The sequence below is a fragment of the Eptesicus fuscus genome, chromosome 9 (assembly GCF_027574615.1).
Source record: "Eptesicus fuscus isolate TK198812 chromosome 9, DD_ASM_mEF_20220401, whole genome shotgun sequence".
In the NCBI taxonomy this organism is placed as follows: domain Eukaryota; kingdom Metazoa; phylum Chordata; class Mammalia; order Chiroptera; family Vespertilionidae; genus Eptesicus; species Eptesicus fuscus.
Window position 1 is genome coordinate 54,107,525 of NC_072481.1, and position 576,716 is coordinate 54,684,240.

Consider the following 576,716-nt stretch of genomic DNA (forward strand, 5'->3'; position numbering starts at 1 on the left):
CATCACAGGAGAGGGACTGGACTGGGTTAACATCTCTTCTTTCTTTGACTTATATTTTCTTTTTTGATTGCAACATTTTTGGTGTTTTTTACATTTTTCCTTTGAATATCTTTGTTGCTGAGGATATCTATGTGCAGGAGGATGTTGCTTGTGATCTGACGCGCTTCTCCAGTGCCTCCTGGGCATCTATGCCTGGGCACTCCCTGCGGGCCCCTCCACCTCTACAGGAGAAAGCGGATGTTCATCTTTCCTGTCACCCACGCACCTCACACCCTTTCCCCCTGAGATGCCTGAGAAGGACCCCACCCTTCTCCTGGTCCCCAGCGCAAAGCTTCAGATGCCCCTCACCTTCATTGCATCTCCACATCCCTCTCCCCGCTCTCCTCCCTCTCCTCCTTGGCCCTGAGCTCAGGCTGTGGTAGGTTCTCCTTGGACTAGTGCTCCTTACATGTTGATGTGTGCGTGGGTCACCTGGGGATCCTGTTCAACTGCGGATCCTGATACTGTGGGTCTGCGACAGCCAGAGGCTCCACGTCTCTAACAAGGAACCAAGGCGGTGACAAAACTGCAGGTCCCCCACCACACTCTCGGGAGCAAGGCACGTCGTGGGCCAGGGAGAGCCCCAGATCCAGATGTTTTTTGTTCTAATCCAATTTTCAGGTTAGTGTTGCTAAGCTTTGATCTTGTTCTTCCCTGCTAAAATATTATGGCTTACATAATTCAATAGTAAATAAAATCTCTTCACAATGAAACCTCAGCCCGTGTTTCTGCCTCCACTCTGACAATCCCTAGCCTACATTTAATCTAATTTATCTAACTAGCCTACATGTAAACTAACTAGTTGCTTCGGGGATGCGTTTTTCACTTTCTGCCTCCATGCCTTGCTGGGCCTGAGATGCCATATCTTCCTCTTGTTATTTCTGCTATTCAAAATCTTGCAACTCCTTAAAGACCTGAAACAAGCACCGCTCAGTCCACACAACATTTTTGTTTCCCTGAAATGCATCATCTCCTTTAAATGTCCATGGTGCTTTGTTTACTTTCTTCATGATGATTAACATTCCGCTTTGTAATTTTATATATTCATGCATCTGCCACCTTTCCCACCGGACACAGGGCCCCTTGAGGGGATGCTTCAGAGCAGGAAAAAACTGATTAGAGCAAATGAACAGACGCACTCCATCGCTTATTACCCACAGCCATACAGGCTGAAAATATGAAGCAAATTCACAAAAGGTTTAGATAGCTTCATGCAGCCACTATGGAGGGTGATTAGGATTTAGGGACCATGTCTCCCACTTTTCATTCATTTACCCTGTATTTCTGAGTACTGCCCCAGTGTAAAACCCTGTGCTGAGGGCTGTGTCAGGACCCAAAGAATAAGGCCAGTTTCTTCACAAATATATTTTATTGATTTCAGAGAGGGAGAGGGAGAGATAAACATTAATGATGTGAGAGAATCACCGATAGACTGCCTCCTGCTTGCCCACCCCTGGGGATCGAACCTGCAACCTGGGCATGTGCCCTGACTGGGAATCAAACCCTGATCTCCTGGTTCATAGGTTGATGCCCAACCACTGAGCAACACTGGCCAGGCCAGGCCAATATCTTAAATGTCCTCACCATCTGGTGGGAGGGACAGTGAGGACTACCATTGGGGGCTTCCACCATGAGGCCCTGGGACCCTGCCTGAGGATTCTGGGCAGGAGGAGCAGTGAGTCTGGTCCGTGACATAATTATTATTTTCAGAAAGCCTATGGCTCTGGAGATAGCATATTATTAAGAAAACACCATGAGGACTTGTCTAGAAATATGCTTTCAACATAATTCCGCCTCTGCATTTGATAGCCTCCCTTTTCAGCATTTACGGCCACCACCTGTTCTTTCATCACTCACTCCAGTGTCTCCGTCTGAGACTGACTCACACACTTTGCAGTAACTCAAAGGAAAACAGGGAGTTTCTCTCATGAACCTAATCCCCTTTATTCATCCCTGAGTGATTCTCCTGAGAGTGAAGTCTCATGGACAGAGCAGTTGCCTGTGAGGAGGAAGATTAGTGGTCCTCAAGCGTCTTAATGACGCCAAGAGAAGACTAGTTCGTTCATGACTTCTGCCTCTCCTGAGGAATTACGTTGGCCTAAATGCGTGATTCCCAAACATTCCTCCTTACAATCTGACAACTGAGAGGATTTTAGAGCTTGAAGGTAGTTTAGAGATAGACAAGTTCATCCCCTCATGTTTTCCTCAGTGAGGGAATTGAGGCCCATGATCACACATTAGCTTCCTGACAGAGTGAGGCCTTAAACGTAAGTCTTCTGAGACTAGGGTTATGTGCCTAAGTAGGAGGAAAAAATGATATAGATAGATACATAGGTAGATAGATGATAGAGACAGAGTGGCTAAGTGGGGAGAAGAAAACGATATAACTCGATAAACTTTATCTACTAAGTATCTATCTATCTAATTCATCTATCTCTCTCTATGTGTGGATCTTCTCCTTGTCAGGTGCCGTGTGTTTAGATGCTTTATCACATTAAGTCTTGACAACATTATCCCAATTCGAAGAGACTGAGAAGTCTGAGTTGCAGAGAGGTGAAGTGACTGGTCAAGAGCAAGTGTGTGGATGATGCACCACATCCCCAAGCCCTTGCTCAAGGGAAGACTTGACCTGGTGGCCAATAGCAGAGGGCCTTGCCAGCTGGTGGTAAGAGAGGAGCAAAAGGAAACAGTCTTTATCCTTAGATGAAAAGGACATCCCTATTCCACCCTCTGGGTGACTGACTCTTCTTCCCTCTGAATCTTAGTGCTCAGTCCTTGTGGCCTCCACACCAAGAGGCTTCCCCAGCCTTCAAGCTTCCTGGGTCACTGCCTCGGAGATGTATCCACTCGGGGGCTCCCAGTGTCTTCCTGCCTCAAATGCTTGTTATGCTACATAGCAGGTCCTTGAAAAATGCCATGTCCTTCAACACAGTTTCATTATAACACTGACGAGCTGCTGTAGGACCTTAACTCTTGTTTACATCAACTAACCTATGGTGAAATTGGTTTTGTTATATGGCACTTAAACTTGCAGAACCTATTGAAGACTGTGAGGACTTACTGTTTTCAAGCTGCAACTCGTCTCCTCAGCTATAGTCACTCCTTGCCTGCTAGCACAAACCAATGTTTAAAATATGGGACTCACTTTTCTCCCACTCCCCCTCCCTTTTAGAATTTCCAATTCTTTATATCGTTCTTTCTTCCGTATCTTACGTTTACCTTCACTATCCTTCCAAAGATGCCCTAACCGGTTTGGCTCAGTGGATAGAGCGTCAGCCTGCAGACTCAAGGGTCCCAGGTTCGATTCCGGTCAAGGCCATGTACATTGGTTGCGGGCACATCCCCAGTAGGGGGTGTGCAGGAGGCAGCTGATCGATGTTTCTCTCTCATTGATGTTTCTAACTCTCTCTCCCTCTCTGTAAAAAAATCAATAAAATATATTTTTTAAAAATATCCTTCCAAAGAAAATGTAAACCCTACCTTCCCCCATCTTATTCACTGGTCAAAGAAGCATTTAATGAGCACCTCCTATCTGACAGGCCCAGATAGAGTAGAGAATAAGACAGACAGAGTCTGTGCCCTCATGGGGCTCACACTTAGCGGGAGCTATAAATAAGTAACCGAACACTTATAATGACTGCTCTGAAAGGAAAGCATAGGCCAGGGGCAATTTAATACACTTTCAAATCTCCCACGTTGCCTCCCATTAAGAAAGACTTTAGTAACTATCAGGTTGAATTTTTTTCAAATCTGAGAGGTCTGACGGCAGGCTCTCTTCACATGCATTTTCTTCTGGGCCCTGTATCATTGCCAGCACTCTGGGGTTTTGTGGACTAAGACATCTCTTAGGCAGCTGATCATCAAGTGGTCAGTCCCCGGTGGGAAAAATTCTTGGAGCAGTTCTGCAGGGATATAAGCACAGCTTGGGTCAAGCAGCTGCCTCTTTGGGGGCTGACTGGGTGGTACTGGCAGGAACTGCAGTTCTCTGGAGCTCGAATGGAACACACATGGCACACTTCAGTGTGAATTCAGCTAAAAACTGGCTGGGGAACAAGTGACAGCCGAATCGCTTGCACGGCCTTAGCTGTGAGTCTTCCTTTGAAGATCGCCTTCGCACAGCTCGTCCCTCTAGTCACCACGCTATAGACCTAGTGAGGGTGCCCAGTGGTTTGGGAATATACAGCCGGACATTTGAGATCAGCTCTAATTTCTGTTTTTAATATCAAGGGACTTCTGGTATCTGGCTAAGCTTCTTATAGAGAGATAAAGGACTGTATTTAGTGTTTCTGGGGTAGTAGCAATAGATGGGAGGGTACTCATGTACCCTCCTGTGTGCTGGACATACAGCACCCACCATCCTCACACACGTGCATTTGCACATCTGCACCCAGGCACCCCACACACTGCAGGAGCAGGACTCTGAGGCGATGGAGGCCCATCCGGGGTGCTCCCTGCTTGTGGTTTACTTTCTGCTTTCAAGTCCCATGAAGTCCCATTTGAGAATGACTATTGTATAATGGCCCACACTTGGGAAAACCAGTTCCAGAGCAATTAACACGCCCAAAATTGACGTATGCAAAACAACAAGGACAAATGGTGCAAGGAGCATATAAAAAAACCTTTTTTTTTTAAGTTCACCTGTAAGGAGGGGGTTAGTTTCCATTTTCAGCTAAGAGAGCCTCTGAGCAATTAAACACCTTCCCCAGGTCTCACAGTAACAGGGTGATTTGGAATCGAAGCTGATTGTTTTGCTTCTAAAGCCCATCTCAGTAGCAACTAGTCTTTACTGCTGGGCTCTGTCATTTGCCTTTTCTGATGACCTAGTGTTGCTCAGAACTCATACCCACAGCTGCCACTTGATAGCACAAGGCAGGCTGCTAGTTGAAGTCATTTTCATTCTTCCTTTTTCTTTACCATTTCCATTTCCTTCCAAAGACCTCCACAGAACAGATGAGATTAATACTGTATATAGAGATCCCTAAAGATTCCACCAAAACAAGTACTAGAATTAATAAATGAATTTAGTAAAGTAGCAGGATACAAAATAAATATTCAGAAATCAGAACCCTTACGTTCATTGCAGCGTTATTTAGAGTTGGAGGCAGCCCAAGTGCCCATTAGTAGATGAGTGTATAAAACGCAGTGGTATGTTTACACAATGGACTACTACTCGGTCGTAAAAATAGAAGGAAATCTTACCTTTTGGGACAGCATGGATGGACCTGGAGAATATTATGCTAAGTGAAGAAAGACCACTGCCATATGATTTCACTTATATGTGAAATTTAATGAATAAAATAAACTAACAAACAAAATAAAGGCAGACTCATAGATACAGAGAACAAACTGACAGCTGTCAGAGGGGAAGAGAACTGGGGAGCTGGGTGAAAAAGGTGAAGGGATTAAGCAAAAAATCCCAAAACTCATAGCTAAAGACAACAGTATGGTGATTACCAGAGGGAAAAGGGGAATAGGAGGAGGTAGAAGAGTGTAAAGGGGGAATAAATGTTGATGGAAGGGGACTTGATTTGGGGTGGTGAACACGCAATACAATATACAGATGATATATTACAGAACTGTACACCTGAAATTTATAATATAATTTGATTAACCAATGTCACCCCAATAAATTCAATAAAAATAAAATAAAAACAAAGATCTTATTAGAGCATCAGTTTCTTATAGGCAAGGTAAAATGAGACAAAGGAAGAGACTGAATTGGAGTAGAGGATGTGAGAGAATTCGAAAGGGAGTCCAATCTGTCTTAGAGTTGAGAGGAAAAAGAGAGAAATACACCAGCTCATCATGACAGCAAAGTTTTGGCTTTCATGCAAAAGGAATGAGAAAAAAAGGCAGATGTTTTTAAATTCCTTAATCATAAATCATGTTGGGGCACCATTCTTTTTCCTTTGTTTGGGCTAAATACATCTATGTGATTAATTTTATTGTAACGTAGTCTGCTTCAATGCTGTTTACCAAAAAAATGAAAAATATTTTTGTTTAATTACTGGCTTCTCATCTGCTCTTGAGTTTCTTTTTCTATAGATTAATGAAGTGCTTTCAGAAGGCACCCTAATTTCTGTAATGTTGACCTCTTGGATCCCGCTAAAGACTTTAAAAAATAGACTCTTAGCTTTTTTTCTGTTCTTGGACTCCACTGCTTTCCCAATATCTTCCCTTCGTTTTCTCCTTTCTGTGCCCTGCAGACACACAGGTAGCAACATACATCCATCCGGCTGGAAGAACGGGGAGATTTCAAGGTTAATCTCCCAATGAATCAAGTCCAGACTCACTTTAATTGATATGCAAATTGGAACCATCTTTTTGTTTGATAAATTTCTCCCACCCTTGTTAACACACTGCTTTTTAACAGCAAAAGCCCAGAATAAGAAGATGCCCATGTTTGGGGACCAGCAGTAGAAGGGCAGAAGATAGTTTTCTCCATTTACTTAAGCTATTCTCAATCGTACAGTATCTATAAAGAACTGGAACAAAGACCCACGGCTTTAAAAAAAAAAAAAAAAAGCTAGTGACTTCAAATAGTAAACTTGAATTGATTGCTTTGACATGTCACATTGCCCCCATGCTTAGCAGCACAGAAACCATTAGAGAAAATACAGCCAGAGTCCATATTATTTCATTCCAAGCAATTGGAAAGTCATAAATGGAGGAGAGGAAGGTTCAATATGTCCTGATAAATTTTAAGAAGGTCCATGACTATGACATCATCCTTATGTCCAAGCCTTGCATAAGGTGGTACTGAGTTTTCATAAATGAACTAGAGACCTGGTGCATGAATTCATCATGCACTGGTGGGGTCCCTCCGCCTGGCCAGTAATCTGGGCCGATTTGGGCCATCTCACCCAGTCCTGATCGGGGCCAATGGGGGCCAGCCAGCCGGGGAGGGAATATGGGAGGTTGGCTGGCCCTGACTGGGGCCCATCGGGCCAGCTGGCCAGGGAGGGGCCATGGGAAGTTGGTCTGCCAGCCCCGATTGGGGCCCATTGGGGCTGGCTGGCCAGGGAGGGACTGCGGGAGGGCTCCAGGGCATGCCTGGCCCTCTCGCCCAGTCCCGATTGGCTGGACCCCAATAGCAAGCTAACCTACTGGTGGGAGCGTCTGCCCCCTGGTGGTCAGTGCGCATTGTAGTGACTGGTCGAGCAATGGACCGAACAGTTGACCGATTGGTCGGACACTTATCATATTACGCTTTTATTATATAGGGCTAGAAACCTGGTGCACGAAATTCATGCACAGGGGGTGTCCCTCAACTTGGTCTGCACCCTCTCAAATCTGGGACCCCTCGGCGGATGTCCGACTGCCAGTTTAGGCCCTATGGGATCGAGCCTAAAACAGCAGTCAGACATCCCTTTCACAATCCAGGACTGCTGGCTCCTAACCATCACCTGCCTGCCTGCCTGATTGCCCCTAACCACCTCTGCCTGCCAGCCTGATCACCCACAACTGCCCTCCCCTGCCACGACCCGCCTCCTCCGCCGGGACCCGCCTCCTCCATGTGAGGCGGCAGAGACACCGGGACCCACAGGCCTCACTTCATGGAGTGGCGGCCAAGCCCCGCCTCCACTGTGTGCGTGGCCATCTTGTGGCAGCCAACTTGTGATGACGTCAAGTGCAAGGGCGTGACACCAGCTAGGTGTTTATTAGTATAGATGGTTTCACATTGTTTTTCCATGGGTGTTGGCATTGTTTTCTGGGTGATGACAGATTCACTGAGGACCATAAGGAACTCAGCTAGGTCCTGAGAGAGATCTTCAATACCCACTTAAGCCCCAAGACTAAAAACATGGTATATGGAAAGTATCTTTGGAAAAGTAATTTATTCCTGCTATATTGGTCAGATAGTTCTTTTTATTGAATTTTATTCTTATAATCATAGAGTTGTATTTTTAAAAAACTTTGCAAATATCGCAGGATAACTTGCAAGAAACTGGAAAAAAAAATGTCAGGATACCATTCCATATACCATGGTCTGCAATAATGATTTTAGTTCAGTTTTGTCCCATATCTTATGCCAACAAAGACTGATTCATAAAGCATGTTCCCCAGTCCAGAACCAGATAATACTGGAGATAATTACTATGCCTGGTTAGAGTCCAAGAGCAATTTCCTGAGGCACCACTTGTAAAAGTGAAAGAACATACACTGGAATGAGTGCTGGTCAGCTTTGTAGGAAAAGGAAAATAAGGAATTGTTGCACAGAGCCTGTTTTCCAATATGAGTTTAAACAGATTATGCCTGATGGTCCCACAGAACCTTTCATAGTGTGATTCCACTGTGTGGATTCACAAACTCTTTTTAAGCTTTCTGGAAACACCAAATCAAATCAGAGTCCAATTTCAAACAAGTATAGTCAGTGGCTTTATGATCTAAAACTAAGAGTTATTAAGATCTAAAGCAGAACTTGAATTTCTTATGAATACCAAACTATATTTTTATTTTAAGTGGAAAGGAATCATTAGCTATATTAGCTAGCATCTTATTAAAGTTAGGACATTCTAAAAGAACACTGGAAATAGCATGAACATTTTTTAATGTTTTTATTTAAAAATACCTATTAAATTTTAAAGAAAATTTACTTGGAATATTTAATATATAATTCAATTTAAAAATAGACTCATACATTTATTAAGGTATGTCTGGACCTAAGAAAATTTTTAGCTTAAGATTAACCAATGATTGGGACATTTAATCTTACCTTGGAAAACTATCATTAATTAGTGTTCACGTTTTTTAGGTTCTTGAAATCGATCCCTGTCTTTAAAATAATGAGATTTACTTCTTATGAATGTTGAAAAAACCAAATGAGGGCCTGAGTAAACCTGTGGCAAATTAAAACAAAGACCAACTAATTTCGGCCATTGGATTAAAAAAAATCCATCACTTATCCATTTAGCTTTGATTTATTTATTTTGTATAAATTATCATTTTTCAGTTATTTGATGTGGCAATCAATGCACAGCTAGAGAAAAATGGAGTTTTTAAAAACAATAAATCTAGATATTAAAAAAAACTATATATTTCCTGTCATGGTATAGTGGGTTTTGAAAACTAAAGCTTTTTTCTTTTCTAGCTTAAAGAAATAAGGCAGGCAGTTTTTTCTTATCTAAATCTTTATTAGAAGAAAAAAACAAATAGATTTCAAACAATGAGTAACAACAAATTTCATTAAATATTAAATATTTTCATTATCAAAGATATTTAGACAACATGGTCCTAATATTTCTGCATAGCAGAAACCCATTGATTACAGAGCTCAGACTATCATGCGCTCATGTGAGTTTGTTTTTGGCATAAAAGATTATCTAAAGTCACATTTAAACACCTGTGATCATAGATAAACTGATAGTAACTTACTGTTGATTCTCAAAACTTTCACAAATTATCATGTGAGACTGACATCCCTTTACGGTGAATGCTTTATGGATTCTTCCTGTAACAAACAGCATTCATTTTCATTCAAGTTAAGAGTACTAGGAAAGTCATTTAAAATTGAATTAGAAATTATGCTCCTATTTACATTAGCACAATAAAAATGAATATATTATAAGCAAACTGATTATTTCATATCAAAAGTTCAAAAATAAAATTACATACATATAACACTCCTTGACAAATAAACAATCATTTAAAAAGGAGCTATTCAATACATGACATCTGTGAGCACCCTTTCTTGGGGTAAAGTTTTTCTTTATAATTTCTCAAAGTTTCCCTTTTTAGTTTGTGTAAAACATTGTCATACCTACTGTATTTTCAAAGATCTACTATAAAAAAGGTTACATTTTTAAACTTCTCACTTTTAGTAAAAAAAGAAACACAGCAAGTGTCCTTTCAGATTTTTTTCTTGCGTGTAGTACACATTCATGAGTGTCCACTAGGCGCAAAGGGCTTTGTTTATGCTGCAATGCACTCTGTAGAGTGAGGATATTAAACACACTGAAATGACAAATGGTTTCCAACCAGTGAGCTAAGAGGAAAACAAATGCAAGAAGACTTGTTTTAATCACTAAACATTGCAGGTGTTTTGTTTTGTCTTTAAACAATGTTTGTAAACTTGCCCACAAAAGCTGGGTAATATTAAACAGCCAGTAAGGCACTTTGTCAGAGAGGACGAAGTAGTAAAGGCTGGATGGTTGGCAATTTGTTTAATAGGAAACATTCTACACTTTGAGCAAAATCTGGAGCCGGGCAGTCTTTTACCCATTTACTGCCAAGCAGGAGTGGGGAAAACTTTAAAATTTTCTATTTTGCTTTGTTTACCAATTTCCCCTGCAGAAGTCTTTTAGCTGTGATTTTAAAAATATACATTAGGAGCTCTCAATTTAAACCATGTATCATTTTTCAATCTAATATTTAAAAGAATATTAACACAGTCACTAGTATTTTCAAAAACATCCAAGCCACTCTACTTAAAAATGAATTACAAAACAAAAGGTCTCAGTATAAAAATGTTCCATGTTGTTAACAATTCCCTTGCGACTTCTGATGGCTTCACATATTACAGTATAAGCTTTGGTATAAAACATGCATATAAGAGCCAACAAGGTCGTGAATACAGTCTTCCAAACACAGAGCGCTTGTGAGTCAGACACAGCAGATGAGGAAAAGGGTACACACCGCTGCAGATGATCAGTCTGCACCTCTACTGCGTCGAAGTTTGTGTACTTTTCACCTTCATAATCTTCATCAGAGAGCGATTCATGTAATAGGGTTTTTCAGTAGAACCATCGTTTCTTTCTACATCTTCCACTAGGAGGAAGAATGGCACAGAGTAAATATCAAAGCAAAACTGTAAGAGAAGTCACAGCGCCATCTGCTGCATTCTTGCTTAACCACAGTTCAAAAATGTATTGGTGGTGGTGGTGTGTGTGTGTTTAAACAGCATAGTTTGGCATCAACATTATTGTAAACATAACTATGAGGAAACAATCAGCCCTTGTTATTATGTCGGTAAGATATTATCTCGTTCTGTGTGCCAGGTGAGGTTCTGCCAATAGTCTATGTCTCTCAGCTGCATGACTGAGGAAATCATGTTTACCTTCTTCTGGACAGCAAACTTAATGGCAAAAAACCTAAACGATTCACCAGGAATTTCTAAATTCACCTTCAAATTCCTAAAAAGTACTATTTCTCAATGTGATTTCTAAGTGACCACACTTTTTCAAAATTTATTTTGTTTGGCCAGAAACAATTCAGATAGTATAGTTTTAAGAAATAAGATTGATACATTTTAGAATAGTTCCAATCCTTAAATTGCAAATTTTGAGAAATATTGCTGTTTTTCAATTAGTTTTATTTGTAAAAAAGTGACTTCTAAATTTTTTCCTCAAAAATAATGCTCATTTTTACCCTAATATATTTAAATTACACAAAGAAGTTATTAATGGAGAATATTTTTCTGACTAGTATTAAGCCTATAATATAGCTAAAACTTAAGTTTTAAATAAATTATTTAGAAATATTGAATCAAATGGCATTCTTTTTTTATGATTTTGTGCCCAAGGGTTATAGCCTTAGAAAATAGCCAAGTTTAGAATGTACCTTCATATAGTTCAGTAAAAACTTTTACTCTAGACAATTTTCTACCTTAATATAATGTTAAACATATAATACAAAGGGCCCATCTAGCACCGTGAATCTAAACTATAGGAAAATCTACCATTTTTTAGATGTCTCCAAATTAATCCCCTTTGCCTCTCAATATTCTAACTCTTAGAACAACCATGAATATAAGGAGAAAATAGGCAACTAGCTTCTCACACGTTGACTTATATTTTATTCAAGTGATTTTCAAACTTTTACGTGCATCAGAATCAACTAGAAAACTTCATAATAATCACAAGATGCCCCACACCCAAGCACAATATATCAGAATCTCTTAGGGTGAGGCACAAGCATCTATATTTATAACAAGTTGTCAGTGATTCTGATACATACAAAAATTAAAAATTGTCTTGTTTCATCATTATGAACTTTTTTACTACTCCTGAAGTGGACTTAATCCTTATAATTTTCAACATTTAAGACAGAGGTAACTACGTTACTAGATGTTGTAACCCCTATATTTTTGAATAATAAAATAATAATAACCATCGAGGAAGACAGCTTGTCACTCTTCTCTGAATTATACTTCAAGAAGAATGAGTGTGAAGAAAGCCCCTTACTGAGCTGTGAAGCCAAGTGACACTTTTGACTACAATCATCTCAAACTAAGCCATTGCAAAGGCCAATATTTTGAATATCTTCCCTACTCATTGGCTTCTTGCTGTTACTGCCATGAAGTCAGTCTAAGTGTAGGTTTCCACATTTTAGGATCATTTCATAAATTAGTATTTATATTAGTCTGTAACACAACGATACAATTCTGGCTCTCTGGGATACATGGATCGTAATCAGATAAAAATGTTAGATCAACGTGTTCTTTTCTGTCAATGCATAAACAATCCTTCTATTCAAGCTTAGTGTAAAAGCCAAAAGGATACAACTTGATTCAGTGCTCCTTTGGGGGTCCTTTTGTACACTGTTAGTTGTATCATATGCACTTGCACGCAGGATGGGCAAGCAAAGTGAATGAATGTCTGGTTCATGCTTTGCTCTGCCATGCAAAAGGCTCAGGCACAGGCTGCCAGAAACTGGCCTGCCAGCAGGGGTGGGATATGGCAGTAACTTTCCTCCTCAGGCCTCAAGGGACAGCTTTTCTAACCCACAGTATGTCCTCTTATAAAGGTGCCCGATGAGGGAGCTCTAGAGGACTAATAGCATATTTCCTTAGTGGAAAATCCGAAATGACTTTTCTCTTTCCTCACTGGAAGTTGGGCTAAAATCAAACCTTTTGTAGAACAAAGCCAATCTCTTTAATCTAGAAAAACAGGTATACTCACGAAAAGATATAATCACTTCTTCTGAAACGAATCCACACCAATTTTTTAGATGGTTGGAATAGGAAAATAGGAATTTGTCTCTCTTTAGGTTGAAACAAATGACAATAAGTTATGTGGCCATTTCAGTTTTGTTTAGAATACTTTTATGGTGGCCAGAGGTCCATTAAAAATGAACATTCCAGAACCCAGATTCAACTTCACTATAAATGCAGTATCACTAAAACAAAGCCGGCTGTGCAGGTTCCACAGTAAATTTTACCTAGTAACGCTCTCTATGGAACCTGTGTAACATTAACATCTACATGTTTATTATGAACTTGAATCACCCACTGAAATATACTTCCTAGGGAACCATTAATACAAGTTTAATCACAGCTTAGAGAGTTGTCCACTAGCTTGAACAGTACAAACATGACCATAGCACCGTATTTACAAATTCAGTACCATATGCTGGTTAACTATAAGTCAATCTTTTTATGGCTAATCCATTATACATTTATAGCACTTTCAAGAATTGCCTGAATATCCTTTACAAATATACATGTATCACAAGAAAGGCTATTAAAGTGCTGCAATGAGAAACAGCACGCCGAGTTATAAAAGCTTTTAAAACACATTCGGCAATAGACTTAAAAAGAACCAAGTATGCCATTTACTGCCCTTCAGCAGGGACCACAGTCAGTCCACACGTGTCCTGGTTCACAGAGGCTACTGTGATCGAAGGCCCGGCACCTCGGGTGGTACCAGGTTCTGGCTTTCTAGAAACCAGCACAGAAATTCTACGTGACTCAAAAGCATCATTTTCCAATTACAAATGACCGGATTTACAAAACTGCTTAAAAGGGAGCGGCACTGTTTGGAGCTTTTCTACTCTTTCTGCTTCTGGGGGACGAGGTGCCTCTTGTTCAGAATGCCGTGCAGGGTAGGGGCTATGAAGTAGGGTTTTTCTGTAGATCCATCATTTCTTTCCAGATCTTCACCTGGATATGCAGCGGCCAACGCAGGCACAAGCAGCAAGCAGCGGCGGAACAATTATACGCATTTTTATAAATTGGAGAGTCGAACAGGGAAAAATCAGAGAAATCAGCGTTAGAAAGTCAAATACAAGACAAAGGAGGGCAGTTCAGTGACGGTGCTGGACAAAGTACGGTAAGAAGCGCTGAGACTTCCTAAGCCCCGCCCACTCCCACGAGGTATGCTGACTGTTTCAAAGTAAAATCTTTCATGCCCTTTCAAAAGCATTATCTTTAAATTCTGTGGCTGCTTCTTTCAGAAAGCTTAACCGCCACATCCTCTGAGATGAAGCTGAATAAAAAGTGTATTATTCCTGTGATAAATGTAGAACAATAATTGAATTTCAAAGTTCCAAGCCACTTTTGATGGTAGTCCAGACCCTAATGTTATACATGAAGAAATTGAGACCCAGAGATATAAAATGATCCTCCTAAAGTTGAAAGCTCTCAGGCGCCCAGTCACAGTGGCTCAGTGGTTGAGCGTGGTCCTATGAACCAGGAGGTCACGGTTCCATTCCAGGTAAGGGCACATGCCTAGGTTGCGGGCTTGATCCCCAGTAGGGGGCCTGCAGGAGGCAGCCAATCAATGATTCTCTCTCATTGATGTTTCTATCTCTCTCCCTCTCCCTTCCTCTCTGAAATCAATAAAAATATATTTTTAAAAACAAAAAAGCTCTCGGGCAATCAGGATTAGGTGAGGACCCAACCTTCTGACACTTACTTCTATAAGGCATCCTGTCCTAAATCCTTGCAGCCTGTCTCAGGTTACATTTAAAAGTGAATACTAGTGTTTTCTAACTTCTGTAATACATACATTGCCTTGCTGCTTTGCCTAGGCTTATAATAAAGAGATGGAGTGTTCACTGTTGGGTGGTTGGGGGGAAGTACCAGAATGATGCTGAGAATTAGGTTTCCTGAAGGTACATACAATTCACAGCAGATAATATCCTATCTAATAAAAGAGTAATATGCAAATTGACCGTCACACCAACACACAAGATGGCCGCCCCCATGTGGTCAAAGATGGCTGCCCCCATGTGGACACAAAATGGCCACCACAAGATAGCCGGCAATGGAGGGCAGTAGGGAGGGACCAGGCCTGCGGAGGAGGGCAGTTGGGGGGGACCCAGGCCTGCAGGGGAGGGCAGTTGGAGGGGACCAGGCCTGCAGGGGAGGGCAATTGGGGGGACCAGGCTGGCAAGGGAGGGCAGTTAGGGGTGACTGGGCCAGCAGGGGAAGGCAGTTGGGGGTGACCAAGCCTGCAGGGAGGACAGTTAGGGGCAATCAGGCTGGCAGGGGAGCAGTTAGGCGTCGATCAGGCTGGCAGGGAGTGGTTAGGGGGTAATCAGGCAGGCAGGCAGGCAAGCGGTTGGGAAACAGCAGTCTTGGATTGTGAGAGGGATCCCAGATTGGAGAGGGTGCAGGCTGGGCTGAGGGACACACTCCCTCCCGCCTACCCGCTGTGCACGAATTTCATGCACTAGGCCTCTAGTCTATCAATAAATATATAAATGCAATTTGATTCTAGGTTTTGACTAATACATTGTAAAAGATTTGTTATTTATAGCCTTTATTTATTATAACATAAAGGATAAGTAATAGTATATAAAACCATATGATCATAGTTTGTGGAATAAATCTAACTTATTTCCATCAGAGTCTTTTAGGAATGGTGGATTGCTTGTTTAGTATATTTCTGCATTAAACCTCACAGTAATTTTCCTCACACACAACATGAAAATCTAAGGAGGAAACATGAGAGACACTAAACATTTTTGTTCTTTCTTCCTTAATCATATTTCTGTACCATATATCACATATCATATGTTGCTGTCATCACCCTTAAGGTATTGGTAGGAAGCCTGGTATGGATCATTTTAATAATCATCTACAACTATTCTTTTTTTCCACCATGGGATCAAAATTCTCAGTGCCCTGTAATGTTAAAAAAGATGTCATGTTTCTGTAAATGAAGTGTTTGCAAATGATTCACATTTTTTATAACACCAGTTTTACCCGCAGTCAAGATATTAGGTACAAAAATATACATAAAAAATAAAAGGTACAGCTCTATACAGTCATAATTTGGCTTAGAGTATCATGTAAGAAGAATGTTTGCCAAAGTAAGATGTTGCCCATGGTAACAGCTGGGAAGGGAAGGGAAACACAACTTGCTTCCCTTGTTCTTTATTATCAAATGTGAGAGTCCCTGAAAGGAAACAATTCATGTTCAACACACAACATATTGAATAAAGCTAAAAGTACACCCGGTTTTCAAGAAGCTAGTAATTATCAATATAAAAGGGTAGAAAACATTTCTCACTGCTTAAATTTAAAATCCACTGTAAAAATTAAAATGCATATGATTTGCCAAAGCTTCCAAAGACTGGAAAGGAGTAGGTTCTAGACATTTCCTGAGATATATTTTGAGAAACATTTTTAGTTACAAGAACGGGAACTATCCCAGTGAGAGCCCCCAGAATTGTCCTCATGTTTAGTGTCTGAGATGAAAGAAGAGATCTTGGAACATTTGAGAGTTCTCTGCTCTGTCTTAGGCACTACCTTACCCCATGCTTCTCATTCCAGCTCAGGTATGAGATTTGTTCAGGTGGTTCTTCCTAACAAACCACTGGGGTACTAGGAAAATATTAAACATTCCAGTTCTATTTACAGCCAGAGGAAGAGCTAATAGTACACAAAGTCCCCCTGACTTCTTTGTTTGGTTACTGAAAATTGATTTTTAAATATTCAGAAAGAAAACAAAAACAAAAACAAGGTCAAACCATTTTATAGGAGATTTGCCTTGACTACTTCTCCCTGAGGTTATTATCTTCTCTCCTGACCCCAGCGTGAAGTTGATACTTATGGTTTATATTAAAAACAAATTTAATTTTACAGAGGGGAGTGGATCACTCAGTAATGCCCTGTTATAGAATGTTTTCTCTACTTTTCTTAAGTCAATGTGCCAGAGAAATAATCTCTCAGAGGGTCTAGCTGTAGGACTAACAAGTTCTGCTCTCACCTGCTGACCCTCCTTGCTCTAGGTTGAAGGTGAGAGCCAGATCAAGCTCCTGATGGGCTCTAGGTTCTCCAGGACTTTTAAGATGAAATACTAATAGAAGACATATCCATTTCGTGTATGCATCTTACACATGTCACACAGAGGCACAGTCAGTAAGTCAGTGATGAAAGCTCTAAAGAAGCACGTATTTTAACTCTAAGCATCAGAATTTGTCTAGCCATTTCCTGGACATGCTCCTCTATGAATCCTCCCCATTTGTCACTGTGTTACCTAATGTGAACTGGTCCCCATGTGTCTTTGAAACCATTGCCAGCTTGGCTTTATCAGAATCTATAAAGGCTCTCCTCAAAGAGTTTCCAGAGCCCAGTCATGTCTTCAGTTCTGTTAATAAAGCACCACAGAAGCCAATCATTATTATAAATTTTAAAACATTAGGAAATAAAACAACCATTTCATGCTAACACCATGCCATGAAGCCCGTGGTTCATTTCAGTAGCGGACTCTTCTGTGCTTTGCAAACTCCATTCTCTCAGCCATTAAGGTTTCAAGAGCATCCGCTCAACAATGTCTCTTTCCAAATAAACAGATTTGCGATTACAGCCAGGTGATAGCAAACCTACAAGCCAGCTATGGGCATGGATCTTAACCTCATCTCTTGGTTATCCACTGAAGGGGGGAAACACATATTCTGAAAACTTACAGAAGCAGATGAAAATTGTATCAATACACATTGCATAGACGCTGAAGAACCCGTGTGCAACTAGGTAAGATCCAGCAATGATTGTCTGTAAATGAGTAAAGGAGAGAATGATGATGTCATTAACTCGTCTAGAAGAACAATAATGCAGCTTTAATGAAAGTCACCATGAGAGAGCTTGGAAGTGCTCTGTGTTGAGGAAGATTTCAATATAGAGACCAGAAAATATTCAATGATAATGTTTTTGAGTGCTATGTACTGGGATTTAAACAAAATGTACTAGATCACCTGCCAATTTCTTACCACTATCCCCAATGCCTACCAAATAGATCCCATATTTAGGATTCTGTGCACGGAGGCAGTAAAGCATAGGAAGTAAGAGCACACACTGCTCAGGCTTGAATCATAGCTCAGGTGTTTCTTCAACATGTTACTTATCCTGTCTGTGCCTCCTCTATGAAAGTGTTGGTGGGAGAGGGGAGAATGTGAATAATAATAGTATTTATGACACATGAATTGAGTGAGTTAATACATTGTAATAGATGCCAGAGGACTCCACCCAGGTCCCCTCCAGCTGCACATCTGCCCCCCAGTTTTGGGTAATGTAGGCTGCTTCCTTCAGTACAAATTGCCCTCCTTGCAGAGAACTGCCTCAGCCAAGGCTACAGCCCCACCCAGGGGCAACCCTTGGGCAGCGGCTGCCTCAGGCAGCATATAAAAGCTCAGTCCCTTTGTCAGAATTTCCCGTAATTATGCCTAAGGCCTCAGCTATAACTGCAACTTGGGTCAGCTCCTTCCTTTGCCGGGACTGCCCTCCTCACTTCCTTAAAAGTGTATCTCAGGAGAACACTTCCTAATAGACCTCTCACATGCAATCCTCTGTCTCAGGGTTTGTTTCCAAGGAACCCAACCTTTGAAGCAGGCTTAGCACAAAGTAAGTCTGATAATGTTAGTTATCATTACCTCTCATATTCCTTTTTGTACTTTTTTTTTCTATCTCTGATAAACCAGAGTCAATATTACTTAGTTACTATGGAATAAATTGTGTTTCCTCAAAATTCATATGTTGAAACCTAATCTCCAATGTGATGATATTTGGAGGTGGAGCATTTGAGAGGTAATTCGGTTGTAAGGGTAGAGCCCTCTTGAATAAGATTAGCGCCCTTATAAGAGGAGGCAGGAGAGATACTGTCTCTCTCCACCATGTTAGGATGGAGCAAGGAGGTGTCCCTTTGCAAACCAGGAGGAGAGCCATATCAGGAACCTAGCCTGTGGGCACCTTGACTTTGGACTTCTCTGCCTTCAGTATGTGAAAAATAAGTTCCTGTTGTTTAAGCCACCCAGTCTATGGTATTTTGTTACAGCATCTGGACTAAGACACCAGCTCTTACCAGCAAAGGTACCCAGTAGTAATTTAAAGATGTTGGACCTTCTATAATGATTGAGACTCTCTGTGTGAAGAGTAAAAAGGCCAGGACACCTACAATGAAAAGGCAGAACATGTATATTATGCATTTGCAAAGGAATATAGCTTTTTGTAGTAGTTTCTCTAAGCACCTTATAAACTTTTTATTATTATTACTTACCTATACTCCCAGAAACTAGTATTTTCCCCAGGACGAGTACAAAGTCTGTAACTTTATCCATAACTGCAACTCTAAGAATCAGAAAAAAAACCAAGTGTTCTTTTGTGTTTACATGCATTACTTGAAATTTATGAGAATAAATAATTCATTAGTTCATTTTGATGCGTATTTGCTGTAACTTTGGCATTTGTTAAATGCAAGAATTGAAGTTCTGGGATGAATTCCCGACTCATTCTTAATGAAGTAAACAGAAGATGACATGGTAGAGCTGTTGGGTGCTATTGGTTGGTGTCAGCCTCCCTACCTAACTCATGGCCTAGACATCCTGAATCCAAAGGATGCTGCTTTGATTCTCTGACTTTGTTCACTCAGACTATCAATTTTGGGAGAGAGAAATGGTCAGAGACATGACGATAATGTCCATGTGAGGGATTTCTTAAAAATAGGGAATAAAACTAAATAAATGCCAGTGGGTGTAAGGACTTCGGTGAGTGATGGCAGAAATAATTCTAAGATATAAAAATAAATGATTGATGTGACAGATAAAATTTAAATCTATCAAATTAAAAGACAATATTCATGTTTAAGATGGCTGCCGACACTTTAATAACAACATGTGAAGTATGTGATGCTCAAGGTTCAGCAAATCGATTGCAATGTTGAACCTGATTACTTACTTTAAAATATTTCTTATCAGCAGCTCGAAAGCATCTCTTGCAGACCTGCAGAAGTTCTTGCCATATATTGCAATCTGAGGAAGACAGTTATTATTCTGGAGTCAGTAATCCTGACAAGACCAAGAGACAATCCAATAACAGGAAAAGAAATCAATTCTCTGTCACCCATACAGCCATGTACTCTCATTTCTCTTTCCAACATTTGGATTTGTGGGAGGCATGGGAACTATGTGTCCTCAGCTCTGCACAACTCTCAGTGTTGTTGACAATAAGGTCTGCTTCAGATGCTATATATCCCATTAAACCCTATGGAGATTAGACAACTTCAAACAGTTTCTCAAATCTTTTCTCAAATCTCAGGAAATGGTTTCTGTCTTTGAAGCGTTTGGCTGGGGTTTATTGCTGAATGGGTTAAATGTTGTAGAGATCATATTAAAAATTACTCTCAGAGCCCTCACTGGCTTGGTTCAGTGGATAGAACATTGGCCCCTGGACTGAAGGGTCCCAGGTTCAATTCTGGTCAAGGGCACGTACTTTGGTTGCAGGCTTGATCCTCGGCCCTGGTTGTGGTGTGCAGGAGGCAAACAATCAATGTGTCTTTCTCACATTGATGTTTCTTCCTCTGTGTCTCTCCCCCTCCCTTCCACTCTCTCTAAAAATCAATGGAAAAATATCCTTGGATAAGGATTAACAACAACAAAAATTACTCTCAGAAGCCCAGTGACTTCCAATACACTTGATTTACTGATGAGAAGCCTCAATACAACATTCCCACTGGAAGTATATTAATGACTACTTGAATCTCCATGACAATTTGAGACATTGTTTGCTGCAGATCCTATGTCACTGTGATAATAAGCAAGTGTCATTAGACTGTAGCTACTAAATTTTAAAAGAATTTTATTTTTGGATTCCCTATATTTAAAAATTTCTTTAGAAGCCTCCATATTCCCCAGGAAATAAGAAACAAATTTAGTTAGGCATTGCCACATATCTCAACATAAGATTCACACAAAAAAGGAACAGACCCTTCCTTTAAAATATATAAATCACAAATTAGAAAGATCTTTTCTTCTCAGAGTAAAACATAGACTAAGCTTTCTTCTCAATAAACTATATCAAAGACACACAAAATCATTTTCATTCTAGCACATTTTAAAATTTCCAAGATAAATATTTTCCCTCTTCAAAGAGATTTTGAAAGCGATAATGAAGTGCAGCTAATTTCTATCTCAACTAGAAAAACATAGCCTTGAATCACTTAGGCAGCTGATTCACAAATTCTTATATCCACAATAGAGGCCCAGTGCATGAATTTGTGCATGGCTGGGATTCCTCAGCCTGGCCGGTGATCAGGGCTAATCGGGGCTGTCTCACCCAGTCCTGATTGGGGCTGATCAGGGCCGGACAGGGGGAGGGACCACGGGAGGTTGGCCAGAACAGGAGATTGGTTGTGGGAGCACACTTACCACCAGGGGACAGCTCCTGCATTGAGTGTCTGCCCCCTGTGGTCAATGCACATCTTTTGGTCTTTCGGTCACTTAGGCTTTTATATATATAGATATAGACTAGAGACCCGGTACACAAAATTCATACATGGGGGAAGGGGGTGTACCTCCCTAACTGCCCTAACTGCCCTCACCTGCTGGCCTGGTCCCCCAATCTGCCCTCCCCTGCACGCTTAGTCCCCCCCCAACTGCCCTCCCCTTCAGGCCTGGTCGCCCCCAACTGCCCTCCTCTGCCGGCCTGGTCACTTCTAACTGCCCTCCTCTGCAGGCCTGATTGCCCCCAACTGCCCTCCCTTGCCAGCCTGGTCACTCCTAACTGCCCTCCCCTGCTGGCCTGATCACCCACAACTGCCCTCCCCTGCCAGCCATCTTGTGGTGACCATCTTGTGTCCACATGAGGGCAGCCATCTTTGACCACATGGGGGTGGCCATCTTGTGTGTTGGAGTGACAATCAATTTTCATATTACTCTTTTATTAGATAGGATGTGATAAATTCAACTGCATGATCTAAAAGAGCTTTAGAGATGGAAATGTAGACATGGGGTTTGGGTTTGCAAAGAAGTTCAGTAAATAAAAAATAATCTACTTACCATAACATAGGCATTTCTGTTCAAAAACTTTACCAATTTTTCCAAGCACCAGAAACAGCATTTCAGGCAGTGTTGTAGAAATTTGGCAATGTTGTTCTGGTTATCTATGAGGAGATATTTACATCTATTAATGGTTTGCAACTAAACTCTCTGAGTCAAAAAATAAATTAAAAAATTTTCAATGGCTTTACATTTTTTAAGTTGCAATAAAATATATACAAAATTTACCATTTTAGCTGTTTTTAAATGTACAATCCAATAGCATTAAGTATATGCACAATATTGTGCAACCATCATTATCCATTTCCAGAACTTGTCATCATATCAAATAGAAACTCTGTATCCACTAAAAATAACTCCTCGCTCTCCCCTTCTCCCAGTCTTGGTTACCACTATTGTACTTTGTATCTGTATGAATTTGCTTCTTCTATACCTCATATCACTTGACATAAAGTTTCTAAGGTTCATCATTTCACTCTTTTTTTGAGCTGGGTAACATTCCATTGTATGTGTACATTACATTTTCTTTATCCTTTGTTGATGAAATTGGGTTGTTTCTACCTATTGGCTATTGTGGATAATGATGCTATGAGTATTGCTGTTCAAGTATCTGTTTGAGCCACTGCTTTCAATTCTTTTGAGTATATATATCTAGAAGTGGAATTGCTGATCAGCTGGGAATCCTATTCTTAATTTTCGAGGAATTGCCACACAGTTTTCTGTGGTGGTTACACCATTTTATATTTCCACCAGCAATCTACATTTCCAATTTATCCTCATCCTACAAACACTTGTTATATTCCATTTTTTAAACAGTAGCCATTCTAATGGATGTGAAGTGGTACCTCATTATGGTTTTGACTTGCATTTTCAAAATGATTAATATTGAGCCTCTTTTTATGTGCTTATTAACCACTTGCGTAATCTTGTTTGGAGCAATGTATGTGCCAATTCTTTGTGTGAGACCAAGAGGATGATACAGGAGGCCCCTGAACTTCCCTCCTTCCACGGATGCACTGAGTGTACAGCTATACATGGAGTAATCTCCTCTGAGAGAAATCCAAAGACTAGCTCAGTGACACAGACATCAGATAACCAAGAAAACCCCCACACTAAAATGGATAGGAAAGGCTGAGGCCCACCACCCTATAGACTCCACTCTCTGCACAATACCATACAATTGGGATGATATATCCAATTCTCAGCTTCTCCTGAGGAGTGAAGGGTTTGCACAAAAGATGTGCATTGACCACCAGGGGGCAGACACGTCTAGGATTCCAACTTTTGAGGCTCCCACCCAAGGGACAGGTCCTGAAAACACTTAGCTCTGAAAGCCACCAGGCTTGTGTGGACAAGTCCCATAGGAACCAAGAGGCGGTTTTTAACAGGCACATGTGCTAGTACTCACTGTAGCTATCCGCTCAGGGCATAGCACACAGAGTTCAGGCAAAGACACCTGTACTTCTCTCTTTCTAAGGAAGGGGTCTGACTGCATACTTTATAACCTGTGACCCAAGGTTCTGACTTGCTAATTTGCATGCATCTAGGAGCTAACTACGATCCTCCATGGAGCCTGAGGGAAGCTGGTAGGCACTCCCACCACCTTCTGTCGCTATCTCACTGCATTTATTACACTCGGTCACCAACATCTCTTTGGAAGTTGCTTGTACACATGCCTGGTGCCATAGCATTTGAGTCTGCTGCCCGAGGGATGGTTCCCAGTTCTTCTGGCCCTTTTAGCCAACAGGTCTTGCATTCATGACTCCTTAGGACTATAGCAAACAAAGAAGCAGTTTTTAAATGGTGCAAGAGCACCCTCCCCACACCCACCACCATGGCTATACACCCTGTCTCTGTGCAGAGGGAGCAGGCAAAAACACCCACCTCCCAGTTTCTCCTTGAAAGGTGCTAAACTGCATACTTTCCCAGCTGCTGTCTGAGCATCTGGCTTTTAATCAGCCTGCATTTGGTTTTGCCTATGATCCTCCCCTTTGAGACACCTACAGGTCTTGGGAGCCACCAAGAATAACTATGGTGGCTAGGCCAATTACAGTTTTAAGAGAACCAGAAGCTTGAGCTAGGCTAATTGATAGCATTCATCTCCTATATGAGACCAATCTGACATAAGGGGAGAGGTGGCTTTTTCATCCAATGCACATTAACCAAAACAGAGTCAAGAAAAAATAAAGAAACAAGGAAATACATTTCAAACAAACAGTAACAAGATAAATCTCCAGAAACTGACTATATATATATATATTTCAGAGAGGAAGGGAGAGATAGAAACATCAATAATGAGAGGGAATAATTGATTGGCTGCCTCCTGCACACCCCCCTACTGGAGATCAAGCCTGCAACCTAAATACATAAAGCAAACATGAACTGTTATGAAGGGAGAAATAAACAGCAATATAATGATAGTACGGGATTTCAATACTCCACTTTCAATAATGGATAGAGCAATCCAGACAGAAAATCAAAAATAAAACATTAGACTTAAATTACATGTTACACCAGAAGAATTTAATAGACATTTACATTACATTCGATCCTACCACAGCTGAATATATATTCTCCTCAAGCACACATGAAATATCCTCCAGAATAGATAATGTTAGGCCACAAAACAGGTCTTAATAAATATAAAAAGACTAAAATCGTATAACCTATCTTTTCTGACCACCGTGGTATGAAACAAGAAAAAAAAAAGGAATATTCACCAATGTGTGGAGATTACACAACATGCTACTGAACAATCAATAGATTAAAAAAAATCAGAGTATCTTGAGACAAATGAAGATGGAAATACAACACACCAAAGTAGTTTTAGAGGGAAGTTCATAGCAATAAATACCTGTGTTAAGGAAAAGTCTGATCTCAAACAATCTAACTTTACACTTCTAGAAACCAGAAAAAGAAGAACAAATTAAGCACAAAGTTAGTAGAAGAAAGGAAGTAGTAAAGACCAAAGTGTAAATAAATGAAATAGAAAATAAAAAGACAATAGGAAAGATCAGTGAAGGGAACAGCTGGTTTTTTTTAAAAGATAAACAAAATTGACAAACCTTTAGCTAGACTAATTAAGAAAAGAAAAGACAAATACAGAAATGAAAGTGGAGACATTACAACTAATACCACAGAAATATAAAAAATTATGAGACTACTATGAATAATTATACGTCAACAAATTAGATAACCTAGAAGACACAACATTCTAGAAACATGCAACCTACCAAGACTGAATCATAATGCAATAGAAAATTTAATTTGAATCAGAAATCAAAAACCTCCCAACAAAGAAAAGAATTAGATGGCTTCACTCATGAATCTTACCAAACTTTTAAAGAAGAATTAACAGCAACCCTTCTCAAACTCTTCCAAAAAATAGAAGTACAGGGAACATTTCCAAACTCATTTTGTGAGGCCAGCGTTGTACAGATACCAAAGCCAGACAAGGACACAAGAAAAGAAAATTGCAGGCCAATACCCCTGACAAATATAAATGCACAATTCCTTGACAAAATATTAACAAACTAACTGGTTATAGTAAATCTCAACATAATCAAGGCCATATATGACAAGCTCACATCTAACATCACACTCAAAGGTGAAAAGCTGAAAGCTTTTCCTCTAAGATTAGGAATAAGACAGAAATACCTACTCTCTCCCCTTATATTCAACAGAGTACTGGAAGACCTAGCCAGAACAATTAGGCAAGTAAAACAAACAAACAAACAAACAGCATGGAAATCAGAAAGAAAGAAGTAAACTTGCCTTTATTTGCAGGTCACATGACATTATATATTTTTAAAAAAACCTACTGTCTCCACCAAAAAGCTATTAGAACATAAACAAATTCAGTAAAGTTTCAGAAAACAAAATCAATATACAAAGATCAGCTGCATTTCCATACATTAACAACTATGAGAAATTAAAAAAACAATTTCCTTGACAATTTCATCAAAAACAATAAATATATAGAAGAAATTAAAACAAGGAGGCAAAAGACCTGTGCATCAAAAACTGTAAACTATTAATGAAAGAAATTGAAGAAGGCACAAATAAATAACAAATATTCCATGTTCATGAATTAGAAGAATTAGCATTGTTAAAATGTTAAAATGTTTATAGTGCTCAAAGCAATCCACAAGTTCAATGCAATCCCTATCAAAATTCCAATAGTATTTTTCACAGAAATAGAAAAAAAATTCTAAAATTTGTATGAAACTACAGAAGAGTTCGAATAGTCAAAGCAATTGAGAAAGAAGAACAAAGCTGAAAGCATTATACTTATTGATTTCAAACAATAGTAATCAAAACAGCATGGTAGTGATACAAAAATTAACCCATAGATGAATGGAACAGAGAGAGCAGAAATAAATTCATGAATATATGGTCAATTAATTTTTGACAAAGGAGCGAAGAACCTACAATGCAGAAATGATGGCATCTTCAATAAATGGTGTTAGGAAAAGTAGATATCCACACACAAAAGAATAAAATTGGACCGTTATCTTACACCATACATAATAATCAACTCAAAATGGATTAAAAACTTGAAAGGAATTCTGAAACCATAAACTCTTAGAAAACATAGGACTAAGTTCTTTGACATTGGTATTGGCAATGATGTTTTGAATGTGACACCAAAAGCAAAGTCAACAAAAGCAAAAATAAACAAATGGGACTACATCCAATTAAAAAATTATGCACAGCAAAGAAAACCATCAATAAAATGAAAAGGCAACCTATTGAATGGGGGGGAAATTGGAAACTACATATATGATAAGGGGTTAATGTCCAAAATATATAAAGAACTCAATAGCAAAAAACCTCCAAATAACCCAATTTAAGAAAATGGGCAAAAGACCTGAATAGACATTTTCCAAAGAAGATATACAAAAGGCCAATAGGTAAATGGAAAGGTAGTCAACATTACTAATCATGTGAGAAATGAAAATCAAAACCACACTGAGATATCCACCACACAGCTGTTAGGATGTCTACTGTCAAAAAGACAAAAATTAAGTGTTGGTAAGGACTTGGAGGAAAGGGTACCCTGTACATTGTTGGTGGAATGTAAATTGGTGTATCCACTATGGAAAACAGTATGGAGTTCCTCTAGAAGTTAAAAATAGAATGACCACGTGACCTAGCAATTCCACTTCTGTGTATATATCTGAAGGAAATGAAGTCACTATCTCAAAAAGGTATCTGTACTCCCATGTTCTCTGTAGCATTATTACAATATCTAATATATGGAAATATATCATTTGATGCATCAGTGGATAAAGGAAATATGGTACACAGTGGAATATTATTCAGCCTTAAAAAAGAACGAAATCCTGCTTTTGCAACAACAGACATGGACATGGAGGGCATTATGCTAAGTATAATAAACCAGAGAGAAAAAGACAAATATGCATAGTATCACTTACATGTGGAATAAAACATAAAGTTGAGCTCATACAAACAGAAAAGAATGGTGGTTCTGCAGGCTGAGTGGTAGAGGAAATAGGGAGAGTGTGGTAAAAGGGTGCAAACTCTCAGAAATCCTATCTAATAAAAGAGTAATATGCAAATTGACCATACCTCTGCTATACCCACAAGCCACGCCCACAAGCCAATCAGGAGCAAAATATGCAAATAAGCCCAACCAAGATGGCTGTGGACACAGAGAGCAGGAGGGAGGCTTGGGTTTCCCCGGCAATGGAGGAAGCCAAGCTTTCCGCCTGCCCTTGCTGGCCTAGACCTCCACTCAATGCTATAAAATTTCAATTATAGAAGGTAAATAAATTCCAACAGAAATGGCAGCAGCCATGGAGCTGGAAGAGCAGGAGGCCAGGGTTGCCCCCGGCGATGGAGGAAGCCAAGCTTCTGCAGCCCTGGCTGGCCTAGGCCTCCACTCCAGGCTACAAAGTTTCAATTCTAGAAGATACATAAATCCCAACAGAAATGGCTGCCGCCACGGAGCAAGCAGGAGGCTTGGCTCCACTCCAGGCTACAAAGTTTCAATTGTAGAAGATACATAAATCCCACATACCAGAGCCTCCTCTTGGATCACTGGGGGGCGTGGCTAACCTGCAAACCACCACAGGCCCTTCGCCCAAGCCGCCCCACGCCCCAAGGGAACCCCCACTCTGACCCAGGACACCCTTCAGGGCAAACCAGCTGGCCCCCACCCATGCACCAGGCCTCTATCCTATCTAATAAAAGAGTAATATGCAGATTGACCATCACTCCAACACACAAGATGGCTTCCCCTATGTGGTCAAAGATCCTGCCCCCATGTGGACACAAGATGGCCACCACAAGATGGCCAGCAGGGGAGGGCAGTTGGGAGGGACCAGGCCTGCAAGGGAGGGCAATTATGGGCAATCAGGCCAGCAGGGGAGGGCAGTTGGGAGGGACCAGGCCTGCAAGGGGAGGCAGTTGGGGGCAATCAAGCCTGCAGGGGAGGGCAGTTAGGGGTGACCAGGCTGGCAGAGGAGGGAAGTTGGGGGTGACTGGGCCTGTAGGGGAGGGAAGTTAGGGGTGACCAGGCCTGAAGGGGAGGGAAGTTAGGGGCAAACAGGCTGGCAGGGGAGCAGTTAGGCATCAATCAGGCTGGCAGGGGAGTGGTTAGGGGGTGATCAGGCTGGCAGGCAGAAGCGGTTAGGGGCAATCAGGAAGGCAGGCAGGTGAGCAGTTGGGATCCAGCAGTCCTGGATTGTGAGAGGGATGTCCGACTGCCCGTTTAAGCCCTATCCCACTGGATTGGGCCTAAACGGGCAGTCGGACATCCCTCGAGGGGTCCCAGATTGGAGAGGGTGCAGGCTGGGCTGAGGGACACCCCCCTCCTCCCACCCCCGTGCACAAATTTCATGCACCGGGCCTCTAGTAAGATGAATAAAGGTCATAGGGTCTAATGTATAACATGGTAAACAATTAAAATTTGCTAATAAAATAGAACTTAAATGTTTTTATCAAAAAAAAAAAAGAAGGTAAATATGTGAGGTGAGGTGATGGATGTGTTTATTACCTTGAATGTGGGATTTTTTTTTACAATGGATATGTATACCAAATCATCATGTTGTACACTTTAAACATATTCCAATTTTATCAGTCAATTATATCTCAGTAAAGCTCAGAAAGTTTTATATAATTAAAAAATCCTTTGCCCATGTTGAATTGGGTGTATTGTTGAGTTGTAGAAGTTCTTTGGATATTGTAAATATTGTAAATAATCTAAGTATATGATTTGCAAATATTTTCTCCCATTCTGAGGATTGTCCACTCTCTTGAAAGTGCCCTCGATGCTTTCTTTATTATTTTGATGAAGTCTAATTTGTTTTTTCTTTTATTGTCCTATAGAAGAAAATCACCAAATCCAATGTCATGAAGATTTCTTCTTTTGCTCTTATCTAAGAGTTTTTAATCACTTTTTAATCATTGACTCTATTATAGATGTCCCCCTTATACTGCCTCCACCTTATACTTTTATGATCAATTTTGAAAAATATTTTTAAAAATATGTTTTTATTGATTTTAGAGAGAGAAGAAGGGAGAGGTAGAGAGATAGGAACATCGACGAGACAGAAACATCAATCAGCCTCCTGCATGCTCCCACTGGGGATTGAGCCCACAACCTGGGCATGTGCCCCAACCAGGAATCCAGTGGTGACCTCTGGTTCATGGGTTGATGCTCAACTCCTGAGCCATAATGACCAGGATTGAAATATTTTTTATATGATGTAAGGTAAAGGTCCAAATTAATTCTTTTGCATATAGATACCTAGTTTTACTAGTAATAGTAGTTGAGAAAAACTGTCCTTTCCCCATTGAATCGGTTTATATGTGAGGATTTATTTTGGGGCTCTCTATTCTAGTCCACATCCATATGTCTGTCCTTATGCCAGTGCCACACTGTTTTGATGACTGTAGCTTTGTATTAAGTTTTAAAATCAGGAAATGTAAATGTTCCAAATTTGTTGTTCTGTTTCAAGATTGTTTGGGCAGTTCATAATTTTTCAAAGTGCATTCTAAACAGAGTTTGTATGTTTATAAGTTATATGTGTCATGTATGAAGATTTATGCCAATGACTCCCATATTTATATTTTAAGCCCAACCTGTCCTGAGCTCTAGACTTGAAACTGCCTGACAATTCCAGCATGCTTCTCAATATTAGCATGTCACAAACACAATTTTTAATCTCTTTGAAATTTGCTTTTCCTGGTTTTGACATCTTAGTAAATAGCATCACATGCTTTTTCTCCCTTTCCTTCACTACTGCTCCGATCCCCCATCCCCTCCCATATCCAACCCTTCAGCAAGTCCTGTTGGCTTTTCCTTCCAAATATATCCCCAATCTGACCACCTCCATCCTTACTACCCTAGTGACAGTCATCATGTTTCCTGAAACCACCTGCCCAATCTATCCTCTTCATAGAAGTCAGAAAGTCTGAGAAAAGATGAATTCTGGTATCTTACCTCTAATACGTTTGTCCAAGTATTCTAGGGCTATCCTAAAGATCTGAATTAATGCAAGAAGTAAGGAACCAAATGCTAGAGATCCTGTGTGATATCTGGGCAAAGATAAAATGAGGGTAAAAGTTAGGATATCTTTACTATTAACTAAAGGATGTTAGTTAAACAATTTTTACAGAAAAAAGGGATGTGCAGGGGAACTGATAGGAAAGAGCTTCTTATACTCCCCTATTCAGCTTGGTAAAGGTTTATTAGAGTTTTAAAACATACATATATATTTTGCCCTTTATCTACAAAAATGATACCAATAGCCCGTCAGCATAATATAGGATGCTTGATCTGAGCAATGGAGAGACAGAGCCAAGTTAATCCTTAACCTTTAATATGGTTTCCTCCCCTACCTCTAATCTCTAGTAACCTATTGTTTTTAGAAGAATGGGAATAGTGGCCTGGGCAGTGAGTATAAAGTTGTGGCTATAAAACCAGACAGAGCCAATGAACATCCATCAATCTTGAATCATACTTTTGAGCTCACTTGTACCTTAACACTTGAATGATAAGCACAAGATTGAATTATAAGTGCATTAAACATGGAAAATAGACGTGGAGCTCACCGTATGGCTCGTCCAAACGCAGTAAAAAGTGGATATGGTGGGATGTCATCAGGTTTTCTCAAGGCCCAGTAATAAGAAGCAAAGGCACCAGCAAGGGCACACTGACCCAATGCAATGACAAAGTTTATCAGCCAGAGAAAGACAAATAGATTGAATATCTGGAAGGTAGAGATGTATCGATAGTACAGGCCGTTTCCACCATAGAAAGCAAAGTTACACTGAGCACGAGGGCAAGCTCTGGACATTTCTGTTGTGTTAAAAATCTGCACTCAGAAAACAACAACATGGATAATAGAACATTAAATACCATTGTAAGATAACACCCGCCCTGCCTTTTGTTTTGTGTACCCCCCACCCCTACCCCCAGCTGTTCTTTTTCCATGAGCTTCTGCTGTTATTCCTATTTTCAATCACATCACTTTATAGAATCCTTTAATGAGCTCTGAAAAGCATCTCTCGTTTTCCATCCTATGTTCATCCCTCTTCACCCCCTTTAGTTTCACATTTATCAGCGAGGTTGTTGACAATACCTGCTTCTTGGGTATATGATAAGACAAATGAGATCATGAGATCAGGAAATAATAGAGCGTTCCTTCTATTCTCTCTCTCCCCGCCCCCCCATTTTCAGTGTTCTCCTGCTAACTCCTGACCCATTCTCCCCTTCTCCACAGTGATCCCTCTCACTATACAGGGTCTCTATTTCAGGATGACTCCTTACAACTGCTAGGTGAAATGTAGTAGTGTTCTGTATGGAAGTTAAAGAAGAGAGAGTTTCTTTTACTTACCTCTGGGTCACAGGTTCTATTTTCATATTTACATTGCCCATCTGGGGTTATGACTTTGTATATGGGTGTCCCTGATGTAGCCAAGTAACTGAATAAACTCTATTAAGGATAAATTATTTGCTGGTAAATTGAAAATAAATAGACATGAAAATAATGCAAGTAACTTAAAAATCTTTTGAGAGATTAACTTCAAATAACTTCTAACATTTTAATAATTAAGACCTAGAGTAATATAACATGGATCAGCTGCATTGAGAAGCCTTTTAAAAACATTAAAATATGTAGAAGCTTTTAAAGGTTATCACCAAGGAGAAGTACCATATGTGAAGACAGAATCAAACAAAATCAACCGTCTGACCTATAATAGGGGAAATGCAATCAGGAGACTGACACCTTTTTTAGAGGTTGGCAGAAAAAAAATAATCAGTTATTTCTTTAGGATGTTCCTAATCTTCGCAGGATGAAAACCACTGAACTCCTGGGTCCTGAATAGTGGGTGACCTGAGGTTCAATTTGATAAACTACCAAAGGATACACTGCTATCACCGCCCAGTAGCAAATACAGATTGAGAGCAAAAAGAAAGTTAAAACTGGATAAATTAATGTAGTAGGGACATATCCAATGGCTCTGCAATAAAACAAATAGTTGAAATTCAAAATGATCCAGTGTTATAATTTCTCTAATAAATTTTTATTTGTTAGAACTAGAAATAAAACTTAGACTGGATTAATTCTAAGAACAGTGGTCATAACCAGTAACTCTCATTGGCTGATCATGCTGGCATATTCTTAGCTGGTTTTAAAATTTTATTGATTGATAGACTGATTGATTGTAACTTAGAGACATTATTTCAATGCTCATGTTTGAATCCTGATAAAATTTCCCCAAACTTTCTCTTCTTTGTTTATTTATCATAAAGATTTGATACATTATAATCATAACATTTCTTCCTTTTGATTAGATTCTTAGACTTTTAAAATTAAAGAGGACTTTGACAGTCATCTCATCAAATGTATGAATCACTCCTTATTTCAGGAATCTTTTTTTGTACTATCTCAAATTATGGTTATAAGCCTCTGGTGACCACACTTATATCAAATTACTTGTATATGACACAGCTTATTCTATTTCTTACCAACATATTAGAAAATTCTTCCTTATCTGCCTTTTACATCTACTGCCTTCTGGAGAAGAAATGGCTACCTTTTAACACAGTACTCCTTCAAAGTAACTCATTCTTTTATTCTGCAGGATAATCATACTTTTGACATTTCCTCATAAGACATAGTTTCTGAAATGGTCACTCACTAGTTGCCCTGTCCCTAACTACTTTCGAGCAATCTTTGTAGCATATGACATTGGATTAAGTCCAACAGTGTTTGATACAGCCACTGAGAACTCTGGTGTAACTATTTCCATGCCTAATGAATTGAAACATCTTAGATTCCTTTTGAATTTATTACCTTCTCCACATCACTGGTTGAGCTATACTGTAGTTTCCTTTCTCCAGATACTACTATTAAGTGAATTATTGAGCATACCTCTGTTTACTGTATACTCACACACATTTATTCCAACTCTTTTTTTTCCTTGAACAAATTATCAACCTGTCACAGTTGTATTGGCCCCTTAACACACACACACACACACACACACACACACACACACACACACACACATTAAGAGGCATAACAGTGGGGCAAGTAATAGTGAATTGCACAATATCATATTATCTTAAAAATCCAGAAAATCAGTAGTTTTCAGTGACTAATGATTGAGCTTCAGTTATTGTGGGAAGGAGAGAGGGTTTAATTTATCAAACTGCAAGTTTGATCATTTGATCCTGGGTCATTAACAACATAGTTTCCATCCTCCTAAATAGAGAGTACAGTCTGTGGGCTTTCTTTGTTTCTTCCGTGCATCATTCAAAAGTTTAAAGTACTATTCTCAAGCCACCTTTTGGAATAGTTTGGAAACTGTAGGTGTTATTATCTCCCAGCATGAATTTATGAAAAAATTTAGTGTTTATTTTATAGCATTTTAAAAATAAAAATGGCTCTGAGTATAAAGTATTTCTAAATTAAGAGCTGTAGATACAAAATGTATAGTCTAGTACGGCTAGGATCAATTATTCTTTCTATTGGCAAATTTTGTCATTCATATGGCAATAGTAATAGATGTAATTGACTTTCTAGAATTATGGTGGTTTAAAGTTCTGCAAATGATTTCAGCCCTTAATATTAACATATGACTCAGCATGGGAATAATACAACATGCAATATAGCTAACTGTTATATAGCACTTTATTACCTAGTTTCACATATGTTATTCTCCTACCACATATTTGGTGTTTTGAAAAAAAGTGCTAGTATATAGACTAGACAGGTTTTAACCTTACTTTACCCCATGATAATTGAGGTTTTAGGGATACTGAAGGACATGTTAGCATGACCTTTCTAATAACTGGCTGTCTGAACTCAAACAAGTCATCTTAAAGGGAAAGCAGATTTCTTTAACAAGTCTTCTTAAAGGGAAATTAGTCTGGGGTAGCTACACAACAGGCAGTGTCTGGCTGGGCTGACAGATACATTCTGGGCGCGTTTTCCCATTGGGGTCTTACTTGCTCCCTTCCTTCAGGAGGGCGATGGAGATGCGGATCCTGTCCCTAAGGAAGATCAGCAGGAGGATGACAAGCACTTCAAGGACGCTGAGGATTACCACTTTAAACAGAAAAAGAAATCAGTGTGGTGCAGCACACACCAATCCCCAAAACAAACTTCCTCTGCAGAAGTTAGGACTGGGTTTCAGGGTTATTTCAGCCAATTCAGACATTCATAGTTTCAGCCAATCTTAGAAATTCACTTGCAAAACCCACAAGAAATGCTAAGAAATCTAGATGAAAACCTTTAGCTGAAGTTTGAACAACTCAACCGGACAGGCTTTATGTATGGAAACATTTCATGCCATTTGTAGAAATGGGAAAACAGGCATGGAAGGAAGGAAGGGCTGCCTTAGGCAACTCTAAATGTTTCACTTTTAGCTTCACTAAGTAAGAGATCATTACAGAAGAAACTTTTTGTCTGCCCTGCTCACAATGCCTCTTTTTCTTGTTGTTGCTAATCCTCACCTGAGGATATTTTTCCCCCCATTGAGAGTGGAAGGAAGGGGGAGAGACAGTGAGAGAGAAACATCAATGTGAGAGAGACACACCAATTGGTTGCCTCCTGCATGTGCCCCCACTGTGCCCAGGATTAAGCCTGCAACCAAAGTACAGTACATGCCCTTGCCCAGAATCGAACCTGAGACCTTTCAGTCCTCTGGCCAAGGCTCTATCCACTGAGCCAAACCGGCTGGGGCACAATGCCTCTTAATTAGTTGACCTTTCGGATTTACATAGCAGGCTTGTGGCTGCCCACATTTTTATTCTGATGGTATCAAGTTTTAAACACAGCCCATCTAATAAAAGTCTCAAAATTAGAACTAAGGTATTCTAGGTCAGTTTTGAGTTAAAGTTTATAAACTTCTTGAACTTAAGGGTTATGCTGACTTAATGAACTATGTCAAAACTATCTTCATGTGAAGTAAATAAATGTGCAAAGAAAGAATAAAGTGTATGAGTAGAGAGGGGGGAGGGGGGGGAAGAAATCTTGGGTTCTTTTTGCCTTTTGTTTCCTGGATCTAGGTACACTTGAAATCATATTTCTGTTTTATTTTTTAGTTTTGCAAGATACTTGTACATTCTTATAAAAATACCTCTGCCTTGGCCCTTGCTTGCTCCAATTTTCTTCTCTTTTCAGCTATCTTGAATTACTTCCTTTTTACTTGAAGCCAAATAGTCCTAATTACTCTACTTCCTCAATTCTAAAACATACCTATAATTTAGTAATATCTTTTTAGGAAAAGTAAATAAATCCATCATTAAATATCTATTTATTAATTATAAGATGCATCCTGACTTCAGAGATGTTAAAAAGTGAAAAGGTATGATCTTAAAATTAAGAAAATATATCACTGCTAATAGAAATCTGAAATTACAAAAGAAACTTAATGAGAAGTTAATTAAAATTTCCACCTGTGAAAGAATCTATTCCATAACACACTTCCTAGACAGTTATTCTGCTGATACATGAACACCTCTCCACTGACAGGGCACTCATTATTTTATCCTACTCTTATACCACTAACATTTTGATGTTACATCACATATCATTTAGTATTTCCAAGTAAGTGGGAATATCTCAATAATGTATCATTTTTCTATTATAGCTTTTTTTAGTTAAATTGTATTGATGTTTTCATGCACATTTGATTCTCTTAAAACAGAAAAATGAGCCCAGGATTGTGGAATATAGCCATAATAAGCTAAAATCATTATCTTCTTTGGACAAACTTAAGAATATGAGATATACCAGAATTACTTTATATTCTAAATTGCATTAATAAGAACATTGCATATTAAACTCTGCCTTTATAAAATTACTTGTTCAAAATGGTTATATTAGAGAAAATTAACTGTCTTTTGAATTTATATAATACATTCCTTCCTTGTGTTTGAATGAGAAAAAACAATATAAACACAATTTTTTGAGACCCTATAGAGCAGCTGGTATAATTATAACTTCACAGAGGAGGACACTAGGATAATTGATAGTAGAAATGAAAATACAACTGTCTCCTAACACAATCCAAGACTCATAAAAATTATATTATTATTTGTATAACAGTGTTTCTGTCAATTCATGTAATCAAATGTATGCACTTGTCGCTGGCACCTAGAATTTTGTCCAAACACAGGTCATCAATTAATGTCTGAGAATTGGATTGTGAAAGCTGAGGCTCATTTGAGGAAAACTTAGCATTTCTAGACTTGAAAATAAAAGCAAGCTCTGTATTTTCCTCAAAGTACATCTCTTAATTTTCCAATAGCAGATTCTGATAAAGTCAATTATGTTTGTGTTGAAGGTCCTTAAGGGACAGCAGTGGGAGGACCACAGAACATGTAACTAAGATTCATGTGAGGGTAAGACTAGAAGTTTCAATACATAATAGATGAGATTTGTCATCTTTAGAAATGATAGCTAACAGTAAGTAGATTGCTGAGGAGATATATAATCACTTCAAATTCAGGGAAAGTGATTTGATGGGGATATAAGTTCCAAGATGTCTGATTTTTATAGTTAAAAATGACTATAAATGAAACAATTCTTCTACAACATAGTTAAAAAATGGGTTTGTTATGTGAAGAGAACTAGTCTGATAAAAGCCAGCAATGGGAAGCCAAAGAGCAAGGGTTTGGTGTTCTGATCCAGAACTGTCCAAGGAAAAAAAAAAAACAGCCCAGCTGGTGTGGCTCAGTGATTGAGCATCAACTTATAAACCAGGAGGTCATGGTTTGATTCCTGGTCAGGGTACATGCCTGGGTTTCAGGCTCAATCCCCAATGTGGGGTGTGCAGCAGGCAGCCAATCACTGATTCTCTCTCATCACTGATGTTTCTATCTCTCCCTTTCTTTCTGAAACCAATAAAAATAAATAAATAAATAAATAAATAAATAAATAAATAAGACCAAGACCAAGGAAAAGAGAACAACTCCATTGGGACAAAGGAATCTGGTGGGGGCTTCTGTGCAGCAGGGCTAGGTCATGAAGCTTGGCATGGGCCTGAAGGAAACAGCTCTCAAAGCTACTTGAGGCCCTCTGATTAAAAAGCTCCTCATTAGCAATCTTGGTCCCCCTAAGCTTGGATCCCAGGAAAGAAGTGTCCAAGGCAGTCAGAGAGAGTGTAAAAAAATAGTGTATCAAATAGTGTAAACCTAAAAGTATAAAACAAAATGGCACTCTGGCAACTATGTGAGCCTATACTAAAGCCTAATGGCTTTTAGGTGACATGGCAAAACCAAGTTTTCAAATTTATGGGATGGGACCCAGACCTGGAGTCAGGATGCCCCACCAAGATACTGACCCCTCTGAGTCTCTGGGCTCCTTTACCAGGCCTCCTTGGCCATTTCGTGCCTGGCTCTCAAACTTCAACAAAATAAAGATGACTTTTCTTTTAAAGCAACATGTAATTAGAGAATTTTAAAATTTTTTGATGAAAGCACATGAATCTCTGAAGTGCAAGGAATATTACAATAAAACCATTCTAGGAATATAGGTTTAAAGCCATCTCTGAAATAATCTTGCTTTAAAATTTTGTTAATATGACTTTAATAAACTTGATAATCTGAATAACTAGTTCAAAATATAAATTTATTTTAGTTACTTATTACTCCAATTCCTATAATAAATAGTTTAAAGTTTCTGTTATAAACATTTTCTCTTTTATCCCCTTTTTCTTTTTTTTAAACAAGTTTGAAAAATCAAGCATTTGTTTCCTTTTAAAATACCTTTCTGGATATCAGGTTAATGGCTATAAACATCCACATCCAAAGCATTTTAAGTTAAAGGCAAAAACTTGAAATCATTGTCAAATAATATTTTCTTAGACTATATGATAAATTCCACTCAATTACTTTTCCATTTACTGTAGCTAGTAGAATTATAAACACATTTACTTTAATGATATTAATAAGTGTATTCAATAGGTTACACCAACCCAAGTTTTCCTTTAGACAAAAAGATGCTTTCTCGTTATTACAATTTTAACAAACACTGTTTAAAATCCACTCACTAAATGCGAACCATGTTTGTTTCAGTTGTAAGTACATGCTTATATCAGTCTGAATCCCGAGGTCATATATAGTTATGTGAGAATTTGGGCGTTCCTGGAGATTCCTGTACTGCTGGTAACAGTGCCATATTCCTTGAAAAAGAAAGAAAAACAGACTAATATAAAATGTTATTTTCTGAAGTATAAGTTATACACGTACAACACATCTACATGTATTTGATCAGCATGCTTATTTCTACAAAGGCAAGATTCATATTTACATAGTAAATATTTCAGTTGGTCTAATAGTCTAAATATGCTACTTTATTCAATTTCAGAGTTTTCAGTGTTTGTTTGGATGACTGTGGCAACATTTGGATTTAAATGTCCTTTTGACTAGAAACAACCTTAATGTCCATCAGTAGGGACTGGTTAAATAAATTATGGTATACTTGTACAGTGGAGTGCTATATTCCCTTATAAAGAGGAGAAAGTCTAGTGATATTAAATAATTTTTATGATCTTTTGTTAGGTGAAAAGAGCAAGGTACAAAATGACAAAATGTATGCTGTAATTCGTATAATAAGAACAATTTTTATATATATTTTCTTGTACACACAAAGTCTCTCTGGAAGGATACATAGAAATATAATATTTTTTGCTCACAGGAAGAGAAATTTAGTGACCACAGAATAGAATGAGAAGGAAAATTTTCACTGTATAAACTTCATACTTTTTGAACTTTGAAGCATGTGAATATATAATCAACTTAAAAAGCAAATTTAAAAGGTCATTCAAATTGCTAAAAAAAAAAAAAAAAGCCCTTTTCAATTTTTTTTGATTGTGTAGTCATGTCTTAGTGGAACTTCTAAAGCATATTCTTATCAAAGTTTGTGTCTAGGCAAGGCAAACAGGGACTAACTATATTTTCTTCCAAACTCTATATTTTAAACTCTATAATGACTTCTTAAATGATCTAGATAAAGTGGTAGTAAAAAGAAAATAGAGTTAAGAGGTCCACTAATTTTAATGACCAGTAGGTCTGGATTAGGTCCATTGGAAATGTCCCAGCAATAATGAAAAAAACAAAACCACAGTTTTTTAAACCCCCTAACTATAAACAAACAGGTTTTTTTGTTTTGTTTTGTTTTGTTTTGTAGATATAAAGTGAAGGAGAGAGAGAGAGACAAGACTAGACTAGAAGAGACATTTGTTTTTCAAAGAGATATGACAAATCTGTTTCAAGCCCTGTTTTTTAAGTATATTTTTAAATTTCCCTTTAAAAAAAACTTTATAGAATATTTGACACATACAACATTACATGTAATACAAAAGTAGTTTTCAAAGCATAAAGTAAAATGAACACATATGAATCTATCACCTAGCTTATGATTTTATAATCTCAATTTTGCTCTAATTATGCAAATTAAAAATTTTTATTCTACCCAATGTCTTCATCCTATCATCTTCTTGCCTCTTCCTGACAAAGAGCAATTATTCTAAATTTTGTGCTTATGATTCTCCTATTTTAACAGGAAGATGTGTTGAAATGTCCCCCCAAAGGGAGATTTATATCTCATACAAATTTATTATTTACTAGAGGCCCGGTGCATGAAATTCATGCATGAGGGGATGTGTACCTCAGTCCAGCCTGCACCCTCTTTAATCTGGGACCACTTGAGGGATGTCCGACTGACTGCTTAGGCCCAATCCGGCAGTCGGACATCCCTCTCACAACCCAGGACTGCTGGCTCCCAAACACTCACCTGCCTGATTGGCCCTAACCACTTCTGCCTGCCAGCCTGATCACCCCCTAACCACTCCCCTGCCAGCCTGATTGATGCTTAACTGCTCCCCTGTAGGCCCAATTGCCCCTAATTGTCCTCCCCTGCCAGCCTGGTCACCCTTAACTGCCCTCCCCTGCAGGCCTGGTCCCCCCCAACTGCCCTCCCCTGCAGGCCTGGTCACCCCTAACTGCCCTCCCCTGCCAGCTCAATTGCCCCTAACTGCCCTACCAGCTTGGTCACCCCTATGGTTACTGCCCTCCCTTGTTGGCCTGGTCACCCCTAACTGTCTTCCCTTGCCAGCCTGGTTGCCCCTAACTGCCCTCCCCTGCAGGCCTGATTGCTCCCAACTGCTCTTCCCTGCTGGCCTGATCGCCCACAACTGCCCTCCTCTGCCAGCCATCTTGTGGTGGCCATCTTGTGTCCATATGGGGTGGCCATTTTTTACAACATGGGGGCAGCCAACTTGTGTGTTGGAGTGATGGTTAATTTGCATATTACCCATTTATTATATAGGATTGGTTTATTTATTTATTTTTGTAGTTCTGTGAATTTTGAAGCTACTTTATTAGATGTATACATGTTTAGAATTGGTATATTTTTTTAGTGAATTAAATCCTTTTTAATTTAATTCTTGACTCCCTGCTCTCTCTCATGAGCTGCATTAAATCCACCAGGAAATTCAGTTGGTTCTACATTGAAAATGTGGCCTGAGTTTCCCTAATCTGACACATGGATTACTGCAATAGCTCCTCACTGGTCTTGTTACTTCTTCTCTTGCCTCACTCCTGTCTCTTCTCAACTTAGGGACTAGAGTGATCATCACTACACATCACTCCTCTGCTCAAAATCCTACAATGCCTCCCTATACTTCACTCAAAGTAAAAGGCAAAATCTCACAAGAATCTATAAATCTCTGGCCATCCAAAAAGTCTCTGACTTCATCTTCTACTTTTCTCCCTTTTACTCAGAACACCCATCCGCACCAGCCTTCTAGCCATTTCTTTAACACCCTCCTACCTTAGGGCCTTGCTCTAGCTATACTCACTATCTGGAACTTGTCCCTTATCTCCAATAGCTAATTCCATTGCCTCCTCCAAGTGTTTTTTTCAGATCTCTTTTCAAAAAGTCTACCCTACTAATATTACAAATTGTACTCCTTGTCCTATCAGGATACTCTCAATCCCCCTTTACCTGTTTTTCTTTTTCTTTTCCCATAGCAAATATCACTTTCTAGTAGATAATTCACTTAAGCTGTAAGCATCAGGCTAGCAAGAACCTTTGTCTGTTTACTGTTCTATCTCCAAAGCTTAGAATAGTGCCAGTGCACTGTAGCTGCTCAATTGATATTTGTTGAATGAACAAATAAAACAATGTAAACCCAGCCTAGTTGGTGTGGTTCAGCACTTGAGTGTCAGTCCAGGAACCAAGAGGTCACTGGTTCGATTCCTGGTCAGGGCAAGTGCACAGGTTGTGGGTCGATCACAGTAGGGGGGTGCAGGAGGCAGCCGATCAACGATATTCCTTTCTCACCAATGATTCTATCTCTTTATCCCTCTCCCTTCCTCTCTCTCTAAAAATGACCCCTGGGTTTTAATCCTCCTTCCTCAATAATATTCATGCATAGTAACAACAACTAATATTATTTATCAAATAGTTGCTATGTGCTAGGCAGTTTTCTAAGTACGTTATATACACTATTTTATTTAATACAGATTCCTGTTATGTAGATGCAAAAACTAAAAATTAGAGAGACTATGTACTTGCAGAGGATCACATAGTTACCATGTAATGAATCTGAATTGTGCCTTTTTCAATCTCCAAATCAATACTTGTAATTATGTTGTTATATGGCCTCTCCTGTGTAACTCTTAATTTGTTCTGGCCAATGAGAATTGTTCATCTGCTATTCATGGGCACTTGCCCACAAATAGCCTGGTTTTTTTCTCTGGTCAGTATGACACATCCACATTGTTCTCCGCCCTAGTAAATAGCCTGCTGTCAGTAGGAAATGGTTGGTTTCCCATGATATATTGACAGTTGATTTTCCAAGAGAGTAACAGATGTCAGTTACATACTGTCTTACTTACACTTCCAAATCTAGTTGGACATTTCTCCACTCAATGAATAGCTTCAAGCTTACTTGCCACACCATTAATTGCTGGGTTAGCACTACCTAGGGAGTCAATAGAGAGCTAAAATTGGTTGTTTTACCTGCACTTTTTATATATCAACCATCTTTCTCCCTTTTGTCAAACTTTTCTCCTTTTGCCAAACTTGGACTCTAGCCAATTTCAGATTTTTCTTGCTTGTTAAGGCAAGTCAGTGAAATCAATAGCAAACTTTACTGGCCTTCACTTCCTGATGATATTAAAAGGGTGATTGAATCACATGCTCAGACTCTAAGTTGGCAAAGAGCAGAGGTTACTTTGAGCTCCAAGCAGAAACACAAAAAAAGGGCTCTTAAACAAAAGGCTTTCTGGGGAGTTTCTGATGAAGGGACAGCAGGTCTTCCATCAGACTGACCCGCTTGTTCATGGGCAGCTGCACAGCAGGAGCAGATAGGGAACACCTAAAGAGACTCAAATGATTAGAAACTCACTGAGAATAAAGAGGAGGATAGTAACAGTAACTCAATCCGTAAAGTGCTTACTGTGTTCCAGGCACTGTTCTGAGAGCTTTGTACTCATTGTCTCATTTAATCCTCACAATCTTGTGAAATGGAGATATCATTGCAACGATGTTATGGATAAAGAAACTGGGTCTTATAATCATTAAGAAACTTTTCCAGAGTTCCCCAGTTATACATTATGGATCTGGGATTAGAACTCAGGCTACCTACTGAACCTGGGGATTCTACAGCATTATTCTTTTTCAATTACAGTTAACATTCAATATTATTTTATACTAGAGGCCTGGTGCATGAAATTCATACACTCGGTGTGTGTGGGGGGGGTCCTTCAGCCTGGCCTGTGCCCTCTCGCAGTCAGGAAGCCCCGCGATTGATTGCCCCACAGAGGAAGGCCCTGCCCACCACTGCCGGCTGGGTAGCCTGGGCTTCCCTCTATGGGGTGATTATGGGGCGATGGCAGGGGCCCCCCGACCAATTGCATTGCACCCGCCTTGGCAATGACAGTCAGTGCTGGGTCGCCACGGTGCCTGCAACCCAGGAGGGACTGAGAGGTCAGCAGTTCAGCCCGCTCACCAGTCCCCGCCCACACGAGCCTGCTGTGCATGCAGCCTGGTGTTAGGTTGTCCGTTTGATCGTTTTGGACATTATGGATCCTGGCTCTTTATATATTAGGATTAGTTTCCAGTGTACAGCATAGTGGTTAGACAATTTATAAAATTTACAAAGTGATCCCCCTGGTAAGTCTAGTACCCACTTGCTACCATACATAGTTATTATAATACTAGAGGCCTGGTGCATGAAAATTCATGCACTGGAGGGAGGGTCCCTCAGCCTGGCCTGCCCCCTCTCACCGTCTGGGAGCTCTCAGGGGTGGGAGGTGACTTGGCGATCAGGGGAAGGCGATGTCCCATCACACCTCTGCTGCTGTCACTGCCAGCAGCGCAAGTCTCGGCCAGCCCTGGTTACCTGAGCCTTAAGCAGCCGTGGGCGGCTGGGCAGCTGCCATCCGAGGCTTGCCTGTGCCTCAGGCCTGCCCTGGGTGGCTGGGGGGGCTAAGGGGACTGGGGGACTCTGAAGGCAGGTGCGGGAGTCCTTGCTGCATGCCTGCTGCCCTGGCGGGGCTGAGGGGACTGGGCGCTGACATCTTGTGGCAATGGGCACCGCCATCTTTGAGGGAAAGGCAGTCAATTAGCATATTCCCTCCTTATTGGATGTGGGCGATGGCATGAGGGTCAATTAGCATATTCCCTCTTTATTACATAGGATTATTTACTATATTCCCTGTGTTGTACTTTATATCCCCATGACTATTCTGTAACTACCAATTTGTACATCTTAACTCTTCACCTTTTCACAAAGTTCCCCAACCTCCTACCTCTGGAAAACATTGGTTTTCCATAACTATGAGTCTGTTTCTGTTTTGTTTGTTTGCTTATTTTGTTCTTTAGATTCCACATATAAGTGAAATTATATGGCATTTGTCTTTTTCTGTCTGATTTATTTCACCTAGTATAATACCCTCTAGATCCATCCATGTTGTCAAAATAGTAAAATTTCATTCTTTTTTATGGCCAAGTAATATCCCATTATATACATGTATCACATCTTATTTATCCAATCATCTATTAATAGGCATTTAGTTTGCTTCAATATCATTGTAAATAATGCTTTAATGAACATAGGGATGTATATATCTTTTCAAATTAGTGTTTTGGATTTCTTCAGGTAAATATCCAGAAGTGGAATTGCAGGGTCCTAAGGTTCAACTCCTTCCTTATACTGGTATGTGTAAAACTCTTCTTCTTTGAGTGACAGAAATAAGAAATTGTTATTTTGGTGTCTGCTACCATAAACTGCTTTTCAATCCAAATGGTGTTGTAGGAGAAATCATTTTTTTTTAATAGAAACCTCCCAAGCATTCATATATTGGCCCATGCATTTATTAGAGGACCGAAAGGAAGCTGTCATACTATTCCTTGGGAGAGACTTTGATTTATTTTTTAGTGTCACATTGTACAGCTTTTGAAGGGATTGAGTCAGTGGTTAGATTTCAACCTTGACATAAAGTTAACTCTCCATCTAATAAGTGTAATTCAGAATACCTGCCTCTAGAGAGTGATGCCTCATGATGGCATGCTGGCCAATTATTAAAGTGTGTGACAGTGCCTGGATTAAAGGTACTAAATTGAAAGGGAAAAATAGATCACACTTATATAACTATGCAGATGTGGCCTTTGATCAAATAGAAAAATTAAAGGAATAAAATAAGTTGTCTGAAATGTTTTTCATTAACTTAAGAGGGATATTTTTATTTCCTTCTTAATACCCATGAGACATGACACCAAAGGCTGCTAGTGATTAAGAGTAGAACATGTTAAAAATACTTTTTTTCAAGATAAAGAAGAATGCTGGTAAGGATGTGGAGAAAAGGAACCCTTTGTGCACTGCTGGTGGGAATGTAGACTGGTACAGCCACTGTGGAAAACAGTATGGAGTTTCCTAAAAAAATTTAAAATGGAACTCCCATTTGACCCAGTAATCCCACTTCTAGGAATATATTCCAAGAAATCAGAAAGGACATATGCACCCCTATGTTCATATCAGCACAATTCACCATAGCTAAGATTTGGAAACAGCCTAAGTGCCCATCAGCAGATGAGTGGATTAGAAAACTGTGGTACATCTACACAATGGAATACTATGCTGCTGTAAAAAAGAAGGAACACTTACCATTCGCAACATAATGGATGGACATGGAAAGCATTTTGCTAAGCAAAATAAGGCAGTTGGAGAAAGAAAATATCACATAATCTCACTCATTTGTGGAATATAATGAACAATATAAACCGATGAACAAAAATAGATCTAGAGACAGAGAAGCATCAAACAGACCATCAAACTTCAGAGGGAAGGTGGGGGGCGGGGTAAGAGATCAACCAAAGGACTTATATGCATGCATATGAGCATAACCAATGGACACAGACACTAGGAGGGTGAGGGCATGTGCTGAGGGGTGGGGGTGGCCAGGGAGAGGTCAATGGGGGGAAAAAGGAGACATGTGTAATACTATATGTAATACTTTAAACAATAAAGAATTAAAAAAATAAAGAAGAAAAAAGTTATAGAGAAAATATATGCAAACAAGTAATATTTCTCAATTTAACACTTTTTGGGGAAGCAAATGATAATAAAATTCACTGCAAGAAAATGCTTTTTGGCAATTGATAATGGCAACTGAAAAGAAAAAGGTAATTTTGATATTTGGTGACCTTAAAAGGGGTGATACCTACCATAACCTATAATTCCAAGCACACCCAATACGAAGACCCAGAAGAGGAATCCAGCTATGAACCTCAGTAGTAGTAGAAACAGCCAACTGAGGAGCATGGCGATTGTCAGGCCACTAATGGAAGAAACACAACACAAACACAGGGTCAAGTGTGCTAAACATGGCATAATGAATATAGCAAGAAAATGCTTTTTTTCTATTCAAAATAATTCTCAGATCATTTTATTTTACCTGGCTATAGAAACATTTGTAATGTTTAAAAGCACAAACAATGGTTTCTGTTAAGACTTTGTATGAAAGAGTGGGACCATCAGGAATTTATACATGACTCATCTTCCTGTGCCTAGGTAAACTGAAGCTTGGTATCAATCATTGTTCATGGAAAAACACAATTCCTCCAACCTACAATTGGGATGATCTGCCACAGTTGCCATGTTCTATTCTTTTTTTCTTCACGCCTATCCACTGTGCTGTCCTATCTACCTAGAAACCTTATGGAAACCTTATGCAATATAACTGTCTAGTAGTCAGGAAAGAGTCTTAGGACAGAAAGACAGTAAAACTAACTGCCCTGCACAGATCCTGAACTCATGATTTTGTAGTCATTTTCACTATGGTCTAAATTTCCTTTTAAAAATCACAGATACTTTAATGCTTCTATTCAATTGAGAGATTATTCTATGGCATAGTCCAAGGGGAATATTCAAAAAGGTCGGGGGGAGAGGGGAAGAAATACAGATGTTTATTCTGTGTATTTTAAATTCCTGTATAAAAATTCTAAGTGAATAAACTAAGTCACAGCATATCACTCTTTGGCTTGATAGTCATTACACAGATGAAAGCAGAAGAGCTGAAACTAAGGGGAGGTGTTTATGCTCTAATGGTATGAGTGGGGCCAGGGTAGCAAAGAGGTTTCCAGTGTATGTGCTGGGAGTGAGGTGGGCAAGAGAGCCTATCAGAATGTATACCTTTCAGACAAGAGTGAAAGAAGAAATATGGACATCACCTAGTGATATTTGGGCCTGACGACAGGTGAAGCAGTTTAACTACTATGAAGTATAGACTATAATTTCTGCTATAGAGATATATCCTGAAATTGTAATACGCTCTGACAATAATTACTGCAATTGTTTAACACAAGCATTGAAATGAGTAAAATCTCAGAAAATTAGTTTTACAGATCTAAAATTACTAACTAGTATGTTATACACAATACAATTTGACTTTAGTAAGCACCTTATAGTTAAATATATCTATGTTGTTCCCTTAGTATTTTTATAAATGTTGCTTGAACTGACATTTTCAATGCACCTTCTATGTTCCAAGAACTATAATAGGAGTTAGGAAAACAAAGATGAGTTAGACATAATTATCACAGTAAACAGTTCATGGTTTATCAGAGGGAAAGAGCCAAGTAAACACAAAATGGTAGGTAGGTACTATATATAAGATAGGTATGCATGTGTATGTGTATTTAGGTATGTAAACACACACACACACACACACACACACACACACACACACACAATGGGTATAAAGAACACAGAGAAGGCAGTAACTAATTATATCTGCAGGAGTCAAGTAAGACTTCGTAAATGACATAAAAGCTGATTTAAAGTAATGAGATAAAGTTGCCTAGGGCATAAAGAAAGATAATGCTAGGAAAGAGAACAGAATGTGAAAAAACATGGGAGTTTGGCAGTCTAGGAATGCTATTTAATGTGTTTAGAATATAAGGTTAATCAAAAAGCCTGGGTGGAGATGAACCTGGGAAACTAAGTTGGACTAGGTTGCAAATGGCCTTGTCAGTATCTAAAGAAGTTTTCGCTTTATTCTTTGATCAGTAGGCAACCATAGATGCTTTTAAGACACAAGAAGGTGACAAAACAGCCAGAAAGTGACACAACGTCCTTAGCTATATCAAACACATGTACCCTCCAACAGTGGGACTGCATTTTCAGGACTGCAAATCTTACGTCTGAAAATTTTGAATTTCCTCATCTCTTCATATTTTTTTTTCAGCTCCTCATAAGTACAGTGACCTTTGTGGATGATGGTAACAAACATTATGTAGAAGGGATGTGTTAAAGAATAAGAATGATCCCTTGGAAGTCAAGGAAGGACAAGTGACAAAATAGGCCAGAGAAATAACACTGCATCCACCATAACAGGTGATGAGAAGCTAATGTATCAGATGCTGCCCCCATGTAACTTAAAGTATATGTACCTTAATGAATATAATTAAAATTTATACCCTTATAATTTCCTCTCAATACTGGGCATATTTCCAAATATCTTTGTCCCAGTTTTATTCTATAGGAAAAAACAAAATGGCAGGAACTGAGGTCTGAGTCAACCTTGAATTCACGAATATATTGGGAATTTGAAAAAAGAGTTTTACCAAGATAAAATCAGAATCAGGCTGGGGAAAAAAACATCTATGCTTTTACTTACATGAGAATCCAATACCAACTCATTGCATAGTCTTCAAACACTTTCATTCCAATTGCCTTTGCATCGAGGACTTTATTGATATTTCTGAATTCAAAGAAGGGGAAAAATCAATGTTCTTGTTATGATAAAAGGAATTTTGCAAGCTGCTGTTCAGAGCATATTTTTAGAAACCATTTATCAGTAGTGACTCCTAGACACAACAGTTCATGAGATGTCTCTTTGGTAAACCTACAAAGGCGGCTGTATCTATACACAGAGAGTCATTAAGGCTTTCAAATATGGTGAACAGATCCTTTTCCAACATATGTGACATGCCCTAAATATTGCAGAAGCCTAACTATGTGAAATAAATTTAAATGTAAAGATCAGCTTTTAACTTACAAGATCCATAGAGTCAAGAATAATCATCATCTTTAACTCACCTTCTTAAAACTCTGAGAGCTCTGTAACAATGGGCACATACAGAAAAGTGCACAAATCATTAGTGTCCAGTTTGATGAATGATCAAAGTGAACACATGTAAGTAACTACAATGATGTCATCCCTTTTCCATTGTACCCCAATTACAATACCTTTCCCCTTTCCCTAAAGCAAGGGTGGGGAACGTCAGGCCCATGGGCCATGTAAGTCCCGCAAATCATTTGGTCTGGCCCTGCCAAGGCACTGGGGGTGAGTTAATTAAATGTTTGACCAAATACAGCAGGCTAAGTTTTAAGTTGATAATTTTGTATGGCCTGCAAATGGTGTTATAAATATCCAAATGGCCTTTGGCAGAAAAAAGGTTCCCCACCCTGCCTAAAATTACCACAATCCTGATTTTTGTGATAATAATTTCCTAGTTTTTAGTTTTACCACTTATACATGCATCACAGGGTAATTTAATTTACTGGTACTTGTTTTTGAATTTTCTTTTATTAATGGAATCGTACTTGTATTATTCCACATTGCTTTCTATTTGCAAAATTTGTCCATGTTGCTATTATATTCTCAACATGCAGATACTGTACTATTCTATTAGAAATGCTAAAAGTCTTTTAAGAAAGAAATTAAATTTTAGAATACCTTTATTTTTCATTCAACAACTAAGCAATGCAATGGCACTCTGTGTTTGTATGTTTGTGAACACATGTGTGTGTGCTCCCTGGGAATTATGTTTTCCAATGTGGAAAACCAATGGAAACAGGAAATTCAGTCCATTGTAGTTAGTACGTAGACATACTAACATTGTAGTTAGTACTGAAATAGCATTGGCAGGCTGTCTCACCTTTCCCATAGCTTTATTATTTCAGCCATATTTCTTTAAATGGTGCTTTAAAAAGCATAGGTTTTCTAAAATTATGTTCATTCAAAAAGCAAGTTATATGATGATCTTTCAGTACATTTTCTGATGTCTCATTTCTATACCTGTTGATAATGAAAGATTCACCCATTTTGAAAATCATGATTGTTCTTTCTAATTCTTCTGGTTTCTCCTTTAGATGCTTTTCTTAATGAGCACAGACCAAGCTCTCCAATCCACAGTGACATGTCTATTTCATAATACATAATTCTTCCTGTGTTAAACTAATGGAAGCTTTAGTTTTGGGTACAAAAATGGGAAGCATCAAAACTGAAAATGGGAATTGAAACAAGCATACTTTGCAGCTGCCCTGAGTTCTACAGCATTTCTTGTATGCCCTTTTCCATCTTCGAATGTGGTCTTATTTCCTACTGTTAAAGTGCCATTTTTAGTAGAGAAGTCAGGGAAACACCTCCGAAGAACTGTAAAAATAAATGAAAATTATGGTAATCACTTTTCTACCTCCTCCCTTTGTTAAGCTTTCTGTTATTTATAACCAAGTTCTTGCTAGACAATGTATAATTGCTACTGAGCAATTATAGTTGCTCATTATTTTATGGTCAGAAAATTGCCTGATTGTTATAAGACACATGGAAAGCAAATATAATGACAATCTGAAGCTACATTCTAAACTTAATTATTTTATACATGATACATTCATTAAGTAAGATATAAAGCACAGGTTTTAAAAGAGGAACTCTGATACTGTAGCTCTCATGTAGTTTTTAAAAGGCTACATTTACTTCTAATACTGGATGAGTTTAGGTTTGTTATTAAAAAAATCAAACACACACTCACAGACACCAACTTAGACACTCCTTGTGTAAGTATAAAAGTTCCTTGTTTTATCTCTTCTCATCCCCTCAGATCCTTTGCTTATGAAACCTGACTTTTCTTCAGTCTCTCTCTACCATCTGTGCATGGGAGCTGGTTTCAGATTTCACCTGGGAAGCTCCCCAACAAAGCATCACAGGTTTGCATGAGTTCTTATAAAGTTTAGACTTAAACATATCAAAGCAGTTGATACAGAAAAGGAAGAAATATGTCCTTATAAAGCCTCTCCTGACTTTCCTGGCTGAAGTGATCTCTTGTCTACCTTCCTTCGCCTTCTGAAGCACTTAGAATATTATATGGCTGATTCCTTCCTTAGCCTCCCTGTCTTTCCCCTTCCCACTCCCTGGCACAACTGACATAATTTACTGTTAAATGAGTTAGCTTTCGGAGACTTTGACACGGTAGGCCACCCCGGCATCTCCAAAGTCACTTCTTTGCCTTACCTGTCCAGATTCCCTCCTGCACTCCTTCTGTGCACTCTTCCCTTTCCACTCCTTAAATACAGCTGTGTCTACCCACAGAGTCCCCCAGGTTTGTTCTAAATATTATTTCAATCTGTTAGTTTCAATTACTAAATATGCTCAGTGCATATTTGGAAAATAGAGAAAATATGAAGGAAGATACCAAACTATACATAGTTTATTAATTCACCCACAGTGAATTATATCTTTTGGTAACTTTCCTTTCAGTCTTTCTCCTACAAGACTGTGGTTTTTTTTTTCCATTATAATTATACATTACTTGTGTTTTTTCTTTTCATGTTATTCATTTCCTTTTATAAACTCTTTAATGAGTGAATTTTATTAGCTGTATACTATTCTATTAAGTAACTATGCTTAATCCCATACTAGGGGGAACACACATTGATTGCAATGTTTACCTTAATGTCCCCTTCACTAGACAGGCAGGGACTGTGTCTTACTCATTTATATATTACCATTGTACATTTTATATTGTGAGATTTAACCAAACTGTACCTGTAAGAGCAGGGACTATGTCTTATACTTTTATACCTATTATATCTTCAGTGACTAATGACTCATTTTTACCTTTTTGCATAAAAATTTGTACTATTCTTTGCACAGACACTTGCTGCCTAGGTAAAATGCAATTTCTTGGTAAAATGTGCACTTGCTTCCTGGTAAATGCAATTGCTTGGAAAATTTGTATCTTTGCTCGCATCTTTAATGACCAAGCGAAGCGTGATGGGAGCCTACAAGACATTGTGTTTGGTGGTAGCTACTTCAATTTTTACCTGACTTTCTACTCAACCCTGATGAATTCACTTTCTTTCATATTAAAAGAAACATATACACATTGTAAAAAAATGGAGAAAAAGAAAAGAGAAAATGCCCAGTGTTTTGCCACCTCCAAAACAACCACTTAATATATTGGCATATTCCTTTCCAATCTTTTTTTAATTTTTTCTTTATTTTAATTTATACATGTTTTTCATTCTAATGTATATAGAATCTTATATTTCATTTAACATTATAATTTTACATAATACTTATAATACTAAAATATTCCATTTAGTAAACATTTCATCAATTATTTGAGCATTCTCTTGCTCTTAGGCATTAGAGTATTTCCTTTTTTTTTTCTTTTTGAGGGGGTCCTTTTGGATAACATTGTGATGAACGTCTTTATGTAAAGATTTTTCTCTATAATTAGAATTATATCTGTAAGAAAGGAAAATGAGTGATTATTTCATTTTCTTCTAAACAGAGTTAAGTTTATAAATTTTAAAGATATGAAATGTTGATTTATTCAGGATACATATAAATATTTCAAATTTCAAATTAGAAAGAAAAGTGTATGTCCGTCCATCACTCCCCAAGCAATTTCTGAACAAACATTTTGGCTGAATTCAGGGGTCAGTATTCAGTAAGTGTCTGTTTCTGTATGTGCTTATGTGTGTTCACAGAGTACCAAATAATCAATCTGCTTGGGCTTTCAAAAATCAATTTTCAATCTTTTTTATATGTGGATGTTTATGCAGCAAAACGCCCAAACTCACACAACTCCAGTGGAAATAGCCCTGGCTAGTGTCAGGAGAATGAGCATTAGCTTTGGCTTCCTTCCTATTTAACTCTGGGGTCTTGGGCCAGTCTTGGTAATATTATTGACCTCAGTTTCTTCCATTGTGAAATGAGGGAATTGAATTAAGTAACTTCTTCATAGATTCTGTATTTCTAAGGTAAAATAATAACCACTTACAAGGTTTGCTTGGAAAAATCGCTGCTGGACAATCATCATCCATTACTATTTGTGAGAGAGACTAAAATGGAAGGAAGAGTATGTTAACATTTCAAAGGCTATGTGATGACAACTTCTATTCTCAGTATAGAGCTCTTGTCCATTAAAAGTTCAGTTGCATAAAAATCTCATTATTCCAAATTACTCCCCTAATAAAAGTAATAGTGAGATTATCACACCCACATACTTAGTTGACAAATGCTCTTAAATGCCCTAAATGAAATTCAATTGAATCAACAAAAATAAAACCAGACCCTCTGAAATCAAGGCACACCTTTGAAAGTATGTATCTCTTAAAAAAAAAAAATAAAAAAGAGCCCAGCCAGTGTTGCTCAGTGGTTGAGCGTTGACCTACAAACCAGAAAGTCAAGGTGCGATTCCCGGTCAGGACACATGCCTGGGTTGTGGGCTTGATTCTCAGTAGGGGATGTGCAGGAGGCAGGCAGGTGATCAATGATTATCTTTCTCATTATTAATGTTTCCATATCTCTCTCCCTCTCTCTTCCTCTCTGAAGTCAATAAAAATATTTTTTTAAAAAAGAAAGTATGTATGAGTCACTTACTGAGTCTCTAATCCTTAAATTTTCTTCTGGAAAAAACAACATCTTCTCTAATTTGGAAGCCCTTAATACTAATTAAGCTTTCAAATTCCCTTATAAATCATAAACTTAAGTAGGGTTTGGGGATTTTTAAAAAATTAATAATTATGAAATGGGGATTGGAAGTAAAATTCTACATGTTATTAATTAACCAGGGAGCTTCAACAACGCATTAATAAAATAGTAACTGCCAATGACATTAACTCTTAGCTCTTGTCAGCAAAACTTCCATCCAAGTAGAGAATTTATTGGTGTCAGGGAAAAGTTGAAGCTAACTTTCCAGACTTAACGTCTTGCATAACCCCCCAAGCCTACAAAATATGCTATAAATGATATGTGTGTTTTTCTATGTATACCTGCATGTGAGCACATGTTTTAACGGAATGGTACCTTTAGTAATCATTTCCTATATTTGGGAGCTCATTCAGTTACAAATGCTCATGCTACACTTGATATTGAAATAAAAGTTAAATTATTTTCTAAATTTATAGACTTGAACATACATACCTTTGCAGGGTGAAAAATAGGGGACTTGCAGAACTGGCTATAATATTCCCAAGAGTGTTTGTCTCTTTTGTATGGAAATTGCATTTCCAAATAGGTTAAAAATTTTTCTGGGCACTTGGAGACACAGATCTATGCAGAAAAGGAACACAATGGTGGGAACTGAATTAAACAGAACAAACCAAGGACGTATCTATAAGGTTAGACTTCTAAAGTACCCACCATGATTAAGAGCAAGCACCATTTTCCATATAAGAAACTAAATCAACTTTCTAATCATATTGTAAAAAATGAAATATCATATACTGATTGTTAATCTCTACTCCTTGCCCTTCGATGTTGTGTTCTGTTAAAACGATAAGATGCTGTCAATGATGGACTTATCTTTAACTTCTGACTTTCAGATAATTGTAAATCTACATGCAACCCTGAGAAACAATAGAGTCCACATACTTTTCACCCAGTTTTGCCCAATGGCAATAATTTGCATAACTATAGTAGAATATCACCACCAGGAAATTGATTATGTTACAACCCATTAACCTTACTCAGATTTTGTCAATTTTTCCTGTGTAGTGTATACATTTTCAGGGTTAGAAACTTGCTTCTTTTCTTATATTTGAATAAAATGATGATTAAAAATGCTCCAAAAATTGATAACTTATGCTACTAATAACTATCAGTGCCATTGAATTCTCAAAAATTCTCAAAACATAATTGGGGTTTTGTTACCATTAGAAACTAACAAAATGAGGGCTATTTGTGGCAATCAATTGTTATTATAGTCTTTTAGCAACACCAGTCACATGTAGGCAGAGAGGTCACCGATGCAATTATTTCATGTTAATAAACTTTGGGGACCTATTAATGCCAAACCAGATCCCTCTGCTAGTCTGCAGAGCCGCTGTGGAGTGACTGAAATCCAATTAGTAACTCCACAGAGAGAAACTAGAATTACAAAAAAATGCACTCTAATGGTTTTGTTTTTCTTTGTAAAAAAAAAAAAAAGAAGGAAATCATATTAAGTCATGAGAGGTGAAGTCAATTCTTGCACATTCTCTCCTTCACCTTCAGTTGCTCCTTTGTGACTTGCTCCATCTCCCGACTGTACACTTTGCTAACTATTCTTGATGGCCAGATGCTAGCTAGTTCACCCTCCATTGGCAGTTAGGTAGAAACACTGCTGCTGAGCTCACATCTTCTCAGCTTTGGGCCATGTTTCTGCACACAAGGACAGGTGTTGACCCCAAAGATAAGGTAGTAGGTGGATAACTAAATGAACACCTAAAATCTCAAAGAGTTGATATTGTTTTGTAGTAGCAGCAGTCTAATTCCTTCTAGAAGTTTTGACAACCCATCTCCATATGTATTTTCTCTTTCTCAGTGTTTCATACACACATGAGCACACACACACAATCACATACACACACTCATACACCTCTAGAGGGATTATCAGAAGTTTCACCAGTATCTCTACAAAAGTTGAAGAACCATTTAGGGACATTCACAACATCTAATATGCTCACTTTTTTTTCTTAGAAGAAAGCAAGATTTGTATGCTCACTCTGATTACGGCTAAACTGAGTAAATCATTAACATATTAGGAGCCACCTAACAGAAATTTTTACTTTGATAATTTACTAAATGACTTTGAAAGAGAACTAAACTAGTTCCCTAGTGGATACATTTAAATGGATTTATAAGGTGAATACTGAAAGTACTAATGCTTTCTCAGCCTTTAAATGATGGTAAGAATTACTGATTTGGGACCATGATGATTTGTATATTTATAAATAGATACACATACAATGTATACTTTTACATAGATAAAAGTCCTGTGTATGCAACCCATAAAGGGAGTAATTAAATGGTATAAAAGTGGTTTGTTAAAGAGAAGCACATCAAATTTCATCCCAGACACAAAATGAGCTGTTAAAAAACAATATAGCAACTGCTCTTTACTCTCTCTTTCTATCAGACCAATTTGTTCTGATTAGTAGCAATCAACATGTAATTAGCCAAAAATGAAGGTCACATTGAGGCTGAGCATCGTAATTGATCACACTCTGTCCTTCAAATGCTTTTGAAACATATCTGGACCATGCTGACAGTTAACAAACAACAAAATACATAAAAGTATGGCCTGGATCAATAGATAAACTACTGCCTGGCAGACTAAAAGTAAGTCTGAATTATTGGCAGCTAAATTATATTCTGATTCAGTTCTGATTCTTTGAGTAACCACAAAGGGGCACTATGACTGTAGTAGTTCTTCATCCGTAACTTAGTACAACTTCAATTCATTTAGGTTTTAACATTCTAATACAAATTACAATTTGGTGAGTGAAAGAGAGAGTTACATTGAAGGTTAAACCACTACATTAGCTATGAAGAAATAATAATATAGTTAATAATTTACAAAACTACAAGCAAGCATAATGTACAAGGATTTATTTTTTTTTCATTGTGGGAATGATAAATTTGTACATTATAACAGAAAAATGCCTAGACTGGGAGTAGGAAGATATTAATTCCCTCATTCATTCATTCATTCATTCATTTAACAAAGATTTACTGATCACCTACTCTGAGCCTATTCTAGGCACTGGGGATATAATAATGAACAAAACAGATAAAAATTATTGGCCCCAAGAAGTTTACCTTCTAGTAGGGGGAGACAGATAACAATAAATAAGTAAAATTGTTTGTTAAGAGACAGTAATAAATGTTATGAAAAAATAAATAAAGGAGACTGGAGGATGAAAGTTAGCTGGGTGGGATTCCCATTTTAAGTAGGTAGTCAAGGAAGGTCTCACTAAAAAGGTAACATTTGAAGAAAGATTTGAAGAAGACCAGTGGTCAAGCTGCAGTCACCTGAAAACAGAGTACTGTGGGCAGGGAGAGCAGCAAAATCTAAGGCTCTGAGGCAGGAGCTTTCCTGGATCCTTTGCAGATGGCCTGTATGATTCAAGAGCAGGGATCAGAGGGAGAGTAAGTACAGCCTGTGCGGTCGGAGAGCCAGGCAGCCAGTAAAGGGTCTTGTAGGCCATTGTTAGAATTTTGGCTTTTAATCTGAGTAACTTGGGAAGTTGTGGGGCTGGGGGTGAGCAAAGGAGAGACATAATGTGACATATTTAAAAGGATCACACTGGCTGCTGGGTAGGAAAAAACACTGTAAGGGGTTGGGGTTTGGGGGGCAAGGATAGAGGTAGAGAGACTAGTCAGGAGGTCACTGAACTTATCTAGAACCATAAAAAATTATGAAACCCTTGAGAAAAAGAAGAGGCGGTGAAAAGTAGTTTGGTCCAGGGTATATTTTCAATGGAGACCAGAGGAATTAGCTGGCAGCTCAAACATGAGTGTGAGAGAAAAAGAAATAAAAAAGTATTCCATTTTATGGTATTCAGAGATGTCCTTACTTGAAATAGGAAAGATTATTGGTATTGAGAAACAATTGTAGGGATGAAAAAAAATTAGGAATTGAGTTTTGCACATGTTAATTTGACATGCCAACTAAATATCCATGTAGAGACATTGCTTAGGTGGCTGGATATAAAGATCTGGAGTTAAGGAAGCACACTTATGTGGAGATATAAATTAGGGAAGGCAGCATATAGAGGGTGTGAAAAAACAAGACTAGGTGAGACCACCAAATGAGTAAATGTAGATTTCACAGAGGATGAGTTTGGTGGAGGAGGGAACTCCAAAGCTTAGAAGATGTTGGAAAGATGAACAGAAATCAGCAAAGGAGACTGATAGGGAGTAACCAGAGAGTTGGGAGGAAATATTAGAAAATGCACACTAGAAGCCAAATGAACTAAGTAAGCATTTTAAGGAAGAGGGATTGATTAAACAATGTTGTTAGATCAGGTAAATGTGGATTGAGAATTGACCACTGGTTTAATAATATGAAGGTAAATGGTATCATTTGGAGGAGACTGGAGTAGCAGTAAAAGCCTGAATAAGAATGAGGAGGATTTAAGCATATTCTTTTGATGAGTTTAAAAAAAAAAAAAGGCACAAAGATATAGAGAAGTTGCTGGAGAAGGATGTGGTATCAAAGAGATAATTTTTTAAGATAGAAGAAATAACATCATGTTTGCATACTGATTTAGTAGAGAAGGAAAATGGTAATAAAAAGAAAAAGGAAATTTCTAAAGTGGTGTGTTTGAGTATGTGAGACAAGATTAAAGACACAAGTGGATGTCAGTGTGGGAGCTTTTAAAATTTGTCTTATGAATGTTTATACTTTCTCAGTGAAATAGGAGGCCAAGTCAGAGGCTGACATGGATATTGGGAAGGAGATCTTGGAGGTTTGAGGTGAGAGGAGAAGGTATGAAAGTGTTTCTACCACCAGAGGCTAGTACATGAACAGGGGTCTATAGTGCGGTGTGGCACAGCGATGAGGGCCCACTTGAGGTTAGTCATCCTGAATTTAAAGGACTGTTGTTTGTGAGCTGCATTTAGCCTGAAATGAGGTTTTGTCAGGGAAGTACAATGAGGTGAGGGGGACAAAGAAATTGAGGGTTTCCATAAGGGAGTGATTTTAAAGAGGGACCATGGAGTATAAGTCAAGTAAAGAGGGAGATGAAAGCATGAGGGAACTGAAGGATACTTTGAAGGGGTTAGGATCAGTGGTTAGTAGGTCTTGGTGAGGTAGAAGAATCATTAAAATGTGAGAGAGAGACTGACATGGTCAGACTGTGGGATATTTGAAGTAGTTATGACAAAGGGTGGTAATTATCGATACTGACAAGATCAAGGATTTGACCTTGGTAGTGGGCTCTAATGCAAAATAAGGTCTGTGGTAGAGATGGTCACAGAACTAAGATGTCAATATACCAAGTTGGTTTTAGTTTCAGGAGGAAATAAGATATCAAAAGTCTTTGACAGAGATGAGGAAGAAAGAAAGCAAATCAACAAACAAATTCTAGGAAAGATCTCTCTCGGGGTGTGGTTTACTGGCACATGGAGCCAAAAAGACGGAAATCTCTCTTGAGGTAGTTGTACTGCCAAAGAATTCAGAAGCCAACCTAAAAAGGCCTTTGACTGTTAAAATAATGTTTGAGGTACTAAAACTTGCACAATAGGAAGAGCGCTTCAAAGCTATATGGTCCTCAAGAGAGCATATTTCCAGTGCTGGGCAATGGTGTGGCCTGGAGGCTAATGAACAGGAAATAACCTTCCAGGTGGTCCAGCAAGGGATAATTGGATGCAGTGGATTAGGAAGCTCCTCTCAAAGAACACAATTCAGGTCAAATAAAGGACTCTTCCCTACTGCCATGCACCAGTGTATTTATCATTCCTTCCTTTCTGATGAGAGTTTGTACTCTAATTTTCTTAGTCCCAACCTCATTGTGCATTAAGTGTTGAGACCTGCATCACCCATAGATCCTGGACTTTGGGTTAAAGACAGTGCTATATGGGACTCTTGATGGTCTCCTTTGGGAAGATGGATGCTCTGGAGGACAGAGGACTGGACTATGAAGACACAACTAACTGCTCATTGAAATTTGTGCCTCTTGTTCCATGGCACAGAGAAGGCTGTTCGGCACACAACTACCTTGCTTGAATCCTTTCTTCTTGAATCTAGATGTGAAGATATAAAACTAATGAGTCAATGGCAAGTGAGTAGAAATGCGTTGTGTGACACTTCTGGTCCAGGGCATTTAAGAGCAGGGGTGCTTTATTCACCCTCTCTGTTTCCTTCTGGCAGCTGGATGCAGATGCTGAGGACTTACAGAATGGTAGAGCCATCAGATGAAAGAAGCCTAGAGAAGAATCCCCATTGGCCACTAAGCCTTATTCTGTTCCATGGCAAAAAAGAAACTTGACTTGGTTAAGTCAATGAAAAACTGAGGTTTATTACTTACAATACCTAGCTTTACTCTTTGTAATACTAATCTGGGGAAAAATACCTCCACTTCTCTGGGCTGTAGTTTGTTCATTTGTAAAAATAGGTGGCCTGACTGGTGTGGCTCAGTGGTTGAGCATCAACCTATGAAACAGGAGGTAATGGTTCAATTCCCAGTCAGGGCACATGCCTGGGTTGCAGGGCTCCATCCCCAGTGTGGGGTGTGCAGGAGGCAGCCGATCAATGCTTCAATGATTCTCACCATGTATGATTCTCTCTCTCTCTCTCTCTCTCTCTCTCTCTCTCTCCCCCCCTTCATCTTTGAAATAAGTAAAAATATATTTTTAAAAAATAGGTGGTTGGACAAGAGAATCACCAAGGTTCTTTGGAAATACTAAAATGATTAATCATTGCTTCATTTTAATTGCATATGAACAAACATAAGGTCATATTCATGTCTTCCCACTTTCCATACATTCATCATGACACACACAGAAAACTCAAATGGAATTTCTGAATTCTTTCATTCAAGAATAGTCAAAATTGCTTACAATACCAACTAGACTTTTCTTTTTTTCCCTTACCTGTGTAGTAGGGCACTGTAGGTTTATCATCACGGAGGGACTGGTGCAGCTTAACAGGTTAAAATAAAACAAAATGCTCTTGTTCCTGTTAAAAAAACAACATCATCTGTATTACTTTCAACAATAATGATAAATTAAAAAAACAACATAAAATAATCTTTCTAGTGACTATGGAAATGTTCCATATTACTTCAGACTCTGTACACTTTTAATTTAATATGACCTTTAAAAATTGACTTAATTTTCTCTAGATAGCTGCAATACAATCCTCAATGTCCTTTTAAACTGCCTAACATTTAAAGCAACATTTGGTAATAGTAAAAAGTTGAAATAATCAAATCACCTATCAATAGGGGATTAGTTAAATAAAAAATTCTACATCCATAAAATGGAAGACTACATTGTCACTATAAATAATGTTGAAGAAAATATTCCATGGATGGAGAAATTCACAATATATTAATTTTATAAATCATGTTACTAAAGAGTATTATGATATGACTTTATTTTAATTTTGAAAAAATAGGTATAACATGATATGCAGAAACAAATTCTATCTAAATTGTGAAATTATATTTGTTTTGTTAATTTTTATACTTTTATGGATCTCCTAAAATAAACATGTATTACTTTGGTAATCTGAAAAAAAAGGATATATAAATAGAGTAACATTTCCTTTGTCTTAAAAATTATGGTCAGTGGCAGAGTGATAGGACAGGTTGATAGTCATTATCACTACCACCGAGTGAAGCGTTATTCTGCCGTTTGGCAAGCCATGGTTCTCTCTCTCTCTCTCTCTCTCTCTCTCTCTCTCTCTCTCTCTCTCTCTCCCTGTTTTATTATTTGATTTTAGAGAGAGGGGAAAGGAGAGGGAGAGAGAGAGAGAAACATCAATTCACTGCCTCCTGCAAGCAAGCCCCCTACTGGGGATTGAGCCTACAACACGGGTATGGGCCCTGACCAGGAACAGAACCAGCGACCCTCTCGGACCATGAGACCATGCTCAACCAACTGAGCCACATTGGCCAGGGCACCATGGTTCTCTTTTGAGTCCCAATTTCCTCAGCAGTATAGTGGAATAACACCAGCCTTATCTAATTCACAGTGGTGTTGGCAGGACACAAATTAATGTGTAGTGAACTCAGGACAAGAGCTTGTCCAACTTGACTATGGGTCAGTAAAACTTGGGGTGTTTGTTGAAAATCATGATTCCTGATTCCTTCTCAAACCTTGAGAACCCAAATCTCTGGGTATGCATCCCAGGAATTCAGATCTGTTTCCCCTGTGCTCCCCAGTAGATTCAGATTGAGGTGGTATATAAACCACACCTTGAGAGAAGCCCTAAACATTTGAGAATGTTCCCAGCACCTTGTCGAGTCCCAGTTAATTAATGTGACTACATACATAACATAAAATATATAACAGGTTGTTGAATAATACTTTTACTACTTACTCAGAATTACCAACTAGGATCCAAATCTCAGGACAAAGAAAGCTCTCCACAAAAAAATGTGGGCCAGACCCTTGTATTTCTTCTAACCGCTTCCTGCTCCTATCTACATAAGCAAAACATGGGGGGAGGAGGTGGATTGCAGAGAGTGGAGTTGGCAGGATACAATGATCACATTTAAGAGGATTTTCCATCCTCTCCCCATTGAAAGGGCAATTGTTTCTTCCCAGTGCCAAATTACAGAGGGCTCTGAGAGACTCTCTCATAGAGACCGAGGTACCTGCAGGAAGGACAGATGAGCATCTCATTTTCCAATTGAACACCACTTATGTTGCAGACGTATAAGGCAGCCCTCAGTGCCCATTTTAGCAGTGAGAAATGAGACCCAAAGAGACCATAGAGAGCTGAAAAAAGTCACTGGGGCAGGAAAAGCGGAGTGTGGAAGTAGCCTGTTATGGGAGGACGCCCAGTCAAGTATATGGGCTTGCATTACCCTGGTAGAGACTGGAGGTGAATCACGAGAGATAAAATTAAAGGGGTTGGGAGGAGGGCAAGCTACACTGATCTCTTAAATCAAAGAACCATTCAGTGAGGACTTCCCCAGAGAATATCCATTTGGACACCATGAGAGAGCCAGGCATTGGGCGCTTACCTCAAAGAGAATGTGTGATGGCTAGTTAGTTGTATCTTAGTAGCAGTAGCAACACTATATGGGAGTAGGACAGTGACCAAAAAAGTGACAGACACTCATTCTCCTTCCATCCCTCATAACACAAAGAAAGAGCTAGAACCAGAAGAGAGGGAAGAGAAGGGAAATAGTAGACCAGGCCCTCTCTTCCACTTTAAGTTCCCTTGCAGAGTTAAAACCTGAGCTGGAGGAGTGGAAGGTCTGAGATTCATATTTTACATTAGACCACATTGAACATTTTAATAACAGAGAGTGTCTGGAAAGCAACAGAATCCACCTGAGATACCAGAGTGAGAAGTGAGATGTGAAAGGACATTGTTAAATGCAATGATGGGGAAAAATAAACACATTTCTTATTCGTAATCCCATCGAGTTCAGATGGCTCAAGACCTGGTCATAAATTCATGCACAACACACACAAGGCTGCTTCAGGACTCCACAGAGTCAGCTTGGCTCTTTCACCACCGAGCAGCTATATCATCCACACAGCCTCATGGCGCATGTGTCTCCAATTTGTACCTAAGCAAATGAATAAATTAATGCATGTCATGGATCACTGGAGTCTCTCAGGAGTAGTTAAAACTGTGAATGGTAAATCAGTAAGTGTTGAGAGCCCCCATAGGTAAAATTGATTTATAACCTACAAAATGCTACATAAACTCAAGCTATTCACTGGATTGTGCTATCCTCCAGGGAAAGGTTTATACCTTATTCATCTTTATTCTTCTACCTTGCAAACACTTAGCCTAGCACTCAGCCCACTCTATGTAATTATCAAATGTAATAGAATGCAAGAGACAAATTCCACAATAAGTTTTTTTCAAAATCTTAAAATCCTTACTTTTTCAGTACAAATTTGCACTGGTTCTCTTATAGCCTGACTGGTAGCCCTAAATGTCAGTGGACCTCTGATTCCTTAGGTACAAAGTAGATGGTGATGGTTGCAGCTGAGCAATTCTGCGGAAGTGACTGAGGAAGCCACTCAGTATTTAACTCAAATTATATTTCCACCAAGAAACAGCAAAAATTCCTGACTGTGGCTCAGTGGTTGAGCATCGACCTATGAACCTAGAGGACAAGCTACACTGATCTCTTAAATCAAAGAACCTGGCGGTCATGATTCAATTCCCTGTCGGACACATGCCCAAGTTGCGGGCTCTGTACCCAGTGTGGGGTGTGTAGGAGGCAACCAATTGATGATTCTCTTTTATCGTTAAGCTTTCTCTCTCTCTCTCTCCCCCTCTCCCTTTCTCTCTGAAATCAATAAAAAATATATTTTAGAAAAAGAAGAAACAGCAAAATAGAAGCAACTGCAAACTACTCATTTACTAAAATGATCCTCCATGCACTTAAGCCCATCTTTCTTCTTTCCCAAAACTCATGAAAATAAAAGTAAAAACATGAAAAAAAAACTTCACCATTCCAGCTAAGGATGTGGAGGATGGGCTCTGTTCACAATTATACAGGAGAGTTCAACAATTTGGGGAAGATGAAAAGCATATGAGAGTGTGTTGAGTGATGGATGCACCAGAGAGGTTACAAAAAGGGTGGGACATTATTTTGCCCGTTAGAAATCATGAGATATGTTGGACTCAGAGTTAAGAGAAATGTGGCCAAAAACGAGAAGATTAACTGAAAGTTTATATACAAATCTATAGTGCAAATCAGCACCTCTATGCTTCTCCCATACACATGCGATTAGAATTCTAGCATCCAGACCAAAAAATAAAAAAGTAAATAAACAGGCCAAAATAAAGGCCTCTTTTGTTGAATTAACCTTCTGGGAATAACAAGGGCTTCTGTGGGATTTGGCACCCCAGCCTACAACCTGTCATACTGTGGCATTTTGAGAGCCGACATCTGACAGGCAGCATCCCTCTAGTTCCTGAAATCTGGCAGCCAGCACAGCTGTCACTCCTCTCCCCTCCCCCGCACCCCCCCAACCCTGGCCCTATAGGACAGAGGCCTCTCTGGAAAACTGACACAGCAGTAGAGCAAATTTACATGAGAGAACTGGTTCTTCTTTCTTTAGTAAGCATGGAAATGTTGCTTCACTTAGATGCTAAAATGCTACAAAACTTATATGGAAGACCTTTGCCCTCTTCATCTTTCCTGTTTCCCTACCTGAAGACCTCAAATTGGGTAATTGGACTGCTTCAGAATATGTTCAAAGTTGTTTTAACACGACCTTTTTCTTAAATTATTATTTCAGGGAGGAAGGGAGAAAGAGAGATAGAAACATTAACCTCTCTCAATGAGAACCATTGATCCGCTGCCTCCTGCATGCCCCCTACTGGGGATCGAGCCTGCAACTTGGGCATGTGCCCTTGACCAGAATCAAACCCAGGACCCTTCAGTTTGCAGGCCTAAGCTCTATCCACTGAGCCAAACCAGTGAGGGCTCTTCTTAAGCTGAAGTTTTTGTAGTGGCCAGAAGGTGGCATCAAAATCACTCGAGTTCTCACTTTTTAGTGGAAATTCGAAGAAAAAGAACATACCCAAGTATCATGAATAACTTCTCTGAAATCCAAAAGGCAGAAAAAGTTACACATCAACAAAGCTCTCCATTTTCTCTCGAGGGTTCTCTTTTATCTGTTTTGACATTTTAGAAAACACCCAGTGTTTCTCCTTTTGGTTAGGCATGGATAAACAAAACAAAAAATGGCCAAACTCCACATCCCAAATACTATCACACTATCTCTAAACATGGAATTTAAGCTCAGTTACAAGGAATGTCTTTGAGAGTTGAGAATTAAGGGGCTGCCTTAAGTACATCATGACACTAACAAGTACAAACACTCTAATTGTTATAGTCTAATAAGTTTTTTCTGTACTAAACTGTTGGGGGTACCTAAATCGCTTACACGTCATGACAAATGCATTTCATTTTGAAATGGAAACACTCTCTCATTTATTTGTGTTTTTTTTTTTTTTAAATTTAATGACATTTTTTTGCCAGTTTATGTTCAAGATCTTTAGGACTAGATTAAACATGTAACATGGGAAACCAATGTCACTGCAACTCTATCAATGTGCAGCCTAAAGAGCACAGATTTGGGGTTAGAATGTGCTATTTTTTGCCATTTAGTAGTCAGTTGAACCTGAATAAGTACTTTAACCTTTCTGAATTTCAGTTTCCTAATTTTCTAAATGAGAAAAATAATGATGATGTCCACTTAGCAGTGTTGTTATGAGAATTTGGTAAGATTTTGACACTGACCTTGGGAACAAATTACTCTCTTATCTGTGCTACCCCTTTATTCTCATTCATTTAATATTGAATTTAATGAGCACCTATTACAATGCCAATGTTGCAGAGGCTGAGGATACAAACAGTAAAAAAGACAGAGGCCAAAACCGGTTTGGCTCAGTGGATGGAGCGTCAGCCTACGGACTGAAAGGTCCCAGGTTCGATTCCGGTCAAGGGCATGTACCTTGGTTGCGGGCACATCCCCAGTAGGGGGTGTGCAGGAGGTAGCTGATCGATGATTCTCTCTCATTGATGTTTCTAACTCTCTATCCCTCTCTCTTCCTCTCTGTAAAAATCAATAAAATATATTAAAAAAAAAAAAAAAAGACAGAGGAAGTCCCTGACCTAAAAAAATGTTGGTTCTAGTAGGGGAAGATAAAGAAGTCAACAAATTTATAATCAGGATAATTCAGGTAGTGATTAAGTACTCAAGACAATACATCAAGGTTTTGTGCCAGAACCTAACTAGAGAAAAGATAGTGGGGGTGAGTGTAATGGTTCAGGTGGGTTTGCCAGCATTAGACATTATTCTTAAAGTAGCACACTGCTCCAAACATGCTAGATTGAAATCTATGATTTCTTTTATTGTCCAGTTCCTAATTTAATTTTTCCAGTTTTATTGAGATGCAATTGACACATAACATTGTATTAGTTTAAGATGTATAACATAATGATTATTTATGTATAAATAATTACTATAAGTTTAGTTAACATTTATCACTTCACATAGTTAGAATTTTTCATTGTGATGAGAACTTTTTTATATAGGGTGTCCCCAAAAATGTAGATACATTTTGAATAATTATAAAGGCAGTGTATATTAAAATACATTTCATTTTTAAAATTGAGCTATCAGCTGTTAAAGTGTGTATACATTTTTGGGGACACCCTGTATATTTTTTTATTGTTAACAGTATTACAGATGGCCCCCATTTCCCCCTCCCCTTACCCCCTCCATCCAGCCCCCACTCCACCCCAGGCCTTAACCAATGTCATTTTTTAAAGAAATAGAACAAAAAAATCACCAGATTTGTACGGAACTACAAAAGACCCTGAATGGCGAAAGAAATCCTGAGAAAAACTGGAGGTATCACATCACCTGACTTCAAATTATACTAGAGCTACAATAATCAAAACAGTATTGGTAGACAAAGAGACACACAGACCAATAGAAGAGAATTGAGATCCCAGAAATAAAATCACATGTATATGGGCAAATAATTTTATTGTTACAGGGGACCTTTAAATATTGCCCATTTTATAGAACTAGAGACTTAGAGATTTTTATTATTTTTACCATCTGGTGCTCTATTTGTCCTTCATAGAGTGAAGCATTTGTTGTCATTGCCTCGGATGTTTTTAGCTGCTAAGGTTAAAATAAGAATTACCACCCTAGATCAGAGTTCAGTCTAGTTGTCTCTAATAGGCAACAAAGACCTTTTATTGGAGTCAATTTGTCCTCTATAAACTCAACCTGACATGATTGTGGGTTTCCTGCCCACCCAAATTTTGGTTTCTCTTGATTGTCTATAAAAATTCTACTCTATGAATTTTGTTAACACCTTCCTGAATCTATTTTGAAATCTGTGTATCTCAAATAATAAGCTCCACAGTTATGGGTAGGCAACACACCAAAGCGTTCTGAGCCTTATTTGCTCTTGGTGGTAGCAGGGGGAGAGGGGACTGTTGTTGCTTTGGCTTTTACCCATTCAGTACCAGCTTTTATAGAAACTGAATTGGTTATAAAAAACCAGATCTAGTAACAACTCCAATTACTAGTGGGAAAGAAGGCAACATTTTCTTAAAGTGTGAGATTTATGTTTTTGTTTTGCTTTCTTAAAATAAAAAAAATAAACCGTTTTCTGTTTCAAATCAACACTGGAAAGGAATTTGATGGAACCTTGGTTCTTGTCTGTTTCAGCTACTTAAGGTCATTGTCTGCAGCCATGTTGCCTTGAAAAGTCTACCACACATGGAGGACTTTCGGGGGGGGGGGGGGCTCCTCACTTTGAAAGGGGGAGTGATTTACTTACAGCAAACACAAATCTAACAACAGCTTTATAATGTCTAGCTTTTTAACAGCTACTCAGAACTCAGCCTTCCAAAAGCCATTTCATAAGGCACTTTAAAATATGGCTTCTGATGAAATCACTGGTCCAATTCATCCATTACCATTATATTTTCATTAAGCAACATCTTCATACAATCTAACAAAATGCTGTATAACAGTGACATCTTGTCTTACGTCATATAGTATGAAACTCTCCAACTGCTTATAAACTGTTTCAGGAAAATGGGGAGGGAAGGCCTTCCTTTTGAATTTCAATCTTGTTAAGAAGTCCAGTAAGGTGAATGCAAACGTGGTTTCCAGGTTCTAGCTTAGACAGTCAAATCAGACAAAGCAACGGTGGCCATACTCACTCATTGGGGGTGCCCTTCTGGCCACAAAAGTGGCCCTTGCTGTCTGTAGGGTAAGCCACTCTTCTGGGGTCGCCATGTACCCAGGCTGCAGGAACGAGAAAGGACAAGCACTCTATCAGCAACAGCTGGCTGAAAGCAGTGTATGTGAGAAATTAGAATGCACCACTGCAACACTCTAACCTCTGCCCTCAGTCAGAGAAGATTATTGATTTCCTTCAAAGAGTAATTTCTTAATGAAAAGTAAAATAAAATATGGATGAATCAGTCAGAAAGCACATTTCTCTTATTCTCTCGGTATTCCTCTGGGTTGAAGCCAAAACATGAGGTAATGCACTTAGAAAATGACATTTATTAAAATGTGAATTAGAGGCACACTACAAAAGCTTGAAGTCATTTTTTTTTCTAGGGCTCAAAACTAAATGACTTCATAGCAGAGCTAATAAATTTACAGTAAATAATGTGATGTCATTCTTTTGGGTTGTGCATAAGTGAAAACACTTAAAAATTTAAAGGAAGGAAACTATAATGCCCAATTCAAATTGATTCGTTTTTTTATGATTTCATGTGACATTAACAAAGGCAAACAGTAGCAACTATAGGCAATCTATAAAAATAAAAGCATAATATGCTAATTAGACCGGACAGCCGAACGACCCTCCGGACATCATTCCGAACATCCTTCTGGACGAAGCTGCGGTGGCGGGGGCCAAGGCAGAAGTGGTTAGGGGCGATCAGGCAGGCAAGCAAGCAGTTAGGGGCAATCAGGCAGGCAGGCAGAGGGATTAGGGGCAATCAGGCAGGCAGGCAGAGGCAGTTAGGGGTGATCAGGCAGGCAGGCGAGTGGTTAGGGGTGATCAGGCAGGCAGGCAAGCAGTTAGGGGTGATCAGGCAGGCAGGTAGAGCCAGTTAGGCGTGATCAGGCAGGCAGGTGAGCAGTTAGGGGCATCAGGCAGGCAGGCAGAGTGGTTAGGGATGATCAGGCAGGCAGGCAGAGTGGTTAGGGGCGATCAGGCAGGCAGGTGAGCAGTTAAGAGCCAGCGGTCCTGAATTGTGAGAGGGTGCAGGCCAGGCTGAGGGACCCCCCCCCCCACCATGCACAAATTCGTGCACTGGGCCTCTAGTACATAATAAAGATTTACTGTACATTTTGTCTGATAATCTCAAGGCTTACTATAAATATCAAGTGTTCTCAAACTTCATGAAAACTGAAGACTCAGTTCTATTTTCTCTGAAGACCCTGGCTGGCTCTACCTCATACAAACTCATCACTCTGATTTTCCAAAAACTACAAACTTGACTTGGCAGCTAGACTACAGAACCACAGAAAATAACACACATTAACTAAACTGGGTAGTACTCCCTAATTCTAACTGATTGTTTCTAACTTCTCTAATTTGACTAATATAGATTCTAAAACTCTAGGAAATGCATTGGTCAGCTAATACTTGTCTCTATATGGAAACATATCTCTTTGTCCTTTGCTTCCCTTAACATTCGCCCAGCTATCTCCTTACCCACATTCATTGGGTTTGACAGTTCATGTTATAATTCAATAAGCCTGATATACATGGACAATGTGACTTAGAAAGATTAAAGAAATCAATTCTGAATGAGAATTTTAATATGGTAGAGAAATGTTTCTCAATTTTTCTCATCTATCTAAGCCTTTCCTTTCAGTCTCTAAATACCCAGGCAAGTCCCCTTTGTCTAATTCTTTCTCAAATGTTCTAGAGGTCAAATCGGTTTCATCTTTTAATAGCTTCTTATAAAACCTGACTCATTTGGGCATCACTCCACTGCCATATCTTCCCACTTTTATTTCCCAGAATAAAGAAAGTGGACTATAAATAAGGCATTTAAATGACATCTAAGCATTCAACATCTATGTCTCCAGACATGACTTCATTAAATTTAGCTTTAAATCTTAGTTTATCACACTTTGTCTAAACCAAAGAAAGAGATGTAATTTTTACCTGACTTTATTTTCTATAATATGTTTAACTTTATCCTGAAATGTTTTATTCCTTTTCCATACAATTATTAATTTGGAGACGGGCACCTAAAGAAGCATTTGGATTGCTAGGTATGCTATATAATATATTTATGACCCTGAACAAGTCACTTAACTGTTTTGAGTCTTGGTTTTCTAATTTGTAACTATAAAATAGGTATAAGAAGACCCAGCTTCATAAGAATGTGGAGAATATGAAAGATGGTGAAAGCAGAATGCCTGACACAGAGTGTGAAGTCAGTCATGTTAGTTCCTGTCTTGTCTGGGTTCCACCAAAAGCAAACATTGAGACGAGGACTTTGATGCAAATAGTTAATTGGAGAAGTGATTCCAGGAAGCTTAGTGGCAGTGAGGAAAGTGATCCAGGGAAGGAGGCAAAGCAGTAAAGGGCACCCTAACGAGTGGGATACTGTTGTGGGCAGCACTGACTCCAGCCTGCTGGGGACCTTCCGAGGAACCAGTGGGCGTGCTAAAACTGTCTGCCAGAGCTGCAAGCCAACTCAGAAGGGCCAAGGGGAGGAGGAATGGGGCATTGGCAGCATCTACTACATATATTTTTTTTTTCCTTCTTTTCGTCGTCAATCAAAGAATTTGACATGACAGGTATGTATCCTGTACTAGAGGTTAATCCCGGCATTGTTTATGTCAAAGTTCTCAAGAAACACATTAAAAGGAAAGAATCAAGTTTGTAGAAGGCTTAGAGAAGAAGTGGAACCTGAGAAATACTGAAAATGACTAGGATTTAGACAGGTGCCAGAAGTAGGGAAGAATGTTAGATTGAGGAAATTGTCTAAAAATACGAGTTTCCAATTAATTAATTGCTCACCATGTGCCAGATAGAGGCTAAATGCATTGCACCCATTGTCTCAGTTGAGTCTCACAGTCACTCTATAACAGTCTCACAATAATCCTGTGAAGTAGATAACTAACTTTATAGGCAACTGTAGTTCAGAGTTTTATTTACTTCTCAAGATCACACAGCTTTCAAGAGGCATAAACAGGGCTTGAAGTTAGGTGTGTTGCTCTCCCAGGCCCATGCTTTAACCACAATTCTAGAAGTTCCATGAATAGAGAAATTCCAAGAAAAGGAGTAAAATGTGAGAGGTCTCTTAGTTTAATGTAAAAAGCCCCTTAGTTTACGAATGGACACAATAACTGTTGCTGCACACCTCCAGACTCTGGTAGCTGTAATGCTGCTGCTAAAGGATGGACTAGGAAAAAGCTTGTTCACAGCGGGACAACAAGGAGATCCGCTCTGAGAGGGTCAGCAGTATGCTGGGCACAGATGGTAGGAAAGGAGATGACACAGGTACTTTTGGAGCCTCTGTCATTTGAAAAGAGCTTTGTACTTGGCTGGGGAGGGAGAGTGGTGGGGAAGGATATGATGCCTCGGGCAAAGGTAGACGTGTCAAGGGAGGAATGCTCTTTGTTGATTTTGTGGTTTGGAAGTGTGGCAGGTGGCTGTGTGTAATACTGCTGCTACACCTCTCCATGCAGCCTCTGGCACAGAAGTCGTGCTGCAGATGGTCTGCTTTTGAGCTGCAAGGGCCAGTACAACCAAGTCACCTCAGTCAAGGGTATTTTGTTTCCTTTATCTGCTCTGCCAAGCGTATATCTCACCCACCTCTACTGGAAGAATATGACAGAAAAAAAAAAAAAAAGGAAAAAAGAGATGTGCAGCAACAGTTATTGTGTCCATTAATAAACTAAGGGCTTTTTACATTAAACTAAGAGACCTCTCACATTTTACTCCTTTTCTTGGAATTTCTCTATTCATGGAACTTCTAGAATTTTGCTGTCCAATAAGGTAGCTACTAGCCACCTGTGTCTACAGAGCACTGATGTGTGGCTCATCTGAACTGAGACCTGCTATAACTGCAAAGTGCACATCAGATTTTAAAGTGTGTGAACAAAAAAAATAAATGTAAATATCAATAATTTGTACTGATTACATTTAAAATAATAATATTTAGTTGTAGTTAATAAAATATATTATTAAAATCAATTTTATATTTAAAGCATTTCCTTACATAGAGCTACTAGAAAATTCAACTTACACGTGATGCACATTATGTTTCTCCTGGACAGATCTGCTCTAGAATATTTCTCCACAAATAAGGTGATTAACAGTATCATAACATTTAAACTATTCCTTAGGGCCCAACCAGTTATACAGTATCTGATATCTATTTACTTTAATTCTTAAAAGAAAGTTAACATGAGAGTGTTATCTTAAAGTGCCAGTCTAGAATATGGTCACGCTCCTCATCACTCATACTGAATTATCATCATCTTCCTATTCATTGAGTCATTCATTCATTAGGCCTTACCTATGATAGACACATAAAGACTCTGATGATTTAGAGAAAAACATTCATATTTAGTATAATACTTGTTTCATAATTAACACATTCTCCCTAAGGGAACTATTATCATGCTGATTGGTCAGCACAGAGGGAAGATAGTTTCTGAAGAATGACATCGCATTCTCTTAAACTCAACCAAGCCATGACCTTAATTTTAGATGCTTTTTAAGTTATAGTCTCTCTACTAAAGCAAATACTATAAAAGCAGCCTCTGCCACCTTGGATGCAGCAGTTTATCTAACAAAAGCTTTGCCATTCCCAATAAACAGAAAATACCAGGGGCACTTGCTTTCCCCTGGCAGGGAAAGTACTGCATCCTCACTATCTTCCCTCAACATTATATGACTTCTAGCTCGTCACCACAATTTAGTCTATAAAGTTTGATAATATACCAGTACTTACTCCACAGGATACCACAGAGATTCTTCACATTGATGCAGATAAGATCTGGAGGGTATTTAATAGCATGTAATCTTGATACCTTAGACAGTGGTTCTCAACTGTATTCTAATGCCGCGACCCTTTAATACAGTCCCTCATGTTGTAGTCTCCCCAAACCATAAAATTATTTTTGTTGCTACTTCATAACTGTAATTTTGCTACTGTTAATGAATCGTAATGTAAATATCTGTGTTTTCTGATGGTCTTAGGTTCTACAGCAGCGGTTCGCCTAAGACCATCAGAAAACACAGATATTTACATTATGATTCATTAACAGTAGCAAAATTACAGTTATGAAGAAGCAACGAAAATAATTTTGTGGTTTGGGGAGACTACAACATGAGGGACTGTATTAAAGGGTCATGGCATTAGAAAGGTTGAGAACCACTGCCTTAGAAAAACATGTATGCCATGGATGAAAAATATATCTCATGAAAATACAGTGGTCTTCCAATGAAGACCTGAGGAGCCCAGTCGTGATATCTCCTCCAAAATAAATGGTACTTTGTGCACCTTGCATCTGCTGCTATTAAGAGAGAAGCACAACACTTATTGCCTCCCAGATTTGAGTATGACCCAGAGAAATACAATGCTTTTCAGATAAAACTGTACAAGCAGTTCTGCCACTAGCTCTATATGGCAGAATGGACTCAATGGTGCTTAAAATCTCTATCAGAGAACAGAATGCTGTATGGGGCCTGTGGTAAATGCCTAGGAGGTCCCTAGGGTTTTGGAGAAAATTCATGTTCTTTCATCAAATAAATTATTTTGCGAAGTAGCTCCTGGACCCTGAATGATCACTCAATGACATAAGAAGCCCAGGATGAACCAGATGTTATCTGATCCATCAATCCTAAAGTTGGCCCTGCCCAGCGGCACGACAGTATTGGAGAGTTGAAGTGGTATATTCATTCAATGCTTGTGAAGGTCATAAAGGCACAAGAAAATTTCATTGGAAGATCGCTCACAATAATAGTGTATTAACTCCTGAGGCACTGCTTTAGCACATACCTATGGTGCATGGAAAGGTCACTATGATCAGTTGACTGGGAAGGAATAAAATTAAACCAGATTTATAGGTGTTTAGGGAAGATCTGTTGGCACAGCTCTGGGGACATTTTTCTAGTTACCTAATTTTACTGGGAGAAGAAATGACCTGAATCACTTATCTATTCATAGACAGAGGCCAATTGTTTGGCCAAAATATCATAGACTGGAAAATAAAAATATTAGACAATGAATGGCAAGGGAGTTTGATAAATAACTAGAAGGACCAACCTCAAAATGAACACAGAATATGAAAATATTCATGTCTATGTGGCTGCTTAGTAAAGATCCTTCTGTAGAGGTATCCTTTACTAATCAGATGGAAAAGTACTTGTTCAATGATTTTGTGAAAAAGTAATCATGACAACAGGAATGAAGGTTATGTTGAGTTTTGTTAACATGGACCTTTACTCACAAAAGCTGACCTGGCCCCTATCATTGCTTATGTGACACATTGTCAGCAGTAGAGGGTCACACTGAACCCAATCACCCCGAAGCAGCCAACCTATGGAAGAGTAAGATCCCATATGAAGATCTGATGAATGCACTCCTTAGGAAGCAATGCCTTTCAAGGTGGGGTTACTATTTTCCAGAATACAACAGGGTCATAGCAGGACACACATGTTGTACTCACACAGAATAATTAAAGAGAGTTTCACAAAGAAATATTTACAGCAAGATGGGTAGAACTTTGAGAAACAAAGAAGAGTTGGTGCAGAGGCTGGCAACAGTAGGGTGCCGTTTTCAGGCCCAGGGAGGAAGGAGTTATCTGTACCCAGAGAGGAGTCAAATAGAAAGAGCCGACTGACAGAGGGGTTGGAGCCTTAGGTAGAAAGACATCCCAGCAAGAGAGCCAGAGGAATAAATTCCACAAACTCACTCTCCTACCCGCCAATCCATTGTTGGTACCTCTCACCGACCAAACCAAACTAGAAGCCACAGGACAGGAGGACCTGTTGGTGTGATCCTCATAAAGTCTGTGCCAGTTTGTCAGGCGACAGAGCAGGGTAAAGAGGGGTAGAGTGAGATGGGGGGAAGGTAATGAAAAATACCAGCCTATATTCTGAACAAGTGACCAGCCTTTTCAAGGGTAGCATGTTAGATATATTCTGCAAGACATACAGGACTTTATTAAAAGCACACAAACAAAAAATAACAAGAGATAATAAGGTTTTCAGATTCTCTTTTGTCAGAATTTACTACCACAGGGGACAGCAAAAAAAAAAAAAGACCAGAAAGATGCACATTCTAAATTTTGGAGTCTGTGAAATAGGAGGGGTCAGAGTAGGAGGCAAAAGATGGGACAAAGCATTTTTTAAACAAATTTGTAAATAATACATATAGAATTAAAAAGAAATGGACAATCAGATAAACAAAGAAACTAAATTAGGCTTTTTACATTTTTGTTGTTTTATTAGTAAGACTGACTTTATGCTGATTACTTTGATATACTAGGTGTACCAGTTAATAATGCGGATTTTTTTCAATAGAGTTACACATATGTTGATATATATGCGATTTGATATGTATGCTATTTTGTTGTGTTGACAGCAAGCTTCAAAATTTCATATGTCAAATTTGCTGAAGATGTTAACATCATAAATATTTTTACACTTAAATATGTCGAATTTCATGTCAAAAAAAGAGCATTAGCGGGAAGTTTTAATTCATTTTGAAGAAAAGTGCTGCTGAAAGTTGTCGTATACTTAGGGAAGCTTATGGTGAACATGCTCCATCTCAAGATACTTGTGAACACTGGTTTAAACGCTTTAAAAGTGATGATTTTTATATGAAAGACAAAGAACGTCTAGGTCAACCGAAAAAGTTTGAAGACCAACAATTATAAGCATTATTGGATGAAGATGCATGTCAAACTAAAAACCAACTTGCAGAAAGATTAAACGTTGCTCAGCAAACAATTTCCGATTATTTACAAGCAATGGGAAAGATTTTAAAGGAAGGAAAATGGGTGCCACATCAACTGAACTAAAGACAAATGGAAAACCGAAAAGTCATCAGTAAAATGTTGTTTTCAACGGCAAGAAATAAAAGTCTTTTTTGCTTTGAATTGTGACTGGAGATGAAAAGTGGATTTATTTTGAGAATCCCAAATGCACAGAATCATGGCTTGATCCAGGTCAACCATCAACATCGACTGCAAGAACAAATCGCTTTGGAAAGAAGACAATGCTCTGTGTTTGATGGGATCAGGAAGGTGTGGTGTATTATGAGCTTCTAAAACCAGGTGAAACTGTTAATACTGATCGCTACCGACAACAAATAATCAATTTGAACCATATTTTGATCATAAAATGACCAGAATGTGCCAGAAGACATGGCAAAGTAATTTTGCTTCATGATAACACACTATCACACACTTCAAAACCAGTTAAAAACAAGTTAACAGATCTTGCCTGGGAAGTATTAACCCACCCACTGTATTCACCAGGCCTTGCTCCTTCAGATTACCACTTGTTCTGATCGATGGCACATGCACTTTCTGAGCAGCACTTCAAAAAGTACAAAGAAGTGGAAAATTGGGTCTCTGAATGGTTTGCCTCAAAACAAGAAAAATTCTATTGGGACGGTACCCACAAATTACCTGAAAGATGGGGGAAATGTGTAGCTAGCGATGGACATTACTTTGAATAAAGAACTTTTGATGTTTCTCTTGAAATTATTGTGTTTTCTTTTATTACAAATCCACATTATTAACCGGTACATCTGGTACTTCTTTTTCCAGCTATTCTAGTTAGATATTAGTCTACTACTATTAACAACCTGTTCAAAGTTTTTATTCTCATTACAAGATAGGGTGTTGTTGTTTTTTTTTTAGAAGTTAAGAAGTAGTTGGAAATAAAAGAACAGAAATGTATTCATTCTTTTCTTCATTCATTCAACAAATACTAGTATTGCTTGAGTGCCTACTATATGTCAGGATCATGCTAGATGCTGGGTATATAAAGGTCTTTGCTCTCCCAGAGCCTACAGTCTTTTAGGGGAAATTAATCTTAATGAATTAATTGCACAAACAAATGTGAAATTACAATTCTGACAAGCACTATAAGGTGCAACACATGGTACAAAAAGAGGGATTCTTAGAGGCAAATGACCAAGTGAAGGAGGTCAGGGTTGATGTCCCTGAAGAAGTAATTCAGGAAAATGAATGGAGGCACAAAGAAGCTTCCGTGAGAAGGACACATGGAAGGGGTGGGGGATGATGGGCGCTGGGGACAGATAGGAAACCAGTATGGTGCACACACAGGCTGGTGCACAGAGAGGCAGTACCTTAGGTTATTTCTATAAGGAACTACAGGAAGATTGTTTCAGCATAATGTTGTTGTCAGTGCCAGCCCTGCAATCCACAAAAAAGGTTTTGTTCAGGTGGGTCCTTCTCCTGTTCAAATTATCCTTGAAAAACTCAAGGTCATCTCAGTGTCACTCATCTCAGTGTTTATTTGCTTAATTGTACAGTAGCTCCAGAAGTGGCAACACTCCCTTGCTTGAAGGAAGAGCTCTCATCATTCCAAAAAAAACACAAATGGATGTAATTTCTTACATCTGAAAATGTTACATGTAATATTCATTAGTAATATCTACTATAGTAAACACACCCTTTTCAAAAGATACATGAAATCCTTTGAGACCTTCCTGGCCAGAAAAAGCCCAGAGGAGATACTATCTGACATAATTTTATTTCATCTATAACATAAGCACTAACTGAGGAAAAACCAAACCTGTATTAGTAGTTGTGGATTATCATAAAGAATGTGTTTCTCTTTAGTGGGTACATAATAGAAGCTAATCTTGCAAGCAATCATTGAATGTAAACAATGACATACAAACTGCAGGTATCAGATGATTTGTGATTTTTGCTTGCAAAAGAACACCTGCTTTTGCCCTGGCTGGTGTGGCTCAGTTGTTGGGCATCCTCCCGTGCACCAAAAGGTTGGCAGTTCAATTCCCAGTCAGGGCACATACCGGGGTTACGGGGATACGGGCTCAATCCCAGTAGGGGGCATGCGGGAGGCAGCTGATTCATGTTATGCTCTCACTTGGATGTTTCTCTTTCTCTCCCTTTCTCTTAAAAACAAACAAACAAACAAAAAAAAAAAGAAGAAGAGAGAAAACCTGCTTTTCACTTATTTCACTAGTGCTGTTTTCTGATACTTGCTGTTTTAAGCCAACTCTGTGTGAAATTGGGATGGAAGGAAGAAAAAAGCATTAGCACATGATATGCTGTGGCTGACCAGAACCACAGCATATCATGGGTTTCTGGTCAGCCCCCTCCCTCTCAGTGACCTTCATCATTTAAAGAATCCCCATTTATCTTCTTTAGTAAATGCAAGGCAGGATTGCATGGTGGTATGAGCACAGCCTCTAGAATGAAACTGCCTGGTTATTGGAGAATAAACCAAGTGACAAAGTTACACAGCAGTCAGTACCAATCAGGACTGATCATCTTATCCCCTTAACTTTCTAAATTTTAAGAATAACTTTAAAAGACCACTTTAAGTGAAGAGGATACATGTGTGGGGGAGAGAGGGGGGGGCGGGAGAAGAGAGAAGAGAGGAGAAGAGAGAAGAGAGAAGATAAATTATTTGTAAAACACTCCTATTTGGGTAATTCATCGCAGATAAGAAAAGATTGGTGAGAGATGGGTCAAAACTTCATTCAGGCAAATTGTCCTTTCACTCATACTGAGGAAATGTATGTTACTTAAGTACCAGGGGCAAGTATAATTATCCGGAATCATCTCTCATTTTCAAACCTTTGCAAAGCATGTTCCTGTTGTGCTCTGGGGTTGAGTCAGAAGTGGCAGCAGTTAAAGAGCCCTCTGTTGAGGAGAAAATGGGAGTAGGCCAACTGCTTGCACTGACACTTAAAAATTAACTGCAAATCTGTTTGGGGCAGCTAAGGCATTCCCAAACCACTTGTTCGTCGGGAATGTTGGCTTTCAAATCATTATTTTGTATCCCTTAAAGGTACATTTTAACTGTTTTAATATGTGAGGAACAGGCCGGCCAAATTGTGCTTATGGCTTTTTAACACAAGCAATTTACAAATGCAATGAAGCAGATAATAGGACACATGATACCGAATTTGGAAATCTGTGCTGATGACACTGCTGCTGTGGGAGCATTTTTGGAAGCAGCCCTGTATCCGGTTGCCTGGATAAGAAAAATGTTGTTTATCATTTCACAGGTGGCCTCTTCCACCCAATGGTGAGTTTGGGGTCGTGTCCTTGAGCACAAATCAATCATTCTCATGCTAACAATATTCCACTTGAAATCATCTGGAATTCATGTATTCAGCAAAATACAACAGTAAAAATCTCACTCAACACAAAGAAATATGTAAAAAAAAAACAGTCAAAACGAACTGCTTGCTTTTTAAAATGAAGACTTCTAAACCAAAAAGAAGTGTAAATGTGTATTTTAATTTTAAAACAACTATATACTTGTAAAGAAAGCAAAAGGACATTTAACACTAGTTCTCATTACCTATAAATATAATATTTTTTTCATGAATTTGATTGGAACAATTTAAAAATTGTTCCAATAAAAGTAATTATGCCTGGGAGCTCAGAGGAGCCAGCCAGGCTCAAGGTCTGGATCTCATCACCTCACCTAAGTCAGGTCTAGGTGTAGATGAGGCTCCTAAGGGTTGGTTCCTCTCCTAAGGATGATCTATTTAGATAGATCACTGAATCCATTGGGCACATTTCCTATTTCCCATATTGCCATTGGCAACAGTGTGCCAAATATTTCACCAGTATATAATAAGGTTCCCTGCCCTTCTGTTCCCAGTCGTGTTTTCCTCACTTTCCTTTAAACTCTCATGACAGTCTCCTCACAATCCATTTGGCTTCTGAACCTGGTTTCAAAACCATACCCATGTTTTAGGTCTTATTAAGCAGGTACTAAATGTTGTTCTGTTTATCTATTGTTGCTGCACCCATCACACCCAATCTACGGGCTTAATACAACAATTTTCTTTTGCTCATGATTTGGGGAGTCGTACATTTGGGGAAGCCTCAGCTGGGCCCCTGGGGTCCCTCATACAGTCAGAGGTTGACTGAGGCTTCAATCATCCACAAGCCCTACGGGGCTGATGGTAATTATCCCTTGGAGCTCAGTGAGCCTGCTGACCAAGACCCCTACAGGTGGCTTGGGCTGCTCATAGCATGATGACAGAGTTCTAATCTAGTTTGCATTAATTTACTTTTTTTGTTAACTTTCTATTGTCTCAACTAATAGCAATAATAATTCCTAGGAAAAATTAAAAACAAAACAAACTTTAGACCCTAACTCCAAGTGCTTCCTAATTAAATGCAACAAGGAAATAATTCATTCAATTGGAAATCCATTTGAAAAGAAAAAAAAAAATATTGACTGTTAAAATTGTGCTACTATTGCATAGGAACAATTTGCTTAAGAAATATTGCTATTCTTTTTTTCTAGTTAGCAAATAATTGAATAGCCACCATCAGTGAAGTAGGACAAAAGAGGGCTATTACCATAAATGTTAGTTTGATCTTTCAAGGAGATTTGATTACCTTCTACTCACACTCCACTTCCCCACTTGAATAGAAGTTCTGCTTTTCATCAGTCAAATGTCAAGTGCCTTTGTTGCATGCTAGCTGGCCATATTCCACGTAAGGGCAAAAATCAGTTTTTCTGCAGCAGAATTTGTGAGAAACACAGCTCTCTAATTGCAAAACATGGATGAAAGACAGGCCTAAAAAAAGGTCCTGATCTAACAAAATGGCTAAAGATGCCTATCAGTGACACTGCCTTAGCATCATCTTTCCTCAGGAAAAGGTACATGTTCCTTGATGTGAAAAAATTCTTCATACTCCTGGTAACTCTACCAATTGTTTTCCTTCATTCTTCTTTCAGCCCAACATTAAATATAACCAAAGAGTTAAATTTATCTTAGAAACAAACTAGTAAAGCTATTATAGTTCAGGTAAAGATAGCATATATATTTAGTAACTTTGGTGAGCCATTCACTTTGATCAGTGGCCTCAGAATTAATTTGGGAGAATCACTAAATGAATCCAGTTTTGCACGAGGAACATTTATCCTCTAATTTCATGTGGATTAAGGCATTTACAAACTGATAAGGAGTTCTTAAAGGAAAAGGCGAATTTCTTATCTCACTCCCGGGGGAATAATGGTAGCACTCCCAGTGCTTCCCTCTCCTGACTCCACAGGACAGAGAGTGGCAGTGGCTTTCCCAGCTCCAGGTAAGGATGAAAGGAATTTCTCTGTGGATTAAAACAGAGTGTCTCTGAGATATGGAGGAGAGCCATAAGACTTCCTAATAAAAAGATTCTGGGCATAGTATAAGACCCTTATGAAGTTCCCATATGCATTCAAACTATAATAACCAAAAGTATGGGTTGCTATCCTATATAATAAAAGAGAAACATGTAAATTGACCGTACTCTGCTAGCTCACCAGCCAATGAGTGAGTATGCAAATTAACCCGACAAAGATGGTGGGTTAATTTACATACATAGGCACCTGGTGAAGAGCAGAGTGGGAGAGCCATTGGAGAGTGGAGCTGCTTGGGGAACTTGGATCCCCAAGCCGCCAGACGGAGAGCAGAGAGGGAGAGCTGGAGGCTTGGAGGACTTGGCAGAGCAAGAGGCCATGGGATGGAGACAGAGCAGGAAGGGAAAACCAAGAGCACGGAAGCACCAGGAATTCTGGGAATAGTAGTTCTGGTGGCAGCTCCAGGACTGGAAGCGGAAGCCCAGAGTGCAGGGAGCACCAGGAATGCTGAGAATCATAGTTCTGATGGCAGACTGATCTCCTAGACACTAGAGCAAAGTGAGCTTGGAGCAAGTTACTGTTGTGGTGGGAGATGGAGGGAAAGCAAAGGTGAGAGACATAGTAAAATCAGAGTGTCTAGGAAAAATTAAAGGGAAGATATCCTAAAACTTCCAGGAAATCTCCACCAATGAAGCAAAGCAAAAAAAAAGCCTCTATTATTCTGTGAGCAACAAACCAAACTGGGTTGGGGTCTCAGACAATTTGCTCATATGATTGCAAAGACAGACAGAAACTCCCGGATTGGAAAGGGCTCCCCTGAGGGCTCCCAGATTGGACAGGGTGCAGGTCGGGCTGAGGGACCCACCCCCTCGTGCATGAATCTTTATGCACTGGGCCCCTAGTATAGAAATAATAGAGTAAATTACATTTTAAAGCAATTTATTAACATTCAAAACCACAAACGAACTACTGTCTAGTACTATTATGTAGCATTATTGGTGTAGCTGAATATTATTTCATTTACTTCTCACAATAGCGCTGCAAAGTAGATAGTGTTTCTATATTTTGCAGATAAGAAAACTGAGGTTAAGATACTAGCCCAATTCTACCAAACAAATGGAGGAAACCCTACATCTGCTTGACTTCAAATCTTCTCTTATGCAATGAATTTCAATTCTATGACAAAAAGTAAAAACAAAATAATTACACAAACAAGATGTGTCCCAAAGTTAGAGAAGCTAACATCCTTTAGTTGTATAATAAAAAAATTAATTTTATTATAACATTTAGTTTATGGATGGTGTATTGTGCTATGACTACATTGATGTTTAGACTTTAAAATAGTTAAAGAAATATCAAAGAAATCTTCTAAAGGCTTAGAATATATTAGTTTTGTGATTTATGATCCTTTAGTCTTCTTTCTCTCCTTATCTTCCTGCCTTACTTTTGAATTCTCCAAATCTACTAAGTAGTTTTTGCATGGTATTACTGAGATGATCTTCTGGAAATTATTTTAAATTGCTTTTCTCAAAAATGTCTCTTATTGGAAGATAAAACTGAAAAGCAGGAAAGAGTATTTTCCATTGTTCCCTAGGCAGTTCCAGCCTTCTTTCTGCTAATACATCCCACATTAAGTCCAGGCACTAGTTATTGATACTAGAAGCTGTTATCTGACTTTTATAGCTCCCATCTGATTAATAATACGTTAAAGTTTCCTAGGTCAACATATAAAGGACAGGACTTAGAGTCTCTGGGGGGAAATGTGATAAATTCACAAGCAATTGCAAAACCTTTTTATAGAAAATATTCATACCAGTCCCTTTGGTAGTGTTTTAAAAATCCAAATAAAGAATCTCTGTATTTTTCCTCTTTATTTTCACTTTCATAGAAAAAATTTTAACCTAACAATGAACAACAGGATATCTATTTCTGGTAGGCAAAAATAATAAGACTTCTTACATGTTATTCATTATCAGATAAAATTGGTTTTTTTTTCTTTTTTTCGTTTTGCCTACATGAACTTAAGATTTATTTCATCATATCACAAAATAATTCTCTTTGAAAGAAGACTGAAATTACATTAAATATCTTTATCAATTTCTTTTTACATTTCAAACTCCCCTTTTTATTACTATTATCATAATACACAGTCTTCTCTCCATATCCACGGGGGATTGCTTGCAGGACCCCTATGCTTACCAAAATTCATTGATGCTCAAGTTCCATGTGTAAAATGTGGTAGTATTAGCATATAACTTATGCATATTCCCTTATATTTTGGAAATCCTTAAAAATTACCCCTTCTTTTTAATTTTCTTATAAAAACGTTTATATATTACCTAAAGTATCTAGGCTCTAGTTCTTATTAGTAAATAGCAACATGAACATAATTAACTGCTTAATAGAATTTCAAAAGTAAAAATGATTAAAAAGAAACCATAAGCTTTTCCTTCCTTCTTTATAATTGTACTAGAGGCTCAGTGTACAAATTTCGTGCACTGGTAGGGCCCCTAGTGGCTGCCGCCACTGGCCGGGGCCTCCCTCCCTTCCACTCACCAGCCCCACCCCCTGGTCGAACTCCCAGACAACTCCTGGTTGAGGGGACAATTTGCATACTACACTTTTATTATATAAGATTTACTTAACTAATTTGGGTTTTCCTTGTAATAAACTACTTTATGTTTAGTTTTCATTGCATCTGCTACCCAGTGAGTCCTGGTGAAAAGACAACAATCAATAATAAGATGCTTCTGGAAAAAATTGATTAATGTTAAAAGTGTGACACTGACTTAGTTATTCCATTAACAAATGTTTAATATCTTCTATACCTGTGTTTACTCACCTATAAGTCCTAAAAAAATGTAGCCAGTAATGAACAGTATGAAGACCATGCAGCACAGAACATCTGTACAACCCCTAAAGACAAAAAAGAAGTTAGAATTAAAAGGGGTCCAAGATGACTTCTTATTTACTGTACAAAATATAATGATATGCCATTTGACATCCAATAATTCTGAAAGGTGGATCACACGTGTTTCTGCAATTAAAGAAAGAAAGGGTTCATAATTCTGTGATGAAAGAAACTCCCCCAGAATTCTTAGTATTTATTCTCTCTTGGTTTTTATTTGTAAAATGTTTTTAGGGATGAGAGTATGCCAACATTGAGTAATAATTTTTTATTTGAAATTGTAATTTACACTATTTAATTTTATGATTTTCATCTCCTTGCATCCCCAACACATGGTATGTGTGTGTGTGTGTGTGTGTGTGTGTGTGTATATATATATATATATATATATATATATATATTCAACTATTTCCATTCCTCCCTTTCTTTATTTTCTTTCTACATACACATTTTAAGGGTACTATTAATTAAATAAAGGACTAACTACATAAACTTTCTAAGAAAAGTAGAGTTGTAACTTTCTAATGATCAAAACCAGCTATCATATAGACTAGATATCATCAAATTAGGTTTAGAGAAAATTTGGCTCATAGATGCAGTGATTTGCTAGGGATCACAAGTCAAGCCAACTTCCAGCAGGGATAGTCAAGGTTTTCCTATTCCTAATATTATAGCTTGTTCAGCTTCTGAGTGGTCTGGAAGGTAAAATATCTTGAAAGTGAGAAATAATACAACCATTCTCTATTTGAAACTTAATGAAAAATCTATTAGCAAAGAAAAAAAAATCAACCTATTTGACAGGATTAAAAGTTGCCCATGAGAATTTTTCCTAAGGAAAAGTTAATCTTCAGGGCAAATGGAATGCTCTAATCATTTAGCACAGGCAGGTGGAAGTTACACACTGTTTGTAGAGGTGGTATCAGTAATAATAATTAATAATAATTGTGCGGTAACATATACAGTAATACCTTACATTGATAAATTCCTGTATACATTTACTGCTTTCATTGTAAATTTTCTAAGAATACCATCAGGTTGTTTGTGGTAGTAATGTGAGTTGACTTACCTAAGGTCCAAGAGAGAGAGGTAGCTACAGAGGCAGGCAAATATCTGGGTCTCTAATGCCAAACCTTTTTCATTTAGCCTTTATGTTAATAGGATTACAGTTTTCTTTAAAGATTCAAATTAGATATATCTAACTCCACACACATCCCTCCTACCTTGCAATAGAAAAAGTTACCCATGACACAAACTATCATTTGTTTGAATCCAACCCAAGGATTTTAAAATTATAAGACTAATAATAAAAAGAGAAGAAAACAGAGTTCTGGTTTTCTTTAGTTAACAACTGGTGAAAGTAAAAATCTGTTATTTTCATAAGCCAAGATTTGGAAGCAGTCCAAGTAGAGGAGTGAATAAAAAAGCTGTGGATTACTACTACACAATAGAATACACTATTACACAATAGAATACTACTCTGCCATTAAAAAAAAAGAAATATTACCCTTTGGGGCAGCATGGATGGATCTGGAGAGCATTAGGCTAAGTGGAATATGCCAATCAGAGAAAGACAACTACCATATGATTTCACTCATATGTGGAATCTAATGAACAAAATGAACTAACAAGCAAAATAGAGACAGACCCATAGATATACAGCAGGCTGACAGCTGTTGGGTGGGTCTAGAAAGAGGGGTTGGTGGAGGGATGAAGCAAAAGAGAAAAAAATCATGGACACAGACAACACTGGTGATAGGGGAAGGGAGGTGGTGGGAGGTAGAAGAGGATATGGGGGGATAAATGGTGATGGACAGAGACTTGACTTGGGGTGGTGAACACACAATACAGTGTACCAATGATGTGTTGTAGACTTGTGCACCTGAAACTTGTATAATTTTGTTAAGTATTGTCACCCCAATAAATTCAATAAAAAGGAAAAGGAAGCAAACATCTGCATGGGGATGAGAAGAGTATCTCTCATTGTTCAAATGCATTCTGACACATCCTACTCAAGATCAGGTTCTCATTCTGTCAGAGTAGTTGTTAAATAGCACAGACACTTAATAAGAAATGCCTGCAGGTGAGGGACTAAAGGAGAGAAAACTGGAACACTGCAGTGCTTTAATTAGAAGTCTTCAAGTTGTCAAAGCCTTTGTGTGTAATCATAACTACCAGGAAGAGGGAGAAAGGGGGGAGATCAGAAGCACCAGCCAGGATATATAGCTATATGTTGATATCTGTATATTTACATTATATGTAATGCTAGAGGCCCAGTGCACGAAATTTGTGCATGGTGGAGGGGGCAGCCCTCAGCCGGGCCTGTACCCTCTCCAATCCGGGACCCCTCAGGGGATGTCCGACTGCTGGTTTAGGCCTGATCCTGCAGTCAGACATCCCTCTCTCAATCCTGGACCCCTGGCTCCTAACCGCTCACCTGTCTGCCTGCCAGATCATCCCTAACCACTCTGCATGCCAGCCTGATTGCCCCTAACCACCTCTGCCTGCCAGCCAGATCACCCCTAACTGCTCCCCTGCCTGCCTGATCACGCCCCTAACTGCTTGCTCCCCTCCTGGCCTGATCACCCCTAACTGCTTTCTCCCCCACTGGCCTGATCACTGCTAACTGCTTGCTCCCCTGCCAGCCTGATTGCCCCTAACCACCACTATCTTGGCCCCCACCACTGTGGCTTTGTCCCAAAGGAAGTCAGATGTCTGGAAGACATCCAGTCAATCTGGTCTAATTAGCAGATTACACTTTTATTAGTATAGATATACTGTAATGCATACTTCTAATGACCTAGTGTTACATAGTAGTATAATGTTATATATGTGTAATGTTATGAATTAAGCACGTGGAGAAATAAACATATACTAGTATACTAGGGAGGTAAATAAAAGAAACTGCCAACTTCAAAAGATAGAACACAAGGAAAGCAGCAGAGCTCTGAAGGAAATTTGTGAAAAGTAAAACCCATACTCCCCAGCTACTGGCACTAAGGAATGGGCATCAGTTGAAGTAATGGCTCCATATGGGGTTTTACACTACATTTCTATTTCTTTTTGGTGCCCAGGATGCACTACAGCACCAGGGACTGGGTGCCCATACAATCGTTCCTCGCAGTAGTCTCTCACAATGGTGGAATAGCATCTCTCAATAATTCACACCTTCAGGTGTTTGAGATTCTATTCTGGGACCAGGGAGGATAATATATTCAAGTCTGCTTTTCTTTTCTGGTACAATGCTTTAGAAAAATAGCAGACCATACCCCAAGGCCAGACTGGTTTACTTATTTTATTTAAGCAAAGAAAAAATGTTGAACAGAGTGAAATTATAAATTAAAAAATTCAAGAGTCTCAAAAAGCAGGCAAGTTTTTCTATATAGACATTTGTATTTTTTAATTTGTTCCTCTTATGATTTGATTCCCTTTGTTATTTTTAAAATTTCCTTTTAAAAATAGGTGTGTGTGTGTGTGTGTGTGTGTGTGTGTGTGTGTGTGTATTTTCAGATAATGACAATTACCTGCCATTTTCTCTATTAATTCATCTGTTTCCAGAAAAGAAATACTACTTAGAAAATTGAATTTGAACAAAATATAAAATATAGCTTAGGCACATTTGTGAGTCAGGAACATAGCAGAAGCTTAATTCAAGTTTTTACAATTTGTAGCATCTTATCATTGTTCCTTTCTTTTGATTTCAGGGCATCTGTAACAACCCTATATGTTCTGCAAGAAATGAATTATTTTTAAAAACCAAGGATTTAATTTGGTTAAGTTTTTAAGTCTCTCAAGACAGGTATTGAGGCAACTTGAGTGATACCAGCACCTGGTTGAAAATCTTTCTGAATCATATTCTGGCTAGAGGCTTGTCATTGCTGTGCCATTTGCTCAGGTTGATTCATTTTTACTTTAATAGCAAGCACTAAGAACCATTGTTCCAAGCTAAAAATGGGTTGCGTCCCATTGGGTCCCAGAAAGGATAAGTTGTAGAGAAATATGCCCCCAACCCTCTTCCTCTCCTTCCCTCTGAATCAAAGTCCAATTAAAAAAAAAAAAAAACTGCTCACACTCAAATCTATCAGGAAATTATTAAAACGTTATTCAGATTGAGCTACCCTGACATCAAAGTATTTTCAAAGTTAAACCACAGAAGTATCATTACTATTTTATATTTACTTTTCCAAACTACAATAAGAATAGGACCCCAATTATATATGCACTAGAGCCCCAGGGCACGAATTCGTGCATGGATGGGGTCCAGCCGGCCTGCCCCCAATTGGGAGGAGGGGGTAATTGGGGGTGGGGCCGGCCACGGGGAGTTATTAGTGTCAAAGATCTTTGCAGGGTGTATACACGTTTGCTGTTGGCTTTCAGATGAGTTGAAGCTTCAAAGGTGCTTTAGTGTCAGGGACACTTACAGCTTCTGTTTCTAAACCTCTCCCTAGACAGGTAATGTGGTTTAGTTCCCTGCTGACAAACCCTCTAAAGAGAGGCCATGGTGTGATATGGCTGCCCTCTTTAATAGTAAGCAGTGGAGAGAGAACACAGGAAGATGGTGGTTATGCTAGGCCCCTCTCCTGGACACCTGACTGATGGTTCAGACTGTGAGCAGTTTTCCTCCTGATCACTCGTCATTCAGGTTCCTGGTCTATGAAGGCTGGAGAGCGTTTACTTACTTAGAATCACTGAAGGTCACACTTCAGTGATTGGGGTTGGGGGGAGGGGGGCGATCAGGGGAGGGGCTTTCAAGGGGTAGGGGCCATGGGTGGTTGGCTGGCTGGCCCTGCCCCGGATCGGACTGGTTGGCTGCCGCAGTGCGCGTTATAGCCACGAGTCGTTCTGGTCGTTCAGCTTTTCGGTCGCTTGGCTTTTATATATATAGATTTGCACACCTCCCTTCCTCACCTCACTCTAACCCAAAATATAGAATGCCAATAGTCACCTCAACATAAAATCTTGGGAGCTTCCTTTGACTTTTCCTTTTTATTAGGTTCTCTTTCATATTCAATTGACAAGTACTCTTGGCTCCTTCTCTCTGATGTGTCTTCCTTTCTATTCTTACTGCGTGGGCTCAGTCCAGATCCTCTTATCTTATCTTCAAACTATTGCCATGGTCTCTTAATTGGGCTCCAGCATGGAGTCTCTGCCTAAAACATAGCATTCTGCACATCATGGATAACACTGATTTATGATGACATCACTTCATTGTTTAAAAACTATAGTGCCTCTCTACCACCTATTGAAAAATTTCCAAATGTCTTAGCTTTATGTTTAAGAACCTACAAATTAAATCCTACCACAAGTCCCAGACTATCTTCCTAGTTTCATCTCCCTCTATTCTTCTCAATGTACTTCAACCTACTTGGACTTTTTATTCATTGAGTACACCATGAACTCTCCCCTGACCACACTCAGGGTTCTCTACTCATGGCCCCTTTAGACTCTTCCTCTGGAATAACCATATGTCTCAGTTTCCATGGAACAGCCAGGGTTTACAGCTATTGTCCTGATGTAACCATTAACAAAGAGCCCTTTGACTCTCAAAAGTGCCCCAGTGTGGGTCTTCACCCTATCTACTAAAATCCCATTCTCCATATGGTAGATTCCCTAAATTTTTAGGGTTGATTGATGTTCCATGGTATGTATATGCCACATTTTTTAACACATTCATTTGTCAATGGACATTTAGACTGTTTCTACATTTTAGCTACTACGAATAATGCTTCAAGGAAGGTGGGAGTGTGGACATCTGTTTGAGATCTTGATTTCAATTATTTTGCATGTGACCACAAGGTTAAACCCGGAGGACACTGTGCTAAGGGAAATAAGCCAATCACAGCAGGACAAATACTGCATGATTCCACTTCAATGAGATATCTAAAATAGTCAAGCTCATAGAAATAGAAAGTGGAATGGGAGAGGAGCAAATGGGAGCTACTATTCAATGTGTATAAGTTTCAATTATACAAGCCAGACCAGTATGTTCTAGATATCTGCAATACAACATTGTGTCTATATTTAACAATACTGTATTGAGTGCTTAATATTTTTGTTAAGAGGGTAGGTCTCATGTTAAGTATTTCTTACCACAATAAAAAAAAATACACACAGCAGGCAAAATATAATAATCTGTTCAATGTTATATGTCACAAGAATTTAAAATTTTGCTATGAATAAGCATAATGTGGATATCAAATAAGTGAATGTAAATGTAAGACAAATTTTAAAATAAAAAGTTTATGATTCCATCCTTCAAACTAATTGCAATGACAACTCCCTCATGAAGTTTCCAACTAGAAGAGATCTCTCTCATCTACGCAAACTTACAGAAATTGTATTTGTACATATTGAAGGCAATTATCTTCAATCTATTATAACCTGGACCAGTGGGTGGCACACTCCAGCCCATCTGGCCTGTTGGCTGCTTTTGTACAGTTTAAGAGCTAAAAATAAATTTTACATTCTAAGAAAACAAAAGAAGAATATTTTTTGAATTATACAAAATTCAAATTTCAGTGTACATAAATAAGAATTTTTGGAAAATAGCCACACTCATTCATGTATATATTGTGTGTGGCTACTTTTGTGTTACAACAGCTGTTTTGAGAAGTTGCAATACAAACCATATGGCCACAAAGCCTAAAATGTTTACTACCTGGGCCTTTATAGAAAGAGTTTGCTGACCTCTAACCTAGACCACATAGTCCTCTAGGGCAGCATTCAGCACAGATCCTTACATGCTTCATACATAAGCAATCTATGCCCCATGAATGATTAGGAAGACACACCTCCAACTGATAGGCTAATGCATCATAAACAGACTCTGCTAAAATTCAGTGCTGTGTTTCAAATTTCAGATTTTGGGGGGAGAGGGGCCCTATATGATGAAAGTTTTGTCTAGGATTTCAATTTTTTGGTGAAGCTTAAGCATGCCATCTGGACATTACTGTCTCAAGTAAAATCACAGAAAGAAAGAAAGAAAGAAAGAAAGAAAGAAAGAAAGAAAGAAAGAAAGAAAGAAAGAAAGAAAGAAAGAAAGAAAGAAAGAAAGGAAGGAAGGAAGGAAGGAAGGAAGGAAGGAAGGAAGGAAGGAAGGAAGGAAGGAAGGAAGGAAGGAAGGAAGGAAGAAGGGAGGGAGGGAGGGAGGGAGGGAGGGAGGGAGGGAAGGAAGGAAGGAAGGAAGGAAGGAAGGAAGGAAGGAAGGAAGAGAGAGAGAAGGAAGGAAGAGAGAGAGAAGGAAGAAAGAAGGAAAGAAGGAAGGAAGGAAGGAAGGAAGGAAGGAAGGAAGGAAGGAAGGAAGGAAGGAAGGAAGGAAGGAAAGGAAAAAGGAAGGAAGGAAGAAAGGAAGAGAGAGAGAGAGAGACAGAGAGAGAGAGAGAGAGAAAGAGAGAGAGCATTAGACCATTCAGAGATAATGAAAGAGTTTTATCTGTGAAGTGTATGTTTCAGTTCCACATTAGTTCTTATTCTCCAATAACTGTACTTCTGTGTCCTTTTCAGGGACACCTTTTTGCCTTCATTCAGAAACTGATCCATTTACTACCAGCTTTCTTTCTTTTTGGCAGATAAAATTCCAACGATATCAACCACCCTGAAAGGTCATTAATATCGAGCATTAGAGCGAGAATGGAAGTCATTATTCTCTGACAGATCATCTATTCTTGCCTAATAGTCCGATTAGATACTGTCCACTGCTAGTGATTCCAGTCAAATGAGGCCCTTTCATTCGAAGGTTCTTGGTGTCACCTGTGTCCACAATACAGCTGCATGTATAATCCACAGTCTAGAAACTTGGCTCCTCTGTGGTTCTGCTGGCACCTGCACAATGCCATTTATTCACCTATTACCTCTCAGATTCTTATGGCAAAAGTCTGTTCCAGCACCCAGGCCGGCATGGCTCAGTGCTTGAGCATCGACCTATGAACCAGGATGTCACAGTTCGATTCCTGGTCAGGGCCCATGCCCAGGTTTTGGGCTCAATCCCCAGTGTGGGGTGTGCAGGAGGCAGCCAATCAACGATTCTCTATCATCATTGATATTTCTATCTCTCTCTCCCTCACTCTTCCTCTCCAAAATCAATTAAAAAATCTTTTTTAAAATCTTTGTTCCAGCGAATAGAATGAGTGTTTCACTTCCCAGAGGCTTTCTTAGAGGACAATGCACTATGGGGCCATCTTCCAATCTTCACCAAAACACGCTTGGCAAACTACAGAGTGTGCCTTGAGTTGGATAAGTCATCTGAGTTGATGCTAATTAGTCAGCAGACTCCAAACATTTTGGGCTATTTAAGGGTAAATTTCTATATAAGTTAAAAATGCTATAGAACTATTCCTCCACTCTTCACTGTGAGTGGAGAATCTGGCGATTTTGTGAGAGGAGCATTCTCTAAGAGCTTGCATTAGAAGGGTTAACTGTTTCCTTTGCTGTTGATTCCAGCTTCTCTTCCTCAGACATATTGTCTAAAAGTTCTCTATTGTTCTGTTCCCACAGGTTTACATTATGCCATGTACCACTTTTGTGTCTGTGAGAGCTGAGGTTTTAGAAGTAAGCAAGTTGCACTGGCCATTTCTACAAGTTTAATAAGAGGCTAAAGATTATCTTGAAGAATTTCATTGTAACCAGAATCAGAAATTTAATAGGAAAGAACAAATGAGGGTTTTATTACAGGACCTTGTATTTCCCAGTGTTCAATCTTAATCCAAGTTTTTCAAGTCTCTTAAAAAATTTTTAAGGATGACTTCAAGGTTATATCTACCTTAGAAGATAATTCTGGTATCCAATCACTGAGAAAGAAGTTTAGTTTTGTTCAATTATTAATTTGTAGTATATTTTAAACTGTTGCTGAAAAATAAAATATACCAAATAACTCCATACCCTAAAAAATTATGGTATATTGATAATGTTATTCAAATTGATTAGATCATGTGTAATGATATTTGAATATTGCATCTGTTTTATTAAGTGTTTCTAAATAATGGGATTTTAAAAGCTTCTCTATCCTCTATGGCTTATCCTTTCTTCTATCCTGTTTTCATTTGGGTTTCCATTGCTGTGAGAATGTAGTGGTTGTGATTTATATTTTGTATTTGTAAAGGGGAAACAAAGCCTTTTTTTTTAAGACAGAGAAGTTTATGTGATGCCCATATAAATGTCTCTTTTGTTTAATATGGGAACAGGTCAAACAAAACTGGTCTTACTATGTTATTCATCATCTTTGTAAAACTTGCATAATATTCAAGAATCTCTCAGTGGGTGGAAACTACTCTGCATATTGCCAGTGAAGTGAGAGCTGAATCATAGTTATTATCCAAATTACATCTGGCATCATGGACCACAGGAGAGGTTCTAGGACAGCCAGCTCAGAATAGCATTGGGACATCAGTCCAAAGTTATTAACTATATAAACTTAGAATGCTCTATGACCTTCTTAGAATAAATTAGAATTTCTTCTAAATAAAAACACAGAGTAGAGCCCAATGGGTGAGGCTCAACAGTTGAGCATACCAGGAGGTCATGGTTCCATTCCTGGTCAGGGTACATGCCTGGATTGTGGGCTCGATCCCTGGTGGAGTGTGCCAGAGGCAGCCAATCAATGATTCTCTCTCATCATTGATCTTTCTCTCTCTCTCTCCATTTCCTTTCCTCTCTGAAATCAATTTAAAAAATATATTTTAAAAAAACAGAGTAGGCAACAGTGTGGTGATTGTGGTCGGTGGAGAGGGGTGGGTGGAGGTGGAAAAGAATACAGGGAGGATAAATGGTGATGGAAAAAATAAAATTCATTCATTCATTAAAAAGGAAAAAAAATATTTGTTGAAATAATGAAATTCTAAAAAAACTAGAGGCCTGGGTGCATGAAAACTCATGCACTGGAGGGGGGGTCCATCAGCCCAGCCTGCCCCCTCTCACAGTCTGGGATCCCTCAGGGGTGGGAGGTGACCTGGTGATCAGGGGAAGGTGATACCCCATCACACCTCTGCTGCTGTCACTGCCAGCAGCGCAAGCCTTGGTCAGCCCTGGTTACCTGAGCCTCAGGCAGCCCTGGGCAGCTAGGCAGCCGCCATCCAAGGCTTGCCTGTGCCTCTGGCTGGCCCTGGGCGGCTGGGGGGCTGAGAGGACTGGCGGACTCTGAAGGCAGGTGTGTGCCTGCTGCCCCAGTGGGGCTTGAGAAGACTGGGCACCGCCATCTTGTGGCTGTGAGTGCCACCATCTTTGAGGGCATGGCAGTCAATTAGAATATTCCCTCCTTATTGGCTGTGGGTGCTGCCATCTTTGCGATGGCATGAGGGTCAATTAGCATATTCCCTCTTTATTAGATAGGATGTTATGCCTGGGATGGCTATTGAGTTTTAGTTATTAAAAATACTCATGTCTCCTAATAATCATATAATAAAGAGTTAATGTCTTTAGTAATCAAAGGCATGCATAATAAAATGATAAAATTACAATTTGTCATCCAAAGTTTTAATAATACAAAACATTGCCTACTTATGATAGGAGACTTAGAAAGCCACATGTCCTGTGATGTAGTCATTTCTTTTCTACTAATTAATACCATGGAAATATATATAGATGTAGCAAGAATTTATTTATAAGAATTTAAAACATTGTACTATTTATAATAACAAGAGTTGTAAACAACTTTTATGATAATTATATAAAAACATGTTCATGACATAGTAAGTAAAAATAAGTTATTGAACATATTGAATATGATCATGTGTTCATATATGTATGTAAATGGTTAACAAGAAAAAAATATATACAAAAATATTACTGGTCATTATTTCTGGGTGGTATGATTTTATATGATTGTTTTCCTTCTTTTGCTTTTTCTGTTTTTTCCAAACTTCCACAATGGTCACAGATTGCATTTATAATAAGAACAAAAATCTAAGACAGACTGCATTTGACAATTACAAATAGATTGCTGTGTTATCTCATTATATTAATTTCTTTCTGATACCCTAAAATTACATTAAAAAGAATTTATATTCAATAAATACTTACATGAGGCAAGACATACTTTAAAACAAAGGCAATAATAAGAAACAAAGAAATACCCAACATTCACTTCTGGTATTTATCCTAAAAAACCCAAAACACTAATTTGAAAAAAGACATATACATCCCTATGTTCATTGTAGCATTATTTACAGCAGCCAAGATACAGAAGCAACCTAAGTGTCCATCATAGATGAATAGATAAAGATGTGACATATGATGTGGATATGGATATGGATATGGATATGGATATGGATATGGATATGGATATGGATATGGATATGGGTATGAATATGGATATGGGTATGGCTAGAGATAGAGATATTATTCACCCATAAAAATAATGAAATCTTGCCATCTGCAACAACATGAATGGACCTAGAGAGTATTGTACTAAGTGAAATAACTCAAACAGAGAAAGACAAATACCATATGATTTCACTTATATGTGGAATCTAAAATACAAAATAAATGAACAAACAAAACAGAAACAAATACATAGATGCAGAGTACCTTTTGGTAGTTGCCAGATGGGAAGTGGTTGAGGAGATTGATGAAAAAGTGAAAGGGATTAAGATGTGCAAATTACCAGTTATAAAAACAGTCATGGGGATGTAAAGTAAAGCAGAGGGAATATAGTCAATGGTCTATATATATAAAAGGCTAATATGCAAAGTGTTCCCTCAAGAGTTCAACCGGGAGACTGGGAGTTCGATCGCTTGCTATGACATGCGCTGACCACCAAGAGGTGGCATGGAATGAAGGAAGGCCCAAGCTGGCAACTGGAAGGCCCCAATTGGCCCTGATGGTCGGCCAGGCCTAGGGACCCTACCCATGCACGAATTTCGTGCACTGGGCCTCTAGTATTGTAATAAGTATGTATGGTGTCAGATGAGTACTAGACTTATTAAGATGATCACTTTATGAACAACAAATACATACCTATCAACAAATGAATATAAAAGTCAAGTGAATTAAATATCTGAAGGACAGAATAGACTGATGAACATAATAGAATCAGGGGCATAGAATGGGAGTGGATTGATAATTCTCAGGGGAAGGGGGTGTCTGTGTGGGGGGTATGGGAAGAGACTGGACAATATCATACACCTATGAATAAGGATAGCGAGGTGGGGAGGTAAGGGCAGAGGGAAAGGTAGGAACTGGGAGGAGGGGAGATATGGGGGGGGGGGAAGGAGAAACAATTGTAATAATCTGAACAATAAAGATTTATTAAAAAAAAAAGATGATCACTTTGTAACCTATGTAAATGCCTAATCACTATGTTGTACAGCTGAAACCAATATAATATTGTATGTCAACTGTCATTTAAAAAGAAAAGATATTTTAAAAGAGTTTATGTTCTGCTTTTTGATTTTTTAAAAATCATTATTGACTAAAATTATAAACATATTTTTTTGTAATCTTTAAACAAAAAGTTACTAAAAGCATGTAAGGGGGTAAGAGATTGTTTTCTGATTACTCTTTCTTATTGCTCAAACATTCTTTAGTGGAAGTGGGATCAAAAACATGTATTAATAAATGCCATATTAAAACATCTTACAAAGCACATCTTCATCTACCAATAATAAATATAATCTCACCAACTTTGTAAGACAAAGATCCTTAGTTCTTGTTTGAGCATTGCATAAAATGAAAACAGAGATGGCCTTTAAACTTTATTAATCTAGTCTCTATGATTTGATGTTAGGTCTCTCTCTTTTATTTCCTGTGTGTATATTTATCAAATTTGAATAGTAAGAACACCTGTTATTTTCCTTAAAATAATATTTATTGTTTTGATCTTAGAACTTAGTTTTTGCTTAGAATGTGCATTGTCTTCATACTAATATTTAACAGGATGTCCAATAATCATCCTCATGCTTTCAGAACATGAGAGAAAAATTTAGTTTTGGAAGTTAGTTTAGCACCCCAGTTGTAAAATATGTTTATACTTATAATTATTTAAATGTCCAATAGATGAAACAGTACATTTAAAATAATTTGGGGTAAGAACTGGGAATAGTAGGAACTGGATATAGTAGTTCCCTCAAGAAGGGGAACTGTGTGTTTGGAGAAGAGATGAGAGAGACCTACTTTTCACTCTATATCCTTTTGTAACTTTTCAATTGTATACCAAACACATGTATTACCTAGACAACAATAATTAATTTATAGAAAGTCATTTGAGTATTGATTTAGCATTTCTTTGAAATAACTTGAGAAATAATGTCAACTATTAACCATTAAAATATATGCAGTAGGGAAAGAAATAAACTTAATTTAATAGAAATTAAACTACAGACTACATGGATATAAAGTCATTAAGGATATATCCCAAGCAAAATCCCTTATTGAGATTATAGATCCATGTCTAGATTAAAAGATTGAATGCTGTCCGTTAAAGATTAAAATCACATGTGTAGAAATAAGGTTTTGCCATCACAAACATTTTTCACTTATTTGTTTTGGCAATTATTTCAGTTTTCAGAGGAAAAATAAATGCAACATGATATATTTGGCTTATGCAGTATCAAATCTATTGGTATGCTATTGGTAAATCTTTACTATGAAGTGAAAGGTGTTTGTCAACTTTAGAAAGAAAATTAATAAGAATGGTATAGTAAGATGCTGAGTTTTCATGACTTGCCCATAGCAAAGAAGCATAAACATTCAACACATCTATTGAATGAATGAGTAAAAGTGTTACCTGAACATTAGACAATAATAAATTGTAGACATTTTCAAAAATGTATGAAAATGCTGTCCCACTGTTCTTAAATTGTTCACTGAAATGGGAAATTACAACCGTTTGTCTAGAGCCTGATGTATTATATAAATTGCTCATTATTTTCTCTATTTGCCAATACACTTATTCTACAAGCTCTTTACACTATAAGAAAGCATTACTCGTGAGAAGAGGGTCATTGTTATTAATTTTAAAAAGGAATTAATCTTTTTGGGTTTAGTGTTTTCAATATGTTTATTGACTAGAACTTATTAAATACAGTCTCTGTATAATCCAGTTTAAATTTGAACTTAATTGTATCAGTAAAGAATGTGTTGAGCTGCAAATACCATAAAATTTATACCAGATACAGTGGCGGTCCTGAGCTGGTGTGGTGTGTCAGTCAGTGGTGCCTTTAGAGATCCGATTCATTTCATCTTTCTGCCCCTCTCTCTCATCCTTAGCTTGTAAATATTCATCTTCATGCTTGTACCTCATGTCACCAGTTGACTGCTATAGTCAAGGCCTAAATCTCTCTCTCTTTTTTTTTTTTTTAATATATATTTTATTGATTTTTTACAGAGAGGAAGAGAGAGGGATAGAGAGTTAGAAACATTGATGAGAGAGAAACATCGATCAGCTGCCTCCTGTACACCCCCTAATGGGGATGTGCCGAAACCAAGGTACATGCCCTTGACCGGAATCGAACCTGGGACCCTTGAGTCCGAAGGCCGATGCTCTATCCACTGAGCCAAACCGGTTTCGGCAAGGCCTAAATCTCTTAATAAAGCTTTGCTTTTTATTTAGAAAAGTACTAGGTCCTTCTATCTCATGGCCACCCTGCCTGGAGGGGATTAGGAAAATTGGGGGTGTGGCTTTTGAGCTTGTACAATAGAGCAGACAAGAGAGAAGATGGCTTGCAATGGATGTTCAGGGAGACAAATTATGGAATACACTGCAACTATTAGTAAGATTTATTTAAACAATCATGAGAAATAATAAGATTTTCCTATTCTAATAATTTCTAGTCAACCCAAATGGATTATGGCAAAGAATAAGTATTTTTTCTACAACTATTATTATTAAATATTAAACATTTTATAAAATTGAAATAGGAAAACAGAATATTGTATCTTCTCAGAGAATTCAAAGCGAACTGAGATTAATTTCCCAGAAAAACATATCCCAGAGCTAATATCAACAACAGTAAAGAAGCAAGTTGTTAGACCTTATACCTGAATAATTTTATATTTCATAGTCAATCAACTAAATAATGCTTGACATTCTTGTTCAGTAAAATGGAGTTTGAAATTTAAATCTAGTCTTTGTAAATATATACAATTGCAGTTGTCCTAAGCTGAATATTGCAATACAAATCTTTCTTAAGTTAATATAAATTTTTTAAAAATCGTTAGACATAAACAGTATCACAAACTGTGCCAGTAAGTCTCTTTCATTTCAACATAAGATACTCAAAATAGCATCTTAATAGTAAGTCTGGGAGTCATTAGGCAATCTTATACTTAATTTCATCCAAGAATGGCCTCAGTTTTTTATTTTTATAACCAAGCACTACAATGCAATATACATAATGAGTCTCAGTTCCCACCACTATGCCCTTTGCTGCCATTCTGAGATGTTAGTTCATGAAGAACCCATATTTTCCAAGGCTTATCCAGATATAAGTTTCTCCTCCTAATGATTTCACAAAACCTCTTTAGCAATTTCTGTTGGGGGAAGGAGACATAAAGCAGAAAAAGAATATAATCCTAACCCTCAAATACTCTAATTTTATAATTAAAAAAAGAAAAATGCACCTAAAAGGTTAACATTGAAATAATAACAATTTAAAATGTAGAGGTAAAAATAGGTGTTTAGATAGAGTGGAAAAAGCTCAGTGTGAGTTAGAGTAGTGAGACTTTAATTATAAGAGATGGTTAAAGTTTTGAATTATGAGGAAGATTGGCAGAGAAGAGAGTTCCATTCTAAGCAAAAGGAAGTACAAAAGCAAAGGTCAAAAATTAAATATAGTTAATCGGGAAGAGAATGAGAAAGTTGGCTAAAATTCTTTACTGGGTAAAAATTATAAAGCAGTCAAATTAGCATTGTGGAACCAAAAGAAAACCCAACTAATTCTTTTTTTTTTTTTTTTTTAACAGTGTGGTGATTTCCGGGCATGGGGGGCAGACTGGGAGAAGGTAGAGAAGGGTGTGGGGCGGGGGGAGGGATAAATAGTGATGGAAGGAGACTTGACTTGGGGTGGTGAACACACACTACAGTATATAGATGATGTGTTGTAGAATTGTGCACCTGAAACCTATATAATTTTGTTAAGCAGTGTCACCCCAATAAATTTAACAAAAGAGAAAAAATTATTATTTTATTTACATAACGAGAGGCCCAGCACATGAAATTCGTGCACGGGTATGGTCCCTAGGCCTGGCCTGTGATCAGGGCCATCTTCCCCAGCTGCCGGCAGCCAGCCCTGCCCCCTTCCACCACTCACCCCAGTTCCCTGTTCACCATCAGGGGATCAGAGCCTGCCAGCCAGGGGGAGGGACCAGGAGGTGGTCAGTGTGCCTCATAGCAACTGGTCGAGCGGTCGTTCTGGTCATTCCGCCATTTGGTCAATTTGCATATTACTCTTTTATAGATATAGATAATTATTTGTACCCATTTTCTGCCTGTAATACATTCTATAAATACAATGGTGAACCACACAGATAATATGCCTACTCTCGTGGAGCTTACAATTTAGTGTGGCAAACAGAAAATAAATAAGTAATGATCAACAAATGCAACAATGACAGATTGTGTGATAAGTTCTAGGAAGGAAACAGATAGAATACTATGAAAGAGAATCATAAGGATAGGGTACATAGAGAAGGGCTCTCTAAAGAGGTAGAGAATACCCTACTGTTTTGATTCAAATTCATAATATTAAAAATAGAGCTACCATATGACTCAGCAATCCTACTTTTGGGTATATATAGCCAAAGAAAATGAAACAGGATCTGGAAAAGATATCTGCATCCTATGTTCTTTGCAGCATTATTCACAATAGCCAAGATATGAAAACAACTTAAGGATCTGTCAATGAATAAATGGAAAAAGATGGAATATATATGTATATATGTGTGTATGTATATATGTGTATATGTATATATGTGTATATGTATGTATATATATGTATATATGTGTATGAATATAATTCAGTCATCAGAAAGAAGGAAATCCTGCCATTTGCAATAACATGATTAGACCTTGAGGACATTATGCTAAGAGAAATAAGTCAGATAGAGAAAGACAAATACTATATGATATCATTTACATATGGAATCTAAAAAGCCAAATTTGTGGAAATGTAATAGAATGATGGTTTCCCAAGGGCTGGGTGGTGGGGGTAATGGAGAGATATTGGCCAAATAGTACAAATTTTCAGTTAGAACGTGAATAGGTGCTAGAGATCTAATACACAGCATAGTGATTATCGTCAATAATACTGTACTATATACTTCAAAGTTGCTAAGAGACTAGATCTTAAATGTTCCCACCACCAATAAGAAATGGCAGCTATGTGATTAACTAATACTACAGTGGAAATCATTTCGCAATATATGTGTATGTATCGAATTAACATGTTCACCTTAAACATCTATAATGTTATATGTCAATTTATGTCTTGATAAAGCAGGAGAAAGAAAAAAATAGAGAGGTGGAGAAAGTTCAGTTGCAGGCAAAACAACAACACAAAACCCAACAAATGCAAAGGTTCAGAAGCAGAGACCAGGATTGACCTGGGAACTAACAGATAGTCAGTGTGATCAAAAGATAGAGGTGAAAGGGAGACAGCATTACAAGCGGAGCTGGTACAATGGAATGACTGAGCAATCCTCGGTTTGGACCTGCCTATCAGGGGATCCCCAGTTACAGGATTTTATACTTTAAGGGATGGATAGCTTATGACTCATGTTAACATATATTATCATCTTATTTGGATCATTACAACAACTCTGTAAAGTTGATACAAAAGCTATTACCAACACATCATTTTACAAATTAAGTAACTCCTGACTATGATGTCAGCTCATTTTCTACGGAAAAGTTCTTGAATAGAGGAGTCATATATCAAAAGCAGCATTTTAGCTAGGTTTATTTGGCACAAGGGTGGAGAACAAATTGGAATAAAGTGTGTGGTGAGTGCAGAGGGATGAGAATGAGGGAAATGAGGGCTGAACCAGGATGGTGGCAAAACAGAAGAGAATGAAACCAGGGCCAGTTCTGCTCCAGCAGCGTCACCAGCATTTCCCTGGATGGCCAGGATACTGAGAAGACAAATGTCACAGCACGGAGAGTGTACAACCTACTAAGATACCTCGTGGGCTGGGATGGATGTGAATGAATTTCTCTTTAATGGTTTTAAAGAAACGGGAAAGGGGACACTCATATCATCTGAGCACCAAATCTTAGATTTCTCTCTCTTAACAGTCTTCAAAGCACTCAGTTCCACTTTCTTTTTATTACATCAACTTGATAAAAAAATATATTTTCTGGGAGCTTTTGGAGATCAAAGATCTTATTTTCCAGTTTTCAGCTATGCGTGTGGTTAGCTGACATCTGTCTTTTCTGTAATAGACGTGAAGGGTTGCTCCACTGTTGTTATTAATCCTCAAGAGGCATATCAAAAGAGAGCTTGCCTTGAATCTTCCCAGATGCAGACTGTCCGTTATTAACCATATGTGTGACAAGTTACTGAATTGTGTTGTTTCTAGCTCTTGTCAGCTGCATAAAAGTGGACAAAGACAGGGTAAAGGACACAGAGGGGAAGAGAAAAGTGACAAAGGAAGGCAGGCCAAAACTGAGAGAAAAATAAGCTGAGAAGAGATTTAAAGGAGGAAAACCTGAGAGGGAGAAATAGGGCTCCTGATGAAGATCAGAAGTATTATGGTGAGATTGATAAGGAAAACAGCAAAAGAGAAGAAATCGGAGAAACAAGATTGAGAAAAATCCAGAGAAAGCAACTATTTGTGGTTATAAGGAAAGGAAAATAAATAGAGGCCATGTATAAGAATGCTTACTGAAATCAATTGGGGTTCGAAGAAAATCTAAAAGCAAATACACACACTCAATGATGAAAGTAGTATTTCATAAGTTTGTGAAAGGAGATAATAAGGTGGATAATGGTTATTAAATTAACTTAATTTCTCTACTTCTAGTTTATAGTTTAAGTGATTCTAACAGTCAAATAATAAAGGCTGTACACTAGAGCAAAGTCCAAGGACATCCTATCTTTGTCTTTACTGTTTCCTTCCTTAAAACATTTAATTTCTTTTTAATACAACTATTATTTGTCAGCTACCAAAAAGCCACTCAACAGACCCATGTGTCTCTTTCTCTCTGTCTCTCCCATTAATAATATACTTGAAGAATCTACTTAAACTTCATGTCCATTAGTCTGTTGCCAAAGGGTCACAATTAGGACTACCTTCAGTCTTATGCTAACTAATGCTGGGTAAGAGGAAGCATGCCAGTATCATCTTTCATACTCTGATGCAAAAACTGTGTGAGTTCAGTAGCAGTTTATTACTTAAAAGCTGGAAGGTTTGCATATTTTGACCTTTACTTCATCTTTAGTTATTGGGTAAATGTGCCAAAATGTGGGGAGGGGCAGCCTGTCTTTAGATTTACTTGACTCTGGGGTTGCAACAGCAGCAATAACGATAGCTGAGATACTGCCTAAGACTTAAGAAGGGTCAAAGTGAAATGTGCTGGGCCCCACAGGACTTGAGTTTACTTTAATTTAATTAATGCAAGTATTTGGAAAGGCAACTGGGACTTCTAGGACTCTCTTCCCAACCTTCAAATAACTAAGAAGCATCCTTGACTCTTGATTATCATTTCTGTTGTAGCTTTTCAGAATTTTGATCCATTAAATTTGATCTTAACTTTAGATAGAAAATGAATATGATTGTTTCATCTCAGTTTGTGTTCACTAAGAGTTTTCTCAGAAGAATAGTTTTCATTTTAAGTAGTTAAATTTCAGCTTTTACTCATTCTTCTCTGCCTCATCACGCTGCAAACAGAGGTGAAGATACTCAAAATATAGTCTCTTCTCAATCTGAGATTTCTCCTTGAGATTAAAGATTGCCTTGAGAATCACAGTCTGGGAATTTAGGTTCTACCCACAGTTAATACCTGATAAATTTCTTAACACCTCTTCACCTTTAGTTTATAACACGAAGTTATTGTTTCTATCCCAAACTCAGAGTTGTGGGATGAAAGATGAATTAGGCAACATCTATGAAGCACAGGCAACTCCCCACCATAAAGGGTGAGTTAGAAGTATGTGTCTCTAAATGTGTGTTTAGAAAAGCACAAGGAGAAGCAGAAAACTTGAATTTTGGTATAGCCTGAATTATATATTTTGACCACTATTAAATATACTTCCACATACAAGAGCTCAACTAAGAAAGCATTAGGGCTGGAAAGAGTTTGTAGTTTAAAAAATCGTATTTCTAACATCTGAAGTCTGAAACCTCACAGTGATAAATTTAATGTCGGTTTTCATTTTACTAGGCAGAATATTTAAAAAGAATGGTACTTTCAATACACCCCCAAACATGAATTTCCCAGGAAACCATAATTACTGACCACTCCATCCTTGAAATTTTTATTTAGTCTTCCAGAAAAATTCAGTCATATGCCCACTCCTTTCATTTCTTCTGCTCCTTCTAAGTCTTCTTTATGGACTGTTATCTGTCTGCATCTTAATGTTGGCATAATCTCAGGGTTCTCTCTGGACTCACCTTATTTCCAACTCTACCTGCTACTCTAAGGTAATCACGTCTCTATCATGGTTTTCACAACTGCAGCCATGAACAGCCCTAACATTTCTCCTGAATGCCAGCCCCTTATTTTTATTTATTTTTTAAAAAAATATTTTTATTGATTTTAGAGAGGAAGGGAAAGGGACAGAGAGATAGAAACATCAATGATAAGAGAGAATCATTGATCGGCTGCCTCCTGCACACCCGCCACTGGGGATCGAGCCCGAAACCCAGGCATGTGCCCTTGACCGGAATAAAACCTGGGACCCTTCAGTCCGCACGCCGATGCTCTATCCACTGAGCAAAACTGGCTAGGGAGCCCCTTATTTTTAAATTCAAATGTCCAAAATTGAACTCACTCTTTATTGCTCCCAGAAGTCCAAAAATTCACCCTCTTTTCCTTCTCTCTCTCTCTCTCTCTCTCACCCACTCTCTCACCCAACCTAAAAATGCTGTCATTCCTGACTCCTCACTCATCCTTGTGTCCAGTTGATTGACACTCTTACTAATTCTTCATCCTACAATGTTCTCTTCCTTTCTCACCAACCTCACTGCCATTGTCTAGCTTGAAGCCTCATCAATCTCTTATCTGGACTGATACCACAGCCTCCAAGCAGCCTCTTGCTCTCTCTGACACATTGTCCACACTTTATGAAATACGTAATTTGACATATAAATCTATTGGTTAAAACTCTTACGATTCTCAATTACTTACAAAATAAAACCCAAGCCTCTTAGTCTGGCCCTTACTAAGCTGTTCGAAATTACTTTCTATCTTCTATCCACTCTTACAAATAACCTATGCTCTCTCAAATCTTGATGGCTTTGCATTCGGTCGAACCATAAGAAATTGCTCATATTTAACCTTTTCTGACATTAAAAATGGCAATATCATATGGCTCAACTAATAATGCTTTTCTGTCCACCTTGAATGCCTTTTCACCCTTGCTATCAGTCAAAATATAAATACCCAGCTGAAAGGTGAACTCCTCCATGAGGCAGACATTGGCCACACAAGACTGAAAAACAGGTCCCCCCTCTGTACCCCTTACCGTTTTGTCATACCCCTGCCACAGCACTGTGTTTTCATCATTTGTACCTACTTGTCTCTGCCACAGAATATGAGAAACTTGAAGGAAGGACCTGGGACTTAATTATCTTTAAATCTTTACTTCTAGTATAATGTCTACTTAAGAATTAATAAATATTTGTTGAATGAATGAATGAATGAATGAATGGAGGACCTCCTTCTGAACTTTAAAAACAAAGGAGCTGGTCATTTTTTATTTTTTATTTTTTTGGTTAAAAATGGGAGGAGAAATATTCTGATTTAATATATTATAGAATGCCTCTTTCCTCTTTTTATATCAGCTTCCTGTTTCTGCTTCTTACTGGATGATGTATTTGTTCTTACCAGATAGCTTTAATGTGGCTATGAAATAAATGATTATACACTACCAGAGTACATCATCACAATGAGCCCTGTTATGTGTCTATAACCCTGTTAGGTGTATATAACATTTATCAAAGTAGTTGTATAAGGTTCAACCAGAAAAACTCCAGGAGGCGACAAGCAGACATAGGCAACAGCCATAAAGTAAATCTTCAGATTGTTTCTGCTAACACTAAAACCAAAATTGTTTTCTACCCACCAATAAAACCCCTCCCTAAAAATGCATGGAGGACATTCACAGGCATTGCAGAATGTACAGGAGACAATTTATAGCAGACGTTTTTTGCAGAGCTTACTTATGTTGAAAGAAGTGGCACCTCCAGCATTTTACAAAGTTGTAGAATTAGTGATTCAGCAAAGAAAATTGCAAGAGCAATAGGAATAGAAGAGATTAAATCTGGACTTTACATATGTCTAGAATATTAGATCTTCTCAGAACTTAGAATGTCACATTTCAAAATATGATTTTAGACTGAGAGACTGTGAATGCTCCAATTTTTTCAATTATCTCTGATAAGAAGGAGGCTACTCAGCTTGAACCGATGCCGGTGCAGACAGGATGCACAGGACAAAAGCAGATCCATGGCCCACCCAGGAAAGACCAGGACCACAGCAAGATTTAGGCTTAGAAAGGACTTAATCCAGAAGGAGAACTGAGACCCTTCCCAGCCAGCTTTCCCACATATTAGTGAAAAACAATTGGGAATTAATACCAGTACCTTAGTGCTCTGGTGCCTACATATAATTGGTTGCTAAAATTGATCAGATTAGATGAAAATTTGTACATAGCAAATTCATAGTTGGGTTTAGTTGCTTATTCCCAATTAATGTTTCTCTGGTTGTCATAAAAATCCCTTTCACACACAATTCAAAATAGGTTCTTAAACAAGGGGGATGTACACATCATTGAAAAACACTGTTCTGGTGGGTAGAGTGAGCTCTCAGGTGTCTTAATCAACTCGGCTGCTACAACAAAATGCCACAGATGGGGTGGCTGACACAATCAATCTTTATTTCTCACAGTTCTGGGGTTGGGAAGTCTGAGATCCTGGTGCCAGCACTGTCTGGTTCTGGGGAAAGCTCTCTTCTGACAAGCAGATAGCTGCCTTCTTGCTGTATCCAAAATGACAGAGAGAGGAGAGAGAGCCAGCTCACTGGTCTCTTTTTATAAGGGCACTCATCCCATCATGAGGACCTTGCCCTCATGACCTCCTCAAAACCTAATTACCTGCAAAGGGCCCACCTCCAAATACCACTGCAGGGGCAGGGAGGGCTTAAACATACTCATTTTGAGGGACACAAACATTCAGTTCACATCAGGTAAATAGCATTTCTCATAATGTGGTACCAGAATAGAGCCTATTCCAGTTTGGATGTGCTATCTCTTCTTCATATATTAAAACCTCTTTCTAAAAATTCAATTGAATGCGACTACTATATGTAATACTTTAAACAATTAAAAAAAAATAAATAAAATAAAATCTCAAAAAATAAAAAATACGATTGAAAGAGGCCATTTAGATCTGCCATATAGATTACAGGTAAAATACATGTTTAAGCTTTTAATTTTGTGAGTATACATTTCATTGTAAGCAAGACAATCTGGCTGATTTTATCTAAAAGCATAAATAAATATGTCATATTAAAATGGAGTTCTATGACATGCATATATGGGTTTTATATAGTGATATGAGGCTTCATGTCCTTGAATATCAGGATTAATGAAACCCTGGAAGAGACAAAACAATGCCAGGTTAACTCACACTGTCCTCTGGCTTTCCCTTGGCTAGGTCTTGAATATTCTGCTCTAAGCTTCATTTTTGGTCCAAAGCCTTTGGACAGCATCAGTTTGTGGCTCCCCTGTTGCCTGGTCTCCTTGGTATTCTTGGCAGCTGTCTTATATGGAGAGGCGAGCACTACAATAAAGTGAAGGGCAAAAACCTGCTTTCTATCTTCAGCGCCAGTATTCAAACTTAATCTAGCATTCTTCATTCCAAATATCCAGTCCAAATCTCACTCCCCGACTCACATCTTCCCATATCATATTTTTAAGGCCTTTCTGGATATGCAAATCTGCAAATCTTTAGAGAATGTGTGCTTAGTTGACAAAAGCAACACTAAGGCTATCGAATAAGAAGGCTGCCACAAAAATCTAGCCAAGCTGACATTTAGGTGCTAGGCTGGTAAACAGTACATTATGTTGATTTTTATTTAGCCCCATTATGATTCTGTAGAGACTTCTGTCTGCCTTGGGATACGTTAATATTTGTACAAAAGAGAAATGTAATCTTTCCTTTCCCTTCCTACCCCCAACCCCTGGGCAAATAGATGCTCTCAGAATATGAATTACAGACAGGAAATAGCATTTTTCCTATATAATGCCATATCAACTCAGAGGATAGAAAAATGTATATACATAATCTCAGACTGATAGATTTTGGGAAACTGTTATGAAGCTTTCTCAGTTTGATTTTATTTGTAGTGTGGGTCTCAATAATACCTCTCAATCGGCTCCTTCTCAGAGGTAATACGATAATGTGAAGAAAATTCTCAGCTTTATTAAAATATTTTTATTAGAAATGTATTTAAATCATACCAATTCTTCTAAAACAGTTAAGAAAAGGATCTTAGGTCCAAGACCCAGGATCTACACTTCCTTCCCTGCATTTTATTCTGTAGATAAACCTACAACTGCATTCCTGCCTCCCTGCTCTCCTCCTCTGGCAAGGAGAGACAAAGGAAGGTGTGTGTGTTTAACTCCAACAATGGGTTCAGTTCAGCCTGCCTTGGATTATGCAAGTCCTAGCTTTTTCACATTAGCAAGGATTACAGGGAATAGAAGGTAAAATGATTATATATAATAGAAGGCTTCTAAAATATAACAGGTAAAATAACGTATCCTAGAAGAAGAAAAAATGACTTTTAAAAAGAGACAAATGATAAAATTAATTACTCAAATGCAGAAAACACTTTAAACTTTCTTATGGCATCTTCCTAGTAAGTTTGTTAAAGGTGTGGCTTTTGCATCTGAGTTGGAAAACCTATTATCCTCTGCTTCCCCAAGTCCCTCCTCTGCACCATTTTTTCTCTGATCCTTTTCAAAGGTTTTAGACTCTTCTAGCCTAATGAAGAGATATTACTTATAAACAGAAAAAGGAAGTTAATTATTTGTCATTCAAATAAGCTGGAAACTAAAAAATGTACAGCATCTAAGTCTCAAGCAGAATAGAGTGTACATAAAAGTTTATACTTACATTCAGTAAAACCTACCTATCACCACCAGCAAAGAGAAATAGATCTTTAAAAAAATAATAGAGAATGCTACCAAGCTATATGTGACTAGGAAAAAAATCCATAAGAGCAATCAAAGGAATTCATAGAAAGAAAAATAACAAGAAGAGACAAGGGAATTCTCCATGCAAAACCTAGAAATTATATTTTAACAGCATGATTTTATAATTCATTTGCCTGTAGCAAATATCAATATTATGTGATAAGTCTTTAGAGTCAGAATACAACATAACATTAATTTGTATGGAAAGAAATACCTACATTTTGTGCTCCAGAAGACTAAATGGAAGAAAAAAAAAACAAATATATATATACACTTGTTTTTTTCTTCCTGGTAAATTGAGGGAGGTCAAATCCATTCTATATGCCTGCGGATTTAAGTTTACCTTTAAGCTGTAGCCCAAAGGGCTGAATATTAATAGTTGCCACCATTCCCTAATGGGTGCAGTATTTGAATGAGGCATTGATACTCATCAAATACTATGGATAATTATTTGTGTATCTTCCTCACTGCTTTAATATTAGAGAAGTATATGACCTAATAATGGTTTTGGTTAGGTGACCTTGTGCTTAAGGGTCTCTTTCTGTCCAATTACTAGGCAAGCTTTTCAAAGGCACTCAAAGATTCAATTCCCAAATCCCTTAAGAGCCTGCTGGTATAAGGTTGGGGCAGCACAAATAAGCCAGTGATGAATGAACTCGTTTCAGAAAATCAGGCCGGGATTTGAAGAAGGTATGCTTTTTTATCTTTATTCAATTGCTATAGTAAGGCAACATATATGTATATTTATCATAAATATGTAGGATAAAATGCAAATTAGAATTTAGTATTACATTATAATAATAAGATGCTTATTTTTACCTTTATGACATCAGAGAAGGCATTATTTCTCAGAACTCTTTATAAAATTACAGGTATCTCAATTTTAATGGAGAAAGATCATTTGCTTTTATTTATTGGCATTTTGTCTCTAGTCAATACATGCTCTATTCTTAACAAGCTTACCTTTTCCATTTCATCATTTTGAGAACTAACAAATCTTATCTTCCTACAGATACTAATTTGATAATTGGATTATCTAAAGTGGAAAACACTATAAACAATACTCTATGCCTAATAGCTCCAAATGTAAAACAATTTTATATCTTCCCAATAAGAAGATTAAAAAAGGGAGGTGGGGGTCAATCAAAATATAATAAAGTGGATAAAATAATCAAAGATCCACTTTTACTATTTGACTTACAGGTTTATTTACACATACATTTGTAAAACCATACATTATATACATATAAATTATATATTAACTTGGTATTAATGACATTTTCCTTTTAAATGTTGCCAGAAAAGTTTCATCTTTGAACATCCGTGTCTTTGTTATCACTGTGTTTCTTAGTTACTTGGTCTGGTTGTCTAGACATCACTTTTACTTCTAAGTTGTCTGAGATTCACTTTTTGAGTCCATTGGTGGTGCTTCCACAGGAAACTTATTCCAGGTTTCCCATTTGTTATCTCCACAGAATAACTACTTGCTGTAATACTTTAAAAAATGAACTTAAAAGTTGTTTATAAAAATATCCAATATCTCATACAGCCAAGAGTAACAAATCTGTATTACTTGACCCTTCTCTTGTTTAATCACATTTTATCTAGTCTCTAGAACAATCCCAATTAGCACTGTGATTGATACTTGCTGGTGAATCTTCCCCAAATAGTATTTAATTTTTCTAAGTAAAGTACTAGTAATTGAGACAGCGCTCAGTAACTAGGAGAAATTCATGGTCCTCCAGAAGTATTCAGCACCAGGAATAAATAGAAATTTGGGGTATTTTGAGGTAAATATGGTTTTAGAGTAAGATGACCAGATTTTAACATTGGTAAAGCGGGATATCATTGACCGGGGTGTGTGTGTGTGTGTGGGGGGGGTTCTTTTTTTTTATTTTTAATATATTTTATTGATTTTTTTACAGAGAAGAAGAGAGAGGGATAGAGAATTAGAAACATCGATGAGAAGAAACATCGATCAGCTGCCTCTTGCACACCCCCGGTTTTGGCCGGGGGGAGGGCGTTCTTGATTAAAAATTTGGTCTATATTGTAATCGCTTTTGGTTTTTTTAATAAAAGGAAATTCACTTCTTAGATCATCGTTGAATTTGCATCCTCTTTTCTTACTCATTATGTTAAAAATCTAAAAAAAATAATTTAAAATTATATTATAAATTATTATATACATATTGCTTAAAAACACAGTAAGTAGGTACATAATTACATGAACATATTTTATTGTTAGTTTATAAATTAAATTAATTTGATTATTATAAAGTAACTATATTTAAAAATTATTTTAATCCTGTATTTCTTTCTAAATAATAACAATACTAACTTGTATTATTTTTCCTCTGAATTTGCCGTAACGTAAGTCGTAAGTGTCACTTTCAAGGCCGGCGCTAGACTTTTTGCCGCCACTATAAAATATAAATAATACGAGTACTGTCTGCTAAATTCAAGAAAATTTATGTACTTATGAAATAAATAAATTACTTACCTAAATTATCTGAATAGCTGATTTGCAATGACATCACTTGTTTAACTAGCTTACTAGCACGCAGTACGGTATCGTCTGAGAGAGTTACAAAATGTTTTCGTCGTTGCCAATCCCCAAAAATGCCATTGTTCATTAAGTCCAAACAATGGTGGTCGAATTCTAACAACTGATCAACAATGCGAACTTTGATAAGCAGTTCTTGATAATCAGTTCTCAACAATTATTTGTTATTATTAAAGTTTAACATTATAAAATTAACAAAAATAATAAAAAACTCATATCCTGGCTAAATAGCCACATGGCCGCCAAAAACCGTATATTCCCTTCCCGTTCTCCCGCTGTTCCCTAGCTTGTCGTGCATTCTTTCAAAAAATCGGGACTTTTTTAAAACGCCGCGGGACACGGGACAAATTGTTAAAAATCGGGACTGTCCCGCCAAAAGTGGGACGTCTGGTCACCTTATTTTAGAGCCATCTTCTTAGTCTGATTAATTGCTTTAACGAACATAATATGCTGAGGCCATGAGAGTCCCTCTAAAGTGAATTGTAGCTGTGGCTGAGGAAAGATTCCTCCAACTGGATAACGTAGAAACTCTGTTAGATTGAGTTTCATTTTTCTTCAGTCTCTTGGAAGACCAACAGTAATTTTTAACTCCTAATGAAGTCTTGATCTGCATATCCTGTTTTAATCAGGGCCCTATCTATGAGATTTTGAAGACCAAGGATATTCAGAGGGGCTGTGATTTTGAATCAGAGCCCTGCCACCCTTTCATAATACCAGCTTTGCCATTAATGAGTGGTGTGACCTTCGATAGTGACTTTCTGTCACCAAGTCTAAGCTCCAAATCTGTAAATGGTAGTTAGAAATAAACACTTCATAGAGTTGTTCTGATATTAAACTGTCCTAAGGATCAAGTGTCTGTATATACCTTTTGCAAAGACATAGTCACCTTATATTTGAATCCTAACAGATTTCAACAAACTTAATGTGCCAGACAATGTACTTGGCATTAAAGATACAGTGGTGAACAAAACGGACCCATGGCTCACTCTGGTAAAGCTCATAGTATAGAGAGAAGACTTTAGTCAAATCATTACTAATAAAAGGGTAATAGGCAAATTGGTCAGGATGCCCTCACAATAACTACCGAACAGCAGGTTGCGGGGGTGACAAGGCCGGCAGGGGGTTTAGTGAGGGATGACCAAACAACTGAACAGCAGGCTGCATGGGGCGACCAGTACAGCAGGGGGGTTAGTGAGGGACAACCAAATGACTGAACAGCAGGCCGTGTGAGGCGACCAGGCCAGCAGGGGGGGACAGTGAGGGGCGACCAGGCAGGCAGGGGGGCAGTTGGGGACAACAAGGCCGGCGGCGGGGGGACAGTTGGGGGTGACCAGGCGGGCAGGGGGGGCAGCGAGGGGCGACCAGGCCAGCAAGGGGGGCAGTTGGGAGCAACCAGGCTGGCGGGGGGGACAGTTGGGGTCGACCAGGACAGCAGGGGTAGTAGTAAGGGCAACCAGGCTGGCAGGGGGACAGTTAGGGGTGACCAGGCTGGTGGGGGGGAAATTGGGGGTGACCAGGCCGGCAGGGGGGGAAGTTAGGGGCGATCAGGCCAGCAGGCAGAGGCAGTTAGGGGTGATCAGGCTGTCAGTGGGGGGCAGTTAGGGGCGATCAGGCAGGCAGGCAGGTGAACAGGTAGGAGCCAGCGGTTCCAGATTGTGAGAGAGATGTCCGACTGCCGGAATTTCGTGCGCCAGGCCTCTAGTAATATTATAAATAAATTAGTGGCCTGTTGCACGAAATTCATGCACGGGGGGTGGGGGCAGTGTCCCTCAGCCCGGTCTGCACCCTTTCCAATCTGGGACCTCTCAGAGGATGTCCGACTGCCGGTAAAATGAAAGTGGTAAAATGAAAAACACTATTTTTATTCTCCCCCTTCCTTCCTTTACAGCCTTTATTTAAACTGAAATTTATAAAAATTTCACTCCTATTTTCATTTCTTTACATTCAATATTGTTTTGTATTAGTTTCAGGTTTTATATTAGTTACAGAATAGTGGTTAGACAATCATATACTTTACAAAGTGTTCCTCGATATTTCCAGTACCCACCTGGCATCATACCGTCATTACAACACTATTGACTACATTCCCTATTTAAGTGACAATAGGTTTACAGGTTCCTTCCGATCTTTCTTTTGTGTTGCTCACCCTTGCTTTTCTTTCTCACTTCTTCCCTCATTTTCCTTATATAGTATCTCAATTGGCCCTCAAAGCTCAGCAAAGGCACTGGGACACGCTTAATCCATTTTACAGACCAGGAAACTGAGGCCAATTCCACTTGGCTGTGGAACTTGACTCAGCGTGCAGGGAGCCCTCACAGCCGCGCTCTCCGCCCTTCCTAAGGGGCAGCCACGGGGCAAACAGAACAAACCTCCCCATCAGGCTTCTGAGCCTCATTCTCAAGCACCTCTTCATCATGGACGCTCCACATTCTTTCCTCTCCCCCACCCCCACCCCCATTCTTTACTGCCCCCCATTTTCAGGAGCAGGTGGTAGGCTTCGCAAGCACCGTGGGGTGGGGCGGGGCAGGAACTGGAGGCAGGGCAGGCGCGGGCTTGCTTTTGGGCCTAGGTGGGAGCAGGAGTCACTGCCTCTCAAGTGCGCAGGTGCCTGGCGGTTACTGGTCTCACCGTGGAGCAGAAAGTGGCCTTCGCCACGAGGGGCAATGGCTGCCCAGGTGAGGCCTGGTTAGCACTGGGAGCTTCGCCAAACCACCGCAGTCGGGCACCCAGCAGCGCGGTGCCCCTCCACTAAGGTGGCGCCGCCCTTCAACCCCTGCCTCAGGGCTGCGGGTCCACACCCCTCCCCCCAGGTGTCCTTTCACACTGGCAGTCATCACCCCTTGTTCCCTGCCAGGCCAACCCGCATCTTGGGGCCACTACAGAACCTCACTCTCTGTGGGCGAGGCAGATCCCCCCCTACTCGCCCCCTGTCCCAGCCCGAGCCCCCTCCAGTGCACCCCGCCTTGGTGCCGCTCTGCGCCCCTTGGGCCACCCACCTCCTGACCAGCCACTTCGCCAAAGCTGTGGCACTCGCCCAGGAGCCACCCCTCAGGCAGAGGCTTCTCCATGCACCTGCAGACCCCCAGCCAGGGCGGCAATGGAGAGAGCTCTCCATGCGCCTGTGTGAAGAGGCCTCTCTGCTGCGGCCCCGACCCTGTCCCTGACACTGCAAGTCCCCACCCACCTGCGCCTGCTGCACACGCAGCCTGCTGATCGGTCATTACTGTGATGGCATCCTGACCAATTTGCATATTACCCTATTATAAGTATAGATATGTGTGACAGTCCTTCAAGTGACAGTCTGAGCTCTTGACCCCATCTACCCAGAGATTATCCTAGCATTTTAGTCACATCCATCAAAATGGATCTGAATCAACAATAGTGTTGATGAATAGATGTTTGCAAGGAGGCAGAGAAGTGGACACACACTATACAAGTTATGCAAGAAACACAAGAAGATTTTCCCCAATGAACATTTTGGTTCTTCTCCAAAAGTTCCTCCACATTGCCAGCCAGCCTCAACTCCTTTTCCTCTTCCTCCATCCATTGCTTAGACATGGCTTTCCTCTCACCCTCGGCTTGCTTCCCCACTCACCAAAAAGAAAAACAATCAAAATGCTGCTATGAAATTAAAAGTGACAGATTTACTGAAAAACGGTTTCAGAGGAATACAGAAGAAAGAACTCTAAACTCATAACTAGAGACCTGGATTCAAACCCCATCTTTGTCACAAAATCATCAGGCAATCTTGCTGAAGCCATTCCACCTCTCCAGGCCTCTGTTTCCTGCCCCAAAAGAGAATGCTGAACCAAATAAACTCTAATGTTCTTTTCAAAGCAAATGGATAATTATTATGATTCTGTTTCAATAAAAGCTCTACATGATACTAGATATTTTCAATTCTATGGTTAAATTCAAGGGATAATTAGATATATTTATATAATTCTTCCTACTCCTATTCCTGCTCCCTAAGATTTGGCTCACAGTTTGGCTGCCTTATTTATTTATTTATTTATTTATTTATTTATTTATTTATTTATTTATGTAGGTTAATCCTCACCTGAGGATACTTTTTCCATTGCTTTTTTTTAGAGAAAATGGAAAGGAGGGAGAGAGAGAGAGAGATAAAGAGAGAGAGAGAGAGAGACATATGAGAGAGACACATTGATTGGTTGCCTCCTGCATGCGCCCTGACCTGGGGTCGGGGAATAAACCTGCAACCCATGTATGTGCCCTTGACTGGAAATCAAACCCATGGCCCTTCAGTGCACAGGCTTACACTCTAACCACTGAGCCATGCCAGTCATTTGCTTAATATCTTAAAAAGGTTTAGTCTTTCTACAAAATATGCTAAGCTTACTTTGGGTTAATAAAAAAGGCTATTGAATTCATTCAGCATGCTAATATTTCAAAAGAAATAACAGCTGAAAACTGCTATTTCCATTGTCTATTTTTCACGTGAGGCTAAGAAGAGTGAAATTTACTGATGTTTTCCTAAGCCAAGCTTTCCTACTGTGCAAAATAAATAGTGAAGTAGAACATTAGCAGAACAGTTTCATTCTAACTGAAGCAGTGAAGACTTCCCACTACTGTGACACAGAAGGACGCACACTTAAAGACAATACGTTTATTCAGTGGGTACGTACATCTTGTGACTAGAAAAAGAAATAACAATCTGCAGTACTTTAAATAGCAAACATCTGTTTTCCCTAACATACTTCAAATACTTTGAATTTCCTGATTAGTTGTTATATGAGAACTGTATTTCTGAAAGACATAATGAGGCAGTTTAAAGATGAGTCTTAAATGATCTTCAAAGCAAAGTGAAGAAAAATGCTCATGCTCTGGAAAAGAATGGTTAAAGCATACATGCAAGCTCCATAATATGAACAAATAAAAATAATTCTTTCAACTATTTGCATTTACACTAAAAGTTCTATTAAATATTGCATGCGAAGGAGGATGATATAAAGGAGCAGAACACAGATAAATGAAAATATAGCATTGTAGTTTTATAGCATGGCAACAAAATCCATGATGCTATTAAAGCAGGCTTTGCTTGACTAAGACAAACATGAAGATTTTCTAAGTAATGAGATGAAGAGTCTTTGTGAGCATTGCACAAATGCACACATACATCATGGAGTAGATTCAAGAAGTGTACATGCAAATGCATCTCAGGCAATTGTTCCAAGCTGGAGGTGCGGATTTATCTCACCATACCAGCCTTTCCTCAGCAATTTGTAACAGAATGGAAAGGATCATTTCTTTTTATCATAAAAGTTTATAAAAATTGCACTGTATAAATATTTCCAGGTGGCTTATTTGTTTTATTTTTCATCCATAATTATTTTCTTCCTGCATGGTTAAAAAAAAAGTTATCTTTGGAGAGATAAGTATTTCAAGTCAAATACCAAATAGTAACAACAACAAGGAAAAATATGGATTCCATAAACAGTGAAGGTTAAAGAACTCACACTTTTTTTTTAAGCAGGCAAATGTGTAATGAGCACCTATTATATACCAAATTCTTTTTTAGGGAATAAGAATCCAGAGAAAGAAAGTTTTAAGGAGCTCACAATCTATTCATGGATGAAAAGAAATAAACAAGAAACAAAAAGATCCTCAATATGATAAGGATCATAAATGGGGTATGTATAAGGTAGAAAACACAGACGAGAGAGAGCAATTGATTCTGCCAAAGGGTAGCTAGGGCTAAGAGAAAATGGACATGTTGACTTGACCTTTATATGTGAGTAGAAGACAGAGAAGCGTTCTGAGGACATGATTCTTCCAAATTTTATAAATAATAATAAAATTTTACCAGTCTAATATAATTTCTTCAAGGCCACTCTTCAAACTCTTATGATTGCTCTCTATAAAATGATGAATTGATTTTCTAGGTATATTATTAGATTTTTTAAAGTGTAGAATATTATGATTGCATGGTTTTATTTATATAAAGAAATGGTATACAGATATCAAAAAAGTCCTGGTACCAGAAAGGTGGAACGACCAGAATGACTGGAATGACTGGTGGCTATGACATGCACTGTAGTAGCCAACAAGCGTGATCTGGGCCCTGATTGGCCCCTCCTTCTGGCCAGCCCCGCCCCCAATTGGCCTCCAACACCCTGATCAAGGGTGGGGCCAGCTGGCCAACCACCCACGGCCTCTCACCCCTGCCAGCCTGGCCCAATGGACCCCCATCAGGGCAGGCCAGCTGGACCCCACCCATGCACAAATTCGTGTACCAGGCCTCTAGTATAAATATATGAATATATATACAGAAGTATATATACTTTTTTACCTACATAGGTCTCAAGTTTAAAATTCCATAATATAAATATATACTTTTAAGTGCATATATTTACTTAAAAAGATACATAAGGCATTGATAATACATGCTGTCTCAGAGGCAGGATTCTGTAGTATTAGGGACTCTATGCCTTTTCCATACTGTTTGTACCATTTACCTAATGTATTATTGAATCAAATAAATGAATAGATTCCTTCAAACAAAACCCTTACTATATATGTTCCAACTAGGAAATAACATAATTTTATTTCTCTCTGAACATTGCCAGGGGTGCAAAAATCATTCAGCATGTGTCATACTGGCTTCTGATTTTCAGGAAAATTAAAATTTAAGTCTCACACCATCAGACTGTGGCCAAAGGACTTCTCACAGTTTGACACATCAGGCAACAAAAGTTAATTAGAGATATTGAGAGTAAACACCAGGTTCCTCATTAAGGATGCCAAAACTATTTCTACTCAATAGCAAGGCAGTTATTCAATACTAGAGGCCTAGCACGTGAAATCGCATGAGACCCAGACCCAGCATGCCGCGGGACCCAGTGTCAAATCCCACTGGTGCCACAGGACCCATCAATGCACCTCCTGGTGACCGGTCTTTGGTCATTAGAGCGTTACAACCACTGGGTTTTTATTATATAGACTAGAGGCCTGGTGCACAAAATTCATGCACAGGTGGGGTCCCTAGGCCTGGCAGGTGATCAGGACCAATCAGGGCCAGGCTGATCAGAGTCCAAAGGCCCCCGGCGGGGTCTGGAGCGGAGATGATGGTGACCAGGCCGGGTGCAGAAGAAACAGATGCCAGAGGCCGATGCTGCCCTCAGTGCCCCACCACCCCATGGTTCCCTGCCCCCCCCGCTCCTTCCCTCAGTGCTGCACTGCCACTGGGGGTCTGCTGGCCAGGAAAGGGATGGGGGGAGGGGCCAGGGAAGGTTTTGATCCCCAGTTTGGAATGTGCAGGAGGCAGCCAAACAATGATTCTCTATCATCATTGATGTTTCTATCTCTATTTCCTTCTCCAAAATCAATCAAATATATATTTTTAAAATGCAAAGTTTTCAGAGGAAGAAAGGTAGGGCAAGGGAGCTATTGACAAGGGGGCATTTGAGATCTCACATTTCAGATAGGATAACATAAGGTGGTCCTCAGGGGTGACAGGTGAGGAGTAGCAGTGGGTGGAGCATGGCACTGTGGGCTGAGGAATGGGCTGTAATGACTGGGAATATCTGTGACAGTGATACTGAGCGTGTGTTGGAGCCATTGCTGGAATCATTCATCCCCAAGAGATTTTGATTCCGAACGGGAGGAGGTATATGGAGATCAGCAGGCCTTTCTTAGCCTAGAAGGTAAAGCAGGAGGCAGGAGCAGGCTGCCCTGCTTCCCTACATATGTAAACATGCAGTGTAACTGCACATGGATGTCAGTCACACGGCCAAATCAATGCCCAGCCAGCACTGGTGGCTGTGTCCTGCCACTCTCTGGCTGTGCTGTGGCACTATTGGCTGGGGTGGGGGTGGGGTGGCGGGGGCGAAGCCACATGTAGTATGCAAAGGGGTGGGCAGGAAGCCAGAAGCTGGAAGCCAGAGCTGACGTGGTGCTATTGGCCAAGGAGGCTGAAGCCACATCCCTAAGCACAGGTAGTCTGGGAAGGGGTAGGCAGGAAGCCAGTAGTTGGAAGTAACTGCACTTCATTGGTTTCCCTGATCTTTAGCACTTAATTCAGCTCCCTCTTCTGTCAATGGAAATACCATTGCTCTTACAGTCCCCAACATAATTTAGCACATAAGTTTCTAAAATTGATGTAGATGTTAGTTTAACTCCCCAATTGAATTGTAAATGATACAGATGGCCTATCTATAAGTTTAGGGAAGTAGACATGGTCTACTAATCCAAAATAGATCACAGAGTCAAATAAATAGCACACCAACACGATCATAAGCTAGTTTACGGAAACCAAGCACATTGAATAAATTCATAAACCCAACATGAATATTATGCACAAACACCAAAGCCAGGATTTTAGGGAGGAAGGTAATGATAGTGTGATAGGAAGGAAGAGATAAAGTGTCAGTCCTTCTTTTATTGAACAGGAGAAAGTTAAATTATGGATAATGCATAGTATAGAGAAGATGGATTATGTGGTTGTAATTTTGGTTTCCAAAATCTGAAGAAACATATCATACTATCAAATGCACAACTGTAAAATAACAGAACTTTCTCCACTTATTGCAGGGGACAGACTTTCCCTTCTATGCAAGGGGGACCTATGAAATATTAACATACATTACAAAGAAGTGTTTTAAGGAAGGAAATATTAAAAAATAAAGCATATGGAGACTATCAATTTTGGTGCGAAATTTTTTTACTTTAAATTTTGAGCAAATATTACTAATTTTCTTTTAATATTCAGTAAGGACTTTAAGCTTTATCTTTTATTTTCATTATGACAGAAAATATCTTGTGAAGAGTAGACAACAAATTACCAAAACATAAGATAAGTAATCATTCACAGGGCCCCAACTTTGCCAGCATGAAGGAACTGTTCTTGGAGGCTTTCTCCAAATAAATAGAAGACTTCCAGTCTGAAATAACTTCATAATAATCTGAATCCACAATTTCAGAGCATGCAAAGTGATGTCCATGCTTATAAATCATGAAACCCAATGGCCTCTCAGATAAATTTTCAACAAGTAACTGAAATCAAAATGACAGTATACATGTTGGAGAGCTTTAGTATAATTTTATCATGTCCAGACTTTTAAAAGTACAGCTGTAAAGCTTTCTGTCACTTTATCCAATTGGGTTCCTTTTCTCGGAGACACTATGGAATCTGGGCAAGCTCATACCCAGTATGGGGGCCTGAGTGACAGCTTCCCCTCAGAATAGAAAGGCACCTCAAGTCATGCTTAAGTAACTGTCGCACACACTATTTACATAACAATCCCTTATTGAACTAACCAAGCACTTAAAAAACTAATACACAATGTGGAAGATTTAAATTAAATACCAACACTCAGATAAAATATATTTCTTCACTAAGTTTTTCTCACAGGTCTAGCTGGAGAATAACCTTGGCATCGAAACCCTGCACAATCATTACATTACATTAGGGGCAGCAATTAAAGTGGCATGCTGGCGAGTGAAGCCAACAGTTCCAGGCCTTGCCCTCTGCTTCCTGTCATACCCTCTGTATTCTCGAGTCCTCTGCGGTTCTAGCTAGACTTGGTAACCTGGCTCCGCATTGCTGGTTTCTGAATGACTTGGAAATCCAAGAACGGGCTGCTGCTGCTAGCATGGCTCGCAGAGTCCTCGTCTCACATTCTACAGCCCAGTCACAACGTGAGCACCGCACCCCAGGGCCCAGGCCTTTGGGAGCTGCCTGCGGCTCCCACCCCTGCTGGCCTCCCAGCTGTGCCCGCTCACTGGTCTTCTATTCCATCTGGACACAAACTACTTCTGGGGGAATGGGAAGAGGGGGAAAAAAATGTCTCTCTTCCCATTCCCCCACCGAAAAAATTCACATTTAAACTATATCTAAGTATTGACTGAGAACAATTAAAAAACAAATCCTTTAAGTAGCAAAACTGCCAGAGCACAACAGTATTTGAAGAACATATGGTAATATGTATATTCCTCTGACACAGCTGTCTTTCTGATACAGGCATATGATAATGAAGATAAGGATTAGCTTCTCCAAAAAGAGAAGATATGGGTCCCTTAGAAACATTGTAGTTGGAATCACTGTAAAGGTGAAGGGTCAGATATCTATGCTGCATGAACTGTCAAGGACACTTTTAGCAAGAATTAGAGATCCAAACAAAATAGGACACAATGTAATGTATAGTCCAGCTTCTCCTCTCCCCCCACCCCACCATTAGGCAACTAGTACTGCTAAGAGGCTCTGTGCCCCAGGTTAACCGCCTGGAGTTCTCTCCTGAAGGCAGAGCAGCAAATGATCATTAGCCTCGCTTAATTCCCTTAACAAATCACCACAGGGAAAAAAGAAGTCCCACATACTTATCATGCCTGTCAAACCAGAATCTCAAATGATCTGTTCAGCTTCACTCCCAAAGGTCTCTGCTCCAGCCCCTCCGAGGCATGAGGACACGCCATGCACTCACATGCTGTGATTCACACAGAGATGCACAGTCAGGTTCCCCTCTGAGGAAGGACTTCTGTCCACTGGGGAGTGTGGTCACAGACAGCCTCCAGCCACGTGCATCTTCAGGACCCACCGCAGGCTCTTCACCCCAGGTCATGCCCTCCAGGACCCAGGGACGGATGGAGCTGGGGTTCCTAAAGGTGTGGCCACTGCAGTTACACCAGACCCCTTGGTGGGGCAGTATGCACCCCAGGGCTCCCTGCAGCATGGGCTGAGGCTTTGTGGGGTCTGGTGGCAGACTGACATCTCCCTCTGTGGAATCCCACTTCCTTGCCCTTCTTCTCACAGATGTTGATCCCTCATAAAGAGCTTGCACCCCAAACTCCATCTCAGCCTCTGGAGCACCTGATCTGGAACACACGCCTCAGAGAGTGTGATTCCCTTTCTCATTCTCTACCAAAATCACGCTCCTCCTCCAAGGTCCAGCTCAAATAACACCTTCAAGAAGTATTTCTTGATCCTTCCAATGAGGAATAACGATTCATTTTACTGTCCTAAATTATGGTTGCAGCTCTATTTAGAAAGTCACTCTTTTTTTTTTTTTTTTAGTCAAGTCTGTGGTTTAAATTTTAAGTTTATTGAGAGCACAGTCTGTGTCTTACTTTTTTCTGTATGTCCAAGTCCCTAACAGATAAGAGTTATGAGTGAAATGAATAAATTAATACATGATATGGAATCTGCTTACTCCTCTACTTTTTTCCTTCTCTATTATAACTGAAACAAAATTCTACCAATATCTCATCTCCAATATTTCATACACATGCCCAGACCCCTCTACTTTCAGATAGATATTATATCTAACCTCTGCTTTCAAATCTAGTTAAGCAAATTTGCTTTGCTTGGTATACGCTTGGCCTGTCTTTAAGCCATCACATAAAAAATGCCTCCTTTGACAATATGATCCTACTTCTAAAAATTGTTCAAGACCCTCCTATTATGTGAAATACCTGGGGTTTTGCCACCCAACTCCAGCTACCTCAAAATACTCTGGTTCCATTATTTTAGGTATCTAACAGGTGTCTAAAAATCATTATGCTCCATCAGAACAGTGGTCAATTTTTAGGTTCCCTTAAGTCTCTCTAAGACTAGAATAATGTTCTGTATAGGGGAAATGCAAAATGTATATATTCTGGATTAATAGTGTATGTATGTTCACAGAGTGATAGAAATTGAATGCATCTCCTCTACAACATCCCTAATGAATGCCTCTTCACTCTCTCCTTAAACCTCTTCATTGTAGTGCACTTACCACCTCCCCCAAAGCTCCAGGTAAAAATGAATGCATCTTATTACATTTTAGACAGATTTCCCACCTTCTATAATAATAGATATTTTCAGCCTTATGAAACTTACCAATTTGATTAGTATGATCATATGACCTCAATCTATGTTGTATAGAAGGAAAGGGGGGGAAAGGCAATTATGGAACATGAAAGGCTTTCAATTCTCTTTACCTGTCTACCCACATGCTGCCTCTTTCCAGGAAGGATCTTAAATGAAATGACTTGAAACACCTGGATACAATAGAGTTATTAAAAAAGAAATAGAAATCTAAAATCCTGAGAAGAAATTCTTGATTCAAAGGCAAATGCAGTTGCTGGCATTGAAATTAAATGTATCCATGGGTGTTCTACAAGTCTATATAAATGCAGAAATAAAGGGGATTACATAGTTCTTCTTATCTGACAGAAGAAGGGATACTAATTCTCCATTAAATGGAATTTTTCTGAGTTTCAAGTAACAACAGGAACTTCTCATGTAGAATCTTATAAAAGCGATTTACTTCTTACTTTCCAGGTGCATTCATTTTGCCCTCTAATGTACTGCTAAGAATACTGGTCGTACTGCTGAATACTCCCTTAAACAATCACAAACCTCACTACCTCAATCCAACATCAACAAACCTGTTGAGAATAGGAGACAAAGCATGGGCTCTGGATAACGGCTTTCCAAAAAGGACAGGGAAAACATGGTAAACTATCAAAATCACTTTTTTGGGGTCAACATTATGGGGCAATAGCTTCCATATTCCCACTTTTTAGTATGTGAGGGAAAATGAGAAACTGAGTTCATCTCTCCAGTGGCACAACCATCATTCCTTCACCTCTTTGGAAACAACTGCAGATGGGTGATCACAATGCACAAAACAATGTCCTTGTGAACTGAGAGAGGCGTACAGAACATGGTGGATGGCAGGCAGGGAGTGCTGTCAGGGTCTGCCAGGATATCTGATAAGACTTAGGCTCTCTTGGAAGGAAAGTGACATTATGTAAGCAGAAGGTGTTATTAAAGCTGGCCTTGCTGCTATGAAGAAACTGGAGTTTCTCATTTGCTTCTTAAACACTCCCAATTATTTTCCCAGAAAGGGCACTATAGAACCCTGCAGCCTCAAAGGTCACTGTGACTTCCTGTAGTTAATACTTTCCTGTTTGTGGATTGAAGAGTAGGGGAGGTATAGCCACATGCTGACCATTTCACCTAGCAGCACTAAAAGCCATAGGTAAAAATAAATTACTTTCCTCACAGTGATTATCACAGTTGCTTTGACTTTGCCTGGACTACCTGGTTCCCTCATTAAATTCTAAATAATGAAATACAGAGAGCTCTCACCTCCTTGCCCACACATGAAGCCAGCCAGGCCTAGCTCTGCTTCCTTCTCTACAGCTCGAAAAGGCACCTGTAATCTGTATGCCATCTGCCCAAATGCGGCAGCTCATTTCTTCTCCTTCCCTCTCCTCATCCTCCTATTATTATTATTGCTGTCATTATTACTGTTGAAGAATCTGGATTATCCCTGAAAGCCCCTTGAGACCAATACACTAGATACAATTCTCACTAGTTAGTTATTGTAAAATGAATGCAAGTACCGTAAGAGTAACTTCCTTATTGAATGAGACTATTTGTACACCAGACAACAAAATATACTCATGGTGTTACCATGATGAGAATGTGAGGGGCAATGTGAACATACTTATTCTAAAGAATGCAGAGGAGCACCTTTGAATGAATGACCCAAAACAAATGAGCTGGGTTTTTAGAGCATTAGAATACATTGAGTAACCATTTGTTTAAAGCTGGGATAGTACAGTGACATAACAGTAAATGCTATGTACATGGTGATGGTTGGCAAGCACAAATAAGCAGCTGATCATTATTCCTCATCACGGTTTATTATGGCATACAACTGCCAGAAATCAATGTCAAAGCCAAGCTCAAACCAGCTACCAACAGCATAATTTTCTCTTCATTTTTAGCTATTCTACCCTGCAACCCCCCTATTTGATTAGCAAGAAGCCTGGGAATAGAGGATAACAAATAAAAATAAGAGGCCTATGAGTTATTAGTTAATTTTTAAATGCCACGCAACCTTGGTGGAGAATCACCAGTTGAGACAAGTATATATTTCTCCAGAGGATTTTAAAATATCCTAAAGCGTGCATGCTGCATTGGTGAATGGCTGTCTCTAAGAAAGCTCTCTGCTTTTGGAATCTGAGAAGCACACATACCTGGCGTGCAAGAAGTTGGCATAGCAACTCTGCACTGCAGTTGTGAATCGCAGAGTAAACAGGTACATAAAACAACTACCCGAGTGTGTTTGCTTCTCCACAAAGTGGTTAAATCTTGTAAAGCATTTTTTTACTTCTCTTTTTGAGAATTACAAACTCTTCACTCTAATAACTTAAAGTGGCTCATCTGCCAAACAGGAGAGGATATTCATGACTCATGGAAAGATTTATCCTAGATAAATAAGATGACCTGTAGCCTAAAATTTTCCCCTTACAGTAGACATAATTCTCCACTGACTGAAAAACAGCACTAAAAACAAGCTTTTCTGTGTTTAAAAAAAAGAAAAAAGTACTTCTAGGAAAAGAATTTCTTACCTCTTGGCAATAGGTCCCTTGAAATCTGGATCAAATTCTCTTGAATCACCTGCATTTAAAACAAATACCTTTTTAAGCATATAAGCCAATGAAATGGGAAATAAATGCATATAAAATATGATTTAAAAATCTATATCTTGGCTAGTCTACTGCTCAGTGCAGTATTGAATTCATTCTTCTGTCCAATGAGACTTGAGTTATGCCTTGGTTACAACTGTCAATCTTTCTCCTTCTTCCCAGCTAGGAGCAAGACTAAAAAAGAGTTGCTAAGGACTATATTCTGTACACACAACCTTCTCACTTTTCTGAGTAGCAACATTATAGAGTGCATTCCAAGTAGTTCTGAAGCCCTTCCGGCCTGCAGAATTGTCTTACCACCTGCCATGGCCAAGTATTGGTGAGTACTTGTGAGGTGCACAGTAAAATAGAGATGTCTGCCTATGCCAGTCCTTTTGGTAGATTAGGCTTTGCTTCAAGAAACTGGAATATTAGTCACTGTTGTCCCTACCATGTTGGCTGTATGGCAAATACAAATCATTATTATAATACATAAATAGCCATTTTTATTGATTTTTTTATATCTGCTACTAGATTTCATGCCATCTGGGACTATGCTCTAGTCATTCATTGTTGCATCATGATTTAACCATCCTTAAACACTACAAGGAACACAGGGAACAGCTTTTTTCCCCCCTCCACACGGACTGTATGGGCAGACCCAGTAATAACTTCTATAATTTTTGGCCAAAGGTGCACATTTTGCAACCCATAACCCAACCTAAGCACTACCACCCCCTCCTCTAGAACTTTGTCCCTTTATCCTTAATCCTGGTACTGAATTAAGGATAGAATTTCAAAATTGGACTGAAGAAAGACCTCCTTAACCCCCCACCCTAACTTTGCCTATACTCTATGGGGAAATTAGGCCGAGGACTAAGAGGCCTCTTCAATGTAATCACAGGCTGATGGCTAAACAATAGGAGGGAAAGGACAGGCTTGCAAGAGAAATCCAATCCAATTGCAGTCAGCAAATATTCATAAAGCACCTAGTGTACTCTGAGAGCTCTGAGGGCACACAGAGGTCTAGGCATGGCACCCATCTTGGAGACCTCACAACTGGTGGGGCAAGATCCACATATTGATTCAGTCAACAGATATTTTTTGAGAACCTTTATATACCAGGCCCTATGTTATATAATACATGAACATGACTATACCATTTAAAATAATTAATAAAGTACTAAATTATGTGGTATTGGCCTTAAGTGTTACAAGAATTCTAAGAAAGTAAGTTTCAGCAAGGATTTGAGGAGTCAAGAGGGTTTCATTTCGGAAATGAGTGTGTGTGTGATTGTGTGTGTGTGTGTGTGTGTGTGTGTGTGACTGGAATGAAACTAAAGGGAAAGGAGAAACATTCTGGGAGGGTGAAACCAGACCTCTGTTAAATTCAGTAACTATTTATTGATCACCTGTTATGTGCTCTGCAATAAAGGAGGCACTGCAGGAGATACAAGGTTTAGTGAAACATAGTTTCTGCAAGCTAACACACTGGTGAGCAAAGATAGAAGTAAGAAAAGTCCACAAATCACTATAATACAAGGAAGATATGATAAGAGGGGTACATAAAATGTGTTAAGAGAGTTCTATGGAAGGAAGGTCACATTCAGTTGAGATTAGGCAGGAAGGGCTGCTAGAGCCACAATATTTTGATACAGGTAAAGTTTAGCCCTGGAGAGATGAAGTCACAGAGTTAGGAATGAATATCATGTTCGTGGGGATGGTGAAATGATCAGCCTGAATGAAGCACCGAATAATGGAATTGGGCAGAGGTGGGAGGGTATTGCTGAATAGATAGTGTGGGATCAGACTACAGAAAGCCTAAAACCAGGGATGGAAATTGCTTTATACATCTTAGGCCAGAGGGAGCCATAGGAGGATTTGAACAGAGGGATGACATGGTAGAAGCAGTGCTTAAGGAAGATCAATCAAGCAGCAGTGTGCAAGTTGTATTACAAAGTGCAAAGTCAAGGAGACCAACAAGGAGTCTACTGCAATAACAGAGGTCAAGTAAGGTGAGCCATTGCCCAGTGGTGGTGGAAGTAATAGAATGCGAGATTCAAGGTTCATCACAGAGTGGTCAGGTGGCTTAGGGATCAGGAATAGTGGCGCAGGAGTCAGTCTGTTCTGTGTCACTTACTATCAGAGTGACCCCAGGCAGGTCATTACACTTCTGAGTTTAAGTTTCCATTAAAACAGTGACTGGTACTTAAAGCCCCCAATGTTCATTATTAGTCATACTAGAGGCCCGGTGCATGAAATTCGTGCACGGGGGTGTGTGTCTCTCAGCCCAAGCTGCACCCTCTCCAATCTGGGACCCCTCAGGGGATGTCCGACTGCTGGGCCTAAACAAGCAGTCGGACATCCCTCTCACAATCCTGGACTGCTGGCTTCCAACTGCTCACCTGTCTGCCTGATTGCCCCTAACCACTTCTGCCTGCCAGCATGATCACCCCCTAACAACTCCCCTGCCAGCCTGATAGATGCCTAACTGCTCTCCTGCTGGCCTGATCGTCCCCAACTGTCCTCCCCTGACAGCCCGGTCACCCCCAAATGCCCTCCCCTGCATATTCTCTCTTTATTAGATAGGGTTTTTTCTTTAACATATTGGACAGCCCTAACTGGTCTGGCTCAGTGGATGGAGCAATGGCCTGAAGACTCAAGGGTCCCAGGTTCGATTCCAGTCAAGGCCATGTACCTTGCTTGGGGGCACATACCCAGTGGGGACTGTGCAGAAGGCAGCTGATCGATATTCCTCTCTCATAGATGTTTCTAGCTCTCTATCCCTTTCCCTTCCTCTCTGTAAAACATCAATAAAATATATATAAAAAAAGAAACATTTAAGATTCCTCCATATCTGCCTGGCTGGTGTGACTCAGTGGCTGAGACCATAGGCTGCAGTGGGGGCCCGATTGCCACGTGGGTCCGCGTGCCACTGCCAGCCTGAGACCCCAGCTGCTTGGCGACTGCACTCATAGGCTCGGAGTGGCCAGGGGGTGTTCTGGGACCCCTGCCGCTCAGGGCCTAAGTGCAGGCCTACAGGCTAGGAGCAGCCTGGGTCCGGAGGATGTTCCTTGGACCCAGGCCGTTCAGTGCCAGTGTATGCAAATTAACTGCCATCTTTGTTGGGTTAATTTGCATACTTGCTCTGATTGGCTGTGGATGTAGTGAAGGTACGGTCAATTAGCATTTTCCCTTTTATTAGTATAGATAATTACATGAAAAGATAAACAAAACATGATGAATGTTAAGATGTGAGATTTAAACTACACCTGAAACCTATATGACCATCTTAATCAGTGTCACCCCAATTTAACTTAATAAAATAAAAGACAGAGTCAAAGATGGCTCCAAATGAAGGGACTAAAGACCTAGAAATTGTGATTCTCAACCACTTCTGGTCCATTTCCTTGGTTTAAGGAAAGGTTGATGCTATTAAAACAATTGGGAACAATAATAGATGGAAGAAATTATAAGGTTGTTATAAGAAAAAAAGAGCATACCTTGATTTTTTTATTTAAATTTTAAATTTTTAATTTATCTTTCTCATTGAAAGTATTATAGATGTTCTCCCTTTTTTCCCCATTAACCCCTCCACCCCCGCCACGCCTGCCTCCCCCCAACCCCAGGCCTCCACCATTCTAGTGTCTATGTCCATGGGTTATGCATATATGCATATAAGTTCTTCAGTTAATATCTTCCCATCCCCTACCCACACCTCACCCACCGCCTTCCCTCTGAGATTTGTCAATCTGTTTCATGCTTCTATATCTCTGGATCTGTTTTGTTCATCAGTGTTTTTTTTATTCCACCATGGAGTGCAATCATGTGATGCTTCTCTTTCTCTGACTGACTTATTTCACTCAGTATGATACTCTCCAGGTCCCTGCATGCTGTCTCAAAGGGTAAGAGATTCTTCTTTTTTTACAGCTGCATAGTATTCCATAGTATAAATGTACCACAGGTTTTTTTTATCCACTCATCTACTGGTGTGTACTTGAGCTATTTCCAGATCTTAGCTATTGTAAATAGCGCTGCTATGAACATATGGGTAGATATATTCTTTCTGATTGTTGTTTCCAGATTCTTAGAAGTAGGAACAAGATTTTTCTCTTTTTAAGTTTGAAGTGACATCCAATTGAAAAGTCCAGCATTCAACTGCAGTTAAGAAACTGAACTCTTAGGTCAAGTCTTGAGATAAATATTTGAAAGTCAGTGAGTTTATATCATGAAAAAGTGATGAACTCCGTAAAGATCAGGTATGTAATGTTATAATAACAATAATGTTTAACATGTTTTTAGCATTAACTGCTAAACATTGTACTAAATGCTTTTATGCATTATTTTGTTCACTTGACACAATAATCTTATTAGATAGGTAGATTGGAAACTGAAACTATTAGCCTCATGTTGCATATGTAAAAACAAGGCATGGAGAGGCTAAGGAACATGCCCACATAGTTGATAAATGATCCACCTGGGACCCACACCAGCCAGTCTCACTGCAACACAACAGGTCCTGTTGTCAAACCCTATGAAGCCAACATTGGTTCTTACTCCAGGGGGAAGTGTATCAAATGTTTCCTGTTTGAGACAGTCCGTGTATACTTCAGTGTCAAGTACTCTGACACATTATCAGCTTCTCTTTTTTCTGACTGCTTGCCGGACTCCGCCTCCAAGCAACAAATACATTTCAGGGTGTCTAATCCCCCTTTCTCTGGGAACTGACCTCCTCTCTAAACACAAGAGTGAATCACCAGCAGCCACGTTTCTCCCAAGTGCCTGTGCCCTGGCAATCTGTGACTGGGTCTGGTTTGGACAGGAGACTCAAGCTGGGCCACGCATTCCTGTCCACTCTATCCCTTTATCCCAGGAATTTAGAATTGGGATGGGCAGTGAGTTAGTCAGTGGGAGATTGGAACTGCAAAATATAAAGCTTGAAGGTCAGAAAAGCAGAGAAAGCTGGCTTTCAGAAATCACTGAAGCAAACATGCAGAGATGGAAGTCCTGGTGGACCTTAGCTTCCTATTGCAGTGCCTACCTGAGGCCCAGGCTTCAGTTTCATGAGACACCTATATCCTTTCACTGAAGTCCTATTTATTTATTTGTTTGTTTGTTTGTTTACTTATTTTGTTAGTTCACATTGGTTACGGGCAGCTGAAGAGTCCTACAAATATACTCACCCTATATAGCTCAACTTAGGTTTCAGCAATTCATTTTAACAACATTTATTATATTCTTGCAATAAACAGGTGGTGGGGATTCAAGGAGAATTCTTGACCCTAAGTCTGCTTTCACAAAGCTTGTAATTGAATAACAAATATATACACAAGACTATACTTTCAGCGCTATATGGCTGCCATGATAGAGACAGGCAGAGGGTGCCATGGGGCACAGAGGGGCTCATAAATGGATAGGCTCATAAATGTCAGCTCCTGGCTGACACTGAGCTTGGGCTTCACTTTCTACCAACCTTCTGGCCGGGTGCTCTTCACTCTGATGTGGAACATAGTGCGGGTATTCTTACTGGTCCAGGTTTCAGTTCCCCAAACTAGCTGAACACTAAAATATCTCAGAACTTTGTTGAGGGAGTGGGGAATGCAAGTTTCCACCACCTCCACACAAAATACTACATTTCTGGAGGTCTGAGGTGCATCTGGAAATGTGTGTTTTTTAAAAGTCCCATCAGATAATTCTGATGTACATCAGACTTAGAGAGCACTAGGCTACTTGATTTATTCTGAATTTCATTTTTAACCTCTATCTTAGTTCATACATCGTCCTTAATTCTAGCTGTACATAACAGAGCAAACCTGATGGAATGAGAGGAAAGCAGGTTTTCATGATGTGTATGAGCTTTGAGAAACACCACAATTAAGGTCAAGAGGTAAAATGAAACAGTTATAGAAAGAGAAAGAGAAAAGTGACATTCAAAAAAGCCAAAAAATTTCAAGAAACAAGGAAGATTAAACTTCCCCCCTCCCACCCCCACCAAATGAATATTAAGTGAATGCGTTCTTGTAGCAGGGACTGCAGTAAGTGCTTTCTACACAGATATACCCTTTTGCACAATTCCACATGGAAAAAGGTGAATTTCACCCCCCTTGGACTATGCAAACAATAGCAGTGATATATACTTGTATATTATGGCATGTAATGCTCCCAATAATTCTGTGATGTGTATCATTATTATCATTCCAGTTTACAGATGAGGAAGTTGAGGCACAGAAGCGTCAGCAAATTTGTCCTAGCCCACTCAGTTAATGAGAGGTAGACATGGAATTGGAAGGCAGGCGATCTGACCCCAAAGCCTTTGTTGAGCCACTGGGCAGTAAATTCCTCTTTACTAGTAGTGATCTTAGAGAAATTCCACAGATGAGTGGGGAGAGGAGGTAGGTTGAAAGGGATCAGAAACTTTTACTGGTCCTGTAATTATTCACTTTTCACATTAAAGATAGACTAAACTGGTTTAAAAGTATCTGGGGTGGCTTCCAATTTTGGTGTGATTTGCAGCTCACCAAGTGAAAAAGCAGATTGCATTGTAAGTGAAGCGCTATTGTCAAATCTGTCTGAAAGCTGACAACTTCTGACTGTAAATCCCGGCTGCTTTATAGTTCAGTTGAAAATACACTAAAACCACAGTGCAGTGGTAAGATCCAGCTGACTCCATATAGTAATGACAGCTGGGAAGTGATGACTTCAGCCTGCCCCATGTGCTAGCAGAATTTGTATTGTTATGCAAATTTTTATTTCCTGAAATCAATACAGGGCATCGCTGTTTCAGAGGCCCTCACGCGCTCTAATAGCTTCTCTGGAATAAATAGACTGAGGGGCCAGCTAAATGAAAAAGCCACAATGCTTCACTGTGATATAGCACAGCTAGCTGAATATAATTCATATTTCTTATTTAAAGAAAAAGAAAGATAATTAAAATTAGGTGATCATAGTAAAAGCTTCTTAAGTTCACGTGACTGTTGTTTTTTCTCTTCTTAGCTCCATTTTTTTCTTTTACTTTAAAAAAAATCTTTATTGTTGAAAGTATTACATATGTCCCCTTCCCCCCCACCCCCATTGACCACTTCAAACCCTTGTCCCCCACCCCAGGCCTTCACCAACTTCTTGTCTGTGTCCATGGATTATGCATAAATGCATACAAGTTCTTTGGTTGATCTCTTCCCACCCACCCCACCACCTATCCCCCCTTCCCTCTTAGATCACATGACTCTTGATCACCAAAATTATGACAATAGAATCACTAAAATCATTCATGATAGACAGTTACACATTTGTTATTGTAAGTGACATTTTGTATTGAACTCATACAATGTAATTATTCTTACTAGAAATAATTTATAAAGGCTAAGGAAAATAGTCCAGGTAATTAATTCAACTCATGGGTACAGATTTCACATGACTGCTGAATGCAAATGTCAGGATAAAGCAGACAGTCGAGCCTGAAAGACTCTTTTCTTTGAAAGCAATCTGTTTCTCAAAGAAAATGACAATATAACTACCACTGATTTTTTATCATAAAAAGCAGAAATCTGAAACATTTCATTTTATTCTTTTAATATATTCTCCTTCAGAGAATCTAATGTGACTTGGAGAGCAAACGGAGAATTAAGGTGGGGCAGACAAGTATTTTAGGACTTAGAGCTGGCAAGACAGATAACTTTCCAACAAGCATGGAAATTTGGTGAGACATAAAATTAAGCCTTGCTTTAATGTTCAACAGCAGCCAGTGGAGAATGGTGAATAATTAAATATGTGTTTTACTTTATTTTTCAAATGTGTTTATGATTTTATGTCTAGAAATGAGGACCTGCCACTTCATCCAAGGAAAGAGTTTAAGTGACTGCTTACTTGCAGCAGGGACTGTGGCCTCGACAAAGGATAAGAAGCCATGCTCTCTGCCATTTCTTACAGGGTAATGTTTCTTCTTCTCAACCCAGCACCCATGGCCTTTCATGCTATGTCACCAGCCTCATCTCCTGCCATCCATCACTTCAAACCTGATTTTCTAACAGTTCTGTACTGCGATGTTTTCCCTCAAAAATCAGGTGTTTTTCATAGTGTCCTTTGAATAATATGATTTTCCCATCCTTTGGCAATGGCTAAAGGAAGCCTACAGTTCTTACAAATTCCTCACCCATCCTTGAGGAAGGAATAAGGACCAGGACATTCTACTGGCCACTGTGCCAGCAGATGGAGCCCACTTGACTCGAGACCAATGTTGAGAACTTTCACGTAATTCATCCCAAAGTAGCTAATTCCATTGATCTCAGAGACATGCATACTTCTATTATTGCCCTGTTGCACTTAGAACACTGCACTACATGCTGTGGTAGGAAGATATCCACATGCTAATTCCCCAAACTTGTGAATAGTTTTCTTTACATTGCAAAAGAGATTTTGCAGATGTAATTAAATTGAGAGCCATGAGATGGGGAGATTACCCTGGATTATCTGGGTGAGCCCAAATGTAATCACAAGAGTCCTTAAATGGAGACAAGGGAGACAGAATAGTCAAAGAAGAAGCTGTGACCATGGAAACAAGGTTAGAATAACACAATGTGAGAAAAACACTACTGGCCAATTCTGGCTTTGAAGATGGAAGGGGGTCATGAACCAAGAAGTGTGGCTCCCCCTAAAGGCTGGAAAAGTAAGAAAATGAATTCTCCTCCCCTAGAGCTTCATTCAACAAAGGAATGCAGCATCACCGATTCTGGATTTTAGCCCATTGAGACATATTTTGAACTTCTGACCTCCAGAATCATAAGATAATAAATGTGTGATTTTCAGTCACTGTATTTGTGGTAATTCATTATAGCAGTAAGAGGAAGCTAATACACATGACTATTTCTTCTACGGAATTAATAGCTCCTTTAGGGCAGAAACTAGATCTTGGTTATTCTATTGTCATTACCTACTTTGGTGCCTGGTATATACATAACAGGTACTCAATAAATGTTTATAGAATAAATTTAAAAAGAATGTCAATATAATTTTGAACTCCTGTTTCTTTAATTTAGGCTATAAAAATACAAATAGAAGATCTATTTGACAATTAACAGCTAATAATTTTAGATAAATTTCAACTTGGATTCAAGGCAAATTACTAGACTACTAGAATTGCAATGACATTAAAAATTACTCTTCCTACCACCAACATTCAGCATCTATTTGTAGTGTCCAGATCAGTAAGAGTGAACAAAGAAAGTAAGGGAGACAGAAACCCATACTGGTAAATTAAAATTGGGTATTAAATTGCCCTGTATCAAATGTCATCCCTGCCACCTATAAGCTCTATGACCTAGGGGAAATTACTTTTTATCTCTCTGAAATTCCATTTTATCACCTACAAAATGATAGATACTAGTGTAGGGATTCAGGATAAGTCACCCCAAAATATGTGTGGATTATTTTGAGCTCAAGCCAACATAGACCCTTTGGGCTCAAGAGAAACATCTGCCCAGCCCTCCCCAAATACCTAGAAGAATCTAAATCAGAGGCCTTGCCCATAATAATCAGAGATAACCTTTTTGAGCTATCTATGTGGCAGGGAAAACTACTAATTACTGAAAATCTGCTCTTCTTATTGTTCTCTAAAGATTTTCCTCCCCTCTGAAGCCCCAAGGCGCCTTACCTCCTCCTTAGCTCAGAATGCCATATATACCTAATTTTAACTTTCTGCCCCTAAACTTCTCATGTATGTGAGGTCTTGGTCACTCTCCTACATGCATATGCAAATATGTAATTAAATTTGTTTTTTTTTCCCTGTTAATCTGTCTCATGTAGATTTACTTATTGGACCAGCTAAAATAACTTGAAGGGTAGAGGAATATTTCTTCTTCCCCCACAGTAGCAAAAAATAAAAATTAAAAAAAGGAAGAACTTAATTTCTGCCTTCAGAATGACCATGGGAAATAACAAAATAAATGTAAATTATGCTCATAAATAAAGTAGATCAGTGTAGAATCATTGCAACCCAACTTTAGTTGAAATACCACATAGGTTATAAGTGACAGCAATAATTCTAGAAGGTTTCAATTACTAAGCTGGGTGTGACATTTATGGAATAACTTTTGAAGGAGAGGAATTTTGAAGATGCTTAAAGGAAAGAATGTGTCACAAAGGAAAGCTGGACACAAGCACATGCTCAACCACAGCAAAGACTAAGCTGGGGGAAGACACACGAGAACAGTTAGGGGAATGAAGAACATCACTGGGAGGGAGAAGAGGATTCACAAAGCCCCTCAAGTCTTCCTGTTACTGGAAAGGGGACCCTGACCCTGAGCGGGTCTGCCTAGGGCCGGCTGGCAGCGTGTAGGTTCTTGACTTTGTGCAGGAAAGGTTTCACAACACAAGTCCAGATGATTTTGAGAGGATGTTTATTAAAGCTGGGGACAATGAAACAAGGAAGAGCCTAGGATAGAAGAAGAAACAGGAGAGGCACCAGGTGGGGAAATGAGCAGAGGCTGGGCTGCTTTGGCTCACTAAAAAGTAAGAGAAAAGGGGGCTTTTACAGGTCTAGGGGGTTAGCCCAGGACAAGCAGCCGCTGCCTATTTCTGCCTGGTTGCAAGTCTCATGGGGTCCCTCAGAGTTTAGGAGATGCCTGTGGGGAAAGCAGGGGGAAGGGAAAGGTGCAGGTGCGCTCCCTGGGGGGAGAGCTGGCCCTGAGAACTTCCTTAAGAGGGGTTTTAAAGGCTGGGCGTTTAGGGGAGGTCTTAGGGGAGAATCTCAATAAAATATTCATCAGCTTTATGCTGATGTGCCAAAATAAGATTTATTCCCTTAACTTCATCTGTCGTTGGGTGTAGTTGGCAAATGGCATTAATTGGATTTCTGCTATCTGTCTCTGAGTAAGGTGATTTAAGCTATTCACCCTCTGGTTGAGAAGTGTAAACCATTTACTCTTAAATCTCCCAGGTTACAGATGATAGGATTTTGTGGTTTACTAGATGGCTGTAAACTGCTTGGCTATTTAACTGTCTCAGTTTCCCTATTCTACTCGTCCTGGCTTAGTAGCTTCTCACTGTGAGGAATTGCCACAATTGCCATGAGTCTGTTTCTGCTTGATGCAGAGGAAATAGAAGAGTTAAAGTCAAGGAACCAACAAGAAGATTGCTGTCTTATTTCAGACATAGATGGTAGGAGCCTGGCTGAGGCTGTAGAGAGGATGAGGCAATTCCAGAAGCATTGCAGAGGAATCCATTCCGTGGGGGTGAAGGAAAGGGCATGGACCCAGCTTCATCACTAATGACAGCAATCCCTCATGCAGAAAATGATGTGCGTTCCAGAAAGTCGTCTTCGGCAGAAACATGACCCCACATTGGACATGACAAGATTAATGAAAATGCAAATGAGACTCCTTCAGCACTGATTCAACCAAACAATACAGGCGCATCACGACCTTAGGATGGTTGTTTTTCTCCCAGTTTCAGCAACTTCTTAATCGTATGGAACGATAAATCACTCTGTGCTACATCAAGAATGTCAAATCTCCTGCTTTAAGAATGATTTTTCTAATCACAGGGTTGGTTTCTAAATAGTTTACATCATTATTTGAAACGATTCACCCTTTATGAACACAAATCATTAACATTTAGTTAGAATGTCAACCTTAGAAGTAATAACCCAGAAAAAGCAACCTTCACTTCCACTGAGCAGGCAAAAAAAAAGAAAACATACATAAAGCACTCAGGGTGCTTCTTAATAGACTGATTTTATAGGCAGTGATGAAAGATGCACGTTTAGGGGGCATTGGAAATGCACTTCTTAAAAAATGATTTTTCTTGACGACTGCGACAAAGCAGTGAATTTGTGCTATAGAACAGCCATGAATTATTAGATAATCACACATCTACTCAGAATAAATAAAATTCTGAATCAATATTGGTTTAAAAAGCGAGTCTGGAAGCAAACAAGAACACGAATTGCGTTTGAAGGTTATCAGTGTGGGTTTTCTAATACTTCTTTCTAAAGACCCATGACATATTCTAATTACATTGAAGAGACTCCTTATTTTCTTCCAGTCTCATAGGTTGTGCATTTCATTATCATGCCAGCCCCTATTCCCTCACCTCCTAAAAAATGTAAGTACAATTTCACAGCCAGAGATAGGAAATGAAGAGCATTTCACTCCCCCTAGATATAAAAATAAGTGACTTCATCTTGCTTTTCCATCTGCAAATTTCAGGCAATAGTACAATAAATGAATAAAAGTTGGGGGGATAGATTAGAAAGTTATCATTATATAAATACAAAAATTAACTTTTGTAAATAAGGAGCAAATTATCTTTAAAGTTATAGATGAATAAAAGGCTTTCCATTGAACTTAAGAAAAATACCAAGAATTTGTCAATTTATCACAAGTCTATAAAGCAGTTTGGTAGCTAGTGGTAATATCTCTTCTAACTTCCCAGTATTGTCCTCAGGTTATTGATGAGAAAAAATTAAACTGCTTATCAACTCTGACTTTTGCCACAACACAAGAAGATGAACGATAATAATCACAGCAATAAAACCCCTATCCCTGGGTCTGAAGGATAGGAAAGAAAACATATTCTAGTGCATAATTTCTATCAAGGCATCATGATCCAACAAATAAAAACTACAAGAGGAGTACATTATTAGAATCTGTATTACATGTAGTGCCTTTCACCAACGGTTCAGACTCGCCGCTTAAAATGAGAAACGGGAATAACAGACAGCAGTGATGCACACAACCTACACCACCTGTGATCTCAATTCACAGAGAGAGAAAACAAGAGAGAAATTGAGTCTTTCTTCTTTCTTAGGGCCAGGGGTGGGAGGTGGGGAATGAGTGGGCTCTTGTTATAGAACAAGACAATCACTTGGAAAGGATGCCTGGAGTCTTATCTCAGTCCCTCGGGGAGTCCTGTCTCCTTGAATCAAGGACAAAATAGCTTGTAAATTTTATGAAGCTAGCATATGTGAGAGAGAAATGCTCATAAAATTTTTCTTCTCTCAAAATGGATCTTTCACAAAGAGACTGAACATATTGTAAGTTCATTGTCAAAAGGAAACTTTGGACTTATTTCTTATACATTCTGCATAGGTATAAAGGAGTGAATGAAAGACTAGGGAAGGGAAATCTAGCACTCAAGTAAAGGATTTGACTCATAATCTCCCATAATGGTAATAATATAAAACTGTGAAGATAAATCTGTAAGTAAAAGTCTACTGGTTGGCTCCAATTCTAAAAGTATGAGAAATTCAACTCTCTCTCTCTCTCTCTCTCTCTCCCTCTCTCTCCAAAAAACAACTAAAAATTCTGAATACAAAGCTTAAAGAACATCTTCTTAAAAGCACTGAAAATCTTACAAACTGGTGAAGAAATATCAGATCAAAATCTAAGTGGAAGTAAGAACCCAGAGAGGAGGATACTATTAAAATCACTATAGACTGAAATTTACCAACTTAGCATATTTATATATACTTAAGACTCTTTAAATAATATATGAAAAGCCAAGTTTTGCCATTGCATTTCTACATCATGTTTCCTATGTTTAAGGAATACATTGGTTTGTATTTTTGCAAGAGAGCATTTAGCTAGGTTTATAAAAGTTTAACAAATAACTAACAGTTTTGGGGGTCAATATTTACTGAGGCTGGTATCACATCTCTAAGGCAGGCATTGAAGTAAAATGTCAATATTATAAAGAAATTTTGCTTTGACCAGAATTATTTGACAGAGTAATCAATCAAGAAACAAATAACCCCTGCTAAGTATCACAGTTAATAAGACTACCTGACCAATTAAGGACAAGGTCCTTTCATAATCGATGACTTGGGTAATTATTTGTTCTATAGATCCTAATGGGTTCTGACTTAGGTGGGCATCAACTCAGGTTTTCTGGAAGATGTGTTTGTAAAGACTACTTTAAGTGGGTACCTTGATATCATAACAATAAAATTGATTTTGGCTCTCCCTCTGCACATGTACATGCGTACACACACACCACAACCACAAATTCAGAACAAATTGGTATTTTGAATGCTTAAAATCAAACACTGGTCTCCTGAAAATGTATTCAACGAGTGTCTCTTATTGTCAAAGGAAATTCTGCTTCCTGAGACATATGCAACTATGAGAATATTCTGCATGTTTGCACACTCTGCCACAACCTCTTCTAAAACAAAGGAAACATAAACACACTAACCAGTTAAATACACATTAAAATTTGTCAATAATATTAAACTACAGTCCAATAAAATTTTCCTTGCAGGCATATATCTCTCTTATTCTTATGTTTTTATGGAAGATACCCAAAGAAAGCAAAAATGATTCATTCTTTCCTTCTGATTACTTTGATATAAAACAAATAATCTACTAAGTATTATATAAGAAATATTTTAAAAGAATATTTGTATTTTTGGTTTTAAGGACAATTACAACTTTTAGGAGTTCCTGAGATAGAAGAAAAAAACAAATGTGGAATATTTCTTTTGAATGCAGTGGTTAAAACTGTGATGACTGGGGCGGCCAGGGAGAAGTCAATGGGGTGAAAAGGATACTTATGTAATACTTTAAACAATAAAGAATTTAAATTAAAAAACAAAACTGTGATGATCACAGTGATTCATAGAGAGAATCTTCCATTACAGAACTTTCCATTCTGAAGGTATATTATCTCATTTTTGAAAACAATTTAAATCAGTCTCAAAGTAGAATTTTATTTTTAATTTCATAATAATAATTTTAGCACATAATTAAATTATTATTTAAAATAAAAATCAGAATTTATTCATTATTTTTTCACATTTGCAATTAAATGTAGTTCTGTTGTTTCATCAATATAAAAAAACAAATAGGTTTCCTTTTTAATAACTGAAGAACTTAGCTCGGTTTGTTAAAAAAAGTAAAGTAAAACTTGACCAGGAGGATAAATAATAAAGGTGAACCAGGTTAACTAATTACCAGGTTTTTGTTGTTGAAGTTTTCCTATTGCTTGGCTATGTTACTGCTTCCAGCTCATATTCTCAAGCTCCAATCACTATCCCATGTAAACAGTCCACTATCCTCAGTGGGCTCTGAGCTTTTAAGATACTATTTATCTATGTTTAGAAATAAAATTGAATAGTTTAGCTTTTTTTTCTACTAAGGGTGGTTCTGACTACATGAAGCGTTTTCTTCAAAGAATAGAAAAATTATATCTCTCAATGATCCACACTCTGGCTTAAAGCCAAGCCTGGTAACCTAGCAAAGAATTCAAACTCCAAAAATTAACATTATAGGCTTTTCTTTAGTTCTAGGAGGAAAGAAAGAATTTCTGGACTCTGTATTCATAGGCCAAAACATAACATATCCACATCTGAAATAACTATTTTAGAAAAAAAGAATATCACTTTAAAGATTTGTTTATTGGAATTTAGTTTATTTAAAACAATTTCACTCATTTCTAACTCATTTTATCTCTTCCTGCTACTGGAACTGACTCAGGCCCAGGTAGCATATTGATCAAAATATTCCTAAGCATGGTTTCCTAATGTGAAGATAGCCAAGTATGTGTGTGAATATATGCCTACAGATGACCTCTTTCATGCAATTTATATAGACTAAGTGTTCCTGCTCCCACTTACCCTATCAGGCAAACCAAACTGAGATAAAATGCAAATATGTAGCCACAGAAGTAGAAAGAAACAAGTGAATGGGGACTGGTTAATATGCAAACATGTACCATGTAAGGTAGGGAACTGGGTTCATTTTGCACAAGGCATCCTTATTCTCTGGTTACAAAAGCTAGGGGTTAACATTTGAAAGCTCTTAAGGGAAATTTAAGAATATTATGAATGTCTAGGTACAACCAAAAGCCTCATATTAAAAGTGCAAAAAAGCATGATGTCAGTGGAACACAGATTCTAAGATCTAGGTCTAATCCTGGCCTAGCACTAACAGAGTAATGCGGGAAAATCCTTTAACCCTTTGGAGCTTAAAGTATAAAATGAAGTGATTGAAAACAACTCCCATGGTTCCTTCAGGCTCTAAACAGCTAGCATATGATAGGTCCTGCACAAACGCTTGTTGAATAAAAATACCTATAACTGCCAAAGATTGAGGGACAGAGACTACAGGATGCAGCCTACCCACACGGCTCTGATCCAAAGTGAAGAGAGTGGAGAACCACCAGGGAAGTTCAGAGTAGGTCTCATATAGACATGGGACGGAAGTAACAGAATATCTGAAGCAGAAACCAGAGCAACCCTAGCAGGATTATTATAAACAGGTTGTACTCAGAACATTCAACCAAAATTCAAAGGTGTCTCTGGGTTTCCTGCAGTGATTAAACAGGAAGCTGAGTACCACCCAAGAGAGAAGCTTGGATGTGGAATCAGAGTGGGAATGAAGGAGGCCCACAGTGAGAGGAACCAGTGCGTCAGAGACAGAGAAAAGTGAGAATGGGAGAGAAAATTTAATTTCTCTGTTTAAGTAATAGAAAACCTAGCATTTAATAACTCTCAACGGAATGCAAGTTGTCCCAACAAACAAAAATATGACCAGTTTTGTTGGTTATATGAAGAGCTTGCATGTGGCAAAGGGAAGACCGAAACTAAGAAGCCTATTAGGAAAGAGAAGTGAGCAGGACTGGGGGTGTGGTCTCACTCTGATATGGAGAAATCACTTCAGTTTTCTTGTTGGATTTGGTAGCCACCAAGCAAGTGGAGGGGCTGAACCCAGTTTTATCAAATACTTCAAACTTAATTCTCTATCGATGGGCAGCAAAGCTATGTAATGAGAAATTATAGGTTCACCCCATTTCCTAAGGCGGGGAATCAAACGTTTGCTTTCAATTAAAAACAAAATATGAAGTCTTTTTTAAAATAGAAAACATGCCCTAGTCAGTGTGGCTCAGTAGATAAGAGCGTTGGCCTGCAGACTGAAGGGTCCCAGGTTCGATTCCAGTCAAGGGCGCATGCCTGGGTTGCGGGCTTGATCACCAGTAAGGGGCATGCAGGAGGCAGCCAATCAATGATTCTCTTTCCTCATTGATGTTTCTCTCTCTCTCTCTTTCTATATCTCTCTCTCTCTTCCTCTCTGAAATCAATAAAAATATATGTAAAAAAAGGAAACATTATGCAATTTGTGTCAGATCTTTACTATACCTGTACAAATTAGTTAACTATTTTATGCCTCCGTTTTCTCATTTATAACATGGGAAAACAGAACAGACCTCAAAGAGTTGTTGGGTAGATTAAGGGAATTAGCATATATAAAGCAATTAGCAACACATAGTAAGTGTTATATAAATAACTATTTTGTTATTGTTGTTGTAGTTGTCACAGCAACACATCCAAAGACCTAGGTAGCTTTTTATAGTACATAACATTTAGCCTTATTGTTTCTCAAAAATAAAAATAATAAATAAAATTAAATGGGAAATAAAATGAACTCCATTTCAGAAAAGCCAACTTTACTTGTTTTTGAATAATTTTAAAGAGTAGGCAGACAAAGTCCAAACCACTTCAAGAATCAATACTGAAAGATATACTCATTTTGGTCACTTAAACCAAGCTATTAAAAACCAAAATGAAGGGTGTCCTAGTTAACACTGTGGAATAGTTGATTGTAGTCAATGCTTGAAAGAGAGAGGAAGCCAACTTGGATTGCCAGGGAAGTAAAAGCTCCAAGATACAGGAAGAGGTCTTTCCCAGGGAATTAGAACTCAACTTTATATAACACTAGAGGCCCGGTGCACAAAATTCATGCACTCGGGGTGTGTCCCTCAGCCCGGCCGGTGCCCTCTTGCAGTCCAGGAGCCCTCGGGGGATGTCCGATTGACAGCTTGGGCCTACTCCCAGCAGCTGGACAACCTTAGCGCTGCCACAGAGGTGGGAGAGGCTGCTGCCACTGCCGCTGCATTCACCAGCTGAGAGTCCAGCTCAGGGCTTCTGGCTGAGTGGCGCTCCCCCTGTGGGAGAGCACTGACCACCAGGGGGTGGCTCCTGCGTTGAGTGTATGCCCCCTGGTGGTCAGTGTGCATCACAGCGGTGGTTGTTCTGCTGTTTGGTGGATTTGCATATTAGCCTTTTATTATATAGGATGTTTTGTCTGAAGAAGAAAAAATTGCTTTTTCCTCTTTAAATTAAAATTTTCTGCCTAAAGATGTTTCTAGAGTTTCAGGAATTTCTGTTTGGAGTCAAACTTGTTTTAGCAATAATTTTCCACTGTTACAGCTCTAGCTAACAATGACATCATGGCAAAGAAAAAATAAAAGGAGCAATTAAAATTAGAGCAGAATATTTTAACTCTGACAGTTTGACAATGAGGACATTTCTAATTTTATTTTGGGACAAAATACAATTTGATCCAAAGCAAAATTAGATTGGATAGAAATTATTATGACAAAATAAAACTAACAATGATAAAGATATATATGAAGTGTTTTGCTTTGTTTTTCAATAAAAAAAAAAAGCAGGCTGAAGAATCACATATTGTTAGTAACCCCGAAAACTGCAAAAATTAACCTTGGGAGAAATTAAGCTTTTAGAGAAATCATTAACAGAAACCAGAATCGACACTAGCTAAAAATTCTCATGGTAAAAATTTATTGACCAAAACTTGGTAAAAGAATTATATTGTCTAGCAAAAATTGATATGGAAACACTGAGTTGGATAGAAATAATGACCACAAAAATATTCAATGAAGTTGATGACCCTTGTTGTAGACAAAACATAATCAATGAATCAAATCTTTCTTTTAAAATTGACACAGAAAATGTTATAGTCCGAGTAAAATAAGTTTAGTAGAATAAAAAAGATAAAACTATAAATAGTTTAACACTTTAATTTTTGCTATACAAAAATTAAAGAATTAAGTTAATAGAATTTACTATCCCCTCCTCCAAAAGAACACTATACTGACTCAAATATATTGATATTGATATAAATCCGATTTAAATATTGGTATTTAGAAACTGTCATAATAGCCTCAGGCTTAAACTGGGTCAAAATGAAAGAATCAAAGTGTGTGGGGGGGGGGGAAGAGTAAGGTCAACATAGTCAATATCCAAAAATAACACTCTGACCATTAGGCTAATATAATATTTGCTTTTGTGATGGGTCATACATTTATGTACTAAATTAACTAAACCTGATTAAATTAGTACATTAAATAAAGTGTGATTATAGAAAAAACATACTATTAAATTGTCAGTATTTGTGCTTTGAACATTTAAATAGCGGTTTGTTTTTTGCTCACTTCACTACTTGATTTTGGGAATAGAAATTGTTATAAACAGACTCTTCTGTAGAGAATGGACTTACATTAAAGAAAGCTTATAGTGTTTAGGGCAATAGCTAAGCATAAAAGCCAATGAGGTGGCTACTGTAGGTTATCTAAATGAGAAAGAACAGTGGCTTGAATAGTGATGAACTAGAGATGGTGAGACTAGAGCCTTTTTTTAAATTTATTTTTTTTATTTTAATAAATCTTTATTGTTCAGATTATTACAATTGTTCCTCTTTTTCCCCCCCATAGCTCCCCTCCACCAGGTTCCTACCCCACCCTCTGCCCTTACCCATCCCCCCCCCGCAGTGTCCTCCTCCATAGGTATATACTTTTTGTTCAGTCTCTTCCCGCACCCCCCCACTCCCCTTTTCCCCCGAGAATTGTCAGTCCACTCCCTTTCTATGCCCCTGATTCTATTATATTCACCAGTTAATACTGTTCATCAGATTTTTTATTCCCTTGGTTTTTAGATTCACTTGTTGATAGTTACCTATTTGTTGTTCATAATTTTTATCTTTATCTTCTTCTTCCTCTTCTTAAAGAATACCTTTCAGCATTTCATATAATTCTGGTTTGGCGGTGATGAATTCCTTCAGCTTTTTCTTATTTATGAAGCTCTTTATCTGGCCTTCAATTCTGAATGATAGCTTTGCTAGGTAGAGTAATCTTGGTTGTAGGTTCTTGCAATTCATCACTTTGAATATTTCTTGCCATTCTTGTCTGGCCTACATAGTTTCTGTTGAGAAATCAGCTGACAATCATATGGGTGCTCCCTTATAGGTAACTAACTGTTTTTCTTTTGCTGCTTTTAATATTCTTTCTTTGTCTTTTGCTCTTGGAATTTTAATTATGATGTGTCTTGGTGTGGTCCTCTTTGGATTCCTTTTGTCTGGGGTTCTGTGTGCTTCCTGGACTTGTAAGTCTATTTCTTTCATCAGGTGGGGGAAGTTTTCTGTCACTATTTCTTCAAATAAGTTTTCAGTATCTTGCTCTCTCTCTTATTCTGGGACCCCCATAATTCTTATGTTGGTACACTTGAAGTTGTCCCAGAGGCTTCTTACACTACATTCAACTTTCTGTATTCTTTTTGCTTTTTCAGAGGAGTGTTTTTTGCTTATTGGTATTCCAAATCTTTGACTTGATTCTTGCGATCCTCTAGTCTGCTTTTAAGTCTTATTATATAAGTCTAAACTTATCCTCTAGACTTATTATATAAGTCTCTGTATAATATTTTTTTATTTCAGTCAGTGTATGCTTTATTTCTAGTTGATCCCTTTTCATGTCCTCGAGGTTCTCATTTAATTTATCAGCCTTTTCTAGGAAATTCTTGAAAAACCTTATAACCGTGGTTTTGAACTCTATATCCAGTCTTTTGCTTTCCTCCATTTCCTTTAATTGTGGCCTGCCTCTTTGTCTCCGCATTTTAGCTGCTTCTCTGAGTTGATGGAGTTGCTTTGTGTGTTAGGTGTCTTAGCAGAGCCCAGTGGCTCAGCCTTCCCAATTACCTGAGGTGGACCCTCTTGGTGCACCCCTTTGTGGGCTATATGTGCAGTCTTCGAGACTAGAGCCTTTATTAGAGATGAGAAGGACGATAGGGAGACAAGAGCAGATTTGGTGTGAAGTGAATTAAATAAAGAAGTCTCAAGTAAGATAGAGCAATCAGGGCTAGAGATATAAACTTAGTAGTTAACAGCATGTTTATGGTGTTTAAAACTATGGAACCAGATGAAATTACCTAGAAGAGTACAGAAAGAGAAAATACATCCTGAGGGCAATCCAACTTTCAGACTTTAACTGTTGAAGATGGTGCAGAAGAGGAGGAGACATGTGTCAAGGTCACAAGCTGAGAGGGAAGGATGGGATGAAAACAAGATGTTTGGGGTGAACTGGAGTAATAAGGCATCAGTAGCTATGTGGTATTTCTCCTAGAGGACTCTTAAGAGAGGAAAAATTAAGCCACTTGAAAGAAGGTGGAAAATTTCAGACACTTAAAAAAAGGACCCTAAAAGTCTTCAACAGCAATTAGTCTTTACTAACCAAATATTGAGGTGTTCCTAGACATTTTAAATTGAATTTATTGGAGTGACATTGGTTAATAAAATTATATAGGTTTCAGGGGTGCAATTCTATAATATATCATCTGTATATTGTGTTATCATGTAATTTTAATAGACTGTCATGAAGTTTCTTAGACTAGGTTATAGCACTTAACACTCAGACTATGACTTACCAATTTTCTTGTTCGTTAAGTAAGAGTCTGATGTTTCTTCTAGGAAAAAGCACAAAGCAAATATCTTTATTTGCAGGAGTTGGTGACACTCCCCATCCTAGAAATCCTAGTCCTTAGACTTTACCACAGAACAACATAAGGTCGGTTGGACTGGCTGAACTGATTCTTAACACCCAAAGTCACTGATACTGAGCATTTACTTTAATGAAATTAAAAGAACTGCATGAAGGTGCTGGAATAAGAGGTTTGGGTATGGGGGAATAAAGCTGTAACTGTTCCATTTTTACCCATGTCCTGTACAACACAGACAATATGCAAAGTCATGAGATGTTCAGCAACAAGAAATGAAGCACTTTGCTTACTTTCAGTTTATGTTACTTTACAAACTTCATAAGGCACATTAGTCATCAAAAACTTTATATGCATTAAATACCTTTTATTACATGTAGATTAGAGAAAAGAGATGTAATTCTAATTCAGCAGCCACACTTTAATCACATTACATATGGCCTTCTGCTTGAACAGAAGCCCCCCCAAGATAGTTACCAAAATAGCCTATTAAGTTTGTAAGATATTATTTTTATGGTTATTTTTTTGGGGGGGGAAGGGCAGCAAGATCCATAATGCTAGCACCCTAAAAATTTAAGGTTCAAATAACCCCATACATATGTGAAACAAAGATATTAATACTTTCTATGAGCATGCTTTCTCAGACTTGTCCACCTGTTAATAAAAGCTGTTGAAAATAAAAAATCCAACTATCAACCTGATGGGCAGAAATTAAAACACTGGTATCAGCATCAATGCTTCTCATCCATCCAACAATAGATCATTGAGTCAGAGTTAGGATAGAGATTCTAGGGAAAGTGAACATTCGTAAACTGTTCACTTGGGGAAAATAATCATCATCATTAAAATAGCAAATAATTTTTCAATACTTATTATGTACTAAATGCCATGCTATATTACCTCATTTAATATGCACAACAGCCTTTGCCATAGTCACAATAATCAATTCTCTTCTTTTAAAAAAAATTATTGATTGCAGAGAGGAAGGGAGAAGGAGAGATAGAAACATCAATGATGAGAGAGAATCATCAATTATCCATCAGCTGCCTCTTGCAAACCCCTAATGAGGATCGAGCCCGCAACCCCCGGGCATTTGCACCAACCAGGAATTGAACCATGACCTCCTGGCTCATGGGTCGATGCTCAACCACTGAACCACACTGGCCAGGCTCAGCTCTCTTCTAAAAAATGAAAAGCTGAGGTTTCCAGAGGCAATGTGAACCTTAGGATCTAATTTCTGCTTATAGCCATCTTGTTAGGAAGTGGGGGATCTGGATTCAAACTGAGGTCTGTGTGGCTTCAGAGTCCAACTGAACCAGTAACTAGCCTCTAGTACTATCAAATTTATGATAAAAATAAAGATTATGCATAACATTTTCAGGACATCCCCTGAAAATGCTGGATCCCATTCATTAGGAGGCTAAGCACCATCTGACTTCCCGGGTTTTTATTAGGGACATACAGGTTTCAGACTTACCATTTGGTAAGCCCACTTCAGCCCTCAAAATGTCATAAGATTGACGATCTCTCACTAATTTTTATTACACTACTGGCATGCATGTGCAAGGCTTAGTGTCTGAAAGATAGAATAAAATGTCAAGATCCAATGCTAACTGCTTCATTCCTGTTCCTGGGCCTAAGTGACCGGCCTTGCCGTTAGTATCCCAAATACACTAAAAAACAACAAAATTTGGGCTTTGTGGTCATATGAAAAAATCACATGTCATAGTGGTTTTTATAAAAGGCTCATCAGTGCGCCACTCTAATCAAATGCTAGCTCATACAATAAGAGTGGGTCAGTCCATCTAGAGTCTCCTAGTCTGACCTTCCCCAGTCCCCGCTCCCCCAGTTATATATAGTAATAAACTCCACCTATAAGCCCAAGCCCCTCAGACACAATAGGATGCAGATCAGTACTCCTAGTCCTAGTAAATGAGGGAGAAGAGAATTGGGTACTCATTGTAATACAGTTGCTTTACAGACATAGTTCAATCCTCACAACCGCTACACACCGAAAGTGTCATTATCCCCATTTTACAGATGGGAATATGGAAACCCAGTGTGGTGAAAGTATTTAACCAAGATTGCATATTTTTATTGTTTAACAAAACAAAGCAAAGAAATAAAGGGGGCCCTAGCCAGTTTGACTAAGTGGATAGAGTGTCAGCCTGTAGACTGGAGGGTCCCAGGTTTGATTCTGGTCAAGGGCATGTACCTTGGTTGTGGCACATACCCAGTGGGGGGTGTGCAAGAGGCAGCTGATCAATGTTTCTCTCTCATTGATGTTTCTAACTCTCTATCCCTCTCCTTCCTCTCTGTAAAATATCAATAAAATATATGTAAAAAAAAAGAAATAAAGCAGGATCTAGGTACTAGTCTTCTATTTTCCAGACTAAATATTATCTATATTAATAATAGAGGAATATGTAAATTGGCCAGGTCACCATCATGTAACGACCAATCAAGATGGGGAACAGGGCCAGCTCTCAGCATGCCTGTGCTGGGGTCTGAAGGACATGGAGAAGAAGGGAGAGCAGATAGGCAGTTAGGGGAATCAGGCCAGGAGGGGAGAGCAAATAGGCAGGGTGATCAGGCAAGGAGGGGAGGGCAATTAGGGGGATCAGGCCAGCAGGGGGGAGCAGTTAGGCAGTTAGGGTGATCAGGCCAGGAGGGGAGAGCAGTTAGGGGGATCAGGTTGGCAGGGGAGATCAGTTAGGGCCATCAAGCTGGCAGGGGAGCAGTTAGGGGCATCAGGCAGGCAGGCAGGTGAGCGGTTAGGAGCCAGTGGTTCTGGATTGTGAGAGGGATCCTGGATTAGAGAGGGTGCAGGCTGGGCTGAGGGACTCCCACCCCCCCCCCCCCGACCCTGTGCATGACTTTCATGCACCGGGCATCTAATCTATATATATAAAAGCCCAGTGACCAGAACAACTAGTGGCTATGACACACACTGTGGCAGCCAACCAGCTTGATCTGGGCCCCAGTCAGCACCCCAAGGCTGGTGCAGCCCCTGTACAGCCCCCAACACCCAATTGGGGGTAGGGCTGGCTGGCCAACTGCCCATAGCCCCTCCTCCTCAGCTGGCCATGCCCCTGCCCCTGATTGGCCCCCAACACCCCAATCAGGGGCAGAGCTGGCCAGCTGGCCAACCACCCACAGCTCTCCCCCCCCCACCCGCTGGCCCTGGCCCGATGGGTCCCCATTGGGGCCGGCTGGACAGACCCCACCTGTGAACGAATTTTTGTACTGGGCCTCTAGTACAATATAATTCTGACTCTGTTGTCCTAGATTTTGCACAGTGAATGAAAAAAAAAAATCCAGGTTCTTTTATTGATGTGATCAATTTACAAAATGGTTAAGCCAGCTTTCTGTGTAAGCTTCTGTCTTTTTTGAAAGCTGCTGTGAGAATATTCACATCTTATGCAGACTGCCTTGTGGTGTGTATAGACATCAAAGCCAAGTTATTCTGACCCTGGCAACACCTGGGAAGACTAGAATCTAAAGTGAGATAAGCTTATCGATATGCATCCCGCTTACTTATATCTAGTTAGTAGAAACAGTGTGTAGTTAATGGTGGGAGCAATGGGCTCCCCTTCTGAGTTTGAATGCTGTGCCTTTTCACTACCTTTATTTACTTTTTCTTTCGTACTTAAAAGGTGCTTAAGGGGATGAGGATTGGTTGAAGATGGGGTGGAGGTGGTAGTGGGGGCAGCAGCAAATGCATGCACTTGGCTGCCATATAAAATGCTCCAATTGTTCCCCACCTAGATGCCCTTGTAGCTATACATTCTCAAGCACCTGAGGTCTGAGATGGACCATAAACTTTTATGATGTCCAAAAAAAATATTGCTGCTGAGTCTAAAAATGTAACAGTATCCTAGGCATCATCGTCAGGTACTGGGAACAAAACGAAAATCATTATCCCATGCATCAGTAATCTCTCTCTCTCTCTCTCTCTCTCTCTCTCTCTCTCTCAGCAGTTCTAGAAGACACAATTTTAAGAAAAAACATATAGCAGAATTAGAGAAGGCCCAGAGAAAGTCAAGAGAGAAAGGGCCAGAAAATGTGGTCCACACCTAAAGTGCTTCACTCAGAGAAAAAAGATGATGGTAAAGATGACCCAAGTCTATGAAATCAAAAGCTACAAAATAGATACAAGAAAGAAAAAGTTGAACACTATATTTTAATAATTAGAAATGGTGTCTATTTTTAGTAAATAGAGGTTTAAATACTCATAGCCTGAAAAAAAATACATTTCAGACAGATTAAATAAAATTCTGCTTCCTATACAGCCATGATGGAGTCAGAGAGACATGGCCAGGCACTGCCCCTCATCCCCCTGTGACCTGGGCAAGTACACGGTGTCTGTTTCATCATCTGTAAAGTGGGAGGGAGCTCTGCCACAGGCTGCTGTACAGAGTAAATCAAAGATACTGGAATGCTCACCACAGTGTCTGTCATTTGACAGATACTCAGTGAATGCTAATGCCCTTCCTTAGAGAACACAGGAGCTCCAAAAGATACTGCCACATGAAAGAAAATAAAATATGTGGATGAAAATAAGAAGTGATTGATAAAGAAGAGATTGTTTTTTAAATCATTGATACTGAAATTTCTTGAAATAGCCTTAATTATAAAGAAATGTGTACACCTCAAAATATACTCAGTGGTATCCTTCCAAAACCACAATAGATGATCATTGATATTTATGTACAGCAGTAGTCTCCCAACACTCCTTTAAGCAGATTTGGCTCAAGGATGATTCAATGTTTACCCAGTTGATTGTCTAAATGCTTTTGCCACTATGATGAACATCCTCCTCCACATAAATATATGCATACATATATGTTATATACTTTTTCCATAATTCTTTTTTAAAATTAATAATGTATTTATTTTATTACATTTATTGGGGTGACATTGGCTAATAATATTATATAGCTTTCAGGTGTACAAGTCTATAATACATCATCTGTATATTGTATTGTGTGTTCACCAACCCCAGTCAAGTCTTCTTCTATCACCATTTATACCCCCTGTATCCTCTTCTAACCCAGAATTCTTGAACTCCCTGTTTTTTACCTGTTTTCCCCTTTCTATGCTTTCCTCAATCATCTCATCCTTGTTCCACATATTCAGACAGATACAATGTGTCCCACTTTAAATCCTCTCTTAACAGATGTCTTTAATGCTGTAGTGTGAATTACTGTAATATGCTATACATTTTAGAATGAAATTGGATAATTTATCCATATTTGTATTAACTACATTTTAAAAGATGTCTCAAAGGAGAGAAATATAAAGCACAAATTCTTTGCATAAATTGTGGCATCCAGGTGATGGATGGTAGACAAGAGGAGATAAAGCAAAGGATAGGTTGGGCAGTAAAATTGTGCCATTTCTGAATTCTTCATGGAATTAATTACCTGCTACACTTATTCATGAGTCAATTCCATTTCCCAACATATAATATTGTCTCTTTCTATTTGTGGTTTAAAAAAAAAAAAGCCAATCTCTCTGTGCCCCTCCCAAAAGATCAAGTGTTCATTGAATGAAGCAGATCTATGTGATATTATCTCAAGCAATGTCATCCTACATAAGTCCAATGCCCCTAGGATTCATCTCCTTTGTCCAGATCAGCATAATCCTTTGAATGAGGGAAGGTGCAGCTCTTTCCATATTAGCCTCTATAATACGTCATAATGATGAGTGGCGGGGCAGGTGAGAGAAGAAAATGTGAAAATCAAGTAGAAGACAGAATCTAACAGCTGCCTATAGAATCACAGACTTGAAAAGTATCCTCAACAGTTTGTGCAAAACTGACACCATTGATTTTGCAAATTCCTGCATGTTGTTCCAGAGAAGAGAGATGGCAGAAATGGTGCCTGTTACATTTATGTACTATTTAAAGTTAAAAATTTATTTGTATTGTTTTTATTTATTAAACAAAAATTTCTTGGGCACTTGCTCTTACTAATAGTGTTGCACTAGTGCCACAGTGAAATAGCAAGACCCTGTTCTGTCCTTGAATAGTTTGTAGTCCAGTAAGAATAAGAATTTTACCTTATCTTTTCAGGCAATAGCAGTATATAGGGTTATCATTATAAGACATCAGTAAGTGAGATGTTTGAAATACAGAGTATGGAAGTTAGCAACTCGGGGGATTCAAATTGATTCAAATTGAAGCATTGGCATAATGATGTAGCCCATTTTTTAATGTCAGAAACATAGTCAATGCCAGAATTTTACCCAAGTCCATGAGACTAGAGAATTGGTTCATTAAAGAAATGGTACTCAACATTCCAAGCTCATTCCATTTCATTACCTTAAGCATCTTTAGAGAATTGAACAGGAAGAAGGTCCCAAGTGCAATGAACCAAATAGGGGCCATGAAGTAGTTTAGGCAAAATTTGTCTGTGTTTAGATACTAGTCAATTTCCTAACCTTCAAGATACATAGATTCATCTGCCTTTGTAGAATGTCCAATGATGTTTGTCAGAAGCAACACATTAGCCATATTTTAGTCCAGATAGTGGATAAAGAGAAGAAAAAGAGTGCAAAGCTAAATGAGCATGTGCTACCAAGTATGTGATATCCTGAAAATAAGAAAAGGGTTAAACGGTCACAAAAGGGGAGAGTGAGGGCTTCTCACTTTCACAGTCATTGACATAACAGAATTGTCACCACATACAAACAGAACAGAGTGATGAACCTCAATAAAAAATAAGAAAACTGTTGTCTGACGGTGGGGAGCGGGGGGGGGGGGGGCGCAGCAGCAATGAGGGGAGGAGAGGAAAGAGGAAAATAAAGACAAAGCAGTAGAGAGGGATCATTATATATAATGCACAGATACACTCTAAATAGAACATTTTTTCTGGAATGTTTTCTACTTTATTCTGAGCAGCTGCCACACCACAATGACATATTTTATAGTTGCTGTTGCTGCTATGGGTGTTTAGAATATATGCCAAGATATAATTGTTAGTTCAGTGTAGCCTATATGCTTAAATGAATATAATCTCTATTGGATGACAGTTCACTATAATATGTGAATTTTGCAAGATTTTTCATCTTGGAATCCAAATGAGTGAAGGATAACAGTTTTCAGTCAATTCTCAATATTAATTAAGTTGAGCATACTTTATTCACTAAAATTGTATGAAGAAAAAATAAAAATAAAAGGTAACATTTCAAAATACTGTTGAAACATGCAGACATGGCATTTTTTAAATGCAATTACATTGTAATTTTGTTTTACTTGACTGTAAGTTCTTTAAGTACAAGGTTTATAGCCTTTTATCTTCGTATCTCTGCTACATAGCACAGTGCCAGGCACATCTAAGCAGTCAATAATTGTTTGTTGAATAATAAAATAAAATAATCAATTTCAATTAGTTGGGAGCAGGGAGGTAAGTTCTGTTAGCAATCTACAACATGAGAGCTTGCACAACTAACTACATCCTGGGCCCACATCAAATATTTCTATCACAATGCTCTACACCTTAAGCCTAGACACAGCCCCAGAATGCTTTTCACACACAACTCCAAGCAGCTACACTCTTATTAAATCAAAGTTAGCAATTAAAGTGAAATCTATTCCTATCGCTGCAATAGAGGTCTCCATCAGGCAAGCCATATGTGGGAAAGGTCATTCCAAAATGTCTCCTCTAGTGCCAACATACATATGAACAAGGCCAATAATCATTATATCCATGAGCATATGTATTTTAGGGTCTGTTATTCTCTCTTCTTTCTCTCTTACAAGTTATTATGTGTATCCATAAATCTTGAGCAGACCACAGACCCTGCACAAGACAGCCTTTGTTTATATCCTTTTTATAAGTAAAATAAATTTGTGCATTTAGATTATTATTGATATTTATAAAATTTGACATCATTTTTTGTTATCTGAGATTTTATATATATTTATTTAGTGTCTGTCTTGATCATTATGGAATCACAAGTGAGGTGCTCAATAAGTATTTATTTATCAACTGGATCATAAAAGTTTCAGATCCTACAACTTTCTTTATCTCTACTATAGACCCTTACCCTACTAAGCCTGAGTATTTGGGACAGTTTCTGCCTGTACTGACCACTGCAGAATAGCCCACAATAATATCTGCTACTTGCAAAGTACAAATTTCACTCTAGGCAGGTCTCTGGGTTAAGGTGACCTACGTCCAGTGGTACATTTTTTTAGAAATCCCATTTCTACTAGCAAGGAAGCATGTTGATTTTGAGAATACTCTGTTGCCCCATGCCAAAAAGCCATATATCTAGGGAAAAAACAGAGTCCCAGGTACCCTACATGAACTGAAAACTATATTTCCTATAGCTTTCTACCATGTGTGGCCAGTCTTACTTTTCTTCCCCTGTCTATTATCTTAGCATCTCTTTTGTGTCAAGGTCGAGCTACCCATTTTGAGTATGGATAGTGGAGCCCAGCAATCAGAAGGAAACCCTGATTTTATCAGCTTCTTTTCTTACATGGCTACATCTTGACTCATTACTCCCTCAACCTCCTGGCTTTTAACCAAAACATAGAGTTGTCAAAAACATCCTGTGCTCAAAATGTCAAACTTCACCTAACTGTCCTTGATCCCCACTATTCTCATTTCTAAACCAGACTCTCAATTACCCCTGCCTTGGTCAAGATCCGGTTTGAATTTAGTTATACCAACTTCCATGTTTTGTTTTGTATTGCCTATTCCTCTCTGTGAAAGCAAGACTACACCAGTAATCCTTTCAAAAATGTTTCATTCCAAAAACATTTACTAAGTACCCACTTTATTCAGAATACTGTGCTAGCACCAGCGCTAACAAGGAATAAGATAGGCACAGCCTTGCTCTCACAGAACCTACATTCTAGTAAGAGAACGAGATGACCAACTAATTTACAATTAATTATTGAGTTACAATTGTGTTGAGGTGCCATAAAGAAGAGGTATAAGGTGCTATCAAAGCATAAAACAAGGAAACCTGACTCTCTTCAAGAGTCAAGGAAGGCGTGTGTTAAGTGTTGAAAGACAGGAAGGAATTAAATAGGTTAAAGCTGAGGAGGATGAGTATTCAAATCAGAGGGAACACTCATATGAAGCCTACCAGGAAGAAGAGAGAATGTACATTTTAAGACCTGGAAAAAGTCTAGCATAATTGGAAAGAAGAAAAGGAGCAAAAGAAAAAGTGGTAAGAGAGAAGGCAGGAATAATAGGTAGAAGGCTTTTGTGGGGCCTTGTAAGTTAGGACTTTATCTACTGTAACATCAGTGGGGTGCCACTGACAAATCCCAGGCAGGAGAAAAATGTGTGTTCTTCAAAGAGGAGTCTGGTTGCAGTGTGGAGAATAGGGGGAGGACCTCTGAGCCAGGGAGAGGATTCAGGATTTCATCCTAAATGCAAAAATTTGTTGATGAGATTCATATATTCTAATTTATATTTCATAAAGATCAGTTATTTAAAAGAATTTTATGAATTAAAACTAGAGGCCCAGTGCACGAAATTCATGCATGGGGGCGGGGAGGGTGTCCCTCAGCCCAGCTTGCACCCTCTCCAATCTGGGACCCCTCGAGGGATGTCCGACTGCCCATTTAGGCCCGATCCCACTGGACATCCCTCTGACAATCCAGGACTGCTGGCGCCCAACTGCTCGCCTGCCTGCCTTCCTGATTTCCCCTAACCACTTCTGCCTGCCACCCTGATCACCCCCTAACCACTCCCATGCCAGCCTGATTGATGTCTAACTGCTCCCCTGCCAGCCTGTTTGCCCCCAACTTCCCTCCTCTGCTGGCCTGGTCACCCCTAACTGCACTCCTCTGCAGGGTTGATCGCCTCCAACTGCCCTCCCTTGCAGGCCTGGTCCCTCTTAACTGCCTTCCCCTGCAGGCCTGGTCCCTCCCAACTGCCCTCCCCTGCTGGCCATCTTGTGGTGGCCATCTTGTGTCCACATGGGGGCAGGATCTTTGACCACATAGGGGCAGCTATCTTGATCTTGTGTGTTGGAGTGATGGTCAATCTGCATATTACTTTTTATTAGATAGGATAGAGGCCTGGTGCATGGGTGGGGGCCAGCTGGTTTGCCCTGAAGGGTGTCCTGGATCAGGGTGGGGGTTCCCTTGGGGCGTGGGGCGGCCTGAGCGAGGGGCCTGTGGTGGTCTGCAGGTCAGCCACGCCCCCTCGTGACCCAAGCAGAGGCCCTGGTATCTGGAATTTATTTACCTTCTACAATTGAAACTTTGTAGCCTGGAGCGGAGCCAAGCCTCCTGCTCGCTTCGTGGCTGCTGTCATTTCTGTTGGATTTGTTTACCTTCTATAATTGAAACTTTGTATCCTTGAGTGGAGGCCTGGGCCTGCCAGAGTGTGTGGAAAGCTTGGCTTCCTCTGTTGCCGGGGAAACCCAAGCTTCCCTTCTGGTAGCCATCTTGGTTGGGGTTAGTTTGCATACTGGCCCTGATTGGCTGGTGGGCGTGGCTTGGCTGGTGGGCATGGCTTATGTAGCGGAGTAATGGTTAATTTGAATATTTATCTTTTATTAAAGAGGATTCTGGATATAGAATTTATTTTAATAGTACTTTTAAAATTAAAAAAAAAAAGCGGGGGGAGGGGAGACTTCTGCTTCTGCCCATGAAGGATTAACTGCTATGGAAATTTATTTCCTATCATAGCTAACAAATATATAACAGTTTCAGAGCATAAGACTGTGATCTTCGTAGGAAAAAAGACAAACCAGGTGAGCCCTCCAATTGCCCCCAATGACCATATGAAAGTACTGCTCAGGCCACAGCTCAGAGAAGGAAACCTAAACAGAGTCCACTGGGTATCAGAAATAAGAGATCAGAGTTTGAAAGAGCAGAGATACCTAAGTTTTATGGACAGACTAGCAAAGGATATCAACATCAAGTGGTCTGATACATATGTAGAGTTCCAGAAAGGGGAGAAGGATTTGAAAAACACTTGAAATAATGGGTGAAATTTCCCCATATTTAATGAAAACTATAAACCCACAGAGCCAAGATTATCAACAAACCATGAGTGAAATAAACATTTTTTAAAAATCACACCAGAGATCATTATAATGAAATACGTGAAAAATAGCAAAATAGAAAATAATACCTTAAAAGCAGCCAGAGAAAGACAATATATGTACAAAGGAAGAAAGATAAGAATGAATGACAGTAGACTTTTTATCAGAGATCTGACAATGAATGACAGCTTTAAAGTGCTGAAGTAAAGAGAAAGTACTGTTAGAATAAATTCTAAATCCAGAAAAAAAATCTTTCAAAAGTAAAAATACTTTTTTTTTTCAGATCAGCAAAAGGTAAGATAATTCATTACAAAAGATTTATACGTTATGTTAAAGGAAGGTCTTTAGACACAAGGAAAATAATACCAGATAAAATGTTGAATATGCACAAAGGAATGAAGACCAATAGAATTGTCCAAGTACAGGTCTTTTACATCCTTGGTTAAATTTATTACTAGGTATTTTATTTTTTGATGCAATTGTAAACAAAATCATTTTTCTTAGTTTCCCTTTGGGATTGTTCATTATTGGTGTAAAAACTGCAACTGATTTCTGGATATTTACTTTGTATCTTAATACTTCACTGAATTCATTTATCAATTCTAGTATTTTTAGTGGAATCTTTAGGGTGCTCTATTTACAGTATCATGTCCTCTGCAAATAATGACAGTGTTACTTCTTCCTTTCCAATTTCGATGTATTTTATTTCTTTTTGTTGTCTGATTGCTATGGCTAGGTCTTCCAGAATTATCTATAATAACAAAAGCATAATGTGCTAATTAGATCGGACATCCTTCCAGACATCCATCCAGACAACCTTCTGGACAAAGCCAGGGCTGTGAGAGAAGCCCAGGTCCCGGTGCCTGCCAGTGGCCGGAGGGAAGCCCAGGTTCTGGGTGCCAGAGGGAAGCCGGTGCTGGCAGCTGGGGGAAGAAAGGCCTACTCTTGCATGAATTTCATGCCTCGGGCCTCTAGTGTTGAATAAGATTGGTGAATGTGGCATCTCTGTTTCATCCCAATCTTAAGGAAAATGTTTTTGTCCATTATGATATTGACTGTGGGTTTGTTATATATGGCCTTTATTATGTTGAGGTATAATCCCTCTATTCCCACTTTGCTGAGAGTTTTTATTTTATCAAATGCTTTTCTGCCTCTATTTTTATGAGTTATAGACAAAATTTACATAACAAAAGCTTTTTTTCCACCTACATTTCCCTTTCTCTAATTATGTTTTGATCCCCCTTAGCAATGCAATAATGAGCTGATGACATATACAAAATGAATAACCATTAATTGGCCCTTCAAGAGCTATGTGCAAACTAGTGATCTTAATAAAAGAAGAAGAAAGCCTTAGTAAATATCTCAGACCACGAGGGCACCATTGAGTACAGTTCTGAAACCCTGTCTTCATGCAGTCAGCAAAATGAACCACAGCACACTACAGTGCGGTGCGCCCTTGGCAATCCCTTCCTGATGAAAGAAAAATTAAAATAAGAAGACCAACTAGTCTGTCATCCATTCCTTGTTTGCACCTATAGCTAATGGCCTACATTGACATCTCTGACCAGTCTGTATCCTTCTCTATATAGAAAGAGACAGCCCCTTTACTTCCTCCTCAAGTTTGTAGTCCTTTGGCCAAGCAGGGTGTCTTAAAGATGACAGTGGCTGCTTTAAGTACCGGAAGGGTCACTGTTCTTATCACATTCTGGCTATGCTAATTTAAATGACAGAAAATGATTTTATAATATATAGGTATATTTTTATACTAACAGCATATGGTTCCCATTTTTTATGTGATTTCATGGTAAATAATTGTTGTGTTTTGAAAGAGCAAAATTTGAAGTGAAACCTACTATATTTGAATATAGTCCTGTGAGTAAAATAATAACAATTCTCCCTCTGAAACAGAAAAACTACATTAAATTCTAACAAGAACATATCTTGGATGATAAAATGTTTGCTATTTTCACTTTTGTGAAATGCATTAAATTTATTCTATAGTGCTTATCAACTATGGTTCATTACAGGCAAGAGTCAAATTCTAAGGCCTTGGTATTTTGGGAGTAATTCACCCATTGGCTACAAAATCTTCCACTTGATAGAGAGTGATAGATGAAAGCAAAGCATGAGAATAGAAAGTTAGCCTTGGGTATGCTTATATTTTGTAAATTCCTTCATAAACTAGTCTAACTGTTTTTCTCAACAGGGTATAACTGTTGAGAAAAAATATGTTTGCTGTATAAACAAAGAAGTATTTCCTTTGATTAAGTAAGGAGAATTGTATTCACCACAATAATCTGAAAACCTACTGACTCCACTCAAAGCCTAAGTAATTCAGGAACCTATATTGAAAAATTAGTCAAACCCAGGATTTGTGTATCTATGAGTAGCAGAAAAAGCTCTTCCGTGAGCCACCGGCAGTATGGAGGATATATCAAACACTGTCATAAAACTGCTACCCATGTGATAAGGAGAGGGATTTGAAGAGAAAACTGTGATTGTACAATGTGGTCATACTCTGTGACCCCCTTAAGCATTCAACAAAATTACTAAACTCAAGAAATATTTGTTGAAAGAGAATTTGGGGTGTGTGTGTGTGTGTGTGTGTGTGTGTGTGTGTGTGTGTGTGTGTGTTTTAAAAAGGAGCCAGGGCCTGGTTGATGTGGCTCAGGGGTTGAGCAACAACCTATGAACCAGGAGGTTGAGGTTCCATTTTGGTCAGGGCACATGCCCAGGTTACCGGCTCCATCCCTGGTGGGGTGCGTGAGGCACCTGATCAATGATTCTCTCTTATCATTGATGGTTCTACCTCTCTCTCCCTCTCCCTTCCTCCCTGAAATTATGTGTGTGTGTGTGTGTGTGTGTGTGTGTGTGTGTGTGTGTGTGTATTTTTTGTTTTGTTTTGTGTTTTTTTTTAAATAAAAAAGGGGCCAGGGTTTTTCCCCAAAGTGATCTGATGTGAAACTTGGATAGCATGTGTGGAAAGGTGAATGCCCTTTCTGGAGAGAAACTGCTCTGAGTTGATGCTTCCAAGTTTGGGTGTTCCTCTGAGAACTATTTTGCATATCAGCGTTAGTTTTGGTGCATCTGAACCCTTCGCTGGGCTCAGCTCCCTGAGGGCCGGAGAGTCCCCTCCATGTGCTCCACCAGCAGTGCACAGCGCAGAGTAGGCCTTTAGGAAATAGCTGTGCAACAAACAAAACGAGGCCACTTTGTTTCACCTCAAAAAAATTTGTGCAGATAAAAACTTAGAAATTAAATTCTAATTTATTTAGTTTAGGCAAACCATGAACATACCAAAGCAATGGATACCACACACAACAGAAATGTGGATGTCACAGAAATAGGAAAGTTGAAAATAGAGCTATCAAGTGTGGAACAAGTTTTATATGCTAAGAAGCTATTAGAATACTTGGCAGTTGTATAACATCTTGCACGGATAAGGGAAGACTTACTTGATCCATTTGCTGGCAAATGTTATTTGAATCTCTTCACAAAGCTCAATGATTAATGGACAAACTCGATCTTGGTCCTACATTTTGACTCTGGGTCTAGTGCTCTTACCATTACCCTCAGCTGCTTTCTGCTATAAACTGGAACTTAACAGAAACTGGCCCTCTTACATTTCTGCTGCATTATGGGCTAATTTTTTTTTCTAAGTAAAACTTCCATTCCATTTTCTCTATTCCGAAAATTCTCAAGGTTCCAGCTACTTGTTTCATTGACATTAAAACCTGATTATTTCCCCAAATGCATCTTTTGGAAAGGGTTGGAAAAAAGCATTCTCTGGGGTGGGCTATATTATTCTAGCAGCCTAAAAGAAAGCAGAAAGCTACAGTACTCTCTGTGGAATGAATATACCTACAGCAATTTCTCTTGCCCACAGCAATTTCATGTTAACAATTTCATATATACAACGCTTATGTGCTTAGTCAGGTCACACTCTTTCAGCAAGCAATGAAATGCAAGCATCTCCTACTGCAGTTTCCTATGGCTTGTAGAATTAACTTAGGTGGTTGTCTGTGTGTTATATGAATCTTCTACCAACTCAACTGTTGCCAACAGAAATACTGATATAACACAGACCAAGGAAGTTAATTTTTTTTTTTATTTTTGTTAATCTTCACCCAAGGACATTTTTTTCCCATTGATTTTTTTTTTTTTTTTTTTTGAGAGAGAGAGTGTGGAAGGTAGGGGGAGAGACAGAGAGAGAGAAACATCGATATGAGAGAGACACATCATCTGGTTGCCTCCCACACACACCCAAACCGGGGCCAGGAATCTAGTCTGCAACGAAGGTACATGCCCTTGACTTAGAATCCAACCCGGGACTCTTCAATCCATGGGCTGACTCTCTATCCACTGAGCCAAACAGACTAGGGCACGAAGCTAATATCTTTAAACTTTTGCTTAGCCCTTGGTCATTTCCCTTAAAATGTGTATTTTTAATAACTTCTTTCTAATCCTAAATCCTAACTAGAGTCTATGAGTTAAGAATTTAAGAAATGACACATTTGCATCATGTTTTGCTATGTTGCTAACATTCCCTTAAAGAATGGAGAAGCAGGCAAGTTCAATGTTTGCTGTGTTGCTATGTGCCTGGCTCTATTTGCCCTGCCAATTTTGGAGACTGCTACTGGCTTGGCTCCCCACTCCCTGCTCCCAGGACACACTTATCTGTTTACAAGCTGTCAAAGTAAATTTATAGTACTGAGTGACACCATTAGAAAGCTGGGGAGAGGGCTTGCTGAGCACACGCAGATACACTTGCATGCATGTTAAGTTGAACTTTTGCCAAGATCCCATTAACCAATCCTAATGAACTTCTGTTTTCCATTTAAAACACCATTAGTTTCCTAGGGTTTGTTTCTCAGGGTATAAGCAGCAAATACACAATCAAATGGTGAGAAAAGGTGTTGCTTTGTAGGACGCCCTTATGTCCTTAGAGAATTTGGAACTTGCCTTTGGTATGAGCCACTTTCTCCCTATTTCTGGAAGTAATTAGGCATTCCGAATATCTAGGACCACCTCTCAGAACACAGATGGATTTTTTAACACATCTCATTGCTTAAAGTTCTGGGTAATTTAGTTTGCTGCCTATTTTGCTGTGCAGAGGCTTGTTTTGCTTCTAACCATTATTATATAACACTGACTGTATAGCACTGACAACTCTATCTACAGCTCTACATGAATAGATTAACAGAGTCCCTCCCTCTGTGTTTTTGAAGTTTTCCACTAACGTGGTTTTAAATATTTGATGCATTATCATACTCTTTAATAGCAAAGTCCTTTGCAATAATAAGAATTGGAGTTCTATTGATAGTGAAAATGGCAAGTCAGTAGAAAAAAGGTTTCTGGTTTTGTGGAGTTTGCTTTGGGTTTGTACACCTAAGATGAAGGAAGAAATATTAAGAAGCCAAGAAAATTGATTTTTGTTTCATTTCATTCTCTGTATCAAATTGTAGGGAATGTGATTTTCAAGTTATAGTATCTCAATATAGTTTCTTTCTTGGAAAAGAGATGCAAAGTGAAGAATTTAGGAAGCCAACTGTATCCCTCAACTAAGCAGACAACAAAAACACACAATGAAACAAAAATGATTCATTTTATAATATAAGTAACCCCAAAATACTAAGTACAATTCTCAACGATAGGAAATGTTGGGCGGTAGAAAGCATTACAAATACTAACGCTGATCATTAAGTGTTGTTGTTTTCAGCTTCCTTCCCAGGTTAAAACTTTTGTCTTTATTACATTGTAGCTCTTTAAGCACAACTTGTCCAAAAGGTCAGACAAGAATAGTAAACCTAAATGTACTAACCAGATAGGAGGTAAGAGGAAAGCCACCACACACACACACAAAAAAAAAAAAAAAGAAATACAAAATAGTCCTGGAGATATAGAGTAGAGCATAGGAAATCTAGTCAGTAATCTATATATATAAAAGGCTAAGCAACCAGCTAACTGGCTGACAGGCCAGTAGCTATGATGTACACTGACCACCAGGGGGCAGATGTTCAATGCAGGAGCTGCTGAGCGACAGCAACTTTGCAGAGTGCCCTCTCACACTCCAGGACCGCTTGGGGGATGTCAAACTGCCAGTTTTGGCCCGATCCCTGCAGGCCAGGCCAAGGGACCCCACCGGTGCATGAATCTGTGCACCAGGCCTCTAGTATTGTAATACCTACATATGAGGCCAGGTGGGTACTGGAAATATAGGAGGGATCACTTTGTAAATTATATAAATGCCTAACCTCAATGCTATACACCTGAAATGATACAAAGTAATACTGGATGTAAGCTGTAATTGAAAAACAGAATTTAAAGTTTGGTGGAGGGGAAGGAGCTGCTGTGCTCTGTGCAGTTTCCCTGCAGGTGCCCAGCACTGTGCTAGGCACGCTGTGAGGAGCATTGTTAAGCATTTGGTGGTTGGTTGATTGAGTAAATAAAAGACATACATAGTCAAGACCTTGGTAAACTGGAACAATTACAACCAGAAAGAAAGGGCACAACTAATTGTGTGAAAGTGGCAGATGGCATAAAGCGGTGGAGACCTGAAGTCTGTGAGCTTGCAGAAGCATCACATTTTCAAGGAACACCGTCAGCAATCAAGGGGCTGAGGCCTAGGGGAGAGACAGGCTGCACAGATGATTACCTTCTAGGGAACCCAAAGGCTGTCCACCAGACAGGCCAACTTAATGAAAAATCTCAGAGGGAAGGCAGGGGTGGGTGGGTGGGTGGGAAGAGATCAACCGAAGAACTTGTATACATATATGTTCTTTGGGCACAGACAACGGGGTGGAGAAGACCTGGAGTGGGAGGGGGGCAGGCTAGAAGGGGTTAATGGGGGAGGAAAGAGGACATATGTAATACTTTCAACAATAAAGATTTAATTTAAAAAAAAGAAACTTGTTTTATTTATTTTTATTGTTTTTTTTTTCCTCTCTTTATTGATTAAGGTGTTACATAAGTGTGTCCTAACCATTCTCCTGGAGAGGAAAGACCATGGATTCCACCAGCAATAACAGCGCTGTATTCTGAATGATCTGAACAGTCCCGGCTACTGGCCCTTCTCAGTCTCAGACCTCAATTCTTTATTGTTCTACAACATGGAGGAACATCAGCAGCTGCTTGGATAAAACTAGCAGAGCAAGGCACTCTGGACAGGGCTCAGGGCCAGGACTCTCAGACCAGCAAGCCTTCCCTCACAGTGTTTTTCTGTTTCCCTGAGGTGCGTTTTATTAGTCTCTGAGAAATGGCCTGTGACCATTAGCAGGCAGGGAAGGTGTCTGAGAGGTTTTATTGGTTTTATTGGCCAGGGATACATTTAACTTCCTACTGACACATCTCAGCAGAAAGGAGAAATGCTCAGGGATAGAACAATAAAGAATTGAGAGATTCAAGTGGCGTAGACACACTTACATTGAGGAGTTGAGGAACAAGGTGGGTTCTTTCTGATAAGCTTTAGGATGAAAGCTAAACTATAGCAGGATTTAGTTAATTTAGGTGACTATGAAAGTCGCCCATGTGCGGATTAACTTTGCTTTCATTTCTCTTATATTTTTACCTTATGATTTTCTCATAAATTTACTTAATTTTTTATTTTACTTATTTTTTGTTGATCTTGTTGAAGTTCATTGTAAAGCAGCTTAAAGAACAGGGGAAATATCATTGGCTACTGGTGAAAAGATGAGTTTGAATGTTAGTTCTGCCTACTATTTCTCTAATCCCCAGGTTCTTCATACTTAAAGTAATATCAATCCTTGCCTGTCAAGTTTGTGGTGAAAATTGGAAATAGACAAAAAATGTTTGGTACGTGATAGGCATTCAAATACGGTAGCATTTGTTACTATCTGTTTTGAAGGGGGGAAAAAACCCAATCTTACTTCAGAAGAACTAATGAAAAAGGTCATTGCAAGGTCATCTGAACCAGGATAGCAAGGTCCAGAAAGGTGGTAAGAATGTCCTAAAGTGGTGTTCAGAAAAGGGCTGGTCCAGCTTGCTAGGCTCTCTCAAGACCTAGCTATATTTGGCTCTTATTAGGAAACTCTCTCATTTTGGTGATCACACACACAAAAATCACTTCCTTAAATACAATAGATGTAATATTTCTCATACCCATTGTTTTTTCTATTCTCAATGTTACTAATTTCTTTTAGGGCCTTACTATCTTTGTCCTGTGCCGGAAGCCAATTCCAGCATGTCTGCAGGGCTGAATCATCTGGAGATGGCTGAGGGCATTTCCCCAAACCTGAAAAGGATGCATTAAATGACTGCTTGCTGCCAGACAGCTAAGGGCATCTTAATCTACATGTTATTGCCTCTTACTGGCCAAACACCTGAACAGCCGAAGGCAATTCTTCCAATCTGACAAGGGATTATGTATACAAACCCTACCCTTTGATGTGTATATCTCCACCTTGCCTTAGGACAAATTGTGTTAATAAAAAGCAAGGGGTCCTGAGATAAGGAGAACTTAGTTCCTTTAGCTAAGTTTTCTCTGACTCCCCATAATGCCTTTCAAAATTATGTTTTATCTCTGGACTCTTATTTAATTTATGCACAGCACCTTCTCCAGATTTCTGAACCCTTCTAGATGCTGGATCAAGAGCACCGGCAGTCCTGGATTATATGATTTCTCAAATACTTTATCTGATTCTGGTTTCCTTTTGTATCTATCCATTTTATGTATTACTAGAGGCCCGGTGCATGAAAATTCATGCACTGGATGGGGGGGTCCCTCAGCCCAGGCTGCCCCCTTTCATAGTCCAGGAGCCCTCAGGGGTGGGAGGTGACCCAGTGATCAGGGGAAGGCGATGCCCCCATCACACCTCTGCTGCTGCCACTGCCGGCAGCACAAGCCTCGGGCTGGCCCTGGTTACCTGAACCTCGGGTGGCCCTGGGTGGCTGGGCAGTCACCATCTAAGGCTTGCCTGCACCTCGGGCCAGCCCTTGGTGGCTAGGCAGCTGATATACAAGGCTTGCCTGTGCCTCGGGCTGGCCCTGGGCAGCTGGGCAGCCAACACCCGAGGCTTGCCTGCGCCTTGAGCTGGCCCTGGGTGGCTGGGCAGCCGCCATCTGAAGCTTGCCTGCGCCTCGGGCCGGCCCCGGGCGGCTAGGGGGCTGAGGGGACTGGGGGACTCTGGAGGCAGGCGCGTGGAGTGGCTGGACCCGCTTGGGGGCGGGCCCAGCCGGGCCATGTGCCTGTTGTCCCAGCGGGGCTGAGGGGACTGGGCACCGCCATTTATGGCTGTCGGCGCCGCCATCTTTGTGAGGGCATGGTGGTCGATTTGCATATTCCCTCTTTATTAGATAGGATTACTAAATTGACTTTTCTAAGTTGCAGTTGAATTTTTGTCACTCGCTCTGCTCAAAAACCCTCTATAGCTCCCTAGTACCTATAAACTAAAACTCAAACTTCAGTCAATAATTTAAAGGCATCCATGATCTAGGCCTGATTTATCATTCTTGTATTATCTCTACGGCCATCAATCAAACAATTTGTTCCCTATATACAATCTCACTCTCTCTTTTCTTGTCTTCCCCCTCCCCATATGAAATTGCTGTCCACCTCTGCAGGTCTAATTTTCAGCTCACATGCCCTTTTCTTTTGCAGCTTTTCTTCCTCAGCCAAGAACTCTCTCTCCATCCTTACTTGGCATACCACTTCCTTTCCCCTCCCCAATCCAGCCTGAGCAATGGTGAGGCAAGGTCTCGGTCTGTGTTTGCATAACTCAGTGCCTAGAAAAGGCTTCACATGTTACATTAAATCAGTAATTATTTTTTAACTAAATGAATAAATGAACAACTTAAAAGTCTTTTAGATGCAAATCTCTATGAGAGAAAACAAAATGGACGAGGGAACAAAGATAAATTTTCCTGATTAATCATATAAAAGGTTACTGCAAAAAGTCAAACCCATTGGATAATATATTTTCAAGGCCTTTTTCCTTAATTTTTGTTAACAATTTAAAAATATGTATGGCATGGCAACTACTTAAAGGGAAGATTGGGTTCCTTTCCCCCTCTACATGTATGAGACTGTGATACTTCAGGCACTAAAACCAGGCTCCTTTTTCTTTCCTCGTTCCATGTTGGCCTGTTTTAACAGAATGGGGTTATCTTTGTTGTAAGATACGTGTAGCCTAATGTTTGTTAGCTTTGTGGTCTGAAGTCTTTATCTCTCAAGCAGATTCCTAAATAAACCAAATCTTTGTTGCTAAAGTGTTCTGAGATGCGTGGTTAAAACAACCTTCATCCCCTAAGATCTACTTTTTAAGCCTAACAACCCCTGTAGTTATCAAATGCATGTATGGCCTCTAGAAGTTAGTATGCTAAGCTGACCAACACGATGGTAGTAACTGTCCATAGGGTTTGTCTCCAAAAAAAAAAAAGATTGTGTAGCATTGCAGAAATATAAGCTACCTAGGCATGTTGTAAAGCCGTTTGAAAGTAACTCAGAGCAAGTTTTGTGAATAGAAGTGCATTGCTCTCACCACATTTTGCTTTAAAAGGTTATGGCAAATACAAATTAAAAAGAAAAAAAAGTCAAACCCAACCGGTTATAGTGGACATTTGTTTTGATTTTTTCCTTCTTTTTTTCCTACTGGCTGCCCAGCATCTGAGCTCCCTGTCTATGTTTGGAGAATGCCCCACATTTGAAGAAGGAAGAGGACCACCCACTACACAACTTCAAAGCAAACTCTGGCAACTAGAGCAAAGCACCTGGCCTAGGCCTGGCCAAACAGCTGACACCACTTGGGACTTTGAATGTGGAGCTGTTGGCACAACGCAGCGGGGATGGAGGAGAACCCGTTACGGTGGCTCTGATGAGAGTGGCGATGCAGTTTCCAGGTAGAGCAGGGGCACTTATCCAGCAGGACAAGATGCAGCCCTCAGCACTCGGCACTGTGGCAGCACTGCCCTCACAGGACTGGGCTGTCATACTGGCTGTGTTTCCAGGAGCCCAGCTCCACTTCATTCTGCCTCTTTCCCGAGGCTGTTTCTCCAGCATCCCTAGCTGCTCTGCCAGCTACGCCGATTCCATTTAATAAATCCATTTCCTGCTTAAGGCAACCAGGGCCAGGTCCTGAGGCTTGTCACCCCTCAGGCTTGATAAGACGCACCAGGCTTGTGAGGTTGTTGGTGGGCCCTTCTGCACCACAGCACGATTCTCTCAGCTATGTTTGCATCCTCATTATTCTCGTCATTAAAAGTTAATGGCCCTACATGTTACCTTCATTAATTTTTAGGCAAATGTGTTTTCAAGTCAGATTGCATGTTGATCTCTATAAATAAGCTATCATTTACTTCTCCTAAACAAATCTGTCTAAACGAGAGCTTGCCGTCAGGATACCAGTCACACATTGAAATTCTAAAGCATACCAAATATGTCTCCTATAATAAATGTTCTCAGGACTGAAATGTAGACTTAACAAAATACCAGCAAGTTAGATTTTACACCTCCAATATGCCTTTAAGCTCAGAATTTCCCTAGTAAGTGTGTCATTAATTAGCCATGTCTCAAGGAAACCACATTATTTATAAATAATCCAGATATAGGACATGGTTTTATGGTCAGGAGCATGAACTCTGCTGCCGGAGGTCAAATCCTATGCTGCAGTGGGATCTTGGACACATTACGCTCAAGTTCCTTATGCCTCAGTTTTCTCATCCTCCAAATGGGAATAACAAAAGGCTTGTGAAGATTCACTGAAATGCACATAAAATGATTAAAATGGTACATGACTCTTAGTAAATATCATTGAAATGTCTGCTTTTTATTTTATTCTGGAATTCTGCCTATACAGGAAAGCTGTTAGAATGCAGAATAGTCATTTGTACTATTAATTAAACAAAATTCTTACCCTGCCCATGTGGTTCAGTTAGTTGAACATCATCCCTTGCACCAAAAGGTCACCGGTTTGATTCCTGGTCAGGGCACATGCTCAGGGTGCAGGTTGGGTCCCCAGTTGGGATGTATATGGGAGGCAACCTATCTCTCTCTCTCTCTCTCTCTCTCTCTCTCTCTCTCTCTCTCTTTCTCCCTCCCCCTCTTCCTCTCTCTAAAAAAAAAAAAAAAAAATCAATAAAAACACATTTTTAAAGTATTTTTTTTTTTTAAATCCTCATTCCTTCTAGCTTATGGCATTTATTCCCTCCATCCTGTGTGGTCGGATGGGACCATGTTTCTATCTCTGACCACTGATCGAGTTGAATGAATTAGAGACGGTGAATGGCAGTATGAGATTCTCCAGAGGATGGCAACTAGGAATGCTGGGTGTGGTGGAGCCTGGAGGACTAGAGTAATTAGAGTGAGCAGAGCCTCTCTGCTGCCAAGATGAATATGTTTAATGGGCAAAAGATAAGCCTTTGTTGTTTCAAGCCACTCACATTTTGGGGTGTGATTGTTATACAGCATAACCTTGACTATCCTGAGTAATGCAGGAAGCCAGGCAATTATCTGGATATTTCAAATAAATACAGTCTTCTCTATTCAAGTGAAAGACATCCTCAGGATGACCTAGAGTGGGATAATTCCAGTAAAGAATACTTTGAAGAATGCTGCCTAGGTCAATAATGTCCTCAAATATCTGCCTTGTCTCAGTCTTTCCTTCGGGGTCTGAAATTTCATCCTGAAGATATTTGGGGAATAACTCTCAATTTGTCTCTTTAGATAAGGCAAAAAAAAAAAAAAAAACCTGAGATAAGCAATGCATAAATCATCAAATCTTTACACATTCAGGTGAATGTATTTATTCAATCCATTTCCAGGAAGAATCAGGGCAGCATAGATTGGCTGGAAGATAAACTTGGAAGGTCGTCCTGACATGTAATTTAGAAAATAACTGTATGTGTGGGAGGAAATAATGAATGCTGTTTAATTATGGAAGCAATTATCTGAGATTCATGCTTGCTTTACATTAAGACAGACACAGTCAACTACAGGAACTACTTACTGTGAAGCACAGACTCAGTGACCTGTTCAAGGCCATTTGCTAAGTTATTGCAAAGGTCATGTCTGAATCCCATTCAGGAGTTTAACCACTACCCTGCTGTTATGCTGTTGGTTCCAAGGCAAGGGCCCAAGAATAGTTGAAGAACAGAAGTGAACAAAGCAGACACACAGAAAGAAGAAATAAGGACCAGAGAGGGGGACAGTGAATCCCTTCCAGAAGTTTAATCTCATTCTTCTCAATGGATTACATCAGAGAGCCCTGTATCCTTTCTTTTGTTTAAGCAAGCTTAGGTTTATAAGAGGGTCCTATCTTATATGCTTGATTCCTAGACTCACCACTTACTAGCTATTTGAAATTGGGCAATTTACTTAACATCTTTGCGCCTTGGGTTTCTTCTCTGTCAAATTATAATAGGGATTGCTGTCACAATTAAATAAGACGATGAAAGCCAAGTGCTTAGCTCAGTGTCTCGCATACAGCATGCACACGACAAATGTTAGCTGCTATTATTACTTGTGTCATCTCATTTGCATCTCAAATTCGGTCTTTTTGCCACGGCACCCACCCCAAAAGCACTGGTTGCATTGTGTCTGAAAGTGTGTAAAAATTAGCCATGAAAGATTTTCCAAGTTAAGGAGAGCAAGTCTCCATGCTTCCTATAATTCTGTTAGAATGCCAAGGTGTTCAGATCAGTGTCTCACCTAAGCAGTGGCTAGATTTTTAAATCTTCCAACTAGTTAAGCTCATACTCTTCTCTGAAATTTGAAGATTGGACTTGAGCTGGACCCAGTGCAGAGGAGTATCTTCGCATGTTTTCAGTGAGTCTAGAAAACCCGGATTATTTTCCTTCCTGCATAAACCATGTCAATGCATAATTAGAAAGCTATTACTTCCAATCTTGCATCCTGCACACTGACGCAGATGTCCTACATCCCTGTGACTTCCAACTGCAGGATGCAATGAAATAAATGTTTTACCAAACCTTTCTTTTCTTTTCTTTTTTATTCTAAAATTCACTTTCAGTCACAGCCATTTTCTCAATGTCTAATCTTCGTTGAAAAACGAACTGACCTGTGTAGTCTCTATCCTTCAGATTCTTAGGCCTGAATTACGATAAGATCTGGCTAAAGCTGGAGGAAAAACCTGGAAATGTAGTGACCTCCAGTAAAAATAAGAAAATTAAAGTTATCAGTTTCCCATTATGGGCAATCACCCTGTTTATATCCTCCCTATTTCTGCATTATCTTTGTTAGCAACTCAAGGACAGGAACTATATCGCATTAATCTCTATATCTCAGACTTTAGCAAAATGCATGATATACCAGCTGGAACTCAGGAAATGTTTGCTAACCCAAATTAAGCTTTAGAGTGTAAAATGTGCCCTGGTCAGATGTTCTCTTTGTGGAAGTTGCTAATCCATGTGACTTTGGAAGCTAAATTAGCTTATCCAAGAAGGTACTATTTAGCATAATAAACTAAACCTGACAGGCGTTCCCAGTGCAAGCACCAATTTAGAATGATTTATTTAGGAAAAAATAAATGACAGCTGCCACGAGATCCATAGGCAACTCTGCCATTCCAGCGTCTAATTTCACTTTGGCTTACAATAATAAGAGTATGCAAGTTGTCAGGAATCTGAGAGGTTATCTATCCGACACCTCAACTTTAAAGATAACAAAATTAAGGTCCAGGAGTAATAAATAATTGGCCTCAGGCACAAATTTTGTTAGTACCAGAGGTAAGACTTAGTTTTCCTGGTCTCCCCACAATACCAAATAGTTTACAGAACACATACTTAATAGATGGTCACTAAAAACATTATTCTACATGCAGAATAAGTAGTAGTCCAACCCTGGTTACAGAATCGTCTCCATCGCTTTGGAAGAAGATGCTATCTGGGCCCCATCCTTAGAGATTCTGATAGTAAACCTGGGGCTTGATGACTTATATTCACTGCAGATTTCAGCAATAACCATTTCTTTTTGACATATATATATATATATATATATATATATATATATATATATATATATATACACATGTATATATATACATATATATATATATGTATATATGTATATATATATACATATATATATATATGTATATATATATACGTATATATATATACATATATATATATATATATATATATATATATATATATATATATATATTCGTGCACAGGGGGAGGAGTCACCTCAGCCCAGCCTGCACCCTCTCCAATCTGGGACCCCTTGGGGATCGGGCCTAAACCAGCAGTCGGACATCCCTCTCACAATCCGGGACCACTGGCTCCTAACTGCTCACCTGCCTGCCTGCCTGATCACCCCTAACAGCCTCTGCCTGCCTGCCTGATCACCCCTAACTGCCCCCCCTGCCAGCCTAATTACCCCTAACTGCCTCTGCCTCCAGCCTGATCACTCATAACTGCCCTCCCCTGCCAGCCTGGTTGCCCCTAACTAACCCCCCTGCCAGCCTGATCACCCCTAACCTCCTCTGTCTGCTGGCCTGGTCGCCCCCGACTGCCCCCCGCTGCTGGCCTGGTCATCCCTCATTGCCCCACCCGCTGGCCTAGTCACCCCCAACTTCCCTCCTGCCTGCCTGGTCACCCTCAACTGCCCCCCTGCCAGCCTGGTCGCCCCATGCAGCCTGCTGTTCAGTCATTTGGCTGCCCCTCACTGCCCCCCTTGCCGGCCTGGTTGCCCCACGCAGCCTGCTGTTTGGTTGTTGTGTGAGGGCATCCTGACCAATTTGCATATTCCTCTATTATTAGTATACTAGAGGCCCGGTGCACAAAACGTGCACAGGGGTGTGTGTCCCTCAGCCCAGCCTGCACCCTCTCCAATCTGGGACCCCTCGAGGGATGTCCGACTGTCCATTTAGGCCTGGTAGGATTGGGCCTAAACGGGCAGTCGGACATCCCTCTCACAATCCTGGACTGCTGGCTCCCAACTGCTTGCCTTCCTGCCTTCCTGATTGCCCCTAACCGCTTCTGCCTGCCAGCCTGATCACCCCCTAACCAATCCCCTGCCAGCCTGATTGATGCCTCCCTGCCAGCTTGTTTGCCCCTAACTGCCCTCCCCTGCAGGCCTAGTCACCCCTAACTGCCCTCCCCTGCAAGCCTGGTCACCCCTAACTGCCCTCCCCTGCAGGCCTGGTCCCACCCAACTGCTCTCCCCTGCAGGCCTGGGTCTCCCCCATGTGCCCTTCCCTGCAGGCCCAGTCGCCCCCAACTTTCCTCCTCTGCCGGCCTGGTCCCCCCTAACTGCCCTCCCCTGCAGGCTTGATTGCCCCCAACTGCCCTCCCTTGCAGGCCTGATCCCTCCCAAATGCCCTCCCCTGCTGGCCATCTTGTGGTGGCCATCTTGTGTCCACATGGGGGCAGCCATCTTTGACCACATGGGGGCAGCCATCTTGTGTGTTGGAGTGATGGTCAATTTGCATGTTACTCTTTTATTAGATAGGATATATATATATATATATATATATATATATATATATATTGATCTCAGAGAAGAATGGTGAGGGAGAGAGAAACAGAAACATCAATGATGAGAGAGAATCATCAATTTGCCATCTCCCACATGCCCTCCACTGGGGTCGAGCCTGGAACCCGTGCATATCCCCACACCGGGAATTGAATTGCAACCTTCTGGTTCATAGATCAACGCTCAACCACTGAGACACACTGGCCAGGCAATAACCATTTCTAATATTTCAAAAATAATCACTTCTAAAAAAATATCGAGAATTTTTTGTTTTATTTTAGGACATGGTTCTCATTAGAGGATGCTGACTGTCATGAGCTAACTTCACGTTAAAACCATGTCCAGCCGAAACCGGTTTGGCTCAGTGGATAGAGCGTCGGCCTGCGGACTCAAGGGTCCCAGGTTCGATTCCGGTCAAGGGCATGAACCTTGGTTGCGGGCACATCCCCAGTAGGGGGTGTGCAGGAGGCAGCTGATCGGTGTTTCTCTCTCATCGATGTTTCTAACTCTCTATCCCTCTCTCTTCCCCTCTGTAAAAAATCAATAAAATATATATTAAAAAATAAAAATAAAAAAATAAAACCATGTCCAAAAGAAACAGCAGAAGATGATTACATCTTTCTTAGGCTAAGGAGGATTATGATGTCTAAGCATTCTAAGTATTTACTGGGCACCTCCTGTGTGTTTGCACTGTGCCAATCACTAAGGATACAAGTGTAAAAATATACAACGTTACAGCTTTCATGGAGCTTGCTGTTTTTACAGAACTCCCTAATATAAGGAATCTATAAAAACTTTCAGGTGAGCAATTCTGGGCAAAGTCATATACAAAGATAGAGGATCCTGAAATAGCATGATTTGGAGAGAAACACATGCATTTCCCTAATGATAACTTCAGGGAAGGTTATCTTTGCTGTGTGTGCCAAGAAACTTAAACTTCATCTCATAGGTCAGGTTCCCAAATTTTTAAGTATCAAGTCCTAATCTTGTTAAAAATACAAATTTGCAGACACCATCCCTAGAGAATTTGATTCAGTAGGTTGGAATGGAGCCCTTGGATCTGCTTTTTTAACATGCACATTAGGAAATCTCAAACAGGTGGTGATGAAGCAAGATGGTCTCAAGGGCAGCTACACATTTTAGGAAGTTCCCTGGAAGTTCAGGCCTCCAGGCTCCAGCCAGATTCAGCTCCCTCTCTACTATTCCCCACCACTTCTCTTGTAACTCTTATTCAAGCACAGAACTCCATTCAAACACCTAGAACTTATGCCAACAGCATCAGCCACAACATAGAAATTAAAAGAATCCTTACCCATAATTAAGAAGTGGTTTGGTCTACACTATACAGTCAAGTCAGGGGAGGATTGGGGCATAATTGAAGAATTCCATGGGGAAAATTCAAACCTATTTTATTGAATTGGAAAATCTCTCCAGTGAAAAGAGTCAATCCAACAACCTTAGGTAAACATTGACTTAAATAATATTGCAATTGAATACATAGATTTCTGTGCCTTAACATACTATCAAGGAAGAAACAAAGCAAACACTTGGAGAGTCAATAAAGCTATTAAAAATTCTGATCACTTCCATAAAACCTCAATGGTTTGTTTTTTTTCTTTTTTTGCCCCCAAGCTATGGTGATTACTATCCAGATCAATGAACTGTGTTTCTAACCATCAGAAAAGCAGACAGCCTACTGTGGCATACTGTGTTGTGGGATTGATTGGGTTACAATATTTTAAAAGAATGTGAGGTACCAAGTCATTATTTCAATAGTGTTTAAAAATTAATTAGAACTTTTCAGAATTGCTTTAGAATGTCAAGGTTTAATTAACTTATTTAATAGATCCTCTTTGCAGAAAGGGTGTGGATTTTTCAGCATTTAATAGTCTAGTGGGGAGGTGTAAGAGTGGATTTTTGTTTTTATTGGAGAATTGAAATACACTCATTGTCTTTTTATCACTGTAATAGCTTTTTGTGTTGCAGGTAAAGCATTATTAATTCATATCCAATGAGAAGTACATAAAATTTTTGATGATGTAGCAAAAACTAAACAATAAAAATGGCCATAAGAAGGGCAGGAGATGAATGGGTCAGCACTTTAGATGAAAACCTATATTTCAAATAAATGCTCAAAAGCCTAGCTTGTTTATTTCTTAATAGTAAAAAATGAATGGCCCTTTCAAATTCCATTCCTTTTTTGGGGAAATTATTTTACAATGTAGAATTTCTAGAGCATGTCTGCCTTTATCTGATCCTTGCCTATGTATAGAGAGTTGTCATTTAGGATATGTGAATGTTAATCCCTTCTTGTCAATAATGAAAGCAGAATTCCTTGACCATTCATTTTAGTGAGCAATTTTTGTAATACATTAAATCAAGGTAAAGTTTTCTTGTCAATTCTGCTCTCTCTTCAATTGCTCTAAACTCGCTCAGGAGCTCATTTCTCATGCTGCTTGGCGACACTCCCTAAAATGATTATTTATTAAACAACACCTTAGCAGCAAAAGCAGTTTCAAGGCAAACTGAATCAAATATACTTCACAATAAACCCGGCTTCTTTTATCCCGCTCTCAGAGAATTCCCTGCAAACTTGTCTACAGCCACACAGGGAGAAATAGTCTCCCTTGCCTTCATGTGTGAGCAAAGGAAAGCTCCTCCTCTGCAAGACCATTTTATGCTCCAAACATCTCACTTGTTTATGAATAAAAACAGAGATCATTCCTTAAGCTCTCAAAGTTGTTGACATGTTATTTATATCATTACAGGTTCAGAAGCTCACACTGCTGTTATTTCACCTGATCACCAATGGGCTCCAACGTTCTGTTGATACTTCTCTGAAATGTCTCTTGATTCTGCCCCATATTTTTCATTTCCAGAGAACTGCCATTATGACCTACACAGCCAGTAAATGATTGCTTGGGAGACACAGTTGCTGTGTGACTGAGCAGCTGGAAATTATACCCAGCTCCAGTTTGTGAGACAGTTAAATGACGAGGTGGAGTCCTAACAACGCTGCACCCCCAGTAATATTTCAACTTGTGTCTGGAAAGCTCTATTCACCTGGAAAACGTGCCGATCCACCCCAAAGAATAACACTATTATTATGCCACTTCACAAACATTATTGCAAACAATAACAAGCCACAAAGAAAGCAATTGTTACTGTGGATTGAAGTTGAGAGCTCTGAGCTTGGAGCTTCTGGTCAACCTCATCCTTTTCCCCACCCACCTGAACACCCCAATCTAGGCCAAAATAAATCTCTCCACCTGTGCTTATGAGCTCATCTCATCTCCACCTACCTGTTGGTATCTTGGCTTTATTATTTCTTCCTCATCCGTTAGCCTGGGTTTCTCCCTCTGCACTGCCTCTTTTCCCTTAGCTAGAGGCCTTCCCATTAAAAACCTGATTTCCCTTTAAATAACTATCCCATCTCTCCTCTTGCCCTCACTTCACAAATGAGAGGCAAATGCTCAATAAATATTTATAGATTAAATGGGTGAAAAGAAATCTATTTCCCTGTTGCTTCATCTCACAGTTAACTCCTCATTCCACTTCAATCTAATGAAACTACTGAGCCCACTCCTCTACTAAAACTGGTCTCCAGAGGTGGCTGATAACTTTCTAATTTAAAAAATCTATGAGTTTTCCTTAACTTTCATTCTACCTGACCTCTACAAGAACATGCGACATTGGTAACCAACCCTCATTATTAACACTCTCTTTCTCAAGTTTTCTTTCAATATCCTAAGACTCCTCTTACTTATATTACCATCCTCCCAAAAACTCATTGATGACACATGTTTCTCTAACTCTCTTTTCTTTTAACTCTATACTCTTCTGCAGTTTTCCAACAAGAGATCTCAACCACTGACAATTTCAGCTACCTTCCCTGTCAACATCTTTCAAACTATAATTCTAGTTCTAATTTTTTCTACCTCTCAGACTTGCCTTTCTAAATTCCTTTTGTATCTCTCTTCATCGATATCACACTGGTGCTTCAAACTGAGTAGATCCAAACAAGAACTGTCTGCCCTCCCTCCCATCCCTAAGCCTGCCTTTCTTCCTGGTAACAAAGAAACTTTAGAGTGTTTTTTGAGACATCTCCCTTACCTGCAACTTCCACTCAACTTCACGTTCTGTTGATACTTCTCTGAAATGTCTCTTTTTTGTTTTGTTTTTTAAAAAATATATTTTATTGATTTTTTATAGAGAGGAAGAGAGAGGGATAGAAAGTTAGAAACATCGATGAGAGAGAAACATCGACCAGCTGCCTCTTGCACACCCCCTACTGGGGATGTGCCCGCAACCAAGGTACATGCCCTTGACCGGAATCGAACCTGGGACCCTTGAGTCCGCAGGCCGACGCTCTATCCACTGAGCCAAACCGGCTTCGGCTGAAATGTCTCTTGATTCTGCCCCATATTTTCCATTTCCCTTGCTACTGCCCTATTGTAAATTTTTATAATCTCTCAATGAGACCATTACAGAATCCTATTAATTGGTCTCTCTGCAGCCAATCCCATCCTTCTGCAATCCATTTTTTCATTACACTTGATCAAGCTCTCTAAGAGTAAGATGTCTTTGTCATCTTAATATCCCCCTGCCCAAGCACTCCATACATATTTGTGGAACTGAGCTCTTACTGCCAACAGTTATCTTCCTGAAACACAAATCGGATCCTATAAATTCACTGCCTCAAAATCTTCAATGACCGTCCCTACAAATAGAAGGAAAAACTCCTTAACATGACATTCAGAGACCTCTGTGGCCTGCTCTGAACCTACTACTTTTCTGATATTCCACCATATGGCTCCCATATACTTGCCACTCTAGCCACACATACTATTTATTATTTCTATTTCTTTCTAGAATCCATTCTTTATTACCTGCATCTATGGTTTGGGATATCTGTTTTCTATGTCTGCCTATTGAAATCCTACTTAACTTTTAAGGTCAAACTAAAATTCTACCTCTTCAATAAAGTTTTCTCCAATTCTTCCCAGAAGGAATAATCGCTTCCCCCTCTTTGTACCCTAGCACATTGCACTTCCTTATGGCACACAGTGCACTGTTCCCTGCATTGTAGATATGGACACAGAGTTTCCTCAACTAGAGTGAAGCAAGCCCCTCAAGGAGATCATGAATCCCCCGCAATAGAAAGCATTCAACTTAAGAATTACTGAAATGAACTCAGTAACTCTTCTTTCTGTCACTTCATTTTATGGGAGCCCAGTTGAATAATTTTAGTCCTATCCTCTCTGTTACCGGTACATTTGATCCAAAATATTTAAATGTATTCTGTCCACGCATGCTGCCTCCATCCCCAAAGAGCACTGCTAATACAAGGTACTAGAATTTTTAATTAACTGAAATACATATGTCAATTTACTGAAATAGTTTAATATATTAAAACTAAAATATCTATGTAAAACAAATATATGTGGTTCTAACATGGAAATTAAGAATCGTGTCAAGAATCTGTTTTTGAAGCATTAGTCTTTTAGAGCATGTGGCCCGTGGACTAAAGGGTCTTGGGTTCGATTCCAGTCAAGGGCACATTAGTATCACTCTTGGCGCTGGAAGGAAAAGATGCCTCCTTTTCTAAGGTCTCCATTCCAAGTCACCTACCATGATCCTTAATTCCAGTGTCAAATACATCAAAGGCTATCACAATGGTGCTGTTCACACTTCATGCAATGATCTTCTTTCTACACAACAAAGAGTGTTTACTAACCAAGAAAACTAGAAAATAAATAAGTTCTCAAAATTCTTCTTAATCTCTGCATATCTTTATATTGACATCTCACTACAACACCTATATTCTCACCTCAAAGGGGCCTGTGGGTAAGTGAGATAGGCAACAGCTAGTGGTGACTCATCTGCACTTTATCTATCATCTATCTATCTATCTATCTATCTATCTATCTATCTATCTATTTTTAATCCTCATCAGAGGATATTTTTTTCATTGATTTTTAGAAAGAGTGGAAGAAAGAAAGGGAGGGGGAGAAAGAGAAACATCGATGTGAGAGAGACACATTGATTGCCTCCGCACAGCGCCTGGACCAGGGCTGGGGATCAAGCCTGCAACAGTGGAAAGTGCCCTTGACTGGAATCGAACCCAGGACCCTTTAGTCCATGGGCCACATGCTCTATTCACTGAGCCACACCAGCTAGGGTACTCATCTGCATTTTAGACATGGCCTACAAACCAGCCACGGTGGCCTTCACACTCCCCATATGTAACAATAGAAAAAGAGACCTACTTCATTCCTCTGCAAGTTTCTTTCTTTCAAGAACCTAATTCTCAAACCCAACATTAGAATAACTGGATTCTTTACGTAATAAAATATAATAAAAATAACTCGCAATATTACTCAGCATTCTTTCAAAATACATGTCTTTGTATTTTCTCTTCCCTTCCATCCAACTCACCACCACCACCACCATTACCACCACCAATACACACACACACACGTGAGCGTGCATGCACACATGCACACATGTTCACAAAAATACCGCAATCTGATTTGGCCTTAACCTCAAAGATTTACACCCTTTAAAGGCAATAAGATAAAATGCTAAAATTATAACAACAGATAAGAGTTGCCTTCTAAAATTAAATGTATTATAACATGTTTTAGGTTACCTATTGTTTGTTTTCTACAAAAAGGTAAAAGTAGATTTCCTAGATTGGTTTTCATTCTGTCTCACAATCTTAAAGAAATTCAAAAACATAAATGGAGATATACTATAATTTGCAAAATTATATTTGAACATGACACTGATTTTTATTTATTTTTATTTTTTTAATTGATTTTTTACAAAGAGGAAGGGAGAGGGATAGAGAGCTAGAAACATCAATGAGAGAGAAACATTGACCAGCTGCCTCCTGCACACCCCCTACCGGGGATGTGCCCGCAACCAACATACATGCCCCTGACCGGAATCGAACCCGGGATCCTTGAGTCCGCAGACCGACGCTCTATCCACTGAGCCAAACCGGTTTTGGCATGACACTGATTTTTAATAAATTTATTTTTTTCTGGCTATGAAATATCTATCATGATAAAAATAGTAAATTGTTTTTTTTTTAATGTAAACTTATCCATCTCTGCCATAAAAAAATCAACTAATTATCTATGCAAAAGCCTCTCAGTTTGGTTAATTCAAAGGCAGTGACAGCTAATATTAAAAATTAGCATAATGACTGTAAGTGACAGAGCAAATGTGGCTGTCTTCTCTATATTACACATAGGTTATTTTAGGCTTCACAAATTCTATACATACCAAATTACACTATTCTTTTTCTATCACTGATTACTTAAAGTTGTATTCTTCCCTAAAGAACCTTAATTATCTCTGCTACCGATTTTTACTCAACTGTTAAAAAAAGAAACAGCAGGCCTGAGGGGGAGTCACTTGTCTTCAATACAGCAAACCAAGACTTACCAGCAATTCCAGTCCCTCCTAGAAATGTGATCTTAAACCAACCAGTCTGGACTTTTCTGATCCATACTAGTGATGCTGTCTGCCTGATAAGACCCCTGCCACCCTTCCCCCAAAGACAGGTGCCAAAGCCTGAAACAATCCTTTCCTTCCTTTTACTAACTTTCTTGTCCAATCCATTATTGTGTATAAAAATCTTGCATTTTGTAAAACTTGTTGGAGTTCACTTCTATTTACTAGATGTGATGCTGCCAGATTCATGAATCATTTAATAAAGCCAGTTAGATCTCCAAATTTACTTAGTTGAATTTTGTTTTTCAACACAATCCAAATCAAATAATTCACAGAGATACATGCAAGCTCCAAGAGCTTATTTATTTTAGTGGATATATGAATTTAACATTGGTTCATAAAAAATTGAATATTTGTTTCTTTTCCATTTGCATTAAGAAATAAAGTAGAAAACAAGAGAGACTGAGTTATCTAGATACTTCTACTCACATTTGTATCTTCTGACCCTAGCAAGTTCCAAACATATAGTAGGTACACGATCATATATATAAATCAATTAGATTTGGGGTTTGATATTACCTCAAATTTAATTTATGAGTTTAAAAGCAATATGGATACTTTAAACAAAGTTAATAGTACCAGAAATTAATAGATAAAAACAGATGCAATCCCCCACCTTTCATATAAACCATAAGCCAAGGACATAATCGAATCTCAAAATTTGCCTCTATCCTGACTTAGAGGATTTACAGGACAAACAAAATGTTACCCTGAATCCTGATATCTGCATCAGTCTTGGATAATATTTATTGAAAGAGCTTGTCTTGGCTGGTAATTGTAAAATTCCATCAAGGGTGGCTTTAGTCATTATCAATGACCTAATAAAGTACAGAGGGCCCCTGGGGAATCATGGCAATGACAAAGTAGGATGAGGGTGGCACAAAATCACCAGAAGGATTAGTATTATCTCTGACATCAGCTGGTATTGATAAGTGTGCAATACTTTTGTAAGTTTCTGACATTTTACCAGAACCATTAAAAAGAAATTGTAATTTTTATTTTTCTCTGACTTCTCTACTTCTGAGAGAAGATTGTCAAAGGAGTTGAATCTTCCTTGTTACAAAATGTGTTAGCTAAGGGGAAAGATAAATTCTACACTGAGTGGCCAGATTATTATGATCTCTGAACACATAATAATCTGGCCACTCTGGAATGGCTTTTTTTTTTTTAGAGGCCCAGTGCATGAATTTGTGCATGGGTGGGGTCCGGCCAGCCTGGCCAGGGGGAGGGGACATGGGCGGTTGGCCAGCCTGCCTGCTGGTTGAATTCCTGGTTGAGGGGACAATTTGAATATTAGCCTTTTATTATATAGGATATACACTGAGTGGCCAGATTATTATGCATTCAGAGATCATAATAATCTGGCCACTCAGTGTATATGAGTGTTGTGGCTTTTTAATGTACATTTCTTTTTACTCTTTGTTAGTAGTATATTTGTTCTTTTGAATTCCTGATCCCTGTGCTACAGTGATCCTGAGTAGGATTAGCCCCCAGGATGGGCCACTGTTAAAGATCTACTTAGCCACATTCTTACAAAAGATGCATCTCAGAAAATCAAGCAATTTAACAGGTTACGTTAAGGGATGTTAAAGTTGTCACTCAAGTGCTGCAAAGAGATGGAGAGAAATGAGGACTACTTGTTGGATTCAGCAATCCAGAAGTCACTGATGAACTTGACAAGTACAGTTTTACTAAAATGGTGAAGGAAGCCTGGTTGGAATGGCTTTAAGTACAGTTTTACAGAATGATGGCTTCCACAGAATGGAAAACCAGATTTCCTAAAAAGCTGTTTTGCTACAAAACAAGTAGATCATGAATAATACATAATATTTAAAGAACTGATGGGTTTGCAGGAACTAAAAAAACACCCAAGCATCTGTACCACCACCACCAAAACACAAAACAAAACAAAACAAAAAAACCTAAGAGCTAAATCTAAGTAGGTAGCACTGTGAATATACCAAATTAAAAAAGGAAATGGGGTACACTGAAGGCAAACAAATGCTGAAATCATCACTACTATCCAAGACTAAGCTTTGGGCTGGCTTTAATCATATCTTGAGACCTAACCTCAGCCCCTTATATCAATCAAAATGCCTCAAAGGGATTTAAGTGGTCCCAGGTTGAAAGTGCCCTAGGCTCTGAGCAGAAACAAATGCCAATCCTTACTGAAGGAAAGCATCTCCAATTTAGACCCACAGTATGCCCACAAATTAAGATCAAACAAATATGAGCTTACATTAAATTAAATTAAACTGAAAATCACCAAACACCATGAGAAAGAAACAACCAAAACAATAAACAATAGTTTTAGACTCTTTAACGTATTGAAATTAACAATTAAAAGCGTAGTGGGGGAACAATATATATATATATATAAAGAAATAGGTGGAAGCATAAAATACACAGGTGGTAATAGGACATAAAAATGACCAAACAGTTGGAAAAATAACTAATAAAACTTTTAGAAATTAAAAACATAATTGTTGATATTGAAAACTCAATGACTAAGATAACATCTTAGCAAAGCTGAAAAGAGAATCAGTTACTAAAAGAGAGATATTAATAGATTATTCAGAATGTACATGAAAAGATTGTGGACAAAAAAAGAAGTTCTATGGAAAGTAAGTAACCTCACAGAGTGATCTGATCATAAATTCCTAACTGGGCAGGTCATAGTGGGAAGTCAGGCCCCAGGTCTATAATTTCTTTTTTTTTTTTTTTTTTTAATTTGAAGGTCTAATTGGCTTTCTTTTCTTTTTTTTTTTTAATTTCTTTATTGATTAAGGTGTCACATATTTGTCCTCATCCCCCCATTCCCATCCCACACTCCTCCCCACGGATGCCCCAACCCACTGTTGAACTTAACCATTGTTAGGCTCATATGCATGCACACAAGTCCTTTGGTTGATCTCTCCCCCCTCCCCCCCACCCTCCCCTATCCTCCCTCTGAGGCCCGATAGTCCGATCGATGCCTCCTTGTTTCTTGTTCTGTTCTTGTTCATCAGTCTATGTTGTTCACATAATTTCTTTAGTGAAAGATTTTTAAGAGCCTTGTCCATTGTTCTCTCATGCATCTAGGTCAGTGATGGGCAACCTTTTGAGCTTGGTGTGTCAAACTTCGCCAAAAAACTGAGCATAACTCGGGTAGTGTGTCACTTTGAGGGAAAAACATTATTTCGCAAATGTTTCATCCTCAGGAGCAGCAAATGTTTCATCCTTGGCATGCGGCCACCTCAGCGTCCACGTGTCATCAGAAATGGCTACGTGTGTCATAGGTTTGCCATCACTGATCTAGGTTAACACATCTTTGAAATGCCAGAAGTAAAACCCTTAAGGCATAAACACCCTTAAAGCACATAATCTAGTAAACTACCGTGTAATCCAATTCCAGTCTTGCTCTCTCCCACCTTCATGTAAACTTCCTTAAAATTCCTTCCTTGATTCCAAATGCACAAAAGAAACTGCAAATTGTCACTCTAGAATGTCTTTTTTATCTTATTTTATTTTATTTTTATTGATTTAGAGAGAGAGAGGAAGGGAGAGAAAGAGAACTATCAATTTGTTGTTCCACGTATTTAAGCATTCATTGGTTGATTCTTGTATGTGCCTTGACCTGGCATCCACCCCACAACCTGTCACTCTAAAGCATTTTAGATCTTGCTTCCTGGCAGTTGTCATCAGTGTTGGCTCAAATAAACTGTTATAAAAATTCTTTACAGGTTTGGATGTTCTGACATCAACAAGACGTGTAATAACTAAAGAGACATATGAGAAAAATAAAAGATAGAATGAAAAGATCTAACAATCCTCTTTTCAATATCCAGAGGAATGAGAGAATGGGGGAGAGTCAACAGAATGAGAGAATGGGAAATCCTCCTTCTTGATTGATGAACATACTCTTTATTTCCCCCTACCTCACTGACCAATCCTTATTTTCCTCTTTGGCTAGATTTTTCTCCTCTTCCTGACCTCTGAATAGTGGAATGCCTGAGCTGAGTCCTCATATATATTCTGGTCATTATGTTTCTATGTGAGCTCATCTACTGATTCACAAGCTGAAATCTGAAGCTCCTACCTCTGCCAGGAGCTCCAGACTTGTATATCCAATTGCCCATGTGATGTCTACACTTGGATGTCTAAAAGGCATCTCAAGTTTAACATGTCCAAAACAAATTTATTTTTCTGCTCATTCCTCTTTCCACCAGTCTTCTACAGCTCAGTGGATGGCATCACCATTCATCCAGTTGCCCAGAGCAGAAACTTAGTTTTTCCCCTGATTTATTTTGTTCTTACACCTCGCTTCCAATTCATGAGCAACTTATATGGCTCTACCTTTAAAATAAACCCCAACTCAAATCCTTCTCACAATTCCCACCACTACTACTCTGCTCTAAGTTACCATCATCTCTTTTCTACATCATGGCAAAAGCTTTCTTGCCTCCATACAACTTCACTCCCACCCCTAGTCCATTCTCCACATGTGCCGGAATGATCTTTCAAACCAAGTCACAATACTTTCATGCTCAAATCTTTCCATTGCATTTAGTGCAAAATCCAGGGTGCCCACTCAGGTCTACCTGGTCCTACATGATCTGGCCTTGATTAGTTCTTTTAATATCATCTACCCCTCACTCCCTACCCACTCACTGCTTTAGCCACATCAGCTTTCTTACTGTTTTTAGCAAATGTCAAACTCATCTCTACCTTTGCATCAGCTTTCTGTGATGGCCCAGAAATTTTTAGGTTATTAACTTCTTTCATTAACATCTCAGTTAAATATTACCTCTCAAAGTTGATATTTTTATCCAAAGAGCCCTGCCTTCTTCATCTCTTTATTTGATTTGATTTTTTTCTTGTTTGCATGATGGCATTCTGTTTTGTATACTTTTTGTGTATCTCTCCCTATAAATATGTCTCTTTTCCACAACCAGCACGGCTAGCGAGCGGACAGGAGTCCTGAGTAGAGGTGATGGGGGATTGAGAAAATGAAAAAGACAGACACAAAGACAGTAGGGAAAGCTGGCACCAGGTAGGACAACTGTCCTCTGATGGAGAGACAGGGACCCAGAGCCCATACAGCACGTTTATTTTATACAGTAAGATACCAGGAAGTTTTACTAAAGTTTAAGATAAAGAAAATATGTGCATTCTTGTGGCTTCTTTGTAATCATCACTTCTGGGTGGGCCCGGATAATTGTGTTTGTTCCTGGTGCATGGCTTGATTTAGATAATGAAATCCACCCCCTGGCACCTGAGCTAAAGGTCAGACTGACAACACACCTGCCTCTGGCAAGGTATGTTTCCAGGGCATGGCTCTGCCAGGCGCCACTGGATTCAGACAACAATCAGCTCAGGGGCCTTTCCCAGGTGCTCTCTACATCTTCCACTAGAAGGAGAGTTGTACAAAGGCAGAGACTTGGTCTTATTCACTGTTGTGAATTGTGAATAGTGGCTGGCAAAATAATTTGTTGGTTGAATGAGTCCAAGCCCATTTTAAATAGCTTTGGAAATAACAACTAAATTCTCTCTTTCTAATTGCCAAATCTATCTTCTAAGTAATTTTGTTTTCATCAAGTTTATAGATTTATGGATCACTGTACACTCTAAAGCCAGCCTGCTTTCTAGTAGAAAAATAACCATTTCTTAAATTGATTTTCCAATGTTTAAAATAACACTGAAAGATTTTAAAGTGCCTACAAGAAACCACTATTTAGATGTAATTAGCTCATTCACTAGCATCATTTCAAATAGATGATAGTATCACCTAATTGATATTGAACTTCCAGAATTTATCATAAGAAAGCATAATCCTGTGGAAGGTATCCTTGACTGAACATTACAACATTTAGAGTAAATTCTTTATTTAATGTCTTACTAATATATAAACCTAGAAAAGCTTTGGTACTTAATAATTCCACCATGTTATCTGTTAAATAGAAATAGCTGCTCTAATATAGTATTTTCAATGAATTCTCTATGGATAAAAATAAAGGACTAGAATTGTTGAAATAGGAGCTATAAAAATTCTATTAAGTTAAGATTACTGCAAGAATTATTGAGATCATTCATTGATTACTGTTTGAACTTATATGAAAAGTTAACAAAATTCCAAGTGAGATTAATGTAATTTTGTAAGGTTGTGATAATTCTCATAGTAACATACCACTTATTTTACCTAGTTCTAGCTTCTAATAATTATGCCTCTGGATTAATAATATAGGGAGTGGTTTTTTGTTTGTTTTTTAAATTAATTTATTTATTTTTAAAATATTTTTATTGATTTCAGAGAGGAAGGGAAAGGGAGAGAGAGAGAGAGAGAGAGAGAGAGAGAGAGAGAGAGAGAGAGAGAGAGAAACACCAATGATGAGAGAGATTCATTGATTGGCTGCCTCCTGCATGCCCCCTACTGGGGATCGAGACTGCCCTGATGGGGAATCAAAGGTGACCTCTTGGTTCAGAGGTTCAACCACTGAGCCACAACAACTGGGCTAATTTATTTTTTATTGTTGACATTATTACAGATGTCCCCTATTTTCCTCTCAGTTGGCCCCTCCACCCAGCCCCCACTCCACCCCAGGCCTTCACCACACTTTTGTCTGTGTCCAGGGGCTCTGCATATATGCAGATAAATTCTTTGGTTAATCTCTTCCCTAGGGAAGTGTTTTGATACAATGTGTTTTAGTCATCTTTGAGACACCACAGAAAACAAGAGATGTTAAAAATATGTATGTGGATGTTTTGATTTTCAAGAGGAAAAACAATGGATTATAAATATTGAGTGTGGCTTATATTCCATATAAAATTATTAAATAGATTATTAAGTATAAAGCATATAAACCTTTCTTTAAAATACAAGTGATATCAAAAGACCCTCATAGGTGAACTAGAAAATAAACTCAAGCTAAATTAACCTCATTTTTCTCTTCACCTTTTTTACTGAGATTTTCTTGTCTTGTTTGTTTTTTGTTGCTTGTTTATCTACATTGATGAGTCAGCTCAAGGATATGGAAATAAATATACCTAGGTTCAGCTAGTTAGATTTGCTATTCATCATGTCTTAATAGTTTGAGAAATATGAGCTGAGTGGTAGCACAATAAGATAAAATTATAATTGGCAAAGCTTAATCATATAAAAATAATGAATCTGTGATAACACAGGGAGCAGTATCTAGTTTTGCAACATTTTTATCAATTACTCAAATTAACATATAAAAATAATATTTAACCCAATATGTAAATGACTCAAAGCTGAAGATATAATAAATGTTTCTCATCTCGGTCAATGACATCACCATTCATCCAGTTCAGACCCCTCTCACCACCTAGAATAATTAGGCTAAGTTGCTGAAACAAAGAAATCCAAAAATTCAATGGCTCAACCAAAATAGAAAATAATCTCTACCATGCATACAAATACAAAAGTGAGTAGAATCGAGCCAGTAGGGAGGCTATGCCCCAGAAGATCATTCAAGAACCTAGGTTTCTTCTATTTTCTTATTTTGCCAGCCCTTAAAATGATATTCAAGTCTGCATGGATGGAACTGCATCATAAGTACCTTGTACATGTTCCAGCCCATGGAAGGGTCTTAGAGTCCAGGGCAAGCAGACTTGTCTTTTAGGAGAGAACTGAATATTGGCCCAAGTTGAGTTTATGGTCACATCTAATGAAAGAGAGCCTGACAAATGTAGACCTTGTACATGTTCCAGCCCATGGAAGGGTCTTAGAGTCCAGGGCAAGCAGACTTGTCTTTTAGGAGAGAACTGTATGTAGACTCTAGCTAGGTGGTTGTGTGTATGTCTCAAACCCATGTGCGATAGGTGGTATTATCCTTAGAAGGAAGAAAGAAGAAATGGATCCTAGGAACAATTACGGGTTTCTGCCATACACATCCCAAAACTCAATCCATCACCAAGTTAGATCTATATGTCTCCTACATATTTCACAAAACTTTCCATATGTCCTTTAACCTCCATCTTCACCATCACAACCCTTGTCTGAGGTATCATCATCTCTCACCTGTTTCACTACAATAGTTTCCTGCATTCACACTATCCTTTGCTTCCAAATCAATTGTCTTCATTATAGCCAAAGGGACCATTTTAAAATGTAAATCTAAACATGTCACAACTCTGATTAAATTTTTCAATTGCTTCCCATTCCTCCTAGGAATGATTAATAAGAATGCTGTATTTGAACCTCCTTTCCTCTAGTTTTACCTCTCATTATTCTCTTCTCTCCATCCCACTCCCATTCTCTGTACTCCAGTAACATTCACCTTCTCTGTTTCTCAACAACAGAATGCTCTCACCTACCACAAAGATTTTGAACTTGCTGTCCCTCTGACAAGAATGTCTCCTTCATTTGCCTCACTGACTCATATGTCAGTTCTCTACTCAAACTGCTTTCTCAGGAAAAGTTTCCCAGAGCCACATACAATGTCGTGTCCTTTATTGTACACTGTGATAGCACCCTGTAATTATGTCACCATTTGTAATTATGCATTTACTTTTGTGATTATCTGAGCTGGGAAAGTCTGCAGCTTCTGTGGATTATTGCTTCCACTGGTGTCTTCCCATACTTGTTGTGTCTCTTCGCTGGGTGCATAGCATCTCCTCTCTGCTTTAGACATTGACAAGGCTGGTCTGGCTTACTGTGAGGGACCTTAAATTACAGACTCTGATAATATTAGCTTCCCTTTTTTTTCATTCCTTTACCCAAGCTCACATCTAGCTATCTTTCTCAGCTAAGATTCTATGTCAGAGCTAACCAGGAGAGCTAGCTTATATGGCTCTCCTTTTGAACCACTCCCTTGGGGTCCTGAATGTGAAACTAGAACTAGAACTGAGCTTGGGTATGGAACTTGGACTCTACAGAAATATAACCTCTTCTATAGCCCTCCCATGCTTATATGTATATTCACTTTAATTGAAAGATCACCAAATGGGCCTTTCTTGTCTGTGACATTTATGTTTATAGGAATCTATTTCACCCATGGTCTGAGAAAGTTTATTTTAGCTCTCAGTGGTCTCAAGTATTTGATTCAAATTTTACTATAGTTGGCTGATATTCTTCATAATTGTTTGTCCAACTATTCATTATTCCTTGTTATTCTTAAATATAGAGTTTTATTCCATGATTTTTATTCTTTGGGGGACTTTGAAGAGGCTAAGTTTGCGGGGGGGTGGGGGAAGTTTGTTTTTATTCATTTCACGGAGGAAAGTAGCATTAAAATGGCTGTCCTCTACCATCTTTAATTAGAATTACCTATAGCTATGGGTAAATGTTAACATGCCAGGAAGATGTGTCTGTTTATTCTGTGGCTTCACATTCCCAAGAGAATGCTTGCCCTAGTTTAAGAAGCACCTTGTGGTCTTTTTAATAGAATTTCTCCCCAAATAAAGCAGAGAACATTACAAAATAAGCTAATTATCTGTGGACTTCCCCCATAGGTCCACACATTTCCTAACGAGAGTAACTGCCTTTTATAACACACATGGGGAATACAATGTAAATCCCCAAGCCTATGAGTAAGCATGGTTCTCACACTATGGAACTGCAAATGCTTTCTGTTTGCTAGGCTCCTTGCCTTCAATTGCTATTTTTCAAATACTATATAAACACCTGGCATAGGGACAGGTACCTATTAGGTTCTAAAATGTTAATTCTCTCTTCCTCCTCTTAATGCAAGAAGGAAAAATACTCTTATTTTTTAAAGAATGCTTTATTAAGTGCCTACTATATGCTGGGCACAGTGAAAGACACCAGAGTTCCCAATCTAGTAGGGAAGAAAGACAAGTAAACAGTACAAACAGTGCTGTGGTAGCAGATGATGCTTTAAGAAAACAAAGTCATCTTATAAAATGGAATGCTGGGGAAGAGGAATGGGAGTTTCCTAGAGAAGGAGATGTTTGACTTAAAAGCAAATAGTAACAACAAAGAGAAGCAAGAGGAAGAGCATTCCAGGCTATGGAAGGGCACCATCCTATAAACAGCCTAGAACATAGAAAAGAACTATACTTCCAGAGAGGTGGAACAACAGAGTGGAAAGCGAATGGCAGGAAATAAAGTTGGGGAAGAGTCAGGGGCCACATTTTTTAGTCAATTCACACACACCTATCATGAGCACTACTATGTATCAGACACTGAGAATACAAGGACTAAGATACAATCCCCACTCTCAGTAAGTAAAGGGAATAAATGGTGATAAAAAAAATGAAATAAATGTTTAAAATAACTGTAATCTGATGAGTGAACCTACCACATAAATGGAGAATTTCAACATCATGCAATAAGTGAAATAATAGAGAAAGGCACTTAACTTACCCTGGCAGAGATCAGGGAAGATTCATATTATCTGGGTCTTCCAAAATGAGAAGAGATAACCAAAGGTTGGTGCCAGAGGAATTAGAAAAGGTATTTATGGCAGAAGAAGAAGAAAAAAAAATAAGTGCAACTTGGTTGTGACAAATGGCACATTGTACAGAATATTAACTAAACATAAGAAGTCCTTAGTCTCTGGGGTACAAAGCATGAAACAAATATTTGGCCATAAGAAGAAAAATTAATGTCCTGCTAAGAAATTTAAGCTGAACTTATAGCTGATGCAGAACTACTGAAGAGTTTTGATCTGGGAGAAGCATACAATATAGGCTGATCACTCTGATAATAGTATTGATAATGGACCTGAGGGAGTCAGAACGGGAGGTTTGGAGGACAATTAGAAGACTATTGCGATAGTCCAATAAAGAGATTCTGAGGGTTTGAACCTAGGTATTTACGTATATTAAATATGGAGATAAGCTTGAGAGATGGTTAGGAAGGCAAAATAAGAAGAGGTTATTGACTGGGAAGGTGCAAAAATGAGAGAAGAAGAATCAAGGAGGATAGCTAATTTTTCAAAAATTAAGAAAGAAAATACCCATTACATGTTGTTGAGCTTATTTGTTTAAATTATATTCACTTCTATTATTCTGTGATCTTAGTGAAGGAAGAGACTATGTTATTTACTTTGCATTTCCAGGGGCTAGTCCAATGCCTTCATAAAGTGTGCACTCAATAGCTCTATGAGGAATTAATAAGAAAAAGCAAGGGACTGGTGGAAATTATGAGTTTGGTATTGAACTGAATGAGTCTAAGGATGCCTGAGGAATTTCCAAACAGAAATTTCCAGTTGAAAATAATATAGGTTTAGAGCTCAGGAAAGAGGTCCAAGTGAAAGAGAATTAGACACCATCAGAATAGTTGAAGTTATGAGAATGGATAAGCTCAGACAGTGAAATATTTTAACTAAGGAGAGTATCTTGGGGATGTCACTCAAAAGTTTCACTTCATTTGACCCAAGGATTAGGAAAGACATCCATTCTTGCACACACTTTCTTAAAGAAGAAACTTAGTAGTTTTCAGAAGTTATGTGACTTAACAGAGTAACATAGCCAGCACCCAAGCCCAGGTGTTTGATTTTAAATATATTTTTATTGATTTCAGAGAGGAAGGGAGAGGGAGAGAGAGAGATAGAAATATCAATAATGAAAGAGAATCATTGATTGGTTGCCTCCTGCACACCCCACATTGAGTGAGGATCAAGCCCGCAACCTGGACATGTGCCCTGACCAGGAATCGAACTGTGACCTCCTGGCTCCTAGGTCAATGCTCAACCACTGAGCCATGCCGGCTGGGCTAGGTTTTTTATTCTAAATGTGCTTCTACGCCTGCATGTCACATTATCACACACTATCATTAGAACATACAATGCATGTTGCAGGGGCAACAGTCATGGTCTGTGAGGTGCCTAGGACATTTTCAATGTTCAACCAATGTCACAGTAATTGTAACTTAAAAGCATTCTTATATACAATCAGAGCCCAAGAATTGTGCTTAAAATAAAAAAGTATAAATAGAAAATAATTCTTGGGAGAGTTGATTTTATAACTGGATTGTTCAGGTAGCAGGTGTTCTTGAGAAGAAGAGCAACTACATTAAAATTAACAACTCCATATGCATAGAACAAACTACACCGATGGGTCTCACTGACTATACATTCACTGTGCTGTTCTCTCCATATGAATGAGCCCTGCGGCAGCAGCTCTGAGCGCTTGCTCTTGAACTCTGGCACTATGGTCACAAATGGAGTCTGTAACGTTATGATAATGAGAAGCCATATTTTAAAAGAGATCATTATTAAGTTGCTCTGCCTTAATTTGGGATTGCCTTCCTATTTCCGCCCAACTTTATTTGGAATGAGCTGCAGTTTCTAACCTATTACCAGGAACAGAAGCTCTGGGTGATTAAGACAATAAATATATTCACAAAACATAAATGCAGCTTTTGGGAATTTAAACATCTGCTCTGAAAATAAAACTTTTACAAACACAGAGTCATGGGCAAAATAAAACCTTTCTTCCAAGACTTTTTTTTTTTTTATGGAACTGAAAGATCTGAAACACAAATAATGGTCTTTTTCCAAATCCAGTGTGCAGATTGAAGCTAATTCACGTGTGATGTTGGTCAACTATATGAACCTTTATACAGCTGCAGGGCGCTTGCATGATCCTTTGCACTGCTTTAGATAAAATTGCTAAATGGGGCTAAATCCCAGATTACAGTTATAATAAGATCTAGAAATTAAATATCCAAATTTTCTATCGGTTTTATTATTTTTATTGCCAACATTCTTACAATAGGAATAACCTCATGTCAATATTTAGTAAATCTTTGCCTAATTTATCTTTTCTACCCTAGAAATGCAAGACAGAAGAGAAAACCACTTATATTCAACTGCCTCCTATTTCAGTAATTCTTCAGTTTCAGCCAAGAATTTGCATGGTGTTTTCATTCCTAGAGAAATTCACTATCTCCTTTTTATATATATAAATGCTTTTATTTTTTATTGAATTTATTGCAGTGACATTGGTCTAACAAAATTATATACGTTTCAGGTGTACAATTCTATGATACATCATCTGTATATTGTATTATGCGTTTACCATCCAAAGTCCAGTCTTCTTCCATCACCATTTCTCACCCCTTTACCCTCTTCTATCTCCTTCCCACTATCCTTTAAAATCAGTCTGACATCCTTGGAAATTACCTGAAATATGGGAAGAATTTTGCAGATATTTATCACCACAACATTTTAAAAAGCAAACTAATGTCCAAGAATAAAAGAATGATTACATAAAGGCTGATAAATCAATTAAATAAAATATCATGCACCCTTTAGTAGGATGGTTACATAGATTATAGAGCTGAGTGAAAAATGTTGCTAGCATTAACAAGTCTTCACATAAATCAAAAGAAATCCATTCTGTGTTTTAATTGAATCCACAGATAATAGAGCTGCATACTATTATAAATCATGTTTGAAAATAGATTCAGCCGAAACCGGTTTGGCTCAGTGGATAGAGCGTCAGCCTGCGGACTGAAAGGTCCCAGGTTCGATTCCGGTCAAGGGCATGTACATTGGTTGCGGGCACATCCCCAGTAGGGGGTGTGCAGGAGGCAGCTGGTCGATGTTTCTCTCTCATCGATGTTTCTAGCTCTCTATCCCTCTCCCTTCCTCTCTGTAAAAAATCAATAAAATATATTTAAAAAAGAAAATAGATTCAAAATTGTTCCCTGAGAGTTTTCATTTCTGACAGTTTTTACCTGCATTATTCTCTCCAAAAGACAATATTATTGAAGTTACCTCCTTCATGCATATTATTTTATTTTGAATCCTCATAAAATCCAAAGAGGTAAATCATATTATTAGTTCACTAGTGGCCCAGTGCACAAAATTCATGCATGGAGGGGGGGTTCCCTCAGCCCAGCTTGCACCCTCTCCAATTGGGGACCCCTTGGGGGATGTCCGACTGCTGGTTTAGGCCCCATCCCTGTGGCTGATCAGCTGCCACGGAGGCTGTGGATCAGACCCTGCTTCTCTCTCTGGGCCTCACCAGCAGCCTGGGGTGGCTGCTGATCAGCCCTGCCTCTCTCTCTCTCTCCAAGAGGTCAGCAGTTCAGCCTGCTCACCAGTCCCCACCCAACCAAACCTGCTGCATGCGCAGCCTGGCATTCAGTTGTCTCTTTGGTCATTTTGGATGTTACGGACCCTGGCTCTTTATATATATAGATTAGAGTACTTATTCATATGAGTCAGTTAACCCCAAGACATTAGGTGTATTTAATTGCCTTTGGGGATCCCATCCCTACAAGTCAGCCAGTGATCAAGTTTTACTTGCTACAGTGACTAAATGCCTCCTTTGCTAGCAAGAGAAAATGAAAGTCTTCAATACTTAGACCAGTCCAGACCAGTATTGTCCAAAAGAAATATAATGTAAGCCATCTGTGATTTTAAGATTTCTAGTAACTGCACTAAAAATGTTAAAGATAAAATTACAAAAACAATTTTTCTAAGTCTTTGAAGTGTAGCCTGTGTTTTATATTTACAGTTCATTTGATTCAGATTAACTACATTTTAGGTGCTTAACACCCACATGAGGCCAGGGGCTACTGTCTTGGACAGCGCATTGGAAGACAGTGATTGTGAGACAATGTTGAAAATACTATGTAAGATAAGTTATGACATAATAAGCATTGTTCTGTAACACAAGTGCCACTTAAAACTATAATACCATCTATATAATTCAGAATATATTTTATTCTGGAAAGATAAGAGCCTTTGATAACAACCAAGCTTTCAAATCAATCCTCAGAATAGACTTTTTAAAAAATTGAATGAGGTTCACAAGTGAAACTAAAAGTTTCATTTAAAAAACAAAAACCTAGGGTTGTACTTTATAACATTTTGTTAAAAAAAAAAACCCAAAGATGGAAAAGAATGGGCAAAACAAGTGAATGTACAGTTGTGCCCCTATGCATGTTCCTCACCTGCTGCCACAGCTAAAATTAGACATCCAGGTTTAAAATAATCTTCCCGTAAAAGGTAGTTTATGTTATAAGAACTCTTCTGGAACATAACAAGAGAATTTATAGTCTAATGAGGGCAACTACAGCAAAGTAAACAGGCATCAAAATTATCATATAGTGTGATGACTGCCAAAGTATAGATGGTGTGGTGGAAGTACAGAGAAGGGGCTGAAAGCCTGATAGGAGGGTTGTGTGGTGGGGTCAGCTCCCTAGAGAAAGAGAAACCTAAACTAAACCAATACCTGGGACAGTATTAGCCTGGTGAAAGGAGTTTGAAGCAGAGGAAACAGGATATTGCAATGCCAGTGGTGAGAGAAGCATGGCAAGTCAAAGAACTGGGAGAATTAAGAGTGGGGGTGGAGGTGGTGGCAGGTGGAGAAATGAGGGTGGAGAGTAAAGGGCAGGTTCCTGAGGCTTCTTATAAACTAAGGACTTAATCTTGAGAGCAATGGAGACCTAGTAAAGGCTTTGAGTGACTGCTCCTGCCTCTTACCGTTTTTGGAGTTTCTGGTTCCCTAATTCCTTGAAAACTTTAGGACTAAAGCATTTTAGAAGGGCTTCAGGGGAAAAGACAAAAACACAACCAAGAGGGGGTGCGGGGAAGGCTCAGTCAAATTCATTCACTGAACTTAGAAAGTGTTCTCTTGGTGATTCCTAGAAGATCCCCTTTCCCCCTTTGTATGGCCTGGCTGTGGTTTCTTTAGAGTTTCATAAAATTAATGGTTTGTGACATCTCATTACAGGGCAAGTCTAAGGGCACCTTTCTCATCATTGCCTGAATGTCTGCTTTCAAGGGGATCCCCAGGATGAAAATGTTTCTGAGAGATGGATTGTTGTTCTATTTGAGGACTTCCTTTCAACAAGGGAAAATTATTTCAAATCCCTCCCTCTAACACGCGCGCGCGCGCGCGCACACACACACACACACACACACACACACACACACACACCAAGAACTAAAGCAGAACAAGGGCAAAAGGAAGGGAGGGAGGAATGGCATCAGCAGCTTTCAGAATCACTGCCTGTGCAAGACCATATGCTTTGTCTCCCAGTGATGGACAGGAGAACAGAATCCCCAGTCCAGCCATCCTCCTCTTGAGAATGTGCAAACATAGCTAATGCCTCTCTTTCGGAGATTTTTGGTTTTCCTTTTCTAATTTGTTCAAGGTATTTCTCCAACCTGTCATTCCACTACCCTCTATTATTAATTTTCTTCTTTTGACAGTCTTAGCAGATTTTTCTGAGTTCAGTTTCTAAACCCTTCAAGCCATTGCTTAAGGCCATTTACTCTTATTCTATCCTCAGGGAAGATCAAACCAAAGCTAGTTAGCAGCCGCTGTCTAAAAATTCTGCACATTCTGTTTTTTAAAATGTTTTATTTATTGATTTTTAGACAGAGAGAAGAAAGGAGAAAGAGAGAGAAAAACATCTATTTGTGTTCCACTTATTTATGCATTCATTGGTTGATTCTTGTATGTACCCTGACCAGAAATCGAACCCACAACCTTGATGTTGTTGGGACGATCTGATCCTCTAACCAACTGAGCTCTACCTGGCCAGGGTCAAAAATTCTGCACATTCTTAAGAACCATAACCATAAGCCACTGAGCTCTCTCTCTCTCTCTCTCTCTCTCTCTCTCTCTCTCTCTCTCTCTCTCTCTCTCTCTCTCTCTCATCTATTTGTAATACCACTTCCTAAACATTTTTATTTTCCAGCTCTCAATCTTTTTTGTGGCATGCCCTGGAAAGTCCTCTCAGGTTCTTTATACCACTCCCACTGAGTGGGGTTTTTAAAGATGAAACACCACATTCTAGTAGGGCTCTGGCTATTTAGGACGATAGGCAGAACACATATCCCTGTGTTTAAAAAAATAGTGAAACCCAACATGATGCCAAAGAGCTGAATAATGAGCCTTACTGGGCGTTTATTCTTCCTACACCCATGCCACTCAAACAAGAACAAGGAACAAACCTAGAATAAAAGGGCTTCGTAGCAAAATTAAGGTACCTCCGGGGTGAGCCATGCAGGAGGAAGTTTGCCAACACCTGTCTGTAGTTCATTTCTGACTCAGTCATGAGTACCAACTTAATTCATTCTTCTGAGAAGAAAGCCAAGGTATTTTAAATGCAGAGCTGTTTATACTTGCTACTCATTCTGCAAAGTTAATAACATTTTTGAGGGTTCATTAATCTTAACAAGCCTAGAAAAAAACACACATTTTCATGTTCTTGCTCTCCAACTATCATCTTTACAGTATATTTTTACATAAATAATTGGTTATGGCTCAAAATAAAAAAGCTTTGACAATTATCAAGCAGGCTAAGGATTTTTTAGCTTGTTCTGGAATGTGAGATATCAGCACCCTGGATGCCTGGAGACCATGTGTTATCTTATGATAACATTCAACTCACTTCTTTCTAGGCTCATAAAATACAAGTTTTTCATCTAACAGCTGAAATGACTGTGTTCTGTTTAGATAATATTCCCTTGCTGAAAGGTTAGTCTCAATGGAATTTTTCTGATTCAAGTATAAATGCAGACTAGGATTAGTGTCTCTAGCAACCTGGGTGTCCTCAAAAGCATTGCATCCCTGTCCTCTTATGACAAGTCCTGTAATGCTTCGCAGATCATTGTGTCCTCTATATTAAAACCTTTCCCTTCACAGGCTAACAAGCGGCAAGCCTTCATTCCTACACACATTATAATTTTTTTGTGTGTGGCATGCACTCTGACTGGCTATAAAATTATTTTATGTTCCTAGTATTCCTAGTCCTCAAGTAAAAATACTAGCTGTAATTCAGTGATGACAATGTGGTATTATTTATAAAGCATTCCAACTGTACTTTCCAGTTTTAGAATGCCATCAGAACTTCCTGATTGAATTATAGTCAGCCACTCAGCTGGTATCCTTTTCTCTGCATGAAAATTACTCAACTCACCCTAGGCAGTGTGGCTCAGTTGGTTGAGTGTCATCCCATGCATTGCAAGGTTACCAATTCAATTTCTGGTTAGGGCACATGCCCAGGTTGCGGGTTCAGTCCCTAGTTGGGGTGCATATGGAAGGCAACAGATCAATGTTTCTCTCTCCTCCCTCTCCCTTCCTCTCTCTAAAATCAATAACATATTTTTCTAAAAATTACTCACAAGCATTTTTCCCAACATCTCCAGGAGCTACATGGAAGTTCCAAAGGGAGTGACATTTTGCATAATCTTTCAAAAACTTCTTCAGGGACATTCAAGAGCCAAGAATTAGATAAAACTATTAAAATAAATGCTGGTTAAAAATTTAAAAACAAACAGCAAATGTGATGAAAATGTATTGGTAGTTTTCCAAAGAGAAAAGGTGATGTCTGAAAATATAATTCACTTTCACTATCTGGTTTCCAAACCAAATTCCTAAATTGATGACATGTATTTCGATTAATAGTGTCAAACATTTGTTGGTGAGGCAGAAGGGGGAATGGGATTTTTGCTTATTTCTTTATTGGGGAGGGTGTCTGGTTTTTTGCTGTTGCTTAAAACATTTATCTATATGCCCCAAGAAAAATCTATTTATTCATAGATGTTTTATTATCCTCATTTATGGCTTGAAAACATCTCAGTGTTTACATTCAAGAGACAATAATTTTACAGATGACTTTCTTCACTGTATTCAGCATCTCTGATTCTAGCACATAATCAAACATCTTACTTTACAAGTTTTTTCCTTGGTTCTTGCCTTATTTATTTCACATGCATTTCCCATAATTTTATAAATTACCTTTTTTAAAATAACAAGTTAATATTTTCCTGTGCAGTAGCTTTTTCAGACTGTGTCCAGTGGCAATATGTCCAGCCCCACTGGCAGTGAAATATTTAATAATAAATAATGTAACCAGTCTTCTAAGCACAAGCCCTCTGGCTCTGCACTGTAACTGTGTCGTACGGAGAGTCCAGATATTTTAATCCTGATTCAGTATGTACACGACATGTAGACGTGAACTTGTTTTATGCCTGTAACTCGGACTCTGTCTTTCTGTAGACTTGTTTTGTTTCTTCAAAACTATGCTAATAAAATGTGAGCAGAGTTGCTGCTTTGTTGAATAGTTAACATTCCTTCATTAAATCAGTTTACTGTCAATAGATTTTATTCTAGGATCTGAGGAGAGGAAGATGGCAAAAATTTGCTAGCTAGAAAAGGCAACTTCTAACAATATATATTTTTATTAAATTATCATACATTCTGCACCTTCTACCATTTCCTAGGCACTTATTGTTGATAGTAAATTTGTGCAATCTAGACCTACTAGATGCATTTTGCATTTTATTATTAAAGAAACTCATTTAACAGTGAGTGTATAATAAAGCTAAATTAACATGCCCCAGGATAATTATCTTAGTACATACATCCATCTATTAGAACACATTATTTCTAATCTTATAATGCTAATCCTTTCAAATAGACAGCGAAATGCTAATATTCTCCTCTGACTTTAACATTTCCTAGATTGTTAATCAGCAAACTGGGGTTATTGTCATTCATAAAATTAGGTCATATAGGTCAGTGGCTAATCTTTATGGTAAGACACTTATGTGTAACTTCTGACTAGAATGATTTGTTTTGTTATTGCCAATTAGTAGGCCAACTCAGTCATAAATTTGTTTTCTGGGCCGAGGATTATGTGGCTCAAGCAGATTTTCAAAATGGCAATACAAGAGAGAAGCATTATCAATATAATTTTATATCTTTATTTCTCTTATTTAAATACACATTTAATCCATGATTTTAGTGAGTTGCCTTAAAAAAAAAATCCAGAAACTTGGCTTTACATTAACCTTGTGGCAAACAATTTAACTCTTTCTTTCATATAATTTGGTTTATAAGGCATCCCTTAGTAAGTGTAGTTTTCAAATAATTCTGAATTCTTCAAAAGTGCCACTTTACTAAGACAGTTCTACTAAGACCTCTCCTAAGAGATTTCCAGCAATTCAACTGCCTGCATAAAATACTCAATGGCATAAAATAAAGATGTAGTGCATCACCCTGAATTATGCAGAAAGCTACATAAAGAGACTGAATTGTGTGTCCTTTCCTACTTGCCCTCCATGTCATCTATGAAAGAACCCCTCATAAGGCAAAACAACACTAAGAGTGATTATTTTATGCCTCATCTCTTAAATATTCACAGCTCAGCAAGAAGGCAAATGAAGAGTGGCTTTTATGTCCTCTGTCTAGGTGTCCTTCCAGTATCACTTGAGAGGACCTTTCAAAAGACAAATAACATCCACAATAGCAGATTTATTTCAGAAGAGGGGAAGGCACCCGATGAGGAAGGTATCAAATAGAGATTTCCACGGATGAGATTTGAAATGATCTAGTGCTTTGCCACTCGTCTTGCGAAGGACCACCTCTCCAACACCAAGGACATTAGCTTAAAGTCTTCTGAAAAAATATCATCTCATCGACTACTCAGAAAGATCTCTTTTCTTTCAATAATTTCAATTTTATGTTTGCTTATTCTTCTAGAATTCCATTCTACCAATCCTTCTCCTAAAATGTCACTTATATCCTATTCTCCTTTCAGCAGCTTTGCCAGCTCCCTTTCATTACTGTCCCCCACTATTTTCACTGCCATTCTATTATCTAGTTCTCACTTGGAACACTCAGCCAGCCATCCCCAAACTTTTCAGAGACTATGAAGATGGAAACAGAGTATTAGAAATTAGGGCTCAAAAGCTCTGGGCTCTGGGCTCTAATCAGAGAGTCAATATCACATATGAATGAAGAGAGCTGAGAGAGGTTAAATATCTTGAGCCAAATTCCAACCTTACCACTTACTAGCTGTGTGGATAAGGAGCTTATTTAACCCCTTTGGGCTTTAACCAATAAAATGGGGATAAAAACTATACATACCTCAATGGGTAGCTATCGGGATTACTGAGGTAATACATGGAAAGCATTTAGACTCCAGGCAGCAGCAGCTTTCTACCAGAAAGAGTTTCGCTGAAGTAGGGGAGGAGCCTAAAGGGGACTGTGGGAGAAAGGCTCTTTCTTTCCATCTGGCCGCAGCCATCAGTAAACCAAGAAGGGCACATCCAGGAGCTATGGAGGAAGAAGCAGTCAGATGTAATGTGCTTCCTTCGCAGGGTGCGCTGCTGACAGTACCATCAGCTCTCTGCGCTCCACAGGGCCCACCCCCAGCCCCACCCGCAAACCAAGTGCACAGGCTGGGATACAAGGTTATGTCATACTAGAGGCCCGGTGCATGAATTTGTGCATGAGTGGGGTCCAGCCAACCAGGGGGAGGGCCCACAGGTGGTTGTCAGGCTGGCCCTGGCCCCAATCGGGGATGGACTAGTGGGGGGGATGGCCCCACACCCTGGTCAAACTCCCGGTCGAAATCCTGGTGGAGGGGACAATTTGCAAATTAGCCTTTTATTATACAGGATATCGGATTCGTGTGAGCCTGGGTGGCTGCAAATGCCCTGTTCCTAAAGGTGCGATGGCAAGCCTGTCCATCACGGTATTAACCACTAGAGTTTGGAGCTAGCAGGATGCCACTGTAGGGCTCTGAGAGTCCCGAATTCTTATTGAGTTGAAGATCCTACGTAAAAATTCTTCAAGGTTATCCACATTGATCTATTCCATAAGGCTATCAGAAGAAATCCTGACACCCAGTGGATCACCAAACCAGTCCAAAAGCACAGGGAGATGGAGGGCTGACATCTGTGGCCGCAAGAGCTGTGGCCTTGGGAAGGGCCACAAGTTCCACCACACTGTTGATGGGTCTCACCTTGCACCTTGGAGAAGGCGCAATACTCTCCAGCTCCACCATTACCACTAATATAAGTAATTTTTGTAAAATTCTTTTCTAAGAGACAATTTAGGACAGTCACAAAAGAAAGCATTTAGATGCATATTCAATATCCAATGCATTGAATACACGCTGGATTGTGAGTATGAAAAGCATAGAGTTAATTTTGTATTATTATTTATTTATTTATTTATTTTTTTCAATTTTTTTTTTATTAAGGTATTATATGTGTACATATCTTACCATTGCCACCCCCTGTATTATTACTTATTAACTAGAGGCCCGGTGCATGAAAATTCAGCAGTCCCTCAGCCTGGCCTGCCCCCTCTCACAGTCCAGGAGCCCGCAGGGGCAAGAGGCGACCCAGCGATCAGGGGAAAGTGATGCCCCATCACACCTCTGCTGCTGCTGCCACTGCTGGCAGTGCAAGCCTCGGCCGGCCCTGGTTACTTGTGCCTTGGGCCAGCCCTGGGAAGCTGGGGGACTGAGGGGACTGCCATCTTTGAGGGCATGGCAGTCAATTAGCATATTCCCTCCTTATTGGCTGTGGGCACCGCCATCTTTGAAAGTGGGCAGTCAATTAGCATATTCCCTCCATATTGGTTGTGGGCACCACCACCATCTTTGTGACAGTGTGAGGGTCCATTAGCATATTCCCTCTTTATTAGATAGGATTATTGTATTATTTTCCACATGAACAACTGTAAACCTACTTTTGCCCCACCCTGTACACACACACACACACACACACACACACACACACACACACATAATGCTAATGGCAACAATGTCTCATGTTTCCCTCTACTAGTCTGAAAATGAAAATATTAAATTGTATCTCTCTAAAATTTCTTCTGGTCCAAAAATATCAAGAGTTTGAGTGTAATACAAATCCTTTTTCTTTAACTCTAAGACTTTCATAACAATCTACTCTTCAATTTGCATTGAGGATGAAAATGTAAGATCATAAGAGAAACATATGGCCTTAAGAATCTTAAAACTATTTTTTTAAAGAGTAAAAATAAAAGTTTCATTTCCCTCTCCTCAGATATATATTCTTTTCCTCTAATTACTTGATTTGATTTCAGGAAAATCTGAAACAATCAAAAAATTCATTTATGGAACAAATGATATAATATACTAAGAAATAGTATAGAGTCATGTGAATGTAAGTTTACTAGCTAGATAATTTGACAATTAAAAAATAACATTTATGGTGAAAATATAATAAATTATTTTTATTCACATTCAATTAATATTTACTGAGCATTTTCTCTTTGCTGGGCATAAAAATAAATTAGAGAGCCCTGGCTGGTGTGGCTCAGTTGGTTGGAGCTTCATCCCAAACACGGAAAGGTAGTGGGTTTGATTTCCAGTCAGGCAGCCAATCCATGTTTCTCTCTCACATCAATGTTTCTCTCACTCTTATGCTCTCTCTTTCTGTTCCCCTCTCTAAAATGAATAAAAAGCATATCCTCGGGTGAGGATAAATAAATAAATAAGAGAAACCTTTAATATAAACATTTAGAAGAGGGGAAAGGAGAGATGAAATAAATGGCTTCTACCTCAGGAGAGAGGGAAAGCTGCGCTGGCCAGCCAGCCTGCAGGAATAGTGGTGCTACCTCAGAGGGAGGTTAATCAGCCTGAATGTATGAGATAAAGAGGCTCCCTAGGTGTGATTTAAAAAGGGTCAAGATTTGGTCCTAAAATTAGTACATAATTTCAAATTAAAACGATTGTTGTTATTATCAACATCCTAAACTTCAAAAAAAGCTTAAAGACATCTTGTTCCTTTAACTCACAAATTATCTAATAGCACTTAGGATAACTTAGTAAAAATCTTCATAAAGTAAAACAAGATGAAGCAAATATACTCCAACCAAGATTCAGAAACTATGATAAGAAAGACCTGAATGGGGACATATATAAGTGCTGGAATCAAAAGTTGCTAAATGTTGAGGATTAAACTCTTGTCTTTTCTAAGAGAAAAAAAAAATTTAATATTTTATTTAAATAGTCTTATTTATATTTTTTCTTTCAAAAAAGGATATGTAAATACAAGTTAATTTTGTTATTATAAATATAAGAAATAAGGATATTGAGCTAGATTGCCTCTAAGGAATCTTCTAAGTCTAAAATTATATAAATTGCTTTGTCTAATAATAAAATAGTAATATGAAAATGCTGAAACATTTTCAAATATGGTATTACCTCCACAAAAGAAACCTTAAAAGGTTCTACTCAAGACAGCAAAATACCTGCTGCTAAGAGAATAAAAAAATTTGACATATATCTCTGATAGACAAGAAAATGATTTCACATTTAAGTTTAAATAAGTCTTCAAGATAATTTGTGCTTGAAAAAAATGCAGGATGGGTGTGTGTGTGTGTGTGTAAAGTATGATGCTAGATAACCAATTTTTATTTTTATTTTTTAATAAAAATAAGCAAAGCTAAATAAGGCTGAATTCAATAGAAATAAAGCCTATTTTTACACCTTTCCTATTAATTTGCCAAAACATGGAGGGGGGAGTAAAAAAAATAAATGAGTTATCTTGGGAAAAGGTAGCTTTTGACTTTAGAGTCAATTAGTCTTTTTGAACAGCAGAAGCTCTTTAACTGTCAAATGAAACTGTCACTTTCTTTTCAGAATCCTACTGCTCTTGAGGTTTCATTGCATATTAACAATATACCCAGGGAGGCCTTAATTACTTGATTCTTTTTTTTTAAATATATTTTATTGATTTTTTACAGAGAGGAAAGGAGAGGAAGAGGGATAGTTAGAAACATTGATGAGAGAGAAACACTGATTCAGCTGCCTCTTGCACAACTCCCCACTGGGGATGTGCCCGCAACCAAGGTACATGCCCTTGACCGGAATCGAACCTGGGACCCCTCAGTCCGCAGGCCGACGCTCTATCCACTGAGCCAAACCGGTTTCGGCAATTACTTGATTCTTTATGCTTCCTAAATATAACATAGAAATGAGACATTGGTGGAGTTAGGCTATGTGGAGGCTTATTTTCTATATGGAGAGAGTCAGTATATTATGTGGGGAAAGTGTGCAGTGTCTGAAGTACTACAACAGTAGGATTCTGGAGATCTAGCCCTGATACCAGGATCATTCATTCTGTCATCAAATATTTATTAAACACCTAATATGTGCCCCAGTTCCTATGGAGTCTTCAATCCCCAAGAGGTGGGGATAGGGAAAAGATAGAGACTAAATAAATCCACAATTATAAATTGTGACACTAAAGGAAGAGACAATGTATAACGAGAAGGAATAACCGGAAGAAGGACTTTGATGGAGTAGTCAGATGATGGCCTTTCAGAAGTGATGATACATGGCTAAAACTTGAAGTATGAGGAAGAAACCAGCTATACAAATAGGGCAAGAAAAATAATTCTAGGCAGAAGACACCACATGTGCATTTGCCCTGAAGCAAGATGGAGTTTGGCACTTTCAAAGAATTTGAAAAAGAAAAGTGGGACTCACACATACTGCATTGAAAAGGATGTCTAAGACTAATTAATTACCTAGGGCCTCAAGATACAATCCACATGAGCTATCTACAGAATTGATTCTGATATCAATGGATTATAAACACTTCTGTGAGGTTTTGGGGGACAAGATACTCTATTGATTTTTGGCTAAGTCTAAATAAAATGAACAAAGTACTGAGCAATTACTCTATGAATTTAGAAAGGACTATTCAAATTATCTGGATTTTTTAAAAGTCACTCTCATCTCTCATATTTAATCCTCAAAAGATTCATACTTATTCAATTATGCACTGAGATGCTGGCAGTACCCAGAAATACATGAACTTTTACCCTTTTCTTTGGAATGAAATTATTTATTTCTCTAAGACAATTTCTTCCATGTGATAATGAGATGCATTTGACACTTCCTTGTAATTATAGCACTAATTTATATGTTCTGTGGTGAAATGATCTGATGACATACATACAACTTGCTAGAAAATGTATATAATTAAATCTGCTATCTAGGATAGCTGACTGAGACCAATTCTAAAGCTATGAGAGCTGTTCTCCAGTCCAAAATTAAAATAGCCTTCATTAGAGAAAATAAACCCAGGATTTATTCTATGAAATTCGAGAATAGAATAACAATCAATAAGAATTCATGTGTGTGAGGAAGAGATGGGTCAGGGAGATTTAGTGGCCTGAAAATAAAGATTCTCAAAATTCCTGTTCCATAATTCTTGCCTTACTGACTAAAGTGTGTTTACATCAGAACAGTTGGATGAAAAAGAGAAACATCCAGCTCCCAGATGCTCTATCATTATTTGTGCTCACACTGTGACTATGGGCTATAGAATGCTAGGGCTACAGCTAGGTTGTTCGTTTGTCTGTTTTTAAGACAGGGGTTTTTGTTGTTGTTTTTGGTGTGTGTGTGTGTGTGTGTGTGTGTGTGTGTGTGTGTGTGTTTTAAGGCTTAAGCCCTTGAAAAAACAGAAGCAGCATTAAAAAGGGTAATCTTTGTTTTGGCAGGTAGAAACTTCAAACAGAATGGCCTGTGTCAACAGTCTTGATCACATCTCCTTTGTGAAGGAGCCAATGAATGATGGACGAATGGTGTACAGTGGCAAGTCAAGAAAACAAAAGATAATGGAAACAAATTGTCAAAGAAGCTGACATAAAATAAGTGGATTTTTATATTCAAGGAAGAATGTTTAAGAACCAATAACTTAAGTCCCCAATTTTTAAAACAGTAGATTTACTCATTCTTAATAAGCAAGACAAATCCTCTGTAACTAGTAAAGAAGGAATATGAATTATTTACTTGGCTCCTTGTGCACTAATACAGATGAAAAATTAAGGAAAGAATAAGAGGCCACACATGTTAGAACAAACCTTCCTCCCTCTCAGTTTCCATTTTTTTCTCTCTGCCCTTCAACACTCCTGACCTGTCCACTCCATCATTCCAGTATATGTTCCCAATAGGCCGAAGGCAGAGTACAGAAAGACAGGATGAAACAGTGACAGATACTGAGATCTGACATGTATATTTTCAAAAACATTTGAGAAAGTATTGTTATTGACACAGGAGTGTATTTATAAGGACTAACTAATGTGATAGTTTTAAACACAGCAGCCTATTTTGGTGAGACTGTACATGCAATTTGATCAACAATAATTGCCCTTCACAATTACTTGAACTAATAAAGTCCTTTTTTGTTTGTTTGTTTAAGCTGCATTGCATTAAATTTCTGATTTTTGAAATGAAAATAATCTATAATAATAAAAGCGTAATATGCAAATCAACCAAATGGCCAAACAGCAGAATGACCGTCTGGACGACCACACTATGACACGCATTGATGCCAGGCCAGCCAGGGCAGGTGCGATGCGATTGGCCTGGGGTGGGGGTGGGCACCATCACCCCACGATCAGCCCTGCAGAGGGAAGCCCAGGCCACTGGCCAGCAGGGCGATCAATCAAGGGGGAAGGAAGGGAGGTGGCAGATGCAGGCAGTGCCAGGCCTCAAGGTGCCTGCAGCGGGAGAAAAGCCAGTGCCAGCAGTTGGGGGAAGAAAGGCCTACCCTTGCATGCATTTCATGCATCAGGCCTCTAGTAATACATAGAATACCAGAGGATCTTAAGCCTTTGTCTGTGTCTGGACAAATTTCCTCCCATAATTAACCCTGAATGGCATTTATTTTATTTTATTTTAATTTTTATTGATTTTTTTTTTTTTTTTTTTTTACAGAGAGGAAGGGAGAGAGATAGTTAGAAACATTGATGAGAGAGAAACATCGATCAGCTGCCTCCTGCACACCCCCTACTGGGGATGTGTCCGCAACCAAGGTACATGCCCTTGACCGGAATCAAACCTGGGACCCTTCAGTCTGCAGGCGGACTCTCTATCCACTGAGCAAAACCGGCTAGGGCCTGAATGGCATTTAAACTTTACTTGTCCAATCCAACTGTCAAAAAGGACAAAGGTATAATGATATACCAGTTAGTATATAGGCACTATCAACATATATGTACCTAGCAATAGGTAGAATGGGGTGTGTAAAAACATTATGCATGAACTGCAAATAAAACATTAATAGTAATTTATTTTAGTTCAAGTAACATAAACAAAATGCTCATTCAAATTTGTGCTGGGAACTTAGAAAAGAAAATCAATTCTACGTGGGGTGGTCAGGGAGAAACATATTCTTTTTTATAAAAAAAATATGTTTTTATTGATTTCAGAGAAGAAAGGAGTGGGAGAGATAGAAACATCACAGATGAAAGAATCATTAATCTTAATGGCTGCCTTCTGCACGCCCCCATTGGGGATCGAGCCCACAACCCGGGAATGTGCCCTGACCGGGAATCGAACTGTGACCTCCTGGTCAACGCTCAATCACTGAGCCACACTAGCTGGGCAGGATGAGCCCTACCCTTTCCTCTTATTCTTTAAAAGTAAATCCTTTTATTTGAAGCAATCATAGTAATCCCATTCCCCTTTCCAGGGGGTGGCTTAATTAGGGAACCAGAGCCTAATCCTGGTAAATGAGCTGTGAGAGGAAGTCTGCTAGGGCCTATGGGGAAGATTCCCCCACTGTGAAACACAGACACATGGGAAAAGACGTATCTTTTTCAGCAGGACATTGTTATAACTGGTTGTGATGCTATTTTGCAACCACAAAATAAATTAGGTTGAGGTCAAAACTGATAAACCGAGGATCAGAGTTTTCAAATGGCAAGAACCTGGGTTCTCAATGGTGTCAATGATGTCAACAACCAACCCTGGAAACTCTAGGTTCCATAGTACATCTCCTTATTAAGTCATGTGAGTTGGGGATTTCCTGTTACTTGAAGATAAAAATGAGTATGAATTTGATATGCAGAAGCGGAGGAGCAAAACAGGTATAAGAAAGAAGATGTATAAAGTAAAAAAAAGTGAAAAAGAACAACTCAATTGGATAAAAGTGAATAAGTACATTATTTTTTTGTATATTTGTTATTGTCAGTAGTATTACAGATGTCTCCCATTAACCACTCCCCCTTTACTCCCTCAACCCAACCCTTTGATGCTAAGTTTTCCTCAAAAGCATACACAGCTCTCCTTAGAAAATGTGTAGTTTAGGGTGTTACAGAATTTAACAAACTTATGCACATGTGCACATGCACACAAACACAGTGTTAGTTAGATTTTCAGTAATACCACAGGGTCTGAAGGAAAATATCAGGTTGTATGGGAATAAATGTTGCTTATTTCTAAAGACAAGTGATTTTGTCTTAAAAAGATAAATAGTTCCAATACATTTTTATGAATATGACATGTGATAGTCAGAAGGCAGAATATGGGGTTTTCACTTCTTCCATTTTTTATTCTGCCCTTTGTTTTATTTGTTGGTACCCTGAGAAACACTGGATTTTATTTTAGTGACTTCACAGTGTTCAAAACTTTAAAGAGCCTGTAGCTGACTGGACACAATGGACATGCTACCTGCTTTCATGAAAACAGGATGTACCAGGCTCTAAGGTTCATCTCTCCATGGACAAGATTTTTGGCCTGCTTTGCTCTTTTGCCTCATCCCTCAAGTATCACATGTCAAAACACCACAGTAAGGAGGTTGGCCTGCCCAGTAAAGTTTTTCCCCTTGAAATGCACATCATGTGTAACATCTCAAAGGTCATTCTCTAGACTGTGTAATTTTAAATTATAACAACTGAAAAATGAAATGAAAGCATCTAGCCTGTCAAAACCTTAGTAACATAACAAAAACATTTCCCAAAAATGTACAGGAAGCTTTGTTCAAGGCATTTATTGAGGTCCACTATTTGCCAAGTGGCTGCCACAGTATATGGCACAAAGAAGGCACTCAATAAAAATTAGTTCAATAAACAAAGTTTATAAAAATGAAAAGGAAACAGTTCCTTACTACAAAGAGATTACAATCTAACAAGGGAGTCATACATAGATATAACTATCAGACAAGGTGATAAATTCTGTAAAGAAAATACAAAGTGCTAAGAATTAAAGAAGTTATTAAATGCACATAGCTGACTAATGAAGGCTTAGGCATAAAGGCTATAATAGAGATGTACTGCAGGAACAGGATTAGAATTAGGGAATAGCAGTGTTCCCAATCTGGGAAAGTATTAAAAACGGTATAATTAACTATTATTTTTATCTATCAGCACCTTTTCCTCCTTCTTTTGGTAACAAATCCCACCTCCACCCTGCCTGACCAGAGTGTCAATATATCAAAAAGACTGCTACCCATCCATTTGGGCACAGTGGATTGGATGACGGATGGGCCAATGTCCAAAGTTGGAATGATCAAAACCCTTCCCTAGGACTTTTCTACTTATAACTGACAAAGTAGTACCCTTTACTATATGGCTACAAATAGCTTCATATATAAGCCCTGAAATGACAAAGACTATGGCCCTATCAGATGAAGAGGGCTGTGTGCAGTAGAAGAAAATAAAGACAAAATGCAAAGAAATGGAAGAAGTATTATCAAAAAATATGTACCTAGCAATACACCCTCAAAACACATTACACAACAACTGACAGAATTGTAAGAATACATGATAAATCAGCAACAAAATAAGCTATCAGAGGAGAAACACATATTAACCACAAGAGTACAGTAATTAGATTTACAACATAGTGATCAGCCACAAGAGACACCAAAAAACAATGCAATAGTTCTTCAAAATCCTGAGGCAAAAAACACTTTTAAAAATAATTTTAAATACATTTTTATTGATTTCAGAGAGAGGAAGGGAGAGGGAAAGAAAGAAATATCAATGATGAGAAAGAATCACTGATTGGCTGACTCATGCATGCCCTTAACTGGGGATGGAGCCCACAACCTGGGCATGTAAGGGCGTCGAACCATGACCTCCTGGTTCATAGGTCAATGTTCAACCACTGAGCCATGCTGGCCAGGTTAACTTTTAATGCAAAAATTTATACCAAGCTAAACTGCCATCCTGACATTTTTAGATATGTAATGACAAACAATATAAAGTAAGCCATCCACAGGTAAAATAATTACCTGAGAATATACTTTATGTAATTATATAAAGTACATGAAACTTTATATACATGAGTTTTATGTTATATTTTTAAGATCTGCATAGAAAAATAGAGTGTTATTCTACTGTATTAAATCTCTATTTCTTTAGAATAATAGCAATTTTCAGATTTGATGCTAACATTTGCACGTTAGTACAGTTATTTTTTCCTTCAGTCTTCAAAAATATTTTCTACTTTAATAATACAATCAATCGATGCTTTTCCACGCAGAGGAATTAAAGTCAGACATGCTCAGTGGGAGAAAGTACATATTATTATCAAAATCATATTCTTTAAATCAGCAGGCATGTAAATTTCCCATAAAATGAATTTAATCTAGTTACAAATATGGACTGTTTTCAAGATGAGAGAACATTCATAGTTCTACAAATACACTTCCTCTCTCAAATGACAAAATTATATGCAGTGCATTGAAAGTCAGTTTTTTACAATCAGCAAATATAATCAAAATAGATTTGCCTAGTGTTTTGAATATTTGTCAGTATATTTTATATACTCAAAACACAGGAGCTTTTAGCTGCAGCTAGGTAGCTTTTTACTATTCTACCCCTCTTTCTGTTTAAATAATGGCAGGAATGTTTTTAAATACTTTTTCAGTTCAAGTAAACACATTCAATCCTTTGTCAAATGTATGGATTTGGTCAATGTAAATATGCTTTAAAAATCATTATCCAGTTGGTAGAGAATATCTAGCTACTCATCAAACCATTGCCCCTTCTTCCTGGGCACACAGGTAGTTAAAGGCAAAGGGGGCCAAATATACGATGAAGGAAGATGAGTTGACTTTGGGTGGTGGACACACAATGCAATATACAGATCATATGTGATAGAAATGTACATTTGAAACATAAAAAAGACCCTATTAACTAATGTCACCCCAATAAATGTAATTTTAAAAATAAAGATGCCAAACCAATGGATGTCAAGATAATCAAATGATAGTGTAGAACACAGTCCCTCTAGCCCTGAGTTCCCCCAACACCAACATACAAATATAAAACACCATTGGAAGTCCACATTGCTATTATGTGAGCAAGAAATATACTTCTACTATGTTAAACCATGACAATTCTGCTAAAAAAAAAAAAAAAAAAAAAAGCTAAACTATGTCATTGGCTTTGTAGCTAGGCAGTGGATAATAGAGAATTAATGTCAGAGCCTAGAAAGATGGAGGCTCTTGGTAATAGTGGTAAAAAGTATTGCCTGCAAAAATCTGCAAGTTAAATCAGGTGCCCACTGAACATGCAGCCCTGCCCAGCCAGAGATTATACTTTCAAGTCCCCCTGCAACTACCGTAGATCGTGTGGCTAACTCACCAGAACAGGAGCAAAAGTGATCTCTGCCATCACTCACTCCCTCTTCACATCCTTTCTGCACTTGTTATATGCCACATATAGTCGTGGTAGCTATATGTTTAAGATGGAGGACCCACCAAAGGGAAGGCACCTAGGTGCCCTGGTTACTGCTTGGAGGACAGTCAACTCTATCAGTTATAAATATCAGGGTTTTTTTTTTACTTTGTATAAAAAAGAAGCATTACACATTTTTAGACTTTTTGTTACAGCAGACACCTTAACTGATAAAACACTCTGAGGCATTTGTAAAAATGAAGTGAATCATTTCTGCTCATTAACACAATTATAGGTAAAACTAAAAAAAAAAAAACAACTGGTGAAGAATCTTGAAAACATCAAATTAATAAACATTTCATTTCAAAGTCAGTATGGTGCATACAAGGTTAAAAGCTCTACTTTTTACGAGTTGTAGTATTGCCTTGAACAAAAATAAATATATCATCTTGGAGCCTCTTTGTTCTCTTATATAAAGTGGGGAGAACCTACCCTACTTTGTAGGATTGTTATGACAATATTATAACATATACAACATGCTTAGGGCAACATTGAGCATTAAGTAAAGTGCCCAGTTGATTCGCTTTCCCATCCTATAATAATTTCAAGGTATTAAATGAACCCTAGTTTGTATTAGTGTATAAGGTAACTCTTGAGAAAAGTTACTTTGGTAAAAGACTCCAATCACTGACTCCAATGAACATCAATGACACTATACAAATACTACAGAGATTCATAGAATGGCAGAGGGACAAAGAGCCACTTTTCCCACCAGATCTCAGTGAAGTCTCTCGGGCCATTATTTACCTCTTATCTCTCCATTCCTCTGCCCCTCGTCAATCTCATTTCATCCTCCCTTGCCAAGCACTGAAAGCCTATAGGCAGTAACAAACAGATGGATCAGATATTTCTTTGTCGGCTGAGATTGTTACTAGGTTCCCCAACTTGCACAAAACTAAAGATACCAGATCTTGCTCTCTTTTCGAATTAATCTCACACTATTAGAGTGAGCTTTTTGTCAGGCCTAACTGATAGTAATAGCAATACTATCATGTTTGCTAAGCATTCTATAAAGTTCAAAGCACTTTCAAAACCATTTTCTGATTATAATGAAGGGAACACGATCAAGGAATACCCACTAGAAGTAAATCCTTGCAGTCATGAATCTCATGAGCCAAGGAGAGATGATGGTGGTTTTGTTAGTCACCGGTAAGCTGCCACATCACCCCAAAGACGGCAAAAATAGAAGCAGTTTACAGTCCAGGTTCTTACACAGAGGGTTCTTGCTGAAAAACTGTTCTTCTGATGAATTATCTGAATCAAAAGCCTTAGGCATAGAGAAATGACAGATGCCAATGAATAATGCCAAAGCCAAATGCTTAATAAAACAGCATTAGAGAGCAAAATAATTAACTTCCGTTGTTCTTTTAAAAGGCCTGCTTTCTCCCTAGCACACAAGTGCTGAAAAGGCATATAACAAGCCCAAGTTGCACACACAAAGTTGATCATTTAGATACAACGAGAATGAAATTACTAAAGTCCTTTGTGATGAAACAATGCATAAGATGATTCAAGTCTTAAAAGCAAGTGTGAAAATCAGCACATGGTATCCAGTGAAATACCAACAATACCTTTTATTAGCAACAGCAACGAGGAAAGGCAGCAATTTTGATACACCAAACAAATGGCCAAATTGTGTACTACCCCTCCCCCAACCCCCTCCCCCAACCCACACCCCTGGAGCTTCTCTGGGTACACAGCTTCTTTCACTATCAGTGGCAGCTCTGCACTGCTAAGTTTTGCTTTCATGCCGAGGGGGGCAAAGTTGCCTGAATACGACTAAACAACACTGATCAAAGGACAGAAAAATATCTTTGCCTGTATATCTGACAGCATGCTTTTAACCAGCAGCATTTTACTTTATCATTGCCTCGTGGGAAGTCTGAACTCACATGGAATTAGTCGATTACAGTGCCAACCACCCTGTGGACCCTCAGTTAATATTCATGCATGAAGAAAAGGATATATTTCAAGATCCCTACTTTTAAAATAGAAATTAATGTTGGGGGCCTGCAAACTGACTTAGAAAGAATTGCTGTTTCAAACGTGGCTCAAAGGGGGCTTTAATATGTTTTTAAAACAAGTCCAAGAACTAAAATGGAACAAGCCTGGCACTGCGAGGTCAGGAGTGGCACTCTAGTTTCGGCATGGTAACCTGCTCTGCTGGTCCTCAAACCCCTCATCCTCTCCTGAGCCCCAATTTCTGTTTCTGGTTCACACTGTTCTTGCCTATCTCATAGGATTATTTTGAGAATTAAACGAGATAAAAGTACTATGTTGAAGTTAGAAGTCTTATGTATCACACCATTATGTTTTATTCAAAGCAACACTCTCAGCCACAGGAATAGTTGCAAAAAAACATGTGGGCTTCCCTGAATCATTTCACAATATCTCAGCTCTTAACATCTCCTCTCAAGTGATGTCAATTAATTATTCTCCTTAATAATGTTAGTACATGTTAATAATTTGTATTTGTGGACTCAAAATCTCAACATTTAAATCATATTCTCTTCAAAAATGCATTCATTCTTATAAATCCCTTAAGTAATATACATTCTGTTCAAATTGCCCATTTGTAAAAGCAAGTTCTTACTTGGTGGCAAAATTGTTAACCTGCCCTAGTATTTCGCTTACAATGCAAGAGAGTATGTCTACATGAATGGCCATTGAACCTAGTTCAACATTCAGCCTGGCTAATTCTCCATGGTCTGTGGCTCAGCAATACTCTGAGCCACCAAAGTACAGCTAGACAAGGTGTCTGATGTGTCTATAGGGGTACACTGGAGAAGCAGAGATCTGAAAGATTATACAATATTTTAAATGCAGAGAAAAAAACTTTCTTTAAATACTACATTTTGTTTCTCAGAATGTCATATATTATTTTCCTAAACACTAAGGGGGAAATATTTGCTCCAATCCTTTTCATTTACTACCTCCTAATGATTCATTTTGAATATTTTTATGAGCCAATTATTACAGAATATTTTTCAGACCCAAAATTGGCAAAGTGACTTGATATATATGTTTGTGTGTATAATAAAGTTGTCAAAATAAATATAATCCTATATAATAAAAGGGTATTATGCAAATTGACTGAACAGCAGAACGACCAGTCACTATGACGTGCACTGACCACCAGGGGGCAGATGCTTAACACAGGAGCTGGCCCTGGTAGTCAGTGTGCTCCCACAGGGGGAGCTCTGCTCAGCCACAAGCCAGGCTGAGGGCTGCGAGCACAGTGGCAGTGGCGGGAACCTCTCCTGCCTTCTTGGCAGCGCTAAGGATGTCCGACTGCTGGCTTAGGCCCACGGGGAGTGGGCCTAAGCTGTCAGTTGGACATCCCCGAGGGCTCCCGAACTGCTAAAGGGCGCAGGCCAGGCTTAGAGACTCCCCCCACCCCCTGTCAAGTGCATGAATTTCATGCACCGGGCCTCTAATTAATATAAATTTCCATTTCCCCCAAGGTTTCTGCTATTCTATATGTGGGTAATTCCCACTTTCATAACTTTAATTTTGGGTTATCTACACTAATAAAAGAGACAAATGCTAATTGACCATATCTCTGCTACACCCACAGCCAATCAGGAGTGATATGCAAATTAAGCCAACAAAGATGGAGGCTAAATTTGCATATGCAGGAGGGGCGGGCTGTGCCTGACTCCACCTGCAGGGTCCAGTCCACCATGGGGGACCGAGCAGGCCAGGCGGGCAGTGCCTGATGCCACCCGCGGGGTCCAGGCCACCATTGGGACCGGGCAGGCCATGTGGGCAGCGCCTGACACCACCTGCGGGGTCCAGGCTGCCATCGGGGTCGGGCAGGCCTGGTGGGCTGCACCTGAAGCCGCCCGTGGGGTCCAGGTAGCCATCAGGGTTGGGCAGGCCTGGCAGGCAGCACCTGACACCGCCCACGGGTTCCAGGCCACCATCGGGGACCTGGGTAGGCGGGGGTGGCCAGGGTCTCTGGGATCACTGTCTGCCCCTGGGCCACCTGTGGACAATGGTGGAGCAGGCCCCGGTTGAACATTTTAATGAAAATGGGATGCCTGTGCCCCATCCCTGGCGAGGAGAGGGCAATGGGCAGTTAGCAGGCACCAGGGCTTGGAAGGGACTGGGAGCAACCTGCAGGCATGCTACCAGGAAGAGGTGCTGAACCATGATGACGCAGAGGGCTGGCTGATGGAGGCACGCAAAGGTGCAGATGAGGTGGCTCTCGCTGGCGCTGAGCTTGAAAAGCGCATCGACAGCCTGATGGACTAAATTGCCTTTCTGAAGAAGGTGCATGAAGAGGAGATCGCCAAGCTGCAGGCGCAGATCCAGTACGCTCAGATCTCCGTGGAGATGGACATGTTCTCCAAGTCCAACCTCTCTGCTGCGCTCAAGGACATCCGCACCCAGTACAAGAAGCTGGCTGCCAAGGACATGCAGAATGCAGAAGAATGGTACAAGAGCTGCTTCACCATGCTGACCGAGAGCACTGCCAAGAACACCTACGCGGTGCACGCCGCCAAGGAGGAGGTGTCTGAAAGCTGCCGCCTGCTCAAGGCCAAGACCCTGGAGATCAAAGCATGCCGGGGCATGAACTAAGCTCTGGGAAAGCAGCTGCAAGAGCTGGAGGATAAGCAGAACTCCGATGTTAGTGCTATGCAGGACACAATCAACAAATTAGAAAATGAGTTGAGAACTACAAAGAGTGAAATGGCATGATATTTAAAAGAATACCAGGATCTCCTCAATATGGCTTTGGACATTGACATTGCAGCTTACAGGAAACTCTTGGAAGGTGAGGAGACCCAGCTCAGTTTCACCAGCGTGGGAAGCATAGCCAGTGGCTACTCCCAGAGTTCCCAGATCTTTTGTCAATCTGCCTAAGATGGTTTACAGACTAGCTCCTACTTGATGTCCGCTTGCTCCTTCCCTTCTTAATACACCAGCCACGTCCAGGAGGAGCAGATCGAGGTGGAGGAGACCACTGAGGCTGCAAAAGCCGAGGAAGCTAAGGATGAACCCCCCTCTGAAGGAGAAGCTGAAGAGGAGGAGAAGGAGAAGGAAGTGGCTGACGAAGAGGAAGGAGAGGAAGAGGAAGAAGGTGCCAAGGAAGAATTTGAGGATGCAAAGGAGGAAGAAGAAGGAGGTGAAGGTGAAGGAGAAAATGCCCAAGAAGCTGAGGATGAGAAGAAAGATGAAGGTGCTGGGGAGGAGCAAGCAACCAAGAAAAGATTGAGCCCCCCTTTCCTTAATTATTTCAGGAATAATCCTCCTGAAACCAGGTCAACCCCGTCACCAACCAAGTGGTTGAGTTCCCGATACTGTATGAATTAAGAAGTCAATATACATAACATTCTGAGGTGACTCAGGTTGGACATTTAATGTTGTGCTATGACTTTTCTCCTTATGCAGAGTATCTGTTTGCTTGCAGAGTGGCTTCCTGTCTTGCTGCCAGCCTGTGCATGGTCCATGCTTATGAGTTCAGGATCTATGACAATGTGAATAATTCAGATGTTTACAATAAAAACACATGGATACATGAATTCACTGATGTTAATGTTAAACTTCATGGGAAAAAAAAGTCCTTTGAATCTTTGGTGGTTAGAAATTAAAGACCTCAAATCATGTGCAATAAATAGTAAATAAAGTTACACTGAATGACAAAAAAAAAATACATTAGGGGCCAGGAAATGTTCAAAGAACTGGGGAACAATTCCCAAATCAGGAAGGGAAGTCACAGGATGTATATTATTGCTATGAATACAGTATTTCCTACTACTTACAACATATTCAATGTAATGTATTAGATGCCTTCCTATCGCATGAAGTATGTATTCTCATAGAGTAATACTGGTACATATGTTATAGTTATGGCAGTATGTCATATCCTATCTATATTAATAAAAGGATAATATGCTAATTAGACCATGAGACCTTCCATAAGTCCTTCCGGACAAAGCCATGGTGGCGGGGCCAAGGCAGAGGCGGTTAGGGGTGATCAGGCCAGGAGGGGAAGGCAGTTGGGGGTGATTAGGCCAGGAGGGGAAGGCAGTTGGGGGTGATCAGGCTGGTGGGGGGTGGCAGTTGGGGGCGAGCAGGCCAGCAGAGGGGACCAGTTGGGGGTGAGCAGGCCGGCAGGGGGGTGCAGTTGGGGGCAATCAGGCCAGCAGGCAGAGTGGTTAGGGGTGATCAAGCAGGCAGGCAGGTGAGCGGTTAGGAGCCAGCAGTCCCGGATTGCGAGGGGGTTGTCCGACTGCCAGTTTAGGCCCGATCCCACAGGGGTCTCAGATTGGAGAGGATGCAGGCCAGGCTGAGAGACACCACCCCCCCCCCCGTGCACGAATTTCGTGCACCGAGCCACTAGTCTATAATAATAAAAGCATAATATGCTAATTAGACTGGACACCCTTCTAGACGACCTTCTGGACAAAGCCAGGGCTGTGAGGGAAGCCCTACTCTTGCACAAATTAATACCTACATTTTGGGGAAGAGGTAATAATTGGGAGGGGGCATTGGAGGAATTCTGGAGGGGCTGAAAGCATATTTCTTGATGTTTGCGGTGATTACATGAATGTGTTCATTTTTTGATAATTTATCAATCTGAACTCTTGTAACATGTACTTTTCTATTTTCTATTCTATTCTTGATAGAATGTCAATAAAATGTTATTAAAATAATAGTTCTGAACATAGGAGTACTGAAAATTGGTTTTGCAATCACAAACTTGACACCATATCTATAATTTTTCCAAAGTTTTACAGGTAAAATGTAGAAACCATAAAAATACATGCTTTCTTTTCCTTTTTTTTCAACTAAAAGAATCTAAAATGTCTATATGAAGCACAAGTAAAGTATGTCAATACGGAAATCTTATTTAAACCAGTAGAGGTAGAAATCAATGTGGAAACTTTTCATAAAAGTTCAAAATTAGTGCCAAAGCATTATCTTCCTTGCTGGTACAGTAAAGCAAAGTTTTTCTATAACTAGAGATCTACCTCTATAGGCCCCCAGTGTGTCAGAGAGAATGCTTACTTCCTTCTTCAGATAAAGACTATAAATAGGAAGGAAATGAATCATTGTTGAGAGAGGAGTAAATAAGTTTAAAAAATAATAATAAAGTACATATTTGAACAATGCCACTGCTTTCAGATTCTGACCCTCCACTTTTCTGGACCCTCTTAAGAAACCTAACTCATCCTTGAAGAGTTAGAAGGAAATATATGCCGTAATGGCAATGACAAAGCTAGGGGCTGAGGGAGTGGTGGGATACTATTTGGTATGGGGTATGGAAATAGCTGAACAGATTGACACAGACTTACAGAGGCTGTTAATCTTTCTGGGACACACTAACACACCATGCTTGATTCTTGATGTTTCACAGTGAGATGATCAATATCACTAATCATCAGAGAAAAGCAAATAAAAAAAGATATCACATGTCAGAATGGCTATCATCAATACTAGTAAACCAACAAACAAGTGCTGGCAAGGATATGGTCAAAAGAGAACCCTCTTGCACTGCTGGTGGGATTGCAGATTAGTGCAACCACTATGGAAAACAGTGTGGGGGGTCCTTAAAAAATTAAAAATAGAACTGCCTTATCACCCAGCAATTCCCCTTCTGGGAATATTTCTGAAGAAACTTGAAACATTAATTAATTCGAAAGAATATATGAACCCCTATGTTCACTGCAGCATTATTTACAATAGAGCCAAGATATGGAACTAACTCAAGTGCCCATCAGTAGTTGAGTGGACAAAAAAGGTGTGGTACACTTATACAATGGAATGCTACTTGGCCATAAAAAAAAAGGAAATGTTACTTTTTGTGACAGCATGAATGGACCTAGAAGGTTTTATGCTAAGTGAAATAAGTCAGACAGAGAAAGACAAATACCATATGATTTCACTAATATGTGTAATCTAAAGAACAAAATAAACAAACAAACAAAATAGGAACAGATTCATAGATACAGAAAACAGTCTGATGGTTGCCACAGAGGAAAGGGATTGGGGGCTGGGGGGAAAATGAAATCATTAAGCAGTACAAATTGGTAGTTACAGAACAGTCACAGAGATAGAGATTACAGTCAGGGAACATAGTTAATAATAACTATGTACGGGGCCATGTGGGTACTTGAAGCAGCAGGGGGACTACTCTGTAAAACACATGATTTTCTAACCATTTTGCTATATATCTGAAATGAATACAGAATAATGAATGTAAACTGTAACTGAAAAATTAAAAAATAAATCAAGGGCGGTCTACAAAGTATCTATGCAGACAGAAAACTAGAAACTTTGGGATCCCAGGTTGTATTTTTAATTCAAATTCAATATTTGAGTACGGGAAAAGCAAAAAGTAAGAGAAATGAATGGGTGCAAGATTACAGTAGGTAATCTGGATTTTTGAGATTGTTTCAGATATCAACAAAATCTTGAGTTGGGACAAAAAAATACTTATCTCACAAGAACTGGAAGAATCAACATGTTTGTGCAGAAATTTACAGCTGTGATCAGGAAGGCTTTAAGTGGAAAATCAAAGTGGTGAGGTAGAAATGCTCAGTAAAGCTATAAAAATAGAATGGCTCCTTTGGAGAACATGAGTGATCCTGGAAAAAGATTTGCAATGGAGTTGCTGCTCAATAATTTACACAGAAGCCCATTTGTAAAGGAGAGGCAGGAATAAGAGTTATGATCTAAGATGTCTATACTCCAAAGCACAATGGGTAATACATTTGAGATACTAACACAAGGAAATAAATACAATTTTATTTATCGAATCAGTAATTATTTATTGAATGCTGACTACACACTAAGTCCAGAGTTACAGAGATTTAAAAAAAAAAAAAATTGTGCCTGAGAACTCCAGTGGCTGAGACCTACAGTTAGTGGATGAGCAAGGTAGGGAACTAACATTTATAGTATTTTAAATACTGCTCAAGATTCATATGGATTTATATGAAATAAGGGATGAGAGACAATTAACTCAAATCTAGAGTTAGGGAAAGCTTACTAGAGTAGGTGATCCTTGAATAGAGTACAAAAGAGCAGAAAGGGCAAGGGTATTTTAGGCACAGGAAACAATGTATTTGCAAAACTTAGTAGGGTAAATTTGCAATTAGATTTCAGAGATGAAAATGTGTATCTTTCAAAGTGATGATTGTCAGAGAGGAGGGGTGTTGGGAGACTGAGTGAAAAAGGTGCAGGGATTGAGAAGTACAGAATCGTAGTTACAAAATAAGGATGTAAAATACAGCATAGGAAATTTAGTCAATAATCCTATCCTACATAATAAAAAGGTAATATGTAAATTACCATCACTCCGCTACGCCCATGATTGGGCCAGCGGGAGATACAGGGGGCGGGACTCAGGGTGGCTGGGGTGGTGATTGGGCCGGCAGGACGCTGAGCTCGCGTTGCCAGCGGCAGCGCGAGCTCAGCGTCTGCTCCATGGCTGTGCTGCAGCACAGACGGGCCTCTGGGGCAGCGAGGCGGCGCGGGTGGGCGGGCGGCGCGGCTCCCGGGGGAGGAGTCTGGCGGCAGTTGGGCTGCAGGAGCATGTGGCGGTGTCCCGGTGTCCACAGAGGACTCGGGTTTCCACGAAGGCAGAGGAGGCAGCGGCGGCCCCAGCCTTCCTAGGCGGGAGGCGAAGGCAAGACCCCTGCCTGGGCTCCGGCCACAGGAGGACCACGCCCCCGCCCCGCCTCCCCAGGAGGACCACGCCCCCGCCCCGCCTCGCCCTAGGGTCCCAGGGACTTCGGAGCTGCCGGCCACACCAGGTCCCGACCAGCAGACAGACAGCCTACACGTGCATGATTAAATCATGCACTGGGCCTCTAGTATAATAAGAGAGAAATATGCAAATTAGGCTGGGACATCACGATCAGCTCAGAGCACGCCCCCAGCCCCAGTGGACACACACCACACACCAGGGCTGGGGGCGGGATCTGAGCAGCCATGGCCCCAGCCCTGGTGCCACCCAGCTCTGAGGCCACTCCCACCAGGGGTTCACAGGAAGGCACACCACACAGCCTGCCTTGGGAGCCTTCCTGCTCTGGGAGCAAGGCCCCAGGTGGGTGGGAGTACGGCCTGCCCAGCTCCGAGGCCACTCCCCCAGGGGTTCGCAGGTAGGCACACCGCACCACCTACCCTGGAAGCAAGGCCCCCAGCGCACCCACAGACCTGCTCAGGGGGGCGTGCTTCGAGCCACTGTGGCCAGACTGTGGCTTAGGCCTAAGCCGTCAGTAGGACATCCCTTGAGGGCTCCCAGACTGTGAGAGGGGGCAGGCTGGGCTGAGGGACACTCACCCAGTGCATGAATTTTGTGCACCGGGCCTCTAGTATTGTAATAACTATATATGGTGCCAGATAGGTACCGGAAATACCAGGAGGAAAACTTTTAAAGTATATGATTGTCTAACCACTATGCTATACACCTGAAACTAATACAAAATAATATAAAATGTAAACTGTAATTGAAAAAAAAAATAAAGAACCCTGGCCAGGTAGCTCAGTTGGTTAGAGCATGGTCCTGATATGCCAAGGTTGCAGGTTCAATCCCTGGTCAGGGCACATAGAAGAATCAACCAATGAATGCATAAATAAGTGGGACAACAAACTGATGTTTCTCTCTCTCTCTTTCTCTCTCTCTCTCTCAATACCAATAAATTAAAATAAAATAAAATATATAACAAAGTGAAAAGAAACCTGGATTAGAAAAAGAGCAGTGCTATGGATGGAAACTTGAAAAAGCATAAAAGGAGAAAGGAAGAGAACTGAAACTATTCAGGGCATTTGCTAAAGGCCATTGGCCTTTTGGAGAATGTGAATGTCACATACCTGATACAGACATTTTAAGGGCAAAAAGGGAATGACAATTTAGATTTACATCTACTAGGTACCCACTAGACATTGTGCTAAACATATACTGTCTTGAGATATAAAAATAATGGGGGACTTCAAATACCTAGGCATCTCAAAGGCATCTGTTTGCTAAAATCAGTGCATCTGGTAAATTCTTCGTGTGTCTTGACAAAAGTCCCTGTTTGAGAAGTTAGAAGAATACCCGCTCTCTAAACTCAGTTCTGATCAACAAAGATGATAAAATTAGTTAATAAAATAAAAGTGATATAAACATTGGGGAAAATCCAAAATGTTATCTTAGATCTTGTTATAGATAGGGAGAACAATGCTCAATGTAGCCAGACTTGTATTCTAAATATAGTCAAATTTTTATAATTGGACAGTACTTTCTAAACTTTTCAAGTATGGGGACTTCTTTTTTAACATAAACATGTTTTAAAGACCTTTACATGGTAGTTATGTCAGTTAATTTAAAAATTATATTGCCCAGCCTGGTGTGGCTCAGCAGTTGAGCTTCAACTCAGGAACCAGGAGGTGACTGGTTCGATTCCCAGTCGGGGCACATGCCAGGGTTGCAGGCTCAATCTCCAGTGTGGGGTGTGCAGGAGGCAGCCTATTGATGATTCTCTCTCATCATTGATGTTTCTATCTCTCTCTCTCTTTCTCCCTTCCTCTCTGAAATCAATAAAAAAATATTTTAAAAAAATAAAAATACATAAAGACTCTGTGTGATGTGTGTGGGGGAAGGAGGAGGTGTGATTAAACAAACATTGCTATGATGAAAACAAATGTGATTTTCAGAACTTGCTTTAATATCCCACCCACCCCCCCCCAAAAAAAAAGTAATTAGGAATACAAAATAACCTAAACATCAACCATTATTTTTATAAGGTATTAACAAAGTAATGTAACTATTGTGCATGTTTATGAACTCTACCCCTGTACAGTGTTATATAAGGTTGGGTTCCTGCTCTTGCCAGCACAAAGTGAACAACTGATCACTTTTGAGAATTGCATTACTTCTTTGAGGCTAACCTGGGGTCATTTAGTAAATCATCTTTTCCAAGCACTAAATAGCTACTAGCTTCCAAAAGTTAATGAACCCCTTAAAAGGCAAGTGATTTAGTTCTTTCTCACCAGTAAGATCAAGCCAGTCTATTTATTAATCCTCTCACCATTCAAGTGAGGCAGGGGAGAGACACGTATTATAATCCCAATTACATGACTGGGACATTAAAGTTCAGAAGTGCAGAATGACTGGCACAAGGCCACAGAGAAGTGATGTGCTATGTGAGGAGCTGTGACAGGAACTCGTAAGCCTCTGGGTCCTGTGCTAAGTCCCCCAAGCAATCCTGTTGATGCACTGTGGCGTGGCCTCAATAAATCTGCCAATGTGCCCTGACTGGTTTGGCTCAGAGCGTTGGCCTGCTGACTGAAGGGTCCCAGGTTCAATTCTGGCCAAGGGCATGTACCTTGGTTACAGGCACATCCCCAGTAGGGGGCGTGCAGGAGGCAGCTGATCAATGTTTCTCATCAATGTTTCTAACTCTCTATCCCTCTCCCTTCCTCTCTGAAAAAATCAATAAAATATATTTACATAAATAAATAAATCTGAAAATGTGCTTATATAAATAAGCACAGCTCGAGTGAAAAACTGAAAGCTTTAAGATATGGCTTTCTCTCTGAAAATGTAATTCTACTTAAAGGGATTGCTTTATAAGTAAATAAAGCAAAATTGACTCAAAATTTACTTACAACCAGAAGATTTTCAACATCTTAGATGACTGGTTGTAGTTCAATAAATAACAATAAAACCAGAAACCCTTTTCATGTAATATTAAGAGAATCAAATTTACTTTGAATCTAGGACCTCAAAGATGACAATCTGCATAGGGGTTTAGAACAAACATAGTTAATCCAAGTTCAAGTAGAATGACTGACTATACTTTTATCTCTGCTGATCCCCCTTGCTGAGTTTTTGAATAGTCCTCAACTCGATTTTTTATTAGTGATTCAAGTTGATTCATATAAATACATTAACAGGGGAAACTTTTATCCAATTATCATTCCATGGTGTTTTGGTGCCACATACTGTGTTGTTGTTCAGGTATATGAACAAAAGAAGTACCTACCCTCATGAAGCTTATGATTTGCTTGGATAGATGATCAAATACATGACATGTAGATATTACAAAGGATAAGCCCTGGCAGGGTAGCTCGGTTGGTTAGAGCATGGTCCTGGTACACCGAGGTTGCAGGTTCAAAGACCAGTCAAAGAATGTATAAATTAGTGGAACAACAAATCAATGTTTCTCCCTTTCTCTCTCTCTAAAAATATTATTCAATAAAATACACACACACACACACACACACACACACATACACATACACACACACAAACACACACACACAAAGGATGATATGTGCTTTGTGGAAGAATTCTAATGAGAATTAAGGACTGCATAATGGAGATGCAAATTAGGTACCACCTCACACTTGTCAGAATGGCTGTCATCAACAAATCAACAAATGACAAGTGTTGGCGAGAATGTGGAGAAAAGGGAACCCTCATGCACTGCTGGTGGGAATGCAAACTGGTGCAGCCACTGTGAAAAACAGTATAGAGTTTTCTCAAAAAATTAAAAATGAAACTCCCATTTGACCCAGTGATCCCGCTACTAGGAATATATCCTAAGAAACCTGAAACACCAATCAGAAAAAATATATGCACCCTTATGTTCATAGCAGCTCAATTTACAATAGCTAAGATCTGGAAACAACCCAAGTGCCCATCAGCAGATGACTGGATAAGAAAGCTGTGGTACATTTGGACAATGGAATATTACTTGGCTGTAAAAATGAAGGAACTCTTGCCATTTGCAACAGCATGGATGGACCTGCAGAGTATTATGCTAAGCGAAATAAGCCAGTCAGAGAAAGATGAGTATCACATGATCTCACTCATACATGGACTCTAATGAACAAAATAAACTGATGAACAAATAGAGCTAGAGACATAGAAGCATGGAACAGACTGATGAATCTCAGAGGGAAGGCGGGGTGGGAGGTGTTGGGGGAGAGATTAACCAGGGAACTTATATGCATACTAGAGGCTCGGTGCATGAAATTTGTGCATGGGAGGGGGGTGTCCTTCAGCCTGGCCTGCACCTCTCCAATCTGGGACCCCTCAGGGGATGTCCGAATGCCAGTTTAGGCCCGATCCGATTGGGCCTAAACCGGCAGTCAGACATCCCCCTCACGATCTGGGACTGCTGGCTCCTAACCGCTTGCCTGCCTGCCTGCCTGATTGCTCCTAACCGCTTCTGCCTACCAGCCTGATCGCCCACAACTGCCCTCCCCTGCTGGCCTGTTCGCCCATAACTGCCCTCCCCTGCCAACCTGATAGCCCACAACTGCCCTCCCCTGCCGCGACCTGCCTCCTCTGCCGGGCCCCACCTCCGCTGTGTGCGTGGCCATCTTGTAATGGCCATCTTGTGATGGCCATCATGTGATGACTTTAGGGCATGATGCATGAGGGCGTGATGACCACCTAGGCTATTATTAGTATAGATATACATAACCCATGGACACAGACAATAGTATTGTGAAGTCCTGAGAGGGACTGGTGTGGGGTGGAGGGGGTCAGTGGGGGAAACAAACCAAAACAAAGGGAATATCTGTAATACTATCAACAATAAGGATAAATTTAAAAAATAAAGACTATATAATGGGAGTAGAGCATGATTAACCACTATAATGGGGTACATGTGGAAGAGAAAGCAGTTCAGATTCAGAGAAAGACTGAGTTAACTAGGCAGAGGGGTGAGGAAGGGAATGAACAGCTATAGAATCATATTCCATATTTATATTTCCCACACATATTTTATGCCAGTAATTTCACTTTGTATTAATTAAAAAAATATGAAAATGTTCTATTGAAAAGTATTTGGTTACTTTTTCTACCTTATTTTTATTATTAACTTACTTGGGGTGTTTACAGTATCCAGAGTTCTTTTATCCATTCTCTTTTTAATTCTATTTGATTCTCACAACTCTATCAATTAGGTAGAATGATACTGTAAGTTTCATTTCACATATGAGAATCTTGAGCCTAAGATGAATGGACTTTCTCAGTGTCACATGGTCAGTAAACAGGGAAGCCAAAATTGAAACCTATATCTTCTGGTTCTAAGCTAAGCACTATTAGAGAGAGACTTGGATCTGAACTACATAGATAATAATAAACAGAAGGGAGAAATTCCATAGTGACTTGTGTAGGTAGACAACACTTATAATTTTGATGCAAAATTCATCTTGGAGCCTGAATTACATAACTGGCATAAAACACTTCCCAATGTACTTGACAATATATACTATTTTAATGAAGGAACCATGTTTATCAGAACCCAATCATTTGGCTTCTCAAATTCAGATTATTGTTAGATATTTTATTCATAGAGTTCATAGTCTAAGGATGCTGTAAAGTGCATCTTTGTCCATGACCCTATCCATTTTTATTAGATAACTAGAGGCCGGTGCATGAAATTTGTGCATGGATGGGGTTCCTAGGCCTGGCCAGTGATCAGGGCTGATCAGGTTCCCCACGCCCCTACCTCCCCACCTCCCCCCTTTCTCCTTCCCTCGCCGCCTGTGTCCACTGCCACCCACCCCTGGTTCCCCATTCCAGCCCAGGGCCCAGCCCCAATCAGGTGATCGGGGCCTGCTGGCCAGGGGGAGGAGCCAACCACCACCAAGGTGGGCAGGCAGGGGGCCAATCGGGGCCTGCCGGCCTGGGGGAGAGACAGAGGTGAGGGACCCAGGAGGTTGGCCATCAGCCCCAAAGAGGGACCCAGCCCTCGCCTCACCCCCCCAGGAAAGGGGCCACATACGCCACCACCCACCCCTGGTTCCCCATCCCAGCCCGGGGGCCTGGCCCTGATCAGGCGATCGGGGCCTGCTGGCTGGGTGGAAGGGCCGGGAGGTTGGCCGGCAGGCCCCATTGGCAATTGGGGCCTGCGAGCTGGGGGCAACTCCTGTGTTGAGCATCTGCCCCCTGATGGTCATTACACATCGTATCGACTGGTTGTTCAGGTCATTAGGTTGTAATGGTCGCTTAGGCTTTTATATATATATATAGATGGGTGATATAAACCATTCTGTAACATAAAAGCTTAAAATAAAATATGCTGAGTTTATAGAAGAAATACAACAGAGTGCTAATCGTAAATTTAAAGCATCTCTTAAATGGAAAATATATACAAGCAAAAACATGTGTTTTTATGTATGTCTAAAACAATTTTAGTTAGCCTGGCCGGCATGGCTCAGTGGTTGAGCATTGACCTATGAACCAGGAGGGTATGGTTCAATTCCTGGTCAGAGCACATGCCTAGGTTGCAGGCTCAATCCCCAGTGCGGACCTGCAGGAGGCAGGTGATCAATGATTCTCTGTCATCATTGATGCTTCTCTCTCTCTCTCTCTCCCTTCTCTGAAATTAATAAAATACATATTTTTTAAAAATAAAACAATTCTAGTTAGATTTAAATTCCTATATAAATTTCATTGCCACCATTCCCTTGAACAATACTGATCAGTACATCATTAGAGGTACAGGAGGTGTTCCAATCCAACATACAAAAGGGAGCCTTTGAAGGGAAAAATCATACTTTCCTGTTGCCTCTTCTCTTCATTGCATGTTGAGTATATTGACTCTTACTCTAATTTTTAAATCACTACTATATAAAGGACCACTAAATTATCATTTTCAATTCAATTATATCTTATCACTATTAATATGAAAAAAATCTATTTATCCTTCTTTATTGTCCCTTCTGTTATATTTACTAGAACCAAACATCACTAGCTAAGATTTGATAGCTCTATACTGTGAGCCTAACTTCTGAGCCGTTCAGAGCTGATCCACATTCTTCTATACCCTCTTTCAGCCAACATTTGTCACAACAAAATTCTGAGGTGACAACAGTTGTTAAAAATGTAAAGTACTCAGATACTCTGCAGGTGCTAAAGGAAATTTCAGTGTGGTATCCAAGCGAAAATACAAGATATAAGAAAATGTATGAGCTTCTTTTGTTTTGCATCTCTTCTAACCTGAATAATATAATTATAATATAATATAATTATAATATAATATAATATAATATAATATAATATAATATAATATAATATAATTATTATTTTAATCTCTCTACCAACATGAATTTTATTTGAAGTCTAATTATTTTTGGTACTTAATTAGTAATTAGTATTTTCAAACACATAGAATGTGAAAACATACTGATCATATCAACGAAGTAGTTTGTTTCAGACTGTGCAAAGGTAATGACAGACTTTTGATTTAAATATCCAATTATTAAGAAATGTGAATTATTTAGATACTTGAGGCCCAGTGCATGAAATTCATGCATGGGTAGGGTCTGTAGGCCTGGCTGGCAATCAGGGCTGATCAGGTTCCCCTGCCTCCCCACCTCCTCTTTCCCTCACCCCCTCAGCACCACATCACCGCAGCTGGTCACCCACCATGTTACATGCCGCCCCCTGGTGGTCAGTGCATGTCATAGCAAGCAATCGAACTCCCATTCTCCCGGTCGAACTCCTGAGGGGACACTTTGCATATTAGCCTTTTTATATATATAGGTAATTAATCAAAGTCCCCCCTAAATTACATTAACCCTTTGCACTCGCTTGCTTTTTTCTCGATTCCTTTATTCTACTCAGGATTTAATGCTAACCGTGTCGAGTCACACTCGACATCCGAGTGCAAAAGGTTAATCTATAAGGACAAACCCAGACCATATATCCACTACCATTTGGAGGCACCTATTATAACTAAAAAGAAAATGTGATGTTTTGGTATAGAAATTATAATTTTATCTTGTCTGAGTTATGTAAATGCCTTTCAGGTATATGACTCATTGATGGAGAGCAAATGATAAATGAGACATAAATAAAATTAGAAAACCATCTTTTTAATAATTGAAAGGGGCTTTAGAAATCATTCAATCCAATATTCCAATTATAGTAGGTAGGACCACTGTTGAAAGCCCTTGGTTATTTCAAACATTTTGAATCAATCTGGAATCTTACATACCATGATATGTAATGGTTTTTACATGCCATTTTTTCTATATGTAAAATGGGAGTCCGCAAACCCCTTATTTAAAGCAACAGTTAGGCAATAAACTACTTGAGATCAAGGACTAAGACTTTGTTCATTCACGTTACATAAACAAGTGAATGAACTGATAAAAGAATGCAAGTTCTGTGTTAGACTATGACCAGACAGTTACTGTAAGTTCCACTCACCTAGAAATTCCCAGCATTTGACCAAGTATACGGCATGTAGTAGCCCCACAAGGTTTTGTCATATTGACTCTCTGACCCTCTCTTCCTGAAAGCTTGGGAAAGAGAGCTTGAATAACTATTTTGTCATAGGGAGTATCAAGGAAAATCATGTGTATGAAATTTTTAAAAGCATTTCGAAGTGGCTTTAAGCTGCCTTCTAGAATTAATGCCCGCCCCACCCCCATTACAAGTAGTTAAAATAGTCAATTCCATTCATGGAAAAAATTGGGTGTGGCTCCATTAATAATCATACTTGGAGGATCAGCCTATATGTAGAGGTCTTCTTTGAAAATGCTGAATCCCTGGACTGAAGTCAGGGAACTTCTTAATGGGAGGACCACGTTAGGGAAATTTCCTTCTTCAGTTAGTCCCTTTTCTAAGTGAATCTACATTTGAAGCTGCTGCTCCATCAGTGACTACAACAACTGTTCTTTCCTTCCCTTTAAATTTCTCTGCTCTCCTGGAAGTCTACAGAGGATGTGTGAGAAGCTTCTGCAGAATTTCAGGAGCACGAATGAGCAGAGCCAAGGTGAAACACATTAAATACACAACAAGAAAAGAGAGGGGGTGGGGGTGGGGAAGCAGTACAGAACACCAAAGCACAATAGCCTGAAAAGGAACAGCTGTAGCACTGAATAAAAAAGAAACGCTATGACCAAGAAAGTCAAGGAAGAGGGCAGATGGAACAAACAGCCCCAAAAAACAAAGGAGGGGACACACAAAGGGTAGGAGAAAAGCAAGAGACCAAGTGTATTTATGTTTGAATGACTTTGACCCCAGTAAGACAGCTGACAATAGATCTGACCTGCACATCTGCACATGAAAAAATGATCTCAGATAAATAGAGGGCATGTCCTAGAAAACAAGATGGGAACATACAAAAATAAACAAAAAAGGAGAAAGAAAAAAATTGGAAAAGGAAAAATAAACTCATAAATAAAAATCAAAGAGAATACTTCCCAAACAACACCATTTCTTTAAAAAGTTGGTTTTCAACAATTTATTTTCCTAACTTCCCCTGGTCACCCAAATACCTATAAGCCCAGAAAGAGCTCTCAATTTGGAGTCAGAGGGGCCTGTGAAAGCTCAGCAGTCATTTTTGCCATCTCTTCTATTGGATTTCTCTGAAATTTCCCATATATTTTAACATGGGAGTGATGATTAAATCAAGGGATGCTATCATCACCATTTTATCTCCAGGAGCCATAAATCCTAAGTTCTGATTCTAGATCTTAGAAACAAAGGTACAGGGCAGACACATATTAAGAGAAATTAATTGGCAGGTCTTGGTTATAAATTCATATGCTTTCACACATAAGCTTTTGTCACTTTAAATCTCAGGATAAATGCCACTTATGAGCAATTTAAATTCCAGGAACTGTTCAAGTTTCTAACACATTTGGTATTTCCATCCAGGAGAAAATTATGGAGACATTAAAAATAGTATTCTCAAAGAATATTTAAATAAATGGGAAAGTATTCATGATGCAGGTTTTTCTAAAAATGCTACTCAACTTTGTACGCCACAGCATCCCAATTATTTAAAATACATAGGCATAAATAGCTTCTTTAGAAAAATTAAATCAGGTCAATGTTGCATAATACAAGCAGTCTGTACTTCTCACTTGTAGTACTCACTGCGATGGTTATTAGTTATTCCATCAACAACACTAAATTTCTCATCTTCTGTACCTTGGTATGTCCAGTGTCCAGCACCGTGATTGACCCATACCACATACTCAATAAATGTTTGCTAAACAAATTAATGAAATGACAAATGAATAAAAAAAGACTGCAAAGAACCAGAAAAATGATTTAAAGTTGTTTTCTTAGTAGTGATTTGATAGGATTTTAATTTTCTTTAAAAAAATCTGTTTAAAAATTCTGAAGTGATTTCCTTGTATAATTATAAAAAGTTAAAGTAAAAAACAAAAGTTATAGTAAATGAAGTCAATCTCCAAAATGCACCTATCATATAAGATGCCTACAATAGGCAAATCAATAGAAAAGACTGATTAGTGGTTGGCTAGGGCAGGGGAATGGGAAGTGAATGCTAATGGCATTTCTTATCACGTTGAAATGTTCTAAAATTAAATTATAGTGATGGTTATACAATGCTATAAATATGCTAAAAACTATTGAACAGTACATTTTAATTTTTTTGTTTTTGTTAATCCTTACCTGAGGATATATTTCCATTGATTTTAGAGATAGTGTAAGGGAGGGAAAGAGAGAAACTTTGATGTGAGAGACACATCGATTGATTGCCTCCCTCATGTGCCCCAATTGGGCCAGGGATTGGACCTGCAACCCAGGTATGTGCCCTTGATTGGGAATTGAAACCAAGACCCTTCGGTGAGCAGGACGATGCTCTAACCACTGAGAACACCAGCCAGGGATGAACTATACATTTTAAACAGAGTTATATTAAATGTAAAGTATGTCTCTATAATGCTGTCTAAGTTATTTTAGGTATTTTCAATATTAGTAAAATTTATTTTATTATGAGCTTTTAAAATTTTTGAGGTGTCAGGCTCTGGGTCTGGCAGCCATGCAGCCCCACCACCACCCAGGCAGGGGTGCAGAAAGGTGCCTAGCAGGCCTTACGTAGTCCGTGATGCTCAGGTGCTTCATGGAGGAAGCCTAATCTCAGCATGGCCTCATGCTGGGAAGCTGGTCTCGAGTAGATGTTACCAATCAAAACAGGACTTTGGTTGCCCGACCAGTGTGGCTCAGTGGTTAAGTATCAACCTATGAACCAGGAGCTCATAGTTTGATTCCCAGTCAGGGCACATGCCCGCGTTTCAGGCTCAATCCCCAGTAGGGGGAGTAAAGGAGGCAGCCTATTAATGATTATCTCTCATCATTGATGTTTCTCTCTCTCTCTCCCTCTCCCTTCCTCTCTGAAATCAATAAAAATGTATTTTTTAAAAAGAAAAGGAAAGAAAAAGACTTTTAAAAAATCAAATGTTTGAAAAAACAAACAAACAGGGCTTTGGCTGATGGACCTTGCACTCCAGTAAAGAGACAGATTATACCTGTCAAATGCATGCAGCTCACTGACTTTATCCTCAAGTGCTACACAATGTCCACTAGAGGTATGTTCGATAAGCCTGGCAGAAAGCAGATATCAATACAAAACAGGCAACCATGAAATAGGCCAAGAAGATTCAAGCCAGAGAAAAGAAAGCCAAAATGCAGATTTCAATCCTTTTAAAACCATGAAGGTAAAGAAACTGAAGAACCCAATAATCAAGTTTGAAGTTAGGAAGCTTCAAAAGGCAGCTCTCCTGAAAGCTTCTCCTAAAAAAAGCACCTGGCGCTAAAGGCACATCTGCAGCAGCTGTTGCAAAGGTTCCAGCAATAAAGGTGACTGCTGCAGACAAGAGGGTTCCCACTCAGAAAGCTGCAGGCCAGAAGGCAGCACCTCCAAAAGCTCAGAAGGCTTTGAAAACTCCAGCCCAGAAAGCACCTGCTCCAAAGGCATCTGGCAAGAAAGTATCCTATAGAATAAAGAGCTAATATGCAAATGGTCATCACACCCTCACACCATCACAATCCATCACCAGGAAGCTGTGTGCGCAGTGGGCACACGAGTGTGGGCAGGGCTGCGTGCATGGCGAGGTGTGTGTGGATGGGTGAGGACTTGATACTGCGTGTGCGGCGCAGAGGCAGGTCCCAGCGGCTCCGCACAGCACGGAGGTGGGATCCCCAGCTCCAGCCTACCTCTTTGGGGCAATCCATCAAGGAGCCCCAAATGGGTGGGCGGGGCCTACCTCTTTGGGGCGATCCATCACGGGGCTCCCACACTGTGAGAGAGCACAGGCCAGGCAGGGAGACCCCCTACCCCCAAGTGCATGAATTTCGTGCACTGGGCCTCCAGTAAGAACATAAGAGGCTATTATAAAAGAATCAGTGACCTTTGAGGGATCAATGGGCCACTCTGGACTCTGTGCAGAGGGCCATGTACAGGGAGGTGATGCTGGAGAATTATGCAAACATAACTTCCTTGGCGGCATTTCCATTTCCAAAACCAGATCTGATATTCCAGCTGGAGCAAGGGGAAGTACCATGCGGCCTAGACAGTCAGGGGGGAGAGGCCCCAAGAGGTATCAGCACAGATGGTAAAACTAACACTGAGAATGAGGAGCAAACTCCAAAGCTGAACATTCCTAAAGAACCAGAGTCCTCCAGGCTCATAGCAGAAATGCAGCTGGGGGATGCCTCTTAGCACCATCACTTTAAAAATAGCTTAGAGAAGCCACTGCTGTATGACATGACAGAGAAAAAAGATTTCACAGACTTCACAGTCCAGGATCACAAATTCTCCACCATCGAAAAAGAAGGGATAGCCAGGAAATTGGAAGGAAGTAGTGGTGTCATCACACATCTCACCACCCAGCCAGGCCCCCTATAAAATAGATGTGTTGTAAATGTGGTGAATGTGGCAGATATTTCAATCAGCCTTCATACCTTCACCCGCATCAGGGAATTCACAATGAGAAGCCCAACAAATGCAAAGCATATGGGAAAGCCTTCAGATATGACTCAAAACTGTCACAGCACCAGAAAATCCACAGCGGAGAAAAACCAGTCATGTCAGGAATGTGGACAAGCCTACAGTCAGAATCCCCACCTCCTTTAGCATCAGAAACTCCATGATGGAGAGAAGCTCTATGAATGTAAGGACTGTGGGAAAATCTTCAGCTACAACTCAAAACCAGTGAAGTCACTCTGGGGAGAAACCCTTTAAATGTAAGTACTGTGGGAAGGCATTCAGGTGTAGCTATGAGTGCATCATCCATGAGTGAGTTCACACTAGAAAGAAACCCTATGACGATAAGGAGTGCAGCAAGGCCTTCTGCTGGAGATCAGTGTTTCTCCAGCACCAGAGGTTCCACCATGGGGAAGAATTCTATAAATGCAGTGAATGTTAAAAAACTTTCAGTTGTAGCTCCCATTTTATTATACATCTGAGAATCCACACTGGGGAGAAATCTTAGGAATACGAGGAGTATGGAAAGACATTCAATCAGAAAATAATCTTGGCTCAGCATCAGCGAGTTCACACTGGGGGAAAAGTCTTGCGTGTATAAGGTGTGTGGGAAAACCTTCAAATTGAGCACAAGTTTCATTTAGCATCAGAAGTTGCACACTGAGAAGAAACCCTCCCAGGTCCAGTCCTCTCCCCTCTTCCTTCCCCACCTGAGAGCTCTGACCAATCTCCATTTGCAGGGCTACTTCCTTCATCTGTGCTGCTCTTCGTGCTGCCCCCTCATCTGAGATGTCCAGTTCACCTGTCCAAATAGTGCATTTCTTTCAGGATCTTGCTCCTGGGAAGGCATCAGCTCATAGCCCGAACCCTTTGTCTCACTCCCTGTGAGCTCCCTCGTGTTCTCAACTCTCATGGTGCCCAGAGTTGTCAGAGTTTCCATGGCTCCAGATCATGTCTTTAGTGATACTCTCCTGGTCTTGTGTAAGTCATTATGGTTTTCCTAACTCCATCTCAAGTTCTCACATTTAAGGGCCATGTTTGATTACTCTCTTCCTCCCCTGGTAGGAAATGGTAGTATTTGTCCTTTACAGTGTCCAGTATCGACCTATACCATCAGTCTATACCTGCCTTCTGGGGCTGCCAGAGTTTCGTGTTTGCAGAACATTCTGGGTTTTAGGAGTATGGCATTACAATGAGATGGGCCATCATAATTTAAGAAATGGGAGGGAAGTAATCAGAAAGTATCCAATTATTGCTCTCAGGAGGGCCATTTGTTGGGCCAGCAGTGAGACTCACTGTGAAGAATTTGAGCCTTGGTGAACTTGGTGTGGGTGAACTTGGCCTTTCACACTGATGTGCTCCACAGGGAGGAAGAAGAGAAACCTGACAGTGACTTGCTGTAGGTCCTGCCTCAGGAGAGTCAGCTCCTGATCAGTTACCATATGTGCACTTGGACACATTCTCATATCTACTCCACATCCCCTATGATTAAATCTGAATTTGTGAGTGGTGGTACTTTTACATTAATTTTATAGTGAACTACTTTGGCAACACCAAGAAGAGTTTAAAGGACCTACTTTTACCAGATATTATAATCTCCCTGGTTTGACCATTCTTTCTGTATAGTGGTTACAGAGCCTAACCTTTCTCAGAATCACTGCTTCAGGACAGTAACAACATGGAAAAGTATTTAAAGAATTATGTGGCAATACAGTACTAAAAAGTATATGTACACTGTTTATCTATACTAATAAAAAGGTAATATGCTAATTAGACTGGGAGACCGGACATCTTCCTACTGTCCAACTTCCTTCCGGACAAAGCTATGGTGGTGGGGGCCAAGGCAGAGGTGGTTAGGGGCCATCAGGCCAGCAGGGGAGGGCAGTTGGGGGCCATGAGGCCAGCAGGGGAGGGCAGTTGGGGGCCATCAGGCTGGCAGAGGAGGGCAGTTGGGGGCCATCAGGCTGGCAGGGGAGTGGTTAAGCAGCGATCAAGCCGGTAGGCAGGCAAGTGGTTAGGAGCCAGTGGTCCCGGATTGCGAGAGGGATGTCCGACTGCCACTTTAGGCCCACAAGGACATCCTCCATGTCCCAGACAACTGGCAGTCGGACATCCCCCGAGGGGTTCCAGATTGGAGAGGGTGCAGGTTGGGCTGAGGGACCCCCTCCCCTCCATGCATGAATTTCATGCACTGGGCCTCTAGTAACACCATAAAATTATGTCTGCAAGGGAGGGCATAGAAAGGCATTTTGGTTTTGATCAGGTTTATTGAAATATACTTTATAGACAGTAAAATTCACTCTGTTAAAGAATACAGTATGGGTGAGTTTTGACAAATGAATATAGTTATGTAAACAAGATATAAAAAATTTCATTATCCCCCCAAATTCCCTCAGCACAGGAGAAATTTAAATCATTGGTGGAATGTTTGGTATTTTTCTTTATTTTCATTCATTGATAAGGTTTTTGCACAAAATTTAGGAGAATAAAAGGCAAAAAAACAACAAAAAAAACAACAACAAACTAATTTACCTAGCTGTAGTCAGAGCTTCCAAAACATACAAAGATCCTTGATCTAGAATCATGCTAAGAAAAGCAGTCAATATGTGGAAAAGGACAATGACTGTGGTTTCTTTGTCATATTTATGACACACATACATACATGGCTGACCATCTTCATTACTTGAAGGTCTGCTCCAGCGAAAGAAGAAGAATGGGGAAGACATTGTGCCCAGAAAAACAGGGGTCCATTGTGGGAAAACAGTGAAGACTCAAGATGATAGTTGTGTAGCAAGCCTGGAATCTTGTGTCCTTACACCAAGGGGAGTTTGTGAAAAATAAGGGGATCATAAAGTCAAGTAGTGGAAAAGAGAAAAGCAAGTAGGAATTTTTTTAAAGTTGTACAATAAAGGAAATGTAATCTTAGGTATAGCATTTGGCTCTGCAGTGCACAATGGTTACACCATAGAGGGAAAAGGTCATTCTGGGTTGTTGGAAAAACTGATGGTAGAGAGATATTGTTGCGAAACATCTGGCCACTGACTCCCTTTGCCCTGGTGCCCACCTGATTCTGGGTTTACTTCAGGGACAAAAAGGGCCCAGAATTTATGAACATTCCTTTAAACAGAAGTGCATACGTGTGTGCGTGTGCGTGTGTGTGTGTGTGTGTGTGTGTGTGTGTAAATTCTTATTAGCTTACCTTCAGTAAAAAAGTACGGCTCACAAAAGATGAGCTCCTCCGATACAGAGGCCACTCTAGTATCCTCTGTGGGCAACACGAGCAGCAGCTGCCAGGGATACACTGGCACCAAGTAAAGCCCTGCTGAAACCTGCTGCATCTGTTCCTGCTCTCTATAATTGCCAATAAATTTTGTAAAATTTCACTACTTAAATCTTACATAAGCATATGTAAGTGTTGCATTGAGTTTTCTCAGGGCATTTGTCATTTATAGCAGTGATAATTTTGCATTGTTTGCATTTGTTTCAGATTTCTCTTGTTCTTACTCTTTTTTGCATAAAGATTCAGATAAATGGACATTAAATATGTGTTTGTTTGTAGGGTCTTAAGTGTATAGTATGTAACATATTCCTAAGAAAACAATGAATGAAGATTACTCAGGCACACTGTAATGAATGAAATGGCCTTGTTGTTTGACAATTATTGTCAAATGTGAAAACAACTGTGTTTATCTCAATGAAAAATATTTTTTATCTTTATTGTTGAAAGTATTACATATGTCGCCCCCACCCATGACCTCTTCTAGCCCACCTCTGGGCCCCACCCCAGGCCTTTGCCACCCTATTGTCTGTGTCCCTGTTTATGCATATATGCATACGAGTTCTTTGGTTGATCTCTAAAAATTCTGAACCCACAAACAGGCCTCCAGGGTTGTAGCTCTGGATATATCCCTATTTGTTTTCCTTTTCTCATAACATTTTGACAAAAGGCAATAGAGACAATTTTAGCACAAAGTGTGAGACAACCCACATAAGATATATTTCTTGGCACATAAGTTAAGTTACCTTAAGTAGAAATCCTTCTGGATTTCCTACATTATTATTTGTACCCTTCCCCCAACACACACACACACACACACACTCAACTCTTAACACTAAAACATAGGAAAAACTATTACATATTGGAATATATGCAGTATATTCCACAAACAAACTTATGGAATTGAAAGCTATTACTTCTTTTTTCCTATAGTTTACATGTCTCTGACCATCATCTCCTAAATTATATGTTTGTATCATGTAATAACTCTCCATCCTCTCAGCTGTGAGTTATCTAAATATCTCACAATGCCTCTCATAAAACAAAATGGGTAGATAGAGTTTTCTCTTAGGGTGTGAGACATCTCTTTAGATTGCTGAAAGAAAACTCTCTGGCTAACTGCCATTTTCCTTCAGAGACTAGATAATCTCAAGGCAGTTAGTAAGAATGCCAACAATTGAAGGTCACCATGCTTGCGGGACTGGCTCCATCTGGGGGAAAAGACACTGACAAGGCACAGCCACTAAAATCATAAAGACCCGCTATTAAAGCATACCGGGCTGGACACAGAAAGCCATTTTTATCTATATTCTGAAACCAACTTTGAATTTCAATCTGACTTTTAGTTTTTAGCACCACATAAAGTCTGATAAATTATGAGCACTTGGATATATGATTATACTTAAAAGATAATAAAGTGATGAAATCCTCAAAATTGGAGTGAGTAGATCAATTCCAAACTCATAAACTTGCTAAATTTAAGAATACTTTTAAACTTCAAATTTTGAAGTTTTGGTGTTTGAGTTACCACACATACTAAATATGAGCCTTTCTATTACTAAAAGACTGAGAGGAGATGGATGGATGGATGGATGGATGGATGGATGGATGGATGGATGAAAATAGAAAGAAGAGGTGAGAAAAAGGAAGAAAAGAGGCATGGAGGGAGAGAGAAAATACTGAGCATTTCAACTTGTATTGATAAGCCACATACAAGAAGGCTGCTTATAACAGAAGATAATTTGGTTCTAAAAAACTAATAAAATAAAGTAGTTAAGACATAAATTAAAATAGCACCATGATAAAGGATAACCTAGTTTAAAATGCTAATAGTGCCAGTATTGAGAAACCCTTCTCAAAGGGAATAAGATATTCAAAGTTGAAAACAGATAAAGTTGTTGAATCCAATTTAACAGAACCGTATTTTACTTATTTAACAGAAATATAAGCAGGATAGTATATAGACAGAACCAAATGGTCATACACTTTGATCCAGTTACTTCACTTTTAGGAATTTACCCTTGTGGAATCATAAGAAATGCATTAATCTATAGTGCATTTATAATAGAAAATTTAAAATAGCAAATAGTCAATTGTAGGTAGGGTGATTATAGGAAAGGTGACTTCAAATTTGTGTTCCAAATGGGATAACTCTGGGGGTGCTTTAATAATTTTTCCAGGATAATAGTCATAAATAAGGACTTCCCTGGACAAACCAGAATATATGGTCCCCAGGTAGTGAGGGAATAGGGAAATAAAGTATGCTACAAACTCATTATGAAATGATATGCAGCCAGCAAAAATATCTTAAAGCATATTTAACTGAATGGTTAATCAATTATATAATACTAGAGGCCCAGTGCACGAAATTCATGCTCTGGTAGGGTCCCTAGTGGCTGCTGGCTGGTGGCCGGGTCTCCCTCCCTTCCCCCCAGCCGGCCCGCCCCTGGTCGAACTCCCAGAAGAACTCTGATTGAGGAGACAATTTGCATACTATGCTTTTATTATGTAGGATTAGCTGTAAAATGCTGAATATAAAATTTATAATATATATCAAATTTTATAATATATATCCTTATAGGCTTTGAAAAAAAGAATGGGAAGAAATACATCAAAATATTAATTTTTAATCACAATGGAGAAACAGACCTGGGGAAACAGGACAACAGAACAAATACAGAAAAATTATACTAATCTCTCAATATTAGGCTAAACTATATGAAATTGCCATGATTCAATTTTATGCTACAAAAATACTTTCATATGAAATTGTCCCTGAATCCTTTTTGAGACAATAACTTAAAACCTCTCTGCTTTTGCCCTAACTAGTTTGGCTCAGTGGATACAGCGTCGGCCTGCGGATTGAAAGGTCCCATGTTCGATTCCAGTCAAGGGCATGTACCTTGGTTGCGGGCACATCCCCAGTAGTAGGTGTGCAGGAGGCAACTAATCAATGTTTCTCTCTCATCGATGTTTCTAACTCTCTATTCCTCTCTCTTCCTCTCTGTAAAAAATCAATAAAATATATTTAAAAAAAAAAAAAAAACTTCTCTGCTTTTGCATCAGGTATACCCATTCTTTAAATCCTGCCTTTAACATGCAAGTAAAAAAGAACAATTGCTGCCTCTTTGGAAAATGTGTATCACTAAGGGTGCTGTGGGACTGTATGCTTGTGTCCCCAAAATTCACATGTTGAAACTCTAATCCCCAATAGGCTGGTAGTTGGAGATGGAGCCTTTAAGAGATAATTGGGTCATAAGAGTGGAGCCCTCATGATGAGATTAGTCTGTATCATGTGAGGATATAGCTAGAAGGCAGCTGTCTACAAGAAGTCAGTAAAGAAGCTGCTGACAAATTCTGAACTTCCCAATCTCCAGAAATGTAAGAAATACATGTTTGTCCGTTAAGCCATCCAGTTTATGGTATTCTTATTATAGAAGCCCTAACTGATTAAGATGAGGGATTTCCAAAGCCAGGAACGGCCATTCCTCCAAGCTCCACTTCACATAAGTACATTCCCTCAAAAATAAAAATAAAAAAGTTTACTAGGTTGGGAAGTTCTTTTGCTAGGACTTCTACGCAACTTCTTGATGTTGTCCTTTTACCTAGTAAGAGCCAGATGTATCATACTTTCACACATAGATAGAAAGCCAAAAAAAATCATTAAAAATGACCTACATTGGGAGATTTGGGAACAAAATACCAAAAGAAAAACAACTTAATCCTTTTTAGAAAGAGTTTCTAAACCTAATAATGAATTATTGGCTTTGGACAGCACTAATCCTAGAAGAAAGAATATCTGCTTCTACATGAGAATTCAGATTTCTCCGTTTCTTTAGCACCTATTGATTGGCAACATGTCCAAGAACAATTTTACTTCTCTCGTTTTAAATTGATTTATCTTTTCAGCCAGACTGTGCTTTCTGAGAGCACTGAGGCAAAGAATTCATTTAATTTTATTTTTTTAATGAATGTTTACAAGAAAGTCTCAGTCAATGGAGTACCCTTGCTATCCATTAGACATCATTCCGGGCTGTTCACTGACCTTTTGTGTCCCATGTAATATTGCAGCACTTTTAGTCTTACATGAAATGTTTTTTGTCATTTTCCACCTTTGCTCTTTCTGCATTTTTAAATGCCAAACGTCACTCTGTAATTTCTCAGCGTCTCTTTTGAACTTGACATTCATTGTGTGCCTTCCATGCCCTTAATTACTTTTTGCACTTTGGGGTTGATCCATGATGGTCTTTTCTAATCCTGCCATATTGATTGCTGTACAGCAAGCCTCCTCCCCTCTAAAAAGTGTCTTTAAATTATTTTCTTTCTTTCCAATGCTGAGAGCCATTAAATTATTTTTTTCTACCAGTCCTTTCCAGGAAATCTCAGGCTACCCATAGTTGTGCAACTAAGACCTATTCACTAGAATCATAATTACTTCTCTCTCAACATTAACTCTGTACTCAAGTCTGATAAAGAAACCACAAACATATGTGTCAAGAGCAGAGAATACATTTTTCAGGAGAATATTTAGGAATCCACAAAAACATAATAGTTTACATAGATACCAGAAAGACGAAATAAAGGTTTCTTGAAGAATTATAAAATGGAAAATACTAAAGTAAAGAACCATATAAACAATCTTATAAAAGGTAGAGTAAAAAACTTTAGTGTCTAAAAGCACAAGCTATTGAGAATGCTATCACTTGTCAAATACAGGCCACCATCTTGTCTTATGTAAACTTTTGCAAGAGTTTCCCCTTTGGTCTCTTTCTCTCCAGTATTATCTCCCTCCAACCCATTCTCCATAATATTGCCAGAGTCATTAACTTAAAATGCATAACTAATCATTTCTTGGCTAAAGAGACTTTCTATGGCTTTCCATTCCATCTAAAATAAAACCCAAATGCTTATAAAACCCTACATGTCTGGCCTCTGCTTACTTTGTTAGCCTCATTTCCAGCTAACAAATCTATATGCTCCCAAATCTATATGCTCCCAAATCTATATGCTCCAAACATCACATTCTTTATGATCTTTCTCAGGATTTTTGTATATGCTTTTCTCCCTGTGCAGAATGCACTTTCCTGCCCCATCTCGTCTTATAGTCTACCCAAAGCCTACTCATCCTTCATGTCGATGCCTCTTCTTATACCTGACTCCTTAACTAAAAGTTAAGTACCCCTTCTGTATACTACCATGCTTCGTTGTATTTCTCCTATCATAGTACACACTATACTATGTTATATTATCTTTTTTACATATCTGCATCCCACTATAGTCAGCAAGTAGTATGATGGCAATGACAATGTTTATCTTTTCTTGCCCTGGTATTCTAGCACCCAGCACAGATCCAGCACCTGATGATGTTTGATATATAATTTACTAGATGGATGTTATACAAATATTTTTGGGATTGGATTGCCTAGTAACCCAAGGCTTAATTTGAACCTCTAGATCCAATCCTTACTGAAAATCTTTCCAGAATAAGTATTGGCAACCCTTAGCATATATATTAAATAAAGCTCATTAGCAAGTTACTTTTGGCATGTGGGACAATTGCTGCCTCTTTTTTCTCTTCCCTACAACTATAAGGGTTTGTAGTTGATACAAGCTACCTATACTGTCCAAAATTCAGCAGCTGCTGTTCCCATAGCACCCGTCAACTTCCCTTTGCCTGTTCAGAGGTAGTCTTTCAGCTACTACACTCTTCCATGTCAGGGTTTCCTTGTAAACTGTATCTCCCACCACTGTTAGCCTGACAGGGGCAGATCAAGCATCTTAACACTACTTCTAAAGACTGCCAACCTCTATATAGTCTAAGATGAATCAATCTTAGTAAAATTAAAAAACTGAATTTATTTTAGATGACTTAGCACCTTATAAGATCTTAAGATCATTATTTTAGACACTAGAGGCCCGGTGCACATGGAGTCCCTGGGCCTGGCCTGCACCCTCTCACATCTGGGACCCCTTGGGGGATGTCAGAGAGCCAGTTCCAGCCCAATTCCCGCAGGCCAGGCCGAGAAACCCCACCGGTGCACCATTAGGGCCAGGGAGGGACCACCGGAGGGCTTCAGGGCATGTGTGGCCTATCTCACCCAGTCCCTATCGGCCGGACCCCAGCAGCAACTAACCTACTGGTCAGAGCATCTGCCCCCTGGGTGGTCAGTGTGCATCATAGTGACCAGTCAAACAGTCAGAGGGACACTTAGTATATTAGGCTTTTATATAGATAGATAGATAGATAGATAGATAGATAGATAGATAGATAGATAGATAGATAGATAGATTCTGGGAACTATAGATTTCAGAGTTCAAGAAAAGTCAGTTGAAACTATACTAATCCCCTCTAGAAGTTTCTGAAATCAAAGACTACTTTGTTCAATATATTCTGCTCGATTGAAAAGGTGTTTTCCCCCTTCTCATCAAAATTTCTCCTGAAAGTATTGCCAACTAAGGGTACAATAAAGAGAAACTGAATTAAATCATATTTGAAAGATTTATATATCTAAGTTTACCCATTAAAATAATATTTTCAAGACAAAAATTCCTAAGAAAAATTATACTGATGCCATAAGTTGATCTAAGAGTACTTTCATGATTTTGCAAGAATGAAAATTTTTAAATATCAAGAAAAGGGAATAAAAAATAAAGCCTTTGAGCATTTGAAAGGACAGATCTAAATCAAAAATACTTTCCATGGGTTTATTAACAAAAATTAAGAGTAATGTGGCTTACTACCCAAAGTAAGGGTATCATGGAGAAAGTATTTTCATTCCTTTTACTACTAAGAATAGCAATTATACTGCTATCCCACCCTCCAAAAAAGTGAAATTTAATGTCAAAGATACAAGAGAAAAACTGTATAGTGAATATAAAAAGTGCTATCCAAAATACTGTTGGTAATTTATTGGTGAGCATCATTTAAGATCAAATGCTTTCTGAGTTATAGAATGTGGAATAATCAACCTGTCAGCATTACAATAGGCCATGAATTTTTAAAAAGAGCATTGATAGAAATAAACTATAGAAAAGTCATTTGGACTGTCTTAAATCTAAAACAACGCTAGGCCCCAATGTATCTGTTCATTTGCTTCTTTTTATTTTTCACTATAAATTTGCTTACAGATGTGTCTCACGACTGTCAATCACATTTCTGTTTCTTCTTTATTCACCCAGTAATTGCTCTCAGTTATACCTCCTGATTGCACTCCTAGCACAAGCTAAACTTTGGTACCTTACCAGTGACCCTACATTTTCCAGTGTGTCCTCCTCATTTCCATCAGACACCATAACCAGCAACTAAGTCTTGAATGTTTTCCCAGACCAGCTCTGACAGAGCCCGCAGACCTCTCCTATGACGCTTTCCAAATAGGACTCAGCCAATGAAAGTGAATCGGAAGTGAAGTCACACACCTGGACCAGTGATGGAAAGGTTGGACATTTGAACAGATAAGTAATGGGTATTAAACTTAAGATGTGTAAGATGGTTTCCTGTCCAGGAATTAGAATATCTTCTAAATCTGGAACCCTAATAATCACAAAGAGCTTATTACAGCTTTACCAAGAAGCACTCCACAAGATAGTAACATGAAAGTTACACCCCAAACAGGCTTCCATGATCAATAAATGTAGAAGCAGCTACACAACACAGTTTTTCTCTTGGAAAGTCAGCATATTAAAAGATAAAAGAAGTCTGGCTATTTAAAAACAAACAAACCCTGTTTAGCTCTGTTTAACCTGGTATTCGCCACACCTTTTTGATCACTGAATGCTTATTAAAATCCAAGAGAACTAGTATCCCATGGCACAGGCTTAAGGGAAAGCTGACATGTTCAGCCATTCATATTTGCTGCTTTTCCTCAATTCCCTAGGGCTACCACATAGGTCGAGACATTGGTCCTGTGATGCCCTACAACAGTGCTTCTTAAACTTCTATGTGCACAGAACTCACTGGGGACCTTATAAAAATGTAGATTCTTCTTTAGTAGGTCAGAGGTGGGACCTGAGAGCCTGCATTTCTAACAAGGCTTCAGGTGACGCTGCTGCTGCTGGTCTTTATCACATTTTGAGTAACAAGGCTCAGGAACATTGCAGTAGGAAGATCATCCCTCTCCAGGCTCTTTGTCTTACCCTTTCTCCTAACAAATCCTCCTAAAATATTACTTTTAATATACAATATGTCACTTTGCTGGTCAAAAACGTTTTGTGGTTCCCTATTCCCTTCAACATTAGTAACTCAACAATAGGTATTTATTGAACCTTTATTGTATAGCAAATAAACTATGACAGTCCCTGACCTTATACAGCGGAGAGCCAAGTGCAGAGTAGGAAACAATGTGCAGAATGCTAGGAGCCAAGACAAGAAGGAAATAGTTAATTTCTTCAGACCTGTTTCCTCATCTGTAAATTAAGGTTTAGACTAGACCAGTGGCATTCCTTTAGTGCACAACCCTCCATGTGCACTGCAGTCACTGATGCAGCATCTCCGCCAAGATCAATGAAATGTAGGTTCTCAGTACCCCCTGGAGTGAGGCATGGGGTAGCTCCCCAGATGATTCTAACATGCAGCCAGGTGTGAGAATCATTGGACTAACCAATTATTCCCAAAATGTAACCCACACTATCAATATCAGCATTACCTAGAAACTTGTTAGAATGCAAATTCTCAGGCCTCACTCCAACCATACTGAATCAGAAATTTAGGAGTCAGAGTCCAGAAATTGGGGAGCTGGCTGACTTGAAAACCACTGAATTAGAAAATCAGTAAATTTCTCCTCAGCTCTAAAATTGTACCATTTTTTGACCTCCCACAGCCTTTTAAAGGATTTTTGCTTAGACTTTTAGACTGAAAGTATAAACTCTGGAATTAGATTTCCTAAATTTAAATCACAGTTATTATACTTAATTGCTGTGCACTCTTGATGGGGTTAGTTGTCTTTGTTTCAGGTCCTCATCTATAAATTATGATAATAGTACCCATTCTCATAGAGTTGTTATGAAAATTAAATGATTTCATATACGTAACTCTTAACAGAGTGGTATTTCATTACTCAGTCATTACCATCCTAGTGGGACCTTCCCTGGCCACTCTATCCAAATTTGCAACCCAATCCTACCATTCCATTGTTCCCTCCCCTGTCTTGTTTTTCTTCTTTGTAGTTTTTACTAAAATATTACATATTGCACTTATTACTTTATTATCTGTCTCCTTCCACTAAGATGTAAGCTCTAAAAATCAAGGATTTTCTCCATTTTGCTAAGAGTTGTATCCTTGGTCGGTATCTAGTACAGGGACTGACACAGTAGAAGTACTCAAAAAAGTATTGATGGGATAAAGGAGTGAATAACTGTTAACTATTATCAGTATTACTAGAGGCCCGGTGCACGAGATTCGTGCACTGGGGGAGGGTCCCTCAGCCTGGTCTGTGCCCTCTCACTGGGCCTAAGCCAGCAGTCAGACATCCCTCTCAAAGTCTGGGGCTCTTGCAGTCCGGGACCCCTTGTTCCTTACCACCTGCCTGGAGCAGAGGCGGGAGAGGGCATGAGCCTGGTTTCTGGCTGAGCGGCGCTCCCCCTATGGCAGCACACTGACCACCAGGGGGCAGCTCCTGCATTGAGCGTCTGCCCCCTGGTGGTCAGTGTGCATCATAGTGACCGGTCGTTCTGCTGTTTGGTCGATTTGCATATTAGGGTTTTATTATATAGGATTATTAGCAATCCAAATTTTCCCGTATTGAAACCTAACAGTTTATACTTCCTGTGTATCATCCCAATTGTTCTTATGTCTTATTCCATGTCAAATTCCATCCCATACCTTTCTATCTAACTTCAGCTTATTTCTGGCTATGTTCAAGTTCTGCCTCTTTCTTTTCTATTCCCTGATGACTCTAGCTCTCCAGCTCTCTGAATGTCTACAGTGTTTACTCTCTACACTACACCACTTAACCCTTAATTATCTTAATGTCACTGGAATGAGTACTTTCTAAGAAATTTACTGGAAAAGGCTACACCATTCATACAACAACCTCTTCATGAAAAATTAGACAAGAAGGGGGCCCCAAGGGAAACAATGGAAAAAATTTACCATTAATTAGCTATGTTGTCCTCAAACAACAGAAATAGTGCTCTGCATTTTACAAAGCACTTTTACAGAGATCAGCCTCATCTTGACTAGATGATCTCAAAGACAATGTCTCCTTGCTCTCAAATTTTTAAAATATTTTCAAGTAAAATGTGGAGAGAATATTTCTTGAGGTTAAAAATTGAGAACAAGTCATAATAGAAGAATATGATGACCCAAGAAGTTGGTGAGTTCAGGAATGGCAAAATAAGTGGATTGCTTGACTCTAATCTTCCTGTCAACTGGGTCTGGAAGAGGCTCACCATCATCCCCATGCAGCCCTCGAGGCAGGCATCACCAACAGATCAGAGCAGGCAGCAGCAAGACACCTATTTGCCATCCTAAACTAGTCTAAGAATCTTGGTTCTAAAAGCAAAGGAAGCTGATGCTAAGGAATTTAAAGTGACTTGTCCAGGCACATACATGGTAGCAGACCAAGACCAGAACCAGCCTCCTGATTCCTTGTCCAGGACTCTCTCCACACTCTTCCTAATTTATTTCTGAAATTTGGTATTTAAATTTCCATTCTAAAGCAATCATAATACAAGAAGCAAACCTCTGACAGCGAGTTTTCATATTAATGCTCATGAATATAACATTGAAATGAAAAATGACAGCTTTGAGTTGAGTGATAGAATTAGTTATTCTGTTATTTTTCAGTTGGGTTTATTTACCTAAGCCTGGAATGTGTCATGACTAGAAATAGATAAAACAGATTATTTTAATTCCATTGTCCTAGAAAAAGAAAAAGGAAGTAGTCTTCATTAATAGGAACTGGGCTGAATCCAGTCCCAAAATAACTTGAATCAATTTTTTAAAGGTGACCTTTTTCTCATTATTGGCAAAGCATTATTTTTAAAAATAGCTCAATCACTAAATTTAAATAATATAAAAAACATATTGAAAGGGCAGAGCAGGACAACACAAAATGTACTGTACCCTCCATCCTGTGTAACTATGTATATGACTCCTTTTTCTTAGAAAACCGCGAGAATGTAACAGTTGCATAAACCTGCCAATAGGAATGTAGAGAACTAGACTCAGTCCAAATTAGACAAGCTGCACAGTACCCCCCATGTAACCAGACCCCTGACCCTGCCCCCTGACCAATCAACGGGGCCACGAACGTTCCCCCCGCCCACTGCTCTGGACCCCCTTTTTAAGCCTTTGTTCTCCCAAGGCTCCTCCTCTCCCCACCTCGCCGCTGCGCCAGTTTGTGTGCGTGGTGTGGGACTGAGCTCAAGCTAGCTTGAATACAGACTGTTTGCTTTTGCATCGGACTCGTATGGTTCCCTGGTGGTTTTTCTTGGGAACCCCGAATTCTGGGCATAACAATATTAATTTGAAGAAATATGAAAAAAGAGATAAGGGAGATAAATAAACATCTCTTTTAATATAAATAATGACCATTTCTTCACCATGGAGATTATATCCACATTTTCTTTTAGTTTTTCTTTTACTTTTAAAAAATTATTTTATTTTCCAATTATAGTTGACATATAATATTATATTAGTTTCAGGTGTACAATATAGTGATTAGACTTTGAAGTGACCATCCTGATAAGTCTAGTACCTGTCAATATGGCACATGGTTATTACAATATTATTTACTATATTCCTTATGCTGTACTTGACATCCCCATGACTATTTTTACAACAGGCAATTTGTGTTATGCTAAGTGAAATAGTCAGAGACAGAAAGACAAATACCATATGATTTCACTTATATGTAGAATCTGAAAAACAAAATAAATAAACAATCAAAACAGAGCCAAACTCATAGATACAGAGAACTAAGTAATGGTTGCCAGATGGGAGGTGGTTTGGGAGAATGGGTGAAAAAGGCAAAAAAGATTAAGAACCACATTTTAGAATTCTAATTTTCCAAAGCCTCTCTCTAAAACACAGTTTCCAAATATCATAATCACCTTTGTAACTCAGTTGGAATGAAACTGACTTGTCAAATTTTACCTAGCCAATTGATAATTGTCTTGATTAACTCGTTTTAGGCATGCTATAATTGAAGCTGCCTTTGGGGAAGAACACCATCTAACAACTAGAAGTTGCCGATGGCACTGTCTGCATTAACCCAAGGAAACCAGGGTGACACCTGGCAGTTCTGTGACTTCGCAGAATTATTCCAATTTAGCAACTATGTTACTTAGTCACAAAGGACCAGCAGTTGGTATAATAGCCTTCCTTTCACCCTGAGAAGGTGAGCCTGACTCATATTTGAGGCCTAAATGAGGAAAGTAGCAAATACACAGAATCTCTTCTCTTCAGTATGCAGCCTGCTACCAGGTGGAGGTAGGTAGGGGAGAAGGTGTGGCTAAAACAGCAGAGATAGTCCAGGGCCTGTACTGCCCCTGCTCCACAAAAACTGGGCAGTCCATTCAAGGGTTCTCCCAGGATCTGGATACACAGGAACAATCTCAATGAGCCTCAGAAAAATCTGCCACAAATTGATACTTATTAAGGGATTCCTGGTAGGCTGAAGTGATTCTCACCTCTTTGTCAGTTGAGATCATTGGTGCTCCATGAATTGGGTCAAAATAAGAATAAAACAAATAACTCTGTTTAGACCCTATCATGCTAGCCCAGGTATGGTTCCGTTTAGGCAAACAGGAAAGTAAGCTAGTAGTTCCTAAAAAAATGTTTGTGAAACACTGGAACACTGCTTTCTGGCCTAGTCATTTCAAAAATTCAGAGATCTCTTCTCCTGTATCACATTATTAAACCATTTGTTTCCATCAATCCACTCACCTGGAAAAAGGGACAAATACCCCAACTTGATTAGCAGAAATATTTTTAACCCAACCAGTGTGGCTCAGTGGTTGAGCATTAACCTATGAACTAGGAGGTCACGGTTTGATTCCCAGTGTGGAGCGTGCAGGAGGCAGCCAATCAATGATTCTCCTCATTGATGTATCTCTCTCTCTGCTGCTCCCTTCCTCTCTGAAATCAATAAAAAATGTATTTTTAAAAAAGAAATACTTTTAGATTGGTGTTTTAGCATCCAAGACACCATTCACAAATATGGAAAATCCTTTAAAATACTACTATCCTATATAATAAAAGGCTAATATTCAAATAGACCAAATGGCAGAACGATCAGTTGCTATGATGCACACTGACCACCAGGGGGCAGATGCTCAATGCAGGAGCTGCCCCCTGGTAGTCAGTATGCTCCCATAGTGGGAGTGCTGCTCAGCCAGAAGCTGGCTCATGTCTGGCGAGCACAGTGGTGGTGGCGGGAGCCTCTCCCGCCTCTGCGGCAGCGCTAAGGACCCCTTGGGGGATGTCTGACTGATGGCACAGGCCCACTCCCCACACCAACCACAGAAGTAGACCTGAAAATCCAAGAATGAGCAGATAGTTTTTAATTAATTATGTTCGTCTTAGTGTGTAAGAAAAGTATTGTTGCCTTTACCTTCATTTATTGCACTCTTTTAAAAAAGTATTTTGACTCTAACTTTATGTGATTTTTAATCTTATTAACTCCATCTAAACATGCAAATTTATATTTTCTATAATATCAGTATGCTTGAGAATGTGATCATTGGGCAATACAGGTAGATGTAGATATGGATATAAATGTAGAAGTAGATGCAGATATAGATGTAGATATAAAAACATAGCTTCTTGGCCTATGGAAATATTAATTATGACATATTCTTAAATTTTACAATGAAACATTTTCTTTCAGGCAATTTCCTAACAAAAAAGTGAATATAAGGCATAGCATTTGTTGGCATTTAGCAAAACTAAGATGTTGATACAAATAAATGCTTGGTCCTTTAAGACATATTATAAAGACTTCCTTTCCATTGCAGAAATGAATAAAGAGTGAATTGAGGTACTCCCATTTAAGCTAAAGTGTAAAATCTGTGTAAACCAGCAGCTTGAAAATCCTATTTAAATGTCTACTGGCTTTGTTGCTAACATGTTTAGGAAGCATAAAGTTTTCACAACAGTTGCAGATAAAATTTATTATTTCTCTCTGAGAAATAATTTTTGGTATTAAATAATTTACCCTCATCTCATCTTGGTTATCTCTGGCATTAGTGTTCCTCTTTGTTGTCCCTGAAGTCATACAGTGCCCTGGGGCTACATGAATAAAAATATTGGCCCCCTGCATAACCCCACCCATAGTCACAGGAGCCAAGGGCATAAGACTTCAGCTTGCCTCAGGTCTAGCATCAGGCTTACCAGCGTCTGGGTCAGCCTTGAAGAGCCCACTCTAAAGAATAATAGCCATCACTCTCCCTACCTCTGTCCTAATGTCCTGTTCTAGTGGCCACCCAAACTGAAATGCTTTAACTCAAGAGATCACAATCACATTATTCCTATTATTCATCTAACTAGACATGAAAGTCCTAAACTTTATTTCTAATGTCTACTTCAGTTACATAATTAACCTTTTCCACACAACAAAATTTCATTGGTACCTTAGTTACATATTGTTAAAACCACAGTGCCCGTATATAGATATTTCCTTAATGTTTTTATTTTGTCCATCTACAAATTCTATGTAAGTAATTCCTGGTCACTGTTCTCTGTGTGATTCTAGTATTATGACAGCTAGCCCAGTTTCACAGGCAATATTACATTTACCGAGTCTGTATTAGTAGTGGTGGTGCTGGTGGTGCTGTCTGTGGCTCCTCTGTCCTATGAAAGGATAAGTACTTCCCAAGATCTATACTATTTTCTATGATTTTTCTGACAGATTTCTAATCATCATAGTTTTTTCATTTATTGCACTGGTAAGAACTGCAAAGAAAAATTGATGAAAAAAATAAAATGTCCTTACAGAGTGAACTGAGTAATGAATGACTCAAGCCCAAAGAGGCTGACTTATAAATGCTATCAAGTCCTTCATTAACTTAAGGTCAAAGTTCTGCAAGCTACTTGACATTAAATAGAGGCCAACAGAAGCATCAATTAGTGTAAGTAAAAAAAAAAAAAAAAGTGGCTATTACTGAGAAAGAAATGGTTTCTTTCTGATGGTGAAAGTTGTTATCTAATAGCCAATATTCAGAAAAGAGAGCCAAATATCAAATAAACAACATGGAAAAGAGCTCAACTTATGAGTGTATCATGGTTCCAAAACTCCAGGAGCATGCCAGTTGTCTAGTTCTGAGAAATGCTTTTCCCTTAAAGCAAGCATGTCAAACTCACGGACGACTGGCCACATGTAGCCCACAATGAATATTTTTGCGGCCCAGACAATATAATGGTATGTAAGAAACATTTTAATAAAAATGTCATAACTTAATTTTTACACTATCCTGTTATACATAATTATTATTTTTTTAAATATATCTTTATTGATTTCAGAGAGAAAGGGAGAGGAAGAGAAAGATAGAAACATCAATGAAGAGAGATTCATTGATTGGCTGCCTACTGCATGTCCCCTACTGGGGATCAAGCCCACAACCCGGGCATATGCCCTAGACCAGAATTGAACCTGGGACTCTTCAGTCCACAGGCTGACGCTCTATTCACAAGCCAAACCAGCTAGGACTTTTATACATAATCCTATATAATAAAGGGATAATTTGCTAATTAGACCAAACGGCTGAACGACCTTCCAAATGTCCTTCCGGACATCCTTTCAGATGACCTTCCAGATGAAGCTGGGATTGCAAGGGCTGGCCGAGGCAGCCAGGGCTTCGAGGGCCAAGCCCCTCGCACAAATTTCATGCATCGGGCCTCTAGTTATTAATAACGAAATACAACATTCGCTAATGACTGATTACTATAATCGTGTTGCATTCATTTCCCTTACACGCCTTACATGCAGGCGCACCATTCCTCTCCACTAATACTAGCAGCGAATATATTAGCAGCCGATTGCCATGTCATTAGTCTTGGACTTCCTTGTTTGGTGTGCCCACAGGAAATATTTAGCTTTCGGAGAACAAGAAAAATACGTTTATTTGCATTACGCTTATTAATTTGTACAGCTATTCAGTGTCTGGTAAGTTAATGTTCAAAAAAGATATTAATTTTTATTAAAATATTCTATTATTTTATGTTAACGATGACTCATTTATTTCAGCCCTTTGTATTCAGCATGTCTCTATCGAAATAAACCTACATTCCTACGAAAATTGAAGCTTTTGTTTTTTTGTGGCCCACATAAACTTATACCTTGTTTATTTGGCACGTATTAGCCTTTGAGTTTGACATGCTTGCCTTAAAGCAATGGTAGACATGGTAGCAACGCCCTGCTCTCTGCTCACATAAACCCATCTAAGCTACAATGTAGTTGAAGTACAATACAGAACCGGTAACTCTATGTCAAATACACTGAATAATTTCTAACACACTTCTGAATTTCCGCTTATGAACAAAATAAAAACCATCATTTATTCAGCATATACAAGATACTTGGGCACAGTGTCAATTTATTCCTTACTTCAGACTGTGAGATAATTATTGTTATTCTCTTTTACAGAGAAGCAAACAGGCCTGAAAAACTAATCTGTCCTAGACATGAGTACATTAATAACACTGTTTATTTGCATAAAAGAAAAACTTCCTTTGAGTCAGTAATTCCTCAGTTTTCACACTTGAGAAGCAACTGCAATCCACACTCAGAGGGCAGAGGCTCTGGGTACAGAATTCCCTTAGCACCTTCATAGGAGTAGGATTCCTGTCAGGAACAGCCCACATAGTTCAATGTATCTGCACCTTCAGGAACCTATGTACATTTAGACCTTTCTTGGGTCCGAATCTTATTAGACCTATAAATCCTATTTTTTAAAATATTATTTTTATTTATTTCAGAGAGGAATGGAGAGGGAGAGATAGAAACATTAATGATGAGAAAGAATCTATTGGCTGCCTCCTGCAACTCCACTTTTCCCCCGCCCTCCCCACTCCCGCCCACTGGAAGTCCAGACCACAACCCAGCATGTGACCTGACAGAATAGAACCGTGACCTCCTGGTTCATAGGTCGAGGCTCAATCACTGAGCCACACCAGCTGGGCAGTAGGTCCTTTATAATAAGCCTTTCATCTTTTAAAAATACTCAGCCAAAGATCAAAGCTGTTGCTTAGCTTTAGGCTACACATTCTCTATCTTATATTTTAAATTGTACTTATGCAACCTTTTACCTTTTTTATAGCAAGAAATAGATTTACTTTCATGAAGGAATAAAATTTGCCCTTAAGGAAAATGGTATTTATTTTTAATAAATATTTATTAAGTAACTACCTTTTTGAAAGTTAAAGATTAAGCCTGAGGAGGGTAAAAAAGATAAATAAGACCTGGTCTGTGCCTGCATTGGGTTTAAAACCTAATTATGGAGACAGAAATAGTAGGAATAAGGGTCAACATTTAAAGTGGAGTCAAATCCTTCCCCAAGGAACAAATTCTGATACCATGTTGCTTCTCTAAGAGCAAGCTGTGGTTTCCCAATATGAGAGAGGGGGCCAAAAACGATAATCCTCTAAGGTAAATGTTAAAGACTGTGTTTGTAGAAGTAACTTTTTGCTTTGTTTTGTTTTGTTTTTTTGTTGTTGCTAATCCTCACCTGATGATATTTTTCCATTGATTGTGGAAAGGAGGGGGAGAGAGAGAAACGTCCATGTGAGAAAGACACATTGATTGATTGCCTTCCGAATGAGCCCCAGCCAGGGCCAGGGATCAAGCCTGCAACTGAGGTATGGGCCCTTGACCAGAATGAAACCTGGGACCCTTCAGTCTGAGGGCCAATGCTCTATCCACTGAGCCAAACTGGCTAGGGCTCTAGCAGTATCTCTTAAGGTGAAGGGCTCAATGCCGGTTTTAGAATTGACTTGAGTACCCAAGAGGACACAAATGCTTTTAGAAATCACATAGCCCCTGCTCACCACACCTTCCTCAGGCGTAGAAGGGAGGATGTCATGCATCTTAAGAGGTCTTGAGATATGAGAAGACTGAGAACCACAATGTCTAACATGTTGTGGTTTTTCAGGTACAGCTCCTAATGACACCACAATGTATAGTCATCTTTCTATTTGTCCTTATTTTAGCATTGAACAAGTAATATTCTACACAAAAATCCAGATCGAGAGGGACTTAATTTGAGGAGCTAATTACCTTTGTCACTCATTAAGATAAAAGGCTGAGTCTTCAGAAGAAGGCCCGAATCACCGTAAAGTTGAGTTGCTTAGAAAGCAGTCTGTGATAAAAACAAGTATGAAGATCGTTATCTGAAGCAAATGATTTAAACTTATTAAAAACCAACCTTTTGGGAATACTCCCTTAACCCATTATGGTTTATGCTCCCTAGATACTCGGAGAAGTAGCCTGATTCTCTTCTAACATAAAATACTACAGGTATCTCATCTCTTTTGAGAAGACTTCATTCTCTTCTTTACTTCTAACATCAAATTCCCAGTGCCACAGCCTCCTCAATCTATGTCAGCCCTTACTTTCATGATCTATGTCACACTTCACATCCACCTGTGAAATATCTTCCTAACCAGTTGATGTGTTTATCTTATCCTCCACCCATATGCACCCTTTTTTCAGCATTCACATGTTTGCTGATCAACAAATTGGACTGTGGGAGATGGCATTTTTCTTTTAAGTTTAACTTTTCCCCACCTAATTACAGTGAGAGTGTTTTTTGAAATACAGAACTCGTAAAAAATTGTTACAAAAGAGCATTTTTAAAATAAAGGGGGGCGGGGAAGGCTACTTAATTTTACCATATAGAAATTACTACTAAAATTTTGTTATTTTTTCCCATCAGTAGTTTTCCTATGTATGTTTTTTAACTTTTTATTTTTAAATAATTTTAGACTTAGAAAAAAGTTGAAAAACTTGTACAGAGAGTTCCTGTATACTCTTCACAGGATAATTATCAAAATCTATGTGTATTTTGACAAGATTAAATCATACTTTTTGTTCATAGTTTCTTATATTTAACTAGAGGCCCAGTGCAAGAAATTCGTGCCTGGGGGATGCGGGGGGGGGGGGGGGGTTCCTTAGCCCGGCCTGCACCCTCTCACAATGCAGAACCCCTCAGGGCATGTCCAACTGCCGGTTTAGGCCCAATCCCACAGCGGAATAAGGCCTAAACCGGCAGTCGGATATCCCTCTCCAGGACCACTGGCTCCTAACTGCTTGCCTGCCTGCCCACCTGGTCACCCCTAACCACTCTGCCGACCTGTCTCATCGCTCCTAAGCACTCACCTGCCTGCCTCATCATCCCTCACCATTCTACCTGCCTGCCTATCACCCCAACCCCTCTGCCTGCCTGCCTGATCGCCTCTAACCATTCTGTCTGCCTGCCTGATCATCCCTAACCACTTGCCTGCATGCCTGATTGCCCCTAACCACTCTGCCTGCCTGATCGCCCCTAACTGCTTGCCTGCCTGCCTGATTGCCCATAACCACCTCTGCCTCGGCCCCTGCCACAACAGCTTCATCCGGAAGGACATCCGGAATGATATCTGGAAGGTCATTCGGCTGTCCAGTCTAATTAGCATATTATGCTCTTATTATTATAGATTATTATAGATACTAGAGGCCCAGTGCACAGATTCATGCACCAGTGGGGTCCCTCGGCCTGGCCTGCACCGTATCACAATCTGGGACCCCTAGGGGGATGTCCCGATCTCCACAGCCCAGGCTGAGGGACCCCACCAGTGCACAAATCCGTAAACTGGGCCTCTAGTATGCATATAAGATCTCTGGTTAATCTTTTCCCACCCTCCGCACTCCCTCCTTCCCTCTAAGATTCATCAGTCTGTTCCATGTTTCCATGCCTGTACGTTGAGCGTCTGCCCCCTGGTGGTCAGTGCACATCATAGCTACCAGCCAAACAGTCAGAAGGTCGCTTAGGTTTTTATATATATATATAGATGGTAGCATAAGCATTTTTATTATTTAAAATTTTCAAAATCATTAATTAATAGTAATATCATACTACATCGATGCATTTTTAACTACTTCCACACTGTCAAATAACTAGATTGCTTGCAATTTTTTTCTATCATTAAAAATCCTCATGAACACATTATAATGTTATTAATTTTATAGATAAAAAAATTTTCTCAGCCCTAAATGGTTTGGCTCAGTCGATAGAGCGTTGGCCTGCGGACTGAAGGGTCGCAGGTTCAATTCCGGTCAAGGGCATGTACATTGGTTGCAGACATATCCCCATTAGGGGGTGTGCAGGAGGCAGCTAATCGATGTTTCTCTCTCATCGATGTTTCTAACTCTCTATTCCTCTCCCTTCCTCGCTGTAAAAAAAATCAATAAAATATATTTTTAATTTTTTTTTCTCACTTTAAATTGCCTTTTTTAGTTATTTTTGAAGGTGAATATTTTATATGCTTATTAACCATTTTTATTTCACTACTTGTAAATTATTTATTTGGGCTCTTTGCACATGTACTTATGAGTGTCTAAATGTTTTTGTTAAGCTTGTCCATTAAGAATATTAAGCTTTGAACTCAAAGGTTGCCAATAATTTTTCATTGCTTGATGATTATTTTTTAATTATTTGTTTTGTTTTCATTGAAAACATATTTCTTTTATAGTCACAATTTGTAATGGAAAGACATTTTCATAAAATAAGACTTTCATCAACTAACTCAGCATTTCTCAAACTGAGATCCACCCCCCACTAAGCATCTGAAGATGTGACTATTAGGAATTAAGGACATATTTTTCCTTAAAAAGGGTCTGTATGTTATTTAAATTTGACAAAAACTATTATAGGTACTAGGTCAAAAGAGGAATCCCAAGTTATAATGAGATGCCACATCATTCAAAATAAAAAGTTCATCAAAGGGTCCATTTGTGTTATATGTTCTCTAGTGTTAGTTATTTCATACTATTTTAATATCTTATAAATATTCATAACTAAACTATAACTATACTGAAAATCATTTATTTTTAATATTACACACTGAAAATCAGAAAGCTGTATGATACTTCAGCAATCCAAGTTACTTAAGAGTCCCCAAACAGCCTAAGCTTTCTTATAATTACTTACTGCTCTCTTTGCCTGGAACCTGTTCCACTCCATTACTGCATCCCAACAAGTGGAAAACTCCTGGGCCTCACTGTCATTCTCCTCCACCATGCCACCCATTCCTCTCCAATATTGTCTTAATTATTACGTTCTCCGCTGACTTTTTCTCTAGGTTTACATTTACTGTTGCATATTAAATTTGTTTTGATCGCTTTCCCCCTCCCCAACTGTCAGTAACCTGAGACCAGGAGACTTAGCCATCACTGTAGCCCCACTACCTAGCAAAGTTCCTGACGTATAATAGGAGCTGCATTAATGTTTATAGAAATGAACTGAGATATTCAGAGAAGGTAAAAGTCTTTGGGGAGAATTATAAGAAACTTAAGTTTGTTTTCTGAATTATACTGATAAGACTGCAAGTTCATCTACCAACTCTGCCATCAGTTCTATCTCATGGGGTCCATAGCTTCACTTCGGCACTATCAAATGCTTTCTATTCAGGGACAGTGTCTCAGGGACAAAAGAACACCTTTCTCAGGAAGGTGATTAATAATCACACATTTTTTAAATTTAACTTTGTGATGTTGAAATAATGTCAAACTTACAGAAGAGTGGAAAGCATAGAACAAAGAACTGTTGAATACCCTTGAAACAGGTTCACCAATGGTTATGATTTTGCCATATCTTGTTTCTCTCTGTTTCCACATACACATCACAAAATATTTTTCCTGAAGTATTTGAGAGTTATTTTCAGAATCATGCCCTTTATACCTATATATTTCAGTGTTCATTTCCTAAGAACAAAGATATTCCCTTATGTAGCCACAGTACATTTATTAAAACCAGAAATATAACATTCATATAACACTTTCCCCTAATATATAGTCTATTCATTTTTCTACAATTGTTTCAATAATGTCCTTTACAGAATTTTTTCTGATGCTGATACAAAATCACACAGTACATGTAGTTGGTATATTTACATTTGTAGTTGGTCTTCTTCATTTGTAACAGTCCTTCACACTTTGGTTTTCATGACATTGAAACTTTTCAAAAGTACCTTTGGGTCTGTCTGATGTTTCCACATGATTAGATTTGGGTCAGACATTTTTGGCAGGAAAACTATATAAACCATATTGTGACTTTCTCAGCATTCCACATCAGGAGTCAAATCTCAGTTTATCCTATCATTGATTATATTAATTTTGATCACTCAATAAGATGGTGTTGGTCAGGTTTCTTCACCATAAAGGTACCATTTCTCACTTGGTGATTAATAAGAAATCTCTGGAGATATGCTATGATAATACATCAGTATATTCCATTCCTCTTCAAACGTTTAACATCTATTAGTTGCAAAATGGTGATTTTCTATCTTCAGTATTCCTTCTATATCTATTAGTTGGTGTGACCGTTCTTTTCTCTGAAGATTCTTCTTCTTGGTTTCCTTATGAGTATGACCAAACTAAAGACTTTTTCAAAGTAATTTTTAAATCTATTTTGAAAATATTATCACTTTTTTTTAATTTTGCATTTTCATTTTTACATGTTAAGCCCAGAGCTGATATTTCATATTTTTCATATTGCTCCACATAATTATTTTTCTACTTCCTAAAACTGTGTTGAAATCACTTCAAACTTCTAATTATAATCCAATACTACACTCCCAATCTTCTCTGTCTTACTATAGTTGAGTCCACAACTTGCCATGATTTGAGACATATTAACAAAGAAAGACATGACTAGTTGGAATATATCCCTTAGGCAGACAGGTAAAGTCCGATGGAGCAGAAGGCACATTGGGTTCCAATAACTGAGTGACAATTTCCTAATTAAAAGCACCCAATTCACCTCTAATTTTATACTTCTTTGGCATCCTTCTGTCCTTAATTTTATTTCCTAAGCTTTTTTCCTCACAGGGAATGAATGGGCTGACAAGCTGACATGATTATTCTAGTCTCCTTGGCAGTTAATTTCCTCATAGAGACTTGTAAATTGATGCTCTGGTTTATAATCAGTCTCCCGTAAATTTGGTTAGAAGAAATCAATTTGCCTGGGCCTGTTAACTTCTGAGTGACCACATAATAACCCAGTTTCTGAACCTGAAAGCTGTGTGTCAGGCTGTGGATAATAATGATCACGAAGGAATGACACACACTGTAACACGAGGCTGAAATGGCCAGTCAGGTTTAACAATGCAGTATTTCACAGAACAGTTGTGAATATTAAATGAGTTAATATACACTAAGTGGGAGTTGAAGATGGCTGCCGACGGGAAGGCAGACTGCAAGATAGTGTGTGAGTGAGAGGACAAAAGGAGAGTGTGTGGTCAAACGGGGAGTGTTTATTTATGAGTTGAGGGACAGCTATACTCCAAGGGACTGTAGGGGATTGCCCGACAGGGTTCCCCTGACCGGGCAGCCACCACTGCTGCTGAAATCCCTCACAGAGCAACCGGCTCTGACGCGGAGACCGCGCCATCTTGAAGGGGAGAGTGGATGTTATCTGAAGCCTAAAAATCCCGGGAATCTACAGCAACAACGCCCAGTGAACAGCTGCGAACCCAGGAACACGGGTCCCCAAGCAGTGTGAGCATGCGCCCTCGGAGGAGCTCTGCACCTCCTCCCGGAAAGATCAGATTTTGCCCAGGATAAGGTGAGGCCTGTGGTCCCAGCAGGAGAGAGAAATGTGCACAATGGGAGTTAGAGGATCCAGGGAAGTCTGCGCAAAAAATAAATAAATAAAATTTAAAAAGTCCACGGCCAGTGGTGCTAGCGTGATCTGCAAATGTGGAAAGGGATCCACAGGGCTGATAACAGAAGGGAACTCTAAAAAGAAACCCATAGCTGAACTTGGCGCAAAAGGGCAGCCTAAAAATTTTAACAGTGTGCCGGCTGCTTAGACCCAAGGGGAAAAAAGACTGCACAGACTTGCAGAGTTCGCACACTAACCCTGGCTCTTCTTTCTTTCTTTTTTTCTTTTCTTTTTTTCCTCTTTAAATCCTTGCTTTTGATTACTAAGCCCAATACATAGGATGACCCAATTGGGGACACTCTAAGAGACTGTAGGGGAAAGCTGTATTTGTGGAACCTGGAGATCAGAGTAGGGAATAACGATCAGAGAACCAGCTCTGGGGCAGCCCATTCCCCCAAACCGGTATTAAGTGCCACAGGGAAAACAATATCTAAACACTAGCTAGAGAGGATCTATAGACCTGGAGGTCAGTCCAGAAACACTGCCACCCAGGGGTTGAATCACAAATTGACTCTTGTGTAAACACAAATAAAGGAGTATAAGAAACAAAGAAGTACTGCCTGCTTGAAAATCAAGACTGTGGCTTACAACACTGAGGAGCAGTGGAACGCAGGGAACTTCAATACTGTCTGGACTAGGAAAAAGGCATGCCACACAGAACAGTAGAGGAAATGAATGACCTTCACTACTGCACATTTTTATTTTTTTTTATTTTTTCATCTTTTACTTAAGAAACTAAATTTTTTTTCCTCACTTGATTTTAACTTTTTAATTATTACATTTTTATTTTTAATCAGTATTATTACTACCACTATTTTACCTTTTTTAAAGTGTCATTTTATTTTCTCTTTATTTTGGGATTAGTGTTCTACATTCTATTTTCATCTTTCCTTTAGCATCATTTTATTCTATCGCAACTTTACCTTCATGCCAACACTCACTTCCTCACTTTTCCCCTTTTGTTGTCCTGTTACTCTCACCCTATTCTTACTTTAGATTTTCCCTATTTCTTCTTTTTACCCACTGTTAAAATTTCATCCTACTTATATATCTAATTTCCAACCCCCTGCTCTAAGTCCATACACACATCTCTCTTCTCTTTCTTCACTATCCAAATTGGTTTTTTTCTCTCTGTCCTTTTGTTGTTATTTGTTTGATTGTTGATTATATTGGGGGTTTTTTTATGCTTGTTTGTGAGATTGTTTCACTTTTTGTTTTGTTTTGTTTTTTGCTTCAGTTTTCCCTCACCTCACTTGACATTAGTTGTTGTTTGTAGTTTGCATTCATCTCTAGGTATTTGTTGCTTGCATTTGTTGGGATTAGTAGCTGTTTTATTGGAGTTTTCTCCCCATATAAATAGTTTTTTCCCCTTTTCTTTTTTATTCTCTTACTTTTTTTTCCTTTCCCCAATTTCACTTTTGCACTCCTTTTTTTTTTTTCTCTTCTTCTTTCTTTCTTATCCCCTAATTCTCTTTTCTCTGGTGGTCACCTTTATTTGGGGTTATTAGTATCATGAATACATTTGTGTTCAGTGCCTTGTGCATATTGCCTTGTGCATTGTGCCTTGTTCTGTTGTATTTTGTGTCTTTAAATCAATGCAGGAGAGAGAGAACTACATAACCAGACACCCGGAGAAGAGAGATCATGGGGAGACAAAGAAACAGCACACATATGAAAGAAAAGGAGGTATCGCCAGAAAAGGAAGTAAATGAAATGGAGGCAAGCAACCTGTCAGAGAAAGAATTCAGAGAAATGGTCATAAGGGGGATGAAAAGAATGGAAAACAAATTCAACAATATGTGTAAGAAACAAGCAAAAATGAAGAAGAAACAAGAAGAAATGAAAAATGACATTGCTGCTATAAAGAACTCAATAGAAAGCATCAACAGTAGACTAGAAGAAGCAGAGGACCACATCAGTGAGCTAGAAGACAAGGTAGGGAGAGGAGAAAATGGCAGCAGAGTAGGCAGATGTGTTCCCAGCCTGGTCCTGGAGCAGAAAGAGAGAACAGCTGAGGGTCGCACAGGGAGTGTTTTGTTAGCAAGCTGAGGGACAGCTGAACGCCAGGAGAAGGTGGGGGACTGCTGGACGGGGTTCCCCTGACAGGGCAGCCCCCACGGCGGCGGGGTCCCCTCCTGGAGCTATGGGCATGAACGGCGAAATCTCGCCATCTTGAAAGGGAAGGTGGACTTTGTCCGAGGCCTGAATATCAACAACTGTGGTAACTGCCCAACAACTGTTTGCCCCAGAGCACAGATCCCAGGAGGCGCGAATGCTTGGACTCAAAGGCGCTCTTCACTCCACCACGGAAAGGTCAGATTTCTCCAGGGATCAGGTGAGGTTCTAGTCCCTGCCAGAGAGAGAAACGCCTGTGCGTGCACACGGTGGGAGCTGGATGACGGGGGAGGTCTGAGCGGGGAGAGGTCTGTGGCTGTTGGGGCCGGTGTGATCCATGATTGTGGAAGGGGGCCTCAGAGCTGCTAACAGCGGGGAATCTCTAAAGAGCAACCGGTTTTGATCTGAAGCAGAGGGATAGACTGGGAGTTTCAGGGGTGTGCAGTTGGCTTGAACTTGCCCACCAGCCTCTGCAAACCGGTACTGAGTGCCATAGAGGAAAAAAGGCTAGAGAGGCCTTAGCGTCCTGGAAGTCAACCCAGAAACACTGCCACCCAGAGGCTGAATCACAAATTGACTCTGGTCTAATAAAAACTAAAGGAACACCAGAAATTAAGACACTGCCTGCTTAAAAATCAAGACTGAATTACAACACTGAGGAGCAGTGAAATGCAGGGAACTGCAACACTGTCCAGACTGGGAAACAGGTGTGCCAAACAGAACAACAGAGGAAGTGAATGATCTTAACTACTGCACTTTTTTTTTAATAAATTTTTAATTTTTTTATTTTCATTTTTTGCATCATTTACTTAAGAAACTATTTTTTTTCTTTTTTCCCTCACTTGATTTTACCTTTTTAATTATTACATTTTTATTTGCAATCAACATTATTACTACTACTATTTTACCTTTTTTATTATATTTATTTTTGGGTCTTTTTTATTTATTTATTTTTTAAGTGTCATTTTATTTTCTCTTTATTACTTTACTCTGGGATTAGTGTTCTATAGTCTATTTTCGCCTTTCCTTCACCATCGTTTTACTCTACCTCAACTCTACCTTTATGCCATCATTCTCTGCCTAACCTTTCCCTTTTGGTGTCCTGTTTATCTTAACCCTCTCCTGCTCTAGATTTTCCCTATTCTTTTGGTTCACCCCCAGATAAAATTTCACCCTACCTATATATGTAATCTCCAATCCCCTGCTCCAAGTCCATACACACCTCTCTCTTCATTGTCTTAACTAAAAAAAAAAAAAAAAAAAAAAAAAAAAAAAAAAAAAAAGTTTTTCTCTCTGTCCTTTAGTTGTTGTTTGCTTGAATGTTGATTATATCGAATTTTTATGTTTTGTGAGATTGTTTTGCTTATTCTTTTTTTTCGTTTGCTGTGTTTTTGTTTGTTTTTTACTTCTGTTATCCCTTACCTCGCTTGATATTAATTGGTATTGTAGGTTGTATTCATTACCAGGTACTTGTTGCTGGCATTTGCTGTGATCAGTGGTTGTTCTATTGGAGTTTTCTCCCCATATATGTAGTTTGTACCTCTTTTCTTTCTTAGTCTCGTTCTAGTCTCTCTTATTCTTTTTCTCATTTCCCCAATTTCATTTTCGACACTCCTTTTTTTTTTTCTTACTTTCTTTTTACTCTTCTTTCTCTCCTATCCCCTAATTTACCTTTCTCTGGTGGTCACCTTTATTGGAGATTATTAATATCGTGAATACATTGCTGTTCAGTGCCTTGTGTGTTGTACCTGGCTGTATTGTATTTTGTGCCTTTAAATCAATGCAGGAGAGAGAGAACTACATAACCAGACATCTGGAGAAGAGAGACCATTGGGAGACAAAGAAACAGCCTGCATAAGAAAGAAAAGCAGGCATCACCAGAAAAGGAAGTAAACGGATTAGAGGCCAGCAACCTATCAGAGAAAGAATTCAGAGAAATGGTCATAAGGTGGCTGAAAAGAATGGAAGACAAATTCGACAATATCAGTAAGAACCAAGAGGAAATGAAAAAGAACCAAGAAGAAATGAAAAATGAAATCGCTGCTGTAAAGAACTCAATAGAAAGCATCAAGAGTAGACTAGAAGAAGCAGAGGACCACATCAGTGAGCTAGAAGACAAGATGGAAAAAAAATACCCAAGTAGAGCAGCTTCTAGAAAAGAAAATGAAAAAGCAGGAGGAGAGCCTAAGGGAACTTTGGGACAACACAAAACAAAACAACATCCGCATAACAGGGGTTCCAGAAGGAAAGGAAACTGAGCAAGGAATAGAAAACCTGTTTGAAGAAATAATGACAGAAAACTTTCCTGATATAGGGAAGAAAAAACCCACAAAAATCCAAGAAGCTCACAGAGTCCCAAGCAAAATGAACCCCAAAAGACCAACGCCAAGGCACATTATAATTAAATTGGCAAACACCAATGACAAAGTAAGAATCTTAAAAGCAGCCAGAGAGAGACAGAAAGTTACATACAAAGGAACCCCCATCAGACTAGCAACTGATTTCTCAACAGAAGCTCATCAGGCCAGAAGGGAATGGAATGAAATATACAAAGTCATACAAGGGAAGGGTCTCAATCCAAGAATACTGTACCCAGCAAGGCTATCAATCAAAATTGAAGGTGAAATCAGAAGCTTCACAGACAAAAAAGGGCTAAGGGAATTTATCACCACCAAACCAGCAATGCAAGAAATGCTAAAGGGTCTGCTGTAAAAAAAAAAAAAAAAAGAAAAGAAAAGAAAGGAAAAAAAAAGAACTAGAAAGAGAAGAAGAAACACAATAAAAATGGTGACAAATAAGTACCTATCAATAATAACTTTAAATATAAATGGATTAAGTGCCCCAATCAAAAGACATAGGGTAAAAGATTGGATAAGAAAACAAGACCCATATATCTTCTGTCTGCAAGAAACCCACCTCAGAAAAAAAGACACACAGAGACTGAGGGTGAAGGGATGGAAAAGGGTTTTCATGGCGGATGGAAATGAAAAAAAAAGCTGGGGTAGCAATACTTATATCTGACAAATTAGATCTCAAAGTGAAGGACATAACAAGAGATAAGGAAGGCCACTTCATAATACTAAAGGTAGCAATCCAACAAGAAGAAATAACTCTGGTAAACATACATGCACCCAATACAGGAGTACACAAATACATAAAAAAAACTTCTGGAGGATATCAAGGGAGAGATTGACAGCAATACAATTATAGTAGGGGACTTTAATACCCCACTATCACCATTGAACAAATCCTCTAAACAAAAAATCAGCAAAGAAACATCAATCCTAAATGACTCACTAGATCAGATGGAATTAATTGACATCTTCAGAACATTTCACCCCAAAGCCACAGAATATACATTCTTCTCAAGTGCACATGGGTCATTTTCAAAGATAGACCATATGCTGGGTCACAGGCAAAGTCTCTTCAAATTTAAGAAGATAGAAATCATATCAAGCATCTTCTCAGATCACAATGGCATAAAACTGGAAATCAACTACAATAAAAAACAATCCAAAAAAATCAAACACATGGAGACTAAATAGCATGCTATTAAACAATGACTGGGTTACTAGAGAGATCAAAGAAGAAATAAAAAACATCATGGCAACAAACGACAATGAAAACACAACAATCCAAAATCTATGGGACACAGTGAAAACAGTCTTGAGAGGGAAGTTCATAGCTCTACAAGCTTACTGCAAAAACCAAGAAACAATGGTAATAAATTACCTAACCCTACAACTCAAAGAGTTAGAAAGAGAGCAACAAGAAAAGCCCAGTGTAAGCAGACAGAAAGAAATAATAAATATCAGAGTGGAGATAAACGACATAGAGACCAAAAATACAATACAAAAGATCAACAAAACCATGAGCTGGTTCGTTGAAAGGATAAACAAGATTGATGAACCTCTAGCCAGGCTCACCAAGAAGCAAAGAGAGAGGACCCAAATAAACAAAATCAGAAATGAAAGACAAGAAATAACAAGTCCCCGAATAGCCACAGCAATCCTGAGAAAGAAGATAAAGGAGGTGGGATCTCAATACCAGATATCAAGCTGTATTACAAAGCCACTGTTCTCAAAACAGCCTGGTACTGGCACAAGAACAGACATATAGATCAATGGAATAGACTAGAGAACCCAGATATCAACCCAAACCACTATGCTCAATTAATACTTGACAAAGGAGGCATGAACATACAATGGAGTCAAGACAGTCTCTTCAATAAATGGTGTTGAGAAAATTGGACAGATACATGCAAAAATATGAAACAAATCACCACCTTACACCATACACAAAAATAAACTCAAAATGGATAAAGGACTTAAACATAAGACGGGAAACCATAAAAATACTAGAGGAATCCACAGGCAGAGAAATCTCAGACATATGCCAAAGCAATTTCTTCACCGTTACTGCTACTAGGGCAATGGAAGCTAAAGAGAAAATAAACAAATGGGACTACATCAAAATTAAAAGCTTTTGCACAGCAAAAGAAACCATCAACAAAACAACAAGAAATCCCACTCTATGGGAGAACATATTTGCAAATGTTATCACTGATAAAGGTTTAATCTCCAACATCTACAGGGAACTTACACAACTTAAATAAAAGGAAGATAAATGATCCAATAAAAAAATGGGCAATGAACCTAAATAGAATCTTTTCAAAAGAAGACAGAAGGAAGGCCAAGAGACACATGAAAACATGCTCAAAGTCACTAATCATCCAAGAGATGCAAATCAAAATGACAATGCGGTACCATCTCACACTTGTCAGAATGGCTATGATCAACAAATCAACAAAGGACAAGTGCTGGAGAGGATGCAGAGAAAAAGGAACCCTCGTGCACTGCTGGTGGGAATGTAGACGGTGCAGCCACTGTGGAAAACAGTATGGAGTTTCCTCAGAAAAACTAAAAATGGAACTCCCATTTGACCCAGTAATCCCACTTCTAGGAATAGAACTCCCATTTGACCCAGTAATCCCACTTCTAGGAATATAGAAGTGGGATTACTGGGTCAAATGGGAGTTCCATTTTTAGTTTTTCAGAAACACCAATCAGAAAGGATTTTTATACCCCTATGTTCATAGCAGCACAATTCACCATAGCTAAGATTTGGAAATAGCCTAAATGCCCATCAGCAGATGAGTGGATTAGAAAACTATGGTATATCTACACAGTGGAATACTACACTGCTATAAAAAAGAAGGAATTCTTACCATTTGCAGTAGCATGGATGAAGCTGGAGAGCATTATGCTAAGTGAAATAAGCCAGGCAATGAAAGAAAAATACCACATGATCTCACTCATTTATGGAAAATAAAGAACATTATAACCTGATGAACAAAAAGATAGATACAGAGGCAGTAAAGCATCGAACAGACTGTCAAATTACAGCGGGAAGGGTGGAGAGTGTTGGAGAGGGGGGAAAGAGATCAACCGAAGGACTTGTATGCATGCATATAAGCGCAACCAATGGATACAAGATACTTGGGGGTGCGGGATGAGGGCATGCAACAGGGGGTAGGGGGGGCTGTGGGAAGATCAATGGGGGGGAAAAAAGGAGATATATGTACTACTATGTGTAATACTTTAAACAATAAAACAAAATAAAATAAAATAATAAATAAATAAATAAATAAATAATAAAAAGAAAATAAAAAAAGAAAACCTCAAGCCTGAAAAAAAAAAAGAAAGAAAGAAAGAAAGAAAGAAAGATAGATAGAAAAAGAAAACACTGTGGAGTTATTTAAACAAAAAATAAATTAAATAAATAAATAAATAAATAAATAAATAAAGTGGCTGGTATGTATTAAACTTTCAATAAACTGTCTTTAGTTTATCTTTTTATTTTTTAAATCATATGCGACTCAACAAGGGAAAAAAATGCAAGTTTGAAAATTTTCCAGATAAACTGAAATGATCCAAAAATTTTTCCCACTCCATCCCAATTTATCCCTAACTCCCCCTCTTTCCAAGTTTTTTTTTAGCGTTTTCTCGTTTGAGCAACTACCTTTTGCCATTAGTTTTCTTAATAGTTTATCATTCAGTAATGCTTACAGAGAGGATTATTGGAAACATAAATAATATCTAAAATTAACTATATATTCTGAGGAATGACTTGTAAGCTCTGTGACCTTGGGCAAGTCACTTAACCTTTCTACATGACTGTGTAGCTAGTCATTAACTACGCCTCCCAACCCATCCTATAATGTCTCTTGATGTCCCTTCCATCTCTAATATCCATAAACTATTTCACTACTGAAGCTTCAGGACTTAGCACAAAGTATGAGTTACTGACATTTATGTTGAATGATTGGATACATGTATTTTAAGACTACATTTTACTCACAAATATAATAAACTAGAGGCTTGGTGCACGAAATTCATGCACTGGAGGGTGAGTCCCTCAGCCTGGCCTGTGCCCTCCCTCTCGCAGTCCGGGAGTCCTTCCTTCTTACTGCCCGCCTGCTCGCTGCTCCATAGCGCTGCCGCGAAAGTGGGAGAGGCTCCCGCCACTGCCACTGCACTCGCTAACTGTGAGCCCAGCTTCTAGCTGAGCAGCGCTCCCCCTGTGGGAGCGCACTGACCACCAGGGGGTAGATCCTGCATTGAGCGTTTGCCCCCTGGTGGTCAGTGTGCATCATAGCAACCAGTCGTTCCGCCATAATGGTCACTTAGGCTTTTATTATATAGACTAGAGGCCCAGTGCATGAAATTTGTGCCCGGGGGGGGGGTGGGGGTATCCCTCAGCCCAGCCTGCAACCTCTCCAATCTAGGACCCCTCAAGGGATGTTCGACTACCCACCAGGATCGGGCCTAAATGGGCAGTCGGACATCCCTCTCACAATCTGGGACTGCTGGCTCCCAACCACTCACCTGCCTGCCTCCCTGATTGTCCCTAACTGCTTCTGCCTGCCAGCCTGATCACCCCCTAACCACTCCCTGCCAGCCTGATCAATGCCTAACTGCTCCCTTGCCAGCCCGATTGCCCCTAACTGCCCTCCCCTACCGGCCTGGTCACCCTGAACTGCCCTCCCCTGCCAGCCTGGTTGCCCCTAACTGTCCTCCCCTGCAGGCCCAGTCACCCCTAACTGCCCTCCCTTGCCAGCCTGGTCACCCCTAACTGCCCTCCCCTGCAGGCCTGGTCTCCCCAATATTCCTCCCCTGCAGGCCTGGTCACCCCCAACTGCTCTGCCCTGCTGGCCAGCTTGTGGCAGCCATCTTGTGTCCACATGGGGGTGGCCATCTTTGACCACATGGGGGCAGCCATCTTTTGTGTTAGAGTGATGGTCAATTTGCATATTACTCTTTTATTAGATAGGACTAGAGGCCTGTTGCACAAAGACTCGTGCCATAGGCCTTCCTTCCCCTGGCTGCCGGCACCAGTTTTTCTCTAGCACCCGGGACCTGGGCTGCAGCGGAGCCAAGCCTTCAGCCTTCAGTGGAGCCAGGCCTTCAGCCTTCAGGCTTGGCTCTGGCCACAGCGGAGCCTTCAGTCTTCAGTCTTCAATCTTCGCTCGGGCGGGGCCTTCAGTCTTCGCACTGTACCTGCGTATGCAAATTAACCCGCCATCTTTGTTGGGTTAATTTGCATACTCACTCCTGATTGGCTGGTGGGTGTCTTGGAGGTATGGTCAATTTGTATCTTTCTCTTTTATTAGTGTAGATGAACTCAATTTCACAGTAAAGAAAATAGAAATCAGTCACTAACTTGCTAGCCATAAAGTTAAAGTTCTGGTGTAAAGAAACATAATTGACAAAACATTTACCTATGATGGTAATGAATAGACACTAATGCAAGCTTCCTATGCTAAACTCAACACTATATAATGGGTGGGTGAGTGGGTGGATTGGTGGATCAATTGACAAAATACTTTATTCATAAAAAAAATATTAACTTTTTTAGATCATACATTACTGGCCAGGTTTTTCCATTTGAGCTTTATTCCCTATCTCTGAATATTCAGAAAACCTCGTTCACAATAACTAATTTGACAAATCTATCTCTCTGGAGTTTCTGTCACTTTTAATAAATGATGACACCTTTCAATATTGATTATAATCACAATACATTAGAGGAGTTTCAATTTATGTCTCTTTGGTTTTATAGTAACATGTTTACTTTCTATAAATTATCTTTAGCTTTCTATCTTACCCATTCTACATTTGATAATGTTCCATGTCTTTCATTTCTGTTAAACAACTTAACAAATTGTTCAGGGGATTTTAAAAAACTCAATTGCAATCTATTCAATTGCAATCTATTACCGCTGGTATATAGCAGAAATCAGGACAACAGTTTGAAAATTATATACCAAGTCAAGAATAGAAAAACTTGAGCTTACAGAAAAGGTTTTATTGTCTTTTCTACTAATCCTCACTTTTCTAGAACTATATTTCTATTTTGTTTCTTCCTTTTTCCACACTGTGTCCTAAATGAAGATATTTCTATTTTTTAGACTTTAGTTCCCCTTAATTTAATTTAGTTCAGTTTAACAAACATAGACTGCCTGCTGTGAGCTAGCCACTGTTCCAGGTTCTTCGTAGTCAAAGACTAATCCTAATATATAAAAACCCTGGGTCATAACAACCAGTAACGACCTAGGCTCGACCAACTGGAAGTCAGTCCTGCAATCAGCACTGGGTTGCCCTGACAACCCAGCACTGACTGCTGAGGGGGCTGCGAATCGCAGCCAGAGAGAGGCCTGAAGAGAGAAGCAGGGACTGATCTGTTGCCTCTGAGGCAGCTTTTGATGAGCACTTGCCTCTCTCTCTCCCAGTCTGGCCAGCATCCCTGCCTCCATTTCTCTCCAGGCCTCCACTGGGGCTGCTAATCAGCCCTGCCTTTTTGATCAGGCCCCGTTGATAGGCCCAGAGATGCTGACTGGCATAGGAACCAGTCAATCAGAACCAAATATGGGTGCTGTGAAGAACCAATGGCTACCTAGGAGTCAGAGCTTTTGACATTGATTGGCATAGGAACCAACCAATCAGAACCAAATATGGGTGCTGTGAAGAACCAATGGCTGCCTAGGAGGCAGAGCTTCTGACGCTGACTGACATAGACACCGACCAATCAGAACCAAATGTGGGTGCTGTGGGGAGCCAATGGCTTCCTAGAAGGTGGAGCTTTTGATGCTGACTAGCATAGAAACTGAACAATCAGAACCAAATTGGCCAGCAGAGGAGGGCAGTTGGGAGTGATATCAGGCCTGCAGGGGAGGGCAATTGGGGGCGAGATCAGGCTGGCAGGGGAGGGCAGTTGGGGGCAACCATGCCGGCAGGGGAGGACAGTTAGGGGCAATCAGGCAGGCAGGCAGAGGCAGTTAGGAGCCAGCAGTCCCAGATTGCAAGCAGTCTCACATCCCCTAGGGGTCCCCAATTGGAGAGGGTGCAGGCTGGGCTGAGGGAACCCACCCCCCTCCATGCACAAATTTCATGCACTGGGCCTCTAGTAAGACATATTTTCTAACTCTCACAAAGTTCATAGCTTAATTAGCAAATTATTTTTGCTTTTCAATGCCTCTGCCCTTATTCTCATTTCAATCAGACTTGCTCTACTTTTACCAGTTTTATATTTTGGAGTTTGACATATTATTGTTCTAAGATGTCTGAAAAATTACTGGTCTGGAGGAAGCAACAGACATTTAAATAATTACAACACCATGCTATTGAGGTAATAAAGGCATTGTCTCAGCCTAGGTTTCCCAGAATACAGAGCCTAAGACAAAGGAGTGTGATTCAGGGAGCAAAGCAGGAAAGGAAGGAGAGTCAAACCAAGATTCACTATTAAATTGACTGGCTACCCATACAGAAAGCTGGATATTCAGTCTTATAGAACCAGCCTGATAATCTCTTTATCCTTTACTCTGTTCTTCATTGGTCAAGGGCACTCCCCCTCCCCCCATACACACACCCAGAGTATTAAGTCCTTGTCACTTCTGCATTCCACATGTTGAGTGCTGAACAAAATCCCAGTGGTGTCCCATGCTGCCTCACCATCAAGTACAGAATCCATGGGGGTGGGGATGAGAGGTAAACTGCACTCGCCTGAGGAAGGACACTGTCAGATGGCACCTGCATAAAGATGAACAGCATCTTCACAGAAACTGTCATTGCAGTTGTGGCTGGAATAAGAGATAAGGCAAAGAATATCTGAAGTGGTGTATGAAAAGCATCTGATATAAGGCACAGAAATAGAACAGAGTAGAGAATGATTAATGATTAATTCTTCCTGGAGGAGAGGAATCAGTAAAAGGCTCACAGACATACAGTTCTTCCCAAAAAATTCTTCAAATGGCAAAAGGAGATGTGAACTCCAGACAGATACAGAGTTTGAAACAGCAAGATGCATTTGAAAGATCATAAGAAAACCAGTATTCCTGGAGTTGAAGTGGCAATAGATGAGGCTAGAGATGTGGACAAAGTCCAAAACATAATGGGTTTAAAAGGCCATGTTAGGAGTTATTTGGTACCAGGAAAAAATGGACAGTCATTAAATGGTTTTAAATGAAAAAGTGACTTTGGAAAAGGGCGTAATGGAATAATACTGATTAACATTGTTATATTTGTGAAATGAGAAGCGGGGTGTGTGAAAAGAAAGTAGGAAATACAAAAGGTAGAGTATTGCCTTTAGATAGATTATGTTATTATAAACCCTAGATAAGCCACTAAAAAGAAAATAAGATATAGCTAAGAAGTCAATAGAGGAATAACATAAAACACACACAAAATATTCAGCCAACTCAAAAGTTAGTAAAAAATAGCAACAGAGCAAAAAAACATAAGGAATGGAATATAAAAAATAGCAAGAAGTATACTTAAACCCAAACATTTCAATAATTATATTAAATTAATGTAAATGGATTAAATACCCACAATTAAAAGGGAAAATATGGTTGAACCTCACAGGTATTATGCCAACTGAAACTGGACACAAGAGTATGTACTGAATAATTTAATTTAAATGAAAGTTTAAATCAGACAAACAACTTTATATTGATAGACATCACATCAGTGGTCATCTGGGACAAAGGGCTAGAGCACAAGACTGACTGAGTCAGTCTCAAACAGTCAACGGTACAAGAAGAAAAGGTTTGAGGATTTGGAGGCCAGAGGAGCAAACCACTAATTTTTGCCACAGTTATTAACAGATAGAGTCAGGATTTGATCTATATTATTTCCCAAGCCTATTAACTATGATGCTATATGAATAAAGTTTGCATAAATTTTTGCAAAACATCTTAATATGCCAAGCAAGAGGAAGAAATTTCCTCCTGGGCAGCATGGACTTGATATGATATGAGTGCCACAAGAAGCATGGAGGTATTTGTTAAGTGACACACTAGTTTCTATTTTTCCTTACAGTGGGAGGAGTGAGTATGGAAAGGGAGGTGTGGTGACCTATAGCTAAACTTCACAAATTTGCCTTTTGTGTTGTCCTGTGATTTAGTACCAGTTCCTGAATGTCTCATATCTACAAAGTTCTCTGGTGTTCTGTCGGGGTAATTTTCACATTCTTCAAGTGTTATCTAGGTGCGAAGATGAGGCAAGATAGTCAAAATATCATCTCTAAGAAAATGAAATTTTAAAATGAGGAAAGAACAACATGGTTCATAGTTAGATTAAATGTTTCCACAATGACTAAAAATCCGAGCCACACTCTATTCATCTCCATCTATGAGATCAAGCTCATAAATATTTATTATATATATATATATAGTGTGTGCCCAGTATTAGAATGAATGTCATTCACTTGCTAAAGAATTTAGTAAATATAAAAAACATTTCTTTTCAAGCATAAAATATGACACGAGTATTGTTATTCATTAATCTATTAATATACAATTTTTGGTGAATAAGTCAAACATTAAGAATTAATTTTCAGTCGAAACCTGTTTGGCTCAGTGGATAGAGCATTGGCCTCTGGACTGAAAGGTCCCAGGTTAAGGGCACGTGCCTTGGTTGCGAGCACATCCCCAGTAGGGGGCGTGCAGGAGGCAGCTGATCTATGTTTCTCATCGATGTTTCTAACTCTCTATCTCTCTCCTTTCCTCTCTGTAAAAAATCAATAAAATAAAAAAAGAATTAATTTTCAGTCTAAATATTAAAACTTTATTCTATATTGGCCAACTCCAAAAACATATGGGTAAATTCAGCAACCATCTATTGAGCACCTACTATGAGCCATTCATTGTGTGTGCTAGATTCAGAAAATGAAATAAAGCATGGTCCTTGTCCTTAAAAAAAATTCACAATCTAACGATGACAATTTGATAAGTGCTATAGTAGATGTATGTAATTGGACAGCAAATGTCCTTGTAATTCTTTGTTTCCTTAACATTTTTCATTTTTATTACTTCTTAACAAGTAAACAGCAATATAGTTGAGCGAGATGCCCAAGTAATAGCAAGTATATTGTAGAGTTGATGCCTGAGAGATTCTAGAAACATGCTATCTAAAATTTTTATCTCTTGATAAAATGTAACACAAATTTTCAAATTACTTTGCCAAAGATCAAGTGTGTTGGTTACAGAGACACATCAGTTATTTTCTGTTGGAGTTTCAGACTGCTGCCTATAAACTAGCACAGGTATTGGATTGTACTACCACCAATAGAAGTCGGTACTCAAGACAAGCACAGTTCACTGACCTCTGTCATCTAAGAGCACAGCAGTTGCACACTGTTGATTTGCCATTCCACTCAGAAAAAGAAGAAATACACACATACTGTCTTAATACTGTTGGTTGGTTAGATACTTTTTAAAAAGAAAAAAATTAAATAGCATATTTAGAGAATCCCCAAACTTTCATATAGAACTACAAGACATGAACGATATATCATTTTCTACTATCATCAATTTTGTGACATTTTGTTATAAGGCCTGTACTTCATTATTGAATCATTGTCATAAAACCAGCACTATATGATTTAAGAAGAACACATTTATGTGGAATATGAAACTCATCTAAAAAGGAGGAATATGCAGAGTGCACTCACACATTTCCTCTTTTTTTGATAAAAAAATAAAATGGATTATTATTATTATTTTAAATAAAACGCATCTCACTGATAAAGACTCAAGATTTCTAAAGGAAGTCAGTGTATAAACACTAAGTGCTCATTGATGTGTAACGCTGACTTACAACTGAGAAGAAAAGTCTTAAAATCACGAAAGCATGAAAAAATATGTGCATATTTTTAGTGTCAAATTGAACTGTACAGATTTTTAGAAACTATAGCAAATAGTTCCTAATAAGTATTAATTGTCTTGTTCAAACAAGTGCAATAGGAAATAGTAATGAGCAATCAAGAAAAAGGAATAAATGAAATAGAGTGTTAAATGATAAACAGAATATGAATAAAAGAAGAGCAGAACACTTTAAATGCTAGGAACTGCACAGGCAAAAGCACAGAGCTGAAAACACACACAGGCTATGGCAGTTGGTTGGGTCACAAAAAGGACAGCTCTGGCTATCATAGTCAGCACTGAGCACTGGGTATAATAATGTGGGAAGTTAGGTCTGGAGCACTGAGTACTATTTTGGGAAGAAGTGAGTGGTTAATATACAGATGAAGACACCTAGAAGAATAGTAAGTCTCAATTTTGGGGGGAAATCTTTGAGCAAGATGCTAAAGTCCTTATGGGCACAAGAAAGTAACCAAAAAGTCAGTCAGTAAATTATAGTACACAGAAAGGATAGGGAGTGGTTTCCAGAGAGCATAAATCTCAAATGAAATAAGGGGAATCTGTGACACATGGAGCATGAAAGAATAAGTGCCCACTCCTGCTCCATGGGAAAGTGTCCTTTACAAAGAACCAGGTTTCTAAAACAGCAGGGAATTAGGCAGAGACAACATTTTATGGAGTGAGTAGGTAGAGGAGTTGGATGTGGGATCTTAGGAAATAAATAATAAAATCTAATCTAATAATAGACAAATATGCAAATTGACCACACCTTCGCTACACCTAAGCCACGCCCACCAGCCGAGCCACACCCACCAGCCAATCAGGACGAGTATGCAAATTGCCCCAACAAAGATGGCGGCTAATTTGCATATCAAGACAGTATCCAAAGAAGTCAAGAGCTGCAGAAGGGAGTAAAGCTTCGAAGAAGCAAGCAAGCGGGGAAGGGGGGGAGGATAAGGGCGGGGCGGAGGCGGGGGCGGGGGCGAAGGGAAACGCGGGTGGGCTGGCGGAGAAGGCGGGGCGGGGGACAAGGGCAGAGCGGAGGCGGGGCCGGGGCCGAAGGGAAACACGGGTGGGCTGGAGGAGAAGGTGAGGCGGGTGATAAAGGCAGAGCGGAGGCGGGGCCGGGGGCGAAGGGAAATGCGGGCGGGCTGGAGGAGAAGGTGAGGCGGGTGATAAAGGCAGAGCGGAGGCGGGGCCGGGGGCGAAGGGAAACGCGGGCGGGCTGGAGGAGAAGGTGAGGCGGGGGACAAGGGCGGGGTGGAGGCGGGGCCAGGGGCAAAGGGAAACGCATGCGGGCTGGAGCAGAAGGTGAGGCAGGCAAACAAGGGAGGAACGGAGGCGGGGTAGAGTGCAGCAGGAAATCCTATTGCAGGATTTTTCCTGCAACGGGAAAGCTAGTAAATAATAAAGTGCATTGCATGCAAGTGATTACTTACACTTCCAGGGCCAGGATTAAACCTCATCATCACACCATTACAAAAGTACTCATGGGAAACAACAACAGCAACAAAATCCTCTTTAAAAATTTAAGAGATGATTGGGAAGAAGGGGGAGGAAATATTCCTAGTCCTAAAAATACCACTACCTTGTTGCATTCCCATCCACGTGTCTTGATCAGACCACTTCAAATCACAGTAGTTTCATGAACATTTAGCCCCTTATCCCTAAACATCCTCTCAAATATAATAAAATTATTCATGATTACTTAAGATGTAACATCAGAAAAGTTGCCAACCCCTGTACTCACTCATGCTTAGCACTTGTATAGTTCTTAGTACAAGTGTTTATTGACTACACATTCAAAAATTTATTACATGACATCAAAGCATAAGTGAAAAAAGAAAGACTTGATAAATTGGATTTTATCATTAATATTTTTTGTGCTGCAAATGATGCAATCAAGAAATTAAAAAGACAACCAGAATGGGAGAAAATATTTGCAAATCATATATCTAATAAATTGCTTATATCCAGAACATATAAAGAAATTTATAACTCTAAATGAAAAGACAAATAGCCCAATTTAAAAATGAATAAAGATTTGAAAATATAGCCAACAATCACATGATAATATGTTGAACATCATTAGTCATTAGGAAAATCAAAACTACAATGAAATACCACTGCACAGCACTGGGACGGCTATAATAAGAAAAAGATAATACAACGGTTATTGAGGATATGGAGAAATTGGAACCCTCATACATGGCTGAGAGGAATGTAAAATGGTGTAGCCATCTTGGGAAACAGTTTGACAGTTCTTCAAAAAAGTAAATGTAGAATTACTATATGACCTAGCATTCCACTGCAAGATCTATATACCTCCTAAAGATGAAAATATATGTCCACAGAAAAAGTGTACACATGTGTTATCCATTATTACAAAACATCCTATCTAATAATAGACAAATATGCAAATTGACCATACCTCCGACATGCCCACAAGTCACGCCCACCATCCAATCAGAGCGAGTATGCAAATTAACCCAAACCAAGATGGCTACAGCCACAGAGAACAAGGTTTCCTAGGTAACAGAGGAAGCCAAGCTTTCTGCCAGCCGTTGCAGGCCTAAGCCTCCACTCAAGCTACAAAGTTTCAATTATAGAAGGTAAACAAATTCAAACAAATGGCGGCAGAATGGAGCTTGAGAGAGCAGGCCAGGGTTGCCGCCAGCAACAGGGGAAGCAAAGCTTTCCACACACCCTGACCAGGCCCACCCGCTTAAGGCAACAAAGTTTCAATTATAACCCAAACACAAATGCCTGCGGGCCTCGGAGGGAGCCCCAGGCTTGGCTCTGCTCCAGGCTACAAAGTTTCAATTGTAGAAGGAAAATAAATTCCAGATACCAGGGCCTCTGCTTGGGTTGCCAGGGGGCATGGCCGGCCTGCAAACCACCACAGGCCCCTCACTCAGGCCGCCCCACGCCCCAAGGGAACCCCACCCTGATCAGGGACACCCTTCAGGGCAAACCAGCTGGCCCCCACCCCTGTACCAAGCCTCTATCCTATCTAATAAAAGAGTACTATGCAGATTGATCATCACTGCAACACACAATATAGCTGCCCCCATGTGGTCAAAGACCCTGCCCCCATATGGACACAAGATGGCCACCATAAGATGGCCAGCAGGAGAGGGCAGTTGGGAGGCACCCAGCCTGCAAGGGAGGGCAGTTGGAGGTGATCAACCCTGCAAGAGAGGACAGTTAGGGGTAACCAGGCCGGCAGAGGAGGGAAGTTGGGGGCAAACAGGCTGGCAGCAGAGTGGTTAGGGGGTGATCAGGCTGGCAGGCAGAAGCAGTTAGGGGCAATCAGGAAGGCAGGCAGGCAAGCAGTTGGGAGCCAGCAGTCCTGGATTGTGAGAGGGATGTCCGACTGCCCGTTTAGGCCCGGGATCGGGCCTAAACGGGCAGTCGGACATCCCTTGAGGGGTCCCAGATTGGAGAGGGTACAGGCTGGGCTGAGGGACAACCCCCCTCCGTGCACGAATTTTGTGCACCGAGCCTCTAGTCTATACTAATAATAGGGTAATATGCAAATTGGTTGGGACACCAGCACAGTGATGACCAATCAGCAGGCTGCAAGTGCAGCAGATGCGGGTGGGCAGGGACTTGCAACATCAGGGATGGGGGCAGGGTCCTCTCTGCCGCAAGCCCAGCCCAGTCGGCGGGGACTTGCAGCGTCGGGACAGGGGCAGGGGAGGTGGGGCCCAGCAGAGGGTGGCCTGTACTCCCCACATGGCGGCAGTGGCTGTGAGCGGCGCCAAGCGGAACCTGTGGGCGCATCCTCTCCCCCACCCTTGCATGTGAACGTCGCCCAGTGCACTGTCACCCACGCATGCGTGCAACAGTCCTGGACCACGGCAAGTGCACGTTCCCCCTGCCCCTCCACCACACTTCCATCAACCCCAGCATGCCTAGGTCCCCCACACGACGTGCACACGTCCCCTCTGGCATGCTCACATCCTTTGGAGTGTGTCTGGGTGCTCAGGGTGGGCGGCTGTAAGATGACAGTGAGAGGGCAGAGTGGTGACGCCCTGTTCCCGCGGAGGCCAGTGCGGTGACAAGATCACCTCCATGGGGCTAATGCAGGTGCTTAGGTGGGTGCAGGTGCAGACAGACACACCTGGTGGGCGCAGGGCTGCCCTCGCTGAGGTGCCTTCAGTCAGCATTTGAGGTCGGGAACCCAGAGGAGGCGAGGAGGTCTGTCCTCTCAGTGAAACAGCAGGCGAGTCGGGGCAACTGAAGAGGAAGAATGTGCACTGGGGGTGCCGGTGCCCATGAGCAAAGGCTGCCCTGACTAAGCCTCGCTCGCTAGAGGCCTAGCATGCTCCTGCCGGGCAGTGGGTGACAGGACATGCTCATCCAAGTTAATGAGCGAAAGCATTGATTCTCCCGCTGCCCATGAAGGTGGAAAGCAAAATGGGGAGTCGTGGGGAGTGAGCGAGTTTCTCTATCTGGGGGTTCCAAATCCGCCATTGGTTCCTTTCACTACTGACTAGAGATATACAGGGTGTCCCCACAAAATGTATACACACTTTGAATACCTACTAATTCCAATGGGTTTAAGTATGAAAAGAAAGAAACAACAATGGAGCTGTCATCTGTTAAAAGTGCGGACCTAAACCGGCAGTTGGACACCCCCTGAAGGGTTCCAGATTGGAGAGGGTGCAGGCTAGGCTGAGGGGACTACCCCACACACTCCATGCACGAATTTCGTGCACCAGGCCTCTAGTTATTCATAGTAGCCAAAAAAATAAAAAGTGAAAACAACCCAAATGCCCATCAACTGGTGAATGGTAAACAAAATGGAATATTGTCCATAAAACGAGTGAAATATAACTATAGAAAACTATAGAAATATAATCTAAATAAGTGATTGTCTAGGCTTTGGGAAGTTTGGAAGAATGGGGAGTGATTGTCAGTAGAATTGGGGCTTCTTTAATGGGGGGGTAATGTTGTAAAATTAGATTGTAATGATGGTTGCACAATCATGTGAATATACTAAAAAGTGAATTAAATATTTGAAATGGGTAAATGGTGTGATATGTGAATCATATCTTGAAAGAGAAAATTATACAAAAATATTTTTATTTTAATTTTGGCTGTTTCTATTGTCCCAACAAAGTTTTATCTATGGTGGATTTGGACCCTGACCTTCCTGTGACCCAAAATTCAATAAATGCCTCCAGAAATGGAAATAACCTCAGTTTCTGCTCACTTAAACAGGCTAATCCCTCAAAAAATAATTTATTGAGGTTCATGCTTAAGACTTTCTTAAAATCTCTGAAAAAGCAAGCAGTACAAATTGGTAGTTACAGAATAGTCATGGGGATGTAAAGTTCAGCCTAGGAAATATAGTCAATAATATCGTAATAACTATGCATGGTGTCAGATGTGTACGAGATTTATCAGGATGATCACTTAATAAGTTTTATAATGTCTAATCATTGGGTTGTATACCTGAAACTAATATAATATTGCATATCAACTGTAATTAAAAATAATTTTTAAGTGTTTATTTATCACCTACTATGAATCACCTATTACATCATACTCATTTCTAATTTAGTTACATTTTCGATGTATGTTGAAACCAAAACCAGATTGATAATAATTTATGTACTTAATCCTACTTAGCTACACCTGGTGTAAAAATCAAGGTTAAAAATGACCTCTGATTAAAACTACTTTGCTCCAAGACTCCCACACATCTGTCCATGGGCTAATTCAACACTCTGCTATATATTTATTTGTGATTTCTGAAAGCAAACTAGATGTCAGTTTTTATTTCCATGGATTACTTTTATCTGAAATCTTTTCTCTGCATGATCCAAATTTACTAGAATCATAATCTGCTCTTTGTAATATGGAAAAAAGTGGAGAAATGGATTACATGTAATTAGACATGGAGCATGAGTATACCATCAGTTTATTAGTAGTAAATTTCTTGACAATACATAAGGCAAGAATAGAAATATTTTATTATAATAAAGCTACTCTAGAGTAATTTGTTCATATTACTCTTACCCTAAAAAAATTGCCCTTACCCTGCTTAATTTTTTCTCAACTATATTCAATGCAAAATGTATTTACATGCATTTGTATCCTTTTTTAATTGTCTTTCTTCTCCCAAGGAAATGTAAATACTATGAAAACCATGACTGGTATTTTTCACTACTATATCTCTAGCACCTATAACATCCAATACTGTAGAGCTCAATATTCCAATATTTTAGGTGATTATATCACAAAATCTCTCCAATTTTTAGAGGACCCTCTCTCTTCTGTATGCAGAATAAGAGTTAGCATTGCCAATAAACACAGTGAACAAAAATGACGTTATTTATTATCATACTATGGCTACTTTAAATTTATTGCTTATTACTGTTATAATTTCCCATGAAGTGATGGCTATAATCTAATTTGCATTGGAACAGGGGAAATGAGAAAATTTTATTTGGAGCTATGAGTTACTTCCCAAGAGCAAAATTAATGTAATACCTTTCATTATAACAAACAACTTTAGGATCTTTCAATAAAATTTTGATAAATACTTTCCTTACAGATAGTCATATGAAACTATTTCCAATTTTTATTCATATTTTCTTTCTCCTTTGCCCCTCCCCGAGCATCACCCTCTATGAAAAGTGTTTTTAAATTCTTGTTTTTACTTTTTCTAGAAATAAGTCCAAAAATAATATCACTATTTTGCATAATTTTGGGGTTTATTTATTTTTAGAAGAGAAAATTTTAAAGTAATGGCTAGGGTAATTTGTAGTTTTTGCCTTTCTAACTTTCATGAAAGTTTTCCTTAATCTGTATTTTCTGCCAAGTCAAGATCTGTGTCCTCCCACAGTTTATTTCTCTACCAGATGAGTGATATCACTCATTTTTATTTGTCTACTAGAGGCCCAGTGCACGAAATTCATGCACTGGAGGGGGGTGTCCCTCAGCCCAGCCTGCACCCTCTCCAATTTGGGACCTCTCAGGGGATGTCTGACTGCCGATTTATGCCTACAGGGATCGGGAATAAACCAGCAGTTGGACATCCCTCTCACAATCCAGGACTGCTGGCTCCCAACCACTCACCTGCTGGCCAGCCTGATCACCCTCTAATCACTCCCCTGCCAGCCTGATCAATGCCTAACTGCTCCCCTGCCAGCCTGATTGCCAACAACGGCCCTCCCCTGCTGGCCCGATCGCCCCCAACTGCCCTCCCCTACCGGCCCAGTCGCCCCCAACTGCCTTCCCCTGCAGGCCTGGTCAACCCTAACTGCCCTCCCCTGCTGACCTGATCACCCCCAACTGCTCTCCCCTGCTGGCCATCTTGTGGTGGCCATCTTTGACCACATGGGGTGGCCATCTTGTGTGTTAGAATGATGGTCAATTTGCATATTACCTCTTTATTATATAGGATAATTTTGTGGTTCTGAACTTTGTTCTAGCTATCAAGATATTGATTAATCCTCAATATGTGAAAAACTCAAGAAATAGTTCATAGGGAAATACGGTGAAGTTTTCCAACTATACTTATCCTATCTAATAAAAGGGTAATATGCAAATTGACCATCACTCCAACACACAAGATGGCTGCCCTCATGTAGTCAAAAATGGCCACCCCCATGTGGACACAATGGCCACCACAAGATGGCCAGCAGTGGAGGGCAGTTGGAGGGACCAGGCCTGCAAGGGAGGGCACTTGGGGGCAATCAGGGCTGCAGGGGAGGACAGTTGGGGGGGACCAGGCCTGCAGGGGAGGGAAGTTAGAGGGAACCAGACCTGCAGGGGAGGATAGTTTGGGGGGACCAGGCCTGCAGGGGAGGGAAGTTAGGGGGGACCAGACCTGCAGGGGAGGGCAGTTGGGGGCAATCAGGCCTTCAAGGGAGGGCAGTTAGGAGTGACCGGACTGGCAGTAGATGGCAGTAGGGGGAAATCAGGCCTGCAAGGGAAAGCAGTTAGGAGTGACTGGGCCAGCAGGGGAGGGCAGTTAGGGGCAACCAGGCCTGCAGAGGAAGGCAGTTGGGAGCAACCAGGCCTTCTAGGGAGGGCAGTTGCAGGGGGAACCAGGCCTACACGGGAGGGCAAGTTGGGAGGGACAAGGCCTGCAGAGGAGGGCAGTTTGGGGGGATCAGGCCTGTGGGGGAGGGCAGTTAGGGGCGACCAGGCTGGCAAGGGAGGGCAGTTAGGGGTGACCAGGCCAATAGGGGAGGGCAGTTAGGGGCAATCGGGCCAGTAGGGGAGCAGTTATGCATTGATCAGGCTGGCAGGGAAGTGGCTAGGGGGTGATCATGCTGGCAGGCAGAAGCAGTTAGTGGCAATCAGGCAGGCATGCAGGTGAGTAGTTGGGAGCCAGCAGTACTGGTATGTGTGAGGGATGCCCAACTGCCCGTGTAGGCCCGATTCCACCAGGATCGAGCCTACACAGGCAGTCGGACATCCCTCAAGGGGTCCCAGATTGGAGACGGTGCAGGCTGGGCTGAGGGACACACACACACCCATGCACGAATTTCGTGCACCGGGTCTCTAGTATATTATATTTCAAAAATGTTGTCTGTTTTGAAACTTTAGTTTTGGTCCCTTTCAACTACTGACACTTTTGTTTGTTATATTTTTCTCTTTGATAGACAATAATTAGATTTTGTGGAATTTAAAATGTAGATTATCTATAGCTTAATATCATAACGATAGTATAGTTTAGTTTAGCATAGTATAGTTTTATACAAGAACATTTCACAAACCAACCATTGTTTTGGTAAGACAATGAAAACATTTTGGATATAAATAGAATTTCAAAGTAAAATCTCAGGAATAGTTTTTGTCGGAGATATAAAATAAGTTAAGCAGTTGTTGAGGTTAACAGGTTAGGACCAGTTGCCTTAACAACTCATTAACACTGAAGAAAAATACTAGATGATGATGATTGGTATAGATGAGTATTTTTTAATCCTTTTTAAAAATATATATTTTTATTGATTTCAGAAAGGAAGGGAGAGGGAGATAGAGATAGAAATATCAATAATGAGAGAGAATCATTAATTGGATGTCTCCTGCACACCCCTATTGGGGATCAAGTAGGCAATCCGGGCATGTGACCTGACCAGGAATCGAACTGTTGGTTCATAGTTCGATGCTCAACCACTGAGCCACACCAGTCAGGCTAGATAAGTATATTTTAAATGGGCAAACATGGCACACCTGAACAACAAGGGGCTTTATTCAGAAACAATTCTGTAAAAGTAGTTTATCTGTTCTACCTACTCTGAAGTCCAAAATCTTATCTTGAATTAAGTTTTCTACTATGTTACCCCAGTTCAGATACCATCTTTATACTGTTTGGAAAAAATATTTTTATAAATTATTTTAAATGATAGCCAAAGGATTGGTTAAGAATAATTGAACCAAATACACACACACACACACACACACACACACACACACACACACATATATATATACTGTGTATGTATGTGTGTGTATATATATATATGTATATATATATGACTCAAGCAAATAATTTAGAATATGGTTTTACATATGGATTTGAAAAAAATTTTAAGTCTCTAGAAAATCCAGGGTCATTTGGTATGAAACATAGAGAAATGGTTATACACATATGAACTCATCTCCTAAACCACAATGAGGAGGCTAAAAGGGGTAATTCCAATGTAATCCTCATATTTGGAGGCTAGTGATCTGAATCCAAGCCAGCAAGCTCAGTGTACATTCCTGATAACCTATAATTAAGTCACTACCTCCTTCCCAGATACTGGTCTTGCAGAACCAGTTACAGAGGCCATTGGACTGTGGACAGTGCACTGCCCAGAGGAAGGGCTATTAACTCTAACGTCAGGCCAGACCACCAGATATTGCCTGGAGACCCCCCCAACACCTGGGGGCCTTCTTGCAAGGCCCGCGAAAAGGACTGGAAGCATAATCCATGTTTGTGGGACAAAGATCACAGGGAGGGAGATATAAGGGAGGACCTCATGCGTGTTCCTTCACTCAGATTTAGAAGGCTGTTCCCTGAGTCCGCTGGAGTATTAAACAGTGTCCCTCCTACTTCCTCAGAAGCGTCCTTGGTCTTCTTGGTCTTCTGCGACAATATAATAACTGAAAATAACATAACTGCTCCATTACACTATATATCGAAGCATTTGACTGTTTCAATTTTCATACAGATATCTGAAAATCATACAAACACCATATGATTTCCAATTGTTTCCAACCAAATCATAAAAACTGTCTTTGAAAAGTTTGATTGAAAAATATTCAGATGAATAATACTGAACATAAGGCAAAAATCTTAATTATACTGCTGAAATTTAAAATCCATACCCTGTAGCATATAGAAGAAAAAAAAAGACTGATTACCCTTGTCTGTACATATTTAAATGATTTGAAATTATACTAAAATATTCTTGCCATCAAAGATATCAAAATATATTATCACCTCGTACATCAGAACACTATCCAAATGCACGCTGGCTCCTTGTTACAAGTTGTAATATGATGATCCACTATCTTGACCCAGGAACAACATGAAAAGTACCATAATCTACTAACACTAAACTCAAAGAAGCAGCACTGATAGCCTCTACAGGAAAATTAGGCCTATTTCTCCTTTGGGGAGAATTAGTTTCAAATTAAGCATTCTAATTGTATGCGCAAGTGATCCACTGGGGTGATTTTTAAGCATCAACAGGCACAACCAAAGCTTAGGCATTTTGTGAATGGATTAAATGGATCACCTTCCTCTCATAATACCCCCAGAAGGAATTTCAATTTTGAGAATGAGAGAATGAATGATTACTTATGATTTATAAATTGTTGCCCATTGCAAATGTTTACCTGAAGTCTGTACCTTTGGTTAAACTTTAATGAGATTGCCTACCCATCAGCATCACTAAGTCATCCTATTTCCAGATCATGACTGGTGAGAGCGTCTTTCCATCTATTTCCATCTGAATAGTTTCACATTAAATTACGCTGGGGTGCGGAAGCATTTACATTATTGAAAGGATGAAAAACACTGATTAGTTCATCCTCAAAATGTTTAACAAGATCTCAGCAGGAGATTAAGGGAAGTCTAGAGAGAACAATCAAGCTCTTGCTAAATAGGAAAATTCACCTACAAAATTGCCATTAATGTACAAAGTTACAACAGCAATAATTATGAGCAATACTGTACCCTCAGGTATGGAAACAAAACTCAGAACAAAAACTTGTATCATAGTATTCTATAGGAGTAGGATCATTCTGTCAAGGGGTTCAACTTTATGTTAATGTTTGCCAGCATTTTTCATATTAGAACTTGGCACAACTATCCTTCCAGATGGTCACAGCCATTTCCATTTTCACCACATACATTTCTTTCTCCTTCATTGCAGGCAGTAGAGTGGAAAGGTGGACAGTCTTTGGTGTCAGGTCCAGGTTCAAGCCCTTGCTGTGCACTTAACAGTTTTGTAAATAATATTCCCTCTTTGACTCTCAGTTCCCTCCTCTATAAAATGAGGTTAATAATTCCTACCTCCAAAAACTATTATGAGGGTTAAATAATATAACTTATTCTAAATGCTTGGCACTGGACAGCAACTAAATAGATATCAGATGCTTTCCCTACCTGGTATGGATAGAGCTTTATAAGTAGTACAGTAGCATTTGAGACATAAACTTTTGAAATTTTGTGGAATTCAATTTGGCTTCCAAAACTTAATATTGAAGGCACTATTTTTCACAGTGATGCATTATTCAAGTGTATAAAAAAAATAAAACATCGCTGTCTTTAAATAGCATATCTTCCCCTTCAGGCTATCTGTTCATGACAATGAACCAGGAACATTGTGCAGTAATGAGGCACTTCTGAAATCAGTGTCTGGGGCCTATGAGAACTGGGAGAAAAACAGAATGCCACAGAATCAGAAGCTATTAAGACTCAGTGCCTGATGATTAGAGCACTAGCTCATACAAAATTAAAAGGGGCCGGAGTTATCCCAGCACTAGTTATAATAAAAATGTGTGTGATAGTCACCTTCAGTCTACTTGTAACAACTACAGTTCTATGAAATTCAGAAATCATTTTGATAGAAGCAAAATATCAATTAAAATGCCTTTTTTTTTTTCCCCCAAAGGTCTGAGACTGAGTTTATAGGAAAAAAAAGTGAATTCCGGCTGCAGTTGAAAGCAGAATATGTATTGTTTTTCTCATGGTAATTTTAAGCAGTCACCCAAAATAACACCGGCCCAAACTTGCAATACCAGTGCAAAAATAAATCATGCTGCTAAAAGGTAAATATTTTTATCATCTCTAACAAACAACCTTCTTAATAAAGCCTTTGTGAAAATACAGCTAGATTTTTAAAAATATAACTCAAACATGTATATACATGTGAATGCTGTGTAAATTGTGTTACAAAGTTAGTTTGATATAATGCAGAAAGCAGCAGGAAAGATTTCATTGAAAAAATCTGGACTGACAATGCATTTCTTTGACTAGATCTAATAAAAGATTTTAGCACAAACTTAAAGAAATAGTCCCTCTTGACCTGGAGAGTATTATGCTAAGTGAAATAATCCAGTCAGAGAAAGATACGTATCACATGATCTCACTCATATGTGGAATCTAATGAACAAAATAAACTGATGAACAAAATAGAACCAGAGACAGAGAAGCATGGAACAGACTGACTAATCGAAGAGGGAAGGCTGGGAGGGAGATATAAGGGAGGTCATAGGGGGTGAGTAGGAAGAGATTAACAGGGGAACTTATATACACATATGCATAGCCCATGGACAATAGTGTGGTGCAGGCTTGGGAGGGGCAGGTGTGGGGTGGAGGGGGTCAATGGGGAAAAAAAGGGGGGACATCTGTAATACTTTCAACAATAAAGATAAATTTTAAAAAAAGAAATAGTCTCTTTTGTTCTGAAAGTAACAAATAACAACAGCTTATATTTATTTAATATTTAAGTTATTCCAGGCCCCTCACTTAATATCAACAATCCTACGGTATAGGTTTTATTAATACCCCTAGTTTACTGCTGAAAGGATTAACACAAAAGGAGGTTAATTACCTTGTCTAAAATCATGTAATTGTACACAGAAAATCTAGATTTCAGTGTCTGACTCCAGAGCCACACTTTTAGCACTACATTATGTTGCTACCTCTCTGCCTCATATTTTCACTGGACAAGTACTTGGAGTGGAATGTTGAGTGAATGCAAAGGTGGGGCACTCAATATACCTGGTCTCTTTTGGGCTACTTAGCCTAATGATTATATGATCCTGGAAGTGGATGAGTTCAGAGTCATACAACTTCTGCAAGTATTAAGGTATCCTTGGTTTCTTCAGGATGTTGCACTTTTTTCCAAAGTTAAATGTGGAACAGAAAAGATGCTACCTTCTTAAGAGCAGCTCCGCCCCATACAGATGCCACTCCATGCAGCATGCCACCCCCTACAGCATGCCACCCCATGCAGCATGCCACCCCTTACAACATGCCACCCCCTACAGCATGCTACCCCATGCAGCATGCCACCCCTACAGCATGCCACCCCATATAGCATGCCACCCTATACATGACAGTCTCAGAAGTTCTCTAGACAATATACCTCCCACTCTGGCATTAGAACCTTTTGCATAATTTTCTAAGCAGAAATATCAAACAGTAACCAAGCAACAATATTTTAATTACATTTCTGTACAGTAGAAGCAATTATATATTTGTTAAAAGAATAGGTGAGATTGGGGTGGGGTGGGGGAAGTTTCTTAAAGGACCTGGGGGCTTTTGAGAAATTACTCATTGCAAAATCCTAAAAAATAGAATTCCTAAAAGTTAGCCTGTTCCCACGTTGTTGGATGACAAAAAAAGGAGGAGGCGGGGAGGCAGAAAAGAACCTTCAGAGTCAATTACTCATAGGTAAAAATGTGGAAAACTACAAGAGTGTGATAACACATGTACTGGTTGCTAACAGAAAAAAACAGTGGGAGGTGACCTTGCAGGGATGTGTGAAATAAAACAAATGCTCAAGATTTGTGGTCTGAAAAATCAACTAATATGCTAGAATAATTCTAAATGATGCTTAATAAGGTTGGGGAAGAGGGATAAAGGCCAGTGATTTAGGCTTTCCCACTTCTCTGAGATGGTTATTTTCTGAATTACTTTTTTTCCATGCAGATGTCCAAGGTAGAAGAAAAAGAAACATAGGCTAATTATTATTGGTAGAGCAATTTCTCTGAAACAGTAGCTCATAACTTATTAATGTGTAGCTACAGCTACCCTGTAGCTGCAGTAATAAGCAATCTTTTTAGCATACGGTTAAATACGTGTAGCTAGACACAGTATCCTTCCACACTAATAACGCCAATTTATGGACTGGTGCCTAAGAAATCGACATTGTGAGAAAGCAGTAGATTCCATTTTATTATTTTTCTCCATAGAGGAAGCCTTCAAAATAATGGTTATGACTACAGCAGTAAATCAGTTTAAATAGAAACTCATGTACAATTTGAAGGCTCTAAGAGTCTTTTCACTTAAGCTCAAAACTTTGTTATCAATGAAGAATGTATTACTTTCTATTTTTTAAAAATTGTTCCTAGTAAAACCCCTTCAGAGGACTGGTACCAAAAACAATTTTTATTTTTTTTTCAAAACAAACACAAAACTTAACCTTCAATCCTAATATATAAAAACCCTGGGTCTGTCACAACCGAACGCTTGACTAACCGAAGTCAGTCCTGCAGTCAGCACTGGGTTGCCGTGGTGACCCAGCACTGACTGCTGAGGGGGCTGAAAATCAGGCCCGGAGAGAGTCCTGAAGAGAGAAGCAGGGTCTGATTCATAGCCTGTGTGGCAGCTGTTGATCAGCACTTGCCTCTCTCATTCTCTCTGGCCAGGCCAGCAGCTGTGCCTCCATTTCTCTACAGGCCTCCACCGGGGCTGCTGATCAGCCCCAACTTTCTGATCAGGCCCTGTTGATAGGCCCAGAGACGCTGACCGGCATAGAAACTGACCAATCAGAACCAAATCTGGGTGAACTGTGAGGAGCCAATGGCTGCCTAGGAGGCGGAGCTTTTGACGCTGACTAGCATAGAAACCAACCAATCAGAACCAAATTGGCCGGTAGAGGAGGGCAGTTTGGGGCGAGATCAGGCCTGTGGGGGAGGGCAGTTAGGGGCGATCAGGCTGGCATGGGAGGGCAATTAGGGGCAACCAGGCTGGCAGGAAAGGGCAGTTGGGGGCAAGATCAGGCTGGCAGGGGAGGGCCATTGGGAGCAACATCAGGCCAGCAGGGGAGGGCAGTTGGGGGCAACCAGGCCTGCATGGGAGGGAGTCTGGGGGTGAGATCAGGCTGGCAGGGGAGGGATGTTTGAGGAGATCAGGCAGGCAGGCAGAGAGGTTAGGGGCAATCAGGCAGGCAGGCAGAGGGGTTAGGAGCAATCAGGCATGCAGGCAGAGGCAGATAGGGGTGATCAGGCAAGCAGGTGAGTGGTTAGGAGCCAGCAGTCCCAGGTTGCAAGAGGGATGTCCCCAATTGGAGAGGGTGCAGACTGGGCTGCAGGCCCGCTCCGTGCATGAATTTCATGCACCGGGCCACTAGTAGGCTTATACAATTCCTCATCAACACTTCTGGAAGACAAAAATGGTAAGAGTAGGTTTAGAAGATGAAGCAGAGTTCTTGTCAACAAACTTTCCAGTTTATCTTCTCAATTCTAACTGGTCCAGATACAGACCTTTCCTTCTTTTTTTTCTCTCTACTATTCTTCCCACTTTGAGAGATTCCTAAGAGCTTGACCTCTTCCTTTGAATTTTTCTTTGCTTTCCCATTCTCCATACTTCAGCTTTTTCCTCCATCTTTCTCAAATGAGCCCTTAGATTCCTAATCACCACCAACCTTCATTGGGCTCTTCCTCACCTCCATTCAATCTATTCCTTACAAAAATTAAACATCCTAAATAACATTCTTCTTTAAAGAGGTTTTTAAATTCCCTTCTCAGAGAGCTCTAATGGCTCTCATTTGTTTCCCACATCAAATCCACACTCCTAATTATATGAATCATTTATCTCCAACCTCCATCATATTAACGCATCCCTACAATTTTATGTATTTATAGTGTTTTTATATTACTGATGCTTGCTTTACTTGATTTTGTCCTCTCTCAGGAATGTAAGGTCTTTACATAAAATGTTTACTGACCCTTGGTTTATAGAGCAATCAACAGATGTACAAATACCTCCCTCTTCCCAGGAAGAAAGGCTGCCTGCGGCCAGATTTGTAATGCTGCATAAAGAAATCTGAGCTATCTTCTCTGGTCATACTAAGAAAAAGTAAGGCAGCAAGGATGACTGTCAGTGTGCTGATTAAAGTATTTCTCATCCTGGTAGTTAGAGATTCCTAAGATTAAGGGCCAGTGTCCCAGCTACAAACCAAAAAGCAAGGATACCACTCAGGAAGCATATTGTGTACACTGAGCCCCCAGTTTCATCCATATGAACAGCCCAGCAAAATCACCAGACATTTGAGTAAAGCCTGAAATATTACAGAAGAAAGATACAGGTGAATTAGCAGAAAAAAATGATGCCACAGGAAAAATCATAATCCAGGCAATTTAGAGAACTTTTAAAACCTCAAAATATTATTCATAGGGATTCCAGAAAACTTTGAATCCATAAAAAGGAAAGATATTATGAGGAAAAAATGCTAGAAAACAAGAAAGTGCTCTTAGATAAAAAATATAGTTCAAGAGATGTATTGGAAAATAAAACCAGGGAAATCTTCCAGGACATAGAACAGTAGGATAAAAAACAGACTATATGGAATGAATAAACAAAGAGGATAAATCCTGAATATTAAATAATCCCTAATAAATTTTGGAGAAAGAAGGGAATACTAAACATGATCAAAGAAATAATATAAGAGAATATCTTAGAGCTAAAAGTAAATACATACATACATTGTTCAAACAAAACACACAAAAATTCAAAAAAAGATCCTAAAAGATTCCAGAGAGAGAGAGAGAGAAAAAAAAAAAAGGTAATCAACAAATGGGTTAAAATTAGTCTGACATCGGACTTTTTTCATTTGCAAACAAATTGCCAGACAACAATGAAGCGATGCCTCCAAAGTTCTGAAAGCAAGTGATTCTCAACCAAGAATTCTATTTCCAGCCAAATGCTTAGGTCAGTAAGACATGAAAGTAAAATAAAGACATTTCTAGTTTACAAGACCTCATTCATTTACCTCCTGTGAACCCTTCCTTAGGAAGTTAGATGGAGGATACAAGCCAGAAAGAAAATATAAGATCTAAGAAACAGACTGTGCTGCTTAGGGGAGAATGAAAGTAAGACTTAGGATGACAGCTTTGGAAAGGCCCTAGAGAGGAGCCAGGACAGACTGGACCCAGGCGTACTGTGTCCCAGGAGAAAGGGAACTGAATAAACTGAGAATTCTGAAAAAGATAGGACTATGATAAAGTCAATTGATAGAATGTTTAAAAACATAATTATTTGAGATTTGAAGCAAGGAACATTTTCCTTTGAGTGGCAAAGAAGTTCTGAAAAGGAAAATGAGGGGGGTGAGGGGCTTGCAACCTAGTTCAGTATCTGGTTAAAATTGTAGTCTTACTTCCCCACTCTGACTGACTTGGGCGGAGCTTCAGGGACCCCCAGGGGCCCACCACAGGCAGAGCCTCTCCAGGAGTTCAGTTCAGGCTTTGGATCTGGAATTCCCCCTGGACTAACAGATCTACGAAATAAAAGTTAAACTTTCCTCCCTCAGAGTGCTGGCTGATCATTCTCCCCTGCATTCTGCCACAACAGTTCCATTAGACTATTGATATAATTATATGTAGATAAAGAGGACTGGGGAGGTGAAGGGTAGTATAAATTAATTCACTCCTAATCTAGTTTATCAAGAAGGAAATCAACCTGGCTGGTATGGCATAGTTGGTTGTAGAGTTACCCGGTACACTGAGAGGTCATGGATTTGATTCCCCTTCAGGGCACATACCAAGTTGAGGGTTAGGACAGAAACAATGTTTTCCCTGTGGTTTATCTCTTTAGGAAGTCAGGCCTCTCTCATTTTCTGACTTCTATTTTCAAAAGTTGTTCCAGGTAAACTGCGTTGCAGCAATCTAATATCAAGGAAGCCTGGGTAGAAAATATACATTAATATTGTTTAGTAAATGATCTACTGTAAATAATGGCTTTGGTCTACCTTACTTAAGAATCTATAATAATAAAAGCATAATATGCTAATTAGACTGGATGTACTTCTGGATGACCTTCCAGACAAAGCCAGGGCTGAGAGGGAAGCCTGGGTCCTGGGTGCCAGAGGGAAGCTGGTGCCGGCAGCCGGTGGAAAAGAAGGCCTACTCTTGCACGAATTTCATGCATCGGGCCTCTAGTATCCTAATAATAACTTAGTATCTGTTACTAAACTTCAGAACTTTTCTTCTTCTGTATAATCTGAAATTTATGCAGATTTAAATAACAGATAAATCTTGATGAAATATTGAAAATAACAAATATTGCTGATACTAAACTATAACCCAGCAGTGCTGAAAAAGCAAACTGCTTAATAATATAAGGGTAGAAGCAGATCTGGCTTTTAGGCAAAACTGTGGAGTAAGTAACCTTCAGTGACCCACCTGTACTGCAGCCTCACTCCTCCAAGCACCCCATAAGCCAACACCTGCACCCCTAAAGATCAGCCCAATGCTATTTCTACCTTACAAAACACATCTCTCCTAGACGTGGCTCTGTCCTGTCCTAGGTCCAGTCATTAGCAGAAGTATTAAGGCCATATTATGGACATCTAAGTAATATAAGCAAATAATTTAAACAATAAATGATACAGAGAAAAACAGATTACACATGTATAAATATTTATCCACAACATCCTTGAAAACTAATAGGAATCAGACACAAAAGAGCCTGCTGGGTCTGTAGATGAGTGGCAGTACTACATATTACTTTAATAAAGGACAAAAAAGAAAGAGGGAAGTCTTAGGGAGGGAAACTCTGAAAAGCAGAGTTCAGGGAAAAGGGTGCCATCACTCCTATTTTTTAAAGAAAACATATTACACATTAAAATGCTCATTAAAGAGAAACCAAGATGGTGGCATAGGTAAACACCTAAAATAGCTGCCTCGCACAACCACTTCAAAACTACAACTAAAAGACAAAACAGACATCATCCAGAACCACAGGAAGGCTAGCTGAGAAAATTCTACAACTAGAAGGAAAGAGAAAAGCACACTGAGACTCAGAGGAGGTGCAGAAGTAAAGTGAAGAGGTACAGAGGTGAGTGCGAAGACAGGGCTGGCAACTGAGTACATGGTTGTCTTTTTCAATTGGGAGGAAGACACAAGCTCCTGACTGCTCTGAACTCCAGTTCTGGGCAAGACTATGGGGACCCAGACTCATACAGGGAGAAACTGGACTGTCTGGCTTCGGGCGGAATTCGAGAGAGGATTTCTCTTAGAGCTGCTTGCAGCGATTACCGAGGGACACTGAGATCCGGGGGCCTCTTAGGGCAGGGCTGAGGATCAGCCATAGTTCTTTGCTCCACCCTGTTGATTACCTGAGACCCTGCCCCACCCAAGCTGTGCACAGAGGCTTTTGCATATGAATGGCCTGGCCCTTTGCAATCTAAAATTACCTAACAAACTGCAGCTGGGTCAGAGAGACCAAGAACTTCCAAAAGAAGCCCCAAGGCCCCACAGCAGCTTCCATTGCTTCACAGCTGGGCCTCATCTGGGCACCTCCAAACCCCAAACAAAGAAGAGGAATCTGCAGATCTCTCCATACCTCCTTCTGTGTGGCCTCAGGCAGAGGTTAAATTTGCACCTCCTTGGAGATCCAAGAGTCAGTGTCCCCAGTGGTCAGAGTGGGACCATCCAGATTATAACTCCTAAGATATAAGGGACACACTCAAGGGGCAGACTCAGTGAACTCCAAAGCCCCACTGAAGCAAGTCTTGCCCCATAAGGGTGTCTCCAACACAGAAGTTCTCCCATCATAGACACAGCTGATCCCCACAGCCAGTTGGCCTGGAGGTCAATTCCTCCCAGTGATACCAACAACAATCAAGGCTTAACTACAACAAGACTGTGCACACAGCCTACAAAGGGATGCACCAAGAAAGTCCACCTCAGGAAATTGGGGAGGCTGAGCCACTGGGCCCTATAGGACATCTAGCACACAAAGCCATTCTATCAACACAGGGAAGCAGCCAAAATGCGGAGACAAAGAAACAGATCACAAATGACAGAAATGGAGGAAAGCAAACTACTGGATATACAGCTCAAAACCAGTTAAGGTTTTTCAAGAATTTTCTAGAAACCGCTGATAAATTTAGTGAGACCCTCAAGGATATGAAAAAGGACCAACTAGAAATTAAGCATACACTGACTGAAATAAAAAATAATATACAGAGATCCAACAGCAGACTAGAGGATCACAAGAATCAAGTCAAAGATTTGAAATACAAAGAAGCAAAAAACACCCAACCAGAAAAGCAAAAAGAAAAAAGAATCCAAAAATATGAAGATAGTGTAAGGAGCCTCTGGGACAACTTCAAGCGTACCAACATCCGAATTATGGGGGTGCCAGAAGAAGAGAGAGAGCAAGATACTGAAAACCTATTTGAAGAAATAATGACCGAAAACTTCCCCCACCTGGTGAAAGAAATAGACTTACAAGTCCAGGAAGCACAGAGAACCCCAAACAAAAGGAATCCAAAGAGGACCACACCAAGACACATCATAATTAAAATTCCAAGAGCAAAAGACAGAGAGAGAATATTAAAAGCAACAAGAGAAAAACAGTTACCTACAAGGGAGTACCCATATGACTGTCAGCTGATTTCTCAACAGAAATTATACAGGCCAGAAGGGAGTGGCAAGAAATATTCAAAGTGATGAATAACAAGAACCTACAACCAAGATTACTCTACCCAGCAAAGCTATCATTTAGAATTGAAGGTCAGATAAAGAGCTTCACAGAGAAGAAAAAGCTAAAGGAGTTCATCACTGCCAAACCAGTATTATATGAAATGCTGAAAGGTATTCTTTAAGAAGAGGAAGAAGAAAAAGGTAAAGATAAAAATTATGAACAACAAATACATATGTATCAACAAGTGAATCTAAAAATCAAGTGAATAAAAAATCTGATGAACAGAATAAACTGGTAAATATAATATAATCAGGGGCATAGAAAGGGAGTTGACTGACAATTCTTGGGGGGAACGGGGTGTGGGGGGTGCAGGAAGAGACTGGACAAAAATCGTATACCTATGGATGAGGACGGGGGGGGTAAGGGCAGAGGGTGGGGTGGGAACCAGGTGGAGGGGAGCTATGGGGCGGGGGGGAAGAGGAACAATTGTGATAATCTGAACAATAAAGATTTATTTTTAAAAATGCTCATTAAAGTTTGTTTACACAAGTAAAAAATCCAAAAATCATTTTTCCTAAAACTATCTAATTTATATATCCTCCACATTTTTAATAGTTAATCAAGCTTCTTAACTCCAAGTCATACATTGCTTCAATGCAGCATAAGATTAAATTCCCTCAACACATTGTATTGTATCACTAAGTGCTTCCAGCCACATACATTATTATTTGTAAGTATGAAATATAATGAGTTCAGACTTTAACACTTTGGTTTAATCATGCAATAATACAGCATGCAATGTAGGAAAAAACTTAGCTTTTTATCATATTGTACTTATTTCCTTGGGAACAATCATTAAGTGATAAATGAATTATATTATTGACCATTCACTACATTTGTATTGATTTGGTGAATGTATTGCCGAGTAGTTAATGGTATGTAAGCCATTCATTTACAAATACATATTTTCAGGATGATGGGCCAAGATATAAAACATTTCCTATGAGCTAGCAGGACACTTAGCCTAGATCATAATTATTTAAAAAGTAGGTTTTGATCTCCACAGTTGTTAAAATTTTTCTACTTAATACAGAGAGTGTATGTTTAAATTGTGATCATTTGTTTTGCTGAGTTGTATAGTGCAACACAAGTTATCTGAACTGAATTTGTATGGCAAGATTCACTGACAAAAGGGTACCTCAACAGCTACCATGTACTAAATTAAGCAATTATAAGTACATTGGGCCACATGGAACTATAAGGATATATTAACCCTGAACAATGCCATCAACAATGACTCTTAGGAAACCAGAATGTTGGGTCAACCAACATCCAGGATGTCATCAAAAAGGTTCAGGAGCTTCTTTAAAGCTAAGATATTAGAGAATTTGAGATTAAAAGGCATCAGTACAAATGAGGCTAGAAATGTAATAAAATAGGAACTGTTGTCACAACTATTTACAGCTACACAGGCATGGAGCCATAGCTCTGTAGGATAAAAGTAAAGAGAAATAGACATGAACCTAGATATAGTGCAAACAATTTTTTTTAATAAATGGTCTTCTAAAAATAGCCATTTAAACGTAAGCTGTCAGATACCCTAAATCTGATGGGTTGTTGAATTTTTTTCAAGTTATAATTCTATATACCTCAACAGTCATTACTAAATTCCGTAGTTAGACCTCTCCATGTTTAGAATCAGAAGCTGTGGTATCAGACTACCTGGATTTGAATCCTGCCTCTGTTATTTCCTAAGGGAATAAACTGAAACTAATCTTTCTATACTGATACTTTGCAAAAGAGGTATGAAAATAGTAACTACCTCAAAGATTTGAATTGAGGACTCACCTTAACTTAGATGTCAAAACAGGCATCTCAAATTCAAAAGGTTCAAACCTGAGTTCCTATCTTCCCCTTCCAAGTCTGCTCCTTCCACAGTCTTTGCATCTCCATAGTGATTTCCTTTTTCCCTTGTTCAGGGCAAAAGCCTTGAGTATAATTGAATCTTCTCTTCTCAAATACCACATCCTGTTCATTCTACCTTCCAAACCCATCCAGAATCGTACCACTTCTCCTTACACTGCAGCACTATGTAACTCTGTTCCAAGAAAATAATCTCTGCTTCAATTATTCCAACAGCTTCCTAATTGGCCTTCTCCTCCAATCCTTGTCCCCACAGTCTATTCTCAACCCAGCAGTTAGGAATCTGTTAGTAAGTCAGATTGTGTCACTTCTCTGCTCAAACCCTTCAATGGCTTTGCATTTCCCTCAGAATAAAAGCCCAAGTCCACATGATCAGGTGCCTCATTACTTCCTTGACCTCATCTTCTGTTACTCTCTTTCAGGCTCACTTTTTTCCATCACGTGGGCTTCTCTGCTGTACCTGGAATGAATGTTCGAAGCTGTTTCCATCTAAAGGCCTTTGCACATTCCCTGTTTCTGGGCCTTTCTTCTTCCAGATGTCCACATGTGTTTAGCACCTATTTCAGGTCTTTGTTCAATGTCAGTCTTAATGACGACTACTCTAATCTTTGAAAAATTAAAGAACCCCCACATTCACTGGCACACCTTTTCTTAGTTTACTCTATATTTTTCACCATAAAACTTACTACCATATAACACATTATGTTTTCCTTATTAATCTTGATTATTGTGAGTCTGTGCCCACTAGGAAATAAATTCCCTGAAGGCAGAGGGTTTTGTTTCTGTTTCCTATTCAATATATGCCCTCTAGAGTCTAAACTTGTATCCACCAGAGAGCAGGTATACAAAAAATATTTATCAAATAATTAAATTCAACAAGTTAATAAGTACAAATAATTTTAAATGTGGCTGACATATATTAAGCATACAATAAGTGTTAGCTATTGTTTATTCAGGGTATTCATTTATGAAGTCATTCTACTTTCTAAAATCTCAATATACTTTGATCATAGATTAGATTAGTTTTATCTATATATATAAATAGGTAATATGCAAATTAGGCCGTGACGCCATAACGGGTCACGACCAGACAGGAGGAGGTTGTGCATGCAGGTGAGGCTCGGAACGGAGATGGAGACAGAGACAGGGGGGCAGAGCGGACATAGGCAGGGGGGCGGGGGGACACTGCGAGTCAGGCACAGATCACGGCCCCCCTGCGGGATGCCTCCTCACATGGTGGGAGGCAGGGCACTGGGCCTCTAGTATATTATATTAATAAATTAGCTTATATTAGTTCATTATTTCTTAATGTTTTGCTTTTGTTTTGTGTTCAATATGCAATTAATCTAACAATAAAAACTCATAATGAGTATAAAGCTCCAAAGACATTCCCTACAAGGATCTGTTAAAAACTAGTTTTTAATAGCCTTTAAATACATATTTATACTCTTTAAACAGCCCCTAAATACATTTTCCCTAAGTGCAATTTAAGGAAGGAGAATTATAAAGATTCCTAATAACATATAATTTATATTTATTTGTCTACTCATTTTCTATGACTTCTTAATGGTTATGAGCTAAACAAGTTTAAACCATTAGTTGAAAAAATTTTGCTCTGTAATAAGTTACTAAAATATCAAAGAAAGAAATCTAGCATACAATTGCCTTCTTCTATCATTTTTTACCTCTTCTTAAATTCCATAGCACCTCTCTAAATCTATAGCACAATGATAGCAAATGTTCGTAATAATTATTTTGACTCACTATTAGAAAGTCTTAGTTGTTTTGCATAGTTTTAGTGGTGTAGACATTTTATTATATTATACTAGAGGCCCGGTGCATGAAATTCATGCATGGTGGTGGTGGGGGGGGGGGTGTTGTCCCTCAGCCCAGCCTGTACCCTCTCCAATCTGGGACCCCTTGAGGGATGTCCGACTGCCCGTTTAGGCCCGATCCCAGTAGGATCAGGTCTAAACGGGCAGTCAGACATCCCTCTCACAATCCAGGACTGCTGGCTCCCAACTTCTCACCTGGCTGCCTTCCTGATTGCCCCTAACTGCTTCTGCCTACCAGCCTGATCACCCCCTAATCACTCCCCTGCCAGCCTGATTGATGCCTAACTGCTCTCCCCTGCAGGCCTGGTCACCCCTAACTGACCTCCCCTGCAGGCCTGGTCCCCCCCAACTGCTCTCCCCTGCAGGCCTGGGTCCCCCCAAACTGCCCTTCCCTGCAGGCCCAGTCACCCCCAACTTCCCTCCTCTGCTGGCCTGGTCACCCCTAACTGCCCTCCCCTGAAGGCTTGATCACCCCCAACTGCCCTTCCTTGCAGGCCTGGTCCCTCCCAACTGCCTTCCCCTGCTGGCCTGATCACTCACAACTGCCTTCCCCTGCTGGCCTGATCCCTCCCAACTGCCCTGCCCTGCTGGCCATCTTGTGGCAGCCATCTTGTGTCCACATGGGGGCAGCCATCTTTGATCACATGGAGGCAGCCATCTTGTGTGTTGGAGTGATGGTCAATTTGCATATTACTCTTTTATTAGATAGGATAGAGACCTGGTGCACAGGTGGGGGCCAGCTGGTTTGCCCTGAAGGGTGTCCTGGGTCAGGGTGGGGGTTCCCTTGGGGCATGAGGTGGCTTGGGCAAGAGGCCTGTGGTGGTTTGCAGGCTGGCCACGCCCCCCAGTGACCCAGCGGAGGCCCTAGTATCTGGGATTTATTTATCTTCTATAATTGAAACTTTGTAGCCTTCAGCGGAGGCCAGGGCAGGCCAGGAACTTGGCTTCCTCCATCGCCGGGGAAACCCAAGCCTCCTGTTCCCTCAGTGGCCACAGCCATTTTTGTTGGGATTTATTTATCTTCTATAATTGAAATTTGTAGCCTTCATCAGAGGCCTGGTCCGGCCAGGGTGTGCAGGAGGCTTGGCTTCTTCCATCACTGGGGAAACCCAAGCCTCCTGCTTGCTCCATGGCCGCAGCCATCTTGGTTGGGTTAATTTGCATACTCACCCCTGATTGGCTGGTGGGCGTGGTGGAGATACGGTCAATTTGCATATTACTCTTTTATTATATAGGATTTGCCAAATCAGTTATTAATTTATGATGTATATACAATAATCTTCAATTAAACAAAATATTTTATTTACCAAATGGTTTATTCTCTTATCTAACCAAGAACATAGGTATATTGTAATATGTACACTTTTTTAAAAAATGTATTTTTTTGATTTTTTACAGAAAGGAAGGGAAAGGACTAGAGTTAGAAACATCGATGAGAGAGAAACATCGATCAGCTGCCTCCTGCACACCCCCTACTGGGGATGTGCCCAAAACCAAGGTACATGCCCTTGACCAGAATCGAACATGGGACCCTTCAGTCCACAGGCCGATGCTCTATCCACTGAGCCAAACCGGTTAGAGCAATATATATACTTTTATACACTACTTTAAGTTTTCAAGAAAAAAAATTATCTATGCCAAATTTCAGCATTTAAAGTATAAAAATATCCTATATAATAAAAGCATAATATGCAAATCAACCATACGGCAGAATGGCCAGTAGGCAGGGGGCAGGGCCGGTGAGCAGGGGGCATCAGGCCAGCCAAGGCATGTGCCAGTGGGCAGAGGGAGGGGACGGCGATTGCGGGGGGAAGGGGAACAGCGGTGACCAGTGGTGGCAGATGGGCGATCGGGGGCGGGGAGGGGCGGGGCAGGGCTGGCCACTTGCTGGCCGGTGTCATCCCCTGATCATCCAGCCCGGTCACCTCCCGCAGAGGGAGGCCAGACTGCAGCTTAGGCCTGCTCCCCCTGAGGGCTCCCAGACTGTGAGAGGGCGCAAGTTAGGCTAAGGGACCTCCCCCGAAGTGCACAAATTTTCTTGCACCAGACCTCTAGTTAATACATAAAATCTACCATATGAGCAAAAGTGATACATATTATTGTAAATATTTTAATGATAGTAAGAATGATTAAAAACTGAGGTCTTTGGGCTTTAAATGCTCATTCTAAATGAAAGAATTAAAATCTATACTCTAGCCCAGCCAGTGTTGCTCAGTAGTGAGTGTTGACCCATAAACCAGGAGGTCAAGGCTCCATTTCCAGTCAGGGCACATGCCCATGTTGCAGGCTCAATCCCTAGTAGGAGGCTTGTAGGAGGCAGCCAATCAATGATACTCTCTCATTATTGAGGTTTCTATTCCTCTCTCCTTCTCCCTTCCTCTCTGAAATAAAAAAATAAATCTGCCGTCTAAATTTCTGAAGATGTGGTTTCAGTCAGGAAATAAAAGAGACTCTGAATTACAATAATTAATTTATCAGGAAGAAAGAGTTGGTTGTAATCAGTAAAATGTTACATTTGGATGACTACTAAAGGCATATAAGAATGAAGGGAAATGCCTTAACTAATCAGCTGAATTTGGCCAGAATATAAAAATTTAAATCAGAGACTATAAACTAAAAATAAATTCTAGGTGCCTAAGCAAAATCTTTAAAAAGGATCCCTCTTTCATTCACTTCCCTAAACTACTATATTCCTCTTCATCTTGAATTCTAAACGAATACCGTTTTAATCATGGAGCCAATGCATTCAAGAGATGTCATTCCTACTAATTATACCTCTTGTCAAGCCATATATAGTGGGTTGAGACCTAGGAATGATTTTGAAAATAGTTTTCTCAGTAGATATGTTTTGAATAAGACAGAATAAGTGAGAACAAATCTGATCTGAATCTATAGACATTTTTTAACTTAGAGAGAAAATTTTGAGAAACCAAAATTCAATTATCTACACTAAAAAAAAGTCAACTTATCTCAATCTCCCAACAAGAAGGAAAAAAAAGAGAATTCAAGGAAGTAACAAAAAAACTAGCTTTTGAGATCTTTCAAGCTATTGTATTTTTTAATATTCCAACTTGTAAGAAGTGAATGTACCACTTTGCATATATATTTTTACTGGCTGAAAATTGAAAACAATCTAGTGAGTATGTCTCTATGGTTGTATTCACATTACATAGGCATCCTATCTAATAAAGAAGGAATATGCAAATTGATGGTCACACCATCACAAAGATGGTGGCGTCCACAGCAGAGGCCAAGTTCCCGTAACAAGCCTTAACGAGCAATCAGCAGGGACCTGAGGCTGCGTGGCGCTGGGCTGGAGTAGGGAACCTCAGGCCACGCCCCCTGCCCCAGCGCAAAGCAAGAGGACTTCTCAGCCATGCCCCCCACACTGGCACCGGGCCGGGGGACCTGAGGCTGCACCCCTCGCCCAGCAGGGCTTGACGGGGAACCTGAGGCGGAAGCCCCCACCATGCAGGACTTGATGGGGGCCCTGTGGTTGCACCCATTGCCCAGCACCAGGCCAGGGGACCTGAGGCTGTGCCCCTTGCCTGGTGGGGCTTGATAAGGGTGGGGCCGGCTGGGTCTGGATCTTGCCCAATGTGGGTGGGGCCATCTGGGTCTGGGTCTCATGTGATTTTGAGGCACTGCGGGTGGGCGGGGACTTGACTCTGGGTCCTGCGGCACACCCCAAACTCTGACAAGAGGAAGATTTTCATCTCTGACACTTCTATTATAGAGAAAGGGCAAATAGCAATATTAAAATATTTCCACTAATTAATCCCCTTTTAATGTGCATGGATTTTGTGCACCGGGCCACTAGTCTATTGATAAAACATTGAAAGCATGGAGCCTCTTGTTAAGAACCTTCCAAAAACAAAAAAAACAACTACCTGCATAATAGATTTAGGTTATACTATTAGGGTCAAAAGATGCAAATACAGATTGTTGTTAGAATACTAGTATTATAAGAAAGAAAAGATCAAATAAAACAGCAAAATCCTAGATTAAGCTTTAAAGAATATTTATGGACAGTTATAGCATCTATGAGCTTAACCAATGAGCAAAACTTGCAACATCCTGAATAATGAATCACTACCCCCTAAAACACAGAGGGTGAGCTTCTCATATGACTGTCTCTAAAACTTGTGGTTTGAGATTCATATGCATATATTTGTATTTTCTTATGTTGTTTCAACCACACAGTCCATAGTTCCTTGTTCATAGAAAGGACACAGACTAAATACTGAATAACCATGCTTTTTAGCAGAAAGGGGCATGACACTCTAAAGTTAGTTCTGTTAGAGAATTTATAGGGTCTAAAGAGAATAATGGGTTAGGACCCATACTCTTAGAATATTGCAGAGAATATATATTTTTTAATCAAAGCCTACAAGATAGGATTAGTGCCTGAGGGGAGGAAAAACTCTTTCTCAAATACCTACTATCCATGATGCCTAACTGTAAGTACAAGTTAGAAATATCCTAAAGCAATGAAAGTTTTAAAAACAAATGGTATTATTCAATTTTGCCCATTTAAACTCAAACAGGCCAGACCCTGAAGGCTGATGAAAAAGGTCAAATTCAAAATATAATGACTCCAATGATTTAATTATTTCATTACTTAGAGAGTCAAGGACCATTAGCATTAGCAGGGAGAGGGGGAACTAGCACTTGTATTACAATATTTGATCAAGCTTTTTCAAACACCAAAGCTCGTTGTCTAAAAGATGATCATGGAGTCTGTCAAAATTGTTTCATTTTGTATCTTGGCTTTAAATAAATGGTGGAGCTAGCTAAATGAACTGGCTTATATTAAAAATGTTTGAGTCATTTTGGTCCACTGGCATAAAATAATAAAAGCACCAACGAGTTAATACCACTATTACCACCAACAATTTAAAAGCTAAATTGTCAGCAATGTAATTTCTGAATTATAATGAAAACTCCTATAATAGCTCATAAAAATGAGCTATTATAGGGATATGATCGTGTAAAAAAGGTAGTTTTCCAAAAATAATACTTGAGCCCCAGTTATGTACAGAAGCATAGGAAGGCTCTGTTCTGTTCTCTTTATGCTCCTTTCTTCTCTCCCTACATCACCCTGTCCCTTTCCATGCCTTTTATATTTCTGGATCCTGGAAGATGGTAGAGATTTAAAAAAAAAAAAATAAAGGAAGTCCTGTTTATAATTCTCACTTAACTATTAAACGTGCTCTGTCATGGCAGGTGTCCAAAAATTGAATCTCACAAGACATATCTGTGGATTCTTAGAGTCCTTCAGCAGGGTCCTATGGCCTACATATTTCCTGCAATGCACAAGGAACTCTTCAACTGACCTGCTGTAATCAGCACCACCCCCTCTCGGCTTTGCCCCAGTAGGCAGCCCACTTAGAGAAGGTCCACTCCACTTGGCTCGCAGGAATTACAATGGAAGTGCAACTTGAGGAACTCCTGACCCCTTCCTCCTTGCTCTTCTGTCAAGGGCAGCTACTTAGCTTCCTACCCTTCCCCATGGGAGAAGTGAAGACCTGTGATTATCACACTTTACTCCAAATTATGTGAGGCCACAAGTCAAGTTGTCTCTAGAAAATGCTCATCCTCTGGGTAGAGGCATGGGAAAAACCTGCTAATGTCGGCAAGTTTGCAAGCAACAGGCCAGAAACTGACTGCCAATCCACCATCTTCGCCATTTTGTAGATAACTCTAACTTTTATAAACAGTGCTCTTGGACTCCCCAACCCTTAGGGTCTTGTGGGTAAAGGAAGCATCTCACTTCCCCTCCTGTAAATGATGAAAAAGAAACACCTCATTGCTTTCTACTCCTATAAATTCCCTTCAAAGTGCCTTAAATATCTCTTCTCCTAAACAGACCAGAGGCAGAGGACAGTAATTCCTGTGAGGCTGTGTCTAGCACATTTCTTGGAAGTGTGAAGGTACTTGTCACCCAATGTCCTAAGCTGTGAGGTCTCAAATTTTAAGACAGGACATCACCCATTCCATATGTTGTTGTAGATGTAAACTGACTTTTGAATAACACTGCTTTAATGAGAATTTGTCTTTCTGAATTGCCATCCAACTACCCCAAAAGGAGAAATCCAAAATAAAGGACTGCAGGCCCTCACCCTAAATGGATCTGTCCATTTGGAATGAAACTGTCCTTTTATTGAGCTTCTCCTATCATCAGTCCAGGTGGAAAGGACTTAAGGCAAAGGTAATTAAAAGGGTCGTGACAGCAAGAGCAGCACATTATCCTAACTACATCCTTCCTGGTGTAAACAAATCCATCTGCTTCTGTTGTCACACTGGCCAACTAATCTAGGTACCATATCACACTAGAATATAAAACCCTTATCATAGGGAAATGAGTCAGTATATTCTGAATTAGCAATAAATTAGGGCACTGCCAGTATATCTATTAATTATTTAGAAAAGCTATAGTCCTCCTATTTGGAATAATTTAGGAAAATAAAATCCAACCATAAGTACTGTGATAGTTTTGTTGTGTTTGGGCTGCTGTTTATTTTTACAATTCTAAGTAAAGTTAATGATCTGGAAGTTAATTAATTCTAATTTTATTCATAAATATGCAGTTAAGTAGAAGTAGGGAAAAGCTAAAATCCAAAGTCAGAAAACAGATTCATTCTCTTGGGCCCAGGACTTGTTGGATGTGTAATTTCAAGAAAATCACTTAATCTCACTCAGCCTTGGTCTCCTAATTTATAAAATAGCAATGATAATAACATTACAAGGTTGTGATGCTTTGCAAAGGAACTGTAAGTCACTCTGAAAATATTGGCTTCCTCTCTCAATAGAAAAGCTTTTTTTTTCTGATAGTCACATAAATAGAATTTAACTGAGTGATTAGGAGTATCATCCTTGAAGTCAGTCTCAGTAATCATTCAATGTCAATAACTATTTGCTGGATAAATAATCAAATATTTGTGTAGCCTTATCCTCTGTCAGAATCCCTTGTCAAAGTATGTATCCTTTCAAAACCTCAATTTTCATGTATGTAAAATTCACAAATAAAAACCTACTTCAGTGATTCTCAATCACAGTACATAATAGAAACCCTAGTGTCTGATTCAATAGGTATAAGGCAAGGCCTGGACAAATGCATTTAAGCTTCATAGATATTTGGACACTAACCCAATACTGAAAACCACTAACTTTTCTCTTAGGGCTATTTTGGGGATTAAATACATTCATGTATGAAGGTACTGAGCATGTGTTTAATTCATATAGTATATAGATTTTGACCTACTTTTTAAAAATATTATTTTATATATATTTATTTATAAAAATTATTTTATATAGTACATTTAAGAAAAAAAACAGTGAATTATTAAAGCAGCAGCTCTCAAACGTAAGCATGATCAAATGGGGGTAGGGAAGCTTATAAAAACACATGGCTGAGCCCTACTCCCAGTTTCTAAGTCAGTCAGAGCTGGAACCAAGCATTTGTATTTCTAACAAGTGCCCAGATAATCCTGATGCTGGTCCAAGGATAACACTTTAAGAACCATTGCATAAGAGAAACAATTATATCTAAAGAATCATCTACATTAATAAAAGAGAAACATGCAAATTAACCATCTTAATTAATCACTATACCAAGCCACACCCACCAGTCAATCAGGAGTGAGTATGCAAATTAACCTAGTCAAGATGGTGGCCGGCCATGGAGCTGGAGCAAGCAGAAGGCTTGGGTTGCCCTGGCAATGGAGGAAGCCAAGCTTCCCGCCCGCCCACCCTGGCCGGCCCGGGCCTCCGCTCAAGGCTACAAAGTTTCCATTATAGAAGATAAATAAATCCCAACAAAAATGGCGGAGGCCACAGAGCTGGAGCAAGCAGGAGGCTTGGGTTGCCCCAGGAGATGGAGGAAGCCAAGCTTCCTGCCCACCTGCCCTGGCCGGCCCTGACCTCCGCTCAAGGAGGCGCTGAAAAAAAAAAAAAGAAAAAGAAAAAAAGGAGGGGCTGGGACCTTGGGTCATCAGGGAGTGATCAGGCCAGGATGGGATGGCAGGGGCCTTTGAGGATAAGCAGACCAGCAGGGGGGCCAGTTGGAGGTGAGCAGGCTGTCAGTGGGGGTCAGTTGGAGGTGATCAAGACAGCAGGGGGGCGCAGTTTGGAGGGAGCAGGCCAGCAGGGGGACAGTTGGGGGTGATCAGACTAGCGGGGGGGGGCATTTGGGGGTGAGCAGCCGGCAGCGGGGGGCAGTTGGGGGCAAGCAGGCCAGCATGCAGAGTGGTTAGGGGCAATCAGGTGAGTGGCTGGAGTCAGCAGTCCCGGATTGTGAGAGGGATGTCCGACTGCCAGTTTAGGCCCAATCCCTGTAAACCGGCAATAGGACATCCTTCAAGGGGTCCCAGATTGGAGAGGGTGCAGGCCGGGCTGAGGAACAACCCCCCCTTGCACGAATTTCGTGCACCAGGCCACTAGTGTACATATAAATAAAAGTAAACAATGGGCAGAAAATACAGTATCGGCATTAGTGAAAATGTAAGCAAAGTTGATTTTTGTTTGATGATTTGAAATATAGTCTTATATTGTTACTATGTTCTCAATGAAGCTTTAACTGACACCTTTCCCTAGAGTGAATGGGAAGCTCACACTTTTGCAGTTCCATTGTACCTTATATATAATTTTTAAAATTTTATTTTTCAATTAACAGTTCACATTCAATATTATTTTGTACTAGAGGCCCGGTGCATGGATTCATGCACCCGTGGGGTCCCTCAGTGTGGTTTGTGAGGATCAGGCCGAAACCGGCAGTCCAGTGCCGCCTGCCATTCCTGTCTGCTTCTCTGACTCATCCCAGCTCTGCTGTACCTGCCGTGGGCTTGCGCCCAGTCAGTCCCGATCAGGAGAGGCTCACACTGCCACTGTGGTGCTCAACTGTGAGCCCTGTGTCTGGCACCTGTCAGTCAGCTGAGCAGCACTCCTGCTGTGGGAGTGCACTGACCACCAGGGGACAGCTCCTGCCTTGGTCATTGCACGTCATAGCGACCAGTTGACTGGTCATTCAGTTGTTCAGTTGCTTGGGCTTTTATATATATAGACTAGAGGCCCAGTGCACGAAATTCGTGCACTCGCAGGGGTCCCTCAGCCCGGCCTGTGCCCTCTTGCAGTCCGGGAGCCCTTGGGGGATGTCTGACTGCAGTCGAACATCCCTCTCACAATCCGGGACTGCTGGCTCCTAACTGCTCACCTGCCTGCCTGCCTGATTGCCCCCTAACTGCTCCCTGCCAGCCGGATTGTTGCCTAACTGCTCCCCTGCTGGCCCAATCACCCACAACTGCCCTCCCCTGCTGGCCCAATCACCCACAACTGCCCTCCCCTGCTGGCCCAATCACCCACAACTGCCCTCCCCTGCTGTGACCCGCCTCCTCCACGCGAGGCAGTGGAGATGCTGGGACTGGCCTCCTCCATGCCACGCAGAGCCACAGGACCCCCAAGCCTCATTGCACAAAGCAGCTGCCCGGCCCCGCCTCCATTGTGTGTGTGGCCATCTTGTGGTGGCCATCTTGTGACGACGCCGCACGCAAGGGCGCGAGGACTACCTAGGCTTTTATTAGTATAGATTAGTCTTATTCCTTATACTGGACTTGTAATGTGTCATTGAACTTAACAGCTTTGTATGGAATGAACTGGTAAAACATTACTTCCTCCCTTTAGTAGAAAGCCAGTTCTTTGTAGGTAGAGATCAGGTCATACTTAGCTATGTACCCCCAGAACCTAGCACAGTACCTGCAGACATTTAACAAAATGCTTAATGGATGAAAATGTGTAATGAAACTCAATTTGGAATAAAGTAAACTTTATGATTTTTTGTTGTTGTTAATCCTCACCAGGTGATAATTTTCCATTGCCTTTTGGAGAGAGTAGAAGGGAGGAGGAGAGAGAGAAACATTGATGTGAAAGAGAGACATTGATTGGTTGCCTCCGGTAGGGCATGCACCCTGACCAGGGCCAGGGATCAAGCCTGCAACGGAGGTATGTGCCCTTGGCCAGAATCAAACCCAGGACCCTTCAGTCCACAGGCTGACACTCTATCCACTGAGCAAAACTGGCTATGGCATAAACTTTATGATTTTTTTTAAAAAATTAAGTCTCACAGTAATTCCATGGGAAAATTTCTCTTTCATTAGAGCATCAGATCACACAAAGCGGGAGGTATACCCAGGGAAGACAAATACCTGCTAGCATCTAGTGGGTAGAGTTCAGGGATGCTGCTAAACATCCTATAATGCCCAGGACAGCCTCCATCCACAACAAAGAATTATCCAGCCCAAGATGTCAAAAGTGCCAAGGTTGAGAAACTCAACATTAAAGGAATTCCAACTGAGCTGATCAAACTCTCCCAACACTCTCCTAAACAAAAATTTGGCTCAAAACAAAGAAAGAGTATCAATAGCAATAATTTACAAGTATAAAAGTTTGTTTTATAGATAGCATTTTGCAACCTGAAGGCTCAAGATCACACAGCTAGTTAGTGGCAGATTAGAAATAAACTACAGATTCACTCAGAGCCAAACACTCTTGAAAACTTTCTTCTTAACTCCTGGCCACAGGATCCATGATCTAATCCAAACCTCAATAGTAGCTACTCCACTACTAATTGCTCATAATATCTCCCTTTCTGTGCCTAGAAAAGAATGCCTGTGTCAGGGGAGACCTTTCCTTCAGATGTTGTTTTTATCATTTAACTTATTTTTATGACTTTCTTTCATTCAGTTATGTTCTTTTTTAGACAGGGCCAGTTTTAAATATTAAGTCTAATCTTGTTTAGAAACATTTTGCAATATAGCCTGATTGAAAAATAAAAAAACTGTGTCTTTAACAGTCAAGAGCAGGAAAACAAACAACTGTGACTTTCCCCTTTCCCCCTCCCCTTTTTTTAAATTAAATGTACTGGGGGGACAATGGTTAGTAGGATCACATAGGTTTCAGGTGTGGATTTCTATGTTACAAGATCTGTATGCCCACCACCCAAAGTCAAATCATCTTCTGTCACCATATATTGGGCCCGTGAATGTCATTCCAAAGACTCAGCTCCTGGAAGAAATTTCCTCAATCAACACACCCTCTTGGAGTTTTCACTGCATCTGGTACTCCCCAGGTCCCAGTTCTCACTCACTCCCTTTTCTGCTGCCTTGCTATAGAACACATGTTGACCATCAGGCATATGGAAGAATAACTGGATTCCAGGCAAGCCAGTGTTGGAAACAGAAAGTAAACCTGGTCAGCTGACGTACACATAGGGCAGAGAAAGAAGAAGGATGGAGGGGGGAAAAAAACAAAAACACAGGCTGCCCTGGAGGTAAGCTGAGGCAGGAGATAATTTACTGGGAGCACCTTTGCTATAAGAAAGAGCTGGCTTTGACTATGCTTCTAGTTTTCTATGGTTCTCTATTTACCAGAAATGGAGAAGTGGGAGAAAGAAGGAAGAAAGGGAGGGAGGGAAGAAGGCAGCAGAAAAAAAAAAGAGGGAAGGAGAAAAGTAGAATGAAATGAGCATTTATTGAATATCTACTACACACAACATGTTGCTATATATATACTTTGCCATTTGTTCTGTGATTTAAACCTCACAATAGCCCTAGCTGATTTGGCTCAGTGGATACAGCATCAGCCTGTGGACGAAGGGCCCTGGGTTCAGTTCTGATCAAGGGCACATGACTGGGTTGCAGGCTTGATCTCTGGTAGGGGACCTGCAAGAGGAGCTGATCAATGATTCTCTCTCATCATTGATGTTTCTATCTCTCTCCCTCTCCCTTCCTCTCTGAAATCAACAACCCTATATCTCAATTTATGGAAAAATTAAATTACCTCACATTAGTTCTGTAAGGCAGGTGTTATCATCTCTGTTTTTCAAATAAGTGCAATTCCAAGAGGTTAAGTAACATGCCAAAGATCACATGGCTGGGATTTGAACAAAAATCTGTCTGGCCCTAAAGTCCAGAAAAAAGAGAGGTTGTGGGCTCTAGGAGAATGTTATTTAAAATGTTAAGAAAAATCATTTTGGGAATGTGTGACCAGGCATGATAAGAAACTAAATTGAGATATAAGGTTGCTCTCCCTAAAATAGGACATCTGATCCCTATAACTGCTTCACAATGTTTTCCTTTTTTAAAAAAGAAGATATTTATCCATTTATTTCTTCAATAAATAATTGTGGAGCATTAAGTGTGATAAGACACTGTGCTAGTAGCCATCAAGGCTACACCTGTGAATAAGGTATGAAATGTAGGGTCCGTTAGGGAAGAAAGACAAGTATACATGCAATTAAAATACAGTTTGATAAATGCTATAACAAGTGAAAACTCACAGAGGTTTGGGAACATGGAAGTAATGACAAAGAGGGATGTCAAAATTTTAATATATGAATAAGAAAAGTTAAACCAGCTTTCTTCTACTATTAACCCTAAGGTTAGAGGAACTGCATAGATAAGGTGTCCCAAAAAAAATGTATACATACACTTAGAATAATTAGAAAGGCACTGTTTATTAAAATACATTTCATTTTCAAAATTTAACTATCAGCTGTTACAGTGTGTATACACTTTTGGGGATCCCCTGTACATGTAAGCACAAACCACACTCATACACACATGTACACAAATACACACACACACAAATGCTCATTAGACTATTATATTTTCAGAAAAAAATAGAAAATTCAGTTAATTGTGCTAGATATGTTAAAGCAATGCAATCGAATCAAACTATTAAAATTATGAAAAATATTTTAAAATATAGAGAAATATATATGCTTGATTCACTCAATAATATAATGATATAGTATCTATGTTATGTCCAGAAATATACTAGACATTTTGGATTAAGGATAAATAAAACACAATCAGGACACTCAAGGAGCTCATAGCCTACAAATGGGTATCCATGGAGGGACCCAGAAAAGTGGTTAGCAAATAGGCTCATGGAAAAAGCCAGGCACTGTGAGGTAGTAAGCAGCCCCTTGCTGCAATCCCATAAAAATCAGATCCCATTCTGGGCACATGACAGCCTATGCAGAGCCAGTTTGATTCAGGAAAATTAATCCAAGATGCAAAAAATTGGAAGCAGCCCTAGAAAAGAGTAGAAATTGTCTAGATGGTGAGCTGTTCTCTCATGCACCAAGCAGACTGACTGGCTGATTCCAAGAAAAAGTTTTAGCATACCTAAAGGAATAAAAAAGACTACATGTTTACTCAGAAAATCCTTCAAAAAGAGCCCTCCCATAATGTTACTCCAGAACACCACCTCACCACCTTCCCACCCCAGTAGTGGTCGTGATGATGACTGAGCCATGGTCTGACAATGGCAGTTTTCAAGATTCTTCAGCCTCCAAACCTAGTTTTCAGAAAATATGATGTAGCATAAAACCTCCTAAGTAGGACCAGTTGAAGGAAAGAAAGTCTAGACTCATTAAAATTCTAAATATTCAAAAGATATTCCAGTCCTTTAATATAAGCAATTGGCTAAAAATATTGTCCATTAAAATTCATGTTACTTCTAAGTAATATACTTTTTTACCATTTAATGCTGCCAAAAACTTGAAAATGGTTTATTTCCAAAATAGGTTACATACCTCTCTTGACCCAAATACGTATAAACTCACATATAATCTGTTAATTTTCTTACTTTTCATCATACCTAAGGCATTAATTCAGAATTAGGTAGTGAGAAATTACAGTTTGCTAAAACATAAGGCTTCTTGATCTTCGAGTTTGGCATGTGAAGCAAATGTCCTTCTTTCGTTTTGTGTTCTTTCTATAGATTGCTAAATAAAGTGTATGTGTGGGAAGTGTAGTAATTATTCAGTACAGAGTTTCCATTAAGTTTTACAAAGAATACAGTACATTTTAGACGGGATCAGATGCGTTCAGGGTGGTATGGCAGTAGACTCAAAGTACACATTTTAATATAAGACTTCCTTAGTGGTTGAGAAGGATGAGGGGGAAAGTGGATTGCAAAGCTATTCCTTAGAACTTCAAGTCTACCTCCTATCTCATATAGCTAAAACATCCCTGAACACATTTATTTATGACCAAATAATTTTTTAAACAACATAATGGTCCTTCTTTAGTCAGAGATATTCTTCCAGTAGAGTGAAGGTGTTAAATCAGCAGGATGAATGTCATCACCCTGGGAAAAGAATGCAATGACATTCTTGTGCAGCCCAACAAAAGGATAAATAAGAGGTGAAAAGTGAATTAAAAAAAAAGAGCTTAATTCAAAATGGAAAATACTGTTAACATTGGAATTTGTGAAGTATGAATGTCCATCAGTACCTTTTACAGTTTTACTTATATTTCATGACTTTTGATGTTTTTAATCTAAATACTTATAAAATGTATATAATCGTAAGCTAACTTTAAAATGACTTGAATTTTTATAAGGCACACGTGAAGTGATAATAAGCTTTTAATAAAATATTAATGTCAATTTCAAAATCTTACTTTTATCTCTGAATTTGAACACTGAAACACAATCCAATGGATTACAAAATTTACATAAAGAACCTGTTCATATTTTTTTAAATACGTAAATTTTAAGCAGTTTCTTATAAAATGATTTAAATTTTTTGATCCTACAGGAACATTTTCACCCAACAAGTGCTCAGAACTAGTCCTGCTTTGAAGTCTTAATGACCAAAAGGAGCCATGAAAAGATGGCTGAGAGACCACAGCTCCTTTCACATTAAAGACTATAGAGCCAGAGCTTAACAAGTCATCCTGCTTTTGATTCTTTCTTTCACAAAATTGAAAAGACAGGTGCAGAATAGAAATCAGCAACGTGAAATTGTGGTTCCTCAATTGAACTAGTTTTGTGGGGTTTTTTAAACCTTGACTTCAATGTTCCTCTAATATCTTGAACCCTAGTGGGAAACTACCCAAGTTTATAAAAATAGTAATATATAATGTAAACCTAAAGAAGAAGGATGAAGAGGGACAAAGAGAAATCAAGGGGGGGGGGGAAGAAACATCTTTATTTTTAACCCTAATTATTTGTTTAAAAACTGTGCCTCATCAAAACATGGAACAATGGGATAGGTAAAACAGGCCCTTTTGGATTCCTTTCTCAGAAGTAGCTTCCTAGCTTCTCTCTGGAAGAATGGAAAATGATGGGGCTAGTTCAATAGAACCACCTCAGTTGTGACAATCAAAAATGTCTCCAGACACTGAAAAATTGCCTCTAAGTCCCTACCCTACACTAAATATTTTTTAAGTTTTTCTTTAGTTCCTTCTAAACTTGCCAGCTGAGAGAATGGACTGCTATAGCCAGCAACATAGTGACTGGCAAACTATATTCTCTTGGCAATTTTATCATATCTTATCAAATATTTTGTCAGAAAGTCCATTTATACACTTTTAATACTAGGTTTAATTTTTTTAAGATAATACATTTAAAAAAATAAAGACAAAAAGATGTTTATTATCACTCAATGACATAAGACCATTCTACACTTGTTCTTCCTTACTTCTCATGAAACTGTCATAAAAAGCAACCAAAATTTAAAATAGTGAAAGAGATTAAAGACCACCTGAAAAAACAAATTGTAACAAACATCAAGGAACAAAACCTGCCATTTCTTCCATGTTAAAAAAATTTTTTTCTTGACTACTCCTCCCACTCCAGGCCACAGCACCATTTTTTTGCTCCCTTTGCAACAAACCTCTCAAAAGAATTGACAATGTTATCTCTAATTATTCTCCTCCCATTATCTCTTAATCTATTGCATTCAGACCATCACTGTAACCACTACACTTAAACTGCCCTTGTCCAGGTCTCCAGTGATCACATTAATAAACCCTGTTGTCCTTTCTCAGCCCTCACCTTACTTTGCTATCAGCAGCATTTGGTACAGTTGATTCTTCTCTCTTCCCTGATATACTTTCTCTGTTGGCTCCAGGGCCCAAGAGTCTCTTGATTTCCCCTTTACTTACCATTGCTCTTTCTCAATCTTCTTTATGGGTTTCCTCGTCTTTTCTCCTTCCTCTTACTAATGCAGTAAGTAACCCTGGGCTCAGATCATTTATCTCAGACTGCACTCACTTCCCAGGGAGTCGTCCAGTCTAAGATCTTAAATACTATGTGCCAATGACAACCAGATTCACATCATCAGCCCAGGCCTCTCTCCCAGACTCCAGACTAATATCCAACTTCCTACTGTCATCTCCACTTGAATATCAAATAAATATTTCAGATGTGTCCAAAAGTGAACTCCCAATTCTTCCCCTATACTTGCCCCATCCACAACTTTTCAAATGCAGTTGATGGCAACTCCATCCTATTAGTTGCTCAGGCCAAAAAAAACTGGAGTCATACATGACTCCTATATTTCTCTCACACTCCAAGTCCTGTTAGTTCAAGAAACTGTACTAGCTCCACCTTCAAAGTATCTTCAGTACCCTTCCATTTCTCATGTCCTCCACTGCTACCACCCCAACAGATGTGACCACCATCTCTGAACTGAACTACTACAGAAGACTCCTTTGTTGGTCTTCCAGTTTCTTTCCTTGCTCTTATAGGATACAAGAGGCCCAGTGAACAAAATTTGTGTGTGGGGGGGGCGGGGGGGAGGGTATCCCTAGGCCCAGCCTGCACCCTCTCCAATCTGGGACCCCTTGAGGGATGTCCAAATGCCCAGGAGGATCGGGCTTAAACAGGCAGTCAGACATCCCTCTCACAATCCAGGACTGCTGGCTCCCAACCGCTCACCTGCCTGCCTGCCTGACTGCCCCTAACTGCTTCTGCCTGCCAGCCTGATCACCCCCTAAACACTCTCCTGCCAGCCTGATCGATGCCTAACTGCTCCCTTGCTGGCCCAATTACCCCTAACTGCCCTCCCCTGCCAGCCTGGTTGCCCCTAACTGTCCTCCCCTACAGGCCTGGTCGCCCCCAACTGCCCTCCCCTGCTGGCCCAGTCACCCCTAACTACCCTCCATTGCCAGCCTGGTCACCCCTAACTGCCCTCCTCTGCCAGCCTGGTCACCCCACCCCTAACTGCCCTCCCTTGCCAGCCTGGTCACCCCTAACTGCCCTCCCCTGCAGGCCTGGTCACCCCCAACAGCCCTCCCCTGCAGGCCTGGTCACCCCCAACAGCCCTCCCCTGCAGGCCTGGTCCCCCCCAACTGCCCTCCCCTGTAGGCCTAGTTCCCCCCAACTGCCCTCCCCTGCAGGCCTGGTTCCCCGCCCCGCAACTGTCCTCCCCTGCAGGCCTGGTCGCCCCCAACTGCTCTCCCCTGCTGGCCAGCTTGTGGCGGCCATCTTGTGTCCACATAGGGGTGGCCATCTTTGACCACATGGGGGCGGCTATCTTGTGTGTTAGAGTGATGGTCAATTTGCATATTATTCTTTTATTAGATAGGACTAGAGGACTGTTGCACAAAGATTAGTGCAATAGGCCTTCCTTCCCCTGGCTGCCGGCACCAGTTTTCCTCCGGCACCCCGGATCCAGGCCTCAGCGGAGCCAAGCCTTCAGCCTTCAGCAGAGCCATGCCTTCAGCCTTCAGGCTTGGCTCCTGTCGGCTGCAGCAGAGCCAAGCCTTGAGCCTTCAGCAGAGCCACGCCTTCAGCCTTCAGGCTTGGCTCCTGCCGGCCGCAGCAGAGCCAAGCCTTGAGCCTTCAGCAGAGCCACGCCTTCAGCCTTCAGGCTTGGCTCCTGCTGGCCGGCTGCAGCGGAGCCAAGCCTTCAGCCTTCAGTGGAGCCAGGCCTTCAGCCTTCAGGCTTGGCTCTGGCTGCAGTGGAGCCTTCAGTCTTCAGTCTTCAATCTTCACTTTCTCCATTGCCGGGGGCAACTCAAGCCTCCTGCTCTCTCCAGCTCGTGGCTGCCGCCATTTTTGTTGGGATTTATTTATCTTCTATAATTGAAACTTTGTAGCCTTGAGTGGAGTCCACGGCTGACCAGGGTGTGCGGGAAGCTTGGCTTCCTCCATTGCTGGGGAAACCCAAGCCTCCTGCTCGCTCCGTGGCCGCAGACATCTTAATTGGGTTAATTTGCATACTCGCTCCTGATTGGCTGGTGGGTGTGGCTGGTGGGTGTAGCAGAAGTACTGTCAATTTACATATTACTCTTTTATTAGATAGGGTTCTCAACACAGTAGCCATAGCAATTCTTTTAATATGTAAGTCAGATTATATTACTCCTCTGTTCAAAACTTGTAGTGCTTCTTATTTCACTCGGGATTAGAACCAAAGTTCTTAAAATTAATTAAAAGTTCTGACCTGATCTGCCCTTTCCTCATCATTCTGACCCTCTTTCCTATTTCAGTTCTCCTTACTAATTTCACTCAGCCTCCTTTCTGTTCAACAAACATGCCAGATATACTCTCATCTTAGGGTCTTTGCACTGCTTTTTCCCTTTTTCTGGAAACTTCTGCCCCTTCTGTGGATAAATACATCACCTCCTTCAATATTATCTTTTCAATTAGGTCTACAGTATCCAACCTATTAACACTTAATAGTTTAATATTAAGTATTAATAGCCAGCACTCTCTCCCTCATCCTATCACCAGTGCTTTAAATTCCTCTTAGTATGCTCTATTTTTTTTCTCTTTTTCTCACAGTACTCTTCAATTTTTAATATCAACAATTTATTTATTATATTTATTATTCATTGTCTATCTTTCCTATCTAGAATGTAAACTTCACAAAGGTTCCATTTTGCTCTCTGAAGTATCCCAAGTACTGCTACACTTAGGATAGTGCCTAGCACAGAGTACGTCTTCAATTAGTAGTTGTCAAGTGAATAAAACAATAAATGAATAAAGTGGACTAATCCCACCCTAAAGCAGAAGGGATGACAGCCTTCACCATTTTTTCTTTATCTTCTTTCTCACTCTCCTGGTTATACATTAGAGGACCAATTGGGCTGGGAGGTGGAAGGGATTCTTTCATAGGGAAGGGCAAATAATATAGCAGGAGAGGTTTTTACTGGAAGATTTTAGGTGTCTAGGGACGTCTTATATTTTCAGTTTGGGGGACTGTGAAGTTTTGGGCTGTTGGGAGATTTTAGAACTTTTAAATTTTCCTTATCACTCTGATTTTTATTTTGGTGGGGCTTTTAGCTGAAAGGTACCTTCTAAACTAAGTGAACCAAAGGGACTAGGGGTGAACACTAAAAAAACAGAGGATGAGGAGGAGGAAACAAGCTGCTAAAAGGCAGTCAAGGAAACCAGAAAAGAAAGCTTCAGGTTGTCAGCCCAACTCACTAAAGTAAGGAACAAGATTAGGATTCAAGGCCAATGCTGAGAATAGTGATGAAGATTAGCATTAATTAGTGAATTACAGTGTTCCTTTCACTCTCAGGAGTTGATGGGATACAGAGGAAACCCTAGAGTAAATGTATAAATAAGTAATAAATGTATAAATATAGTGAAAAGCTGTTTTTAAGTATGTGTATGTGTATATATATACATATATATTCTTGCACATATACACATGTGTATGTATATGTATGTATATATAATATATGTATATATATATTCTTGCACATATTCATCATCCTCTGTAATATTTACACAGAGAGGGCCCCTATCTCCCAAGATAGAGGAGCAAAAATAATGAATCACAGATGTATTCATTATCGAATGCTTGCAACAAATTATCCCAAAATTTAGCGGCTTAAAGATAATAGTAAGCAGTTAGCCTCTCCCGTAGTTTCTGTGATACAGGAATCCAGGTGCAGCTTGGTTGGGCAGATCTGGGTCAGGATTTCTCAGAAGATTCAGTCAGATGTTAGCTGAGGCTACAGACATATGAAGGCTTAACCAGGCTGGAGGGCCAGTCTCCAAGGAAGATCACTCACATAGCTAGCAAGTTAGTCTGGCTGTTGGCAGAAGGCCTCAGTTCCTCCCCACACAAGACTCTCCATGGGAATGCCTGGGCGTTTTCACATGGCAGCTGGTTTTCCCCAAAGCAAACGATATAAGAGAGCAAAGGATACACAACAGCAAAGCGGAAGCCACAATGCCTTCAGGTATAATGTAACCTTCTACTGTACTCTACTGGCCACCCAGGTCAGCCCAGATCCAGTGCTGGAGGGGTGTGAATCCCAGTAGGTGAAGAACATGGAGGCTGTCTGCGCTACTGGCTACCACAGCAGTCAAATGGCTTGCCACATGAATAACAAAATAATCTCAAGCCACGTCAGCGTTGACCCATCTTTTCCTGCTTATACCACTTCAAAAAGTGAGAACATTTGTTCACCTTGCCTTGCCTTCCCATCTCTAGAGAGCCCTAAAACCTCTGTGCAATATCGCCTTAGCATCTGTGAGCAGTTAGCCTACTTTTTGTTAGCAAGGTATTTCTAATTTTAAAAGTGGATCACAAACAATAAAGTTGTGACACTTCTGAGGCAATTATAAGAAGATATATCATCCTTTTGATTCAGTAGGGGAAAAAGTCTAACTTTATTGTGTAAACTTGGTACATCTGGAGGAAAGTGAACAGATATTAAAAGACTGGATGTACACAAAGGAACAAGAGTCACAGGGCCTTGGTTTTGCCTTTTCCACAGTCCATAATTTACTCTTAGTCCTCAAGAAAGCACCTAATGTTTTTATATCTCGATTTTCTCACATATAAAATACAGATATTACCACACTTACATGTATAAACAGTGAAGTTTTAATATAAGTTGGGAACTGAGATCTGTTATATATATATATATATATATATACATATATATACATATATATATAATCTTGACTTAAATTTACATATAAAAAATCAAGATATATATCTTGACTTATAGATATATCTTGCCTTAAAGTATATATATTATAAAATCAAGATATACAGGGTGGGGCAAAAATAGGTTTACAGTTGTGAAACACAAGAGTTTATTCTTGTAATATTATTTATTAATTACTGTATTATTTTCCATATGAACAACTGTAAACCTACCTTTGCCCCAGCATATATATATGCATGTGTGTGTGTGTGTGTGTGTGTGTGTATATATATATATATATATATCCTGACATATAGAATATGTATCTACTAATACTAAATTTAACCAAATTCCTTATAGACACATACTATTCATATTTAGCAGCATCACTCACCTCTTACTATATCAATCTTCCAAATAACTCTAGAAACACTGAACTATCCATCCAACTCTAACATGCTATGAAAAAAAGCTGATGTCATAAACACATTGTGTTACAGTATCACTAAGGGCCAGATCCATTCTTAGTTACATAATTCCTGAGGTACCACCAGCCTTGCTAGCCTCTAAAGAGAGACTTGAAGTACAAAGAAAGGAAGGGGGGGCAACGAGCAAAGCTCTCCCTGAAGTACAAAAAAATTTTTGTGTATTTATTTTTTTCCTTTTTATTTATTTACTAGAGGCCTGATGCACAAAGTTCATGCACAGGTAGGGTCCCTAGGCCTGGCCAGTGACCAGGGCCAATTGGGGCCTTCCGGCTGCCTGCCGGAGCCTTCCTTCGTTCTGGGCCGCCCCACAGTGGTCAGTGCATGTCATAGTGAGCAATTGAACTCCCGGTCAGTCAAACTCCTGAGGGGACAATTTGCATATTAGCCTTCTATTATATAAGATTTTTCCAATTTTTATTATTGAAAGTATTACAGATGTCCCCTTTGTTTTGTTTTTCCTATTGACCCCTTCCACCCTGTACCTGCCCCTCCCAGACCTTACCCACACTACTGTCTGTATACATGGGCTATGCATATCCTATATAATAAAAGGCTAATATGCAAATTGACTAATTGGCAGGTGTTGGCTGCTGCGGGATGATGGAGCAGGTGAGCGGGGGGTGCCAGACCAAGGAGGGGGTGCCAGTCGCTGTCATTGGGGTGAGCCTCTGGTGGTTACTGAAAATTCTTTGCTTCTGCATGCCACAGTCCCGCCCGGCGCTCACACCTGCTAGCCAGCGCCAGCCCTGCTCGCACCCGCTGCCAGCGCTGGAGCCACCACTCACACCACTGCCAGCATCAGCCCCGCTTGCACCCACAGCCCACGCTAGAGTTGCTGCTCACAGCCGCTGCTGGTGCCCAGCGCCAGTCCCAATCGCTCAGCGTCATCAGCAGGTGCAAGCAGTGGCTGCCGGCCCTGATTGCCCCTGAGGGTTTCTCCACCTCCTCCTGCTCCTGAGGGGCAATTGGGGCAGCAGCCACTGCTCACACCCACTGATGGCGCCGGCCCCGCTTGCACCTGCTGCTGGCACCTACCCCAATCGCTCCACACTATCAGCGGATGTAAGGGGAGCTGGCACCTTCAGCACATGGAAGTGGCGGCGGCAGGAGCAGGGCTGCCAGCAGACAAGGGACCAGGAGCCACGGCAGGAGGGGCTGGGCAGGGACCTGGAGGATGGGCCGAGACCCGCCCTTGTGCCTACTGCAGCCTCTCGGCCCACAGTTCCTTTCAAGGTGCACAAACTTGTGCACTTGTACCCTAGTGTGCATATAAGTTCCCCAGTTAATTACTCTTTCCCCCCCACCACCACTCTCCCACTCCCTCTTTCCCTCTGAAATTCCTCAGTCTGTTCCACGCTTTCATGTCTTTGGATTTATTTTGTTCATCACTTTCTTTTATTCATTAGATTCCACATATGAGTGAGATCATGTGATACTTATCTTTCTCTGGCTTATTTTGCTTAGTAAAATAGGATACTCTCCTATTTTTTATTTTATTGTTAATTGCTTGCAAAGAAGCAGTTAGGAGGAGAAGACAGTGAAGAGATTTAAAATAATTATTATGTATATCTTCCCTAAATAATATGACACCTTCTAGTCACAAATGTTCAAAGGGCAGAAAATCATCCAACAGACCCCAATTCCCCCTACTCCCAACCATCAACATTTCTACAGTAAGATCAGAGACCCAAATGTATAATTTCTCTGCTAACTAGAAGTCAAGCAGCCACCCCCAACAAATGGCAGATTTTTTGTTGTTTTTTGTTTTAATCTTCACCTGAGGATATTTTTCCATTAATTTTCAGAGAGAGTGGAAGAGAGAGTGAAAGACAGAGAGAAATATCGACTTGAGAGAAACACATAGACTGGTTGCCTCCTGCACGTGCCCCCACCAGGGCCAGGGAGAAGCCTTGCAACAGAGGTACCTGCCTTTGACCAGACTCGAACCCGGGACCCTTAGATCCATAGACCGATACTCTATCCACTGAGCCAAACCGGCTAGGGCAGATAGCCATTTTCATCATTAAATTACTGTCATGCTATTTTCATCTGTGAGGTTTGTAATCTATAAGAACAAGTTAATGATGATTAAGTAAAATCAAAGACATCTTTCAAAAGTCTGTATGTTTTCAAGGACTCATACCTCAATTGCAGGCTCAATCCCCACCCCTAGTCAGGGCATGTGTGGGAGGCAACCAATCAGTGTGAGTTGATGTGTCTCTCTCACATCGCCGATGTTTCTCTCTGTGTCCCTCACCCTCCCTTCCACTCTCTCTAAAAATCAATGGGAAAATACCCTCAGGTGAGGATTAACAAAAATAAAATAAATAAATGAAAGCCTGTATGTTTTTGTTATGCTTCACAAGTAAAAGATCAATCAAAAACATAAAAGTCCCCTGGTTTGAACTCCCTTTGTCTTGGATTAGAGTGTTTCTCTTGGAACACTCTCACATCAGGCTTCTGCTGCTCTTGGCAAAATCATGAATTGGCTGATGTTGCCTTAGACTGAGGCTTTCCCACGTCCCCTTCCCCAACTCTTCTTCTTCCATGGCTCCCTTTTCATTACCTAGGAACTCCTCATGCTGCCTTCTGCATTCCGCCTACTGCTCAGTGACATTCAGACTCTTTATAATCCTCCCTTCTAACACTACAAAATGTTTCTCTTAAGATTTACTTGCTTGCTAGATGGGTGACTAACCTGTAAATCTTTACTAAAATGTTGAATTAGACTTCATTTTCTTTAAGATTTTTTTTAAACCAGATTCCTAGAGATGCTATCAACACCATAGCCCAAAATATTATAGGTATTTTGGTGAATATAGCAGGTGAGTATATACTTGAGTATAATTGGACCTTTTAGAAAAATGAAGTCCTTTGGGTAGCTCTCCTTGGCTTAGGGACTTGATATAGAAAAGCTGCTCTCCCTGAAATTACCCTCAAAGATAGGACTGTAACCCCAAACATCTATCGAGTATCTAATCAGCTTCCCACTGCACTTAAAATAAAACCTATTTTGTTTACGGTCCAAAAGATCTGGCCTCTCCCAACCTGGCTCTACCTCACATACTACAATTCTGCCAAATGGACCTTTCACCTGCACTTGAACAGGACAAGCTGCAACCTCGTTCCTACCTTAAAGCCTGTAGTGCTAGGTTCTGCTTTTTGAAATACAAATTGTTCTGCATCATTTGGTTCCCAGTTCAAATGTCACCTCTTCAGACCATCTAAAGTGAGCTCACAATCACTTTCTTGCAAAACATTTTATTTTATTCACGGTATTCATCTCTGTGTATTTTCTTGTTCATATATTTGTTTACCTGCTCTTCCTAGTCTCCCTCCTACTATACTCTTCACTGTCTGCTACATTCATCACTACATTCTGTGTTTTGCACAGAAGCTGGTACATATTCAGTGCTCAATAAATACTAAATGAATGCATAAATAGATGACCCAGGCATAACTTAACTTTTAAACTTAAGTAATTGAGTAAAAAGTCCTTGTAGTAATATTGGAAAAGTGGGGAGGGGAGTGTTAATATCATTATGACTAACATGTTTATAAGACTTTTATTGACCATGGACTACAGCATTCTTCATGAAAACATTATAAATATTGGCTTGATAAATATTCCCTTTGCCTTTTTGCAAAGCTGTCCTTTGATGAGGTTAACACAAATAAATGCTGGTCTCCTTTGAGAAATATGGCCAGCTCACTGTATTCTTCTGTTGACGTTAATAAACTGCATTTCCCTTTTGCCAGTTTCTAGCTGTTCTAGTCGTGTAATCTCTATTGCTAAGACTTCAGAAGCCAAGGAACAACTTGCCTGTCACATGTTCCAACGAATAATCTCTCTCCACATGCAGTGTAGCTAAGCAGAGAAGCAGATCACAAAACAATGATAACCAACACAGCATGGAATGTATTGCTAAACCTATAGTTTATTATCCAGCAGAGTTCACCCCAGTATCCTGCCAAAAAAAAAAAAAAGCCTAGAAATTTAGCATTTGGGTTTCTACCAGGCAGTCCCAGTTTAGTGGTTGTAGCTTAGAAGCAGATGTCTGAGAGCAGTTCGGCAAGCCAGCAGGCAGATGCTTTTGTAGAGCTCTCCTCTTAAGAGGCAAAATTGAGGCAAGTCAATGGATTACGGCTTCCTGAGTTTGCTTTTGTTAGCTATAAAATATCACAATTAATCCTGCTTTGCTAAATTGAAACCCCAAGGATTAAAAAAAGTATCATTCCTTCTAAGAAAAGATTAAATAAAACTGAAAAAGAACAAAAAAAGAAACTTAACATTAGTAAAGAGAGAGATAAACACAAGTCAATAAGAGCTCAATAACTATCTCTTTAAGAAAAACACATAGCATGAGTAAACATTATTTTTAAAGAACTGAATAAAATTTCTTGAGACTGAGACTGTCCTAGGAAAACTTGATCATTGATTCTTCAAAAGGAACAATGAACACTTAAATGACAGAACTCTGCTAACCACCATTCTTCAATTATTTCACTATCAAATTTAAGAAAATACACACAATCTTATCTTAGCATACAAAACACAAAAAAGTTCTTGGTGTTTTGTTTTTTTTTGGTGGGGGAGGAGAAGAGTATCTTTAAATCAAACCTCATTCTAGAGAGAGTTCACTTCTCATTAATTTGGTCTCATTCATATATTTTTGTGTTTCTGTCAATATTAATTTCAAGGGTAAGATTGTCTCTAGCCAGCATGTACTGTAAAACTCTTACCATTTTTTCTACTCTTCATGGACCATTTACAATCTGCAAGGTTTGGGGTGGGTATGAAATGCATTCCTGCCAATGGCCAGCCACATCAGCAGTGCTGAAAACCAATCCTTCTGTTTCCTTCATGGTGCCATATGGTTCCACAAAAAGCGAGTGAACCAAAAGTGCAGCTAATGTACCTTGTCAATCTGGGTTCAGACTAATTCTTTCATATTATGGTAAGGAACTTGTTGATGACTGCATTCTCATTGTTTAGTCATCCACTGCTATAAACGTGTGCTAATTCATTAGGAGAGGGGAAAACCAGTTTGTTAAGGCCTCTTCCATTTTACAGGAGCTGTAATATTTTTAAAGAAATGCACTGCAATAAAATTATTACACATATATTATTGTTTCAAGCAGAACATCCCCGGTGTTTTGTGGTAACACGTTCCAAAAGATTAAGGGTCGTGGTTTTAAACCCTTTCCAATAAGTGATGTGAGCACTCGGGTGAAATTAAAAAGCAAGCTGCAGCACCAAGATAAACTTGTGTCCCCCTAGTGACCTCTAGAGTGGAGCTAAGCTCCCACAAGCAAGACTTGGGGGAGAAAAGCAAGAAGCATGCCTAAGCCAAGCATGCTGCTGTGAATCAAGCCGATATATTCAATAATACACCCTCCCATCTCCCGAGTCCTGGTCCTGTTTCTATATAACCCCGCCGCGCAGTAAGTCTCCGCCTCCTGGGCCATCAGCCCCATTGGGTCAAACTCTAACTTCAAACGCCCGCGGCTTCCTCCTCCCCACAAGGTTCGGGTGCAGATTCCCCCTGCACAAGCTTCCTCGCCGGGCATGGCGCGGAGCTGCCTTCTCTCTCCGCAGTGCTGCGGACACCTCCCGGCCACTGCCGGTTCCCCAGCCAGAGCACGGGAGCACGCGGGAGCCGGGCAGCGGTAACCTCTGCCGGTCAGCGCGGCGGTGTCCACGGCCAGTGCCCCTGCTCCCGCAAGCACACGCACACGCACGGTGCTTTGCGACGCCACCCAGGGGGCTCCCTCCCAAGTTCAGCCAGGGTCACGCCAAGATGCCTCAAGTCACCCCAGCAACACGGTCTTTCTTGCCCTCCCAGCCGTCGCTTCTCCCCCTGAACTTTCCAACTTTGAAAGCCCTGGTTCCGAAGGAGCAACAGGGGGGTTGCCCAGCTGGAGTCCCTCCCGCCTAGGCAGTCGGATACAGGGAAACAGCCTGCGATGACCGGCTGGCGGCAAGTCCCCTTGACCACGGAGGAAAAGGAGAGCCAGACAACTCCTATCTCCTCCTGAGAATGGAGGTTGGGAAAATGGATGCACAACTAGTTACCCTAGGGATGAAGAGGGGGGAGGTTGGGAGGAGGGAATAGAAGAAACCACAGAAAAACTCTCTCTCTCTCTCTCTCTCTCTCTCTCTCTCTCTCTCTCTCTCTCACACACACACACACACACACACACACACACACACACGGCCTCATTCCTTTTTGGATGAGACTCTAGGAGCCCAGAGTCGCTTCTCTTCCCACTACCTTGACTACCCTGAGAGAGGAGGAGGGTGCAACAGATACCCAAGCTCATGGGGTAGAAAAGGGGTGGGGTGACAGAGAGTCTCCAGCTCTTCCCAGCTGACAAAAAGAGGACAAACTCCTGTCAGAGTGTCCCCAGAGCTAAGGGGGTGCAGCAGTGCTGGGGCCCCCCACCTCTCAGAGAAGGCAAACTCTTCCCTGGCAGGCAGCCTTCCACTTGGTAGAGTCTGGATGTAAACAGGCAGGCCAGAGGGGAGGACCTCGGGCGGGAGGTGGGATGGGACGCGAGGTGGGAATAGAGCGGAACTCACCCTTGATGCTGGGGGGCTTTCTCCTCTGGGCCATCTTCTGCCCTCTCTCCTCCCCCAGACCCTGCACGCGCTTCCCGCAGCTGCAGCCCAGCTCCTGGAAACGGTGCCGAGCCTTCCAAGCGAGCTCTCGCCGCCGAGGCTCTCAGCTCAGCGAGCTCTTTGTTGCTGTGATGGCATCTACGAGGCAGCAGCGGTGGCGGCCTGGCTGCGCGCTCGGCTCCGCGGGGCTCAGGCGGGTAGCTGGCGTCCCCAGGCTCTGGGCTGCGCTGCGCTTCCAGCCTCACGCTCACGCTGCTGTGGCCGCCGCGGCTGCGGCTGTTGACGCTGTTGTGCTGCTCCTGCTGCTGGAGGGGGCAGCGCAGGGTCCCCAGAGCGCCCGCCAGACCTGACCTCCTCCTTTCCCACACTTCCCTCCCCCACTCCTCCACCCCCGGGGTCCCGTCGGAGCCCCAGCTCCAATCCAACCAGTGACAGCACCAGTCACTGCTGCTGGGGAAGGCGACAGCGAGGAACCAGAAGGGAAGAGGGGACGAGGCCAACTGAAGGCTGGTGGAGAGAAGAGAAATTAAATCCTAGAGGCAGCCTACCACCAGACCCCTGGAAGGATGACCTAGTTCAGGCCCTAAACTTCTTTACAGTGAGGACACAGGACAGTTCCCTTGGAGCTGTGGGGAAAGAGAACAGAAAGTTCACGCTCACATATGTTGGGGGAATTGGGAGAGGGATAGCTTCTTGGCTTCCTGCAGAAACTGTTCCACTGGCTGTATTCTTTCTCACTCAGGTTGGGGGTTTGGAAAGTTTTTGTTTTCCTGGAAGAGCTGTCCTCCACTGGAGTGCTGATCAGAGAAGGAATCTCACCAATGTCCCAGAACTGCAAGGGCATGCAAAAGTTTAAGACACGTCTGAGAATGTAAAGGTGGTAACTCATGCATTAAAAGAATGGCAGAAGAAGTAGAGTGAAAAGGGGGTTCCAGTATGGGAGAAGGATGCAAAGTCTTTTTTTTTCCTTAACAGAAGCTGAGGTTTCCCCAAAATTCACTACCTTAATTCCCAGTGATCTTACTAACACTTCTCTTTCCCCCTCTTAAATTCCCAACCCAATCTGGTTATCTAACTAAGTACCCAGGGATTCAATTCAGTATCATTAGCTAGAAGTTGCCCCATCATCAATGTGGTGCAGCAGAAAAAGCACTGGACTCCATATCCCTGCAACTTCATAGCTCTGAAAATTTGCACAAGGTATTTAAGTCCTCTATTCTTCTGTTTTCTGGTCTGTAAAATATCATCTCAAAGATTTCTTCCAACTCTAATAAGTTTCCTAAGAATTTTTAGTCACAAAAATCATCACAAGTTTATTTTTGCACTCTTCCTAAATTCAATTTTACACATGTATTATATTAAAGTAATCTGAAGAACATGTGAAATACTCAATCCCTGTCACAACAAAGGTGTACAACAAAGGTGTAAAACACAAATTAAAAACCTTATTTTAATTAGCAAAATAGGCCCAGTCTCAGACTTATGACCAGAAATGGACTCAGTCAAAATTTTCCTCTTCCAAAAAGCTATCTCTGATTTAGTTCAAAACTACTTTGTCATCTCTTAAAATTCTTAAGGTATACAAATGTTAAGCATGTAACTATATAGGCTTAGTCTGTGCATTCATAATTTATCACTAAGATGATTTATTGCCTGTTAGAATAATGTCTTACAGTTTATTCATCACTTTCACATACTTTATTTCATTTAATCCTGCCCACAAATCTTTGAATTTAGAGGGCAGATCCAGCCTTCCATGCCTTATTGATGAAAGAATGGGTTTCATGGAATGCAATGGCTTGTGCACAGTTTCCAGGACTTCTGTGCAGCTCTTCTAACTCAGTATCAGGCTCTTCCTATGATATCAGCTGCCTATTACTAAATAGAATAGTTCTGCTTCAGAGCAGGGACCATTACCTTTTTTCTATTTATTTCTTCCATAGTGCCAATCCTATTCTCATAGAGGAAACTCAAAATTTTATTTGACAAAGTATATCTAATTTTTGTATCTGGATATGATTAGCATTTTTTTTACACTTGTATCACTTTGAAATGTTTTTACCTGCATTTTCTCAATTGAAGGTCACAACACTCCCAGGAGATCATCAAAAGATGTTTATTCAGCCCAACTGAACAGATGAGGGAACAGGCCCAGAGACATTGAGGTCACAACTACTCAAGCCCTGGGTTTCTAGGCCAAGTGTTTCCTGAGTAAGCCATCGTACATGCTTTTGTTTAAGGGTTACAGAGTGCCTGTAGGGATCAGTATAAATATGTAGGCTGTACTTGAATGAGGGGTAGGGACTATAGGTTACTGAGAACACATGCACTACCACACAGACACAGGTTGTCTTATAGGAAAGGCATTCTGGGATATAAGGATTTTGATATTTTCAAAAGGAGTCAGGAATATACACTTGCAGGTAAATTATCCTTTTTGATGTTCGCTAACACATAAAACAAAGCAAAACAAGGCAGGCCTAACAGAACACATCTGCCAGTAATACAGGGTGAGGCAAATAGGTTTATAATTGTATGTGAAACAGAGTTTATTCTTATATTATTGTTTATTAATTATTGTATTATTTTCCATATGAACAACTGTAAACTTCCTTTTGCCCCACCCTGTATACAGTCCATAGGCTGTGTGTCTATGTGTCTGTTTTTACATTTCATCAATTGAGAACAGAGACTGATGGAATCCTTGGGTATAGTTGATTTTGATGGTGTCTACATGCTCTTAGAATAAACAGTGATCAAGTTTTTGGATCCACCTAATCATGATTTCTAAAGATAGATTACAGACAATGGTGTTTCTAAATCTGAGGCCATTCTTAGAGCCATCAGTGAAAATGACTACAGTAAATACAACAATTTATAAGTCACATGTGATTCTGCTGGCCATGAGGAAACTTACACATTTGATGAGGAGGGTGATGATGATGATAAGGGCAAAAGTGGCCTAATCTATTTTCCTTATAGAAAGGTTCTGATGAATCCTTTTAGAAAAAGTAGCCACCATGCTAAAATGGTAGACAGGTCGTGTAATCATTCTTTCTAGATTATTCTAGCCCTGTCAAGACTACCTCTAGAGTAAAAAAGATAATCAGACAGGAGAAAAGTAATACATGTTCCTTCATGGAAGTATCAAGTGAGCTCAACAGGGAAAATGAACTTTTCATACAAATTATACTAAAAACCAAAATTAAAATATAACTTATAATACACAAAGCATGATTGTCATTAATTGTAGTTATTGTACTTTCAGTAAAAAGGTTTAAAAATATAACCCTCAGAAGAGTATTTCTGGCTGAAATATTTAACATTGAATGCCTATCCATAAATGAATTAGTGTAGTTTAGGGAAAAGAAAAACAAAAGCCCCACTGGTTTTAATCAAGTTAATACCAAAAGATGTCAAAAGAATCCAAACTTGACCCACTATTAAAAAAACACCAGTTTTTAAATTTTACATACAAAAAATCATAACACTCGGAGGAACCAAGATGGCGGCATAGTTAAACAACTAATCTGCTGCATCACACAACAATTTCAAAAATACAACTAAAAGACAAAAACGTCTACCACCCAGAACCACGGGAAAGCTGGCTGAGTGGAAGATTTACAACTAAGAAGAGAAAGGAGCACAATCGCTGAAAGGCTGAGGTACGGAGGCACGCGAATTGGGCCGGCGGCGGGCGGCTGGGTGCGCAGCTTTTCTTCAACCCGCAGGGAGACAAGCTCCCGATCACTCTGAAATCCAGTTTCTGGGAACACTCGGGGGACCCAGGCACCTACGGGGAGAAGCTGGACTCTCGGCCATCGGGTCGGAAAGTGAGAGTGACTTTTTTGCAGAGGTGCACCCAGCAATCATTGTTTACTGCGCTGGAGCGTGGGGCGCAGGGACTTGGAAACAGGAAAGGCAGAGACGGCTGACGGCAGCCATCGCCGTTGGCCACGCCCCAGCCTAGTGACGCCCTGAGACCCCGCCCTGCCCTGAGGCCCCGCCCCGCACATCCTACAAACCCGCCCAGGCTCCACACAGCGGCTTTTGCATATAAATGGCCTGTTCTGTGGCAGCTTAACCAACTGCAGCTCCAGTCAGACTGCTCCAAAACCGCCCAAGCAAAGGAGGAGAAAACTAGCCCTTGCTGTAGCTCCTGCTGGGGGACACACAGTACACAAGGGTACACCAAGAGTGTCCACCTCAAGTAACTGGGAGGCTGACCCATTGAACCAATAGGACACCTAGTACACAAAACTACCCTACCAACTTAGGGAAGCAGAGAATATGAGAAGGCAAGGAAACAGATCACAAACCAAAGAAATGGAGGAGAACAAGCAACTGGACATAGAGTTCAAAACCACGGTTATAAGGTTTTTCAAGAATTTCATGGAAAAGGCCGATAAATTCAATGAGGACCAACTAGAAATTAAACATACACTGACTGAGATAAAAAATATTATACAGAGACCCAAAAGCAGACTAGAGGATTGCAAGAATCAACTCAAAGATTTGGAATACAAAGAGGCCAAGGACACTCCTCCAGAGAAGCATGAAGAGAAGAGAATTCAGAAAGTTGAAGATAGTGTAAGAAGCCTCTGGGACAACTTCAAGCGAACCAACATCAGAATTATGGGGGTACCAGAAGAAGAGGGAGAGCAAGATACTGAAAACCTATTTGAAGAAATAATGAACGAAAACTTCCCCCACCTGATGAAAGAAATAGACTTACAAGTCCAGGAAGCACACAGAACCCCAAACAAAAGGAATCCAAAGAGGACCACACCAAGACACATCATAATTAAAATGCCAAGAGCAAAAGACAAAGAGAGAATCTTACAAGCAGCAAGAGAAAAACAGTTAGTTACCTACAAGGGAGCTCCCATTCGATTATCAGCTAATTTCTCAACAGAAACCATGCAGGCCAGACGGGAGTGGCAAGAAATATTCAAAGTGATGAATAGCAGGAACCTACAACCAAGACTACTCTACCCAGCAAAGTTATCATTCAGAATTGAAGGGCAGATAAAGAGCTTCACAGATAAGAAAAAGCTAAAGGAGTTCATCACCACCAAACCAGCATTATATGAAATGCTGAAAGGTATTCTTTAAAAAGAGGAAAAAGAAGAAGAAAGATAAAAATTATGAACAACAAATACATATCTATCAACAAGTGAATCTAAAAGTCAAGTGAATTAAAAATCTGAGGAACAGAATAAACTGGTGAACTTAATAGAATCAGGCATAGAATGGGAGTGGATTGATAATTCTCAGGGGGAAAGGGGTGTCTGTGTGGAGAGTACGGGAAGAGACTGGACAAAAATCATACATCTATGGATAAGGACAGCGGGGGGGGGGAGGTAAGGGAAGAGGGGGGGTGGGAACTGGGTGGTGGGGAGATATGTGGGGAAAAAGGAGAAACAATTGTAATCTGAACAATAAAGATTCATTAAATTTAAAAAAAAAGAAAAGAAAAAAAAATGAAAAAAAAAATCATAACACTCACTTCATCTGAGGTTTTAAGGGAACTTACAATATGTGACTAGAGCTCAAGAAAGGTAAAAGGAGAAAGGATAGTGGGAAGAGAGTGGTATAGTCCAACTAGTACATTAAAAAAATTCCTGCAGCACTTACATACTCAAAATCAACATGTGAAGGAGTGAGGAAACTGAAGCTGCCTTCCTACCCTGTCCCACACACCAGAATGGATGCATGAGACCTTGGCTAAGACTTCTTCCCTTTCTCTATGATACAGGTATTCATTATAATAAAATTTCACCTGAACTTAAATGGACAGTCCTGGAGTGAGAGCTTACAGAATCTTTTTCTTTTCACCCCATTTTAATTCTCCCATTGATGACCCTGACCTCAAGAAACGTAATTTCACTTATGCATATTCAAATTGCACAGAAAGACATGAAATTCAGAGCACCATTTAGGGGCTTAAATGTAAATTCTAGGTTTCTTAGAAAAAAAACCTTCACAAAAAGATCTCTTAATATCTACTGCTTTCAGAGCAAACATCTCAGAGGTGCCTTAACCATAACACTACATCTAGCAATACTAGCAATTGAAATATCATGCTGAATCTGTACAGAAGCAAATTTTATTTAATTTTGCTAAGTTCACATTGCGAACTGTCACCTCTAGAACTATGCTTCTCTTAAAAAAAAAAAAAAAGAGCTAATTAACATGGATCTCTTTGCACCTACAATGAAATATATGCTTATTACAGTTCAACCCCACAGAAACCAAAGAGAAACAAAAGGAGGCATTAGGGAGGAACAAGAAACCCTAAAGCTGGGTCTGTACTCAAATTACCTAGAAATTCCCCTGAGGGAAGTGGTACAGACCTAGCCTGAGTAAGGCAGACTATGGATGGAAGGCTAGTCAGTACACAGATAGTCTATGTTTAATCCACAGCTAAACTCTAAAGATTTTCTGGAATGTATATATTATTTTATTTGATACTCCAGTTGGCCTGCCCAAGGACAGAATGTTCGATCTGGCCTCTGCTAGCTTCCAATTAATCAGTTTATCTCAAAAATGTTCTCAAGCTGCCTGCAGCAACCCTCTCCATTATAATTCCTGTTTTCTAGCTTTGTTCCCTTACCCAGTCTACCAACCATTTCCTTCATATATGAGTGAGAAATTTGCAAATTAATGGTACACAAAATAATTAAATGTTTGTGAGATATTTTTGACAATGGACCAAATTGTATTTTCCATTCTTCTTGAAGTTCCCAAATTTTCCTCAAAACTATCAATTCACTGAGTTGCACTGTGAGTAAAGGACAATGTCTTATCTCTTGCTCATTTGTCTCATACACACACACCCCTTAACTCTTTCCCTAGCACTTTCTACTTTTCATACAGTGGGACTTCTCTTGGATCCTTTCCTTCATTCTTTTTCCATATGGCTCATTACAAAACTATTTTCAAATAACTAAACTTTCCTTTTAGTTTGCAAAAGGATGATTTCAAAATTTAGATGCCTTTTTTTCCCTTTTAAAAAGCCTGGATTTCGAGATAACTGTCTCACAAGGGACTCAAAAAAAGTCAACTTCGAGATTCAAAACTAAGCAATGATCCCTTTTCTCTAGGTGGATTAAGCCTTCCAAGAAGCAATACATGCTAATGTGCAAGGAGGCACAGGGCAAACAGTTTATGAGGAATTAAATATTCATTGGTTTCCTAAGCCAAAAACATTATCCTCATTAGAGCTACCTAACTATATTGAATCAGGAAATTTAAGTTCTAGTCATAGCTTTGAAACATAAAATTGGTCAGGGTCCCTATAAAGGCGAGGGGTGGGGGTCTTCAAAGTATTTAGATAACTGGTATCCTATTTTTCAGTTTTTTCTGCTAGAGCAAAGGCCCAAACAGCCTGCAGGCTAAATACCAGCCAGTTCCAGTGGAAACAGTCTGATCCTGAGTCAGGCCAAGGCCTAACAGCAAAGTTCCAAAGAACAGCCTGTCCCAAAGTATGTTCCTTCTATATCAAATTTGTTGAGGGTTTTTTTTCTTTTTAATGATAAAACAAAATCGTATTTTGTTTTTTCAGCATGTATGAGAAAGTCATGACTTTTACCTTTCATCCCATTAATGTAGTATCACATTTATTGATTTGTGTATGTTTAACCATCTTGTGTACCAAGGGTAAATTCCATATGATTGTGGCATATACATTCTACAACCGTAAATCTACTTTTGCCCCACCCCGCACAATCCTTTCAATGTGTTATTTTTGGTTTGCTTTTACAGCATCTGTAGTGTTTCCATTTTCATTGGTTTTGAGATTTATTTTTAAATTTCCCTTTTGATTTCTTCTCTGACCCATTGGTTGTTCAGGAGTGTGTTATTTAGTTTTCACATGCATGGAGATTTTCCAGTTTTCCTCTTGTTGATTTCTACTTTCATATCATTGTGTTTGAAAAAGATACTCAATATGACCTCAACCCTCATAGATTTGCTAAGAGTTGTTTTGTGGCCTACCACATAATCTATTCTGGAGAATGTTTTGTGTGTGCACTTGAAAAGAATGTATATTCTGCTGCTGTTAAAAGGAATGTCCTATATAATATCTACTAGGTCTATTTGATCTAACATATGGTTCGAATCAATGTTTCCTTGTTTATTTTCTATCTGGATGATCTATCCATTGCTGAAAGTGAGGTGTTGAAATCCCCTATTGTTATTGTATTGTTGTCTATTTCCCCCTTCAGAAATGTTAGTATGTGAGTAATATAGCTGGTGCTCCAATGTCAGGTATGTATACGTTGATAGTTATTATATCCTTTCTATAAATTGAACTTTTTGTCCTATATAATAAAAGGCTAATATGCAAATCAACCAAGCAGTGGAAAGACCAGTTGCTATGATGCGCACTGACCACCAGGGGGAAGATGCTCAACACAGGAGCTGACCTCTGATGGTCAGTGCGCTCCCACAGGGGGAGCACCACTCAGCCAGAAGCCACGCACATGGCTGGAGAGCGCAGAGGTTGTGGCGGGAGCCTCTCCCACCTCTGCGGCAGCACTGAAGACCCCTCAGGGGATGTCCAACTGCTGGCAGGCTTCCCCCAAGGGGTCCTGGACTGCGATAAGGGCTGAGGGAACCCCCCTCCAGTGCACAAATGGAGATCATTATATAATGTTCTTCTTTGCCCCTGGTTACCATTTTTGGCTTTAAGTCTATGTTGTCTAACATACATACATATAGCTATTCCTACTTTCTTTTGCTTTCCATTTGCCTGTTCTGTCCCTCTACTTTGAACCTATGTGTGTCCTTAAATCTGAAGCTTTTAGGATTCTCTCTGTCTTTGATTTTTGACAGCTTCATTAAAATATGTCTTGGAGAAGGTTGTTTTGCATTGAGATAATGGAGGGATCTATTAGCCTAGAAAAAACTTAGATGTCCAAATCCCTTCCCAGGTTTGAAAATTTTTTTAGCTATTAAAGTAGACTTTCTACCCACTTTTCCACTTTTCTAGTTCTGGAACTCCAATTAGTGTATTTGTACATGTGATGATGTCCCATAGACATGTAGGCTTTCTTAATTCTTTTTTCTCCTCCAACTGGATTATTTCAAAGTTCCTAGGTCACTGATAATATCTTATTTTTTATCTGTTCTGCTGTGGATGCTCACTACAGCATTTTTTATTTTTTTCACTGAATTCTTCAACTCCAGAATTTCTGTTTGGTTCCTTTTTATAATTTCTACCACTGTGTTAAATTTCTGATTTTATTCATAGATTGTGGTCCTGATTTCACTTAATTCTCTTTGTGTTTTCTTATAGCTCACTAAGGTCCTTAAAATAGCTACTTTGAATTCTTTATCAGCTAAATCACAAAATTCCATGCCTTTGAATTTGTATACTACTGTATTATTATTATTATTATTATTATTATTATTATTATATGGTGATGATATGTTTCCTTGGTTCTTCATGTTCCTTGGAGTTTTGTATGGCCATTTTTTAGCATTTGAAGCAGCAGATATCTCCTCAAATCTTTAGTTATTACCTTCTACTCACAGATATTTTTTGTTGTCCAGCTTATATATGGTACTTTCTCCAGCCCTGTATGGATACATCTTCCCCACACTGCCTGCTCCCTCTTGTGGCATAATTCTTAAGATTATATGTCTTCTCTGGTTCTTACAAATCACCAGGTTGCCTACTGGAAGCCTCTCTTTTGTTTTCTAGAAGGTGGTGCGACAATTTGTGGTTTCTCCCTCACTCCCAGGCCTTGGCCTATTTTCTGAAGGGAATCCCTGTTTACAGGAGCTTGCTCTTTCTTCTGTGCTTGATAGCAGGCACAGGGAGCCAGCTGCAGAGTAGGGGGAGGTGTGGGTTTAGAACTCAGGGTTCTGGGGGTACCTGTAAGCCAGGCAGGGGCATCTGTGAATGAGGTTTTCCCAGTGTCTCATGGGGGGCTTCCTGCTGGTGTCCTAAAAGCAGTCAGCAGAAACCAGATCTCTTCCATGTCCCTTGATAGTCTTATCTGCCTCTTTCCTGATTTCCTCCCTCTCCCTAGTCTTGGATGGTCTGCCTTCATACTCTGGGCGCTGCATGAAAGAAATGTGCTTCTCCAGTGGTCTCCTGAACAGCTGGGGTAGCTGGGCACTCATTCACTGTATTTCCTATCCCCTCATGGGATAGGTCACCAATAGCTAGTTCAGCCCCATTCTCTGATGCCTTGGGGAAGAGGCAACACTGGTAAAGTTCCTCTTATTGCCTTCATAGTTCCCACACTATAAATTAATCTCACATATCTCTAGTGGACTGCATGCCAGCTCCCAAACCTAAAATGAATGCTTCATTTCATCGGTCACCTATGTAAAAATCCTGACTACTCTCCATTGATTACAGAGGAGAATATTAATTAGCAGATAAAATACATCTGTAGATTCAAATCATGGCTCTTCCCTGACACTTTCTTCAATAAGCATGGTTTCAAGCAAATCACTTAAATATTATGACCTTCAATTTCTACAGCTGACAAATGGGAATAAGAGATCTCAAGCTCTAGATATTAGAGTTCAGCCAAATCTAAAAATCTCCACTTATCATACTTAATTATATAAATAGCAAATGGGGGGAAATTTTTAAAGCAGTAAAAACATATCAATAGTGTCACTCCAGTAGGGCTCAGTGGTTGAGCATCGACCTATGAACCAGGAGGTCATGGTTCAATTCCTGGTCAGGACACATGCCTGTGTTGTGGGCTTGATCTCTAGTATGGGGCATGCAGGAGGCAGCCGATCAATGATTCTCTCTCATCATTGATGTTTCTATCTCTCTCTCCCACTCCCTTCCTTTCTGAAATCAATAACAAATATTTTTTAAATATTAATAGCAATCAAAGGAGAAGGATCAAGTCATAACCTCCAAAAATTGGTAGCTATCAAAAAAAGACATAGTAGTTTCCAAGAATTTACAAAACAAAAGCTCAGAGTAGTATAGCAAGCCTCTTAACATCATCCTCCATACATGCACTATGCAGGGAAGACATGTGAACAAAATCCTGAAACATCTTAACCACTCCCCAAACCTGCCATGAAACATGACAAAGAGAGATTCAGAGAGATATAGGTAGCCCTTGGAGGAGATAATGTCCCAAAGGAGGAAAAGTCCCATCACAACCACCTTTTGGTCCTACCAGAAAAAGGAACTATTGGGACTCTCTATTTTGGGATCTTCCAGCTGAGAGAAAAATGAAGAGGACAGCAGAACAATCATTGACACCCAGCATTAATTATCTGTAACAATGCATGGTGATTTAGCAAAAAGGAAGAAAAGAGAGAAAATAATTAGGACAAGAGTCTCTGAGGGAAGGAAAGTGAAAAGGGGCATGCTTAATGCCTGAAGGGAAGTAACCTACAAACGTATTATTGATATAGGAGCAAACCTCTCCATTTATTATTTATCTTTTCCCCAGAGGAGGAAAGAGTCAGGATTGGGAGGAAGAAAAATTGCTGTTGGGGAGAAGTGGGGGTGAATGTGGAGAGAGAAAATTAGTGAACTGAAGTAAATAACCCAATAAACAAAACAGAACAAAATTTCAAATTACTTTCTCTAAAGGAAACAAAGAACTCAGGGCTCCATGATGATTAGAAGGAATAATGCAAAGCCTTGTGATTTTCTTAGTGTGATGGAGATAAACTCCAATATACAGGCAGAGTTTAGCACAGGAAATTTTTAATAAAATCCCAGGAGAACCGAGCAAAGTCCTCCAACCAAGGCCACACATAGCAACAGCTGAGCTCTTCCCCTCTCCTTGAACCTAAGGTAATAGAAGAGCCAGGGGAATTCACCCACACCATAGCAGAGTGAATAGAAGGTCTAGACAAAGTTGTTCATATGCAATATAAGAAAAATAAAGAGAAAAGGCATAACAATTTTGCAAACCGGTATCAGCAAAAATAAATAAATATCAGAAAGAAGAAGACAGATGAAGAAACCATTCTGGAAGTTAGCATAGCCCCACAAAGAAAATTTCCTGCAAGTACTTCATGATATAGACATTAATGAGAACATAAAAGAAATTTTAAAAATAAAATTGGTGTAAAGCAATATTAAATTTAAAAATAAAAAATACAAAGCTAAGAAAACAAAGAGAACCACACACACAATGCGCTCCCACATGGGAAGCACCACTCAGCCAGAAGCCCTGGGCCAGGCTCATGGCTGGTGAGTACAGCAATGGTGGCAGGAGCCTCTCCCGCCTCTGTGGCAGTGCTAAGGATGTCCCAACTGCTGGCTTAGGCCCGCTCCCCATGGGAGCAGTCGGACATCCCCTGAGGACTCCCAGACTGCAAGAGGGCGCAAGCCAGGCTGAGGGCCATCTTCCCCAAGTGCATGAATGTCGTGCACCAGGCCTCTAGTCTAATATAATTTCAAACTCCAAACCCATTCAAATTTAAATTCCTTCTATTCTCTAACCTCCCTAATTTGCTAGTAGTCACTGTTTCTGATATCTGTAGCCTTAAGGAGGAGATGGGGTAGCAGGGTAAGTGCTAGGGAAATGGGACACAGTTTTCATGGCATGTACAGTTGTATCTTACCTGCAGGGCCCGCTTTGGCAATGATAGTTGCTGACTCTGTGGATACCTTTGTGGGTTGCTCATCAATCCCCCATGGTTGCCTGGTCTGCCTCTCTCTGTTTGGCTACTGGATTTGTAGGTTCTACATTCTGTTCATGTTCCTTGGACAGCACACTTGGTTAGGATCATTTTTCCAGAGTCCTTATCAAATCCAAAAACATGAACCTTTACTCTGCCCTGGGAGGGAGTACAGCCCAGTCCCAAAGCAGCCACCTGTGTGTTCTGCCACCAGACTCAGCAGTTCCAACCACAGCATGTCACCTTTAAAATATTCACTGGTAAGATCCTCAAGTTCCTAGAGGTGCACAAAGCTCTTTAAGTGCCCCCTAGGAAAGCATGTCTTTGATTTGAGAAGAGGGGGCATCAACCATATTCTATATTATTATTATTATTATTACTACTACTACTACTACTACTACTACTACTACTACTAGACTGTTTGTCTGGCCCAAGTTCAAGGACAGATGAAAAGACAGCTTGGCCTCCATATGAGGCTTTTTAAAAACTTCTATTTATGCCTGAAGCAGTAAATAAATTGCTATGTACATTCCATAAGTACCCATCTGAAGTTGAGTGAAATTAGCGGCCTGCCAATATTCCAGGTCAAAAAAGGCCGTGGATTCACTGTTTTTCATGCTCACAGCTATATCAATACCCAGAAACATTTTAGAAAGCCAACACAAGGCAATATCATCCAGGCTCTGAAATTCTTGCTGGGCCTGCACTGGGGCAATCTCCTTTTCTCTCAATAAGCTCTGCAGCAGCCTAGGGGTTTCCATTCATGTTTATTTAGAGCATTTCTACCATAGAGGAACACATTCTTCTCCTTCCCTATTGGACAGGTATAATAAGGTGGGTGAAATGTTAAGTACTCTGCTACCTCCTCTCCAAAGAAATTTCTCTTCAATCTCAACATTTTTATGTGTGCTGGGGATGGGTGACAAGCTAAAGCTGGCAGAACTAGTCTAGGACCATGAACTTACAAAGTTCTATGTAAATGATCTGGTACCTCTCTTTAGAATGAGAGGCACATATTTTGTTGTCAGCTTTAGTGGTTTCCAGTAGAGCATTCAATATTTGTCTACCACAGTGGTTCTCAACCCTTTTAATGCCTCGACCCTTTAATACAGTTCCTCATGTTGTGGTGACCCCCAACCATAAAATTATTTTCATTGCTACTTCATAACTGTAATTTTGCTACTGTTATGAATCATAATGTAAATATCCGTGTTTTCCAATGGTCTTAGGCGACCCTGCTAGTGGTTCTCAACCTGTGGGTTGCGACCCACAGGTTGAGAACCGCTGTTATAGAGCTAGAGCAAGGCTACCTTTTCCATGAAGTAGCCCTGTTCCATTTCAGCCCCATTAATTATTCCTTGTCTCTGAACTCCTCCAAAACCTTATTAATATGATGTTTTATATCACCATTTAAAATTTTTTTACCCTACCACTTCAGTGAGACCCTGAGCTCGTTAATGATATGGATCATACACTCATTTCTTTAGAGAAGTTCTTAACAAACATTTAACAAATATTACAATAAAGACTATGCTAAATCAGATAAAAAGCATCATATATACATATACATACATCTACAGTCCTTTATGTTGCACTGAAGTAATGAAATTCAGACAAGGATACTCATAGAATGTTAGAGCAAGAGGGGACTTCAGACCTGATCAATTCTTCAGTTTTTCCCACTTTAAAAAGCAGTGCCTTGCAGATGCTGCCTCCCTTCACCCTCTGCTGACCATTCTAGCAACTGCACCTTCTTGAATTTCATTTTGGAATTACTTTCATTTCTCCAAGTTCTGGAATACGGTTAAAGTTGGGTTTTTAATATTCTATTCATAATACTACTTGTTTACCCTCTAGAAAAATTGAAGTTGTTACCTACAGGTAATATTTATTTAGGCACTTGGGTGCTGGAGCCAGATTGTGGGTGTATAAGCCGGTTGTTTCACTTCATAGCTTAGACATCTTAGTCACCCAGTTCCCCTATCTGAAAATGAGAATAAGAAGAATAATGACCTTGCAAGGTGTCAGAGCCAGCAGCAGAAGCCCTGCATGAGCTCTGGTGCTCTGAGTATCTCTGAGTGGCTGTGAGTCCATGTATTCTTCTAAATTATCCCATCTGACTATGTCAGGGCTGGTTCTTCTGCCCACACTGTACTAAATGTTGGGAACTTAGTCTAAGTTCCTCCTCTATCCTCTGCTCACTAGTAACAGGTGTTGGGTCCGAGCCCCTCTGCCTGGGGCTGGACCTCCTAGGACGTCGGGTCTTAGACGGAGAAGGCATGAGAGGTTGTGGGTGTATAAGAATGAGTCTTTATTGCTGAAGCCAGTGGCCATAACACCATCAGACAAGAACAGTCCTCACAGCAAAGTCCATAGAGGCGGGCAGCCAGACACCGGCTGGTGAACATATATCTTTCCCATAAAACAGCATCAGTCTCTGTACCCACAGCTAGTATCTGAGCAGTCATATACTGCCTCCTAGACTCACCTCCTCACATCCTAGCTGTATCTGAGCTCTCCGGCTCAGCAGCTTCTCCTGTTTCTCCTGCCCAGATGCTCTCTCCAGCAGACTTCTTCTCACTCCCACCTCAGCTGACTCCAGCCAACTAGCTGGTTAGTAACCTACTTTTATACCATTTCGACAAAGAAGGCTTCTTGCCAATAGTTACATCATATTGGCTACTGAAGGGCACAACCATGTGTCCTTGCACCCACTCATGGTATCTTGACTTGATTAGGATTCCCAGGCTCAGAGTCCTTGAACATCCCATTTAGGCACATGCCCAGAGCAGCCTTTGGCCATTCTGATGTATTGATAACAAGGCCTCTGTGCTCCCATTGGCCTTGACTATCTGGGACCTGGCGTGATTCCCACACATGGTTTTTGGGAAAATAAATGAAACACGTTGAACAGTACCTGGGAAGCAGTGAGTCCTCATTATTCTTACTTTTGGTTGTGCTGGTAGTTGTTTTTAATAATTTTCATATGGATGACAAAATTGTCTTATTTTTTCATTCTAGCACACTAAGCTCCTACAAAATACACACACACACTGTTCTATTTATTTATCTATCTTTTTTTATTGTTTAAAGTATTACATATGCTACATCAAAATAAAAAGCTTTTTTACAGCAAAAGAAACAATCAACCAAACAACAAGAAAGCCCACTGCATGGGAGAACATATTTGCAAATGCTATCACTGATAAAGGTTTAATCTCCAACATCTACAGGCAGCTTATGCAACTTAATAAAAGGAAGATAAATGATCCAATAAAAAAATGGGCAACAAACCTAAACAGAATATTTTCAAAAGAAGACAGAAGGAAGGCCAAGAGACACATGAAAACATGTTCAAAGTCACTTATTATCCGAGAGATGCAAATCAAAACAACAATGAGGTACCATCTCACACCTGTCAGAATGGCTATCATCAACAAATCAACAAACGACAAGTGTTGGCGAGGATGCAGAGAAAAAGGAACCCTCGTGCACTGCTGGTGGGAATGCAGACTGGTGCAGCCACTGTGGAGAACAGTACGGAGTTTCCTCAAAAAACTAAAAATGGAACTCCCATTAGACCCAGTAATCCCACTTCTGGGAATATATCCGAAGAAACTAGAAACACCAATCAGAAAGGATATATGCACACCTATGTTCATAGCAGCACAATTCACAATAGCTAAGATTTGGAAACAGCCTAGGTGCCCATCAGCAGATGACTGGATCAGAAAACTGTGGTACATCTACACAATGGAATACTATGCTGCCATAAAAAAGAAGGAATTCTCATCATTTGCAGCAACCTGGATGGAATTGGAGAACATTATGCTAAGTGAAATAAGCCAGTCAATGAAAGAAAAATACCACATGATCTCACTCATTTATGGATAGTAAAGAACATTATAAAGTGATGAACAAAAAGATAGATACAGAGACAGTAAAGCATCAAACAGACTTTCAAATTACAGGGGGAAAGTGAGGGAGAGGAGGGGGAGATAAGAAATCAAACGAAGGACTTGTATGCATGCATATAAGCATAAACAATGGATGCAAAACTCTGGGGGATGAGGGCATGTATGGGTTTGGGGTGGGGGGGGTAATGGTAAGATATGTACACATATAATACCTCAATAAAAAAATAAAAAAAAACTTTAAAAAAATAAAATAAAATAAAGCCTCAGCTTTAAGGTTTGGTTTTTCCGTGTCCTCATCCAGGCACGGGAGATCCACCAAGCCTCAGCTATAAAAAAAATAAATAAATAAAGTATTACATATGTCTCCTTTTTTCCCCGATTGACACCTCCCCAGCCACTCCCACCCCCCAGGACAAGCCCCCACTGCCCCAGTGTCCATATCCATTGGTTATGCTAATATGCAAGCATACAAGTCCTTTGGTTAATCTCTAAACACACCCCCTCCTCCACCCTCCCCTGCCTTCCCTCTGAGATTGGAAGGTCTGTTCGGTGTTTCTTTGTCTCTGGATCAATTTTTGTTCATCAGTTTATGTTGTTCATTATATCCCACACTAGAGGCCCAGTGCATGATTGAATCATGCACGTGTAGGGTCCCCTACACGCTTTCACTTTTCGCGGTGGAGCTGGGTGCCTGTCCGCTGGTGCACCAGGCCTTTCAGAAACCTCCGGCTCGGCGGAGGCTTCTGAAAGGCCTGGTGCCCAAGCAGAGAGGCACCCAGCTCCCCCACTTTTGATGGTCCGCGGCTGCTGAGGGGGGCTACCCTGCTGTTGAGAGGCTCAGGGGGCGGGACTCCCTCCCCCTGAGCCTCTCAATGGCCGCTGAGGGGGGCTGCCGTGGACACCTGGCTACCCTGCCGTTGAGAGGCGCAGCTGGGTGTCCGCGGCAGGCCCCCTCAGCGGCCGCGGATCTGGCCGTTGAGAGGCACAGGGGGCAGGAGTCCCGCTCCCTGCGCCTCTCAACAGCAGGGTAGCCCCCCTCAGTGGCAGCGGATCCGTGCCTCTCAATGGCTGGATAGGCCACCCCGAGTCCCACCCCCCAGCCTCCCGCCACCCAATCGTGGGCGTAGCAGAGTGATGGTAATTTACATGTTACTCTATTATTAGATAGGATATGAGTGAGTTCATGTGATATGTATCTTTCTCCGACTGGCTTACTTCGCTAAGCATAATGATCTCCAGGTCCATCCATGCTGTTGCAAATGGTAAAAGTTCCTTCTTTTTTATAGCAGCATAGTATACCATTGTGTAGATGTACAACAGTTTTTTAATCCACTCATCTGCTGATGGGCACTTAGGCTGTTTCCAAATCTTAGCTATTGTAAATTATGCTGCTATGAACATAGGGGTGCATATATCCTTTCTGATGGGTGTTTCTATTTTCTTGGGATATATTCCTAGATGTGATATTACTGGGTCAAATGGGAGTTCCATTTTTAGTTTTTTGAGGAAACTCCATACTGTTCTCCACAGTGGCTGCACCAGTCTGCATTCCCACCAGCCGTGCACGAGGGTTCCTTTTTCTCTGCATCCGTGCCAGCACTTGTCCTTTGTTGATTTGTTGATAGCCATTCTGACAGGAGACATATGTAATTGTTGTTTTGATTTGCATCTCTTAGATGATTAGTGACTTTGAGCATGTTTTCATATGTCTCTTGGCCTTCTGTATGTCCTCTTTCAAAAAGTGTCTATTTAGGTCCTTTTTTTGATTGCATTGTTTATCTTCCTTTTGTTAAGCTGTGAGTTCCCTGTAAATTTTGGAGATTAAATCCTTATCAGAGATAACATTGGCAAATATGTTCTCCCATGCAGTGGGCTTTCTTGTTGTTTTGTTGATGGTTTCTTTTGCTGTGCAGAAGATTTTTATTTTGATGTAATCTCATTTGTTGATTTTCTCCTTAGTTTCCATTGCCCTAGGAGCTGTATTGGTAAAGATAATGCTACAACATATGTCTGATATTTTGCTGCCTATGGAGTCTTCTAAAGTTTTTATTGTTTCCCATCTTATGTTTAAGTCCTTTATCCATTTTGAGTTTATTTTTGTGTATGGTGCAAGTTGGTGATCTAGTTTCATTTTTTTGCATGTATCTGACCAATTTTCCCAACACCATTTATTGAAGAGACTGTCTTGACTCCATTGTGTGTTCATACCTCCTTTGTCGAATATTAATTGAGTTTAGTGGTTGGGTCGATTTCTGGGTTCTCTATTCTATTCCATTGGTCTATATGTCTGCTCTTGTGCCAGTACCAGGCAGTTCTGAGACCAGTGGCTTGGTAATATAACTTGATATTTGGTATTGTGATCCCTCCAACTTTGTTCTTCTTTCTCAGGATTGCTATGGTTATTCGGGGTCTTTTATTATTCCATATGAATTTTTGGAGAGTTTGTTCTAGGTCTGTGAAATATGCCATTGGTATTTTAATGGGAATTACATTGAATATATAAATTCTTTGGGTAGTATGGACATTTTAATGATGTTGATTCTAACAATCCATGAACACGGTATACTCTTCCATTTGTTTATGTCTTCCTCTATCTCTTTTTTCAATGTCCTGTAGTTTTCCGAGAACAGGCCTTTGGCCTCCTTAGATAAGTTTATTCCTAGGTATCTTAATTTCTTTGTTGCAATGGTAAATGTGATTGTTTTTTTTTAGTTTCTCTTTCTGTGAGTTCATTATTGGTGTATAATAAAGCTATAGATTTCTGGGTGTTAATTTTGTATCCTGCTACATTGCAGAATTCATTTATTAAGTTAAGTAGTTTTTTGATGGAGTCTTTAGGGTTTTCTATTTACAATATCATGTCATCTGAGAATAATGAGTTTACTTCTTCTTTTACAATTTGGATGCCTTTTATTTCTTCTTATTTTCTTAGTTCTATGGCTAGGACTTCCAGAACTATGTCAAACAGGAAGGGAGAAAGTGGGCATCTCTGTCTTGTTCCTGTTCTTAGGGGAAATGGTTCTAGTTTTTGCCCATTGGGTATGATGTTGGCTTGTAGGTTTGTCATAGAAGGCTTTTATTATGTTAAGGTATGATCCCTCTATTCCCACTTTGCTGAGAGTTTTTATCAAAAAAGGGTGTTGGATTTTGTCAAATGCATTTTCTGCATCAATTGATATGATTATGTGATTTTTGTATTTCAATTTGTTTATGTGATGTATCACATTTATCGATTTGTGGATAGTGTACCATCCTTGCATCCCTGGAATAAATCCCACTTGGTCATGGTGTATGATCTTTCTAATGTAATGCTGGATCCAATTTGATAGAATTTTGTTGAGGATTTTAGCATCTATATTTATCAGAAATATTAGCCTGTAATTCTCTTTCTTTGTGGTGTCTTAATGTGGAATTAGGGTAATGCTGGCTTCATAGAAAGAGCTTGGAAGTGTGCCTTCCTCTTAAATTTTTTGGAATAGTCTGAAGAGGATAGGTTTTAGTTCTTTCAATGTTTGGTAGAACACCCCTGTAAAGCTGTCCAGACCATGGCTTTTATTTGCTGAAAGATTTTTGATGACTGCTTCAATTTCTTCAGTAATTATCGGCCTATTCCGGTTTTTTAATTCTTCCTGATTGAGTTTTGAAAGCTTGTTTTGGAAGCCTGACAGAATATGTCCATTTCATCTCTGTTGTCCAGTTTGTTGGAGTACAGTTGTTTGTAGTATTTTTTTTACAATCCTTTGTAATTCTGTGGGGTCAGTTGTTATTTCACCTCTTTCATTTCTGATTTTATTTGGGTCCTCTCTCTTTGTTTCATTGTGAGCCTGGCTAGAGATTCATCAATCTTGTTAATCCTTTCAAAAAAACAGCTCTTGGTTTTATTGATCTTTTGCACTGTTTTGTTTTTTGTTGTTGTTGTTTGTTTGTTTGTTTTTGGTCTCTATGTTGTTTATTTCTACTCTGATCTTTATTATTTCCTTCCTTATGCTTACTCTGGGCTTTTCTTGTTGCTCTCTTTCTAATCCTTTAAGTTTCAGGGTTAGATAATTTATTGCTATTTTTTTCTTGTTTTTTTTTTAGGTAGGCCTGTAGAGTTATGAACTTCCCTCTCAAGACTGCTTTCACTGTGTCCCATAGATTTTGGATTGTTGTGTTTTCATTGTCATTTGTTACCAGGATGATTTTTTATTTCTTCTTTGATCTCTTTGGTAACACAATCATTGTTTAATAGCATGCTATTCAGCCTCCAAGTGTTTGATTTTTTTATTGTTTTTATTGTAGTTGATTTCTAGTTGTATGCCTTTGTGATCTGAGAAGATGCTTGATATGATTTCTATCTTCTTAAATTTGAAGACACTTTGCCTGTGTCCCAATATGTGGTCTGTCTTTGAAAATGTCCCATGTGCACTTGAGAAGAATATATATTCTGCAGCTTTGGAGTGAAATGTTCTGAAAATGTCAATTAATTCCATCTGATCTAGTAAGTCATTTAGGTTTGCTGTTTCTTTGCTGATTTTTTGTTTAGAGGATTTATCCAGTGGTGTCAATGTGGTATTAAAGTCCCCTACTATGACTGTATTGCTGTCAATCTCTGCCTTGATATCTTCCAGAAGTTGTTTTATGTATTTGGGTACTCCTCTATTGGGTGCATGTATGTTTACCAAAATTATATCCTCTTGTTTAATTGCTCCCTTTAGTATCAGGAAGTGCCTGCCCTTCCTTATCTCTTGTTATGGCCTTAACTTTGAAGTCTATTTTGTCAGATATAAGTATTACTACCCCAGCTTTTTTTTCATTTACATTTGCCTGAAAAATATTTTTCCATCCCTTCACTATCAGTCTATGTGAGTCCCTTGTTCTGAGGTGGGTCTCTTATAGAGAGCAGATATATGGGTCATGTTTTCTTATCCATTCAGCTACCCTATGTCTTTTGATTGGAGCATTTAATCCATTTATGTTTAAGGTTATTATTCATAAGTACTTGTTTATCATCATTTTTATTCTTTATACCTGTCTTCCTTCTTCCCTTCCTATTTCTTTTTTTTACAGCAGTCTGTTTAGCATTTCTTGCATTGCTGATTTGGTGGTAATAAACTCCCTTAGCCCTTTTTTGTCTGTGAAGCTCCTGATTTCACCTGCAATTTTGAATGATAGCCTTGCTGGGTATAGTATTCTTGGATTCACTTTACATCACTTTGTATTTTTCATTCCATTCCCTTCTGGCTTGATGTGTTTCTGTTGAGAAATCCATTGATAGTTTAATGAGAGATCCCCTATAGGTTAACTTTCTGTCTTTCTCTGGCAGCCTTTAAGATTTTTTCTTTGTTGTTGGTGTTTGCCAATTTAATTATGATGTGTCTTGGTATCAGTCTTTTTGGGTTCATCTTGTTTGGGACTCTGTGTGCTTCTTGGACTTGTGTTAGTTTTTTCTTCCCAATATTAGGGAAGTTTTCTGTCACTATTTCTTCAAACAATTTTTCTATTCCTGGCTCAGTTTCCTCTCCTTCTGGCACCCTATTATGCAGATGTTGTTTCATTTTGTGTTGTCCCAGAGCTCCCTTAGGCTCTCCTCCTGCTTTTTAAGTTTTTTTTCCAGTTGCTATTCTACTTGGGTGTTTTTTTCTACCTTGTCTTCTAGCTTGCTGATGCAGTCCTCAGCTTCTTCTAGTCTACTCTTGATGCTTTCTATTGTGTTCTTTATTACTGCTATGTCATCCTTCATTTCCTCCTGGTTCTTCTTCATTCCTCTTGATTCTTACACATGTTGTTGAATTTGTCTTCCATCATTTTCAGTATCCTTATGACCATTGCTCTGAATTCTTCTCTGACAAATTGCTTGCCTCTGATGATTCCTCCTTTTCTTTCATATGGGTGCTGTTTTTTTGTCTCCCCGTTTTTGCTGTTCCTTTGTGATTTATTCTATGTATTAGATCAAACTTCTTTGTCCTCCAGATTTTTTTGAGTTTGTCTTATATAGTAGGTGTTTTGTGGGACCCAGTGGTGTAATCTCTCAGGTCTTCAGGGGCGGGTATTCTAGGGATGCCCATTACTTGGGATTTTTTGGTCTCTTGGTGTAGTTGGGTCTTGAGTGTTATTGTCCCATTCGTGGATGGAGTCTCCTCTCAGGGTGTCTGGTTATGTGGCTCACTCTCATTCTCTAGGCATCCTCTGTCCTTTCTGGCCATGTATTATCTCACCAGCTGTGTTTAATTCACCCATTCTGGGTGGATGTTATTCGATTTAGTTGTTTCTTCTATCTGCACCATGAGAAGGCACAGGACATATCTGCCTATTTGGCCGCCATTTTGTCTCTCTCGAGGTGGTCCATATTCTTGATGACTACATAAGATAAATCCTTCCTGGACACACATAGGTGGCATATAGTATGTTCCCTAAAAAAATGTGTACCAAGAGTTCTCAGGAGCACCTCCATAACCAGCAGCATCAGTATTGCCTGGGGACTGCTTGGGCTGCAGTACTGGATCAGCTATTTATCTTTAAATCTCTGGCACTGTGCAAGTGCCTGGATACACAATGTTCACTCAGCAAACGTTTGTTAAATGGAATTTATAAGTAATGTGATTATTAAGAATATAGACTCTGGACTCAGACTACTTGAATCAAATACTGGCTCTGCCATTTACTAGCTATGAAACTCAACTTTTCTGTACCATGTTCACATACCATTTAAATCATGGTGATTAAAATTCCTGCTCCATATATTGTTATAAATATTAAATTATTGTATACATGAAAAATAATGATCTAGCACACAGTAAATAATCAATAAGTGTGAGATATTATTTGTAAAGATTTCCAAAGTAATGTTTATAAAGTAATACAAATAGACATGTGAGAGCATCTGACAGACCTGAGTTTGAATCCTCATGCTACCTGCCAGTCATTAGAAATATGGTTACTTAGCCTCTAAGCCTAAATCTAGAGATGAGATAATAATACCTTCTTTCCTAGGTCTGTTGTAAGGATTAAATGAAATGGAGTATGCAAAATTATTACAATAATTTAATAAATGGTTAGCTTTGTTTTGCTGGTTTAGTTCTTCTTTTTATTGTTAATATATTTACAACTAAGGAGTTTAAAAATCTACATTAGAAACTAAGAAATAGAGCAGAACCAATATGGCAGCATAGGTAAAACACATGTACTTGCTGCCTCTCACAACCACATCAAAACTACAACTAAAAGACAAATCAGATATCATCCAGAACCACAGGAAGGCTGGCTAATTGGATATTCTACAACGAGAAGGAAACAGAAAGTGCATTGAGTCCAGTAGGAGGTGCAGAGGTGTGGAAGTGTGGAGGTACGGAGGTGCGCGTGAAACGGGCTGGCAATTGGGTGCGTGGTTGTTTGTTTTTCAATCGGGAGGCAGATACAAGCTCCCACTTGCTCTGAACTCCAGTTTCAGGTGAGACCCTGGGGACCCAGGCTGATACAAAAAGAAGTTGGACTGTCTGGCATCAGGACAGGAGCACAAGGGTGGCTTTCTCTCAGAGGTGCTCAAAGCGATCATTGTTCCTGCGTGGGGGCTCAGGACATGGAGAAGCAGAGACAGCTGACTGGAAGCCATTGTTGTTTGCTCCACCCTGGTGATTCCCTGAGACCCCACCCCACCCAATTTACAAACCCACCCAAGATGTGCACAGATGCTTTTGCATATGAATGACCAGTCCTTTTGCAATCTAAAACCTAACAAACTACAGCTGGGTCAGAGAACTCCAAAGCTTCCAAAAAAAGGCCTAAGGCCCTGCAGCATTGCTTCACAGCTGGGCCTCATCTTGGCACCTCCAAACCCCAAACAAAGAGAAGGAATCTGCAGGTCTCTCTGTAGCTCCTGCTGAGTGGCCTCAGGCAGTGGCTGACTTTGCACCTCCTTGGAGATCCAAGAGCAAGTGTACCCAGTGGTCAAATTACAACTCTTCACATCCATAAGCGACACACTCAAGGGGCAGACTCAGTGAGCACCAAAGCCCCACTGAAGCAAGTCCTTCTCCAGAAGGGTGTCTCCACCACAGAAGTTCTCCCATTGTAGACACAGCTGGTCCTCACAGCCAATTGGCCTGGAGGTCAATTCCTCCCAGTGATACCAACAACAATCAAGGCTTAACTACAACAAGAATGTGCACCCAGCCCACAAAGGGGTGCACCAAGAGTGTCCACCTCAAGTAATTAGGGAGGCTGAGCCACCGGGCCCTATAGGACACCTAGCACACAAAGCCACTGTATCAATACAGGGAAGAGAGTGTGGGGGGTGCAGGAAGAAATTGGACAAAAATCGTATACCTATGGATGAGGATAGTGTGGTCAGGGGGTAAGGGCATGGGGTGGGGTGGGAACTGGGTGAAGGGGAACTATGGGGGGGAAAAAGAGGAACAACTATAATAACCTGAACAATAAAGATTTATTATTTAAAAAAGAAACTAAGAAATATATATAGAGAGAGATAATTATAATTCAAAGTATATGTCATAGAAATTTAAAGTTAGATACTTTGATAATTTATGAATAGAAGAGATCAATGCTGGCCACAGTTATAATATTTCTTGAAAGAGATAAAATTTCTATAAGGGAAAATAGGAATTAGGTGGATATCCTAGGCCCCTCAAAAAAATGAGGACAAAAGGAAAGCTGAACAAAAGCACAAAAAAAGAAAGTACAAAGCATGTTTGAGCAGTAGAGAAAGAAGAGCACAGTTGGTAGATTTATTAAGTCATTCACTGAATTATTGAGTGTAATGTCCAACTCAAGACCTGCATTGCCCAAAAGTGTAGTTACTCACTATATGTGGCTATTAAGGTCTCAAAATATGGTTAGTGCAACTAAGGAACACAATTTTTAATTTATATTACTTTTAATTAATTTCATTTAAAAAACTGAAGCAGTCATGTGAGCCAGCAATTCCACTCCTACGTGTATAACCAAAAAGGATTGAAAACAAGGACTCAAACAGATACTTGTATGAAAATGTTTGCTATGGCATTATTCTCAACAGCTGAAATGTAAAAGCAACCCAAGTGCCCATCAACAAATAAACAGATAAACAAAATGTGATATATATATACAATGAAATATAATTCAGCTATAAAAAAGAAATGGTTCTGAGGAAATATGAATAAACCTTGAAAACATTATATGAAGCAAGTGAAATAAGCCACACACATCCCAATATTTTGGGATTCCACTTATATGAAATGCCAAAAATAGGCAAATTCATAGAAACAGAAAATAGATTAAAAGTTGCCAGAGGTAGAGGGAGTGGGGAATGCTTAATGGGTATAAAGTTTCTGTTTGAGTGATTAAAAAAGCTTTAAAAAGAGATAAATTATATGGTTGCCAGCATTGTGTTAATTAATGCCACTGAATTGTACATGTATCGTAAAATGGCTGAAATAGCAAATGTCATGGTTATATACATATTTTTTACATTCAAAAATTAAGCAGTATCAAATATTTTTCTGTTAAACATATCTTTACTGTTTTGGTTGCTCTACATTTTACTTTGTTACATTCACAGGTGAATTTTACCAAGCATTCAATGAAGTACCTTACTAACACCTATCCTTCTCAAACTTTCCAAAAAAAATTCAAGAGAAGAGAGATTCCCAAGCTCATTTTACAAAGCCAGCATTATCCTAATGCCCAAACCAGATAAAGACACTTCAAAGAAATAAAATTATAGGCCAATATCCCTAATGAATATAGATGCTAAAATCCTCAACAAAATATAAGAAAACTGGATCCATCAATACCTTAAAAAGATCATACACCATGATCAAGTGGAATGTATCCCAGAAATGCAAGACTGGTACAATATTTGCAACATAATAAACGTGATACACCACATAAACAAAACAAAGGATAAAAACCACACGATAATAGCATTAGGTAGTTTTCATGGTTGCACATTTCTGTTAATATACTAAAAGCCTTTACATTGTGCATTTAAATGTGTGAATTTTAAGGTATGGAAATTCAATCTCAATAAAGCCATCTATATATATAAAAGGCTAATATGCAAAGTGTCCCCTTGGGAGTTCGACTGGGAGAGCAGTTCAATCGCTCACTATGATGTGTGCTGACCACCAGGGGGCAGCATGGAACAAAGGAAGGCCCCAGCCAGCAGCTGGTAGCCGGGGAGGGAAGGTCCCGATTGGCCCTGATCGCCAGCCAGGCCTAGGGACCCTACTCATGCACGAATTTCGTGCACCAGGCCTCTAGTAAAGAAGAAAAGAATAGGGGAAGAAGAAAAGAGATAGAAGAGAGGAAGGTAGTGTATAGAAGAAGAGAGGAAATAAAATAAGAAAAGCAAGAGCTGTACTTGTGGGTTTTCCCCTCAATAAGGAATGAAGAATAAAGGGAGGGGTGGAAAGAGAGTTGGATGCAGTTTCAGAATGAAAAATAATAAATCAATAGCAAAAAGAGAAAGGGAAAAAAACAGACCATGGCCATGAATTATAAACTAAATCTATACAGTTTTCTTGGAGACATGTAAGTAAAGCATTACAATTCCTCCTATTTAATAAATTCACTATTATATTATGCTTCCTAATAAGTAACAATGGATAGATTTTGGGCTAAGCAGAACTCTAACTTTTAAGATTGTGGACTAAAAGGGGTCACATACTAACCTGACTAGCTCAGGGAAGGCCTGCGCAGCAGTCTTGCAAACTCACAAGACCTAAAGTAACCACAAAGGATGGTCTTAAGTTAAAACTTTTTAACTTAAAAAAGTTTATGGTGGGTAGTCATGTTCTAGGTCACCATCTTCCCTGACAAATGTCAAATTTTACCCTAAGTGAGCCTGTCTATTGTCTTTTTGCATCTGCAATAATATATCATTGAAATGTCAAAGTTATTTTCCTTTTTCTGGACCCCTCAAAGCATAGGCACTGCTTTGTGGAGACCACAAACCCCCTCATTATTATTTAGTTAATTGTTGACTATTAACTATCCTATACCCCCTACGTAAAAGAAGTATGTGTCTTATAATTTTATTTTTCATCCTATCCCAGAGGTTTTCCCACTCTGCTTTACTTCAAATACCTGCTTCCTGATAGATATACCATAAATACCCCAATTTAAACATCCCTATGTATTTAGGTACCTTCTCCCCTACGCATGATTTTCTTTTCTATACTTCTATTGATGAATACTACCATTATCTAAGAAGTCATCCAAGCCTAGAAACCTTGTTATCCTCATTGATTCACCCCTCTCCCCTTCAGCCTCACTTAATCAGTCATTAGACACTGCCAGTGTTGCTCTCCAGCATGTTTCCTCTCCATCCCTAGTTCCTATGTTTTACTTTAGGTCTGAAACCTCTTGTCCCTTGTATACTACAATAACCACAAAATTCATGTCCCCTCCTCTAATGCAGTTTTCACATTGCAGCTAGAGTTATTTTTCTCAAACATAGGTCTAGATATTCTGCTTCCTTGCTTGAAGCTTTCCAAGGTTCCTAATCACAAAATCAAGTTTATGTTAAATTTCTTATTGTGCCCTAAATTCCCTTTATGTTTGTATCTTAAAGCAATTTTTCTTTTTCTCTATTAGTACTTATTACTGTATTTTATCATTGATTAATTACATTAATGCTTTCCATCTAGGTATTAATTTTCATAGTAGCAAGGACTATGATTTATTTGTATTGCCAGAGCCTACAGAGTAACTGGCATTAATATTTAAAGCTCAGTAGTTTTATGAATTATAATTATAATACATATTCATTGAGCTCTTACTATGTACAAGACTGTTCAGAATTTCTTTTACATGTAAGTAAAGCATTCTTCACAACAATCCAGCAAAATAGAAACCCTTTTTATTCCCATTTTATAGGAGAGAGAAATAAAAATATAGCTAATATACATAGTTCTTATTCTGTGCTAAGCACTACTCTAGGATCTTATTTATTTGTCTTATATTATAACTAAAGAAACATGTATAAAGGTAAGATAAAACTCTGAATACCTCAAGGATCATTTAAACACTTAGAAATGGATAGCACCCAGTTTCCTAAATTAAAACTTTAATTATATTTTAGAAATAATATGGAATTTTCTGGTTATGTTATATTTTCCCTTGTCAAAAGATTAATCCTATAATTGTTGCAATCAAAATGTTTATGGGTTTTATGTTCCTCACATGGGGAATACATTCAATACCCTGTAGAAATAGAGAAATTGATTTTACAGGTGAAATACTTAACGCTCTTTCTTTAGTAAAACAGGAACTTACTTCTCTACGTAATTCCCCAAGCTCTGGGAAGATAAAACAAACTGATGTCATTTTAAAATCAAAACTTCAAATTTTCATCAGAATTTAATGTCTGATATAACATTCTAAATTGTCAGATACTGTTAAAAGCCAATATCATATACAGTTATATATCCAATGGATGCAAGCTGCACATCCCAAAAGACACTATGATATACATGATATACAATATGGAGACCGAATATAATAGAAAGATACCAATAATTCAACATTAGAAACATGTTGGGGGAAAAAATCATTAATTTACTTTTAACCAGAAATACTGCTCATTAAAATGGAGAAAACACCTTTGAATTTATGCTTTCAGGTGTACATGGGCTAAGAATACTATACACTAAATTTCTATTCCATTGAAAATCTAACCTTGAGGCCCACTAAAAAGCCTCCAAAAAGAAATGACTTCTACAAGTAGATAGCCACTCCAGGGATCAAAAAAAAGACTACATCAGATATAGACAGCTTCCTCCTAAGACTTTACACATCAAGATATATATTAGTCAGGGTTCTCCAGAGAAACAGAATCATAAATAAATATATGTGTGTGTGTGTGTGTATACATATATGTGTGTGTATAAATATATATGTGTATGTGTGTGTGTGTTTGTGTGTGTGTGTGTGTGTGTGTAAATGAGAGAGAGGTTATAAGGAATTAGCTCACATGATTATAGAGGCTGAGAAGTCCCTTTATCTGCAAGCTGGAAACCCAGAAAAGTCTGTGGTATAATTCAGCCTGAGTCTGAAAGCCTGAGAACCAGAGTAGCCAATGTGGTAAATCTCAGTGTAAGAGCAGATAATAAATGAAAATGAAATGTCCCAGCTCAAGTGATGAAACAGGAAAAAAGGACCAAATTCCTCCTTTCTCAGCCTTTTTTTCAATTAAGGCCCTCAATGAATTGGATAATTCCCACCACCATCAAGGAGGGCAATCTGCTTTATTGAGTCTACTAATTTAATTGCTAATCTCATCTAAAAATACCTCTATAGATACACCCAGAAATAATGTTTAATCTGGGCATCCTGTGGCCAGTCAAGTTGACACAAATAACCATCACAGGATGGACAATTTTATTGCAGTCCAGAGGACCATTTTATTAGTCATGCTCTCCATAATGACTTATTGGTCAACAGTGGATCACATATGTGACAGTGGTTCTTACGATTATAATAGAGTTAAATTTCCTGCAGGAAATGGAAGGATATGTGGGTAATAAAGTGTTTTATTTTTCTCTAAAAGGAGCAATATCTGTGGGGCTTAGCAATAGTTTGACTCTCACTCGCAGGACCTCAATTTTGAGTGTACAGATTACATCCCAATCAGTCAGCTACTGACCTGTTTCAGCACAGAGGAGCCTACCCCTCCTGCACTACTTTTTCAGAGGTGATACAGCCCTCCCAGATCTATCTTAATGGTCTTCAAAGTAAATTGCTGTAAATTCTGTGTTGAGGACCTAAGATCCTGTACAACAAGCATGTCAAATTCGTGGCCGATGGGCTGCATGCCTCATTTAAACACAGCTCCACCACATAAGCCACCTTAACAGATATTATGTGCCATTGCCACCTTAATAAAAGCTTTCTATGATAGTGTGGAGGCAGCCTTTTCCTGTACTTTGGAAATATTTGCAGGTTGCAATATGTAAAGTATAGATAAGTTTTATTTATTCAATCAGTTCAATACCAGAGAGAGCCCTTTGTGCCAGATGGGGTTAATGGAACCAAAACCAAATTTCCTAAGTCAAATAATGAGTCCTCAGTTCTACACCCTCCCTGTGTAAAACACCCTCTTTTTTATGAATAGCACCAAGTTCCTTAATTTGACCACTGTCCAAAGTTCCAGTAGCCAAAACCACATTGCCATGATGATCCCCTATATTCTTTTATCTCTCCATCTTGATTTATTACTACTGATCCTCAGGCCACCTTTCACTCCCCCCTCTCAGTCACTATTATGGTGACTTATGCCTTACCCAGCCAGTTTCTCCTCAATATTTTCAATCAATCCAGACCACATTCTTGTTCATACAGCAGCACTGACAGCTTTGATGTTCTATTTCTGACCCTGTCGAAAGGAAGCAGGGAGAGGGCTGTGGGGCAGTGTTTATAAAGCCTACAGTAGTGTACAGTGATGTCCTAGGTCTTCACATTCACTCACCACTCACCACTGACTCAACCAGAGCAACTTTCAGGCCCGCAAGTTCCATTCATGGTAAGTGCCCTACACAAGTGTATCACTTTTCATTTTTATACTGTATTTTTACAGGGCCCTTTCTATGTTTAGATACACAAGTACTTACCATTGTGTTACAAGTGCCTACAGTATTCAAGAGTAACATGCTGTGCAGGTTTGTAGCCTAGGAGCAATAGGCTATACCACATATATATATCCTAGGTTTGTGTGTGTATTTTATGATGTGCACATGACAAAACTGCCTAATGATGCATTTCTCACAATGTATCCTAGTTGTTAAGTGACACGTGACTGGATTTGTAACACCTGTTTTATTAATACTTGCAATATTCTTTCCTTTGTGTTGGTTCAAGATACAAGATTGTTAATGTGGCCATTCTAGTCCTTTGTCCCTTTCCTCAACTACCCTCTTCCTACCCTTTAAACTCCTTATAAACCCCTTTAAACTTCCTATAAACTCCTTGCTTTTCTCAAATAATCATAATGCCTCCAATCTTTCCAACTTTGGACTTGTTATCTGACATATCCTTCTACTAAAGAATCCAAACTAGATCTTCACTGGTATCTAAGCTCCCCCAAATTATAGCTGGTGCTCCTGTTATCTTCCAAACCTTCAAAGAAACTCAGAAGTCAGAGATTATTTTTAATCTTTATTGTTGAAATTACTGCATATGGCCCTTTTTTTCCCCACTAACCTTTCCCACCCCATCCCTGCCCCAGACCCAGGCCTTCACCAACCCATTGTCTGTGCCCATGGGTTATGTATATATGCATGAGTTGATTTCTTCTCTCCCCACCCCTCAACCTCCCAGAATCCTTCCCAGCCTTCCTTCTGAGGTCTGACAGTCTGTTAGATGCTTCTATATCTCTGGGTCTATTTTTGTTCATCAGTTTATGTTGTTCCTGAGATTCCACATATGAGTGAGATCATGTGATACTTACCTTCCTCTGACTGGCTTATTTCACTTAGCATAATGGTCTCCAGGTCCATCCATGCTGTTGCAAATGGTAAGAGTTCTTTCTTTTTTACAGCTGCATAGTATTCCATTTTATAGATGTACCACGGTTTTTTGAGACAAGCTCTGGTATAATTCTTTTTTCACAAAGCTCTATGGGAATAATTTACATGATTTATTTAACTCCATTCAGAGTACATTCCCTCTACAGTTAGTACAATTAAATTTAGATAGTATTGATAATAAGCAGTTCATAACTATGTATTTTTATCTTCTCAATATGTATCCCAGCGCTATTCTTATAAACTGTGATGGACCTTCTGTGCTTACCACATCAAAATGTGACATAGTCACCCAGCTAGCATGGCTCAGTGGTTGAGTGTTGACCTATGAACCAGGAGGTCACTGTTTGATTGCTGGTCAGGGCACATGCCTGGGTTGCAGGCTCAATCCCCAGGGTGTGGCATGCAGGAGGCAGCTGATCAATGATTCTCTCTCAACACTGATGATTTTTTCTCTCCCTCTCCCTTCCTCTCTGAAATCAATAAAAGTCTCTATTTTTTTTTTAAAGTGACATAGTCATCCGGGTTTTCAAGTATTCAAAACAAACTCCCTAGCCCTAGCTGGTTTTGCTCAGTGGATAGAGCAACAGCCTGTGGACTGAAGGTCCCAGGTCCGATTCTGGTCAAGGGCACTTGCCTAGGTTGAAGGCTCAATCCCCAGTGTAATGCGTATAGGAGGCAGCCGAACAATGATTCTCTCTCATCACTGATGTTTGTATCTCTCTCTTCCTCTCTGAAATCAATTAAAACATATATTTTTTTAAAAACTCCCTAGCTCTTATTTATTTAAGAGCCCCATATGTAAAGATGCCAGGATGAATCCAAAACATTGGATTTCAGACAAAGATCAGTTGCCAAAATAAGCATATGACTCACAATTTATTCTTGACTATGGCCCAACAATACATAAAAGAGCTCAGGCTTCAAAGGCCAACACCAGTATAAAATGTATGTGATAATAGATTTACCATCAACTTTTTTCTTTTTACCATCAACTTTTTACAGTCAAGATAAGGTCTGTGTCATAATTAAAAAGTCCTGTTTACCTGAGTAATTGCTTCAGGAAAATAGAAAAAACAATAATTCAAATAATTATCTAAAGTTGGCCAAACCCAAACTGATCTTTGAGAATTATTATTTTGGATAGGCCTAGGCCAGTGGTCAGCAAACCGCAGCTCGCGTGCCACATGCGGCTCTTTGGCCCCTTGAGTGTGGCTCTTCCACAAAATACCACGGCCTGGGTGAGTCTATTTTGAAGTCGCATTAGAAGAAGTTTAAGTTTAAACGTACAGTGCAATTGAAACTTCGTGGCCCATGTGCAGAAGTCGGTTTTCGGCCTAGGCAAGTCTATTTTGAAGAAGTCGTTCTAACACCGAGCCACACTCAAGGGGCCAAAGAGCCGCATGTGGCACGCGAGCCGCGGTTTGCCGACCACTGGCCTAGGCCAACTGGAAAGTTAGATAAAAAATAGGTTCCAAAAGTTTCTTATAATATCTGTAATTATTCTCATACTTTTGTTACTTCACATCCATTGTCTGAAGCCAAAAATCTAAGTGTCAATACTATCAAAAAAGTAACTAAAAAACAATAACAGTTAAGATGAACAAATGATGGAATAGTCTCAGAGATTGAGAGAAGACAATAAAATTTGCAGAAATATTCTTAAATTTTTATATACTACATAAGCAACTGTAATGCTTTCTTTCCCAAAACCTCCAGTGTCTTCATCATAGACAAATTACAAGTTTTTCTAGAACAGATGTCAGGATTAATGCATAGTATTTTCTTGATAAATAAGCATCCTAAATTTTATCAACATTTCTTTTTCAGAATGGGAAATACAAGTAGGAACAACTTAAGACTTTAATAGACTTCCATAAAATTTACAACCAATAAAAGCTCAAGGGACCTCTAAATACAAGTAAATGAGGCCACTGGAGGTGTTAAGAACATTCCACCCCAAAATATGCCACACTGGCACGTTAACTATTTTGAGTTAAAGGCACTTGGAAAAACAGCAAATATTTAAAACAAAAACAAACAAAAAAGCTGCTCTGACTTTCCTTCTTTTTCTTAAAATTAGTAAATAAAACTCCTATATGGAAGCTGTTCTTATATCAGAAGAAAAAAAATGTAATAGGATCTAGTATTAACCCCATCCTATATAATAAAAGCCTAATATGCTAAGTGTCCGGTCATCCGTTCAACCAATCAAAGTGTAATATGCTATTGATATGCTAAGGCCGCTCAACTGCTCACTATGATGTGCACTGACCACCAGGGGGCAGACAGTCAATCGGTCGACCAGTCGCTATGATATGCATTGACAACCATGGGGCAGATGCTTCGTCTGATAGGTTAGCTTGCTGCTGGGGTCCAGCTGATTGGGACTGAGTGAGATGGGCCGGACACACCCTAGAGCCCTCCATGGGCTGGACACACCCTGGAGCCCTCCCGTAGTCCCTCCCTAGCTGGCCAACCTCCTGCGTCCCTCTCTGGCCCGATCATGCACCTGTGGGGTCCCTCAGCCTGGGCTGCACCCTCTCGCAATCTGCAACCCCTCAAGGGATATTTGAGAGCTGGTTTCAGCCCGATCCCACAGGCCAGGCTGAGGGACCCCACTGGTGCACGAATTCATGCACTGGGCCGCTAGTCTTATAGATAAGGATACTGAGACACAGATATGTTTAAATATCTGAAAAGATACAAAGAAATACCAATGGAAGATATTTTGGGGAAATGAAAGCAAGTGCTAAAATAAGAGAAAGACACCTTTCTTTATTGCACTGTTTAATTTTTTTACTATGTGAATGCATTATTTTATGATCACCCAAAGAAAAGTAATATAACTTATGGAAAGACCCAGTTGTCACTATCAGGAGATGTAAAATTTCCTTTTAGCCAAAGAATATAGGAGCATATGGAGGTGTTTCCACAAAGCAGAAGATAAACAAGCACGCTCCCAGACTGAGGTCCTTTGAAAAGCCAGTGTCTTCCCCTGGAAGCATCCTGATTGTCTCCTGCTTTGGATAGTGGTATACAAGTTTCCATATATTTTTTCATTCTTGAAACTTTGAATCCTCTAAGAGTGTTATCATTTTTGGGGTCATATATTTTACTGTCCCATCGAGACAACAATGAAATTACCTAATGGATATTATAATTTTTAAAGAAAGTTATTTTAGCAGTCCAGGTAAGAGGAAATAAACTATATTGGGGAAGTGCACCATGGCTAATAAAACCGAGATAGATAACTATTAACTCTATTTAGTAATATTCTGTGAAAAGATTTACTTAATAAAAATCTAACCGAATCCTGGGAACATTTTGATAAACTTTTCCCAAACTTTTTTATCTTTCTACTAGAGGCCCAGTGCATGAAATTTGTGCATGGGGGGTGGGTGGGATGTCCCTCAGCCCAGCCTGCACCCACTCCAATCTGGGATCCCTCACACAATCCAGGACTGCTAGCTCCCAACTGCTTGCCTGCCTGCCTTCCTGATTGCCCCTAACCACTTCTGCCTGCCAGCCTGATCACTCCCTAACCACTCCCCTGCCAGCCTGATTGATGCCTAACTGCTCCCCTGCCAGCCTGTTTGCACCTAACTGCCCTCCCCTGCAGGCCTGGGTCCCACCCAACTGCCCTTCCCTGCAGGCCCAGTCACCCCCAACTTCCCTCCTCTGCCAGCCTGGTCACCTCTAACTGCCCTCCCCTGTGGGCTTTATTGCCCCCTTGGTCCCTCCCAACTGCCCTCCCCTGCTTGCCATCTTGTGGTGGCCATCTTGTGTCCACATAGGAGCAGGATCTTTGACCACATGGGGGAGCCATCTTGTGTGTTGGAGTGATGGTCAATCTGCATATTACTCTTTTATTAGATAGGATAGAGGCCTGGTGCATGGGTGGGGGCCGGCTGGTTTGCCCTGAAGGATGTCCTGGATCAGGGTGGGAGTTCCCTTGGGGCTTGGGGCAGCCTGGGCGAAGGGCCTGTGGTGGTTTGCAGGCTGGCCATGCCCCCTGGTGACCCAAGCAGAGGCCCTGGTATCTGGGATTTATGTATCTTCTATAATTGAAACTTTGTAGTCTGGAGCGGAGGCCTAGGCCAGCCAGGGCTGCAGAAGCTTGGCTTCCTCTATTGCCAGGGGCAATCCTAGCCTCCTGCTCTTCCAGCTCCGTTGCTGTCAGGAGCCAAGAGTCGGTCAAAGGATTAACTCTGACCTTCAGTAAGTTACTGAAACTAGGCCCACTTCCTCTTGCCTGAGGACAAAGCATTTCTTCTGTAGCCGCCCTTCAACTGCCACACCCTTTATCTATAGTTACGACTTTAGCTGATTATCTAGGTCAGCCCCCACCCCTCCTAGGCATCCACCCTTCTAGAAATCACATATAAGGAACGCTGTAAAAATAAAATTTTGAGGCTTGATCAGAATCCCTTTTGTCTTGCCTCCATTCTTTGCGTCCCTTGTCTGTTTCTCATTCTCTTAGGTGCGCCGCCTCGGTACCCCCGCTAGAAGACCCCGCAGGTCGGGGAAATAATGGCGCCCAGACGTGGGGCACGAGAGTCGGCTCTCCGGGGAACATCTGCACATCGGTCCGGCCGGACACCCTCTTGAGTCGCCGCGGAACGCCGTGAGTGAAGACTCGCCTCTTGAGTCGCCACGGAACTCCCGTGAGTGAAGACTCGCCTCTTGAGTCGCCACGGAACTCCCGTGAGTGAAGACTCGCCTCTTGAGTCGCCACGGAACTCCCGTGAGTGAAGACTCGCCTCTTGAGTCGCCACGGAACTTCCGTGAGTGAAGACTCGTCCCTTGAGTCGCCGCGGAACGCCCGTGAGTGAAGACTCGCCTCTTGAGTCACCGCGGAACGCCGCGAGTGAAGACTCTGTCCCTTGATCGCCGCGGAGCTGCCCGTCCGTGAGTACGATCTGATTGCAGTTGAGTTTTGCAGATGATTTTTTCAGACAAGATTTAAGAGTGAGTTCCTTGTGAGAATGAGTTTTTGTGCCCTTTGATGGATTTCCTACACTTTGAGCTTCTTGATTCAACCTCCAGTCCGCTAATAAGCACTCGTCTCGCCGATCCGGGAAGTGTTAAGGGTACCGCGATCTGGCTGAGCAAGAACTCTGAATCACCCTGAGGAGTAACTTGTCTCTGGTTGGTTCCTCGTCACGTCTCTCGCAAACCCTGAGCTCACTCTGTCTTAGTGGTCGCTAACCTGGCATGGGGCTTATACATCCCGACCTATGATACGTGAGCAGGGGCCTTTGGGCAAACAGAGATTGTTGATGAGACAACTGTCCTAGGCAACGGAAACTCAGGGCTGACCTGGCACGGGGTTTATACGTCCCAGAGGCTTACGCGGAGGAGGCAAAAAATTGAGAAGCTCCCACATCAACATGGGCACCTCTCTGTTCTCACAAGGTATTCCTCGGTGGGCTCAAGGAGTCCCTCAGGACGCAAGGAGTAAGGGTAAAAAGAAAGGCATGAAACATGTCCCTGGTTTCCACTAGTGGGCACCATCGATTCAAAGCGATGGAAAAGAGTGGGCGACGCCCTTCAGGATGATTATGAGACTTTTGGCCCAGAGAAAATCCCTATATAACCTTACACATGAGTCTTAAAAGATAGTTCCCGCCCGCCGTTGGCTTGTCCGTCGGTCGCGGTAAATATGCCAGAAAACCCACCTCAAAAGGATCTTATGGAAGAAATCAAAGAAACTCATCCTACCCCTAGCACTAAGGTCCCCGGTATAAATAAGACCCCCTTAGATGATAAATTCTCCCCGGAAGATCAGAAAATAAAAACAGATGCCAGACCATTACTGAATCTTCCCCCTAAGAAGGAGGTGGGGGAAGGGAGACACGTGGCGATCCAATATGGACGCCACTCCCCAAGAAAGCCACTTTGAAAGGCCTCATCTTCGCCATCTTTATTTATTTTCCAGCTAATGACTTAAAGCTTTTACAAATTCATAAGTGCATCTGGGATTTCTGTGCACATGTGAAGGGAAAAGGACAGTTTAAAAATGAGTGCGCATAGTTTTGAGCTGAACTTGACCTTTTGCTGTGTACAGAATAAAAACCCGAGACTCTTTTGGCCTTAAAAATGGCGGAGATGAACCGAGGAAAGAGATATAGGCAGGCTTCCCAAGGCTCTCTTGAAATTTCCCACCCAGAGGCAGGTAACCACCAGGAAGTAGAAAGCAAGTTTACATGTGAATAGCTAAGGGTTTGTTTCTTGACTTCCTCAGCAGGAAAAATTCTTTAAAAAATTTAGTGGCTGTGCCAAGCCTATTGGCTGGAAATTTAAAACTTTTAAGTTCAAATGATCTAAATGTATTGAAATTTAAAATAATGAAATGTTGATCTAAGTCTAGATGTTGTAAGTTAACCTATTAATTGAATAAATGTATCCTTAAAAATGTAAAAGTTTTATTGATTTGAGAAATACTAAGTATTTGATTTGCTACCTGAAAAATTGTAGCTCTGAAAGTTTAAGTCTTTTTTCTAACCATGAAAAGGCTACAAAAATGAAAAACCCAGAACCTTTTTTTCCTAAGAAAAATGGCGGATTTGACCAAAAGGAAAAAACAAGCTAGTTCCAGCAGCAGATTGGCATTTCCATAAAGTAATTTTTAAAATGCTAATAGAAAGTATTAAAAATTTAACCTTAAGGTCTTCAAGACAAAATTTATTCAAAGTAAATGCCTTAAAACAATTGTAATTGGATTTGAAACTCAAAATTGTTGAAAAATATAAAAATAAAGTAGCCCAGATAAAGACTGGCTATGCCCTTGTTAATGCAGGAAGGTGTAGTCGCCCTTCCCCCAGCGTTCAGGGAGGCAAGTTCCCGCCAATAGCCATTTTTAAGAATGTCATTTACATTTGAAAGTAATTGAATCCTGACTCGTAGCCACCTGCATTCTTAATTAAGCTAGAGGAGGAGCAACATTTGCAGCTTGTGAGACAGTCGCCATCTTGCCTGTCCCTCTGGCCATGTGGTTACTGCCCGCCATCTTGAAATAAAAAGGCCAACCCCTTTCCTTCGAATAAGCCAATGTCTTTATAAGCAATTTAAATAAGTTTTTTAAGGAAGTTACTGAAGCCTTCCAATGATCCCTCTGTATATGCAAATAAGCTTAAGAGGATACCTTAAAAATATAATTATAAATTTATACGTTGCTGCTGCCATTTCTTTTGGAATTTATTTACCTTCTATAATTGAAACTTTGTAGCATTGAGTGGAGGTCTAGGCCGGCAAGGGCAGGCAGAGAGCTTGGCTTCCTCCATCGCCAGGGAAACCCAAGCCTTCCTCCTGCTCTCTGTGGCCGCAGCCATCTTAGTTGGGTTTATTTGCATATTTGCTCCTGATTGGCTGGTGGGCGTGGCTGGAGGGTGTGGCTTGTTGGTGTAGCAGAGGTATGGTCAATTTGCATATTACTCTTTTATTAGATAGGATAGATAAAAGAACATTTAACTCTCTATGAAGAAAACAGAGCAATATAGAAATATTGAATCTTGAACATAATCTTTTAAATTAAATTTCCTATACAATTTGTTCCTCAGTTAATTTTCCCTTGAGTGCTTACATACTGACAGATAAAACACTCTATCAATCAGGTAATACTTCCTTAAATTTCAGTTCTACTGACATCTCAGTCCTTAAGCTTGACCTAGTTTCCTTCTTGAATCCCAAGTCTGGTACTTGGTTTTCCTGTACCTTAGGGCCCTGTACTGGTTACCTGCTCATGGTTTTTTTTCTCTACTTTTGGTGTCCCACTAGGATTGACACACTCTAACAAACATTGGACAAAGACCTACTATTCTACCTGCCTCCTGGGATAGCCCCACAAGCATGTCAAACCCGCGACCAGCAAGCCACAGGCCTCGTTTAGTGTATCACCTTTAACCGGATAGTCTCATCCAATGCAGGATAAAATGAGGTCCCATGTCAAACTATCCTACTTCCCCAACTTAGGAGCTGGTGGCAGAGATAGATGAGGAGTCCTTTATACCCTGGGAACTAATAGTTGGAAAATCCTGCCAATTTGAAGAATGAATGTTCCTCTAACTCTTGTTCACAGAATCCTGATGCCACTATAATCCCCCTCTACATCACACACACACACACACACACACACACACACTTACACACACACTTTTCCTGACACTCAGCATTAAACTCCTTGGGCAGTTACTTTACTGCCTTGAAAACAGAAATGGAATCTCAAACATACCAAGAACTTTCCTAAACTCTTTATATAGCATCTTACCCTCCACCTGCATAGATAAACAAAAGGGTTTCTGCCAGTAAATCAGCAAATAATGAAAGCTACATATATATCTTTATATGGAACCTATATAAAAATATACAGCAAAAGAGGAGAGAGCCATGTTCTAGTGACTAAGAAGGAAAAGAACAAAATTTCACATAATTAATTTTCTACTGAAAACAAAATAAATCTTTATGTATTCAAGAAAAGTGTTTCTTAGGAGGACATTGAATTAATTAAACAAGAAAGTCTGAAGAGACCAGATCAATCAAGGTTACTATTAGCCCATAGAACACATTTATGCAAATTAAAAAAAGTGTCCCTTCCTTACCTGCACCAGGCTGCAGATCCTACCTAAGGAGCTCAGACTGAATTTTAGCCTCCAGCCCTACCTTTCTGCAAAGAAAGATTTGTGTACTGGAATGGCAATCATCAGACAAATATAAGAAACACAAGAAAACCAAATATAAAACAGCTAGAGCATATTCCTATTAGAGACATTTATTATTATGTGTCAAACACTGTATTAAGTACATATTACAAAAATATAAATTAGACATAGTCCCTGGCCTGAAGGAGCTCACAGTTTAGCAAACTGAATTAATGATGCAAAATACAGGACTAAATACAAAAAAAAAAAAGATAAACATAACAAGAGGTATGATAATGAATACAGAAGAAAGTCATGTATTTCTAACTTTTCTAATCTGTGAATAGAAAATTATAGGCATAAAAGAAAATAAAGCAAAGGAATAATCAATGATATTTCAAAGAAAACTTTCTTGATCTAAAAAATTATTTGATCCCAGAGATCAGTGTTCCCTAAGTTCCAGAGAAAAATGAATGAATATATCATGATGATTTTCTAAAGCTCAAAAGTAAAACAAAGATTCTTTAAAAACTCCAAATAAGAAAAGTTAAACTACCTAATACAGAATGAATGTAGAATTATTGTCTCCTTTGTAATTCTAAATGAAGGGTAAAATAAATAAAAACTAGGTTTAAATCTTCTGTAAAGAAGGATCTAAAGTTATTTTGTTCTTATATTGACAATTATATATGTTTAATAATGTCTTGAAATTTTTACTGACCTGCAGTAGAATTTAAAATAGAATGCTTTTAACTTCCAAATCACTACAGAAGAGAAAAGCAGGCAAACCAGTCTTTATAAAGGGGAAAATCATACAGGGTGGGAGAAGGGAATGGTATTAATAACTAGCTTAATTTACAACAGTATCACATGACAGACCAGGTATATACCAATTGCACTGCCTCTTTCTGATAAGCTTTAGGATATAAGCCATGACCACAGACTTTTTCAGAGAGGTTCTTATGACTATATTTTTCAATTTATCAATGCTAACCTCTAGATACACTCAGAGACAAGGTACAGGGCAACAGATTATTTTTAGACCCCATTCTCAGGAAGAAAGATAACTTCAAATGTATCTGTACCCTGAGGCTTAGTTCTCATTAATTCAAAGCCCTGGAAAGATTGAATCTGACACATGACATATCTTAAGAGCTCAAGCAAGCTGGGTATGATAAAAAGCCTTTAGAAAACAAAACAAGAAAACCCAGAATGGTATAAAAAAATATACATCATCTGTGCAGCCATACAATCCATATACCCAACATGAAGACAGAATAAGGTATCTGCATATGCACTCCTCAGAGGTCTGAAGGCATACAGCACATTCATTGCATGTGGCAGCAGCTCCAGGTGGTGGCTGCCCCTGCACTCTCTTCCTCTCATGCCCATGAAATGCAAGATTGCCAAGACCTGTGTACTGTCAGTGTAAAAACGGAGGGGAGATGGGAGGTGGAGGTAAGCTAGTGTATGGGGTGCCATTGCCTGGGACTCCTACTGGGCTGTGAGCTGCCCTTAAGTCCCCCTGCCCCCTCCAGGGCCCAGGGCTCAGGGCCCTAGGCTCAGGCCACGACTCCAGAGCCATTACAACTAAGTTTTCAGAGTGGAGGTAAGGAGCTGCAAACAGGATGAATCTGTGTCCCTGGTGCACACATAGATCTGCAGGGCACTGTGTCTGGAAAAGTTTCCCATCTTTGAGTGCCTGCCTGGGAGTGCATCTACAGAGTCCAGATCAGCTTCTATTTTTTCGGCTGTTTCCCCATCCAAGTGCTGGTTTGGAGGCTGTGACTGGGCTTCCTGAGCAGCAGAGAAATGACAATGGCAGGGAGGGATGTTTGTCATGCTTTCTACTACTCGTTCCCCGGTAGGGTCCCCTCTGCGGTTGCCATTCTGTTATTGGACGAAGTGGGGGGGGGGGGGGAGGATCCTTTTCTCCACTGGGTGCTGAGGGCAGAGTTCTTACAATATCTTGAGAAAAAGAATTTTCTAAGACTCACATCCCTGGGTTTCCAAAGTTCCATTTCTCTTTGTTCAGTCATAGAAGTAGAGCTGGGGTTTCAGTAAAGCTAGAAGCAAAGGCAATGTCGAGAGTTTCCTTTCCATGATGGAGACAGGTCCAGAAGAGCATTAGGCTAGTTGCAGTCCATCAGACTATTGTGTGTGTGTGGGTCGTCCGCATGACCATGGGCCACACAGTAGAATGTCAAGAAGCCAAGAGTGAGCCATGAGCCAAGGATGCCAAGAGCAACCAAGAGAAGGAACTTCTTTATTCATAAATTAAGTATCCCAAATCTTCATGCCCTTGCAGTGGCCATGCTCATTCTATCCAACCATCTCTGTCCCCCAACTTTACTGTGTGATTGACAGCAAGCACCTTCACTAGTCCCCCCAACTTTACTGGGCAGGTGTCTGTCTTCTCTTTGTTGGACCCCTGGGGAGTATAAATTTGAAGCTTCCTGATAAAGTTGCCTAAATGACATGCCTATGATATCTGGCTTCCCCCTTTGCTCCTTTCCTATGAATAACTAGTTTAATTACAACAGTATCACAATGACGTCATCTAAATCTATCTCCCAAGAGTCCTGCTGTCACATTGGGGGTTGGACTTTAATATGAATTTTGAGAGAATACAAATCTTCAATCCATACCTACCAAGTCTCTTATAGTCACTGCCCACTAAGAGTTAATTTTGCTTCTTTTCTTTTTACCCTTTACTTGAGCACAAATCTCTGAAGATGTCTGTACATCTTCATAAATACCATGAAAGTCTATCAAACTAAAGATAAACTAAGGAGTCTTAAATTTTCCCATTGATTCCAAAATTTGGCCACTGCCTTCAGCCTAAATAAACCTGAGAGAAATATTGATCAGAACGTCAAACCTCAGGGAAGGTAGGGGAGGGTGGGGGTAAGAGGGAGAGATCAACCAAAGGACTTATATGCATGCATATAAGCCTAATCAATGGACTCAGACAACAGGGGGAGTAAGGGCATGAATGGGGGGGGGGGTTGGGAGGTAACGGGGGAATAAGGACACATATGTAATACCAAAATCAATAAAGAAATTTAAAAAAAACAATTAAAAAAAACACACACACACCTGAGTATGTCATACTAACTTGAAGTTCTTTTAGTTTGCTGATCTTATCTTGGAGTTGGGAAGGAGATGGATCCCATATGGCCTTTGACAACTGAAAGCAGCAAACTAGGAAAACATGCCAATTTGCTTGGTATTTGGTTTTCTTAACAAGCAAATTGTTTTATCAAGATTAAAATGTTTTAATTTAAAAAAATGGACAAAGAACTTGAATAGACACTTCTCCAAAGATGACATACAGATGGCCAATAAACATATAATTATTTATTTTCTTATTTATACTTATCTTCATTTGTGGAATTCAAAAATAATTAGTGGACACTTATAATCAGAAAAATCAACCTTATTTTGAAAATAAGTCAGTTTAAACCTTGTCAAAACAATTTGCCATGGTGCTTATTCCACTGCCTTCCTTACTCTTGAACACTTTGCCTATGTTAAGCTTGTCTTTGTTAATCCTAGATCTTAACAAGGTTTTGCTGCGCAATGATGATTTTTTAAAATATATTTTATTGATTTTTTTACAGAGAGGAAGGGAGAGGGATAGAGAGTTAGAAACATCGATGAGAGAGAAACATTGATCAGCTGCCTCCTGCACACCCCCTACTGGGGATGTGCCCACAACCAAGGTACATGCCCTTGACCAGAATTGAACCTGGGACCCTCAGTCTGCAGGCCAATGCTCTATCCACTGAGCCAAACTGGTTAGGGCTCGATGATGATTTTGATATCCCAATAACTCAACCATTAAAAATCTTAATCTCAGAGCTTTAATTTGAATTTCATAAGACTTTTCTGCTTTCAGTCTGACTTCTCACCCCAATAACCAAATATACATGAACTTCCTGGTAAATATAAACTGGTTCTGTCACTTGAAGGTTCAGACTTCTTTTAGAATTGCTTTATTAGCTGCATTCAGTTCACTCCCTGTTAAGGAATCGTCTTGACAAGTGTCGGCCTTCTGTAACAACCCAACTCAGCTGTGAGCTCTATAGGCCCTGTAATCCAAACCATAGGCAATATCCCACCTGCAACCAGCTGGCCACTTACCCTTGTTCCTAGGAAGCTGCAGGTATCACATTGGATCCTAATGCTCAGAGTGGATATCATATCAGATAAACAGTAAATGCTAAGATTTCTAACCTAGAAATCTCTTTTAATAATGTTTGAAAAATATAAGATTCATGCAAGAATGGGCCTTCCTTCCCCTGACTGCCGGCACTGCCTTTGCTCTGGCCCGGAGCCGCCTTTCCACCTTGGCTCTGGCCTGGAGCTGCCTTTTCCCCTTCCCACGCTGCACAGAAGCCTGGAGCAGCTGGGGCGGTGTGCAATGCCTGCATCGTTGCCATGGCGATGATGCAAGCGTCCCACCCCCAGCCACTCAGTGCCTGTGTATGCAAATCAACCCGCCATATTTGTTGGGTTAACTTGCATACTCACTCCTGATTGGCTGGTGGTTGTCACGCAGGTACAGTCAATTTGCATCGTTCTCTTTTATTAGTGTAGATTTAGAAAAACAGTAACTAGACCTATGGGAGCCATATATTGAAATCATATCACTAATTGATCTTGCTTCAAAATAATCACATAGCAAAGAATTAAATATTACAAACCACCTGAAGGTAGAATAGTTGGGAGGGTGGTTAATGCTCTATTCCAGTTTTTCTTCCTTTTTTATATAATTTTGGTGATTTCTACATTGTTCTAGAAAAGTATGTTTTATCTATTTCTAAATTTATTGGTAAAAAAACTTTTCACAGCATTTTCTTGTGATATTTTAAAATCTACACTTAATCTGTAGTTTTCTCTTACAATTTATAAAACTGTTTAAACATTCTCTTATATACTATCTTGCTAGAGGCATGTCTATTTTATTAGTTTTTTTTCAAAAATCTACTTTTGATTTTTTTTATTCTACTGCTTAATCCCAAATTGAAAACAATCTGAATGTCCATCAACAAATTATGGTATATTCAATGGAATACTACTCAGGAAAAAATATACAAAATGATGATACTCTAAATATGAATGAATCTCAAGTTGTGGTAAAAGAAAGCCAGCCAGCCAAGAAAGAGTATATTCTGTGTGATTCCATTTATATAAAATTCTACAAAAGTACAAATTGATCTACAGTAACAGAATAAAGATCAGTGGTTGCCTGGGAACAGGAATGAAAAGAAGGATGAATTACAAAGGGGTCATGAAGAAATGTTGGAGTGATGGAAATGTTTATCTTGGTGACAATTTCATAAGTGTATACATTAGTCAGAATTCATCAAGTTGTAAATTTTAAATGTATGAAGTTAATTGTATATCAATTATTTCTTAATTAAGCTGTTAAATAAGAGCCCAAAGCATAGAAACAGATGAGTTTATAGAGCAAGAACATAACCAGGCACAATTTAGCTTGATTAGCACAGCTCCTTGGAAAAAGAGAAATGCTTTCTGGTTTTCCTGGTTATAAGGAACAAAGATTTGCTCAACCTATTTAAAGGAGTTTTCCTATAAATATACAACTGGACTCTTATGAGACTCCAAGGACAAGGCCCCTAAGTAGAGCAGGGCCTAATGACAATTGAAACTAAAGGACAAGTCTTGGAAACAACTAATATAATCATCTCTATTTGAAGATGTAAGATTTTTATTTTCCTAATTTTCCTGGTGATTTTGTTTTTCTCTATTCACTTCCTCCATTCTTCTCTCTCTACCTATTGGCTTCTGATGCTCATAGTTTTTATTCCTCTGTAACTTATAATTTTCACATGACCACTAGGAGCTCTCTAATTGCAGGAATGTCAGGTGCCTACCACCAATAAAAACTTCTTTCCTCTGTTTCTTTGATTCAGTTTTCCAAGACAGGCAACCTGTCTGATTCCCTAAATTAATCTTTTTATGCCATGACATTGGTAAAAAGTGCTGATCAGCTCATGAACTGACTTCCCTTAGGTCATTCAGCCCATCCCATAAAGCTGCAGGCAAAAGGCAGGAAGGTTCACACATTGGTACCACAAACTCTAGGCAGGGAAGATTCCCACAGAAGGGGGAGTGAGGAGTGTAGCCAGTGCTTTTGACATCTTCCAGTAAACTAATTTCATGCTGAAATTAAGTCATGAACTAGGTACCTACACATAGCCCGTGGGCCTCTTGTTGGTCATCACCTTATATGACCGTGCTGCAAAGGCTTCTGGATGAAATGAGAATTCTATTATTATTGCTGCTTGGGTTGAGGTATTTCCTATTTCCTTTAGAATCTTCCCAGAATAGTCCTCTTCCTCTATCTCTGGACTGTGCTCTACTTCTTAGTTCCTAAAGGACCTTTCCCCATGAAGGTAACATTTACGAAGCACTCTGCATCTGATCCAATCTTACAAGCATTCTCTTCACCCTTATATTGGTTTCCAGGACCCAGGAATCCCACCCTTGTCCCTAACGTGTTTCCCTCTATTTTCTGGCTTGAGGAATGTATACTAGGCAGTAAAGACTGGTTTCGCCCTTTGATGAATCTTAGCTCCTTTACCTATTGTGGTCCAAACTAGAGTATGATTTTACACTCTGATCTTATTTGGGAAAAAATGACCATTTGAAATTTCTGATTCTGCAATTAAAAAACAAAACAAAACACCACAACAATTCGTGGTTCCAATGTGACTACATTTTGTGAGGCTCACTTAAAAATGAATATATAGATTAATCCTTCATGCATTAAGAAAAAAAAAAGAGGTCTTTAAGAAAAAAAATCACCATAAGGATTTGGTCCTGGAATCTAAGATAAATAGCTATACCTAGTTCTTAAAGTGGGATCAGTCATATTTAATTATGTCCTTTGCTCCAAAAATGGAGGAGTCACTTAAAGAGAAACTGCTTTTCCATTGCCAAGGTTGACAAAGCCTTAAGCAACTCTTAGAGGCTTGGCAGAGGTATAATCATAAATTTCTTTTCCACAAGATCATCTTTTATGATAACAATATAGTATATCTGGTTCTATTAGTATTGCTAGAGAAAACATAACAAGAGTACTATTTGAAAAAGAATGAAAGAAAAAAAATCAGGTACCAGAAAGGTAAATATTGTTTTGAATCAAACATATCCTACCTTATAATAGAGAAACATGCAAATTGACCGCACCTCCGCTATGCCCATGATTGGGCCTGCGAGAGGCTGGGGGCGGGACTCCGGGTGGCCTATCCGGCCGTTGAGAAGACCAAGATGGCGGCGCCCAATCCTCTTAGTTCCGAGGGTCCCGGGGGCGATCGCCACCCCGGTGGGGGTGTGGCCAGGCCGAGCCAGGCGCTCCCAGGGGTCCCGGGGGCGATCGCCACCCTGGGGGAGTGTGGCCGGGCCGAGCCAGGCGCTCCCTGGGGTCCCGGGGGCGATCGCCACCCTGGGGGGCGTGGCCGGGCCCAGCCAGCCACTCCCGGGGGTCCCGGGGGCGATCGCCACCCTGGTGGGGGCGTGGCCGGGCCGAGCCAGCCACTCCCAGGGGTCCCGGGGGCGATCGCCACCCTGGGGGGGGCATGGCCGGGCCAAGCCAGGCGCTCCCGGGGGCGATCGCCACCCTGGGGGAGTGTGGCCCGGCTGAGCCAGCCGCTCCCGGGGGTCCCGGGGGTGATCGCCACCCTGGGGGGGCGTGGCCGGGCCCAGCCAGCCGCTCCCGGGGGTCCGGGGGCGATCGCCACCCTGGTGGGGGTGTGGCCGGGCCGAGCCAGGAGCTCCCGGGGGTCCCAGGCGGCAATCACCACCTGGGTGGGCGTGTCCGGGCCGAGCCAGGCGCTCCTGGGGGTCCCAGGGGCGATTGCCACCCTGAGTGGGCGTGGCAGGACTCTCCCAGCCCCTCCCAGGGTCCCTGGGAACATTGCAAGCATGTGGTTGCTGAGACCCAGACCAGGCCTCTGGCCACAGATTCATAGCTTTGCGGAGACCTAGGGCAGGGATCTGCCTCATCTGCAGAGAGACAGAGGTTCTGCAGTGCCCCCAAGACGTGGGTGGGCCCAGCCAGGGATCAAGGGGCATGGAAGGACTCCTGGCAGAGGGGCAAGGACCCTCACCCCTGAGGCGGGGGTTGAGGGGTGGAGCCACCTCAGTGGAGGGGTGCTGCACTGCAGGGTACTGGACTGACTGATGTGATTCAGAGAAGCTCCCAGTGCTAATGGGCCTCACACAGGCGGCCTTCACACTTCAGAGGCAGTGACTACTGCTCCTGCCTTCACCCAAAAGCAAGCTCGCTACACCCTGCCCCATAGCAGAGCATGCCTAGGCAGTGAGTTGGAAGCCTTCCACCTGCTTCGGAGAAGGGGGGGCAGTAAAGAATGGGGGGAGAGGAAAGAATGTGGAGCATCCACAATGAAGAGGTGCTTGAGAAAGAGGCTCGGAAGCCTGACTGGAAGGTTTGTTCTGTTTGCTGGGCTGCTGCCCCTTAGGAAGCGCAAAGAGCATGGCTCTGAGGGCTTCCTGTGTGCTCTGAGGGCTTCCTGAGTCAAGTTCCACAGCCAACTGGAATTGGCCTCAGTTTCCTGGTCTGTAAAATGGATGAAGCGTGTCCCAGTGCCTTCACTGAGCTTTGATGGCCAATTGAGATACTATATAAAGAAAATGAGGGAAGAAGTGAGAAAGAAAAGGAAGGACAAAAAACACAAAAGAAAGACTGAAAGGAACCTGTAAACCCATTGTCACTTAAATAGGGAATATAGTCAGTAGTGTTGTAATGATGGTATGATGCCAGGTGGGTACTAGAAATATCGGGGAACACTTTGTAAAGTATATGATTGTCTAACCACTATTCTGTAACTAATATAAAACCTGAAACCAATACAAAATAATGTTGAATGTAAAGAAATGAAAATTGGAGTGAAATTTTTATAAATTTCAAAGTTTAAATAAAAGCTGTAAAGGAAGGAAGGGGAGAATAAAAAGTGTTTTTCATTTTGCCACTTCATTAAAAAGACAGTTGTCTTTATATGGTGCTTTTATACTTTTCTAAGTCATTATCTCATTTCAATTTCCGGGCAACTTAAAGACAAGATAAGTATTCCCTCCACTATTCAAAGAAAGGAAATCTTGGTGTCTGGTCCTAATGATTCAATCGTCAAGCCCTTATTGTAAAGCAGGGTTAGTAAAATTTTCTGTGCAGGGTCATATCTATACTAATAAAAGCCTTGAGGGTGATCAGGCCAGCAGGGGGGCAATCAGGCCCGCAGAGGAGCAGTTAGGGGGCAATCAGGCCTGCAGAGGAGCAGTTAGGGGGCAATCAGGCCAGCAAGGAAGCAGTTAGGGGGCAATCAGGCAGGTAGGTGAGCGGTTAGGAGCCAGCGGTCCCGGATTGTGAGAGGGATGTCCAACCTGCAGTTGGACATCCCCCGAGGGGTCCCATATTAGAGAGGGTGCACGCTGGGCTGAGGGACACCATCCCCAGTGCACGAATTTCGTGCACCGGGCCTCTAGTTAGCTTATAATTACAATTCTACCATCATTTTTCTTATTTAACTGAGAGAAAAATGTATATACTACCAAGAGTTTTTTCACTTGCCTCAAAGTCACTTTCTCTCAAACAAGTTATAATTTTTTACATTTTCAATATCCACAGAGATAATTCTTCCATTATGCTGGCTTCTCAATTCTTTGGTTCCCTTTCCTACAATAACCTTGCTCTCTGTTCTGCTTCAACTTCTTACTGCCATGGTACCTTAGACCTTGTCTTTACTATAAGTACACTCCTCCACTGGACTGCCAGCCTCTATATTTTCAGATAATTATCTCCAATATTTCAGTTCCATTAATTTTCAAACTCACTAGGCACGTCGATGCATTGAACCGACCACCTCTACACTGTTACTCATCTCCTTACATCTTCATTCCTAGAAAGTTTGAGTAAAGAAGAAGTGCTTACACAATTTTTCACTCTTTCCTCAAATTTTCAACATTTCCTCACTCTTAGCTAATAACCTAACTTCCTATTCCACTGAGAAACAGAAGCAATCAGAAGAACACCTCCAACTACTTCCTCCATCACATCTTCCAAACTATTGGCATCTGAACTCATAAACACTTACTTGCCCACTAGCTAGGATCTTCTCCTCAGGAATGAATGCATAGGTATAATTTTTTTTCCCCCTTTAACTCCAAATGATTCTTAGGTCTACCTTAAGTTTATTCAATAGTCCCAGGTTAAGAACCACTAATTAAAAGAATGGTCTGTTTTTATGCCACCTTCTCATGAGTTAGAAGGTGGCAAGAGACAAAGGAACATTGGGGAGATATTTAATTTATTTCACCTAAAAATTGAGTAAGTTTTGTGAAACAGTCTCCAATTAAAAAGGTATATATCGAGAGCTGATTCCATGTCTACTACTGGGCAAAATGTAGGAGAGGTTTTTGGTATTATGTCAAATATAACCCATAAATTACTTCTTAATTGCCAAGGTAAAAAAAAGTACCCTTTAACCATAGAAAAATCTGCCTGTCAGCACTTGAATCCAATAATCAAATTTATCATCACTAGTAATGGGACCCTCCTGACATTAAACACTTCCTAATGTGAGACAATATAAATTGCACAGTATAATCTAAGAAGTACCCTTGTTTAATCTCAACTACTCAAGCATCTAGTAACTTGCAGTTTACAGAAGATTCAAGGTCTAGAAGCAGAAATAAATGCAATTTAAAAAATTAGAATTAAGGCATTCTTCAGGACAACTGGCTTGGTTTCTTTAAAAAAATAATCGAAGTTATTTTCTCTTTTGGGGGGCAGGGGGAGAATAAAGATTAAAAGTTTTAGGTTAAAAGAGACCACAGACAGTTAAAACCCAACTGCAATAGGCAATCATTGATAGGATCCTGGTTCAAAAACAAACTACTGTAAATTAAGTCTTTACTTAACATCATAGATAGGTTCTGCAACTTTAGTTGAAATGAAGTATAACAAAACCAATTTTATCATAGGCTAATTGATGTAAACAAGAGTTAAGTTCCTACGACATCTCATCATCATCATTACAGAAAAAAACTGGGACACTAATACAATGGAATACTATGCACCTGTAATTAAGAAGGAACTCTTACCCTTTGCAGCAGCATGGATGGACCTGGAGATTTATTATGCTAAGTGAAATAAGCCAGTCAGAGAAAGAAAAATACCATATACTCTCACTAATATGTGGAATCTAATGGACAAAATAAACTGATAAGCAAAATAGAACCGGAGGCATGGATACATGAAACAGACTGACAAATGTCAGTGGAGAGCTTGTGGGGGAGACTGGATAAAAGAAGGTGAAGAGATTAGCCGAAGAACCATATATGGTTAGGCCATGGACACACACAACAGTGTGGTGAAGGCCAGGGAAGGGGATTGCTAGATGGATGTGGACAAAGGTGGGGGACATCTGTAATAGTGTTAACAATAAAAATAAATAGTAGTACTTAAGGCAAAAATAAAAAAAGGAAAACTCATTTTGGCTCAAGTTCAATTAAATTACATTAAATAAATTACAATAAAACATAGTTTATCTCAGAAAAAAACATTTATAACAAAACAACGTTTTTCAAGGACCCTGCTATACATACAAAAGGCACTTTGTAGACAACTGGGGAAATATAAATATTGACTTTATATTAGAAAATGATTTAATTTTTTTAGATGTGATATTTTGTGGTTATGTAGGACAGTATCCTCACAGGAGATGTATAGTTAAAGTATTTAGAGATGAAGTGTCTTAATATCTAAAACTTATGGTTCTTACAAAAACAAAAACAATCAGACACACACATATAAGTAAAACAAATATGACAAATAATTTTTAAATCCAAGTGATGGGGGTGGGGGGGGGTAATGGTAAGATATGTACACATATAATACCTCAATTAAAAAATAATAAAAAAATAAATTAAAAATAAATAAATAAATAAATCCAAGTGATGGGCATCTGGGTGATTCTGTACTTTTTTTGTTCATCTTTTGTTTAAAATGTTCAGAATAAGAAATTTGGGGGGAAAAACACATGCATAGCCAAACTTTACCAATCTTTAACAGTCCATTTTGTGTGTTTTTCTACCTCTTGAAGGCTTTCTTGCTGATTGTAGGACAAACTGAGTTCTCTTTTCCGAATTCCCCGGTTACTCTTACTATGAACTTAGCACTTAAGATTCTGCATTGTACCTAGTCTGAATAAATGTTAAGTTCCCAGAAGACAAAATATAAGGTTCTTGTGTGGGGAGTACAATAACCAGACATAAAAATTAAACGGCTCAATTAGAACGAGACTATGGCAAGCCTTTGGCAGGCAAAAATATTGTTCAATTAGTAACAAGACATAGGCGTGAGTGGTGGGGGCCTATACGAGGATGGCAGCAAGAAAAAGGGAAAGTCCTAGGGATTCTGGGAAACCATTTACGCTCCTGGCTTTCCTGTGGACTTTTACCGGCTTGCACAGAGCTACCCAGATCTGGACAACCCTACAAATCCCTGAGCTTTGTAACATCCCAGCCCTCCTCTCAGAACTCGGGGTCTACTTGGAAGAGGGGGTGACTGGAAGCAGCAGTCTGCTGGCAGACACTCACTCTCAACAGTCACTCGCTGAGCCAACTGGGTTTGGACAGGCTCGTGTTGCAACCTTCCCTCCAAGGACACTCCCGGCATCCGGGCACGCGGGCAGGAATAAATAGCCTGGGTAACATCCCCAAAGGTCGGACGCACCTACGTGATTCAACGCCCCTGCCCGTTTCCATTGCTGAAGCGCACACAACCTCCTCTCGCTTGAGGTCCAGCATTTCAGAGGAAAACGTGTCTTGAATCCTCAAAGCAGAAGCGAGCTGGGTTTGACAGCTTCCCCCAGAGAAATCAAGGGCGAAGCCCAGGGTGATCTTTGCCCGAGGCCTCCGACGACGACCGTGACCTTTCACCCACATTCCCGGCCTGCCCCGCGCCCAGCCCCCTATTCCCCCCCCGGCCCCGCCCCCCCGCGCCCTTTCCACGTCGCGTGCTCGCCGTCCCCCCTTCCCCCACCCCCCCTCCCAGCCGGCGTCCCACGGCCCAGCCGCCTTCCGGGCTCCCTCTCCACGCCGCCGTCAGCCTCGGTTTCCCCGAGGAGGGCGCGTCGTCTGAACTCAGAGGACCGGTTGGCACCCCTTGGACCGCGTCAGCTCCCAGCGGGGCCTCAGACCCCCCGCCACGGTCGCGAGGACGGCGCCGCGAGGTCACCCAGAGAGCGTGCCTCCGCGGAGCCGCCAGCGCAGTCCCTCCCATCCTTTGCCGTCCGCGCTGCCTTCTTTGGCTACGCCGCCCCTCCCCCCCCCCCCCCGCTCTGGCCCCGCCTCCGTCTGTGGCGGGAGGGCGGGGCGTCCGCGTCCCCGGCTCGGGCGCCCCCAGAGCCTGATTTAGTCTCGGCTCAACGCGCGGGGAGAAGGACCGAGCAGCCGTTCCGCGAATCGTCATGGCAGCGGTGTTTAGGCGCAGCTGCGGGGTGAGAGGGAGAGCAGGGCTGGGGAGGCTGGGGTGATTGATTGGGGTGATTGATTGGGGTGGTTGGGGTGTGGGCACGGGCGGGAAATAGGGGAGGGGGCGAGCAGGGAGGTGAGTAGGAAGCCGTGGTGGGGAAGGAGTCTGTCCCGGGCCGGGATCCGGACCCCGGCCCTGCCTTCAGGCTCACCCCTGCTCTTTTGGAGTGAATACATCCCCGGTTTTGACTTTCCATAGCCTCTGGCAGCTGCCCCGCATACAGTGGAGTCCACTTCCCAGAATATCCTTTTTATTCCTCTGCTCCGGAACCCTTCACCTATTTTCCCCGGGCTCCCCACCCTTTCCCGAAGTGAACCTGTCTGAATTGGGCGGGCCTGTTTTTGCTGAACTGGCATCCTCTCTCTTCCAGAAAACGTCATCTTGCAGCTCCCTGTCCCAGCCCACGAAGGAAATCTTATTCTGCAATTGATGTAAACTAGACAGTGCAGAATTCAGATAGTCTTATCTTGAAGGCCTGCAAAGTCACGGGGAACGGGAAATGGATACTTAATATGTTTAATGCGCTTGGGGTTTTGCAATAAGGAGGAAGACGTTTCCATGTTACATACGTTTAAAAAAAAATAAAAAGAACCTACTGCAGAATTCTTCTAGAAGTTTGTGTATTCTAAACTGTCACTAGAAGCATTTTGCTATCTTAAATATTATTGATATATTCACGGAAGACTGCCATTAAAACGTCACTTATAGCTGAGTTAAGAAAGTTATGTTCCTGACCAAAGAAAGTAGCAGTGTTAGAATTTAGAATAGTTCTAAAGGATTGTTACTCCACATTTGTCATTGCTATATAAGTTAATTGCTTCTGAAGGCAGAAATTGGGTGTTTTTTTTTAAATGATTTTTAGCTCTGACACTAGAAAAAAACAAAACAGATTTCTCAGTCTCTAAGGAAGAATATAGGAAAAAACCCATCCAGAAAACTTCAGCCCCTGTATCTCTTTTTTGACATTCCTGTAATGCTAAGGCACTTATATCTTAGAGATTTGGAATTCTATTGCTCTGGGCAGAGAACCCAATGTAATAAAGCCATATGGCACTATGCTTCCAAGACATCATTCTATTTTAATCATCTCAACAAATGTTAAATTCCTTCTCAAACTCCATTTTCCATGTTTGAAAAGAAGTTTGTAACCAATCCCAGGTCTCAAAAATGTTGTGGAATGTCAAGTCAAACTCAGCTTGAGTTTAGCAATTCTAAGTCCAAATAATATCCTATTCCTATATCTGATATCTAGTAAGCCACCTCACTAAATGATTAACATTAAATTATATAATTAACAGGTGGATGGGCATTGTTCCTTGGCTGCATCTACCTTTGTACTTTGTTTTATGTAAAAGGTTTTTCAAAAAAATCTTTTTTTTGTAAATTATTTTCAATCTAATATACCCTATTTAAAGTTTCTCAGAAGACCACTTTACATTTTTTTGTGAGGTCTAATTTCTGTATAGTGGTATCTGAACACACATTTAGAAGACTCATGTTTTGGGGGTTGATTTTTGTGGGATGCTATTCTTCTTTATAGAATCTAATAACCAATTAGGAGACTTGAAACTGAAACAGTGGTATAGCAAGGTGGTCAATGACATGGACTCTTAGTAAATGTTAGAGTTAGAATCTTGGGTCCACCAACTAATAGCAGAGTGACTTTGGCCAATTTTACTTGACCTTTCTGAGCCTCAATCTCTTCAAGTGCAAAATAGGAATAAATATAGTGCCTTATTCTTAGGTTTGACCTGGAGAATCAGTGAATTAATATGTGGAATGTGATTATAAACGAGAATAGGTTTGGTCTGTTACAAGTGGATAATGAGGACCAGAGAAACCATGTTTTACTTCCAAAACAAAATTAAGCAAAATTACAGAGAAATGTGAATTTTCATACTCTATGTAATTTTTCAAAATTATAATAATAAAGTATGTTGTGTGGTATCAAGTATGTAATTTTGAAAGGGCTGTCTAAATTAAGATATTTGACTATCTGTATTGTCACTTTAAATGTAGGTGACTCTCTTTATAAGTTAAAGTGGACAGTTTCTTTTTATAGATTTTGAAAAACGCAAGTTCAGTTCTTGATCTTTTAGTGCCATTATTCAGTTTCTCTTTCTCTTTTTCTTTGCCTAACTTGCTGGAATTACCTACAGATAGTTCCATCAAAATTCTTTGAAATATAAATTGTGCAATTTTGGCCATCCTCAAACATCTACTCAGGAGTTATATGGTTTTCAATTTGATAATTTTAACAAATGCAAGCGATTACTTTTTTAACAAACTGTCATAAGTTTAAAATGGAACAGTAAGTATATATGTGATTATATCTTTAGTATATCTCTTTGAAGAAATATATAGAGAGAGGGTGGGACAAAATTAGGTTTACAGTTGTAAGTACTCCAAACAGTTTATTCTTATATTATTACTTATTGAATTATTTTCCATATGGACAACTCTAAACCTACCTTTGCCTTACCCTGTATATTAAGACAAGCAGTATACTAATAGTTTAGAACAGAACTGTTAAACTTAAAAAAAGTAAAGGGACAGGTAGTAAGTTTTGGCTTTGTGGATCATACAGTCCCTGTGGCAATTACACAACTTGGGTGTAAAAGCAGCAATTGGCAAGATGGTGTGGCTGTGTTCCAATAAGATGTAATTTACAAAATTGGTGGCTATCATAATGTGCTGACCCCTGCCTTAGAACATTCTAAGACTACTTGTAGCCAACAGCAGAAAATAAAGAACATGATTTTAGGCTATTTTGGTTTGTGAGATCGAGTGAGATATCTTAGAAAATATCTTTCAAGTGGAAGATTCCCAGAGGCATTTGTGGCAGGCTCACAGAGACATAGTGTCAAAGTTGATGGACTGGCCCTGGATGGTTGCTCAGTGATTAGAGCGTTGGTGGGGGTTAAGTAAGTTGATGTACTTGGCAACTTTTGCACACAGTACAATGCCATCCTATTGTTGTCATCACCTCTACTCCTCAATCACAAGTGTCCTAGAGCTTGTAGGGGAGATTTCCAGAATAGTGGTTCTAAGTTAGCTGCTACTCCTGACTATTATTTGCCTTGGAAATACTCCCACTTTAGTAATGTAAATACTACTGAACAGTTTTATTTTCATTGCTTTAAAAAAACTTCCTTTTTAATAGGTGTTCAAATATCTGGTAATTGGCTTATTTAATACTAGAAGCCCAGTGCACGAAATTCATGCACTGGAAGCGGGGGTAGGGAGGGGTCCCTCAGCCCGGCCTGTGCCCTCTCGCAGTGCAGGAGCCCTCGGGGGATGTCCAACTGACGGCTTAGGCCCGCTTCCCCCTGGGGAGTAGGCCTAAGCCATCAGTCAGCCATCCTTAGCTCTGCCACAGAGGCAGGAAAGGCTCCTGACACCACAGCTGTGCTCGCAAGCTGAACAGCACTCCCCCTGTGGGAGCGCACTGACCACCAGGGGGCAGCTCCTGTGTTGAGCGTCTGCCCCCTGGTGGTCAGTGCGTGTCGTAGCGACCAGTTGTTCCCCAGTTTGGTCAATTTGCATATTAGCCTTTTATTATATAGGATAGAAATCAAATTACACTGAGTGGCCAGATTATTATGATCTCTGAACGCATAATAATCTGGCCACTCAGTGTGTGTGTGTGTGTGTGTGTGTGTGTGTGTGTGTGTGTATATATGTATTAGAGGCCCGGTGCATGAATTCGTGCATGGGTGGGGTCCGGCCAGCCTGGACAGGGGAGGGGACATAGGCAGTTGGCCAGCCTACCTGCTGGTCGAACTCCTGGTCGAGGGGACAATTTGCATATTAGCCTTTTATTATATAGGACTAGAGGCCCGGTGCACGAAATTCATTCACGGGGAGTGTGTCCCTCAACCCATCCTGCACCCTCTCCAATCTGGGACCCCTCAAGGGATGTCCAACTGCCCATTTAGGCCCGGTAGGATGGGGCCTAAACTGGCAGCCGGACATCCCTCTCACAATCCAGGACTGGTGGCTCCCAACTGCTCGCCTGCTTGCCTTCCTGATTGCCCCTAACCGCTTCTGCCTGCCAGCCTGATCACCCCCTAACCACTCCCCTGCCAGCCTGATTGATGTCTAACTGCTCCCCTGCCAACCTGTTTGCCCCTAACTGCCCTCCCCTGCAGGCCTGGTCACCCCTAACTGCCCTCTCCTGCAGGCCTGGTCACCCCTAACTGCCCTCCCCTGCAGGCCTGGTTCCCCCCAACTGCTCTCCCCTGCAGGCCTGGATACCCCCCAACTGCCCTTCCCTGCAGGCCCTGTCACCCCCAACTTCCCTCCTCTGCCGGCCTCGTCACCCCTAACTGCCCTCCCCTGCAGGCTTGATTGCCCCCAACTGCCCTCCCCTGCTGGTCATCTTGTGTCAGCCATCTTGTGTCCACATGGGGGCAGTTATCTTTGACCACATGGGGGCAGCCATCTTTGTGTTGGAGTGATGGTCAATTTGCATATTACTCCTTTATTAGATAGGATTATTATATAATATATACACTGAGTGGCCAAATTATTATGTGTTCAGAGATCATAATAATCTAGCCACTCAGTGTATAGTTAAAGGCACTCTGCTCTTGAGAGGGATCAAACAAGTTGTTTTACTCATAATTGTCAGTACTCTCTTATTTGATTAATGTTTAATTTAACAAATTTATTTTAATAAAATTGTTCTTTACAGGCCCTGAGAAGTCTTTCTCGCTTTGACTGGAGATCACAACATACAAAAGCTGCTCTAAAACAAGAACAAGGATTTGGATTTAGTTTTGGTATATATGTTTTATTCTGTCTTTTGACTTTGAACTGAAATTATTATGTATATGCAGCTCTCTATATATGTATTTGTCTGAAATATGTTTATTAAAAAAATCTTAGTAATGTCTGTCAATGAACAGAATCAATCACTATCCACTGATTGTCCACAGTCACACCCATTCTTGCTGACCTCGTTTTTTCTTTAGCATAGTTACCCTACCCATAGATCTGTTAGCAGCTTACATATTTTCCTGCTCTTCTTTCTAAGGATGTAGCACAAAATAAATAACGGTTAGAGTGTCGTCCCCTGCACCAAAGGGTGTCAGGTTCAATTCTGGATCAAGGCACATGCCCAGATTTGTAGATTTGATCACCTGTTGGGGGGGGGGGGGTGGGAGGGAAAGTGAGAGATGCAAGAGGCAATCTATCAATGTCTCACGTGTGGATGTTTCTCTCCCTCTATAAAATCAATTTTTGAAATGTTTACTAAATAAATAAATAAAATGAAGATCCCGGGCAAAACTTTTGAAATAAAAACCCCTATCTTAGGCATCCTTTGCCTCCTAAAGTACTGCTTGTTTCAAATTATTTCCTTTCCTCTAGTTAAAAGACCCATTTTCTCAATTCACTTGATCTCAGGAAATATTTGTAAAAGCTAGAAATGTTACCTATCTCCTTTGGCATAGATTTCTTTATATTGCACAGTGAAATCTTGATTAGTTAGAAAGTTCACTTGTAATCTTTTGACTTTCTGCTTAATCAAGGGTTAAAAATCTTCATTATATGCATAAATTTCAACGTACTGATTCCATAGGGCTTTTTTACCTCAAGTCATTCTATTTTAATGTTTTCTAAATAACTTTCCCTTAGAGTTCACTGAACAGCAGAAAGAATTTCAAGCTACTGCTCGTAAATTTGCCAGGGAGGAAATAATCCCAGTTGCTGCAGAATATGATAGAACTGGCGAGGTAGGTATCTCTGTGTTTGTTTCTATGTGTTAGATAGAGCTCTGCATCTCCCAGGCGTGGCAGAGTGGCCCAATGTAGTAGGTATCCTGTAGGGTCCAGTGTCACAGCCTCCCTGTTCACCTGATCTGGGCACTGCAGGTGGCCCTCCACCCTCTGTTGTAGCTGAGCCTTGGTTGCTATTGGCATGTCAGTGGGAAGGATTTACCCATAGGCTGATTGGCTGCAAGGACTGGTTGTGACCCCCATGGAGGATCAGCTGTGTAGGACCCCATCCCACAGAGCAGGACTTATTTCAGCGGGGCTCTGGTGCCCACTGAGGCCACCCCTTGAGTGTGTCACTTATGGAGGTAGTTGGTTGGTGCTTTGATGTGGCCTGAAGCTGTCCACAAGATATGCTGGCTCTGGTCTTCCCAGGAAGTGTAGGCTAAGGCCAGCCACCTCCACACCCACCCCATGTTCCACCCAGCATGAGCTATAGAGTGATCTGCAGATGGCTGCTACTCGTGCTGGGCTTGGAGGGGCCCAGGTGAGGCCAAGCTGCAAACCAGTCCTGATCCAAGGCCAGCTGCCACTAATGCCCAAAGGAACAGGGCTTGCAGAGGGCAGATGCAGTTTGTTTGAAAAGTTTGAATCATGAACTGAAACTGGCCACTTGTATGGAAAAGCCACTGGAAACAGCTTGGATGGGCCAGAAAGTCGGGTGCAGTGAAGTCTCGGGGTATCACCAGTGTGGGATGTACTGTGATAACCAGGTTAATGGAGACTCAGATACTCTCAGCGCTATTGGGGAAGGGCTCAAAAACGGAACAATGGACTCTGTCAGCACTTCTGTCTGGGAGAAAGCTGCCCCTTCAGCTTTTGCCCTGGTGTAAGACAATTCAGTTCCTCCCTGTGTGGCCCTGGTGCCTTTTGAGATGCTACCCAAGTGCTGGAGCTCAGAGTGAGTGAGTCCTAGTAAGTCTGTGTGCTGGCCCTTTAAAAGATACTATCTGGGACTCCAGCAACCCTCCACGTCCCTCAGCACAATCCCTGCTGGTTTTTACAGGCAGAAGTTATGGGGACTTCTCTTTCTGGCACTGGAACCCTGGGCTGGGTAGCCTGGTGTGGAGCTGGGACCCCCTCACTCCTCTGGAGGCACCTCCCTTCCAATTTTTTATCTGCCACACTGGTGGGTGTGAAACCAGCCCATTTTCTGTCTCTGCCTCTCCTACCAATCTTGATGTGGCTTCTTTAAATCCCTAGTTGTAGGGCTCCATTCTGCTAAATTTCAGGTAGTTCTGAATTATGTTTTTCTGTAGTTTAGCTGTAATTTTGATGTGATTGTAAGAGGATGCAAATACCACATTTACCTGCTCTGCCATGTTGACCAGAAGCCTCTATGCATTTTAAGGAGAGAAAAATATTTTATATTTTTTACAAGACTATATAAACAAATGATCTAGATTCTTAAATGTACATAGGTATTTTCTTTCATCCTTTTTCTTTTCTTTTAGTATCCTGTTCCCCTCATTAAAAGAGCCTGGGAACTTGGTTTAATGAATACACACATTCCAGAAAGTTGTGGTAAGCTTTCTTCACATTTTTAAATTCTAGAATGCATATAAACAAGAAAAATTGTGAAACTCTACTCAGTCATTCGTTTAAATACTTATTACCATTAAATATTGACTTTCTACCTTTGTCTCCCTGATCAGACTTCAGTACTGCTTGCTTCTAGAAGCCTTGTACTCAACACTTGAGAGGCATTATTCCTTCTTTATAATAGGTTCCAACCTAAACTTGATCCTAAACATTGGTAAATTTTTCCTCCAGAATTGGTCAGTTTGTTGCATTTTAATTCTACCTTTGATTTTACATTTTATTAAGAGTTTTTGTTTTTTTCTGTGAGGTTTTCATTCCTTTCCTCAGATTTAAAGGATCAAAGTTTCAGCAGAGTAGAATAAAGTTTTTATAGAAGTTGAAACATGAAGACAAGTCTAGATTACAAATAGCAAGAGAATTTTTTTTACAATTTTTAAAACTTACTTTAGAGAACTATAATTTGTTACTGTGCTAGCCTTAGCACATTCTTAGTTTCTTGGATTATAGATATTACTAGAGGCCCAATACATGAAATTCGTGCAAGGGGCTAGGCCCTCGCAGCCCAGGCTTTGTCTGGAAGGTCGTTCAGCTGTCCAGTCTAATTAGCATATTATGCTTTTATTATTATAGATATTTGCAAATATGCTTTTAAAACTATTAGATGAACTATTTTAATTATTTCTGATTAGGTCATATTGGAAGTAATTAATTCACCTTTATTTTAGATGAGAAGTACTACATATTATAATGGGCTTTTAAAATATTTTGATACTGTAGGAGGTCTTGGACTTGGAACTTTTGATTCCTGTTTAATTACTGAAGAATTGGCTTATGGATGTACAGGAGTTCAGACTGCTATTGAAGCAAATTCTTTGGGGGTAAGTTACTTAGAAAATTAATTGTGTAACTGAGCTGTTGTTAATGAGGCAGTACTACTAGGTTAGGTGAGTTGGTAGAGAGCAGTTTTCTTTTCAGAGGTACACAACATTCTGCAGTGAAGCCTGTATTTCTAATTCCAAAAACTTATCATTCTGACCTTGTCTCCAGTACTTGGAGTCCTAACTATCCCTGTGGGGAAACTATACACTTTGGCTGCTGTTCAGTGGCAAATCTTAGGTAAGGGCAAGGCCAAAATCCAGCATTCAGGAGAAGCATCTTGATGGCTTGCTGCCACTGCTCGCAATGCTGCCCCTCCAGTGAGCAATTTAGTGAGCAATTTTTAGGAGGCCTGATTATATATACCACATTATTTATCCTTAGCTTAATCCTTTACTATATATCAAGCCCTATATAACAATTTTATGAAAATACTTAGATTAACAGAGTTATTTTCTCATTTTCGCTTTCCAACTTAAAGGCAGAATAAAGGCCAGTTCTTTATACTTACCCATTGGGGGGAAATAGTTCTTTATTTTAATTTGTAGTATTTCTGAATTTACATACCCAATAAAAATATATTATTTCTTTAATATCCCTTTTCTTTGATAGCAAATGCCTGTTATTATTGCTGGAAATGATCAACAAAAAAAGAAGTATTTGGGGAGGATGACTGAAGAGCCATTAATGTGTGTGAGTATGTGCAGCTGCTGCTGAATGTCACTTTTAAAGAACGGAACGGGGTGCTGTTTCTCCTTTTCAATCTATATGTATACTTTGGGCTAGAGCACATTAAGACAGAAATTACCAACATATTTAGGTACGATGATATTTCTGGGATGCCAAGAAAGTGTCATAATAATTACTCTTGGTTATTTCCAGGTGGAAGATACCTACTTATGATAATACCTTGAGTGTCAGAAAAGTGTCATAATAATCCCCTAGCTTATTTCCACTAGAGAAATATCTGCTCAGTTGAGCACTCTGCAGTTCATGAACTGAGTAGGTATGTCACAAGTTCAGATTGAATGTATGACAGTAGTGTTTGAACTAGTAGTCTTTTGAACTAATAAGAAATTAATGTGAATGAAAAGATAAAATTATTTGTTGAATGAGTAACTTGGGAAGAATATTTATAGATTAGCTAGAGGCCCGGTGCATGAATCCGTGCACCGGTGGGGTCCCTCAGCCTGGCCTGCAAGATCTGGCTGAAACAGGCTCTCTGACATCCCCTGAGGGGTCCCTAATTGTGAGAGGGAGCAGGCCAGGCCGAGGGACCCCACTGGTGCATGATTGGGGCCAGGGAGGAACACAGGAGGGCTCCAGGACATGTCCGGCCCATCTCTCTCAGGCCCAATTAGCCAGACCCCAGCAGCAAGCTAACATATCAGTCGGAGTGTCTGCCCCCTGGTAGTCAGTGCACATCATAGCGAGCGGTTGAGCAGCCTTAGCATATCATTAGCATATCACGCTTTGATTGGTTGAATGGATGACCAGACAACCAGACACTTAGCATATTAGGCTTTTATTAAATAGGATTCCCTGAGAGCTACTCAACAAATGTTTAAATTGGATATTTTTATAAAGCTATTTTTATACATCTATATACACACATACTAAAGTTCTATTCTGAAAGTGTTCTAACTTAAGGATTTTTACTTCTTTTTTTTTATTAGTCAAATTTAATCTAGGTTGTGATGTGATACTGAAATATAATAAACTAGAGGCCCATTGCACGATATTCATGCAAGAATAGGCCCCTGGCTTCACTCCCAGCCGCCCGGAAGCCGACAATTCCCCGCTCCCCGGCCGCCTGGGATCCAGCACGTCCCCACTCCTGGGCTGCCTGGAGCTGGCAAGTCCCCGCTCCCGCAGGGAGCCGTCAAGTCCATGCTTCCCTGCCTCCCGGGAGCTGGCACATCCCTGCTCCCCGGCCGCCTGGGGCCTGGCAGCCGGCACAGCCTCACTTCTGTCTGGAGCACCACTCCAGTAGCCCCCTCCGCCTCCCCCTTTACCCTCATAGCAGGCTTCACTCTGCTCTGCGCCTGCATATGCAAATTAACCTCCATCTTTGTTGGGTTAATTTGCATACTCTGATTGGCTGTGGTTGTAGCAGAATGATGGTTAATTTGCATGTTTCTCTTTTATTAGGTGAGACTGTTGCTAGACTTGAGCTAATTGTGAGAATTAATCTGAAAGAGTAGAAGGTAATATTTGAAAATAAATGTTTTTTATTAAGGCACCTGTATTTTGGGCAAACTGCTTACTATAGACATTATGCATATTCCCTAGTTAATTGCTAATTTTTTTCAACAAATGAGAGTTTATTAAAAGGCTAATTCTTAGTATTATCTAAGAATTGTGCGAAGTATCTAGAGTCTTATTCTGTAGCATATAGAATATTAGAAAATGGCTAAAAGTTATAGAATATAGATACTTAGGAGAATCTGTCTTATTGCACTGATAAGAATATTTATTATCTTACTAGTGGCCCAGTGCATGAAATTGTGCACATTTAAAGGGGATTAATTAGAGGAAATAATTTAATATTGCTGTTTGCCCTTTCTCTATAATAGAAGTGTCAGAGATGAAAGAAAATTAGTAAAATGTATATGAAAACCTTCCTCCTGTCAGAGTCTAGGGTGCACCATGGGACCCAGAGTCAAATCCCCGCCCACCCACATGCACCTCAAAATCGCGTGAGACCCAGACCCGGCCACACACCCCCCCCCCCATGGGCTAGATCAGACCCGCCAGTCCCACCCTTGTCAAGCCCCGCCACGCAGGGGACGTAGCCTCAGGTCCCCTGGCTCGGCGCCAGGATGGGGGGCGTGGCCTGAGGTCCCCCAGACTGGGGCGGGGGGCATGCCTGAGGTCCCCCGTCAAGCCCCGCCAGGTGGGGAACATGGCCTGAGATCCCCTGTCAAGCCCTGCTGGGTGGGGGGCATGGCCTGTGGTCCCCTGTCAAGCCCTGCTGGGTGGGGGGCACGGCCTAAAGTCCCCTGTCAAGCCCTACCTGGTGAGGGGCGCAGCCTGAGGTCCCCCGGCCTGGCGCTGGGGCGGGGGGAGCAGTCTGAGGTCCCCTAGCCCAGCACCAGGACGGGAAGCGCACCTTGAGGTCCCCGTCAAGCCCTGCTGGGTTGGGGGAGCAGCCTGAAGTCCCCTGTCAAGCCCCACCTGGTGGGGGCGTGGCCTGAGGTCCCCCAGCCTGACACCAGGACGGAGGGCGCAGCCTGAGGTCCCCTGTCAAGCCCCACAGGGGTGGGGGAGGGCGTAGCCTCAGGTCCCTGCTGATTGCTCATTAAGGCTCCTTATGGGAACTTGGCCTCAGCTCTGGGTGCAGCCATCTTTGTGATAAAGTGATGATCAATTAGCATATCCCTCTTTATTAGATAGGATTAGATATAAATAGGTATTTCTAGAATATTAGACTCTTTAAAAGCACTTCAAGTATATAAAGCATTTTTTTGGCAGTTTTGTTAGATATTAATACCTTCAGTATATGTAAAAATGCCTTCACTATAGTCCCTAAGATACTCTAACTTCTGAATTAATAAATATTTAATGTACATTTTATACCTTCTAGTGCATTATAACAGTAGATCTACTCAAAATATGAAGCCAAGGGTAAAACAAAAATAGTAATTTATAATTATGTTAATTATATATTACTATTTTATTATATTATTTTTAAATTTTGGTTAACTTACACTGAGATTCAGTTAATTGTTTAACTCCCAATAAATATTTATAAAATTATACTACATATAATGTGTTTTATTTAAACTTTTAAAAAATATTTTTAACTATATATATATATAAAAGCCTAAGTGACCATTATGCCCGAAGGACTGGAACAACTTGTCAACCAGTCACTATGAAGCGCACTGACTGCCAGGGGGCAGATGCACAACGCAGGAGCTGCTCCATGGTGGTGAGTGTGCTTCCACAGCCAACCTCCCACAGTCCCTTCCCCCCCCTCCCCTGGCTGGCCAGTCCCCCTGATCAGCCCCAACTGGCCAGGCCGGCCAACCTTCGACAGTCCCTCCCCCCACTGGCCAACCTCCCGAAGCCCCTCCCCTCGGCTGGCCAGCCCTCCCAATAAGCCTCAATTGCCAGCCAGGCCAAGGGACCCCACCCATGCATGAATTCTTGCACTGGCCTCTAGTTTTAATTATAAAAAGAGTATAGAAGATTTAGAAAGATATGAAGAACAAAAACATCTTTAATCCCTCAGATAGGAAGTTAACTGGTATGACTGTTTTACTATATTCTCTATCAAATTTTTAATACATAGTAATGTATTTTTAACAATTGAGGTCATCTACACTAATAAAAGAGAAACATGCAAATTAACCATCACTCCACTACGCCCACCAGCCAATCAGAGCAAGTATGCAAATTAACCCAACAAAGATAGTGGTTAATTTGCATATGTAGGCATGGAGCAAAGACTGAAGACAGTGTACAAGGAAGAGGGAGGGAAAGCAGAAAGTGGGGCGAGGGCGGTGGCAGTGGGAGGGAAAGTGCGGAGGGGGGCGGTGGCGGCAGGAGGGAAGCCTGCCTTGGTGGGTTTCGCTCCCTTCTCTGCTTCACTCAGGCCACAGGAAGCCCTATTCTTGCAGGAAACTTCCTGCAACAGGCCTCTAGTATTATATATGCAGTTATATCCTTTATATATCATGAATATTTTCTTATATTCTATTTCTTTTTAAATACTATGATATTTATAGGCAGCCGATCCATGATTCTCTCTCATGCCTATTGATATACTATACATTATTTCACTATTCTCTATTGGTGAATATTTAAATTCCTTAGATTTTTGCTTTTAAAAGTTATGTCATTTTAAAAATTGATACAGAAAAAAATTGATATGTTTTGGGATTTAACTTAACAGTACAGATGTATTGTTCTTACATATTCATAAGACTTAATCTCTTATCTGATCATGTGGTCAAATATATTCTTTCTGAGAAAGTAAGTACAGAGATAAAAGAGGACAACACCATAATTAATTTTAATACTATTTATTGCAAAACATTTCCAAAAATATAAACTGATTATATTAATGTATATATATTATTTATAAAATATTAAAGTAATTCATTAGAAACCATTTATCTTTTTTAAAGATTGGGTTAAATCTTTTAAACAGTATATACCTAAAATATATGCATATTAAGCAATTAGAAACAAGTATAAGGCTATTACGACAAGCTTGTTATGGACAAGACATTCAGTAAATTCATTTGTCCAAACATGGTATTAGAACCTAGAAGTCTCAGTAAAAAATCTAACAGTGGTGAAGAAAACTCTTGTCATAAAATCATGCATTTCTAAAGGAGCTAGGAGGAAACAGCACTGAACTTGGAATCCCAAGACCTGGCTTCAAGTCTTGGCTTTGCCATATAATAGTAATGGGATTTTATACAGTGACTTCAGCTTAAAGTCTGTTCTGAAAATAGGGAGTATAATATCTCAAAGAGATAGTAAAGGAAAACAAAATGCTTATGGTTTTATAATAATACTAGAGGCCCTATGCAGGAAAATTTGTGCAAGAGTAGGCCTTCCTTCCCCCAGCTGCTGGCACCAGCTTCCCTCCAGCACCCGGGACCCAGGCTTCCCTCCTCCAGCTGCTGGCAGGCACTCGAGACCCGGGCTGGCATTCCTCCAACCACCAGCAGGCACCTGGGACCCCAGCTGGCTTCCCCCGGGCCACCTGCAGGCACCGGGGACCCAGCTGGCTTCCCTCCGGCCCTGGCTTCGTCAAGAAGGACGTCCGGAATGATGTCCGGAAGACGTCCAACCTAATTACCATATTACCCTTTTATTATTTTAGATCTTCACAAAGTATCTCTTTCACAACAGTATATTAGAAATTTCTTTCATACCTAATGACCAGGGGAAACGTAGTTTCTCTAACTGCTACCCATTTGTTCATTCATTTATTTAGTATTGAGTTACCGGCTATATGTGAGACTTGAGCTTACAAGCATTTCACACTTCTAACTTATAAGTTATGCTTATAACTAGTATTTTTTTTGTTTTGGTAAGTGAGACACGTAGAGCCAATTTTATAGCCCACCATTAGTAATTACCTGAACCTCAAAGCATGTATTGTAGTGTATTATTTTTCTTTCTGGTTTTATCTTTATTTTCTCTTCACCCTGATTTAAGAAACAAAACATGTATTATATAAGCTACCTCAAGTCCCATTAAAATGTAAGGCAAAATAAAAAATTTTAATAGAGAATAAATATAAAATTGCTTTGCAAGCTATATAAGGTGTGAGTATTATCCTACATAATAAAACCCTAGCCCTAGCTGGTTTGGCTTAGTGGCTAGAGCATCGGCCTGGGAACTGAAAGGTCCCAGGTTCGATTCCAGTCAAGGGCACATGACCAGGTTGTGGGCTCAATCCCCAGTGGGGGACTTGCAGGAGGCAGCCGATCCATGATTCTCTCTCATCATGGATGTTTCTCTCTCTCTCTCCCTCTTCCTCTCTGAAGTCAATAAAAATATATAAAAAAATAAAAATAAAACCCTAATATGCAAATTGACCCAAGAGTGGAATGACCGGTGGAACGACCAGTTGCTGTGCTGCTCACTGGCCACCAGGGGGCAGACACTCAACTCAGGAGCTGCCCCCTGCTGGTCAGTGCACACCCACAGGGGGAGTGCCACTCAGCCAGAAGCCAGGCTCATGGCTGGCGAGTGCAGTGGCGGTGGCAGGAGCCTCTCCCTCCTTTGTGGCAGCACTAAGAAACAGGGAGCCGAGTGGTAAGGAACAGCGAGCAGGCAGGCAGTAAGGAGCAAGTGGTCCTGGACTGCGAGAGGGTCCAGGCTGGGCTGAGGGACCCCTCTCCCCCCAGTGCACGAATTTCACGCACCAGGCCTCTAATCTCTAATAAAGAAAGTTATAATGCTATACTCATTCATTCAAATATTTCAACACTGTATACCAGGTGGACTAGGAATAAAATAATGAATAAAACTGGGCTCTTACAAGAAGTTAACAATCTGGTACACCCTTAGATCCTTACCCTGAATATATTAACTTGTACATAGAATTATGCAAAATAGTAAATTCATAAATAAATATGCTTAAAAGAATGTTACTAATTTGCTTCATTTCCTAGTTTACATGGCAATATTTAGAGTTGTAAGTCAAACTAGTTAGAATAACAAATGCTAAAGATATTTATTATTTTATTAAATATTTAATAGGCACAAGGGATACCAAGTAGAGTAAGTACCATTCTACCCTCAAGAAGTTCTGATACGGCTAAGGAAGAAACACATGAGTGACTATAATACTTTATATAACATCATATAGTGTGATAAAGGAGAGAACAAGTTGCAGTGGAAACAAAAAATAAGGCTTCTGCTGAAAGTGCATTATAAAATTAATTTTAATTACTAGGAATGAGTCAAATAACATCTCTGAAGAAACAGCCATTTTGTATAGAAACATACCCATACACTTCATAAGCTCTAAAAACTTTGCTTTATTATAAAGCAAAGAAATGTCTAATAGCATATTTCAGGAAAAAATTCTCAGAGGGTGGTTAAAATAAAATTTTGGTACTTTAAAGCATTATCTTTTCCAGACATTTCATTTGTGTCATTCCTTTTGTTGTTGGTGGTGGTGTTATGTTGCTGAAAACATCTTTGAATCTCCAGGTAGGAGAGTAATCTACTTAACTCATGTGACACCTGAATCCCCTCTATAGTACCTTGTCAAAGGCCGTCTACCTTATGTTTTCATGCCTGGGAATCACAACATCCTGAACCAACTCTATTTGGGAGCATCTCTAACCATTAGAAAGCCCTTTTAGATTCTAATGTCCTGAAGGAAAGGACTGTACCATTTCTATTTATAATCTCACCACCTCACACCATAATGGGTGTTCAATAAAAGTTTGAATTATTCCACTGCAGTTTTCTCCTCTCAATTAAAATTCTTTCCCTTGGCTATATAGTGTTTTGGATATTTGAGCATAGCTATCATGTTTTCTAAGCTATTTATATCAAATTTTTTTCATCTATTCATATAACATGAGTCCCATCACCTTCTTACTAATCACTGACTCTATTACTTTATATTCTGGAGCTAAATACAGTATTCTAGGATGGTCTGATGAGTGCAGAGTAGGGTGGTTCCACACTCTTACTTCAGATACTTTATAAATATAGCTTATAGCATTAGCACTGTTCATTTATTTAAAGTTTACTCTTCACTTAAATTACTGAATCAGCTGAAACCGGTTTGGTTCAATGGATAGAGCGTCAGTCTGCGGACTGAAGGGTCCCAGGTTCGATTCCGGTCAAGGGCATGTACATTGGCAGCGGGCACATCCCTGGTGGGGGTGTGCAGGAGGCAGCTGGTCGATGATTCTCTCTCATCGATGTTTCTGGCTCTCTATCCCTCTCCCTTCCTCTCTGTAAAAAAATCAATAAAATATATATTTAAAAAAAAAAATAAAAATAAATAAATAAATAAATAAATTACTGAATCAGTTTCCCATCTGCTGTTAAATTTTGGTATATTCATTAACTACCCTATTAACTCTAGTTTCAGCACTGACTTCTCCCCTGAGCTTCTCCCTTCTATATGCACTTGTCTATTAGACATTTGTTCTTGGCTAGACTTACATACCTTAAACGAAATGGATCCCAAACAAATTTTCTTCCCTTTCTTTAGAACTGCTTCTCCTCTAGATGATCTCTAATTGGAAGTTGCCTAAACTAAAATATTGAGAGTTATCAGAACACCTTTAGCTCTCTGGCATCCTATTTAGTTGTCATGTCTGTGAATTTTACACACAGTTCTCAACTCCATCTTCTCTTCCCTGTCTTGCTTTTTTCTTACCTGTACTACTCTTCCTTGCCTATACTATTTCAGAGCCTCCTAATTTGTCCCTAAGTTCAGTCTTGTGTAGGTACTTTCCAGACTCATTTCCTAACATTTCCTTTTATGCACAGAGTTTACATGTTATAGAACTCTGGTACTTTTGTATTTCACACACTGGGTAACCCTACCTCTTATCTTGGTATTATTGCACGTGTTTTCACTCTGCCTGAAATATACATTTCTCCTTTTCCCTACCCACAAAGAATTCCTTTTCCTTCATGAGAACTTAAGCATCACCTCTGGGAAGCTTTTCCTGACATGCTAAAGCTAAGCTAGTTTCTCATGCCTATGTGTATGACTTTGTTATATTATTACAATATAGCATTTATCCCTACCTGTTATATTGTAAAAATCTTGAAGACAGGATGTCTTTCCTGTCTGCTTTTTTTCCATCTAGTTTATAACCTGTACATAGTAGATACTACTTATTACATGTTTGAAGAGAGAGTACATATGGAATTTAATTTAACTTGGTTGAAGAAATCTAACATTTTAATTTTTAGTATGGTTTACTGGTAGCTTACATCAAGTTTAAATTATATATTAAATAATTTTACATTTGAGCAGTTTATTTGATTCTCCAAGCACATTTTATTTTTACATATTTTTAAATATTTAAAATACTGGCTTAAAAATACATTCCTGATTCTATGTTCATAATTTAATAATTAACATTTAGTTTTTTTCTCTTGTTTTCATATATTTCAGGCCTACTGTGTAACAGAACCTGGAGCAGGCTCTGATGTAGCCGGTATAAAGACCAAAGCAGAAAAGAAAGGAGATGAGTATATTATTAACGGTCAGAAGATGTGGATAACCAATGGAGGAAAAGCTAATTGGTATGTTGTTTAACATCTCTGTATATTGCTTCTTAATTACTTTATATTCAGATTCTTCCCTCTATTCTTCCTTTTATTATGAAACCACCATGATTAAGTTTTATTCAAAGAACTTTTGGAAGGTCCATAAAAGATTATAAATAGTTCAGTGATTTTCAAAAACTATTCTTAAGCCCTGAACTATCTCTTCAAATTAACTCTCAGAAGTTTAAGTAGAAAAATAAAATAAAACAAAAACATCTGCTCTGTTGAGTCTGATTAGGAAAGCTAGAACTCCATCTATTTGCCTTACTATCTCCTCTCTCCATACCCTACACCAGTGATGGCAAACCTATGACACGCGTGTCAGCACTGACACGCGTAGCCATTTCTGATGACACGTGGCCGCTGAGGCGGCCGCAAGCCGAGGATGAAACATTTGCTGCTCTTGAGGATGAAACATTTGCGAAATAATGTTTTTTCCTCAAAGTGACACACTACCCGAGTTATGCTCAGTTTTTTGGTGAAGTTTGACACACCAAGCTCAAAAGGTTGCCCATCACTGAGCATTACCTCCTTGGAACTGTTTCTCGAACACTAAGGAAGAAAGAAAACCATTAACAGCACATTTCTTTGATTCTGAGCAAGAAGCAATGGAAATCTGAATACTCAGGTTATCTTTTAGAAAAGACAGAATTTTACTTTTAATAAAATATAAAAGGTCTAAACATGTAGGTTCAAAAATAATGACATGAAGATCAACAAAGATCATAAAATCACTTGTATAAATCTAAAATGTTGAAGGAAAACATATTTGATAGTATTATTTATGGAGAAAATTTAATAACTAACTATAGCTTTGGCCTGTGTGTGATTCAGTTGAGTGTCACCCTGTGCACTGAAAGGTTACTGGTTCAATTCTAGGTCAGGGTACATGCCCAAGTTGCGGGCTCGATCCCTGGTCAGGGTGCATGTGGGAGGTAGCCAGTCAATGTTTCCCTCTCACAATCAATGTTTCTCTCCCTCTCTCTCCTCTCTCTCTGTCTCTAAAATTAATAAAAACATTTTTTAAAGTAACTATAGGTTCGGTAGGAATCAGCAATCTGATGTAGCTGCCTTTAAGAAGCTAATATAGTTTCTTGCTAATGTAATAGAAGGATAGCATCAACAAGAGGGGGTAATAGTAATGATTCTGGGCAACGCATATTAAGACATGCATTGGAATCCTATCTAATAAAAGCATAATATGCAAATTGACCGTCACTCCAACATACAAGATGGCTGCCCCCATGTGGTCAAAGATGGCTGCCCCCATGTGGACACAAGATGGCCACCACAAGATGACCTGCAGGGGAGGGCACTTGGAGGGAACCAGGCCTGCAAGGGAGGGCAGTTGTGGGCCATTAGGCCAGCAGGGGAGGGCAGTTGGGAAGGACCAGGCCTGCAAGGGAGGGCAGTTGGGGATGACCGGGCCGGCAGACGAGGGCAGTTAGGGGCAACCAGGCCTGCATGGGAGAGCAGTTGAGGGGAAACAGACCAGCAGGGGAGAGCAGTTAGGGACGACCAGGCTGGCAGGGGAGGGCAGTTAGGGGTGACCAGGCCAGCAGGGCAGTTAGGGGCAATCGGGCGGGCAGGGGAGCAGTTAGGCATCGATCAGGCTGGCAGGGGAGTGGTTAGGGGGTGATCAGGCTGGCAGGCAGAAGCGGTTAGGGGCAATCAGGCAGGCAGGCAGGCGAGCAGTTGGGAGCCAGCAGTTCTGGATTGTGAGAGGGATGCTGCAGATTGGAGAGGGTGCAGGCTGGGCTGAGGGACACACACACACACACACACACACACACACACCCATGCACAAGTTTCATGCACCGGGCCTCTAGTAAATTCAGAATCAAGTATAAGTCCTGCATTAGGAGGAGCCTACAAAACATGTCTTATGAAGAGTAAAGGAATTAGGTTTGGTTATTTTGGAAGACTTTTGAAAATTTTTAAACAATATCATACAGAAAGAAGAGCAGTCTTGCACATTTGCTTCAGGAAACCAGTTGAGAATTAATGGGTGAAAGTTAGAAAAATGTAGAATTCAGCTCAACACAAGGATAAGCTTTCCAACAACAATGCTGTCAAGTGTGTATTAAGTTGTTACAGAAAATAATGTATTTACCCATCAGTGCAAGTGTATAAGTAGAGACTTATAGAACAAGGACTTTCTAGTGATTGGAATGATGAACTAAGTGGCTGTCTTTCCTCATTTGCAAAAAAGTATAATTCAATATATCTGTGTGCTCTGGCAAGTAAAGCATTATTCCTGGGAATGAGCTTATCAGGAAACCATTTGTTTTACTTTAAGCATCTCTATCAATCCCTTTAGGGAGGTGTCTAATAGTATGGATATCATTATCTTTAAGTAAGTCATCATAATATCAACAAGTAATTAAAAAGTAGAGAAACTTAAAATTTTAACAAGTTGAGTGAAATCTAACCAGGCAATTAGAAGTATTCATAATTTTAAGAACTCATTAAGTACAGCTCCTTATTTTAATTTTTGAGAGAGACATCATTTATTGTTCCATTTATTTATGCATTCATTGGTTGATTCTTTTTTTATAATTTTTTAATTTGATTTTAGAGAGAGGAAGGGAGGGAGGGAGAGTGAGAGGGGGGGGGGAAATTGATGTCATACTTTCTTTTTACATTATCTTGATACAAGGAATTTTTACTTTCAAGTCATGCTACTAAAGGAAGTTAAACATATTAATTACGAAGTCCACTTGACTTGAAATACTACCTTTGCCATACCATAAGTATGACTTGGACTAGCCTTTAAACCTCTCTGATTCTTCATTTCGTCATCTGGACGAGGGGGTAATAGTATTGGGATTGTTGGGAAGATTAACTGAGCTAGCAGTCACAATGTATTGTCTGCTAATATCATTCTCTTTATTATCATGTTTGTATATATTATATTAGGTATTTTTTATTGGCTCGTTCTGATCCGGATCCTAAGGCTTCTGCTGGTAAAGCCTTTACTGGATTTATTGTGGAAGCAGACACCCCAGGAATACAGATTGGAAGAAAGGTAAAATGTATATTTATCAGTGGTTAAAGCCTCAAAATTATTTTAACCATAAATTTCAAAATTACTACTTCAGTTTCCTTTATTAAGTTGGAATAAAAATAAAGCTGTGTTTTGATGTTATCAGGTGAAATAATCTATAAATTGCTGGAGATTTTAAGATGAGAATAATTATTTGAAGGAGTGGTATTTCATGGTGCCAGTCTGCAGAGAATGCTAATAACAGTTTTGAGGGATAATGTTATTTATAGGACCTATCCAGTAATGGAGTTTTAGATATTTCAAAAGTCTTTCCCACTCTTTTTCTTCTGCACAGCAAACTTTCAGGTAGGGTGAGTGGCATTATACCCATTTTATGGATTAAAACAATATGACATAAGTTGATTACCCAAGGCCATATAACACAAATATAAAACTCTATATGTAATATCACTTATATATTGAATCTAATGAACAAAATAAACTGATGAACAAAAAAGACCCAGAGACATTGAAGCATGTAACAGACTGACTTATTTCAGAGAGAAGGGGTAGGGCAGGAAGAGATTAACCAGTGAACTTATATGCATAACCCATGAACACAAACAATAGTGCAGGAAAGGTCTGGGGAGGGGAAGCGAGCAGGGTAAAGGGGGTCGAGGAGGAGGGGGAAAGGGGACATCTGTAATACTTTCAATAATAAAGATAAAAATTTTAAAGATCTGTGCCTTGAGAAAAGTGTGGAAATAGCAAAGAGCTTTAAATGTGAGAAGGCAAGAAGAAATGTATTTAGATAAGAAAAGGTGTGGCTCAGTTAGTTTGAGTGTCGTACTGTACACCAAAAGGTGGCAGGTTCAATTCCTGGTCAGAGCACATACCTAAGTTGCATGTTCAATTCCCGGTTGTGGGGTTGTGGCACATACTGGAAGCAACTAATCACTGTTTTTCTCTCTCTCCTCTTCCTTCTCTTCCTCTCTCCCTAAAAAGCAATAAAAACATATCTTCATGTGAGGCTTTTAAAAAATAAAAAAAAAAGACATATATCCCTGCTCTTGGGGAGCTTGCTTTCTAGTGAGAGAGACATGATTATATTGTATATAATTCAACCTCCTTAAATATTTTTTTGAAATATTGGGCATTTCACAGATTTGTGAAATTGGATAATTTTCAAAATGTTTTGTGTTTTAGAAATTATATGGCTTGAGATGAGTCCAGGAAGCTTTTTGTTTTAAATATTCTGGTATTTGGGTTGATTCTTGGAAACAGGATAGAGTAAATACTATTCATAAACAGTTTTCTCATTATATCTGAGTGAAGGTCTAAGGTACTAGAGTTTATTGACTTAAAAAAACAAAACAAAGAGATTTTGGTTTATTTTTCTGTTAAACTATATATTGTTGTCACCATTTCTTCAAGCCTGGAAGCAGACTATTAATATTAAAGCAAGCAAATTAAAGAATTTATTTACAACTCTATGTTCCCATAACTCATACTTCTCATTAAAAACGAGATTTTTTTTTCCATAAGGAGAAGGATTACAATGTCTGCAATTTCTCAAATAATTTAAATAGTGCTGATAGGTACATACACACACCCAACACAGAAGTAAAGCAAATGTGGCAAAACGTTGACAACTGGTGAATCTAGGTAAAGGGTATATAAGTATTCATTATACTACTCCAGTTCTTCTGTTGATGGGAATACTTTCAAGATAAAAAATTGAGGAAATGTACCTACTTTGGCAGTTTCTTATAAAGTTAAATATGTACTTACTGTATGCCCAGCACTCCTAAGTATTTATCTGAGATAAATGAAAACATGAATGCGGATAGCAGTTTAATTTATAATTAATAAGAAGTGTGGAGGGAGGAGGGTGTCCATCAACTAGTGAGTGGATAATGGATATATGGTACATCCATACAGTGGAATATTATTCAGCAGTAAAAGAAATGAATTATTGACCAGGAGGAACATGAATGAACCTCAAAAGCACTATAAAAAGTGAAAAGTCAGACACAGAATGCTGACCTTGTTATTCCACTTACATTCTAGAAAAGGAAAAACTGTATGGACAGAAATCAGATCAGTGGTTGCTTGGAGCTGGATAGAGTAAGGTAATTGATTAAAAAGGTGGTTACAAAAGCTCAGCAAGCGTGACTCAGTAATTGAGCATCAACCTATGAACCAAGAGGTCACAGTTCAATCGATGATTCTCACTCATCATTGATGTTTCCATCTCTCTCTCTCTCTCTCTCTCTCTCTCTCTCTCTCTGAAATAAAAAAATATATTTTTTAAAGTGTTCAAGGGAACTTTTGGGGGTGCTGAAATATTCTGTATCTTGACTGTGGTAGTGATTACACAAACATTTGTCAGAACTATTAGAAATGTATATGCACACACGGTGAACTTTTCTATATGTAAAATCTAAATTAACCTAATTTTAAGAAAGAGTTAAGAGAAAACAGAAACTCAACTTTTGTCCAGTATATCACTTTGCTAATAACTCTGTTAAGCTAAAATTAAACGTGCCAAATCAGATTGTTTGATAAATGCTTTTCCTGACATTCACCGTAAAAAAAAGATAGCTTTCAAACATATAATGAAATTTGTCTTTGTAGGTGATATATACATGGAGAACTTTAGACTAGTGTTTGTTTCAAAATTGTAAAACATTGTTTTGAACTAGGTAGGGGGTTAACACTTATTTTTGTAATGGCCCAGATTGTAAATACTTTAGATTTTGAGGGCTGTGTGGTGGTCTCTGTTATAACTACTCAATTCTGTCATTGTAGCATGAAAGTAGCCATAGGTAATTTGTAAATGAATAGGTATGATTATCTGCCAATAAAGCTTTCTTTACAAAGTAGGCATTGCAGGCCATAGAATTGTTGACTCTTGTTTAAGACAGTTGCAGAAATCATAAAATAGTGATTAAAGCAAAAATTCATGCTAGCTCAAAAAACGTTCCTTTATTATTTATTGTTTTTCTTACTAGGAATTAAATATGGGCCAGCGATGTTCAGATACAAGAGGAATTGTCTTTGAAGATGTAAAAGTGCCTAAAGAAAATGTTTTAATTGGTGAGGGAGCTGGTTTCAAAATTGCAATGGGAGCTTTTGATAAAACCAGACCTCCAGTAAGTAATGTGACTTGATAATCTTCATAGGATCTTTTATTACATTGAGTAGTTTTATTTTAACATTGTATTCTTCATGTATTTTTTTTCTAGTATCTGCTTCTCTTATTAATGATGGAGAGATATTTTTCTTTACTTTTTAGAAATCAACTCTCCTGTTGCCTGTTACAGAAATTATTTTAACAATTACAAAATTACTGTAGTTGCTGCTAGATTTTACAGAGGCAGTGCAGACAATCATTCCTGCTGATATGTAGTCATTTCCTCTTACTTTACTCATTAGGAATATTTTCCCTAAGAAGCTTTCCTTTCTTAAACTGAAGGAATGATTTGTCTCTAGCTATGATCCTATGCCTCACAAATGCCTTCCATTAAGCTTAAATTTATAAATAATAGAAATTTAAATGCTGGTGCACCCCCAACACACACATAATTTCTTGTTGCCTTAAACTAGTTTATCTCTGTATAATCCTTAATTTAGAATCTTAGGCAAGTAGCCATTATACGGTGTGTTTTAAAGACTACATGATCTTTCTGCTTTGTAAAATGCTACAACACTAGGTAGCAGCTGGTGCTGTGGGACTAGCACAAAGAGCTTTGGATGAAGCTACCAAGTATGCCCTGGAGAGGAAAACTTTTGGAAAGCTGCTTGTAGAGGTAATTTTAATATTGTACTTGCTTTGTTCAAATGTAAATACATTCATTTTCATCTAAATATTTGATAATTGTCTTTTAAGTACAAACTATTGATAATTATCTTTTAAGTACAAACTATTTCTGCTATGGTAGCAAGAAGATAATGTGATCTATCAGGATGAGTTTCCAGAATAGATTTTCTTTATACTCTGCCACTATTGTCTGCTCAGGAAATTGTGCTAATTAAGAAGAAGAAAGAGAATAGCCAGTATTTACTGAATGCCTATTGTATATATAACACTGTGCTACACATTTTAAATAAATTGTCTAATTCTCCCAGTACTACCCTTATAATCTCCATTTAAGATTGGGAAACTGAGACTGAGAGAGATTCAGTAATTTGTCCAAGATCACACAATTTAGATATCACAGATCCAGGTCTCCATTTCATGCTCTTAATCCATGTTATGTTCCACATCTTCTTAGTATCAAATAATTTTCGTACTAAAGAGTCATGTCTCCCATGAATTTTCAGAGAAATTTTTAACTCTTAATCTCTTCAAGTACTGGAGAGATATAGTAGTATCTTTTTTTTCTCCTTCTATAACTCTCCTGAGGTTATACAGTTAATACCCCCTCTTTCAGTCCTCATGTGTCAGTGGTTTTCAAACCATCTGAAAGATCAGGTTGTTTTTTGTTTTTGTTTTTGTTTTTCATTTCTAAGCAATTATGGACCGCTATTTTTATAAATATAAGAATGTAGCAATAATATATTTTTTTTTTCTTAATGAATCTTTATTGTTCAGATTACAATTGTTTCTCCTTTTTCCCCACATATCTCCCCACCACCCAGTTCCCACCCCCCCTCTACCCTTACCTCCCTTCTGCTGTCCTTATCCATAGGTGTATGATTTTTGTCCAGTCTCTTCCCATACTCCCCACACAGACACCCCTTTCCCCCTGTGAATTATCAATCCACTCCCATTCTATGCCTCTGATTCTATTAAGTTCACCAGTTTATTCTGTTCCTCAGATTTTTAATTCACTTGACTTTTAGATTCACTTGTTGATAGATATGTATTTGTTGTTCATAATTTTTATCTTTCTTCTTCTTTTTCCTCTTTTTAAAGAATACCTTTCAGCATTTCATATAATACTGGTTTGGTGGTGATGAACTCCTTTAGCTTTTTCTTATCTGTGAAGCTCTTTATCTGCCCTTCAATTCTGAATGATAACTTTGCTGGGTAGAGTAGTCTTGGTTGTAGGTTCCTGCTATTCATCACTTTGAATATTTCTTGCCACTCCCGTCTGGCCTGCATGGTTTCTGTTGAGAAATTAGCTGATAATCGTATGGGAGCTCCCTTGTAGGTAACTAACTGTTTTTCTCTTGCTACTTGTAAGATTCTCTCTTTGTCTTTTGCTCTTGGCATTTTAATTATGATGTGTCTTGGTGTGGTCCTCTTTGGATTCCTTTTGTTTGGGGTTCTGTGGGCTTCCTGGACTTGTAAGTCTATTTCTTTCATCAGGTGGGGGAAGTTTTCGTTCATTATTTCTTCAAATAGGTTTTCAGCATCTTGCTCTCTCTCTTCTTCTGGTACCCCCATAATTCTGATGTTGGTTCGCTTGAAGTTGTCCCAGAGGCTTCTTACACTATCTTCAACTTTCTGAATTCTCTTCTCTTCATGCTTCTCTGGAGGAGTGTCCTTGGCCTCTTTGTATTCCAAATCTTTGAGTTGATTCTTGCAATCCTCTAGTCTGCTTTTGGGTCTCTGTATAATATTTTTTATCTCAGTCAGTGTATGTTTAATTTCTAGTTGGTCCTTTTTTATATCCTCAAGGGTCTCATTGAATTTATCGGCCTTTTCCATGAAATTCTTGAAAAACCTTATAACCGTGGTTTTGAACTCTATGTCCAGTTGCTTGTTCTCCTCCATTTCTTTGGTTTGTGATCTGTTTCCTTGCCTCCTCATTTTCTCTGCTTCCCTGAGTTGGTAGGGTAGCTTTGTGTACTAGGTGTCCTATTGGTTCAACGGGTCAGCCTCCCAGTTACTTGAGGTGGACACTCTTGGTGTACCCTTGTGTACTGTGTGTCCCCCAGCAGGAGCTACAGCAAGGACTAGTTTTCTCCTCCTTTGCTTGGGCGGTTTTGGAGCAGTCTGACTGGAGCTGCAGTTAATTTGGTTGAGCTGCCACAGAACAGGCCATTTATATGCAAAAGCCACTGTGTGGAGCCTGGGCGGGTTTGTAGAATGTGTGGGGCGGGGTCTCAGGGCGTCACTAGGCTAGGGTGTGGCAAACGGCGATGGCTGGTGTCAGCCGTCTCTGCCTTTCCACTTTTCCAAGTCCCTGCGCCCCGCGCTCCAGCGCAGTAAAACAATGATTGCTGGGCACACCTCTGCAAAAAAGTCACTCTCACTTTCCGACCCGATGGCCGAGAGTCCAGCTTCTCCCTGTAGGTGTCTGGGTCCTCCGAGTGTCCCCAGAAACTGGATTTCAGAGTGATCGGGAGCTTGTCTCCCTGCGGGTTGAAGAAAAGCCGCGCACCCAGTCGCCCGCCGCCAGCCCGATTCGCGTGCCTCCGTACCTCAGCTTTTCAGCGTTTGTGCTCCTTTCTCTTCTTAGTTGTAAATCTTCCACTTAGCCAGCTTTCCCGTGGTTCTGGGTGGTAGATGTTTTGTCTTTTAGTTGTATTTTTGAAATTGTTGTGTGAGGCAGCAGATTAGTTGTTTAACTATGCCGCCATCTTGGTTCCTCCCTTAGCAATAATATATTGTTATAAAAGTTTCTAAATGTTTTCTCTCCCTTTCTATGCCATGAACCAGTAACAGCTTGTGAACTGGCCCACAGATCAAATTTGGATTAGTATTGCTCTGTGTCCATTAACCTTCATTTCATCATTTATCTTTATGTGCTGTATTCTAGATCATTTTCTCAGTTTTCCAGTCCTTTGATCCTGTCCCTAATCTGCTACTTAATCCTACCTTGAATTTTAATAACTTTTTAAATTCACAGACTGTATATCCAGTTCTTTTTTGAATATACTAGGGGTTCCACCCCTTCTTTTATGGTGTCCTGGTTTCTCTATCTCCTTAATTAAATAAAAGTACTTTTTTATAGTCACTTTCAGATTTTTTTTCTGTTGTCTCAAATTCTTAGGGTGTTAATCTTTTGGTCTGTTGCATCTTCTGTCTCTGTTATGGTCAATTATTTTCTCTCTTAATTTTTGCCTGTAAGTTTATCTGTTGCAGGTATTCTTTTTCTTCAGTGCATTGTCATAGCCCCTAGAGTAGACAGTGACTTTTGTACTTTTTTGTACTTTTATTATCAGGTACCTCAGATTTCACCATTTCAAGAGCTGCTGCTGTTGTGGTTTTTTTAGATTAATTTCTCCACTTGGAGAATCCTGATCCACAGAGGCTGTACACATTAATTCCACTGTTTTTGAACCTTCCAGGCAGAGTCCTAGGCAAGAGAGAAGCTTTGTGGCCTTCCTGCCCTCATGAGCAGAGACTTTTAGTTCCCCCTGTAGAAAGAAGCTCTTTTCCTAAGTGCTTTTTCTTTGTTTGTAAGGAATCTCAATGTTAGCCCCTCACCTTCTTCATTTTACATCCAAGTCACCTGTTCTTGTGTGTTCACTAAAACTCCAGCTATTTTCACATTGAACCCAAATCTGTCTGATTATTTTTCCTTCCCTGTGTCATTTATTCTCGATCAAGATTTAAATTCCTTCTGAGAGGTACCTGTAGATTTGTTTCTTTCCTTTGAGCTCTTTTCTCCCCCCCCCCCCCCACTAAATCAACCATTTCTTTATGTTTGTGACCAAAAAGAGTTTACATTAGCTCATTCATCTTGCCAGACTGCATATATACAGATTAATAAAATGAATATTCTTGAATATTAGTTTATCTTACTCTTGAACAGATAACAACTACAATGTTATTCAGTGCAGATCTGTCATCATTGGTCTTCCTCACCAAGTATCTATTGGTAACTTTTCAATTCAATATAGAATGTTCTTGTATGTTCCCTTTCTTGTGGGCTTTGGAGATTCTTTTCTGAATTCTTACTACCTGCCCCAGTATATTTTGCCTCATGGCCCTTCATTATTAAGTATAGAAAAAGTCTTAGTCTTTACTTACTTCTTACTCAAAATACACATTTGATTTCTCCTGAATATTTGCATCCCTCTTAATTACTCTGCAAAATGCTGGCTGCCTGTAATCTCAATTAATATGTATAGTGGTGTGATGCCATAATTCCCTGTCACCCTTTTGCCATGCACCCCTTCCCCCCAAGCTATGTGTTCTTTACAACTCCATTCTGCTGGCATCTATGTTCTTGGACTATAGCATTATGAATAAGAAGAGTTACCTCATTTGGAATCCACACTTGAATAATTGATTAGCAATTTCATGTCTGATACTGGGAAATATTCAAGGATACATTGCCATATACCTATGTTTTCATATGGAAATCTGAAGCCAAGAAATGTAAATATGCTAATTTTGTATTAGGGGTAGATGTGGTATAAATATGGGAAAGAGGGGAGATAAAAGGTTATGTAGTCTGCAGTCTTTTTTTTTTTTCTCATTTATCTGTGATAAAGCCTAGTTTAGCTCCATCTACATTGTTTTTCTGTCTATACCAGTCGATATTCCAAACTCATCTATAACATTTGATGTAATCTACTTTATTTTCTTCCATTTAAAATTAAAATATTAATTTAATATATTAGGACTTACTTCCTAAAAGACAACTGTGTTACAATGTGTCAGCTTTTTTTCCCTCACTTCCAAAATAACCAGCTTTTGTATAGTTCTTAGTTATTTGTTATTCTCTTTCTGCCATTATGGTTTCTTATTCTTACTTTCTGGGTATATTGGCTATATTTTATGCTGGAGTATGACACCCCACTACCTCTTGACTCAATGCAACACAAAGACTCATCATTTTATGACCTGACTTTATAAAACATCCAACTAGAATATTTCTTCCACACAGTCCAAAATGATAAAGTAAAATTATCATGTCCTATATTTATTTTTTTTTAATAATGTAATGAGCATGTTTGCAATTCCTCACCATTAGTCTTCTCTTTTCTAGGCTAAACAAAGTAAATACTAAGGGGCCCATTTATGTATAGCTTTGGTCTGTTATCTCAAAAAAGAAGGAATAAAAATGGGTGGGTGTTTTTTTTTTAATCCTATTCACTACTATGTTTATTATTATTGTTATTAGCACTTCTCTTAAGTGAATGCTGTATCTGCTACTTATTCTTATACTAGAGGACCAGTGCACGAATTTGTGCACAAGTGGGGTCCTTCTGCCTGGCAGGCGATCAGAGCTGATGGGGTGGCAGGAGGTTGGCTGCGGGGGATGGGGAGTGGGGGGGGACGCGCGAAGGAGGTTGGCCAGCTAGGGGGATGGGCCAAGGGAGGTTGGTTGGCCAGGAGGAAGGACCACAGGAGGTTGGCTGGCTGGGGGAGAGGCTGCGGGAGGTTGGCTGTGGGAGCGCACTGACCACCAGGGGTCAGCTCTTGCATTAAGCATCTACTCTCTGGTGGTCAGTGAGCGTCATAGCAACAGGTCAACCAGCTGTTTGGTTGCTTAGGCTTTTTTATATATTTATATATAGAAGATTGCTTAACTTGATGTAACTAAAGAAAGCTACCCAAAACAGAGGATGGTGCTTTTTCTTGCCAATGAATAAAACTAGGAACATTGATGATAACAGATTACTGGATGATAAAATTTCTTATGGCAGTAATTGCCTACTCCTTTGTCTAGTCAAAACCCTGTGTTTTGGTGAATTTGAGTGGTCTAGGGTGGTATGAAAGAATCTGTTAAGAATAACTCTCACTTGAATTGATTATTATTGCTAGTTACCAGTAATTTTTCCCAATGACATCCCTTTCTTGGTAGGAAAATATTTGAGAGGAAAAATGCTATTTGAGAATGAAATCTATCTCCCTCTTAACTATTTTATGTTCAAAATTCTTCAAGTATCTTCTTATCACACTCAGATTAAAATCCAAAATCCTTACAATGGTTCTTTATTAGCCACACTGGCCTTTTGCTGTTGTTGTCTTACTTTTACTCTATCCCTCAAATATCTACTTTGTCATTCATTTCACTAAAGAAACTACTCTGAGCACCCTATGTAAAAAAATAACACCTCAGACACTCTATACATACTAATTCTTCTATTTTTTCATAGCTCTTATCACTACCCAGCATTATATCATGTGTGTGTTTGTTTATTGACTTTAGAGATAAGATACATATCATAAAACAAATATTAAAAAATAATGTAAAGAAATATAAGATTAACTCCCAAAATGAGAACTACAGACAGGGTTACAGAAACCAAAAGGAAAGAGAGTACTGTGAACTGGGTAGACACATTACAGGGAACCTGGGCTTAGCTTAAACAGTTTATCAAAACATAGACTGAAAAGCAACTGAATGTGACTCATTGGAAGTGTTGATTAAAACACATAAACTAGGCACCACCCCAGATTTTTTCATCAAAATCTCTCAAGAGGCCCTAGCCAGTTTGGCTCAGTGGATACAACGTGGATCTGTGGACTGAAGGGTCCTGGGTTTAATTCCGGTAAAGGCACGTACCTTGGTTGCATGTTCCCCATCCCTGGTTGAGGTGTGTGTAGGAGGCAACCAATCGATGTGTCCCTCTCACATCGATGTTTCTCACTGTCTCTCGCTCTCCCTTCTGCGCTCTCTAAAAATCAATGGAAAAATATCCTTGAGTGAGGATTAACCAAAAAAGAAAAAAAAATCTCTCAAGAGAAGCATGGGCATCTTATACCAGGTTGCCAAGGCTGTAGTAAAATAAGGTCTAATATACACGGAGTGGCCAGATTATGATGATCTCTGAACACATAATAATCTGGCCACTCAGTGTATTTGTATCTCAAAAGTATTCTAGACTTTTGCTGGAGATCAACCACCTATTTGCCCTGAGCTTTCTATCAGCCAGTGCAAAGGATAAAACTGATCAGGTGCACGATTTATAGTAACTTTAATATCAAATAAATGAGGTACTCAAGAGAAGTACACTGAGTGGCCAGAGTATTATGCGTTCAGAGATCATAATAATCTGGCCACTCAGTGTATATTGCCAATGGGAATATAAATTGGTATTACTTTTATGAACCACATTTTGGTAAAATATATATATATATATATATCAAAAATACCTGCCTTTGGGCCCATATTGCAATGGTTATTCTACAGCTATATTTCATATGATACTCCCATACGTGCAATGTGACACAACTATAGGTTTTTCATTACAGCATTGTGTAGAAATAACCAAATATAGAAACAATCAAAATGTTGATCATCCATACAGTGGAATACTTAGCAGCTATAAAAAAGAGTAAGAAATTCTTTTTTTATTGATATAGAAAGCATTCGGGTTTGTTGATAAAAAAAGCAAAATGAAAAACCATCAACATGGTAGACTAGCATATGTGTACCAGTAAAAAAACGGAGACTATTGAAATATTTGCTTTCATATGTATATGTAATATCTCTGGAAAGATTAAAAAACAAAACTGTTAACTGGTTACCTCCAGGAAGGGGAATTAAATGAGATGGGGAGGGGAAGGATGATAGAAGTAAGAGGAAAACTTGAATTTTGATCTGGTGGATGTATAGCCTATTAAAAATTAAAAGAAAGAAAAACAGAGTGAAAACTGCTTCTCTGTCTGTGGAGTAGCCAATTCTATCTCACTGTTTCACTAATAAACGCTCATTTACTATTAAAATAACAATAGTGAAAACTAAACCAAAAAATTAAAAATAAAAACTTTAAAGGATCACTGACTTAGAAGAATGGATAAAATTCAGACAAGTAGAAGTAAGGGAGGACATTACTTCTTCCACATAGGAATTATTCAGATTGGTTAACAATGCCTCCTCTAAGACTTAATTACCATGGCAATATCAAGTAAGTTGTCACATTGTAGTGTGACTGAATATATGCTCTAAATATAGTAAATTGAAATTAAACAGCTCAGTGACTTGTTTTATTTTTTTGTGACGTTTGGTTTCTATTAATCCACACAGTCATAGATTGTGCGATTTTATAACAGTTTAGTCTTCAAAACCTATTTTGATGTTGCCTACTTCACAAAGCACCTTTCTAATCATTGTAGTATTTTTGTTTCTGAATGCCTGTGGGACTTCTTTTAATGTATATTATTTTAAAGCATATGTTCCATTCCATGCTCATTATAGAATAATTTATATGATACAATATAAGTAAAATTAAGAAACCTTATTTATAATCCAATTGTCCAGAGACAATTAGTGTAGACATTTTTCCCTATATTCTCTTTTTCCATGAATATATTTTCCAAATCTGTAACTATATTATACACTGAGTGGCCAGATTATTATGATCTCTGAATGCATAATAATCTTGCCAGTTTATATCCTATATAATAAAAGGCTAATATGCAAATTGTCCCCTCAACCAGGAGTTCGACCAGCAGGCAGGCTGGCCAACCGCCCATGTCCCCTCCCCTTGGTCAGGCTGGCCGGACCCCACCCATGCACGTATTCATGCATTGGGCCTGTAATATATATATATAGTAGAGGCCCAATGCATGAATACACACACACATATATACACACACACACATATATACTAAGTGGCCATATTATTATGAGTTCAGAGATCATAATAATATAGCCACTCAGTGTATATTTGAATTTTTCACTTATCAATATATGGTGAACATATTTCCATCCTATAATATATTTTGGCCATATAACTCATAGAACACTTACTGTCTCTTAATGAAAGTATCCATCTTATGTCTCCTATTTGATTATGAACCTCTGGAAGAGGCATCTTTTATTTGTCCTTGTCACAGCACTGGCTTTCCCCTATCAGCATCTAATGCACATTATTATTCACAATATGGAGCTATTTTCTTTAAAAATCCCAGCAGACACTCAGGATACATATAATTTCTGTGGTATTTTCCCCAAAAATGCATAACTTTTCAGCCCTGTGAAAACATCTAATAAACCCAAGTTGAGGGACTTTCTAAAAAAAATAACAAATCAATATTCTTCAAAAGTGTCAAGGTCATGAAAAACTGAAGAATTGTAACAGACTGGGAAAGACTGAGAAGAAATAACAACTAAATTCAATTGGAATTATACTTGGGATCCTTGAACAGGAAAAGGACATTAGTGGGAAAGTTGGCCAAATTTGAATGAAGTTTAAATTAACATATTAACTTGGTACAATATTATCAAATTTACTTCTTGATAAGTATACTATGGTTTTCTAATGTTAACATTGGAGGAAGCAGAATGTAACTTTTTAAGTGTAAGCTTAGTTTTAAAAAAATTTTTTTTAATTCCAGAAGGAAAACATAAATTAGTTAATAGATATTCTAAAACTTTTTCTTTTTAATTCTAGCACCAAGGAGTATCATTTTTGCTGGCTGAAATGGCAATGAAAGTTGAACTAGCTAGATTAGGTTACCAGAGAGCCGCTTGGGAGGTTGATTCTGGTCGCCGAAATACCTATTATGCATCTATTGCAAAGGCATATGCTGGAGATATTGCAAATCAGTTAGCTACTGATGCTGTGCAGATTTTTGGAGGCAATGGATTTAACACAGAATATCCAGTAGAAAAACTAATGAGGGATGCCAAGATCTATCAGGTAAGATTATAAATGATTTTTGTTGTTTTTTAGGAAAAGAATGTTTGTAGATGACAGATTTTGATCATTTAGGAATTTTATGCCACTAGTAATAACAAATGACATCATAGATGTTTGTAATCCGAACTAATTAACATAAATAAGAATATTACCTTTAAGAATATGCCTTAAGAGAAAATACGTTGCCCAGCTAGTGTGGCTCATTGGTTGGAGAAATATTTAGCAACATCAAATGTTAGATTTCCCAAACTTTTTGAAATGTTAATATTTGATTTTTTAAGACAATTCCAGAGTTTTGGTAAATCACTTTTTATAATAATTTTAAATAATTGTTACAAAATTATATATTTTCATGGGTTTCACAAAATCAGGTTTTGGAATCACTATAGACCCTATATATGATTTGATTTAGTTGGGTATTAAAATAGAGCTTAAACTACTTTCCAAAATATTGAGTAAATTGAAGTATTTGTGTAATGAAGATATTTCACCTACATGTATATCTTTTTTTCTTGCAGATTTATGAAGGTACAGCACAAATTCAAAGGCTTATTATAGCCCGTGAACATATTGGCAAGTATAAAAATTAACAAGATCTCTGTAAAAACATGACTAATTGTTGAGTAAATAGAACATAATCCAGTGTTTAAGGTACAGAAAAAGAAAGGGCTTCAAGATTTTTCCCAGTGAAAATCTTCAAATAAGTACTCTTAACTAATCATATGCAACTGATTCTAATAGTAATTTTACCTTTTTTTAACTTTATGACTTGCCTTTCCTCAAATAGATTTGGTTTCATTAAATTAATGTTGTCCTCAGTACCACTGTACTTGAATTATATTAACCTTGAAAAATGCATTATTTTTGTTATTTTGACTTCTTAAAATTAGAGTAACAGAAATTCCTTGGAATTTCAATATTTTTCCAATGACAGAATAGTGGGTATATAAAAGTAGGGTATTCTAAAATTTACAATGAGAAACTTTTGTAGAATTTGGATGCCACCAAATAACTTGCCAGTGGCTTTGTAGACTTAATGATATTGTATTAGAAGAGTTTGTTTGCTAAAATTTGGAAAATATTTGTTTTCAATTTTATACAGTGATAGTAAAAAAAAAAATTGATGTTTATATTCTCCTATTATGCAATAACCAGAAGTTACTTAAAATTTTTGTTTAATTCTGGGCCCACATTTTCGCTTGCCTTATTTAAAATAAATCAATAAAGTTTGCCTTAAGCTATTCTTATATGACTCCAATCTCATTTCATGTGCATACTGAAAAGAAACTTTTAAATAAAAGTGTTCAATACTTATTACTATATCTGTATTTTTTTAAAAAACCTCACCAAAGAAAATGTTTTTCATTGGTTTTAGAGAAAGGAAGTGGGGAGGGGAAGGAGAGACAGAGACTGAGAGAGAGAATGAGAGAGGAAAAAATCCATTAGTTGCCTCCCATATGCTCACAACCTGGGTATGTGCCCTAACCAGGAATCGAACCTGCCACCTTTCAATTTATGGGACAACAATTCAACCAACTGAGCCACAGCAGCCAGGGCAGTGTATCTGTATTCCTTCCAGAAAGTTTATTTCTTCATGTAATAGTGGATACCTAATTTATATACTATGATGGAAAAAAAGTCTTGTTTGGATTTTGAACTGCATAAAGTTACTTGCCCATTTTTCATGAGATTATATTATTACTAGAGGCCTGGTGCACAAAATTTATGCACAGGTGCAGTCCCTAGGCCTGGCTAACAACCCAAGTGCGAGTGTCTGGCATGGAAGGGCAGGTCCCAGCTGACCTCTGGGCCCTGGGCAGTACATGGGTCCCCAGGCCCCCATATGCCCCCCTCCACCTGAGTCATGGCACCTAAATCCCCACACAGAGATGCGGTGAGTGCAGCCGGACGCCGCAGGCCAGGGCACAACATGGGCCTCTGGGCCACCCAGAGGCGCCACATGTAAGCCAGGCAAGCAGCGCGCTCTCTCCCGGCCGGCCTTGCAGACTGGCTCCTGTGTGAACCCACAGGGAGTGGGGTCCCAGCGGCTGTGGCCCGGCTCACCCAGAAGAAGCTGCGCAGGTGCGGGGTGGGCTCATCATGGACACCTGGCACCTGAGCATGGGGGCTTCCCTGGTGCGTGAGCCCTGGAGTCCTGGAGGAGGGTAGCAGGCGGAGTGAGAGCGAGCTTGGCATACACCCGCATTCTTACCACATCTCCATCCCCATCACCCCTGCCCCCAGGAGCTGGTAAGAGGTCACAGCCCCCCACCAGGAGGTTGGTTGCCGCCACCCACCCCCAGTACCCCATTCCAGCTCATGGCCCAGCCCCAATCAGGTGATCAGGGCCTGCCGGCCCCTGGTCACCATCTGCAGGATGACCTCCCCAAACCCCCTCCGCCCCCCGCCACTGCCACTGGTCACTGTCTGCAGGGCGATTGGTGGGGTGATCGGGCCCCTGCTTGCACCCGCCTTGGCCTGGCACCGCCCGCTCACCTGCTCCACCATCCCACCATGGTCCCACTCTCATCAGGGCTCATCGGGGCCAATAGCACCTCCATTGCCGCCTGCTGCCAGCGCCATGTTGCTGACACCCCCATGTTCTGCGCCACCCCCTGGTGGTCAGCGCACGTCATAGTGAGCAGTCAAACTCCCGGTCTCCTGGTCAAACAACCACCTAACGGGACCATTTGCATATTAGGCTTTTATTATATAGGATGAGATACCTCAGAAAATACAAATATAAAATAACTCAAGAACCAACGTTTGAAAATTTAATTCTTCGTAATTCTAAACATCAAATACTGCTAAAATATGTCATACTAAATGGTGTTTCTGATATCACTTCTGATTTTCCAATTCTGACACCAACTCTACAATTCAATCCTATTCTGACCAGTAAATCAAAATAGCATCAGACTCCACAAGTTTAAGGGCTCAGTCCCACAAGACTACCCTCATTTCAGACATTAGTCACAAGTCCTGGTTCTCCAGGCTACCCATACTTCTAATTTTGCTACAACTTCAGGTATTCCCAAGACCCCACCCTCAGGTTTGATAATTTGTTTGAACAGCTTACAGGACTCAGGAAAACACTTCACTTACATTTGCTAGTTTATTATAATGGACTAGAGGCTCAGTGCATGAAATTTGTGCATGGGGAAAGGGGAGTTCCCCTCAGCCCAACCTGCACCCTCTCCAATATGGGACCCCTTGAGGGATGTCCGACTGCTGGTTTAGGCCTGATCCCCGGGATTGGGCCTAAACCGGCAGTCGGACATCCCTCTCACAATCTTGGACTGCTGGCTCCTAATCGCTCACCTGCCTGCCTGCCTGGTCGCCCCCAACTGCACCCCTCTGCTGGCCTGGTCGCCCCCAACTGCCCTCCCCTGCTGGCCTGATCTCACCCCCAACTGCCCCCCTCTGCCGGCCTGATCACCCCCAACTTCCCTCCCCTGCCGGCCTGATCTCACCCCCAACTGCCCTCCCCTGCCAGCATAGTCGCCCCTAACTGCCCTCCCCTGCTGGCCCCTAACTGCCCTCCCCTGTGGCCATCTTGTGGCGGCCATCTTGTGGTGACCATCTTGTAGTGGCTATCTTGTAACCACTTTGGGTGAGGGTGTGACACCACCTAGGCTTTTATTATATAAGATACAACTAAGGAATAGCCAAATGGGAGAGATGTGTAGGACAAGGTATGGGAGGAGACAGAGCTTTCCAACCTTCTCCCAGTGCACCACCCTGCCAGCATATTCACCAACCTGGAAGCCCCTGTTCAAGAGTTTTTAATATATTTTATTGATTTTTCACAGAGAGAAAGGGAGAGGGACAGAGAGCTAGAAACTCGATGAGAGAGATACATCGACCAGTTGCCTCCTGCACACCCCCCACCGGGGATGTGCCCGCAACCAATGCACATGCCCCTGACCGGAATCGAACCTGGGACCCCCCAGTCCGCAGACCGACGCTCTATCACTGAGCCAAACCGGCTTCGGCTATTTTTATAGAGACTCTTCAGCCCCACAGGTTAAGGATGGGGCTGAAAGCTCCACCTGTATTACCTAGTGCTGCCTTAACAAAATGCCACTGACTGGGTGGCTTAAAAAAAGACATTTATTTTCTCACAGTTCTCCAAGATGCCATCTGGGTTGGTTTCTGGAGAGGCCCCTCCTCCTGGCTTGTAGTCCTTCTTACTGTGATTGCACATGGCCTCTTGCCTGTGCACAGGCATGGGGAGAGAGAGCTCTAGTGACTCTTCCTCTTGTTATGAAGAAGAAATAGTCCTATTAGATTAGGGCTCTACCCTTATGAACTCATTTAACCTTAATTCTCTCTAGGCCCTATCTATCTCCAAATACAGTCACAAGGGGAAAGGATAGGGATTCAACATATGAATTTTGGGGATGGGGGCCACAATACAGTCCATTACACTACCCTCAAATTACTTAGTCTTTCTGGTGACCTGTTCTTCCCAGGAGCCCCACCCTAAGTCACCTTATTTGCATAAACTCAAGTGATCTTTTGAAAGAACCTCATTATGAATACCAAACTCCTATCAAAAAAATTCCAAGGGTTTTAGGAACTCGGAGCCAGGGAGTAGGAAGAAAAGCCAAATACATATCCTATACCACACTAAGTTATAAAAATCAAATCTTTTACAAAAGATATTTAAATTACATTTTTTGTGCTCAATTATGAAATTGTATTTTAATGGCACAGCTAGATTTTGATGAGATTTGAAGACTTCCTAACACCCCAAATTGGGTATTACATAGAAATTACAAGTTAAATAGAAATATATATTCCAAATGCAGATTTGGATTTATCATACACAGGTCCAAAAATTTACCAATTCTAAATATAAAGCTTCTAGATAAAAATGTGTTTCAGAGCCATATTATGAGAATATTTATTGAACTACCCTTGCTAATAAGTATTAAGCAATTATATAAATATCAATTAAGACTTTAGTCACAAGTAACACAAATGAACTTAAGCTACTTTAAGTTAAAAAGTGAACAATTGTATTTAAGTCAATTGAACTTTGAACAACTCAAGGGTCAGGGGCAGTGAAATTATCCCCGCAACCTCCAGCCCTATGCAGTGGAAAATCATGAATAACTTTTGACTCCCAAAAAACTTAATTACTAATAGCCTACCGCTATCAGATGCCTTACCAAGAACTGAGAACATAAACAGTCCATTAACACATATTTTGTATATTATATGTATTATATCTTGTATTCTTACAATAGAGTGTGCTAGAGAAAAGAAACTGTTATTAAGAAAATCGTAAGGAAGAAAAAATACATTTATAGTATTATGTACTTATTGAAAAAAAAATCCACATACAAGGGGACCAGTGCTGTTTAATCCAGGTTGTTCAAGGGTCAACTGTATATTGAAGTGCCTCGTGGATCTAAAGGGCAGGGATGGAGTCAGTTTTAATAAGGCACTAGAACCCAAAGTCTCTTTAGCAATCCATGAAATACTATTTTTCTGCCTCACAACTCCTCACTGTCATGTGTTTTTTTTTTTTCTCTTGTTCTGTAGCCTAGCTTTCTCTGCTTCTTTGATCCCATCCTATATAATATAGAGCTAATATGCTAATTAGACTGAATGGTGGAACAACCTTCTGGAACGACCTTCTGGAACGATCAGTGGGCGGGCTGCAAGGGCCGAGCCCCTAGCATAGATTTCATGCATCAGGCTTCTAGTAATAGTATAAGATCTAATATTTACATACTAGTGGCCCAGTGCACAAAATTTGTGCACGGGGGGGAAGGGGGAAGGGTGTCCCTCAGCCAGGCCTGTACCCGCTCCAATCTGGGACCCCTCAGGGGATAACCGGCAGTCAGACATCCCTCTCACAATCTAGAACTGCTGGCTCCTAACCGCTCGCCTGCCTGCCTGATTGCCCCTAACTTCTTCTGCCTGCCAGCCTGATTGTCCCTAACTGCTCCCCTGCTGGCTTGATTACCCCTAACCACCTCTGCCTCTGCCCCACATCCAGGACCCAGGATTTCCTCCTCCAGCCGACCACAGGCACCCCAGATCCAGGCTTCCCTCCCTCTGGTCAGCCATAGGCACCCAGGCCAGCTGCAGCCACAGGGGATGGTGGGCAGGTGGCTTCGCCTGGGCTGCAGCCACAAGTGCTAGCGCCCGGGACCGCAGGGTGGGTGGCTTCTCCATCTCCCAGGCCACAGCCATCCTCAGGTACTGGTGCCTGAGACTACAAGGTGGGTGGCTTCTCTGTCTACCAGGTTGTAGCCAGCCTCAGGTGCTGGCACCTGGACTGCAGGCAGGCGGCTTCTCCGTCTTCCCTGGGATGCAGTGTGGGCAACTTCTCAGGCTGGATGTGCCCTGGGATCATGGGGCAGGCGGCTTCTTCGTCTCCTGGGTCGCACCCAGCCTCAGGCTCTGGGGTCCCGTTTCTCTGTCTCCCCCAGGACGTGGGGCAGGGGGACATGAGGCTTCTGATGCTGACTGTGGCCTTGGATCATGGGGCAGGTGACTTCTTCATCTCCCAGGCTGCAGCTAGCCTCAGGCACTGACACCTAACTTCTCTGACCCTCACAGGCCCGGAGCGGTGGGGTGGGAGGGGGCGGTGGGGCTGTTGCCATGTTTTCAGGTTAATTTGCATGTTTGGTAACTCACTCTAATTGGCTAGTAGCATAGCGGAGTGACGGTAATTTGCATGTTTCTCTTTTATTAGTGTAGATTAGATTTTCCACCACTTATCAGCTGTCTAGGGCTATAAAAGCCAGAAGGGTAGGTAGAATTATAAACTGTAAATATGATTGTTAATTGCATATATCTGTGAATTGATGGTTCCTGGAAGAGAAATCATCTTATAAAAGATTTGGTAAGTATACGGCAAATTTCAATGAATGCTTAAGGAATCTACCAGAGTCATCAATTTGCATAAAGGGCGAAGAGATTATTTCAAGACTCCTCTGAATTAAAAATAAAATAAAATAAAAATAGCTGTTTATATGGCTCACAACCATTAATTTGAGTACATTAACTATTATCAAATAGTACAAAAGATCTTTGGAGATTAGCAATTAAATTTTATAGGCAACAGTGCTTTTGTTGTTTAACACGTTAAACATTTCATTGAACTCAATGAAGAAACTAATAAGATGTTAGAACTGGTAAAAGGGAGAATTTGAAGAACAGACCTGAAAGTAGTTAGAAATGCTTAAAAGAATTTGCTAATAGATATAAGAGTGGCTAATAACCTATAGGGCAATAAAATCTAAAGGAGTCCTCTTTTCTACAGAGCAGAAACCAGTTGTAGTTCATGGTTTATTTGCATTATTCTCCATTTTCTACAATTTAACATCTAACTTAACAGAGCTGTAAAACAGCCTGCCGATTGAAAGACAGTCACAAGCACACACCCCTTCAGAAAATATCCAGAGGATCCATTAGACATACCTAGCACTTCACTAAAAGGATATTCAGTAATTTCTTTTATCCATTGACTAGTCTTTGACAATGTTCCTTGATAGTCTCTTCCTTCTGATTATAAATACTATGCCAAGATTACTCTTGATAACTAGAAGGCAGGTTTGGCCTGACTATTGACCTAGAGACAGTAAGAGTGTAAATTAACCATGTAGGCCTTGTATTAACTTTTGAAATCCAGAGACAGGATTAACTTCTGTCTAAAAGTTTTCATAAAGTACTCCAATTGAACTTTTAAAGCCTCCATAATTTGCTATCTAAGGGCTAGGAAACCAAGTCCAAGAAACTTTCCACCAGATTTCCCCAGTAGTAACTAAGAATTTGGGTGAATTTCTCTCCTCAGCTTCTCCAAAATTTACTAAGGTTCCTGGCTTGCCAAGAAGGACCCTACCTGTAAAACTGGAACCCTGTAAACCAGATACCATTTCTGATTTACTGGGATAATTTATAGGCATTGATTCTACATATAAAGTCAACTTGTTTATTAGTGGGCTAGTCATAACTGATTAAATGAGATTTATTTTCAGAAATGACATATTAGGTCTGGCCTTGGTTACACAATCAATTTCTTCAATTATATCCTGGGAAACAGGAGTACCAATTCCTTTTGAATATTGCCATGAAATGTAAGGAGATCCAGTGAATGTTTCTGAATTGTGGAGACTCAGTGAGAATCAGATACCATTTTAAAATTCCAGTTGAGATTCCGTCGACACTAGGCAGCCCCGCCCTAAGGTTTTTTTCCCTCTTCGAAAGGCAGAACTGGGAACGCTGCCTTAGACCCCCTCTACTGGAGAGTAATGTCGAAAGGTTGAGGTAGAAAGTTCTGGGTTTGCGACCATAGCTCTCGCTTTCTGGCCAATACAGAGACCGAGGTGCCTGAAGGCTGGTTGAGGTGGTGAGGCCCGAGGCAGGAGTTTTTCAAAATGTATTTGTTCAAGAAAAAAAGCAGAAACCAAGATGGCAGCATAGGTAAACACCTAAACTGCTGCCTCGCACAACAATTTCAAAACTACAACTAAAAGACAAAACAGACATCATCCAGAACCACAGGAAGGCTGGCTGAGTGGAAATTCTACAACTAGAAGGAAAGAGAAAAGCACACTAAGACCCAGAGGAGCTTCAAGAGGCAGAGGTACGCGCACACGGAGAGGACTGGCAACTAACTGAGTACGCGACTGGCTTTCTCAAGCGGGAGGGAGACAAAAGCTCCCGATGGTGTTGAACTCCAGTTCTGGGTGAGACTCTGGGGACCCAGACTCATACAGGGTGAAACTGGACTGTCAGGAAAGAGAAAAGCACACTGAGACTCAGAGGAACTGTGGAAGGAAGAGGTACCGAGGTGCGCATGCGGAAAGGGCGGGCAACTGAGTACGCAGCTGGCTTTCTCAAGAGGGAGGGAGACAAAAGCTCCCAACTGCTCTGAACTCCAGTTCTGGGTGAGACTCTGGGGACCCAGACTCATACGGGGAGAAACTGGACTGTCTGGCAGCGGGCGGAACTCCAGGGCGGCTTTCTCTCAGAGGTGCTTGCAGCGATTACCACTGGACACTGAGACAAAGGGGCCTATTAGGGCAGGGCTGATGGAAACCAATGCTGTCTCCTCCGCCCCAAGACTCCGCCCCATCCAAGCTGAGAACAGAGGCTTTTGCAAGTCTTGTCTCATAAGGGTGTCTCCAGCACAGAAGTTCTCCCAGTGAAGACACACCTGATCCTCACAGCCAATTGGCCTGGAGGTCAATTCCTCCTAGTGATACCAACAACAATCAAGGCTTAACTACAACAAGACTGTGCATCCAGCCCACAAAGGGGTGCACCAAGAGTGTCCACCTCAGGTAACTGGGGAGGTTGAGCCACTGGGCCCTATAGGACACCTAGTATACAAAGCCACTCTATCAACTCAGGGAAGCAGCCAAAATGCGGACACAAAGAAACAGATCACAAATGAAAGAAATGGAGGAAAGCAGACTACTGGATATAGAGTTCAAAACCACGGTTATAAGGTTTTTCAAGAATTTTCTAGAAAAAGCTGATAAATTTAGCGAGACCATCAAGGATATGAAAAAGGACCAACTAGAAATTAAGCACACACTGACTGAAATAAAAAATATTATACAGAGATCCAACAGCAGACTAGAGGATCGCAAGAATCAAGTCAAAGATTTGAAATACAAAGAAGCAAAAACACTCAACCAGAAAAGCAAAAAGAAAAAAGAATTAAAAAATATGAAGATAGTGTAAGGATCCTCTGGGACAACTTCAAGCATAACAACATCCGAATTATGGGGGTACCAGAAGAAGAGAGAAAGCAAGATATTGAAAACCTATTTGAAGAAATAATGACCGAAAACTTCCCCCACCTGGTGAAAGAAATAGACTTACAAGTCCAGGAAGCGCAGAGAACCCCAAACAAAAGGAATCCAAAGAGGACCACATCATAATTAAAATGTCAAGAGCAAAAGACAAGGAGAGAATCTTAAAAGCAGCAAGAGAAAAACAGTTAATTACCTACAAGGGAGCACCCATACAACTGTCCAGACAGGAGTGGCAAGAAATGTTCAAAGTGATGAATAGCAAGAACCTACAACCAAGATTACTCTACCCAGCAAAGCTATCATTCAGAATTGAGGGGCAGATAAAGAGCTTCACAGATAAGAAAAAGCTGGTGGTGATGGAGTTCATCACCACCAAACCAGTATTATATGAAATGCTGAAAGGTATTCTTTAAGAAGAGGAAGAAGAAGAAGAAAAAGGTAAAGATAAAAATTATGAACAACAAATACATATCTATCAACAAGTGAATCTAAAATTCAAGTGAATAAAAGAATCTGATGAACAGAATAAACTGGTGAATATAATAGAATCAGGGGCATAGAAAGGGAGTGGACTGACAATTCTTGGGGGCGGGGAAAGGGGTGTGGGGGTGCGGGAAGAGACTAGACAAAAATCGTACACCTATGGATGAGGATGGGGGCAGAGGGTGGGGTGGAAACTGGATGGAGGGGAGCTATGAGAGAAAAAAGAGAAACAATTGTAATAATCTGAACAATAAAGATTTATTAAATTAAAAAAAAGAGAGGGGGAAAAAAAGAAAGTCTAAATTCTAAAAAATAAAAAAATCATTTATTTAAAAAAAAAATTCCAGTTGATAAAAGCAGAGCCCACCAAATTGAAGTCTAGAGATAGGCAAGAATTAAAAAGGGCTTCCTCACATATCCCTAAAAATAGAACATTACCACGGCAGAACAATATTCCAAACAAGTAACCATGATTAAATTTCACTCATTGGTTCATTCAGTCCTCTGTAATTGTTCTTGAATCAGTGAACTGCTTTTAAGAAGCCAACCACTTTCAGACTAAAGAGTCCTAGAAACCCTGACTCAGTCACTGATATCCTATATAATCCTATATAATAAAGAGGTAATATGCAAATTGACCATCACTCCAATACACAAGATGGCCAACCCCATGTGGACACAACATGGCTGCCACAAGATGGCCAGGAGGGGAGGGCAGCTAGGGGTGACCGGGCCAGCAGGGGAGGGAAGTTGGGTGCAACCAGGCCTGTAGGGAAGGGCAGTTAGGGGGACCAGGCTTACAGGGGAGGGCAGTTGGGGGAGATCAGCCCTGCAGGGGAGGGCAGTTGGGGGTGAGCAGGCCTGCAGGGGAGGACAGTTAGGGATGACCAGGCCAGCAGGGGAAGGCAGTTAGGGGCAATCAGGCCGGCAGGAGAGCAGTTAGGCATCGATCAGGCTGGCAGGGGAGTGTTTAGAAGGTAATCAGGCAGTCAGGCAGGTGAGCAGTTGGGAGCCAGCAGTTCTGGATTGTGAGAGGGCAGTTGGACATCCCTCGAGGGGTCCCAGATTGGAGAGGGTGCAGGCTGGGCTGAGGAACACCCCTTCTCCCTCTCCCCACCCCATACACAAATTTTGTGCACCGGGCCTCTAGTAGTGTGATATTTGTCTGAACCTCTTGGAAGTCTGTACCCAAGAGGTTCCGATAAAGTTATCTATCAATAGTTCAAAACACCTGATCCTTTCCATGTGTCTCTGAGACTGGCCCTGAATGCATAAACTTTGGGCTGTAGTTTACAGCATAGCCTTCTAGCTTGTGTCAGAGTCAAACAGAGACTATCTGTAGATAATTGCCCTAGTTCAGGCTGCTGTAACCATACCATAGACCAAGTGGCTCGAACAACAAACATTTATTTCTCACAGTTCTAGAGACTAGGAAGTGCAAGATCAAGGTGCCGGCCCTCTCCTGTGTTGCATATTGCTAACTTCTTGTATCCTCACATGGCAGAAATAAGGTGAGGGAGCTCACTGGCATCCCTGTTATAAGGGCACTACTCCCATTCATAAGGACTTCACCCTCACGAGTCAATTACATCTCAAAGGCCCCTCTTCCTAATATCATCACATTGGGGATTAGGATTTCAACATACGGATTTTGGGGGAACACAAACATTGAGTTCATTGCAATGATCAAGACTGATGGTTGTAGTTATTACTATATCCAATAATGTTAGATTGGAAGGGAATTAAAATATCTGTTGCAGCATAGTGTATACAATTTCATAAGAACATAAGCATTATTTACCCTGAGGGAAATAGAACATTGACAAATCTCCAAGATCTCCTTGTGAAGTACACAATTTGGGGCATATTTACCTATACAAATGCAAACTAAGGAAGGCTGAGTCAATCTGATTTACCCATGTGGCTCCCAGAATAATGTTGATAATTTAAAGATATAAAGATATAACACATGGGAAACATGCAATTATTTTTGTTATCTTTCTTTTTCATAAAGTGAAAGAATAGTTTTTGTGATTTTACAAGGGGCCGCAGAAGATTTCAAGGATACATTTAGGTGTAAAATATATCCTGAAATTTAATTTGTCTAAATTCAAAATTTGACCATGGAAAGGAAAAATCAAAAGAGATGGCAAAGATGATCTGATATCTTGAGTAAGATAGGATTAAAGGTGCCTGAGAAAGAACACTTGGTTACCTATTTAATTAAATGTAAAATAAATAAACACAGAAGAATGAAACATGATTATAAGGGGCTTTAGATATTTAGCAAATGAGGAAACTTTGTTCCTTTTTAAAAAAAATTAATTAAAGATATGAAAAAGTCAATGTTGAGAGCTCAGAAAAATTATTCTGGTAAGACAAAATCTCTGCTATCTAGGCAAAGGTAAAAATTAACTTTTTACATTGTTGGTGAAGGGGTTAATCAGTAAACCAACAATCTTCAACTAGTGTGCCGTAGTACAGTGGTGTTCCTCAAGAATTTTTAAGACATACAATATCTGACTATTTAGTCAGGGGCACTGACCTCCTTTCCTTAGTTTGTAAAATAAAAAATAAAAAAATGACAACAGCCCACACAGCAATAGCTGTCCAGTGTGAATGAATCAAAATTTTAGTAATTAGTTCATGTGTGACATGAGATGGAAAAGATTGAAAATCACTACTGTAAACTAAGCAAGCAAGCCCCTTAAAAGAGTTAATGTTGCCCAACCTATAGCACATAAGTCCAGTGTCTTTTCAGACTCAGGTATTACACAGAAGGGAAATAAAAACCACTTTCCTAAAGTTTTGACCTTCACTATGTATTTTAATATTCTAGAACACCGATACTTTGAAACGAAAATATACTCTTTCTGCAGAAAAATAAAAACCCACACATAGTTGTATTTCTCAATCACCATTGTTCCTATTATAGTTATATGATCATCATTATTACTATGACAGTCAAAGAAGCTAACTTCTGTTTCACAGAGAAAGCTGGGAGGCAGGTCATTGACACACATAAACACTTTAGCAGTGCAGCAAAGCTCATAAATATCAACAAAAGTTTATACAGCTATATGTATCCATTTACACCTTAAAGTGGCAAAAGGAGCATATTATTAACTTGACCCAAAAGTGTAACTTATTTCATCTAAACTAATAAAAGCCTAGATGGTCCTCATGCCCTCGCACGATGCCCTCACATCATCACAAGATGGCCACCACAAGATGGCCAGCAGGGGAGGGCAGTTGGGGGTGACCTTGCCCGCAGGGAAGGGCACTTCGGGGCAACCAGGCTGGCAGGGGAGGGCAGTTGGGGGTGACCAGGCTGGCAGGAGAGTGCAGTTGGGGGCGATTGGGCCGACAGGGGAGCAGTTAGGCATCAATCAGGCAGGCAGCGGAGTGGTTAGGAGCAATCTGGCTGGCAGGCAGAAGCAGTTAGAAGCCAGCAGTCTCTCCTGTGGGGAGCCGGCCTAAGCTGTCAGCTGACATCCCCCGAGGGCTTCTGGACTGCGAGAGAGTGCAGGCCAGGCTGAGGGACGCAACCCCCACCCCCGAGGGCATTGATTTCATGCACTGGGCTCTACTAGCATATAAAAATAAGAAGCAATGTATATAAACTTAAACTTATTAATTTACTAGAGACCCAGTGCACAAAATTCATGCACAGGGGGGGTGTCCCTCAGCCTGACCTGCACCCTCTCCAATCTGGGATACCACAGAGATTGGGCCTAAACCGGCAGTCGGACATCCCTCTCACAATCTGGGACTGCTGGCTCCTAACTGCTTGCCTGCCTGCCTGCCTGATCACCCTAATCCTTCTGCCTGCTGGCCTAATTGCCCCTACCTCACCCCCCTGCCAGCCTGATCGACCCTAACTTGCTCCCCTGCTGGCCTGATCGCCCCTAACTACCTCTGCCTCAGCCCCCAGCCTAAGCCACAGTCTGGTCTCCCTCTGCAAGAGGCGACCTGGCAGACCAGGGGAAGGCGCTGCCCCCATTACCCCACTGCTGCTGCCACTGCCGGCCTGAGCCTCAGCCCTTGCAGCCACTGCAGCTTTGTCCAGAAGGACATTGGAAGGTCATCTGGAAGACATCTGCCCTAGTTAGCATAATACCCTTTTATTAGTATAGATACTGTTCAAAAGTAGGAAAGTATTTTATAGATGTGTAATTATAGACATATTATAGCTATACAGAGACATTGAGGACTTATTATTTCTACAATTTCATCCATTGGCTAAAAGTAAACTTATGGGTCCAGATCTCAAAGAACTGTTCTCCTTCTCAGTGGACATTAAATTCTTAACTGATTAGGGTTCTTCACATACAGACACATTAAGAGAATAAATAGCAACAGATGAAGTTAATTTTAAGAATTTAACCTAATATATCCAAAATATCATTTAAACAATCAATACTTTTAAATTGTTAATGATATATTTTGTACTATTTTTACTACTAAGTCTTTGAAATAGGGGTGTGTATTTTATACTTAAAACATACCTCAATTCAGATTGGCCACATTTCAAGAGCCCCATGTGGTTATATTGGTCAGTGTAGGTCTTAAGGTGGAGATGAATTTGTTTTTAATCAATATTGTGTGTGTGTTTTATAGTTATCTTTCTTTGGCAGGGGGAACATTTTTACTTTTTGAAGGGGCAAAAACATACCATGTTTCAAAAGTACCAGAATATTCCATGAAAGGTCAGCCTTCCTTAAATCCTGTTCCCAGCCAGCCATTTCTCCTTCTGTAGGCAACTACTTTTAGTAATCCTGTGCATGCGCAAGTATATCCATATATGTTTTCCTTTGTTTCCCACACAAATAGCAGCATACTATATGTAGTTTAGCACTTTCTGGTTTTGTTTTCAATTATTTTTTTTAAATATATTTTATTGATTTTTTACAGAGAGGAAGAGAGAGGGATAGAGAGCTAGAAATATCGATGAGAGAGAAACATCTACCAGCTGCCTCCTGCACACCCCCTACCGGGGATGTGCCCGCAACCAATGTACATGCCCTTGACCGGAATCGAACCCGGGACCCTTCAGTCCGCAGGGCGACGCTCTATCCACTGAGCCAAACCGGTTTCGGCTTGTTTTCAATTAATTTATTTTGGAGATCTTCCCAAAGCAATGTATGCAGAGCTTCCTCATTCTTTTTAATGGCTGCATAATGAATATACCATAGTTTATATAGCCCTCGATGGTTAATGAAAATATTTGTAATCTTTTGCTTTTGCAAAAGCTGCAGCTTAATATTCTTGCACATAAGTTACTTTGTTATGGTACAGCCCCCTTAGTTGGAGAGGGAGAGCTGTCCCCTCCTCAGTTCTTGTCAGTCTCCTAAGAAAGCTTTCAGACAAGTGACAGCAGTGTTGAAGCAAAGCAAGCAAATGTATTAAAAATACACTTAGCATATAGCAAAAGTGGACCACCCAGCTAATCTGAGCACATGCCCAGTGGGGATTCAAGGGATTTTATTCCCCTTTTCCCTATAGGTTTCAAGGTTCCTCTGTCAGATATCTTGGGTAGCAGATTAGGTTTCAAAGTCCTGGGCTACATTGTTGTGGCTTATTTTAGGATGCTTGTACAAACACCAGATGTCTTGTATGGCAAATCTTAAGGCAGCTGACTTCTTTGTATAGTGTGTGAGATAAATTTCCTCTTTTTCCTTTCCCCTTTTCTCCTCCTGCCTTAGCAGTTCCAAGGTGATTTAAGCTATGTATTTTTTGGTTAAGGAGGAGAGATATTAACCACTTCCTCTCAAGTGTTCTTGGCTGGAGAAGATAAAGTCTTTCAATTCACAACTTGGCTGCAAGCTGCCCAAACTATTTGGCTTTGTTTAATTTTCTTGTCTCAGTTTCTCTATTCCACTTGCCCAGGAATTTCCCCAGGTTCTTACCATTCTGCCACAAGTTCATACCCAGGCAAGTATATTAGAAATAGAATTGTTGAATTTATTACAAGAATTGCTAGAACATATGCTCTCTATGTAGTAACACACAGAAACCTTATTTTCTTTAATATGCTCCCCACCCCTTTTTTTCCTTTGACTTGAACTGGCCTCACATAGTACCCTAACTCACCTCCCTCCCTTTCCCTTGCTTAATCATTAAGCCAATGAGGTTCTGGTCAGCATCCAGTAGTCTTAGGAATAAAGCCTCGGGTTTGTTGACCACAGAGAAACTGGTTAAACTAGAGAAAACATCTAGGCCTCAGTTGAGTTTCAGCTCCAGAACAACCCCAGTGACTGACCACATGCTTGTGAAACCAGACTCAGTAATGCCATGGTTGACCTCAGGACCCGATGCAGTGATCAACTACCCCACCACCACCCTAGGGCTGACCAATCAGTAGAGACCAGGACCCTGTCTCTAACTCCCTTAGTCACCATGATTAATAATTGGTTCCCCTTTATAACCTATCCTCTAGAAGCCATCAGGGAGCCAGGTATTTGAGTATGAGCTACCTGGGACTTCAGGTATGGCACCTGAATCAATCTTTACTTTCTTGGCTGCAAACTCTTGTTCATGTCTTATTGGGCTTTGAGGAGCACCGGCAAACGGCCCCCTTCGGTCTGGTACACCTAAAAATGTTTCCATTTTGTTCACCATTGTTTCCCAGAACCTAGATTAATATTTGGCATCCAATACATATTTTTTGAATAAATTTATAAAATAGGAACTGCGGCTTATTATTCATTCCTTCAGCAATTATTGACTCAATCTTAATCTTACTCTTTGGATCTGATGCTTGTATTATTCTTACTTTAAACATTGCTTTGCCAAGTAGATCTGACCACTATCCCCTTAACCTTGGTTACTCCTCCCACATCTGATTTAATGACAAAAGGCTGAAATCACCAGAAACAGATAACTATAAACTTGCATGCATTTAATAATGGAACCTCAAACTATAAATGGAAATATCAACAAAATTAGAGGGAGAAACAATGAAAGCTATCATCGTTGATTCAACATTCTCAATTATGGATGTCATTGTGCAGAGCCCTTCACCAAATCGCTACTGAATGTGTAAACTGACAACCAAGGCCTCTGGGCTGCCTGTCACTACTTGAGCCAACTAAGCCGAGACATGGTTGAATCATATATGAGCATTTATTTCAATAATGCCAGCAGTATGGGAGAGCTGCAGGTCATCCACAAAAATATGCTCTGGATGCCTACTATAAGCCAGCTGCTTATATTGAGTAGAAGTACAAAGATTATGTGGGAAAGTAGGAATTACAGGTATGGGAAAGTAGGCACAGGATAATCATCACAGGTTACAAGTCATGTGGACTGGGGTGGAAGGAGGGAGGTGGTCATAGAAGGCAGGTACCTCTGCATGCTGTGGGACTAGATTACAGGTAATATAATAGGGGCTGCGGGTTGTAAAGAACAGGTGCCTCCAGGACTAGATTGTTTCAGCCACAAGGTTGTAAATCTTTCCGTGGTGATAGGCAGTTCTCAGGACAGGAGGATGGACTGCATGCCAATGTTAGCTGCCATGTCCCAGGGCATACAACTCCCAGCCAGGTTGGAATGTGCTTTCTTTAATCAGAAAACAATCATGGTTAACAAGCGCATGATTAATAGTTCTTATTTTATTTCTTATAACGAATAGCCAGTCCCCAATATTATATTTCTGCCCCTAACAAATGCAATGCAGTTTAATGGGAGTGAGTGCCAATTTTTTTTTTTTTTTGAATGCGTGCTCAAAAATGCTTAAATAGTAGACCTAAGAAAGCACAACAAATACGAATTCTGTGGAAAGCTCTTAAAAGGCACAGGGATGTTTCCTTTTTCTGAAGTAATTTCCAAATACTTCTGCTATTAGCACTTCCTGAAGAAGTGGGGAGCTGGACCCAGAATGGACAAGGCAAATTGGAGGGGGACTGGAACATCTCATTAATAGTCACTGCAAACAATGAACACTACTTGCAGGAACTCGAATCACTAGTCATTTCAGATCTTCAGTGTTCAAAGAGCCAGCGGGAGGTGGAGGCGGGGGTGCGGGAGAGAGGTCAATTGGGGGGGGGGGAAGAGTTTTTTTAAAAAGTAATTGAGATAGTATTACTTAAAACTACTTTAGACCAAAGGTAGGATCATGAGATTAGTAAACAGGAGGGAGGGAGGGCAAAGCCTTTGAGCACAGGCAGCAAAGACAGCTATAAGCAGTCGGTGGGGTCCTAGGGTAGCCAATGGAACAGGCGGGAGCTTAGTCAACTATGTGGGGCGGCGGAGGGGACCTGAGGGCTGCTTCTGCGCATGCGCACGCCTACTAAATACACCCTCGACCTGGCTCCGTTCTCTTTTCGCGCACAGACATGGTGAGTGTGGCTGCGCTGTGCGCTGCAGTCCAGCCGGGTCGGGGAGGAGGCCGCACAGCCTAATATTTCGCCGCTCAGTGACTATAGTGTGGCTTAGCAAGTATTGGAGAATGGTTAGGTGAAGCCACGGGCCTTGGAAGGTTTCTTGAGAGCTCAGAAAGGCTGAAATATTACTTCCGCGTTTCCTGCAGACCTCGCGGGCGCAGTTGCCGCCTGTATTTTATCCAGGCTCCCTCCTGTCGGGCGGGCCTCGGGATTCAAAGGCCCGATTTTTTTAATCCCACAAAACCAGACCAAGAAGGCGCTACTTTTTTCCTTCTCTACACAGATGTATTTAGTGGCTCAGTCTTTAGAATCGTGACTGGTATGGTGGTAAATTTTAAATGGAATTTAAAAGAAGTTTACTAATTTCTTTTTAGTAATCGTCATGACTTACTTAAAAATGAATACAATTCAGCGTCAGTCACGAAGGTCTACATAATGGGGAGAATTAGACCGTCCTCGTCACCTGGGGGCTTGTTACAAATTCAGAAACTGACCAAAGCTGGAGAGCGTGGGGCTAAAGGGACTGCTTGCTTAAGCAATGGAATAATTTGGGTGTGTAGAAAGAGCTTTGAAACCGAGTTTCTAGGTTAATTGCAAGTTATTGTCTAGTTAGGTATGTTAATGCATCCGCTTGCTTATTGCCACATGTAAACCATAACTTGTCCTGAATTTGTGAGCGTTGATACTCCGTGGTGTTTATTTTACTCTTTAAGGGAAAGATAAGCAATAAATACAGGTAATTTTTTTGGGTCTATGATGAGCCGGCATGTATTCTGAATCTAAAGTTGATTACGACTACTTTAGCTCTAGAATTACTCTGAGACCTGAAAAATACCTGAATCATTACAAGGGCTTGAAGGTCAGATGTGTATCGAATGTGCTGTGGGGTCAGATATGAAAAGATAAACGTTTGTGAAATCACTACTTTTATTTTGAAAGGGCACACCACAGAAGGATGTTACCATCAAGTCAGATGCACCTGACACCCTCTTATTGGAGAAGCATGCAGATTATATCGCATCCTATGGCTCAAAGAAAGATGATTATGTATGTATGGTTTTATGTTGAAAGTTTCAAAGAGTACTATTCTCCATGAACAGTCAGTGTGGGTCAGTATTTATGGCCCATTATAAGAGGTTTGAGGTACAGAATGAATTTCTACTTTTGTAATTGAGGTAAATACTTTCAAGGTCAATGATGTTTTGGCATGTATTATCTGAATTTACAGCTGATGTGTAATAGCACTAGCTCTAGAATTACGCTGAGACCTTGAAAAACTTTTACCTTGAGTTAATTTTTCTCTGGGACAGTCTTTGAATAAAGTAGTGAGCAACTCACCTGAAAGTAAATATTTATCCCTTTAGTGTCTCAACAGCTGGATTATCATGGAAAATACCTAGTATTGATAAATTCTTGATTTAAGTAATACGTTCCCATTACCATGTAATTATGGAGTCGTTAAATACAATGTAGGTACTCTGAAAGAAATGTTCTCCCCGAACTTAAAAAAAAAAAGTATGTCTTCTCATTTACACTTCCGGTTGGCTCCTGGAAGAGTTAAAGCTCTATTTGAATGGTCAGTCACAGTGAGTTTATTATGCTTCTCAGATAGTGGAACTTCTGTCCCCCAAATTTGAGAGCCACACATTTAAACTCATTGATAGGATTAAATGTTTGTTTTCTGACCCAGCATGAATTCAAACTGACACATTAAAGTAATTGTGTATTTTAGGAGTACTGTATGTCTGAGTACTTGAGAATGAGTGGCGTCTATTGGGGTCTGACTGTAATGGATCTCATGGGACAACTAAATCGCATGAATAGAGAAGAAATTCTGGCATTTATTAAGTCATGTCAACACGAGTGTGGTGGAATAAGTGCTAGTATTGGACATGATCCTCATCTTCTGTACACTCTGAGTGCTGTCCAGGTAAATACTGATAGTGTTTGGCAATCTTGGTAGTGTATGCTCTTACCTGAGTGGGGAATTGGAAACCATGAAAGTGATAAAATGAGTATGTAAAAAAATTAACCCTAAGTTTTGCAAATGAAGTATTTTTAACAAGGTCAATGATGTGATGGCATGTATTAGCTGAATTCAAAGTTGATGTAAATTCTAAAATTACACTGAGACCTTGGATGGTAAAATGTTTAGTGTATGTAAATATTTGAAAATCACAAGGTGGAATTAAATGTTTTAATTTTGATACTGAAGATTCCCATAAATAAGGGCTTAAAGTCTACATAAGTTAGACAATTTAAGAGTTAAACTTTTAAGTTACAATGTATATGTAGAAAAATGCATTTAGAAGTTTGGATTTGTTAATACCTATAATTTTATTGCATAGAAGATAGTTTGCATGTTTGAGAAAAGTTTATAAATGCCTAGACAAAAGGACATGCTTGCTTGACTTAAAAGGTAGTTGAAGAAGAACATTAGAATCAACTAGGGTTAAAGATGTATTTAACTTTTTTTTGTTACAGATTCTTACTCTGTATGATAGTATTAATGTTATTGATGTAAATAAAGTTGTGGAATATGTTCAGAGTCTACAGAAAGAAGATGGTTCTTTTGCTGGAGATATTTGGGGTAATGTCATTTTAATTCATGCTACCAAAAATACCAATCTTAAAATGTTTTGGTGTTTATTGTAATAAGCTTTGCTGCATATTTTTATAAGAGGTTTTTTTTAAAAGTTTTTCATCTTTTCAGGTCCCACTAAGCAGCTGGTCTAACTGGAGTTAATAGTCTGCTGGAAGTTCCAGCATGCACTGTGCTAGTTATATCAGCCTACAGGAGCACTGGAACAGAGGGGGTCAGTCTAAAAGATAAGGTAGGTGAAATTTTTTCCCCCAATATTTGGTGGGTTTGTAAAGTTCTTAAAAAACTGGCAATGGAAAGATAATAAAAACTTTACAAATTTACTTCGAATTTGAGTGGAGGGAGGGAATAGTATTTTACTTGATAAATTTAGATAATCTCTACTTCAGGGCTGAATACAGTGCAGGCCGGAGAGACCAGCTGCTTCATGGGATGTGAAAATCTACTTATGTAATAGGGTAAGTTCATTATTAGAAACTGACTAGTCTTTTTGGCTCTGTTAGTTACCTTCTCTCTCTGGGTGCTGTGTAAACAACTCAAGATAATTTGCTATATTTTTCTAGATCTTAGTTTTCTTAGAAGTAAAATGATTTCGCTTTAGATTTAGCTTTCCTTCTGGAGACCTACAAGTAAATTTTAAGTTTTAACTATAGTAATTGTACAGAATAACTTGTGTATGTTATGACCCAGAAGCCTTTAGTAACAATTAAGTTTTGGTTTGATTCCTTTTATTTTTTAGGAGAAATTGATACAAGATTCTCTTTTTGTGCTGTGGCAACTTTGGCTCTATTGGTAAGTTATGACTATTGTATTGGAATTACTTAGTGTCCAGGGTTACTCTGGAATTTAATAGGTATTGTTTCTTGTTTCTTTATAGGGGAAGCTGGATGCTATTAATGTGGAAAAGGCAATTGAATTTGTTTTATCATGTATGAACTTTGATGGTGGATTTGGTTGTAGGCCAGGTTCCGAGTCCCATGCTGGGCAGGTAATTCACTAATGCAGATTAAAATATGTTAATAGCAATTTTAGTGTTTGTTAAATATGAATGAAGTTAATTTGACCAAAGGTAATATAATGTGGGATGTTACATTATAGTTGATTAATTGCTGATTAAGGAAGGCCCTTTTTTTAAAAAATAGTTTGCTTTATATACATTCACCTGTTGGTGAAACACTCTGACCCAGTCAAACATAAGTAGGTTTGTAATCACCAAAAATACATTTTGATTTTCCATTAGTATTTACTTATATATATCTATATTAATATTGAGAAAGGGGAAGGGAGAGAGAGAAACCGATTTGCATTCATTGGTTGATTCTTTTATGTTATGTGCCCTGTCCAGGGATTGATTGAACCCCAAATCTGGGCATATCCAGATTCCGATGCTCTAACCAACTGAGCTACCTGGCCTGGGCTCCATCAGTTTTTAACTAAATAATTGAAAGCAGTTTGTTCCTATATTTGCTGCTTGTGCCAGAGAACATGGTATACATAAAAACAGTTGTGAAATAAAATAGTACCTTAGTCATAGAGAATTTTGACAATAGTATTTCTTTGCAAAATTGGATCCTGGTAATAGTATGCTTAGATTTTTTTTCAAATAATTATGTGATATTTCCATGTTTACCATTCTAACTGTTCAATTGTCAGTACATTTTTAGACATAAAATTGAGTAGTTTTCATCACTTATTGCAGATTATTATACACCTGTACTTTATGTCTGTAATTTTAGATCTATTGTTGCACAGGATTCCTGGCTATTACTAATCAATTGCACCAAGTAAATTCTGATTTACTTGGGTGGTGGCTTTGTGAACGACAGTTACCTTCAGGTGGACTGAATGGAAGGCCAGAGAAGGTATTGTTTCATAAGATACATTGTGTTCTAATAGCTTTGTAACTTTAGTGAGTGCTGTTTTATCTTAACTTTTTTAATATTGCTCTTGTAAATTGATAGTTAGCTTTTTATCTTCCTTCCATTATAATTTTTCTGTTGTACCATGAAAAAAAAAGGCCCTTGGCAAAAGTAAGCTAGGATTGAAATGCTTATTAAACCTGATGTCCATTTAAATGATACACTGGTGGTTACCAGAGGGAAGGGAGTTCAGAGGGGTGGGTAGTAAAGGATAAGGGGGTTAAATATATGGTGGTGGGTGATGGGCATTAAAATATGCACATCATGTATCATAGAAATGCATGTTTGAAACCTATATAATCTTATTAACCAATGTCCTCCCAATAAATTTTATTTTAAAAAAATAATACAGGTGGAGAGTTAAGCCTTGAAAAAATAAGACTTATTTCAGTGTGGTACATTGTTAAATTAATGAACCAATATTGATACGTTATTTGATAAAGTCCATAGTTTACATACAGGTTCACTCTTTGTATTGTACAGTTCTATAGCTTTTGAAAAATACATAATATCCTGTATCCACCTTTACGGTATGATACAGAATAGTGTCACCATCCTAAAATTCCCTGTGCTTTACCTATTCACCCCTCTGTCCTCCCCCAAAACCCTGGAAAACACTGATCTTTTTACTATCTTTAGTTTTGCTTTTTCCAGAATTCAAATAGTTGGCATTATATAGATGTAGCATTTTCAGAATTGCTTCTTTCACTTAGTAATATGCATAGGTTCCTCTGTATCTAAAATACACTTTTGAAGAAAAGATGTGCATGGTGCCTTCTCATACAATTCTTCAAACCTTTTAATTTCTGGGTATATACCAGGGAATAATTCATGAATTAAATAGTGTATGTCTGGGAGCTAGACTACTGTTAAGTGAACACATTCATCTAATATAGAAATATCCATGTTGATTTATGGGTGTGAAGGGACAATGGATTAGCCAAATCAAAGAGATATTTTTTTTAATTGTTAAAACTTTTTATTTAATATTTTTATTATCTTCCCCTCCCAAAAAAGAAACCAAAACTTTAATTTTTGACACTTGGATTTAGCAGAAGGGAATTAATTTTTCTTAAGTCCAGTTTTGTTTAGGTCACACACATTAAGCTCTAAATTGGGTCTTTAAGCGCCAGATAGTAAATATTTTCAGCTTTGTAGTTTATGGTCTTGTTGCTGCCCTGAAGAGCAAGTGCTTCCATAGACAGTAAGATTACAGACATGGCTTTGTTGCAGTAAAATTATGGGTACATTTGTGCTTCATATGATTTTTCTGTTAAACATTTTTAAAACTACACATGTAAAAAACTATTCTTTGGTGGTAGTCTAGATTTGACTCGAGCTATAATTTGCTAGGACCTAACCCTAAAAATATAGGTGCATAGTGCTTCTTTTATCACTTTTGTTTGCTTGATATTTCTAATAAGTTGGGAGTGAGTGGGATAGGGAAATAACCATAGGTGGTTTCTACTTAAGGTCCTATGGAAAACCTGGGCAACTTTCAACAATTAGGGGTGGCAGTTGACAGAAACCAGCATTTTAACAATATAGGACAGTGTTTTTCTTTATTGTTGGCTATTATAGGTGCCCCCATTTTTTCCTTCTTTTGCTTCCCTTCCCCTCTGGCCATCATGTGACTATGAATTACCCAAGGATCTTATTGAAGATTATATTCAGCCTCAGGTGGAGTCTTCTACATCTTTTTTTATTTTTTATTTTTATTGATTTCAGAGAGGAAGGGAAAGGGAGATAGAAACATCAGTGATGAGAGAGAATCATTTACTGGCCGTCTCCTGCTTGTGACCCATTGGGTATTGAGCCCATGTGTCCTGACCTGGAATCAAACCATGACCTGGTTCATAGGCTCAACCACTGAGCCACACTGGCTGGTATTTTGAGGGGCCAGGCTTCAAGTGATTTTTTTAGCAGATCTATAGCTAACTGGGGAGTACTTGTTGAAAATGCTCTACTTGGGAATATGCAATATCCATCATCATAGATTTCATGAGCCTTACTACCAACTATTTGGGTAAGGGGGGCTGAGTTAGCATTCATTGCAGAAGAAGTAAAAGTAGATGGGATTTTTTTCACAAAGTACTGAAACACATAGCATGCCTTTCTATGGGTTGGAGTGTTTGGTCTTTTCCAGTGATTATCTTTATTCTAAGCAGTTGTGTTTATGAATTTCAGCATTTCAAATACTGCATGTCAGTATAGTCCTTGATTCCTCCCCATCCCAACCTAAGTGGACGAGAATAAAATTGTGGCAACTTTGTGGCTTTTTTTCCCCCCCTAGTTACCAGATGTATGCTATTCATGGTGGGTGCTGGCTTCCCTAAAGATAATAGGAAGGCTTCATTGGATTGATCGAGAGAAACTGCGCAGTTTCATCTTAGCATGTCAAGATGAGGAAACTGGAGGATTTGCAGACAGGCCAGGAGATATGGCAAGTACATTTCTGACATATTCATGTTACAATTACATTTCAGTGTTTTCCATTACTTGTATGGTTCTAAGCTATTCCAGACTTAGAAATGGATATTATTTCCTAGTGTTGCTTTGAAAGCAGTGTGCTTTTTTTGGTAATTTTTGAGACTGCAAAGAATAGTAAAACAAGTTTGCAGAAATTTCTCATGACATTTCCAAAATAGTGTATGGTTAACAACACAATTTAAAGCCATTTTTATTAAGAGAACTTGAAGCATATATTCAAGTAGAGAAAATACAGTGGGCTCCAATATAACCATCGTTCAGAAGCAGGGTTTTTATAAGTTCTCATTTTGTAATAATCTGAATTCTCATTTTTTTAATAGGTAGATCCTTTTCATACTTTATTTGGAATTGCTGGATTGGCACTTTTGGGAGAAGAACAAATTAAACCTGTTAATCCTGTTTTTTGCATGCCTGAAGAAGTACTTCGGAGAATGAATGTTCAGCCTGAACTAGTGAGCTAGATTCATTGTTGCAAAGTTGCTTAGTATAATTTTGTCATCCTAAAATTTCTGAATTTGAAGTGCTTGTCATACTTAAAAATTACTATGTTAATATTTTGTATATGAGTTGTGGTAATTTTAATAAATTATGTAAGTATACATATTGTAAAATAAAGGCCTATCTTCAGCTTTTGATTTTCTTATAGAATGCTGTCATTCTTAATACGATATTTTGTTTATACTTCAATGTATTTAAATTTCCCTAATTGTAATCTTCAGTTTAAGAACTCTAGTTAATGAAGTCTTGTATTTGACTTGATTTTCCCCATGTGCTTCCTCCATGTTATGTAATGATAGTTCATGTAAATTGGTCTATGTCAATGAAATTGTTAACTGATAAAAATGGATATACCCCACATGAATTAAAAGATGTACAAAGTGAAATGAACTTGAAATTTGGGAGTTATTTAATAGGCTTATGGTTATTCTGAATTGGTCACAGTAATTTCGGTCAATTACAGTTCACCATCTTAGAATATGATTGAAATCTGGGCTACACTATATGCTAATTCTTACAATTTTATGTCAGAATGCCAGCTACTGACTACCAAAGGGTTGTTGCCCCCCCCCCCCCCATAAGGAGACAGGAGATGGTTACCACATATTTTTGTATATGTGTTTTCAGATAGACTATATTCCCTGTTTTGCATTCTTGGTGAAAATAAAGTATTTCTATGAACATTATTCTTTTTTTTAAGAACATTTGTAAGATTATAGAAGTAGAAGTAAATTTATAGAAGAAATGGACTTCGGAAACAAGTTATAGATGCAAAGGGCCCCTAGCGCTTAGAAGTGAGGAAAGTCAAAGTGATGTGCCGGGGTTGGGAGGTGAAAGGCAGGCCTGCTCCCAGGAGGGAGAGCATACTAGGAACATTTTTCTTGAGGTTGAAGTTGAAATTTGTTAAAACATGTTGCAATATTTTGTGTACTAGTCATTTTAGGAGTAGTTTTCCACATGAGTAGTGATGGTTTACTTAACACATTGATCAGTGTCAATTTTAACATCTTGCATATAGGTGCTCACGTTAGATTCTTTTGAGTGTCCAATAGCATTTTTATAATTGCTAGTCTTTCTGAACGCTTAGAGGTCACTGGATGGAACATCTTATTTAAATGGTATTTTTGAAGGAGTTTTGATGTCTCTGGTCACTGCATATGGGTGAACTATGCTGTGAATATCTAATTTACTAGTTAATTGCATGAATTCAATAATGTTTTAAGTGAATGTCTAATGGTATCCAAAGTATTTTACTTTTTTTTTCAATCCTATCATTTCTATGAAACTGGTACTATACTTTCCATATTCATGAAAACTGAACAGATACAGAACTTAATTTCCCAAAGGTTGTTTGTTGAAGCCATAGTTTGAAATTTTGTAATCTGTTCCCAAATTACCTGTGTGAAAACACAGTAGTAGAAATTGAGATTGGGAGCTGTTTTTAAATCTCCCAAGAGAGATCCATTGTTTGCCTGGTTCCTATTCCTTAATGGTTGAAGGGTAACAGGCTTTTTCCTGTATTTAGCCACAAGACCAATGTTCGAGATGTACTATAAAATGCGAGCATTAAAATAAAGCTAGTGTGGCCCTGGCTGGTGTGCCTCAGTTGGGCATTGACCTATGTACCAACAGGTCACAGGTTTGATTCCTGGTCAGGACATATGCCTGGCTTTGGGGCTCCATGCCCAGTAGGGGGCGTGCAGGAGACAGCCAATTGATAGTTCTCTCATCAATGTTTACCTTACCTTCCTCTCTAAAATAAAATCATATTTTAAAGAAGCTAGTGTGTTTGGGAGTATGTGGGAAATATTAAATTATGCCTTGGGGTGAGGGAAATAGGGTGCGACGTGAAGAATGAGACAAATTAATGGTCATTGGTGACCCATAAATTCTGTTCAAGTGATAACCTGCAGGTTGAGGAGGGCTGTACTTCAAATTAAGCTCATAACCAAATCCTGTGGGAGGTGATGGGATTGGAAACCACTGTGAGTACTTTCTTAGGCGCTGATGCGGGAAAGATGTGCGGGTGTGGAAAGCTGGAGTCCTGTGCGCCTGCTTCTCTGCGCCTGCGCGGTGTGGCTCTGCGCCTGCGCGCTGCCCTCCCGCCTTTTCCTGCGTCGCTTCCGTCCCTCGGCCACGGCCACGTTGCTTCTGTCCGTGGGCGAGGGGCCTTTCCGAAATCTCCCGGTGCCTGCGGAGTGTGAGGATGCTGAGGCCGGAGATCTCATCCACCTCGCCTTCAGTCCCTGCGGCTTCCCAGTCATCCACGGAGCCTTGGTCACAAGGGCCCCGCTACAATTTCGGACTCCAGGAGACCCCTCAGAGCCTCCCTTCAGCCAAGGCCTCTGCCTCCACCCCTTGGGGCACGTCCGGGGCCGCGGGCGACCGGAGCAGCAGCAGCAGCCTCCCCGGTCCTGTGCCCACCGCCCTGCCGGCTCCCCGCGGCGCTCGAGGCAAGGAGAGGTTGGGGGAATTCCCCTGGGTATAGGGGCCGGCAGCCCCTGGAGGTTCCGGGAGCGGTGGTTGGTGGTTAGCACAGACATTTCAGTAGTGGTTTGGTTGGAGGAGGAGAACGGGGTGCTCTGGAAATTTGATGGTCAGAGTGATTAACAGGCTGACAGTCCAAACTGGTTTTATTGCAAGGCTGTGATGGAGGATGGCTAAGTTCCGAGGAAGACTGAAATGTCTGGTATAATGACCCTCCTTCCCCTAACCGCCAACCCCCCACCAAAGTACAGTTGACCATTGAACGAACAGTGTTAAGTGTGTGGGGGTGTTAGGGTCACCAACCCCGCCCAATCGAGAAAATCCCTGTCTAACTTCTGACTCCCCCAAAACTTATAATAATAACCTTCAGTTGACTGGAAAGCCTTACCACCAATAATACAAGCAGTAAATTAACATGTATTTTGTTTGCTTATATGTATTAATACTGTATTCATACAATTAAGTAAGCTAGAGGGAAAAAAATGTTATTAAGAAAATCAGCCCTAGCCGGTTTGGCTCATTGGGTAGAGGATTGGCCTGTGGACTGTAGGGTCCTGGGTTCGATTCCTGTCAAGAGCATGTACCTCAGTTGCGGGCTCCTCCCCCCTGGGGCCCTGGTCATAGGGAGCGTGCAGGAGGCAACCAATGGATGTGTTTCTCTCACATTGATATTTCTCCCTGCCTTTCCCTTTCTCTTCCACACTCTAAAATATCAATGGAAAAATATCCTCAAGGAGGATTAAAAACAAACCAAAAATCATAAGGAAGAGAAAACACATGGCTAGTATTTATTTAAAAACACCCAACACAAACCACATATAAGGACCTGCATATTTCAAACCCTTGTTCAAGGGTCAACTATGTATGACAAAATGACAGAATTTGTGTAGAGTTTGGTGATAGGAATGGTGAACCTCTTGGCTCCTGAACTTAAGTCTCCAAGCCATCTAGGAAATGATGAAAATACATTAAACTTAACATTTTATCTAATTCAGGTTAATGGTATGTTTAATATTACAAAACGTATGTCCTTCAAGGTGAGTTCAACTCATTTGTTTTATATTTGGTCACTCCATGGCGAAACCATCACTTTTCACATACTGTTGCAACTTAATGGTAAATTAACAAATGTCAAATCCAATGGTCACTTTTCAGTTTCATCTCCTGTGACCTTTCCACTGTATTTAATACTAGAGGCCCAGTTCCAAAAATTCATGCACGGGTAGGGTTACTAGCAGCTGCCGGCTGCCGGCTGGGGCCTTCCTTCGTTCCATGCTACCCCCTGGTGGTCAGTGCACGTCATAGCGAGCTATGGAACTCCTGGTCGGTCAAACTCTCAAGGGGACACTTTGCATATTAGGCTTTTATAGATATAGATTCTTCATGAGTCTTTTCGTGAATTCTCTTAATTTCACTTTCTTGACTCTACTCCCAGTTTTCTTTTGTCTTCCAGAGAACTGTGCTCACCTTTGTGAGTTTTCTAATTGTTGGTTTGTCCTTAATTTTTTTTTTCCCTAGACCACTTCAACCTGGATGTGATTACAACAACTCAGATTTCATCTATGTTCCAAATTCCTTTCAGACTGTCCTCTGGAGTTTCTAGTGAGGGACCAGTGGACACCTCAGACTCACTATATGAATAAGTGAATTCATCTCCTTATCTCAATCATTGGGTTGTCTAAATCTTTTAAACTTAGAGGACTTCAACAATTCAAGTATTCCCTCACAACATCCCAATATAGTCCTGTTTATCTTTATCTTCCAAATAATTCTGTCCCTTTCTATTTCTGTGCCATTATAGAACCTCATTATTTTACATCTGAATTATTGCATCAAACTCCTAAGTATTCCTTTTTCCAAGCTTAGTGTCAACAGAGTCATGGGAAATGAAAATCTTATCATATCCCTTGCTACTTAAATGAGTGGTTCTGTATTTGCAGGTATAAGATCAAACTCTTTAACAGGACAACCAAGGCCATTTGGGCTCTGTTTTTCAGTCTTTAAAGCCTATCTCAGATAATCCTATCTAATAAAAGAGTAATATTCAAATTGACCATCACACCAAGACAAAAGATAGCCGCCCCCATGTGGACACAAGATGGCCGCCACAAGATAGCCTGCAGAGGAGGGCAGTTGGGGGAGACCAGGCCAGCAAGGGAGGGCAGTTGGGGGGGACCCAGGCCTGCAGGGGAGGGCAGTTGGGGAGGACCCAGGCCTGCAGGGGAGGGCAGTTGGGGGGACCAGGCCTGCAGGGGAGGGCAGTTGTGGGGGACCATGCCTGCAGGGAAGGGCAGTTGGGGGGGCCAGGCCAGCAGGGGAGAGCAGTTGGGGGGGACCAGGCCTGCAGAGGAGGACAGTTGAGGGGGACAAGGCTTACAGGGGAGGACAGTTGGGGGGGGACCCAAGCCTGCAGGGGAGGGTAGTTGGGGGGTCCAGGCCAGAGGGGAGGGCAGTTGAGGGGGACCAGGCCTGCAGAGGAGGGCAGTTGGGGGGGACCAGGCCTGCAAGGGAGGGCAGTTGATGGGGGGCAGGCCTGCAGGGGAGAGCAGTTGGGGGAGACCCAGCCTGCAAGGCAGGGCATTTGGGTGGGGAACCAGGACTGCAGGGAGGGCAGTTGGGGGGACCAGGCCTGCAGAGGAGGGCAGTTGGGGGGGAACAGGTCAGCAGGGAGGGCAGTTAGGGGGGACCAGGCCTGCAGGGGAGAGCCATTTTGGGGGCTAGGCCTGCAGGGGAGGGCAGTTGGGTTGGACCAGGCCTGCAGGGGAGACAGTTGTGGGCAATCAGGCCAGCAGGGAGGGCAGTTAGGGGTGACTGGGCCAGCAGAGGAGGGCAGTTGGGGGAAGACCAGGCCAGCAGGGGAGGGCCATTGGGTGGGACCAGGACTGCAGGAGAGGGCAGTTGGAGGGGACCAGGACTGCAGGAGAGGGCTGTTGGGGGGGACCAGGCCAGCAGGGGAGGGCAGTTAGGGGTGACCAGGCCTGCAAGGGAGGGCTGTTGGGGGTGACCAGGCCTGCAGGGCAGGGCATTTAGGGGCAATCGGGCTGGCAGTGGAGCAGTTAGGCATCAATCAGGCTGGTAGGGGAGTGGTTAGGAGGTGATCAGGCTGGCAGGCAGAAGCGGTGAGGGGCAATCAGGCAGGCAGGCAGGCAGGCAAGCGAGCAGTTGGGAGCCAGCAGTCCTGGATTGTGAGAGGGATGTCCGACTGCCTGTTTAGGGGCAGTCGGACATCCCTCAAGGGGTCCCAGATTGGAGAGGGTGCAGACTGGTCTGAGGGGCCTCCCCTCCCCCCGTGCACAAATTTTGTGCACCGGGCCTCTAGTTATTTAAAACAAAACAAAACACTATGCTAGGCTGTTTGTGTACATTCTTTTAAGTTTTATGACAATCCTGTAAAATAGGTAATAAACCAGGTTAAGTACCTAAATAAGGAAGTGAATTTAAGTGAATCCAGAGCTTTCTTTATACATTTACATTGGAGGAGAGAATTTCAAAGAAGTCCTGAGAGGAAAAGTGGTCTCATAATTATAAAGTAAATATATCTGGTATATTTGAAAATCAGGAGGTAACTTAAAATTTCAGCAAGAGTAATCTTAGTGAACTTGTAGAAGCAAAAGCCTTATTAGTAAGCACTTTTCCTGATGTTTTAGTATAAGATTACTTATCAATAATGTCATTTGTCATAATTTGTTATATTTTAAAAAATCATTAACATGAAGTTTTATAGAAGGTGAACATGGTAAAAATTGTAGGGACTGTAGGCATCATTGCATAATTCTGAATCTTTAAAAACTGATATTTAATTTTTTGAATTTAGGTTCATACTTTGAAAACAAAAGGTCCTATGCAGAAAATACATTTGCATCAAATTTTAATTTTGGAACAAGCTCATCTTCTGCACGAGACAATAATTATCCTCAAACACTAAAAACTCCATTGTCTGCTGGAAATCCACAGAGATCAGGATATAAAAGTTGGACACCGCAAATAGGATATTCAGGTAAAGTGAGTGGAATATTGAACTAGATGACTTTTTAAAACTTTAAAGTTTTTTAAAATATAAATTAGGGTGGTTACATTCATTTGAAGTGTTTTGTACCTGATATGACTGATTGAAAGATAAATGTACCAATTTATCCATATCCATAATTTGAGATTAGGTTAGTTTCTGGACAGTTCGTCAATTAATGTAGGTCTACATTATTTTAACCACTCTGGCCTCAAAGAAAAATTGTCTACTTTTGCTGGGCTTGCCTCTCTGGATTGTTATATTTTTTGGATTTAGACCCCAAAAGTCCTCAGTATCTTTCTGCTCTTTAATATTTCTTTTTAAGGTAAATTGAAAGTATCAGTATGACCTCATGGTATATTTTTTAACAGCTTTATTAAGATATAATTAGCATGCAATAAATTGCACATTTAAAGTGTGTAATTCGATATGTCTTGACACACAATCACAGGTATTCCTGAAGCTCTTTAACATTTTTAAGTTTTTTTTGTATATTTGTATGTATTTTGGTTATGTTTGTGTTTTGTATGATTTTTGCATATATATTTGTATATTTATATTTTGTCTAGGACTTTGTTGCTTTCACGGAGACAATTGATTTAAAATAACTTTGCCTACCATTACCAGAAGCAGAAATCAGAATTCTTCATTTTAGTAGGGTCAAATTTATCAATATTTTCTTTTATGATTGCTGCATTGTATATATTTGATTAGAAACTTTATCCCTATCCCAGGTCAGAAAAATATTCTCCTATATTTTCTTCTAAGAGTTCTGAAGTTTTGCATTTTACATTTTAAGGTGTTTTTTTTTTTTTTAAATATATTTTTATTGAGTTCAGAGAGGAAGGGAGAGGGAGAGATAGAAACATCAATGATGAGAGAGAGTCATTGATTGGCTGCCTCCTGCATGCCCTCTACTGGGGATCGAACCCACAACCCGGGCATGTGCCCTTGACTGGAATCGAACCTGAGACCCTTCAGTCCCCAGGCCGACGACGCTCTATCCACTGAGCCAAACCAGCTAGGACACATTTAAGTTTTTAATATACCTAGAATTGATTTTTGTTTATAATATGAGGTAAGAAGTCAATTTAATTTTCCCACAGAGATAACTCCTATTTCTTGAATATCCTTTCTCCACCTTTGTCATATATCATAGACCCATATGGTTGTGTTTCTACCTCTCTTAATTTCCAATCTCTGCCAATATCACACTGTCTTTAGTTTTATATTACATCTTGATATCTATAAGGGCAACCCTTCTACCTTTATCCTCCACTGACCATTTTTGTCAGATGCGTTACTGTGCTGAATGCCACAATGGTGGATAAGCCATTCTGTGAATTCATAGATGGTGATGCTGGTGGAAGTACTATGTGCAAAGAAGGCAAATCTGTATCTAGAATATGTGTTTGTTCCAGTGAAGACAGATATCTTCCCTCTCCAGGATGGAAGAAATCCAGTGTAATGAATCTAAAGCTATTTCCCTGAGGAGTGGTGTTTTTGGGGACATTTAATGTGATCTCTGCTTTTGGCAGGTTAGGCACTCAGCAGTGTGAGTAACCAGGTCAACTTTGGTAAGAGGAAGTTCCTGTTATTGAGCCCATGCATAGGCACGATCCTGCCACCATGGCCACTTTGTTAATGGGTCTGTTGAGGAAGTACTGGGGTGGCTGGGAAAAGAGGCTACTTGACATCCACGGAACTGCCATTTTGTCCACCTGATTATTAAGAGTCTCCTCTAGAGTGAATGCCCTTTCATATTTTCTTTTTTTAAAAAATATATTTTTATTGATTTCAGAGAGGAAGGGCGAGGGAGAGATAGAAACATCAACGATGAGAGAGAATAATTGATTGGCTGCCTCCTGCATGCCCCCTACTGGGGATTGAGCCCGTAACCTGGGCATGTGCCCTTGACCAGAATCGAACTCGGGACCCTCCAGTCTGCAGACTGACACTCTACCCATTGAGCCAAATCAGCTTATGTCCTTTCTTAGAGACTCATCCACATACATCTTCTCCAGAGAGAGAGAGAGAGAGAGAGAGAGAGAAAGAGTTCATGTAAAAATCTATTTTATCTAGAACAATCCTGTTCCTTCCAAGTCCCTGACCATCCAGCTAGACATTAGAAACTGCTTATGAATGAGTCTAAATCTGTACTTCCTGTCATCTCTTATTCCAAACATGTGGACAAACAAATTTACTACTCAAAGTTCTGCCAAGATGAAAGATCAAAATGTTACTCCATTAAATATAATAAAAATAAAAAATGGTAGTTTTCCATTATTTGACTTTCCATTTTAAGGAAATAAGAGACCCAGAAAAAAGCTTTATGCAAAAGGATGCTCTTTACACAGGGTGGAGAAAAAGTAGGTTTACAGTTGTGCGGACACAAAACAGAGTTTGTCTTGTATAGTTTTGTATGGAAAATAATCTATAATAATAAAAGTGTAGTATTCTAATTAGACCCGATATCCTTTCGGACAACCCTCCAGATGAAGCCGGGCTGCAAGGGAAGCCCGAGTCTCGAGTGCCTGCCGGTGGCCGGAGGGAAGCTAGGGTCCCAGGTGCCAAAGGGAAGCCGGTGCCAACAGCTGGGGGAAGGAAGGCCTACTCTTGCACAAATTTTGTGCATCGGGTCTCTAGTACAATAATAAATAATAATACAAGATAAGCTCTGTTTTGTGTCCTCAAACCTGCAAACTTACTTTTGTTGTATTATTTATAACAGATATAATTATAAATGTTCTATTATTTTACTTTAAAGGTTTTTAATTGATTTTTTAGAGAGAGAGAGGAAGAGAGAGGCAGAGAGAAACATTGATGTGAGAGTGAAACATGGATCAGCTGCCTCCTGCTTGCCCCCTACTGGGGATCCAGCCCATGTGCCCTGACTGGGAATGGAACTGGCAGCCTTTTGGTGCACTGCATGATGTCCAAAGAACTGAACCACATCAACCAGGGCATATAAATGTTCTTTTAGAAGTTTAAAGGAAATGTCTCCTGAGAGTACTGAATTTCCACAGGAACTTGGTATTTATGTTACAATTAAAAATAGGAAGGTCATATTCTATTACAGAACTTAAACTGACTTCTATAGATGTAATGTAAACTCAGTCACCACATATAACATGGTTTTCATGGTGAAACAGATTCTGAAATCTAGATATAATAGATTTTTACATGAACTCATAAGTTGACTACTCACTAAGATAGAATAAATGTGTAAGTAATTTCATATACATATTAGAAGAAGAAGAGAAAAGAAAAAAGGAATCTAGGTCAGGGAGTGAAAGGAGGGGAGAAAAGTGGTTTATTGAAATGCTGACAAAGGAATGAGAGATAATTTTATTTCTTTGAAAATAAAATTCCAGATATTTTTGTCCATTAATAATGTTCTATGTTTAATTTCATATGCTTTACAAACACTTTTATATGTAAAAGGTTTTGTGTAAAAGGCTTTTTATTTCCAGTTTATAGATGAGGAAATGGTAGTTTTAGAAAGGTAAAACAACTTACCTGAATATTCATAGTTTGTAAGGCACAGGTGTCAAAATCAGTCATACCTGTAGTGATTAAGAGCACCAGGTCTGGAGCCAGGCTTCCTGGGTACCAATTTTGACTCCACCAGTTCCATCAATGCGTCAGTGTCCTTATAAGTAAATAGAGAAAATAATTATGCCTACTAGATAGAACTGTTGTGACAATTAAATTAGTTAATCCAAGTAAAGAACATTCTTGGCATGTTAAGAAATAAAATATTCACCATTACACAGATATCTAGTAATTGGAGTTTATAGTTGTATAATATATATAATCCCATTTGATTGTTTCAGTCAGCTCGAGATAGGCAGAGAGTTATTTCATTAAATTTTGTGATTGATGATTATTTATTACTAGAGGCCCAATGCACGAAATTCGTGCAAGGGGATTGGCCCCCGCCGCAGCAGTGGCTGCCTCTGCCTAAGCCCCCGCTGCCGTGGCTTCATCCGGAAGGACGTCTGGTCTAATTAGCATATTATGCTTTTATAATTATAGATAAAATAATTTGCTCACATTTATATAGCTTTTAAATGACAGTGTAAAATAAAAAAAACTAGGGATTTTTTTTTTAATCCCAAATTTAGTGTTTCTTTTGTGACTGTATTTCAATAAAGTGAAAACTAAGACTGTATAAATTATTTCTAAATGTTAATGAAGTTAATTTTTGGCAAAATACTTTGAGAATTAACATTTTTATTTGGTGTGAATATGAAAAGTTATTTTTTGGTGAGTAAAAAAAGATTATTTCTTTGGATATTAATAGCTGTGTCCTAGATTTGATGTCTTGAGATTGTATGAGAAAAAACTGAAAATTATTTTTATTAATGTTTATACATTTAAAAAATTCTTTTTAGCAGCTACATCTTCATCTGCAGTTTCTGTACACTCCCCATCAGTTATTGTAGCTGTTGTAGAAGGGAGAGGACTTGCCAGAGGTGAAATAGGAATGGCAAGTATTGACTTAAAAAGCCCACAAATTATATTATCTCAGTTTGCAGATAACACAACATATGCAAAGGTAAGTATTTATAATCCTAGAAAATGATTGATCTATTGGGCACTAGCCTGATTTTCATTACTTTCCTAATTAGTTTACTTTTTGGTAGCATGCAGGTTTGGTAGTCTGAATTAAAATAAAATTGTTTTTCATCGGATATATTTTTAGTATATACTAGAGGCCTAGTGCACGAAATTCGTACACTTGGGGGTAGGGTCCCTCAGCTTGGATTGCAAGAAGGTGCAGGCCAGGCCGAGGGACCCCACCGGTGCATGATTGGGGCTGGGGAGAGATGCAGGAGGTTGGCCAGCCAGGGAGGGAACACAGGAGGGCTCCAGGGTGTGTCCGGCCTGTCTCGCTCAGTCCCTATCCACCGGAGACCAGAAGCAAGCTAACCTACCAGTCGGAGCGTCTGCCCCTTGGTGGTCAGTGCACATCATAGCGACTCGTCAATTGGTCAACTGTCTGCCCCCTGGTGGTCAGTGCATGTCATAGCGAGCAGTTGAGCAGCCTTGGCGTATCATTCGCATATTACGCTTTGATTGGTTGAATGGCCGACCAGACGACTGGACACTTAGCATTATTAGGCTTTTATTATATAGGATAGTTCTAAAAATAGTGTTTTGCTGTTACTTAAACATTTCAAATTATTATTATTATTATTATTATTTTTTTTTTAACATTTCAAATTATTAATACTAGTTTCTAAAATTATACCTTTAATAATTCCTGGATTTGTTCCAAAGATAATATCTATATATTTAAAAGCCTAAATGACCGTTACAACTGGTTAACCAGTCACTATGACACACACTGACTACCAGGGGGCAGATGCTCAGTGCAGGAGCTGGCCCCTGGTGGTCAGTGCACTCCCATAGCCAACCTCCTGCCGTCAGCCAACCTTCCGTGGTCCCTCCTCCCAGCTGGCTGGCCCTGATTGGCCCTGATGAGGACTGGGTGAGATGGCCCTGATGGGCCCCGATCACTGGCCAGGCCAAGGGACCCCACCTGTACACGATTTCGTGCAACAGGCCTCTAGTATGTAATAATGCTGTCTCTAAAGTGTTATTTCCACTGAACTGTATTTGAATTTTATTTTTGAGAGTTAAGGGAAATTGGTCTCTTTGATCAATCATAATGTAATCTCTTCTTGCCTTTACTTCCTATTATTCATTAATTTGGGCCAGTGGCCTATTATGGGAATTTGTGTGACTTAACAGGTAGAGGTAGTCTATTCCTACTCTAAGTCCTCCTTTATGATGCCCCAGGATATAGGCTTTCTTTTCTTACCTAATAATAAATTTTTAAATATACCTAACAAGTTAACTAATAATAGTACTGCCTACTACCTTCATCTCTGGGTATTTAACTTTTTTTTTTTTTTTAATCCTCACCCTAGGATATTTTTCTATTGATTTTTAGGGAGAGTGAGAGAGAGAGGCAGAGACAGAGAAAAATATTGATGTGAGAAAAATAGATTGATTGGTTGCCTTCCTGAGCTGGGGAGGAGCCTGCAATCAAGGTACATACCCTTGACTGGAATCAAACCTGGGACCCTTCAGTCCATAGGCTGATGCACTATCCACAGAGCCAAACTGGCTAGGGTGACATTTCACATTTTTATGCAATTTAAAAAGAATAGGAAACAAGTTTTTATAAAACAGGAATGTTAATCAAACTGACTAATACTTGGTATGTCTAAAGTATTTCTAAAAAATACCCTTTACTAGTATATTGGGAAAAGCATAAGTCATAAAGCAGATGTTGTCATCTTTGATTTTTTTACTTTTCAACTTCTAAGATGTACTGGTGAGGTCATATTGATTGTATCACCATAGTTACACTATTGAATGTTTTTCATTGAGATGGATAAAATGCTGATTGGAAGAATTTATTTTAAAAAATCTTATTTTAAGAATATATATTTGATAAATTTAAATTAATTTTTGGGCTTCAAATTGTTACAAACTGTTGTGAATAAATACCTTATGTTTATGTTAATATTTTATATTTGTAATTATATAGGATATATGCTTAGTACATAATCATTAGAAATACATTTTAATTGAATATATAATTTGGAAAGTTGTACTTTTATATCTCTATGAAATGATTTTAAGTATTTCTCTCTAAAACAATATGACAAATTTTTAAGAGAATCCTAAGCTTACATTTAAGAAATTGATTTTTCAAATGATTTTAGGTGATCACTAAACTCAAAATTTTATCACCTTTGGAAATAATAATGTCGAATACTGCTTGTGTTGTGGGGAATTCAACTAAGTTGTTTACTCTGATCACAGAAAATTTCAAGGTATGTGATTTTATTCTCAATGGTAACTTTGGAGATCTTATTTTATTTAAAATCCATTTTGTAATATTATTCTAAAGAACAATACTTTGAGTGAATCTATAGGCTGGGCCAAAAGTAGGCTTAACAGAGTTTATTCTTGTATTATTATTTATTATTATATTATTTTTCATGTCAACTACTGTAAACCAACTTTTGTCCCACCCTGTATTTAGTTCCCTGAAGAATGTACTAAATACAAGTTCTAATCTAATGAACTGTTAATACGTATAATAAAAACTAGAGGCCCGTTGCACGAAGAGATTCATGCAATAGGCCTTCCTTCCCTTCGTTTCCAGCACTGGTTTTCCTCCGGCACCGGGGACCCAGGCCTTTGCTCCAGCTGGAGTCTGCCACCTTTGCTGCAGACTCCGGCCAGAGACTACCATCTTTGTCTTCGCTGCAGACTCTGGCCAGAGTCTGCCATCTTCGTCTTCGCTGCTTCGCTGCAGACACCAGCTGGAGTCTGCAGTCTTCGTCTTTGCTGCAGACTCCGGAGTCTGCAGTCTTCATCTTTGCTGCGGCCCAAGTGCCGCTCCTGTAGATCCCTTCGCCCCCCGCCCTTCCTCTCATAGCAGGTGTACTGCCCTGCCCAGCCACTCCCTTGCCTGGATCAGCTGGGCGACCGTCATCATTGCCCTTCTAATTTGCATATTCCCTCCTGATTGGCTGGTGGGCATAGCGGAGTGATGGTTAATTTGCATGTTTCTCTTTTATTAGTGTAGAAGATGAGCCTTGATATATCTACACTAATAAAAGAGAAAGATGCAAATTGACTGTACCTCTCTGACACCCACCAGCCAATCAGGAGTGAGTATGCAAATTAACCCAACAAAGATGGTGGGTTAAATTGCATACGCAGCATGAAGTGAAGACTGAAGGCTCCGCCTGAGCAAAGACAGAAGACTGAAGATTGAGGGCTCCGCTGTGGCCGGAGCCAAGCTGGAGGCTGAAGGCTTGGCTCCGCTGAAGGCTGAAGGCTTGGCTCTGATGCGGCTGGAGCCAAGCCTGAAGGCTGAAGGCTTGGCTCTGCTGCAGCCGGAGCCAAGCCTGAGGCTGAAGGCTTGGCTCCGCTGCGGCCTGGGTCCCGGGTGCCGGAGGAAAACCGGTGTCGGCAGCCAGGGGAAGGAAGGCCTATTGCACGAATCTTTGTGCAACAGGCTTCTAGTTTTAAATAAAAGGAAAAGTATTTTAGGTAATAAGGAGGTTTCTTAGAGTATACAAGAGGCAGACCCATAGAGAAAGCGTGGATTTCCTTAGGTCTAGCTTCCTGGAAACTAGTTATTATGCTTGCAGATTAGTTGAAATTGAAGTTCTTGTTCTTTAGGGAATAGCAGCTATCAACAAGTACTTTCCTTTAGAAAATTTGATCTATATTACAGAATTGTTTCAGCTTGTTTTGGTAGTATGTATTGCCTCACAATTGGCCTCCTACTTTAACCTCCAACTGTGGGACTATGCCAGGTAAGTGCTCTGGAACCTTATCCAACCAGTGCACTTCTCCTCAGTAAGGCCCTTTTCACCATGTAATTTATCTCATCCCTCTGGAAAATCTTCCTTTTTTTGTGGAAGGGGGCTGTTGCTCTAAACCAAGTAGGCAGCATTGCAGTTGGAATAATTCCTGATGAATGCAAGTTATTTTCACAATACACTGTATTTTGTTATATTTGTAGACTTATCTTTGACACTTTGGGGACCAAAGCTGAGATTTAGTGTCCAATGAGTTCTTTATTGTCCTTAATATACAGAATCTGTAGTCATAAAATATTTTTTCTGGTATTTTTCTAGATCCTATGTAGCTCAGTTGTCTTTGATTCTCTGCCAGAAATGCTCCCTCTTGTATATCTATTGTCTCTATTAGGCAAGTCTCTTTGTCTGTTGCTTCTTTCATTCATTTCTAACTTCTTTTCATCACTCTTATTAAAGTAAACCTCTCCAACTTCCATTATTTTGTTTTGATTAAGCATTCTGTTTTTGGGTCAACTTAAACTAGCTTGAGTGAAAAAGAAATTTATTGACTTATGTAAAAGGGAAGCCAAATAGTTGGATAGATGCTATCCTTACCACGCTTTTCTTTTTTTAACTGCTGATAGTTAACCTCTATTAGGTTTAAGAGGAAGATTGCTGATGGCTAATTCATCTCAACTAACCCAACTCTGATAAAAAAAAGAACTTCTTTCTTCTAGTGTCCATATAGGAATTCCAGGGAAGGACCCTGACTGTTTCTACTTTGTTTACATTCCCACATGTTAGGCTAATCACTATTTCTGGGGATAGAGACACTATTAATTGATTAACTTCAGGTCATGTGTTTTATGCTATGGGGCACTAAGTACTATAATTGCTGTGAGGCACAGAGTACTATAATTGACAGTCAGACCACCACAAAGGCAAAAACAACATATATTCACTACACTTGAGTTGTAAGGCAGTATAACATAGTGCTTAAGAATAGAGGAGTTGGACTGTTTTGGCTGTAGATGCTGATTTTAAGTGACTATGCAAGTTAGCTTACTTAAACTCTTTGATTTTTTTAGTCAGTGAAATGGGGACAATAACAATTTCTATCTCCTAGAGAACTGATTTTTATATAGGGCAATCACAAATGACTTTATCAAGAAGGTTACATTTGGTCCTGACTGGAGTGAGGCAGCAAGCCATGGAAGTATTTGAGCTAAAAGTATTACAAGTAGAGGGAAAAATCAGTATTACTATCATTATTACCATACTTACTATAAAAAGACCTTCATTAAATCAGAAGCAATATGAAGTGGAAGGAACATAGACTTTGTTAGTTAAAGATTCTAAATTCAAGTTTTAGCTCTGGGACATATCAACTGTATGATATGAGAAAAGTGACTTGACTTTTCAGAATTTTACTTACATAGAAATTGTAGTTAGTAAGACTTATGTCATAGGGTTATTGTGCAGATTAAATGACAACTGTTAAAACATTCTTGGCACATAACAAATGATCTGTTTATGACTTTTTTCAGTTTTACAGCTTTTAAGCAATCCAGTGTTAAATTATCTTTCTTACCAATTTTTATTCAAAGTAGTATATACTTTTTGCTCTACAACTTCATGCTGTTTTTCTCTTTTTAAAAATTCCATTATTAACTTTTCTTTATTTTAAATAAATTAAATTCACCTCATGAAGATATCACTTCATAGATTTGATAGATGGAATAGATGTTTTCATTTTTCCTCAACTAGCACATTATAAGGATTTTCTCTTAATTATGATGGAGTATGCCAGGTTGGGTGTAAGCCTGTGTGATGATGTTGCTGTAGAATAAAATTACTAGAAGGAAGATACTCTTATGTTTATCTTTTATTATGTTTCTTAACATATTCAGTTAAATTTAATGTGAGCATGCTCTAATAAGAGCTACAGGCTATATTATAATTCACTTAAGACAGATAATCATTCTTTTTTTTATAAATAAGAAAACTTTAATTCTAGAAAACATAAAAATAAACTTTATATAATATTTAAGCTATGTACACACATGTGTTTAAGAAACCAGTTTTGGGTAAGTGCATGAAACTTAAACTTTATTTTGAAATTAAAATTTATTTTTAGAATGTAAATTTCACTACAGTCCAAAGGAAATACTTCAATGAAACAAAAGGATTAGAGTACATTGAACAGTTATGCATAGCAGAATTCAGCACGGTCCTGATGGAGGTTCAGTCCAAGTAAGTTATGACTTAAAGAAAGTCATAAATGTTTAGTGTGAGTTCTACAAGGACAAGGTCTTTTGTCTGTTTTGTTCTCTGCTATATTCCTATTACCTAGAAAAGTGCCTGGCTTATTTTTTAAAATATTTTAAAAATTATTGATTGATTGATTTTTAGAGAGAGAGGAAGGGAGAGGGGGAGAGAGAAAAACACATCAATATGGGAGTGCAACACCTATTGGCTGCCTCCTGCATGCCCCCTACCAGCGATTGAGGCTGTAACCTAGGCATGTGCCCTAACCAGGAATTGAACCAGCAACTTTTTGGTGCATGGGACAGTGCATGCACCAACTTAACTACACTGGCCAGGGCAAAAAGTGCCTGGCTTATAATACAACTGAGGAATTATTAAAATAGTAAAATAGTTAACTAAAATTTATACACAAGGCATATCTTGCTAACTTAATTTATATAGAATTTCTCCAAATTAGTCATAATCTATTGCCCTAATGGTTGCTGCTTACTTTATTTTGAAGTGAAAAGCTCAATATTAATTTAGTAAACTAGAAATGTGATTAAAGTTCTGTTCCTGTTACTTCATAATTTTACTCCTAAAAGATTCAGCATGAGACAGGGAATGATATTTTTGGAAAGGATATTTCTTAGAACATGCTAAGTAGATAATGTGACCTCTTGTTTACTCAGTTAATCACAATGACTACTCACACTGAGTCATAATGTACTTTCCTATATGTTGGGACCTCCTGACTTTACCTTCAAAGCTTAGACTCTTTCAACATTATTTAAATACTTAGAACGGCACATAAAAAATTTGACACAAATTATCATTGAATGTTGACTTCTAATGTGATTTATTGGCATTTAATATCCCTTAAGTGTCAGACTTCAGAAAATTGTCCATTTTTATCATGGTTTATGTTTTAGAGGTAATTTACATTGTTAAAAAAAATCAGGAACACTTAGTGTACTTTCTTACTTTGAATTTGAGCGGTGCTATGCAAATATTTATAATTTTTCTAGTATTAAGTTGAAATACATGTTTCACTTATAGCAATTTTTTTTTATTCTAAAGATTTATAATGCTGTATCATGGGTCACCTTACAGGTATTACTGCCTTGCAGCTGTGGCAGCTTTATTAAAATATGTTGAATTTATTCAAAATTCAGTTTATGCACCAAAATCCCTGAAGATTTGTTTCCAAGGTAGTGAACAGACAGCCATGATAGATTCATCTTCAGCCCAAAATCTTGAATTACTAGTTAATAATCAAGACTCGAGGTAAGATCACCCACTTTTTTTTATATAAAATGTATCAGCATATTTTACTATGTCATATTTTTTATGTATAGTTTACATTTTAAAAAATTGATTGATGGAGAATAATTGCATTGTTGCTCAACTGTTCAGATGTTTCACCAAAATCAGGTTTTTAAAAGATACTTGTGGAAATGGCATAAGCCACTGCCTGTGTGCTGCCCGGGGCTGCCTGGGGCCATCTGAAATAAGCTACAAAGTGATCTGCAGATGGCTGTTACTTGTGCTGGGCTTGGAGCTGCCCTGGAGAGGCCAAGCTACAAAGCAAGGCTGACTGCTGCTAGTGCCAGGCCTGGGGCCACTTAATGAGAGGTATGGGGCACACTGAGGCCAAATGATGCTGTTTTGAGAGATTTTAGGAAAGTCTGAAGCATGAGCCAAGACAAGCTGTTCAAATTGAAAAGCCACTGGAAACACCTTGGGTGGGCCCCCAAGTTGGGTGGGGCAGGATCTCAGGAAATCCCAGCATAGGGAGAATAGTACAAGCCAGGTTGATGGAAACTCAGATATGGTGCCTGCCTGCCTGCTTTGTGGAGGAGACATTGTATCTCAGAAAAGGAACAGTGGCCTCTGCCAGCACTTCTCTGCCCTTTGAGCTTTTGCTCTGATGCCAGACAATTCATTTTCTGTCCGCATGTCCCTGGTGTCTTTTCAGCTGTTGTTCTGGCACTGGAGCCCAGAGGGAGCGAGTTCAAGTAAGTCCATGCATGGGCCGTTTAAGAGGAACTGCCTAGAACTCCAGCATCTTTTCATCTCACTCAGCTACAATCCCCTCTAGTTTTTGCTTTTTTAAAAAAATAAATATATTTTAATTGATTTTAGAGAGGAAGGGAAAGGGAGAGAAAGAGAGAGAAACATCAGTGGATGAGAGAGAATCATTGATTAGCTGTCTCCTGCATGTCCCACACTGGGGATCTGACCTCTTGATTCATAGGATGATGCTGAGCCACACAGGTCAGGCCCTGATAGTTTTTACAGTTATTGGGACTTCTCTTCCTGGCATTGGAATCCTGATCTCTGGGGCCTGGTGTGGGGCTGGGACCTCTCGCTCCTCAGGGGGGATCTCTTCGGCTGAGATATCCCTCCCAATTATCCACCAAACGTGGGTTTGGGATTAGCCTGGTCTGCGTCTCCACCCCTCCTACTAGTCTCATGTGACTTCTTCTTTATATCCTTGGTTGTAGGACTTCCATTCTGCTAGATTTCAGGATGTTCTGAATGATGGTTGTTTTGTAGGTTAGTTGTAGTTTTGATGTGGTGGTGGGAGGATGCAAATACCATATTTATCTACGCCTGCCATCTTGACTAGAAGTCTGTGTTTTGTTTTTTGTTTGTTTTTAACAGTTTCTGTACCTGAATTTGTTTTTTCTCTTTCATTTGTAATTCTCTAACTTCTTAAGTTAGAATGAAGTGATTATATTAAATACTCATTTTATTAATGTAAAAGATTTTCCCCACCTGAGGGTGAATTAATATTATTATTTGTTTTTCATCACAGAAAAAAATTATATCCTTATTATATCAACTAGAGAGGCCTGGTGCATGGATTCGTGCATGGGTGGGGTTAGCCCATCCCAAACAGCGCTGATCGGGCCAGGCCAGCAGGGGGGAGGGGCCGAGGGTGGTTGGTGGGCTGGCCCCGCCACTGGTCAGACTCCCAGTCGAATTCCTGGTGGAGGAGACAATTTGCATATTAGCCTCTTATTATATAGGATTATTATTGATATCTTGCAATTACTAATGGAATGTCATGGATTAGAATATTTTATTTTATTTTTCAATTATATTTTTATTGATTTCAGAGAGGAAGGGAGAAGAAGAGAGAGAGATAGAAACATCAATGATGAGAGAGAATCATTGATCAACTGATTCCTGCACACCCCCTACTGGGGATTGAGCAACCCAGGCAACCTGGGCACGTGCCCTTGACTGGAATAGAACCTGGGACCCTTCAGTCTGCAGGCTGACACTCTATCCACTGAGCCAAACTGACTAGGGCTGGATTAGAACATTTTATATTAGTCTGAATATGATAAATTATCTATGAAAAAATTGTTAAATATAAGAAGATACAGTAGATTCTTATTAATCAACATATGGTTCATTGACTGACAGCATACTTGGGAAGCTTATTCAAAATGTAGATTCTTAGGTCTCATGCCTGTCCTGAATCAGAATACACATGTGATTTGTATGCATGTTAACATTTGAGATTCACTACTATAGATTATAGGATTAGTTACAAATTTAAATTGCAATTTTCTTATATTTGTCTTTTGTATACTTAATGAAAATTTTCAAACTTGTGTTTTCAAAGGAATAATCACACTCTCTTTGGTGTTCTAAATTACACTAAGACTCCTGGAGGGAGTAGAAGACTTCGTTCTAATATATTAGAACCTCTAGTTGATATTGAAACCATTAACATGAGGTTAGATTGTGTTCAAGAACTACTTCAAGATGAGGAACTCTTCTTTGGACTTCAGTCAGGTAAATGAATATCCTCTAAGTTTATAAATAGAAATTATTGGAAAGATACATTGTCTTCTTATAAGGACACCAGTCAGATTAAAGCCCACCCTAATGACTTTATCTTAACTTGATTATATCTGCAAAGATTTAATTTTCAAATAAGGACACATTCACAGATATGGGGATTTAGGACTTTAAAATATCTTATTGAAGGTACACAATCTAACCCATAACATGAGGTAAGAGAATTGTCCATGGCACCTGGCTATTTGCTCACTGGCATGGCAGTGCAATGTTCTTCTTAAACCTACAGGTGGAAGGACATTTTGTATGCCTTGTTCCTAGTCCAGTTCCTGGTTTCTAGGAACTTGGTCTGTCTTTCATACCCCCATTTTCCAACTACCCTCCTGGTGTACTGGTAGTGTAAACTGAAGGGGCACATGAAAATCTGGAAGGCATTTATAGCCTGAACAATTTTTCTTCATTCCAATTCCAAATACATTTAAATTTGTATAGTTCCTTAAAAATTCTGGCATTATATTGGCTGTGACTGTGCACTTCCAATGTTGAATATGTTCACTTTTTCTATATATTCCAGTGTATTTAGTAAAACTTTGGGAAAGGTACAAAGAAGCCATTTTTAACTGGTAACCCTTTCTTGTTCACAGCAACATCTTGTTGGCCTATCTATACCTGGCATTCCGTGTAATACATAAGTGCCAGGAGTATTGAAGTCATTTAACCATGTAATGTTAGTCAAGCTCCAACCATTTCTCTGTTTCCTATATTGTGACAGTTTATAATTTATTGTAACATGTAAAAAGTGGGGGAACACGAACATGGAGCAGGGTGGGAGAGTAATTTTTATAGTTTATTAAAATATGAGAATCTGAAACTTATTTTGAAAGACCCCGTATTACTTTATTATAGGTATTTTATAGGCATTAGGGATAAAAAGATAAGGAAGATTAAGTTGTAAGTTTCTGATCTCAAGGATCTTAAATTCATGTTAGGGAAACAGACCTCCAAATATGTGATGCAGTGTGGTAAATGCAATCATAATTGAGTATTTTATGGGAACACAGAGGAAGAAACTCAGATAACAATAGAATCCATATGGGATTCATGAAGACAATATTTCAGCTCTGTCTTAAGGAAATGAGTAGGACTTTGACAACAGGAAAATCCTAGAAATGATCTTCAAGACAAAGGGAGCATGCCTATGCAAGGTTTATTAATGTACATGGGGTAACCAAAAATATGTTTAGATGTGGTAGCAGGGATAAAGATCTGGTAGGAGTCCTATTGGCTGTGATCTTAAACACTCATTACTTTTTAAGGTACACTTATTTTTCTGGGAAGTTGGAAAAGGTAGAGTTATACTTACATTGATATAAAAGAGCTTGCTATATTTAAGATATGGCCAGTACTTATATATGATTTGAAGCATTGGGGAATAGCAGGAAATGAGCACTGGGGCTAGCTTATGAAGGACCTTTATATAATACTAAGACATTGGGATTTTATCATGCAGGACATAGGGAGCTGACAGTTCTAAACTGAGAGAGTAATATGAGTAAACCTTTATTTTAGAAACATTATTCTGGTTGTTGTGATAGATTTGGGGAAAGGAAGAAGGAAGAGACTGAAAAAGAGAAAGGCCAATTTAAGGACTTTAAGAGTCTAGTGGAATCACATGTAAAATGTCATAATTGAACAGGATAAGAGTAGTATAAGTAATATACTGAGCCTATTTACTCTAATTTTTAAAAACAGTTCAAACATAATTTACGGTAGAAGTGGTAAATTAGAAAAGGGCACAGTGCTAGAAGTAGGCACACTGAAAATTATCACAAGACTTGATGGTTTGAACAGGAAGTGAGTGACAAAAAGTTTTTTTTTTTTAGCCGAAACCGGTTTGGCTCAGTGGATAGAGCATCCGCCTGCAGACTGAAGGGTCCCAGGTTCAATTCTGGTCAAGGGCATGTACCTTGGTTGCGGGCACATCCCCAGTAGGGGGTCTGCAAGAGGCAGCTGATCGATGTTCTCTCTCATCGATGTTTCTAACTCTCTATCCCTCTCTCTTCCTCTCTGTAAAAAAATCAATAAAATATATTTTTTAAAAAAAGTTTTTTTTTAGATATGTTTTTATTGATTTTTTTAGAGAGAGAGGAAAGGAGAGTGATAGAGAGATAGAAACAACAACCTGGGGATATTGAAAAGAGATAGATTATAATTATCTATACATTTATTTTTATAGAATATTTTAAACTGGAAAGTGAATTGAGAAGAATAAAATAACAGTTTTAAGCTCTGGTATGTTCAGGATACTTTACACACATTATCTCACTTAATCCTCACAGCAACCCTAAGAGGTAGATGTCATTGTCCACATTTAAAAGATGGAAGTTAGGTAACTTCTAGAAGATTACATGATTAGTGATCCAACTATGCTTTTAAACTAATCTTTTTAAGTATCAACAAGAAAAGTTAGAGATCTGAAAGGTGGGAAGAAAATTATGAGAAACAACATCTAAAAGTTAGAGAAGTAGAGTTTCATGAAGGAAGGGGTGATCAACAGTGTCAAATTTAGAAGACAGATTGTGAGTAATCAAAATTAAGAAATGACTATTTATTATTTTATTCCTGGCACATGTAAGATAGATAAAGACAACTAAAACAAGTAATATTTGTAGATAGAATGGTTCTAGTTTATTATTTGAGGATACACAGTCTATATTTTAAACTAACAAAGTTCAAATGCTCATATTCTTTTGTTTGTTTTAGTTATAGCAAGATTTCTTGATACGGAGCAGCTTCTTTCTGTTTTAGTCCAAATTCCAAAGCAAGACACGGTATGTTTTTATATACATTATAGGTTATATTATTATTATACATTGTGATAAAACTTGTCTTAATGTAATGTAACAATTGGACATTATTAAAATGTTTTTGGAAAAGTGCTTCATTATTTTTTTTTTTTTAATTTTTTAAATATATTTTATTGATTTTCCACAGAGAGGAAGGAAGAGGGACAGAGAGCTAGAAACATCGATGAGAGAGAAACATCGACCAGCTGCCTCCTGCACACCCCCCACCGGGGATGTGCCCGCAACCAAGGTACATGCCCTTGACCGGAATCGAACCTGGGACCTTTCAGTCCGCAGGCCGACGCTCTATCACTGAGCCAAACCGGTTTCGGCAAGTGCTTCATTATTAATATCTAGGTTTTTTTAAGGCCTTTAAAAGCAAAAACTTCTGACTAAACTAAATGTCCTCTGAAAATCTCCAGTGTGGAATTGCTTGCCTAAGATGAGTTATTATATTTCCGCTTAAGGATATTGATTTTAGAAAATGCAGTTTTCTGATCATAAGTATTTACTGAGAAGAATAATGCTTAAATTTTTTTATTTGAATTAACCCAAATGTCCTTTCTTTTTTTTTTTTAATATATTTTTATTGATTTCAGAGAAGAAGGGAGAGGGAGAGAGAAAAAAACATCAAAGATGAGAAAGAATCATTGATCAGCTGCCTCCTGCATGCCCCCTACTGGGGACTGAGCCCCTAACCTGGGCATGTGCCCTTGACCAGAATTGAACCTGAGACCCTCCAGTCTGCAGGCTGACACTATATCCACTGAGCCAAACCGGCTAGGGCCCAAATGTCTTTTCTTTCTATAAAATATTTCTGACCATACTATTTTTAAAAATATATATATTTCTTTATTGATTTCGGAGAGGAAGGGAGAGGGAGAGAGAGATAGAAACATCAATGATGAGAGAGAATCATTGCTTGGCTGCCATCTGCACGCCCCCTACTGGGGATCGAGCCCACAACACGGGCATGTGCTCTTGGCCAGAATAGAACCTGGGACACTTCAGTCTGCAGGTTGATGCTCTATCCACTGAGCCAAACTGGCTAGGGATGACCATACTATTTAATGTATTAGGAAGTTTTGTGTTTTTCATTACAAACATCTAAAATTCTTTCTTTAATATTTGAAAATGTCGATATTAAACCAAAATTTTCAATTTTTATCTAAGTTTCTTTGCTTCATTTTGAATAACTTTTAATTTTTCTCAATTGATTTCAGACTGCCATATATGAATATTTGTAGTGTATGGTTTCTTTTTACATTAATTCAACGAGTGATTTTATTTTGCCAAACATTGTGATAAGTGGTAGGGATACTATAAGAAGTAAGATTCTATACCAAAGGAATTAATGATCCAGTGTGAGATTTAGGTTAAAAAAAGGCAATTACAGCATAGTATATCAAGAACTATTAGGCATCTGATATTTTACCTTACTTGCAAACTAACAAGTTAGCCTAACACAGTTTCATAGATGCTGACAGAAGACATGAGAGTCCTGGGTCAGGTAGAAAGGACTTGCTTGAGTACTACTTGCTTGACTATAGCAGTAGCCAGAGTATCAGCATTTTCTTGCACTATACACATAGAAAACTGCACAAAACAAAATTCAGTGCTCATTGATTTATCACAAAGTGAATATCCATGCAATGACTACTCAGGTAAAGAGATAGATACTGTCATTATTTCAAAAACGCCCTTTCTGCTCCTTTCCATCTTATTTTCTACCTCTTTCAAAAATCCCTCAAATTTTCTTTATAATTTAATTTTGCCTATTTTAAATCTTTACATACTAGTATAATCACCCAATTTTTATTTTTTATATCTGGATTCTTTTAGTCAATATTATGTTTGTGAGATTTAATCATGTTGCATGTAGATATAGCTCATTTATTTCTATTGTGAAATAATATTTCATTGTATGAATAAGCCATTACTCCTTTCACTGTTTGACTTTTTGAGTTGTTGACAGTTTTTGGCAATCCTACCTAATAAAATAGTAATATGCAAATTGATTGCACCTTCGCTACGCCAAAACCACGCCCACCAACCAAAGCCACGCCCACCAGCCAATCAGGGCGAGTATGCAAATTACCCAACAAATATGACGGCTAATTTGCATATGTTGAGGGAGGGAGGAGTGAAGACTGAAGACAACTTAGAAGGAAGAGGGAGGAAAAGCGGAAAGCAAGGTGGCTGCCAGAGGGAAAGCCCAGGCGGGGAGGAGCGGGGCGGGGCGGAGAGAAGCGGAGCTGGGCGGGCGGCAGTGGCGAGTGGGTGCAGGCGCGGCGGCCGCAAAGGCGGCGGCAGCGGTAGCGCATGCAGCCCCAACGGCCGCTTGCAGGATTCTTCCTGCAAATGGGCTACTAGTTAGAAATAATTCTGGTAAACAATATCTACCTGTGTTTTAATACAATTGTTTACACACTTTTACTGGGTTCATAGTTAGGAGTGGAATTTTGGGGTCATGGAGGATGTATATCTTCAACTTCAGGAGATAATGACAAAATATTTGCCAAAATGTTTTTCACAATCATTACACAATTTATATTCTCAGCAGTGTGTGAAAATTCTCATTGTTCTTTATCAAAATGTGATATTGTCAGTTTAAAAATCTTAGGCATAGTAATTGGTAAATAATGGTATTTTATTGTGGTTTTAATTTACATTTTCCTATTACTGAAGATGAACACCCTTTCATATGTACATAGACAACTTGAATACTTACTTTTGTGAAAGTCTTATTCAAGTCTCTTGCTCATTTTCCTCTAGGGTTGTTTATCTTCTTTTGTGACTTGTAGAATTTCTTTTTATATTTTAGACTAGCGTTCCCGTTGCAGGAAAAATCCTGCAATAGGATTTCCTGCTGCACTCTACCCCGCCTCCGCTCCGCCCTTGTCGCCCACCCCGCCTTCTCCGACAGCCCGCCTGCTTTTCCCTTCGCCCCCGGCCCCGCCTCCGCTCCGCCCTTGTCGCCCACCCCGCCTTCTCCGACAGCCCGCCTGCTTTTCCTTCGCCCCTGGCCCTGACTTCGCCCCCCCCCCCCCCCGCCGGCTTGCTTGCTTCTTCGAAGCTTTACTCCCTTCTGCAGCTCTTGGCTTCTTTCGACACTGTCTTGATATGCACATCAGCTGCCATCTTTGTTGGGGTAATTTGCATATTCGTCCTGATTGGCTGGTGGGCGTGGCTTGGCTGGTGGGCATGGCTTGGGTGTAGCGAAGGTGCGGTCAGTTTGCATATTTGTCTATTATTAGATAGGACTAGTGACCTCGTGCATGAAATTTGTGCACCTTAAAAGGGGATTAATTAGAGGAAATATTTTAATATTGATATTTGCCCTTTCTCTATAATAGAAGTGTTAGAGATGAAAGAAAATTAGTAAAATGTATATGAAAATCTTCCTCCTGTCAGAGTCTGGGGCATGCCACAGGACCCAGAGTCAAGTCTCCGCCCACCCACATGTGCCTCAAAATCACGTGAGACCCAGACCCGGCTGGCCCCCCAATTGGGCTAGATCCAGACCCAGCTGGTCCCACCCTTGTCAAGCCCCGCCAGGCAGCGGGGTGCAGCCTCAGGTCCCCCGGCCTGGAACTAGGGCGGGGGGTATGACCTGAGGTCCCCCAGCCTGGGCCTGGGTGAGGGTGTGGCCTGAGGTCCCCCATCAAGCCCCGCCAGGCAGGGGGCACAGCCACAGGTCTCGTGTCAAGCCCCACTGGGCGGGGGGCACGCCCTGAGGTCCCCTGGCCTGGGGTTAGGGGAGCAGCCTGAGGTCCCCTGGCCCAGCACTGGGGCAGGGAGGGGCATACCTTGAGGTCCCCCCTCAAGCCCACTGGGTGGGGGGTGTGGCCTGAGTCCCCTGTCAAGCCCTGCCAGGTGGGGGGCGTGGCCTCAGGTCTCCCGGCCTGGCGCCGGGGATGGGGTGTAGCCTGAGGTTCCCTGTCAAGCCCCACAGGGGTGGGGGGGCTGCAGCCTCAGGTCCCTGCTGATTGCTTGTTAAGGCTCGTTACGGGAACTCGGCCTCTGCTGTGGGTGCAGCCATCTTGTGTTACTGAAACCCTGCCTCCGCTGTGGGCGCTTCCATCTTTGTGGTGGAGTGATGGTCAATTTGCATTTTCCCTCTTTATTATATAGGATATGAGCCTTTTATTGGTTCTTTGTTGCAGATATCTTTTCCCACTTTTAAGTTTGCTTTTCCCACTCAATTTTGTAGTATAGATGCTGTTGGTGTACTACCCACAACCCCTTGGCATTCACTTTTGTACAAGGAAGACTTCTTATTGCAAGTAGCCGAAACTTACTGCCTGAGGACTTTCTCTGGCTGCAGGAGAGAATAGGGTTGTTGCTCTGGCAATAGGTCATAACCAATACTGATCAGGAGTAGGTGAATAAATATTCCATTTTTCTTACCTGTGGAGATAGCTTCTGAAGCTTACCTTGTACCATCTTGACAGGTCTGAGCCATAGTACCATGCAGCAGTAACTGGATCATCAAGGCATCCTCTTGTGCTGTCCTCCCCTTCCCTTCTTACTTCTGCTTACTGAAATTATTTTTTCAAATACATTATTTGCCCTCAAATTCTAGTTTCTCAAACTTGGCTTTTGGAGAACTGGTCCTGCGTCAGTGGTATCTTTTGATGAATAGAAGTTCTTAACCCTTTGCACTCGCTTGTTTTTTTCTCGATTCCTTTATTCTAATGCTAACCGTGTCAAGTCACACTCGACATCTGAGTGCAAAAGGTTAATTTAAATGTAGTCTAGTTGGTGTTTTTTTCCTTTGTAGTTAGTGTTTGTTGTATCCTGCTTAAGAAGTTTTTATCTAACCCAATGTTTTGATTGCACCCATTGGATTTTAATTTATGGAGGTGACTGAGTGATTATATGGTAAGGCTGTCATTAAAAGAAGATTTTTATTACTTGGTATTCCTGAGAAGAGGGAGCATGCCACACAAGATCACATGGGAAAGTATTAGGGTTGGTCAGGAGTCAAAAGGAGTGAGGGGGAAACATTGCAAAAATATTTATTATAATGGGAAGTTGTTAGGTGGAAGAATTCCCTATTGGGTAGAATGCAAAACACAGATGTTGGAGTTTGTGGTTAGAGGCCTTGTAATATGATTTCTGTGCATCCAAAAAAGCCAAGACCATAGGGGAGATGTAAACAACTTTGGCCATTGTTAGGCCCTGTGATGAATGGATGCCAAGTCATTAATTATGAAATTTATAAAAACTGATTCAAACAAACAGGTAATGAAGATATTCTTCTTTGTTATATTCCTGATGTTTTATTGCTTTTTTAATATTTAGATTTACAATCTGCCTGGGATTGATTTTTGTATGTGGTATGAGGAAAGGACCACATTTCATTTTTCCTCCTATAGATTCATAATTGTATTGACACCATTTATGGAAAAGACTGTCCTTTCTCCCACCTTTGTTATAAATCAAGTACTCAAAATTTATTGGGTTTATTTCTAGTCTCTATTTGGTTTCATTGGTCTCTGTCTGTCTTTATGCCAATACCACAGTTTTTTAGTTACTCTAACTATTAGAAAATTGATTTTTGTTAGATTTAATTCTTTTACCTTGTTCTTATACAAGGGTGTTTTGGCTATTTTTGAAAGATGTTTTCCTTTGGTGATAGTAATAATAGTTGTCTTCTGTTTGATAAATTTTATTTGTTTTTAATCTTCCAGTTTCAGAGATCCATTATAAGAGAGTATGAGATAACTTGTTTTAGGGCCACAAACCTACATTTTGGTATTTCTTTTAAATTGACCCATCCTATGACAGAACAGTTCAGGTATTGTGTGTACAATGGGGACAAAAGTCAGAAGGTTTCAAAAAGAAACAGTGCCATATTAATTACTACTATATCTTAATAGTAAATATCTAAAGTTTTTGTCAGAATTGGTAAAGTAGTCCATCCACGAGAACTTTCTCATTTCCCCAGGTTTAGTATCACTTTAGAGATTGTACTATGATTTAACTTATAAAATGTTTATTTATAAAATTTAGGATGCTGGTGTTGCTTTATTTTGAAAAACTGTAAGTCATATGGGCCACTGGAATTATGAAAATTATTTTATTTGAGCAAATAGGAACCAATAAGGGAAATTTGTGTTGTTTTGTAATTATCTGGGTTGTTTAGATTCAGCTTTTCAAATATCATCTATCCAGAAATACTCTTTTTGCCTTTTTCAATTAATACTTTTGCTCAGAATTGAACTGTATTTCCCATCACTACTATGGGTTAAGGTGGATCAAGGAGCTTAAATAGAAATGAAAATTGGGTACAATGATGTGAACTCTTTTTCATTGCCAGACTTTTAGGAGACTAGTGTGTTAGTCTTACTATGATGGATCAGTAATTTCTAAACAGTGTTTAGGCTGGCAGGTATCTTGGCTTGATTGATATATACAAAGTATATGAAATAAGATAAGCATAGAATGTTTTAGAGGAAAACACATTTTTTTGATAAACACATTTTTGTATTAAATATTTATGGTATTCACATTTGGAATTTTATTTTAACAGGTTAATGCAGCTGAATCAAAGATAACAAATTTAATATACCTAAAACATACCTTAGAACTTGTGGATCCTTTAAAGGTAATTTATGTGTGTGTGTATTGTACAAAACATGTCTAGTAATCCGTATTTTTAAACTTTTTGTCTTGCAGAAATTTCAAACTCAGAGAAAATTCCCATATTCTCTGTCTTTACAAGCACAACACATACACATATTATTACTATTACTATTTTTTGAATTTCAGATCTGCTGTTTCTTTTGTCTCTTTTTTATGTTTTTATTTTTATTTTTAAATTTTTATTTATTTCAGAGAGGACGGGAGAGGGAGAGAGAGAGAGAAACAACAATGATGAGAGAGAATCATTGATCGGCTGCCTCTTGCATGCCCCCTACTTAGGATGTAGCCTCTAACACGGGCATGTGCCCTTGATTGGAATTGAACCTGGGACCCTTCAGTCCACAAGCTGACACTCTATCCACTGAGCCAAAACAGCTAGGGCCTTACTATTATTATTTTTACTGAACTGTTTGAGAACAACTTATAGTACCTAAATACTAAAGTGTTTATCTCCTAAGAACAAATATGTTCCTTTTCCCAAAAACATGATATAAAATTCAGGATATGTAGCATTAATAGACTGCTGTTATATAATCTATGGCCCATATTAAACATTTTCCAGTTGTTCTAATAATGTTCTTTATGTATTCCATCCCCCCCCCCCCCTAGTTACAGGGTCTAGTTCAGGATCATGCATTATATTTAATGTTAGGATTTTATATTCTCCTTTAAATTGAAAAGTTTCTCAGCATTTCTTTGTTATGATGTTGACATTTTGAAGAGTAAGGGTCAGTTGTTTTATAAGATATGCTTCAATTTGTCTGATTATTTATTAATGGTTAAATTCAGCTTATGCATATTTGGCAGTAATACTCTATAAAAATGTATCTTTCTCATGTTGATGTCATTTCCCTATTCTTTTTAAAGTTATAAGTAATGTTTGAAGTAATACTTTGAGACTGTAAATATCCTTTTTCTCATCAGACTTTCACTCATTGATTTTAGTATTTATTGCAACTTTTTTTTTTAAATCCTCACCCGAGGTAATTTTTCCATTGATTTTTAGAAAGAGTGGAAGGGAGTGGGAGAGACAGAGAGAGAAACATCAATGTGAGAGAGATACATCAATTGGTTGCCTGCTGCATGCGCCCCGCCCAGGGATCCAGCCTGTAAATGAGGTACATGCCCTTGATTGGAATCGAACTGGGGACCCTTTAGTCTGCAGGGAGGCTCTCTATCCACTGAGCCAAACCAGCTAGGATGCAACTCTTACCTGAAGTAATTGCTACTCTGTTGTTCACAAAATGGTGATTTTCTTATCAATTTTTAAATACTATACTGTGTAAAATATTTTTAAAATGAAAGTGGCAAAAAGAACTTTTTTAAAAGAAAGAATAATGAAAAATATGGAACAATTTTTATAGAGTTCATTCTTGTAAATATATAATAAAAGCAATTTGGCAAAATATTTCAAAATCATTGTCATCTTTCTTAGAATGAAAGTGGTATAGTAATAAATCTTCTCCTCAAATTGACAGATTTGATTAAACAAATTTCAAATTTTGTTATTTCAAAGGCAAAGTAAAAGCCAAAGAACTTCAGGAAAAATTTATAGCGAAGGAAAGACAAAATATTAATTTCTGTCATCATAAAAGTTGTGTAATTTTTAAAGAAAATACTGGAATGACAGTGGAAATAAGGAAAATGACTCCAAAATGGAAATCAAAGTGCAACTTACTGCTACTGAGAGAACAGTGAGACAGGAACTACATAGCTGGCAGGAATACAGATTGAACATATTTTACAGGAAATTTTTGAAATTGTTTTTTTATCCTGTAATACCACATCTAGAAATCTGTCTGAAATAACTCTTAAGAAATGTTGACCAAGATTTATGCCTAGTGATGGTAATTGCAGCATTATTTATATTAGAAATTAAAAGTAACCTAGAACTCCAATAACTAGGGGAAGAGACAACTTGCTTCCTTCAGGGTGGAATACATATTAGGAATTATTTAAAATTGTTACTATAAAAGTTTTTTAATGCTTATATAGTATTAAGTGGAGGAGAAAAGGAACATGCAATGATTTTTTTTAAAGAAGTGACAGGAAATGTACCATAATATTTAGATTATTTATCTTTGGAAGGGTGGTAGAATTATGAGTGATTTAAATGTTTTCCTTTATGTTTTTCTGAGTTTTTTAGTTTTTATCAGTGTATAAATGTTATATTTTATTCATAAACAAAAAATATTGCCATTGCCTCATAGTACTTTAACTGTTTTGTCCTCCTGTTTTGTTTATTCAAGTAATGAAATTTATAGTAACCATTGAGCAAAATAAAATCCAAACTTTTACCATATAAGAGTGAAGAAATTGCTCTATTTTTTAATATACAGAGCACTTTTTTAGTTTAGTGTAAATTTAATGCAAATTTTACAATTTTACTACACTTGATCTTAGCCAAAAGGCCGAGAAGCGATGCAAATTTTACAATTTTATGTAGATTACTCCAGATGTATAATGATAGCTGTTTAAGTACCTACCCCTGATAAGTAGTGGGTATTAACAATTAGTTGGGAGACAAGAAAAATAAGTCATAATAATGAAGCAATGGAGGCCACTTATTGGCCCTATGCTCTTAATATGGAAAATGGGAAAGATACCATCTGTCCTCACCTACATATCTAAAATATGTTTTATGAGTATATAAGTGAGAAGATGAAGCAAGAAAGTACTTGGTAAGCTGTAAAGTATTGAACAAATGTAAGATGCTATGTGTAAATAATGTCATAATTCATTATCCTTAACTATATTTTATTCTTTAATAGATTGCTCTGAAGAACTGTAATACACCTTTATTAAGAGCTTACTATGGTTCCTTGGAAGATAAAAGGTCTTTGTCATTCAACTGTTAATCAAATATCAGATTATTACTTCCTGATAGTCACTGATTTTTAAGAACTCTATATTTTGTAGAATAATTACTTGAGCTTTAGTTAATAGATCCTTTAAACTATTCTTCAAAATTCTAACTACACATTTTATCTTGTAAATACCAATAAGTAGGGCAACATCATGTTAATGGACAATTAGAATAGCATTAAAAATCATACACAATTTTAATATATTTTTTTAGCCATTCTCTTATGGAAAGACTTACAAATATAAAAATATTAGAGGGCTGGTGCATGAAATTTGTGCACGGGAGAGTTCCCTCAGCCCAGCCTGACCCTCTCCAATCTGGGACCCCTTGGGGGATGTCCTAAATTGGCAGTCAGACATCCCTCTCACAATCCTGGACTGCTGGCTCCTAATCACTCACTTGCCTGCCTGCCTGGTCACCCCTAACTACCCCCCCCGGCCTGGTTGCCCCTCACTGCCTCTGCGTGCTGGCCTGATAGTCCCTAACTGCCCCCCTTGCCGGCCTGGTCACCCCTAATTCTCCTCTGCTGGCCAGGTCGCCCCCAACTTCCCCCTCCCTGCCAGCCTGGTCAACCCTAACTGCCCCCCCTGCTGGCCTGGTCACCCTTTACTGCCCCCCTGCTGGCCTTGTTGCTCCCTATTGCCCCCCTGCTGGCTGGTCGCCCCCAACTGCACCCCCCTACTTGCCTGGTTGCCCCTAACTGCCCCCACCCTGCTGTCCTGGTTTCCTCTTACTTCCCCCCCTGCTGGCCTGGTTGCCCCCAACTACCCCCCTCTGCTGGCCTGGTTGCCCCTAACTGTCCCCCCTCTGCCGGCCTGGTTGTCCCCAACTGCCCCTCCTGCCAGCCTGGTCGCCCCTCATGGCACCCCTGCCAGCCTGGTCACCCCATGCAGCCTGCTGTTCAGTTGTTTGGTCATCCCTCAATACCCCCCCTGCTACCCTGGTCATAGACAGCCATCTTGTGAGGGTGTGATGGTCAATTTGCATATTACATCTTTATTATATAGGATATTTTCTCTTTTGTTAAATCATGAAGGGCCTAATATAACCAAAAATAGTAGACATGATTACTGAATAAAATCTAAATACAATTTAATTTTAATATTGTTTATAGCAGTAGCACCTTGGTTCTTTACCAAAAAGACTTGATACTTAACTGTTATTTCATTGATTTAAGATTCAGATCTTATGTAAGCCTACAAATTGGGGTTCAAAATACAACTGAATTAATAACAAATAAAATGCAGAACAGAATAAACAAAATGTTAGACTTCTGGTTTGCATAATCACTGTACTTAATCACTTATATACTGTCTCACAATATATGTTTAGTCTCCCTTGCCCCCATTAAGTGTGAGAACCATATGTTAATCCTTCTTTGAATCTCTGCACCTAACAAAGTGCTTAATACATGGTATAAGTAAATGTTTATTGAATCAATGAATATGAAGCCAGAAATTTTTTAACAGTTGTTCCAGGGTACATTTTATATTCATGAGCACAGTCAGTATGTATAATTTGGGAGATCTGTTTACTAGCAGTTGTAGAATCACTCTTGGTGGCCTTATATTATTTTAAGAATCTAGTCCAACAAAGTAGTTTAAAATTGACATAGTCAAAGTTCTAACTTATGTAAATTTAAATATATATTGCTTAATTGTTTATTTTCAACAGTGATTTAAGATAATATATTTGTTATCATTAACTATGACTCAAATTATGAATTATAACTATTTTGCTTATTACCTGTAATATTCTTTTTTTAGGTTTGGAATCATACTTGAAAAGATTAAAACAGTAATTAATGATGATGCAAGGTACATGAAAGGATGCTTGAACATGAGGACTCAAAAGTGCTATGCAGTGAGGTCTAATATAAATGAATTTCTCGACATAGCTAGAAGAACATATACCGAGATTGTAGATGACATAGCAGGTAATTTAATTATGCATATTTTTTTGTTTTTTAGAAAGAAAATCTTTTAGATATGCTATGCTTTTTTTGCTGGTGATAACCTGCTGTGAATACTTTTAACTTATTTTTTTTGTGATCAAACAAGTAAGGTTAACACATATTACCATTTAAGGAATATTTTTAAAAATAAAGATTACAAAGTGTTATGTCTATTTTTTTTCTCCAAAGTTAAATATAGAAGTACCTTTATAGAACATAGAAACTGCAGGCTATCAATATTAAAGGGTTTCAATGGAGGGAGAGAGATCATTTTTAAGTAGAAAAGGATGCATTTGAGCAAGTACAGTAATTTAACAAATACAGGGGTGAGCAAAAGTCGATTTACAGTTGTGAGTACATAAAACAGAAACATTATTATACAGAAACATGGTTATGAGAGGGACACATCAATTGTCTAACACTGGCCAGGGCTGAAATATTTTGTTTTATAAAATATATTTTATAGAGGTTATTTCTTATTGAGAAGTAATTATTGCAATAATTTATGTGTGCTCTTTTTAAAAAATAGAATGAATAAAAAACTAATAATGAAAAAAAACTCAACCAGATATTTTAGACATTAAAAATATTTAGAGTTTAAAAGTATAACAAGACCTTCCTATTTATATGTAAAATAAAAAGTGGATGTGATATTTTTAAACAGAAAAAATAATTTCTCATTAAAATTTATTTGTTTTGTTTTTATTTTTTTCTGGTCACTAGGAATGATATCGCAGCTAGCAGAAAAATATAGTCTTCCTTTAAGGACAAGTTTTAGCTCTGCTAGAGGATTTTTCATTCAGATGACTATAGATTGTGCAGCCCTACCCAATGATCAACTTCCTTCAGAGTTTATTAAGGTACACTCTAGAGCTTGGTTAGGAGATTATTGTTTCTGATTTTTCAGGATTACATTTACATATTTTCAGGCACTCCTTGAGTTTTACATGCCAAATTTACTAATGTTCTGTATATTGCCCCTCCTATTCCTACCTACCCATCTAACAGCTATACTAATCTAAGAGTGATTTATGAGCAATTTTTTTTTTTTTTTTTTTTTTTAGAGAAATACCAAGCAGTGCTTCCCACAGTTCTAGGAGCTTGGTAAAAATGGGAAAAAAGGAAAATGAAGAAAGATAGTCCAAAAGATATTTATGATCAAAGAAATTTAGAAAATACTGTACCACCTCATTTTAGGTAGTTTTGCAGTGCACGTTTGCTTATTAACATTTTAAAAGGACTGAAGTAGAGAAATATACTTAACTTGTTTTAATCCAATATTGCCAAATTTTGGACCAGGGAAACATTTTTTCTTATATACATACTAGTAGCCCATTTGCAGGAAGAATCCTGCAAGCGGCCGCTGCAGCCACGTGCGCTGCCGCGGCCGCCACGCCTGCACCCGCGCGCCGCTGCCGCCCACCCTGCTCCGCCCCGCCCCGCCCCGCCCGGGCTTTCCCTCTGGCAGCCACCTTGCTTTCTGATTTTCCTCCCTCTTCCTTCTAAGTTGTCTTCAGTCTTCACTCCTCCCTCCCTCAGTGTATGCAAATTAACCGCCATCTTTGTTGGGTAATTTACATACTCGCCCTGATTGGCTGGTGGGCATGGCTTTGGCTGGGCATGGCTTTGGTGGGCGTGGCTTGGGCGTGGCAAAGGTGCGGTCAATTTGCATATTACCCTTTTATTAGGTAGGATTAACTCCTCCATAATATACCACTTAGGGGACATCTAATCTACTATAATCTTTGCTTTCTCTGCTCCAAGGGAGTCCCTTTTGACAAAAACAAACCATTTAAATTTCAGGGTTTTAAAATATATACTGTATTACCAAGTAATGTGGATGGATGAAGTGAAGAATGGATTGAGACTTGGTAATGGGATTAGAGATTGAGTGATGTTCAGTTATTTGGCAAGGCCTAAAACAAGCGTCAGAGATGGAGTGAGGACTACTGATATGTATCCTGCATATTACTTGATAATAAGACTTTGAAATAAACATTTTTACACAGTCATTTTAAGACTTATAAAAAAAGTCATGTCAATGGACTAAGTTAAAAAATTCTGTTTTAACCTTAGATGTGATCTTTACTCATTCACAAACATTATTTGGTACTTTCTCTAAGAAACTATATCTGAAAATTTAAAATGACTAACCTAAATATCTGTATTTTTATTGTTTAAGATCTGTATGCTTTATTTTATAGGAGTATACATCTATCTTGACTTTTGTTTTTTAATTTTCTGACAGATCTCTAAAGTGAAAAATTCTTATAGCTTTACATCAGCAGATTTAATTAAAATGAATGAAAGATGCCAAGAGTCTTTGAGAGAAATCTATCATATGACTTATATGTAAGAGCATTTGAAATTTTTGAATATTGAATTAAATTGCTTTCATTTGAGTCACTATAATAAATTTCATTAATTTACTTTTTATCTGATTGCAAAATAAATGGTAAAGAAAGAACATTTGCTGGACAAACAAACTTTGTTATTGTGATCGGGATTAGTGAGTCTCACAGAAGCCTTAGGGCAAATCTAATTGCCAAATAACCTTATTACTACTGATACTTCCACCATAATATAGAAATTGGCACATCCTGGTCTTATTTGGGGTTTTATTCAGTTTACTATGTTATATAACTTCCACTTTGCATGCTTTACTACTTATACAGCAACATCACAGAAGTGTCAGTCTCTTGCTGTTCATAAAACAGTAGCAATTTAGCTAGAAATAAGAAATAGGATGTTTAGAATTGGTGAGCTGAGGTGATAAAGAGAAATATTGGGCTTTCCAAACAATTTCAGGGCAGAGACCACAGAGATTACATGATGCAGTACATTTTGGGAATGTATTTTTCCTTGTAAAGGAAAAACTTTTATATTATGTCACAATTATGTTAACTTTACCACATAAAACTTAAATAATTATGCTGTTAAGGTGTATGTATGTGTGAGAGAGAGAATATATGGGTGAGAGAAAATACATGACAGGTTTTATGGAGAATTTAACATATACAAAATCACAAAATTATTAGCAGATGGGATATGTTGAAATATAGTGAACACTTAACCTATATAAAATATTTTTAATAAAAGTTTACTTCATTAAGATTTAATAAAAAGCAGTCATTTAAAAAACATGGTGCTCACACACTAGAAGATGGTTTCTTTGCTACTAAGTAGCTATGACCTTGAGCATGAGCTTCAATTTCCTCATGTCTATAATGAGAAAGTAGACTTATCTTTAGTGTATAGCTCAAATGTGAATGTTATTTTACCTGAGGCAATGAATTTAATATTGTTTTACAATTTCATAGTAGGCCTCTCTTTAAAAAGACTGACTTATCTTACCAAATGTGTACTTTCAGGATAGTGTGCAAACTGCTTAGTGAAATTTATGAACATATTCATTGTTTATATAAATTGTCTGACACTGTGTCAATGCTGGATATGCTACTGTCATTTGCTCATGCCTGCACTCTTTCTGACTACGGTAAGTTGTTTTCTATGGAATAAGTATGTTGTATACTGAAATTTCTATTTCATTCAAGAGATCCTATATAATAAAAGCCTAGTATGCTAAGTGTCCAGTCGTCCAGTTGGCCATTCAACCAATCAAAGTGTAATCCTATATAATAAAAGGGTAATATGCAAATCGACTGAATGGAGGAAAGACTGGTCGCTATGATGTGCACTAACGACCAGGGGGCAGACGTTCAACACAGGAGCTGCCCCCTGGTGGTCAGTGTGCTCCCACAGGGGGAGCTCTGCTCAGCCACAAGCTGGGCTGAGGGCTGGTGAGCGCAGTGGCCCGCCTCAGCGGCAGCGCTAAGGATCTCCAACTGACGGCTTAGGCCCTCTCCCCTAAGTCTAAGCCATCAGTCGGACATCCCCCGAAGGCTCCCAGACTGCAAAAGGGTACAGCCCGAGCTGAGGGACCCCCCGCACCTGTCCCCACCACCAAGTGCACAGATGTCGTGCACCGGGCCTCTAGTATGCTAATGATATGCTAAGGCCGCTCAACTGCTTGCTATGACATGCATTGACCACCAGGGGGCAGACACTCCTACCTATAGGTTAGCTTGTTGCTGGGGTCTGGCTGATCGGGACTGAGTGAGATGGGCCAGACATGCCCTGGAGCCCTCCTATGGTTCCTTCCTGGCTGGCCAACCTGGTGGTCAGTGGCTCAGCCACAAGCCGGGCTGACGGCTGGCGCATGCAGTGGCCCGCCTCTGCGGCAGTGCTAAGGATGTCCGACTGATGGCGTAGGACTGCTCCCAGTCGGACATCCCTTGAGGGCTCCCAGACTGCGAGAGGGCACAGGCTGGGCTGAGGGACCCCCCTCCCAATTGCATGAATATTGTGCACCGGGCCTCTAGTTTTATATAACAACTAGAGGTCCAATGCATGAAATTTGTGCAAGAGTAGGCCTTCCTTCCCATGGCTGCTGGCACTGGCTTCCCTCTGGCACCTGGGACCAGGGCTTCCCTCGCAGCCCTGGCTTCATCTGGAAGGTTGTCTGGAAGGACGTCGAGTCTAATTAGCATATTATGCTTTTATTATTATAGATTATGAACATTTTGCATTTTTACCTGAAATATAGTCTCTTGCTGATGGTCCTAGACTCACTCAAAACAGAGCAAGTGAAATTGCCCTTAGAATTTCTTTTATAAGTCAGAAATTATTTACTGAGAAGTTGACAAATCAGAAAGAAAAAAGTGCAGTAAATTTTAAAGGTTCCCTAAATAAGAAAGACTACAGAGCTGTTTCCTTGGTGAAAATGATAATGACCCAAATTTATAGTTTCAATTTGAAGACTCATTAAAAGCAGTGTGACTAATACTAATAGACACGAGAGAAATGAATCTCCAAAGTGAGCATTTTCTAAACTAGCTCCTTAGATGTGAGCTTCCCAGGATCAGGAATTATATCATTTATATTTGTATAGGCCTTGAATATAAATGTTAAGTTTTTTCCTAATGTTAAATGAATACTTCAAGTTATCCCTTTGAAATTTTTTATTTAATTTATCAGCAATAGCCATACTCCAGTATACAAATTTGCAGAACTAGTATGTGATAATTAAGGTTGAATAATTATGAACTTAACAACAGTAATATTAAAATTTTTCCCTATAATTAGCAGTAACATTTCCAAAATGTTGTGCTTATTTATTTCTGTGATGAGAAATAAATATCTTATAAAGATTTTTTTCATATTTCCATGTTTTTATGGAAATATTAACTTTTTAAATTGTTATTTCATAGGCCAAATTTTTCAATCTTTTGTATTTACTTTTGGGTCAAAGATTTACCTTAGGGATAAGCTAATCTTAAATACTAGTTTTCTTAACTGTTAAGATACTTGATCTTGCTTCATTTTAATTTGAGAGGGACCATCTTGAATAATGAATTTTTGGTGTAAAAAATATTTTGAAATAATTAAAAATATTTTTCTAACCAACTTCACTTTCATAAGGAATGCTTTCAAGTTTATCCCTGTGTCTAGAGGAATGTAACATTTTATATCTCTCTGACCTTTTTCCTTCTCCCTTTACCCCAAAATGTTTCTATAAATTAACAATATATTTTATGTATGTTTTCTCTAGCCTTTGAGATTTCATGTTAGATGCAATTTTTATAAGGGTTTGGACATAAAATTATTTTTATATTTGGTTTTACTCTATATTTATACCTCATTTAAAAACCTAAGTATGCCCGATTTGAAATAATGCTTAAGGTGGGGGTTAAGTAATGTACAATTTTGTAGTACCAGTAATTGATTGTTATTTTAAAACTACCATCTGACTAGTTGAGTCTTCTTAATATATACAAATCTGAAAATGTCATGAACTCTTTTGGAGCCTGGGATGACAAGAAACTAAATCCTAGAGTTCATTGGAAGTGAATAAAAGTGATGGTGTTTAGAGTGTGTCAGTTATAATTTAGATGGAGATTTTATATATATTTAAATTTTATATATATATCATATATATCATCTGTATATATATATTTAAATTATATATACATATAATTTAAATATATATAATTTACATATATATATGTAAAATTTGGGATAAAATAATACCTTAATGTTACTATTCAGAATTGACCCTAGTAAAATTACTAAGGTGTCATAGTATATGCTTATCACATAATTTTAAAATATAAATATAAACTATTCTTTCAAAAACTATTCTATTTTTTTTCTTTAGTTCGGCCAGAGTTTACTGATACTTTAGCAATCAAACAAGGATGGCATCCCATTCTTGAAAGAATATCTGTGGATAAACCTGTTGCCAACAATACCTATATTACAGAAGGGAGTAATTTTTTGATCATTACTGGACCAAATATGAGTGGGAAATCCACATATTTAAAACAGATTGCACTTTGTCAGATTATGGCCCAGATTGGTAAGTTATGTCTTATTTTATAGTTACCATTTCTGCTTCCCATTTTTAATATTTTGTGCCTGATATTTTAGATCCAGGTGCCTAGTTAACTCAAGAACAGCTGGAGTAGATTTTCTTACCTAAAAGTTTATATAGTAGTGTGCAGTAGGTAGACCATAACTTTTAGGATTTGGTATTTATTAAGCTTCATCCGGTTTTGGATTGGATTATACTAAAAATGTATGGAATATAACAGAAGTAGAGACTTCCTTACTATAACTATTCATATTGAATCAATTATTGCTAAAATGAATAATTTAATTATTAAAAACAAACTTTGTTGTGAGAAAATGTAAAATAAGTAGGATAAGCTACTGCCTTTAATAACACATATAAGATTTTTCCAAAGTTATAACATTGGTCAGATAAGCATTTCCCTTATTTGATTTAAGGGGTACCAATTGCTTGTCCACAACAATTGATATATTACACACACGTGTACACACATGCATATAAATGGCTGTCGCTGGCCGAACATTGTCACATATTTCTTGGTATAGAGCCACAGTTTTCCTCTTGTCTCTGAAAAATGGGTTTCCTTGAGATTATATGAATCAGAGAGAGATGATTGGTTCTCAACCAGGGGTGATTTGGTTTCCCTTCCTCCTGTTATTTGGCAATATCTGGAGACATTTTTTGTTTCACAACTGAGGGGACTGTAGAGTCCAGGGATGCTGCTAAACATCCTACAATGCACAGGACAGCTTCCCTCCCCACATCCCCTCCACAAACACAAGAAAGATTTATCCAGCCCAAGATGTTAGTAAGTGCTGCGGTTGAGAAACCCTGGTCTAAAGTAATAATTATAAGGGCAACACAGCAATAATAATATTGATGATACAATGCAAATTTACCCTTACTGAGAAAGAAAATCAGAGAATGAATGAGGTAATGGTAAATATTTAATTTAGTTTATGGTTTTAATGGAATTAAAAGAACATCTTAACCAACTTACCTTTCCTTATAAGAATACAGATTCATATGTAACATCACCCTACTTGTATTTGAGTAGTTATGAGAAGCTCTGTCTTTTAAAACACAGACTATCCAATTATTGGACAGCACTAATTGTTAGAGCATTAATTATATTGAATTGAAATTTGACTTACATAGCTTCTACTCATTGGTCCTAATTCTTCTATGCATCACAGAATAGTCTGTCATGATAACTAATCAAATATTTGAAGAAAGTTATTGTACTTCTCTTACCACTATCTTAAACCTCTGAAATACCTAAAAGGTATGTATGTGTGTGTGTGTGTATATATATATATATATATATATATATATACACACACACACACACACATATGTATATATGTGTATCCTACCTAATAAAAGGGTAATATGTAAATTACCATCACCCCGCTATGCCCACCATTGGGCCAGCGGGAAGCGCAGGGGGTGGGACTCGGGGTGGCCGGGGTAGCCGATTGGGCCAGTGGTGGCGCGAGCTCAGCATCTGCACCATGGCTGTGCTGTGGCACAGAAGGGGCCTCTGGGGCAGCGAGCTCACGTCCTGCTGTGGACCATCAAAAGCGGGGAAGCTGGGTGCCTGTCTGCTCCGGCACCAGGCCTTTCAGAGGCTTCCGAAAGGCCTGGTGCACCAGCGGACAGGCACCCAGCTCCCCCGCGATCGAAAGTGAAAGCATGTAGGGGACCCTACACGTGCATGATTCAATCATGCACTGGGTCTCTAGTATATATATAATATCATATGATCCAATAATAAAGAATGCATGGAAGTGAAGAACATAGGCTTTGGAACTAAGCTTGTCAAGTTACTAGTTATGTGATCTTAGACAAATTACTTAACCTCCTTAGTTTTCCTGTCTGTAAGTGAAAATTATAATACTATTTCTGAGAATAGTTGTAAAGATTGACATATGGGTATACAGTGATATGGATTCAAGGAAAGAGAAAGGAGACTTTTCAGGCAGAGGTAAAGAACATGTTATTAAGCATAAAAGCAAAAAACATATATAGTATGATATTCCCAAGGAACTGTAAGGAGTCCAAAGCCTTTGTAGTTTCTTTGTTTTGTAGCAGGGACTAAAACTGGGGAGATGTACAGGAAGGAGTCAGATCATGAGGGTTTTAGGGACTTAACTGAGGAGATTGAACTTTATCCAAAAATCTGTAGGGAGCTATTGAAATTTAAGCAAGAGAATGGCATGATTGGATTTAACTTTTAGATAGATCACTCTGGTTGATGTATGATTAGATGAGAGCCAGACCAGAAGCAAAATATCAGCCAGGAGGTTTCTGTAATAATTTAGATGAAAAATATTGGGAGCCTTTTTGGTGGTGATAAGAGAGAGGAGAAAATATAAACATACATCAAATATGCTGTATTCTGTATTTGGTATTTTCACATTTATTTTCCCATTTAATCCTTTTGATAATCCTATAAATTATGTTTAAGAAATCTGCTCTCTGAGGTGCAATCATTATAATTACTATTGTTATTATTAATAGTAATAGTAGAAGTAGTATCCTGACTTTTGCTTTCTTTTCCTACTACTCCTTATTTCTCTGAGGTGGGGCCTATTCTCCATCCTTACCTTTGTTTTCAATCCTTAATTAATACTAGTGTAGCTGTGTTTTTATTTACTCCCATTCTCTCACCATTTTGTCTATATAGAATTCTGTATACTTGATACTTTTCCCTTCAACTCTCTGTATATTTTTATCTTATGATTTATGAATTCCTTTTATATGCCATTTCATTGAGAAGTAGTTGTATCAATCAGAATTGTTTTCAAAAGATGAATATTTTAGATTAGTTACCCTGATCACTTCTCAGGCAGAAACCGTCTCGTAAATGAATATTCAACTTTCAAAAGAAGTATTTTGCTTTCATTCATATTGTGTGTATTTCTGTACATTTTTACTAACAGATACTTAAAAATATTTTTTCTATTTTGATTTTATTAACTTTAGCTTTATAAGCATTTCCCTCAAAATTTCATACTTTGAATGTTCTTTATCATCTATTATTTAAAATTTTTATCATTTTTATAACAAACCTTTCTAATGTACTTGAGTATACACTATTTTATTTGAACTTCCAAATAACTTTAGACAATGGGTAGGGCAAATATTCTATTTTATATATGAAAAAGACTGGGAGAATTTAAGTGCTGTCCAGGTTATACAATAAATAACATAGCTGGGGCCATGTTTTCTAACTCCATATTCAGTGTTTTTTTCCACCACATAATCCTTAGGTAAGCTAGTAAATAACCTGAGGTGGTGGAAAGTACAAAAATGTTAGTACTTACATTTTACAAAAATATTTCAGTTTATTTTGATCTTATATTTTAAAGGATCATATGTTCCAGCAGAATATTCTTCCTTTAGAATTGCTGAACAGATTTTTACAAGAATCAGTACTGATGATGATATAGAAACAAATTCATCAACTTTTATGAAGGAAATGAAAGAGGTACCCAACCTAAACTTTTCTTATGTTAAAAAAATTGAATTCTGCTGCTAATAGTCAATGATCATGTAAGAAAGTATTCTTAAACTAAAACATGCAGATGTGCTTATACTACCCTGCAAGAGCCAGAGGGCAGTCAAAGACAGCTTCCTAATTTCTGTCTTATGTGGAAATGGAAATTAATGTTTTATGGAAAAATACAGTTTTAAAGAAAAAGCTAGTGTTATTGAATGATAAAAACACGCATTCATGTTTTTGTATGGGAGGTATGAATGACCTGTTCAGGAACAATTTGCATAGTATCTATTATTCCTCTTAGGTTTAGTTTTAAAATAAAAGATCACTGTGTTTAAAAATCATCCCATATTTTGTGCTCTTATGGAATTTTCATTTCCTGTAAAAAAAATATGTATCATCACCTATTTCTGATCTGAGCAAATCTCAAGTAGGCTTGAAGGGCTAAAGGAATTCAGTATAGCTCTTGCCCTATTTTTAATAGTTAGGAATTATTGAATCACAATACAGTTGGCTAATTTTCTGTAGACAGATATTGAATATCTATGGGATAATATAGCAATGTATTAGGTGCTCCAAGTTACATTTTTATTATTTATTTATTTTTTAATGGAATACATCACTTTTTATTTTTTAATATATTTTTATTGATTTCAGAGAGGGAGAGAGAGAGACATCAATGATGAGAGCGAATCATTGATTGGCTGCCTTCTGTTTGCCCCACACTGGGGATGGAGCCCACAACCTGGGCATGTGCCCTGACCAGGATTCAAACTGTGACCTCCTGGTTCATAGGTCAGTGCTCAGCTACTGAGCTTCACCGGCTGAGCTTAAGTTATATTTTTAAAAAGTTCTAGCTCTCAAGAAGCTTAGTACTATAGCAAGGTAAAATGGCCATGAAGGTTACTAATTGTGCTATTACATAACAAAGGTGATATTCTGTTTTTTGAGAAGGAGGTTAATAATCTTCAATGGAGAAGGAGCATATTTGTTAATTAAAGTCTTGGTCTTTGTTGGGCATGGATTTAAATGTATTTGTTTAACCAGGAATCAATGAACTTGGATTAGATGCTTTTCCCAAAAAATTTCTTTCCATCTTTACAGGCTATAAAGAAGTTACAATTAGTTTGAGATATAGTTTTGAGTATTTTATGACCATTGATTAATCATTTGTGGAGAAGAAAATGACCATCTTTATGCTTTATTTAAACATTTAATTCATTGCTTTGCTTGTTCCACTGTATCTAAAATGTCAATATTTTTTAGATGCTGGTTATTTATTCTTTTGTCTATTTATTCTTTTTGACATATATGCTTGTATCTATGTACACATCAGCTATGCTATTGGAGTTATTGGTCATGAGATATTTAGAACACAATATGTTAGTTTCTGCTCAGTTGAATTTCTCTTTAAAAATATATTTCAGATTAATTAATAAAGAGACTGGATATTTTCTATGATAGTTATAACTGTTTGGTTATAATGAATAATATTAAAATTATATTTTTTCAGATAGCATATATTCTCCATAATGTTAATGACAAATCACTCATATTAATTGATGAACTTGGCAGAGGTACTAATACAGAAGAAGGTATTGGCATTTGTTATGCTGTTTGCGAATATCTGCTGAGCTTAAAGGTATTCTTCTCTATTTTAAGTATATTAGTTTTGAGCCCTTTTTTGATGTGTCCTTTATATACTTATCATGATTGTATTTTACAAGCACCTATAAATAGCTCTTTAAACAATTTTAGATAATGAAAAGTACTATAGAATTTATATTTTTGTTTTTTATTTCTGATGGAAGTAGGAATGGTTGGTACAATCAATAGTCATGATGTAGATAAGGAAAGGAGCAAATAAAAAAACACAAATAATGTTAAAACTAGTCACTTGCGAAACATGAAAACATTTCAGTAATTGTCTCCATGTGGAATAGCATTGACTGTGATGTCACAGCATGAAGTAGAACTAGGCATTAGAGGTCACTTTATGGAAAATCTATTTTACCTGACAGTCCATTCCTTTAAAGAAAATGTTTTTTCCACAAATCAATTATATAAAAAAAGCTATGATTTTTGCTCTATTATTAAGCAAATTTGTGAAGTACCTTTTAGATCATCATTCAAATTATATTCAGATATGAAAAAACTTAAATAAAAATATTTTTCCATTTTTAAAATACCTTAAAACATCCCTAAGATGGGAGTCCATAATGATTGATTATACCTTAATATACCTTAAATGAGAGTTCATAATGATTTATTATATAGAATGAGAAAAATATTATTTTATTCTTAAAGTTATGTGTTGAGTCAAAAGTAATATTGGCTAATATTAGTCTTTGTAATTCTGAAACGATGTCACTTGATCAGAATTTTTTTATATAAGAAAGATGTGTGTTACTTGTGAGGATTAAAAGCTAATTACTGTCACTAATTTTATGTTAACTTGACTGGGCTACAGAGTATCCCAGGGACATTTGGGCAAACAATATTCTGGGTGTATCTGTGAGGCTGGTTCTGTGAGGTAAGTATTTGGATTGGTAGAAGTAAAGCAGATTTCACTCTCCAGGGTGGATGGGTCTCGTTCAGTCAGTTTTGAATGAGGTCAAGTTGAAGTCCTGAATAAAACAAAAAGGCCTGATAGTAAGAGTTAACTCCACCTGCTTGACTGCCTTCATTCATCCTGGGATATTGGTTCTTTCCTGCTTTGGACTCAAACTGAAATATTAGCTCTTTCTGGGCCTTGAGCCTACCAACATTTGGACTGGAACTATACCATCAGCTCTCTTGAGTCTATTGCTGATTGCAGATCTGGGGACTTAGCCTCTATAATCAACGAACCAATTTCTTATAAAAAACTAGTGACCCAGTGCATGAAATTCATGCACATTAAAAGGGAATTAATTAGAGGAAATGTTTTAATATTGCTATTTGCCCTTTCTCTATAATAGAAGTGTCTGGCTGGCCCCACCCCCATTGGGCAATACCAAAACCCAGCCGGCCCCACCCCCATCAAGCCCTGCTGGGGCATGGCCTCAGGGGGGCGCAGCCTCAGGTCCCCCACCCTGCCTGGGCCCAGCGCCATGCAGCCTCAGGTCCCTGCTGTGAGGGCGTGATGGCCATTTGCATATTAGCCTTTTATTATGATGATCTCTCTCTCTACACACACACACACACACACACACACACACACACACACACACACACGTCCCTATTTTGTTTCTTAGGGGAAACTTGAATAATACAGATTTTAGTATCAAGAGTGTTTCTAAAGGATCAGAATTTTAAGGATGAGCTTTCTTAATTGGTTCTAGGGTTTCTGGAATTGACTCTCTAATATGATTAATTAAGATACTCATGACTGTATTTCCAGCAGTAAAGAAAGCACTGTTAATCCATAGCATGACCTGGCAATAGAAATATGCAAAATATTACCACTGGATACTCTTAACCACTTATGAGAAGCAAAGAGCTGGGTGACTGTATATATGATACCTACAAATATTTTTGGCAAACTAAGGAATCTAATGAGGTTGGCTGGTTGCTTCTAATGTTATTGGACAAAATGGTGAAAGAAAAGGAAGCACTCAGGAATTGAAATGCCTGCATAAATCTCTATATACATGACCTGAAAGCTTCTATATGTGCCCTCAGGAGACTCTTACCTCCTGTCACCCCAGGACTGAGATTACTGAGAATCCAACCGAGATCTCATCCTGTGACTGGTTGAATTACAATGCAAGTTGAACTCTTAGCTATATGGTAGCAATTCTATTATTAAAATGAGAACATTGATTAGGAAGAATAGGGATCCTGTAAGTTGGAAGAGGAACATGTGGGAAGATTCTGATGAAGCTGGGAGCACTAAGCCTCTAAATTCTTTTTTAAATATATCTTTATTGATTTCAGAAAGAAGAAGAGAGAGAGTAGAAACATCAATGACGAGAGAATCACCGATTGGCTGCCTCCTGCATGCCCCCTACTAGGAATGGAACCCACATCTGGGCATGTGCCTGACTGAGAATTGACCTGTGACATCCTAATTCATGGGTTGATGCTCAACCACTGAATACCACCAGTTGGGCTGAACCTCTAGATTCTGATGAGTCTTTTTTGCCAGTGGAAGATGCCTCTCTATCATAAGTGGGATTAGCTTTGCCACCCCATCTGTGAGGATTAGCTCTGCTTTGCCTGGAGAAACCGTAATGGCCTCCCCTGACACAGTTGTTGTGTAAGACAATGCTGATTTTTTTTTAGGATCCATTTGTAGCAACCTTCATTGCTTCTAGACCATACAGCTCCTAGCAGGTCCCTAAGGGTAAAGTACAAAGTATGGCTGATTAGGAGGGACACTATACTTCCAAAGAAATACTTGAGTTTTCTTATTTATACAGATAAAATCTGGGGAACATGTGTGGAACTGGATATTAAGGATATGGTATAATGATAGAAAGAATATAAAGTTGGATCAGACTGAATTTAATAATAGGGACTTGCTAGGCAGAGATTTTGCATTTAATGTTGCAATTCGGATGTTTGGTTGGTTGGTTGAAACATGAACCAAAATGTTGCCCATGGTAAGTTAGAAGTGTTGGGTCTGCCTTGTTTAAATGTAGAGCTCTTGATGTAAGAAATGTCTAAACTTTTAGAGAATTTTTATAAGAGTTTATTTTAGCCAAACTGACATGCTGGGGAGCAAGATCTCAAATGCTCTGGGGAATAGCAGTTTTAGTTTTCTTCATGCATTTGAAATTAAGGGGTAACATAAAGATTACATGAAGGTGGGGAAAAAAGCAAGGTGGGGGTTGGATTACAGAATAGTTAAAATTATATGGTTTCTTGAGGGTTAATACTTCAGCTATTTCAGGGGTATTAATTCTTATATTTCAAAGGTGTATTAACCTAGATGCACAAGATCAATTGACTGGCTGGCTTAAAACCTTTTTACTAAAGACATTATAGGCCAGAGGTCTGACTACTCACCAGGACCTTCCCAGTTAGGAATTTATGATCAGATGAATAAGTGATTCAAAGGCTTAGGGAGATAGGAATGTTATTGTAGATTTATTATTTAAGACCCACTCACCCACCCAAGACAGGTCCAAAAGACATATCTTTCACTATGACCGGGAGAAATATATTTGTGAGAGAGACCCGACATCCTTGAAGAGCTCTGATTGCTTTTCTCTATAGGCCAGTCCTTGCAGTGGAAAGTGTAATCATTGAATCGAAAATCCTAAATGTAAGGCAGTAATTGGATCTCAGGGGTGCAGGAGCCAACTGGTAGCATTCAACCACCAAAGGCAAGGTTGGTGTAGCTACCAAAACAGCAGAGTCAAAGCAGCAATCAGAATAAGTCTGGACTTGGGAAGACCTATGACATTGGCTGGTTGATCACGGTGTCTCTAGAGGTGAAATAGATAGGAAGGTTATTAAATTCTTACATGATCTGTATAAGCATAAAAGTTTTAGGTCAAGTGAACAAATGTTTGTCTTGAATTATAAAAACAGAGTCACACCCCCTCAAGCAATTTCTAGACTTGAGCTAGTTTACAGACTTAGAACCTCTTAAATGAAGGGGAGGCTAGGTCTCTTTGAGGAAGGACTCTGGTACACTGCCCATAATTTATTCTCTTAATCATTCTCCAAGCCTTTTCTAAAAAGACTTATGCCCTTTTACCAGGGTAACTGTGTATTGGGGAAAAAGGAAATAATCAGACATTTTGAGAACTACTGGACACTCGCTCTGAACTGACTCTAACTTCAGGAGCCTCAAAACATCACTGTGGTCTACCAGTCAGAGTAGGAAGTTTATCATAGTCAGGTGACAAATGGAGTTTTAGCTCAGGTCTATCTCATACTGGGCCCAGTGGGTCCCCAGTCCATCCTGTGGTTAGAAGAGGTGCAGAGGTGAAAGATGCAAAGGTGGTGATTTCCACCACATCTCTATTCCACTCACGTATTTGGTCTGTGCAGAAGACAGATGGATCTTGGAGAATGACAGTGGATTATTATAACCTTAACCATGTGGTGACTGTAATTGCAGCTGCTATATCAGATGCGGTCTCACTGCTTGAGCAAATTAACGCATCCCCTGGTACCTGGTATGCAGCTAATTGGTCTAGCCAATGCTTTTTTTCCTCTATATCTGTCAATCAAGACCACCAGAAACAGATTGCTTTCAGCTGGCAATGTCAGCAGTACACCTCCAACTTCAGGGGTATATCAGCTCTCTAACTCTATGTCATAATTTAGTTTGCAAGGACTTTGATCACTTTAACCTGCCACAAGATATTACACTGGTCCATTACATTGATAACATTATGATGATTGGATCTAGTAAGCAAGAAGTAGCAACTACTCTAGATTTATTGGTAAGACATCTGTGTGTTAGATGGGGGAAATAAATCTGACAAAAGTACAGGGGCCTTCTATCTCAGTGAAATTTCTGATCACTGATTCTAGGGATCCAGTGGTATAGGGCATATGTTACAATATTCCCATGTTGAGCTGAAGTATAAGTTGTTATATCTTGCCACCCCTTTCCATAGTTGATATCCATTTGCCAGTCAATTATTATTTTTTATTTTTATTTTTTTTTTTTAAATTACTTTATTGATTAAGGTATCACATATTTGTCATCAACCCCCCCCCATTCCCATCCCAAACCCCCCCACACACATGCCCCCATCCCCCTGTTGTCCATGATCACTGGTTAGGCTCATATGCAAGCACACAAGTCCTTTGGTTGATCTATCTCCCTTGTCCCCACCCTCCCCTACCTTCCCTCTGAGGTCTGATAGTCTGATCAATGCTGTTCTTGTTCTTCAGTCTATGTTGTTCATCTTTTCCCCTAGATGAGTGAGCTCATGGGATACTAGGAATACACTTATAGGAACCGAAAATGAGACAAGCAATAATGGTTATGCTGAGAGGCAAATGAATCAGTCTATAGTGAGTTTCTTTCTGGGCCAACAGTTCTTTTGAGTCCCGATTTCTATGTCCAACAGTTGTTTATGTGTACATAACAGCAATGATATTTCAGTTCTGGATGGTGGACAAATGGTGGTAATGCAGGTCCGACCCTCTCTGGTTTGGTCCTGGGCAATCTGCAGTGACGCACATCTGCTGACTGCTAGTATGGCAAGGCATGGTCAGCATCTTCCATCTCTGGACTGTTTCTCTTCTGACTTCAGGGTTGGAGCACTCCTGTCAATTCCTCTCTGTTGCAGAAATCCACATGGTCTTGGAGTTGTTTTCTGAAAATATACAAACATATTCTCGACCAAAAGTTAATAAAGGAATATTTTCTATAAATTTGACTTGCGATCCTTTTTCATTTTTTTGCCCAAACGATTTTCCTTTGGCTTGTTTTTACACCATGTATGTTTTACCTGGGTGTCTTGCTGTTAGCATTACAAATGAAAGTTAATTTTCTAAAGTAAAAATTTTCTAGATGTAATTTATTTACAGGATATTTTTCCTTACATGATATTCTACTATCCCCCCTTTTTTGGTTTAAATATTGAGAGGCTTTTGGAAATTTTATGCTGTAATCTTGATAGCTTTTAAATTTTACTTTTTTGCACTAAAATGTGACTGCTTTAGGTTCATTATATGTTATGCAATTTTACCATGAGATGAACTACCAATAAAAATTTTAGTTAACACTTTAGGAGCAGCTTTTTTGTCCAGTATAATTGATTTTTCTAGAGTATTTGCTTATTTTGATTGGCCAATTTAAATTAGTCTGAAAATTTGACTACTATTTTACTGTCAAATTTAATACTCTAACAACCATCTTGTTTTACCCTGTAATTATTAGTGGAGAGGATTATTTGCCTTCTTGAGTAGGCCCTGAGCATTCCTGGTGCTAGGCTGGATTTAGATATCATAGACACCAGTTCCCCGGATCATGGGTGCAAGACATCTCCATCAAGTCTTATAGTGAGAGGGCATCTGCTGTTGGCCAAGTCTCTGTTACCTGGGTCCCGATTTGAGCTGGGCATGTGAAGCTGAGCAGCCATGGGGGCAGGAGATCTCCTTCAGCAGGGGTGAGGGTTCAGGCCCCTGCAAACTTGGGGGAGGGGTGAAGGTCTGTGCCCCACCACTGTTGACCCCCAAGTTCTCTCCTGATGGCCCCTATGTGACTGTGCCTGTCTTAGGTTGTTCCTTCCCTGAGGAATCTTACCCGTCTCTGGCTAACCAGCCATCCTCCGGGGCCAAGCAGGGTGATGTGAGGTTTAGTTCTGTCTCCTTGGTCGCCTATGCCCCCATGGCCTCCACACCCAGCACCTGCCTTGGGATCCCCTCGCCTGCTGGCAGGGTCCCAGCACTGATCACATATCTTGTGGAAGACAGTCAATTATTAATATCTTAATATTGTAATTTTCCACTAATAACCTATTTAGTTGCTCACTGGTAATGTCTTAAACATAATCAACTATTCTAATTTCTATCTGCTTTAGTAACTCTGGGTAAGAAACCATGTGCTGGTCATAAGTCACTTGAATTACCTCCATCAAATCAACTTAGGACTTAGGGAAAATACAGTTTCCTGGGGCCCCACATTACAGCTTCTGATTGAGAATTTAGGGGGAAAAGCACCAAGAATGTGCACCTGTAACAAGCTCCCCAGATGATTACTAAAGTTTGAGAATCATTGTCCTAAGCAATTTTCTCAAAAAATTAAAAGTTTTGCCTGGCCAGCATAGCTCAGTGGTTGAGCATCGATTTATGAACCAGGAGGTCACGGTTCGATTCCCGGTCAGGGCAAATGCCCGGATTGCGGGTACAGTCCCCAACTGTGTGTGTGTGTGTGGGGGGGGGGGGGGCATGCAAGAGGCAGCCAATCAGTGATTCTCTCTCATCATTGATGTTTCTATCTCTTTCTCCCTCTCCCTTCCTCTCTGAAATCAATAAAAATTTATTTAAAAAAAACACACACTTAAAAACTTTGCAGTTTCAAATCCCTAAGACTATTCATTGATTCCATTGTTCACAAACTATGTATATGAAGGGAAGATATACTTAAAGTAGTTTTTTTTAAGTTGAGGGAAATATTATGATTTTGTTTATGAATTATTTCTCTAATAAATGATTACCTAAGTTAATAGCTTTATTTCTGATAAACTTTACCTTTTCAATATCTTTAGACTCTTTTTTTTAGGATTTCATTTTTGGATTTGTTTTCTTTCGCATATTGTAACATAATTGTGTATGTGTAAACATAATAAACATGTTCTTCCTTGAATATAAATTTTTGAAACATTTAAAAATGAGTCGACCGTGTTAGACTTAAAGTTATTACTTTCATTCCTACATTTCTGCTAAGCTACTTGGAAAACAGAACTAAATTTTATGTTCAAGTTGTTAAAATAGAATTTTCTCATTCATTAAAAAGTATCAAAATTCATTATTATATGTTCTAGGCATTTACACTGTTTGCCACACATTTCTTGGAATTATGCCATATAGATGTCCTGTATCCTAATGTAGAAAACATGCATTTTGAAGTTCAACATGTAAAGAATACCTCAAGGAATAAAGAAACAATCTTGTATACGTACAAACTTTCTAAGGGATTCACAGAAGAAAAAAATTATGGTAATACATAAAGAAATTTTATTTATATACTGAAACTCTGTATGTTTTTCTTCTCCCCTTTACTTGGCTGTCAATCTCAGTAACTTTCACTCTCATTCTTTTGAGTGCTTATATGCTCTAAAACTGTTTTATATGTCAAACTTGTATTTTATATGTTTATTTTTAAACTCATATTAACCAGTAACTGTAGAATTATGACACATGAAGGTCCCAGAAGTATTAGTGTCTATCCCTAGGAAAATGTAATTTAGTTTATATTTGCAAGTTACATAATGAATCAAAAATTATGTATTTCTTACACTCTTTTCAGTAACAGGGTTCTTTTTCTGTGTTCTTCAGAGTCCGGGAATTTGATAATTAAATCTAAAGTAATAGGGTATATTACCAAAGCATATGATATTCATAAACTTAATTACATATTTTCCCTCTACATTATTTTTGACATGTGTGAAATCTCATGGATTCAGAGAATTTTCAGTTGACCTATACGTACAACATTCCAAAAATTATTTTAGCTGTAAATGTGACCCTTATAAGAGGGGAAAAAAGCATCCTCTTTTTCTTACCATTTGAAATAGGAAATCAAATGGATAGCTTAATTTTTATCAGATGTTTAATCTTTATAAGTCTCAACTTTACCTATTAAATGGGATAATTTTCCATATATGTGGGCTTGTGAAGACGAAATGAATGATCAAATATGAACTAGTATAATGCCTAGCAATTACTAACTTCTAATATTAGTATGCTTCTATTGCCTCTAAAGAATAAATACAATAAATTTTTAGCACACAGTAAAAGCATATATGGCATCCTATATAATACAGAGCTAATATGCTAATTAGACCGGACAGCAGAATGACCTTCCAGGATGACCTTTGACCAGTGAGTGGGGGGTGGGGCTGATGCGGCAGCTGGGGCTGCGAGGGCCGAGCCCCTAGCACAAATTTCCATGCATTAGGCCTCTAGTTTATACAGTAAAATTAAGCTCTGAGAACATGAGACTACTAGTTGGTACTTTGAATTTGCATGAAGAGTAATCACCTACCATTATAACTTCTGAGAAATTCTTCTCTCATTGATCTGCTAGCTAGAGGAACATTCAGCTGTATGGTCATCTCTATGACTAAACATTCTTCTCCCTTGTAAAACTTATATATACCGTATTTTCTGGCGTATAAGACGACTGGGCGTATAAGATTTTCCTGGGTTAAAAAGTCGTCTTATACGGCGGAAAATACGGTATATATCTGGATGTGTGTGTGTGTGTGTGTGTGTGTGTGTGTGTGTATACCGTATTTTCCAGCGTATAAGACGACTTTCTAACCCATGAAAATCTTATACGCCCAGTCGTCTTATACGCCGGAAAATACGGTACTTGGACCTTCAGTTACCAACTGCATTTGTAACTGGTCAGTGTTATTATTATTATTCAGTTTTCTAATTCCCTCTTTTCCTTTTCCTTTCCTAACATGTTTTCCTGTATTACAGAGATATCTTCAGAGATAATTTATCTAATATGTCTAATATATCTTGCATATGTAATTAAATATAATAATTGGTAAGTTGAACTTTGGAAAACTTAATTTGAGAATTGTCTAGTAGTTCAGAAATGTATATGAATGGAAGTTTAAATATCTGAAGAAAAGATTAATACTGGTTAAAAGAAACCTAATAATACTAGCAAGAATAATATTGAAGCCGTATTGCTTATAATTTTAGGATTAAAAGCTGCAGAGGTGTCATCACTCCCACCATCAATTGTCTCAGATGCCAAAGAAATCACAACTCAAATTACCAGACAAATTTTGGTGAGAAACCTTTTAGCAATAAGAATTGTGTGTTTTTGTTTTTTTTTCAAATTCAAGGATACTTCTAGTGTGTGTATTTATAATGGCCTTGGATTTAAGTCTATAATAATTAAAATATTTAAAATAATCCTCTTTACTTCTCAAAGCATTTTTGGTTTGGATCATTATAACATTTTCCTTTTAATCACCTAATATAATAGGAGACAAAAGTTAAACAGTTCAGTTTCTATAGTACTTATTACAATATTAACTTTATGATGAGAAAATAAATCTATCTATACATATAAAAGGCTAATATGCTAAGTGTCCGACTGTCTGACCAGTTGCTATGACTTGCACTGACCACCAGAGGGCAGACACTCAATGTAGGAGCTAGCATGATGTGCACTGGCACCACCAACCTGGTGCCCTCAAAGCAACACTTGGCTTCCCCCAAGTGGGACATAGGCCCTGCCACCACCCTGGAGCAATAGCTCACCAAATTGCAGCCAAGCCCAGCCCACAAATGGTTGCTGTGGGCGACAGGTAATGACATCACATAGCAACTCCTGGCTTCATCTCCCTAGCGACAACTAGCCTCCTTGCAGTTTCTTCAGCCCAGGAACATGGCTTGCTTTATAGCCAGGTGCAAACATTTCACACTTTAACCAAATGTCTGTGAAGTGTTTTCCCATGCCTTATCTCACTTGATCTTAACAGAAGTCTTGGAGTAGGTAGATAGGAGACTCGGTGGAATCCTATTTTCTTTTCATTAGCTGAATAATGGAGATTTAGAAAGCTTAGAAACTTGACCCGACTAAAAAGAAGTAAGAAATGGTGGACCTTGAAAATGACTTCAGGTTTTCTCACTGTGCAGAATGTAGTCAAACACTGCTGCAGTTAAAATTTTACCCTTTGTTCTCCCTGTGTGATCTACAATAATAATCTGCTTCGTGTTGCCATTTACTGCTGTGTTGCTGACAATTACCTGAAAGAGAAGTTGGGGTGCTTTACTGGGCTGGAAAAAGTTTAGCTACATCAGAAAGCAGGTACAATTAAGCAAGCTTATTCTCTATATATAAAAGACTAAGTTGACTCACGCATGCATGATACATATAAAGCTTTAACTGGTGCCAATCACATGTGTGTGTTTTGATCTGTCATTGTCGATCGTGAATTTGGTTGATACTTCTATTATAGAGAAAGGGCTAATAGCAATATTAAAATATTCCTTCTAATTAATTTCCTTTCAATGTGCATGAATCCATGCACCAGGCCACTAGTATAAAATGAGCATTAAAAGTAAAAATCTCTATGCACAACATTTCAAATCATTTTTATAGTTTTCAAAGCTCCTCTATCATCCTGTGTAAGCTTCATAACTCTTTATGAAGCAGTTAGGACTGTCTAATAAAATATAAAAAAAACCTATTATTTTTACTCACATTTTTACAGTTGAGGTTCAAAATATGTAAATCTTTTTTTTTTTTTAAATATCAGATTGCTTTATATTGTTTTAAGAATCCAGTGTGTTTAGTAAACTGAGCTAGGAGCAGTATGACATTTTCTTCAGTAGTAAGTTTCCTGTGTCTTTAATACTTTCTTAATCTGCCTTCAGTGTTTATTTCATTCTTCAGTCTTTTGAGGTCTTTGTGACTTTACTAATTAACCCCATTTGAATCCCTTCATCAGTAATTTTGGCAGTGCTCTACTTCTGAAGAACCACTTCAATTAAGGGCAACTTCTTTAATAGTCTTCTAAGTTTTGGCTTTCCAAATGATGCTAAAATATACTCAAGCCAGGCTAATTTTTTCCACTATAAATTTGTATATTTTAACTTTAATTGAGTATTTTACTGTATAGTTTTTTTCTGTCCTTTTTATTGATCAGTATGGTTTCTTTACAGTAACTCTTTCAAAATGGTTCTACTCTTACTAAGCCCTCAACCTCACTCTCCACAAAGAATTCACCTTCTATACTTTTTGTGAGACCTAAGGTCATCTTGATGAGTTCTTGAACTGTTTATCCTTAAAAATTCTAATTTGGGATTTCCTTTTTCATTCATTTTTGTTCCTTCTTATCTCAGAAGAGATTATCTTTCAAATTTTTTTAATTAACTTTTTTGTCTTTTTTCCAACTCCATTAAGATGTTAATTAAACCCTAGCTGGTTTGGCTCAGTGCATAGAGCATCAGCCTATGGACTGAAGGGGCCCAGTTGGATTCCAGTCAAGGGCACATGCCCGAGTTTCTGGCTCAATCCCCAGCGTGGGGCGTGCAGGAGGCAGTGGGTCAATGAATCTCTCTCATCATTGATGTTTCTCTCTCTCTCTCCCTTCCTTTTTCTGAAATATATATATTAAATATGTTAATTAATCAGTTTCCTTTCTTTGGATCTTTTTTAGACGGGCTTTTTTTTTTTCATGAATATGCTTAGTTTTTTTTCCCCCTAAGAAACCCTTCTTTTAATCTTATTTCTTAAACTATATTTCTCTTCTTTCTTTCTTTCTTTCTTTCTTTCTTTCTTTCTTTCTTTCTTTCTTTCTTTCTTTTTTTTTTAGTGATTTCAGAGAGGAAAAGGATTAATAGAAGTGTTTCTTGGGATATATTCCTAGAAGTGGGATTACTTTATCAAATGAGGGTTTCATTTTTAATTTTTTGAGGAAACTTCATACTGTTTCCCAAGAAATCAGAAAAACCAATTAGAAAGAATATATGCACCCCTATGTTCATTGGACACCTTACAATAGCTAAGATTTGGAAACAGCCTAAGTGCCCATCAGCATATGAGTGGATTAAAAATGATGGTACATCTACACAATGGAATACCATGCTGTGGTAAAAAAGAAAGAACTCTTACCATTTGCAACAGCATGGGTGGACTTGGAGAGCATTATGCTAAGTGAAATAAGCTAGTCAGAGAAAGATAAGTATTACATGATCTCACTCATTTTTGGAATATAATGAACAACATACACTGATGAACAAAAATAGATCCAGAGATATAGAAGCATCTAATAGACTATCAAATCTCAGAGGGAAGGCAGGGGAGGATGGCCAGGAGTGGGAATTAAGAGGTCAACCAAAGAACTTATATGCATATACAAATAACCAATGGGAGGTGAAGGCCTGAGGTGGGCGGCAGGGGTGGGCTGGGACAGGACAATGTGGGAAAAAGGAGACATATGTGATACTTTGAAAAATAAAGAATAAGCCTGACCGGTGTGGCTCAGTGGTTGAGCGTTGACCTAAGAACCAGGAGGTCATGGTTCTATTCCTGATCAGGGCATATGCCCGGCTTGCAGGCTCAATTCCCAGTGCTAGAGGCAGCCAACCAGTAATTCTCTCTCATCATTGATGTTTCTATTTCTCTCCCTCTCCCTTCCTCTCTGAAATCAATAAAAAAAAAAAAGAAGTAAAATAATAATTTAAAAAAAGAAAGAAAGAATGATGTTTGGTACCCAAAAATGGTAACAAACTTTTGTAAAGAAAAAAATAAATATCTATTTAAAAATATGCAATCAATCAATCAATAAATGGAAGTGTTTCTAAGATTTTACCCTGTTTGTTTAAAACTCTATATCTCATCATCTCAGCTTCCATTTTTATTTCTTTTGACCCTGAATTATATATAGGGTGGGGCAAAAGTAGACTTACTGTGCCATTGTGACATTCTTTTGAGTTAATAAAGCTATTGTAATATTCATAACCTGCATGTCTTTTTCCATACTCACAACTATAAACCTACTTTTGCCTCACCCTGTATTTTCTCCATACTTCTTGAAATCTTAATTTATGTTTGTATTCTTCAATAGGTCCAAAATTAAATTATCATCTTTAAAATCTCCTCATCTCTTCCTTGCCCTAGCAGAGTGATCTAAGATTCCTTCATCTTCTTTTTTATAGAGGTAAAGGAAGGGCCCTTGGAGCTTGAGAGTGAGGAAGCTAATGGTAATGTGCCTGGGGAAAGGGGAGAGGGACTGGGAAGGGGAAGGCATGGGCATACTCCCTGGAGATGGAGCACCTGAATCCTTCTTAATCTCCTCTCATTAGGATTATGTAGTGGATTCTCTCTTTTCCAGCCCCTTCTACATACTTCCAGATTATCTCCTAATATAGCTCTTATCATGTTGTCTCCCTGCTCAGAAACTTCCACCTGTTTCTTACTAATTAAGGTCAAACTTCTTAGCCTAGTGTTAAAAGTCTTCTATGATAATTTCTCAAAATATAGTGCTAGGATTGCTACATCAGAATTACCTGGAATGCTTGGTATCATCCTAGATTTTCAGGGTTTCTCCCGTGGCTCAGGAATGTACATCTTTAACCAGTCTTTAAATAATTCTTTTAAAATTAAATTTATTGGGGTGATACTTCTTAAAAATACCGTATATGGTTTAAGTGTACAATTCTCTAATACATCATCTGTATATTGCATTGTATGCTCTCTACTGAAAGTCTAGCCTCCACCTTATATTTGACCCCTTTTCCTTCTTCATCTTCCCCCAGCCCTTTCCGCTCTGGAAACTACCTTCTGTGGTCTGTGTCTATGGATTTGTTTTGTTTGTTCGTTTTTTTCTTTTGGATGATTCTTAAACACACTACATTTTAACTACTGTTTTATAATTTACCTATGCTTACTACCCCAGTCTTACACAACATTACTTAACTATATAACCTACATTTCTGCCATATTGAATTACTTGTCATTTTGTTGTTCTCACCTGATTGTATAACTTACTTCCTTTCTTTTTCTTTCTTCCTTCTTTCCTCTTTCCCTTCCTTCCTTCCTTCCTTCCTTCCTTCCTTCCTTCCTTCCTTCCTTCCTCTTTATCTATCTATCATCTATCTATCTATCTATCTATCTATCTATCTATCTATCTATCTATCTATCATCTATCATTTAAGGTTGACATTGGAGAGTGGGGTTGATATTGGCTAATCCATATAATAAAAGGGTAATATGCAAATAGACTGAACGGTGGAACAATCGGTCGCTATGACATGCACTGACCACCAGGGGGCAGATGCTCAATGCAGGATCTGCCCCTGGTGGTCAGTGCGCTCCTACAGGGGGAGCGCTGCTCAGCCAGAAGCTGGGCTCATGGCTGGTGAGCACAGTGATGGTGGTGGGAGCCTCTCTTGCCTCCACGGCAGCAGCGCTAAGGATGTCTGACTGCCGTCTTAGGCTCACTCTCCCTCCCCGCAGGGAGCAGGCCTAAGTTGGACATCCCCTGAGGGTTCCCTGCCTGGGCCAGACTGAGAGACCTCCCCATCCCCCTCCCCCCACCCCTCGTCAGTGCACGAATGTCTCTAGTAAGATTACCAGGCCTCTAGTAAGATTATATAAGTGTAACATGCTTTTAATGTGTCTTCTCTAGGTGTTTCCTATGTCCAGAATACTAGTATTCTCCCTTCTAAGCTTTTCTTATCTATCAAGATTGATTTCAAATATCCTATCATATTTACGCTTTTCTTGAACTGAGCTCTTTCATTTGAGCATTTTGTATTCTCTAATGGGACTCATCATAATTACATCATTAGTTGCTTATAAATATGTCTTTTACATTATAAGACTGATCTTGAGTTCATTATCATGTCAGGTAGACATTTTTGTATCACCTATACTAGTAGATATAAACACAAGCAATGGGGCTCAGACTATAGATTACAATGGATATTCAATAACTGTTATTTAAATAATAAATTGATAGTTGATCAATGTATTAAATAGGTACATGGGTAAATATATGATAATCTTATTCTACTCACAAAATCATATTTATTTTTCCTATAGTGAAAGTAGAAAATATCTGGAATTGCTTCCTATTAAGAAAGAGTTGAGGGATTTTATTTCCCCTAGTAAAGGGAAACACACTAAGACTTTGCATACACAGTTAACATTGAAAATGCTGGTTCCCCTATCTAGCGCAGGCAAGAAATGAATGAAGAATTTTTCCAGCTGTACCTCCAACCCTGAAGTATTATTCAAGGGCTGAATATATAAAGATCTTACAAAAAATTAGAAAATTGCCATAATAAACATTATTTCTTAGGTATCTTTAAATCGTTTATTGAAAGTCAAGGCATAATTTTAACTAGGTAATTATGTTGCTTACTTTTAAATTGTAATTTGCCTTCAAGCAGTATTTTCTTTTAGGCTCTAGCAATTTCTATGTATGAATTCTCTTGAGGGATAAGCAGTTTATTGATGACCCATTCTTTCCACCAGCTTATCTGTTGGGGAATTAAAATAGGAGATAACAGAGTGGTACTCTTGGGTGACAATTAAAATTAAGAATACTGCATAGCAATGAGCAGTGCTCTTTTCCCATACCTTTTTAATGAGAAAGTGTTTGTAGAACATAACTCTGGTGGATTTTCTATTGCTTTCGGTATTGTGTTGAGATAGTTGACCTACTTAGCAGATTTTTCTTTTCATTGAAAGGTGATTTTCAAGGTTATAAGGATCTGTCATAAAGTTGTAAATACTCTTGAGAACTTTTATTCTCCAAAATAATATATCTATCTATTCCCATATATTCTTGCTAATTGGATGGAATTGATTTATCTGAAGGAATTAGCTAACCCATGAATTCTATATTTCTATTAAAAGATATAGAAAATTACTAAAATTTTAATATTAGAATCATAGTAGTCATATTTTAAATTATATATGTGTGTTTTTTCAATAACAGCAATATCAAAGAAGTACCCCTGAGATGGAAAGACAGAGAGCAGTGTACCATCTAGCTACTAGGCTAGTTCAAACTGCTAGAAACTCTCGGTTGGATCCAGACAGTTTACGAACATATTTAAGTAATCTCAAAAAGAAGTATGAAGCAGATTTTCCTAAGGCTGAGCAAGTTTTAGGAAGGACTGAAGAAGAATAACAACCAACATTTTATACAAATGAAATAATATATGAGAAACCTAGAATTCATTTTTGCTAAGAGCAAAAGAAGATATTTGCTAAATTTTATATTTTAGTTGAGAATTACTTTATATTAACTTTAGAATTATCATTCTCTATGTATTCTGTATAAGAAAATACTTGTTATTATTACCTAACAATGAGAACAATTTAAAGGACTGATTTTTAGAGGGGAAAAAGTATGAGATGATACTTTTTTCATTTATGAAAATTTACGTTATTATTTTAAGTTTATTTATACTTATAAAGTGATGGTTTAAGATGTTATTATAAATATCTTAGTTTAAAAAAAGTTTCTTTTTATGTCTGGAAACTTATGTGAGTTTTTTACACTCTACTCTGAAACAATACCTATGTCTTAATAAAATTTTACTTAGTATCCAAAATTCTAACACTGGATGCTTCTGAAGTTAGAATGATATTGGGCATTTTAAAGTATTCTTTTTGATATTCAGTATAGTTTATATTTGTGAAAATAAACACAAAGGTCTATGTAATGCAGGGAGTGTTTCCTAATAGCCAGGTGTGCCATTTTGTACTCACCAACCTCTCTTCTTTTTCATGTTTTCATTTTTGGCCATTTAAGGTGAGTCAACCAAGGCTGCAGAAAGGTAATATCAATTTGTTTACCTCATTCTTGCTTCACAGGGAACACTTTATAGAACTATTTTTCCATAGGCGTGTGGCTTATACCACCATTTTAGAATTTACCCAAAGGTCATTGTTGTTTCATAAATAGACAAAAGAAAATAGAAGACCGTCAGTTGTTTAGTAACTATAAAAAGCTGTTGTCTTCTCAAACACCTGATTTTTACAGTTCCATCACATAGATGATTTATTTACATAACCTCACCCCAGAGGCCTAAGATAGAGAAGTTTTTTGTGTTTTTTTTTTTTTGACAATTAAGTTTCTGGAACTCAGGGTATACATTCAATAGTCTTCAGAATTAATAGTAATTTGGCCAAAAAAAATTATTCAGACTGGTTAGGGCCCTATTTTTTATTGGCATACACATATTTTACCTTACAAATTAATTGTTAATATGTTTGACTTTATTAAACTCTTTTTCAGCATTCTAAGTACATACTAGTAACGAGATATATTGCAAAAGTTATAATTCGAATGACACACATACTTTTGGAAGAGTAAATGTTAAGTTAGTGTTAGTGTTTACATTTGATATCCTATATAATAAAAGCCTAATATGCAAATCGACTGAATGGCAGAACGACTGGTGGAATGACTGGTTATTATGATGTGCACTGACCACCAGGGGGAAGACGCTCAATGCAGGAGCTGCCCCCAGCCTGCAGGCCCCAGGCCAGCCAAGGCGGGTGCCAGCAGGGGGCCCCTGATTGCCCTGCCGGTTGCCCCACAGATTGGCCCTGATCACCAGCCAGGCCACTCTACCTGTGCAGGCATTTCATGTATCAGGCCTCTAGTATATTAAACTAGAGGCCCGGTGCACAAAATTCATGCACTCTGGGCGGGGGGGGGGGGGAGTCCTCAGCCTGACCTGCGCCCTCTTGCAGTCTGGGAGCCATCTGGGGATGTGTGACTGATGGACATCCTTAGCGCTGCTGCGGAGGCGGGAGAAGCTCCTGCCACTGCCGCTACACTCACCAGCCATGAGCCCTTCTTAGGGCTTCTGGCTGAGCAGCATTCCTGCTGTGGGAGTGCACTGACCACCAGGCATCAGCTCCTGCATTGAGTGTCTGCCCCCTGATGGTCAGTGCACATCATAGCGATTGGTCATTCTGCCATTTGGTCAATTTGCATATTAGCCTTTTATTATATAGGATGCTCTCTTATACTATTTATATTCCCCATTGTCCTGTTTTAGGAAGAGAGTACCACTGTATTTGAATTTGACTATTAGCTATATTTTAATTCATGGCCTTTGCAATGAATGATATTTTATGCAATCATCCCTAAAAGCAGTTAGATAACTTAAGCTTGTGGCAAATTTCTAGAAGGCACTGGGGAGAAAGAGGGCATGCAGATTGTTTGGGAGGATAGGGAAGAAAAGGGAGGAAACAATAAAAGGCAGAAGGGAGCAGGCATGGAAGAGAAACAGGCATGCAGAGACAGGTGCAAAGTATTAAATATTCTAAATATCATTTCCTTAAATATATTAGTTTTCCTTTAGATTTAATCCCAATATTAGATTTCACCAGGCTTTTGAGAATTTTTTCATCATTTAGAGCTTTTGATGCAAAAAGTACAGCTGATTAATTTCTTTCATTTTAGATTTAGAATTCTGAAAAAAATTTGTATCTTCTTAAAATTAAATTACTTTCTTAATCTTTTTGTGTGTAATAGAAACATAAAAAAGCAAAGTACACGAAGATATAATTATTATGTCACGGTACTATAGAAAGAGGTGAATACTAGGAAGATAAGCCATTTTTAAAAAAATTTTGCCTTTCTCTAAAATTATAGATCATTATCTCATAATCCAGCCTTCTAAGATAAATGTCCATAATGTTGTAGCAAATTCCTTTAATTTCCACCTCAAAGGCATTGTTTCAGTCTGTTCTACTTTTCTCACATAAAGTCATCTTTTTTTGAGGCTAGGGGTAAGACATGTGGGAGGGGAGGAAAAGGGCAGCTTATGTTCATGCTTAGGAAGCAATGCATTTGTTTATTTTAAAATTGATGTACTGTAAAATTAATTTATGGTATACAGTTTTGGTTAAATGGTACACATTTATGGATTCTTGGAACCACTACCACAATGAGGACATAGAACAGTTCCATCACCTTCAAATAACTCCCTTAGTACTATCCCTTTATAGTCAACTCCTTCCCTGACCCCTATTACAGGGAATTATTAAGTATTCCTTCCCTATATATTTTTCCCCGGAATGGCCAACAAATGGAATCATATGGCTTGTAACCTTTGAGACTGGCTTCTTTTACTCAGCATAATGCATTTTAGAATGTATCCATGTTGTTGTGTCTTTTTATTGATGATTAGTATTTCATTGTTTGTATTCACCACAGTTTATTAATTCACTCTTTGAAGGACATTTGGGGTTTTCAGTTTTTTTGTAATTATGAATAAAACTGTTACAGACATTCATGTACAGATGTTTGTGTGAGTGTTGTTTTAATTTATCTCGGTTAAATAGGAGTAAAATAGGTCCAGCATGCCATAAGTATATATTTAACTTCATAAGAAGCAGCTAAACTATTTTCTAGAGTGGCTTTACTATTTTGTATTACGATCAGCCATGCAGAGAGAGTTCCAGTTATCCTGCATGTTCTCTACACTAGGTATTGTCAGTTTTTTAAAGATTTAATTTAGTATGGAACAGTTGACATACTAGGTGCTAGGGGTACAAAAGATGTATATATATGAGTTAAAACACCATGTAATAAGTATAATTATAGAGGAACATATTAAAAAGGGTAGTGGCACAAAAGCAGTATACAATTGTTTCTGGGTCAAGGGAGTTTAAAAGACAGTAAAATATACCAGATATTTAAGAAGAGAAGAACATTTTAGAAGGATCAGCATATGTAAAGCAAAGAGATGAAACAGTAAGCAGCTTGGTTGAGCTGAGGTTAGAATGTGTAAGAGAGCAGCAAAATAGAGCAGCAAAAGAATGAATCTAGGTGCTTAATATAACTTTCTCCTATACACCACTGAAGAGTTTTAAGGTGTGTTCTCAGAGGATGGGAGAGGGCAATGGGTGTGGTAGTGGAGGGATAACGTGATTAGATTTCCATTTTAGAAAGATCATCTGAGTGATAGCATGAATGATTTGGGTAAGGGTGATTGAAATCATAGTAAAGGAGACCAGATTGTTTAAGATACTATTTTGGTAGTCCAGTAGAGAGTTGACCATTAAAGGTAGAAGCAATGAGAGTAGAACAGAATTGTGGGGATGGAGGGAGGAGAAGAGAATTGAGAGAGTAGAGTGGCTCCTGGGAGAGAGAAGATACTGATTTGCAAGCTACTAGGGCGATTTAGTGACAGATTGACTAGATTAGTGACTCATCCACTTTTTTACTGAAGGAAGGTGTTTTGAATTGCCGATCCTTCCCTCCCCACAAAAAAGAAGATACCTGAAGTCCTAACCTTCTGTACCTCATAATGTGACCTTATTTGGAAATAGGATAATTTCAAATGTAATTAGTTAAGGTTATACAAGTAGGGTGGGCCCCTCCTTGAATATGACTGGTGTCCTTATAAGAAGACTAGAGGCCCAGTGCATGATTGAATCATGCACGTGTAGGGTCCCCTACACACTTTCGCTTTCTATCACGGGGGAGCTGGGTATCTGTCCGCTGGTGCACCAGGCCTTTCAGAAGCCATCGGCGCGGCGTAGGCTTCTGAAAGGCCTGGTGCCTGAGTGGACAGGCACCCAGCTCCCCCGCTTTTGATGGTCCCCAGTGGGACGTGAGCTCGCTGCCCCAGAGGCCCCTTCTGTGCCGCAGCACAGCCATGGTGCAGATGCTTAGCTCGAGCCACCGCTGGCGACGCGAGCTCAGCGTCCCCCCGGCCCAATCGGCCACCCCGAGTCCCGCCCCTCCGCGCCTCCTGGCCAAACGTGGGCATAGCGAAGGTACGGTCAATTTGCATATTTGTCTATTATTAGGTAGGATTGCCATGTGATCACAGAAGATTGGAGTGATACATGTATAAGCTAAGGTTCTTAGAAAACTACTAGAAGCTAGAAAAAGGCAAGGAAGGATTCCCCTACAGGTTTCAGAGGGAGCATAGCTCTGCTGGAAACTTGATTCTAGTTTCCAAAACTCTGAGACAAGCTGTTTCTGTTATTTTAAGCCATTCTGTTTGTGTTACTTTGTTATGGCAGCCCTGCCAAACTAAGGGAAGAGTTAAATGTTTTTATGTGTGTTGAGCCATCAACCATGCTGAGAAATAGGGAAGTAATAAGAATCCCAGCGAGATGCTCTAGAAATTTAGGTGCTGCTTATTGCTCATCCTCTAACATAGATATGAGACATGTTCAGTAAAGGTGATGACTTGACCAAATTCATTAAGTTCACTTTCCTGTTGAAGATATAAGAAAAGGAGGATGGGAAAAAACAAATGGTAATCAGAGAACAAATGTAAAATGATTTGCTGAAATATTTTCCCAAACAAATCACTTTACCTGAATCAGCAGTCTAGTGTTTCTTTATAAGCTAAACTAAGTGTGTTTTTAATACTTTTTTCATGTTAACACATTTTAACTATAATATATAATTATTTTTATGCTACTATTAAAATATTCAATGTTAATATATGGTGTGTACTATAAACTATGTACTTATTTATGAGCTTAAAATATGCAACATTATAATTAAGTATAGTTTAAGTATATAAATTCAATCCAATAATGCATTTGTACCTCACAGGAATGAAAATGGAAAGAAAGGAAAAGCAAGTAATCTAGTTATTTTGCCATTTTGCTGTTTCTATGCTGTTCTTTAGAAACTTAAATCTTATAGTTTTTTGTAATCCTCACCTGAGTATGTGTGTGTTTTTTTTATTGATTTTTAGACAGGGAGGAAGGGAGAGGGAAAGCGAGAGAATAATTGATGTGAGAGAGAAACATCTATCAGTTGCCTCCCATACACTCCCGACTAGGGATCAAACCCGAAACCTGGGTATGTGCCCTGACTGGGAATTGAACCCAAGACCCTTCAGTGCACAGAATGATGCTCCAACTGAGCCATACCAGCTAGGGCTAAATCATATAGTGTTTTTTTAAATCTTACTATAAAATCAGAATAAGTACCCTTTATCTATGAATTGTCAAAATTTTTGATAGTTCTCAGATTGCAAGTAAACAGTGAGAATGGATACTATCTGATATAATTTATTAAAATATATCCTAAAATACATAGTGATGAGGTGGGGAACAGATTCTCATTGTCAAGAACTGTGATAGGCCCGGCTCGTGTGTTCAGTGGTTGAGTGTTGACCCATGAACCAGGAGGTCGTGGTTCAATTCCCAGTAGGGGCGTGTAGGAGGCAGCCAATCAATGATTCTCTTTCATCATTGATGTTTCTATCTTTCTCTTCTTCTTTGAAATAAATAAAAATGTAGTTTTTTTTAAAAAAAAAGGGGGGGGGGGAAAGAACCGTGACTGCATTGCTATGTATGGTGACAGATGTTAACTAGACTTACTATAGTAATCATTTTGCAATATATACATATATTGAATCATGTTGTTTTGTATCTAATATGAATATATAGTAGTCTCCTCTTACCTGAAGGATATGTGTTCCAAGGTTCCCAGTAGATGTATGAAACTGTGGATAGTCCTAAACCCTATATATACTATGCCTTTTCCTACACATACCATTTCCGTTGAAGGAAGCACTTTACAGCTTCTCTTTGGCATATGTGAATTTCCAGCATCACTATTCTTGAATTTTGGGGCCATTATTAAGCAAAATAAGGGTTATTTGAACACAAACACTGGGATACCACAGTTGGTTATCAGATCAGACAGCTACCATGTGACTAACAGGCAGGAAGCTCCTACAGTTTGGATATGCTGGACAAAGGGTTGATTTGCATCCTAGGCTTGATGGAGCAGGATAGCACAAGCTTTCTTATGCTACTCAGAATGGCATGCAGTTTTTAAGCTTATGGATTATTTATTTCTGCAATTTTCCATTTAATATTTTGGTCCACAGTTGACTGTGGGTAACTGAAACCATGGAAAGTGAAACTGTAGATGAGGGGGGACTACTGTAAAGTCATATGGCATTATACCTCAATGTAAAAGAAAAAAACTATAAAGGATCTGAGATTTTTATCTTAATTGCAGACTAGCAGTTTGGCTTACCATAGTTTGATGTTTGCTGTCAAAAGACAAAACACAAAAGACTTGATTACCAGTGGCTGAGCATGCAGCATGGGTGGCATGTTTGTGTTGGTTCCATGCATCCCCATCCTCTGAAACATGGAATGGTCCATGTAGATGTGCTCACAGTGGATTTGTGTTACAGCTAAGGAACCCAAGTTTGGGGAACTCCAGTCTTTTATAATGAGCTTCAAGCAAAACATTCTCGACCTTTTCCCCCTGGGGAGACATTACCTTCTCCATAGGGAGATACTGAGCAACGTGCCCTCTGCTCATAGGGAGACACTGTCTCTACCTTTCAATGCTGCTCACTATACAAACATCCTTAAAAAGGTAGTCAGTGAGCACTCGCAGCGGCAGCAACAGCACCAAGCAGCTGCTGGAGGCGAGTGATGCAGAGGAGATCCCGGAGGCCTCGCCCGGCAAGGGATCCCACGCAGGCCGCACTCGCATGGTGGAGAATCAGTACTCCTACTAGCCCGGAGCCAAGGCCCTGAGGCCACCGGACCCGCCTTGCAATCGCCCTGTGCCCATCTGTCTAGCGGACCCTGCTTCCCTGCAGGTGTCGGCCCCAGTCCAGCGCTGGGTGGGAAAAGCGAAGCTCTTCAATGAAGACATAAGTGTTGTTAAAGAGCCTGTTTTAAGGACTGAAAAAAAAAAAAAAAAAAAAGGTAGCTAGGAATGAGGTGGCCAGTGTCTTTGCTCATAGGGCAGGCAGAAAAATGAGAAAAACCTGGAGAATTCTTTCCCAGTTCTCGTATTTGTGTTGTCATGGTTTGACCGCAGAATTAATAGAGAAAAGTCTAGTATCCTAAATATTAGAAAGGGGCTAAAAAGTTGTAGTAGAATAAATTCTAATTTTTTAAAAGATAGGATTCTCTGTAGCATAGAACATATATATTTAACTGATAATGTTTTCATTTTAATGTAATGTTGGATCAAAATTATTTTTTGAGCCCTAACCGGTTTGGCTCAGTGGATAGAGCGTCGGCCTGTTGACTGAAGGGTCCCAGGTTCGATTCCGGTCAAGGGCATGTACCTTGGTTGCGGGCACATCCCTAGGAGGGATTGTGCAGGAGGCAGCTGATCGATGTTTCTCTCTCATCGATGTTTCTAACTATCTCTCTCTCTTCCTCTCTGTAAAAAAATCAATAAAATATATTTAAAAAGAATAAAAATAAAAAAATTATTTTTTTGAATCAAAATGTATATAATTTAGGGGTGAGTAAAATGTGTGAAAGTGGTCAAAAGGCACAAACTTCCACTTATAAAATAAAGAAGTTAATACTCTCTTGTATACCTGAAAGTTGCTAAGATAATAGATCTTTTATTTTACTATTATATTTTTAATCCTCACCTGAGGATTTGTTTATTGATTTTAGAGAAGGAAGGGGTAGGGGAGAGAAACATGGACTGGTTTCCTCCCATACACACCCTGATCAGGGATCGAATCTACATGTGCCCTGAATTGAACCTGCAACCTTTTGGTGTACGGGATGATGCTCCAACCAACTGAGCTACCTGGCCAGAGCAAGAGAATAGATCTTAAATGTTATCATAACATGAAAAATATTGTAACTATGTGTGGTGATCATTTTGTAATATATACATATATTGAATCATTATGTACACCTGAAACTTATGATATTTGACAATTATATCTCAATTAAAAATACTGCCCTGGCGGGTTTGGCTCAGTGGATAGAGCATCAGCCTGTGAACTAAAGGGTCTTGGGTTCCATTCTAATCAAGGGCACATGCCCAGGTTGCAGGCTTGATCCCCCAGTAGGGGGTGTGCAGGAGGCAGCCAATCAAAGATTCTCTCTCATCATTGATAGTTTCTGTCTCTCTCTCCTTCTCCCTTACTCTCTGAAATCAATAAATATATATTAAAAAAATAGTACTGAGCTAGTATTTAGATGTATTATATACCAAACCACCAAAGCCTCATATTGTAATTTAAGGCAAGTTATTTTAAAATATAATCCATTTCTGTCATTCTACTTCCAACTCCTACCCTTTAGTTGACTAATTCTTTACCTTATATTTGCAACTATGGCTGCCACAGAATTAGAATTTCTTCTCAAGGAAGGCATTACATCTTCATTTCCTTGATTATTCCCTACTGCCAACTATAATATTTTAGTTGCAAAATAACTTAGTAAATAAATATGTTAATATGATTGCATAATATAAAAGTACTATTTACCTTGCTTACTACATGCTAATAAGAAGAGCTTGAGAACTCAGAACATTAACATGATCAAAATTTCCACAAGAAGCAAGAATGCTCTAAGGCAAAACAACTGTTAAGAGTGGACTAAAAGGGTAAATATATATAAATAAAATGCATATATTTCTTCCACAGTATAGAAAGGTAATGGAAAGAGCTATATGTTGGTTTAAAATGGACTCATTTAGGGTGTCATGTGAATATTTAATGCAATCAAAATTTGCATGAGGTTAATAGTTTATTACCTTCTAAGCCATACAACAGTGAGCATCCTTAAAGAACTCAGAAAAAGCACGTGTTAACTTTCTAAATTCAGGTAATTCTGTAGACGAACAGGAATTGGAAGTGAGAATATCCCATTCGGGAGCATGTTGTTGGTAAGTAGTTGAGACCTGATGGTTATTCTGCAAAGATGTAATAGTTCACATGGATCCCTGTATCTCGTTGAAGGTATGTAGTCGAACCAATCTGAAATAATTGGACGTCTTCCTAGACTTAGCTGCGTCTGAAGAAAAGGGAGACATTTTAATTTTGTAATGTTAATCATTGGATTAGTTCAAGTTGTTAGCATTTATATTTAAATTAATAAACTATATCTTAAATTTATATGACCCTTATAATATTTTTTCTAAAGCATTTTCACCTGAGGAAAACATTTTTGTTCCCATTTCATTCTTACAACTACACTTTAATATGTGTAGGACACACATTATTTGTTACAACTGTGAATATGTTTATGTTTTTAATCTTAGATCATACATTTGTTTTTTTAACTTTATTTCATTGTTGACACTATTACAGATGTCCCCATTTTCTCCCTCTATCCCCACCTCCACCCAGCCTCTGCCCCCCTTCTCTCTGACCATCACCACACTGTTGTCTGTCTATAGGTTATGCATATATGTTCTTTGACTAATCTCTTAACTTTCTTTCACCTAGTCCCCCTTTTCCTCCTCCCCTCTGAGAACTGATAGTGTGTTCCATATATCCATGCCTTTTTTACTATTTTGTTCATTAGATTCCACATGTAAGTGAGATCATATGGTATTTGTCTTCCTTTAACTGGTGAAATACACATGTGTTATTAGCATCTTCTAGAGTAGTGTTGTCAACTTGGATATCCACTAGAATTATCTAGGAAACTTTAAGATATATCAGAGCTAAGGTTCTACTTCAGAAATTCGGATTCAGTTGATCTGGGTTTAGGCACAGACAACATAAATCCTAAAAGTTCCCTTAAATGGGAGGGAAACCAAGATGGTGGCATAGGTAAACACCTAAACTGCTGCCTTGCACAACAATTTCAAAACTACAACTAAAAGACAAAATGTCTATCACCCAGTACTATGGGAAAGCTGGCTGAGTGGAAGTTCTACAACTAGAAGGAAAGAGAAAAGAGCATTCAAATGTACACAAGCGCTGAAAAGCTGAGTTACAGAGGCGCGTGAATCAGGCTGGCGGTGGGCGACTGGGTGCGCTGCTTTTTTCAACCCGAAGGGAGACAAGCTCCTGATTACTCTGAACTCCAGTTTCTGGGGAGACACTGGGGACCCAAACTCCTATGGGGAGAAGCTGGACTGTCTGCCATCGGGTCGGAAAGTGAGGGTGGCTTTCTTGCAGAGGTGAATGCAGCAATCATTGTTTACTGCGCTGGGGCACAGGGCGCGGGGAAGCAGAAACGCGAAGACACAGAGAAGGCTGACTGGCAGTCATAGCTGTTTGCCACGCCCTAGCCTAGTGACTTCCTGAGACCTTGCCCCGCACAATCTACAAACCCACCCAAGCTCCACGCAGCAGCTTTTGCATATAAATGGCCTGCCCTATCGCAGCTTAACCTAACAAACTGCAGCTCTGGTCAAACAGCTCCAAAACCTCTAAACTCCAAGCAAAGAGGAGAAAACTAGTTCTCACTGTAGCTCCTGCTGGGTGGCCTCAGACAGTAGTTGATCTGCACCCCATTGGAGATCCAGAAGCTAGTGTATCTAGTGGTCAGTGTGAGACGACACCAGATTTCATCTACTCACATCCATAAGTGACACATTCAAGAGGCAGATTCAGTGAGCACCAAAGCCCCACTGAAGCAAGTCCTGCCCCATAAGCGTGTCTCCAGCACAGCAGTTCTTCCACTCCATCAACACAGGGAAGCAGCAAAATGCGGAGACAAAGAAACATGTCACTAATGAAAGAAATGGAGGAAAGCAAACTACTGGACATAGAGTTCAAAACCACATTTATAAGGTTACTCAAAAATCTTCTAAAAATCACCGAGAAACTTGATGAGACCTCCGAGGAGCTTAGTGAGACCTTCAAGGACCTTAATGAGAATGCCAAAAAAATGGAAAAGGACCAGTCAGAAATTAAGCATACACTGTCTGAAATAAAGAATATACAGAAATTCAACTGTAGATCAAAGAATCCCAAGAATCAAACCAAATATCTGAAACATGAGGAAACAAAAAGCACCCAATCAGAAAAACAAAAAGAAAAAAGAATCCAAAAATATGAAGATAGTGTAAGGAGCCTCTGGGACAACTTTAAGTGTACCAACATCCGAATTATTGGGGTGCCATAAGAAGAGAGAGAACAAAATATTGAAAACCTATTAGAAGAAATGACAGAAAACTTTCCTGACCTGGTGAAAGAAATATACTTACAAGTCCAGGAAGCACAGAGAACCCCAAACAAGAGGAATCCAAAGAGGACCACACCAAGACACATCATAATCAAAATGCCAAGGGCAAAAGACAAAGAGAGAATCTTGAAAGCAGCAAGAGAAAAACACTTAGTTACCTATAAGGATGTACCCATACGACTGTCAGCTGATTTCTCAACAAAAACTATGCAGGCCAGAAGGGAGTGGCAAGAAATATTCAAAGTGATGAACAACAAGAACCTACAACCAAGATTACTCTACCCAGCAAAGCTATCATTCAGAATTGAAGGTCAGATGAACTCCTTTAGCTAAAGTTCATCACTGCCAAACCAGGATTATATGAAATGCTGAAGGGTATTTTTTAAGAAGAGGAAGAAGAAAAAGGTAAAGATAAAAATTATGAACAACAAAATGACAACAAATGCATACCTACCAACAAGTGAATCTAAAAATCAATTGAATAAAAAATCTGATGAACAGAATGGACTGATGAATATAATAGAATCAGGGACATAGAAAGGGAGTGGACTGACAATTCTCAGGGGGAAGAGGGTGTGAGGGGTGTGGGAAGAGATTGGACAAAAATCTTACACCTATGGATGAAGACAGTGGTGGGGGATAAGGGCATGGAGTGGGGTGGGGAATCAGGTGGAGGGTAGCTATGGGGGGAAAAAAAGAGGAACACCTGTAATAATCTGGACAATAAAGATTTATTTAAAAGTTCCCTCAAATGGTTCTAATCATTATAGAGTACAACTTCATACTGCTAAGCCACAAAAAGACCTAACAGGAGGCTAATCCATATGAAAAGATTAAGTCTCAAAGTTTCAGTTAAGGTACTCTTTTAGAGATTTAATTCTAGAAGCCAAACAACAGTAGGTTGGCTTAGAATTAAAAGTATTGCTGTGTTGCAGACATTTTTCCAGTAGAACCTATATCCTACAGACTACATAATACTCTCACTTAAATGATAGATAATTTTTCATTATTCAATACTTGGTTATTAAAAAAGAATTTAGTATATGCTACAACTGAGCTCGGTGCTTTGGTACACAAAATAGATATAGTCTGTGATGACAGGACTGTGGTCCAGAGGTAAAATCATTTAAATATATGTTTACCATAAAATATATAGGCCTCAATGGGGGAAACTACAGTACTAGGAAGCCTGGAAATGCAAAGTAGGGGCATTTAAAGTGTTCTTTAAGCCAGTGTTTATGCCATCTTTCACCATCTTGCTCAGTGCTACTTTAGCCTATTAAAATATAATTGATTAGAACCCAACTATAATCTTTTTGCCCCTCAGGCAAATGATTTTGATCAACTCACTCTATCCTAGTACTTTTCTAGTTTGATTGTACCTAAGAAATAGCATTCATGGAATTCGTTGAGATTTTTTTTTCTATAATAATTGTGCAGGACTAACACTGGACGAGGACTAGCAAGTTACTGAAGATGCAGAAATTTTTAATTGCTTTTGTTTTAAAAATTGGTTGTCAAAATAATTTGACCAATTTGCTTTCTTTACAGTTGCCAAAGGCATGGTTGATTGATATGCACTGTTAAGACTTAAGAAAAAACAAAAAACAAAATACCAATAAAGTTATATTTGTAAGGAATTTGTTTCTGAAGGCACACATTTAAAGATAAGGGGAACTGCTAAAGTCCTTGGTAATTTATTGGTTTAAATTTATAGGAGTAGCTTTCTTTTCCTTAAGCAGACATTTCTTGCTATACTAGTAGACATGATACAACGATGCCAAAATTTGCAGTTCTTTTTGTTAGGGTAAACATGACCTCCATATGGTTGATTTCCTCCTCCCTCTAAATTTGGTTTATTTCAAAAAATCTTATCAAGGAGAAGAATCCCTCCACATTTCTGAGGGATAGGTACTTTCTACTGAACAAATATTTAAGCATATATATATATGATATATGAGATATATCATATATATATACTAGAGGCCCAGTGCATAAAATTCGTGCACGGGGGTGGGGGAGTGTCCCTCAGCCCAACCTGCACCTTCTCCAATCTGGGACTCCTCGAGGGATGTCCCAGATTGGAGATCAGGCCTAAACGGGCAGGATCAGGCCTAAACGGGCAGTCGGACATCCCTCTCACAATCCAGGACTGCTGGCTCCCAGCGGCTCGCCTGCCTGCCTTCCTGATTGCCCCTATCTGCTTCTGCCTGCCAGCCTGATCACCCCCTAACCACTCCCATGCCAGCCTGATTGATGTCTAACTGCTCCCCTGTCAGCCTGTTTGCCCCCAACTTCCCTCTGCCAGCCTGGTCACCCTGAACTGCCCTCCCCTGCAGGGTTGATCGCCCCCAACTGCCCTCCCTTGCAGCCCTGGTCCCTCTCAACTGCCCTCCCTTGCTGGCCTGGTCCCTCCCAACTGCCCTCCCCTGCTGGCCATCTTGTGGTGGCCATCTTGTGTCCACATGGGGGCAGGATCTTTGACCACATGGGGGCAGCCATCTTGTGTGTTGGAGTGATAGTAAATTTGCATATTACTCTTTTATTAGATAGGATAGAGGCCTGGTGCATGGATGGGGGCCAGCTGGTTTGGTACACAAAATAGACATAGTCTGTGATGACTTTTGCCCTGGAAGGTGTCCCAGATCAGGATGGGAGTTCCCTTGGGGCGTGAGGTGGCCTGGGCTAGGGGCCTGTGGTGGTTTGCAGGCCAGCCACGCCCCCCAGTGACCCAAGGAGAGGCCCTGGTATCTGGAATTTATTTATCTTCTACAATTGAAACTTTGTAGCCTGGATCAGAGCTAAGCCTCCTGCTCACTCCGTGGTGGCAGCCATTTCTGTTGGAATTTATGTATCTTCTATAATTGAAACTTTGTAGCCTGGAGTGAAGGCCTGAGCCGGCCAGGGCTGCAGAAACGTGGCTTCCTCCATCACCCGGGGCAACCCTATCCTCCTGCTGTTCCAGTTCTGTGGCTGCCGCCATTTCTTTTGGAATCTATTTACCTTCTATAATTGAAACTTTGTACCCTTGAGTGGAGGCCTGGGCCCACCAGGTTGTGTGGAAAGCTTGGCTTCCTCCATTGCCAGGGAAACCCAAGCCTCCCTCCTGCTTTCTGTGGCCACAGCCATCTTGGTTGGGGTTAATTTGCATACTCGCTCTGATTGGCTGGTGGGTGTGGCTAGTGGGCATGGCGGAGTGATGGTTAATTTGCATATTGCTCTTTTATTATATAGGATAATATACACACACTAGAGGCCTGGTGCATGACATTTGTGCACTGGAGAGGGGGGTCCCTCTCCCAGTTCAGACCCCTTGGGGGATGTCCAATTGCCAGCTTAGGCCTGCTCCCTTAGCACTGCCACGGAGGCAGGAGAGGCTTCTGCCACTGCCGCTGTGCTTGCCAGCCGTGAGCCTGGCTTCTGGCTGAGCGGCACTCCCCTATGGGAGTGCACTGATCACCATGGGGCAGACGCTCAATGAAGGAGCTGCCCCCTGGTGGTCAGTGCACTTCCCCTGTGGGAGTGCCGCTTAGCCAGAAGCCAGGCTGATGGCTTGTGAGCGCAGCAGTAGTGGCTGGAGCCTCTCCCGCCTCCGCAGCAATGCTAAGGATGTCCGACTGCCAGCTTAGGCCCGCTCCCCTGACTGCAAGAAGGCTCAGGCCAGGCTGAGGTACAACCCCCCCCCCCAGAGTGCATGAATTTCGTGCACCAGGCCTCTAATATATATACACATACATATATATATATATATATATATATATATATAATATATATATACTTTAATTCTTTATTTTTGAAAGTATTACATATGTCTCCTTTTACCCAATTGCCCTCTCCCAGCCTGCTCCCAACCCTCAGCACAGGCCCTCATCCCCCTACTGTTTGTGTCCATTGGTTATGCTTATATGTATGCATATAAGGTCTTTGGTTGATGTCTTACCCCCTCCACCCCTGTCTACCCTCCCCTGCTGTCCCTCTGAGGTTTGATGATTTGTTCAATGCTTTTATGTCTCTGGATCTATTTTTGTTCAAGTTTATATTGTTCATTATATTCCACAAATGAGTGAGATCATGTGATATTTATCTTTCTCCAAGTGGCTTATTTCACTTAGTATAATGCTTTCCAGGTCCATCCATGTTGTTGCAAATGCTAAGAGTTCTTTCTTTTTTAAAGCAGTGTATTATTCCACTGTGTAGATGTACTACCATTTTTTAATCCACTCATCTGATGGGCACTTAGGCTGTTTCCAAATCTTAGCTATTGTAAATTGTGTTGCTATGAACATAGGGATGCATATATTCTTTTTGATTGGTATTTCTGATTTCATGGGATATATTTCTAGAAGTGGGATCACTGGGTCAAATGGGAATTCCACTTTTAATTTTTTGAGGAAATTCCATACTGTTTTCCCCAGTGGCTGCACCAGTCTGCATTCCCACCAGCAGTGCATGAAGGTTCCTTTTTCTCTGCACCCTCGCCAGCATTTGTCATTTGTTGATTTGTTGATGATAGCCATTCTGAAAGGTGTGAGATGGTACCTCATTATTGTTTTGATTTGCATCTCTCAGATGATTAGTGCCTTTGAGCATTTTTTCATATGTCTCTTAGCCTTCTGTATGTCCACTTTTGAAAAGTGTCTATTTAAAGCCAGTTGGAGAAAGATAAATAGCACATGATCTCACTCATTTGTGGAATATAATGAACAACATATTCTGATAAACAAAAATAGATCCAGAGACACAGAAGCATCAAACAGACTGTGAAACCTCAGAAGGAAGCCTGGGGAGAGTGAGAGAGGGGGGTAGAGATCAACCAAAGGACTTGTATGAATGCATATAAGCATCACCAATGGACACAGTCAGTAGGGTGGTGAGGGCATGTGCTGGGGGTGGGAGTGGCTGGGGAAAAGTCAATGAGGGAAAAAGGAGACATATGTAATACTTTTCAACAATAAGGAATTTAAATTTAAAAAAAGAAAAGTGCCTATTTAGGTCCTTTGTCCATTTTTTGATTGGATTGTTTATCTTCCTTTTGTTAAGTTGTATGTGTTCCCTATACATTTTGGAGATTAAGCCCTAATTGGATGTAACATCAGCAAATATGTTCTCCCATGTAGTGGGTTCCCTTTTCATTTGGTTGATAGTTTCTTTTGCTGAGCAGAAGCTTCTTATTTTGATGTGATCCCATTTGTTTATTTTTTCCTTAGTTTCCTTGGCCATAGGAGATGTATTGGTTAAATATATTGCTACGAGATATGTTTGATATTTTGCTGCCTATGGATTCTTTTAAGATTTTTATGGTTTCCCATCTTACATTTAATTCTTTTATCCATTTTGAGTTTATTTTTGTGTATGGTGTAAGTTGGTGGTCTAGTTTCGTTTTTTTGCATGTATCGGTCCAATTTTCCTAACACCACTTCTTGAAGAGACTGTCTTGATTCCATTATATGCTCTTGCCTCCTTTGTCAAATATTAATTGAGCATAATGGCTTGGGTCGATTTCTGGGTTCTCTGTTCAGTTCCATTGGTCTATATGTCTGTTCTTGTGCCAGTACCAGGCAGTTTTGAGAACAGTGGCTTTGTAGTATAGCTTGATATCTGGTATTGTGATCCCTCCAACTTTGTTCTTCTTTCTCAGGATTGCTATGGCTATTCAGGGTCTTTTTTTTTATTCAAATGAATTTTTGGAGAGTTTGTTCTAGGTTTGTGAAATATGCCATTGGTATTTTAATTGGGATTGCATTGAATCTAGAAATTGCTTTGGGTAGTATGGACATTTTAATCATGTTGATTCTACCATTCCATGAACATGGTATATTCTTCCACTTGTTTATATCTTCTTTTTCAATGTCCTATAGTTTTCAGAGTACAGGCCTTTGACCTCCTTAGTTAAGTTTATTCATAGGTATCTTAATTTTATTGTTGCAGTGGTAAATGGGATTTTTTTTTTTAATTTTTAATATATTTTATTGATTTTTTACAGAGAGGAAGGGAGAGGGATAGAGAGCTAGAAACATCGATGAGAGAGAAACATCGATCAGCTGCCTCCTGCACACCCCCTACTGGGGATGTGCCCGCAACCAAGGTACATGCCCTTGACCGGAATTGAACCCGGGACCCTTCAGTCCGCAGGCAGAGGCTCTATCCACTGAGCCAAACCAGTCAGGGCTGGGATTTTTTTTTAGTTTCTCTTTCTGTGAGTTCATTATTGGTGTATAAAAATTCCATAGATTTCTGGGTGTTAATTTTGTATCCTGCTATGTTTTCAAATTCATTTATTAAATCCAGTAGTTTTTTTAATGTATTCTTTAGGGTTTTCTATGTACAATATCATGTCATCTGCGAATAATGCCAGTTTTACTTATTTTCCAATTTGGATACCTTTTATTTCTTCATCTTGTCTGATTGCTATGACTAGCACTTCCAAAACTATCTTGGACAGTAGTGGTGAAAGTAGGTATCCCTATCTTGTTCCTGTTTTTAGGGGAAATGGTTTTAGTATTTGCCCATTAAATATGAGGTTGGCTATAGGTTTGCTATATAAGACTTTTATTATGTTGAGGTATGATCCCTCTATTCCCACTTTGCTGATAGTTTTTATAAAAAAAAGGGTGTTAGATTTTGTCAAATGCTTCTTCTGCATCAATTGATATGATCTAAACCTTTATATTTTTATGCTCAAAATTATTTTGAGGTTTTGAACAGAAAAATTTGTATCCTGATTGTAAAAAATCTGATTGTAGTTTGAGAGAAATGTAATCTCATTGAAAATATTCTATTGGGGGGAAAAGTTTGTTAAAATTTTAATTTATTGTTTTTTAAAGAAACATAGGAATCCTAATAAACATAGGTTTTCATGTAATTAGAATGTAATATTAATATACATTTACTTAGTAACTACCAAAATAAACTGTAAACTATATTTATATTTAGAAGACGAAATTATGAAATAAAGGACTGATATTGGAGAAAACTTGAATTTTGTCTAATTGTAACTTATAAGCATACTGGGGGCCTGGTGCATGAAATGCGTGCACTTGGTGGGGGGTTACTCAGCCCAGCCTGCCCCCTTTCACAGACTGGGAGCCCTCAGGGGATGTCCTACTGACTGTTTAGGGCCGCTCCCTCTGCGGGAGACGACCGGGCTGATCAGGGGAAGGTGCCAGCCCCTTCTAGGTCTGTGAAATATGCCATTGGTATTTTAATTGTGATTGCATTGAATTGCCCCACTGCTGCAGCACTGCCAGCCACCGCAGCTGCCAAGGTGATTTGATCAACATGATTCCAGTCCCTTCACCATGAAAAGATGACATCTTTCTTTAGGCATTTTCAAGATGTGTCTTTCATAGGATATGACATTTCTTTCTTTTTATCCTCACCTGAGGATATGTTTTCATTGATTTTTAGAGAGTGTGGAAGAGAGAGGGAAAGATAGAGAGAAACATCAATGTGAGAAGGACACTTCGATTGGTTGCCTCCTGCATGAGCCCTGACCTGGCCCCTGGCCAGGTCGGAGCCTGCAACCTAGGTACATGCCCTTGATCAGAATCAAACCCAGACCCTGCTGTCGGCAGGCTGAGGCATTATCCACTGAGCCAAACCGGCTAGTGCAGGATATGACATTTCTTAGCTCTCCAGCAGTGGACCTTCGTTTTTTCCTCCAGGAGTGTGGTGGAAAAACCCTAGATCACCTTTTTGGATTCTTATTACCCAAGTTACCAAGAACATTACCAGTGGCATATAGGGAGCTTAGCCAATGAGCAGTCAGAAAAGGTGTTTCCTCTGCAGCTTACACGTAGAGGCAGGACTGCTGGCAAGCCAAGACTGGCACCCAGCCCCCCATCTCTGGGCCTGCTCAAGCCTCTGCTACGGCTTGGGCAGGGCCCCCCGGCTCTGATCAAGCCTATGCCGCGGCTTGGGCAGGGCACCCTCCCCCGGCTCCCCTCCAGCCCTGCTCAAGCCTCTGCTGCCCCGCCCCCTCAGCGCCAAGGCCCGTAGGCTAGGAGTGGCTGGGGCATTCTGGGATCCCAGCTGCTCAGGGCCTACACGCGGGCCTACAGGCTCTGAGAAGCCTGGGTCTTTGGCGGGTTAATTTGCATACTCACTCCTGATTGGCTAGTGGGTGTCATGGAGGTATGGTCAATTTGCATTTTTCTCTTTATTAGTGTAGATACTCCATAGATTAAAAATTAACAATTTTTGCCTCACAATTTTATGTTAAAATTGATCAACAATTGAGCCCAAACCCAAAGAACAATATTTTGCTTACCTGTATTTCTCTGATTGAAATGACAGAAAGCACTCTGGAACATAGCACTAAACATGTTTTTGCATCTTCCTGGATATCTACCAATTCATGATCAACCATTATTCTCACTCTTGAAGGGTAGAGCAATATTGTTAACACAATGTTGATAGGGTTTTTTTCTCTTTCTAAGATTCCATATTGCAGGAGTATTTTTAAGATGCTGGATTGTCTTGTCTGAGCTACGTAAAGTAGAGGTGTGATGCCACTTAGTGGGCTTGGACAGTATACTGGTGTGAAAGTTCTGTGAATCAAACAAACAAATGAACCTCACTGAATATAGAGAACTAAGAGATATGGTAAACATTTTATCTTAACAATCATAGGAAAATAGTAGTACTTATATATTAAATGTCTTAAATGTTCATATAACTTTTTAAAAATATATATATTTTATTGGTTTTTTATAAAGTGGAAGAGAGAGGATAGAGAGCTAGAAACATCGATGAGAGAGAAACATCAATCAGTTGCCTCCTACACACCCCCACTGGGGATGTGCCTGCACCCAAGGTACATGCCCTTGACTGGAATGGGACCCTCAGTCCGCAGGCCGACAGGCCCTGGGATCCTTCAGTCTGCAGGCCGACTTTCTATCTACTGAGCCAAACCTGTTAGGGCTGTTCATATAACTTTATATAGAATATGTCTTAGTTTTCTGCTCTATTAATCTAGAACATACTCAAGATTAAAGAAATAAGAAAACTTCTACTACATACTTAAGCCCCCTTTACTCTTGTACGAACAAACAAATTAAAGATTTGCAATGTATAGGAAGTTTTACTTTTAGTAACAGTAATTCTGTTTCTCATTTGAGAAATCCATTGTGATTACAACAAGTATTATAAAACTGGTGCAGCTCTGGAAAATCTAAAATGGAAAAGGGAGAAAGACTCTTTATTTCACTTTATTAATATCACAGAATTATGTGACCATTTTTTGATATCTTTTTGTTTGTTTTTATTGTTCTTGATTATATGTCAGAGGTGTGCTTGAATTGAGTTTAAATATTGGATGAAGAGGAATAAGTACAACTACTTTAACTCTATTTTTTAATTCCATTTTTTCACTTTAATAAAATTAGAATTGGTATGTATAAGTTTAAGAAATGTAAATGCCATGTCAGATCCTTCAAGGGCAGAATTTTATTTTCGTTCTTTAGTAAAGTTATGAAAGTCCTCTGCAATCTTGTTTTCCTGATGGGCTTCATGATGACTAGACTTGAAAATTTCTCTTCCCTGTGACAGAAATGAAAATTTCTGTTTCTACATTTAGAGTCTTGCAATTGTTTCATTTAAAGATATTTATGTTTGCTGTTGAATTGGTTTCCATATATAGGTTGGACACAGTAGAACCAAACACAGTGTATTTTATCTTTTAGGCCTTAATTTGGACAAGTAAAGATGACTTTTAGGGTTAAAGAAAGGGAAATTTTATTCATGCATCTTGTCGCTGGTTTCTCTTGATTGGTCTAATAAAATACTAATATATTCTGCAGAACAGTATACAAACTATAAATTCTGGTTTTGGACAATTATGCAGAACAAGGAAAGCATTATTTAAAAGAGGGAATTTTAAGATTGCATATACTTAATTAAGATGGGAGGTAACATGGTATAATGCCATAAAAATGGAGATTAAGGGCTCTATGTTCTAGGTTTTGCTTCTCCTAACTAGCTATTATGATGTTGAGTAAATCAACCTTTTTGGGTCTCAGTTTTCTTTTGCATTTATATATTAGTTTGTTCATTCATCAATTCAGGGGTCCTCAAGCTTTTTAAACAGGGGGCCAGTTCACTGTCCCTCACACCGTTGGAGGGCCGGACTATAGTTTAAAAAAAAACTATGAACAAATTCCTATGCACACTGCACATATCTTATTTTGAAGTAAAAAAAAACAAAATGGCAAAAACACCCGCATGTGGCCCGCGGGCCGTAGTTTGAGGACGCCTGCGTTAATTCATTTAATACTTGCTTATCTAGAGCATACTGAATAATAGGTATGCAGAGATGAAAGGAATAGTCTTGGTGTTAAGATGTTTATTACAGTCTAGTAAGGGAAACAGACAGTAACTCCATAGATGTCATGCAGGGTTATCATTACTATGATAGAAGCGTGGCTGGGGCACTCTGGAAGCATTGAGAAAGGGCACTTACTCTACTGGAATAGTCATTCTGGAGTGAATACCGGAAGGATTGGTAGGCATTTTCCAACAAAAAGATTGGAAAGAATGTTTCATAAACCAACATTGGAGAATTCTACCTGAATTACCTATATAAAAATTAATATTTTGTATTAGATAAGTTCTTTGGTTGAAGTGTATTTGGGGGTCCTGGAGACCTCCTCTGTGATGGTTCCACCAGGACCTCCAAAAAGTAAAGTTTCAAAATCATTAAACCAACTACTTTATCTCCAAAGCTTCATTGAGCCCTAAAATGACAAGGTTTTGTGATTTAAACAAAACAATAATAGAATGGTGCAGTACAGAGCAGCAGTTTAGAACTTAAAAAGTGGGTAGTCCAGCTGACGTGGCTCAGTGGTTGAGCATTGACCTATGAACCAGGAGGTCATGGTTCAATTTCTGGTCAGGGCACATTCTGGGGTTGTGGGCTTGATTTCCAGTGGGGGTGTGCAGGAGGCAGCCGATCAATGATTCTCTCTCATCATTGATGTTTCTATCTCTTATCCCTCTCCCTTCCTCTCTGAAATCAATAAAAATATTTTTTAAAAAAGAAGTAAGTTTTTGTCATAACTCTGCTCATGCTATATCTATATCCTTTTAAGCTCTGTATATACAAATACTGTATATGCACTCTCTCCTGAAATTGTCTCCAGGTCAATATTGTACTAGACATTTCATCTTTTTCACAAGTACTTCCAACACACATCCAAAATTGAACTCCTAAACTACTTCTCCTTTTGTATTCTTATCCTGCTTATTGATATTCACTTTCCCCAAGCACCACTGCATCCAACTGTCTCACATTTCTTTGCTTTATATGTTTTTTTCCTCCCTTTTAAATTCTATCTTGCTCATTGTATAAGGCCCTGTCTAATAAACACTTTTGTGAAGTCTTCTTTGATTACCTGACCTTCCTCTTATCCTCATGGAACTTTGTTCATACTTCCATTAAGCCATTATCATTTTGGACATTTTTAATATTTAATTTTCTCTTCAAAAATAAATGAGTGAGCAAGACGAACTATACAAATTTAAGCTACACAACAGCAATATTTTTTGTCTGTTTTAGTCCATCTTTATATCCTTGAATGCCTAGAACAATCCTTGGCCCATAGTAGACACATAATTTTTTTAATTGATTTGTTTCACTATTATCTCTAATATATATGTATATGTATGTGTGTGTGTGTACAGTGTGTGTGTGTGTGTCTGTATGCGTGTGTGTTCCTTAAATCTATAGTCTATTCTGTAGCTTTCAGACCTAACAAGATTTTTAATTAAGTGCAATCATTTAAGATTTTCAAAAACAATCTAATTCATTCATCTTGCTAACCCTTAAGATATTTGACCTAAGAGTCTTATAAATAAGAAGATACTTTGGACCAAAAATGTTGAAAACCTAACTAAAACTCAAGTAAGTTTAAAATGAGATTTAAAAGTCTAATCTATACCCAAATGACATATGATTAATCCCCATGTTTAAAGAGCATGTTACTATTAACCAAAATTTGCTTAATCTGTACTGACAGTTAATTATAATAGTACTTATATGGATGGAGTGAAGCAAGCAAAGCAGGAATCCTTTTTTAAATGTGAGGTTAATGAACTGAACTCTCTGTATCTGAAAACCTGTCACACACGCTTATGAAATGGGGCATAATATTTCCATGTAGACATGCAGAGAATGATTTCGTTTTGAAGCTATAATAATTATTTCTAAATTTTCTTTTACTATTCCTCCTTTGGTTTTGAGCTGGTAAATTCAATAGATGTTTCTTTATAATAAGTTTATCTTTGATATTTAAGACAGACTATTCTCAGCCCTCTTTCACTGGTTTCTCTTTCTCTGCCCTCCACATCTAAGCACATAAGGCCTTTCCACTAATTTTCATTTGACTGATTGTTCTCAGGCAATTTCATCTATGGCTATAACTCCAACTACTGTCTACTAATTTATTCAACAAATACTTATTGAATACATACTGTATGCCAGCAGTGTTTTGGGTGCTTAGGATACATGAATCAACAAAACAAAGATGCCTCCTTTCTTGATTATATTGTAGTGAGGGGTAACACAATGCCAAATGAACATTGCAAATAAGCAAATTTTATAATGTTAGAAGGTTTAATAAGTACTGTGGGAAAAGAAAAAGTAGAGCAGGATAAGAAATATGGACGTGGAGGGTGCAGTGAGGGCGTTTTCCAATTTTAAATGGGATGATAAGAGAGGGCATAGCAGAATGATGACATTTGGATAAAGAAGAAGGAGCTGAAGTTAGCTATTTGGATATTTGAGGACCCTAAGGCAGGAGAGTGGACCTGGAGTGGTGAAAGATGAGTGAGGGAGCCAGTGTGGCTGAAAGAGTGAATAGGGTGGGAATAGTAGGAAATGAGCACAGAGGTCATGGGATGCCACATCAGATGGAGCCTTGTAGATTGCTGTAAGAACTTAATTTTTTATTATAAACTAGTGGCCAGGTGCACAAAATTCATGCACGGGGTGTGTGTCCCTCAGCCCAGCCTACACCCTCTCCAATTTGGGACCCCTCGAGGGATTTCCAACTGCCCATTTAGGCCCGATCCAAGTAGGATCGGGCCTAAATGGGCAGTCGGACATCTCTCTCACAATACAGGACTCCTGGCTCCCAATGGCTCACCTGCCTGCCTTCCTGATTGCCCCTAACCACTTCTGCCTGCCAGCCTGATCACCCCCTAACCACTCCCCTGCCAGCCTAATTGATGCCTAACTGCTCCCCTGCTAGCCTGTTTGTCCCTAACTGCCCTCCCCTGCAGGCCTGATCACCCCTAACTGCCCTCCCCTGCAGGCCTGGTCACCCTTAACTGCCCTCCCCTGCAGGCCTGTTCCCCCGCAACTGCTCTCCCCTGCAGGCCTGGTCCCCCCAAACTAACCTTCCCTGCAGGCCTGGTTGCCCCCAACTTCCCTCCTCTGCCAGCCTGGTCACCCCTAACTGCCCTCCCTTGCAGGCCTGGTCCCTCTCAACTGCCCTCCCCTGCTGGCCATCTTGTGGTGGCCATCTTGTGTCCACATGGGGACAGCCATCTTTGACCACATGGGGGCAGCCATCTTGTGTGTTGGAGTGATGGTCAATTTGCATATTACTCTTTTATTAGATAGGATGGAATGGAAGAGCCATTGGATATTTTGAGTAAAAAAAACCAACATGATCTTATGTTTGTTGAAAATTTGTTACGGAATAAAAGGAGGGAAATCACTTAGCTTGGTACAAGGTGATAACAGTGGAGGTGGTCATATTCTGTATCTTGTTTGAAAGTAGAACTAACAGATATCCTGACAGATGAGATGTGAGATGTAAAGAAAAAGAGAAACATCAGCTAGTGCACTCCATATTAGAGGCTGCTGATCTCTGCTATAGTTACAAATATAGCAGTCCTTAAAACAACCAAAAGTGCTATTTTAGGGTTTTATTACTGATATTGCATACCAGAGCTATCAGTTCCTGTGTTTGAGTGGTCATTAAAGAAAGAAATCCAGTTCTCCAATACCACAGTGATACACAAGAAAACAGCTCAACTTCAGGTGGAATCTAAATTGGTTTAGTCTTTAAACCTTTTGCACTCGGATGTCGAGTGTGACTTGACACGGTTAGCATTGGTAGCAGCTCTTTTTATACTCTTTGAATGTATCAATAATTTGAAATATGAAAAAATCCAAATAAATAAGTTTGTATGAAAAGCAACTCCAGTTTTTTATTCTACTGCCACACTTTGTAAAATCTGGGGTATTTAAAAAATTAAATTCCGAGTAGAATAAAGGAATCCAGAAAAAAGCAACCGAGTACAAAGGGTTAACTGATCTTATCTGTGTAGTTTTTCATTGCATACATGCTTCTATCATGGTGCCTAGTACAGTGCATCACACATAGTAAGATGATGAATGATTTTGAATGAATGAACAAATGCACATCTAATCAAACCAATACCTAAAACTAAAGTGCAAACGAGTTAGTGCAAGTTAAGTAACTTGAGACTCTATGTTATGGACTCTGCAAAGAGGTCACATTGGAGATTTATTTTTACAAGATCCTCCTTAGTATTTATTAGCTAGATTGACAGGTTCCGACTGTGTGAAAGTTTGTTCTATAACAGACTAAAGCAGGTATTTTGCTTTTATTGTGCTCAATTCTGGGGAATTTGGAGTCAAATTTATCAATGCTTAACATACAAAGAGGGAAAAAGTGTGTTTAATAAGTATTACTAAGTGAATTTGTGTGTATATTCTGAATTATTTTTTGAAAGTCAATTTCTTTTAAAAAGTCCATTTATATACATACTATAGATATACATTCTTAGTATACAGTATCTTTGTCTACTTAGAGAAATCTAAGTTGTCTACCATTGCTTTACCTTGAGCATTAACATGTAATCTTTATAGAGCAGAACCACTAGTAATTTACTGGTACATACTAATATACATATAGGTAAAATTTTATTGAATAAGAAAAGGAAGGAATGAAGGAGTGAACAAATGAGCATTCAAAATTTCTTATCCATATGTATATATAGCCACTATGCATATGCATTTTAGAAAAAAGTAATATAATTTCCTAAATAGCAATTTTCTTTTATGGTGAAAACATATGAGATTATTACCTCCATATCAGTGCCAGGTTACAACTTCTGTCTTGAACATAGTCTTTTGTCTTCTTGAGAAGCAATTCCACAAAGTCAGGATTACCTTTTCTGGCAAAAACCCAGTACAGAATTGTATTCACACATATTTCAGTAAATTCAAGATTAAAATTCAGTTCAAAACGGTATCCTGATTTTTCCACAAATGCGATGTAATCTGTGAGTAGTATGTCAAACCCATCCAAGTCGACGTACCTCAGAATTTTTGCCAGTGTTCTGTAAATTCTAGGTTCATAACAGTGATATCCCCATTGACCCAAAAACTGCAAGGATGGTCTTTTAACAATTTTGTCAACAAGATTGCAGAATATGTTGCTTCTTGGACAAGAAGTCTTACGACATAATTTAGAAGATTTACTCATTGCTACTTAGGCAACGATATAGCAATGAAATCACAGGAAGTCATACTGTAATCCTTCAGTTACATATTTTGATAATGGGGTAGGCTTTACTCTACAAACAGGAAGTACCCTTTAAACTGTGGCCAGAAAAATTATCATATGAATTATTACCATGAAGTACTGGATGACATCACAATAGGTGGAGATCTGTCATCAGCATAGGTCAGGAACTTGGGATATTATATGTGACTGGTGACATTTGAGAGCGATATTGGACAGATATGCCACTTGTGAGAGCTAAGATATGATATTCTTAGTGTTCTAAGAACTCAGTTCAAACTAGTATCAAGTGCAGTCTATCTCAGTTCAAACTAGTATCAAGTGCAGACAATATATTACTAATCAGGTTGGTTATTCTTTTAGGTTATCATGTCAACACAGAGATGATAGAGTGAGAATGGCCAAGACTGTTGTTTTCATGTTCTAGATGCGTACTGCCTGTTCTCACTCACTACTCATAGTATATTTCCCCTATTTTATTGTTCAAGAAATATGAGGCTTAGATATGTAAAGTAACCTGCCAATAGGCACTATATTAATTCTCAGACAGAAAAGAGATCATACAGTATGAAGCAAAATTTAAAATTTAATTTTAGAATTTAAAATTTTATAGAGATTTTTTTATATAAATTAGAATATATATCATTTGGGCATTAAAGGTACTTCTAGCTTTATATGGTACTCTTGCACCAGTAAAACAAAGTAAAAATACGTTATAGTTTTATCTTTACTTAGTAGTTTATGCTTCAGCCTAACTTTCTGTTAAATTTAACACTTCAGGTGTATTAATGAGCAACTTTAAAGGTACTTAAATGTTGTCTTTTCCTTTCGCATATTTTTCTTTAAATCACATAAATGATGTTTATATAGGAAAAGGAGGTTATAACTTTGGGTTTACTATAATATACTTCCACTAATACATTTAATTCTATACACTCAAAGTTCTCTTTTCCTAGCATAGCATGAAAACAAAATAACTATAGCCATCTTTCTTAAAACCTAGTTTTGTTGTTTTCCTATACTTTCTGTTTTTATTTTCTTCACCTCAAAAACATATTTTTAAATTAAACTATTTTTATTGATTTATTAATAGTACTATACATGAAGGTTGTAAAAAACTGAAACATTATAGAGCCAGTAAAAATCCCTCCCTGTGATAATCACATTAACAGGTTTATGTATATCCTTTTAAATATTTTATGCTTATATGTAAAAAGATATGTCATTATATACTTGGTTCTTTTTATACAAATGGGATAATATTATACATAACTGGTTCTATGAGCTGCTTTTTCTTGATACAACAGCATATCATAGGTACCTTTATGTGTCCATCCTATATAATAAAAGGCTAATATGCAAATTTTCCCCTTGACCAGGAGTTCAACCGGGAGTTCGTCCAGGGGGCAGGGCGAAGGCTCCAACCGACCAAGGCTCCACCCCCCAGCTGGCCCCACCCCCAATTGGCCCCAATCAGGGCAGGCCAGCTGGACCCCACCAGTGCACAAATTCATGCACTGGACCTCTAGTGTATAATAAAATCTTACACACTACTTATTGCATATTAGGCACTGTTTAAGTATTTTATATAGTAACTAGAGGCCCGGTGCATGGATTCGTGCACCAGTGAGGTCCCTTGGCCTAGCCTGTGCCCTCTCACAATCTGAGACCCCTTGGGGGATGTCAGAGAGCTGGTTTCGGCCCAATCCTTGCAGACCCAATCCAGAAAGGAGGGAGCCTGATCCTGTGTGTTGAGTGTCTGGCCCTTGATGGTCAGTGCATATAATAGGGACTGGTCAACTGGTTGACTGGTTGAATGGTCGCTTAGGCTTTTATAAATATAGACTCCTTTAATTCTTTTGTCACAGATATGGAAGCTGATGATATGTCTAGTAAGTGGTAAGGCTGGGATTTGAACCCAGACAGGATGATGCCAGAGGCTTCACCTCTACTCTTTCTGTTACTCCCAAAACAGAGAGCTACCTTGCCCCTGTTATGGCTAGTTTATAGAATAGAGATCATGAAACAACAGCTCTACAATTAAACTATTTCAAAACCAGAAATAAACATATGGCAGATTGATCCTGCTTTTCAAAAGAAGTATTATTATTAAAGCAATAACAATATATATCATTGCATATATAAATTTGAGTGATTTTTTTCTTTATAATTTTATGATTTAAATTTCAATGGGTGTATTTTTGAAATCAGAAAAAAATCATTTCCACTTTGAATATAATAACCAGAACATATTAAATCAAACTGGTGCAACTTTAGTTTTTTTTTCAAATTTAAATTAGTCACTAATGGTAAACATCAAAGACACATTCAGTAGACAATCTACTGATTAATAATGATAGCTAACATTTATTGAGTTATTGTGTATTTAGATGTTATTAGATGTGCTTTATATGTATTTTCTCATTTAATCTCATAATTCTCTACTGTTATCTCCATTTTATGGTTGGGGAACCTGAGGTTTACATTGGTTAAAACACTGGCCAGAGTAGCAGTGATTTGGACCAAGGCTGAGTTCACAGTCCACATCCTTTGTCTCTGTGCTCCAGTGCCTTCAGACTTTGGGGTAGCTGTAACATCTGCTCCAGAGTGTAGCTTATACCTCTTATGTTCATGGGAGCCCTTAGTAAAATCATTAGAAGACTAATGACACTGAAAACATGTTTGATATCCTATATAATAAAATCATAATATGCAAATTGACCAAATGGTGGAACAACCAGTCAGTGGGGGGCAGGGCCGGTGAGCAGGCGGTGCCAGGCCAGCCAAGGTGCGTGCCAGCAGGCAGAAGGAGGGAATGGCAATGGGGGGAAAGGGTGCAGCGCCATCCCGTGATCAGCCCGCCTGGTTGCCTCCTGTAGAGGGAGGCCAGACTGTGGCTTAGTCCCGCTCCCTGAGCCGTCAGCAGGACATCCCCCGAGGACTTCCGGACTGTGAGAGGGTGCAGGCCGGGCTGAAGGACCCCCCCCCCAGTGCACAAATTTTTATGCACTGGGCCTCTAGTCCTATATAATAAAGAAGGAATATGCAAATTGACCATCACTCCGCCACAAAGATGGAAGCACCCACAGCGGAGGCAGGGTTTCAGTAACACAAGATGGCTGCACTCACGCAGAGGCCGAGTTCCCATAACGAGCCTTAATGAGCAATCAGCAGGGACCTGAGGCTGCGGACTCCCCACCCCCATGGGGCTTGAAAGGGAACCTCAGGCCGCACCCCCCACCCCGGCACCGGGCCATGGGACCTGAGGCTGCACCCCCTTCCCGGTGCCAAGCCGGGGGACCTGAGGCTGCACCCCCCACTCGGCAGGGTTTGACGGGGGACCTCAAGGTGCGCCCCCCCACCCCCGTGTTGGGCCAGGGGACCTCAGGCTGCTCCCCTCACCCCAGGCCAGGGAACCTCAGGCCATGCCCCCTGCCCAGTGGGGCTTGACAGGTGACCTCAGGCCACTCACCCCAGCCTGGCGACAGGCCAGGGGACCTCAGGCCACGCCCCTTGCCCGGCAGGGCTTGACAGGGGACCTCAGGCCTTGCCCCCCGCCCAGTGGGGCTTGAGGGGGACCTCAAGGTGTGCCCCCCCAGCCACAGTGCTTGGCTAGGGGACCTCAGGCTGCTCCCCTCACCCCAGGCCGGGGGACCTCAGGCTGTGCCCCCTGCTCAGCGGGGCTTGACGGGGGACCTGAGGCTGCGCCCCCCTCCTGGTGAGGCTTGATGGGGGACCTGAGGCTGCACTCCCTTTCCGGTGCCAGGCCGGCAGACCTGAGGCTGCACCCCCTGCCTGGCGGGGCTTGATGGGGGACCTCAGGCCACACCCCCACCCTGGCCCAGGCTGGGGGACCTCAGGTAATACCCCCCGCCCTAGTGCCAGGGTGCACTAGGGTGCACCCCCCACCTGGCGGAGCTTGACAAGGGTGGGACCAGCTGGTTCTGAATCTAACCCAATGGGGGAGCCGGCCAGGTCTGGGTCTCGCGTGATTTTGAGGTGCATGTGGCGGGCAGAGACTTGACTCTGGGTCCCATGGTGCACCCAGACTCTGACAGGAGGAAGATTTTCATATACATTTTACTAATTTTCTTTCATCTCTGACACTTCTATTATAGAGAAAGGGCAAATATCAATATTAAAATATTTCCTCTAATTAATCCCCTTTTAATGTGCACGAATTTCATGCACCGGGCCATTAGTCTATAATAATAAAAGAGTAATATGCCAATTAGACTGGATGTCCTTCCAGACGACCTTCCGGACAAAGCCATGGGGGCTGAGGCAGAGGCTGCAGTGGCAGCGGGGGCCGAGCCCCTTGCACGAGTTTTATGCATCATGCCTCTAGTTTTAAATAAATGTCCTGGCTTAAAGAAAGATGCTCTTTACCATAATACACAAATAATTGAAAAATTGTGACTTTAAACAAATGTCTTAATATGTTTTATAATGTTTAATATTGAATATTCTAAGCATAGATTGCACGTTGACCTCTATGTGTTGTAAGCCAAAAGCTTATAGGTCTCAAATGCTCAAAAATTCCTGCTCAGCTACTAGTATTTCTTTGGGTTAGGGCAGTGGTCGGTAAACTCATTAGTCAACAGAGCCAAATATCAACAGTACAATGATTGAAATTTCTTTTGAGAGTCAAATTTTTAAAACTTAAAACTTCTTTTAATGCCACTTCTTTAAAATAGACTCACCCAGGCCATGGTATTTTGTGGAAGAGCCACACTCAAGGGGCCAAAGAGCCACATGTGGCTCACGAGCCGCAGTTTGCCGACCATGGGGTTAGGGCATTTCAGGCCTGGGTGTTATCTCGAAGACTTATACTTGAAACCATTATCACTCATTAATTCTTTAAGTAAATTCATTTTTAGTAGATTCTTAAGCCTATAATCTGGCTGGGTTCAGCACAGCTACATTTTGTTAAGGAGGAAGCCTATTAGGAAAATCCTAGAGCAATGGCTTAAGGATCTGGGAAGTACAATGGATGTAGCATAATAGTACTGGACAACTGACAGCAACTAAGGGGAGGTCCAAGGACAAACTTGGCCAGCTAAGTAGTTTCACCAGAGCTGAGTTCTGTATGTAAGTCATAGGTGAGGGATCTATTTGTATAACCTCAGCAAACTGTAAAACAAATGGCCTTTCCATGGACTCAATAGTACAGTTTCTATTTAGTTATATAACATTATTATTTGCAGAAGTTCTATCTATTCTATAAAGTCTCTATTAGCTCTTTTGCCAGGCTTAGCTATTTTCAATACCATTCATCTCTAATATTGATGTACATATTTAAGAGACAAAAGTAAAATCAGAAGTGAGAAAATTTCCGACTTTTAAGTATGGATAGGGATAGTGTGTATTTCCAAAGATAGAATGAAAAGTACCTGTATATATTATGTGATGTATTACATTTATATTTTACTAGAGGCCTGGTGCATGAAATTTGTGTGTGTGGGGGGGGGGGAGGAGGAAGTTCCTTTAGCCCAGGCTGCACCCTCTCCAATCCGGGACCCCTTGGGGGATGTCAGACTGCCTGTTTCGGCCCAATCCCAGGGGGGTTAGCGAGGGATGACCAGTTTCGGCCCAGGGATTGGGCCGAAACAGGCAGTCGGACATCCCTCTCACAATCCAGGACTGCTGGCTCCTAACTGCTCACCTGCCTGCCTGCCTGATCGCCTCTAACTGCCCCCCCTGCCAGCCTGATCACCCCAATCTTTCTCTGCCTGCTGGCCTGATTGCCCCTAACTGTCCCCTCTGCCAGCCTGGTCACCCCTCAGTGCCCCCCCTACCAGCCTGGTTGTCCCCAACTTCCCCCCTCTGCCAGCCTGGTCATCCCCAACTGGCCCCCCCTGCTGGCCTGGTTGCCCATCACTGCTCCCCTCTGCCAGCATGGTTGCCCCTCACAGCCCCCCCTGCTGGCCTGGTTGCCCCCAACTGCCTCCCTCTACCAGCCTGGTCACCCCCAACTGCGCTCCCTGCTGGCCTGGTTGCCCTTCACTGCTCCCCTTTGCCAGCATGGTTGCCCCTCACTTCCCCCACTGCCAGCCTGGTCGCCCCACATAGCATGCTGTTCAGTCGTTTGGTCATCCCTCGCTAATCCCCCTGCCAGCCTGGTCGCACCACACAGCCTACTGTTCAGTTGTTACTGTGAAGGCGTTGTGACCAATTTGCATATTACTCTTTTATTAGTATAGATTTCTGTAAGTTTGAAAGGGTGTCTTAAAATACACGGCAAACTGAATTTTTACTCTTCTCTTTATGAATTGAGGCAAGCCTCCAGAAATGCTTCGACTCACAATTCTGGCTCGCTCAGACCTTTGGCTTGCACAGCACTACAGTTGTTAGACTTGTTTCTACCTCCTGGCAGCCACTCAAATTTTTAACTCAATTTTTAAGCATTTTAACTCAAATTTTTGAGCTAGGCTATTTTTAAGTCATGGATCCCTTGCCAACTTATAGGTGAATCGTCCTTGGGACTATGTCTACCACTCAGGCTAGTCAGTTGTGGCTAGGGGAGGCAGACACCACAAAATATCTACCGTCATGCTGCACTTAACGACAGGGCTACGTTCTGGAAAATGCATCATTAGTTGATTTCATTTTGTGAACATCATAGAGTGCACTTACACAAACCTAGGTGGTATAGCCTGCTACACACATAAGCTATGTTATGTGGTATAGTCTATTGCTCTGAGGCTACAAACCTGTACAGCATGGTACTGTGTTGAATACTATAGGCAATTGTAACATGATGATATAAGTGTGTATCTAAACATATCTATGGTATACAATATGAAAAAAATGCTACATGGATAGGGTGCTTACCATAAATGGAGTTTGAAGACTGGAAGTTGCACTGGATGAGATAATGAGTGAGTGGTGAGTGAATCTGGAGACCTAGGACATTGTACACTACTGTAGGCTTTATAAACACTGTATACTTAGACTGCACTAAATTAAGAAGATTATCTATAATAATAAAAGCATAATATGCTAATTAGACCAGGCGTCCTTTCAGACGACCTTCTGGATGAAGCCAGGGCTGTGAGGGAAGCACGAGTCCCAGGTGCCTGCTGGTTGCTGGAGGGAAGCCTGGGTCCTGGGTGCCAGCAGCCGGGGGAAGGAAGGCCTACTCTTGCATGAATTTCATGCATTGGGCCTCTAGTCTACACTAATAAAAGAGAATCATGCAAATTGACTATACCTCCGCTACACCCACAAGCCATGCCCACCAGCCAATCAGAAGCAAGTATGCAAATTAACCCAACAAAGATGGTGATGCCCACAGAGCTGGAGCAAGCAGGAGGCTTGGGTTGCCCCCGGTGATGGAGGAAGCTAAGCTTCCCACCCGCCCTGGCCGGCCCTGGCCTCTGCTCAAGGCTACGAAGTTTCAATTATAGAAGATAAATAAATCCCAGATACCTGCTTCCAGCCGGTCCTGGTCTCCGCTCAAGGAGGCGCTGAAAATAAAAACAAAGAAAAAAAGGAGGGGCTGGGAGTCTGGATCACCGGGGGGCATGGCCAGCCTGAAAACAGCCCTCAGTTCCTCACCCAGGCTGGCCACACTCCCATGGGGTGAGGGTCCCCGCTGGGGGGCTTGGCCAGCCTGCAAAATAGCCATCAGCCCCTCACCCAGGCTGGCCAGGCACCCCAACGGGGACCCCCATCCTGAATGGGGTGTGGCCAGCTTGAAAACAGCCCTCAGCCCCTCACCCAGGCTGCCCCACACCCCAAGGGAACCCCCACCATGATCTGGGACACCCTTCAGGGCAAACCAGCCAGCCCCCACCCTCGCACCAGGCCTCTAACTATACTAATAAAAGGGTAATATGCAAATTAGACTGGGAGACCTTCTGGACGTTCTTCTAGACAAAGCCATGATGGCGGGGCTAAGGTAGAGGCAGTTAGAGGCTAAGAGGGGAGGTCATTTGTGGGTGATCAGGCCAGGATGGGACGCCAGTTATGAGTGATCAGGCTGGAGGGGGGCAGGGCCATTGGGGGTGAGCAGGATGTCAGTGGAGGTCAGTTGGAGGTGATCAGGATAGCGGGGGAGGCAGTTTGGAGTGAGCAGACCAGAGGGGGGGCAGTTGGGGGCAAGCAGGCCAGTGGGGAGGGAAGGTGGGAGTGAGCAGGCCGGCAGGGGGTGCAGTTGGGGGCAAGCACACTGGCACGGGGGACAGTTGGGGGTGATCAGGCTGGCAGGGAAGCATTTGGGGGCAAGCAGGCTGGTGGTGGGGGGCAGTTGGGGGCAAGCAGCCCGGCAGGCAGAGTGGTTAGGGGCAATCAGGCAGGCAGGCAGGCAGGCAGGTGAGAGGTTAGGAGCCAGCAGTCCTGGATTGCGAGAGGGATGTCCAACTGTCGGTTGAGGCTCGATCCCTGTAAACTGGCAGTAGGACATCCTTCGAGGGGTCCCAGATTGGAGAGGGTGCAGGCAGGGCTGAGGGACCCCCCCATGCATGAATTTTTTGCACCGGGCCACTAGTTCTTCAATAATAAGTTAACCTTAGCTTACTGTAGCTTTTTTACTTTATAAACTGTTTAGACTTGCCGATTCTTTTATTTTTTGAATATATTTTTATAGATTTCAGAGAGAAAGGGAGAGGGAGAGAGAGATAGAAACATCAGTGATGAGAGAGAATCATTGATCAACTGCCTCCTGCAAGCCCCTTACTGGAGATTGAGCCCACAACCCGTGCATATGCCCTGACTAGGAATCAAACTGGTGACCTCTTGGTTCCTGGGTTGATGCTCAACCCCTGAGCCACAGCTGGCTGTCCTGATTGTTTTATATTAACAGGCAGCTTAGCCTTAACCAATTTGGCTCAGTGGATAGCGCGTCGGCCTGCCCACTGAAGGGTCCAAGGTTGATTCTGGTCAAGGGCATATACCTTGGTTGTGGGCACGTCCCCAGTAGGGGCTGTGCAGGAGGCAGCTGATCGATGTTTCTCTCTCATCGATGTTTTTAACTCTCTATCCTTCTCTCTTCCTCTCTGTAAAATATCAATGAAATATATTTATAAAAAACATGAACACATTATACACCTCACAAAAATATTTTCTTTCTTTATATCCTTATCCCATAAGCTTTTTTCTACTTTTAAAAATTTTAATTTTTTTAACCTTTTAAATGTTTTATGTTAAAAAACAAAGGACTTTTCATGAACATTAGCCTAAGCCTACACAGGGTCAGGATAATCAATATCACTGTCTTCCACCTCCACATCCTGTCCCACTGGAGGGTCTTCAGGGATAATAACACCCATGGAGCTGTCCTCTCCTATGGTAACAATGCCCTTTTATGGAATACCTCCTGAAGAACCTGCCTGAAGCTCTTTTTGAGGAAGTGTCACTTTTTTTCAGAAATATTTCTATGGTGGTCTACTTGATTTGTTTCTATTTTTCATCGTATGTTTGCTTGTACGCAGATAAGGCACTATGAACATTCCTCTCTATTAATGAAAACCTTTTGGTGTTGGAGTCACTGGTTTTAAAACTTCTCAGGAGCTTGTTGAAGTCTGCAAAAGCTTCTGCTAAAACCTTCACTGTGGATTTTCTTGGGGGCTCTTCTCCTGAAATTTCCTTTTCTCTTGCCTCTTCTGTATGTACTAGAAGGCCAGTAAATGAAATTCATGCACGGGGTGTGTGTCCCTCAGCCCAGCCTGTACCCTCTCCAATCTGGGACCCCTCAAGGGATGTCTGTACCCTCAAGGGAGAGCCTGTACCCTCTCACAATCCAGGACTTCTGGCTCCCAATGGCTCACTTTCCTGCCTTCCTAATTGCCCCTAACCACTTCTGCCTGCCAGCCTGATCACCCCCTAACCACTCCCCTGACAACCTGATTGATGCCTAACTGCTCCCCTGCCAGCCTGTTTGCCCCTAACTGCCCTCCCCTGCAGGCCTGGTCACCCCAAACTGCCCTCCCCTGCAGGCCTCCAACTGCCCTCCCTTGTAGGCCTGGTCCCTCCCAACTGCCCTCCCCTGCTGGCCATCTTGTGGCAGCCATCTTGTGTGTTGGAGTGATGGTTAATTTGCATATTATTTGTTTTTTATTAGATAGGATTAGATAGGATAGAGGCCTGGTGCATGGATGGGGGCCAGATGGTTTGTCCTGAAGGGTGTCCTGGATCAGGGTGGGGGTTCTCTTGGACCATGGGGCAGCCTAGGCAAGGGGCCTGTGGTGGTTTGCAGGCCGGCCACAACCCTCAGCATCTCAAGCGGAGGCCCTGGTATCTGGGATTTATTTATCTTCTATAATTGAAACTTTGTAGCCTTGAGCGGAGCCAAGCCTCCTGCTCACTCTGTGGCTGCAGCCATTTTTGTTGGGATTTATTTATCTTCTATAATTGAAACTTTGTAGCCTTAAGTGGAGGCCTGGGCTGGCCAGGGCAGGCGGAAAGCTTGGCTTCCTCCATTGCCAGGGAAACCCAAGCCTCCTGCTCTCTCCATGGCCGCAGCCATCTTGGTTGGGTTAGTTTGCATACTTGCTCCTGATTGGCTGGTGGGAATGGCTTGTGGGGGTAGCGGAGGTATGGTCAATTTGCGTATTACTCTCTTTTTTGCATATTACTCTTTTATTAGATAGGATTCCTGTTCCACTTCCAATAAGTCCTCCTTAGTCAGTTTCTCAGGAATCACCTCTAGGAGCTTCTCAATGTTATCTTCATCCACATCCAGGTTAAAGTGTTTGCCATCTCAACCACAGTCTTGTAGATTTTTGCAACCTGTGCACTACAACGTTGGGGAAGCTATGACATCACTAGGCAATAGGAATTTTTCACCTTTATTACAATATTACAGTATAGAACCATTATTGTATATGTTGTCTGTCCTGGACCAAAACCTCATTGTGCAGTGTATAACTATATTACACTTAAAATTTTAAAATAAACACCCAGATGTTTTACATTAAACATATTAGAAATATGATTACCTAAAGAAGAATAATGTGCACATATATGAAAATTTTAGCCCTTTGAAATCAAAAGTCTGATAGGGCTTACAACATATGGCCTTTATTATGCTGAGGTAATTTCTTCCTCTTCCTAGTTTGCTGAGTTGTTTTTTTTTTGTGTGTCATAAAAGTATGTTAAATTTTGCCAAATACTTTTTCTTTCTCTATTGATATGACTATGTGATTTCCCCCCTTTGTTCTGTTAATGTAGTGAATAACATAAATTGATTTTTGTATGTTGAACTATCCTTGCATACCAGGGATAAATCCTACTTGTTTATGGTGTATGATCCTTTTAATGTGCTATTGGATCCAGTTTGCTACTGTTTAGTTGAGGTTTTTGGCATCTATATCCATCAAGGATATTGGCCTACAATTTTACTTTCTTGTCTTTGGCCTCATAAATGAAATTGGAAGTGTGCACTCTGAGACACACCAGACAGAAACCAGTCCCTCATCAACACCTTGAAAAGTCAGAATATTGGACACATGCTCTAACTTTCCTCCTGATCATGCTGTGTCAAGGGAGGGACTATGGAGAAGGGGTGCCACAAATTTTTACTTTGATGTAGATGATTTTATACTTACCTGTGATGCAGAAGCCTCTGAACTGTTTTCTGGATTTCCCACAAAAAGAATTGGTGTGGCCCTAGCATGTTTGGCTCAGTAGATAGAGCATCAGCCTACGGACTGAAGGGTCCCAGGTTCAATTCCAGCTAAGGGCACATGCCCAGGTTGTAGGCTCCCCGTGGGGGGCATGCAGGAGGCAGCCAATCAATGATTCTCTCTCATCATTGATGTTTCCATCTCTCTCTCCCTCTCTCCCTCTCCCTCTCCCTTCCCTTCCTCTCTGAAATCAATAAAAACATATTAAAAAAGAGAAGGAATTGGTGTGATATTGTTAACTCAGTGTCTCATTGTAGGAAGGAGAGTCTGGTGCTTTCTATTCTACATCTTGCTGATGTCAGTCCTCCATCTGTGTGTTCTATCAAGCATTTATCATAATAAATCAGCATTTAAAAAAATTCAAACATGAAATTATTGGGCTCTAACACTTAAGCAATAGTCAAGTGAGAACTGACATTTAAAAGAGAGAAGACTCTAAGGGACACATTAATGATATATTTCTCTAGGTTTTCCTAACGTTATTTTTGCAATCTTAGGTTTTTAGGGATTCGTTTTCAGATCTTTTGTTAAGCAACTGTCATGTGGTTCCTTTTCATAATGCACACAAAATAGTATAATGAACAATTTTTTATTGAGGTATAATTTATATGCCATAACAGTCACTCTTTTAAAGTGCAATGGACAATGTCTTTGGCTGGAATTTATAAAAATCACCACACTTTTAAATGGATATTTCTTCCATTATATTATTCCCTTCCATCCACTAAAAGGAAAGGATATGATACTTATTAATAATTTAATAAAGGCCATTTCTGTAACAAACTTAGATAACATTATTTAAGTTGCTCTTTTTTTTTTTTGCGAGGAAACGAAATAATGAAAATATTGGCAGTTGCCAAGAATTAATTTGCGACTAAGAATATTTTTTATAGCCTTTATGCTCCTGTATCAGTAACACAATTGATTTTAAGTGTTAAAATGTCTTTAAAAGTATTACCCCTTTATTTGAATTATCGTGTTATCACTCTGTTCTATTTATGAATCTTCAGTTTGAGCATTACATCACTTAGAGAGGGATTTAAAATCCAGTGAGTCAAAGGAGGTGTGTGGTTTAAATTTTCATTCTTTAATTCATCACCATTTTCCTTTTGGTTTTAAGTTCGCGATTATGCTTATATAGATACTAGAGGCTCAGCACGAGATTGAAGTCGCGTGAGGAGGCGCTCCGCGGGGGGCCAGTTCTCGGGCCTGATATGCGCAGTGCCGTCCACCATGGGATTCAGGCCGGGCGGCGCTGCGGGAGGCCGAGACCTGCACCTGACTCGTGCAGCACCGGCAACCGTGGGAGTCAGGCCGGATCGGCGCCACAGGAGGTTGGACTGGCGCTGCCGGGGGCTGGGACTGTGCTTGACTCACAGTGTCCCCCAGCCCCCCTGCCTGTGTCCGCTCCGGGGCTGCCCGAGCCACCGCGCAGGCTCGGGCAGGCCCCCCTGCCTCTGTCTCCGTCTCTGCTCCGGGCCTCATCTGCACGGGTAACCTCCTCCTGCCTGGTCGTGACCTGTTACAGAGTCCCGGCCTAATTTGCATATTGCCTCTTTATAATATAGATACAGTTTCCCCTTGCACAACTTAGGGATTGGAGAGCTGACACCAATCCTCCCCCATGCAATAAAAAATTCATGTGTAACTTTTAGCTTCTCAAAGACTTACCTAGTAATAACCTGCTGTTTACTGGAAGCCTTATGGATAAGATAAACAGTAGATAACAGTCAATTAACACATAGTTTGTATGTTATATGTATTATATACTGTATTCTTACAGTAAAGGAAGCTAGAGAAAATAAAATATTAGGAAAAACATAAGGTGGAGAAAATATATTTATTGGAAAAAAAAATCCACATATAATTGAACCTGTGCAGTTTAAATCCTGTTATTTAGGAGTTAACTGTTTTTCATATTTAACTGATGATAGTCTGATGTTTCTCTCTCTCTCTCTCTCTCTCTCTCTCTCTCTCTCTCTCTCTCCCTGCCTCTCTGAAATCAATAAAAAATATATTAAAAAAAGAAGAAGTTGAGTTGCACATTACTGCTCCCAGGTGCTTGGCACTGGGCTGGCAGCAAACCCAGATCTCATGGCCAAAATGGCCACGGTCTTATTTAAAAACAAAACAAAGAAAAAACAAAAAAAAACCTTTGTTTCAGCAATTAAATATTCCATATCAAATTTATTTTTTGAGGATTAATTTGAGTCACAGAATGACTCATTTTTCATATGCTTGTTGACAACTTCAATGTATTGTTTTGTGAATTGCCTATTCATACCCTTCTTTTTTATTGGGGTATTTTTCTTTTTATCTTTTTCATTCATTTCTAAAAATGTCTATTTTTGTTATATATGTAAACTTTTATTCAAATTTGTTTAATTTAAATAAATCTTTTGACATATATAAAATTGGTAAAATGTTCTTTATTCTGTCAGTGTCCTATTTAGCATTTGAATTTTTTAAGTTTAGAGAGTTTATCTTAATGTCTCTCAAGATGATATGGTTATTAATCTGTATTGCCTCTTATGTTTGATTTCTTTTTCATTTCACATTTATTTTCATTGCTGTTGGAATAAATTTTCAGTTTTGTATGAAGTAGAGATCTGAATTTATATCCAACAAATTGAACTTTGTCATTTCTGTTGATTGTTTAGGAAGTTTTTCTGTATTTTAGTTGTAATTCCAGTTTGTCCCTGGGAACATGTTCATGCAGCATCCACATACTCTGCTGCCATCTTTAATCTCTCTAACTTTGTCATTTCTTTATCACTAAGTTACTACCTTTATTACATCTCACATATATGGACCTCATGAAAGAATGTTTCTAAATTTTCTGTTTTATTAGAATGATCTATTGTGTCTTTTTGGGTCAATACCTCACAATTTTCTAGTTGGTTTTTTTTTGGTATTTTTAATAATTGACAGTTTAAGTTTTTCCTATTTTTATGGTTAATATTTAAAAATTATTTTTATATCATGGTTAAATTCTCCCATATTTGATAGCAGTGTAATTGGCACATGAATTAATAGGGAGGGGAATAAACATCTTTTCAATATCATATTCAGGTCACTCAATAAAATTTCATTATATTCTTCATTTAAGACTTTAATACATTTCATAATACATTTATTCCTATGCATTTTATATTTTGTTTGTATTCTGAATGGGATCTTTGCATTATATTTTCTAATTGGTTATTGCATGTATATAGAAAAACTCTTGAATTCTGCATACTTATTTTGCTGAACTGAGCTGCACTCTGCATGGCCAGGGGTGAACTTGAGGGAGTGGGGGAGGGCTGTGAAGGATTAAAGAATAGACAAGAGAATAAAGCTGAGGCTAGGTGGGACACTGCTCTCAAATGGAGAGACAGTGCCACAACCGGCAAGCTGAGTCTTTATTTTATAGCCAGATTTCACGAGGCAAAGTAAGGGCGTGATCAAGATGTTTACAATGTTCTCACGATCTACTCAATTACATGTACCTGAACTCTATCAAGCTTTGTTTTGGCAGCACTTGCTGCACCACCCACAGCCTACCCCACTTAGCCACCTGGGACCACAGGTTCGGACCATAAGGTCAAGCTTAAACTATAGCCTTAGGCTATAACTGTGCTGGGAGGGCTTTGCCCTCCAAGCTGGGACTTGCATGTGGCTTTGCCATGAGAGGACCCTGTCCTCTCATTAGTCCGAGGCTTGAACCTGTCCAAACACTGTAGCTGCTCTCTACAGCTAACCATATATCTTACTAAACTCACTTATTAGTTTTAATCTTTTCTTTTTCAGTTGTTTTTCTCTCATTTTTAGTTGGATAATAGTATTATCTGAAAATAAAAATAATCTTGACTCTTCGTGTACAATAGTATACATCACATTTTGGATTTCTGCCTTATTTATTGTACTGGCTAAAATTTCAAGCCAGTGTTAAATATTTGTTGCTAATGGTTTTTATTATTATTACTAGAGGCCCGGTGCATGAAATTCATGCACTGTGGAGGGTGTCCCTCAGCCCAGCTTGCACCCTCTCTAATATGGGACCCCTCGGGGGATGTCCAAGTGCAGGTTTAGGCCCGATCCCTCTCACAATCCAGGACCGCTAGCTCCTAACCGCTCACCTACCTGCCTGATTGCCCCCTAACTGCTCTCTTGCTGGCCTGATTGCCCCCTAATTGCTCCTCTGCAGGCCTGATTGCCCCCAAGGCTTTTATTAGTATAGATATGACCCTGCATAGAAAATTTTACTAACCCTGCTTTACAATAAGGGCTTGACAATTGAATCATTAGGACCAGACACCAAGATTTCCTTTCTATGAATAGTGGAGGGAATACTTATCTTGTCTTTAAGTTGCCCGGAAATTAAAATGAGATAATGACTTAGAAAAGTATAAAAGCACCATATAAAGACAACTGTCTTTTTAATGAAGTGGCAAAATGAAAAACACTTTTATTCTCCCCTTCCTTCCTTTACAGCTTTTATTTAAACTTTGAAATTTATAAAAATTTCACTCCAATTTTCTTTCTTTACATTCAACATTATTTTGTATTGGTTTCAGGTTTTATATTAGTTACAGAATAGTGGTTAGACAATCATATACTTTACAAAGTGTTCCCCGATATTTCTAGTACCCACCTGGCATCATACCATCATTACAACACTATTGACTATATTCCCTATTTAAGTGACAATGGGTTTACAGGTTCCTTTCAGTCTTTCTTTTGTGTTGCTTGTCCTTACTTTTCTTTCTCACTTCTTCCCTCATTTTCTTTATATAGTATCTCAATTGGCCATCAAAGCTCAGTGAAGGCACTGGGACACGCTTCAGCCATTTTACAGACCAGGAAACTGAGGCCAATTCCAGTTGGCTGTGGAACTTGACTCAGCACACAGGAAGCCCTCAGAGCCATGCTCTTTGCACTTCCTAAGGGGCAGCGGCCCAGCAAACAGAACAAACCTTCCAGTCAGGCTTCCGAGCCTCTTTCTCAAGCACCTCTTCATTGCGGATGCTCCACATTCTTTCCTCTCCCCCCATTCTTTACTGCCCCCCCTTCTCCGAAGCAGGTGGAAGGCTTCCCACTCACTGCCTAGGCATGCTCTGCTATGGGGCAGGGTGTAGCGAGCTTGCTTTTGGGTCAAGGCAGGAGCAGGAGTCACTGCCTCTGAAGTGTGAAGGCCGCCTGAGCGAGGCCCATTAGCACTGGGAGCTTCTCTGAATCACATCAGTCAGTCCAGTACCCTGCAGTGCAGCACCCCTCCACTGAGGTGGCACCATCCCTCAACCCCCGCCTCAGGGGTGAGGGTCCTTGCCCCTCTGCCAGGAGTCCTTCCATGCCCCTTGATCCCTGGCTGGGCCCACCCACGTCTTGGGGGCACTGCAGAACCTCTGTCTCTCTGCAGATGAGGCAGATCCCTGCCCTAGGTCTCCGCAAAGCTATGAATCTGTGGCCAGAGGCCTGGTCTGGGTCTCAGCAACCACATGCCTGCAATGTTCCCAAGGACCCTGGGAGCAGCTGGGCGAGTCCCGCCTCACCTCCCCGGGGTGCCAATCTCCCCAGGGGCCCCTGGGAGAGGCTGGATGGGCCCGGCCATGCCCCCGCAGGTTGCCTATATCCCCCGCAACCCAGGAGTGGCTGGATGGGCCGGCTACGCCCCCCAGGTTGCCGATCTCCCGGCCACACCCCCCTAGGTTGCCGATCTCCCCAGGGACCCCCAGGAGAGGCTGCATGGGCCTGGCCACGCCCCCCCGGGGTGCCAATCGCCCCAGGGACCCCCGGGAGCAGCTGGATGGGCCTGGCCATGCCCCCCCGGGTGCCGATTGCCCCAGGGACCCCCGGGAGCGGCTGGATGGGCCCGGCCACGCCCCCCCAGGTTGCCGATCTCCCCAGGGACCCCTGGAACTAAGAGGACTGGGCGCCGCCATCTTGATCTTCTCAACGGCCGGATAGGCCACCCGGAGTCCCGCCCCCCAGCCTCCTGCTGGCCCAATCGTGGGTGTAGCGGAGGTGCGGTCAATTTGCATGTTTCTCTATTATAAGGTAGGATTATTATTATTATTATTATTATTATTATTATTATTATTTCCTTGCTACTGACTTTAAAGGAGATGTCTGCAGTACACTGCCGGAAACCAAGCACTGTTTTACTAATAGACAGATGTGGACAGGAAACCGGGAAGGCTGGTCAACAATCTTAATTGCTCTAACCACTCACTGTTTAGTTGAGACATTGTTAGCTGAAGCAGCCTCCACCTCTGTTTGTCTTATGTAAATTTCTGTTATTTCCTGCCTAAGGGCTATGGGTGTTTCCCATAGTCTCAATAAAAGGGATAGCAAGGCCAGAGCAGTGTGTAGTCCTCCCCCTAGAGGTGGGCTCCCGCCTGGTCCCCCAATATCGCCAAATTAATACTTTTCTAGTCTCTTTTCATTTGTGTGCGGTCTTCTTCAGAAGCTGAACCCTGAACCGGAACCCTGAACCACGCAGGACGTGAAAGGGGTTCCTACATACACCAACTAGGACTGCTTCATGCCCCAGCCATACTGGTCTCAGTTTCCTTTTTCTGTCTCAGGGTATTTTCATGGGCTATTTCCTTAACTTGTAATGATATCTGTTAGTAAAAGCAAAAATCAAAATATTAGTGAAAAAGAACAGCAGAATTTTTTAAAAATTTATTTTATTGATTTTTTTATTTTTTTATAGAGAGTTAGAGACATCGATGAGAGAGAAATATCAATCAGCTGCTTCCTGCACACCCCCTACTGGGGATGTGCCCACAACCAAGGTACATGCCCTCGACCGGGAATCGAACCTGGGACCCTTCAGTCTGCAGGCCGACACTCTATCCACTGAGCCAAACCAGTCAGGGCAACAGCAGAATTTTTTATGCTCCTGCCATTTTGGTCTCTTTCGCTTTTCTTTTCTGCATGAGGGCATTTTCATATGCTGTTTCTGTAACCAGACAATAAGTGGGTCTGCGCTGCCTGTCACTACTTGAGCCAATTAAGCAGAGACAGGGTTGAATCATATATGAGCTTTTATTCCAATACTGGCAGCAGTATGAGAGAGCAGCAGGTCATCATGCACTGGGCATCTAGTGTAATAATAAATGTATACATCTTTATCCCTTTTGGTCTCATGCGTTCCTCCTTTGGCGACCCTAACGATTCCTTTTCTCTATTTTCCTTACTTAAATATCTTCCTGACTGCTAATTTTTCTTTCCTTTGTTATTACTTCTTTAGTTGACTTTACTAAAAATATTTAATAGTATACATTTTCTTTGTCACAGGCTGCAATCATAATTTTTAATTTGATGCATTCTTGATACTTTATAAATTGTCTCCATTTGTAATCTTGGTTTCCTTTTTTTGGATTAAGAAATATTTAGCACATAACTTATGGTTCTTTATGTGCTATAAAGAATTTATGGTGAGCCCTAGCTGGTTTGGCTCAGTGGATAGAGCATCAGCCTGTGGATTGAAGGGTCCCAGGTTTGATTCCAGTCAAGGGCACATGCTTGGATTGAAGGCTTAATCTCCAGTAGGGGACATGCAGGAGGCAGCCAATCAATGATTCTCTCTCATTATTGATGTTTCTAACTCTCTTTCCCTCTCCCTTCCTCTCTGCAATCAATAAAGATATATTTTTTAAAAAAGAATTTATAGTGAGAAGATATTACTGGCCTCACTGGGAATGTTTTGTGCTGGATAACCTAAATAGGAGAGATCCTCTTTTTAAAAATATTTTGTAGGAGATAATGTTACTTATTTTCACAGACTTATACTTCTAGAATTCAGAAAGCTTTTGTATTGCCCCCCCCTTAGGTAATCATTAACTACATATCGTCACTGTTATTACTGAATTAATTTTTTATCTCTATGTTTTATTACATTAATATGTACTGACATTATACCAAGAATTTCAATTATTGAATAACTTTATAAATTTTAGATTTTTTAAATTATTTTTTATTTTATTTATTTATTTTTTAATGTATTTAGAGAAAATTGTCATTATATAAAGGTAGATATTATGTACATTAACCGTTTTCCCTGTATTAGGTAATATTAAATTCAATTTCCAAATCAGATGAAAAGAGATGACTTTAGTGACTTAATTATAGCTCAAGATGAAGCTAGCTTTGACCCATGATTAAACACAACTCAAAAGGATACGCCTGCCTGAGGCAACTGCCATTGCAAATTGTGATTATTTTGTCCCTAAAGCAAGAAGGTCTGCTCTTTCCTGATGTTGGAGCTATTTAAATGAAGTTAATTTAAGAGGTCAGAATCCAATTTGTGACTTCTGAGATTCTTTCATATGCATTACAAATCATTTGAAGGTTGTAAACAATTGACTGAAAAATATTAAAGAAAGATTAGAGTAAAACATTATTAATTTGAACTCTCTTATTTTTTAATATATGATCATCTGGCTAGTGGTCAGCAAACTCATTAGTCAACAGAGCCAAATATCAACAGTACAACAATTGAAATTTCTTTTGAGAGCCAAATTTTTTAAACTTAAACTTCTTCTAACGCCACTTCTTCAAAATAGACTCACCCAGGCAGTGGTATTTTGTGGAAGAGCCACACTCAAGGGGCCAAAGAGCCACATATGGCTCGTGAGCCACAGTTTGATAACCACGGATCTGGGCGGAGGGAATGAAAAAATTGGACAAAATAATTCACAATGGTAATCAATAACATTTTAAGGGGCAGAGAATAAATTATTCACTAGAACAAACTTTTCAATCACAGTCAGTCCCTGAGAACTTTGTGCCAGTTACATGATGCCCAAACCATATTATGAATGACAATTCTTTCCTGTTTTCCAGACCAGGGAATAAAAAAAGTAAACCTATTGAGTTTTGGTCATTTTGTTGGTCAGCATCACTGGTTAAATAGAGACCTGAAACCAAATATTGTATATTACCTAAACTCAACCAAATATAAACATTCTTTTGCTAAACTTAGTTTCAAACCAAAATATTATATTTTGTTAAAAAAAATCTCCATGTTTACATGATCTAAATTTGTTGAAACATTGAAAGAATCATAGATGACTTATTTGACAATTATAGTAGAAGGTTACTTAAGATGGTAGCAAAAAGATAGTGTTTGTGGAAATGTCAGGGCTGAAATATTTATGCAAGTGAGCTGGCCATGAGATGTGCCTGGCAGCACTCCAACATCAGCTGAAGTTTCTGCCACCCAACCTCCTTCCTTCCTCTCTCCTTCACTGGTGATAGACTTCCCTCGCACTCTGACAATTGTCCTAGCCTTCTGTAAATCTCTTCCCGTTTTCTCTCACTGTTCCCTTAATAAAATCCCTCCACATTCAATCCCATATTTGCATCCATTTTTCAGAGAACTGGGACTAACACAACATTTCATTTTGAAAAATAGAATCGACAGTATCCTTCATTTAGTATAATTTGTTTTATGCTCTGAGCTTATCAGGACTTCTGCATCCTTAAAAGAGTATTTTTTTCAATTAATAATATTTTGACTCATATAAAAAATCAACTGATAGTGTCAACACTCAAATTTCTTAACCATAAAATTCAAATGTGTTTTCCAGACCAGGGAACATTTGAGAGTGAAAGAAACTGCTAAAATATTATATAAATGTTGAGCTATTTCTTCATAAACAGAATTCTATCTAAAACCTTTTATTCAAAAATTAAATTATTTATAAAAATAATAGAAATAGCACATATTTGTGTACATGAAAACAAAATTGTATTGTAATCCTTTATGGAATCTTTAGTTTTGTTGAGGTATAAATGGCATGCAAAAATTCCCACATTTAATGTATACATTCTGATGAGTTTATACATATACATACACCTGTGATACCATCATCATAACCAACATCTCTATATATAAAGCCTAAGCGACTGGAACGACCGGTTGCTAAGATGTTCACTGACCACCAGGGGTCAGACACTTAACGCAGGAGCTTCCCCCTGGTGGTCAGTGCACTTCCACAGCCAACCTCCCCCGGCTGGCCAACCTCCTGCGGTTTCTCTCCCTGGCTGGCAGGTCCCAATGGTCTGATTGGGGCCGGCCCCTGGGCTGGGATGGGGAATTGAGAGGTGGGTGGCAGTGGACATGGCCCCTTTCCCAGGAGGGCCGAGGACTGGCTCCCTCCTTGGGGCTGGTGGCCAACCTCTTGTGCTCTGTCTTTCCCCCCTGCCAACAGGCCCCAATTGGTCTGCCACCATCCCGCCACAGCGGTGGCATGGTGGCAGATGAAGGAGGAGGGCGGAGGCGGGGAACTGCGCAGTGGTGGGCACCGACAATGGTGGCGTTGGTGTCTGTTCCTTCCATGCCTGGCCTGGCGACCATCACCTCCTCTCTGACCCAGCCCTCATCACTGGCCAGGCCTAGGGACCCCACCCATGCACGAATTTCTTGCATTGGGCCTCTAGTACTAAATATATCTATCACCTCCCAAAATATCCTGGTGTTCTACTGTTTGTTTGTATGTTGTTGTGTTTTTGTAAAAACACTTTACATGAAGTCTGTCCTCTTAATATATTTTAAAGTCCACAATACCATATTGTGAACTATGTAGGTGCTATGTTGTATAGCAGATTTTTAGAACTTTCTCATCTTGCTTAACAGAAACTTTATATTCCTTGAAAAACAATTTCCCATTTTTTTTCTCTTCCAAACCCCAGCAACCACATTTCTATTCTCTGCTTCTATGAGATTGACTACCTTAGATCCCTATATTAGTGGAATCATATGGTATTTGTCCTTCTGTGACAGGCTTACTTTACTTAGCATAATGTCCTCTCAGTTCATTTATGTTGTAACAAATGGCAGGACTTCTTTTTTTAAGGTTGAATAATATTCCATTGTATGTCTAGACCTCATTTTCTTTATTCATTCATTGTTGATGGACATTTGGGTTACTTCTTATCTTGGATACTGTGGATAATATTGCAGTGAGCATGATGATGCACATATCTCTTTGGGATCTTGAGTTCAAGTCTTTTGGATTATATACTCAGAAATGGTATTGAATAATTAAAACCACAATGACATATTATCTCATACCTATTAGGATGGCTATTATAATATTTTTTAAGTGTTGGTGAGGATGTGGCTAAACTAGAACCCTTATACACTGTTGGTGGGAATACAGATTGGTGCAACACTATGGAAAACAGTATGGAGGTTCCTAAAAAATAAAAAATATAACTACTCTATATTGGTTTTTTGAACATCAAAAAATAAAAGAGGAACAATTATACTTGATACATATTAACATTCTGTAATAGGTTCTGTGACATATTTGTTTCTGGTATTTTATCACTGATAAGTATTTTATGATAAATTTTTATTTAATACCTGCTTCCTAGAAATCTGAGGGTCTGTAGTTGTGGCTCAAGAGACACTGCAGGGAGAGGTAGATGCCAACCAAGGAGTGTCTGCGACCTGCTCCCTCAGTTTTGAACTGAAGCCGCCCACCTATTTCATATGCTGTACATGTCAGTTCTGTACAGACATTTTCTTTTGCAAAATATTTGAAAACTACTAGCCTAGTAATCGCTTATACTTTAAAGCAAAAAAGAAAAATGTCTCTAAAAGTATTCTTATATTTATATTTCAACTAGAGGCCTGGTGCACGAAATTCATGCCCTGGGGGGGCCTTCAGCCTGGCCTGTGCCCTTTCGCAGTCCGGGACCCCTTGGGGGATGTCTGAATGCTGTCGGGCCTAAGCTGGCAGTTGGACATCCCTCTCGCTGTCCCAGACACCTCGGGGGATGTAGCAGTGTGCCAAGCGGCAGGCGGCCAGGGAGGATCTTGAATTAGGGCTGGGTGCTGTGCCACTCACGCTCATCCCAGCCCACTGTGCTTGCTGCTGCCGCTTGTGTACATGGTAGTGCTGCCATGGAGTTGGGAGAGGCGCCCGCCATGGCAGCTGCACTGACCAGCCTTGAGCCCAGCTTCTAGCTGAGTGGTGTGCCCCTTGTGGGAGTGCAATGACCACCAGGGGGCAATTCCTGTGTTGAGCGTTTTCCTGCTGGTGGTCAGTGCACATCATAGTGCCCAGTCGTTCTGGTCGTTCCACCATAATGGTCTCTGGGCTTTTATTATATAGACTAGAGGCCTGGTGCATGGAATTCATGCATGGGGGGGGGTCTACTCAGCCCAGCCTGCACCCTCTCCAATCTGGGACCCCTCGAGGGATGTCTGACTGCCGGTTTAGGCCTGATACTGGGGATTGGGCCTAAACCGGCAGTCAGACATCCCTCTCACAATCTGGGACTGCTGGCTCCTAACTGCTCACCTGCCTGCCAGCTTGATCACCCCTAGCCGCCTCTGCCTGCTGGCCTGGTTGCCCCCAACTGCCACCCCCTCACTGGGCTGGTCACCCCTAACTGCCCCCCCCCCCACTGACCTGGTTGCTCCTAACTGCCCCCCCCCCGCTGGCCTAGTTGCCCCTTACTGTCCTCCCTGCCAGCCTGGTTGCCCCCAACTGCCCTCCTCTGCTGGCCTGGTCACTCCTCACTCTCCCCCCTGCTGGCCTGGTTGCCCCCCCTCCCTTCCAGCCTGGTCACCCCCAACTGCCCCCCTACCAGCCTGGAAGCCCCCAACTGCCCCAACAGTCTGGTCACCCCCAACTGCCCACCCTGCCAACCTGGTCGCCCCATGCAGCCTGCTGTTCAGTCGTTTGGTCATCCCTCACTAACCCCCCTGCCAGCCTGGTCGTCCCACACAGCCTGCTGTTCAATCGTTTGGTCGTCCCTCACTAACCCCCCCTGCCGGCCTTGTCACCCCACGCAGCCTGTTGTTCAGTCGTCCATCTGGTTGTTTCGGTTGTGATGGCCCCTGGCTTTTTATATATTAGGATTATTGTAAATTAGGCTACTTTTTTGATTTCTCCCTTCTCTTTTTTCTGAATTAATTTTATTATGTGTGTGTTTTTATGTACATACCTAAATGAGGTGGTGGGAGAGGGCTTTGAAATTACTTTACTAGGGTAGAGACTTTAAAAAAAATAGTAATGTGTATTTTAAAATAGGAATGTAGTGTTAATGAAAAGAAAATATGTACCCATGAAAATTAGTATACAGTGACTTATGGTGATATTATATTCTATTTGAAGAAAATTGTAACACTGGAAAGAAAGAACACAGGCATTTTATGTTTAAAATTCTGTCAAATTCTCACTGCCAAATAGTGTTTAAAATAAGAGATGACCTCTGCATGTAGAAATATTTAATCAAGAAAGAAATATAATTACAATTATAATCTTAAAGGGTGACAGGACCTAATGTAAGGTTATAATCATTTTGGTCATGACATTTGTCAAAGATCTTTGCTACATAAATTATGTCACAGTTATACTTAAATCTCTATATTAAAGACATTTGTAAAATATTGTTAAACATGATATTGTTTTATAAAATTCTTAATCTTGATTATTTATTGAGTAGCCTTTGAATTTTAAAAAAACATACCACATAGTTTTAAGCAACATACAGCCACGTTTTAAAAACCATGTGTCTGCATGTATATGAATAGAATTAATTGGTAAGATATATAAGTCAAAATGTTAATACTGGATATTTCTAATGTGGTTAATGGTGTTTTTTATTTTTTAATTCTTTTCTTTGTTTTCTAAATATTTGCCCAATGCGCATGAATTTATTTTGTAATTGGTCAAGAAAAACTAAATTAATTTTATTTTTGAAATCAGTATTATAGCTTTTTGTTCATATTGTGGTATATGAACAGGGTTGTGGTTCACATGACCAACAGTGGTGTCTAGCCCAGATTAGAAAGGAAGAAAGGTCAGGAAAAGATAGGACTGGGAGAAGAAGGACTAAAGACCAAAGGCCTAGATGAAAGGAGTGAGAGTATGAGAGATCTGGCTGGATAGGAATTTGTGATCAGAGTGTACAATAGTATTCCAGTTTAATAATGATGTGGAAAAGTTCTATTAAAGACAAGATCCATACTAGAGCCTGAGAGTAGAGTTAAAGTGATTGTAACTTAAGAGTCCAACAATTTTATGACAAGGTCATCTTTTGAGTCATCCATGTTGATGTTGCTATGAAGATTGTAAAGTTAGGGCAGATAATGAATGTGAGTAAAATTCCAAAATCTTCATTAATAAGAGAGAGTGATATGTCATTATATATATTTATCAGTAAATCTCATTTTGCTTGTTTTATTTACATACCAATTCATAAAATACCAAGTTTCAATGTAGATTGTAGTCGATGCAAAGCCATAAGAAAAATAAGGTGTTTTAAAAGTTAAAATAATCAAGCCAACACAATATGAGTACTACAAAATATCTCTTATGTCCTTGGAGAAAAAATAGTTTACTTGATTGTTGCTTAATCAGTGATAGTAATGCACATTTTAAAATCTTTACCAAAAGGATTTAGCAGGTTATGTTATGTTAGCAATGTGTAGAGCAAGCATGTCAAACTCAAAGGCTAACATAGGCCAAATAAACAAGGTTTAAGTTTATGTGGGCTGCAAAAAAGCAAAAGCTTTAATTTTCATAGAAATGTAAGTTTATTTCAATAGAGACATGCTGAAGACAAAGGGCTGAAATAAATGAGTAATCATTAACATAAAATAATAGAACATTTTAATAAGAATTAATATTTTTTCTTAAACATTAACTTACTAGACACTGAATAACTGCACAAATTACTAAGTGTAACAAATAAACCCATTTTTCTTGTTCTCTGAAAGCGAACTATTTCCTATTGTGCACACCAAACAACTCAGTCCAAGACTAATAACGTGGCAATCAGCTGCTAAAATATTCGCTGCTAGTATTAGTGGAGAGAAATAGTGCGCCTGCGCGTAAGGCACATAAGGGAAATGAATGCAACATGATTATAGTAATCAGTCATTAGGTGGCCTCCTGCAAGCCGGTTAATTATTATGTATAACAGGATATTGTAAAAATTAAGTTATGAAATTTTTATTAAAACGTTTCTTACACTGTTATATTGGCTGGGCCACAAAAATATTAGTTGTGGGCCGCATGCGGCCCACAGGCTGCGAGTTTGACGTGTTGGTGTAGAGTGTTGTTAAATCTGAATGCATGAACATCAATGTCTGTAGAGCACGCATGTCAAAGGCAACCATGGGCCAAATAAATGAGGCATGCTGCCCGCCGGCCGCGAGTTTGACATGCTTGCTGTAGAGTCTTCTCTGCTATGGGGCAGGAACTTTTCATCAGATTTTATCAGACAGTATTCACTGCATAAATTCTTTAATTGCTCTAATTCCATGCTAAGCAATCAATCTTTGAACTATTAATTCTCCTTTCAAGTAGTCAATTCTGACAGAATGCCTGATTTGGAACTGTGAACTTGTTTCAACATAATAGATACATTAAAGGACAAATGGAACTTAATTATGAATTTTACATTTATTTGTGTGTGATTTTTATTCATGTGAAGCACTAGGTCTACCCTCTGCATACCTTCTAGTCAGAATTTACATCCCTTCCATGTGCAACATTTGCTCACCTCTTTTTAGGATTCCCCCTCAGCTATTATCTCATTACAGTGTCAGATCAAAATCATGGATCTCGCCACCTAGTCAGGTTCAGGTGTCGATGAGACTCCTTGGGTGTGGTTCCTTAAATACTGTTTCCTCTGAAGACCTGTCAATTAATAAGATTATCTGCTGCATATACTCAACATGCGATGGTGGGAGAGACATAGGAGAACCCCTTCCAGATAAAGAAGGGAAACAGAAGGCACACACAGTTACTGGTCCATAGTAATTCTGACACCCACCAAGCGCATGTTGCCAGTTCCTTGAATAGGTCTCAGTCCCATTTCTGAAAGCTGTTTTCCATGGCGTGCTCTGCCACTGGAGTCATGGCTCCACTCCCTCTGCCATTTGAGCCATCCTTCCTTTTCCATAGGAAGTTGTCTGTATTTGCAACTGGGTCAACTTAGCTCGAACCTTCTGGTCTTGTATAAGGTTTTCCTGAAGCATGGAGTTTGGAGGTGGAGGGGACTCTCACAGGTGTAGATGGAGACCTGTGACATCATCTGTACAAGTAGTACATAGGAGTCCAAACACCTCTTTTTATTTCTCACTGCCTCTTTCCCTTTCAAGCAAAGCTAGCAAATCATGTGGGATTTTTATGTATCAATCTATAATCCACTTTTTAGATCATGCGATAAATACAAATCATTTTGAGATAAGACCGTCTCTACTTTGGGTTCCTGTGAGATTGTTATGGGCAAAGCCTTTAAGATTTTGGAAACTTTTTAGATTCTTGGAAGCCTTTTCTCTGAAAGATTCTATATGAGATATGGCCTTGGATTTTTCTAAGGTGTTAACAAAGATCATACAACCCTACTCTAGATTTAGCCTAGAAACTACTAGGGATAAGAGAAAGTTTTATTTTCAAAACCAGTGAGTGCTATATTATTAATTGTTTATTATTGCTCTCCTTTCATATTTTATCATAGAAAATGAGAAGAAGCTCAGTAGAACTTTTAATATGCTACCTGGAAATTTCCTTAGTTAATTTTTAAATTCTTTACATACATTTCCTTTTCTATACTACCAAAACTTTCTAACACTACATAAACAGGTTGCCCTTTCTTTTAGATTCCAGTAACATTTTCTGTACTATCCTTTGAGCAGTTATGAAAAGCCTCCTCTAAGCCCTTGAGAATTACACTAACACTCTTCAGCTTTTGCCTGATCCCAGAGTCAGTGCCACATGTTTTTAGGTTTTTGATATGGAACTTACTACTTCCAGGTTTCAATTTTTTTCTAATTATCCATTACTGCATAACAAACCACCCTCAAACTTAATGGTATAAAACAATCATTTTATTATACTCCTAGATCCTATGGATCAGGGATTTAGATAGATCACAATCTATTTTAGGCATTAGATGACTAATTTAGATAGATCACTGATATTTATTTTATTTATTTTTGTTAATCCTCATCTGAGAATATTTTTCCATTGATTTCTTTTTTCTGTCATGGATAACTTTTTCTTTTTAATCTTTATTGTTGAGATTATTACAGATGTCTCTCATTTTTTCCTCCATAGCTCCCCTCCACCTGGTTCCTGCCCCACCTCAGGCCTTCACCACCCTATTGTCTGTGTCCATAGGTAATGCATACATGCATATAAGATCTTTGTTTAATCTCTTCCTGTCCCCCCCTCACCTCCCCTTTCCTCTGAGAATCATCAGTCTGTTCCTTTTCCATGCCTCTGATTCTATTTTATTCACCCATTTATCCTGTTCATTAGATTTCTTATTCATTTGATTTTTAGATTCAATTGTTGATAGATATGTATTTGTTGCCATTTTGTTGTTCATATTTTTTATCTTATTTTTTCTTCTCCTTCCTCTTCTTAAAGAATACCCTTCAACATTTCATATAATACTGGTTTAGTGGTGATGAACTCCTTTAGCTTTTTCTTGTCTGTGAAGCTCTTTATCTAACCTTCAATTCTAAATGATAGCTTTGCTGGGTAGAGTAATCTTGGCTGTAGGTCCTTGCTATTCATCACTTTGAATATTTCTTGCCACTCCCTCTGGCCTGTATAGTTTCTGTTGAGAAATCAGCTGACAGTAGTATGGGTGCTCCCTTGTAGGTAGGTAACTGCTTTTCTCTTGCTGCTTTTAAGATTCTCTCTTCGTCTTTTGCCCTTGGCATTTTAATTATGATGGGCCTTGGTGTGGTCGTCTTCGGATTCCTCTTGTTTAGGATTCTCTGTGCTTCCTGGACTTGTAGGGGAAGTTTCCTGTCATTATTTCTTCAAATATGTTTTCAATATCTTGCTCTCTCTTCTTCTGGCACCCCCATAATTTGGATATTGGTACATTTGAAGTTTTCCCAGAGACTCCAAGCATGTCAAATTCAAAGGCTAACATGGGCCAGATAAACAAGGTTTAAGTTTATATGGGCTACAAAAAAAAGAAGCTTCTATTTTCATAGACACATAGGTTTATTTCAATAGAGACATACAGAATACAAAGGGCTGAAATAAGTGAGTAATTGTTAAAATAAAATAATAGAACATTTTAATAAAAATTAATATTTTTCTTGAACATTACCAGACACTGAATAACTACACAAATTACTAAGTGTAATGCAAATAAACCCATTTTTCTTGTTCTCCAAAAGCAAAATATTTCCTGTTGCACACACCAAACAAGTCAGTCCAAGACTAATGATGTGTCAATTGGCTGCTAAAATATTCATTACTAGTAGTAGTGAAGAGAAATAGTGCGCCTGCATGTAAGGTGCATAGGGGAAATGAATGCAACACGATTATAGTAATCAGTCATTAGCAAACGTTGTAGTTCATTATTAATAACTAGTGGTCCAGTGCATGAAATTCGTACACATTAAAAGGTAATTAATTAGAGGAAATATTTTAATATTGCTATTTGCCCTTTCTCTATAAAAGAACTATCAGAGATGAAAGAAAATTAGTAAAATGTATATGAATATGTCCCTCCTGTCAGAGTCTGGGGCACACCGCGGGACCCAGAGTCAACTCCCTGCCCACCCGCATGCGCCTCAAAAATCACATAAGACCCAGACCCAGCTGGCCCCACCCCTGTCAAGCCCTGCAGGGTCGGGGGCACAGCCTCAGGTCCCTTGTCAAGCTCTGCTGTGGTGGGGGGGCACTACCTCAGGTCCCCCGGCCCTGGCGCCAAGACAGGGGGCACAGCCTCAGGTCCCCCAGCCTGGCCTCAGGTCCCCTGGCCCTGGCGCTGGGGTGAGGGGCACAGCCTCAGGTCTCCTGGGCCCAGCCTCAGTTCCCCTGGCCCCGGTGTGAGGGTGCAAGGGCGTGAGGCGCAAGGGCGCGATGACCATTTGCATATTAGCTCTTTATTATGTAGGATTATGCATAACAGTATATTGTAAAATTAAGTTATGAAATTTTTATTAAAATATTTCTTACATATTGTTATATTGGCTGGGTCACAAAAATATTTGTGGGCTGCACGTGGCCCGCGGACCACAAGTTTGACATGCTTGCCTTACACTAGCTTCATATTTTTAGATTCTTTTTTCTTTTTGCTCTTCTGTTTGGGTGTTTTTTGCTTCCTTATGTTTCAAATCAATTTGATTCTCAGGATCCTCTAGTCTACTGTTGAATCCTTATAAACTACTCTTTATTTTAGTCAGTGTATGCTTAATTTCTGACTGGTCCTTTTTCTTTTTCTTTTTTGGCATTCTCTCTAAGATCATTGAAAGTCTCACTAAGTCCTGTGGAGGTTTTTAGAAGATTCTTGAATAACCTTATAATTGTGGCTTTGAACTCTATATCTAGTAGTTTGCTTTCTTCCATTCCTTTCATTTATGACATGTTTCTTTGTCTCTGCATTTTTGCTGCTTGCCTGTGTTTGTTTCTATGTATTGGGTAGAGCTGCTAAGTCTTCTTGAGTTGATAGAATGGCCTTGTGTAGTAGGTGTCCTATTAAGGCCCAGTGGCTTGGCCTCCCCAATAACCTGCAGTGGACACTCTAGGTGCACCCCTTTGTGGGCTGTGTGCACAGTCTGGTTGTAGTTGAGCCTTTATTGCTGTTGGTGTCACTGGGAGGAGTTGATCTCTAGGCCAATTGGCTGTGGAGACCAGCTGTGACTACAGTGGGAGAACTGCTGTGCAGGAGACACCCTTATGGAGCAGGACTTGCTTCAGTGGAGTTTTGGTGCTCACTGAGTCTGCCCCTTGAGTGTGTTGCTTATGGATGTGTAGAGTTGTAATCTGGTATAGTCTGACACTGACCACTGGGTACACTGGCTCTTGGGTCTCCAGGGGGGGTGTAAAGTCAGCCACTGCCTGGGGCCACCCAGCAGGAGCTACAGAGAGATTTGCAGATTCCTCCTCTTTGTATTGGGTTTGGCAGTGCCCAGATGAGGCACAGCTGTGAAACAAGGCAGGCTGGTGTTGGTGCAGGATCTTGGGCCTTTTATTGATAGGTTTGGGGCTCCCTGACCCAGCTGCAGCTTGTTGACAGGTTTTAGAGTTAGAAAGAATAGGCCATTCATATGAAAAGCCGCTGTACACAGCTTGGGTGGGGTTGTAAATTGGGTGGGGTGGGTCTCAGGGAATCATTAAGGCGGAGCCAACAGAAATGGCTGCCAGTCAGCCCTGCACCAGGGAGGTCCCAGCACGGGGACAATGACTGCTGTGAGCACCTCCATCTGGGAGAAAGTTGTCCCCAAGTTCCTGCCCTGATGCCAGACAGTCCAGTTTCTCCTCGTATGTGTCTGGGTCCCCCAGAGCCTCACCTAGCACTGGAGCTCAGAGGAAGCAGGACCTTGTAAGTTTAGTTTGTGGTGCTGGCCTTTTAAGAGGAGCAATTGGATTTCCAGAAGCCTCTGTGTCACTCAACCCCAATCTGCACTGGTTTTTACAGCCTGTAGTTCTTACTGCCTGTAAGGACTTCTTTCCCCAGCTCTGGGACCCTGGGCTAGGTGTCTGGTTTGGGACTGGAACCCCTTGCTCTGAGACTGGGTGACCTCCGCAGAGGCAATCTCCCTCCTGATTAAAGAAGCAGCAGGCACACGTGGTTGGTGGACCAGTCTGTTTGCTGCCTCTGCACCTCCTACCAGTCTCAGTGTGCTTTCTTCTTTACTTCTCTAGTTGTAGGACATCCATTCAGCCAGTTTTCTGGCAGTTCTGGATGATGGTTATTCTGTATTTTAGTTGTAATTTTCATGTGGTTGTGGGAGGCAGCAAGTACAGGTATTTGCCTACAGTGCCATCTTGGTTCTTCTCCATTGGTTTTTAGAGAGAGTGGAAGGGATGGGGAGAGACAGAGAGAGAAACATCAATGTGAGAGAGACACATGGATTGTTTGCCTCCTGCAAGCACCCGACCAGGGTCCAGGCCAGGGAGGAGCCTGCAACTGAGGTACATGCCCTTGACTGGAATAGAACCCAGGATCCTTCGTCTGCAGGGCAAAGCTCTATCCACTGAGCCAGACAGGCTAGAGCTAGATAGATGACTGATATTTAGAGAGCAGATATGACCGTTCTCTGCTCCTCAAGGTCTAGGGTCTCACCTGGAAAGACTTAGCTCCTGAGGGTGTTGATGGCTAGGCAATGGAGTAATCTGGAAGTATCTTCACTCACATGCCCAGAATTTGAAGCTGGCTGTTTCCTGGCAACCTACACATGGTCTCTCCTTATGGTCTGGGCTTCCTCACATAATGATGGCCTCAGTCCTGTTACATAGTAGTTTAGGGCTCCAAAGTTTGGCATTCTAATAGGACAGGTTAGAAGTGCATGTCATGTTTATGATTTAGCTTGTGAAGTCAAATCATATTACTCTTTTTGTACTTAGCTTATCAAGTTCGAGGGGAGGAGACAGATCCCTCTGGGGAAAATGTCAAGGTCACATTGTAAAAGGAGCCTGTGGGATCTGACATTTTATTATGGCCATCTTTATGAAAACAAAACCTGCCACACTAAGTCAGCCTCAATGAGGGGAAATACATATTTTTGAGCTCCATATCTTTCACCAAAGTCATTTGTTCATGAGCCCTTTGAGGTAGTAGGGGAAAAGACTGTCATACACAAAATAACTCATTTTGTCAACCTGACTATTGAGAGCCTTCTCTATAATGTATGCATTCACACAGGACAGAAACACTTTTGCATAATTCCTATTACTAAAGGTTTATTCATTTGCTTCTTTCTCAAACTTCCTTATGACTAATCTTCCAATCCTGTTCTTTCCAAGTCCCTGACAATAAAACCAAACAATTAGCCATTGCCTCTGAATCACTGTAGATCTGTATGGATAGTAATTTCTTCATCTGGATCAAGAAGACAATAAACACACTACTCAAAGTTTTTCCTCATTGGAATATTTCCCATCATCACTATTATTCCTCCATTTTGCTTTATGAAAATTCTTCGTGAGTTCCAGCATATCACCGAGCATCACTACGTTTTCATTATCGCTTCATGGGCAAATTAGTTACCTCTAGCTACCTTTAGACTTTATACCTACATTTCCTTTTTCTTCAAAAGAATGAGACTTTCTTGTATTTTAGTTCTATCACCCAGTGTTTCTGTACGGGTATTTGATAATTGATATTTTTCATCTCTGTAAAAAAGCTGAGAACCACTGGGATATGATTTGGCATATCAATTAGCTTATACCTGTGTCTCAATCACTACATGAGAGGCTAGATGAGAGGACAGATTTCTGAGATAATTGGGAAGTTTAAATATTTGCAGATCTATGACTAACCCTTCTGAGAGTTGATTATAAAGCCTGCATAGTATTTAGGCTTCTTGTTTTCTTTTTTCTACTTTCCAGATCACTTTTAGAAATACCAATATTTATGGACTATTTGGGCAGTATCTAGCAGACAACATAGTCTAAAATCAATATGTTTGGATACTTTTTTAAAGCTATTTTTGTTTTAAAAGTAAAATATTTGGTCAAAAAGTATATTTGAGTGAAAACCTTCTTTTGTTGTGGAATATCACTGCTGCATTTTGTCAATTCTTGTCCTTTCAGTGTGTAAATGAGAATTGATCAGATGTATGTATTTCTAAGAATTATCTTGTAAACAATTGGAAGAACAAAAATTTGCTCTCTCTTTCAAAATAAGCAAGTGAGTAAGCAAAAATACAAACCAGTAACTAACAAATAAGCATATTTCATCTCTATTTAGCTCTCTAATAAAATGAAAAAAAAAGAGTAAGAATTTATTATATTATGCTTTCTGTTTTTGGTGGGGGGGTGTCTACCTATGTGTGGTTAACTCTACCATAGTGTGGGTATGTATTCATGTACAAATGACCGTTCTTTCAATAGTGAAAAGAATTAAATATCAGCTGTGGAGGAAGATAGATAGATAATAATGGACCCAAACCACAAAAGTTTTAGGCTGTGGTTACTGTACTTCTTTGTTCTTATTTCTGCATTTCATTATATTTGATGTCTCTTGGAATAAGCATTCAATTTCATCATTTAGAGGGACAAGATAGAATCCTTCGTGCTTTCTGCTGTGGTTTCTCAGTTGTGGTTTTAATTGTTGGGCCAGTACGGTAAATGTCTTTCAATTTAATTCTAAAGGATTAAAAAGGCAGTGAGCAATACATGGATGCAAAAGATCAGGGATGGAGATGCTTCTCATTGAGAGGAGGACTAGTTAGCCCTCACACACCCATCCAGCAAATTTACAAAACCCACTGATAATAGGTATCCAAGAAACAGAATTTCTTTCCTTGTTTCCTATATTGCTAGTTATTTTTTTCTCATACAATAGGAATGACTTACATAAGTAGTGTTTTCCTCTACTAGTGTATATTTAGGAAAGAGAAAACCTGGGTTTAAACTTGATCTATGGTTAATTAAATGTATAGTTTTGGGAAAGTCAGTTGTAAACTCTTTGGGCCTTAGTTTCCTCTCCTATAAAGCCAATATGTTATACCTCTTAATTTACTAGTAAGCTGCTCTTCTCCAGCTCATCTCCAAATCATCTGATATTTAGCCCACATGCACATTTCTCCAAATCCTAAGATATGCTTTTAGAGCTTTTTAAAAAATATGAAGCTAATTGAAATCCATACATTGCATTTAATTTTTTGTCTATTTGGACTTTGGGACAGTTCTCCAACTCCTCCTTTCATGATTATTATAAAATATCCCACATTCTGGATTTGTCTAATTGTTTGCTTGTGCTGAGACTTAGCTTCCTTATCTTAAATTTTCTATAATCTAACTTCATTAGATTAGGTATAAACATTTTTTTATAAGACTCCTTCATAAATGATACTGAAATATGTTTTGCAGCATATCCGAAGGTACATTATGTCAGATTGTCCCCCTATTAATGATGCAAAATTTGATCCTTGATTAAGATGGTGACTACCATATCACTCTGTTTTTCCTTCTAGCTCTTAAAATCTTATATTTCTTTGGCTTCCAACATTTATACTCTTGAATTTCCTAAATGTACATGCAGCCTTTTGATAGCGGCCAGAGAAGTCTTCTAATCATTTTCATTATCTCCTTGGATCAAGAACTACCAGTAGTTCCAAAACACCTTTTATTTTATGCTCTCCCAGCAAGCCTCTTTCTGCTTTAACAACGCTTATTTGATTTTTATCTTCTACATATGATCTTGTCATTCCCACTCTTTGCCTTCAATATCCTACTGCCTTCCTCTGGAATCCCCGTAGCTTATCTTTATCACCTTTTATCTTTTATCCAACACCATGCAAATCATTTTCTTATTCAGTTTTTCTTAGTGATCACATACTCAATTTATGGTATGTATATCTATTAGTTTCAATGCCATGTTTCAATACAGGGTTATGTTGATTCAAAGTTATAGTCACTAAAAAAGTTGAAAAAAGTTCAAAACATGTGATAAACTTGTTTAATGACTAATTTTTTCCTTTTTATGTCCACAGCTAACATCTACTAGATGATAAATGAGTCAGCATCATAATGATAAATGCAAGTATTGCTCTTTATAAAGTCAAGGAAGACATCCTGTGAGACGAGGCTGTCTGTCTTTGAACAGTGTTGTGAATTTTCCCTTCTAATTTCAGGTAAGGTATGACTTTTATATGATCTATATTTCTGGAATTGGGCAGTTTGTTCCAGCTGGAGCTTTTATGGCTGTGATTTTCTAGGAAATATTGTTGTGCTTGCAGATCATCCATTCACTGATAAACTGAATTGACTTCCTTATGTATTTAACTCAGTTTTTTTATTGTGATATAATGAGAAAATGCAGGATCTGGAGTCAGAAAACCAGGATTTAAGTATTGGCTCTGCCACTTACCTTATGTGTGACTTTGAACAAATCCTTTAACCCCTGAACTTTAATTACCTTATCTGTCAATGACAAAATCCTATTGTGCTTACTTTGAGGGTTGCTACAAAAGACAAATTAGACAATGTGAGTAATACCATGTGACTAGCCTGGCTGGAGTGGCTCAGTTGGTTGACTATCATCCTATGCACTGAAAGGTTGCTGGTTCAATTCCCAATCAGGGCATATACCTGAATTGCAGGTTTGATCATCGGTTGGGGCACTTACAGAAGGCAACCAATTGATGTTTCTCTCTCACATGGATGTTTCTCTCTCTTTTCCTTTCTCTAAGCATGTCTTCAGGTGAGGGTTAAAAATAAAATCCCATGTGATTTATAAAGCATCTCCTAGCTAAAATTCATGTAATATTTTTCTGTTTTGTCTTTTTCTTTTAACTAGGAAAGAAAGACATGATTGTATTTTTTTAAAAAGCAGTAAGATTGGAAATGAAGAGTAAAAAGAGAATTAATTTTTCTTTGAATTCCTCTCTAGCCATATATTTCACTTGTTTTCTTTGATATCCTTATTCCTTCTACATTATGGCATTATGTCTTTTTTGGAAATGTTCAATAACATCGTGCTAATTTTTTGTTTACATTGATTCAGCTCCTGGCTGTAGGGCTATCTTTATCCAGTTAAACTTCTCTACCCTTATATTGTTTTTTCTTTTTAACATTTTTTGCTGAAATCATGGCCCATCAATCAGTCAATTGAAAAACTGGTATTTATGGCATACCTGCTATGTAAAAGTCATTCTTCTGTTATTTATTTGAAATTTTAAAATGTGTATTATCTATCCTGGATTTTATTTTATTTTGGGGTAATAAACAGTTTTAGTCACCTACTATATGCAAGATACCATGTCATATAGAAATGGCTCAAGAAGTCTTCATGATCTGGGTGGCAGACATAGGAATAATCTCAACACTGAAATGTAGATATGGAGGGAAGAAATGAAGGATTTACAGAGAAGGTATCATTTATGCGTTTTCTCAAATGAAGGGAGAGATTATTCATTGAAAATGTGGTGCTTTAAATTATATCAGGCCCCAATTTTATTTAGAGAGTATTTACAAATAGCTGTAGAGCACTGCTTGAAAGGGCATTTGTTGTCTCTTGCTGTGTAACAAATTACCTCAGTATGTAGTAGAAGTCACATTTTATCTCTTCTACTATATTCTGTTGATGAAAAGTGAACTCACCAAGTCTGGCCCACATACAAAAGGAGAGGAATTAGTCCTTACATTTTGAATAGAGGAGTATTAAAGAATTTGCAGACTTGTTTTTTATTTGAAGCAAACATATCCCCAATATTTTATTGTCATATAATTAAACAGAATATGAAGCTCAGAACTGGATCTCTTGGCCTTTTCTCTTCTTATCCTCTCCCAGTTCCAAATGCTTACATCTCTTAATAGCCA

At 39.6% G+C, this 576,716-nt stretch overlaps 5 protein-coding genes, 3 non-coding genes and 2 pseudogenes across 8 annotated transcripts; 7 read left to right on the top strand and 3 right to left on the bottom strand.

The window, feature by feature from the left end:
• Positions 1–10,437: 10,437 nt before the first annotated feature.
• Positions 10,438–326,520, bottom strand: SLC44A5 (solute carrier family 44 member 5). Its single transcript, XM_054721154.1, has 24 exons — positions 326,500–326,520; positions 259,808–259,889; positions 148,355–148,393; positions 126,814–126,862; positions 84,478–84,551; positions 68,488–68,572; positions 60,680–60,764; positions 54,245–54,373; positions 53,100–53,160; positions 50,344–50,467; positions 48,707–48,790; positions 46,254–46,366; positions 38,569–38,700; positions 34,520–34,619; positions 32,434–32,526; positions 31,899–31,986; positions 31,114–31,376; positions 30,503–30,597; positions 22,033–22,136; positions 19,934–20,007; positions 19,257–19,327; positions 19,062–19,150; positions 17,674–17,758; positions 10,438–10,806 (listed from the first exon to the last, which is right to left on the bottom strand). Exons 2-24 carry the CDS (start codon positions 259,818–259,820, stop codon positions 10,700–10,702), a joined length of 2,157 nt encoding a protein of 718 aa, XP_054577129.1. The 5' UTR covers positions 259,821–259,889; positions 326,500–326,520; the 3' UTR covers positions 10,438–10,699.
• On the top strand, positions 219,714–220,823 carry LOC103284131 (neurofilament light polypeptide-like; annotated as a pseudogene).
• Positions 326,521–387,004: 60,484 nt separating the features above from the next.
• Positions 387,005–423,187, top strand: ACADM (acyl-CoA dehydrogenase medium chain). Its single transcript, XM_008139441.3, has 12 exons — positions 387,005–387,448; positions 392,180–392,267; positions 393,124–393,221; positions 394,715–394,784; positions 395,580–395,680; positions 396,291–396,371; positions 405,304–405,434; positions 408,378–408,486; positions 411,459–411,599; positions 412,161–412,256; positions 421,696–421,944; positions 422,463–423,187. Exons 1-12 carry the CDS (start codon positions 387,419–387,421, stop codon positions 422,532–422,534), a joined length of 1,266 nt encoding a protein of 421 aa, XP_008137663.2. The 5' UTR covers positions 387,005–387,418; the 3' UTR covers positions 422,535–423,187.
• Positions 423,188–441,019: 17,832 nt separating this feature from the next.
• Positions 441,020–448,498, top strand: RABGGTB (Rab geranylgeranyltransferase subunit beta). The gene is made up of 9 exons (XM_028142443.2): positions 441,020–441,151; positions 441,539–441,646; positions 442,332–442,529; positions 443,084–443,189; positions 443,941–443,993; positions 444,079–444,189; positions 444,938–445,063; positions 447,414–447,563; positions 447,931–448,498. The coding sequence occupies exons 1-9, from the start codon at positions 441,035–441,037 to the stop codon at positions 448,069–448,071; spliced, it is 1,110 nt and encodes a 369-aa protein (XP_027998244.2). The 5' UTR covers positions 441,020–441,034; the 3' UTR covers positions 448,072–448,498.
• LOC114230826 (small nucleolar RNA SNORD45) lies at positions 441,348–441,426 on the top strand. The gene has a single exon (XR_003616801.1). It is a non-coding gene; the product is annotated as a small nucleolar RNA SNORD45 (small nucleolar RNA).
• Positions 441,789–441,870, top strand: LOC114230825 (small nucleolar RNA SNORD45). Its single transcript, XR_003616800.1, has one exon. It is a non-coding gene; the product is annotated as a small nucleolar RNA SNORD45 (small nucleolar RNA).
• LOC114230824 (small nucleolar RNA SNORD45) lies at positions 442,665–442,736 on the top strand. The gene has a single exon (XR_003616799.1). It is a non-coding gene; the product is annotated as a small nucleolar RNA SNORD45 (small nucleolar RNA).
• Positions 448,499–450,314: 1,816 nt separating the features above from the next.
• On the top strand, positions 450,315–511,533 carry MSH4 (mutS homolog 4). Its single transcript, XM_008139443.3, has 20 exons — positions 450,315–450,549; positions 454,410–454,592; positions 459,002–459,162; positions 461,345–461,455; positions 465,078–465,193; positions 466,301–466,474; positions 468,828–469,000; positions 471,770–471,837; positions 478,391–478,465; positions 481,275–481,339; positions 483,136–483,305; positions 484,047–484,183; positions 485,572–485,675; positions 486,695–486,819; positions 489,541–489,741; positions 493,110–493,228; positions 494,754–494,882; positions 502,681–502,855; positions 504,578–504,666; positions 511,339–511,533. The coding sequence occupies exons 1-20, from the start codon at positions 450,315–450,317 to the stop codon at positions 511,531–511,533; spliced, it is 2,805 nt and encodes a 934-aa protein (XP_008137665.3).
• Positions 480,851–480,926, bottom strand: LOC114230839 (U2 spliceosomal RNA; annotated as a pseudogene).
• A 9,331-nt stretch (positions 511,534–520,864) lies between the features above and the next one.
• Positions 520,865–538,899, bottom strand: ASB17 (ankyrin repeat and SOCS box containing 17). The gene is made up of 3 exons (XM_054720870.1): positions 538,389–538,899; positions 531,541–531,820; positions 520,865–521,144 (listed from the first exon to the last, which is right to left on the bottom strand). The coding sequence occupies exons 1-3, from the start codon at positions 538,787–538,789 to the stop codon at positions 520,938–520,940; spliced, it is 888 nt and encodes a 295-aa protein (XP_054576845.1). The 5' UTR covers positions 538,790–538,899; the 3' UTR covers positions 520,865–520,937.
• Positions 538,900–576,716: the final 37,817 nt, after the last annotated feature.

Bases quoted from the DNA above. Each gene is read 5' to 3' on its own strand.
- SLC44A5 (XM_054721154.1), bottom strand. The intron at 50,468-53,099 runs GTAAGTGGTTAT...TTATTTTTACAG, and splicing joins GATTTTTCCAAGCAAACCTT to TTCTTCGGAGGTGTTTCCCT. The intron at 17,759-19,061 runs GTAAGAGCTGGT...ACTCATTTACAG, and splicing joins ACTACTGGGTACCTTTGCTG to ACAATCATTGCTGGATCTTA.
- ACADM (XM_008139441.3), top strand. From the start codon at position 387,419: ATGGCAGCGGTGTTTAGGCGCAGCTGCGGG. The intron at 408,487-411,458 runs GTAAAATGTATA...TTTTCTTACTAG, and splicing joins GAATACAGATTGGAAGAAAG to GAATTAAATATGGGCCAGCG. The intron at 421,945-422,462 runs GTAAGATTATAA...TTTTTCTTGCAG, and splicing joins GGGATGCCAAGATCTATCAG to ATTTATGAAGGTACAGCACA.
- RABGGTB (XM_028142443.2), top strand. From the start codon at position 441,035: ATGGGGAGAATTAGACCGTCCTCGTCACCTGGGGGCTTGTTACAAATT. The intron at 444,190-444,937 runs GTAATTCACTAA...CTGTAATTTTAG, and splicing joins CCGAGTCCCATGCTGGGCAG to ATCTATTGTTGCACAGGATT. The intron at 447,564-447,930 runs GCAAGTACATTT...TTTTTTTAATAG, and splicing joins CAGACAGGCCAGGAGATATG to GTAGATCCTTTTCATACTTT.
- MSH4 (XM_008139443.3), top strand. From the start codon at position 450,315: ATGCTGAGGCCGGAGATCTCATCCACCTCGCCTTCAGTCCCTGCGGCT. The intron at 465,194-466,300 runs GTAAGTTATGAC...GTCACCTTACAG, and splicing joins CTGATGGAGGTTCAGTCCAA to GTATTACTGCCTTGCAGCTG. The intron at 485,676-486,694 runs GTAAGAGCATTT...GTGTACTTTCAG, and splicing joins ATCTATCATATGACTTATAT to GATAGTGTGCAAACTGCTTA.
- ASB17 (XM_054720870.1), bottom strand. From the start codon at position 538,789: ATGAGTAAATCTTCTAAATTATGTCGTAAGACTTCTTGTCCAAGAAGC. The intron at 531,821-538,388 runs GTAATAATCTCA...TTTGATTCACAG, and splicing joins AACCTGGCACTGATATGGAG to AACTTTCACACCAGTATACT. The intron at 521,145-531,540 runs GTAAGCAAAATA...CCTTTTCTTCAG, and splicing joins TTTCAATCAGAGAAATACAG to ACGCAGCTAAGTCTAGGAAG.